This window comes from Odocoileus virginianus, chromosome 7 (genome assembly GCF_023699985.2).
Source record: "Odocoileus virginianus isolate 20LAN1187 ecotype Illinois chromosome 7, Ovbor_1.2, whole genome shotgun sequence".
Classification (NCBI taxonomy): Eukaryota; Metazoa; Chordata; class Mammalia; order Artiodactyla; family Cervidae; genus Odocoileus; species Odocoileus virginianus.
In genome coordinates this window covers 82,004,046-82,580,761 of record NC_069680.1, presented here as the reverse complement: position 1 = coordinate 82,580,761, position 576,716 = coordinate 82,004,046, and the positions used below count along the sequence as shown (strand labels likewise).

The 576,716-nt window shown below is 43.6% G+C and overlaps 1 protein-coding gene, 1 long non-coding RNA gene, 1 other non-coding gene and 3 pseudogenes across 5 annotated transcripts; 3 read left to right on the top strand and 3 right to left on the bottom strand.

Moving 5' to 3' along the window:
• The first annotated feature begins 141,958 nt into the window (after positions 1–141,958).
• SLC35F3 (solute carrier family 35 member F3) lies at positions 141,959–554,777 on the top strand. Of its 2 annotated transcripts, XM_070471073.1 has the most exons (8): positions 141,959–142,538; positions 142,896–143,125; positions 429,244–429,568; positions 534,161–534,380; positions 541,253–541,378; positions 543,958–544,150; positions 545,716–545,805; positions 553,273–554,777. In XM_070471073.1, exons 1-8 carry the CDS (start codon positions 142,486–142,488, stop codon positions 553,506–553,508), a joined length of 1,473 nt encoding a protein of 490 aa, XP_070327174.1. In that variant the 5' UTR covers positions 141,959–142,485; the 3' UTR covers positions 553,509–554,777. The 2 variants fall into 2 exon arrangements, with proteins under 2 accessions (XP_070327174.1, XP_070327175.1); XM_070471074.1 differs by lacking the exons at positions 141,959–142,538; positions 142,896–143,125 and adding an exon at positions 408,961–409,334.
• Positions 415,881–415,952, top strand: TRNAG-UCC (transfer RNA glycine (anticodon UCC)). Its single transcript has one exon. It is a non-coding gene; the product is annotated as a tRNA-Gly (tRNA).
• LOC110146570 (uncharacterized) lies at positions 433,355–439,773 on the bottom strand. 2 transcript variants are annotated; one of them, XR_011488833.1, is made up of 3 exons: positions 439,666–439,773; positions 435,056–435,498; positions 433,355–433,847 (listed from the first exon to the last, which is right to left on the bottom strand). It is a non-coding gene; the product is annotated as an uncharacterized lncRNA (long non-coding RNA). The 2 variants fall into 2 exon arrangements; XR_011488832.1 differs by having other exon boundaries at positions 433,356–433,844; positions 439,666–439,772.
• On the bottom strand, positions 467,382–468,294 carry LOC110146582 (zinc finger protein 42 homolog; annotated as a pseudogene).
• LOC110146569 (transcription factor BTF3 pseudogene) lies at positions 483,913–484,769 on the top strand (annotated as a pseudogene).
• Positions 525,834–527,353, bottom strand: LOC139035944 (dnaJ homolog subfamily B member 13 pseudogene; annotated as a pseudogene).
• Positions 554,778–576,716: the final 21,939 nt, after the last annotated feature.

Sequence of the window (576,716 nt, the reverse complement as noted above, 5' to 3'; positions counted from 1 at the left end):
GTAAGAATTTTTATAGAAACAGTCTGATACATTCTGGATTGTTGTTACTGTGAAATGAAATCATCCTCAAATTTTTTTTGAAGAAGACAGTTACTTTGGGGAAGCTAGGGACTTTCTTTCTCTGTCTCTCTCTTTCTCTCTTTAAATATTTATTTATTTGACTGCAGCAGGTCTTAGTTGCAGCACATGGGATCTAGTTCCCTGACCAGGGATTGAACCTGGGCACACGGCATTGGGGGTGTGCAGGGTCTTAGCCATTGGGCCACCAGAAAAGCCCCAAGGTTTTCTCTTTATTGGTGATAGATACAAGGGTCAGTCTTTTAAATAGTGGTCGAGTATAACTTTTAAACCATTTCATCTTGAAGAAGAACATTTATTTGTTCTAAAACTCTATTAACAACAATCCTGTAACTTTAGTCCTAAATCACTAGCTTTTAATCAAGACCAAATCCTCTGCTCAGAAGCTAGTATTAAGCCACCTTTCATGCTGCAATTTTAGATTTCTCCATTGTGTTGGGATTAAACCCATGTTACTATGCTAATGGATTTAAAGATTTTAGAAGAGGGAGAGGAAAAAGGGAAAACATATTATGAAATTATTAATAACTTCTTGGTCTCCTTGACTACACAATTCATGGTGCTAATCCTCTGACTACAAGAATAGTTGTTGCAAAACTGATCTTGTTGATACCTGCATGCATGCATGCTCAGTCTCTTGGTTGTGTCTGACTCTTTGAAGCCCCATGGCCCACCAGGCTCCTCTGTCCATAGAATTTTCCAGGCAAGAGTACTGGAGTGGGTTGTCACTTCATACCTGCATACCGTTAAGGAGAATGACTGAGTTTGTCATGTTTCTGTAGAGGAATTAATTGTATTTGTGTCAAATTACACACAATATGCTTTACACACTCAGTCAAGGCACGTCCGCAGCCTTGTCCCATCCTTCCTGATCTGAGCTCCTCTTCCCTGCCCACTTCATCTTCCTTGCTTCCTTCTTTTTACTTTCAATCTTATTTTTTATTACAAAATGTGATTTTACTAAGCCCCCTTTAGATCCTCAAACTAAGCAAATGAAATTTTGTCATCTTTATATTTTGCCTACTCTCTGCCATTGATCAACAAAAAATTTTATAAAAAAGCATATTTGCATATATATTGAAAACTAAACCCATAGAAGAGTGCACAGTGAAAAAAAAACAAGTTTTTTTCTCCATGCCCCCTGACTTTCTCAGTATCGCTTACTAGAAATACCATTATTAACTTTAAATATATATATTGCATATGTATATGTATACATATGAATGTCTATGTATGTTATATGAAAGGATTAGACATGTATGTGTGTGTATATATATACAGGTAAGGAAATAGATTTCTATTGTGTGTGTGTGTGTGTGTGTTTGTATAGATAGATACAGATTTAGATTTATATATGTGTGTGTAAGGATTGATGAATATTTTAAAGTTAATAATGATTGTTATTATATAGCCTTGATGTTTTCATCTAAAATTATAGTTTGGACTGCTTTTAATTCTTCATAGTATCATTGTATAGATAGACCATAATATGGGCTTTTACTTTCTTTTATTAGGTGTTTTTTCCTGTTTTCAAGATTAATTTGTTTGTTATTGAAAAGTATTAACCATTTTTAGCTATCAAATTATGCTTGATTGTATTTATTATTAATTCATTGCCTAGGTTATATCATGGTTAATTGTCTCCTATTATTTTGAGTTCTGCAGAGACTATGCTTTGTTCTTTACACACAGTGGTCTGTATTGAATAGAAATTCTATCACTTACTAGGTAAGTAACTTGTTTGATACTAGTGAAATCAAATCTATAAATTCTGTAATGATGTTATCTTAGAAAGACCCTTGCTTTTTGAAGGATATTATCTAGGTTGAAATTTGCTGTTGCTGTTGTTCAGTTACTGAGTTGTGTTCAACTCTTTGCAGCCCCTTGGACTGCAGCACACCAGGCTCCTCTGTCTTCTACTATCTGCCGTAGTTTGCTCAGATTCGCGTGCATTGACTCAGTGATGTTATCTAACAGTCTCATCCTCTGTCCTCTTCTCCTTTTGCCTTCAATATTTCTCAGCATTGGAGTCTTTTCCAATGAGTCAGCTCTTCAGCATTTTGGCCAAAGTATTGGAGCTTCAGCTTCAACATCAGTCCTTCCAATGAGTATTCAGGACTGATTTCCTTTAGGATGGACTGGTTGGATCTCCTTGCAGACCAAGGGACTCTCAAGAGTCTTCTCCAACACCACAGCTCAAAAGCATCAGCTCTTTGGTGCTCAGCCTTCTTTATGGTCCAACTCTCACATCTGTACATGACTATTGGAAAAACCATAGCTTTGACTATACAAACTTGTTGGCAAAATGATGTCTCTACTTTTAAATAGCTGTCGAGGTTGGTCATAACTTTCCTTCCAAGGATTTCATGGCTGCAGTCACCATCTGCAGTGATTTTGGAGCCCAAGAAAAGAATATTTGTCACTGCTTCCACTTTCTCCCCTTCTATTTGCCATGAACTGATGGGACTGGATGCCATGATCTTAGCTCTTTGAATGTTGAATTTCAAGCCAGATTTTTCACTTTCCTCTTTTACCCTCATCAAGAGGCTCTTTAGTTCTTCTTCACTTTCTGCTGTTGGAGTGGTATCTTCTGCATATCTAAGGTTGTTGATATTTCTCCCGGCAAACTTGATTCCAGCTTGTGAGTCATCCAGCCTTGCATTTTTGCATGATGTACTCTGCATATAAAGTAAATAAGCAGGGTGACAATATACAGCTTTGACATACTTCTTTTCCAGTTTTGAACCAGTCAACCAGTCAACTCTAACAGTCCAACTCTAACTGTTGCTTCTTGACCTGCATACAGGTTTCTCAGGAGATAGGTAAGGTGATAGGTAAGGCTGAAATTGTACATCACTGTTTTTTAGCTTGTATATCAATGTGCTTTCAAATGTAATAGACCAGTTTTAAGAGCACCTTCTATTTCCTGTATGCTGGCTGAAGAGACAGGAGGAGGAGACCACATCCACACGCATCACATTTGAGTTATTTTAGGACAAGGTCATTTGCATAATAGACTCTTTTTTTCTTTTCTCCTGGCCCACCACCTTTCCCAACCCAACTATCAGATGTGGGAAATAGGAGGAAGAAGCTGTTATGCTTAAGAAGATGAGGGCTTTCTAGGTATATCAGCTCAAATAAAGCAAGCTTCTGTGCAAGCAAATTCCCAATGACAGAGATTTACCACAATGGAATTTAATTTGTGCTGATGTCACAGTTCAGTGTGTGCGGAGGGGGTGACTTTCCACACAGTGACTAAAGATTTGGCTCCTTCCATTTCGTGACTTTAGAGTCCTTTAGTTCTGGCCAGAAGGCAGCAGTAGTATTTTAAAGAATGTCCGATGTTGTTTCAAAGTCAGTAGAAGCTGAAAAATCAGCAGCTTGCTGGAGAGAGAAGAATGAAAGCAAGGCTGGCTGTTACGTGAGATGAATATTCAGTGTCACCATGCTCTGGCGAGCTGACCTTCACAGTGGGGTTCTCTGCAGGAAGGTGAATTTTTCCTTACAGACAGTAGTTGTTGAACACTGCCCACTCTGAGACTCTCCTTTTTCCATGATTCCATTGCTAACCAACTCCTCCTGACTCACATTTTTCTTCCTAGCATAAGCCTGCCATATCCAGGAGGCTGCAGGCCATACTGATTCAGGATGGAGTTCTAAACATCACCCTAGAGCAAGCACTAGTTCCTCTGCCAACCCCACCCACCTCCAACAGGGAGGGCCCCTGCACAGTGCTCACTCTGAGTGCCTGGTGAATATGGCTCACACTGTAAACGTAACAAGATTCATAATGGAAACAATCCTAAAGCATGCAGAGAAGATGCAGACATATGACAATGAAACTTCAATGACATTCATATTATGTAGACCATGTATGTATCCACAACACATAAATGTATCTCATGAGCCTATTTAGGGCTGGGTCATTAGGGTTCCCATTTCCAGAATCACATCCCCTCCCTTCAATGATTATGTCAAGATATTCATGTAACTTTTTAAAAGTGCTAATTTGTTTATTTAATATTTTATTTATTATTTGTCTATATTCCTACTTGTTTTTCCTCTCTTGGATTATTTTGATGTAAATCATTTCATCTGTGAATATGTCAGTATCTCTAAAAGATGAGGATCTTTTTTTCTTTTAATTTTTACTGGACTACAGTTGATTTATAGTATTGTGTTAGTATCGGCTGTGCAGCAAAGTGAGTCAGTTCCACATATACATATATCCACTCTTTTTTAGATCCTTACAGAGTATTGAGCAGGGCTCCCTGAATAGCAGGTTGGCTCTTCTTCATTATCTGTTTTATCTATAGTAGTGTGTATATGTCAATCCCAGTCTCCCGAGTTATCCCTCCCACTCCTATCCCTTGCAACTGCAAGTTTATTCTCTACATCTGCAATTCTACTTCTGTTTTGTAAAGAAGTTTATTTGTGCCCTTTCTAAAGATTCCACGTGTAAGCAGTATCACATGATATTAATCTTCCTTTGTTTGACTTACTTCACTCAGTATGACACTCTCTAGGTCTATCCATGTTGCTGCATATGGCATGATTTCTTTCTTTTTATGACTGAGTAGAAGAACTAAAGAGCCTCTTGATGAAAGTGAAAGAGGAGAGTAAAAAAGTTGGCTTAAAGCTCAACATTCAGAAAACTAAGATCATGGCATCTGGTCCCATCACCTCATGGGAAATAGATGAGGAAACAGTGGAAACAGTGGCTGACTTTATTTTTCTGGGCTCCAAAATCACTGCGGATGGTGATTGCAGCCATGAAATTAAAAGACACTTACTCCTTGGAAGGAAAGTTATGACCAACCTAGACAGCATATTAAAAAGCAGAGACATTACTTTGCCAACAAAGGTCTGTCTAGTCAAGGCTATGGTTTTTCCAGTGGTCATGTATGGATGTGAGAGTTGAACTGTGAAGAAAGCTGAGTGCCGAATTGATGCTTTTGAACTGTGGTGTTGGAGAAGACTCTTGAGAGTCCCTTGGACTGCAAGGAGATCCAACAAGTCCATCCAAAAGGAGATAAGTCCTGGGTGTTCATTGGGAGGACTGATGTTGAAGCTGAAACTCCAATACCTTGGCCACCTCATGTGAAGAGTTGACTCACTGGAAAAGACCCTGATGCTGGGAGGGATTGGGGGCAGGAGGAGAAGGGGATGACAGAGGATGAGATGGTTAGATGGCATCACCAACTCAATGGACATGGGTTTGGGTGGACTCTGGGAGTTGGTGATGGACAGGGAGGCCTGGCGTGCTGCAGTTCATGGGGTTGCAAAGAGTCTGACACAACTGAGCGACTGAACTGAACTGAATATTCCCTTGTACATATGTACGACATCGTCTTTATCTTTTCCTCTGTTGATGGACATTTAGTTTGCTTCTATGTCCTGGCTATTGTAAATAGTGCTGAAGTAAACACTGAGGTGCATGTATCTTTTCAAATTATGGTTTTCTCAGGATGTATGCCTTGGAGTGGGATGGCAAGATCATATGGTAGCTCTATTTTTAGTTTTTTTAAGGAGCCTCCATACTATTCTCCCTAGTGGCCGCACCAATTTACATTCCCACTAACAGTGAAAAATGATTCCCTATTCTCCACACTCTCTCCAGCATTTATGTTTGTGGATTTTTTGATGATAGCCATTCTGACCATCATTCTGATTTGATACCTTATTGTAGTTTTGGTTTGCATTTCTCTAATAATTAACAATACTGAATATATTTCATATGTCTGTGGGCCATCTGAAGGCTTACTACATTTTTAACATCACCACAATACCATTATCAAATCTAAAATATTACTAATAACATCACCAAGTATCCAGTAGGTATTAAAATCTCCAATTATCTCATAAATGTCATGAATTTTTTTTTTACAGTTTTTTGAATCTGGATCTGATTGGTTCATTGATTACAATTGGTTGATTTATCTTTTAAGTGTCTCCCCTATGTTTCTTTTTTCCTTGTTATTTATTTGTTGAAGAAGTCTGAATTCAATTTTTAAAATTTTTAAATGTTTTTGCATTTGACTTTCCATAGGGTTCCAAAAGCCTTAGCTCTCAGATTCCTTTGGTCTCTTTAACAGGAGCCCACGTTTCTCTACCTTGGGACAAGAGGCTGGTTTCTAAGGACTTCAGACACCTCATCGTTGCCCACTCCCCCCACCCCACCCCCACTCCCTGTCCGAGTGACACAGAGGACATTCACTGTTAGTCATCATTGAGGATGATTTACTGTAACATTTAGTAAGGTGTTCTATGCCAAGCACACAAAAACTCCGTAAGTGCTTCTGGTAGGAAATTAAGTAGCTTTGTGAGAAACGGTTGAGTTAAAGAGAGCCATCTTCCATGAAGTGAATGCATGACATTTGCGAAACAATAGAGAAAATATATATTGACGTCTTCTTCTGGTTCTTGACACAGCTCTTAAGACCCTAAGTGATATGACCACTAGGAACATCTTCTGTTCTCATAGTTGGTCTCGGACCCCGGTTCCTGACACAGGGATCCCAGCTCCCTGAGTAATAGCAGTGTCACTTGCTCTACTGAGGTGACTGCAGGCGGGCTTCTGAATGGCTCCTGACCTGATTGGCGGCTGATCATCAGCAAGCCAAAGCCAGGATTAGAAGTTTGAAATGTTCAGCCCCACCTCCAATCTCCTGAAAGGGAAGTGAGGCTGGGAAAGAAGCTACGGACTCATCATGCCTCCATGAGGAAGCCTCTATAAAAACCCCCAAAGTCTGGCAAGCTTTCAGGGTGGGGAACACATGCTGAGGGGAAGGTGGTGAGTTCAGACAAGGCATGGGATCCCTGTGCCCTTTGCCACACACCTGGCCCGATGCATCTCTTCCATGCGGATGTTCATCTGGATCCTTCATCATACCCTTTATAGTAAATTGGTAAATGCTAAGTAAACTTCCTGAGTTCTGTAAGCTGCTCTAGCCAATCAATTGAACCTGAGGAGGGGTTCCTGGGAACTCAGGCCCAGATGACAGCTAATTTGCACAGATATCACATTTTTAAAAAAATATTTATTTTTGTTTATTTGACTGTGCTGGGTCTTAGTTGCAGCATGTGGGATCTTTGGTTTCGGCATGCGAACTCAGTTATAGTATATGGGATCTAGTCCAACTACAGGGATTGAACCCGGACCCCCCACATTGGAAGTGCAGCGTCTTAGCCACTGGACCACAAGGGAAGTCCCAGATATCATATCTTTATTCTAAAGGATTTAAAAAGTAAATTACCACACTGATAATATAACAGGAGCACTGGATGGCCCCACCATATTTGGTGAAATGATATTAGAGATAGGAGGGAAACCTCCCTGAATTTGCACAGGTATCAGAATTTTACTTATAGGCTTATGTCTCACATCACTCATCAACCCTTTTTTATAATAATTCATCTGATGACTGTATATAGTTCCCACAGGTGCCCTTCAGAGATTCTGAGAATCTCCCAACTTACCTCCCATCCCAGACTAATCTCTTAAGTTTTCCGTTACCCACGTGTGTCTGTATCCAGCAGAAGGTCAATGACTATGACTGACCATTGTTCACTGTTCAAAGGTTTGATCCACAACTTTAAAAAATATATATAAATGTGCTTTATTCCTCATATCCTGTGCTTGGGCAAAACTCTCCAACATCACCTGAAACAAGGGCAGGCTTGTCACATGCATTTAGTAACATGACACATCTCCACCTACGGCTGCCGGTAATTACTCTCTCTGTCAAAGAGAACGTTTCTCCTCCGCATGACTTCATCTGCCGGTTGCAGCTGACAAGCTGATCCCACAGCTCCATGGGTTCGAGAACCTCTCATTTTAACAGGACACGTGTCAAATGCATAGGCATGAGGCAACACTGAAGATGCACAGATGACAGTGTTGCCCTGGGGAAGCTCCTTGGGGGGATGGCAACATCCACTGCTAGCGGGAGCTTGGGTTCCTCTACACAAGGACTTAGCGATAGGGCTCTGTGTCTCAGGAGCACCAGGCCACTGTGACCTGACATCTCAGACCCCAGACCTCCCCATCTCCCACCAGAAGTCCCCTGACTGGTAAATGTGTCAGATGTGCAGACACAATAATGGATGTTAACAGGTGAGTGCTGCTTTCATTCATTCACAGGACACCTTTCTTTTGAGCATCTCTTTTGGTTTTACTAGGAACCAGGTGCTCTGAATCAAAAGTGAATAAAATCCAGTTACTTCTCTGAAGGAACCCAAGGTCCAGCGGGGGGGTCGGGGAGCGACATAACCAGGATGCAGTGACAGAAGTATCTGTGGGGAACGATGAGACCAGAAGGCGAACCCAGAAATAAGGTTGGGGAGGCTGGGAAAGTGGCCCAGAGACAGTAAGACTGCTGCTGTCTGAAGTTATGATGATTTTTATTCCCTGGAGATGACCCTAGTGGAGCAAATGATCAGCAGAATGGGACAGGTAAATTGAGCAAATATTTCAGAGAGTGCGGAATTGGGAATGATTCAAATCACAATATTTGCGTGATATTTTTTGGACAAAAAAATTATTTTTAACTTTACATAGAATCCACAAGAATTACAGTGAACTCTGTTAGAGGAATAGAAACTCCTAAGATGCCTTTTCATCTTGAGGTAGAAGTAGATAGATGACATTATTCAGCTCTCACCCTTTCATCTCTGTGCGTGTGTGCATGCTAAGTTGCTTCAGACGTGTCCAGCTCTTTGTGACCCCTATGGACTATAAGCTGCCAGGCTCCTCTGTCCTTGGGATCCTCCAGGTAAGAACACTGGAGTGAGTTGCTACTCCCTTCTCCAGGGGATCTTCCCGTGGGATCGAACACGTGTCTCCTGCACTGGCAGGCAGGTTCTTGTCCATTAGCATCTCCTAACCAGCGGCTCTTCTGTCTGTTTATTTCTGTTCAGCTGGCAGGAGACAAGGCTGGGTCCTGAGTCCTTCTTTCTCCCAGAGAGGCCCTTGAGACGCCCCCTAGTGGAGAGCCAAGGATGATTGATTGGTGAATGCCACCCAGCTCAGCCCATGGTGCAGGAAAAGCTGAAGGCCATGGCATCTTTGGTTACTAGCACTGCTTGTGCGCTGGGTGGGCACCAGCATTTTACACTCAGGCACTACTTGCAGTGGGAGCAAAGTCTATGTTGTTTTTATTGTTTTATGAAAAATGGAGTTGTAGTAGGGCTACCATTTTAATAGTCAGTGATGTCCCTTGGAGGATGCAGGCAATCCGAGAGAGATGTGAAAGGTCGGTGGTTGGGGCCCTGAAGGGGTTTATTCACGTGGTGCCAAGAGAAGCTGCTTGAGAAAATGAGCCATCTTAAGACACAAGAGGGCCATGGTGTTGAGGTTTATTCTAGGGCCAAAGGAAGTGTGGGAGGGAGGGAAGATTTTGAGAATAGTATAATATTTGCCATCTGAATCTTTTTCTAATCTTTCGGCCACTCTCTATGGCATCTTAGTTTCCCAACCAGGGATCGAGCCCTGCACCACTTGCCTTAGCAGCACAGAGGCTTAACCACTGGGCCGTTAGGGAGTCCTCGTCTGAATTTTCGATTAGAATCTTAAGACAAGACCGCTATTTAAAAAAAGTTACCCAACAGCAAAACAACAACCCCGTTAAAAAATGTGCAAACGACTTGACTAGATATTTCTCCAAAGAAGACATACAGATGGCCAATAAACACATGAGAAGATGCTCAAACATCACTAATTATCAGGCAAATGCAAATCAAAATCACAATGAGATAGCTCACACCCATTAGGATGTCTACTATCAAAAAACCAGAAACCAAATGTTGGAAAGTACACGAGGACATTGAAACTCTCTCAATCATAAAGAAGAACGAAATAATGCAATTTGCGGCAGCATAGATGGACCCAGAGATCATGCTACATGGTTCTTTCTTAACCAGAGGCTTCACCACTTTCTGGCCAGGCTGGAGGAGGCAGAGTCTTTGGCAAAAATGGAAGTTTCAGAGCCAGGTCATGCAGTCATTGTCCCCAGAGGCACTGTCCCCTTTCAGAGATGTTACCGGATCACCTAACAAAGGTCCTCCTGCTTCTCGAAGGCCCTCTCACCCTCGCCTCTCCTTAGGCCCCTCCAGAGACACAAAGGAGCCTCGCCTAGCCCTTCGAAGCCAGAGATTCCAAAACCTGACTGTTCAATTGATGGGGTAGCGGGGAGGAGGTAGAGACAAGACGGACACAGCGTGACTTTTACTCCTTTGTTTATATTTGGCGGCGCTGGGTCTTTGTTGCTGCTCATGTGCGCTTTCTCCAGCTGCAGCGCGCCGAGGCTACCCTTCGCTGCAGCGCGCAGGCTTCTCACTACAGCGGCCTCTCTTTTTGTGGAGCGAGGGCACTAGGCCAGCAGGTTTCAGTAGTTGCTGCTCACAGGCTCCAGAGAGCTGGTTCAGTCCCTGTGTGCGTGAGCTTACCTACTCTGCGGCTTGTGGGATCCTCCCATCCAGGGGTGGAACCTGTGACCCCTCTATTGGCAGGAAGATTCTTAACCATAGACCATCAGTGAAGCCCAATACAATTTTTAAAATAAAGTATTGTAAGTAAAAAAGGACTACCTTATTGTATCAGTAAACAAAGGATGCTACAGCTGTCAAGCCATCACTTTACAGTCCCCCATCCTGATAGTGAGCCTTGAGGGAAATCAGCTTGGAAGCAGCACCCTGCCTACTGCCAAGCCCTCAGCCACTTCAGCCACCCCCATCTGTGCACCTGAGGGGTTCCTGATGGAGAAAAGCAGGAGAGATACAGACCCTGATAGTTAAGGTGCAAATCGAACAAATGATTTCAGTGAGCCCAGACTCTTGCATCTTCCCATACACAGAAAAGTGCTAAATACCTTAACTTGAGGTCTGTTTTTCTTTAATTAATGGTAATCTTTTGATGTTCTGACTACCTGGGTTTTGTTGCAAAACTCCTATACTTCCTGGCTCCTCTTCAGATCAATCTCTCAGAGTTATCTGTGATTCTATGTCCCAAACTCGAAGTTCTCAGGATGTCTGCTGAATGAAACATAATTCTCAACTTTAAGCTGTTAATTTTTTTTTTCAGGTGACAGTATCTTGCCATAATGGATGGTGGGCCTGGTAGCAACAGTGCTGTCTCCTTAGCACAGCTGTCATTGGCCCTTGATCACTGAGCTCCCTGGAGAGTCCAGGTCCGTGTTATAGGAGGAGCTGATGATAATTCTACTCTTAAACAATACTGACAACCCCTGCGCTCTTTTCCAAGATCATCTCCCAAGGGGGAGCTCAGCAAACTTCAGAGATGTAGCAGAAGAAATTGCCTTATCAACAGTTATGTGGAGTAGACTCTGAGATCTTTAGTGAATCACTCAGTATACATAGTACTTTCCAAGTAATGGGCCTAGAAAATGGAAATTTGGTATCCTAAAGAATTGTTAGGGGAACCACTGATGGAACCCACTGTCAGTGGGGACCCGCCCTGGCCAGGCCGGATAGTAACCACTTGCATGAGTTATTTTTAAGAGGAGGTCCTGATAAGGAATGTGGGACTAACAAGCTACTACAATTACAGTGAAAAGGAAAAAAAGAGAAATGAGTTTTTTATTTTCCTTTTCTGAGAACAAGAAGAGAGCAGTGAGCAGGCCTGAGCATTCCTAGCTTTTTTACTTTAACTGCTCCCAACTCTGCGTGTCTATAAGTAAGTTTGCTTTTCTGCCCATAACTCTGCAGGACCTACACTTTGCACCCATTTCCCCTGGACTCTATGCTAAATACATCCTGTATCTGGTCTACCCTTTCCCTTGTAGTTACAGAAAGAAAGCTGCAGAGCCTGGAACTGCCAGACTCAATTACTGTGCTAGTGATGCCGGTTTATGACTGGTTTTGACAAGATCCTAGCACCTTTGTTCCTCATCACTGATTCCTGACTGTGACCCTGTTACTGGCCAAAATATTGGCCTTCTCTGTCCACTGAAGCCGAATGAAAAATACAGAGACAGAGTTTGGAGGAAATAGAAAGATGGTTTTTATCCTTAGTCTGTGGAGAGGGGAACACAGTAGGCTTATGCCTCAAGAACTGTGACCCCACTCCATGAGGAGTCTAGAGGCTTACATAAGGCCAGGGCTCCCAGTCAGCTGTCGGTGATGAGGAAAAAAGGTGATAGGACCTTGATTTTTCCCTCTTGCTTTGTTTCAAAGACAGTCATAAACTGATGTCAGTAACCCAGTAATTGAGTCTGGCAGTTAGGTGGCTCTGTGGCCTTCTTTCTGGTATATAGCCACAAGGGAAAGGGTGTTGAAAGGGTAAACACCACAAAGGGGATGTATTTAGCATAGAGCCAAAGAAGAAAATGTGAACTGAAGTTCCTGCAGATTTAGGGGGCACAAAAGAAAACCTAGTTACAGATTTGCAGAGTTAGGAGTAGTTAAAGTTTAAAAAAAACTAGGAATGTTCAGGCCTGGTCACTGTTCTCTTTATCTTCTTTGTTTCCAGGAAAGGGAAAGAAAAACTCATTCCACTTTTTCCCTTTTCACTGCAACAACCCCTCATCTTATATAAGCATCTAGACTCCTCATGGAGGGGTGGAGCGGAGGCGGTGTGCAATCTACTCTGTTCCCCTCTCCGCCAGCTGAGAATTAAAACCACCTTTCTATTTCCTCCAAGCTCTACCTTCTTATCCAGCTTCAGTGGGCAGAGAAAGCCAAGATTTTGGCCAGCAACACCCCAAACCGGAAGAAATTGAGAAAGGTCAAAAGGAGAGAGTGATGTCAGCCCAGATGTCCTTCGAACCTCCCAGAATCCTCCTCCCAGAATCTGTCTTGGCTGAGATGCTCTTGCCACCAGGAAGACCCCTGAGTCAGAATGATTGGCCAGAGACAACCTGGAAACTAATCCCATCACCATAAAACCTGAGATGTGAGCCACTTGGCGGAGCAGTTCTCCTGGGTCCCCTTACCCTGCTGCTTTCTGCCCGGGCTCTCTTTCCCAATAAAGTCTCTTGCTTTATCAGCACATGTGTCTCCTCAGATAATTCATTTCTGTGTTAGGCAAAAGCCTACTTTTGGGCCCTGAAAGTGGTCCCCCCTCCTGCAGCACAACCTCATCCCAGAAACCTTTCCCAGAGATACCATCACCTTGGTCCCTCTATTAAGAGCTGCCCCAGGACTGCCGGGCTGCTGGTTGTGCCATTATGGGGGACTGTTTTTAGAAGCTGAATATCTTGCCAAAGAAAATTTGAGCCACAAAAGTACCTAGCCCAGTGCCTTTTGAGTAGTCAGCACTGAATCTGTATTCTTTGGATAAGTAAACGCACGGATGTCCTTAGGGTTTCTGCATTTGTAATTCTATTCGGGGTCCTTATCCTACTTTTCCAGACACCATTTCCCTGAATGAAAGCAGTCTCTCTGCCAGGAGGGGGTCACTGTCTCCTTCGTTCCATCTGATTTTCTTTCTGGAAGGCACAGTGCTAAGGACAAAACAATCAACACTCCCCTCCCCCTCCGCCCCCCTTGCAAAGACACAGATTCAGCCTGTCTGCCCTGCAGTGCCCAGGGGGACTCAGCAGCTCTGCTGCGCTCCTGCTAAAGGCTTATCTGCACGGCCAGGCTGCACCCACTGCCGCCACCAGGAACCTGACACCCCAAGGGAAGTGCTTGACATATGCTTATGAAAAATGCGTCAACACTTTGACATTTGGTCCAGAGTCAGATCAGCCCCATCCCTTCTGGGAAGTCATCAGGGCCCTAAACACCTGAGCTTAGGCATCCTCAGGCTTGCCTCTGACCAGATCCTTGAAGTTCTCCAGGAAGAACGAACCAGGTCCTAGCAAATGATGGGTCAGTACATCAGACAGCCTGATCTGTTCATGCGAAGAAGAGGAATGCTCTGCCAAGCACACCCACTACCCTGTGCCCTTAGAGTCCTGTCATGTTTGCCTGAGGGAAGCCAGGGCACCCTGGACCACTAGGCCTGGCCCCTGGTCATGGGTGACTGCAGGAAATGCCATTCCCCCCTGTGCCTGTCCCCTGGACCGCTGTGCCTGGCCTCTGCTCATGGGTGACTGCAGGAAATGCCATTCTCCCCTGTGCCTGTCCCCATCTGTACTATTCTGCACACCTAGGGTCCTAAATTACTCTGCTTTCTGCGTTCATAACCAGCTATTTAACAACTATTTTCTATGAGTTGGGCCTGTTCCTAAGCAGTTTGCATGTTATTGATTCACTTGACCTTTAGAATGTATACTAAAAAATTATTTACAGACTAGAAATTGAGAATTATGTTTTATCTGATGGGAATTTCTAGGACTTCACACCCTGGAGGACACATCAAAACTAACCCTGAGAAAATTTCTGGGAAGATTCAAAAGTCTAGGTTCACTGAAATCATTCCTTTGATATGCACCTCAGCTCTCTGCTGCTAGAATCCTGTTTTCACATCCTGAGCTTCCTTTCTTCAGGGTTCACTATAAGGAGTGGCTGCCATCTGATGACTGCTAGATAGCAAGTATTCTTCTCCTTCCTGAGTTCCCTCAGGGCTCACCAGCTCAATGTCCAGTGGTAGGTACAATTGCGAATAACCATGACATGGTTTGTTTACTGGTATGGCAGGAAATAGTCCCTTTACCAAGAACAACCCCAGGAATGAGCACTGTTATCGCCCCTGTTTTCCACAGGAGGCATAGAGATTAAGTAACTTGCCCAAGGTCACCCTGATCATGAATGATGGAGATAGACTTGAAGGGAAGACCCCAGGCACCAGAACTCACTACTCAGTGAAATCCTATCTTTCATAGATGCATTTTTATCTGACTTACAGAGTGAGTGAAGTGAAAGTCGCTCAATCGTGTCTGATTCTTTGTGATCCCATGGACTATACACAGTCCATGGAATTCTCCAGGCCAGAATACTGGGTGGGTGGCCTTCCCCTTCTCCAGGGGATCTTCCCAACCCAGGGATCAAACCCAGGTCTCCCAAATTACAGGTGGATTCTTTACGAGCTGAGCCATATATCTGACTCACAAAGTATGTCTGTCCAAATGCCTTTGCACAGAATTTAGTGCAGTGATATAAGCTTCAATGCATGCAGCATATATTTTTAGTTTTTATAATAAACAAGCTTCATCTATCTTGGTGAAGATGCTTGGACAACCTAAAGTCTCCAATCAGACTGTTCTCTTTATCCTCTGGCCCAACTGTGTTACTGAGTCCAAGCTCACTCTGCTCACCACACGATAGGCCAATAAATCCAAGAGACAAGGTGTTGAGGCAAGGAATACAACTTTATTTGGAAAGCCAGCTGACCGAGAAGATGGCAGACTGAAGTCTCAAATTATCCCTCTTTTCGTGGCCTGGATGCCAGGTTCTTTTATGGATCAGAAAAGTGGGGAAGTGAGGAAACACAGTAAAAAGACCAGTTATGTTTTGCAAATATCTCTTAGAATGGCAAGCCTCAGGCAGGAGGGTGTGTCAGTTTCTTTTTCTGATAGTCATTTCACAGGTGGTGTGAAATGGGATATCTCCTGCCATATGAATAAGCAAGGATGTCTCAGCTATCTGCGATTCCAGCCCTCCAAACAGGAATTTCTGAGCCGTGCTGACAAGCGGTGCCACTTCCTACACAAGGAACTTTAGGATGTCACAGCCATTACATTACATTACATTACATTACAGCCCTGTGAGCTAAGCAAAGGCACTTTAGTTTAAGAGTCAGGCAAAGGAGGCAGAGTTCTCTGAGGCAGGGCATTGTGTGTGATTATTTGGGGCTTCTCTGTCGGCTCAAGTAATAAAGAATCTGCCTGCAATGTGGGAGACCCAGGCTCCATCCCTGTGTTGGGAAGATCCCCTGGAGGAACGAATGGCTACCCACTCCAGTATTCTCGCCTGGAGAATTCCATGGACAGAGGAGCCTGGTGGGCTACAGTCCTTGGGGTTGCAAAGAGTCAGACACAACTGAACAACTAACACTTTCACTTTCACAATAACAAAAGGAGCAAACGCAAAGGTTAAAGTCAAAGACAAAGACTCAAAAGACTCAGCATGGAGTCAAAATTAACCCTTCCCAGATATAACTGGACCACTAAGGAAGCTCACCTCTTTGGCTTCAACTTGGCTGATTTTTCCCTGGTTTTTGGGGTAGGAGTCATTTGATAGGCTAGGTGGTAAAGCTGCAAATTGTAGAGAAATCATTCCCTGTCAATTCCCAGTTTCTGCCATTACCTAAAGGGACTGCCCAGAGTGACGCTCGATGGCCTAGAGCAGCCTCCGCTGGCAAAGAATTCACTTTGCTGGCTTCCAGACAATTTATTGTCATTAAGAACATTCTGCTCTCTCTTTGCTGTGGCCCATCATTTTGTGACAAAGCCCTTATTTCCTGTGACATTATTTCTTTTCTCCTAGAGACACCCTCTTCTCCCGAGATCCCAGGGAATGCTTGGGGCACTGACATCAAGTCTCAGTTCCTTGTCTGTAAAACCGTGTCAGTCCTGCTTTCAGGGCTTCTGCAAAACTGTGATAAAAACGGTTCTGTGGCCACCTGCAGAGAAATTAAGCCGAGAGGCAACATGTCCATAATTAGCTGTGATAATTTTCCAGGGATAAGTCACAGATGATCTGTTTCAATTCCATATAGGTCCTTGCATCCGCCTACCATCTAGAAAAAGCTCATCCTTTGCCCTTGGCCGTGACAGGCGGGTCTTTTCAGAGACTCGGAAAAGCCAAGATTGCATTTTTCAAAGTGCCAATCTATATTTAGCTGGATGAACTGCCTAGGGCTCTGTACCTGCACCATCTGAAAAAGCTCCCCTTCACCTTTACAAGGTCATATGGATCAAGCAGACGTTGATTCTGCTACCCAGGGGACCCAGAATCACTCCAGGACAGAAAATGCTGCACTGGGGACAAAAAAAAGCAGATGTCATTCCTTTCAACTTTGACAAAGTGCAGACACAGGAAAGAATTTTCCCAAGGTGAGCATAGAGGTCCTGGCCTTCCCCTGGTAAGTGAATTTCAAGCCAGTGACAGCCAGAATGCAGAATGAAGTCTCTGAATCAGAGAGTCTTTGCCATGACACCCTCAAGCTCCCACTCCCAAGTTTGCTCTCCTCTCCTCTTTGAAAAGTGAAAGTGTTAACCACTCAGTCATGTCTGACTCTTTGCAATCCCATGGACTGTAGTGCACCAAGCCCCTCTCTCCACTGAATTCTCCAGGCAAGAATACTGGAGCGGGTTGCCATGCCCTCCTCCAGGGGATCTTCTTGACCAGGGATCGAAGTAGGTCTTCTGGATTGCAGGCAGGTTCTTTACCATCTGAGCCACCAGGGAAGTCCTCTTCTCTTTCATTTGGCTTCTATGATTGTTCTCCCTTTTCCTCCTTCCTTCCTTTTATTTTGTCCTCATTCATTAAGCTCTCATTCTATTTTTTGCAGTGTGCAAGACATCAGTACTATTATCCTCAAAGTTTATTCAGTAAAAAATTACTGCTTCTATTAGAGGGCTGGACAAACCAACAGGCAGTTTTAGGAAGTATCAGTAGCATGGCACCGAAGCAGGGAGGAAGAGAGGGAAGGAAGAGAAAAGAAGGGAGAGACGGTGCTCTGCCAGTCTGAAAGATACCTATGAAGGCTCCCCAACGAGGTTGGACAGAACTGAGTTACTGGCTCCTCCCAGCAGATGAAGCCTCCCAGTCTCAGACTACCCAGACTTTCCCTCTTGCTCCTCTCTAAAGTCCACGTGGGCACCAAGAAAGCGATGTCAGTGATACTGCCTCCTGGGGGCCCATCACCAGCTCTGCCGGGCATCACTTCTGGCTTCCTTCTACTCTTCACATTCTGGCCTGGGGTGATGAAGCCTACATCTCTTCTTAGAGGTTAAGAGAAGGTCTAGAACTCAGAAAACCACAGAAAGTAAACAGTCATACTCCATGGCTGGTGTTCAGTTGCTAAGTCATGTCTGACTCTTTGCAGCCTCATGAACTGCAGCACTCCAGGCTCCTCTGTCCTCCACTATCCCCTAGAGTTTGCTCAAATTCAAGTCCTATGCAAACTCCATTATACGAGGCAAGTATTTCAAAACCTATTACCCACGTGTTCAAGGGATGGGAGCTCTGGGAGTCCATGCTATGCCAGCTGTCACAAATATAAACTGCTTAATCAGGGAATGGAGATGCCTAGTATTGAATGTGCCTTGTTAACCCAAAGAGAGTTTTTTAAATAAGAGATATTTGCCCTTGGCTAAAAGCTGTCTTGAAAATGAAAAGGTGTCTTAGGGGATCTGTACACAGTCACAGATTAGATCTGGCGATGAGAAGAATGATGTAGGGCCAGGTGGGTCTCCAATATCTTAGGATTCTGCTAGTGAATTACTGTGAGAATTATTAGAGACGTAACTTTTCTTTCTGAAAGTGAACTCTAGATTCCACATTTGGGGCCTTGATCTAGATCACCAGATTTGTATCCTGGCCGACTTAGCTACGGGATCTTGGCCAGTCTTTCTGTGGTTAGTGCTCTCACTTGTAAAATGAAGATGACAATGTTCCTGAGTCATAAGGTTGTTGGGAGAATGAAGTGAGTTAATACATGTTAAGGTCTTAGAACAGTATCTGACAATGATGTTGAATAAATAATATCCAATCTCTATTTGGAGGTTATAGAAAATACTAGATTTTTAGCTACTTCTCTTTGACTGAATTCCAGAATCTGATTCCAGTTAATTAGGGTCATATTAAATGATGTAACTTTTGCTTGTTCCTACTCCAGTATATTTTCCTTGACATAAATGATATTGTATATATACTTTTCATGCCAACAGAGCTCTTATGAATGATCTAAATAAGCTCATTGATTTCTTTTATAGATCTTTCCCCCTAATTTTCAATTGAAGGCATATTTACTCTGCTTCTCCCTTCAAAACATATATTTAAAAATCTTCAAAGCTTACAGTTTATAAATGACATGCCAGAAATAAAGGAATCATCACCTTTTTATGCCTCCTTTACTTTTAAAAATAGAATCAAGGTTATGTTTTTTAACTCTTATTATCTCACTGCCAAATTGGGAGTTTTTCCTTTTACCTCCAAACAAGCACTTTTTTTCTTTTGGACTAAACTGAAGTAACAATGAGTCACCACATTAATAAAAATGGTTCCAAATCGAGTCAGAAAAGTCAAACAAATATACTAATGTGGTAGCACTTGAAAGGCAGCAGAGTATGCCATCCCAAAATATGACTATAGGTTACCCACCCCAAATTATGCTCCTTTGGTATATTGATTATTTTGAGCTATAGATACTTAAAAGACAAAAAATGAAAGGACAGGCTTTTTCTGAACTCCCCTTATCTGCCTAAAGGCAAATCCTCCAAAAGTAACTCAGTTGTCATAGATCACATCCCTCAGGAGTTTCTTCGACCAGGAATGACTGACTTTTGTCACAGGAGAGGAGACTAGAAATGATACTACATAGGAATGTAAATTGGTACAGCCACTATGAAGAACAATATGAAAGTTCCTCAAAAAACTAAAAATAAAGTTGCCGTATGATCCTGCAATCCCACTCCTGGGCACATATCCAGACAAAGCTATAATTCTAAAATACACACACCCTAATGTTCACAGCAGCATTACTTAAAACAGTAAAGAAATGGAAACACCCTAAATGTCTATCAGTGATGAATAGATAAAGATGTGGTACATGTATTTAATGGAATATTACTCAGCTATAAAAAAGAATGGAATAATGCCATTTGAAGCAATATGAATGGACCTAGGGATTATCATACTAAATGGAGTAAGTCAGAAAGAGAAAAACATATACAATATGAGGTCACTTAAAAGTGAACTCTATGGGGAATGCATGTAAATCCATGGCTGATTCATTTCAATGTATGACAAAAACTACTGTAATGATGTAAAGTAATTAGCCTCCAACTAATAAAAATAAATGGAAAAAAAAACCCTAAAAAAAAAAAAAAGTGAACTCTAAAACACAGTACAAATGAACACAGGTACAAGATAGAAAGAGACCCACAGACACAGAGGACAGATTTGTGATTGCCAAGGGGGGTGGAGGATGTTTTAGGAATTTTGAATTAGCACTTGCAAACTATCATATAAAGGATGGATAAACAACAAGGTCCTACTGCATAACACAGGGAACTGTATTCAGTATTCTGTGATACATCATAATGAAAAAGAACATATATGTGTGTGACTGAGTCACTTTGCTGCATAGCAGAAATTAACACAACACTGTAAATCAACTATACTTTAATAAAACTAGGAAAAAAATGACACCACAACTCAAAATTTGTCACAATCTTTCATACCTCCCATCCGTTCTTCCAAGGGCCCACTCATCTTCCCTAAGAATTACTTACTCTCCTCCAAAAAGCCTATATTCCCCTTCCCACATCCTTATTCAGCCTAAATTCCAAGCCACCACAGAGAGTTACTCTCCGAAGTGTAACTTCAGAGTATCTTCTGTAAATATATGCAGTACATGTCAGTAAACTTCTGTTTGCTTTTCTCTCTTTAATCTTTTACAGGGTTCTCAGCCAAGTACTGAGAAGGGTGGAGCGAAAGTTATTTTTCCTCCCCTACACATGTAAATTATGTCCAGCTGGAAATCAATATGGAAATTTGACATGACTATGTAAACAGAAAAGCTTAGGAGAGAAATTATTTGTTTTTTTACTTTCACATTGGAGAAGGGAATGGAGAAGCGTATGGAGAAGGATGGAGATGAAGCCTATGTAATTCGACAATCTGACACGACTAGCATATGACAGGTGTGAAATAATATTTGTTAAACAAACAAGCGTGGGGCGATACTAAGTGAAGTTTCTTCTCCTATGCATTGCATGCAAAATTGGGAACTTACATGTCTAATAATCCATCTGGTCAGATGGACGTGGCCCCAGACTGGACATCAGGAGGAGGGAGTCCCCACACTGTTAACATGAAGACATTCACACTGATCTGTAGTGATTTCAGGACTATAACCTAAGCCTGGTAAATCAGCGGATGCAAAGTAATTTCTCATAGCATTTTTGTGGGAAAAAAGTGAACAGATTTAACAGGAAGTGTTATATTTGAACAGTGCAAACATAAGACAAGTTAGCTACTTTCATATGTAAAACAGTTGTTTTCAGTTGTTTCACATTTTCACCACTGTCTTCACTATAAATTTGTGCATTGCCATGTCCTAATAGCTAGAAAAATGTCAATTTTTCTGAGTCACATAAAAAATTAATAACAATTAAATCTACCACCAGATCTCTCTAGTGTCTCATGCATGAAATTGAATTATGTTTTTTTTTCAGATTGCACTTTCCTTTTGACTATATTACTATAATACAAACTCAGATCAGTCCCCTCTTTTTACTGCATTGAACGTGTCACTGTCTTCATTAGGTGCTACTTTCCCAAGGCCTGTATTTCACTCTTTGACTTTTTCCCCACTCCCATAGAATCAGGCTTTCCTGGTGGCTCAGATGGTAAAGAATTTGCCTGCAATGTGGGAGACCTGGGTTAATCCCTGGGTTGGGAAGATCCCCTGGAGATGGGAATGGCAACCCACTCCAGTATTCTTGCCTGGAGAATTCCATGGATGGAGGAGCCTGGCGGGCTACAGTCCATAGGGCTGCAAAGAGTCGGACACAGCTAAGCAACCAAGCACAGCACAGCGCATAGTCAGGTTGCCAGGCACAATACTGGATGCCCTAGGCCTATATACAGAAAAAACTGTGATTTGAAAAGAAATATGCAGAGCCTGGGGCTTCACAGGTGGTGCTAATGGTAAAGAACCCTCTAGGCCATGCAACAGAGGTAAAGAGACTTGAGTCTGGTCCTTGGGTCGGGAAGATCGCCTGGAGGAGGGCGTGGCAACCCACTCCAGTATTCCTGCCTGGAGAATCCCATGGACAGAGCAGCCTGCGAGCTACAGTCCATGGGGTCACAAAGAGTCAGACACGACTGAAGCAACTTAGTATATATGCATGCATGCAGCCCTATATTCACAGAAGCACTATTCACAATGACCAAGACATGGAAGCAACCTAAATGCCCATCGACAGAAGAATGGCTAAAGAAGATGTGGTATATAGACACAGTGAAATATTACTCAGCCAAAAGTGACATTCAGACAATGAATGATTATTCAGTATTAAGTATATCCTATGCAATATTTGGCCTTGGGTTTTATTTTCTAAATCTGGCAACCCTAATTCAGAGGCTTTGCTGATCCTGAACAGGTGAATCAAGAGAGCTTTAGGCAATCAGGGCCCAGAACATACAGCAGGCTAGATTTTATCTTACAATCGATATTTACTTTAATTTTTTTAAGTTGGAAAAGGACAACCAAGCTAGGAGAGTGACAAAGTGTGAAAATTAAATATATATGAACAGTTTAATATTTAAATAAAACAAAATTATAGTTAAATGACTCTGGTGTAGACACTGATAGTCTACAATCCAGTAACTAGAGTCTAGTAGTAAATAATTCATCATGATGGAAATTATTAATGTTGTGTTGATATAATGAAATGAAATGTTTGTGCATGTAGTTGGAAGAGATCATTTTTGAGATCGCTTTGGGGATAATGAAGTGGTGGGGAGACTACTTGATCTCTGGGTTCTCACTACAGAATGTGGCTGCTGCTTCCATCTCCAACTATCTGAACTTAATGAAGATGCTTTTCTTCTTTCTTTAAGCCACACTGACTGCAAGGTATCAGTGATTAACCTGCTAAAATTCTAAATAGTTGGAAATAAAAGACTTACCCCCAAATTCCCTTAGTATAAGCTGGGTCTCTGAGAAGTTGTGAAATGATTGGACACCCCGCACCCCTCATAATGGCTGTAATAGTTCTTTTCTCCATGTTCATATCCTATCGCCCTATGACTTTGCAGCTTGTTCTATCAAGAGCTTATTTCCCTGCATCTTGATTCTGGGCTAGGATTGTCTCTTCTTTTGCAGCAGAACCGCAAAAATAAACAAATGGGACCTGATCAAGTTTAAAAGATTTTGCAGAGAGAAGGAAAACATCAACAAAACTAAAAGATAACCTACAGAATGGGAGAAAACCTTTAAAAATGATGTGACTGACAAACGATTAATACCAAAAATATACAAACAGCTCATACAACTCAGTAACAACAAAGAGCAACAAAACCGTTCCAATAAAAAAAAAAATGGACAGAAGACCTAAATATACATTTCTCCAAAGAAGACATGCAAATGGCCGACAGAGACTGCAAATTGAAACACCTCACACCAATCAGAATGGCTATCATCACAAAGTCTTAGATAATTAGTACTGGAGGAGGTGTAGAGACCAGGGACCCCTCCTACACTGTTGGGAGGTATGTAAATTGGCCCAACCACTATGGAAAAGAGTATGGAGTTTCCTTAAAAAACTAAAAATAGAGCTACCATCTGAGGCAGCAATCCCACTCCTGGGCATATACCTGGAGAAAACTCTAATTCGAAAGGATACATACATCCTAATGTTCATTGCCTCACTATTTACAATAGCCAATACCTAGAAACAACCTAAATGTCCATCGATAGATGAATGGATAAAGAAGATGTGATACATATACACAATGGAATATTACTCAACCATGAAAAAGAATGAAATAATGCCATTTGCAACAACACAGATGAACCTAGAGAGTACTGCGTTTCGTGAAGTTTCAGACAGAGAAAGACAAGTACTATACAATAACATTTATATGTGGACTATAAAAATAATACAATTGAAAGAGGCTTCCCTGATGTCAGATAGTAAAGGATGTGCCTGCAATGCAACTACATCATACCATTTATATGTGGACTCCAAAAAACAAAACAATTGAATCTATCCACAAAATAAAAACAGATTCACGGACATATAAAACAAACTTTTGGTTACCAAGGGGGAAGTGGGGGAGGGACAAATTAGGAGTATGAGTTTAATAGATATACACTATTGCATATAAACTAGATTGGAAACAAGGATTTATTGTATAGCACATAGAACTATATTCAATAGCTTATAGTAACCTATAATGGAAAACAATCTGAAAAATATGTATATAATTGAATCATTTTGTTGTACACCTGAAACACACATAATATTGTAAGTCAACTATCTTTCCATAATAATGCAAAATGTTTAAATGCGGTAGAACTGATGTCCCAGCTCCAGGTTTGATCTCAAAAGGCCCTGTGTGGTCTTGTTCTCTTTCTCACAACTCTGCCAGCTGCCGTGTGAGCCAGTTTCGACAGGCTGGGAGATAACGGAGGATGAGAGCATGTGGACCATTGATGAGCCTTTCCAAATGAGGCCTGCTTGATCAGTCTCCCCTAGCTGAGCCACCAGCAGACCAGAGATACAGGAGCAAGTCCAGCCGAGACCAGCTGAGCCCAGCCCAGGTCATCACAACTGCCTAGTTGCCACTCAGACCCCTGAACTCAACATGCTTGTTCCTTCACCCACTAATTTTGAGGGAGGTTTGTTACATAGAAACAACTATGAAAACAAAAATGGGTACCTAGAAGTAAGATGCTGCCACGATAAAAATCTGATCTGGCTCGGAGATTGAGTGATAGGCCAGTGATCATATCGTAACTCTCAGTATTTGGGAATGAAAGAGGTTTAGTCCTGGAGATTGGGGGGGAAAAATAAAGTTTCTGCCTCTGCATCCCTAACTCTCCTCAACAAAATCTTCTAGAACTTGTTATGATCACAGATAACTCATACTTTAGAGGAATCTGGAGCTGGAAGGATGAATAAGAAAAAAAAAAAGAAAGACCTTTGGAGTCACAAAGTTTAAAAAAAGGTAGCTTTTGGGGGTGCTGTGACAATGGGTTTAATTAGGTTGCTTGTAATATAAAGGTGTAATATACATGTAATATAAAGGTGCAATTTACTGTGATATAAAGGTGTAATTTACAAGTAATATAAAGGTGTAATGTATATGTAATATAAAGGCGCAATATACATGTAACATAACGGGGTGGTGTGAGCAGGGCAGACCTGATTGGGAAGCTTCAGGGAAAGGAGGAAGAGGGCAGACAGTCAGACAGTGACAGTATGCACTGGCTGTAGCTAGGAGGAGTGCATGGACGTGATCCGTAAATGGGGAATTCCAGGATGGTACACTTGCATGTGTCTACACGTGTGCACACACCCTTAGCAGACATGTAAGAGATTCAAGCACTTTTCACATTTCACCAGCTCTCTCTGAGCCACCTAGCCCAGCTTATTCCATCTGGAGTGGTCAGATGCCCTTATGGGGAGTATGGACTGTTACTGGGGAGCTGGTTGCATGATGCTGTTTCACCAGAAGCCTGACTAGTAGACAGATAGATACCACGAGCCCACAATATAGGTGCTTATAGGGTTTTACTTTAAAATGAGGTCATCAGAAACTTTGAAATCTCTTGTTTTAAATTGCTTGAAACTGGGCCTAAGGATATTGGTGTATAGCGGCTTCCCAGGTGGCACAGTGGTAAATGAATCCATCTGCCAAGGCAGGAGACGAAAGAGATGTGGGTTTGATCCCTGGGTTGGGAATATCCCATGGAGAAGGAAATGGCAACCTGATCCAGTATTCTTGCCTGGGAAATCCCATGCACAGAGCAGCCTGGGGCACTACAGTCCACGGGGTCGCAAGGAGTTGGACACGACTGAGCACATATTCATCCACAAACACACCTAGCATTTAAGACTGCTACATCCTCAAGACTACAGTTTGAACTCTGAGTTACGAAGCTCTCTTTTCTGCAGTAGGCATACTAACTTCCATAAGATAAAAAATTTCCCACAACCAGCCAGTAAAGGATAATTTAAGGGCAATATCAACAACATATGTTCTTAAAACTAATGTCTCAAGAAGTACACTGTATATATTAATAAAGCAATTTTTTAAATTAAAAAGAAATAAAACGAGGTCTTCAGAAATAAATTTTCTCCAATAGCAAGGATTGCTTTGCGCTCCTAAAAATGTTATCATGGACTCACTCTCGAAGTCGTTTATGTCCTCTTGCTTGGGGTTTAAAAAAAAATTTAGATTCATCTCTGTAATCTAGAAAAAAAAAGTATGACTCAATTTTGTCAAATGTGACCCAAATCGTGCATTTGTGAAACCTATCTTTTGAAGAGACCCAGAAACAATCACAAAAGTAGATTCCTGAATGATTGGCAGTTAATTTTGTCCTTGTGCCCCAAAGTCCTTCAAGATGGGAAAGGAATTAAGACCTTTCACTGAAACAGCATCAGTGAAGGGATAAAAATGGCCAATTATAGTCGGATACTTCACGTCTATGGCCTCCAGGCACTGTTTTTCAGCCACCTCTGCTCTGACTTCACTTCATTCTCACTTACCAGAATGAAATTGGCCATTTCCAAGAGGGAGACCCAGGCCTGGCTCAGAGCTTTAAGAATGAATCTACATTGGCATAGCAGGCTAGGCTCAGCAAAAATGAGCCAGCCTGCTGGCCTGTTTTTCATTGACTGCATTTTTAATTACTTCCATTTTGCATCTAGTCCAAATGGAAAGGAGATGAAAATAAAGTATAAACCACTGTATCATAGTTTTAGGAATTAGAAGAAATGGCAGCAGCCATCTCATTATAGCACTGTGTCTGTAGGAAGAACAAATTCTCCCAGAGCAGAGACATTGTGATGGCTTTGACTCTGCCAAATAATAAATGACAATAGCCTAGAGAAAAATTTGAGTGAAGCTCAATTATCCTGTGTTTGCTAGAGGATCGATGTGTCAGAGTTAAAAGCTATAAAATAGATTTAAAATGATAAAAAGCCATGTGAAAAAGCTGTTCAGTGTTATTTTAAATATACTTCTTATGAATTCCTATGTATATCACAGTCAAATCCACAAACCAGCCAGAATTCAAATTTGTAGAATACATTTGTGTTTACAAATCTACTCTCATTCTAATGATGCCTGGTTTCTGAAGGTTTTGAAATATGGAATGCTTGACACATTTACCCCTAACAATTTGTTCCTAATACTGGGGATAAATACAAGTTACATTTATTATGTTAAAGTTCTCAGACATACAATCATAATATTTAACAGCTTTACTGAGATATAATTCAAATGTCATACAATTCTCCCATCTGAAGTGCATCAGTCAATGATTTTTAGTATATTCACAGTTTTTCAACCATCATTGAAATCTAATTTTAGCATATTTTTATCAACCAAAAAGAAACTTTTTATCCAAAAGCAGTCACTCCTCAATGTCGTCTCCAATCTTCCCTACTCTTGGTTTAGGCAGCCACTGATCGACTTTCTGTCTCTGTAGACTTGCTTATTCTGGACATTTCATGTAAATGGAATCATGTAACACGTGGTCTTTGGTGACCTGTTTCATTTACTTAGCGTGTGTGTGTGTGCTCAGTCGCTTCAGTTGTATCCAACTCCAACCCTACGGACTGTTGCCCACCAGGCTTCTCTGTCCATGGGATTCTCTAGGCACAAATACTAGAGGGGATTGCTATACCCTTCTCCAGAGGAACTTCCCAACTCAGGGATCGAACATGCAGCTCCTATGTTTCCTGCCTTGCAGGCAGATTTTTTACCCATTGAGCCACTTGGAAAGCACCCATTCAGTTAGCATCATTTATTTAAGTTTCATCCATGTTGTAGCATAAATCAGTATTTGATTCCATTCTTGAGGTAGTACTTGTGAATGTGTATTTGTATACGATTAACATTACTCTTGAAAGAGCTCTAAGGGTGGAAAAATTTGAGAGCTTTGCTCTAGGGTTTAGATCAGAAATTTAGTTGAATAAATCTAGCCTTTTGTGCCTGTGAAAAGAGGAGATATGTTGTAAATTCATTCTGCGGAATACTATTTACCATAAGATGGAATAGACTGCTACGACCAACAAAAGGATGAATGTCAGAAACTTGTATAGTGAAAGTGTGCTTCCTGTGTGGTTCTATTTATATGAATTTCTAGAATAGGCAAAACTATTGTATAGTAAGAAAAAATAAGAACTTTGAGAGAATGGAGATGGAGAGTTACAGGGAAGGGTTACAAATGGCCTTTCCCAGATAAAGTTAATGTTCTATATCTTACAGGGGTTTGAGCTTTAAGTGATACATTTAAAAGATTTGTGCATTTAAAAGTTACTTCACCTTTTCTGCATGTTTAAAATTTTTTATAATAGAAGATATTGGGTGAGGGTATCATACTACTTTGGTATTTAATATAAAAAATGAATGCAACTGTTATATTTAAAATGACAAAATAAAATAAAATGACAATATGTACAATACTCCAGAAACTAGCATTTTTGCAACCATATTAAATTAGGATAAAATTTTGTTGTCAACCTCGAACTATGCTAGATGATGGACTTGACATGTCTTGTGGGAGCCCACAGGCTAAAGAAGTTTGAAGACAGGTACACTGAAGCTCCCCGAGGCTAGCTGTCTGTGCATCACTACACCAGGACCTGTTTCTTCTCTGTGGTATTTCATATTAGGATATCTCTCACTTCCTCCCCATCCCCACCCCAAATCTGAACATTTCTGCCTAATTTCTATTATCCAAGGGATGCATGTTCTAATATAGCGGTTATGTATTCAACTTATGAATTCGTGCTAAACTGTGGGCTCTGCCTCCCTTCCAGTTAACATGTAGGTTTTACAGTGATACTGTGAAGAGCAAGTTACTCAAACTGGTGATCTGAGGGTGGACAATTAAGGGCTCTTGGAAGCCAGCCGGGGAGATCACGTGGGCCAGGCAGAGCCCAGAGCAGGCTGGCTCCATCAGTGTGTTTGGAAAGTGCGTGTGTCTCTCATTTGCCACAATTATTAGGGAGTCAGGTTGATATTGGCATTCAGATATGGGCCAGGAATGCTAACTATCCTTCAGTCCATGTGATAGTCATGCCCCGTAAGGAACGGTCCACACATCCTCCTTGATTTTTAAGTATCCCATTAGACCTTTATGTCATGAAAACCCAATTTTTGTTAATCTAAGTCCATTTTATATGTAAAACTTTCTTTTATATAGAAACTCGAAGTATTTCCCCATGATTTAAATTTTCCCAGAATGTTACTGTAAGATTGCATTTTGTTCTGTCTAGAACATAAACAGGGGTAATTTCTGGTTTCAGAAAATTCCACTGCTTCTGTCATTGCCCTCTGGACGTTTGCATCAGTCATATAATACACTACATCGTGGCTTTGTTTGTAGATGTTACATTCCTAGCAACTCAATACACAGTTGGTGCAAACATCCAATTACATCTCCCCTGATGTCCTGAAGTGTGAGCAGACTTGAGCATTTCCATATGGAAACACACAGCAGTTTATTACAAGGGGCTTTCCTTTGGGTTTAATTTATATTGCAATTAGAATGACTTGTTTTCTTGAGATTCTATGTGTAGGTGGTAATATTTATAGATTTCATTTCAGAATAATAAGGAGGATGCTGCAATTTATTTGTTAAAAAGGGGAATTGATTGGATAGGATTGAGAAATTCTGGCCTATAACACACCTGGAACTCCCTAGCACGTCACACTTCTTGACCCTCGAGGCCACCACCTCACCAGTTTACACACTCAAAGTAACAGCTGTGTCACCTGTGATGTCTCTCAGAGGATTTCTTAAAGCCCCTTGTTGGGCTGGTCCCTGAGCGTCATGACCTGTATGTTTGCATTCCCTACAAATTCATAGTTTGACACTCTGACCCTCAGCAAGATGGTATTAGGAGATAGGGTCTTTACAAGGTGATTAGTTCATGAGGATGGAGCCCTTAGGATGGGATTAGTGCCCTTATAGGAAGAGATAGGAGGTGTGTTTCCTCTTTCCCTGCCCTGTGAGGCCACAGCATCCAAAACTGTGAGACATGAACTGGTGGCTGAGCAGCGCAGACTATGGTCATTTTTTAGTAGCAGTTGGAAGACTGAGACAGTGGACAGCGCTGGGGCAGCCTCCACAGGTGCTCTTCATCTCAAAGGAAGCCCAAGGAAGTCTCTGGCGGTCCAGCGGTTGAGACTTCACACTTCCAATGTGGGGGGCAAGGGTTTGACCCCTGGTCGGGGAACTAAGACCCCATATACCACGTGGAATGGCCAAAAATATTTAAAAAGCAAATAAAATAATAAGAATAATAAAAAATAACTTAAAAAATGAATTAAAAAGTAGTCAAAGGAAGTGCAGTCAGTGCATTTCAGCACCGTTTTGTGTCCCTTCCAGAACTGAGGCCCAAGAAGACAATCCCTCACAAAGTAAGGCAGTAAGAGGCACAGTCCACACGACAAGCACATCCTTCCCAGATGGCCTAACGAGAGCAAGCGTGAGGAAAACAAACGCACAGAAAAGCAGAGCAGGAGGAAACAAAAGCACATCCGGCTATGGGGCTTGAGAATATATCTATGCAAATGCATCCAACAGGAGGAGGTCACTGTCTGGATGTGGGGAGAGAATATGGGGTAAGGAAATGGGGGAAATGGTTGACCTTACTGCTTCGACCAGCTGGCCACCTGCCAAATCTCACTTTATACAAGGAAACCAGGTTGCCCCTGCCCTTATGCTGTGACCCAATGGGATTGGACAGAAGTGAATCTCAGGACCAGATCGCATGAGCATCATGGTGCCACTAGGGTTGAGGCTGAGTTGTCCCTGGTGACAGGCAGCCTTTTCCACAAGTTGTCCAGGACCTTGTGTGCAGGATTTTGCTTTGCAAGCATTATTATCAGTTTTTATTCACATGGATTGTTAGGCCTAATAATTGTGCATATTGCACACACAGTTTCCATTTTTTTTAATTAATGATATTTGAAGAAATACTACTTCTTTTTTTATATATAAAAGATTTTTATTCAGACACAATAAGGAATGAAGTACTGACACATGCTACAATATGGAAGAATCTTTAGCCAGACACAAAAGATTATATATCACATGATTCCATTTATATAAAATGTCTAGAACAGCCAGATCGATAGAAACAGAAGTCAATCAGTGACTGCCAGGGGCTGAGGGAGAAGGAAGAATGAGGGGTGACTGCTAGTAGGCACAGGGTTTATTTTCTGAGGTGGTGACAATGTTCTGAAATTATGGTGAAGGTGGTTACAAAACTCTATGAATATATTAAGACCACCGAACTGTACACTTTATAGGGCAGTTTTATAGTATAAAAATTATATCTCAATTTAAAAATATGAGAAAGAAACACAAAACTAAATGTGAAGTGTAATACTCACACATGTCTTGAGAGTCAAGAGGTGCAAAAAAGTATGAAGAAGATAAAACTCCTTCAACTCCTCCAGCTATGCGACTCTCCTCTCCAGGGGCACCTGTGTATCCTTCCAGAGGTGTTGTCTGCACGTTTGAGTAACTGTTTTTGCAAGCGGTATATGCTGCTCTGTGTCTGTCTTTTTTTTTTTTCATTTATCAATATATTTCAAAGATGACTTTTTCTGTCTTCACAATTGCATGGAATTTCACTTAACTGTGACTCCTTTAAACTTTTCTCCTTTAAAAATATTCATCATTAATACTGTCTTATTTTTGGCTGTGCTGGGTTTTTGTTGCTGTGCACTGACTTTCTTTAGTTGCCGCGCAGGGACTGCTCTCTAGTTCTGGTGCACAGGCTTCCCACTGCAACGGCTTCTCTGGTTGCAGAGTACAGGCTCAGTAGTCGTGGCGCCAGGGTTTATTTGCTCTGCGGCAAGTGAGATCTTAGTTCCTGGACCAGGGATTGAATCCATGTCCTGCACACTGGCAGGCGGATTCTTTTTTTTTTTTTTTTAGTTGGAGGCTAATTACTTTACAATATTGTAGTGGTTTTTGTCATACATTGACATGAATTAGCCATGGATTTACATATATTCCCCATCCTGATCCCCCCTCCCACCTCCCTCTCCACCCGATCCCTCTGGGTCTTCCCAGTGCACCAGGTCCGAGCACTTGTCTCATGCATCCAACCTGGGCTGGTGATCTGTTTCACCCTGGATAATATACATGTTTCGATGCTGTTCTCTCAAAACATCCCACCCTCGCCTTCTCCCACAGAGTCCAAAAGTCTGTTCTATACATCGTGTCTCTTTTTCTGTTTTGCATATAGGGTTATCGCTACCATCTTTCTAAAGTCCATATATATGTGTTAGTATACTGTAATGGTCTTTATCTTTCTGGCTTACTTCACTCTGTATAATGGGCTCCAGTTTCATCCATCTCATTAGAACTGATTCAAATGAATTCTTTTTAATGGCTGAGTAATATTCCATGGTGTATATGTACCACAGCGTCCTTATCCATTTGTCTGCTGATGGGCATCTAGGTTGCTTCCATGTCCTGGCTATTATAAACAGTGCTGTGATGAACGTTGGGGTGCATGTGTCTCTTTCAGATCTGGTTTCCTTGGTGTGTATGCGCAGAAGTGGCATTGCTGGGTCATATGGCAGTTCTATTTCCAGTTTTTTAAGAAATCTCCACACTGTTTTCCACAGTGGCTGTACTAGTTTGCATTCCCACCAACAGTGTAAGAGGGTCCCCTTTTCTCCATATCCTCTCCAGCATTTATTGCTTGTAGACTTTTGGATAGCAGCCATCCTGACTGGTGTGTAGTGGTACCTCATTGTGCTTTTGATTTGCATTTCTCTGATAATGAGTGATGTTGAGCATATTTTCATGTGTTTGTTGGCCATCTGTGTCTTCCTTGGAGAAATGTCTGTTTAGTTCTTTGGCCCATTTTTTGATTGGGTCATTTATTTTTCTGGAGTTGAGCTGGAGGAGTTGCTTGTATATTTTTGAGATTAATCCTTTGTCTGTTGCTTCATTTGCTATTATTTTCTCCAAATCTGAGAGTTGTCTTTTCACCTTACTTATAGTATCCTTTGTTGTGCAAAAGCTTTTAAGTTTCATTAGGTCCCATTTGTTTATTTTTGCTTTTGTTTCTAATATTCTGGGATGTGGGTCATAGAGGATCCTGCTGTGATTTATGTCGGAGAGTGTTTTGCCTATGTTCTCCTCTAGGAGTTTTATAGTTTCTGGTCTTACGTTTAGATCTTTAATCCATTTTGAGTTTATTTTTGTGTATGGTGTTAGAAAGTGTTCTAGTTTCATTCTTTTACAGGTGGTTGACCAGTTTTCCCAGCACCACTTGTTAAAGAGGTTGTCTTTTTTCCATTGTATATCCTTGCCTCCTTTGTCGAAGATAAGGTGATCATAGGTTCATGGATTTATCTCTGGACTTTCTATTCTGTTCCATTGATCTACATTTCTGTCTTTGTGCCAGTACCATATTGTCTTGATGACTGTGGCTTTGTAGTAGAGCCTGAAGTCAGGCAGGTTGATTCCTCCAGTTCCATTCTTCTTTCTCAAGATTACTTTGGCTATTTGAGGTTTTTTGTATTTCCATACAAATTGTGAAATTATTTGTTCTAGTTCTGTGAAAAATGCCGTTGGTAGCTTGATAGGGATTGCATTGAATCTATAGATTGCTTTGGGTAGTATAGCCATTTTGACAATATTGATTCTTCCAATCCATGAACACGGTATATTTCTCCATCTGTTTGTGTCCTCTTTGATTTCTTTCATCAGTGATTTATAGTTTTCTATGTATAAGTCTTTTGTTTCTTTAGGTAGATATACTCCTAAGTATTTTATTCTTTTTGTTGCAATGGTGAATGGTATTGTTTCCTTAATTTCTCTTTCTGTTTTCTCATTGTTAGTGTATAGGAATGCAAGGGATTTCTGTGTGCTAATTTTATATCCTGCCACTTTACTATATTCGTTGATTAGCTCTAGTAATTTTCTGGCAGAGTCTTTAGGGTTTTCTATGTAGAGGATCATGTCATCTGGCAAGCAGATTCTTAACCACTGGGCCACCTGGGAAGATCTAACCTTTTCCTTTTTGATGGCTATGTAGGTTGTTTCAAGTATGTTTCTATCATAAATAATGCAGTTAATATTCACACTTCTATGTATGTGTGTGTGTGTGTGTGTGTGTGTGTGTGTGTGTGTGTGTGTGAATGTGGGTGTTTTGTATGTCTATGAGTATTTTGGAGAACATATTCTGGAAAGCAAAATTGCTAAGTTAAAGGGCATGTATCTGAAATTTTGAAAGCTTTTGTCAAAATTCCTTTCAGAAAGTGATAACAATTTACATTGCCATTGGCAGCATTTGAGAGTTCTTGTTTACCCATCTTGACTGGGGGCACAGTGTATTATTAGACATTCCTATATTTGCTAACCTGATAGGTGAAAAATGGTATCTCATTAGGTTCAGTTCACACATACAAGATACTATCATCATTATCCATCTTTCTTCATCTTCTTTAACCTAGCAATTCTGCTCACCGGAATATGTTCTCCAAGATACTCATAGACATACAAAACACCTGCATTCACATACACATAACCCTCTTAGGTAAGTATCATTCTGTTAGTCTTGCCCATTTTGCAGATGAGAAACCTGAGCTTAGAAAGGTTGAATGATTTGTGGAAGGTCACACAGCTGGAATGAGAACATAAACTCAGATGTTCTGTGTCCAAGACATTTCTCTGTCTCCAAGAGCATAAAGGAGCAATGGTCCAGAGAGCAGGAGATTTTGGGTTTTGCTGAAAGAAAAACCTAGGTGCCTCACTGGAAAGATACAGCAATAAAAGAGAGGAACCGGTCACTGGAAACAGTCTTCTGAGATCTGGGGACCACTATACCCACAGCCCCAGGCAACCTCAGACACACCATCCCTTGACCTGAGTCAGAAGGCAAAGGCAGCACCACCCATGGAACATCAGCTTTTTCCTCCACAGCCAAAGCTCTCAGGAAAGGACACTTATGAGGGGGCAAAGAGACCAAAAGGGATTGCACTCCCCAGAAGTCAGAGTGTAGCAGGAGGCTGGAGACCAACTGTGTTCAGAATTAAGGGACCTCTCAGGAAAATCAATCTGCCTCTGTAGCTTCTTGTTGGAGCTTTAGCTGCCCCTATGCACCTGCTGAGATCTCTGGAAACTCTCTTTTTTAACTGAAAAATAGTTGTGTTAGTTTCAAATACATTTTCATTTTCTTTTCCATTATGCTTTATTACAGGAAATTGAATATAGCTCCCTGTGCTATAAAGCAGGTCCTTCTTGTTTATCTATTTTGTATTTAGTAGTTTATATCAGCTAATGAAAACTCTAATGGGAAATTCTTCATTTAAGGAGACTGGCCAAAAAATGGGATAGTTGTTACTAGTGCTGAGGGACTGAGGTCAGGCCTCAGCTGCTTTTGGTCCAGTTTGCCCTACAAGTGAACTCCTAAGACAAGGGCTCAAGTTTAAGTACAGTAGTCTTCTTGAGAGATGCAGAGAAGACCATTAGGCAGATGGACTGGTGATATAGGAGTGAGAAGATGGCCTATATGTGTGAATTATTACAGCAGCTCCCACAGTGGGCTTTGGGGCTTAATCTCTTAGGGGGAACTCTTGGAAATGGCATAAGACATGCATCTCAGAATCCATGCGGAATGGAATCTCTCTGCATCTCAGACTCAGCACCATTCCATAGGAGACAGGATCTGCTCAAGAGCCCAACCACCCCATCAGCAGGATGTGTCACTGGTTGTCACTGAGCACTTTGACTGTGTCATTGAGGTCACCTCTGACCTTCTAGCTGAAGCATCCATCCCTACCCATACACATACCTACACACACACACACACACACACACACACATAGAGCAGCCCTCCTCCTTCTGCTTTTCTTTCCCTGTTTTATTTTCTTCGGGAAATCTGGCACCATTCCTATCATTATTATTGTTGAATATCCAGAAGTAAGCTTTAATCACGAGAAAGTTTGATAAAAGTTAAACGTCTCACACAGCTATCCCATTCCTAATGTAATGGCAGAAGTTTCCCCTGGGGTCATCTGTGCATCCTTGGAAGGTCTTTTGGGCCTAGACCCAGGCCTAGGTCTTCCTTCAGTGAATGTGACTGCCTGCATAGGAAATATTGGGTTGACTAAAAAGTCAGATTTCCACAGGATCTTTTTGGCCAACCAATATATGATATGGGAAACTCTACTGTACTCTGGGCTTCCCTGGTGGTTCAGATGTAAAGAATCCATCTGCAATGTGGGAAACCTGGGTTCAATCCCTGGGTTGGGAAGATCCCCTGGAGAAGGGAATAGCTACCCTCTCCAGTATTCTTGCCTGGAGAATTCCAAGGACTGAGGAGCCAGGCAGGCTACAGTCCATACAGTCGCAAGAGTTAGACCTGACTGAGCGAATTTCACTCACTCACTCACCGTACCTCCTCACCGTACTCACTCACTGTACAATTCTCCTGATTATTTTGTCCCTAAAGCTGATGACCAGATGGATTGAATTGCAAGGTCATCATTTTTGCCATTTCACAATATGATTTTCTATTTCCACAATTTCATTAGGGGAAATTAAGAGCAATTATGCAAAAGTTCAGCCAGGAAATACATGACAGCTTGTAATCAGATGTAGCCCTAGCAAAGACTTGAACTTAATTATCATCCTCTTATGATGAAAGTTTATAATGTGCATTTGGACATCCTTTAAAAACTGCACCCCAATTTTGGACTACTTATACTGAATTGGGTTTTTGTGTTTTTCTTGGTTTTGGTTTTTTACATTTTTGGCCGCACCACGAGGCATGTGGGATCTTAGTTCCTGGACCAGGGGTAGAAACTGTGCCCTCTACAGTGGAAGCACAGACTCTTAACAGCTACACAGCCAGGAAAGTCCTGAATTGGGGTTTTCCTTAGTGAGTCTCTTCCTATTATTATTAACCCAGGGCATATGAACTACTGATCTTCTAAGAATTTACTTACTGGAATGATAGGTAAACATAATAGTGTTACTATGCATGAACAATACATGCCCTAAGCTTGCAGACTACACTTCAATTTCTCCATTTGCATCTGGAGACAAATAATGTTGACTCAACTTTCAGGAGGATCAATTAAATCACAACTTAATATCCAAACTTCACTTTCTGGCCAAGTCAAAGAAAGTCTAATTTAGAGAACTGAATTAATTATTATAAAGTAAAACCATAATTATCATTGAGGTTATACATCTTTCTTGAAAGTTGCCTCTGTGAGCACATTGGGAACTGCAGAGAAACAAGAGACTAAATGAATTCTGTCTGAACATGATAAGGCAACACAGAGCCAGATGCTGTTCAGATTTCAATATTGGGTTTGCCTTAGGAATAGAGGCAGAACAAAGATTCTACCATTTACTAACTAGCCGTCTAAGGTAGTTACGTAAAGTTGGGGAAGAACATGGACAGGTGTGAGAGTAGCACATTTTTCATACTTCCCTCCTTCCCTTCAGTAACACAAGATTTTCAAGTCATAGTATTAATACATGTTTCAGTTCAGTTCAGTTCAGTCACTCAGTCATGTCCAACTCTTTGCAACCCCATGGACTGCAGCACACTAGGCCTCCCTCTCCTTCTCCAACTTCCGAAGTTTACTCAAACTCATGTCTATTGAGTCAGTGATGCCAACCAACCATCTCATCCTCTGTCGTCCCCTTCTCCTCCTGCCTTCATTGATGGGAGTCATCACTGATGACTTTCTATCACCGCTTTCCCAGATTCAGGGTCTTTTCAAATGAGTCAGTTTTTCTCATCAGGTGACCAAAGTATTGGAGCTTCATCTTCAGCAGTAGAATATTCCAACGAATATTCAGCAGTAGAATATTCCAATGAATATTCTGGACAGATTTCCTTTAGGATGGACTGGTTGGATCTCCTCGTAGTCCAAGGGACTCTCAAGAGTCTTCTCCAACACCACAGTTCAAAACATCAATTCTTTGGTGCTCAGCTATCTTTATAGTCCAACTCTCACATCCATACGGGTACTGGAAAAACCATAACTTTGACTGGATGGACATTTGTTGGCAAAGTAATGTCTCTGCCTTTTAATATGATGTTTAGGTTGGTCATGGCTTTTCTTCCAAGGAGTCAGCGTCTTTTAATTTCATGGCTACAGTCACTATCTGCAGTGATTTTGGAGCCTAAAAAAATGAAGTTTGTCACTGTTTCCACTGTTTCTCCATCTATTTGCCATGAAGTGATGGGACTGGATGCCATGATCTTAGTTTTCTGAATGTTGATTTTATTTATTTATTTATTTATTTGAATGTTGATTTTAAAGTCAACTTTTTCATTCTCCTTTTTCACTTTCATCAATAAGTTCTTTAGTTCTTCTTCACTTTTTGCCATAAGGGTGGTGTCATCTGCATATCTGAGGTTATTGATATTTCTCGCAGCAATCTTGATTTCAGCTTGTGCTTCATCCAGCCTGGCATTTCCCATGATGTACTCTGCATATAAGTCAAATAAGCAGGGTGACAATATACAGCCTTGACATACTCTTTTTCCTATTTGGAACCAGTCTGTTGTTCCATGTCTAGTTCTATGCTTCCTGGCCAGCATACAGAATTCTCAGGAGGCAGGTAAGGTGGTCTGGTATTCCCATCTCTTTAAGAATTTTCCATAGTTTGTTGTGATCCACACAGTCAAAGACTTTGGCTTAGTCAATAAAGCAAAAGTGTTTTTCTGGAACTTTCTTGCTTTTTTGATGATCCAACGGAAGTTGACAATTTGAACTCTGGTTCTTCTGCCTTTTCTAAATCCAGCTCGAACATCTGGAATTTCACAATTCACTGACTGCTGAAGCCTGACTTGGAGAATTTTGAGCATTACTTTGCTAGTGTGTGAGTTCAATTGTGTGGTAGTTTGAGCATTCTTTGGCATTGCCTTTCTTTGGGATTGGAATGAAAACTGACCTTTTTCAGTCCTCTGGCCACTGCTGAGTTTTCCAAATTTGCTGGTATATTGAGTGCAACACTTTCTTTTACAGCATCATCTTTTAGGATTTGAAAAAGCTCAACTGGAATTCCATCACCTCTATGAGCTTTGTTCGTAGTGATGCTTCCTAAGACCCACTTGACTTCGCACTCCAGGATGTCTGGCTCTAGGTGAGTTAGACCATGGTGATCACACCATTGTGATTACCTGGGTCATAAAGATCTTTTTTGTATAGTTCTTCTGTATATTCTTGTCACCTCTTCTTAATATCTTCTGCTTCTGTTACACTTTTAAGGATATGGAAGAGGATATGGAATAAGGATATGGAATAGATAACAATAACATTTTTAGAACTGAAATGTGTCTTTCAAATGAAAAAGAAAGGAAGAATTCCTTTGTAGACTACATAATGTGCAATGGTAGCTTCAAGAATTCAATTGGCAAAATTGACAATGCTAACAACAGAATGACTCAAGAGAAAAACTACAGTTGTCAGTGGTCTCCTAAAACATACCTCATGGACTGTATTCCTGGAGCATTTAGAAAAAAAATCTTCACTTGCAAAAGAACAAAACTACTGTCATTGTATAATATGAAGCACGAAAAAATTGCTAGACAAGGAAAAAGTTTAAATCAGTTTCATTTCAAGGATGCCATTGAGTATGTGCTTTCTGTGCTGAATTCTAAAGGGAATAATAATAAAGCTTTGGCCTTCATACAAGCCCTTGGTGTTCTAAAGGGCTTGCACTCAGTGTTCTAAAACCTATCAAGTAATTGCTTTGAAATGTTAATATTTTCTAGGTGCAAAAATAGTATTGTGGTTAGGTTCTCTTTTTTGAAAAAAAAATCTTATCTATTAGAGATATACATTGAAATGTTGAAAGATGAACTAATGTAACATCTGGGATTTGATTGCAAATAATCTGAAGGAGACTGCAGACAGAGTCGATAGGGAACAGATAAATAAGATTGGCCATAAAAAGCAGGGAGGAAAAGGAGGATTTTCCTGGTGATCCAATAGTTAAAACTTCGTCTTCCATAGTAGAGGCTGCAGGTTCAATCTCCAGACAGGGAGCTAAGATTCCACATGCCTCATGGCCAAAGGAAAAAAGAAAAAGAAAACCCAACAATAACAGAAATAATATTTTAATATATTTAATAAAGACTTTAAAAATGATCCACATCAAAATAAATCTTTAAAAAAATAAAAAATAAGATTGGCCATGAGTTGATAATTGTCAAAGCTAAGTGATATGCACATCAGGGTTCATCACATTGTTTTCTCTACTTTTGCTGATATTTGAAATTTTCCACAATAAAAATGTATTTTTAAGTATTTTCTTGGAGGCCCATAATTAGCAACAGCTAACTCATAAAGCCCTTATGGAAAGTCAAGCATTGTTCTAAGCACATTACTTATTTAATACTTAAAGGGACTCCAGTGAGATAAATGCTGTTATTAAGCCTTTTCATATTTGAGGAATTGGAGGCACAGAAAGCTAAATGATTTGCCTAAGGCAGCACAGTTATTAAACAGAAGAGCAGAGCTTGGAATATCAGCCATCCAGCTCCAGAGTCTTAGTGTTTTAGCTACGTGGTAACAAAATGCATCTCATTTGGACCCATGATGGAGAGGCAGAGAGCTGGTTGTAGACATTACAGTCCCTTAGGCAACTCCATTTCCAAACCATTCCCCCTGAGGTCTTCAGTGCCTAGAATCCCTCCTTGTGATAAACTGCTTGCAGCTTAATAAAACATTTAAAATACTCATTTCCAAGGATTTTGTGTTTTTATGGTTTTTCTGTGTATTTACTTTACTATGAACTTTTTTCTTCAATAAATCTTCCATGGCCTTGAGTTGGTATTTGGGTTGGTATATTCTGCATTCTGTTTTTATCCAGCTTCACCATCCATCTTTCTCATCTTCTTGATTCACAATTTAAAAAAATTTTTTTTTGCCTTTTTGGTTATCATTCTTTGCCTTTGTCTTTCTGAAGTTTATTTGTAAATTTTAAATTTCTTTAAAATTTTATTTTGGGGCTCTCTCCACCCCCCTTCTGACGTCTGTGTCAGAAGCTTCCTCTGTCCCTTTTTCACTTTAGTAAAACTCTGCTACACAAAAGCTCTTGAGTGATCAAGCCTAGTCCCTGGTCCCAAAGCTAAATCTTCTTCGGAGATCACGAATCTGACATCGTTCACCATAAGCTATTATCTTGGGGGCTCATCCAGGATCTTCAGGACAGGTAAGAACACTCAGGGCTGTAGCCTCTTTGCTTTCTCAGTATACACGTTTTCTGCTTTACTTTACTAACTCTTGGAGTGCTTGTGTGAATGAGCGACATGCCCTGTGTGAAGCAAGTGATGAGCCCTGCTCTGTGGTTTCACAGTGACTCATGGTGACTGAAGGCAGCCCCCAAAATGGGAGCCTTGTCGGGGGTTTACATCGACCTGTCAATGCCAAAAGACACCCAAGGTCCCTGCGAGGGAAGCGGCCAGAGATGGGCAAAGTGTGTGGACCGAACTTTTCTTTCTCGGTCAGCTTTTCCTGGTCTCTTTGACCATTTTATAATTGCCTTGGAAATTAGAACTACTAATCTAATCTGTTGGATCATGGACTTTCAAGGGACTTGTGATCCATGCTGTTATTTTGTACTTTTAGTTAAACCCAATGCATGGAAGAACTTAGCCTTGCTAGACTAGGCAAGCCTTGCTAGAAAGTTACTAAGAGCACGTTTGGAGACGAGGCAGAGATGTAGCTCCAGGAACGTCTCTCAGGCTAGAGGTCACTCTCTTGGCTGCCTGCCTCAGGGGCCAGCGACCTGAAAGTGAGTCTTTGTCATGGCTGTGTCTCCTGATCTATGTGGATAGAAGCACTGCTGGTGACCATGAGGTTTTTGAGGACACAGATCAGGAATTGCAGGATCTGGTCAGATTGGAAATGCAATGGGCTTCTTCCTGTGGTAGCACTAGCTCTTAGCAGAGCAGAGAAGGCTCTCTGACGGCTTCTGTCTCAACTCCTCAGATATTTCTTCTGTGGAAGCTGTGGAAATGAACTGAAAGGATTGGCCCTAGTAGCTTGAGGACAAAAATCTCTTCTTCCTTGCTGGCTCACCCTCCACTCGCTCTTTTGCTATCACAAACACTAGTGTGGTGACACTCACAAGAGACATCTTGGGGGTTTTGTTCGTCTCTTTATAAGTCAACGCTTCTATTGTGGTCAGGACTGTACTCGGGAATGTGCACAGGCACATGGAACATGGATGCTTCCCGTACTAGTCCTAGCTTGGGAAACATTCCAGGAAAGCTACTCTGCTCCACCCTGGGTGGCATCAGAGGAGAAGCGAAAGTCAGACTAAGGTCTTAATGGTGAGGAACTGGACATCAGTCTGGGATGCCGTCAGGTCTACTCCTGGAGCATCTTCACGCCACCTCGGTGGTAGAACCAGGAGGGATGAAAGGTACATACATCGGTGAGGGACGGACTAAGTTCAACCAGGGAAGGAAAGCTTCGGTGAGAAGTCTGCCTACACCCCATCTAGAGCAGGGAGGGACGCCTCCAGTGGAAAGAAGCCAGGGCTGTGGAGGCCGCTTTTTTCTCTCTTACAGATGGGATCTAGCAGTTCCAGAACCACTCCTTTAAAATGCATTTTTTCTAAAGTGCTGGGACAAGTTTGATCCCCAGAGTTTAAAAAGACATGCCTGATCTTCTGTGATACTGAATGGCCAAGGAATCCTTTGGAACATGGGGAACGCTCATCTGTTGAAGGATCTCAATTATTACTGTTTTACACCTAGACTAGCTCTGTAGGAAACAAGAGAAATGGGTAGAAGTGCCATACGTGCTGCTCTTTATCTCTCTGTGAGACATGCCAGACTTGTGTCCTAAGGGTGCAGGTTTGGGTGTGAAACCTTCAGCTGCTTCTTCTCTTCCTTTGCCCCTGTATCTGGGGCTCCCAGCTGAACAGGCTGAGAATTAGGGCACCCTTCCAGGAGGGGTTGTCTCAGTCTTGGTAGAAATTCAAACAGTCCCAATTGTGGTCAAGACTATTTAGAGGATCCAAAAAGTACATAGAAGACTTTATAGGACTAACTTTACTTTATGACCTTACTGGGTGAGATGTAATGTATGTCTTGGGACAGGCACTGACTTCTGACTTGAAAACTTGAGTTTTGGGGGAAGCTACTACTTTTGGAGATGAATGGCTTGAACATGAGATAAGCAGAAAGAGGGAACACAAAATAGCTCTCCTTCCTATTGGGAGCCAAACAGTTCCCATAACAGAGCCACTTTGCCTGATGTATTCTTGTAGGACTCAAGTGAGCACATGCTAAGACTATATGCTAAGTTGGCTGAGATAGAATAGGGAGAAAAGGAAACTCCTGGTAAATTCCTAGAATAGACTACTAGAGGCTCTCTGCGTGTTTACTGACATTGATCCTGAAATTACAGAGGGAGACATTATCTTAAAAGATAGATTTCTTACTCAGTCAGCTCCAGATATCTGCCGTAAGTTACAAAAACAGGTGTTTGGACTAAATCAGTCTTTAAAGAAAACTGTTGCAATTGGCTCAGATGGTATATTACGGTAGAGAATATGAGGAGGTAAATAGCAGGAAACAAAGAACCAAAGGGTCATCCAAAAGACTGAAGCCCCAACAATGGCTGTCAGATCTGCTCTGAAACAGCCTGAGGAAAAATGCGCAGAGAAACCCAGGTGGAAAGGGGTGGACTTACTATTACTGTGGAAAGGAGGGGCATCTCAAGCGGGATTGCCCTCAGGCATCTGAGCCGCTTCTGGCTCCAGGTCCTGTCTGCAAAGAACCAGACTGGAGAAGGGACTGCCCTCTGAGGTGTAGGCTCCAGGGGTTGGACTCTCAAGACAATCTGGACTGTAGGTGCCTGGGGTCCCCACACAAGCTCCCACCCTAATGACAACTGAGGAATCCCAGGTATTAAGAACTGTGGAGGGCCAATCAACTGGTTTTGGTCACTAGGACAGCTTTCTCTGTGCTCACTGTAGCCCCTGGCCTGCTTTCATCTCGATCCACTACCGTTAATGGGACTGTCAGGACAAGCCAAATGCTATTATTTCAGTCATCCTTTAACCGTGACTGCACCTGGGACTCTGTGCTGTTTTCTCATGAGTTTCTGATCATGCTGGAGTCTCCCTCATTCCTTTTGGGGAGGATATACTGAGCAAGGTCCAAGCCTCTGTTTTCATGAATATGAAGCCTGCTCTTTCTCTCCCATTAACTGAACAAAAGGTAAATCCTAAAGTGTGGGCTGATGGAAAAACACTGGGTCAAGCACAAAATGCTGTTCCTGTCATTATTAAGCTCAAAGACCCTCACCTATTTTCACATCAAAAGCAGTATTCACTAAAGCCTGAGATTAATGAATGGACAAAATCTTACTGTACTGACTTATGATGTAAGTGGGATCTTAAACTCTAAAGTTCAGAATGACAATGGATCCATCTTTAAATCTGCTATAATTCAAGGGGCATCAAAGGCTCTAGGATAGAATATCCTATTACACTGTTCCTGGAGACCCCAATCTTCAGAAAAAGTTGAAAAGGCTAACGACATTATTAAAAGACATCCTTGTAATACAGCTAACTCAGGAAACACAAGACAGCTGGTTTACAGTTCTACCCATAGCTTTAATGAGGGCTCGAACAGCACCCCCCCCCAAAAGAAGGGTCTGTCTCTATGACAGACCATTTTTGTGCACAGATATTGTCATAGACCCTGAAGCCTTAAAATTAACTATGTGACTCCTGACGTTTCAACAGGCATTATTGGGAGGTTAACTACTGGCCCAGCCTTTGAGTCAAACAAGCTGCTGTCTGAGCCAGAAACCAAGGCGGGCCTAAGACCTATGTGGGCTTGCTTCTGCTGACCCCAAAGGCCCTGAGCCTGCCATTTGACCCTCAAGACAATGTCTTTCTGTCCAGAGCTCGTTTCTGTGCCGCATTCCACAATTGACATAATTGCAGGGTCTGTGGAGCACTACCCTCCTCACCAGTTGAAGGCTTCCCACCGTGGGTTTCTCCATTCCAGGGAAAGGACTTTCTTTAACTGTGATGACATCTCACAATCCTAAGATGGACTAGTATAACACACTGTACCTTAACTATGGACATAATGTGACTTTTAATTTTGATTAGGTTTTAACGTGATTTAATGCCTATTTTGCCTTACATCTATAACTGTAAAGCAGGATATTTTTCTAATCTTCTGAAAGCTTTTAAGTTACAAATGGATGTCCAGGCTCCTTCGAGAGCCACAGCCTCCTCCAACTATGACTTGGGGCCCCTGGGTCAGAGACCCTCAATATGAGGGTTAGGAGAATATGTTGCCTCAACAATTTAGGGATGATGCCCACAATAGCAGGAAGTAGTTATGGAATGAAAATGATGCCCCTTTCCCTTGGCAACATAATTCTCCTCAAAGAAGAGAGAAATGATAAGAGTCAATTTCTACTTAAGTTGATAAGAAGTCCAGAAGGAGGGGGGGGGGGGGGGGAGGAGGTGGTGGTCCGGGGCTCTCAAGGAGAAAAGGACGAATGTTCTTTTCTACATTGCTTTGTCTTAGTCAATATAACAACGTGTCTTGCTGGAGGACATGTTTCTCCTTAACAAGAACCTTCTGACTAATCCTGTCATCTTAAAATGTTTATTATGGGAGTGGGTCTGGTAAGAGCTTTCTATTGCTCATTCTAACCTTGCTAATTTAAGGTGTATATTGTGGGAGTAGGTCTGAAAAAAGTATATAAGGCATTGATAAGACTAACTAGGGGGGCACTCTCTGTCCCCCTTCTGATGTCTGTGTCAGATTTCTCTGTCCATTTTTCACTTTAATAAAACTCTGCTACACACACAAAAAAAATCAAAATTTTATTTCATTATTTCTTTTTTTCTATTCTACCTAGGATGTTTTGCTATTCTTCTCTTTTATGTTTAAATTATAGGGAATGCTCTGGCCTTCCAGTGGTTAGCACTCCATGCTTCCACAGCAGGCAGCCTGGGCTCAATCCCTGACCTGGGAACTAAGGTCCCCCAAGTTATGCAGCAGCCCCCCAAATTCTATTTATAGAATTAACATTAACTTTAATTTCATTATGTGAAATAATATTTATTTTAAATTTTCTTTATTCTGACAATTTCAAAAACTATGTCTTAAATTTTTTATTTATTACACTATATTGTACTTTCTAATTCATTGTATTTTTTCTGGACATCATAGGAAACTAAGTCTGCCAGTTTTCCCTGGGTCTAAACCCTGAAGATGACAGAAAAAACATGTATATAAAACAGACCTGAGGAATGAATGGAGGGACTAGGGGAAACCCCAGGGGATACAGAAGGGGCTTGGGGAGCGCTGTGTCCACAAAGCCCTTGCTCCCTCTCTGACGCTGCGTGGGGTGGCGCATGGCCACCCCTGTGTCTACAGCCCTATTCTTCTATACCAGCCTCACACCAGCAAGCAGAGGGATGGGTGAGACCAGTCCTATGCTTTTCTGTGATGAGCAGGAAATCGTTGCCATAGGCATGCAAGGGCTAGCTTGGGCAGAAGATGAGTCCCCTAGTTAGACCTAAATTTTCCCTCTTGTTGAGAGTGTTGAGTATCTGAGGTGTAACTCTTTTAAGTTCACAGTTGGCTAATGTCTTAAAACAAAAGTCCCAATTGTTGAGAAGACAACTGAAAGCTCCAAGCTTCAACGGGTCAAGGCTCCTGCCCTACATGCATCTTTCCTCTCTGATGTTAACCTGTCTTGTTGTAATCAAATATAACCATAAGTATAATGGCTTGTCTGAGTTCTGCAAGAACTTGTACAGTGAATGACTGAATCTGACTATGGTCTTGAGAACTCCCAAATTTGTAGTTGGTGTGAGAAGTGATAGTGGTTTAAGCAACTTCTAGAACTTCATAGAGACAGTCAAAGTAGGGAAATTTGAAATGTTTAAACAATTAAGTAACCTTAATTACATTGAAATATTCCTTAATTTATTCTTTTAGAACATTAAAATTTTTATTTAGATGTTTTTATTAAAGAAATGTGACAGGTAAGATTTAGCACTCTATTAGACATTAAAATCAGAATTAAAATCTTTAGTGTATAATTTGTGTGAATACATCAAATGGGCTTGATACTGATTAATAACAATTATATCTAAATTCTTCACCCATTAATTAAAAGTTCTTAAGACAAAGAAAAAAAATCCCAATTATTGACTTTTTAGAGGTGAAGGATGATAAGAAGTTGTAAAAGGTGGTTTGAAGTCTGGATGATAAAAGGAAATGAAGAAAGAGCCATACAAAAATATAGTGGGGAATCTCCCTTGTGGTGCAGTGATTAAGACTCTATCTCGCAATGCAGGGGACGTAGGTTTGGGTTGGGGAACTAAGATCCCTGGTTGGGGAACTAAGATCCCATATGTCTCGGAGCAACTAAGCTGCAACTAAAGAGCCTCCACGCTACAACTAAGACCACACCCAGCCAAATAAATAAACAGTATATGAAGAAAGAAACTAGGAGGCTTTTCTTTCTTTCTTTCTTTCTTTTCTTTTCAGTGCAAGGATTCATGTATGAGCTCAGAATTGAATTTGAGGAGATGCTGGCTCATCTAATGTGGTCCCCAGGGGGCAATGCAGTTCTGGGAGTCAGGGGAGATGGTACCAGGCTGAAGATGCAGAGGAGGAATGCAGGGCAGAAGTAGAAAGAGGACACCTTACAGTATAAAGATGGGGAAGTGTCACAGCGAGGAGGAGGAGATGGAGAAGACAGGTTCAAGGTTAGGTTTGGGTGGAAGCCAGAGTGTTTCTGGAACAGAGAGAGGCTGGTGAAAAGCAGACTGCAAAAGGAGCCCATATCAAGTAATCTTAGTGATTTAGAAAATTCCAAGTGGAAATCATCAGCTTAGAGGCAGAGTTAATACTGAGGGCTTAAAGGCTGAGGGGATCTGGACTTTCCTGGATGTCCAGGGATTAAGACTTCACCTTTCAATTCAAGGGGTTCAGATTCAATCCCTGGTCGGGGAATCAAATGCCTCACAGCCCAAAAAATCATAAAACGGAAACAACAACAAAGACTTTTAAAATGATCCATGTCAAAAAATCGTTAAAAAAAAAAAGTTAAGGATGATGAGCTCATGCGGAGCAGCTCCTCAGGCAGCTTCAACCAAAACAAATGATAAGTGGAAGAGAACCAAATGGAAGGAGAGTCAATAAGATCAACAAGGAGATGAAATCGGACTGACAAAATGACTCTGTGAGTGTACAGGACAGCAGTGACCACACTGCCTCTGCCCTGCGCCCGGGTCTCATCTTTGGTTTTCCTGGTCCCATTCAGCATCTGATGAGATTTCACACATGTCTGCCTCTAGTGTTTCTTTTCTTCTTTACGCCCTGTGGTATGAGTCAATTCAGAAACCCTGGTCTGATGATAGCCTCCCTTGTCGGTGGAACAATTACAGCCTCTGCTCCCCTTCCTCCGCACAATTGCTTCGGCCACAATTTACTCCTCTGATGACGCCCCACGCTGCCCTCACTTGCAGCCATCCTAAACTCTCCCAGCATCCTTGAATATTTGACAGCTTCTGAGCAACCTCACAGATTCGGTATGGAGAGATGCTGTTAGTTAGGGTGATACAAGTGGGTGAGAAGCTCCATCATGTCCAATGTGGTTACATAGCCATTATCTCTCCCATCCACAAATTAGTAGAAGGGGGTGTGTGCATACATGCTCAGTCACGCAGTTGTTGCAGCACTTTGGACTGTAGCCCGCCAGATTCCTCTGTCCATGGGATTCTCCAGGCAAGAATACTAGAGTGCGTTGCCATGCCCTCCTCCAGGGGATCTTCCCAACCGAAGGATCAAACCCGTATCTCCTGCATTGGCAGGCAGATTCTTTACTGCTGAGCCACTGGGGAAGCCCAGAAAGGGGTGATGTTGCTGTAAGTGAAAAAACTAAGTCTCCCAAAGCCCCAGGTAACCACTAAGAAATAGCTCAGGACCTAGTAACACCAGATAGCCTGGATGCTTGCGCTATGTCTTTTGTTTTTGTTTATTTTTTTTATTTTGTTTTGTCATTACACAGAAAGGATCATTTGAATTAGAGGCAGAGAAGCATGTTTACCAGAACCGTTGCTTCCAGAGCCAATATTATCATTCTTGAGAGTATGAGCTGGATAGAAGATGTCTCTTCCTACCCTGACTAAAAGATCAGATTCCCAGGAGCCTGACAGAAGCGTCAGGGTTTGCTTTCCTCCAAGTTGAAAAATTATAATACACAACACAACGCTGATTTTTCCACAGCTCCCCTCTCCTCTGGGGACCTCAGAGCTCTAGCAAACACCCATTTACCTATTTCCATGTTGAGACAACACTCTTCTTGAGGCGCCCAAAGCAGTTTGCAAATAATCATCTCTCTAGTCAACCATCTAGCCTGTGTGGGAGTTGGAGAAATTGATCCCAAGCTTGCTCACCTGTAAGGGTCATCTGATCCCATAATATAAGCAGACTGTCAAGACAAACCTGGGTTCAATTTTCACAAAGTGGTTACCCAAGACCCAAGATTGTCATCCAGCTCCGTGTTTTTAAAGTGGGCTCAGAGGACCACATCTGAGAACTATCTGTGTGCTCAGTAAAAACACAGTTTCCTTGTCCCCACCTTAGACTTTCTGAATCAGGATCTCTAAATTTAATAAGATCTTTTATCCTTGTGGTATTCAAATGCAAATAGATTCCATTCACTCTTTAATTCTGAAAGTGATTAAAAAATAAAAATTTAAGAAAACCATTGCCCACGGAGATGAAGATGTGCCCAAAGTGGCACAGCCAGCTTGTGGCAGAGCCCGGGGTGACTCTCAGGACCCTAAGCCAGCCAAGTACTATTTTCTTGCAAAAATCCCCATGAACTGCCGGGCTGTTTTCATGCCCTCTCCCTGACCCCCTCCCGCACCGAATGTCATCACAGTTCTTGTAATCTGGCGGCCTCAGTGGACATTCTCCATCCAATGAATTTGTATCCTTCATCTTACAGCTATGCCCTCTTCTCCAGGAACTGAGCCTCATCACACTCAGTGTGAAAAAAGCATTGGCAATCAAGGTGTATTAGAACTATGGGTAATTATTACGATTTAGTACTGATTGCTGTCTACACTGGCAATGTGCACTGGGCTTCTTTACTTTGTCTGATCCTATTTAGGGCTCACAAAAGTTTGTAAATCCCTTAACAAGGCAGGGAGAGATGCATGGATTTATCCCAGGACATGTGACTGATTAGAGGGCCACTGGAATTTCCATGAAAAAAGAACCTCTGTGCCCCTCAGACTCAGCATCACCCCATAAGAGAGCAGATCTGCCCAAGTCCAACCTCCCCACTGGCAGCGTGTGACACTGGGGGTCACTGAGCTCTTTGACTTTGTCACTGAGGTCATCTCTGACCCTCTAGCTGAGGCAGCCACCCTTCCACACACCCATCAACACACACTCACACACACACACACACATATATACACACTAGCCTCCTCACTTGCTTTTCTTTCTTTTTAAAATTAATTTTTATTGGCGTATAGTTGGTTTACAGTGTTATGTTAGTTTCTGCTGCCCAGCAAAGTGAGTCAGCTGTATGTACACATACATCCCCTCTTGTCTGGGGTTCCTTCCCATTAGGTCACCACAGAGCACTGCATGCTATACACTGGGTTCTCATTAGCTATCTATTTTACAAGTAGTATCAATAGTGTGTGTGTCCGTCCCCATCTCCCAGTTCCTCCCATTCTCTTTTCCCCTTTGGTGTCCATGTGCTCGTTCTCTATGTCTGTGTTTCTACTTCTTCTTTGAAAATAAGATCATCTTTACCACTTTTCTAGAGTCCACATACATGTATTAATATGTTTGTCTTTCTCTTTCTGACTAAATTCACTCTGTATGACTCCCTGTTCTATTTTCCTCAGGGAATCTGCCACAGACAGGAATGGATCCCCTTATTCCTATGTTCTTCTCTCCCACTGGAATTTAGGCACCAGGAGAGCAGGAAATTTGCCTGTCTTGCTCACCTAGGTTTTGTCTACAGCCAAGACAGTGCAAAGCACACAACAGGGCCTCGGTAGGTATCTCTCACATCTATACATGAGTGAATGCTTCATCTTTACATTCAGTGTCTTCCCAGCACCTTTTTTTTTTTTTTTGACCCTGCCCGATGGCTTATGGGGTCTTAATTTCCTGACAAGGGATTTAACCCATGCCCTTGGTAGTAAGAGCCCAGAATCCTAACCACTGGACACCAGGGAATTCCCAGCGTCTTCCTGGCTTTTGTTGAACAACTTCCTCGTGCTGAACTCTATCTTCTCTTTCTAAAAAGGTGGTTTCAGATCCACTTTTCATTCTTGATCCTCATGCAACATTTAAGAAAGCCCAGTGCCTGTGCTTTACCAGCTCTTACTTCTGCCTGCTAGTCTTTTCTGCCTTCTGGGACTTTTTAATGAATGAGGTGCCACTTCCCACTAGCCCTTTGTCTCTGTGTTTACAAGATCTACATAGGGTAGACTGCAGAATCTTTGTTGGTCTCTGAGACCACCTTTAGGTCCAGGTGAGATGAGCTCTTAACCTGGGCCTTAAAATATAGAAGCCCTTTCACTCTGATTATGTCTTTTCTATGGAATGAGGGGTTCTGAATGGCCAGTGGGGCTTGCCCTCGAGGACCCCATGCCAACTCCCACCCAGAATATGTCCCATGTATTTGAAACTTGGAAATTCTCTGCACAATGACCCCCACCCCATATGGGTGATGGGACTTGCAAGGGTCTCTATCTTGGGTCCACCATCCCGAAAGGCATTGCATCACTGGTGTGCACCCCTACAGGCACCCAGGCCCAGGGGCAAGTGTTTGTAAGAGGCTGTTGATGGAACATGGCTTTATCACTGAGGCAGTGTGTCCACTTGCAGGGCTGAATGGAGCGAAAGGTGGGAAGAGAAAGGTGCAGGATGGGGCCAGTTTTTCCTGCCCATCGTCTTCTAGCCCAGGACACTGAGCATCCTCGGGACCCACCTGGTCTTCACAGATCACTGTGAAGGTATATGTGGTGACGCAGAATGAGGAAATATGTTTTAGGTAAGTTTGCTGTGTTGTGTGTGCATGCTCAGTCATGCCTGACTCTTGTGACCCCACGGACTGTAGCCTACCAGGCTCCTCTGCCCATGGGATTCTCCAGGCAAGAATACTGGAGTGGGTTGCCATGCCCTCCTCCAGGGGATCTTCCTGGCCCAGGGATCGATCCCACATCTCTTGCACCTCCTGCATTGGCAGGTGGGTTCTTTACCACTGCACAACCTGGGAGTCCCTAATTTGCTGGCTTTGATCTAAATGTTCTAGTCGCCTGGGACGTAGCTTCCACTGGTGCCCCTGTCTGGGCTCTGCAAGTGCTGTGAGAACCCCGAGTGACATTGGAAAATCAGGCCTGACTGCAGCAATACTTAAATGTTCCTTGTATATATGTTCTTTTGTTGCTGTCCAGTCACTTAGTTGTGTCTGACACTTTGGAACCCCAGGGACTGTAGCAGGCCAGGCTTCCCTGTCCCTCACCATCTCCTGGAGCCTGCTCAAACTCATGTCCATTGAGTCGCAAGTATATGTTCTTACTTCTCTACTTAACTTTCAGTTTTTTTTTTTAAACCTGTCTCTTATTGCCTTGGTTATGCCTAGCACCTTCATACTTATGCCACTTCTACAAAAAGAGCAGATCAATGTCTAGATAAACAAGAGAGCCAAATGCATGGTGATCTGGAAATTGGTGTTTATCTTTCCAGACTCCAAGCCCAGGTGGACGCACTCTACTATTGTGAAGTTTTATACAACATAAGGCAGAGTCCACAAGAATCCAGCTGTTACCAAATGCAAGTTCACATGCCCAACATACAGGGAGGTCAAACAATAACAAAATGTCAGAGTTTGGAGCAGAGGAAGGTTTATTGCAGGACCAAGCAATGAGACGGGTGACTTGTGCGGAAAAAGCCTGAAATTTCTCGAGCGGTTTCAGCAAAGCATTTTAAAGGCTTCCTAGGTGGTGCAGTGGTAAAGAATCTGCCAGCCAATGCAGGAGACAAAAGAAACTCGGGTTTGATCCCTGGGTTGGGAAGAGCCCCTGAAGTAGGAAATAGCAACCCACTCCAGTATTCTTGCTAGAAAATTTCATGGACAGAGCAGCCTGGCAGGCTGCAGTACACGGGGTTCACAGAGTCAGACATGACTGAACAGCCTGAGCATGTGGGAGCAGGGTTGCAGGGTATGAGATCAGATCACGCACGAGTCTCTGATTGGCTGATGGTGAGGTCATAAGGCAGTGTCACAGGGGTCAACAATGTGGATCCTTAGGCTCCAGGAGACCACGTGCTCATGATCATCAGGCAGTTAACATCTTCTATGTTGTTGCAGGGGGTTTCACATCTGTAAAATAATTCAAAAAAATGTGCATCTGATACTATTATCTAAGTACTTCAGAGAGGAGCTAAAGCAGAGGATATGGTGGAAGAGTCTGCCTAGGAAGACTTGGTCACACAACAGCCCAGCTCGGAGGGTATGCCATTGGCAGTAAATGTCCTATCTTAAATTTTTCAGCCATTCTGATTATGTATTAATAGATGGAAGTGGTTTCAAGAATTCATGTTTTAACTGCACATACAACCCTCTTGACACAGATATATTTGTACTTATTTTTAAATGTTGTAAAGAGTAGTTTTGCTTTGGCAAATCAAGCAATTTAAGGAGCATCATGAAGGCTTCTATTTACAAATCCTTAGATGCTGCTATGTGGTCATGTTGTTTGGATGAAAAAAAAGTTGTCTAGAGGGAGCTGTATCACCTCTCACTGAGAGCCAGGTTTACTTTTAGAAAAGTTTATGTCTCACTGAGGAATAAAAATCAAAACATAAATAGTTCACCCCTCTCTGGGAATCTGCTGAGGTCTTGTTCACCACTGAAATAGCTTTGGGGAACGGAAAAATGCTCCATTAACCTTTAGATTTACAATATCATAAAGACATTATAATCATTTAAATTTATTATTCAGAAAAATGAGATAAAACTCAAACTCAACTCATAAATACAAAGAGTAGATTGGTGGTTGCCAAGGGCAAGGTTGTGGAGGGAGGAGGTGTGCAGGAATGAAATGGGTCCAGGGGTCAAAAGGTACAAACTTCCAGTTATATAATAAATAAGGCCTGGGGATGTGATGTAGAGCATGGTGATAGTTAATAATACTCCACTGCATATTTGGAAGTTAAGAGAGTCAGTCTTAAAAGTTCTCATCATAAGAAAAAAATATTTTAACTAAGGTGATGGATATTAACTAAATTTACTGTGGTGATCATTTTGCAATACATATACATTTGAATCATGATATTATAACCTGAAATTAATGTAATGTTGTATACCAATAACATCTCAATAAAAAAAGAGTTATCATATTCTAATGAATTGGAGATGCCAAGGTAAGAATGTCCAAAGCTTATGTTTTGAGTCTAAATTATATATTTTCCCCTACTATATAGTTGTGACCTCATCAGTCTTGTCCCCCAGTGTTTGTTTATGTGGGTCTGTTTCCTAAAACTTCACAAATGTTAGATTTTTAATCTTTGGTAATACGATATTACACAGAAATTGCTTTTCTTCTGCTATGTGCAGTTCAGTCATCTTCGTATATGTTTAATCCTTACTAGTCATTTGTGTTATTTCATTTTCTTTTTTTTCATTCCTTTTGGAATATCAGTGTCTTTGTTACTGGTTTCTTTTTTCAGTTATGCCCCGTGACATGTAGGAATCTTAGTTCCCTAACCAAGGACTGAACGCATGCCCACTTCAGTGAAAAACCGGAGTCTTAACCACTGACCCACCAAGAAATCCTTGTTACTGGTTTCTAAGAACTCATTTATGACTAAGGCTATGACCCATTTGTCATGCCATGCAAATGAAATGCCATGGTTTATTGCCATCAATTTACTATGATGTTTTGTATTTTGGTTGTGTATTAAGATATAATCATGTTGTACTTTATGCAGAAAAAAAGAAGAAAAGAGAGAGATATGGAAAGAGGGTTAAACGGTCTCAGACACAAAGATGATGATTTCTCCTATGGGATTGATAATCTCTGTCATTTCTGGCCCAGCCACAACTGTGACTGATTCCTTCTCAATCTTTCAGAAATAACTTGCTGGGTGGAAATATAACTGATTCCTTAGTTAACCCCCAGAATAAAATGATAACTCTCACCCCTTTAAATATATAAATCATCGACAGAATTTTAAAAGCAACCACCAGAACCCACACAATCAAATTGATTGAGGACCTCCAAAGTAAATAAAATTCTGCCACATTGCCTTCTACCATGAATTGTCCAGGTTTGAGGAGGTCAAAATACAGACTTCTGAGTCCTGACCACAGAAGAACATGTGCAGTTAATTTATTGATCTGATGCTCCCCAGCCACCGAGACAAGCTCTCTGCGATACTCAAATCTGCTGAGCAGTTCAATCTTTCTCTGCTTTTATTTTTAGCTGCCTTCTTGAGGTATGATTTATATACAGTAAAACTCACCTACTTGAAGTTATAAGTTTGATGAATTTAGAAAATATACAGAGTCACATAATCACCACCATAATCCAAATACACATTTTCATCACCCCTGCAAGTTGCCCGGGCCAGTTGCTGTTGAAAGACAAGATAGACATTCAGCCTTAATCAGTGCATGCCTGCTTAGTCGCTTCACTCAAGTCCGACTCTTTCCGGCCCTGTGAACTGTAGCCCGCCGGGCTCGTCTGCTGATGGGGATTCTCCAGGCAAGAGTATAGGAATGGGTTGCCGTTTCCTCCTCCAGTGAATCTTCCCAACCCAGGGACTGAACCTGCACCTCTTCTGTCTTCTGCATTGGCAGGTGAGTTCTTTACCACTAGCACCACCATCAGTGTAAAGGTTCAAAGAAAGCCACAGACCTGCATTTCTGGTGATTTGCCCATCTTGCCAGTGGGAAAGGAGAGATCACTTCTTTACACTCAAGATGCCTTTCTTTCTTTTGAGAAAATAAACATTAAAATCCCAGAAAGCCCTGTTTGCTGTGTGTGGATTCAGGGTTCACTTGCCGCGCCTGAGATTGAGCTTTCTTGGGGTAATCTGAAGCCGCACATGCTCAGTAGGCTGTGGGATTCTTTACTGAGGGAAATGGAGTTATCTACATCAGCTGGGCTCCTCCAGAGCACACTGGGGTGAGGTTTAGAGGTTTAGAGAAAAGATTTTCACCTCTATAAGCAGTAATAAAAATGTCATCTCACGGTATCACTGAGGGTTAAGAGAATTGATTGAATCTATCACAAGGCCCAGGCCCCTCACCAGCTTTGCTTCCCAGCAGGCTGGCTGTAGATGACACATGTATTTCCAGCCAAGGCTGCTGCCTTCTCCGTGAAGCCCACCACCCATGATAGGAGGGTGAGCGGTGCGTGGAGCCGGCTGGCTACTTCCAATGAGCAATCAACACTCCTGTTGCGGTTCTGCCCCAAGACAACCGCGTGTAATCAAACAACTGCTGTCTGCCTAAGCCCACCTCTCCGCCAAGTGCCAAGTCTCCCCCAAACCTCCCACTGTACAGGCACCGTCAATCACACAGAGGTGATCCCAGAGACGGAAGCTGACTGTATTCTGGTCTAACCTGGAGTTTTCCATCTTCGTGTAAGGCCTACCTTCTTTTTCTAAGAAAACAGAACCCAATTGTGTTCATTTTTGATTTGAATAAAAAGTACAGCTTCATAGTTGCCTAGGTGAAAATTTGCTGAAAAGCACATGTCAAGATGCTCATAATCTCAAGACGCAGAGAAACTGCTTTGATAAAAGGGACTCTTTGCATGATCTTTTTTTCTATTTTAAATGTTTTATTTCTTTTAAAGAAAATATAATGGTTGATCAACTTAATGGTTAAATCAACTTAAAAAAATTTTTTTTGGAGAAGCACCTAAATTTACAGCAGTTTGTTTTTTTTTTCTTTTTTTTTGGTCAAATCCCACTGCATGAGGGTTCCCCCACCAAGGAGTCAAATCTGTGCCCCCTACGGTGGAAGCACAGAGTCCTAACCACTGAACTGTCAGGGAATTCCTTTAATAAATGCTTCTTTTTTCGTCCATGACTCAATGTGGTCCATATATACAATGGAATTTTTTTCAGCCATTAAAAGGAATGAAATTGGGTCATTTGTAAAGACGCAGATGGACATAGAGTCTGGCATACAGAGTGAAGTAAGTCAGAAAGAGAAAAACATCATATATTAACACATATATGTGGAATCTAGAAAAAATGGTACAGATGAACCTATTTGCAGAGAGGGGTAAGGACACAAATGTAGCGAATGGATGCTGGACGGGGAGGTGGGGAAGGAGGTGGGATGCATCAGGATTGGGATTGCCATATAGACACTCGCCTGGCTGTGCTCACGCTCGGTCGTGTCCGACTCTTTGCGACCCCGTGGACTGAATTACAAAGCAGTGACAGGGGAGGGGAGGCTGAGCAAGGATTCCTGTGGGAGGTGACATTTGAGTTGGGTCTCAGAGATTGACGGGAAGAGGATGCATTAGGAAAATTAAAGGAATGGACAGAACGAATGTGTTGAAGCGGGCTCATACAGGCTGGGTCTGGGGAACTCCATGTTGACTGATGGCTGGGGAAGAACATGAGGGGAGTTTGACAAGAGACAAGATTGCTGCGGAGGAAGTATGACAGTTCTGGGGCAGTTTTGCAAACAAGGCAGTTGCTTTAACAGTGTCACCTGAAATTGTCCTTATGGTCACCTCATCAACTGGCAATATCAGGGATTTCCCTGGTGGTTAAGACTCTGTGCTTCCACTGCAGGGGGCACAGCTTTGAGTCCTGGCTGGGGAAGTTCCACATGCCACGAGATATGGCCAAGAAAAAATATATAAAGAAGGAAGGAAAAGAATGTCTAACAGTAGTAGTGTTAGTCGCTCAGTTGTGTCTGACTCTTAGAGACCCCATGGACTGTAGCCCACCAGGCTCCTCTGTCCATGGGATTCTCCAGGCAAGAATATTGGAGTGGGCTGCCATGCCCTTCTCGAGGGGATCTTCCCAACCCGGTGACTGAAAACCTGGGTCTCCTGCATTGCAGACAGATTCTTTATCAGCTGAGCTATGTGTGTGACTGAGTCAGTTTGCTGTACAGCAGAGATTGGCACAACATTGTAAATCAGCTATACTTCAATAAATAAATTATATCATTTTAAAAAAAGCTGGCCGTGTCAGAAGAGACACTCCCAAAAACTCTTTGATCCAGAGCAGCTACTGTGAGAACGTCTATACATGATGGATATTATTCTGTGGACAGAGCATGCTTAAGAAATCACAGCTTGGAATTCACACATCTGTGTGATGGGTGGGTAAAACATCACAGAGGCAGATAGAAAGTGGATTTCATAGGCAGGTCATAGGGGTGGTCCATGCTCTTATGTGAGCCAGGAAAACAGAACTCCAGGTTCCCCAGCATTCTACCCCACCTGTGTCTCCTGTTCTGTATATTTTTTACATTACTTTAAATATTTTTTCATTATGGTTTATTATAGAATATTGAATATTGTTCCCTCTGCTATACAGTAGGACCTTCTTGTTTATCCATCTTGTATGTAATAGTTTGCATGCACTAATCCCAAACTCCCACTCCATTCCCTCTCTCGACCCCCTCTGTCTGATCTCCATGTCTGTGAGTCTGTTGCTGTTTCATAGATAAGTTCTTTTGTGTCCTGTTTCAGGTTCCACATATAAATGATATCACAAGGTATTTGTCTTCCTCTGCCTGACTGAATTCACTTAGAATGATAATCTCTAGTTGTATCCATGTTGTTGCAAATGGCATTATTTTGTTCTTTTTGATGGCTGAGTAATATTCCATTGTATATATTACCACATCTTCCTCATCCGTGCATCTGTCAATGGACATTTAGGCTGTTTCCACATCTAGGCTGCTATGAACATAGGGGTACATTACATTTTCGTCCATCACTTATCTGCACTTTTTAATGTCCCATTGCCTGAAGGTTATGACTATATACATCTCCATCTGTGTCATCTAGCTTTCATTTTTCTTTTCTCATCTTGTTATTCCATTATAGTGTTTCTCAGTCATTTTCCATTTTTGCCCACACTAAAGGGGAAAAATACATTGAACTTAAATTTTAGTTACATATTTATAGATTATGTTCATTTAAACTTAATTTTCTTGTAATGAGAGAAATTAAATACTAAAGAATAAGACGGTGTTGGATAGAGGGGAGCTTTGGAGGGCCACAGATTATTATAATATCTAAGATCTTGATTCATGGGGTCTCAAAGAGTCGGACACAACTGAGCGACTGAACTGAACTAAACTAAAGATCTTTTGACCTCCCCTCGAGCACAAAGCCCCAATTTTCATCCCATTGGTGGTGATATCACCCCCAAGGAGAATGCATATTCTTTTGAGTACATGTGTGTGTGTATAAATAAATGCATGCATATTTTATCATAAGCTGCCCTAAATTTTTCCAGAAATAACTTCAGTATAAATTATAAACTCCATTTATGACACACGTGCAGTTAAGCCTTCAAAAAGCAGAAGCTGAATGTGGGATATTAAACCTAGCCAATGAATTCATTTAAAAGGAAAACATTAGTCTGTGAATGATTTATTACCCAAGGGAGAAGGTGGACCTTTATTTTTTAATTGCTCTTACACAAAATGTTCTGAGCCTTCTAAAGAGCATAACATAAAAATAAAACTTTTAAATGGCAGTGCCATTTAATGGAGAAAGCTGGAATGATGTGAACAAGACACAGAACAACAGAAGCTGCTGATTCAAGGCGTTGGATGAAAATTTAGTAGGGCAAAGGCAAGAATAAGATGAGAAATAATTGCTTAATCAGAAACTCCAAGGTGTTATAACAGATGAAATTTGAGTTAAGATTATTCAACTCCAAGAGAAAACAAATGAAGTTTCTCTGCCACATGAAATCTAGGACATAATTTTAGTCCCAAAGTCCCCAGACATGAGTCATGGGGACTTTAACTGAAAAGCCTCAGTGAAGAGAGTTTTCCTTGCAAACTAAAGAAACTCTGCCTGGCTTATTTTCCTTTTCTTTTCTTCATAATTAGCCTTCAGTTTTCTTTGAGAATAAAAAAATAGAGCACACAGCCTCTGTAGTTTTGTGAAGAAAGAATGTATGTATATATTATATGTATAGAAGAAACAGAAATAATTTTGAATTTGCCTCTTAAATACAACATCTTGTTAGATTTGATTCCCTCTTTTCCTGGATTTATTTTAAAAAATTTTTATAATAGCTGATTTATAATGTTGTGTTAATTTCTCATGTACAGCAAAGTGACTGAGTTATACATGTATCTGTTTAGATTCTTTTCCCATATAGGTTCTTTTCTTATATTTAAATGTATAGATTTTTAAACTAAAAGTGGAACAATAGCAGGTAGAGTTTTGAGCTCTATTTTAAACACTCATGAGGTCAGCACTTCCCCATGGACTTGAATAATGTTTAAATCAAGATTTTTTTAGTGTCTGGGTAGTAATCTGTCATCTAGAGGTAAATATAGTATTTTATTTAGCTGTAAGCCATCATGTTGTATGTTTATTTTATTTCTAGTTTTTATTAGGATAGATAAGACTAAAATAAATATCCTTGTAATAAATATTCATTTGTATCTCTAATTATTTCCTTAGAAATGAAATGATGAGGTCAAAAAGATGTGAGGGAACTTTTTAAAATGTCTTTTATATGAGACAGAAATCAAATGTGATTCTTTCCAAGTTTTTAGCCAACTGTTTCAATCCTTCTTCCTTATTCCCTTACATATACATACACACATATACAAATATACACATATATGTGTATACAGTGGGCCCTCCACATTCACAGATTCTGCATCCCTAGATCCAACCCACCACAGACATAAAACACTTGAAAAAATCCAGAAATTTCCAAAAAGCAAAACTTGAATTTTACACACACGCAGCCTAACTATCTACGTTGTATTTCAGTATCTTACACAGATTACTAATCTAGAGATGACTTAACATATATGTGTTGTTGTTGTCAGTCACTCAGTCATGTCTGACTCTTTGTGACCCCATGGACTGTAGCCTGCCAGGCTTCTCTGTCCTTGGGATTTCCCAGGCAAGAATACTGTAGTGGGTTGCCATTTCCTTCTCCTAACATATATATGGAGAATGGCAAATATTATGCCATTTTATATAAGAGATTTAGGGATTGAGCATCTTCAGATTTTGGTATCCCAGGTGTGGGTCCTGGATCCAATCCCTAATGGATATATAAGGACAGCGTAAACATATAAACACACATATGTTATATATAGGCACACACACACACACACACACACACACACACACACATTAGTCACCTTTTTTCCTTTTTATTTGGCTTCTTCTTTCCTGCATCAACATTCTTTCCTCTCCACCCAGATTACTCATACTGACAGCATAGTTTGCATTCTTTTATATTTTAGAGTAAATATTTTGCCTATCCCAATTTTTCCTTCAAAAATTTAAAACCAATTTGCTATCTTACTAATGAAATAAATCAACTATTTCAATGGGCATTATATTTTTATTGGAGCTTCTTTTTGCCTAATGAGTTCAGTTTTTCAGATCATTAATTCCTTATATTACTCTTTTTATTAAACAAATGTGCTATTCTTGTTTTAGTCCTATTTACTTTTTTTTGCATTTGGATGCATTCCTTTTCCTTATTAATTTCTAAAAAGTCAAACAGGTTGCAAATGTTCTTTATTTTTGGCAGATTTAAAGTTTAACCAATTTTTTCTTCTTGTGGTAAAATATGCACAATATGGAATTTGCTATTTTAATCATTTTAAAGTATATTAGGTGATATTAGGTATATTAGGTATATACCTATATTAGGTATATTAGGTATATTCATACTGCTATTCAGCCATCACCACCATCCATCTCCAGAGCTCTTTTCTTTCATCTTGCAAAACTGAAACTTTGTCTCCATTAAACAGTAATCTCCATTCCCTTTTCCCTTAGCACCTGGAAACCACCATTCTACTCTGTTACTGTGATTTCAGTCTGTATGTAGCCATCACAGATAAATGAGGTCAAGCAGTATTTTTCTTCAGAATCCGCTTATTTCACTTGATATAATGCCCTCCAGTTCAGTCCACAGGATTTCCTTTTCGTCTTTTTTTAAGGCTCAACAGTATCACATTGTGTGTATATATAGTTCATTTTATTTACCCATCCATCAGTCAATAGACATTTAGTTTATTATTTCCATAACTTGGCTATTGTGAATGACACTGCTGTTGCTATGTCTCTCCACCAAGGCATCTAGGCTTTTCTTTCAGCAAAAAACAACATCTCCTGCTCCCCGGGCCATAGCTACGTTACCCAGAGGAGGCAACGATGCTCTTGGAGAAAGAGAACTTCTTACATTACTGAAGTATCAGTCTACCTGCTCCTGGAGGGCATGATTCCCAACTAGTATTTAGTAAAAACACAGTAAATAATGACTAAATGAAGAAATGCCTTTCAATGTGCATGCTGCCCTTAATCTTTACTCTCTGGGTCCTTTTCTTTTTTAAAAATTTTTAGAAGTTGAGGTATAGTTGATTTATAATGTGGTATTTTCTACTGTGCAGTGAAGTGATTCAGTTATACACATATACATACATTCTTTGTTACATATTCTCTTCCACTATGGTTTATCACAGGATATGGAATACAGTGCTATGCAGTAGGACCTTGCTGTTTATCCATTCTCTATACAGTAGTTTGCATCTGCTAACCCCAGACTCCCACTCCACCCCCTCCTCCCCTTCCTCCCCGTCCTCCTTGGGGAGTTCTCTGAGTCTGTTCTCTGAGTCTGTGAGCCTGTTTCTGTTGTGTCGGGAGGTTCATCTGTGTCATAGTTCAGATTCTACACATACTTGATATAGATGGCACTTGTCTTTCTCTTTCTGACTTCACTTAGTATGATAATCTCTAGGTTGATCCATATTCCTGCAGATGGTATTATTTCATTCTCTTTTAGAATGAGTAGTATTCCACTGAATATATATGCCACATCTTCTTTATCCATTCATCCGTAGATGGACATTTAGATTGCTTCCATGTCTTGGCTGTTGTGAATAGTGTACAATGAACATTTAGGTGCATGTATCTTTTGAATTATAGTTTTGTCTGGATATGTGTCTGGGCTCCTTTCTTAAGCCTCAGAAACCTTTTGGGGAAATATAACATACTCTGCAGTATAATTTGAACCTAAAGAAGCAAGGACCCTCCATACTAGAAAATAGATGAGAAAGTGATGAGGTAACTTGGACATTCTATTTTCTTCCAGGGAGAAATAAACTACTTATCAATTTTACAAATGAGTGTGGACAGTATTTCCTATGAACTGAGTTAAAATAAAGTAATAAAGTCTTTCCTGCTGCTGCCCTCACTGGAAAATGCTTTCTGGTTATTAGGATTCAGGAGATGTTTCCCAGCTATTGATCAGGTAGGAGACATTGGAAAGAATTTGCACAATTAGAGAGTCTGTCTCTGGCCCCAGACATACACATACACACACACACACACACTCTCTCTCTCTCTCTCTTTCTCTCTCTATACCGCCCCGCTCTCCATGGGGACATGCCTGGATTTCACATCAGCGAACCCACATCCCCACTCCACCGCAGGAAGGTGAGTTGGAAACTGGCTGAGGCCTTCTTGAGGCCTGTGCATTCCTGGCAACTAAAGCTCTTTAGCCAGCACAGAGACGTTATTTCCCGTTCTTGGAGTGCCTGGAGTTTGCAGGAACCAAGGACACTCTGACAGAGAAACGCCGCTCTCCCAATCTCATGACTGAGTTTGTTTCCAGTTCACTCCGTATTTTTGCAAAACAAAATTCCAAGAAGGCAGCATTCATACTATGTCCTCAAGTTAACTGCAAGGACTTCCCTGGTGGTTCAGACGGTAAAGAATCTGCCTGCGATGCAGGAGACTCGGGCTCGATCCCTAGGTCGGGAAGATTCCCTGGAGGAGGAAATGACAACCCACTCCAGGATTCTTGCCTGGGAAATCCTATGCGCAGAGGAGCTTGGCGGGGCTACAGGCCATGGGGTTGCAAAGAACCCAACAGGATTGAGCGGCTGTGAAGGCACGTCCATCCCGTAAGGTGCCAGAGCTCCGGGAGCAGGCACGTTACTTAGCTTGTGCGCCCTCTCGTGGCGTTGTGAGAGCACAAGTGACAGGCTTTAGGATTCTGCACTTTTTTCCCTTAAGGGCTGGGGTTGGACATATTTTCCATTGTCATTTATTTCAAACCTTAAGGACAACAGTAGGAAGACCCCACTTTGCAATTTAACTTGAAAGAATAGTCAAATTCGGGGTTTAGTATCCCTGTTTGTCTTTTAAAGACTATTTCACTGAAAAAAAAAAAGTTGTCATTTCAACACAATATATATGGAAGTGAAAAATCCTAATTTATACCCTTCTCTCTGAATTTCCTGTTGATCCAAACCAGAGTAGAATATGACATAGTTCCACAGCACGGAACGTTTGGGGGGCGGCCCTGGGTCTTCACTGTGGTGCACAGGGTTCTCTGGTTACGGCATGTGGGTTCTAGAGTGCACGGGATCAGTACTGTTCAAGGGCTTAGTTGCAGCATGTGGGATCTTAGTTCCCCGACCAAGGATCGAACCCGTGCCCCTTGCACTGGGAAGGTGGATTCTCAATCACTGGACCACCAGGGAAGGCTCCATGGTATGCTTTTTAATAAAATGTAATGAGGAGGGAGGCAGATATCAATTTCCGCCTTGGTTCATGTGAGGTAATTTTCAACATGACAAACAGAATGAGGGCACATCATGTAGGGTCAGCGAAGCTGAAATTTGTGCTCAGTCAGAGCTACACTGATGCTCTGATTACGTCTGGTAGCATGGTTTTTTGTCCCTCCACACATCACAGCTAGAGAATCTATATTGCCTTAAAGGCAACCCAGCCATGCATCCTGGGTGCCTCCTGGCACAGACAGTAATAAACCAGCAAGGCCAGCAACATCTCCACATAAGGTGGCTTACTTTATGGGCTCGGCCCGCCTTGCTGCAGTGTGATTTATCCAACTCCTTGTACCGTGGAGTAGCTTGTGCCTCTATTACTCAGCAGAGGTTTGAAAATAAACAGTCTCTTCCCCGCGCCATTTGCCACTGCACAGATGTCTAGCCCAGCCGTGTGTCTTCTGGAAGGGCGTAGGTGGTGCTCACACCACCTGAGTAAGGGCTCATTTTATGGGTCAGTTTGACTGGGTAAGGGATGCAGATAGCTGATGAAGCACGACAGCTGAGTGTGTCCGTGTGCGTGTTCCTGGAGGTTAGCTTTGAACGGGTAGACTGCATAAAGGAGGTCCCTCTCGCCTGGTCCATTGGAGGGGCCTCATTCAATCCATCGAAGCCCCCGTAGAGCAGAAAGGCAGAAAGGGTGGGTCCTCCTCTGCGCCTCTTCAGTGAGCTGTCTGTCTTCTCTTGTCCTCAGACACCGGGGCTCCTGCTTCTCAGGCCTTGGGGCTCAGACCCAGACGCATACCTTTGGACCCCTTGTTCTCAGGCCTCCAGACTCAGACTGGATTACGCCACCAGCTCTCCTGGGCATCCAGCTTTCTGACAGCAAATGGTGGGACGTCTCAGGCTCCACAATCATGTGAGCCAGTTCTTGTCATCAACTTCCTCTAATCTGGATCTCTGTGCATCCTAGTGGTTCTGTTTCTCTGGAGGACTCGCTAGTACACCACACAACACTCACATTTTCCGTATGTTCTGAGTCCATGGCGAGTGTAACCGGTTGTAGAAGGAATGGCCAGTGAGTCAAGGCTCCCAGTTTACCTCCCCCATCGATCAAACGCACGGGTCACAATATCCGCAGTGGTGAATGGAAAAGAATCATGGCTGCCCAGGTAGCTCCTCTGTGTCTCAAGGAACCTCAGAGAGTCACTACACACAAAAGGCTCCTTTAGGGAAATGTGCCCCGGGCTCTTTCAACATGAGCATGGGGGGATTTGGGAGGATTTATTTCAGCCAATCCAATTTCAACTGGCCCAAGGCCCCAGGTAGAAGAGGCTCAGACAAAAGCATTGAAATTCAACAGAAAACCCCTGGGCTTTTCACAGACTTCTGTGGCCTGCTCTGCCACACCTCTGTTCTGGGCATCACTCCTTAGGCCCACAATTGTGGCGGCTGCTCCCAGAGGTGGGGTCCTACGTGCGGCAGCATATGAAATCATCTATGCATTTCCGCAGCTCAGCCCTATGTCCCTCGCACGCCTTTTCTTTTCAAGTCTTCCTTTCACACGCAGCATCCAAAAAAAGGTACCTTCACTTCCTCAGCTTTAAAACACTCTCTCTGCCTAGTGTGTTTTCTCCTTCCCCCGTTCTCCATTTTTTCTAGGTTTTTTTTAAACTTTACTTCTGTAATTTTGGCTGTGCGGGGTCCTGTGGCTGTGTGCGGGCTGTCTCTAACCGCAGCGTGCGGGGGGCCCCTCGCTCTTGCAGCACACGGGCTTCTCACTGCCGTGGCCTCTCTCGTTGCAGAGCGCGGGCTCTAGAGCAAGGGGCTTCAGTAGTTGTGGTGCACAGGCTTGTTCACTCCACAGCGTCTGGGATCTTCCCGGACAAGGATCAAACCAGTGTCCCCTGCTTTACAAGGCAGATTCTTAGCCACTCGACCACCAGGGAAGTCCCTTTCCAGGTTCTTTAATCATCCCAAAGGGTAAGCCTGGCTGTGTGTAACTTTGCCAGGGTTGGTGCCTTTCGTATAAGGGTAGAAGCTAAAGAGTTAAAGATCTAAGTGAGATTTTGCACTACCATGGAGTGATCACAAGAGGAGCTGGGAGATGGACCAAATCCCATCATGGGATCGGATTCGTGCATCTTCTGAGGCTGGGTAACTTTCCAGGAATGGGAAAAGCTGGTTCACAGCTGCAGATCTGTTCTTGTCATGTTTCCATGTGCCACAGGTCTCCTCAGAACTGGTGATGTTTGAGACCAACTCTATTCTCTGGCTAATAATATTTCCTGTTACTGCAGTGATTTCATTAAACCGCAAAAGCCAGAGTTATCCTCTCAGAGAATCAAAGCAGTGGTTGGCGAATGGGCTCCAAATCTTAGACAAAAGGGGCCACAGTCTGGTGAATCTTAGCGTCAGTCCATTCTCTGGGAGAAACCTGAGTTCCTCAATGCTCTGCGAGGTCATGGAAACAGCTAGAAAGATATGGAGAAGTGGGATGTGATTACCACATGACTGAAACCAAGACATATCTGCTAGTCCACTGATTTCTGCAAATTGTCCTAAAGCTGCATTAATTGAGATCCACTCATCTGGAATTGCAGGATAATTCAGCCAGATTAACTGATTAACTTATTCCCCGTGACTCTTAAGGAAGGAAGCAAGATGGTGATGGGAAAGCTTAAGTTGAAAGCATATTTTAAAGAATGTCAGCTAGTCACATTCCCATGAGAGCAGCGAGGTGGTCAAAGGGTACAAAGTTCCAGTTAGAACAGAAACCAGTACTGGGACAATAACGTGCAGCGTGACGATTAACCCTGCTGCACATTACGTGTGGCAGTCGTTAAGAGAGTAAACCCTAAGAGTTCTCATCGAAGGATAAAAGTTTGTGTTATTTTCCTTTTATTTTGTGTCTGTAAGAGATGACTGACATCCACTAAACGTACCGCGATGACCATTCCGTGATGTGTGTAAGCCCAGCCTTGACGCTGCACACCGTAAGCTCACACAGTGCTGTGCGTCGATTATGCCTCAATAAAACTGGGATGAAAAGAAATTCAAAAACTCCAAGGAAAGTGACCTAACTTTCATTAAAACAGATCGTGTAGTCACAGATGTAGAAAAAAAACGGATGGTTGCCGAGAGGGAAAAGGGGATAAATTGGGAGATTGGGGTTGACATATACTACATATACGTGTATACATACACTACTGTATATAAAACAAGGACCTACTGCATAGCACAGGAAACTATACTCAATACTCTGTAATGACATATATGGGGAAAGAATCTTAAAAAAAAAAGAGTGGATATATGTATAACCAATTCACTTTTCTGTAGATCTGGGACTAACACAACATTGTAAATCAACGATATTCCAATTTTAAAAAAAGACTCAACAACCTAAGTGAGGTGAAAATTTCAGATATTATAGATGTATGGAAGAAAGCTTCCATTGAAAATGGTCACTGGGACAACCCAGAGGGATGGGATGGGGAGGGAGGTGGGAGGGGGGTTCAGGATGGGGAACACATGTAGCACCCATGGCTGATGCATGTCAGTGTATGGGAAAAAAACACCACAATATTATAACGTGATTAGCCTCCAATTAAAATAAATTAATTAATTTTTTAAAAAGTTAAAACAAAATCTCATCACCTCTACCTGGCCTTTTCTATCTTGCTGAGACTCAGTTTCATTTAATAATTAGATGCTGGAGATGAGAGCGCCCCACACAAGCCCTTAAAACCAGAGGGTACCTATTCGAAATTGTTTACCTCTACTGACTGTGAACTTGTCTGGAATTCCCCATTTTTCTCCCAATTTAATTATTCTTTTGCAAAATGACAAAAACAATTTATGATTGTCAAGGAAAAAAATCTAATTAAACAAAAAACCTTGTACAGCCTATCTGCTATCAGAAGAGTATTTTAATCTATGAAAGTGCTGATTAATTACGGGTAATGGTTGGAAAAACAAACCTTTCTCTCCCCGAGAGAGAAGACGGTGTCTTAGAGCCAACAATCTGAGTCTGATTTCTTGAAAACTCCTAAGGGGATGGAGAGAAAAGAGAATTTAATCTTTATTCATGAACTTCTTTCTCTGAGGAGAAAAAAATGTAAGATGAACTAAGACAGTTTCTGTCTTTTGAGAATGCTCCAGTGAGATGAGTCAAGATAAGCAACTATTATTGTGAGCACTGAGGTTCTGTTACCTGAAAAGCACTGTAATCCTCACCTGGAGGGAAACTGAAGCGGATGAACCAAATGGTTATTGACAAATTTCACCATAATTTTCATTCACAGATGTTCAGAATCAGAGGACTGGTTGGTGAATGGGCTTCAGGTGTTAGACCAAAGAGACCAGGTCTGGCCAGTCTAAGAGTCAGCTCATCTTCAGGCGCCATCTCACGCCCCATCTCTGTTGCACCGACCATATGATGATGCAGCTGCCGTATGACTGGAACCTCCCTGGTCTCATGTCTCATCATATTCCAGTTCATGGCTTGGATAGAGCCGTACTTATTTCCACAAGCACCATCACCACCTCCAAACATTTTTTGTCTGCCACTTTACTGCCTTGTTCACGGCTGAGTTCATTAGGATACCTGCCTCCTGGATCACATGTTCTTGAAGAGTTCATGTTCTATTAGAGCTTCTTCTCTTCCCAAGAACAATTCTCTCACAAAGATGCTCTCTGAGATTTTTGCTTTCCAACTGAAGGGAGAAATCTGGGATGGGGCACTTGCTGGGTCATTACAGTGGGCTCTGTTTGAGATTCACCTCTTCTGCCAGCACCCACCACCCACCTGCAGCTCTAGTACATCTGGTCTCACAGGGACTCTGCTGATCAGTCAGTAGAACTGGTCCTTGTTCTGGAATCTTCCACATGATTCTGGAAAAACTGAAACTGGGCACTCGAGCAGAGTCGTGCTACTTTCAGGAATGATGATCCAACCTCCGACTTTAAGTCCTGAAGACTCAGTGTGCTACGTTTGCCTGTGTGGGGAAGACAGTAAGTATGAAACAGCGGTCTCTAACATTCCCAGTGTCCGGTCACCTCATGTCAGAGAGCATTCAGTCGGGTTTTCATTCAGTGATGATGGAGGAGAATGAGAAAGTGAGGGTCACCGGAGGATGAGCGAATCTGACCTCCACTTCTGGGAAGACTCCATGGGGCCCTGATCCATTGCATTGTCTGATCTGGGACCTCATGCTTGCTGTTTTATTCTTGATTGTTTTATAGCCAAAAGACATCATCAGAATATGTGCATTATTTATTTTTTGATTTAAGGAGATTGTATTGGCCTCCAGTTGCTGTACAATGTTATGCTCTTTTCTGCTGTGCTGCAATCAGCTACCTGTGTACATAGATCCACTCTTTGTAGGATTTCCTTCCCATCTGGGTCATCACAGAGCATTGAGCAGAGCTCCCTGTGCCAAACAGTAGGTTCTCGTTAGTTGCCTATTTTACACACAGCACCAATAGTGTGCACCTGTCAACTCCAGTCTCCCAATTCAGCCCACCTCCCCACTTTCCCTCCTCGGTGTCCATATGTTTGTTCTCTATGACTGCGTGTCTATTTCTGCTTGCAGACAGGTTCATCTGTGCCAGTTTTCTAGACTCTACCTCTAGGCATTAACATACGATATGTCTTTTTTTTTAAGGTGTTCACTCACTCTGTTAACCATGCTTCAAGCTTTATTGTCCCTCATTCATGATACACTTATATTCAGATATATATACACAGATATATCTTCATTATTATATATTACCAAGTGGATAAGGAAAAATACATCTTTATCCTTATTTTAATTTGCATTTCTTTCATCACAAATGAGGTTGGACACGTTCAAACTATTTGTCTTGAAGAGTTGTTGAAAGGATAAGATTTTTATAACTTGACTCAAAGGATGTTTATGTTGATATGGGGCAATTTCACATAAAGTGCATTGGGTTTTTTTTTAAAAAAGGATGAGATTTTATAATATAGATAAATGGCCTCATCTAGAGCCACATGTGTTCAATACTAATAAATTGGTCTTAGATCATTAAGAATACTAGGCCTTCCTCTGAATTACACAATATATTTGGTTCTTTGGAAGTAAGAATGAATATAACAAATTCCACAGCAATGTGGGTTGTTTGGGGGAAGTTTTCATTCAAAATTGCTATTTACTTCTTTCTTATATAAATAAGGGAAAAGAACCTCAGAACAGGCTGATTTGCTTTGTAACAGTGACATCAGGATAACTTCCTGATCTCCCTACCTCTCCAGGTATACAACTTGTCAGGGAATGTTTGACGGGAGGATTCCTATGTGCTGTCTCTCCTGAGTCCTCTGTCCCTCTTCAAGTGGAACAGCACGCTGCTCCCAGGGACTGAGGTCATTGTGTGAGGCAGGCTTGGGTCTCCTTTAGTAACATTCTCTTTAGGACAAAATGCTTAGTCTCGTTCCCCTTTCTTGAGATATGGATTGTGTCCTGACCTTGTGACTAACATTACCCCTTGTTCCCTTGGTAACGGTTGCTGTACGTTTGGTTTTCTGATCTCTATCATTCCCGAAAGAAGTTTCTTGTACCACAGCCTATATATACTCATAGAAAAATCATTAAAGCACCTTTGTTCCATTAGAGCTTAGGTCCCCGGGTCTTTTTTTGTCTCTCTCTCTCTCTTTTTCTCTCTCTCTCTCTCTTTTTCTGGCTGACTTTCTGGAGCGTGGAGACCCGTCATGCTCACTTTTCTGCCCGGGCTTCTAAGACCCCCTCGAGAGGGTGCCTGGTACCTTGGTGAGTGATGCAAGCCCTGTGTCAAGGACAATATTGGTCCTCTGTGTAAACCAAGGGATATCAGCCTCCTTCTCTCTTTCACTTTCTTATCGTTGACTCCGTACCACCAGGTTCCAGTCCATTGAAGGACCCCAACACAACTGACATCAGAAAACGTTCATGTTTTAGAAACAGACAAACGTTTAAGGTTTGTGTAGAAGTCAAACTTATGACTACCCAAGGGGAAAAAGGATGGGGGAGGGAAGGATTGGGAATTTGGAATAATATATGCAAACTTATGTATAAAATAGATAAACAACAAGGGCCTACTATAGTGCACAGGGAACTATATTTAATATCCTGCAATAAACCAATAAAGGAAAATAATATGAAAGCAATTTATATATGTATAATTGAATCACTTTGCTGTATACCAGAACTAACAAGACATTGTAAATCAATTATACTTCAGTAAAAAAGAAAGTTTTTTTAAATAAAATAAAAATACGATCAGTGTAATTGTTGAATGAGAACCTTATCAGTGCTTCTAGTGTCTTCCTTAAAACACCTGCCAAGAGCACATGCAGACATTCTTGATTGACTGATACTACATTTTCAGTCCAAATACCAAGGCTTGATTATCTGCTTCAGGGGAAGATGGGCCATTGAGAAAGTTGGTATGTAGTACCAAGTATTCCTCTTTCTTTAAAAAATTCTCCTCAAGGATATCTTCTTCCTACCCCTCAAATTTCAGTTCAGTGGTCACTTTCTCTGTGAAAAATTCCCAGATCTAGAGTTAAGGAATCTTTTTTTCACATAGCTATCCTCAAATGCAACTCTGTTTTAGCACTTTTAATGTTGCATTGACATAATTTGTATTCAGGTTACCCTACATCAAAGGCAAAGACAGTGTATTGTTCATCTTTATGGCCTGACCAGGTGGCGCTGCACTTGCCAGGTGGCTCCAGTGGTAAAGAATCTGCCTGCCAGTGCAAGAGATGTAAGAGATGCAGCTTTGATCCTGGGTTGGGAAGATTCCCCTGGAAGAAGGCAGGGCAACCCACTCCAGTATTCTTGCCCGGAGAATCCCATGGACAGAAGAGCCTGGTGGGCTACAGTTCATAGCATCACAAAGAGTCAGGCACAACTGAAGTGACTTAGCACGCACACATGGCCTTACCAGCTTGGCATGAGCAGAAACTCACTAGAAGTCTTAAATATTCATTGGAAGGACTGATGCTGAAGCTGAAACTCCAATACTTTGGCTGCCTGATGAGAAGAACTGACTCCTTGGGAAAGACACTGTTGCTGGGAAGGATTGAAGGCAGGAGGAGAAAGGGATGACAGAAAATGAGATGGTTGGATGGCATCACCGGCTCAATGGACATGAGTTTGAGCAAGCTCCAGGAGTTGGTGATGGACAGGGAAGCCTGGCATGTTGCAGTCCATGGGGTCGCAAAGAGTCAGACACGACTGAGCGACTGAATTGAGAAGTCTTAAGTGAAGGAGTAAAATAGAACAAGCTGTTATTAGGGCTTTGGTAACAGATCCTGATGCTGGGAAAGATTGAAGGCAGAAGGAGAGAGGATGGCAGAGGATGAGATGGCTGGATAGCATCACCGACTCAATGGACATGAACTTGAGCAAACTATCTGAGACAGTGGAGGACAGGGAAGCCTGGCATGCTCAAGTCCATGGGGTGCAGAGTCAGATATGACTTAGTGACTGGACAACAACAACAGATTTTACCCTCATCTGACCATTGTCTTTTCTTTATTCCTCGGCTACAGACTATGCCTCTGTCTCTAGGAAAGTGCCTACTTAGCAAGGTCCAGTAGGCAAGTTATCATTCAAAGGGCACTGTGGACTTTTCATGTGAGAATCTGTCATCACTGTTAAAAAGCATCACAACACACAGACAACAACAATAACCACAAACCCAATATCAACAGCAGCAACAAAGACGCCAAATGAATGTCCTCCTAATGATGGATCAATAGTTGCCTCTTTATGGAAGGAGAGCAGGCTGTATTATTTATTTAAATGCTCAAGTAGTATCTCTTAAGTCTGAGCGATCCTAGGTTCCTTGGGATCCCCATCTCTGCATAAATTATTCATTGACACTTGACTATTTCCTGTCTCACCTACACTTCATGGACAGCCCTCCACTTCTCAAAGTCCCAAGAGGCAGGGCTTGAGGTCTCTAAACATACCTCTCCCTTAGGGCCCCTTGCTGATGTCCACACAAGCAGAGACCCCGAGAGCCGCCTACAGGCTACACTGCTGCAGGGCTGTTCGTGGGGGTGGTGATGACTCTCCAGGCAAGACCAGTCCTCTGAGGCCACCAATGGCAAACCCAGTGTCCAGGTAGCACCATACCCACTGTGAGGGGCTACACCCAATGGAGAGCTTGCCTCTGTTCTGCATGGAGCATCCCTCCTTGGTCCCTGTGACCTTGACTGCCTGTTCCCTTATCTCTATGCGGCTTGTGAAATAATTCATGGTGGGGCTTAGGCCAAGGAAGGACAGATACATCTCCTCCCCACGTCTCATCTCTGCCAACAGGACTCGTGTCTAACCCTCGTCTCGACAAGACTTTGTGTGCATTTACATTTGATTCTATGGACCAGAGAGAGTTTTTTTTTAATTAATTTTTATTGGAGTATGGTTACTTTACAATGTTGGGTTAGCTTCTACTGTACAGTTATATGTATACATATATTTCCTCTTTTTTGGATTTCCTTCCCATTTAGGTCAATACAGAGCATTGATTAGAGCTTCCTGAGCCATACAGTAGGCTCTCATTAGTTATCTATCCATATTTTATATGTAGTAAGAGTATATATATTAATTCTAAGTTCCGAATTCATCCCACTTTCTTTCCCCCTCCTTGGTGTCCATGCATTTGTTCTCTATTTGTGTCTCTATTTCTATTCTGCAAATAAGATCATCTATACCATTTTTCTAGATCCTGTGTATATGTTTTAATATCCTGGACCTGATAGTCTTCATTATCATAACCCACTTGGAAGCAGTATAGAGCTGGTCCAGCCTTGAGGCAGGTCTGCCCATGAAAAACCACAGAGCAGACTTGAGAAGCTTGCCGAAAACCAGTACTCACCCAAGATGCTTCATGAGGAGGGAAGAGAGCCTTTCTGTTGCAATTCACCTACAAGACTTCCAGGGTACCCTCTTGAGACCTCGCCCTCTCCCCCAGTGTTCTATTCTGTGCAGAAGCAGATTTCTTCCCCAAAGTTTCCAGTCACTTGCAGCAGGGAGGGGGGAAGAGTGCCACCCAACCTAGACTGGTTCTTTCCTGAGGCTTATGTGCTCTGACATAGCAAAGGAGGGGAAAGAAATTATTCTTTCTAAAAAAAACTTAATAAAAAATGTTAATAAAACCTTAATAAAACAATCCCTCTCTTAAAATTGTTTGTACTCAGAAACCCCACCACCTAAGTGAAAAGCTGTTGAATTTTTTTTTTAATCCTAAACTTCAATGACACAAAGTATGCTGTGACTACTACATATGATAGATAATCCACAAGGGACTGGTTCAAAATTGGGCAAGAAGTATGTCAAGGCTGTATATTGTCACCCTGCTTATTTAACATATATGCAGAGTACATCATGGGAAATGCCAGGCTTGGTGATTCACAATCTGGAATCAAGATTCCTAGGAGAAATATCAATGACCTCAGATATGCAGATGACACCACCCTTATGGCAGAAACCAAAGAGAGACTAAAGAGCCTCTTCATGAAAGTAATAGAGGAGAGTGAAAAAGCTGGCTTAAAACTCATCATTCAAAAAACTAAGATCACGGTATCCAGTCCCATCACTTCATGGCAAATAGATGGGGAAACAATGGAAACAGTGAGAGACTTTATTTTCTTGGGCTCCAAAATCACTGCAGATGGTGACTGCAGCCATGAAATTAAAAGATATTTGCTCCTTGGAAGAAAAGCTATAACAAACCTAGACAGTATATTAAAAAAGTGAAGACTTAAGTTTTCCAACAAAAGTCCATCTAGTCAAAGCTATGGTTTTTTGAGTAGTCATACATGGATGTGAGAGTTGGACTATAAAGAAAGCTGAACGCCAAAGAAAGGATGCTTTTGAACTGTGGTCTTGGAGAAGACTCTTGAGAGTCCCTTGGACACTTAGGAGATCCAACCAGTCAACTCTAAAGGAAATCAACCCTGAATATTCATTGTAAGGACTGGTGCTGAATCTGGAATTCCAATACTTTGGCCACCTGATGCAAAGAACTGACTCATTGGAAAAGACCCTGATGCTGGGAAAGATTGAAGGTAGGAGGAGAAGGGGACGACAGAAGATGAGATGGTTGGATGGCATCATCAACTCAATGGGCATGAGTGTGAGCAAGCTCCAGGAGTTGGTGAAGGACAGGGAAGACTGGCATGCTGCAGTCCATGGGGTTGCAAAGAACTGGACTCAACTGAGCAACTCAACAGCAACAAATCCAGAAGGACCTACCAGCGAGCACAGAGAACTCTACTAAATATTCTGCAATGACTCCTGTGGGAAAAGAATCTGAAATGTGTATATATAACTGAATCACCTTGCTGAACACCTGAAACTAACAGAACATTGTAAATCAACTGTACTCCCACCTAAAATTTAAAAATTTAATAATAATTTTTAAAAGTATGGAGTGTTCCATTCCTATCTAAGATACCTAAACATGGTTCACATAAAACAAATATGAGTTAACATAGGTGTACATACCAACCTTGGATAGTGTCTTGGAAACACAACACCGTGGAGGGTTCCATGGGGTGCTGTGAGCGTCATTCTCTGGCCCCAGGGCCTAAACCTGCTGTTACAGAAGGAAGGTGGGGTTTTCACAGAGTTCTTTCCTCCTGGGCACAATCTGCCACCAGCTGTTTTCATCATCAGAGCCACGTCCAATGCAAGCATACATTGGCTCTTTCAAGTCCTGAGTGGTACCGAGGTTTTCTTATCAGAGGCACCACGTATGATCCAGACCTGATGACTAGAGGGCAGACACAGGTGGGGGAGGCATGATGAGGGTTGGGAAGCACATTTGTGGACACCCACTAAGTCCTTATTTGTGAAAAAGCAGCCCTCAGCAGACTGAGTCACACATACGACACCTATCCCCAGGTCTCCACTGCCAGTTTTGGTCCCAGTGTTGCTATTTGGTCTTGTCTTCTGCACACAGGCACTGCAGTTTCTAGAATTCATATGGCTTTTAGAGAAGTGTAAGGTTTTTAAGTAACTCCCAGCTACAGATTTCTCCTGCAGTGACGATGCAGCCACGTAGGTTCTACACCCACGTGACCCTATGACCCCCAGGGCAGTGCAGCAGCGGTGTCAGCCAGGGCCCCAGGCAGTGGTCCCAAAGGGAAGTCAGACTCCTCTTCCCTTCCTGTAGAACTGTGCTTACCTAGAGTTTGAGCCAAATACTAATTCCCAGCCTGCACTCTTGTGAGAAACTTTCTTAGACTTTCCCATCGGAGAGTGGCAGATCCATGCAGAGGCTGGATTTCCATGTGATGCACACAGACTCCTGGTGCTTTCTCCCAAAAGCCAGAATTCTAAACTCAGAGTAATTTCCTCCACTTCTGTTCTGATTCCAAGTGTCATCACAGGTGGTGCTTTTACACTGAGAGCGCCGGTCCAGTACCTTGGCAGTGGTGGTGAAATCACTCTGATGACCTAAGCTGGGGTATAAATCAAGGTGTGCTTCAGTGCGTTGGTTCCCATTCCCAGTTGGCAGTCCACACAAGCCACCAAACAGGCCTCTTTGCTCCTCCCCAAACAGCACAGCATCCAGAAACAGAAAGCCCAGCACCACGCCGGTGCTGCCAAACAATGCAGCTCTTTTGGGAAAGTTTCCTGGAGTTGTGTAGGGAGCACCTGGGTGAAGCGGGTGTTCACCTCCTACAGCACATGGAGAGGCGTATGGGAAACCTGATCTGAGCATCTCTCTTCCCCAAAGCATCACTCATCACAAGTGTATTAGTGTCAGTCACTCAGTCGTGTCCAACTCTCTGTGACCCTTTGGACTGTAGTCGGCCCGGCTCTGCCCATTGGATTCTCCAGGCGAGGATGCTGGAGTGGGTTGCCATGCCCTTCTCCAGGGGCTCTTCCTGACCCAGAGGTTGAACCCGGGTCTCCTGTGTTGCAGGCAGATTCCTTACCATCTGAGCTACTAGGGAAGCCCTCTCATCACAAGTTCAGTTCAGCTCTGTCGCTCAGTCAGGTCCGACTCACCCCCTCACCACAAGGCCTGTCGCCAACTCCAGCTGCCTTCTGCCTCCAGACAGTTCCAAGTCACACCACTGTTTCCCACTGCCTTCTGACTTTTAGCCAAGCTTCCATCCACCCTCCATACCCTTCAAGTTGCCACTGTTATTATTTATTATTTGCCCCAGGAATCTGTCTTGATGACCCTTCTCTTACAGATCATTGCGTCTTTCTTATTTTCTCTAGATCTGTATCTCTGCATCTAACATCTTCAGGGCAGACAAGAGCTAGTGAGTGAGTGAGCAGGGAAACTGTGGGTTCTCATTTGAAAGACTGGTCGGGGAGTGGGGTGAAGCCACCAGCAGGCAGCTTTTCTGTCCCTGTCACACTGAGTTAAGCTGTACTTTGAAGGCCCAGCAGAGGGTTTGTAAAGATGCTAGCAAGTGTTTCATTCCTGGGCTGCTCGGTCTCTCTGGCTCTGTTCAGCTGATGTACCATCTTTCTGCCACTAATGAGAGCAAACCTATCCAAACACGGGTACTCAAGAGCATCAAGCTTCCTTCCTGCCAGACACAATTCTTGCCAAGGGAGGATGTAATTAAGTGTTTTGGTTGAGAGACGGATTCTCAAGACTCCTTCCTTTCTGTATTCCACAAGGATGTAAACAGGAGTGGAAGCATCCGTGTTCCTTGAGAAGCAGAATTGATAATGTCACATGGGAGCTGAGAACAATGTTTACCGTCGCTGGGGCAGAGTCAGGGGAATAAATTGTAAGAATGTGGAGAGTTGCGTATTTCAGTTGGAGTGCAGCCCAGAGGCTAGAGGGATCCCTTTAATAAGGGCCCATTGGGATTCGTTTGGGATGTCTTCGTCGAAGTGTGTTTTGATCAGTATTTCAAAGAAAGTCAGGTCATGTTTTTAAAGAAAGAGGCAGGTAGAAAGCAAGTTTCCAGGATAGATGCACCCTTGGCCTCCCTAGTAATACTCTGTGGAAGCTCCTCACCTCACAGAATGACTGATAAATGGCAGATGCAGGGGGATGATCATTAATGGAAATGATGCAAAGCTGACGTTATATGTGGCTTTCAGAGCATTCGGGCCTACTCCTGGAGCTGACAGGGTCACAAAAGGGAAAGAAGGACAAGCCAGTACGGGGAAAAATGAAGAAATGTGCGAGGAAGGACTTCTGATAACCGTTACTGGGTCCACTCCAGTGTCAGGGAGTTTCTAAATTAAACATAGTGTAGAGTTAGCGGCTCAGTCATGTCCTACTCTTTGCAACCCCACGGACTGTAACCTGCCGAGCTCCCACGTCCCTGGAATTCTCCAGGTTAGAATACTGGAGTGGGTAGCCATTTCCTTCTTCAGGGGATCTTCCCGACCTAGGCATTGCACCTGTGTCTCCCGCATTGTAAACAGACTCTTTACCATCTGAGCCACGAGTGAAGAACGTGGGACCTGTTTATTTCATTTCAGAAAGCTATGGACACTTACCTGGTCCAGTATGTAACCACCAAATTCCTCATTTTCTAGGTTTTAAGACAAATACTTTTTAAATGAATATGGTTTAAGACATGCATAACAGAGATAGAAATGAGTGAAAGATTGTTGGGGGGTTGGGGGGAGCATGGAGGGAGTCAGGTAAGAAAGACCATATGGTTGGCTCACATAGAAACTCAAAATTACAAGCTACTTGCACGTTTCCTTCTGGCTCCTACTAGAATTTTTAGTGTGAGTGCCTTATGAATACAGTTACTACTTTATAAAGAGCATGAGAAGAGAGTGTTGGAGTAGATCATTTTTGTCTGTCTTTGTTTCCATTGCTATATTCTAACACCTAGAATATTTCAAGTATTGGTAAAATGGTGTTGGAGAAGACTCTTGAGAGTCCCTTGGACTGCAAGGAGATCCAACCAGTCCATCCTAAAGGAAATCAGTCCTGAATATTCATTGGAAGGACTGATGCTGAAGCTGGAACACCAATACTTTGGCAACCTGATATGAAGAACTGACTCATTGAAAAAGACCCTAATGCTGGGAAAGATTGAAGGCTGGAGGAGAAGGGGATGACAGAGGATGAGATGGTTGGATGGCATCACCAACTTGGTGAACATGAGTTTGAGTAAGCCCCAGGAGTTGGTGATGGACAGGGAAGCCTGGCATCCATGGGGTCGCAAAGAGTCAGACACGACTGAGCGATTGAACTGAACTGAACTGAAAGGGATTGCTAATATCACATTTCAGTGCATATAATAATTTTAAATGCAAGTATAAGAGATCATAAGCTTGCCTATGGGTAAGGAAGAAGAAAAGTCATCTGGGCATTAAAATAGAATCTGTGTGGGGCTTCCCTCATGGTCCAGTGGCTAAAACTCCTTGTTCCCATTACAGGAGGGAGAGAACTAGATCCCGCATGCTGCCACTAAGACCTGGCACAGCCAAATAAACAAACAAAATATTTTAAAAACATAGAATCTATATTTGTAATTTGTAAATGCACACACAAGTCAGCTGATGTGTGGCCAATTTTCAAGGAGAAATGTTATTACTGTAGTTAGAATTGTCAGTTACCGATTTTCCTTTTCCTTCTACTTCTTATCAACTTAGTGTCTAATGGGATAAAACTCTTTCCCCTCAGTGTGATATTTCTTCCCATTCCCTCATCCTTTACACCAAATAGAGGAAAAAAATCTACATCTATACCTATACCGTGTATCCTTTCTGCAATGCCTCACAATAAAACTTGTCTTTTCCAAAGATGAGAATGCTATCTTGTCTTCTAACATTTCTTAAAAATTATTCAGAAACAATGATCTTGCCCTATCCCAACTTTTGTAAACAAATTTAGTTATTTATGATGCATTCTCAAGAGCATGCCAGAAAAGTACGAAGAAGGCAAAATCGGGAGCTGAGAGCTGGTGGCTGCAGATTAAAGTTGGGGGTGGGGGGCGGAGTGTCTGAATGGCAGGGTGGCAATGAATGGAGACCCACCAGATGAATAAGAGAAGACTGTTACTCAGACCTGGCTGGAGCAAGGGAGTCAGCCACAGTCATTTATGTTTTGGCAGAGACTTAAAGGCAGGCAGAAGAGAGGGAAAGCTTCACAGTAGGAAAAAAGGAAGGTTCCAGGTTTGATCAGAGGCTCTAGGCCTTGGGGAAGCTGGGGAGTAGGTTAACTAGAGCATCCAATGTGATTGGTTATAGGAATGTATTGGACTTTCTCTGGTTGGTCCTAAGTTGTAAGCAGGGACAAGAACTAGGAAAAGCTGCTATTAATCAAGTCCTGGCCATTGGGGCCAGTTGTTTAAAAAAGTTGTTCAGCTCCATGGACTGTGGCTAGAGACAGCATCTGACTTCCTGCAAGTTGGCCTGGTAGCCGACTGACTTCCTAGGTTGGTTATTATAGATTTCTACAGTGTTTGGTATGCTGGGCAGGTTGCTGCAGGCTGTGGGCCAGAGTTTTACTTTTTCTGTGAGGTCTGGCTGTGGTCCATTTATCCATTCAGGCTCTAAGTGGCGTTACACAAAGCTGGAGGTAGAACTTGGCTCTAAAGCCAGCAGCAGGGAAATTTCTGAAGGCGCAGAAGCTCAGACCAGATTATGTCATTTCATGTGTCAAGCATCAAAGCAGCAATGAGATTTGAGTATGAGGATCAAGTCCTCCCACTAAGCCCCCGTCCCAGGCAATTGCTAGTGATGTTGGGTCTGGGGGCTATGCTCTCTGAGACCCACTCCCACACTGTGGCCAGGTGGCTTCTGAGACCCTGAGGTTCTCTGCATGGTGGAGGGAACCCTTCCTCCCTTGGGTGGTAATTGCTCTGTGATTTATTCATAAAGAGGGCACTCTATACTCGCCATGCCAGGCAGAAGCGTCTGAAAATATCCGCAGACTATAAGCATGTAAAATGTGGCACCCCATCTTCCCTTCCATCTGAATAAGTTGGCCTGACAGTCCAAATTCCCGGAATCAAGAAAGCAAGCAGGGGAAGATGTTTTCCAGGGATGTGTTTGACATCGAAAGACTGCATTATTAAATAAGAATATGTCACAAGAAAAGGTGGGCGTTTTAGGAATATTGAAAAGGATGTTCCTAGTCTCATTGTTCCTGTCTTCTTCCTCTTTAAGTATTAGCCTTTTTTTTTTAAGCCATGTATTTTAAACTTTGGTTTACTATGCATGTACTCAGTTGTGCAAGCATGTCTGACTCTTTGCAATCCCATGAACTATAGCCCACCAGGCTCCTCTTTCCATGGGGTTTTTCCAGCTAGAATATTGGAGTGGGTTGCCAATTCCCCCTGTAGGGGATCATTCTGACCCAGGTATCAAACCCACGACTCCTACATCTCCTGTACTGGTAGGCTGATTCTTTACCGCTGAGCCACCTGGGAAACCCCTACTCTGCATAAATTGTTCATAAAAGGTTACCAAATGATATAATATTATCTCATCCCCGTGAAGTAGTTGGATCTACAGGAACAGGGTTTGCTGATAGGTTCAGGTAAACAGAATTTGTGCCCGGTGAAACTCCCACGTGAAGAAGTGGTCATCAGGTCGATGTTTGGATGGGGTGGATGAGAGGAAGGGAAAGCTGGTTCATCTCGGTGCCATGAGAGCGACTAACAGCGAGAAGTTATGGGGGTGGGGGTGGGAGATAAGGACCACCTTGGACATGCCAAATCGGAGGTGCCTGTCAGACATCTAAGTGGGGCTTGGGAGAGAGGTTTGGGCTGGAAATACATACTTGGCAGTCAACACAGACATGGTCATTGAATTCCAGAGTGAATCCCTCAGTCCAGGTGCAGTGAAGGCTAGCATTGGAAGAAGAGCCGAAAGCCTGGAACTGTGCCCTGAGAAACATGCTTGTAATGGTCAAGCAGAAGGACCTGCCAAGAATACAGAGAAGTATCCAGAAAAGCAGAAGGAGCCAGGAGTCGGAAACCAGAAGGGGTGTTTACAGATTATGAAGGAAAAGACATATATATATATATATATATATATATATATAATTGATTCACTGTGCTGTACACTTCAAATCAACACATTGTAAATTAATTATACTTCAACTTAAGAAAAGTATGAATTTTTTTTTTAATTTTGGGTTATGATAGAGATGAGAAAGCTGACTAGGAAATATAGGATCTTTAGGTAGTTAATTTGGAGCGACCACAGCCTTAGAATTTCCTTTTCAAAAACAAAGTTCTCTAGTTCCTTCCTTGTGAAGGATCTGAGTTTAATCTCCCTTTCTTGCAAATCATAGTCACGTGTACTTTCATTTGTTTAAGAATAGCCTTTCTGCCAAGACACCTGTGGCTTAAAGGAGCTGACTTCTCTTGTGATGGTTCATGATGCTTCTCTTATCTTGAGTACCTACCTAGACACATGGGTGATCTATCCTTCCTGCTGCACAACCTGGCGTCTCTCTCCTTGCAAGAATTCCCAAGAGCTCATAACCCCAGTGATTGTGCATACAATCTGTAACCCACACACTGGACCCCAACTACCTCCTCCATCTTTAGGATCCATCACTGCTGTCATGATTCCCTTCCTTGTACACATGTGGTCTGCTCCCTGTCTTGGGTACAGTAACCCCAATGAACTGTTAATGCATCTAGAGAATTCCATTGTTTGATACTCCAAAATGCCCATCACTTCACCTTGATCCCTTTCTAAAGACACTCAATATTCCTATGGCCTCATAGAGTGCTTGCTGGCTTTTTTCTGAGGTCACATTGCTGAGGTCTGTTTTTTCTGATCCTTTGTGACACAGGAATCATTCAAATGGGACAGATCTTGTCCATGAGGCCACACTTCTCTTATTGCAAAGATTCTCTGAAGAGCTCACCTCCCTTGTATTATTGGTTGGATTAAAATAAATAATTATCACCTCTTTTCATGTTGTTAAAAAATCTGCTACATCCCTAAGCAGAGAAGATCACCATATCACCTGAAGACATAACCCAGCTCCCTTCAGTACTGCTCATCCTGTTGGCTACTGACCAGGAGTCAATGACTTTGACCCAATATAGCTCTTCCTCCAGTGTCTTCATCTGGGAGCTTCTCCTTAGAAAGAGGGGCATTCTTACACGAAATAGTGTACTCCAGTCTTCAGTGACTGCCAGGGATACCACCTTCATTGATCTCCAGATTTGTCCTTCCCTAGTGAGAGAAGCATTCTGTGCAAAGTTGGCGCAAAGGAAGCAACAATCACAACCACTACCACGAAAACAACAGCCGACAAGGATTGTCCATTCATTAAGCAAACATGTGTAGAGCCTGCTTTGACTTTGGGCAGCAGGGGTAGGATGATGAATGAGATGTGGTCTGTCCCTCAAGATGCTTCCAAACTAAAGGGAGAGGTACCAGCTTCAAGCTCTCTGTACCGCTGGGCAAGTACCAGAGTGGCTCAGTCATCCTTTGCTTCATAGTGTCAGTGCCCCCATGAGGTCGGAGTAGAGGCACTGAGCTCGACCGTAAAGAATGAAGGGAAGTTTGGGACAAAGAGAAGGATCTGAGGAAGATGATGGTTGCTCAGGGCATTGGGATGCACAGAGGGGAGGGTCAGGGGTGAGTTAGGCAAGCTACAAGGGAGTTACATTTTTTAGTGGCTTGGGCTTCATGTTAAGGAATTTTATATTTCCTGTGAACAAATCAGTACCACTTAAACATTTTTTTAAAGCAGGAGGTGATAAAAATTAGCCTTGTGTTGCTCATGTTGTGGTTGTTCTGTTTTTCTGGTGTTGTTTATATACTTTGGGGCTGCCTGCCTTAAATCACTAGGCAGCAGAGCTGGATACTTGTGATGATTTATGCAGGGCCTCATACCCCATAAAGCACTGAGGTATGCTTTATTAATATCCTTTGATGATTGTTTCTGGAACTAGATAATCTCAAAGGTTCCTCTTAATTCTGAAATCTTATGAGTCTAAGAGGTTAACTGTTCACCATCATATTAGTCAGAGCTCTCCAGAAAAACAGAACCAATAGGAGATTGGAAAGATAGGGAGATGAATAGATAAGGTATTTATTTATTTATTTTCAAATTTCTATTCATTTGGCTGTGCTGGGTCTTATTTGCAGCATGTGGGATCTTCAATCTTTGTTGTGGCATGCAGGATCTTTAATTGTGTCATGGGAACCCTTACTTGTGGCATGTGGGATATAGTTCCCTGACCAGGGATCCAACCCAGGCCCTCTGCATTGGGAGAGCAGAGTCTTAGCCACTGAACCAGCAGGGAAGTCTCAAGAGATTTATCTTAAGGAATTGGGTCATGCAATTATGGAGGTTGACAAGTCTAAAATCTGCAAAGTGGGCAGGCAGGCTGGAGACCCAAAGAAGAGATGATGCAGTTCAAGTCCGAGGCCGTCTGCTGGCAGAATTCCTTCTTGCTCAGGGAAGTCAATCTTTTAGTCTATGCAAACCTTCAACTGATTGGATAAGGCCCACCCATAATATGGAGGGCACTTTGCTTTACTTGGTCCACCAATCTTAAAGTTACTTGCATCCCAAAACACCCTCCCAGAATAACATCTGACCTTTATTTGGGCACTGTGGCCCAGTCAAGTTGACACATAAAACAACTAACACAGCTACCTAAATGCAAAGAATAGCCATATTACGTTGATTTCATTTTATGCAAAAAAAAAAAAAAATTAACATATTTTGAGATTGAATTGGAGACATTGGTAGTGTATCACTTGTGTCTAGTTCATGTTGTAGATGAGTGAAATAAATAGTTGTGGGTATTTTTTTCCTTTGGCTACACCATTTGGTATGCGGGATCTTAGTTCCCTAACCAAGGATCAGACCAATGCCCTCTGCATTGGAAGCACATAGTCTTAACCACTGGACAACCAGGTAAATCCTAGTTGTGGGTATTTTTTATCAGATTGAATTTCCTGATAAAATGAAACCATGCATTTCTCTCATGTCGATGTATTCTACCATGCTACACTTAGAGAACCCAAAATACAGGAATCATGATAACAGTGTCCTTGCCATTTTGGAAACTATTCAAAAAACAAGTAACACCAATTGTGAGTACAGAAGACTTTTGCTTTAAAATGGCACCAGACTGGTGAGTCCTGTACAACCTCTTTTGTAAACACACTAAAATGCTTGGAAAACCAGAGAGAAAGCACTTTTATTAACTGTGAAACTTAGTATTTATACTCAAGCTATTGCCATTGATTTTGGTGTAACCAGAGCCTGTACTAACAAACAAATTTATAGCCTTCGTGTTTTCATTCTTTAAAAGACAAAGAAAGAATGATAAAGACAGAATGAGTGCATTACCCATTCTATCCAAATAGGGAAAGGATCATAAACATGAGGATAGTAGGGGGAAAACTTGTCAATAAACATAAGAGGAGAAATCAATTCATTTGCAAACAACAGCAATTGAATTCCAAACTAAATTCAGGGCTCATAACTACAGTATGGCAATTGTTTTCACATTTGATCATAAATTTACCATATGATCCAGCAATTTTTAGGTATCCAGTCAAGAGAAATGAAAACGTATACCCATACAAAGATTTACACACAAATGTTTTTAGCACTTTCTTCAAAGACGGTGATGCAGACAGACTGCAAGCAAGACTGTTGCCTGAGTGGAGGCTAGAATTGTGGATGTGCCCTTCCATTACCTTTCTGTCTGTATTCCTTTAGTAGAGTTCCCAGCTCCACCCACACTCCAAGGAAGAAGATAATACAAGACTGTGAGCTTGGAAGGCAGGGTCTCTAGGGGTCACTGTAGAATCTATCACCTTACCTGTCTCCTTAACGAAGTATTCCCGTATTATCACTTCACCCCTATCTATTCCCATTCCTATCTCTTTCTGTCCCCTCATCTCTTTTACCTCCAGAGGACATGCCAGTCACCACCTGGCATTCTTGTACATATTTGCATGTGATGTGTTCTCTTTCTCCCATGCTAGAGTGTAAGCTCCATATACTGTGACCTTTCTAGTTTACTGTTGTATTCCCAACTCTTCTAAAAGTGTCTGATAAGCCATAGGTACTTAATAGTTGTGCATGAGTGAATGCAAATAAAGGCAAGATATTTTCAGAAGAAGAATAGCATCATGGAAACTCCATTCAGTGAAGATTAACTTGGCTACATGGGCAGGAAAGAGGAGAGACTGAAGGCGAGGGTCAGGCGGCCTTTGCAGCATCCAAGTGTTGGGTCTGAAGTGTGTAGGAGCCCATGAAAAAACCAAAGGCATAGCAGAGGGAATCGACCTTTGCTGGTGAGTGGATGAAAAGAAGGGGCTAGAAGCCCCAGGAGGCAGAAGAGAAGGTCTGATGCTCTGAGAGGACCTCAGAACCTTCCCCCTCCACCCTTCACACCAGCTCCTTCCTCTTACTCATTTCCTGAGGCCCAGCACCTACGTGGGTTGCAGGCCACAGTCTGTTGCTATGAGAGAGAAGGAGGGCCCTCATGTCTCACCGGAGTGGTCCTACCCACATTTGCCCCTCTGAAGACAGTGTGGGTCTGTGGTGGGGGAGGGAATTGCCTCCTTTTACAGGGGACAACGTGTCAAGCAAAGAAAACCTCTACGTAAACCTTGGCTGATGCCTGCAATGATCTAGAGCGCATCACAGCTTAATGAAGGCACCAGCCCAGCGACAGTGAGGACGTCGCAGGCCAGCAGTCTGTGTGCAGTCAGCAGTGAACGTTTGCCACCTGTGCAGGAGAGGGCCAGAAGCACCATAAATTATTAGCAAAGCTTGATTTTGTACAAATGGATAATGATATGAAATCATGATGGTGCCGAGCACTCAGCAGCATGAAAGCTGTTCGGGGCCACTTCCTAATCATGAACCCCCATCATGCCTGAGAGAAGTGGGTAAACATGCCCGGAGTCCTCTAAAAATGCTTGGGGCCAGCTGAGCAGACAACTCCTGGGTTCCAAAGACCCAGACTGTGATCTAGGTCCTGTCTCTGGGTAGACATTCCCCCTTGGTCTGGTCACCTCTTTACCCCCCTGCCTCGGGGTAGAGGCAGGGAAGGTCCAGGGAGTGGAAGATTAGAGCAGGTCTGCTTAGAGGAGGACACTGGGTAGCCTGTTAACAATTCTGCATGTATTTCTTTCTAAATTTCTTCTCCCACTTCTAGAAAATTTTGCCTTGTGTATTTTAAGCTATGTTTTTCTTTTTTCTTTTCCCCGAGGAGTGTCTGAGAAATTAAGAACAAGGGGTCAATAAAGTAAAGGACCAGTAAATTACAGATATGACTGTGAAAGTCCACTAATAGCCGCAGGCAAACTCCATTCCTGAATGTTATGCTGAAATCAGGGGAAAGTAATTTTTCTTATTTTTTATAATTTTATTTATTTATTGCTGGCTGTGCTGGGTCTTTATTGCTTTTCTCTGGTTGCGGCAAGCAAGGGGCTACTCTTTAGTTGTGGTACGTGATCTCATTGCAGTGGCTTCTCTTGTGGATCAGGGGCTCTAGGGAAGCTATGGTTTTAATGCTTAAATATTACTATATTATGTCATACTTTAGATCAAAATGATAAAGTTGTCAGATTCATAAAAATGAAAAACAGTCAGTAAACGGATTTGATTTTGAAATCCCTTGTGCCAATGTAAAATGCTGTAGCTAATGATCTCAGGCCCCATGTTGGAGATTAAGCCTATCTCATAAATCTAGATGATGAAGATGCAAAATTATTTTGCACTTGCTAATATTAATACTGTCACTAATAAACTGAAATATGTAACTCCTACGTAAAGTTAGAAGGCCAGCCCTCTCCTCCTTACCCACACACATGTTGTGTTTACATGTGCCAGCAGTAACATGGTGGCAGTCCCCTCCTTTCCCCTACTGGAATGGTGTCAGAATAAACAGCTAAAACATAGGTATAAGGAAGATTCAGAAACACAGAGTATAATAGGAAAATGTCCAGGTTTCAGCAGAAAATCTCTCATCATACCAAGAGCCCGTAAGATCTTAAACTGAATGAGAAAAAGACTCCAATTAGAAGACAGAGATTTGCAGAGTGGATTTAGAAAACGTAACCCAATTATACGCCATCTATAAGAAACGCACTTCAAATATATCAGTACAGGCAGGTTGAAAGTAAAAGCATAGGAAAAGATATGTCACACACAGATGAACTAAGACAAAGCAGGAATAGCTACATTAATACAAATAAAATCATCTTCAAAGCAAAGAAAATTACCAGAGACAGACATACAATATATAATGATCAAGGGTCAATCCACCATGAAAACATAACAATCCTAAGAGTGCATGGGCCAAACCACCAGACTGCAAAACAAGGGAAAGGAAAACTGGCAAAAATCACAGGGAGAAATAGACAAATCCGTTATTAAACTTGTAGATTTCAATACCCCTCTCTCAAAAATAGTCATAACAGCTAGAAGAAAGTCAGTAAGGATAGAGACTCACCAGCACAGCCAACCAAGGCAATCTAATCGATGTTTATAAAATACTTGCCCTACAGCTGAATTCACATTCTTTTCAAGCACCCTATATGTAGCATGAAAAGATAGGCTACAGACTAGAAGAAAATATTTGCAAACTGTATGTCCAACAGAGGACTATATCTAGAATATATAAAGAACTCACAAAAGTCAAATAATCAAAAAACAAACACTCCAATCAGAAAATGGGCAAAAGTCTCAAAAGAGTATTTCACTGAAGAGATGGCAAATAAGCTCATGAAAAGATGCTCAACATCATTAGCCACTAATGTCATAAAACCACCCTTGAATCATGTCTTCATATCTTAAGTGATGTTTTGCATCCCACGGTTCGTAGTCATTAGCAATTTAAATGGTGTGCAAATGGTGTATGCATTTTATAAATAGATGAAAAATCCCAAAGCTGGTCATCTTTCTTCTGACATTAGTACTCTGGACATGAAAATAAACCCAGCTGTTCCTCGCAGATATTAAGTGGTTCCTTGGGATATGAATTTTAAACATCTTGCTTTTCAATCTTCTATCACATTATGGTCATTTATGAAGATCATCAAAGGCAATATTCTCATTTACTTTGCTCATTGAACATTTCAATACCTGCACTTGACCTTGGACTGACCCAAATAACATGATTTAACTTATTTCTTTTCTTCCCAGTTCAAATCCCTGTTAAAATTCCGTGTACTTAAATAAGCCCGTAATGACAGAGAAATTTTATTTTTAATTCAAACCCTGGACAAAAGTGATCTTGCCTACCAATCAAGATTTCTCTTTCTCGATCTTCCAAATCTCTAGTAACAACTGTATTTTCTTTAGTCTGTGTCATTATTGTACTGCCCAGCATGTGCTCACTAAGCACCTCATTTTTTCTTCTTTTGTGGTCATGCCAAGTGGCATGTGGGATCTCAGTTCCCCAACCAGGGATCGAACCTGTGTCCCCTGTATTGGGAGCTCAGAGTCTTAACCACTTGACCATCAGGGAAGTCCCAGTTTATATTCATTAAAAATGCCCTCATAGAGTCATAAATTAGAGAATTTCAGAAAGGAAAGACTTCTGGTCCTCATCTCTTTGTGACTTTGCAGACAGCTACTGAGAAAAAAAAAAAACAAACACTGAAATATTTATAAGTCATGTATCTGGAAGAAAAGAATGCTTGTCCGCTGGGGTCATAAGTTTTTTACAGGTAGTTTTTCAAGTTCTGCCTAAAACTCAGAGCAGAAAAAATATATTGAAAAAGCATGTAGCACATCACTAATTTGATGCTAATTAAATTTTTAAAGAATCCCTAGATTATTTCTACAATCCTCACAGTTAGAATGCTCCTTATTTCATGATTGATTGATAAGGCTTAGGATCACAAAAAGAGGCAGTTTTAAAGTTAATATTCACTTTGTTCAGAAATGTGATCAATTATAAACAAGGAAATAGTAAAAGTGTGATCAGTTTCCTAGATACTTCAGAATTTTCCGCAAATTTGTAGTCTTCAACATGACTTTAGACAAATAGTTTTGTATGCACCTACATGTGTTCAGTTCAGCTCAGTCGCTCAGTTGTGTCCAACTCTTTGCGACCTCATGGACTGCAGCACGCTAGGCATCCTCGTCCATCACCAACTCCCAGAGTTTACTTAAACTCATGTCCATTGAGTCAGTGATGCCTTCCAACCATCTCATCCTCTGTCATCCCCTTCTCATCCAGCCTTCAACCTTTCCCAGCATCAGGGTCTTTTCCAAGGAGTCAGTTCTTTGCATCAGGTGGCCAAAGTATTGGAGCTTCAGCTTCAGCATCAGTCCTTCCAATGAATATTCAGGACTGATTTCCTTTAGGATGGACTGGTTGGATCTCCTAGCAGTCCAAGTGACTCTCGAGAGTCTCCTTGAACACCACAGTTCAAAAGCATTAATTCTTTGGCACCCAGCTTTCTTTGTAGTCCAAATCTCATGTCCATACATGACCACTGGAAAAACCATAGGTTTGACTAGACAGACCTTTGTTGGAACAGTTGCATACCTGTGTAAGTATGTAGTACTGGACAAAGCTCACTATGTATAATTCTGCCCTCCAAACTTCCTACTGATAACTACTATTATGAAATATGTAACCAAAAAAAGTAAAATATGTATACTTTGAATATATGTATATATGGATATAGGTATTTATGTATGTATATATAGGTGACACATGTCATAAAGTCCTTTGACAAGTGGCTGTTGACTAAATTGCACAGTAAAATGTAGCCTCATAGAAAACCATTTCTATGTTCATGATAACATTCATTTTCACAGGCTCACCTACTAGACTCCCCATAATGCTCATCAAAACTTGATGCTTTATAAGCTCTGTGATGCAAGGGGCCAGATCTCTACTGACAAGCATGTACTCAGAGTCGAGCCAAGCATCTGGCATGGTGTGCACTTGGTAAGCATCTCTAGACAATGAATAAGACACGTCCATCACAACACCCAGCTTTCTGGTTTGGCAGCCTACTTGGTTGATGAGTAGAAAGTATAGATTAGGGACAGAAAGGATGAGATAAAGAACATTAATTTGAGACAGTTATGGGAATGTAAAGAAGGAGGGAGTATTCCAGAGAGCTAAATGCTGCCAAGAGAACAAATATGAAAGGGCTTCAGAGTCAAGGTCCTCACTGGTGATTAGATGATTGTTGGTTACCATGGCAAGAACAATTTCAGAGAAGTGATGAAACAGAATTGGGCTCCACAGCACCTCCCTGCCTAGATTCTGGAACAACATCTACAGCCTTTCAAATAGCAGTTATCACTTTCTTACCCACTATATGCCTCCTTATCTATTTTGTTTCTTTCTTATCCCTCAATGGAGCCCAGCAGAACTGCCCAGCAAATGGCTATTTACCAGCTTCTCATTGCCTGGCAACAAACCAGCTGAGACCAGAGGCTACTCATTCATCCCCAGTTAGAGGGACTAGACATGAACTCATCTCTTTAGGGTACCAGGGATCTCAAAGTCTTGAAGTGCAGAGCAGAGGGGCTTTCTAGTCTTCACCTAAATATCTGGTACCTGAGATCAGATGTTTGTTTCTTTTTGCTAGATTTCTCTCATTTCTGCCTGATAGAAAAAGAGATGGGGGCTGGGGATCTCTACAGAGACGTGGTCCCAAGGCACATCAGCTGTGATCTGTCTGAACATATTTGTGTTTAGGTGCTGTGAGGATGAGGGACAGGGATACCTATGGTCCTTCTGCCTGTGAGTTCCAGATGGCACCAAGTGATGGCCTAAGTCACAGTATGACAGAGGGGCTGCTGAAGGCAGGCAGAAGCCACTGTCTCCCCAGACCCTGGCAGAAGACTGACTAAGCCGCCTCAAGAGGCTTTCATCACATACATCCCATTGACAGCAAGGGGAGGTCGCTGGGAAGAGCAGTTGATGACAAGGGAGACCTCATTACCCACATCTACAGGCTCTCCTGGCTAAACTTGATGATATGGTTTCCAGGAATCACAAAAGCCTAGGAGCTAAGAGGTCAGTGGAAGACCAGGAGTCCATGGTTACCTTGTCTCCATGAAGTCAAGTGGCAACTATGCCAAGAGCAATGGAAGCCCCAGAGTAGGGGAACTGTTGAGCAGGATTATGGACCACTGAAGTTCAAAAGCAGCTGGATCCCCCAGAAATGTCAGAGAAGCAGATTCTCATGGAAAAGAACATGGGCTGATGAGGAGACTGATGGATTAGAAGGGACAGATATATCTAGTCGATTCTTCCGTTGGGTGCTGGGGAATTTGAGTCCATTAGGATCAAGGAGGGGAGACCGTCAGGTGGTCCCTAAGAACAAAGTGAAGGCCCCCTAGAGAGCCTGCAGCAGGGGAGGCCCCTGGTACTCCCTCCAAGGCCACTGCAAGACAGTTAGAACACCAGCTCCACGACAACAGCAGGGGCTGTGTCTTTGTCTCACCATCATCTCTCCAATACCTAGAACAGCTCTGGGCACGTGGTAACTGACCAATAAATATTAATTAAATGAAATGAATGAATGACTTTTGAGTTGAAGAGCAAGTGAGGATTAGAGAGGTGAAATTATAGAGACATTCAGCCTCTGCATTAAGGAAGCAACACAATTCCTTTGGATGACCACCCTACTCATGTTTTGGGGATTGGGTTGAAAACCAATATATAATGGGTGTATCACCTGACAATGTTACATCCTCCTCAGAGCTCACCTTCCTTTTGTGATCTCATCTTACGGGATGGGGTTGAGTATATTCCTTACTCCATTCAAGGCCCTCACTTACTTCTTTGTTACCTGTTCAGCTGCCCTCATTCTCTCCCCATCCAGATCTACTCTATTGCATGTATGTCCTCACCATAGACTGCTAAGTGATTATCAGTTTGTGTATCTAGGGTGACACGGAGTTGGCACAGAATCTCAGAAGGAGTTCATTGTGATTGAGTGTGGCCCATGTCATCTATTTTTGTTATTTAAAATATTTTATATAATATTATAATTATATATATGAATAATAATATTTAATTTATATATTTAATTTAACCCCTCTGGTTAGTCTTGAAAAACTTACAAAGCTCATTTAAATATGTCTTTATATTAATAATATTGGAAAATATGCCTTTTTGTTTCTCATTTTTATTCATTCTACTTTGCTTTTTCCCAGACCCTCCATGTAGCCTTCCTTTCTTCCGACTGCTACAAAACGTCCCATGGCAGGCACATACAATTTTTCTCATCTACTTCTGTAGACCCAGGCATAAATATTACCACCTACTCTTTTGCTGTCATTGACACCACCAATATAGTTAGGAACATACTACTATATCTTTATGAAGGTGGGTGCTACTGTTTCTGAGATGTCTACCAGGATAGAATAGCTGGATACAGTGGTATACATGCCTCATTCCATTAGACATTAAAAATTATTCTCTGTTAAGGCCATATCTAGTGTGTCCCAGGTGGCACTGGTGGTAAATAACCAGCCTGCCAATGCAGGAGATATAAGAGACGTGGGTTCGATCCCCGGGTTGGGAAGATCCCTGGAGAAGGGAATGGCTACCCACTCCAGTATTCTTGCCTGGATAATTCCATGGACAGAGGAGCCTGGTGGGCTACAGTCTATGGGGTAGCAAAGAGTCAGAACTACTGAAGCAACTTAGCCTGCATGCAAGGCCATATCAATTCATATTATCTTCAGCAGCATGTGAGGATTCCTGCAGCCTCTGATCATCCCTAGAACTTGATATTATTCACCTTTAAAAAATGAGTGGAGTGGTATTATTCCATTGTTGCTTTAATTTCTGCACCTCTAATTTCTAATGAGTAGGAACCTGTCTTTGAATTCTTGGTAGCTCTTCAGCTTTTCATTTCTATGAATTACTTATTCATTCCCTTTGCCTGTATTCTAAACAGTTTCCTGATTTTTTTCTATTTATTTTCATGAGTTTCTTAAGTGTGCCAGACAAAAATCCTTTGTAAGTTTCTGAGGCTGGACAAGCTGTTTTCCCAGCTGTTGACATTGCTTTCTCAGTATTTCTACCATGTAGGATCATCTTCATGTACTGGTATTTGCAGAATGGTTCAGGCTTCCCTGGTGACTCAAGGGCAAAGAATCTGCCTGCCAATGCAGGAGACATGAATTTGAATCTCAGGTCAGGAAGATCCCCTGGAGAAAGAAATGGCAACCCACTCCAGTATTTTTGCCTGAAGAATCCCACAGACAGAGAAGCCTGGCAGGCTACATACACTCCATGAGCTTGCAAGGGAGTCAGACCCAACTGAGCACCTAAACCAACACAACAGTGTCATCTTGCTCTAGGATGCAGCTTAGGGTGGTGTCATGCCAAGTCAGATCCTTCAAGCCTTTGTACTCAAGAGTGAAAACCACCACTCCAGGTGCAGGTTCATACCTGTACCATCAGCTCCAAAACCTTAAAGGAGGCATCACTTTCTGGAAACCATTTCTGTTGTGCTATGCCTTGCTTTGCACAGTTCTTATGGAAGGAAGCTGGCAAGACTCAGGGCAAAGCTGGCTCAGGTACCACCCGGTCCTCAGTCACCTCCCAGTGGGAAGTAGGTGCCAAAGTCTGTCAATTTCTTCTCCCATCAGGCTTGTTCCAAGCAAGTGATGACAGAGGCTTATCTTGCTTCAGCTCTAGCCTGGCATGTAGTCAGAGCCCTTCCCCAACCCCAGGGTTAAAGTGAAGGACTAGGGTATATTATTTTTTAAACTTAATTTTTATTTTAAAATAAAAATTGAATTGATTTACTAGAGTACATTCTTAACTTCTGGCATTGAAATATTCTGCCAATTCTTTGGTATACACCTACACTGTCTGTTAAATATTTTAAATGAAGCTATAACTCAAAGAGATTTCTCTACTCCTTCTCTGTAATTTCCCCCACACACTGCCTCCTAGTTTTCTGTTTTGCCCTCTCCAAAGGCACACACTCAATTTTAACATTTTTTTAAAAATTTGGATATAATTGCTTTACAGTTTTGTGTTAGTTTCTGCTGAACAATGAGTAAATCAGCCATATGCAAACATATGTCCCTCCCTCTGGGGCCTCCCTCCCATCCCAACCTGTTATCCCCAACTTGTAGGTCATCACAGAGCACCAAGCTGAACTTCCTGTGCTTTCTAACAGGTTCTCACTAGCTGTCTTTCTTATACATGGTAGTGCATATATGTCAGTCCCAACCTCCCAATTCATCCCACCCTCCCTTAAAGAAGAATTCTAATTTTTAAGGAAATAAACATGAACAATGTGAATCATCAAAGCCTCCTGCTTTCTTCCTTGCCCTGGCCCCCTGCCCAGCTGTCCTCCACCTCCCTACCCCCTACCCCCAACCCCTTCTACTCCTCCCCATCTGGTGATTTGCCCATTATCAGGCGTGAATACACCGATACAACCTGGATACACCAGAGGGTAAAGGGTAAGAGGGAAGCAATAAGAGTGGGTTCACTGTATAATCTTTTTGTATGTTTGACTTAAAAACAAAAGGGGGAAATGACAAGTTAAAGCTTCTAGCAATCATGTTTGAAATTATCTGTGGATTTTAAATAGGCATGATCACCATCATCCTCTAAGCAAGGTATTTAATTTCTTACTTTCTCTTTTCTCCTTAGAGACATGTCCTTCAACATCCTTTTGATGAGACTTTCCTGGGAAATCCAGGCTGGAGTTAACTCTGAAAAGAGGTATATGTGTGTCAGTTCAGTTTATTTCAGTTCAGTCGCTCAGTCATGTCCAACTCTTTGCGACCCCATGAACTGCAGCATGCCAGGCCTCCCTGCCCATCACCAACTCCCGGAGTCCACCCAAACCCATGTCCATCAAATCAGTGATGCCATCCAACCATCTCATCCTCTGTCGTCCCCTTCTCCTCCTGCCCTCAATCTTTCCCAGAGTCATAGTCTTTTCAGATGAGTCAGTTCTTTGCATCAGGTGGCGAAAGTATTGGAGTTTCAGCTTCAACATCAGTCCTTCCAATGAACACCCAGGACTGATCTCCTTTAGGATGGACTGGTTGGATCTCCTTGCAGTCCAAGGGACTCTCAAGAGTCTTCTCCAACACCACAGTTCAAAAGCATCAATTCTTCGGTGCTCAGCTTTCTTCACAGTCCAACTCTCACATCCATACATGTCCACTGGAAAAACCATAGTCTTGACTAGACGGACCTTTGCTGGCAAATGTCTCTGCTTTTTAATATGCTATCTATTTGGTCATAACTTTCTTTCCAAGGAGTAAGCGTCTTTTAATTTCATGGCTGCAATCACCATCTGCAGTGATTTCAGAGCCCAAAAAAATAAAGTCAGCCACTGTTTCCACTGTTTCCCCACCTATTTGCCATGAAGTGATGGTACAGGATGCCATGATCTTAGTTTTCTGAATGTTGAGCTTTAAGCAGTAGGCAATTATGGTGCAATGGGGTGTAATCTGGCCAGCCAAAAGAGATTTTTTTTAAAGTCTTCTTAGCTCTTGACAAGGCTGAATGAGAGCTGAATTCTTGATAATACTATCAAGATTCTAAAAGCATTCTGAATTTCCAAAAGTGCCAAATATAAAGGACTCACTTCCTCCGATCTGTGGCCTAAGATTCCTCTCTGCTTTCTTAGGCTGGCCATTGTCATGGCTGATGGATTATTGGGATAAAAAAAGAAACCTCCACAGCCCTTCAAGGCTGATAGCAAGTCACCATCTGAGGAGGAATTGGGCTTTCTTCATGAAAGAAGAGTTGAACAAATCATATCTTTGGAAAAATCTTGAGTTTTAAAATTTACTTTTCCTGCTTCAGAAGGTTCCAAGACTTTAGGATTTTTGAGTTTGTGAAATGATTGAATGCCTTGCCACACCAAACTATGCTAGACTCATTCACTACCAAAATTTTCTTTTTTGCTTTATTTCTTCAATACATTTTCAGGAGCTGGAATTCTGTTTCTCAACTCTGGATCTACATTACCTACCATTGTCTGGGAGATGGTGTGTGTTTTTCTTGACTAGAGTGTATTGAATTCCCTTCTTCATAATTCCCTTACTAAAAAAAACAAAAGGGGTGTTGAAATGATTTTGACCATCACTCAGTTAATCAGAATGTGGTAGGATTAACAGTGTTTTCAGAATTAGCTTCAGAAAAGTTTGTCAGATAAAATAACAGGATGCCCAGTTGAATCTGAAGATCAGGTAAACAATCAATATTTTTGTGTAAGTATATCACAAATACTACAAGGGATATACTTATACTAAAGTTATTTATTGTATATCTGAAATTTACATTTAACTTGTGTTCTATATTTTTATTTGCTATCTCTGGAAACCTAATTCTGTATTTGGTAAGCTATACATTAGACCAGGGGCTTCCCAGATGGCTCAGTGGTAAAAAAAAAAAAAAATCCACCTGCCAAGCAGGAAACTCAGGTTTGATCCATGGGTCAGGAAGATCCCCTGGTGAAGGAACTGACAACCCACTGCAATATTCTTGCCTGGGAAATCCCATGGACAGAGGAGCCTGCGGGCTACAGTCCCTGGGTTTGCAAAGAGTGGGACACGACTAACAGCAGCAACAGCAGCAAGTTACACCTCGGTTAGTCTCTTGATCATAGTTTTTAAACTTTTTTTTTCTAGCCAGTTCACTATGTCTCTACAAAGGTAGAAGGAAGTTTAGGGCTATAGAATACACAGGGGCTGGGACCCAGGTCATCTGCTGAGTCTGGTCCTTCACTGGTTGGTTGTCTTTGAACAAGGTACATCAGCTCTCCTAGCCTGTTTTTTAAAATTGTTATCTCTTTATTTTTGGTTGTACTGGGTCTTAGTTGCTGCCCACAAGCTTTCTCTAGTTATGACAAGCCAGGGATACTCTCTATTTGAGGTTGTGAGCTTCTCAATGTGGTGGGTTCTCTTGCTGTGGATCAGAGCACAGGCTCTAGGGCTCACAGGCTTCAGTAGTGGTGGTGCATGAGCTTGTGGAATCTTCCCAGGACAGGGATGGAACCCATGTCCCCTGCATTGGCAGGTGGGTTCTTAACCCCTGGACCACCAGGGAAGTCCCTACCCCATTTCTTCATCTACAGATTTGGGATTCGTTCTGTCTAGGTTTTCATACCCTGCTCTTTTGGCCTCCTGAAGAAGGGAGGTGGGGTTCCTGTTGCTCCCTCTGCCTCTACCCAACCTCCCTGCCCTGACCCCTGACCCGTGTCAGCTTAGACACTGCTTGGATAGAGACTGTGGGGGCTTCAATTTAAAAAACAAAAGTCACAAGCCATCAGTGCAGACATTCCCATGGATTCTCCCAGTTCTAAATATTGCAGGCATAGTCTAAGGAACACTGCAGAGAAAAGGGGAGAGTGGAGCTCAAAGGTCGGAGAAAAACTCAAAATCAAGCAAGTGCTGATGTTGACCATCAAATTCTGCCCACAAAGTCTTATTTGGTCCTCTTTTCCATGAGCTTTATTTTCCTCTTGTGGGTATAATAGAATGTGTTTCCTTTCCACTAAGTGAAATATTTTGCCAAAAGAAGGTGCTCTGGGAATGCTAATGAAGTTTTATGGAGAGGAGTTTGGGTCGAGGCTGGACAGAGAAAAGAGAATTTACAGGCTTCCCAGGGCACAGCTTAGCAGAGCCTGAGACATTTTTCCAAATGGCATTTCAGTGTCCAGGTTATTGAAGGCTTTGCTATCTCATCCACTAAGGATGTTTTCCTTCTTCTTTTGTCCACTCAATGCATTTTCAGGAGTTAGAACTCTGTTTCTCAACCTTGTATCCACATTCCAATTTCCCAGGAAGCTTTTAAACAAATAAAAAGCTTTAAAACAAAGCCAAAGCCTCATTGCTAGGGGATGTGATTTGATTGGTTCAAGGTGAGGTCTAGGCATTTTTGGGGGTTTAGCCACATCTGACTTTTGTGACCCCATGGACTGTAGCCTGCCAAGCTCCTCTGTCCATGGGATTTCCCAGAAAAGAACACTGGAGTGGGCTGCCATTCCCTTCTCCAAGGGATCTTCCTGACCCAGGGATCGAACCCCAGTCTCCGGCACTGCAGGCACATTCTTTACCAACTGAGACACCAGGGAAGCGCCGAAGCTTCAATGTCCTTTTAAAGCAGTCCCAGCTGAGAGCGCCTAGGAGGCCTGCGGATATATCGTGGATGCCGAAGAGACACTGCCCACCTGCTCAACGTGCCCCATGGGAACCATCCACTAGCCCTTCCCCACTGAGATGGAGGAAAATGGCTTCTACTCAACACCAAGGCCAGCTGCGACAATGGGTGGGTTCCATCCCTCTTCCTGTATATCATCATGCTTTCTTCCCTGGTCATTCCATCTACACTGATACCCAATCAGCATGGGTTTGATCCCCTGTCAAATTTCAACTGCTGCCCGAGTTCTCTGCTGTCTCTTAGTTTCAAGCTCAAGAGTTATCCAAACTTCAGTTTATGTATCTTAACCTCCCAGCCTCTTTTTTAGTTTTTATTTTGTGTTTCATACCCACAAAAGAATAGATGCAATACATGTGCAATGGATGAGGCCTGTAATGAAACAAATATTTATGATCTTGCCTCCAAATATAAGGTTGTAATATTATGACCCCAAGGTTGCTTCCCCTTGCAAAATATTTTGAAAGAAGTTGAAGAGGTACAAAAAAATAATCTATAATATTGTGCCAGAAAAAGAGATATGAAGAATAACAAGAAAGTAAGTATTCATGAATCTGCTGTCCTCTGAGCTCCTATTTGTGTGTCCAACAGTCTCTTTGACATCTCAGTTGGATATCTAATTTATTATAATATTAGCATGTGAAAAAAATAATTCTTTCTTTTCCTTACCAGCTTCCCTGATGGCTCAGCAGTAAAGAATCTGTTTGCAATGCAGGAGACACAGGAGACCCGGGTTCAATCCCTGGGTTGGGAAGATCCCCTGGAGGAGGGAATGGCTATCCACTGCAGTACTCTTGCCTGGAGAATCCCGTGGACAAAGGAGCCTAGCAGGCTGCAGCCCACGGGGTCGCAAAGAGTTGGACACGACTGAGCGACTGAGTAATGAGTGCCTCACTCCAAGTCTTTCCTCTCTCAGGAAATGGCAATTGCAGTCTGCCACTTAATTAAGCCAAAATCCTTGGAGCCATTCTCAAATCCTCTTTTTTCCTCTCCGTGGCAGATATATTACGGCTATGGTGGATCCTGTGAGCTCAATCTTTGGATTCTGTTCTGATTTGCCCATTTCTCACTTCCTCCACAATCATTCTAGTGAAAGCATCTTTCTGTCTTGCCTGGATCCTGTAAGAGTAGCCCTTTTGGTCTCTTTTCCCCCTCCTCACTTGCCCTCTCCCCATTCCCACCCTAGTTAATTCTCTACACCCCAGAGAGAACGATCACTTAAAAGTATCTATCAGATAAGGCTCTCTCCTTCTCTAAGCCCTCCAGTGGCTTCCCATCACCCTACAATTCACATCCAAGGTGCTACAGAACATGGAATCAGGCTCCCTTATCAACTCCATGCCCAACTCACTTTTTTTACCCACTCCACCCCAGCCATTCTGGCTTCTCTTCCTCAAATGCCAAACACGTTCCCATCTCAGTACCTTTGCATTTATCATTCTTTTCCCTTCAACATCAATGTCTACTCCCTAACCTCTGTCAGATTTCTATTTAAATATCTCCTTTTCAGAGAGCTCTGCCCTGACTGTCTTGTCTATAGTAATACATCCCGATATAAGCATTTTCAATATTGTTGTGTTCTAGGCTCCTATACCAGTGTCTGGTACCTAGTATGTGCTTATTAAATATTCATCGAATGAATGAAAGTTGCATGTTTCTTGCTGTTAAGGTTTTACAATGGACTTGGGGAAAGGAGTTACACATTCATTTTATTAGTACTGATTAAGAATTTTGCTTTAAAGCAACATTACAACCGATTCACACAGAAAAGAGGAATTCATCACAAATGTAGGACTATATCATAGAAATAGCATTTTGAAGTGTCTCTGATAAATAGGGTAAATCTGGACTTGCTTTGAGTTTTAAAACAAATTGAATATAAAATTGTAATTTCTTCATATATAGTTCCATTGATAGACTTTGATTTATCCCTCTCATTTTTTTAAAATTTTCTTATCTATTATTTCTTTTTTTCCTTTCCTATATTTTAAAAGACTCTCAGGATTTCCCTGGTGGTCCAGAGGTTAAACATCCTCCTTCCGATGCTTGGGATATGACTTTGATCCCTGGTTGGGGAACTGAGATCTCACAGGCCACAACTACTGAGCCTATGTGCTCTGGAGCCTGCACGCCACAGCTGGAGAGGAGCCCACCCACCACAGTGAAGAGCCCAAGTACCCCACCTAAGACCTGACAAAAAGTAAATAAATATCCTTCAAAAGTTTTCCATCCATAGTTTCATCTTCCACTCCCCTGCACACACAAGTTGTTTGGAAGATATATTTTCTATTTCTAATAGTGTTACCTTTTAAGCACACAAATTTAGAAGCAATATTTTTTCAATAGCTAGGTAATGCACTATCTACATCCTATTAATATGAAAAGAAAAGCATTGTAACATGATCTAATTTACCTTATCCCTCTCTTCTTTTGCTATTTCTTCTATGATGTTACCTGTGATTTTTTTAAAGTTTTTTTTTTTTGTGTGGACCATTTTTAAATTCTTTATTGAATTTGTTGCAATATTTCTTCTGTTTTTATTTTATGTTTTTGTTTTATGACCACAAGGCACTTGGGGTCTTAGTTCCCTGACCAAGAATCAAACCAACACCCTCTGCATTGCAAGGTGAAGTCTTAACCACTGGACCACCAGGGAATTCCTTGTCTGTGATTTTAATGTCATCCTGTGCTTGATTTGTTTTTACTTAATGATTGCTACTGATGCTAACTTTGTCTATTTATTACTATTTCTTATATCTTATAGCTTCTTCTTTCTTGAAAACATTTGTTTGACTACAGTATGTTTTCCAATAACTTTTCAGAGAGAATTTCTGGTCAATAAACTTTATTCTTTCTGTGTGCAGTGTCATGCTTGTTTCAGCCATGACCTGACTAATTTAGCTGGTTATAGAATTCTAGGTTCAAAGTCTTTCTCCTCAGACCTTTGGATTGATTTCTCCCATCACAGAGTTACCTGGGATATCTGGTACCCTTCTGACTGCCATCCTTCTGTAGGTGAGACTTATCTCATTAACCACTTTACAGCACTCATTCCACCTCTCTTCTTCCCAACACCTAGGTTTTCTTTCACATCTTCACCTCCGTGCCTCTTACTCCATGTGCTATGGACAAAGATGACCCTCCCCACGCCCCACAGCTCCAGGGTCCTAGGTAGGCTTAAGCCAGTGATCACAGTGCCTTCCTGCAGACTTTTCATTGGTCCAGGTGTGGGGATATGTCTTTTTTTTTTTTTTTTTTTTGACTGCACTGGGCCTTCACTGCTCTGCTTGGGCTTTCTCTAGTTGCAGTGAGTGGGGACTACTGTCTGGTTGTGGTGTGTGGATTCCTCATTGCAATGACTTCTCTTATTGCACTGGCTCATTAGCTGTGGTGCACAGGCTTAGCTGCCCCACGGCATGTGGAGATCTTCCTGGACCAGGAATCAAACCCATGTCCCCTGCATTAGCAGGTGGATTCTTAACCACTGGACCACCAGGGAAGTCTGGGAGCATATGCATCAAAGAAACCTGCTAAGCCTAATCTTGGTTAGAATCCTGAGGTTCTAAAGCAAAAGCTTGCTCTCTCTCTCCCTTTGTATAAACAAAGAAGCATGTAGCTCCATCTGAGATTGGCAGTCAGTACAATAAGCCAGTCTTAGAAAAGAATTAAGTCTGTGTATAACAGAACAGAGATGAAAAGAAAGGGGCTCTCTGGTGACATTATTGAGCTACTAAATCGACCAGCCTTTGAAAGCTGTCCCATTACTGGGCTTTCCTCAGAGGTGATAATGCAACCTCTTTATTCCTTAAGCCTGTTTGTGCTTTCTACAATTTTTCACTAGATAAAACAAACAATGTGTTCTAAGAAGTAACTCATGTTCTTCTTTATGGAATTTTTAGAAATATCTCCTGTACCCTCTGTATTCTGAAATACCATCACATAATGATTAGATCTCTTTCTTTCAGCTAGAATGTTGTTTTTTTATTCTCATGACTCATTTATTTTTTTAGTCATTAACAAGTTTTCATTAAACATTATGTACCAGGTAGTTTTATAACACACAGAGGGTACAGCGGTGCATATAACAAACTCCACATTTTCATGGGGAGACTATATACAATAGATACAGTGTATAATATATATAATAAAATTTCAATTATTCCTAAGTACTGTGAATTGAAATAAAGCAAGGTATGAAAATATATTGTGACTAGGCAAGGGATGTTGCCACTTGAGTGGTTAGAGAAGACTTCTCCTGAGAAGTGACATTTGAGTAGAGATGTTAATAACTTGAGGGGTCATTTCACAAGTCTGAAAATAGTGGTCTTGGTAGAGTAATTAGCAAGGTTTCGAGGCTGAAATCAGTTTTGTACGTTTAAGAAAGGAAAAGAGAACCAGTGTGATCAGAGCAAAGAGGATGGAGAGAAAGTGGTAGGAGAGGTAGTCAATGGCTAACCAGAGGTCATATCACTGAGGGCTCATAAACCATAGTGATGAGTTTAAATGTTAACACGAGCATCATGGAAAGCTATAGGTGTAGACGGGAGTGAATGAACAGGGAAGTAACAATCTAATTTTATATAAATTCTGTCAACTATGTAAAGAACTGACTATGTACAGTACTTAACACTTAGTAGGAAGAGTTTGGTAGTTGCTCAGTTGTGTCCAACTCTATGTGACCATGGACTATAGCCCACCAGGCTCCTCCGTGATTCTCCAGGCAAGAATACTGAAGTGGCTTACCATTTCCTACTCCAGGGAATTTTCCTGATGCAGGGATTGAACCTGCATTTCCTGCATTGCAGGCCGATTCTTTACCATCGGAGCCACCAGCGACTTCAGTAGGAAGAGTGGAAGCAAGAAACTGTCGGGAAGCTACTGCAGGTGGAAAATGTTGGGTTTGACTTGGGTGAGAGTGGCGGAGGTCACATGTAACTGAGCCTGGATTCATTTGAAGCAGAGCTCACATGATTTGCTGTGGCTAGTAAACATTGTGTGAGATGTGAACCTGACACGTGAAGGGAAGAGACAAAGTAAGGACGACTTTAGGAGCTTTGGTCTGAGCAAATGAGATGAAGCAATCAATATCTACTGAGACGGGGAGGTCCCTGGAGGGGAGGCGTGGTATAGGAGGTGATTCAGAGACAGATTTCAGATGTATTATTTCACCTCTATGCAGAGGTGTTATATAGGCTATTGAATGTGTGAGGCTTGGTTTCAAAAGAGACATTCGGCCTAGAGATACAAGTTTGGGAGTCACCAGCATACAGGTGGTATTTAAAGCCATCAGACTGAATCATACCATTGAAAGGGTGACTGTGAATACAAGAAGTCCCAGAGCTGAAGCCTGCAACATCTAGAGCTCATAAAAAAATGAAGCAAAACAGAGAGTGTTCAAGAGTGGCTGGTGGGAGACACTTGAGTCAGTGAATATGTACAAGTCATTCAAGGAGATTCTATAAAGAGCAGAGAAATGGGGATGGATGGAGGGATCTCAGAAGAGTTCTTGATTTTCTTAAGATGGAGGACATTACAGAATGCTTGATGCTAATTTAGGTCTCTCTCTCGCTCCTAAAAATTATTTTCTGTTTATGGAACAAATGAGGAAATGTTGATCAGATGGTACAGAGATGCAGTTACATAACATAAATAAATCTAGAGAATCAATGTACAGCATGATGAATCTAATTAATAATACCATAATGAACATAGGAAATTTGCTAAGAGAATTGATTTCAGGCTCTCTCCTCACACATAAAAAGTGGTATAACTATGTGAAGACATGTTAACTGGCTTGACTGTACTAATCGTTTCACTGTGTGTATACACATCAAGTCATTATGTTGTACAGTTTATTTATTTACTTATTTGCGTGCACCCTTCCAGTTTTATACTTTATTGGATAAACAACATTTTATTGTCTCGTTCTATGCCCCTATTGACAGCTATTTACATAATTCTAAAGTTTTCATTATTTTTTAAATTTAAATTATTTATTTATTTTACTTTACAACATTGTATTGGTTTTGCCATACATTGACTTGAATCTGCTATGGGTGTACATGTGTTCCCCATCCAGAACGCCCCTCCCAACTCCCTCACCATCCCACCCCTCTGGGTCATCCCAGTGCATCAGCCCCGAGCATCCTGTATCATGCATTGAACCTGGACTGGTGATTCATTTCATATATGATAATTTACATGTTTCATTGCCATTCTCCCATATCATCCCACCCTCATCCTCTCCCACAGAGTCCAAAAGACTGTTCAACACATCTGTGTCTCTCTTGCTATCTCGCATACAGGGTTATCGTTACCATCTTTCTAAATTCCATACATATGCGTTAGTATACTGTGTTGGTGCTTTTCTTTCTGGCTTACTTCACTCTGTATAATAGGTTCCAGTTTCATCCACCTCATTAGAACTAATTCAAATGTATTCTTTTTAATGGCTGAATAATATTCTAGTGTGTATATGTACCACAGCTTTCTTACCCATTCATCTGCTGATGGGCATCTAGGTTGCTTCCGTGTCCTGGCTATTATAAACAGTGCTGTGATGAACATTGGGGTACTCGTGTCTCTTTCAATTCTGGTTTCCTCAGTGTGTATGCCCAGCAGCGGGATTGCTGGGTCATATGGCAGTTCTATTTCCAGTTTTTTAAGGAATCTCCACACTGTTCTCCATAGTGGCTGTACTAGTTTGCATTCCCATCAACTGTGTAAGAGGGCTCCCTTTTCTCCACACCCTCTCCAGCATTTATTGCTTGTAGACTTTTGGATAGCAGCCATTCTGACTGGCGTGTAATGGTACCTCATTGTGGTTTTGATTTGCATTTCTCTGATAATGGGTGATGTTGAGCATCTTTTTATGTGTTTGTTAGCCATCTGTATGTCTTCTTTGGAGAAATGTCTGTCTAGTTCTTTGGCCCACTTTTTGATTGGGTCTTTTATTTTTCTGGAATTGAGCTGCAGGGGTTGCTTGTATATTTTTGAGATTAATTCTTTGTCCGTTGCTTCATTTGCTATTATTTTCTCCTATTCTGAAGGTTGTCTTTTCACTTTGCTTATAGTTTCCTTTGTTGTGCAGAAGCTTTTAATTTTAATTAGGCCCCACTTGTTTATTTTTGTTTTTATTTCCAATATTCTGGGAGGTGGATTATCGAGGATCCTGCTGTGGTTTATGTCAGAGACTGTTTTGCCTATGTTTTCTTCTGGGAGTTTTATAGTTTCTGGTCTTAGGTTTAGATCTTTAATCCATTTTTGAGTTTATTTTTGTGTATGGTGTTAGAAATTGTTCTAGTTTCATTCTTTTACAAGTGGTTGACCAGTTTTCCTAGCACGACTTGTTAAAGAGATTATCTTTTCTCCATTGTTTATTCTTGCCTCCTTTGTCAAAGATAAGGTGTCCATAGGTGCGTGGATTTATCTCTGGGCTTTCTATTTTGTTCCATTGGTCTATATTTCTGTCTTTATGCCAGTACCACACTGTCTTGACTGTGGCTTTGTAGTAGAGACTGAAGTCGGACAGGTTGATTCCTCCAGTTCCATTCTTCTTTCTCAAGATTGCTTTGGCTATTCGAGGTTTTTTGTATTTCCATACAAATTGTGAAATTATTTGTTCTAGTTCTGTGAATACCGTTGGTAGCTTGATAGGGATTGCATTGAACCTATAGATTGCTTTGCGTAGTATACTCATTTTCACTGTATTGATTATTCTAATCCATGAGCATGGTATATTTCTCCATCTATTTGTGTCCTCTTTGATTTCTTTCATCAGTGTTTTATAGTTTTCTATGTATAGGTCTTTCGTTACTTTAGGTAGATTTATTCCTAAGTATTTTATTCTCTTCTTTGCAATGGTGAATGGAATTGTTTCCTTAATTTCTCTTTCTGATTTTTCATTGTTAATATATAGGAATGCAAGGGATTTCTGTGTGTTAATTTTATATCCTGCAACCTTACTGTATTCATTGATTAGCTCTAGAAATTTTCTGGTGGAGTCTTTAGAGTTTTCTATTTAGAGGATCATATCATCTGCAAACAGTGAGAGTTTTACTTCTTTTCCAGTCTGGATTCCTTTTATTTCTTCTTCTGCTCTGATTGCTGTGGCCAAAACTTCCAAAACTATATTGAATAGTAGTGGTGAGAGTGAGTACACTTGTCTTGTTCCTGACTTTAGGGGAAATGCTTTCAATTTTTCACCATTGAGGATAGTGTTTGCTAAGGGTTTGTCATATATAGCTTTTATTATGTTGAGGTATAGTCCTTCTAGTTCTGCTTTCTGGAGGGTTTTTTTTTATCATAAATGGATGTTGAATTTTGTAAAAGGCTTTCTCTGCATCTTTTGAGATAACCACATGGCTTTTATTTGTCAATTTGTTAATGTGGTGTATTACATTGATTGATTTGCAAATATTGAAGAATCCTTGCATCCCTGGGATAAAGCCCACTTGGTCATGATGTATGATCTTTTTAATATGTTGTTGTATTCTGTTTACTAGAATTTTGTTCAGGATTTTTGCATCTATGTTCATCAGTGATATTGGCCTATAGTTTTCTTTTCTTTTCTTTTCTTTTTTTTTTGTGGCAACTTTGTCAGGTTTTGGTATTAAGGTGATGGTGGCCTCATAGAATGAGTTTGGAAGCTTACCTTCCTCTGCAATTTTCTGGAAGAGTTTGAGTGGGATAGGTGTTAGTTCTTCTCTAAATTTTTGGTAGAATTCAGCTGTGAAGCCGTCTGGTCCTGAGCTTTTGTTTGTTGGAAGATTTCTGATTATAGTTTCAATTTCCATGCTTGTAATGGGTCTGTTGAGATTTTCTGTTTCTTCCTGGTTCAATTTTGAAAAGTTGTACTTTTCTAAGAATTTGTCCATTTCTTTCAAGTTGTCTATTTTATTTGCATATAGATGCTGATAATAGTGTTTTATGATCCTTTGTATTTCTGTGTTGTACACTTTAAATATATACAATTTTTATTTTTAAAACTGACAACTGTTTGCCTCTTAGACAATGAGCATAGAAAATGATTTCCTTCCTTCAATTCTGTTTTCTCAACCTGCATTCAACATCTATCCTCCATGTCTCCAAACTTTCTATTATGATTTGCTTATTTTGGGGTAGTTTTGCCCAACATTCAAAGAGACTTTCTACTTCCATTTTCCAGTTCACTACTTCACTCTTTGTATTTGTTATTTGACTTTTCACATCATGTATTAAAGTGATTTTTTTTTTTTAAATCATGCTTATATATTTTTTCTTTCTAAGTTGAAAAAAAATTGTTCTTGTTTTTTGATGTGAAAACCTTTTGAGACTGTTAATTATATGTTTATATCTTCCTCAGTTGTCCTAAAAACTCGGGCTTTTTGCTATTTCTTAATTTCATTATATGTCCCTCCCATTTGTGTCCTCTTCACATATTTGGTGACTTTTAAGTGCTTGCTAATTTTTCTGTTCCTGCACTTTCAGATAGTGTCCAGTTCTACAGGTAGAGAGCTTGGAAGGCATCACCCCAATTTTTTTTCTCTTTTCTTTCTTTTATTTTCCTCAATGCAGCTTCAGGTAGAATTCTTAGAAACATCTTTATAACAACAGTTCTTAAACAATTTTCCATATGCTTTACAGAATGCATAGAACTTTAATTTGCTGATATAAAACTATCTTCAAAGGAGCTTGCAAACAACATTCTTAGAAACATCTTTATAACAAAAGTTTACCACTCCAATTTTTGCAACAAGAGAAAATCTAAACAAACTGAGAAAAAAATAGCTCTTTTAAGGTTCCTCAAAGAAGTGTGGTCACAGGGCAAATGACTTTTTTTGGGGGGGCGGGGGGAGAAGTGGATGAGAAGTGGATGCTGAGAATCACAACTTACCAGGAGCAAAAACTCAGGAACAGAAGCCTGCCAGGAGCCAGCACTAGTAGGAAAACTTAAACTTTAATTGATATTTGCAAGAGGCTCAGTGTGAACAAATTTGAGCTTTCAAAACTCCAACAGCTCAGTCTTAGAAGGGCCCCTCCACTTTTGTGGGTTTTACCTCCAGGAGCTCCATCAAGTTCTCTCTGTGAAGATCTTGGGAAAATTCCTGTTTGCTTTCCGCAGGGGAGAAGGAAAGAAGGCATTTTGAAATCTACTAGAACATTTAAAAAAATATTCTATTTATATTTGGCTATGCCATGCCTTAGTTTTGGCATGCAGGGTCTTTAGTTGCACCATTTGAACTCTTAGTTGTGGCATGTGGGATCTAGTTCCTCAGTCAGGGATTGAACTCTGGCCCCCTGCACTGGGAGTGCAGAGTCTTAGCCACTGGACCACCAGGAAGTCCAAAATATAAGAGAAGAGTTTGTTCTTAGCAAAGGCTCCCCTCAAAGGAAACTCATTTGCCAGAGCCTGACTGACCTGGGGAAAGGGAAATACCTAATCCTAGACTGCTCTATCCTTTGAAACAGGGAAAGGGAAATAACCAACTCTAGCCCTTTCTAGCCTCCACAATAGGGGAGAAATTGAATGTGTTAGTTCTCAGTCATGTCTGACTCTTTGCCACCCCATGGACTGTAGCCCACCAGGCTCCTCTGTCCATGGGATTGTGCAGGCAAGAATACTGGACTGGGTTGCCATTTCCTTCTCCAGGGGGTCTTCCCAACTCAGGGATCCAGCCCAGGTCTCCCTCACTGTGGGCAGATACTTTACCATCTGAGCCACTTCAAACCCTTAAACTACGGACCAAAAAGATCCCAAGGGCAGTCGTCCCTAGCTGGGCTCAAACCTCCAACCTTTCAGTGGATAGCCGAGAGCACTTGCTGATTGCACCACAGAGACTCAACACACCCGAATCTGTCTCCAGTGGACCCTTCCTGTCTCACCTAAGGCGGGGAGAAGAAAGCTGAGGAGCATCTGTGATGATCTCAAGCCCTGGGACCCAGGCCCAGAAAAGACTGAGATCCAGTGGTAAGGTGGTAGAATGCTTCCCCTCCCCCAATGCCCTGCTGCCACAGCAATGGAGCTTCTCTGTATAAGAACAGTGGATTACAGTTCAAAGAATCGCAAGGCTGAAATCCAGCATCAGACAGGAAAGAGCAGCCACCACCGCAGATCCCATAGACATTAACAAGACAGTAAAAGAATGTCACGAACCACTGTATCCTCACAAATTTAATAACTTAGATAAAATGAACTGATTCCTTGAACACAATATATTGAAACTCACACAAGGAGAGAGATGATTCCTGCTCAGCTGTGTATGTGTGTGTGTTGGCTGGGGTGGGGGCAGGGCCAGGAATAGCAGGGTTTGCCGATGGCTTCTCTTCATTGCCTGGTGATTCCTGTCTCCTCTCTAGAGTCATCACCTGGACCATTTCCTGCCTCTCTGGCTCCAGGGTATTTGCCCATAAATGAATCTGAGGCACAGGCTGCTGAGGCCACAGGTCAGAACAGGCAGAGGGGGAGGTGGCTTCTCCAGGAGCTCTCATTGATTGACCTCACTCTCTGCAGGCTTTGCTGCTCCACTTGGTCGACCAGAGCTCTTGCAGATGTTCTCACTTGGGTATGTTTGGATTCTAACCTCTCTAAATATTTCTTCAGCAATCTTATCTGGTTTCTATTTTGTTTTAATTGTCGAATATTTCTGACTTACTCATGACACACTTTCTTTTTTATCACCCTTCACAATAGTTTTTGTTTTCTTTTTGTAGATCTCTTTTGTCATTTAAAAAAATTTCAGGTGGTACCAGTGACACATACATATCTGAGTCTGCTGGTTTTATCCAATCTTATATCTATTTGCTGAAAAAAAAAGTATCCTTGATGCAAGTAGAACACTTGGATTGTGATTTAGTAATTTTAGTAATTTCTAAATAAGTTGTGATTTAGTAATTTAGTAATTTCTTAATAAGCAGCCTATATTTTAATGGAAACTTCTATTGATTTTCCATAAAAGTTCAAGTTTTTGCATACTGGTTAAATATTCTTTGGGACTCTTCAACTACCTCAGTTCATGAACTGCTTTAAAATCCCTGCTTCTTTTAGGGGTGAACAGTAGTCACACTTCCCCAGCTGCTTGTTTCAGGATTACTCATACATTTTTTTCCTTTTAAACACACATCCAATTTCCAAAATAATTAGTCACAACTATTTTTCCTCTCTCCATATGCCTGTGTGTAATGAGGTCCTCAAAAGGAAATAATCACATACATAAAATGCTTATTGTCATTGTTTTCCTATTATCACAGTTTAAAAATATTTGTTGCCTAAGAAAACACAACTCTCTGCTTTTGTCTCAATCTGTGCTTTTCAAGGTTAAAATACATATACAGTTGACTCTTGAACAATAAAGGTTTGAAATATGTGCTTTGAAGTATGTCCACTTACATTCAGGATTTTAAAAATAATGCAGTACTATACAACCTGGGGTTGGTTGAATCTATGGGTGCAGAACTACTGATATAAAGGAACCTCATATACAGAGGGCTGACTATACACAGATTTTCCAACTGATCAAAGGGTTTGCACCCCTAACCTCTGTGTTGTTCAAGAACACAAAGATTTGAGATTTTTGTAATGCAATAAGGGCATTTTTCTAGGAGACACACATGGTCATTAACCTGTATTGCCATCCCACTCTTAAGGAGATCTCCATGGCAAGAAGAAGGAGAAGGGGTTTCCCAATGTGCATCCAAAGAAGCTGAAATCATTGTGTTATTTTTCTTACACTTGGCTAATTGCTGTCTTAAAGTTAACAACTGGGCATAGTGTAATAGCAGATAGATCATGGAACAGTGAATTTGTCAAGCAAATGTGCTTAAACCTGGTGAGGAAACATGGTGTTGTGTACATCTGTAGTGATATCAGCTTATTGGAAAGCCATGGCTTTCATTTATCATTGGAACCACATTGAAAAGGCATGGTAACGTGGGTTTGGGTCACAGCTTCTGCTCACTGGGCTGCTAAACCAAGGTCAGGGCACACTTGCACCTGTGAGTCACCCTCACCTCCCTACTCTCCACCCTGTGCCTCTGGTCACAGTAGAAGCTTTCTGCTCTCAAATACTTTGTCAATGACCTATGCAATCAAAGAACCCTGACTCCACATCTGTATATCCAATTTCGATGAGCTCTTCAGATGAACAATGCTTTTATTGTTCAGCTAAAGCTGCTTTTATTCCAATAGTAATTGGAATGAGGCATACAATAACTTTCCCTTCCATAGAATGCTTGGCAGGATTTCGTCAAATTTTCTTTTTAATACATTTTTATGTATTTATTTATTTCTGGCTGCACTGGTCTTGGTTGCTACATAGGCTTTCTCTAGTTGTCGAGAGTTGGGGCTACTCTCTAGTTACGGTGCGTGGGCTTCTCACTGAGGTGGCCTCTCTTGTTGTGGAACACAGGCTCTAGGGCACAAGGGTTCACTGTTGGGACTCACAGGCTTAGTTGCCCCATGGCATGTGAAATCTTCCCTGAACAGAGAATTGAACCCATGTCCCCTGCACTGGCAGGAAGACTCTTAACCACTGGGCTACCAGAGAAGTCTCAGGATTTGGGCAGATTTTAACTAGGGTCTTCCATGATGCCACAGATCCATCCAGGTGGCAGGCTGGGGAAAAGGTGATGTGAACTGCATTGTCATCTGAATGCAAACTTGGAACAGAGGCACCAAATTTGTTTAATGCGGTTGTCAGAGTGGCAAATGTTATAAGAAGGAAGCATAAAATATCACCAAGAAGTGTTTCTGAGGGTGTCTGAAGCCAGTGTCAAGATCTTTTTCTAGCAATCAATTTTCAGTTACTTTTTAATTTAAATGTATAGGATACCCAATGTTCATTCATAACTAAGCCAAGACACCAAGGATCCAGGTGCAGAACTTGACACTGGGAAGTTTCCAATTGCAGAAATGCTTTTCTGCCCAGAACTGAGGTTTTTGTCCCCGAGGAGAGGATGAGATGATCCAGGTCTGGGCTATACATTAAATTTAATTCAACAAATATTTATTTGTTGGATTAAAGTCCCCGCCTTGTACCAGGCATGATGTGAAACATTGAGGATATATCAGCAAACACAACAGACAAAATCCTTGCTCTCATGGAGGTTATATTTCTGTGGCTAAACTATTGTAAATAAGAGACCTTTGCTGGGAGGTTGTTGGAGTTTTTGAAAGGCAGCAAGGAGTTCCCTGTAACTGCTGATCAGTGAGCCATGCCTAAAGAGAGGAAATAATATCGGAGAGAGCAGAAGGCTTGGGGGCTATGGTAAGGTTCTTCAGTTTTTCACTCTGAGGCAAAAACCATTGGAGATTTCCAAGCAGCGGAGTAATGTAATATGACTTTATTATAATAGTATTATTCTGAATGCTGAGTTGGTGATGAACTCTAAGGAGTGGAGGGTAAGGATAAAATCAGGGAGAGTGATTAGTAGATTATTGGATCGTGCAGAAAGGAGGCCATCGTGGCTCAGAGATGGCTGGGAAGTTAGTAGTAGAAATTGTAAGAAAGTAGCACTAATCTGACTTCTTGATGGTTTGGTTGTGGGGTGTGAGGGAAAGACAGGTTTCAAGAATGACTTCAAGGGTTTTGGCCTGAGTCAGTAGGAGGGTGAATCAGCTCTTAATTGAGAGGGAAAGACTGTAGGAAGTAAATTTCATGATGGGGAAGATTGGGAATTTGATCTATTTCTATATATGCTAGTCTTGAGATACCCATTAGACATTCATGGGAAGATGGCTGTTGGAGAGGTTTGGGCTTGAGATATGTATGTCAGAATGTCAGATGGGTGAGAAAATCACTTCTCTCTTTCACTCCTTTCAGAAGGGAAATTATACTTTTCTCCTCAAGTTCTTAAATCTATATACCATGCTTTCCAGCACCACCACCAGGCTGCCCCCAGGCTGAAAGCTCACCTGTTCTATGATTTAGAAGAGTTATCAAGTTTTGTTATGATGTTTTGTCCATCCTAAGTACTGGGTGTTCTGCATTTCCTGTAGTCAAGATGAGCATCTAATCAATGGATGGATCTACTATGCATGGATCCCTGAATTGTTATTCAATTTGCTTGAGCAGTAGCAACAAGCAGACAACTTCTCCTTTGTGGCTTAAGAAGCAGAGAAGGAGGGAATCTAGCAGAGACATATGGCGTTATTTAATTGTAGGTCTCCTGATGGAAACATTGACCCTACAGCATAAAACATAGTATCTACTTCAAGGTGAACTTGCCAGAGTTGAATGAAACAATGTATATGAGTGTGTCTTGTGAATCATTGCACAAATGTGAGGAAGATAGCATAGCTTAAGAGAATGCATTTCCTTTTACCGATAGTCTTAGAAATAAAATTATTGGATCAAGGCTCTCAAAACTATTTAGTTGCAGTGAAATTCCATAGGCAACATCTCCTGACTTTTAGTTCCATGCTCCTTCTCCTTCCAATTTTCAAATGAAAAATTTAAACACACACAACAGTCCTTGTGTCTTTTTTTTTTTAATTAGTTGGAGGCTAATTACTTTACAATATTGTAGTGGTTTTTGTCATACATTGACATGAATCAGCCATGGATATACATGTATTCCCCATCCCGATCCCCCCTCCCATCTCCGTCTCCACCCGATCCCTCTGGGTCTTCCCAGGGCACCAGGTCCGAGCACTTGTCTCATACATCCAACCTGGGCTGGTGATCTGTTTCACCCTAGATAATATACATGTTTCAATGCTGTTCTCTTGAAACATCCCACCCTTGCCTTCTCCCACAGAGTCCAAAAGTCCTTGTGTCTTACTTAGAGCAAGGTTCAATGCACATTGCTTCACTGCACGGTACAAAGGAGTAGCTGGTAATCAGAGCAAAGAATTCGCATCACATTTTGAAGAAAGTTAAGTCAATTTGCCAAGTAGACAGCTGGCATATTAAAATAAGTATATGAGTAAAAAGTGTCAAATGAGTGTTTTTGATTGCCAAAGAGGTTTGAAGATGTTTGGAAAGATGCTATGATGACACAGTGCTGCTCAAAGTAAACTTGTGTTCATTCTTACACTGCAACACATAGCAAAACCTTGACTGGTTCAATTGTCCTATGAACTTTTTTTTTTCATATTCTACTTTTTTATTGAAGTATAGTTGATTTACAATGTTATGCCATTCTCTGTTGCACAGCAAAGTGACTTAGTTACGTACATATATACACTGCTTTTATATTCTTTTCTATTATGATTTATCACAAGATACCGAATATAGTCTCCTCTGCTACACATTAGAATCATGTCATTTACGTATTCTAAATGTAATCTACCAACCCCAAACTTGCAGTGCATCTCTTTCCCTTCCTTTCCCCATCCCTAGACAACCATGAGTCTGGTCTTTAAGATTATATTCTACTTTTAAACAAGCTTGATGTGTCAAAGTCTGAATTTATATTATGGCTGATTTATCCTTATATAAATTCTTTCTTTTGCTAAAGTATTTGCATTACGTTTCCTTGAAATAGCAAAGTCTTGCAATCTAATGAAAATAGACATTTTCTGTCAACCAAGTATAGTTGATTATATCTTCAAAATGTGTCCTGAATCCATTTGTTTTTCTTCATCTTCCTCCAGTAGTCAGTGTCCTATGAACTTTAACAGTGATGCCCAAAGCAATACAAGTAAATAAAGATGCAGACCAACCATATAGGAAAAGTTCAGTTGTATGTAAAATACACCAGAATGTGGTTGTGGAAAGAATACTGCCACTAGAGTTCAAAACTTGGTTCTAGAACTAAGTTCTCATCCTGAGCAGGTGAGTTACTTGAGACTCCACTAGTACCAACTGCAGAAAATATGAGTTGCGTAAGGTGAATATACAAAGCTTGAGCATTCTGTGATGCTCTGGGGACAAAGAAACATTGTGTTTCATCAGGGGTAATGGTGAAAAAATGTGGATATAGATTGTGTGATGGTTGATTTGTGTCAACTTGACGGATATGAGGTGCCCAGATTCAGCCAAACATTATTCTGGGTGTTTCTGTGAACACATTTTTGGATGAGTTTAGCACTTAAATTAGTACACTCAGTAAGGCAGATTGCCCCCCATAATGTGGGTAGCAGGCCTTGTCCAATCAGTTGAAGGCCTGTGTAAAACAAAGGGCTAACCCTCCTCCTCGTAAGGGAGACTTCTTCAGCCTGACAGCCTTTGGATTCAAACTGGTCACCTGCTCTGCACATTTTAGAGTTACCAGCCTCCAAAATTGCATGAACCTCTTCTTTTAATGTGTCTTTCACAAACTCTTGAGGAAATGCCCAGAGATGAAGCAAAAGATTTTTAGTTAATTATTTTTGAACATGATCTGAAAGCTAAAATTAAATTGACAATAGAAAATGACAATGTCTTAGAGATTCCAGAAAATATGTGCGGCAAAATTGTTAAATGATTCAATGTTCATTTGTTTCCTTGACATAATATATTGTTTATGTAGATTTTACTCTCTACCATCAAATAGTCCAGGAGAATCATTATGTAAAAGCTGAGGCATCTGAGAGATTTTATGCAATAGAAAAACACCGCGCTATGGCCCACTGATTCGCTTCCGTCTCCTGATAATTCAAAACTGAGTGAAAGGAAAAAACAAAACACCAAACTGATTTCACTTCAGCTTAATTGACCACATTTTAACCAGAGTTTGCCCCAAATGAGTTTTGACTGTCTTCCAAAACCTGAGCCACACTACATGAAGAAAGATCATCACCACAGAAGATATTGAAAAGTTTGTGCTATAGATTCTAAAAACCATTTCGAAAGTAGAATTCTGAAAATTTTTTGAGCAATAACAATAGGATTGAATTGAAAGAGTAACTCCCTCAGGGGTGACACTGAAGGAAATAGCCCTTGTTTGGTCTATATGCTATATACACATATAGGCACTCTAAATACATGACCTTAAGTCACTATGTTTTTATGTCTGCTGTGTTGTGAAATCAGACCTGAGGGTCTACAGCAGTGAGTAACAATAATGAAAATAGGATCTTTTGTACAAGAGTCATCCCAGTTGGCATGAAACAGCAGAACCCCAGGGAGGCAGTATGTGAAAATCAGTCCCAGTGTAGCTGAATAGGACCCTATGGTGGAGTATGGAGTATGTTTTTCAAGTGACACCCAAATTATAAATTCTTCCCCTTCTACTAGCAGCCCTGGGACTTCTTGACTACTTCCCATAGAGAGGAGAGAGACTTGTTGCAGAAAACTGGGTCAGATATAGAACAGAAATAGATGGGAATCTTGCAATGCAATTAACCATAGACGCAGTACTTGAAAGTCTAAATGTTCAGTAATTGCACAAATTCTCTCAGTAATCTCTGTGATTAATTGGCATATAGGCAAGGACACCTGATTGATCAGAAGAGGTGGACTTGTGAGGTTTAGTGGGAAATGTGGACTGGAGTAGAATTCAGAAAAGGGTTCTGGAAGCATGTGCAAAAGGAAGAGGCTTGGGCCAGATCATCTTTCTGGACAATCTTGGCTGAGGGTTTCATCAGTGCCTAATAACACACAACATAGGGTCATAACACAAAATATTTTAACTTTATATATATATCTGGAGAAGGAAATGGCAACCCACTCCAGTGTTCTTGCCTGGAGAATCCCATGGACAGAGGAGCCTGGTGGGCTATAGTCTATGGAGTCACAAATAGTCAGACATGACTGAGTGACTAAACAAATAAACAAAAAAAAATATATTTTATATGTATGTATATTTAAATGTATGCTACTCCATTATAAAAGCTCATTACCTTTATTTTTTAGAATTTTCTTTAGTTGCTCCGAGTCTTCGTTGCTGCTCGCAGGCTTTCTCTAGCTTCAGTGAGTGGGGACTACTCTTCGTTGCAGTGCTCAGGCTTCTCATTGCAGTGGCTGCTTCTTGTGGAGCATGGGCTCTAGGCACGTGGGTTTCAGTGGTTGCAGCACATGAGCTCTAGAGTGCTGACTCAGTCATTGTGGTACGGGGGCCAAGTTGCTCCCCAGAAAGCTGAATCTTCCCAAACCAGGGATGGGACCCATGTCCCCTGTATTGACAAGTGGACTCCCATCCACTGTACCACCAGGGAAGTCTTGTGTGTGTGAGTGTGTGTTTGCGTGTGTGTGTATGTGTATGTGTGTGTGTGTGTGTGTATATATATATATATATATATATTTGTATGTATATATATATATTGAGAAGCGCCCCTTGTGATGAAGTGCATGAAGAGGACTGAAGTCTTCTCTGGTGTGGTCCTCCAGCTGGGACCTCAAGACTGTCAGAGGTGATACAGCTGCCAGAGCCAGTGGGACCCAGACAGGAGGATGAAGTTGCCTTCTTCTTCTCTTTTACCTATTTCTTTTCCAGAAGTCAGAGCCAAGAATGACAGGACCTCTGTGGCCTTGATGCTACCCTGGGTGATGCTTCTGTTTGTGAAGCAACTTTAAGAAAATTCTCTGGGACAGTTCTAACTGTAAATCCTTCCCAAGGTTATCTTCCTTTCCAGAACCTGAGCTTCTCCTCCACCTCTGGATTTGCATTCTGAGAGTATGACATGCAGAACTTTCTCTACACCTGCCCTCTGGCAGGATGAATCTATTGCCATTTCTGTGCAACTCCCAGCAACTCGGAGTTCCTCAGCCTCCTTTCAACTCTGAAAATAAGGTCTGCTCAAAGCGTTGGCTCTACATCAGTCACCCAAATGCCATGTCCCATTAGAGGAAAACTACTCTGAGGAATAGTGCTTCCCAGGTGGTGCAGCGGTAAAGAATCCATCTGCCAGTGCAAGAGATGCAAGAGATGTAAGTTCAAGCCCTAGGTCGGGAAGATCTCCTGGAGGAGGAAAAGGCGGCCACCCATTCCAGTATTCTTGCCTGGAGAATTCCATGGAGAGAGGAGCCACAGTCCATGGGTCGCAACGGGTCAGACCTGACTGAGTGACTGAGCACGCACGCGCTCTGAGAAACACTGTTGAGCATTAGCTCCATGGAGCTGAGAATCTGTGACCCAGAGTGGAGTGCAACCCAGCACTAAGCTTCCCTACTTTCTGACTAGCATTAATTGGCATCATTTGCATCAATTGACCATAGACCCTCAGCATTGCCGCCTAGACCATGGACATAAAGACCCATTACATAAAAATCAGTTAAAATGTGTGAAGGTAATTAAGACTAAAGATTGGGCTAGGCTTCAATAATACATGAACCAGATGTTCAAGCTGGATTTAGAAAAGGCAGAGGAACCAGAGATCAAACTGCCAACCTCCACTGGATCGTAGAAAAAGCAATAGAGTTCCAGAAAAACATCTATTTCTGCTTTATTGACTATGCCAAAGCCTTTGACTGTGTGGATCACAACAAACTGTGGGAAATTCTTAAAGAAATGGGAGTACCAGACCACCTTACCTGTCTCATGAGAAATCTGTATGCAGGTCAAGAAGCAACACTTAGAACTGTACATGGAACAATGGACTGGTTCCAAATTGGGAAAGGAGTATGTCAAGGCTGTATATTGTCACCCTGCTTATTTAAACTATATGTAGAGTACATCATGTGAAATATTGGGCTGTATGAAGCACAAGCTGGAATCAAGATTGCCAGGATAAATATCAATAACCTCAGATATTCAGATGACACCACCCTTATGGCAGAATACAAAGAGGAACTAAAGAACCTCTTGATGAAAGTGAAAGAGAAGAGTGAAAAAACTGGCTTGAAACTCAGCATTCAGAAAATGAATATCATGGCATCTGGTCCCATCACTTCATGGCAAATAGATGGGGAAACAATGGAAACAGTGAGACACTTTATTTTCTTGGGCTCCAAAATCACTGCAGATGGTGACTGCAGCCATGACATTAAAGGATGCTTGCTCCTTGGAAGAAACGTTATGACCAATCTAGACAGCATATTTAAAAAAAGAGACATTATTTTGCTGACAAAGGTCCATCTAGTTAAAACTATGGTTTTTCCAGGAGCTGTGTATGGATGTGAGAGTTGAACCATAAAGAAAGCTGAGTGCTGAAGAATTGATGCTTTTGAACTGTGGTGTTGGAGAAGACTCTTGAGAGTCCCTTGGACTGCAAGGAGATCAAACCAGTCCATCCTAAAGGAAATCAGTCCTGAATATTCATTGGAAGCACTGATGCTGAAGCTAAAGTTCCAACACTTTGGCCACCTGATGCGAAGAACTGACTCATTGGAAAAGACCCTGATGCTGGGAAAGACTGAAGGCAAGAGGAGAAGGGGACGACAGAGGATGACATGGTTGGATGGCATCACTGATTCGATGGACATGAGTTTGAGCAAGCTCCAATAATTGGCAATGGACAGGGAAGCCTGGCATGCTGCAGTCCATGGGGTCGCAAAGAGTCGGACTTGACTGAGCGACTTAACTGAAGTGACTGAAAGACTGGGCTCAATGTCTGTGAATTCCACCTCGAGCTCTGCAGGGAAGGTGTGATTGCCCCCAGGCAATTTGTTTACCCTCCAGAAATAAGTTTTTTTCTCTATAAGATAGTGGGTTTTTCTGTCCATTGAAAGGTCTTAATTATTCAGAGGCTAATTATTCTGCCTCTGCACTGTCTCAGTTATTCTTCCTCCTGGCTGCCTGTGGCTGGCAATCTTTCCCCTCATGCTTAGTAGAGTAGGTCACAAATTTTCCATTCTGCTCTCAATGATGAAAAGAAAACTGGCACTTGTAATTATTTCCCCTCTTTGCCACCTTCCCGAGTAGCAGGCAAACTTCAACCAGTCCATTAACATCATATCTGTCTTTTCCAGTTTAAAGGGTCTCCATTTTTATTAAAACAATTTCTTTCATAATTCTCTACCTTCTCCTTCTCCTCCAAGGAAATATTTAGACAGTGTTGACAGTTACGTGTGTACCGGAAGGAATATTTATGGAGTTTGGGATGGACACGTACACACTGCTATATTTAAAATTTAACCAACAAAGACCTACTGAATAGCAGGGGGAACTCTGCTCAATGTTGCGTGGCCGCCTGGATGGGAAGGGAGTTTGCGGGAGAATGGATACTCTATATACATGACTGAGTCCCTCTGCTGTTCTCCTGAAACTATCACAACATTGTTGACCTGCTATACTCCAATATAAAATGGAAAATTAAAAAAAAAGAGTGTCCCAGATCCATGAAGGGTCCTCTGGATCCACTCTGGTCTCTGTTGTGGAATAGTTGGGTTGGCTGGGACCCGTTCTTCTGAAGTGCAAGTAGTCCTGTTAGCCTTTTGGTGTGTGATGTCATCCATTGCCTCTGAACACTGGCCTGCCTTGCTCCTGACCACTGAGAGTCCCTTCTATAGTGGTCTTGTCTGACAGACATTAGATTAGCACTGTGCCAATCCCGTGGTCTTCTCAGCAGTGGGGCAGATGGCCAGTATTGGAAAGGAAAGGGCTCATGCACTTTATCTGAAAGGAATAATAGCTCCCAAGTCTGGAAGTACCATATATACTTTCTACCCACCTTCTCTTTGGCTGTCAGAAGTACCAAAGGCATGCCATCTCCTCTACTAGGAATCCACAGCCTGTCTTTCTTCTGCCCAGGGAAATATGCCAGCAGCCCTGATGCCCTTGGTGTCCCCTAGACTCACCAAGAAGTGTCTGCAACAACTGGACCTCACTCTCGGAGATGTAGCCTCAACTCTGGGACAAGTGGAAACCTGGACGTTCAACTTCTTTGGTCTCTCTCATCTCCCACAATCCAGATGGGAGGTTCCCTTCTTCTCCAATCTAGGCAAGACTTCCCTGACAGCACACTCTCCTCATCCTTCCTGAGGTGTTGTCAGCCCCCACCCCCACTCCAGAGCTTTAGCAAAATGGCTACCAGAGAATAGTTGTTTACAGAAAGAGAAATTTGAAACACACTGGTTCAAGCTATCACTGGGTCATTCTTACTATAGGTTTCCTAGGGGGCACTAGGGGTAAAGAATCCATCTGCCAATGCAAGAGAGATGCAAGAGATGCAGTTTTGATCCCTGGGTCGGGAAGATCCCTTGGATTAGGAGCCCCACTCCAGTATTCTTGCCTAGGAAATTCCATGAACAGAGGAGCCGGGCGAGCTACAGGCCTTGGGGTCGCAGACAGCTGCACAGGATTGTGGGACTGAGCACACATCTTTATGACATCAAAAGTCTATCAGATAGACAAGGGAAGCGCAAAAGAGATAAGAACCAGAGATTATCTGCTAGCAGGTCTGTTGACTGATTTGATGAGATGTAAATTAAAACTTGGTTTAAATGAATGAGTGAATGGTTGTGGGGGACTAGATCCCACATGCCACAACTGACAGTTTGGCTAATATCGAAGATCCTGAGTGCTGCAACTAAGACCCAGCACTGCCAGATGAATACAGATTTTTAAAAAAGAAATCATGATTAAAATAGATTCTTGCTAGCCTGGAAGATGGCTCATCAATAATGGTATCAAGGAAGCGAAAGCAGACATGGAGAAAGAGGAGGTGTGCCTATGTTGATCCACCCCCTGGACTTAAGTGGATTCAGCCCACTGAGAACATGCTTCGGGGACACTGGAAAATCCCTTCTTAGCAATGCTCCTAATTCCTGTTATTTGCCCAGACACCCTGCTGTTTCTCTGTGTGAAGCCCCTGACATTTGAGTTTTTGACCTCATGGTTCTGCATCTTAACTTCAGAAACCTGCCTTGGTTCTCTTCCTAGGGAGCTCCCCTTTGGTCCTCTTCTCTGACACTCAAGAAGCTCTTCTTTCCAGGGCATGACTTTGCTTTCACCCACTTATTCCTGTGTGCAGGAGTAAGAACCTCCTCCCAAAGCTCTGCTGGCTGGACCAGCTGCCTTGCCATCTTGCAGTTGGTTGAATGGAAAAAAATTAGAGTCAAGTGCCAATCAACTTCAGCAGTGACAAACTATCTCCAAGGAAATAAACTTCAGACATTCTTGCTAGCCTCATAATGACCCAGAAGCTTTGACTTTGACTAAACAAGTAGAAAACACACACAAAACTCAAATCACTTTGCATAGAATCATAAAAAAGAAAATTGGAATAGGTCTTAAAATCCTCTACAGCAACGCTCCTTTTTGTTTAAGAGGACACTTAAAAGATGTTTTGGAAGTTAACGAAATTTCCACCTAAGATTATATGGCTATCAATCATGTGTCATAGCAAACATGTGATGATGCAAGACTGAATATAATAAGCTTGCTTGTTGCAGGATGTGGTCACACAGCCCTCAACGGTCACAGCTAAGTCCACTAAGATGCAATCCATCTCATCTCTCTGGAAGCACATTTAACTACAGTTATACACCGGAGACTGCTCTGTGTTACTACCATATGATCGACCAATTCTACTCCTAGGCATGTATCTGGAAAAGACAAAAATGCTGATTCAAAAAGATACATACACCCCAATGTTCATAACAGCACTACCAGCCAAGACGTGGAAGCAACCTGGATGACCATCAATAGACAATTGGCTTAAGAAGGGGTGGTACATATATACAGTGGAATAATTGCATTCAACCCTAAAAAAAACAAAATACTGCCATTCACAACAACATGGATGGACTCAAGACAATAATCTAAAAAAAAAGTATATGTATAACTGAATCACTTTGCTGTGCACCTAAAACTAATACAATATTGTAAATCAACTCTACTCCAATAAACAAGAAGAGAAGAAAACTATCTACTAGAATTAAGTGTATGTATACTCCCCTCTAGATGGTGTGCCCCTGTGTGTAGGGACTCTGCTTTATTCATGCCTGACCAATGCCCAGTGCTGCGTTTGACAGAAGTCAGTGTTAAGTAAGGACTTGGTAATTTGAATTGGATGCACGGTGTCAGTAATTCAGCTCTGCTTGGAAGGCTCAGATTCTTGAGGTGCATAGGTCATCTTCAGATCTGTGAATTTCTTGAAATGAAACTCATAATCATGTGTATGCATATTTGTGACTCATACACAACCTCCCAGACCCTCCAGGGAGATATCTCAGTGCTTGGCAGCAGAATCTCAAAGAAGTTAAAGGATCAGTGTACCAGAGGAAAAAACTGTGCTGTTCTGAGTGCGTTTATTGCCAATTTCCCCCCAAGTCTTGACCTCCCTGGAGGGGTATGTAGGCCTGAGCAGACAGAAACTGGAAGTGTTCCAAACAGAGCTCTGGCGTCACTGAAGGGAATGAAATGGTTTCAAGTGATCATGATGGAGTGGATGAAACTTCCCGGGGCCTACCGGATAACAAAACAAACATAAATCACAAACATAGCCAAGAGTAGGAGGCACCAGGGTCAGGCACCTATATCCTTGAACAGTGGGGTTGTGGGAAAATCCTTACAGCTTCTCTTATGCTTTTATTCCCCAATGTAGATATTTTTTCTTTTAACTCATAACAACCCTTTCTCAATGAAGAATTATGAGAAATAAAATAAAAGAGTTGAAGAATCAGTGAATCAATGAAAAATTATTCAAAATAAAACAAGAGTTGGATAGAGTTGAGAATGTAGGTCATTTATTTGCTTAGACTGATAATCGTAGAGCTAGATTTTAAGTTATCCATCCACAGAAAAGGCTTCTTTGGAAATCAGGAGATCCTAGACATTGAGAGTGCTTAAGCAGAGACTTGGTTTCACCCTCTTAGAGATGCCACGAAAGAGGTTTCTCACTGAAAAGGCAGCAGAAGTAGCTGATTACTCGTCTTTCCATAAAGCTTACGTTTATTTAGCTGTTAGGAATCTCACATTGATTATCTGTGCATATAGAGGACAAAGGCACAAAGTATATACACTTAAAGAACTTTTATTTGTGGGCCTTGTTCTTGAAGTCAGTTTCCTGTACCTACCAGTATCTGTTTTGGTTAAAACCGGAATTGGTTTAATCCCCAAGAATCCATGTACAATGACAGTAGTCGACAATTCTGATATATGCTGATTGACAGGCAGGAATCAGCCAAGAATTTTAAATCTGAAGTAGGAAAAAGTGCACATCCAGGTGATAAATAATCTGTTAGGAATGGAGGGAGGGGCATAGTCGTAAGTTCTTAAAATTGGGAGCATGGGTTTATTTCCATTCAATTAGCATGTGCTAGGTCACCTCAGTCGTGTCCGAAATCTTTGCGACCCCATGGACTGTAGCCCTCCAGGCTCCTCTGTCCGTAGGATTCTTCAGGAAGAATACTGGAGTGGGTTGCCATGCCCTTCTCCAGGGGATCTTCCCAATCCAGGGATCAAACCTACGTCTCTTACATTTCCTTTGTGGCAGGCAGTTTCTTTAACACTTGTACCACCTGGGAAGCCCCATTTAATTGGCAGTACAGGAAACCATATGGATGCGGATGGTGACTGCAGCCATGAAATTAAAAGATGCTTACTCATTGGAAGGGAAGTTATGACCAACCTAGATAGCATGTTAAAAAGCAGAGACATTACTTTGCCAACAAAGGTCCGTCTGGTCAAGGCTATAGTTTTTCCAGTGGTCGTGTATGGATGTGAGAGTTGGACTGTGAAGAAAGCTGAGCACCGAAGAATTGATGCTTTTGAACTGTGATGTTGGAGAAGACTCCTGAGAGTCCCTTGGACTGCAAGGAGATCCAACCAGTCCATCCTGAAGGAGATAAGTCCTGGGTGTTCATTGGAAGGACTGATGCTGAAGCTGAAACTCTAGTACTTTGGCCACCTCATGTGAAGAGTGGACTCACTGAAAAAGACCCTGATGCTGGGAGGGATTGGGGGCAGGAGGAGAAAGGGGATGACAGAGGATGAGATGGTGGATGGCATCACCAACTCGATGGACATGGGTTTGAGTAAACTCCGGGAGTTGGTGTTGCACAGGGAGGCCTGGCGTGCTGCGGTTCATGTGGTCGCGAAGAGTCAGACACAACTGAGCGACTGAACTGAACTGAACTGAACAGGAAACCATCACGTCCTCCTCCAAGTTCTTACAGAGCTCTGGGTCTAAGCTGAGCACCTTGTACTTTTTTTGTTTGTGCATTTTGTATGATTTTTTAAATTGGAGAATAAATGCTTTACAATATTGTATTGGTTTCTGCCATACATCCACATGAAACAGTCACGGGTATACATCTGTTTCCCCGCCCTTCTGAACCTCCGTCCCTCTAGGGTTGTCCAAAAGCACTGGGTTGAGGTCCCCCTGTCACACAGCAAATTCTCACCTACTATCTAGTTTACACATGGTAATGTATATGTTTCCACGCTATTCTCTTAATTCATCCCACCCTCTCCTTCCCACTGTGATTTGTCCCCTACTGCTTTGCCATTCCTTGAGGGCAGAGCTTTCAACTTTGTATCATTCAGAGTGCTTAAAAATCATGGACAAGATACAAGTGGGTTATGTTTCTCTTGAAAGTAATCTTTTATTCCCCCCTTTGGTTTTCTGCAATTGAACAAAGGTACCAAATTCAGGAACTCTGTTGTTGTTGTTCAGTCACTAAGTGGTGTCCAACTCTGTGAGATCCCATGGACTGCAGCCCACCAGGCTCCTCTGTCCATGGGATTTTCTAGGCAAGAATGCTGGAGTGGGTTGCCATTTCCTACTCCAGGGGATCTTCCTGACCTGGGGCTCGAACCTGCATCTCCTGCAATGGCAGGCGGATTCTTCACCACTGAGTCATCAGAGAGCCCTGCAGGAACTCTATAGCTAAAAGGAAATACGGGCCAAAGTAAAAGGTGAGAAGAGAACCAATGAATTTGTGCTGGTGCCCTGTATTTGCCAAGGCAAGCAAGTCAAGACAGTGCTGCTACGTTGCACAAACAAACTCTGGAATGTCCATAGGTTAGTGTGTGTACAAAGTTTGTGCTTATTTTAATACTAAAGTTTGCCTTTTGCTCATGAAATGATCAAAAGGGATGTTACTGCTTGGATAGCTCTCCAAGATAGTGCTTCTTCAACTGGACACTCAGAGAGACACAGGCTTCTTATACCTGGTGGCACCCTCATTCCCTAGCATCAAAGCAAAAATGCATGGAGTGTTTCTCAAGAAATTGTAAGGGTCAAGTCTGGAAGCAGCACACACAACTTCTATCTACATGTCATTGAAAAGAATGTACCAGATGGCCTCACTTTTTAAAAACTTTTATTTGCTTATTCATTTTTGCTATGCTGAGTCTGTGTTGCTGCGTGGGCTTTTCTCTAGTTGTTACCAAGTGGAAGCCACTCTCTAGCTGTGGTGCATGGGTTTCTTATTGCAGGTTTCTCTCACTGAGGAGCGTGGGCTCCAGGGCACACGGTCTTCCATAGCGGAGGCTCCTGGGCTCTAGAGCACAGTCTCGGGAACTGCAGTACACTGGCTTAGTTGCTCTGTGGCATGTGAAATCTTCCTAGCCCAGCGACTGAACCCATGTCTCCTGCATTGGCAGGTGGATTCTTCACCACTAAGCCACCAGGGAAGCCCAAGATGGCCTCACGATTGAGAGGCTGAGCTAAGTTGTCTTTCTAGACGCCCATGCTAGGCTCATAGAGTAGGTGACGTGGGTTTGGCAAACACTGTCTCTGCCATAGTGATCATGTATCCACTTTATCACTTCATGAGCATCTAGAATGCGCTTCCTTTAAGAAAACAGCTCAAAGTCCCAACAGGTCACGGCTTAGAGCGCCAAGTCCAGGATCTCCCTGTGATGCATTGATTCTTCAATTTTCCTCTTCCTCAAATTCAAATGTGACTGTTTAAAGCAAACTTTGACTAGAAAGTTTAGTTATCTGGTTCCCCACTGGCACTCAAGATATAGTAGTTGAATAGGGACAGGATGGCAGTGATACATACTTCCTGGAGAAAAAGGAAGGATGAGTAATAAACAGAAGTCATTGGTCCATAATGTAATGCAGTCCTTATAGAGCAGGTATTGGGATGACTTTCTACTCTAGTAGGGAGAGGGAGGGGAAATTCTTTGCTCAACTCCCCAAATTCTGTTCTTTAGGAGGAAATGCCTTGTCCTTTGTTCCCCATGGCCCTGGGCTCAGCCTTTGGGCAAGTTCATCCTTTCCAGTTATCCTTCCTGGCTGTGGTTGAAATCAGTGTTAAGGATGATGAGGTCCGAAAAGCTTTTCCAGTCTATTTCTGTTCATGGGTCCAAGTCTGAAGGTTGTAGCAGGTGTGTAAGAGTCAAGAGTACTTTTAATTGAAACTTGTGCTTTCTTTGAGTATGTTTGTATTCAAAAATGATCTCTTCCCTTCCACTTCATACTATGTGCACTTAATTATGCCCAGAATTCTTTCCTAAACATAGTTTTCATGTTTCAAGTTTTCTCCCTTGCATCTTGGGTTCTTTACCCACATCCTTCTCTCTCTCAACCTAATGGCATCTATTCTGAGGCTCTCAGAGTTGGGTGTGTATGCGTGAATGCTACACACGCATAAGTCACTTCAGTTATGTCCAACTCTTTGTGACCCTATGGACTGTAGCCCACCAGGCTCCTCTGTCCATGGGATTCTCCAGGCTAGAATACTAGAGTGGGTTGCCATGCCCTCCTCCAGGGGATCTTCCTGACCCAGGGATTGAACCCATGCCTCTGTGGCTCCTAAGTTGCAGGCAGATCCTTTACCGCTGAGCGACTGGGGAAGCCCAGAGTTGGGAGTACTACATATGTTAATATAAGAGGATTCACTTGATCTTTTCCCAGAGCCTCTAAAGTGTCATTTCTTCTTCTTTGGAATGTAGCAGCAATTGGCTTTCCCAGCCCTGCAGGGCTCCAAATTTCTAGACTGCATCTGTTTTGTTTCTATTCTATTTATAAATCAACTTTCTCTCTTGAGTTCATCTCTTCCTATAATGCCTTGCCAAACACAGATGACAGTAGCTAATGCAGAGGAACACTTTGAAACAACTTCATTGTCTTTACTACAGTAAAAATGTCATAATATATATCTTCGCTGATCAGAGCAAACGTCTATGGAAGTAAAGACCTCATTTCCTACTTTACATTGTACCACATCAGAAATCTACTCTTTCTGCCTGCAGTTGGTTAATCCAATAACAGGATTCACTTAATCTTTGAACTACAGGAGAAATAAATAGAAAACATGATCCTTATATTAAAGAATGTTACCATTGATAGGGGCAAGATAAAACAAATATAGCACGCGTGGTACCTGTCCATCCATCCATTCATTTATTCTATCTATCTATCTATCTATCTACCCACCCATCTTTGTGAGCACCCACTTTGTGAGTGTGCTCCGTTGTGTCCAACTCCTTGCTACCCCAAGGACTATAGCCCACCAGGCTTCTCTGTCCATGGAATTTTCCAGGCAAGAATAGTGGAGTGAGTTGCCATTTTCTTCTCCAGGGTATCTTCCCAATCCAGGGATTAACCTGCGTCTCTGGTGTCTCCTGCATTGGCAGGCAAATTCTTTACCATTGCGCTACATCTATCACTATCTGTTATCTATTTATCTATGTGTGTGTGTGTGCTAAGTTGTCTGACTCTGTGACCTTTTGGACTATAGTCCACCGGGCTCCTCTGTCCATGGGATTTTCCAGGCAAGAATACTGGAATGGGTTGTCATTTCCTTCTCCAGGGGATCTTCCTGACCCAGGGATCGAACCCGCATCTCCTGTGCCTCTGGTACTGCAGGTGAATTCTTTACTGCTTGAGCCATCAGGCAAGCCCTTATTTATGTATGTGTGTATCTATCATCTATCAAAAGTGAGCTACATGTTTTCTTTATCAGAGACATATATCACAGTGACTACACTTTCTGAACCAAAAATTAGGACATTATTTTTCGACAATAGAGAGCTTTTAGAGAACAATGTAACAGAATACTTAAAATCAAGACCAACTCAGAGAATCTAGGACATATTATTGCTGCACATACTATCTGGGTTGAAAAACTAGAATTGTAGAAAGACTGAAAGTTAGAGCCTCAGAGGAGATAGACCAGGAGGAAATTCATCATAGAAGTCACACCCCTGGCAACCTTGCAATCTAGTCTTAACCTAGAAATGGGAACTAAGAGGAACAAAAAGTGAGAATAAATTTTGAAAACTGTGCAATACATTTCTCACATATTTTACTGTCCAGTTGTAGTCTTACTCCTTCATTTAAAATTTTTTTCTCATTCATTTAACAAATCTTTTTTTATGTTTTAGTAGAACCTAACAGGCATTATGCAGGATATAAAGGTCGCAATGAGAGCAAAGCAATCTCTGCCTCTTTTAACTTTGAGCCAGCGGAGGAGAGAGGCTTTAGTCAAATAATCATGTAAATTAACAGGTAAAAATACAGCTCTGATAAGGGTTATAAAGGCAATTATAGAGTATTAAAGGGTTGTATAGAAAGGATTTGATCCAGTTTGGGAGGTTCAGAAAAGTCTTTCTGGAGAAAAAGAGTCTGAGTTACAGACAGGACTGTTGAAGGATCCGAAAAGGTAGGGAAGGTAGAGGTGGATAGGGCTTTCCAGGCAGAGAAGTGTCTGGTGCAATACCCTGGAAGAAAGTGAAAGTGAAAGTGTTAGTCGCTTAGTCGTGTCTGACTCTTTGAGACCCCTTGGACAGTAGCCCGCTAGGCTCGTCTGTCCATGGACTTCTCCAGGCAAACTTACTGGAGTGGGTTATCATTTCCTACTCCAAGAGATCTTCTCGACCCAGGGATTGAATCCAGGTCTCCTGCATTGCGGGCAGGTTCTTAACCATCTGAGCCTTCAGGGAAGCTGGAGCACCTAAAGTACATTTGTTTCACGAGCTCTAAGATGCTGCTGTGGATGGAGACAGACAGAGCACAGGCAAGCTACAGCCTGGTGGGGCAGGATTAAGACCTCTAACCTAAAGCAGTGAGATGCCACTGAAGCCTTGAGTGACAGGATCGATCTGGCCTTTGAAATCTGGGTAAGAGGTCGACAGGAGTGGACGTGGGAAGACCAGTTAAGATATTGTCTCCGTAGTCCTGGGAAGTGACGGTGGCTTTGTTTACAAAGCCCTTTGTATCTGGCCCTGTCCACCCCTCCATGCTATTACAGCTTCCCTGGTCATCGAGTGCCCTCCAGACAGGCTGATGTCTCATCCCTCCAGGCCTTTGGACCCAGGGCTTCTTCCTTTTGTAATGTTGTTGTTTTCCACTTCCTATTCTTTCCTCTTCTTCTCTCTTCTTTTTCTATCCTTTCCACCTCCTCTCCCCCTCTTCTCCTCCTTCTTCACTTTCTCCCCATCTTTCCTCTTCTCCTTCTTCTTCCTCTCCTGCTCCTCCTCTTTATTACTTTTCCTAATTCTTATTCATTTCTCAAAACTACTTTGTGTTCTCTTTAATCTAAGAAACCTTTATGACATCTCCCTGAGACTCCATTTGCTTCTCTATTCTTCTCCCAGTACTGACTCAAAAGTCCTTCCTGCATGCTTCCATAGAGTCTTACATACATCACTCACGGCCTCTATTGCACTATATTTCAGTTGCTTATTTATTCGCTTGTTTGAGTTTATTATACTGTGGGTACATTAAGGGCAGAAAATGTTTCATTTGTATTACTAGCTTCTATCACAAAACCTTGCACAAGGTATGCATAAAATAAATGTTTAATTAACTGCAAATGTGTAATTAACTGCAAAAATAAATATATCTTAATATCATAAATATTTCAAGGTACTTGGACTTTTTGTGAAAAATACATCTTTCTCATGTCAAAAAGCATATTTTTAGTAAAGTAATATTTAAAAGTTAATGATATCAACTTCATCTACTGATTTAGAAATTAAACTCTAGAAACATATTTACAGAATATACTACTGATTAATAAGCAGCAGGTGGTTAGTTTGACCTGTAACACACCACCCATTATGATGAACTTACTAGCTGAGGTTTTATCATCGGCAGAAAATGAAAAATACATAACCTCATTCAGGTTAAAAAATTAGTAGGATTTCTTCTGACACAGCATGTGGATATACAGATTGCTACTGTTGTTACGCTAGTCTCAGAACTGAAGTCATTTATAAATGAACAAAATGCTGACTAAGCAAAATGAAGCCAGCACACAAATATCTCCATCCCTTACCTCTTTCCTTCATGTTAGCCCAGGAGTCAAAGAGGAGTCAGCAGAAGAAAAAGAAAAAAAAAAAAAGGAATCTTAAAATAGCAAATTTATGAGGGTAGCTTGATAAAATGTGTTAGCTTTAATATAGATACATGCTGTTTGAGAAAAAGAAATGATCCATAAAATGTAAGTGCAGTGGTAATAGTGGCACCGCCGTCGCTCAGTCGTGTCCGACTCTTCATGACCCCACAGACCATAGCCCACCAGGCTCCTCTGTCCATGGGATTCTCCAGGCAAGAATACTGGAGTGGGTTGCCATGCCCTCAACCAGAGGATCTTCCCAACCCATGGATCCAACCCTGCTCTTCTGCACTGCAGGTAGATTCTTTACCGTCTGAGCTACATGGAAGCCCAAACTTATGTATAGATATGTATTAAAGCATGTATTTGTTGTTGTTGTTGGACATGCTAAGTCGTGTCCAACTCTCTGTAACCCCATGGAATGAAGTGTGCCAGGCCTCCCTGTCCTTCACTATCTCCCAGAATTTGCTCAAACTCATGTCCATCAAGTCGGTGATACTATCTAACCATCTCATCCTCTGTCACCCCTTTCTCCTCCTGCCCTCAATCTTTCCCAGTATTCAGCTCTTCACATCAGGGTCTTTTCCAATGAGTCAGCTCCATCAGGTGGCCAAAGTATTGGAGCTTCAGCTTCAGCATCAGTCCTTCCAATGAATATTCAGGGTTGATATCCTTTAGGATTGACTAGTTTGATCTCCTTACATCCCAAAGGACTCTCAAGAGTCATCTCCAGCACCACAATTCAAAAGCATCAATTCTTAGGTTCTCAGACTTCTTTATAGCCCAACTACCACATCCATACCCGACTACTGGATAAACCATAGCTATGACTATACAGACTTTGTTGGCAAAGTGACATCTCTGCTAAAAATATGTATAGATATATCTATAAATAGATATAGGAAGACATCTACATTCAGGTAGGATGTACCAGGTCTTGGCAGATCAACACTTTCACTGCAACAACTTGAAAAGTAAATAATGCTGTAAACATAGCAGAGAGCTGTGGAAAGAACAATGATTAGGTGAATTTGTATTTCAGAGAAGTGAAACTCTTCTAAGGTGAGCTAATAGCTCTCAATTGTTTTCCCTCCAGGGGTATTTGCCAATTTGGGGTGAAAGCTGAAAATTGAAAATGGCCCTGAAAAAGAGTCTCTGCCAAAGATTGATGAAATCAGTAAAACCTTTAGTGATTTAGCAGAGTTGCAGGACAAATTGGAAACTTGAAGCCAGGTCAAAAGCTTGTAAAGCAAAAGGAACCTTAACATAGTCTTGTGGGGAATTAAGCAATAAAGATCCAATAGGAGAAAGGTCCTATCTAAAGATCACCAGCAATCTTTCTTTAAGATATTTAACAGTTTTTAAAAATGCATGAAGGAGAGTCTGGGGATCTGGGCTGGGAACCTCTGAAAAGCAGAAGTAGATTTTCTGCAGTCTTTTATAACTTAGGAGATTAATACCTGCCAAGATTTCAATCAAAAGCCTGGGAGGAATATGCCCAAGGGAAATAGGCAGAGCAGATGTAGAACTGTACTGCAATTTAGTTGCAGATAAGTTTAATCCCTAACTGGATTATGATGATAAAGTCTTAAGGAAGTATCAAATATAAGAAGGAAATATCTCTCTGGTAGGAGATAGGATCTGGAGGCTGTATAATGTTTCAAATGACAGTGATTGGAATCCAAAAAAAATTACTAGACATGGACCTAAGAAAGAAAATGATAGTTGTCTATCAAGAGAAAAAATAGACAACAGAAGTATATCTATAGATTACCTCAATGTTGGAGCTAACCAACAAGGACTTTAGAATAACCATGATTCCTGTGTTAAAAAACCACCAGAGAAGCCTTTAAAAATGTTTATATGCAATCCATACCCCCAAATTTCTTATTGCAAAATTTTGAGAGAGTCTTAGAAATTAGTATTTTTGAAATACTCAAGTTTTGAGGAATTACAGTATGAGGATTGTAGTTTACTGCTCATATGTATCAGCTCATCAAAGATGCTCATTAAAATGCACATTCCCAGGCTCGGTGGGGGGGAAACGCCCCCACCATGAATAGAGTATGAGAATCTATATTTTTTTTTTACTTCGTTGTTGCTGTTCAGTTGCTAAGTCGTGTCGGACTCTTTGTGATCCTGTGGACTACAGCACGCCAGGCTTCCCTGTCCTTCACTATCTCCTGGAGTTTGCTCAAACTCATGTCCAATTTACTTTATTTTTCTTCCAGTTGTATTGAGATATAACTGACATACAACATTGTATAAATTTAAGGTGTATAGCATAATGACTCAACATATGTATATATTGCAAAATGATAGAATTTACTCTCTTACTTAGCAACTTTCAAATATATCATATAGCATTGGTATGTAGAGTTATCATGTAGTTGGTATCTTGAGTTATCATTGGTATCTAGAGTTCATTACATGTAGTTCATTACATCTCCAGTACTTATTTATCTTACAACTGGAAGTTTATAACTTCCAACCAATTACTCAATTTCTACACCTCCCAGCCCTCTGGCAACAACACATCTAATCTTTTTTTTATTAATATGAGTTTGCCTTCTTTAGATTCCACATGTAAGTGAGATCATACAATGTTTACTTTCTCTGTCTGCCTTGTTCAACTTAGCATACAGACTCTTAAGGTCCATCCATTTATTGCAAATGGCAGAATTTTTTTTCTTGTTTCGGGTTGAATAAATATTAAAAATTTTATATATATATGTATATATATATATACACACACACACACACACAAATACATATGTATATATCTGTCAAGAAGCTGCTCCCCTATGTTTTCTTCTAGGAGTTTTATTGTTTAGATCTCATATTTAAGTCTTCAATCCATTAGCATCTGAAGTAATTCTGAAGAATGATAAAGTTTAAGAACTACCAGTATAAAGGATTTTTAAAAATTTCTACCATCGCCTTTTTAATGATTCTAGATGTTACAGATCTTATATCAGGATCTAACTTACATTCTTGGGGTAGCCAGAGTTCCCGCACACACTGCCTTGTAAATGTTGTATTGCTAATTAACCCCACATGTTCATGCATAGCTCTTAGGCTCTTTAGGTGGACAGTATTAGCCAATGAAAGATTTTACATGAGTAAATGGAAAGGTAATAACCTATAACCCAGCTATTATGTTATAATAAAAGTAACTTATACCATATGGCACCATACATGTATACAGCTATTAAACAAAAAGTATTTATTAACAAGTGTACATAAAAAATTTATAAGACCTACTCTCTAAGTTAGATGACCTTGCAGCATTCTGGTTTTTTAGTTGTTCTGACCATACCTGACACTCACTCTAGGCAGAAGGATGATGTTCTTTTCATTTGTTTTAAATTTATTTACTTATTTGGCTGCACTGGGTCTTGTGGCATGTGGTATCTTCGATCTTCATGGAGGCACGAAGGATATTTAGTTGTGCCATGTGAACTCATAGTTGTGGCATGTGGGATCTAGTTTCCTGACCGGGGATAAAACCTGGGGGCCCTGCATTAGGAGCCCACAGTCTTAGCCACTGGACCACCAGGGAAGTCTTAGAAGGATGATATTCTTGAGTAGAATTTCTTTATCTTTATATTTGCCATTTGTTATTGCAATAGGGCAACTCTAAAACCTTGTACCTATTGGCTAGAAGAAGGATGCAAACCTTGGATACCATCTCTAAGGAGAAAGTTTACAAATCCTATATAACCAGTTGATGCAAAGGTGGAGATGATCTCTGAGATATTGTAGCCATTCCACGTATCTTAAATTCCCATCATTTCCCCATGTGAGCCCATTCCCAACACGTGTTATGCCATTGAAAGTGAAGTGTTAGTTGCTCAGTAGTGTCCGACTCTGTGACCTCATGGACTGTAGCCTGCCAGCCTCTTTTGTCCATGGGATTCTGCAGGCAAGAATACAGGAGTGGGTAACCACTCTCTTCTCCAGGTGATCTTCCTGGTCCTGGGAGTTGAACCGGGGTCTCCTGCACTGTGGGCAGATTCTTTACCATCTGAGCCACCAGGGAAGCCTGTTATGCCATTAAACAAGCCAATAATGTCACCAATAATAACTCATTTCTGATAGTCATTGTGCTATAAAGCAAAGCTTCAGGTATTGATTGACACATGGTTAACAGGAAAGCCCATCTTGGGGCTAAGCTGTTAAGCTGGTGGACCACACCTAATTGGAAGGGTGGACTGTTGGCCCTGATGTCCAAGAGGGAATGCATGTATGGTATCACACCATACAGGCTGAAGTATGTATGTGAGCTACATACTTCAGAATGAGGTTTTAAGAGGACTGCTCACAGAGGTGAGAGTGCTGAAGGGTAAGGAGATAAAAGAGGTGCCCAGAATACTTGGCGAGGTAGGGGCAGTGATTGCAGTGACTGACAAAATCACGGTCCCCAAACACCCTGAGATGTTACAGCAATGACTGCATCTGGCAGGTGGCAACACTATAGAAGTGACAATAATTGTTATTGCTACCATTTATCGAGTACTAAGCCCAGGCTTTCAGTTCAGTTCAGTTTAGTCGCTAAGTCATGTCTGACTCTTTGTGACCCCAGGGACTGCTCCACATTATGCTCAGTTCTTAATATACTTGAATTTGATCTTTATAGTAACTATTTGAGGTTGGTATACAAAAATGAAGCTTGAGGGAGTTAAATAAGGTCCACAAGTTATCTAGCTGGTGCATGAAGCCACTATTTAAGTCATTTTTATCTGACTCTAAATCCCATATTTAGTTTTTAAAAAGAGGAGAATGATGTGGTTTAGCAGCTGCACATGTGAAAATTATGTAGATGATTTAGGCAATAAACCTAGACATGAGTCAACATTGTGATATGACTGTCAAAAATAAAATTATTTCAACCTTTGACAGCATTGCTAATAATGATAGCTTATGTATTTTAAGTGCTGTTCCTGGCCATGTGCCAGGCCCTATTCTAGATACTTTACATGTATTAACTCATTTTATCTTCACCACAATATTGCAAGGTTATCTTCTTTTTATGGAGGTAACGGAGGCCCAGATCAAAGACCTTGCCAAGGGTTCCAGTAGCCAGAATGTGGTGACTGAATGAGGAGAGACACCTGTCTTCTTCTGGCCGTGCCCAGATCTTTCCTTGTGCCTATAAAAGCAAGGTGGAGGATTCTGAGTTTATGAAACTTCGCTTCTTATTTACATGAGTGGTTCTTAGCGTGCCTAGAGTCCATCCAGGGGATCAGTGACAATGGAGAGTTCCATGCTCACACTCACAGGTAATAATTCAGAATCAGCACTTCAAACAACCTTCCTGAGTGATTCTAACATCAGGTGAACTCTGAGGATACTCTAGGAACACCAGTTCAAGACCAGCTTAAGATGAGATAGTTCAAGGGTAAAAGAAGAGTTGTCCCATGTCTCAAAAGAAGGCACCAAGAAGAAATTCTTCACACAAGAACACACACACACACACAAAGACAAAGAGAGAGAGACAGAGGGAGAGAGAAGTGCCTTATTCCTAAGCCACCCCACCACACACCCAGATTAAAAAGTATGTACAAGGACATTGATTTTTTAAATTTATATACCCAATATTACTTGTTACTTTATTTATAATGGCTTTGTTGCTTTTGTGACCATAGCAGTCATAAAAATTAAAATACATCCAGTAAAAACAATCTTTTAGAAGAATATTATAACACTGAAAAGCTGAAAAGTATATTTTCTTCAGTTAATAGACTGTGTTTTACAGCAATTTTAGGTTCACAGTAAAATTCTGCTAAAGTACAGCCCCCGAGTTCCCGCCACCCCCACATACACACACAGCCTCCCCACCAATATTAACATCCTGCTTCAGTATGATATGCTTGTTACAATCAGGGAACTGACACTGACATCATTATCAACCAAAGTTGATACCTCAGGGTTCACATCGGGGTTAGCTCTTGGTGTTGTATTGATACAATCCTTGGATTTTAACAAATGTAAAATGACACTTATCCACTATTATAGTATCATACAGAAGAGTTTCACTGCCCTAAGCCAACCCCCCCCCACCACCGTGCTCACTCATTCATCTCTCCCCTTCCAATTTATCCCTACAAACACCAGGAACCCCTGGTAATCAATGACCTTTTTACTGTCTCCGTAACTTTGTCTCTTTCACAATGTCATATAATTGGAATCATATACTATATACCCCTTAACATTGGCTTCTTTCACTTGGCAATACACATTTAAGGATCCTTCATGTCTTCTCACGACTTGATAGTTCACTAGCTTTATCACTGAATAATATACCACCCTTTACCCATCACCTATTGGAGAACATACTGTTTGTTTCCATATTTTGGCGATTATGAATAAAGCTTCTGTAAATATATCTGTGCAGGTCTGTGTGTGAACTTAAGTTTTCAACTCAATGCAGATAAATATCAACCTGTACAACTGCTGGATTACATAGTGAGAAGATATTCGGTTGTGTAAAGGACTGCAAAACTCTTCCAAAGTGGCCATACCATTTGCATTTCCACCAGCAATGAAAGAAGTTCCTGATGGTCCACATCCTTGTCAGCATTTGATGTCAGTATTTTGAATTATATTCATCCTAGTAAGTGTGTAGTGGTATCTTACTCATTGTTTTAGTTTGCAGTCCCCTAATGGAATATGATGTTGAGCATCATTTCATATGTTTTTTGATGGTCTGTATATCATCTTTGGTGATATATTTGTGCAGATATCTTTCCAATTTTTAAATTGAATTGTTAATTTTCTTATAGTTGAGTTCAAGAGTTCTTATTTATTTATCCTAGTTACTTATTTATTCTAGCTCTTTGTCAAATATTTCTTTTGCATATATTTTCTGTAAGGCTGTGGCTTATCATCTTATGATCTTGACAGTGTCTTTTGAAGAGCAAAAGTTTTTACTTTTAATGAAGTCCAATTTACCACTTTTTTCTATCATGGAGGATGCTGCTGCTGCTGCTGCTGCCGCTAAGTCGCTTCAGTCGTTTCCGACTCTGTGCGACCCCATAGACGGCAGCCCACCAGGCTCCCCCGTCCCTGGGATTCTCCAGGCAAGAACACTGGAGTGGGTTGCCATTTCCTTCTCCAATGCATGAAAGTAAAAAGTGAAAGTGAAGTTGTGTCTGACTCTTAGCGACCCCATGGACTGCAGCCTACCAGGCTCCTCCGTCCATGGGATTTTCAAGGCAAGAGTATTGGAGTGGGGTGCCATTGCCTTCTCAGATCATGGAGAATACTTATATCTAAAAAGACATCACCAAACCCAAAGTTAGCTAGATTTTCTCCTACATTATATTCTAGAGTTTTTAATATTTTATTAGGCCTATGATCATTTTTTTTTTCAAGTAGATGTCTGGTTATTCTAACACCATTTATTGAAAACACTATCCTTTCTCCAAGCTTCTCTTGTGGCTCAGCTGGTAAAGGCTCTGCCGACAATGCGGGAGACCTGGGTTCAATCCCTGGGTTGGGAGGATCCCCTGGAAAAGGAAAGGCTACCCAGTCCAGTATTCTGGCCTGGAGAATTTCATGGACTACAGCCCATGGGGTCACTAAGAGTCAGACACCACTCAGCTAATCCTTTCTCCATTGAATTGACTTTGCTCATTTGTCAAAGATCAGCTGACCATAATTGTGTGACTGTTTCTGGGCTCTCTATTCCATTCCAGTTATCTATTTATTTATTCTTTCCTCAATACCCCACCGCATTGTTTACTGCAGCTTTATGCTAAGTATTGAAGCGCTGTAGTGTTAATCCTCCAACTTTGTTCTCCTTCAATATTGTGTTGTCTATTCTGGGTCTTTTGCCTCTTCATATGAACTTTTGAAGCACTTAGTTGATAGCCACAAAATAACTTGCTGAGGATTTGATTGGGATTACACTGAATCTATATGTTAAATTGGAGAGAACTACATCCTAAAATTACTGAATCTTTCTACCAATGAACCTGAACATTCTCTCCATTTATTTAGTTCATCTCTGATTTCTTTCCTCAGAGTTTTGTAGTTTTCCTCATACAGATCTCAATACCTATTACGCCCAATTTATACCTGAGTACTTTTGTGTGCCAAGGTAGGTGGTATTACATTTTCAGTTTCAAATTACAATGGTTTATTGCTTGTATACGGGAAGTTGATTAACTTCTGTACATTCACTTTGAATCCTGCAATCTTGCTAAAATTCATACCTGTTTCAGGTCAATCAAGTGGTTGATTTTTTTGAGATTTTCTACCTAGGTGATCATGTCATCTGTGAACAAAGAGTAGTTTTATTTCTTTCTTCCCAATAGACAAACTTTTAAATTTCCTTTTCTTACCTAATTGCATTAGCTAGGACTTGCAGTAGAATACTGAAGAGGAGTGCTGAGAAATCCTTGCCATGCTCCTAACCTACGGTAGTTTCTTTCCATTCGGTATGATGCTAACTGTAGGTTTTTGAAGATGTCTTTTATAATGTGAGGAAGTCCTCTCTCTATTCCTAATTTGCTGAACACAATATAATTTTAATATAAAAAAGTACCAAAAGCAGCGTGTACAGTTCCATCCTGATTTTGTGAAAAAGGTATTTTGCATTGAAAAAAAAAAAAGAATGGAAAAATTTGTGGACTACTTAATTCAAAGTAGTCCTTTTGGGCTAAAAATTGGGTATTTTCGTCTCTACCTATTTCTGTATTTTCTAAATTCTTCAGAATGAACCTATATGTATTTTTTTTACAACAGAAAAAAATTATGAAAGCTGATTAGGTGTTCTAGAAAGAATGATTTGCAGACAGAAGAAAAAAAATTAGAGGCTAAATAAAGTAGAAATCTAAGAAGAGAAAACTGATTTACTAACAGGGTCAGCACGAGAATGTAAGCTCTCTGAGGGCCAGGGGTGACCGAAGGATGCCCACAGCACAATAAATCAAGTCACTAGTGTCTCAGCTTTGACTATGAAATGCCATTTGGCATTCTGAGCATGATTTTGGTGGGTTTGGAACCAGGTTTCTGTCTTTCCAAGTAGTTTTTGCTCATTATTTTAGAAGGAGGAAAGAGAAAGAGAGATTGAAACTGAGCTGAACTACTGAATCAGGAACAGAATGATGTGATAGGTCCTAAGAGGGGAGGAGGAGCGCGCCCCTAGCCCCAAGGTTGCGGGGCGGAGCGCGGGCGGCTGGTGCCGGGCTCGGGAGCCCCGCGCACACGTGGGCGGCGGGAAGGGGGCAGCAGCGCCCCCGCCTGGTTCCCGCGCTTGGGGGCCGGCACCTCCGGTCCTCCCAGGTGCCTCGAGAGCGCATACCGCCGCCGGCGCTCTCCGGGTTCGGGGGCTTCCGCGCCTGCCGTTTGCCCGGGGCGGTGGCGGCGGCTACAGGCAAGGGGGGCGGCGCTGGCACTGCCCTGCGGCCGGCGGGTTGCAGCGAGCCCCGCGGACCGGCTGGAGCCGGGCTGAGCCACCGCGCCCGCATCGCGCCGCACACCGCCGAGGCTTTCGCCGACCGTGGCTCGGGCGCGCCCGGGCGGCGTGGGGACCCTCGCCGGGCGTCGCGCCCACCTTCCCAGGGGCCGCGGCCGCGGGCACCTCGGGCCCGCGGCCCCTCAGCCTCAAGTCTGGGAGCTCCCGGCCCTACTCTGACATTGCCTATGGGGATCCGAGAGTTTCCCGGCGGCGCACCCAGGGGCAAAGGCATCGCCATGTGAGTAGCGCCCCGGGCGCGGGGGCGCGAGCGGGCGGCGGGGTGGCCTTCGGCAGCTGGGACACTGGCAGTCTGAAGCTGGGGAGGGGGCGGCGCGCGCGGCGGAGCTGTTTGGGAAGTTTAGGGCATCCTCTCCCTCGCCACTCGCCCCAACCTGCTCTGCCCCGAAGCGCCCAGTGCCGGGTCCGGAGACGGGACCCGACGCCCAGGCTGCCGAGGGAGCTGGGGGAGCGGTGGAGCGGGGAGGGGCCGCACCTGCCCATAGCTCCCCGGGCTGCGCCCAGCTTGCCCTGGGATCTCACCCACATTCTCCCCCGCCCCTTCTGTCCCTCCCTACCAATCTGCCCCCGGCCTCAGTGGCATGAGGAGGTCACCGGACGTCAGCCCCCGGAGACTGTCCGACATCAGCCCCCAGCTCCGGCAGCTCAAATACTTGGTGGTGGACGAGGCGATTAAGGAGGATCTGAAATGGTCGCGCTCGGTGGAGGACCTCACCAGCGGGCCCGTGGGGCTCACGTCCATCGAGGAGCGGATCCTGCGCATCACCGGCTACTACGGCTACCAGCCCTGGGCGACGAGCTACAAAAGTAAGACCACCCCCACCCCCCATACCCTCCCAGGTGCCCCCCGCCGCGCCTCCACCCCCGGCCCCATTTTCCTGGTCGGCTGGTGCAACTGCCTTGCAGTTGGCTCAGCAGTCTCCGGGAGCGCGCCCAGGCGCGCGTCCATCCCCTCCCTGCTGTCCTGCCCGCACACACAGACCCGGGTTTGCAAGTTTTAGGGAGAGGCCTGGAGACGGTTCCTTCGGACCTTTAGGAATTGCTGATCCGTTTTCTTAACATCCTCTCTCCTTCCCACAGACATCTCTCTGTATCTGCTTGCACTTGAGGTGTCACGGGAGACTGGAAGCTCAGTGAATTCTTGTTCTGTATGGCTTCTCTGTGGATCTGAAAGTGTTAGCTGCCCCGGGTTGGGTCTCAGATGGCTTAGTGAGAAACAGCAGACGCTGCACGCCTGAATTTTAACTCTTCCCTGGATCCCTTAGGCCTGATGATGCAGGAATTACTGGGGTCTTCATTTTAGATCTTTTTCATTCCCTTTGTCCTGAGTTTGGAGGTTGCCTGTGGATCATTCTAGTGATTGGCATTTGGTCCTTGAGAGATGAATGCTTGGTTCCAGGTGGAGCAGCTGAAACTTTTCTTTGCTAGTGGCTCCAGCTGATGGCTTTGGCAATGCTGTGATCAGTTTATACAGACATTACCTGTGTGACCAGGGCTAATTTGGTGGGGATTTCTTTCTCTCATTTGGAAGAGAGAAGGTGGCTACAACAAACTCTGGAACCTATAACTCTGAATCATAATTTGGTGATTCCATCACTGTTGTTCTACAAGCAGAAAGAGAGCCATTTACCACCTCCGTCAGTCCAAGAAATGAGTATTGCTTCATTCCATTTGTAATCAAGACTAACAGCTTAATGATTTTGAGATGTGGTTTTATCCTTCAGTACTTGAAATTGAAACATATTTTATCAGTCTTTAGGAAAAAAAAAATCAGGCTTTTGTAAATTAATCATACTGAGTTCTAAAAATATGTCTACCTTTAGTTTTTCCCTAAAGCCCTTGGTTCAAGACAAAGGTCAATGGTATGCTGGCGGTTAGCTGGTAACTTTTAAGTTATGTGCAGGAAGAAGCATATGATTTTATAATGTTTTGTTTTATGCCCTTACTTGTTTTTAAAGGATGAGAGTGATTGCATTTAACTCCGTATCAACCTTTAAAGGTTATCTGCATCTCCTCCAATCTCCTGGTGCTAATGCTAAAATTGTAGCTGATAAATGGGCTTTGGATCACAGAAGGAAGGGACTAAGTTTTCTTTTCAGCTGAGAAACACTGGGTATAGGATAAGAGAATGAAAACCCATTGGAAACGATTTCTCTTATAGATAAGGGTAGGACTCTCAGTTTCTATTTCTGCTTTCTAAATTTCTATTAGACATTGTCTCTTTCTTATTTCTGTTCTCAGCTCTCTTAATAAGAAATTAGAATTGCCTAAATAAAGACAATTGTACAAATTACAGCCTTCCTAGCATCATCTATTTAGGCCCTGAAGTCCTGAGATTTATCATTGTAATTCTATTTGTGACTGGTCCTGTGTGCTTTGTAGAAATTTTCACCAAGGTTCATGACTCTGGGTGTCGGTGGGGAGCTTACAGCAGTGATTGATTGTGTTTCGTCCAAACATACTTAATAATTAAGGCAGGGAAAAGACCATATGGAAATTGAGTCTCTTGTACCACCAGTGGTATTCTTAAATACCTTCTCTGAGGCTTCATTTAAAGAGTAAATATCAGGGGACAAGGTTACTGTGGTCATTGTGATAAGAAATATCACTTTACTCCACCCTCTATTCCTGTGAAGATTCTTTTTTATTCCAAGAGATCTCCTTTTTACTAAAATGCTTGAGGTGACAACTGACATTTTGATGAATTAATTGGATTTTAAGTTTAAATTTAGAGAAGCTCATGTTTTATTAATGTAGCCAAACACATTTTAGGGCAGTCCTTTGGTTGTTTGCCACTTCTACCCAAGTAGAAGAAAATAACAATAAAAGTTTATTTGTCTGTTGGTATCAGTGAGTTATTTTGTTGGTTAATAATTACACTCAACAAACTGGAAGAGATGATGATTACAAAATACTCTTCTCAAGGTGTCAAGAGCAGTTAGGGAATGTTCCAAGCCTTATCCTTGATATTATGACATCACCTTTGGTTCATCTTCTCTGTGTCCCCACTGAGGGAGTTGACAGTGAGGGTGCCTGGTTAGTAGAGAGTGTAAGTAAGCTGCCTTTATGCTGCTGCTGCTAAGTTGCTTCAGTCATGTCCGACTCTGTGCGACCCCATAGACGGCAGCCCACCAGACTCCGCCATCCCTGGGATTCTCCAGGCAAGAACACTGGAGTGGGTTGCCATTTCCTTCTCCAAGCTGCCTTTATAGCAGCAGATATTATTGACTGACCAAGTATTCATTGTTGTCCTCTTAATTTTTAGACTGTTCATCAGTCGTTTTTGACTCTTTGCTAGCCCATGCACTATACAGTCCATGGAATTCTCCAGGCCAGAGTATTGGAATGGTTGGGCTTTCCCTTCTCCAGGGGATCTTCCCTGCTCAGGGATTGAACCAGGATCTCCTGCATTGCAGGTGGATTCTTTACCAATTGAGCTATCAGGGAAGCCCCTGTTTGGGGCAGTGAAGGTAAATGAGGTAATTGGGAACAGTGAAGCAATGATCTTTGCTCAAGATTCTGAGCCCAATCAATGAGATGAATGAATTTCCCTGTAGCCAAGGGACTTTTTGTGAAGAATTGCTTTTTTAAAAAATCCTAAAGGCCCCTGGGTCTGTGAGGGATGGTTTGTATGTAACATTCAACTGACAATTAAGCTACAAGCTGGTGGAAGGGTGGAATTCCTCTTTTCAGTTGCCACAGTCCTCCGATTCCACATTCCCTGTTTCTGAACAAAAATATTGCTGGACAGCATTCTTAGGGGTGCCTTCCCTGGTGGCTCAGATGGTTGAGTCTGCCTGCCAAGCAGGAGACTCATGTCTGATCCCTGCATTGGAAAGATCCCCTGGAGAAGGGAATGGCTACCTACTCCATGGAGAATTCCATGGAGAATTCCATGGACAGAGGAGCCTGGCGGGCTACAGTCCATGGGGTTGCAAATAAATGGACACGATTGAGTAACTGACACTTTTCACTTTCATTCTTAGGAAGTCCTTGGCTTCCCACTTGTACGTGTATCCAGAGCCCAGAAGGCATGTGGTCCAAAGTTCAGCTCAGTTCAGTCGCTCAGTTGTGTCTGACTCTTTGCAACCCCATGAACCACAGCACGCCAGGCCTCCCTGTCCATCAGCAACTCCCAGAGTTTACCCAAACTTCATGTCCATTGAGTCAGTGATGCCATCCAACCACCTCATCCTCTGCCATCCCCTTCTCCCACCTTCAATCTTTCCCAACATCAGGGTCTTTTCAAATGAATCAGCTCTTCACATCAGGTGGCCAAAATATTGGAGTTTCAGCTTCAACATCAGTCCTTCCAATGAACACCCAGGACTGATCTCCTTTAGGATGGGCTGGTTGGATCTCCTTGCAGTCCAAGGGACTCTCAAGAGTCTTCTCCAACACCACAGTTCAAAAGCATCATTTCGGCTAATTCATTTCAATGTATGACAAAAACCACTGCAATGATGTAAAGTAATTAGCCTCCAACTAATAAAAATAAATGGAAAAAAAAATTTAGAGAAAAAAAATAAATAAATGAAATATGATCTGCTATTGGGGAAAAAAAAAAAACAAAAGCATCATTTCTTCAGCACTCAGCTTTCTTTATAGTCCAACTCTCACATCCATACATGACCACTGGAAAAACCATAGCCTTTACTAGACATACCTTTGTTGACAAAGTAAGTCTCTGTTTTTTAATATGCTGTCTAGGTTGGTCATAACTTTCCTTCCAAGGAGTAAGCGTCTTTTAATTTCATGGCTGCAATCAAAGTAGTTGCTCAGTTAGTGTTTGTTGAACTAGGGAATGGATACGACCTGAAACATTGACCTCTGAGAGAGAAAACCTTTGAATGTACATCATAATGCTTTGTATTGTTTACTTCTTTATGCTCACTTATGTTAGGTTGGAATTTGCTTTACCTTTTCCTTATTCTTCCATGATGAGTGCCATCTTTGGCTTTTTGAACCACAGACTAGACTAGAATCCTTTTTTTTTTTAATGGTTTTAGTTTATTCTAATATAGCAATTGGATTGCCTGATTTTATAGCGTTAAAATAATCTTGCATGCCTATGGCAAACCCTCATGATTTTTTTTAAATTGAAGTATAGTTGATTTAAAATGTTGTATTAATTTCTGGTGTACAACAAAGTGATTCAGTTATACAGATATCCCTTTTCATTTTCTTTTCCATTATGGTTTATTACAGGATATTGAATATGAATTCCCTGTGCTATATAGTAGGACCTTGTTGTCTAGCCATCCTATATATAATAGTTTCTATCTGCTAATCCCAAATTCCCAATCCCTCCCTCCCTCATCTGCCTCCATCTTGACAACCACTATAGACCAGAATTCTTTTTTTCCCTTAATTTATTTATTTTTAATTGAAAGATAATTTCAATGTTTTGTTGGTTTCTGTTGTACATCCACATGGATCAGTCATAGGTGTACATGTGGACCAGAATTCCTTTTTTGTTGTTTTGGAAACCCTGACTTTATGAGACTATTTTACTTGAAATATGGTCCTTGCCACAGTGGGCCAGAATTCTTGCTGGCAAGCTTTCATTTAACCCAGGGATTCTCTCCTTTTTTTTTTTCTTTAATTTTTTTATTTTTTTCTTTATATTGTAGTGGTTTTTGCCATACATTGACATGAATCAGCCATGGATTTACATGTGTTCCCCATCCCGATCCCCCCTCCCACCTCCCTCCCCATCCCATCCCTCTGGGTCTTCCCAGTGCACCAGCCCTGAGCACTTGTCTCATGCATCCAGCCTGGGCTGGTGATCTGTTTCACCCTTGATAGTATACTTGTTTCAATGCTGTTCTCTCTGAACATCCCACCCTCGCCTTCTCCCACAGAGTCTAAAAGTCTGTTCTGTACATCTGTGTCTCTTTTTCAGTTTTGCATATAGGGTTATCGTTATCATCTTTTTAAATTCCATATATATGTGTTAGTATACTGTATTGGTCTTTATCTTTCTGGCTTACTTCACTCTGTATAATGGGCTCAAGTTTCATCCATCTCATTAGAATTGATTAAAATGAATTCTTTTTAATGGCTGAGTAATATTCCATAGTGTATATGTACCACAACTTCCTTATCCATTCATCTGCTGATGGGCATCTAGGTTGTTTCCATGTCCTGGCTATTATAAACAGTGCTGTGATGAACATTGTAACCCAGGGATTCTCATCTTCCATGCTACTGACACTTGGTAGCTGAATAATCCTTTATTATGGAGGGGGGGATCATCTTGGGCATAGACAGGTTTCTAGCAGCATCCCTGGCCTGTAGTACACCCCTCCCCCCAGCTGTGACACCCAAAAGTGTTTCCAGACAATGCCAGATGTTTCATGGAGAGGTGAAGAGTCCTCATTTAGCCTCACTCCAAATTTCTGCTGCAAGTGAACTGTCTTCCCTGGAGCGATAGGGCTCACTTAGCGGGCCTGCCTTCTCAGTTCTTGGCCTTCTCTTCCTTCTTCCTAGACTGCATCTTGTGTTTCCAGAGGGGCCAGGCTAAAATGAACCACCTTCTGCAAAGAACTGGTTGCTTCTGCAGCTAACATGATTCTGTACCCACTCACTGTAAATTGATACCCTGTAGAAGGTGCTCAAGAATTCAGAACAGTTTGGATAGCTTTTCATTTTTTAAAATTGTTACTGGAGTGTAGTTGCTTTACAGTGTTGTACTAGTTTCTGCTGTACAGGGAAGTGGATTAGTAATACGTGTACATATAGCCCCTCTTTTGGGGATTTCCTTCCCGTTTAGGCCGCCACAGAGCAGTGAGTCGAGTTCCCCGTGCCATACAATATGTACTCATTAGCTGTCTCTTTTATACACAGTATCAATAGTGTATATATGTCAAGGCCAATTTCCCAGTTCATCTGACCCCTCCCTTTACTGCCTTTGTGTCCATACCTTTGCTCTGTATTTCTGTTGTGCAGATAAGATCATCTATACCATTTTTCTATATTCCTGGATAGCTTTTCTAGTGACTTCCTTTCCCCTCCCACCAGGGCCACAGCAGAAGAGAAATGACCAGCTGGAATCTCTTTTGCCTCCCTCTTCCTTTCATAATTCTCTGGGGTAGACACCAGTTGGGGAGGAGATGTCTATGGAGGGGAGGAGATGACCAGAGACCAAGAATGAGCCATCCTAATAGTGGACAAGGAGGCCCCAGGCCCTCGGTGCTGTGGGGGACTGGCTGCATTTGGTTATAGAATGATTGGAGTAGTGGATCTTGGAGATCTCAGATGGAGGTTCTTATGCAGGATAAAAGACCATCTATATGTGTTCCTTTATTTTCATTTATTCCTTTAGCAAAGTTTTACTTATTCATTTAATATGGCTGTGCTAGGTCTTAATTGCAGCACTTCGAATTTTTTATCTTTGTTGCTTCATCTGGGATCTTTTAGTTGGGCACGTGGGGTCTAGTTCCCTAACCAGGATCAATCCCAGGCCCATTGTATTGGGAGCATGGAGTCTTAGCCACTGGACCACCAGGGACATCACTCATTTAGCAAAATTTTTAAGAGCATTTACTCTATGCAGCATACACAGATCAGAGTTGGGAGAAGATGTTCACAGCCAAGGTAGCCCTTGTCAAGAAATCAGTCAGTCAGTTTAACTCAGTCGTGTCTGGCTCTTTGCGACCCCATGAATTGCAGCATGCCAGGCCTCCGACATCCTGGAATGTGAAGTCAAGTGGGCCTTAGCATTACTACGAACAAAGCTAGTGGCTGTGATGGAATTCCAGTTGAGCTATTTCAAATCCTGAAAGATGATGCTGTGAAAGTGCTGCACTCAATATGCCAGCAAATTTGGAAAACTCAGCAGTGGCCACAGGACTGGAAAAGGTCCGTTTTCATTCCAATCCCTAAGAAAGGCAATCCCAAAGAATGCTCAAACTACTGCACAGTTGCACTCATCTCACATGCTAGTAAAATAATGCTCAAAATTCTCCAAGCCAGGCTTCAGCAATACGTGAACCGAGAACTTCCAGATGTTCAAGCTGGTTTTAGAAAAGGCAGAGGAACCAGAGATCAAATTGCCAACATCTGCTGGATCATCGAAAAAGCAAGAGAGTTCCAGAAAAACATCTATTTCTGCTTTATTGACTACGCCAAAGCCTTCGACTGTGTAGATCACAATAAACTGTGGAAAATTCTGAAGGAGATGGGAATACCAGACTACCTGACCTGCCTCTTGAGAAACCTGTATGCAGGTCAGGAAGCAACAGTTAGAACTGCTCATGGAACAACAGACTGGTTCCAAATAGGAAAAGGAGTACGTCAAGGCTGTATATTGTCACCCTGCTTATTTAACTTCTATGCAGAGTACATCATGAGAAATGCTGGTTTGGAAGAATCACAAGCTGGAATCAAGATTGCCAGGAGAAATATCAATAACCTCAGATGTGCAGATGACACCACCCTTATGGCAGAAAGTGAAGAGGAACTAAAAAGCCTCTTGATGAAAGTGAAAGAGGAGAGTGAAAAAGTTGGCTTAAAGCTTAACATTCAGAAAACTAAGATCATGGCATCTGGTCCCATCACCTCATGGGAAATAGATGGGGAGACAGTGGAAACAATGTCAGACTTTATTTTTCTGGGCTCCAAAATCACTGCAGATGGTGACTGCAGCCATGAAATTAAAAGACCCTTACTCCTTGGAAGGAAAGTTATGACCAACCTAGACAGCATATTAAAAAGCAGAGACATTACTTTGCCAACAAAGGTCCATCTAGTTAAGGCTATGGGTTTTCCAGTAGGCATGTATGGATGTGAGAGTTGGACTATAAAGAAAGCTGAGTGCTGAAGAATTGATGCTTTTGAACTATGGTGTTGGAGAAGAGTCTTGAGAGTCCCTTGAACTGCAAGAAGATCCAACCAGTCCATCCTAAAGGAGATCAATCCTGAGTGTTCATTGGAAGGACTGATGTTGAAGCTGAAACTCCAATACTTTGGCCACCTCATGCGAAGAACTGACTCATTAGAAAAGACCCTGATGCTGGGAAAGATTGAGTGCAGGAGGAGATGGGGATGACAGAGGATGAGATGGCTGGATGGCATCACCGACTCGATGAGCATGAGTTTGAGTAAACTCCAGGAGTTGGTGATGGACAGGGAGGCCTGGCGTGCTGCGATTCATGGGGTTGCAAAGAGTCAGACACGACTGAGCGACTGAACTGACTGACTGACTGACTGAATAGAAACCCACAAATACTTACATCTAGAAAATAGACACATTATTTACATTTTAGCAGGGATGTGTTACTTTGCAGAAGGTTTCCCTAAAGGATGTTTTTAAATAGTGAGTTTACAGCATTTTCTAGTAAAGAAGTTTTCTAGGAATAGCTTTTGGAGAGGTCATGTTTATTGCTTAAAATGAAGAACACCTGTCTCCTGAGCGCATTTAATACTCCGTGTACTGTGCATGGCGCTGGTATATGCGAGCATTAATACAAATATATTTTTTTAATTAGGATATAGTTACTTTGCCATGATATGTTGGTTTCTGCTGTACAGTGAAGCGAATCAGCTGTGTGTGTACATACACCCGCTCCCTCTGGGAGCTTCCTCCCACCTCATCCCCTCATCCCACCCCTCTAGGTCATCACACAGCACAGACCGAGCTCCCTCTGTTACACAGCAGCTTCCCACCAGCTGTTTTATACAAGGCCGTGCACATTGCAGTCTTCCAGTTCAAAGTCCATTTTTATGTCTGCCTCTCTATTCCTGCCCTGCAAATAAGTTCATCTGCCATTTTTCTAGATTCCACATATGTGTGTTAATGTTTGTTTTTCTCTTCCTGACTTGCTTCATTCTGTATGACAGATTCTGGGTCCATCCATTTCTCTGCAGATGGCACAATTTTGTTCCTTTCTGTGGCTGAATAATATTCCATTGTAGATCTGTCTGTCTATGCCACATCTTCGTTGTCCATTGATTAAAAAAAATGCTGAAGCGTGTAGTTTTAAGTCATTTGTAGAGTAGAGGATAGGCTAGTCCCCAGTGACCAGCACGTCTCTGGTCCATCCTGGCCCGCCATTGGCTGCTTGAATCAAGACTCAGAGCATGTGGAATACTGAGCAAAGCCCAGTTTATCTGGGGGGAGGTTTCGTCTCTCAAGGTAGAAAATGGGGGGCATTGAATAACTCACGAAGTGACAAGGAAAAAGCATATTTCAGGGTCCTTTAGGTTTCAGATGTTAGGAAGGGTTTCTGTAATATGAGAGGGAGAGTTTTCTGGAGAAGGACAGTTTTTCTTCTCACTCTGCCCTTTCGGACCAGTCTGTGAGTAGCTGTTGCTGATGTTGTTTCCAGTGATAACTGGAACAGTGGCTCATAGTATAATTGAATTCATGGTGAGCAACTTCTGTTTGATCCTCCCAAAATAGTAAAGGTCAGGTCAGCAATTCAAAAATGAGCCACTTGGAAGAGATGTATAATTTGGTTGTAAAAGGTTATTTTACAGTGGAGCTTGGCATATGAAATTGTAGATTGAAAAGATTTATGCATTCTGCTTCATATTCTTTTCCCTTGTGGTTCATTACAGGCTATTGAATAGAGTTCCCTGTGCTATACAGCAGGACCTTGCTTATTCATCTTATTTATAACAGTTTGCATCTTCTAATCCTAAACTCCTAAACCATCCCTTCCCTACAACCATGAAGTCTGTTCTCTGTGTCTGTGAATCTGATTCAGTTTTGTAGATAAGTTCATTTGTGTCCTATTTAGATTCCACACATAAGTGATATCATATGGTACTTGTCTTTTTCTTTCTGACTTACTTCACTTAGTAGGACAATCTCTGGGTCCACCTGTGTTCCTGCAAATGCCATTATAGATGGAAAAGATTTTAAAGGAAAAAAACTTGGAGCGCAGGAATAAAGCATAACATTTTCCTAACATCTCAGAGAGTCAGTTTTATTCCTGAATATGAATACTTGCTAACAATTTAGTAAGTATTTTTGTGAGATTAGACAAGATAAAAATGCAGAACGGTTCTTTTTTAAGAGAACACGTTTGTCTCCAGGACACTTAGATCATCAGTTGCTGGTGATAAACCGTTTGCTGATGGTCCAAATTCTTACTCCAGGAAAACATAGTCTTCCTGGCCATAGAAGAGGTTTGGGCAAGGAGCTTTCTCACTGTTCTTCATAAGTCTATCCTGAATCTCTGCAAAGTGGCTAGTCTAAAAGAAATCACTCCAGCGGTGCGTGTTTTTCCTTTCCTTAAGTGGCTGGAAAAAATCAGGTGAGTTGTGTTAAAAAATGAATGCCGTGTGTATGAGCTGTGGACTCTGTTAAGTGTTTCCGTGAAAGCTGATAAGGATGCTGCTGGAATGTAGCCCGTCAGAAACCACAGTATTTTCTGTGCTGTTGGGAGAAGTGGAGGGAAGGAAACCCGCCCTGGGAGCCGCCCTCTTATCCCAGCAATGTCAATGCTGACAAGTTACTCATCTCTTCCAGTCTCTGTTTTCTTATCTATACAACGGGGGCGAATATAACAGTTTTCCAGGATGGTGTTGAGAATTAAATGAAATAACGTGTATCTAGCATCAAGCCCTTTGCCTGGCATCCAGAAATGTGCCTTTACTTCCATTTAGTCATTTTGCAAACTTTCAAAATTTTATTTTATTTTTGGCTGCACTGGGTCTTCATTGCTGTGTGTGTGCTTTCTCTCGTTGCAGAGTGGGAGCTGCTCTCTAGTTGGGGTGCATGGGTGCTCACTGCGGCGGCTTCCCTTCTTGTGGAGCACAGGCTGTAGGGGCAGAGGCTCAGTAGTTGCAGCTCACGGGCTCTAGAGCATGACTTAGTTGCCCCGTGGCGTGTGGGATCTTCCTGGACCAAGGATTAAGCCCATGTCGCCCGCATTAGCCAGTGGATTCTTTACCACTGGATCACCAGGTAAGTCTCTTGCAAACTTTTCTAACATCTGGAAGTTCCAGAATGTAAGTTATGGGAGACAGAATTCTTGCCTTAAAAATCTCACAGACTGGAGAAAGGGGCAAGTGAAATAATAGGGTGTGATAAAGGTTGGCGTTGGAGTGGTGTGTTTCGGATCAGAAGCTGGAGGAGTAATAAACCACAGGAAGTTGGTGGAGGGAAGAGCTGCATTTCAGGCTAAGGCATGGTGCTCATGCACAGCAGGGCTCATGAGCTGTTACTGGAAGGTCACCCAACTCGGCTGGGACATAGCACCACAGAAATGTGCAAGATGAAGCTGGACTGGGAGCAGAAACTGACCTTGTTCTCTGGTCATCTGCTGTGGGTCCCCAGAAGGGCCACCGATGCACAAATGCCACCTCACTCATCCAGGGCCCAGTCTAAGTGTCACTTCTTCCAGGGAGCTGCCCCAACCATGCTGGATGTGGTGAGGGATCCTTGCTGGAACTCCGGTGAGGCTGTCACTTCACTTACATCTTGTCACGGCTAGCTTAACTGTGTGTCTGAAATGTACAGGTGGAAAGCTGTGCAGGGGCAAGGCTCATCACTGGGTCTCCAGTCCTCAAGTGTGGCTCTTGGAACGTAGAATTATGATAATTCCATTCCCAGATCCCAGATCTGGCACCTCAGTCGATAAACATTTGTTAAATGTACTGGTGAAAGGCCGTTTATCACACACAGAAGTAGTTCCATCTCCATTTCTGTGGGGTCTTCCAGGATTATCCGGCACAGAACTCTTCTAATTGTGTTCCTCTGTCAAGATTTGGGGTGCCCACTGCTTGGTCCCCTAAGTACACTGGCATGCAATCCCAATCCCCAGCTCATGTCAGAGTGTTTCGCCTCGTTCTGATAACCTCACTTTAGAAACGATTTGGAAGAAATGAACAAGGAAAAAGAGAAAACGAGTTAGTGGAATTTAAAACATTTTCTAGAGGCAAGATTTAAATTTTGGGGGAGAGAGAGGTGAATCAGGGAAATGGCATGTCTTTATGAGAACAGTTGCAGTGGACACTTTTGGGAATATTTTCCCAGCTCAGCCTGACCCCGTGACAGCCCTGCACTATATCTTCAGGGTAGGCCCTTAGCATCATCTTCCTCCTGGACACCATGGATCAGATTGGAGTGGACCCTTGACCCAAGGTCACTGTATCAGTTTCCCCCTCCTGGATTTTGAGATTAAAACGAGGAGATTGTGGTCTAGTTAACATGGTCTTTTAAGTGTAGGAGAAGCCGAGAGGGAGCCATTCTGGCTTTTGTGTGGATAGAGAGACAGAGAAAGCTGGTCCACATAGAGGGAAGAGTAAGGCAGGTGTGTAAGCAACCCAGAGAGCCTTGATATTTTCCTGCACTCCATGCTGAGTACCATTTCCCTGTACGGTCCAGATCTTGTTGTAGCTCCTCCTCCAAGCCCCAGGAGACACCTTCCTGTGAAGTGAGCAGAAACTAAGTTTTGTCCCATGCAGCTGTGGACTCCTGGCTCAAGATTCTTAAGCCATTCCTGCTCAGGCCCATGAAGGACACATTCGTACATTTGATATGTACAAATAATTTTTCATTGGAAATAAGAAATCACTTCCTGACTGCTGAGATGATAAAGGCATTGGCACCTCCATCACTGGAGAACTTCAAAAAGAGGTGAGCACCTAGCAACCCCAGGGGCATTGAGTATTTCCTTACCCCATGTCAGGATTGAAGTAGACTTTTTAAAAATATATACATACACACACACACACACACACACATGATGTCTTTTTGTTCAATTCATTGGTGACTGTGCATTGATCAGTAGAGTAATATACCAGTTTTATTTTCTTAACTTATTGCAAAGCCTTTAAAGGGACTTGGGCAGTTAGGAATCTGGTCAGTTTTTTATAATGTTTATTTATTTGGCTCCATTGGGTCTTAGTTGCAGCACACGGGATCTGTGTCGCATCATGCAGGATCTTTCGTTGCAGTGCTCAGACCCTAGTTGTGGGCCTCGGGATTAGTTGCTCCGTGGCTTGTGGGATCTTTGTTCCCAGTCAGGAATCAAACCCATGCCCCCTATATTGTCCCCTGTATCGAATTCTCAACCACAGGACCACCAAGGAAGTCCCAGGAATCTGGTCAGTTTCTTGGTTAATAATGGTGGCACATTTTTCTCTCTCATGCATCTGCAGGTAGCCTTAATTTATGACAGTCTTTGAGAAGGTAGGAAATAAATTGCTCCTCTCAGGTGGTTTGCAACTGAGAAGGCTCGAGGCTGTTAATGGACTCCTGAGGCGGAGAAATTTTCAGTGTAACTTCTCAGAACCATTTTCTGGTTTTGACACATGTTTTCTGTGATAGTCACATTTGCTCCTTGTCAGTCTGTTATGCATCATCCATAGTACTTGGCTAGATAAGAATCTCTTAGAAGGATTATTTTTATCCTTTTTCATCATCTACTTTGTACCCATGTAGTGTTATAAAAGCTTGCCTATATCCTTAGAGTTTTTTTTCCAATAGGGTCAGAAGAAAGAGGCTTCTCTCAGAATGATGACTTTGCTTTCTTAGTTTTCTTTTTATAGGGTTTGCTCATTTTCAGTGAATGTATATTAAGATGCCCTGTTCTTAAAAAAAGGAATATAATTATGATTGTAGGTATGAAACGTTTGGGTTTTGTGCTGTATTCTTCTCATGCTGTGCAGGTGTGGGAGTTTAAGAAACACTCTTTAGTGACAAGCGCATTATGTTGGCGAATGATACGGAAAAAGGACTTGAACTTCTCTCCTCTATACAGTTATTTTATTTATTTATTTATTTTTTAATGTCTCTGCATTTTATTTTTTTTTCTTTTTTTAATTTAATTTTATTTTTTTCCATTTATTTTTATTAGTTGGAGGCTAATTATATATAGTTCTTTTAAAAGAAAGAATGAAATCGTTTGAAGACCATTTAAATGTCATAACCCAGAACAACAGATTTCAAGGGTTTATCCTTGAGAAAATAGATTGAATAGTTTATAAATATTTAACTATTTAAATATATATATATTTAACTCTTTTCTTTTAAGTCAGCATTTTGTTTTATTAAATATTTAACATAAGCATCTTTGGTAAGTATATCTGATTTCATGCCATAGGGGTGTTTTCAGTTCCATGAAGATTTTGTAATTCAAATTTATTCTAAAGAATTAGCCTCCAATTAAAACAAACAAAAAAAAAGGCGTGGTGCATACCTAAAAATAAATAAATAAAAAAACCCACAAATTTATTCTAAAAAAATGGGTAGTGGTGCATGTGTCATTGTGTTTGTTCTGTCTGAAACCTGCATGGGTCTTGTGTTTCTCTCAGAATACATGAAACATTTTCAGTGTGGTGGCTGGGAAGGTGGAGAAAGGAACGCTTTCAAACCAGACCCCCCTGCCACCATGCTCCCTCTTGAGAAGCCCATGGGCCAGGAAGGGACTTCAGAAAATCACTGTGGGGAATTTCAAATACCACTCATGGAAAGGTTCGTTGGTCTGTGATTTGGTAACAGATCAAACAGTGGAACTTACTATGAATACGTATTCATTTATTCATTAATCCAGTCATTCATTTTTCCATCCAGTCACTCACTTACTCACTCTTTCATTTATTCAGACATCAAATAGTTCACTGCTTCTAATGAGCAGTAAATATATTCACTTCTTAGATAAGCTGTACTAAATATATGGCATATATATACTAATATATGTACTAAATATATAACCTATTTCCTAGAAAACTATGGAACTGAGAAACCAGACAGACATATCCTAGTCCATGAAATTATATACTTTTCTCATTTAGGGCCATCCCACAGGTGGACTCCATGTTTCTTTTTGGTGTTTCTATAAGTAAATATCTTGGGGTATTTTGGATCAGATGTTTTGGATAGGGTCTGAACCTCAGGAAAGCTCTTTTTCTTGTTCTGCTGCCGTGGTGAGTGTTCTGATTTGTTTGTTTGTTGTAGCCCAGCCATGAAACGTGGTTTTCTTTCTCGTGTAATTGTGCGGCAGTGAAGAGTTTTGGCTGCGTTGATGAGATTGAGCCTGCACATTTCTTCCCTGATGTTTTCTGTCGCAGGCATTCAGTTTCTTTCCAGCTTTGAACAAAGCTTGCCTGAGACCTGAGACGTTTTTCTTCCTCTAACTTGAGCCCTACCAGAAATAGCAGCGGGCAGACTGGAATTCAGGGGAATTGAGATTTACTTCCAGCTCTGCGTGTTCTTGCCTGCTCGGCTGTCTGTTCTTACTCTGCTGTTTCTCCAGTTCCTGTAAGAGAAAATCCTCACGTCCACTGAAATACTCCTTTAAAGCTATTCTCTTGGTTGTTCAGCCTAAGAATCATAACACCATCCAGTTCTTCTAGATGTGAATGGAGTGATATTTCCAAGTGGCACCTCTACTTTTATAAGTTAACAAAAATCAAAACATCCTGATTAATGTGACTATTGTTTTAAATATATATATGTTATTGAAGATAGTCGATTTACATTGTTGTGATAGTTTCAGGTGTATAGCAGAGTGATTCGGTCATACGTATATATGTGTGCATATATATATTTTTTTCCCCTCAGATTCTTTTCCCTTATAAGCAATTACAAAACATTGTAAACATAGTTTACCTAGTTCCCTGTGCTATACAGTATATCCTTGCTGGCTCTCTGTTTTATGCATAGTAGGATGTTTATGTCAATCCTAAACTCCTGATCTATTCCCATGTCTCGCCCCACTGCAGCTGTAAGTTTATCCTCTATATCTGTGGCTCTGTCTCTGTTCTCTATACAAGTTCACCTGCATCATATTTTTTAGATTCCACTTTTAAGTGACATACAATATTTGTCTTTGTCTGGCTTACTTCACTCAGTGTGATAATCTCTAGATTCATCCACATTGCTGCAAACGATATTATTTCATTCTTTTTTCAGGGTGACTAATACTCCACTGTGTGTATGTACCACATCTTTATCCATTCAGATGGACATCTGGGTTGTTTCCAAGGCTTGTAAACAGTGCTGCCATGAATGCTGGGGTGCATGTGTTTTTTTGAATTATGGTTTTCTCCAAATATATGACCAGGAGTGGGATTGCTGGGTCATGAAAGTGAAAGTGTTAGTCTTTCAATCATGCTGGCTCTTTGCAACCCCATGAACTGTGGCCTGCGAGGCTCCTTTGTCCATGAAATTCTCCAGACAAGAATACTGGAGTGGGTAACCATTCCCTTCTCCCTACCCAGGGATTGAACCTGGCTCTCCTGCATTGCAGGCAGATACTTTACCATTTGAGCCACCAGGAGAACCCTTGCTGAGTCATATGGTAATTCTATTTTCAGTTTTTTAAGAAACCTCCATACTGTTCTCCATAATGGCTGCACCAATTTTCATTCTTACTAACAGTATAGTAGAGTTCCTTTTTCTCCACATTCTCCCCAGCATTTGTTATTTGTAGACTTTTGATGATGGCCATTGTGACCAATGTGAGGTGATCCGGGGGTCACTTTTCCATGTGCAGATGAATCTAAGTCTCAGGGGTGTGAGTTCAAATCTAGGATGAGGCTGGGTTGTCAAAGGACAGTGTCTTGTTCACTCCTCCCTGTCTTGCTTGCCTCCTTTGGCTTCCACCTTCTCTTGGAGCTGAGCACACGCACATCTCATCACGGAGAGAAGGCTGTGCATCTTTGGGACTGATGTTTCCTAATGGTCAGCAAGTGCCATCACTCAGGTCAATTCCTGGGGACTGAAGCCGAATCCAGCTTCTGTACCCCGACACTAAATTAAATCTTGGAGATATAGTTTGGGTAAAGTAAAAAACGATAACTTTATTGTTTTGCCAGGCAAGGGGGGTCACGGTGGGTTAATGCCCTCAAAACTGTGTGTCCGACCTGGAGGGGCTAGTGAGAGTTTTATAGAAATGGCTCAAAGAGCATGATCGGCTTGTGGTCATTTTTCTGATTGGTTGGTGGTGAGGTAAGTGGGAGTCAGCATCAACCTTCTGGTTTCAATGGGTCTGAGGTCTCTGTGCTTGTAGGCGGCATATGGTTAGCTTCTCCCACATCGTTGGGATGTCAGTATCTGCAGAACAGCCCGAAGGTGTGGTTATGTGTATCCCTTGTGGAGCCATACTCTGCCCCAGGGCTGCAGTGTTCCTTAACCGTTCCTCCCTTGTAAGGGTGTCCCTTCCTTTCCCTGAGCAGCAACTGTTTGAACCTGCGCATTGGAAATCAGGGAAGGTCTGGCAGGCTGAATGAAACCTATTCTAGAAATGTGCATCAGTTCAGTTCAGTAGCTCAGTCATGTCTGACTCTGCAACTCCATGGACGCCAGGCTTCCTTGTCCATCACCAACTACTGGAGCTTGCTTAAACTCATGTCCATTGAGTCAGTGATACCATCCATCTCATCCTCGGCCATCCCCTTCTCCTGCCTTCAATCTTTCCCAGCATCAGGGTCTTCCAGTGAGTCAGTTCTTTGCATCAGATCGCCAGAGTATTGGAGCTTCAGTCCAATGAATACTCAGGACTGATTTCCTTTAGGATTGACAGGTTTGTTCTTTTTGCAGTCTAAGGGATTCTCAAGAGTCTTCTCCAGTACCATAGTTCAGAAGCATCAATTCTTTGGTGCTCAGCTTTCTTTCTAGTCCAACTCTCACATCCATCCATGAATACAGGAAAAACCACAGCTTTGACTAGATGGACCTTTGTCAAAGTAATGTCTCTGCTTTTTAATATGCTGTCTAGGTTGGTCATAGGTTTTCTTCCAAGGAGCAAATGTCATTTAATTTCATGGCTGCAGTCATCATCTGCAGTGATTTTGGAGCCCAAGAAAATAAAGTCTCTCACTGTTTCCATTGCTTCCCTGTCTATTTGCCATGTAGTGATGGGACCAGATGCCATGATCTTTTTTTTTTTTTTTTTGCATGTTGAGCTTTAATCTAGCTTTTTCACTCTCCTCTTTCACTTCCATCAAGAAGCTCTTTAGCTCCTCATTGCTTTCTGTCATCAGGGTAGTGTCATCTGCATGTCTCGTTATTGATATTTCTCCCAGCAATCTTGATTCCCGCTTGTACTTCATCCAGCCTGACATTTCTCATGATGTACTCTATATAGAAGTTAAATAAGCAGGGTGACAATATACAGCCTTGATGTACTCCTTTCCTAATTTGGAACCAGTCCATTGTTCCATGTCTGGTACTAACTGTTGCTCTTGACCTGCATACAGGTTTATCAGGAGGCGAGTAAGGTGGTCTGGTATTCCCATCTTTTGAAGAATTTTCCATAGTTTGTTGTGATCCACACAGTCAAAGGCTTTGGCATATAAAGTAAAAGTAGATATTCTTTTGGAACTCCTTTGCTTTTTTGATGATTCAACGGATGTTGACAGTTTGATCTCTGGTTCCTCTGCCTTTTCTAAATCCAGCTTGAACATCTGGAAGTTCACGGTTCACGTATACTGTTGAAGTCTGGCTTGGAGAATTTTGAGCATTACTTTACTAGCGTGTGAGATGACTGCAATTGTGCAGTAGTTTGAGCATTCTTTGGCACTGCCTTTCTTCAGGATTGAAATGAAAACTGACCTTTTCCAGTCCTGTGGCCACTGCTGAGTTTTCTAAATTTGCTGACATATTAAGTGCAGCACTTTCACAGCATCATCTTTTAGGATTTGAAACAGCTCAGCTGGAATTCCATCACCTCCACTAGCTTTGTTCATAGTGATGCTTCCTAAGGCCCACTTGACTTCGAATTCCAGGGTGTCTGGCTCTAGGTGAGTGATCACACCATCGGGATTATCTGGGTCATGAAGGTCTTTTTTGTATAGTTCTTTTATGTATCCTTGCCACCTCTTCTTAATATCTTCTGCTTCTGTTAGATCCCTACCATTTCTGTCCTTTTCTGTGCTCATCTTTGCATGAAATGTTCCCTTGGTGTCTCTAATTTTGTTGATGAGATCTCTAGTCTTTCCCATTCTATTATTTTCCTCTATTTCTTTGCATTGATCCCTGAGGAAGGCTTTCGTGTCTCTCCTTGCTATTCTTTGGAACTCTGCATTCAGATGGGTATATCTTTCCTTTCTCTTTTGCCTTTAACTTCTCTTCTTTTCTCAGCTATTTGTAAGGTCTCCTCAGACAGGCTTTTTGCATTTTTGCATTTCCTTTTGCCTTTTTGCATTTCTTTTTCTTGGGGATGGTCTTGATCACTGCCTCCTGTACAATGTCATGAACCTCTGTCCATAGTTCTTCAGACAGTCTTATGAGATCTAATCCCTTGAATCTATTTGTGACTTCCACTGTATAATCGCAAGGGATTTGATTTAGGTCATACCTGAATGGTCTAGCGGTTTCCCCTACTTTCTTCACTTTAAGTCTGAATTTGGAGTTTGTGATCAGAGCCACAGTCAGTTCTCAGTCTTGTTTTTCCTGGCCGAATTGAACTTCTCCATCTTTAGCTGCAAAGAATATAATCAATCTGATTTCAGTATTGACCATCTGGTGATGTCCATGTGTAGAGTCTTCTCCTATGTTGTTGGAAGAGGGTGTTTGCTATGACTAGTGTATTCTCTTGGCAAAACTCTGTTAGCCTTTGCCCAGCTTCATTTTGGACTCCAAGGCCAAATTTGCTTGTTAGTCCAGGTATCTCTTGACTTCCTACTTTTGCATTCCAGTCCCCTGTGATGAAAAGACATCTGTTTTGGGTGTTAGTTCTGGAAGGTCTTGTAGGTCATCATAGAATCGTTCAACTTCAGCTTTTTCACATTACTGGTTGGGGCATAGGCTTGGATTACTGTGATATTGAATGATTTGCCTTGGAAACGAACAGAGATCATTCTGTCATTTTTGAGATTGCACCCAATTACTGCATTTTGCATGCTTTTGTTAACTATGAGGGCTACTGCTTTTCTTCTAAGGGATTCTTGCCCACAGTAGTAGATATAATAGTTATATGAATTAAATTCACCCATTCCAGTCCATTTTAGTTCACTGATCCCTAAAATGTCGGTGTTCACTCTTGCCATCTCCTGTTTGACCACTTCCAATTTGCCTTGATTCATGGACCTAACATTCCAGGTTCCTATGCAATATTGTTCTTTACAGCATCAGACTTTACTTCCATCACCAGTCACATCTACAACTGGGTGTTGTTTTTGCTTTGGCTTCGTCTCTTCATTCTTTCTGGAATGTGCATATACATGTGCTAGGTTGCTTCAGTCATGTCAGACTCTGTGCAACCCTATGGACGGTAGTCCCCCAGGCTTCTCTGTCCATGGGGATTTTCCAGGCAAGAATACTCGAGTAGGTTGCCATATACTCCTCCAGGGGATCTTTCCGGCCCAGGGATCAAACTTAATCTCTTATGTCTCCTGCATTGGCAGGTGGGTTCTTTACCACTAGTACCACCTGGGAAGCCCAATCTAGAAATGGGGGACACAGAAAAGCTTTCATGCTGAGGAGCTCTACAGGCTCCTGCTCAATTTTATTTACTCAGGTATAATGTTACTTATGCCTCTAAATGAATGCATGAGAATTGGAGACATTGTTTTAAATTATGGGGGTAGCCTTGTGAAAAAGGTCTTCCCTGATAGCTCAGTTGGTAAAGAATCCACCTTCAATCCAGGAGACTGTGTTTCAATTCCTGGGTTAGGAAGATCCACTGGAGAAGCAATAGGATATCCACTCCAGTATTCTTGGTCTTCTTCCCTTGTGGTTCAGCTGGTAAATAATCTGCCTGCAATGCGGGAGATCAGGGTCCAATCCCTGGATTGGGAAGATCCCCTGGAGAAGGGAAAGGCTACCCACTCCAGTATTCTGGCCTGGAGAATTCCATGGACTGTATAGCCCTTGGGCTTGCAAAGAGTTGGAGCCCACTGAGCAACTTTCACTTTCACCTTTTGAAAAAAGGGAAGCTCTTGTTACAAGTAACAGAAAGAAAGACTCTTTTGGAATCCCCAATGAAACAGAGAAAGCAGAAATGCTGCAGTCTTTTAAGAGAAAGTTGCCTTGAGCTGAGAGTGGAAAGGATTGATTGCTTTCAGAATCAAATCTGCCCAAGGTCAGAGGAAGAGTACTGAGTGGGAGGCAAGAGTGGGGTTTGAATTTGATACAGTTTTTATGAGAAGAAGCATGTATGAAGGTGCTAAGCTGATGGAGGAGATGTGACAAGCACCTTGCCATGCGCTGTGACCATCTTTGTAGTTGTCTCAGATGAATATTGACTCTCATTTCCACCGGATACACATCCAGGAGGGGAACGTCAGCTTGTAGTGTCATGGTGGATAAACTTGAAGGTGATCTCCAGTGAAGTCTGCCTCAGAAGTCTAGCCCTTGACTAATTCCCTCTTTTCGAGTGTGGATGGGACCTGTGACTTGGTTTTAACCAATAGAGTATGGCAGGTGATGGGATATCCTTTCCATGGTCATGTTGTATTACATGAGATTCCACCTTGCCAGCAAACTCGCTTTAGATCTTCCCACTCCAGCCTTGATGAAACAGTTGGCCTCGTTTTGGAGGCCTGTGCAAAGAACTGTGGGTGGCCTTTAATACTTGAGGGAGGCCTCTCGCCACCAAAAAACTGAAGCTGTTAGCTCTGTAATCATAGGGAGCTGAAGGCTGCCCAACAGCCATACAAGCAGAAAAGTAAATCCTTCCCTAGTTGAGCCTTTTGATGCGAACCAGCCCTGCCAACATCTTGCCTTCAGCTTCCTGTATAGAGGGGAAAGAAGAATAATGTGATAATGCAGGGCTTCCCAGGTCGTTCAGGGGTAAAGAATCTGCCTGCCAAACAAGATACACTGGAGATGCAGGTTCAGCCCCTGAGTTGGGAAGATGCTCTAGAGAAGGAAATGGTAACCACTGCAGTATTCTTGCCTGAAAAATCCAATGGACAGAAGCATCTGACAGGCTATAGTCCATAGGATCACGAAGAGTCAGACATGACTGAATGACCAAGCATGCACAGATGCAGGCTACCACAAAGGTAAAGAAATGAATCAGGCATTAGGGGAGACGTGAAGGCTGGGCTTGGTTCTGCCATTTACTGAGTGGGTCTCATTGTCCTGGTCCCTCACCCAGCCTGGCCATCCTTTAGTTTTTGTGCTCAAAGAAGGGATTTGGTGGGACTTCCTTGGTAGTCCAATGGTTAAGAATCTGCACTTCCAATGAAGGGTACATGGGTTGATCCCAGGTCTGGGAACAAGATCCCCCATGCTGCGTGGTGTGGCCAGAACTTTAAAAAATAATTTTACATTTAAAAATAAAGAAGGGATTTGGCAAGATTACCTCCCGAATCCCCACCAGCCTAGAATTTTAATGAGATTTATCCACAGTATTAGAGGAAGTCATCTATTCTATAAATGAGAGGTTGTTTGAAAAAAAAAAAAAAGAAAATTAGGAGGCTAGACAAATTTGGCTCCTATCTAGCAAATCAGCCGCATCTGAATCACTTCATCTGTTTGTATGAGCTGACGCCCTGCTACTGAGTCACTGGAAAGGGAAACACATGGATGAAAGAGTTCCTTTTCATTCCACTACTTTTTCTCATTTCTTTTGGTACATCGACCAAAGATATATTGGTCAACTGAATATTCTTTGATTAATTATGATGAACACTCAACCACGGGAGAGTCTGTTTGCATTTCAAAGCTTGGAAAATAAGAGAAATAACAATGCTAATGCACCTCTTAAAGAAAATGAGGATCTCCTGTTGAACCACAGGAGTACCTACCTGGTCCTGGGTTACACCTTTTAGGCAGCTAAAAGGGTGACCAAGAGACTTAACCTGGCTTTCACTGTGTTGTTTCTGTAAGACTGTTGTAGGGCTTTGAATGAATGCCTTGCCGGTTTTGTGATGAGCAGCCCTGCAGAGATGGTGACAGCATCCCTAGTGGAGACTTCTTCTCAGAGGTGAGAGAGAAAATAGAAATGGAGAAACTCAGAGCGGTTGTCGAGAGGACCATCTTTGGGGAGTTGCCCCTTTAAGAGAAATTGATAAGGAAACTCATTCTCCCCAGGCAGAAAGTGCTTTATTTACCCCCGGCTGATCCTCCTCCCTGGAAGCAGTTTATCAAGTGTCAGATGAGGAAGGACCCAGCTGTTCTTCGTCTTCAAGGGCAACAGGAATTTCCTTTGATTTCTTTTGCAGTAAAGTGAGCTGTGGTTGGTCTCTTGATTTTTTTTTTCCCCCTCACTGCAAAGAGGTGCTTTAATTTCCCACCTGGCCAGCTGTGGATGCCAGAAGTCTGGATCAAGGACTATTGAACAATCCTTTCACAGAACCCTCGTACTTTTAAGTGGTTCTCCGAGACCCTGTGAGGTTGATGAGCTTTGCAAAAGAGGATTATTACGACATACTATATGATTCCATCTATATAAAGTTCAAAAGCTGGCAAAACTAATCTGCGGTGATAAAGGTCAGAGGAGTGGTTACACTTGGGGTTTATGGACTGGAAAGAGGCTTTAGGGAGCCTTCTTCGTGATGTGGTGGAAATACTCTATGTGGGAATCTGGGGGCCAGGGTATATTTATGTAAAAGGATGTAGACATGTAAAAATGTATCAAGTACTTTGCCGTATGTGTTATAACAATGAAAAATCTCTTTATAAAAGATGGTCACTGGGGGAGCGGACTGCTCTATGTAGAGACATTGGTCCCTGGATAGATCAGGTTGTTTGTGGAGGATGATAACCATCTAGGACCTTCGGGAATCAGAACTTAAAATTAGAACTCTGGCACCTCTGTTGTCCTCAGCATGGTTCCACCGAAGTTGCGGATATTAGGATCTCTAAACCATAATCCCACTTGTTTTGGGCATCTGTGTGTGTGTGTTAGTTGCTCAGTCATGTCTGACTCTTTGTGACCCCATGGACCGTAGCCCACCAGGCTCCTGTGTCCATGGGATTCTCCAGGCGAGAATACTGGAGTGGGTTGCCATTTCCTTCTCCTAGATGTTTGTAAAGAGAAGCAGACCTCATTTTTCCTTTTTTGGAGGAGGGCCGCTTTTCTTCTCTTTTGCAAAGTAAACTCAGATTTCGATTCTGCGTTAGTGCAGTGGAAGTTCTGAAGAAGTGCGTGCTTGAAGAAAACCAAAGGGGACTTCCCCAGTGGTCCAGTAGTTAAGAATCTGCCTGCCTGTACAGGGGACACGGGTTCCTTCCCTGGTCCGGGATCTAAGATTCCACTGGCCGCAACTGCGGAGCCTGCACTCCTCAACTAGAGAGAAGCCTGTATGCGGCATTAACACCTGATGCAGCCAAATAAAGAGATAAATATTTTTAAAAGACAAAGGAAGCCACAGGTTTTGGCTCTTCGGATAATGACAAGATCATAGTAAAATAATTGGGACTTTGGATATAATCCTTTGTGGCATTCTTTACTGGTATTTCACTGCTTACTAGTTTTCCCCCAGAAGATGACCAGGGAGGCAGAAGAATAGTGATGTATACATTGCTTCTCTTAAAAGTTTTATCCATGTAAATTGGAAGTTTTTATAGAAGAAACAGCTAGAGCTAAGGCTAGAGGATTTCTATTTGTTTAAATATCCATGCTTCACAACAGAGGATGAGATGATCGGATGGCATCACAAATTCAGTGGACATGAGTTTGAGCAAGGACAGGGAAGCCTGGCATGCTGTAGTCCATGGGGTCACAAAGAGTCAGACACAACTGAGTGACTGAACGACAACAACAATGACAAACTTACTGTTGGCTGTAATTTGGGATACCATTCTCCGTGGATTGGTCTTCAGAAAATTGCAGCTGCAAAGTGAAGCGAAAGTGCGTACATGTGGTCTCTCTGCCTGTTACCGAATGAATCAGGTCCCACTGCCCGCTGCTTACAAAATCAATCCTTACAGATGCTGATAGAAAGGAAAAGTGCCTTTAATCAGAATGTCAGCAATCTGGGGAGATGGTGGATGCAACGTCCCTGAGAAACCACCTTCGAAGATTCTGCTCAGCTATGAAAGGTTTTAAAGGGAAATAGGGAAGTAATCTCAGTGACTCATAGAGATGGGAGGTCAGAATCATCACCGTCACCCCCTGCACGCAGGCTTGTTGACTTCTTGTGATTTTTCCTCTAGAAGCTGTCTTGTGCACACACTTTGTTCATGAGATTCCTGAAGGGGAAGTTAGGGAATTGATCTGGTCATCTGTTCATTACTTATGTTTCATTTCTGTTACACTTTTTCTTTGACCTACTAAAAGAACTGACAAGATAGGCAAGATACTGTGTGATGAAAAGATTTGAAAGGTGTGCTTGAGGCGGAGATGAGTACAGCATGGAGGTGCCTGGTTTAAAAGTCAGTTATATAGCTTTGCTAAAGTGATAAGAGAAGGGGCTTCTTGCTGATGTTTGTCATCGTTCAGTCGCTAAGTTGTCTCTGACTCTGTGACCGCATAGTCTGTAGCCCGCCAGGCTTCTCTGTCCATGGGATTCTCCAGGCAAGGATACTGGAGTGGGTTGCCATTCCCTTTCTCCAAGGATTGAACCCGAGTCTCCCTCGACTCCTGTGTTAGCAGGCGGATTCTTTACCACTGTGCCGTAAGGGAATCCTGCTGATGGTGGTTTCCTGCAAACAGCTGCTGACAAGCCTGTGATTTTTTTTCTTAAGTGAAAAATAGACTTAATATAGAGGGGGCTTCCCAGGGGCTCCCCATGTGGCGCTAGTGGTAAAGAGTCTGCCTGCCACAGCAGAAGCCGCAGGAGACAGAGGAGCCTGGCAGGCTGCAGTCCGTGGCGTTGCAGAGAGTTGGACAGGGGTGAACGACTGACAGCAAGTGAGTGATACTTAATAAATATACTTAGAACCATACTTTAAATACCAGTTTTTACATGCTAATAAGAAGGATGATATAGGATATCAATAATTTGTCTAAGAAAGTGAAGTATGTCTTTAGGTTTAGATATGTCCAGGCCTCAAAATGGGTGTGTGTTTTATCTTATGAATTCAAGTGGCCTCTATCCATGTCAGCTTCCCTAAGTAAAGTTTTGGAGAAAAGTGAAGGCCTTAGGGATCTGTATCCAGATCCTCATTTTCCAAGATATTTTTGTTGCTTGTGTTTCCATTACATTAGCTTCTAGATCTTTTCTGTGCACTCGAGTTCCTTGTTCTTTTTTTTTTTTTTTTTTTTTGAGTTCCTTATTCTTAAAAGAAGTCTTTACAAACTCACCCATGTAATCCAGATAATTACCTTGATAATAACTAGTCAGCTAGATGGGTTATACTATTGAGCTGTAAAACCTGTACACATTTAATTTGCTTTAAAAAGCTATCATTAGATAAGAAAAAATTAAAATTTTACCAGATGTATTTTAACAAGTTATTTTTAAAGTTTTTACTTTATATTGGAGTGTAGTTGACTGACAATGTTGTGTTAGTTTTGAGTGAACAACAAAGTGATTCATTTATACGTATACATATATCTTCTTTATTCAGACTCTTTTCCCATAAAAGTTATTACAGAATATTGCGTAGAGTTCCCTGGGCTGTATACTAGGTCCTTATTCAAAGTGAGCTATTATACGAAGACATTCTTATTGAAGTAAAATATCCATAATTAAATGAATGCAAGTTTTAAGTGTACGGCTTGATGAATGAATTTTTACAAAAATGAATACACTCATGTTTCCTGCATCCAGATCAAGAAACAGAATATTACAAGCCTGTGAGCTGTTTATTTTTGACACTTACATGGGAGTTTTCCTTACTTAACTTTAAAGTGATCAAAAAGTCCATAAGCTTTCATTCTGTTACAAAGGTAGCTTCCTACAGAGGTGAAAGATGTTTCAGTGAAAATAAGGAAGCTGTGTCTACCACTGGTGTTTGTTGTAATGATCAGGGTATTTTTTATACCTTCTAATATGAGCATCATGGGAAAAGTGGGATCTCATCATGCTTGGAAGCTCTTGGAAGCTCCAGGTTTGCTTGATAATTTTAATGCCCCTTTGGAAGAACTGTCTTCAAGGCAGATTTCTCTGCTGAAATTCGCATCTGTTCATGCATGTTTGTCCACCTGTTCTATTAGACGCCTCAACATTTTAATCATAGTTATTGAAACAGAGTTCCAGGTGGTGCAGCGATAAAGAACCCACCTGCCAATGCAGGAGACAAGACACCCAGATTTGAGTCCTGGGTCAGGAAGATCCTTTGGAAAAGAAACAGCAACCCATTCCAGTACTCTTGCCTGGAGAATTTCATGGATAGAGGAACCTGACGGGCTACAGTTCATGGGGTTGCAAAGAGTCAGACACAGCTGAGCATGCGCTCAGGCATCCTCTTTGATAGAACCGTCTGGCGGTCTTTGTGTCTGCCTCTGTTGATTGCTTTTATTTCTTGATGGTGGTGGTTTAGTTGCTAAGTCATGTCCGACTCTTGTGACCCCACGCCTGTAGCCTACCAGGCTCCTCTGTCCATGGGATTCTCTGTCCATGGGACCCAGGGGTGGGTCCATTTTAACCTCTTCCCTTCCCCCTGCAGCAGTGGCAGTGGATCTTTGCTTATAACCTGGGGTCAGGATGATTTTCTACTTCACCCCTAGAGTGAGCTGGCTTTGTTCCTACTCCTACACTATAAGCAAGAGATTGTTTTTCTTGGTGCTGAGATAAGAGAGTTGGTGGCCCAGTGGCTTTGGACTTTTGCTTTGTATAAGGGACAAGTTGGGCAACAAGGACCTATTGGATAGCACATGGAATTCTACTCAATGTTATGTGATAGCCTGAATGGGACAGGGGTTTGGAGGAGAAAGGATACATGTATATGTGTGGCTGAGTCCCTTCACTGTTCAGCTGAAACTACCACGGCATTGTTAATCGGCCATACCGCAATACAAAATAAAAAGTTTAAAGTTTGAAAGATAAAAGAGAAGTGTTGGGAGAGTGAACAGCCTTCCTGCCAGGAGCCTTTGCTGCCCTGAAAGGCTCTGTCTCTGGCCTCCCCCTAGTTCTTCTAGAGAACTACTTGGTGATGGTGAAAGTAAAAATCGCTCAGTCGTGTCCGGCTCTTTGCGACCTCATGGAGTACATAGTCCATGGAATTCTCCAGGCCAGAATATTGGAGTGGGTAGGAAGGCTTAGGAAATAAACTGAGACGCCCAGCTTTTCCAGATTGAGGCACTGGTCTATACTTTTCCTTTAAGAATTTATTAAACGTTTAGCTGGTCTCTTCTTAACCAGCAGTGTGGAAGCCTTCTCTTTCTTCCATGCTCTGCTAAAGAATGAAACAGGTGCTGTTTTCATCTCAGCTTGGAGGCATTTGTCACATTTTGGAATTTAGTTTACTTGTTTGCTAACTCTGCTGTCTGCTAGGCTCAATAAATACTATAATTTGTTTATTATCCAGCTCTTTGTTGTTGTTTGGGTACTGTTCTCTTGAATCTTTCTACATTTTAAGGAGAAATAGAACTTGGTTTTAAGTTTTAAGTCAATATTAATTGTGTATTTGTCTTTGGTTTTGGTAAGCATCTCACCAACTCACCAAGAGGTAAGAGACGGTAAATAGTTATTACACAAGGAAATCCTTCCTCCTCAGTTGCTGTGACCCCTCTATGGTCTCGAGCATTAACCTAGTGAATGCAGAGCTGACTCTTAGAAACACGATTGCCTTTTGATAGTTGTTTCTAAAAGTGGAGCAGACGGAGTAGCCTCACCAGCTCAGGTCAAAGGAATAAGTGCTTCCTGGTTCAGTGAGTTTTCATAGGTTACCTACTCTCTTGTCTGTACCTTATTTTTGCCACATCTTGTAGTCTGTTCCTGTCATTATCAAAACCTACATCTCAGCACAAGACAGGAAGCTGGGAGGGGAGAATTTGTTGCTTCCCTTCCTGATTACCATCCAGGGTCTTGTTATAGATTCTGGCATCTTGTGATAACAAGACCTGCCACTTAGCCCTGAATGATCCCTACCTCTCCTCCGACCTACCCCCAGGAATCCAGCAGTTCACAACACTTGACCCTAGATGCCTCTCCTACATCAAAATCGTCCCGAGTTTCATAGAAAGGGCACAAGATAAAGAACCCCACCTTCATGCAGTAGGAGGCAGGAAAAAGCCTTTCAGTGAATTGGAATGCCATGCATGTGAGGACTTTGCCCTGGAAAGTGATGTCTTTGATAAAGGTTTTAGCCAGAATGCCAAAGGAGCTGAATGTAAACCACATGGATAAAGAAGGTTTAGAATATCCACTCTGTTAAAAATTCAAGATGTGATACATCTTTGATTTAAAAAAGAAAAAGGTAAGGGAAAAAAATCATCCAAGGCTGTCTGGCTGTAGACCTCTGCCCCAGTAAAAATAATCCCAGCCCATCTGATTATCTCTCTGTTTATGCTTTCCCAATGTTATGGAAATTAAGACTTTTCCTATGAATTTTAAGATATCAGTTATTTTATATTAGCACTAAAGTGCCCTTTCAATTCAGTTCAGTTGCTCAGTCGTGTCCGACTCTTTGCGACCCCATGGACTGCAGCATTCCAGGCTTCCCTGTCCATCACCAGCTCCCAGAGCTTGCTCAAACTCATGTTCATCAAGTTGGTGATGCCATCCAACCATCTCATCCTCTTTCATCCCCTTCTTCTCCTCTAGTGCCCTTTTGTGGATAGGAAAGATGCTGGTTAAGATTGAAGGCAAAGAAGAGGAGGGTGGCAGAGGATGAAATGGTTAGATAGCATTACCCATTTAATGGACGTGACCTTGAGCAAATTCTGGGAGATAGTGGAGGACAGGAAGTCTGGTGTGCTGCAGTTTATGGGGTTGCAAAGAGTCAGACATAACTTAGTGACTGAACAACAACAACAAAGTATCCTTTAGAGCACTTCAGTTGGAATTGTCTAATGTTCTAGAAGAATAAATTTGAGATACTCTGATGAAGGCAGAGAATACCTTTTGAAGTGTTTGGAAAAGAGAAGTGACGGGATCATATTTGCATTTTAGAAAATTCACTTTTAATCAGAAAGGAGACTGGGCTGAGAAGCCTGGTTGGGAAGCTAAATTCTATAATACAGGCAAAAGACAATAAACATCACAACTAAGGCTGGGTCAGTGGGATGTAGAAGTTAGGGTAAAAGCCAGGATAACTGGGAGTAGATGTGATGGACTTAAGACAGAGCATTGGTGAGAGGGATGAGGAGAGGCTAATACTCATATTGCTGACTTGGGTAACTGGGTGATCTTCGGGTAGCGATGACCATTAATTAGTTGGAGGTAGTTTCCAGCATTCATAAGACAGCTTTGGGTGGAATCTTGTTATGGGTGCCTGGAGACACTGATAAGTGAAGTTTACTGATGCTGTTGCCCTGTGGATGAGTTGGTGTTCTTAGTCATAAGCAGCAGATATCCAGTCTGCTGTGTGCTGGGCTTAGTCGCTCAGTCTTGTCTGACTCTTTGCGACCCCATGGACTGTAGCTTGCCAGGTTCCTCTGTCCACGGGATTCTCCAGGTAAGAATACTGGAATGGGTTGCCATGCTATCCTCTAGGGGATCTTCACAACCCATGGATCAAATCTGGGTCTCCTTCATTGCAGGTGGATTCTTTACCTTCTGAGCCGCCAGGGAAGCCCAAGAATATTTGAGTGGGTACCCTGTCCTTTCTCCAGGGGAACTTCCTGACCCAGGAATCAAACTTTCATCTCTTGCATTGCAGGCAGATTCTTTACCAGCTGAGCTACTGGGATAGCCCATCTTAGTCACAGGCAAAAAGGCACTTTCTGGAAGAGCACTGAAGACTCATGTAAACTACGAGTGATCAAATCATCAGACTGGAGAAACGAATGTGGTACTGGGACTCCGGATACTAGGAAGCAGAGACCACAGCAAAGTTCATACCAAAGAACAAGGCCTGTAGTTGATAAATCTCATCTTGCTTTACTTGCTCAAGACTCATAGGCATTTGATTGGTTGAATCTGGGTCAGGGGATTGTCTTCTGGCTGTACCAGGAGGTAGGATGTTGAAGAATCCTTTGCCCATAGCTTAGATGGTTGGAAGCCACAGCAAGAGGCAAGCTCAGAATATTATCTTCTCCAAAGATGACAGGCAGTGATATTTCCCCCCGAATGGATTTTGGGATACTTACAGAGGGGATGGATTTCAGAAAACAGCAACAGGGTCATTATAACTAAGGAAGGTATGGCCAGTGAGGGAAAAAATGGCTAAAACATGGGTGGATGGGTGGATGGATGGATGGGTGGGTGGTTGGGTTGATGGGTGAATGGATAGATGGATGGTTGTACAGATATATGGATATAAAGGAACTCATGTAGGCAACTGCAGAGTCATAAAGACCAAAGGAGAACAATAAAATAGGCTCAAGGAAGCAAGGAAAGGAAAAAGTGATGGGAAAGTAGGACTGGTTAATAACTTTAAATGCAGTGTAGCAATTAAGTAAGATAAGGACTATAGGATATTTGGTTTATGTTCAGTCACTAAGTCATATCCGATTCTTTGCGACCCTGTGAACTGAAGCACACCAGGCTTCCGAGTCTTTCACTATCTCCCAGAGTTTGCTCAAACTCATGTCCGTTGAGTTTGGTTTATCCTTGGATTATTACTCTCCAAGCACCCACTTGCTATTATTGACCGTAGGGTTTGGAATAGCAAGCATATCCACGCTTCCCAATCTTTCTTAGGATGCTTCAGCCTTTTTCAAGTTATCAGGCTCGAAAATTGGTACCTGGTGCTTGGAACACCAAGCTAAGTGCATAAATCCTACTTCATGTCTAATTGATTCTGATAACAGTGTATTGTTGCAAACTTGGCGAATCTCGCTTTGCAAAGAAGAGGTGAGGTCTCAGGTTGGGTTGGAAATGTCTTCATAAGATGGGGTAATAATGAGGAGCATGTGTCACAGAGAGTTGAGGAGCATCACTGCCACAGCTGGGAGTTGCCAGAGTGCCTGAGTCACAGTCACACTCAGTCCTCTCCTGACACTGCAGGTTCACTTATGGGAGAACCACGCACAGAAGTCACATTGTGAATTCCACTTAGAAGGGTGGGTCTTCACTTAGACTCTCCTGGGACGGAACATCTTTTGAAGCCAGGCAGAATGTGACATTCAGGGAGGAAGGCGAAGCTGAGAAGATGGGGAAACCATCAAAAGCTTAGAAGTAAAACGCCACAGTGGCTCTTGTTCCCATATTTTAAAATATTTTTAAAAGTGTCAAAGTATTCTGATAAATTTAAGCAATGTACACAAGAAATCACATCAAATAATTACCATGCTCAATTTTCTGAAACTACTACAGAGAGGTGCATGCATGCCAAGTCACTCAGTTGTGTCTGTCTCTGCAGTCCTATGGACTATAGCCTGCCAGGCTCTTCTGTCCATGGGATTTCCCAGGAAAGAATACTGGAGTGTGCTGCCATTTCCTGCTTCAGGGGATCTTCCTGACCCAGGGATCAGATCCTTGTCTCTTGCATCTCCTGCATTGGCAGGCAGATTCTTACCACTGGGAAGCCCCACTCTGGAGAGGGAACCCCTGTTGATACACTGATGTGAGCATAATCTCATTTACCATAGGCATTCACACTCAAATACATCCATTCACACCTGTATGTTTTTTAGAATGGGATTATAATTTGCACATTGTTCTGCAGTTTGCTTTTTGTTCACATGATAATGCACACACACACACAATATTGTGAATATCTTTCAGTGCTAGTGCCTATCAGCCCTATGACGTACTATTGGGCTTGAGAGGAAGAGGCACAGACAAAGGCAAAGAGCTACAGCGATGCCTGTATCAGGAATGCCTGATCAGGAATGTAACATGATTTAAGTGGTTCGGCTGATCCTGCTTGCCTGCTGCTCCATCCACTCTCCCCGCAGTAGGCCTCGGGCTGTGCATTCTAGCTGCGTGCCCTTGGCCGCGCTGAGCATGAAATCTCCCTTCCTGAGAATCCCTAAGCAGGGCTCCTAAGCACCGAGCAACTCCTGCCTTTCTTCCTCACCCGAGGAAACAGCAATCAGAGATAATTTTGACTAAATCAAACCTCTTTCGTACATAAGGTATGTCACTCTGGTTCCCCTGTTTGCAGAGGACTGTCATTGATTTAAGCCTCTTGCTGGTGAAGAACAATGAGGCTGTTTCCAGTTTTTTACTATTAGTAATAAAATATCTGCAGTCACCATCCTTGCACAGGTGTGGATTTGTCTTTGATGTTTGTATGAGATCGATAGTTACAAACACAATTACAACGTTGAAAGGAATGCACATTAATATTACCGATAAGATGTTCTTGCTGCGGAATGCCTTCCAGAAAGCATGTACTGATTTCCTGTGTATTTCCAGAAAGGCAGGGATCATCTTGCTGTGCAATTTTGTACCTCAGCAGCTGGAGCAATAGTTGACACATGGTCTGTGCTCACAGCATCTTTGTGGAGTAAGTTAATCAATCAATTAAAGCTTTGGGGGTTTCAAAAAACCAATTATGCTACAACTTGCACTAGCCGTCCATGAGGATGCCCAGTTCCTCGGGCATGGGTAGGCCATACCTTCTTCTTTTTTTCTCTTTTTCCTCTAGTTCCCATCACCAAGACTCCCTTGACTGGCTGCCACACCGTGCCTGCATTTGGCGTAGGTGGTTGGAGCGGTTAAGGGAATGAGCTGTTCTCTTTTAAGACACCCTATATGGCTGTAGCCAAGGTACCGAGTCCCTCTGAGCATGCCTTTCTCTCATTTTTGTAACTATGGTATTTCGGCCCCTCAGTGGTTCTACTTGATATTTTCCATTATTTGCTGCACATCAGGGTGCTTTTTAGAAAACCATTTAATTGGAGCTGTTGTGATCTTACATCATAACTTTGTAACTGGAGTAAGTATAAGATTTAAAAATCTCGTAACAAAATTTTCTGGGAAGAGATGTGTCTTTAAAGCTACTATATGAAAAATAGTTGCTGAATTATTATTAATGTACTTATTTATTTAATAATTATTAACTTAATGATCTTTTCCATGAGACCAACCCCACTTGAGGACCCTCCAGAAAGGTGGGGATCATCTTACTGTGCATTTTTGTACCCCAGCAGCTGAAACAGTGCTTGATACGTGGTCTGTGCTCATAGCATCTTTGTAGAATAAATTAACCAATCAGTTAAAGCTTGGTGGGTTTCAAAAAACCAATTATGCTGCAGCTTGGACACCGAAATAACTATCCTGGCTACGTGGTTGTCAAGTTGAGATCCTTCCCTACTTACATCAGTGCTGCCAGTGCTCAGACTATTTTTAGAACCCTTTGAAGGGAATTTCCTTGATAAATTGCATCAAAAGCATACTTTCTTTTGATTATCCTTGGAAAGGCAGATCAGTAACCTTTGGGGCTAGATTGTTTTGGACAGCTGCATTGGGGTATAGTTAATATTCAAAAAACTGCACACACTTAATATGTACAATTTGATGAGTTTGGATATATGCATATAGCCGCAATATAATCCCCTCATCAAGGCACTGAACTTAATCCATCACCCCCAAAAGTTTCCTTGTGTCTCTTTGTTTTGTTTTGTGATAAGAACATTTATAATTCTTTTTGTATCTTTTGGACCATGAGGCATGTGGTATCTTAGTTTCACAACAAGACGTTGAACCTGGGCCCCTGCCTTGGCAGCCTGGAGTCTTAACCGTTGAACCACCAAGGAAGTCCCTTCTCTTAAATGTTTAAGTGCACAACACAGTATTATTAGCCATAGACACTGTGTTGTAGAGCAGACCTTTAGAACTTACTCATCTTCTATAACTGAAACTTTCTTTCCCCTGTCAGCTCTCAGCAACCTCCATTCTATTGTCTGCTTCTGTTAGTACTGTTTTAGGTTCTTCAATAAGCGGAAATGTATAATATATGTCTTTTCGTATCTGGCTTATTTCAGTTTGGAGAAGGAAATGGCAACCCACTCCAGTATTCTTGCCTGGAAAATTCCATGGACGGAGGAACCTGGCAGGCGACAGTCCATGGGGTCGCAAAGAATCAGACACGACTGAGCAACTAACACTATGTCACTTATCATGATGTTCTCCAAGTTCATCTGTGGAGTTGCAGTTGGCAGGATTTCCTGTTTTCACAGAAGCCACCATATGGAAACAACCAAAGTGTCCATTGACAGGAGAATGGAGGCTAAATTTTGTTTTAGAAAATAGCCAGACATTGTTCTGAATTATCCAGAAATAATTCAGGTGATGAAAATGGGAGAACATAGTGGATAATGCTCTGTGACATTTGAAACAAACCTTGCTTATAAAGCAAGATGACTGTCTCATTTGGAACCTGTAGATCTCTATCAGTCATCAGTAGCCCAAGGGGAATTTGCTAGTTTTCTGAGTGAAAAAATGGTGAAATAGTGTTTTTCACAGATACCTTCCCAATTCGAAGAGTAAAATTGCACATGATTTTTCCACAGTCTCATTAAATTCTTAATTATTTTGTTATTTAAAGCTCAGTTAGCCAATAACACAAATCATGTTTAGTTAACAAAATGAAAGTAGATTGGCCTAATATGTTTATGTGTCATTTTCCCGTTGTTATTTCTACTAAGTTTGCACTTTGCTTTGTTTCACTTTTATCCCTGATATAAAAAACAAATAGACAGATAAGTAGTGCAACGCTGGTTCATCAGAGTGAGGAAGCATGGATGAAAGAGTAATGCAAATGTTATAATTAGGATAACCCGTTAAATCTGAAGAATGCAGAAAATTCCTGTGCAAATATTTATTTATTTACTTTTTGGCTGCACTGGGTCTTCACTGCTGCATGAGGACTTTCTGTAGTTGCAGAGAGTGGGGGCTACTCTTTGCTGCCGTGTACAGGCTTCTCATTGCAGTGGCTTCTCTCTTTGTGAAGCATGGACACTAGGGTGCTTGAAATTCAGTGGCTGTGGCACGTGGGTTTAGTTGCCTTGTGGTATGTGGACTCTTCCAGACCAGGGATCAAACCTGTGTACCCTGCGCTCGCAGGCAGGTTCTTAACCACTGGACCACCAGCGACATCCTGCAGTGCAAATACAGAACAGGTCTGTATGGGCTGGGCCATGTAAACATGTTAATGTGATAACTTTGCATAAGATAGTGAGAGGAAAAGTATTAAAAACTGAACCTTGATGAATAGCTAACAGTTGAAGTTTGCTGGATAACCAATTCATTTGTCTCTAGGCATAAGTGTGTTCTGAAAAAACTTTACAAATATTGAGATACACATTTTTTTTTAATTTTTTAAAAATTTTTTATTATTTTTTTTTCATTTATTTTTATTAGTTGGAGGCTAATTACTTTACAGTATTGTAGTGGTTTTTGCCACACATTGACATGAATCAGCCATGGATTTACACATTTTTTTTAAAATTCAGCATTAATTTTAATTTTTTTCATAATCTGGAGGGAAGTTTCTTCCAGTTTTTTTTTTTTTCTTTTTATAGCTTCCTGAGTTGAACACTTGCTTCACCTACTTCTACACTCGATTCTGTTTTAAAATATACATTTAAGGGGCTAAATACCAGTCTGAATACCAGTCTGTGTTTGGCTCTGTGGTGCTTATATGGGCATTCAGCTGTAAATAGTTCCCAATTTCCATTGTGGTTTCCGGCTGTTCACTTTAGTTTCTGGGTCAGGGCTTTCACACTGAGTAGGAAGAATGACAACTTGAACCTCACGTCTGGGGAAGAGCAGATTCCAGTCTTTAGGGTTGATTCTGTTGATGCCCACAGTCTGGGGCACGCATCCAGAGTCTATTGCTGGTCAGTTTCAAGTGAAGTTCATTGACCTGTTTTAATAAATCAGCCTGGATCCAGAGAAGCACAGGATACATTTTTTTTTCCCCCACTGTAAGAGGGTTGAATTTTGTTGCTAATGGCAGAGAAGAGATCCAAGCTATGGAAGGAAGCATTCATCATTAGTGGCCTCCTCACAGCAGAAACAGGTACAAAGTGTACCGTTGTCAAGAAGCTTATAAAACCAGCCGCAAAGTTAGTGATAAATTACGGTTTTGTGATTGTGCAGAGAACAGAAGGAACGATGGCAGAATTCCTTAGCTAAAGGACACTGTTGGAAGTTGAGTGCTGTCAGTTGCATCTGATTGGAAGAACCGTTGCTATAGGTTGTGCATCGTTGCCAAGGTATTTTGCTTTCACTGGGATGAGACCATTGATATGCACATATGTGGGAGGGTCAGAAGCTTGGTGGGACATGTTTTTCTGTTCATAATTGAAAATGTAGGGGCTCCTCTGGCAGTCCAGTGGTTAAGACTGTGCTTCCAATGCAAGGGGTGTGGGTTCTGTCCCTCGTTGGGGAACTAAGATCCCATATGCTGGGTGGCACAGTGAAAAAATAAGAAAAAAAAAGGAAAGAAAGAAAATCTATACAACCTATACAAGTAGAAGAGTTTTTGGCGGAGCATAAATTAGGAGTTTGGGATTAAAATACCCAGCGTGGTACAGTGCCCAGTGCTCAACTGTGTCTGACTCTGTGTGGCCCCACAGACTGTGGCCCCTGGGCTTGTCTGTCCGTGGGGTTTCCCGGGCAAGAATCCTGGAGTGGGTTGCCGTTTCCTCCTCCAGGGGATCTTTCAGACCCAGGGATTCAACGTGTGTCTCCTGAGTCTCCTACACTGGCAGGCAGATTCTTTACCACTGCACTACCTGGAAAGGCCCTACGTATGTGTAGTAGATAACCAACAAGCACCTACTGTATACTGCAGGGTGCTGTACTTGGTATCTTGTAATAACCCATAATGAAAGAGAAAGTAAAAGAGAATGTATGTGTGTGTGTGTGTATCTGAGTCACTGTGCAGTACATCTGAAATTAACACAACATTGTAAATCAACTGCACTTCAATACAAATTTGAAAAAAGAAGACGTTTCCATTTGGTTAATGATTATGCTGTGAACACTGATGCAGACCAGGAAAGGCGATTCAGGGTCATTACTGATGGAGACCATTGACACGTGCAAGCAGAAAGGGCACTGCTACGTAAATAAAGCCAGTGCCCCCGATGACCAGGATGCATGCAGCTTCATTCACACAGCACAGACCCTGGTCCCCAAAAGGCCTCTGGAATGTGATTCGGCAAGAAGGAAAGAGTGAAAATTACCAATTCAGTTACACTGACAGTCAGTGTGCTTCCTTTCCGATGAGGTTTAGGATAGGTGGCAGGTACAAAGCCGTTCTTCTTCAATGAGGCTGGGCTGTTCACCGAATACACCACTGACGCAGACAGGATGGGTGGTTTTGAGACTGTCTCAGAGTGGTCCAACGCACTGTGGGTAAAAACTCTTAACCTTTAATATTTTCAACTGATTAGAGCTTTTAAAGGAGAAGGAAATGGCAACCCACTCCAGTATTCTTGCCTGCAAAATTCCTTGGAAATAGGAGCCTGGTGGGCTATGTAGTCTGTGGGGTCGCAAAGGGTCAGACACAACTGAGTGACTGAGCATGCACACAGCACACAGCTTTAAAAAATTGCTGTGACATCACTGACTCAATGGACGTGAGTTTGAGCAAACTCTGGGAAATGGTGCATTTTTCTTTTGCAAGATGGCTTTGGCTATTCAAGGTCTTTTGTGTTACCATACAAATTAAAATTTGTTTTGTTCTAGTTCTGTGAAAAATGCCATTGGTCATTTGAGAGGGATTACTTTGAATCTGTAGATTGCCTTGGGTAGTCATTTTTGACAATATTGATTCTTCCAATCCAAGTGTCATCTTCAGTTTCTTTCATCAGTGTCTTAGGGTTTTCAGAGTACAGGTCTTTTACCTCCCTAGGTAGGTTTATTCAAGTTATTTATTCTTTTTGTTTTGATGGTAAGTGGGGATTGTTTCCTTAATTTCTCTTTCTGATTTTTGTTGTTAATGTGTAGAAATGCAACAAATTTCTGTGTATTAATTTTGTATCCTCAGTATTCTGTAATAACCTATATGAGAAGGGAATCAGAAAAGGTCTTCCACTTGCAGACAGGTGTAAACAAGGAGCAAGATGGCTTATTCTCAGGACTGGGAGTCAAGTGAAGAGAAATCTTGGTTTGTCATTATCTAAATTTGTTCTTCCTCCGGTGCCATCTTTGGTTCTGTTTGTTGGGTTTTCATGTTAATCTCTGTGGTTTGCAATTGAGATCAGTGTCCTGGTAAGTCAAGGACTCAAATTAGCAGCACAGTAATTAAAACGTAAAGGAAGACCTTATGACAAATGATTATAGGTGAGGCAAGGAAGAGGAGGAAAGTTAGTTAAGTCACTTCACTGATAGGCTTGCCTGCTTGAATACACACACAGCCCTGATTTAGATGTTTTCTGTGATGGGAGGAGCTGGCTGAACTGGCCTGAGGACAACCAGCTGATGGTGGAGCCAGCTCTAGAGCCCTCAATCCCCATTTCAGGGCCCTTTCCATTAGCATTAAAGTGACTCTCATCCAGAAGTTCTTCCCTTCACCCCACTCTGTTCTGTAGACCCGCTTGTTTTCTCATAATCTGATTTTCAGGCTAAACTAGATGAGAACTAAGAATATCTAACATCGGGGAACCCAAGCTGCTGCTCTTGATGGGGCATCCCCGAGCCAGATATCGGAAAGGATGGGGTGCTGTAAGACCCGAAGGGCACTCAGCAGTCTCAGCAGAGATGCAGACACCAAGGATGTTCTTCACAAGCAAAGGTAGCCTGTAGTCAGACCTGGTTGGAAATAGTCTGTTACTCCCGGGTTGGTTTTCTCAGAGACCTCTATGTGTAAGGTATGAAAGCCTGTGAGCGTCAGCATTTTTGGACACAAAAGCCAGCCATCTATTTCCATCGTATTGATCAGTTCTCAGAGGGAACGTTCAACTGAGGAAAATAAAAAAATAAACTAGAAAACGGACATCAGTCAAAAAATGTCTCTTTCCCTCCCTCCCTTCTTATGTTAAATGATACCTCAAGCCAAAAACTGCACAGAAAACAGGTTTTTCTAGGGGGGAAAAAAATCTCAAGAGCATCCTCTATCATGCTCTATCGCTTTGCCTTGCATTATTGTTTTCTCATTGGACTTTGCCCTTGAAGTTGCCCTTGATGTTATGTATTTTTATTTGTTTATCTGTTTCTGCCATCCTTCAATGGAAGCTTTGGTTTGTTCCCTGCAGTATCTTCAGTATCTAGAATAGTGTCCGATTTTAAGGACGCTGTGAACAAACCTAACTGTTAAAATAATAAGCTCTGATGATAGTAACCCCACATGAAGGAATAAGAGATGTTTCTTATTTTATTGAAATACAGTTGATTTATCATATTGTGTTACTGATAATTTCTGCTATACAAAAAGTGATTTAGTTATGCACACACACACACATGCATGTGTGTATAAATAGATCCTTTTTCATATTCTTTTCCATTATGGTTTATCACAGGTTTGAATATAGTTTCCTGTACTGTACAGTAGGACCTGGTTGTTTATCCATTCTCTCCATAGTAGTATGCACCTGCTAACCCCCAAATCCCAATCCATCCCTCCCCCACCTCTTTTCCCCCTTGGCAACTACACGTCTGTTCTCTGTGTCTGTGAGTCTGTTTCTGTTTTGTAAATAAGTTCATTTGTGTCATATTTTAGATTCCATATATAAGTGATATCATATGATGTTTGTCTTTCTCTTTCTGACTCACTTCACTTAGTAAGTGAAGTAATGATAATCTCTAGTTACATCTGTGTTGCTGCAAATGGAATTATTTTATTCTTTCTTATGTCTGAGTAGTATTCCATTGTATATGTGTATCTTCTTTATTCTTTCATCTGTCTAACATCTAGGTTGTTTCCATGTTTTGGCTATTGTGAATAATGATGCTATGAACATAGGGGTGCATGTATCTTTTTGAATTATAGTTTTTTTCTGGATATATGCCTAAGAGTGGAATTGTTGGCTCATATGATAGCTCTGTGTTTAGTGTTTTGAGGATTCTCCGTGCTGTTTTCCATAGTGCCTGTACCAGTTTTCATTCCCACCAACAGTGTTGAAGGGTTTTCCTTTAGGAAATATTTCTAATAGACACATTTCTCCCTGGGAAGTTTGGGGTGGGAGGGGGAAGGGGGAGTGGGGGCAGATTTCTCAGAGAAATGCTTTCCATGTACAATGTACATCCTTGTCCTTAGCAATATATGATGCAACGTCTCTTAGGTCAGGCGTATCTAGCTATGGTAGATCAGGGCTTTAAAAAAATACAGTGCTAAAGGTCAAGGCATCCATTAGCTTAAGCATGAGGTGTATGGTATTTCCTGCCGCAGCATGCCCCAGGTATCTGAAATGATTGGGATCCTCTGTTTCATGGAAACAGTGAACTTTCAAAGTTTAGGAGAACAGGACTTGTTAGGGTCATCATTTCCAAGAAGGTTGGTAATCACGAGGGGCAGCTCCATCACACCAGACAAACTGGCCTTGCTTCAATCTTCTCCACATCATACGGCTCTGCGATTATACACCGCGAGACTCTTGAGGGGATGAGGCAAATGAAATCGTGAGAATTTTTTGTGAGAATCACGAAAAACCCTGGACTGCATGTCAGGAGACCTGGGCTCTGATCTTGTCTGTGCTCTTTCAGGGTCTGACCTGGAGCAGGTCACCTGGCTTCACTGTCTCTGTTACATAGATATAGTGTGGTTGGGGAACAAAGGTATCTAAATGACGAACAGAAAGGAGAGAATGAAAAAATGATTGTAAGTGCTAAGGGTGAAACAGAACAGACAGTGGAACTTCCGGAGTTCGTGAAGCCGGGAGCTCTGAGGCTGAGGTAGTCAGACAAAGCTTGAGGGATCATTGAGATGAACCTGGAAGGCTGGGTCCATTCGGGCAGACAATGCAGAGGAAACCTCAGGTTGCGTGTGTCCCTGCTGAGTCACTCAGTCACATTCGACTCTTTGCGACCCCGTTGATGGCAGCCCGCCAGGCTCCCCTGCTCATGGAATTTTCCAGGCAGCAATGCTGGAGTGGGTTGCTATTTCCTCCTCCAGGGGATCCTCCTGACCCAGGGATGGAATCCATGTCTCCAGCTTCTCCAGTATTGGCAGGTGGGTCCTTTTCTACTGTGCCACCTGGGTATCAGTCTCATTTGGAGAAAGATAAAAGTTTGGAAGCCAGATTCTAGGTAAGTTAAGAGGGCAGTGATTAGAGCTGAAAGCCAGTGTACTGTGAAGCAGGGTGGAGAAAAGTAAATCTAGGCAGAGAATCTGTAACTAGGCTGGAGAAGGCTTTTCACTTCAGAGTGAGCCCTTGAAACACTATTGAATAGATAATGCATTCATATAGCTCAAAAATTTTTTTGTTTAAATTTATATTGATTTTTATTGAAGTATAGTTGATTCACAAAATTGTGTTAATTTCTTGTGTACAGTAAAGCAACACATACACATATGTATATTTTTTGTGTTCTTTTCAATTATGGTTTATTACAAAATATTGAATTTATTTCCCTATACTATACTGAAGGGCCTTGACTTTTTTATGTTTTATGTATAGTAGTTTGTACTTCACATAGCTCAAAATTTTAAAGGAACAAGAAAATATATAATATTATTAATGTTACCTGGTTTTTATTTATCCTACCAGAGAGATGGATTATGTTTATATCACACACACACACACAAATAGCAGTACTTGCATCCATACATAATTAATCTCCTCATTCATTTTCATAGCTATATCATATTCCACTGTATAATGGAACCACAATCTGTTTAACCAGCCCTTACTGAAGAACAGTTGGACCATTTCCAATCTTAACACAAACAAGTCTGCAAAGAATGGACAGTACACCCTCTGTTCCCATGTTTATGAGTATATCTGTAAGATGTATTGCTAGAAGTTAAATTGCTGGTCAAACAGTATCCATTGGTGGTGTTGATAGATATCAGCAAATTTTTCTAAGTAAAGGTTGTATCGATTGGCACTCCTACCAGGAATGAATGAGTGTGCCTTCCTCTCCTACCATTATCAAAGTGGTGATATCTAACTGATCTTTGACAGTCTGATGGAAATACAGAACCTTTGGTGGAATTTAATGTTCTTTCCTCCTTTGATGATTGAGTTTAAGTATCTTTTTATATATTTATGAGCTATTTGAATTTCCTTTTCTGGGAGTTCTTTCTTTATATTCATTGCCCTTTCAGTCAATTGCCTTTTAAAATTTTGATTTATAGGCATTATTATAAATATATATCAGATGTGTTATGGTATTTAAAAAGCTTTCAAATTCCATGCAGCTTTTCCCGTCAGGAGGTGAAGTCTTGTTTCTCCTTGCCTTGAATCAGGGCTAGTTTTGTGACTTGCTCAGACCAGTAGATTGTGGAAGGGTGATACTGTGTGACTTTTTGAGCAAGGCTTCAAGAGAACTTCTCTGTCATCCCTTGCTGCCTTGAGAGGGCCAGGTAAAGAAGTTGAGCTAGTTTCTCAAGGATGAGAAATTATAAGGTACTGCCAACTCTGAGGCCCTTGGGTGAAGTCACCTTGGGCCATCCCACCAGTCTCCCCAGCAGCTGACTATGAAGTGAACTCAGAAGAGGTCAGCAAAAGGACGGCTCAGCTGAGCCCAGCCTGAACTGCCAATTCAAGGAAAAGAAGCAAATAAATGGTTAATGCTTAAGTCAGCAATTTGTGGGCTTTCCCACTCTTCCTACCCTGAAAAAGATTACCCAAACCAAATCAGTATTAATTTGTGATAAAAGTTATAATGAATTTTCTGAGTTGATCATTTGTTTTTGACTATGTTTTGGTGTGTTGGCCATGAAAACTTATTTACATAGTCAAATTTACCAGTCCTTTTTTTTTTTTGTTTCTTGGCTTCTGGGTTATGTGTGTTCATTAGAAAGGCTTCCTTCACTCGGTGTTTTAAAAAGCAGGCACCTCTGCTTTCTCCTTGTAATTTATTTATTTATGTTACTTTTAAATGCTGGACCCATTAGGGATTTTTCATGTTGAGTGTCACATTGTGACATTATCAGGGGTTGTGACCTTGGTGTTCACTTCCATTTATTTATTTATTTTTTATTTTCTTTTTAAAGAGGTGAATTATTTTTATTTTTGGCTGCACTGTGTGGCATATGGAATCTTAGTTCCCCAACGAAGGATTGAACCTGAACCCTCTGCATTAGAAGCATGGAGTTAACCACTGGACCACCAGGGAAGGACCTCTTTTCCATTTTTTAAATTCCCTACATTTGTTTTAGTGTCATACTCCTGTAGTTAAATAAATCTGAGGTTCACTGACAGTCCTTGTGCCAGCTGTTCCATCTTTCATTGCTTGCAATTTGTCCTCTGGTAGTTTTCTTCAGGAAGGAACGATGAGGACACAACCTCAATGAGGTTGGGTATTCCTTTCTTTGCTTGAGGATCGTGTAGCCGCGGTCCCCCTGGGTCCTAGCCCTGAACGTTCTGTGGAGAGATCTGAGTTTAGCCTGAGTTCTGGTTCTCTGTTATAAGTGACTGAATATCTTTTGCCTGACTGTCCAAAGAGTTTCTTTTCTCTCTCTTTCTTTGAAATACAGTAATTTTACTACTATGTCTTATAGTTGACTCTTCTGTGTCAGTTTTTCAGGGGATATACTGTGACCTTTCAGCATGTAGATTCAAGTCTTCTTATATGTAAAATGTATCTTTAAGTGTTTACTCTGCCCCTTATCCCAGTGCTCATCCTCAGGGATTGCAGTTGTATGTATGTTGGCTGTCCTTTGCCTGTCTTTCACATTTGTCATTTTCTTGCTGATCACATCAAACTCTTCCCGTATTTTTTTTTTTTTTGCCACTTTGCTTGATTTTTCATTTCTAACCTCTATTACTTGTGCTTTTATCCATAGTTCTTCCTTGTGTTTCTTACCATTTTGCATGTATTTCTGTCATAGTTATTTTTTTCTTCTGCTTCTTTCCTGATCTCAAAGATATAATTTCTTCAGAGATGTTCTTACTTCATTTTCTTGTAAATGCATGGGAAATAGTCACATTTTCCATCTACTCCAGTGGAAACTCTTTCTGGTAACTATCCTTTATCTGCAACTTGCTTTTACTATGCCTGTTCCTTTTTTTTTTCTGGTTACTTGTCATGGAAGTGGTGACTTTCTCCTATAACAGTTGTGGGGAGCTGCGAGTGAAGGAGCAGTGGGAGCCAGGACAGCTGGGAATTCCTCATGATTCTGGGATTTGTGTTTAAATTCATTTTGATTTCATTTCTCCCTCCTACCTAATAGGGCTAAGTGGTGTGGTTTTTCACAGTAAAGCATGTCTTCCCCACCGCAGCCACAGGGGTAAACTGCCTGCCTCCTACACACAGACTTCTTCCTGGGTTTTCTCCCTTGGCCTTGCCCCATTTCCACACCTGGCCCAGTGTCTGCCGCATGCCACACATTGCTGCAGCAGCCAGAACCTTTAGGTTTGACACCCCAGAAAATGCCTCTTCACTTTGAGGATGATGCCTTTTCAGCTCTTTTTAATCTTCAGCCTCTGGTACTTCTCTCTTATCCCTCTCACATGGACCCCATGGAGACAGGCTTTCCACTAGTCTTTGGAATTGGGGGTTTTAATGCTTAGTTTCACCAAAGGGGGCCGCTTTTGGATGACTTCCAATAATATTGGAAGATATTGACTTTGTATGAACCAAAACAGTGGTCCTCCCAAGTGGAGGGGGGACTGTTCAAAAAAGATCTCAACGCAGCAGATAGTCACAATGGTGTGGTCAGTCACCCAGAAACAGACGTTCTGGAGCATGAAATCAAGTGGGCTTTAGGAAGCATTGCTGTCAATAAAGCTAGTCGATGCAATGGAATTCCAGTAGAGCTATTCAAACCCTAGAAGATGATGCTGTCAAAGTGTTGCACTCAATATGTCAGCAAATCTTGAAGACCCATCAGTGGTCACAGGATGGGGAAAGGTCAATCCTCATCCCAGTTCCCAAGAAGGGCAGTACTAAAGAATGTGCTACCCACTGGACAATTTCACTCATCTCCCATGCTAGTAAGGTCATGCTGAAAATCTTGCATGCTAGGCTTCAGCATTACATGAACCAAGAGCTTCCAGATATCCAAGCTGGGTTTAGAAAAGGCAGAGGAACCAGAGGTCAAATTGCAAAACTTTTCTGGATTATAGAGAGAGCAAGGGAATTCCAGAAAAACACCTACCTCTATTTCATTGACTATGCTAAAGCCTTTGACTGTGTGGATCATAACAAATTGTGGAAAGCTCTTAAAGAGATGGAAATACCAGACCGTCTTACCTGTCTCCTGAAAAACCTGTATGTGGGTCAAGAAGAAACAGTTAGAACCTTGTATGGAACAACTGATTGGTTCAGGATTGAGAAAAGAATGCAACAGGGCTGTCTGTTGTCACCCTGTTTATTTAACCTGTACTGTGAGCACATCCTGAGAAATGCCGGGCTGGATGAGTTACAAGCTGGAATCAAGATAGGAGGGAGAAACATCAACAACCCCAGATATGTGGATGATACCACTCTCATGGCAGAAAGCAAAGAGGAGCTGAAGAACCTCTTGATGAGGGTGAAGAAGAAGGGTGAAAAAGTCAGCTTAAAACTGAATATTAAGAAAACTAAGATCATAGCATCTGGCCCCATTACTTCATGACAAATAGAAGGGCAAAGGTGGAAGCAGTGACATGTTTCCTCTTCTTGGGCTGTAAAATCACTGCGGTTGGTGACTGCAGCCATGAGATCAGAAGACAATTGCTTCTTGGCAGGAAAGGTATGACGAGATAGACAGTGTTTTAAAAAGCAGAGACATCACTCTGCTGACAAAGGTCTGTATAGTCAAGGCTGTGGTCTTCCCAGTGGTCATGTATGGTTGTGAGAGCTGGACTATGAAGAAGACAGAGTGCCAAAGAATTGATGCTTTTGAACTGTGATGCTAGAGAAGATTCCTGAGAGCTCCTTGGACAGCAAGGAGATCAAACTCGTCAGTCATAAAGAAATCAACCTTGAATACTCTTTGGAAAGACTGATGCTGAAGCTGAAGCTGTGGTATTTTGGTCATCTGATGCGAAGAGCCAACTGATTGGAAAAGTTCCTGATGCTGGGAAAGATTGAGGGCTGAAGGAGAAGAGGGCATCAGAGGATGAGATGGCTGGGTGGTACCACCAATGCAATGAACATGAACTTGGGTAAACTCTGGGATACGGTGAGGGACAAGGAGGCCTGGTGTCCTGCAGTCCATGGAGTCTCAAAGAGTTGGACATGACTGGGTAACTGAACGACAAGTGAAGGGCTTTGCCCTTTAGCCCGTGATGATGGATAGCTGTTAGAATTCTTGAATAGTGAAACAAAATGGAGGAAAAGCCTAAGGATTCACATTGTGGATGGATTGCAGAGGATCAGTTCAAATTAAGAATCATTAGTGTCTGGGCAAGAAGCCTAAAATCTAACATACCATCCAGGTGTGAAACAGTAATGGGCTGAACCGAGCCAGTGATGATAAAATTGCCAAGGAAAGAAAAATACAAGAAATGGTGAGATGGAAGCATCAATAATCCTTGGACAGTATATTAGATTTGATGGGGAAAGATGAGTTAAGAATGATTTCAAGTTTAAAACTAAGTGAGAAATAGAATAAATGAGTCTGTGGACTGATTGTTGGGATTTCACTGAGGCTTAGTACTTTTGATAAAAGAAATAAAATTACCTTCTGAGAGTGAACTTAATGTCAACACAAAAGTAATTGTTGTGGAGCTGTGCAATCACCTTAAAATGATGGATTGGAGAGACACAGATGTCCTTCAGTTGCATTCCAAAGGAGTGAAGTCTTGGTGGACCATCCATCATGGCTCTGTTGGCATAGCCATCCTTGTGGAGGATGTTGATGCCCTTTGCTGCCTTGGCTGATGGCATCTGTCTCCACAGGAGTGAGATTTAGGAGCCAGGTGACACCTGCACAAATCCAGGTGATAAGGAATCCATGAAGTATCACAGGCTAGGAAAAGAGAGAAAATCAGCAACTAAAGATAGCTCCTTTTGGAGCAAGGATATTTACCGAATGATGGGAAGAAGAGGACCTGGATCAGAGCCAAATCAGAGAGTCAGGAACAGTATTAGAAAGGTGCAGCATCAAAAAGGAAAAAAGTGCAAACAACCTGAGCCAAAATCATGATAGTTAATAAGGTCATAATATTTCTTCAGTGCTAGGCTTCATCTGAATGCAGCTCCAAAGCTGAAGCTTCTTTTAAAGAAAGACTCTGAAATTCTGACAACGTAGGTTGTGCCAGAAAGGAGTGGGGGCAGGGACCGGATAGTAAGCCCTTCCCTGCATCATGCAGAAGTTAGGTCAGAGGAAGAGAGTATGGGGAAGAGGTGGTTAGAATAAGTTTCAGAAAACTGAAGGTCAGCCTTTGTGACTAACCTGTCTTTTCCCCATTACTGGCAAGCAATGCAATTGCTAAGCAACCTTTGTAGCCTAAAGTGGCCGCCATTGTTTTGGGTAATGAAATAAATTTTCACCCTTACTGAATAAAAAGGAGAAGCCTTTCTTAGAGAAAGTGCCGTATCCTTTGGCCTCCCACCTCTGCCCTGCTGAGATTTGGATGCACTGCAGTAACCTTCTTGCAACCACGAGGATGAAGTCTCACTGAGGAGGATGTAGACCAGGAAGGTGGAAGCAGTCTGGGTCTTGGCTGATATCTGTGAACAGTCATACCAGCCTGAGACAGTGAATCTCCAATCTTCTTCCTCCCTGAGAAAAATTGACCACATCTGTTTCAGCCAATGTTGGCTGGCTTTCTGCAGTTTGCAACTGAATTCATTTTAACAGACAGAAATCCTGTGCTCAGTTGCAGGAAGAAAGATTTAAGTTCAATCAAGAAGGCCTTTCTGTTGATTGGGGTTCTTCAACCATGGAATGGACTTCCTTTGTCTTTTTCTCTGAAACAGCTCTTCCTTCCTGTAACTCCTGTCTTGTACCCTCACTGGGTGAATGTCCCCTGCAGCTGCCATCTGGTCAACCAGGTCAGACACTAGGCGTCAACCTTGATTCATCCTCCTACAACTCATACATCTAATTGGTGGAGAACTTAGGTTAAATAATATCTGTAACGTTTGCAGGGTTGTGAGGGAACACATACACACGATGACATATATGAAGTACGTGACATTTTCATGTCACTACATTGTCCCATTTCTTGCTGGCTTGGTCCAGGCTCTCGCCATCTCTGTGTGTACAACTAAAGGGCATTTCTGACTGTCTCCCAGCCTCTAACCCTTCATGTTAATGTTAAGTGACTACCTATAATGTACGTCTGTTCCAGTTACATCTCTACTTAAAAATCCCACAGAGTGTGTCTCTACTACCCAAATCCTCAAGTTTGTTTAAAAGTTAAAAGTTAAGTGTGACTTTTCCTATTGCCCTGAAATTGCTGACAGAGTCCATACTTTAAACAAGGTCAGTAAACACTGGGGCCAGAACACCACTTGCCCGCATGCAACCAGGTGTCACTAAAGAAGCAACAGAAATGGCCTTGCTACAATTGCATCCCCTGTCCCCAACTCCACTTATACAGGGAGAGGACCAGACTGTGCATTTTGGATGCAGCTGTTGTTGGCTGGGGAGGGCGGTGTTTGTGCTGAGACTTCCCTCTCCTCCGTGGGTTCTTCCTCTCTGTCGATGCTGAAGGAGGGGAGAGGAGTGCCAGTAGAAGAGGAGAGTGGACATCTACTTTTGCCCTGGGCCAGTGTGACCAGGAAAAAGAATTAGAAAGATGTGGCAGGGAGAGAGGGCAGGAGGGAGCAGCCCCCATGTACCATTAGTGTAGCTGATGATGTGTGAATTTTCCATGGAAGGTCAGTAGACTTGAGACCTTTTGCCAGGACCCCACCCAAGAGGCTGCCTGCCAGGGAGGGGACTCCAGCAGTAAGCAGCTGTGGATGAAATGCCTGGGAGGATGGAGCATGGAAGAGATGGAACAGAAGCCTTCACTTCCCCATCAGGAATATATGTCATTGCTGTGGACCCCACCCAGGTGCCCCACTGCAGAGGTAGCATGTGGATGACTTTAACCTTCAGTCAGCCATGTGGCTAACCAAGAGTGGATAACAGTGGTCCCCAGTTAAATGAAAGGGCCTGTGTGAAGGACCAGGATGCTCAGAGAGTCAGGGGGAGGGGTGTAAGCGAGCCCCTATCCCCATTCCAAGACTTTCAGTCCACAGTCTAGCCTCCTGAGGGGGTAGATGGTGTATCAGATATGAAATTGGAGTTTAAAGCTGGACTAGTACACTAGTACGCTAATTAAGAGAGTTGTCGTTCAGTCACTAAGTCGTGTCTGACTTTTTGTGACCCCGTGGAATGCAGCACACCAGGCACCTCTGTCCTCCACTGTCTCCCGGAGTTTTCTCAAATTCATGTCCACTGAGTCTGTGATGTTATCTAACCATCTTATCCTCTGCCGTCCCCTTCTCGTTTTGCCTTCAGTCCTTCGCAGCATCAAAGTCTTTTCCAATGAGTTGGTTCTTCACATTAGGTGGCCAAAGTATTAGAGTTTCAGCATCAGCCTTTATCAGACTTACTTTCACCACATCCACAGCTGAGCGTCATTTCTGCTTTGTCCAAACCACTTCATTTTTTCCTGGAGCTATTAGTAATTGCCCTCTGCTCTTCCCCAGTACCATATTGGACACCTTCTAACCTGCTCTTCTGTTGTTATATCTTTTTGCCTTTTTATGCTGTTCATGGAGTTCTTGTGGCAAGAATAGTGGAGTGGCTTGCCATGTCTTCCTCCAGTGGACCATGTTTTGTTAGAACTCTTTTCTGTGACCCGTCTGTCTTGGGTGGCCCTTCAAGGCATGGCTCATAGCTTCACTGAGTTGTGTAAGCCCCTTTGACGTGACAAGACTGTGATCTGGGAAAGGGAATTAAAGGAGGCTGAAGAGTAGAGGAAGGTTAGGCCCATAGCTACGAGTGACAGGTGGAAGAGAAACCACCGTGTCTTTAGTCCACTAGCTGATGTTCTCTGTACTGCTGGATCCGGACTTGTCCCCCTCTGGCCTCATCCTTTCCTACTTTCAGGATACCTTGACCCCATGGACTGTAGCCTGACCAGGCTTCTCTGTCCATGGGGATTTTCCAGGCAAGAACACTGGAGTGCGTTGCCACTTCCTCCTCCAGGGGATCTTCCCGACCCAGGGATTGAACCCAGGTCTCCCGCACTGCAGGTAGACGCTTTACCATTTGAGCCACCGGGGAAGTTGATACCTTATAGTCTAGCCTTACTAATTGTGTGAAGTGTTCTAGGCATTTCCGTCATCTATTGCTGTATGGCAAACCACATCTAATCTATGTGGCATAAAAGCAGCCACTGTTTGATCAGTTCATGGCTTACAGTTTGACTGAGCTCAGCAGAGCTGAGCTGGTAGTTCTCGACTTGTGGTTGTGGTCAGGTGGCAGCTAGGGAGCTGGCGAGACCGGATCTCTTCTAGTTTTGGGACCTTTCACTCCACATGACCTCTTCATGGAGCTTCTCCATGTGGTTACTCCAGTATCCCGAAGGGAGGAAATAGAAGCTGCCTCTTAGAGGCTAGCTCAGGATGGGCACAGCATCCCTACTGCCGAACTCCTCACGCTGAAGACTCTACTATTGTATATTTCTGATTTTTGGCTTGTAATGATCCTTCTAACTGATACATCCTGTCTGGTCCCCGAGTCTGCTCTGAATAACATATATCAACTCAATTCAGGTCTGATAACCTCTTGTGCCCTGAACATAGATTTGCTTCATTGCCACTCTTCCTGATTAGACTGCTATCTCCCAGATGGTCCTGAATTTCTCACTCTGGTTTCATTAGTGCTAGCAAGATGGACGAGTGGACATATTGCAGGCATGTAATAGGTGTTTGTTGAATGAATGAGTGAATGAACCCATTCATGCCTTTGAGGACTATTCCAGTAGGGGAGACATGACCATCATAAGGATTTAATTAATTAGCTTACTTTTGGTTGCGCTGGGTCTTTGTTGTTGCCTGTGGGCTTTCTCTGGATGTGGTAAGTGTGGTGGGGGTGGGGTGCCACTCCTCATGACAGTGCTCAGGCTTCTTATTGTGGTGGCTTTTCTTGTTGCCCAGCACGGACTCTAGGATGTTGTGCAGGTTTCAGTAGTTGGGTCTCCTGGTTTCTAGAGCTTGGGCTCGGCAGTTGTGGTGCACCAGTTTAGTTACTCCGAAGCAATGTGGGGTCTTCTTGGACTAGGAACCTGTGTCTCCTGCGTTGGCAAGTGGGCTCTTAAACACTGCACTACCAGGGAAGTCCCCATCAAAGGATTTTTGTATGACATACTGCATTTTCAGTCCAGTGACATTTGAGGTCCTTTCCAACTTAAAGATTTTGTGCATCTTGGTTAAGAAAGAGCTTCAAAGCAAGAGTGAGACAATCTAATACATATGCTAATGCAGGAGGAAGTATTTTTTAAATTACAGAAAGCAAAATGTTCTGTGATTGTGAATTTCATTATACCCATTGATAGTTGTATCCTAGGGTATAAATCCAAGGTTACCCCAGGATTTTTGGAGAGGAGAGAGTTAAAGATTAGTTCCAAGTTACAAAATATAAAATAAGGAAATGCACACCAGTTCTTTCAAACTCACTCACGTTTTACTTGACCTTTGAAGACTCAACAGCACATGAGTTACTGCCCTAGCCCTTACCCTTTTTTCCATGGTAGAAAATAGAAAAATATTTCAAACAACTGTTTATATTATTTTTTTACTTCTGAACTGTGGATATGATCAGGTACCTCCAAAATGAACAAAAACAATGAAAAAAAAAAAAAAAAACCTTTGCTTCCCACGGGAACACGGTTTACTTTCCATTTGCTAGACATCCCTAGAGGCTATTATAAAATTGTACACATTTGAACAACCAATTGAATCATTTTTAATGGCATTTGCCTGTATAACTCTAAAGGTTACTCTTATTTTCTAATGACTTATTCCCAGTATAAAGTATTTGTGTATACTTAAATATATATAGTATACAGTAGTTGTGCATCAAAGTTTCTTATCACTTGTTCAGTTTTTTTTTGTTTTTTTTTTTAAGAAGGCAGCTTAGTGTTATCAGCAGTTCCAGCATTGGATGGTTTGACAGCCAGATATTTCAAAATACTTAAGGACTTTTTGCCTGCAGCTAAAAAGAAAAGAAAAAAAAATGCAATAAGTACACATAATGGAAACCTCTCCCCAATGGGCTTTTCATTTCCTCTCAGCCCAGGGGGAAAGCATTTGACTGGGGAACAGAAATAGGGAGGGTTTGCAGCCAGCAGTATTAAAGGGCAAAAAAAGATATAATTTTTTTCAGTAACAGGTCACCCTGGGGAACTAATGGTGATTTGACCCCTGTAAGTACAATGAGTGTCAGTCAGTAAACTAAATGAGCAGAAAAACTGCGAGCTTTAAAAGTTTCTTGGAATGATGGAACTGTATTGCTGGAGGAGACCCGACAGATGGATCTTTCTCGTGTTCAGTGACTCGACCAGGGTTCTTTCGTTGGCGGTGGGGCTGGACCCACGCTTCTCACCTGTGCTTGCACCTTACAGTCACCTGGGGGTTTCAACAGTCCCAGTGCCTGGGTCCACCTCAGACACTGATTAAATTTGTCAGGGGATGACCTACACACTGGGACCTCACCGCCTGCCTTTCTTTGCAGTTTGGTTTTCCAGCATCATCTGTTCTGTGCAGGAATTTGTGGCTGGTAGGATGTATGTTTTTTTCCCTTCATACAGACACTTGTTGGCTTCCGTATCCCACTTTCTTTCTTCCTTTCTTTTTTTTGATTGGTTATTTATTTCTATATCCATTGTGTAATAAAACCTCAAAAAACACCACATTCTTTTTATAATATATTTATTTCCTAATAATATAAATGACTTGCCTATATTGTGATCTATGTGGAGAAACTGTTTTGTTTGAGAAAGAGTTCCCTTACAACGCCAGAAATACTTCATAGCTGTTAACATCATTCTTACCATAGCAAAAGCAATTTAAGTGTTACAGAAAATAGTGTAATTAGCACAAATCTGATTATAGACTGATCACTGAGGTTGTAGAGGGAGGACTTTCAATAACTCATTCATTCAGAAATACTTATTGGGGGTCTATAATGTGTCAGGCATGCTAAGTAAGGCTTATGTGTATAAGCTTACTACCAATGACACTCATGGCCTGGATGGAGAAGAAAGATGCCAAATTTCATTTCAGAGATGAAACTCAGTTGAGGCTGTATCCCATTTTCTTCCTTCTTACAGATTCACCTCGTGGTCTCAGGCCTGAGCAAGACTGTCAAAGCTGAGATCACAGTCGGTCTTTCTGGGTGTGGGTCATATCAGTCTGTGTATCTGGTGTACTAATTGGTCCCTGCAGCTTTAGTGAGGCTGTGTCCGCTGGCTCTCCTGTCCTCACCTGTGAGGACAGCTGTAACTTCTCCCTACTTTTCCCTCACCTGTGACCTTTCCAGAGATGACAGGGTGCAGAAGCTCCTCTGAGACCTTCAGGTGAGGCAGTTTAACTCCTGTCTCTTTCTTCATGTTCCGATATAGAGGACCACTTTTCTCCCCCGGCAGGTAACCTCATGTCACTTTCAAACCCAGAATTTAGAGTTGGGAAGGACTTTGAAGGTTATTGGTGTCTTGCTGGCTGAAGTCCTCTCTCTTCGTGCCTGGCAGATGGCCCTGCAGGTTGGACTTGGATGCCCGCAGGGGGAGGAGTCGTTTCTCCCACCGCAGCTCGTTCAGCTGTGGATGATGCTGGTTATCAGTGTTCCTTCCTAGGTTAGATCATTTCTCACGTTATCCTGGCAGACTCTCCTTGGTCTCAGTTTCCCTTTGTGTCCTAGTTCACTCTCTGTCTCCTGGGGGAAGGCAGGCATGGAGGAGTGGCCAGATCAGAGGCCTCCTGCAGGCATCCCCTTAAGGCATGGCTACACTGGGCTGCTTGACAGGCTGTAAGATCCTTTGACCCTGACGTTTAGTCCAGTAAGTCCCCTCCATAGGAACGAGTTCCGTTCCAAGAGTGTATTCCTAAGTCCAATTTGTTCATAAGTTCAATGAACCTAGCCTAGGTATCCAACTAACACAATTGGCTGTATAGTACTGTTCTGTAATAGGTTTGGGAAGATCCCCTGGAGTAGGAAATGACAACCCATTCCAGTATTCTTGCCTGGAAAATTCCATGGATAGAGGGGTCTGGCTGTCTACAGTACATGGAGTCGCAAAGGGTTAGACAGGGCTGAGCATGCACTCATAATAGATTTATAATACTTTTCATACAAATAATGCATTGAAAAACAAAAAACAAAAAAAAACATTTTTAATCTTACAGTACAGTACCTTGGAAAGCACAGTAGTACAGTACAATAGCTGGCATACAGGGGCGGGCATTGAGTGAACGGGCAAAAACAGTTACTGCCTGGAGGAGGGAGATGAGGTGGAGGATGGTAGAGCTGAAGGACGGTCAGCAGTAGGCGATGGAGAGCAAGCTGCAGCTTCACTCATGCCTGACATTGACGGCACAGGTTTTGGTTCCTTGCTAGATTCAGTTCTATCTACTGTCTTGAAGAAACAATCCAGTGACACATGTTCGCATCTTTGAAAGTTCGCGACTTGAAGGTTCGTAGGTAGGGGACTCACTGTGACTCCTGTTCTCCATCTGCCTGGCCTGGGAGTAACAGCTACTTCCTGTCCCAGGCTAGGTTGTCGGAGGGAGCCCTGATGCCACCTTACCACTGTCCTAACGTGGACCAGAGCGAGATTTTAGACAGTTATATTATAATTGCTTATCCATGTTCTTATTGCTGAAAGTTTAGTGTTTTTCCTCTCCAATGCACTTCCGGTATAAGTAGCATTGTGTTCACCATCCATGTCCATGAATCTTTGGGAATGTTATTTTTTTCGAATGTGTTTATTGAGTTCCTGCTGAGCCTGAAGCTGCTGATGAGTTATTAGCAAAGAGTTTGTAGTGAAATGAATTGAGCCCTTTGGTAGTTTCTGCAGAGGGTCAGATTTGTATTTTATCCTGTACATCTGTTTGTGTGTATTTTCTACCTTGAGGAGTTGCTGCTTTTGACATTTCACAGACAACACAGCCCTTCATTACTGAAGAAGGCGACACTGACAAAAAATTCATCCTTGAGCATGCAGCAGTTACCGTCTCAGACAGAACCCAAACATCACATTTTCAAGATGTTCTCAGACCTCTCCAGCTCATCCCTTTTCATACTTGAGCCTCGTGGCTCAGGCCCTGGAAGAGGAATATTGCATCTGGGGGCCTGGCGGTGACAAATTCGTCACCAGTGCTCTCATAGGCCTTGTAACAAAGAATGCTATGACTTCCATAGCAAAGGAGCTCAGTGTTTCGAAAGAGTTACAGTGAACTTTGAGCATGACTGCGGTCTCTTCCAGCAGTGATGGGGGTGTCTGCAATCCTCAGCTGTAAGCCCCCCTGGGGCAGTGAGGCAGACATTAGGCAGATGGCATTTCTAGTTCTCCGTGGCCATCTCCACTTTTGTTCTTGCAAACTTGCATTGGTATCATTGGGACTTCTCTCTTTGTGTCTTTTTTTTTAAAGTTTAGAAAAGTTTTTAAAATGTTTTGGCCATGTGGCTTCTTAGATCCCCAGCCAGAGACTGAACCCATGCCCTCTACATTGGAAGCACAAAGTCTTAACCACTGGACCGCCAGGGAAGTTCCTTTCTCCTTATCTTACGTGATGGACAGCTCAGCTCGTAACAGTGGCTTTCACGTACCTGACCCACTTTGCCACTCTCTGTCTCCCCAGTGTGGGGAGTCTTTTGAGATGGTGAGGGGTTCTGTCGCCTGCTTGGGCACCATTTAATTCAGGTCAGCTCTTATCATGGGGGGCTGCCAGAAGAAGCCTAGAGTTTCATAGGCTAACATAGGCACCTTGCAAGCTGTCTGGCTTTATAGATCTGGGAGGTGATGGTCTTATTGATCATGCTAGTGACTAATCTAGAACCCTGTCAGAGCATCTTATTTCAAGGCTTTAAGTCAGTCATTTACTGTAGCCCAGTAACGGTTGTTTAGTCTCTCAGTTGTGTCCAACTCCAGGTGGCCCCATTGACTGCAGCACACCAGGCTTCCCTGTTCTTCACTGTCTTCTGGAGTTTGCTCAAACTCATGTCCATTGAGTCGGTGATGCCATTCAACCATGTCATCCTCTTTCACCCCTTTTCCTCCTGCCCTTGGTCTTTCCCAGCATCAGATGTCTGAAGTGTTGGAGCTTCACCTTCAGCATCAGTCCTTCCAATGAATATTTATGGTTGATTTCCTTTAGGATTGACTGGTTTGATCTCCTTGCTGTCCAAGGGGTACTCTCAAGAGTCTTCTCCAACACCACAGTTCAAAAGTATCAGTTCTAAAGTACTCAGCCTTCCCTATGGTCCGAGTCTTACATCCATACATGACTACTGGAAAAACCACAGCTTTGACAATATGGACCTTTGTCAGCAAAGTCATGTCTCTGCTTTTTGATACACTGTCTAGGTTAGTCATTGTTTTTCTTCCAAGGAGCAAGCATTTTCTAATTTAATGGCTGCAGTCACCTTCCACAGTGATTTTGGAGCCCCAGAAACTAAAGTCTGTCACTGTTTGCATTTTTTCCCCATCTATTTGCTATGATCTTGGTTTTTTGAATGTAGAGTTTTAAGCCAGCTTTTTCCACTCTCTCTTTCATCTTCATCAAAAGGCTCTTTAGTTCCTCTTTGCCTTTTGCCTTTAGGGTGGTGTCATCTGCATATCTGACATTTGTCTCAGCAGTCTTGATTCTAGCTTGTGAGTGATCCAACCCAGCATTTCTCACGATGTACTCATGTGAAATGCTGGGCATTTCTGCATGCTTTAACATGTAGAAATGTTATTTTAATATGTATATCACCTAACACTCTGCATATAAGTTAAATAAGCAGGGTGACAATATACAGCCTTGATGCACTCCTTTCCCAATTTGGAACTAGTCCATTTTTCCATGTCTGATTGTAACTGTTGCTTCATGCCCTGCATACAGGTTTTTCAGGAGTACCTCATATTTGGACTAGAGTTTGCTTTCTAGGTCAGCTTGAGACAGTCTGGATTTGAAACCTCATTTCTTCTGAAATCAGATTGGCTAATATCTGAGTGAACCTGAGCCCCAGATATGGGCTTTGCTACCAAGGCTTTGCACACGACCCAGAGCAGGTTGAAAGAATCACCATCATTTCTGAAGAACTCATGGACTTCCCTAGTGGTCCAGTGGCTAAGGTCCTGCATTCCCAATGCAGACGATCCAGGTTTGATCCCTGGTCAGGGAACTAGATCCCACATGCTGCAATTAAATATCCTGTGTACCCTGCACAGCCAAATAAATAAGTAAAAAGAATTCAACACAAGCTAATGCCACTCTCTGTATAAGTACTGCAGTTAAAACTTTTCAAAGTGCTCCTGGACACATTGGCATCTCTAAAACCTCCTAACATTCCGAGATGTTCCCCCTCCCAGCCCTGCTTTCACATCCAGTAAGAAAGCTGAGCACTGAAGAATTGATGCTTTTGAACTGTGGTGTTGGAGAAGACTCTTGAGAGTCCCTTGGACTGCAAGGAGATGCAACCAGTCCGTCCTAAAGGAGATCAGTCCTGGGTGTTCATTGGAAGGACTGATGCTGAAGCTGAAACTCCAATACTTTGGCACCTGATGCAAAGAGTTGACTCATTGGAAAAGACCCTGATGCTGGGAGGGATTGGGGGCAGGAGGAGAAGGGAACGACAGAGGATGAGATGGCTGGATGGCATCCACCGACTCGATGGGCATGAGTTTGGGTAAACTCTGGGAGTTGGTGATGGACAGGGAGGACTGGTGTGCTGCAATTCATGGGGTCACAAAGAGTCAGACACGACTGAGCAACTGAACTGAACTGAACTGAAACTAGGCTCCAGCTTTGTGAGCTGAGAGATTTGTCTTGGACCACACTTGGGCCACTTTGAACTCTTTAATGTTTTGTTAAAGGGTGGAAATCATTTTTTTCATCTCGCACTAGTCAGGAGGCAGATGTGGGATGTGGCTTGAAACAGGCACATGATTCTTAGAAGCTGCCACCAGCTGTTCTTTCTGAAGTAGCCAGAAGTTGATTGAAGGCTCTGGTCCACTTGTTCATTCATTCAGAAATACTCACTGAAGCCTCCTAAGTGCCAAGTGGCAACATTGAGGACCTGGTCGTGCATGAGGCAACGTGGAATGAGTCCAGTGACAGATGATAATGTAAATAAGGGAGGGTTTTGCTTCCAGGACCAAGAGCAGTGCTGTGTGGGAAGCAGAGTAGAGTGATGAGACTAACCAGAGTCCTGCTTTGGCTCCTGTGTTCAGAGAAGCATCTCCAAGGAGCTGACGTTCAAGTCGAGACCTGGAGGATGAGAGAAGCCTGCTGCACCAAGGGTTAGAGGACATGTTCCAGACAGAGGGACCAGCACGGGAAACAGCTGCAGAAGGGGAGCAGCATGATGCGATCCTGAGGTTGCCCCTTGTTCTGTGCTCGTGAGCTCCTCCCAGCCTGGTTGCCACCATAGCTTGTCCTGCCTTTGCTCTGACCACGACGTTTCCCCACTGAGGGTATGATAACCCTCCACTGCCGTGGAGAATTCAGAGGACCTTGCCATCATTAGAGTGGCTTAGAGCACACCACTCTATTGTACAAATGAAAGGAAATTGATCTGCTACCTCGATTTTTATTAGTAAAATTGTCCCCAGTCCTCTACCCTACTGATATCACCAGATGGATATTGCTGCTGGACTCTGAACACTGGGGGCCTGAAGAAATGTAATACTGGGACTAGAATTGCTTTTGATAAGATCTTTATCTACAACCTGGTTTCTTTTAAACTCCTAAGTCAGGCTCTCGGCCTGGGGTCCTTGTGAAACTATGCAACTAAAGAAGTTCTCCAAGAGCTCCTAATTTTAGTAAATGCTGGCTGTTCCAAAATGTGACTCACAGACAGAAGACACTAAAGCTATGTTCTTTAGTGTGGTTACTTGTACTTGGAATCTGCATTAAGATGTTTAAGCAACTTTGTAGGCTTATAGCTTGAGGGCTGAGCACCCTATTCTTCCCTCCTGGTTCTCACCCCTTCATCCCGTCCCTTCCCTTAAGCCTGGATGAGAACTGTGTCTGGCTTCTAACCAGTACAGTGCAGCAGACATGATGTACTCTTACTCCTGTGGTTATGTTACATTATATAAGGCTCTCCTAGTCTGTTTTGCTAGCAGACACTGGAGGGGCTCTCCTTGCTGATGTGATGGAGCAAGGGCTCATATAGAGAAGCCCACGTGACGAGAAACCACAGGTGACCTCTAGGAGCCAAGGACAGCCTCCCACCAGGTACAACCTCAAGGAAATAAAATCTACCAGTAACCTGAGTGAGCTTGGGAGTGGATTCTCATCCAGCCGAATCTTCAGATGAGAACACAGCCCTTCATACCAGGTTGATTACCACAGAGGATTCTTTGTAGCTGTGTCCAGATTCCTGACCCATAGAACTGTGCTAAGAAATGTGTAAATCTTTAACTGTGTTAATTGGTTATGTAGTAGCAGGAAAAGATGGGAAATTTTCTTTTTTTTCTCCCCCATCATTTAAAAAATATTTATTTGGCTGCACTGGATCTTGGTTGTGGCACACAGGATGTTTTTTTGTTGTTGTGGCATGTGGGATCTTAGTTCCCTGACTAGGGATAGAACCTGGAATTTCGAGTGCAGAGAGTCTTAACCACTGTACCTCCAGGGAAGTCCCAGATGGTGAAGTTTTCAATAAGCAGAAAAGGATCTGGACTCTGTCAGATCTAATCTGAATGGGGATGCCCACTTACTACCAGTTCTTGGCCAACTAAATAGCCTCAAGAGTGTCCACTTCAGTAAATTCTAACAGTTCTTTGAAAAAGTAATAAAAGTAGAGAAACAATTTCCAGGGCTCTTAGAACCAGAAGTCATCCATTCAAAGAATGACTTTAGTGTTTCCTAAGTCATAGAAAACCTTTCTCTTCTCACATGCTAATTTTGCTAAAAGTCAAATAGAGGTTTATGGGGGTGGTTCTCAGAATTGGTAGAAAAGCAAAGGAAACTCATGATTGTTTCTCAGTTCCTTTGTTTTCTTTGGAGAGAAATCATCAAGGCAGGCCTTGACTAACCAAGTATCAACAGACCCTCCAGCCCTGTATGATGTAGTATGGAATCGGCTTTTCCTGGATTAAAAGCTCGTTTCCATCAGCAAGAATTTACTAGGGCAGTGTCTCAGCTTTCCAATTTATACTTTCAAAGTAGAGTTGCTAAGTTTAGCACATAAACATATAGGATACCCAGGTGTATTTGAATTTCAGATCAACAACAAATCATGTCTTGGTATAATTTTGTGTCAGATATTTCATGAGACACCCTTATTCTGAAAAAAAAAAAAAAATTGTTGATCTAAAATTCAAATTTTCCAAGCATCTTGTATTTGATATGGCAATCCTATTGTAAAGGCATTTCATTTGAAATTTAGAGCCCTGCCTCAGATATATATTTTAGGCACTCTTTTAGAAGCACCATTCCATTTTAAAGGCTGCTGTAAAAAATGAAACAGAATCATTGGTAAGGAATTCTAGGCATCCATATGTAGATTGAATTTTGTTATATTAGATAAAAGAATTATTGTTTAGATAGATTATTTGACTAATGGAGTATCCTGAATGTTAACAGTTGGGAAGCTTATAATACTTGTTCCTCAATCTTTGTTTCCAGAAGAAGAAAATGTAAAATTTGACATTAAACTTTAGTATGTGTATTACCGCATTCTATACAATATGGGAACCTTATTTTAATGATCACATTTATGCTAATCAGTTAATGTGATAGCATCTCAGGAGCTGAGACACTATAGAACCCCAGCAAAAGAAATTTTATACTAGAAACTACATGTAGGGTGACTTTTCATTAAAAGAATTCTTTTCCAAGCAAATTTAAGTGAGTCTGAAAAACTCTAGCCCATGCCTCCATAAGTTTTTCTGCTCTGGAGTATTGAAAGGCATTTATTTCTTCTGAAGCCTGAAATAGATTTAATTACTATTGAAAAAAAACAAGTTCTTTGATGTTTTAATGTTAAATTATGTCTTTTGATTTTAAAAAGGGAAAAAAGAAAAACTTGGCTTCCAAATGGAAACTAGAATTTCACCACTGAGTGAAAAGTTTTAGGAATATGGAGTGTATTTTCCCCCTGGACTGCTGTTAACAGAAGACAGTAAGTCCCCTACATATGAACCTTCAGATTGAGAACTTTCAAAGGTGCAAATGTGCACCTGGTCCCAGCAGGGAGCCAGAACCTGAGCCATCAGCGTCAGGCCTGAGCGATGCTGCAGGTCTCCTGGTGCTGCCTGTCCGTCAGCGCCACACCTCCTACCTCCTCTCCCTCCTCCGGTCAGTAACTCTTCTTGCTTGTTCACTCAGTGCCAGCGCTGTATGCCAGCTGTTGTTCTGTACTACTGGACTTTTCACAGTGCTATCCTGTAAGATTAAAAATGTCTTCTTTGTTTTTTCTGTTTGTTAATGTATTATTTGTGTGAAAGTATTACAAACCTACTACAGTACAGTACTGTATAGCCAATTATGTCACTTGGGTACCTAGGCTAACTGTTGGACTTACACACACACTGGGCTTACAAACACTAGGGACGGAACTCCTTCATATGTAGGGGACTTACTGTGCTTAAAGTAGCAGAAATTCATTGTCTCATCCATCTGGTGGTTAGAAGACAAATCAAGGTGTCAATAGCATTGGTTCTTCCCAGAGGCTCTGAGAGGAATCTACCCCAGTCCCTGGGGGTCGCCAGCAATCCTTGGTGGTCCTCGGCTTCTAGATGCATCACTCCAGCCCTGACCCCCTCTTCCTGTCTTCTTATGAGGACACCAGGCATTTTGGATTAGGGGCCCACTCTACTCTGGTATGTTCTTATCTTCAATAATTCATCTGCAGAATGAGCCTCTCTCCAAGTAAGGTCACATTCTGAGCTCCTGGGGATTAGGACCTCAACCTGTCTTTCTTGGGGACATATTTCAACTCATCACCTAGGGTGGTTATGTTACAACCTGAGAATACCTATAAATGTTGTGACATTTTCCCTCCTTTTTACAGTTTTCGAGTTTTCAGATGGCTGTGTGTGTGACTTTCCCATGCTGTTTTGATAGATTTCCCATGGAATGTTTACCCTTCTATAAGTGCAGTCAATTCAAAGGAGCTGGAGACTTCCCTAGTGGTCCAGTGACCAAGACTCTGTGTTCCCAATGCTGGGAGCCCAGGTTTGATCCCTGGTCAGGAAACTAGATCCTGCATGCCACAACTAAGATGCAGCACAGCCAAGTAAGCAAGAATAAAATAATAAGCAAAAGCTCATGAAGTTTTCTTAACAAGCCTGTGATACAGGTGCTATAAGCAGCAGCATCCCCCTTTAAAAAAATTCAGCGGGGCTGTAGGGAGGACTGGTTTTCAGTGGACCACGCTCTCCTACACTAGGACAGAGTTCCTTGTGGCTGTTGTGTGTGTGGTCATTAGTGGCACTGCCTGCGGAGAGGTGACGTGGTTTCCATCAGGAGGCCTGGCTCAAAGGCTGACCTAGACACCTGTATAGTCAAATCCCCCAAGGTGACTGTTCTCTTGCTCTCTGTACATCTCCTGCTTTGACAGGCCATGCCTCACCCATACCCCACTCCCATGACTGACCTTCCTGATCAGTTAATGCCCCCCGATTCACCTAGTGTTTATTCTGACCTTTAGATTGGAATGGTTCTACCGTGTTAGCTTATCAAAGGGGCAGTGCGGGGACTTCCCTGGTGGTCCAGTGGTTAAGACTCTGCACTTCAATACAAGGGGCCCAGGTTGAATCCCTGGCTGGGGAATTAGAATCCCACATACTGGCAATGTGGCGAAAAACAATAACAACAACAAAAATCATTACTCAAAGGGGTGAAGAGGAGCATGCTTCTCTGCCGGTTTCCCTGGTAACTGATGAGCCAACCTGACATCACATCCCCCATAGCTGTGAGGTAGAAATTGCTAGGCAGTCAGTGTAGGACTCTGAGACCTCAGTCTTATTTTCATTCAGTAAACATCTTGCTCTATTTTAACCTGAAGCTCTACCCTTTGTCCCCAGTTCCTGGAATGTGTCCTTGGTCTGATAAATTATCAGCACTCAGATCCAGGGGAGGCAGTAATTAACTTCTGTACTATATGCCTGAGGGAAAAACTGGTGATCATTACTTTTCAGCCCATACATCTGGTCCATTGTAAAATGGCCAGGGGGCATGAAAACGGGTGTCGATGTAATCCAAGGATCAAGAGAAGCCATAAAGATGTTAAGATAAACATCTTGACCTTTAAACTAATTGGCTAAAAATGACGTATTTTAATGATAGGAGCCAACCAAAAATGTACAGATTAATACTGGTAAGGATATAAACTTCTGTAAGTCTTGCCTTAGTGGGGACTCTTTATTCCGTCAGTGTCTATGCTGAGAGCTTTGTACATTCCTTCTCTTTCATAAATCCTGTTCGCTTGAGTGTTTGTGTGTTCGTGAAGTTCATTCTTCAGCCCTGTGTGCAAGAAATCTGATTCCCGTTTCAACTGGTACCCTCCCTGTATCCCCAGCAGCAAAGATTTCTAGGCTCTGCCTGCTACCCACTGCGCACAGTGGGATGTCTCTGCAGGACCTGGCTTCAGATGTGTGAGGTCTTCCAGCCATCAAACCACTGATGTTTCTGTTGCTGACTCCAGGCTCTTTCTTTGATCTTGAGGCTGGGCAAGCACAGGATTGCGTGCCTGTGGGTACAGCCCAACAGTGCCGCCTCCTCCACTTAGCACTGCTTTCTGGCTGCCCTTCTCCCTTCCTTCTCCTCCTGGGTGCCCTTCCTGCCTGTCTGTGGCCACCTCCTGTCTTCTCTCTTGATGTCCCTCAACCCCCTGTTTGACAGTGGGAGGCAGATTAACTGGGTGAGGTTTTTCTCTGCGGCATCCCTGATTCTTCATAGAAAAACGGTCACATGAAAGCCACAACCAATTAGCTCCCAAGTGTGGACTGCAGCATACACCTAGTGTCAAAAGGCAAGTTCTATTTAATGACTCTGTTAACAGAGACCTGAAATAGTCCCTTAAGAAAGATAGGCATCTATTTTCTCTCACTTAACGTGAGCTCCAAAATACATGGTTCAAGGATAATGAGTTGGTGCTAGAACTGAAAAAGACCCTGTGAGACTCCTGGGCATGGAAGCCTTTCTGTCCTCCATTCCTTGTTTGTAGGGAACAAACTGCAGCTTCCATGACCTTCCCTGAGCTCCAAAAGGAAAATACCAAAAGTCACTAATCAGGGAAGGGAGGGGATGCAGAGACAAGGGAGGGGCAGTCATGAGAAAATAGTGAAGGCTTGGAGCAGGGTCATGGTTCTGCCTCAGGAAATACACATAATATCTTTGAGCTAGTTGATGCTGAAGCTGAAGCTGAAGCTCTATTACTTTGGCCTCCTGATGCAAAGGGCCAGCTCATTGGAAAAGACTGTGATGCTGGGAAAGATTGAAAGCCAGATGAGAAGGGGACCTCAGAGGACAGGATGGGTGGATGGCATCATCGACCCAGTGGACACGAGTTTGAGGAAGCTCCAGGTGATGGTGAAGGACAGGTAAACCTGACATGCTGTCGCCCATGAGGTCGCAAAGAGTCAGACACAACTGAGTGACTGAAAAACAACAACAAATGGAAGATGTTAGCATTCTTCATTCCAGAGAAAGACCACCTGAGGCCAGATTAAAGGACTGTAGTCCCTGCGCACACTCTAATCTTATCAGCATCCCCATCCTTGAACCATTGGTATAAAGCTCCTCACCAGATCCTCCCGGGTTGGGATGACCAGAGCCAGATGCATCCTCCTTTGCCTGGGAAAGCAATAAAGCTATTCTTTTCTGCTTCACCCAAAACTCTGTCTCCAAGATTTGATTTGGCATGATGCACAGAGCCCAAGCTTTTGGCATCAGTGCCGTGAGACCACCAGAGACTCAGGCTCCTCTTGCTTTTCTGCTCCATCCTTCTGTTATCAAGTCATGGAATCTGTAGTCGAGGCAGGAGGAATGAATGGGTGGGGGAGGGGATTCTCTCCTCCCTGAGGTTGAACCCTTTACGGAGCTCTCCTGGGCTTCTCCCAATCTCATTGGACCCCCCACACCCCTACCCTTGACACAGGAGGCTTAAAAATATATCTGAGTGGAGCAGGTTCCTTTCAACAGAATGGGGGTCCTGTTAGTGAGAAGAGGGAAGTGGAAGTGATGGGAAGACAGTGGTGGTCCCTGCCACAGCCTAGCCCAGGCTGACTCTGTGACCCCATGGACTGCAGCACACCAGGCTTTCATGTCCTTCACCATCTCCTGGAGCTTGCTCAAACTCTTGTCCATTGAGTCAGTAATTTGTAGTATATTCAACTCCTAAACCTGCCTGATAATCCAGCAGGACTTGTTCAGTGGCACATAAACAGCAGGGTGGTTTTGCTGTTCTCTTTATGTCTGTGGCCGTCCTCTTCACTCATCTCTAGACCCTGGTTCAGAGACAACATGTCTAAATCTGGGGCATTTCTGGATACAGAAGGTTATTATACTAAGCTAATGTATGGAGTTTGACTGTTGAGCCCATTTAGATAACCCTGCTATCTGTGGCACCTTCTTCAATCACAGACTTGTTCAGCTGTCTGGAGGAAGAATTAGATGCCTGGAAAGAAGAGATGCCCCTTTTCCATACCGACAGTTCTCTCTGACCAAAACTCAGCATCATTACCAAGAGGAAGGACCATTTCCAAGAATCACTGGCAAATAAGTTTAATGGTGACAGCAATGAAACAATGGAGGAGAAAAATCATCATTCAGGTGCAATCCTACAATAATGAGTAGGGTTATCAAAAGATGTCCAGGGCTCTTCTGCTTGCCCCCTTGTTGTAAGCAAGGGGTCACAGTTAGTCACAGGACAGGCCTCATTAGTGTGGGTACCGACTCGGTGAGAAGAGACCCAGCGCTGTCCTGGAGAGGACAAAGCATCCAGGTATACCCTGCATGTCCCAGGTCTGTCACCCGATGGGAATGGATATCCCCCAGTGGCTTGGGGGGGGGTCCCCCCGGCCACACAGGCCCCACCCAGAGGAGGTGGTGTTCAGGGAGCAGTGACGCCGAGTGCTCCCAGCAGCCCTCACTCTCCTCCCAGCCAAGGCTCGAGATGGTTGGGGGAGGTATTTGAAGCAGTGTGTGCAGTTTGGCCATTAACTGCCAACATTGTTGGCTCCAAATGTGTGACCGAGCACGTGTGATGGAGGCAGCGTGGTGATTGGTGAAGCCCAGGAGCTTTGGCATTTGACTGCCAGGCTTCAGATCCTGCCTCGCTTGCCTCAGGATTATACCGGTGAATTGTGGCGTCGACATCAAAGAGCTTGTCTGAATCCTAAACAGCATGTGCGTGCTAAGTCACTTCAGTCATGTCTGACCATTTGTGACTCTATGGACCGTAACCCTCCAGGCTCCTCCGTCCATGGGATTCTCGAGGCAGGGATACTGGAGCGGGTTGCCATGTCCTCCTGCTGGGGATCTTCCTGACCCAGGGATCGAGCCCGCGTCTCTTACGTCTGCTGCATTGGCAGGTGGGTTCCTTACCACTGGCACCATCTGGGAAGCCCCTTAAACAGCATAACATGTGCAAAAGCATTTTACACAATGACACATTATCAGCGTGGCCTATGTTACAATTTTACTTCCCCCTTTTTTCAAGGAGGGGACAAAAATGAAGGTAGTGAATTAGGGCACAGTTGGGCTGGAGTTCCAGCTCTGCCCCCCTGTAGCTGGTTGACCTTCTCTACCCCTCAGCTTTGTTGTCTTGAACTTGTGGGTGATGCTAATAACTATATCATGGTTATTTAGAGAAGGAAATGGGCCAGATATGCAGGACGTGATGAGCTCAAGAAATCATGCTTATCCCCATCACCACCATCACCACCACCATCCACATCATCACCACTGTCATCACCATCATCATCACCACCATCATCATCACAACAGAATTTCAGGAGAGGACAAGATGGACAGAGACAACTTTTTTCTTGTTTCTCTGTTTAGACGTATTGCTTGGGTTATTGAATGAGGCATCTTGGTGACTTACACACCTGGTATAATTGCACTGTCACTAAACTCTGATGGTTAGCTGTTGCTGCCTTGTCTTAAAGATGAGAGAAGTAAGATTCAGCTACTTCATTAAGTTATAGAGAGCCCTGCCCCACCGTTACCTGAGCAGCTCCAACACCTTGACCTTCACTGTGACTGCAGGACGGACCTTGGACTCATCTTGACTCCACGTCCAGATCTCACCACCCTTGTCCCTGGCAATGAATGGATGTCCCCTAGGGACTGAAGACATTGTCACCATGGGTCACAATACAGTTGTGTGTCTCAAGGGCCACATCTCCAGGCCCCTTCGTCATCAGAGACTTTTGACCCTACTGTCTCCTGGGAAGTCTGGAATAATATCCTATCCTGGTGCTGAAACTGACCATCTCCAAGAGTTCCAGAGTGGGAAGCAGAACTGTGGAACTTGAGGTCACAGTTGGGGCACCTCCAGCTGTGGGGAGGTGCCGTGGAGAAGTGAGCAGTTACTAGAAGTGACAGATGGTCTCTATCCTCCAAGCAGTGGTCCAGGGGACCATCTCCGTGTTTGTGAGGTGGACAGCCAGTTCTGCCAACTTGCACATGGTGGGGTCCAGTCAGACACCGCCCAGCAGGGCCTGCCAGCAAGCATTCAGATGTTAATCGTTCTTCTCTTGTATCCAAGGTGTTGGGAGGAGTTGAGGATTCACATTCCTGTTTGGAATGTGGGTTTCCTGGGAAGCTTATAAGACAGAAGGGAGGCTGAGGCAATGGGCACGATTGTAACGCAGACAGAAAGCCCAAAGCGTGGAGCACAGGCTGCAGCGTCCACGTGGGTGTGGAACCAAGATGAGTCCTCTTCTCCTCTCGGGTGTGGAAAGGGGGTGAGTTCAAATGCACATAGGCAAGCTGTGTCGGTGGCAGAGCTAGGGCAGTTTTTGCTTTGGCCCTTTTTGAAAACTGTTTTTTAAATTTTTTATTTGTTTTTTAAGCTACCCTGTGCCCACGTGGGATCTTAGTTCCCTGACCAGGGATCAAATCCAACCCATTCTCCCTTAATTGGAAGCACAGAATCTTAACCACTGACTGCTCAGGAAGTCCTGCTTATTTTTTTAAAAACCAATGCTGACTGTCTTTTTTATTATATGGCTGGTGCAAAATTTCTCAGTAGTCTGATTACAGATCTGGCTAGACAGTCTACTCTGAAGAAACATTTTAATCCTTCTAACACCTTTGTACTGATTTTTTATTATTTTCCAGGACTCTAGCTAAACTGAAATCCTTGCTGATGACTCGATGTGTTTGCTCATTATAGAGATTGTCTGATGGCACTGTTCTCCTAGAAAGTTAGTTTTTCAGGAAGAAGCTAAACTTATTCTAGAGGCAGGTGATTATAACTGCAGGATATATTTCCATTAGGTTTCTAATAAAGCTAATTTTATTGGTGACCCTGTCACCAAGTTGGGTTCTTCCTCTTTACACAAAATTGGGGCACCTCAGAGTGGTTCAGCCCTTTTATTTAATCTAACATCTCCCTTTACTCACTTCCCCCGTGGCTCAGTGGTAGAGAATCCACCTGCAATACAGGAGCCACAGAAGATATTCCTGGGTCAGGAGTATCCTCTGGAGGAAGAAATGGCAACCCACCCCAATATTCTTGCTGGGAAAAACCCATGGACAGAGGAACCCGTCGGGTTACAGTCCATGGGGCTGCAGAGTCGGACACGACTGAGCACAACACGTTCCCTTTATTCAGTGTTCAGTTTTTCGGGGGGCCACACCACACAGCATGCAGGATCTTTAAGTTCCCCAACTAGGGGTCGAACCTATGCCCTCTGCAGTGGAATCGTGGAGTCTTAACCTCTGGACTAGCAGGGCAGTCCCCTCAGTGTTCAGTTCTAATAAAAATGTACATGCACTTTCTGTTTCTTACTGCTTTGCTCTCCTTGACTCCTGGAATTTCTTCTCATGTTTTTTGGGCACTTTGTGTTTTCCACCAACACGTCAGTGACTGTAACAGATTAAACATCCAGCAAAGGCCCCTAAGTTTCCTCACAAACCACAGTTTAGTTCCTTATGTGTCTCTGAATAATGTGATAACATAGGTCAGGACATTTACCATACACAAGAAATGTAGACTGTAATTGTTTGAGATTATATTTGAGGAGACATACTATATAAAATAGTGTATATTTTAAAAGAGGACTTCGCAGGTGGCTCAGTGGTGAAGAATTCGCCTGCCAATGCAGGAGACATGGGTTTGATCTCTGGTCCAGGAAGATCCCACTTTCTGCAAAGAAGCTAGGCCTGTGCACCACAACTATTGAACCTGTGCTCTAGAGCCTGGGAGCCGCAAATGCTGAAGCCTGTGAGCTCTAGAGCCCACGCTCTGCAACAGGAGAAGCCACTATAGTGAGAAGTCTGCACACCGCAACTAGACAGTAGCCCCACTCACCGCAACTGGGGAGTGCACAGCAACGAAGCCTGCAGAACAGTGGAGACCCAGCATAGCCAAATAAATAAGTTATTAATTTTTTTTTTAAATTAAAAGAGGGTGGTAGAGCTAGCTGTGTCATCAGATACTAATGTTTGCATTACAAGATGCAGATGCCAGGAAGTTCAGAGAGGAGGACGGTGGGACTTTCCTGGGGTCTTGGAAAGTCTTGTCACTTAGTATCTGTGCCATACCTGCCTCTGGGAAGCTAGAATAACCTTTGCAGGTCACAGTCCCGCGCATCCGGAGGGTGGTGTGCTGGAACTCAGTGAAGACAGGTTTCTCTCTCTCCCATTTGACTAATGAGGAAAACCATGGTGCCAGCAAGGGCCACCAATTCTTTCATTAGTGATGGACTTGGTGTTAGTTGCTGCTAAGTCATGTCTGACTCTTTGTGGCTCTGTGGACTGCAGCATGCTAGGCTTCCCTGTCCTTCACTGTCTCCTGGAGTTTACTAAGATTCATGTCAATGAGTCGGTGATGCTATCTAACCATCTAATCCTCTGCCCCCTTCTCCTTTTGCCTTCAATATTTCTCAGCATCAGGGAATTTTCCAATGAGTCAGCTCTTTGCATCAGGTGGCCAAAGTATTGGAGCTTCTGCTTCAGCATCAGTCCTTCCAGTGAATATTCAGGGTTGATCTCCTTTAGGATTCAGTGTTGGTAATGGAACCCAGAAAGGGTTCAGCCATGGAATGGTCCCGGACTCTTCCTTCTGAGCTGCCATGGGCAGGGTGATGGTTGGAAGGTGAACCATAAGCCATCCACTGAGGAGGTAGTCAGCCAGAAACTTGAGCAGATACATGAAGGATTGGAAATTCCTACTGACAAGCTCAGGTGGTTTTTTTCGGGGGTGGGTACAGGTTGCTAGGAGGAAAGTGAGTTTTGGCATCTTTTGTACCGGGTTATCCCAGCTTCTGCCTTGTGTATGGTAATCTCATCTCATTCCAATAAGGATCTGGGAGGTATGTGGATAAAAGACACGAGTGTGTTGTTTGCATAGTGTGGAGTGTCAGAGTCATGAGAAAGGGAAGAAAATCAGGTAGCTGTGAGAGCGCAGGTTATTACCATGAAGGGCAGAAAAGAAGATATCTTGGTTGCGTGATTTTTCTTGCCTTATAAAAAGAGAAGGGGGAAGAACAAAATGGTGGAGGAGTAGATGGACGTGGAGTATGTCTCCCTCCGTGGATACCTCAGGAAGAAACCTTCAGACACAGAAGTGCATGCAGAACACCAGCTGAGAGCGGACAGGAGGACCTGACCAGCGGAAAGAATATATAGAACCACGCAAAACTCGGTAGGACGAAGGAACTAGGGGGAAAAACAGGAGTGTCAGTAGGGCTGGCCCTGCCGTCGGTGGGTGGCGGAACTGAAGCAGGGCCCTATCCCCACATCGGGGCAATTGTCTGAGTCAGAGGAGAAACAGTCAAGGCTGAGAGTGAAACAGCTAATCTGTGGCAGCCTAAATGGAATGAGACTCAGACAGTCCTTGCTGCAGCCATACATACACCAGACAGGGACGCAGGTCCCCTGGAATGTGCAGCGGCTTGGAGCTGGAGTTTAGGGATTGTGGAGCAATCCCAGGTGAGGGCTGCTGTTGACTGTGGAGAGTCGGCTTGAGGGATGTGAGGGAGGAGACTGTGGTGGGAAATGCCTGTGGAGGAAAGCCAGGCAGCCATGGAAGCAAGGCAATACTGCTGAGTCACGTGTAGGGGGTGAAGCCATCACCATAGCCTCTGTCTCTCCACACGCCAGCACCAGCAGCTGAACAATAGAGGGACTGGCCATCAAATGCCTGATGCACCGAACTACAGAGTAGGACCCCACCCAGGCTGCCCCTTTAAGTGCCCGATGTGCCAATCTACAGAGTAGGACCCCACCCAGGGTGCCCCTTTAAGTGCCTGATGTGCCAATCTACAGAGTAGGATCCCAGCCAGGCTGCCCCTTTAAGTGCCTGATGTGCCAATCTACAGAGTAGGACCCCACCCAGGGTGCCCCTTTAAGTGCCTGATGTGCCAATCTACAGAGTAGGACCCCACCCAGGGTGCCCCTTTGAGTGCCTGATGTGCCAATCTACAGAGTAGGACCCCACCCAGGGTGCCCCTTTAAGTGCCTGATGTGCCAATCTACAGAGTAGGATCCCAGCCAGGCTGCCCCTTTAAGTGCCTGATGTGCCAATCTACAGAGTAGGATCCCAGCCAGGCTGCCCCTTTAAGTGCCTGACGCGCAGATCTGCAGAGCAGGACCCCAGCCATGGGGCCCGTCTGTTGGCCTAATGGGCCCAACAACAGAGAAGGACCCCAGCCATGGGGCCCGTCTGTTGGCCTAATGGGCCCAACAACAGAGAAGGACCCCAGGCAAGGGAACCCTCTAAGTGCCTGAACGGGTGGCACTATGGAGAAAGACTGGCCAAATAGGCCTTCTGATCGCCAGCTACAAGAGGCTTGAAAAAGGACTGATAGGGCCATAACTCCTGCAGTGGGGTCAGTCCGTGTCCCTGCACACTCAGCACCACCAGGGTCCCCGAAAGCCAAGCAGCTGTGCCACCTTCATGCTCAACTCTCACTGGGGCAGAGCTGCCACAGGCAGAAAATGTCTTGTGTCTACGCACGTATGGTCGCTTAGGTAGTGTCCAACTCTTTGCGACCCTGTAGACTGTGGCCTGCCAGGCTTCTCTGTCAGGGAGGGGGTTCTCCAGGCAAGAATACTGGAGCCTATTGGCCAATACTGGTTGCCATACCCTTCTAGAGTGATATATTTCCTGCTGCCCTAGCCGCCAACCCCCCTGAGTACCTGGTGCTGCCGAAACCCCTGCGACCCAAGCAGCTACACCACCTCCACACCCAGCCCTCACAGGGGCAAACCCAAGCCCTCCAGGGCAGCCTCAGGAGCAAACCCCACTGGACAACACACATGCAGAGGTGGAAATAAAACCACAGCTGAAACCCAGGGGCAGTGTGGCTGAGGAAGAAGACCCAAAACCTTCCTACCATCTGTACAAGCTGCAGATTAAATCCACACAATCATTCAGGCAGACTCTGTGTCTATGGAATATATAAAAGGCCATTGAGAGCTCCCGCAAAAGAAAACGCACTAGCTCTGATAGCTGTGGGACATCGGAGGCAAGAACACACAGGAGCAGGACCAGGTTAGAACCTGAGCGGCCCGCACAGCAGGTCCAGAGACCAGCACAGTGTGGGAGGGCATCCCAGGGAGGTGAGGTGGACGGTGACTCCCAGCGAGGGAAAGGACTCTGACAGCAGTGACTCGGAAAAATATTTATTATTCTTATGTTTTGACTTGTTCTGTAGATTCTTTTGAATTTCCACACACCCACCCCCCCCGCCCGCCCACCCCTGTTGTCGGTGTTGATTTTATTGGCATTGTGAAACCTAATTAAGCTTTTGAGCTTTTTTTTTTTCCCTCAGTCACATTTTTAATTTTTATTATGAACCTCTACCTCTGCGTTGGGCTTTTGCAGTTCTGTGAAGTTTTCCTTTTTTTCTTTTCTCTTTTTTTAATTGTAATTAAAAAAGTTTTAAACCTATTATTATTTTTTCTACATTTATTCCTTTGTTTGCTTTTCCTACAGTTCTTTTCCCCTTGCAGTTAATCTTTAATGTATATAAATCTTCTTCATCTACCTTTATTTAACTTTGCATATCTATTCCTTTTTTCCCTTCCTCTCAACATACTGGATAGTCTTCTTTTCATTGCTTTATTCCCCACTTGGCATCTTGCTTTAGTTTTGTTTTCCAGTTGTGCTTTAGTTAGTTTTGTTCTTAACTGGTAAATATAATTTTTGATTTCCTTTGTTTGCCAGGTCACTCTACTGTACCTTACTTTTGTTGCACTGTTTTTACTTTGCTCATGGGTATGTATGTATATTTGTATATTCCTTTATTTTAATGATTATTTGCCTGATTTTGTAACTGCCATTTGTCTGGGGTTCATCTTTGGTTACTTGTTTTTGGATATTTGTTTTCATCTCACTTAATGACATTACAAACCACTTGTGAAATCTTCATTCCTGACCAGAGATCAAGCCCTAAGCCTTTGGAGTGGCAGCACTGACTCCAAGACCCTAGGCTACCAGAGAACTAACCGTGGGAAGTATCAAATGGTGAGAACTCACACAAAGGAAACCACTTGAACATAAGACCCAGCATCACCCAACCATCACTAACACCCTATGCAGGATGCCTCATCTAAACAACAAACAAAACAAAGATACAAACCCAGTCATCAACAGACAGGATTAACACCTCACTCAGCCTTGCCCATCAGAGGAAAAACAAACAAACAAACAAAACTCAGCACAAATCTCACCCTATAGGAAGTTTACACAAACCACTGGACCAACCTTAGGAGGGCAGAAACCAAAAGGAAGAAGGAATGCAACCTCGAAGCCTGGGAAAGGAGACCTCAAACACAGTACGTTAAAAACAAAAACAATGAAAAGGCAGAGAAGTACTACACAAATGAAGGAACAAACTGGAAACACACAAGTACAAATAAATGAAGAAAAAAGAAGCAGACTACCTGAAAAAGAATTCAGAATCATTCTAGTAAAGATGATCAAAAACCTTGAAAACAAAATGGAGAAAATGCAAGATTCAATTAGCAAAGACCTAGAAGAATTAAAGAATAAACATACAGAGACAACACAATTACTGAAATTCAAAATACTCTAGAAGGAATCAATAGCAAAATATCTGAAGCAGAAGAACAAATCTGATTTTATTGATTTTATCTTCCAGTGAGCTGGAAGATAAAATGGTGGAAATAACTTCTGAAGAGCAGACTAAAGTAAAAAGAATGAAAAGAACTTAGGATAGTCTCAGAGATCTCTGGGACAATATCAACTGCACCCACATTTGAATTATAGGGGTCCCTGAAAAGGAAGAGAAAAAAAAGAGTATGAGAAAAAATTTGAAGAGATTATAGTTGAAAATTTCCCCAACGTGAAAAGGAAATAGTCATTAAGTCCAAGAGGCACAGAGTCCCAAACAGGATAAACCCAAGGAGAAACATGCCAAGACACATACTAGCCAGACTAACAAAGACTAAACACAAAGAAAGAATATTGAAAGCAGCAAGGAAGAAGCAACAAGTAACATACAAGGGAAACACCATACACTTAACAGCTGATCTTTCAGCAGAAACTCTGCAGGCCAGAAGGGAATGGCAGGATATATTTGAAGTACTGAAAGGGAAAAATCGACAACCAAGATTACAGTACCCAGCAAGGATCTCATTCAAAATTGATGGAGAAATTAAAAGCTTTTCAGACAAACAAAAGTTAAGAGGATTCAGTACCACAAAACCAGCTTTACAACAAATGTTAAAGGGACTCATATAGTCAAGAAATACAAGAGAAGAAAAAAGATATACAAAATCAATCCAAAACAATTAAGAAAATGGCAATAGGAACAAATATATCAATAATTACTTTAAATGTAAATGGATTAAATGCTCTAACCAAAAGGCACAGGCTGGCTGAATGGATAAAAAAAAACAGACCCATATATATGCTGTCTACAAGAAACCCACTTCAGACCTAAAGACACATATAGACTGAAAATGAGAGGATGGAAAAATATATTCCATGCAAATGGGAAGCAAAAGAAAGCTGGTGTAGCAATCCTCATATCAAACAAAATAGACCTTAAAATAAAGAAGATTACAAGAGATAAGGAAGGACACTATGTAATGATCAAAGGATCAATCAAAGAGGAAGACATAACAATTGTAAAGATATATGCATCCAACATATTAATGCTTTTGAACTGTGGTGTTGGAGAAGAGTCTTGAGCGTTTGAGTCCCTTGAACTGCAAGGAGATCCAACCAGTCCATCCTAAAGGAGATCAGTCCTGGGTGTTCATTGGAAGGACTGATGCTGAAGCTGAAGCTCCAATATTTTGGCCACCTGATGTGAAGAGCTGACTCATTTGCAAAGACCCTGATGTTGGGAAAGATTGAAGGCAGAAGAACAGGACAACAGAGGATGAGATGGTTAGATGGCATCACTGACTCGATGGACATGAGTTTGAGTAAACTCCGGGAGTTGGTGATGGACAGGGAGGCCTGGTATGCTACAGTCCATGGGGTCGCAGAGTTGGACATGACTGAGTGACTGAACTGAAAATGAATAAGGAAACACAAGTCTTAAAGGATACATTAGATGAGATGGATCTCATTGATATCTTCAGGACATTCCATCCAAATGCAGAAGATGACACCTTCTTCTTAAGTGCACATGGAACATTGTCCAGGATAGACCACATCTTGGGTCACAGATCAAACCTCAATAAATTTAAGAAAATTGACATCATATCAAGCATCTTCTCAACCAAATGCTGTGAGACTAGATATAAATTACAAGAAAAAAAATGTAAGAAACATAAACACATGGAGTTTAAACAACATGCTTCAAAATAACCAACAGGTTAGTGGTGAAATCAAAAGGGAAATAAAAAAATTTCTAGAAACAAATGACAATCAAAGCACAACAACTCAAAACCTATCAGATGCAGCAAAAGCAGTTCTAAGAGGGAAGTTTATAGCAATAAATCCTACCTCAAGAAACAAGAACATTGAATAGACAACCTAACTTTACACCTAAAACAACTGGAAAAAGAAGAACAAAAAAACTCCAAAATTAGTAAAAGGAAAGAAATTGTAAAAACCCAAACAGAAATAAATGAAAAAGAAGTGAAAGAAACAATAGTAAAGATTAATAAAACTAAAAGCTTGTTCTTTGAGAAGATAGACAAAATTGACAAACCTTAGCCAGACTCATCAAGAACAAAAGAGAGAAGAATCAAATCAACAAAATTAGACATGAAAAAGGAGAGGTTACAACAGATAATGCAGAAATACAAAGGATTATAAGAGGCTATTATGAACAACTATACGGCAATAAAATTGTTAACCTGGAAAAATGGATAGATTCTTGGAAAAGTTCAATCTTCCAAGACCGAACCAGGAAGAAATAGAAATTATGAGCAACCCAATTACAAGCACTGAAATTGAAGCTGTGACCAAAATCTCCCAAAAAACAAAAGCCCAGGGCCAGATGGCTTCACAGGAGAATTCTATCAAACATTTAGAGAAGAGCTAATGCCTATCCTTCTAAAACTCTTTCAAAAAATTGCAGAGGAAGGAACACTTCCAAACTCATTCTACGAGGCCACCATCACCTTGATACCAAAACCAGACAAAGGCAGCACATAAAAAGAAAACCACAGGTCAATATCACTGATGTTATCATATATGTTAGATGCAAAAATCCTCAACAGAATTTCAGCAGACAGAATTGAGGAACACATCAAAAAGCTCATATACCATGATCAAGTTGGGTTTATTCCAGGGATGCAAGGATTCTTCAATATATGCAAATCAATCAATATGATACACCATATTAACGATTTGAAAGATAAAAACCATATGGTCATCTCAATAGATGCAGAAAAAGCCTTTGACAAAATTCAGCAACGACTTATGATTAAAACTCTTTAAAAAATGGTCATAGAGGAACCTCCCTCAACATAGTAAAGGCCGTATATGATAAGCCTGCAGAAAACATTATTCTCAATGGTGAAAAACTGAAAGCATTCCCCCTAAGATCAGGAACAAGACAAGGGTGTCCACTTTCCACTATTATTCAACATAGTTCTGGAAGTCATAGCTACATCAACAGAGAAGAAAAAGAAATAAAAGGAATCTAGATCAGGAAAGAAGAAGTAAAGCTCTCACTGTTTGCAGATGATATGATACTGTACAGAAAACCCTAAAGATAGTATCAGAAAATCACTAGAGCTAATCAGTGAATTTAGTGAAGTTGCAGGATACAAAATTAATACACAGAAAACACTTGCATTTCTATATACTAACAATGAAAAATCAGAAAGAAATTAAGGAATCAATCCTGTTCACCATTGCAACAAAAAGAATTAAATATCTAGGAATAAACTTACCTAAGGAGACTAAAGAATTGTACACAGAAAATTATAAGGCACTAATAAAAGAAATCAAAGACGACATAAACAGATGGAGAGATATTCCATGTTCCTGGGTAGGAAGAATCAATATTGTGAAAATGACTGTACTACCAAATGCAGTCTACAGATTCAGTGTGATCCCTATCAAATTACCAATGGCATTTTTTACAGAACTAGAACAAAAAATTGCACAATTCATATGGAAGCACAAAAGACCCAGAATAGCCAGTCTTGAGAAAGAATGGAGCTGGAGCAATCAACCTTCCTGACTTCAGATTATACTGCAGAGCTACAGTCATCAAGACAGTCATCAAGACAGTATGGCACAAAAACAGAAACATAGACCAATGGAACAAGATAGAAAGCCCAGAAGTAAACCCATGCATGTATAGGCACCTTATTTTTGACAAAGGAGGCAAGAATATACAATGGGGCAAAGAGGGCCTCTTCAATAAATGGTGCTGGGGAAACTGGACAGCTACATGTAAAAGAATGAAATTAGAACATTTACTAACACATACACAAAGATAAACTCAAAATAATGTAAGACCAGAAACTATAAAACTCTTAGAGGAAAACACGCAGAACACTTGACGACATAAATTAAGGCAAGATCCGCTATGACTGACCTCCTAGAGTAATGGAAATAAAAAAAGAAGTAAACAAGTGGGACCTGATTAAACTTAAAAGCTTTTGCACAGCAAAGGAAACTCTTAAGCATGGTGAAAAGACAGCCCTCAGAAAAGGAGGAAATAATAGCAAATGAAACAACTGACAAAGGATTAATTTCCAAAATATACAAGCAGCTCATACAACTCAATGCCAGAAAAACAAACAACCCAATCACAAAGTGGGAAAAAGACCTAAACAGACATTTCTCCAAAGAAGACATACAGATGGCTAAAAAACACATGAAATGATGCTCAACATCACTCATTATTAGAGAAATGCAAATCAAAACTACAATGAGATATCACCTCACCCAGTCAGCATGGCCATCATCAAAAAATCTACAAACGATAAATGCTGGAGAGGGTGTGGAGAAAAGGGAATGCTCTTGCACTGTTGGTAGGGATGAAAATTGATACAGCTACTATGGAAGATGGCATGGAGATTCCTTAAGAAACTGGGAATAAAACCACCATATGACCCAGCAATCCTACTCCTTGGCATATACCCTGAGGAAACAAAAATCGAAAAAGACATATTTATCCCATTGTTCACTGCAGCACTATTTACAATATCTACAGCATGGAAGCAACCTAGATGTTCATCGACAGATGAATGGATATAGAAGTTGTGGTACATCTACACAATGGAATATTATTCAGCCATAAAAAGGAATGCATTTGAGTCAGTTCTGATGAGGTGGATGAATCTGGAACCTATTATACAGAGTGAAGTGAGTCAGAGAAAGATAAATATATCCTAACACATATAAACGGAATCTAGAAGAATGGTACTGAAGAACTTATTTACAGGGCAGCAGTGGAGAAACAGACATAAGAGAATAGACTTATGGACTTGGCGGGGGAGAGGGTGAGATGTATGGAAAGAATAACATGGAAACTTACATTACCATATGTAAAATAGATAGCCAACGGGAATTTGCTCTATGGCTCAGGAAACACAAACAGGGGTGCTGTATCAACCTAGAGGGGTGGGATAGGGAGGCAGATCAGAGGGAGGTTAAAAAGGGAGGGAATATATGTATATACCTATGGCTGATTCATGTTGAGGTTTGACAGAAAAGAACAAAATTCTGTAAAGCAATTATCCTTCAATAAAATTTTTTTTTTTAAAAAGAGAAGGCAAAAGGAGAGGAAGAAAAAAATAATAATCCTTAAAATCTATTGTTATGGCACACATTTTTAAATTAGCTTGGCTTCTTGTAAATTATGTCTTGTAGAAAAGTTTGAAACTGCATATAAACAAAAAAAAATTAGAAATCATCACTAATTGTACTACTCAGTATTAAAAATAGTTGGCATTTTATTGCATTGAAAACTTTTCATCTTTTTCTTTTAAACTTTTTATTATGGAAAATTTCATGCTTAAGACAGAAATAGAAAGCAAAGTAGTGATACGTATCAGACACGAAGCAATTACCAGTGTTCTGCCCTGCTCTGACAGTTTTTTAAGCTCTAGACTATAACTTGCACCTCTTGTTTTCTCAATCTATATCCTATTGTGAGTTTATTTTTACCCCCTGATCATTGAAAATTATTTTTTAAAAACATAATGTGTAATGTTGTGGCTTATTTTATGTTATGTGCATGCATGCTAGGTTGCTTCAGTTGTGTCTGACTCTTTGTGACCCCATGAATCGTAACCCACCAGGCTCCTCTGTCCTTGGGATTCTCCAGGCAAGAATACTGGAGTGGGTTGCCATACCCTCCTTCAGGGGATCTTCCCAACCCAGGGATTGAACCCATGTCTCTCATGTCTCCTGCATTGGCAGGTGGGTTCTTTACCGCTGGCACCACATGTGAAGCCCATTTCATGGTATGGTTGGCATTAAATTTAAAAAACAGGTTATCACCCAGATGTGATCCTGGTAACATTTTGACAGTTGATCTGACAGTATGTTTACAGCGAATACAGGAGCCAGCTTCCTGAGACCTTTCCCGAAGCATCCTTATTAAAGGCAAAGGTGATAACCTTCAGCTGTGGCTTGGCAGTCTGGATCCTGTGCATGCCCTGTGGTAAGCTCAGCTGTGTCCCACCCACCTGTTCCCTGCGGTCTAAGAGCTGGGCTTCTACCTGGCATCTGGGGGCCAGGTGTCACTTTGGGCTTGTGTTTTGCAGCCTTACATAGTTAAAAGAATTCCTTTCCCTTCCCACAATAGTTGTTTCTTGGACGTAAATTTTATTAGAGGGTTGAGCAGGTCATCCACCTCCATATGCCTATGGAATTAGAAAGTTGCAGCTTTGGCTTGAGAGGAGAAGATTCACAGTGAAGACAGACCTTTGTAACCACAGCTCTCAAATGGAAGAAGTACAGGTTTCTTTGCCTCTCTCACCTCTTGACACACTAGGGCACCTGATTCTGTTGTCACCTGATGGGAGAAGGAGGGAGATACACTACACAATAGGGTCCCTTCTAGTGTATTTCTTTTTCTGCTACAATAATGACCTGCCTGCCTTCATAATACTTACTGAGGGCTACTTGCTATTGTTTGTTTCAGGCACTATTGCTCTGTGTTGGTAACTTAATGCTGATATCATCATCATTCATGAAGCATTTTTGGCCAATTGCTTGCCTACATTATGGCATCAAGCCTGTCCTGGGCTTTGTGTTCACTGTAGTAGTTCCGTTCCTTGATCACTGAGTGCCCACCGTTTTGCAGGCACTGCTCTAAGCTCTGGATGCAGGTACAGGTCTTATCACACTAGGCAAAATCTGCGATGGTCAAGCCAGGATGTTTGGGCTGGGTCAGTGAATGCTGTCCATCTCACAGTGAAAATGAAAAGGGACACTGATGACCTCAGTTATCAGGAAGTGGCAGTCCATGTGCCTTGTGCAGGTTCAGAAATGAGAAATGAGAAATGCTAGTGACCCTCAGGTCCCCTTCTTGGCTGTAAGTCAGCAGTTCCACGAGATGTCCATATGTCTCCTCAGCATTCCTGCACGTGTCTGAGATGTCTCAGCCTCCAGGGAGGTAGATCACAGAGGCTTGAGGCGAGCAGGTCTTGACTACCCAATAAGATAAACCTCTGAGGAAAGAGCGAGGTGGGGAAGGATGGGGGTCAGGACAGAGCAGAAGAACTGGGTACACGGTGGCTGGATGGAGGTGCCCAGCACACCTCAGTCCTTGTTGGCCATTATCAATCCACCTGATGCCCTCCCATAGAGCTCAGAGGTGGCTTTGATATTTAGAACCACTGTTTCCTTCATCAATGCAGAAATGGCAGCCTTCTTATTTTGCAAAGAAGCCTTGCTTAAAAAAAAACATGTAAGGGGGTGATGGGATGAGTGGCCAGGCTCTGTATAGATTGTGGATAGAATAGTCTTCATTTAGTACAAGACAGTGAGACACAAAATGACTGTAAATAGTTAGGCTTCCTGGACAAAACCTGAGTGATGTGGGGACTGCAGATGCAGAGAGATCGGGGGCCTCATGGAAGACTCAGGGTGCCTGAGTGTGGGTTTGTGAATTCTCTCTGTCACTGCTCAGCTGTTGAGATCTTACCTCCTTGTTCTGTCCCTGAGTCAGTGTGGTATCTGGGATGTTTATGGGACATCACCTCTGTTGATTTCATGCAGGAGGTAGAGGGGAGAGAGCCGATCTGAGTGGTGTGGTTAGTAAGAAATGAACAAAGTGAGCCACGTGATTCAGGGTCCAGATCACAGAGCGTGGTCTCAAGGACTTGGGTTTGAATCCTGACTCACCTGCTCCACCCTGATCCCCAGGAAGATCTGACCTCCCGGCCTCAGTGCTCTCATCTGCAAAGTGGAGGAAGTAATCCCACATAGACATCGAGTCTTGCTGCCCGATGGAGATTAAGGAGGTTTTTAACTCCCCCAATGATTAGAAAAGTGATTGGAGTCAAAAAGCCCAGAGGAATAATGTCAGCAAGCATATGGTGAATTATTCAGGCCACACAGAACCCAAGCCTATCAGCGTGATAGGAAGGGAAAGGTCGCTATGTCCTGCCGTCTGGCAGCCTGTCTTTGCTCCTTCACTTCGACAAATGACCTTGGCAGACTCATTCATCTTGCAGAGACCTGACCCTGAAGCACAGATGTCAAATAGCTTGTGCTCCGCGCCTCGACATGCTGTCTGGTCGTTGGCGAGCTGGGGTGAGGTAGCAGCAGAGAGGAGTGCTCGGCTGGATGCACTGAGATGCTGGCTGTCAGGCTTCGCTTGTGGGAGCGATGATGTGTCTAACCACCTGCTTCTGTGGGTGGGTCGCCATGGGTTCTGCACGGCTGTGCCATCTGACATGGAAGGATAATGTGAAGACTGAAGGAGTCTCATGGACCAGGTCTTATTTACAGTTTTACAGGTGAGAAGTCTAGTAGTAGCAGAGTCTTATGTGGTCACCATCAACTTCAGCTGACCCGGTGAAGCTGAGATGGGCTCACCGAGCAAGGGGAATTGTCACCTCCTCACCTGGTTCCCACCAGCTGTACCTTCCGCCATGGAACTGGGCTTCCTGGTGTGGACAGGGAGGGCTGTGTGTGTGTGTTTCTGCTCTGTGCTTTCATGTACCTTTCATTTAAACCTCACAGCAGCTCCATAGGAACATATGATTTGACCTTAAGGATGGGTAGGACTTTGCCAGTTGGAGGGAATGTAGGAGGCATTACAGAGCCTTGATTCAGCCAGTATTTCTTTGTTTCCTTTAAAATTAAAATTAATTAATTTTAATTGGAGGATAATTACAATATTGTGGTGGTTTTTGCCATACATTAACATGAATCACCCAGGGTGCACATGTGTCCCCCATCCTGAACCCCTCCCATCTCCCTCCCCACCCCATCCCTCTGGGTTGTCTCAGAGCACTGGCTTTGAGTACCCTACTTCATGTATCAAACTTGGACTGGTCATCTATTGTACATATGGTAATATACATGTTTCAATGCCATTCTCTCAAATCATCCCACCCTCACCTTCTCTCACATAGTCCAAAAGTCTGTTCTTTACATCTATGTCTCTTTTGCTGCCTTGCATATAGAATCGTTGTTACCATCTTCCTAAAGTCCATATATATGCATTAATATACTGTATTGGTACTTTTCTTTCTGATTTACTTCACTTTGTATAATAGGCTCCAGTTTCATCCACCTCATTAGAACTGACTCAAATGCATTCTCTTTTATAGCTGAGTAATATTCCACGTGTATATGTAGCACAACTTCCTTTTCCATCTATCTGCCAATGGACATGTAAGTTGTTTCCATGTCCTGGCTTTATAAATGGTGCTGCAGTAAATTTTGGGGTACATATGTCTCTTTCAGTTCTGGTTTTTGTGGTGAATATGCCCAGCAGTGGTATTGCTGGGTCTTACGGAAATAGCAACCCACTGCAGTATTCCTGCCTGGAGAATCCCGTGGAGAGAGGAGCCTGGTAGGCTATAGTCCACGGGGTCGAAAAGAGTCGGACACGACTGAGCGACTTCACTTTCACTATTCCACACTGTTCTCCATAGTGGTTGTACCAGTTTGCATTGCCACCAACAGTGTAAGAGGGTTCTTTCTCCACGCCCTCTCCAGCATTTATTGTTTATAGACTTTTTGATGGTGGCCTTTCTGACCAATGTGAGATGGTACCTCATTGTGGTCTTAATTTGCATTTCTCTAATAATGAATGATGTTGAACATCTTTTCATGTGTTTATTAGCCTCTATCTCCCTTCTCCCTTTTCTGTTCTCTATATAACACCATATTTTGTTTGTTTTTTAGATTTTTTTTTTTATGTGGACCATTTTTAAAGTCTTTATTGGATTTGTTACAATATTGCTTCTGTTTCCTGTTTTAGTTTTTTGGCCTCTAGGCATGTGGGATTTTAGCTCCCTGACCAGAGATTGAACCTGCACCCCCTGCATTGGGAGGCAAAGTCTTAACCACTGGACCCCCAGGGAAGTCCCAGTTCAGTTCAGTTCAGTTCAGTCGCTCAGTCATGTCCGACTCTTTGTGACCCCATGAAGTGCAGCACACCAGCCTCCCTGTCCATCACCAACTCCCGGAATTTACCCAAACTCATGTCCATCGAGTTGGTGATGCCATCCAGCCATCTCATCCTCTGTCATCCCCTTCTCCTCCTGCCCCCAATCCCTCCCAGCATCAGGGTCCTTTACAATGAGTCGGCTCTTCGCATGAGGTGGCCAAAGTATTGGAGTTTCAGCTTCAGCATCAGTCCTTCCAATGAACAGCCAGGACTGATCTCCTTTAGGACGGACTGGTTGGATCTCCTTGCAGTCCAAGGGACTCGCAAGAGTCTTTTCCAACACCACAGTTCAAAAGCATCAATTCTTCGGCACTCAGCTTTCTTCACAGTCCAACTCTCACAGCCATACATGACCACTGGAAAAACCACAGCCTTGACTAGACAGATTTTTGTTGGCAAAGTGATGTCTCTGCTTTTTATAATGCTGTCTAAGTTGGTCATAACTTTCCTTCCAAGGAGTAAGCGTCTTTTAATTTCATGGCTGCAATCACCATCTGCAGTGATTTTGGAGCACAAAAAATAGTCTGACACTGCTTCCACTGTTTCCCCATCTATTTGCCATGTAGTGATGGGACCAGATGCCATGATCTTAGTTTTTTGAATGTTGAGCTTTAAGCCAACTTTTTTCACTCTCCTCTTTCACTTTCATCAAGAGGCTTTTTAGTTCCTCTTCACTTTCTGCCATAAGGGTGGTGTCATCTGAATATCTGAGGTTATTGATATTTCTCTAGGAAGTCTTGATTACAGCTTGTGCTTCTTCCAGCCCACCGTTTCTCATGATGTACTCTGCATATAAGTTAAATAAGCAGGGTGACAATATACAGCCTTGATATACTCATTTTCCAATTTGGAACCAGTCTGTTGGTCCATGTCCCAGCCAGTATTTATTTTGTACTCACCACCTACCAGACCCTGTATTGGGTTCTAGAGATTTAAGAATCCCAGCCTGGACCTCAGAAGGGGAACTTAGAGGTAGAATAAATCAGTGGCCCGCTGAGACTTGGCCTTGATCTCTTTCCTCCACATCATGCTATCCACCACTCCCACCCCCCACCCCCCCCAAAGGCCTGTGACTCCTAAGCCTGCATCCCCTGCAGATTTTTTCTGACCCTTCTGGGAGGAGGCAAGAATATGACTGAAGACTGAGGGCAGGCAGTAGAGTCTCAGCTATTTCAGCCTAGAATTTCCAAATGGAGTGAAATTACATTTTCATCATCTGATCTATGTGAAAGCAAATTTTTTCATAATGCCTATGATTTGGGGTATACTGAAATCAGTTGGAAATTTGAGTTTCCTTCAAATTGTATCATCAACTGTAATAATGATAATTCTCATTATATTCAAATGATAGGAACTGGCATTCACTGGGCACTTAGTTTGTGCCAAGCATTGTCTTAGCATCTTTTTATGCATTAGCAAATTTAATCCTCACAACAAATCTAGTAGGTTGTGTTATTCCCTCCATTTTAAAAGTGAAGAAAGTCAAGCACAGATGAGTTATTTTTTTTTTCTGTTTTCTAAACTCATATAGTTAGAAAGTGGTAGAGATAAGATTTGAACCCAGTTAGTCTGGGGAATCTGTCCTGTCTTCTTTTAGGTCTGGCTGGAGATAAATTGAAGAATAGAGAAGCACTTTATGTAATCACTTTTATGTGGAATCTAAAAAACACAAAAAACAAATTAGTGAATATGACAGTAAAGAAACAGACTTGCAGATTTAGAGAACAAACTAGTGGTTACCAGGAAGGAGATGGTGGGTGGGGGGGAGAATATTAAGAGGTACAGACTACTATGTATAAAATAAATAAGTTATAAAGATGTATAGTACAACACAGGGAATGTAGCCAATATTTTTAAATAACTATAAATGGAGTATAACTTTTAAAAATTGTGAATCGCCATGTTGTAAAACCTGAAACTTAAATAATATTATACATTAACTATACCTCAGTTTTAAAAAAGAATATTTCTTACCTCACTCTAAATATTGAAATTGACAAAAGTCAAGAAAATGTAACATGCAAATTTTATTTAAAAACCATATCATTTAAAACAAAAAATTTTTTAAATATATCCTTTAAAATAATGTAAATCTTCTTACCTTTGGAAAAGGCTGTTCTGAGAATTTTGTCATTCCCATATTTTTTATATTTAATTTTTTTTCTTCTGTTAATGTATAGTCATTATACATGGTCATGGGTATTTTGCGTATCTTACTTGGCAGGATGAAATGGTGGAGAGCATAGTTTTTTAAAAAATTTTATTGGAGTATAGTTGATTTATAGTATTGTGTCAATTTCTGCTGTAAGCAAAGTCACTCAGTTATACACACACATATTCTTTTATGTTATGACTTATCACAGGATATTGAATATAGTTCCCTGTGCTATATAGTAGGATCTTATTTGTCCATCCCATATGTAATAGTTTACATCTGCTAATCCTAAACTCCAAGTTCATCCCTCTCACACCCTCTTTTGGCAACTACAAGTCTGTTCTCTATGTTTTTGAATCTGTTTTTGTTCCACAGATATGTTCATTTGTATCTATTTTGGATTCCACATATGAGTGATATCATATGGTATTTGTCTTTCTTTTCTGACTGACCTCACTTGGTGTGATCATCTCTCGGTCCAACCATGTTGCTGCAAATGACATTATTTCATTCTTTTTTGTGGCTGAGTAATATTCCATTGTAGACATATGCCACATTTTTATCCATTCATCTCTCAGTGGACCCTTAGCTCGCTTCCACATCTCGGCTATTTTAATAGTGCTGCTATGAACACTGGGGTGCTCATATCTTTTTGAATTAGAGTTTTCATCTTTTCTGGATATATACCCAGGAGTGGGATTACTGGATGATATGGTAGTTCTAATTTTAGTTTTTTAAAGGACCTCCATACTATTCTCCATAGTGGCTGCACCAATTTACATTCCCAACAACAGTATAAGAGGTCTGTTTTCATGGAGAGCATATATTGATATCCAACACTTTGGGAGAAATTTGGTCTTGGAAAATCAAGCTATGGGTCTCCATCACTAGGGCTAAGATTGGTATACCAGTAATCAAAAGAAATAATACACAGAATTTTTACAGTAATTATATTCAGTAAAGTTGCTGCGAATACTGAGTCAGTGAATACTGAACTATGTTCCCAGGGAAAATATAAGATTAGGGTCCTGAGAGCCTCTGGTCACATTTTGATTTGTCCATCAATACATAACCTGGTTTTGTGTGGGTTTCTCTTATTTAATGCATATATAACCCTATTTAATGCATATCATTTATTCATTAACACTGAACTCATAGCTAACAACCCTGTATCGGATGCCTGAGTAAAGCTCTACCACATTTTTTCCCCCATAAGGCCCATCACAGCTTTATGTACTTCAGTTCAGTTCAGTTCAGTTCAGTCGCTCAGTCATGTCTGACTCTTTGTGACCCCATGGACTGCAGCATGCCAGGCCTCCCTGTCCATCACCAACTCCTGGAGCTTGCTCAAACTCATGTCCATTGAGTCGGCGATACCATCCACCCATCTAATCCCCTGTCATCCCCTTCTTCTGCCTTCAATCTTTCCCAGCATCAGGATCTTTTTCAGTGAGCCAGTTCTTTGCATCAGGTGGCCAAAGTATTGGAGCTTCAGCTTCAGCATCAGTCCTTTCAATGAATATTCAGGACTGATTTCCTTTAGGATTGACTGGTTTGATCTCCTTGCAGTCCAAGGGACTCTCAAGAGTCTTCTCCAACACTACAGTTCAAAACACCAGACACCTCTTCAGCATCATTCTGGGAGCCATTTTGAACAGCAAAATCACCATCAAAAAGCACAAAAACTTGAAAAATGTGGTACCCAATAGTGGATTACCAAAACTCCTGAGAAACAAGAAAGTGGAGGGTCCTCTTTTTCATCCACAGCTGGAAATGTGAACCTTGGATGATTCAATCTTTCGCTCTCTGCATGTGTGTGCCCACCAGTGACCCTAAAACCTGCAGGTATTGATCTGGAGGTTACATATACACTTTAGTAAGTAGGCAAATTCACAAATCTGTAATCTGCAAATAATGAGGATGGAATCTATTTTGATGCAGTATTTTACAGAATTAAATGTTAGTGTTAGTCGCTCAGTCATGTCTGACTCTTTGCAACGCCATGGAGTGTAGCCCAGCAGGCTCCTCTGCCCTTGGGATTCTCCAGGCAATACTGGATTTGGTTGCCATTTCCTTCTCCCATTTTAAAGAATTAAACTTAGTGCCAAAAAATCCAGGGTGAATAAAATTAAAAATTTTAGGTCAAGAGAGGATTAGTTTAAATTAGTTTTCTTCTTACCCAGACTCCCATGTGTCTCATGTGGCCCCTGCTTACTCGGTCCCTGACCATCTCCAGGGCCCCTGCCAGGCTCTCCAAGATGCCTAGGCCATCTCGATCATGTCCCCACCCTCATCCTGCTTTTGAGTTTGTTTATGCCTAAAGAACCACAATAGGGTCACCTCTGGGGGTGTCTGAATAATTTACCATGCCTCCCGAGCCCTGATAAATGTGAAAAATCTTGCTAAAAAATCATTACAGGTGTTAACTGATCTTCCCTTGATGTAAATTGAGATGCACTGGGACATGAGGTCATCTTACTTAGCCTGAGCACTTGGTTCTGATCGTCTCTACCCAGAGGTACTGGTGCTTCCCGCTGGTTGAACCCACACTCAGCACATCCTTGGGAGCATGTTTAATCTGATGATAAAGCCTATGTCCTTTCCCCCACCCACGGACCTGCCAGTTTCCTGCTTGACCCACGTCTTCTACAGCCCTGTTTTGTGCACCCTCACCTGCCAGCCCCAGTTGCTTGCCAGGGATGCTGTTTTCCCTCTGAGCTCACAGTTGCCATCCCTACATTCATTCTGCTTGACTGTCTTTGGTGATGGTTTAGTCGCTAAGTCATGTCTGACTCTTGCGACCCCATGGACTGTAGCCTGCCAGTCTCCTCTGTCCATGGGATTCTCCAGGCAGGAAAACTGGAGTGGAAGTCATTTCCTTCTCCAGGGGATCTTCCCGACCCAAGGATCAAACCTGGGTCTCCTGCATTGCAGGCAGACTCTTTACCGAGAGTCTGACCATCTTGACCATTATGTGTGTGTGTAAATATATACTTACTTACTTATTTATGGCTATGCTGGGTCTTTGCTGCTGCACATGGTCTTTCTCTAGTTGTGATGCATGGGATTCTCATTGAGGTGACATCTCTTGTTGAAGAGCACAAGCTCTATGGTGCACAGGCTTCAGTAGTTGCAGCTTGTGGGCTGGTAGTTGTGGTTCTCGGGCTTTAGAGCACAGACTTAAGATTGTGGTTCACGGGCTTAGGCGCTCTGCACCATGTGGGATCTTCCCGGATCAGGAATCGAACCCATGTCTCCAGCATTGGCAAGCGGATTCTTCACCACTGATCCACCAGGGAAGGAAGCCCTGTCTTGACCTTTTTATTGTGAAATAATTAAAGATGGACAGGAAGATGCAGAAAAAGATCTTGTATACCCTTTGTGCAGTATACCGTGTCGGGAACATCATGCGTAACTGTGGTATAGTATCACAACCAGGACATGGACATTGGTACCATCCACAGACCTTAATTAGATCTCAGCAGTTTTACATATACTTGTGGGTGTGTGTGTGTGTATTTGTGAATGCTCAGAAATGCAATTGCTGAATTCTGGTTGTTTAAGAGACTACCAAACCATTTTCCAGAGTGGCTGTATCATTTTATATGCCCAGTATCAATGTGCAAGTGATCAGATTTCGTTGCATTCTCAACAGCATTTGGTGTTGTCACCTTTTTATTTTTAATAGATGTTCTCATAGGTATTTAGTAATACTCATCATGATTTTCCTAATGACAATAATGAACATCTTCTTATGTGCTTAGTTGCCATTCAGCTATCCTTTTTGATGAAGTGTGTTCATCTCTTTTGTCCATTTTCTAAATGGATTGTTTTCTTTCTTTCTGTTTACCTGTTGAGTTTGAGAGTTCTTTCTATATTCTAGATATGAGTCCATTGTCAGCTGCCCACATTTGTTTTTATTGACAGCTGATTATGAGCAAGGCATTGACCCAGAATCAGGGGATTCAGTGATGAACAGATGTCTTTGTTCTGCCCACAGAGAGCTTCTACTCTCATGAGGAGGGAGACATTAACAATTGTTTACACGTTAGGGATTTTTAGCCATGGCCATGAGGACCATGACCGAGAACTGTGGTGCCCGAGAGCAGGGAGTGGATAGACAGATGTCACCTGACCTGGGGGTCAGGGAGTTCAGGAGCTGAAGCAAGATCTGAAGGAGGAGGAGGTGTCCTGGAAGAGCTGTGAGAAAGGTGGGTGCGAGTGGAGGCTCCTGCAGCCATCCACGGGTCTCTACGTGCATCCTACCATGCTCTTTCTGGGAGCTGATTTTTAGTCTTTGATTAGGAAATGCATACATGGCAGTAAAGAAACCCCAGAACTATGTCTTCCTTCACCTCTTAAAATTAGCTCTCTCTCCCCACTCTCTGTCTATAACTTCTCAGCCATCAGAAAGTACATTGCAAATTTTTCACCATTGTGAAACTTGTTATATTAAGATTAAAAATTTGACAACAGTCTGATCAAGCCAAAAGAGCTACTACTTGTTCCTCTTGTGACCTGGTCTTGATTGAACTTGGGAGTAAGTGCCCTAGTACACGGGTAAGGAAATAATTTCATTTAGAACATAACTGGATTTATAAACATCATAATAGCCCTCATGCACATTTAATGTTTGAAACTTGAGTAATTTTACCAAACACCTAGAATCTAATTGTGTCCAGTACCTCCTTAGAAATATAGTGAGCTTCAAGAGTATAAAATGTGAAGATCTTTGAGTTTGATGAATGCTATTTCTTAACTTATCCAGTAAGACTTGCTCACAGAGTGTTCTCTTTTTGGTCTCCATGGTTGCTGACTTCATACTTCCCTTGTTAGCAATCCTTGCCAGCTAGCTCCTCTAGAAACTACTTCATCAAGGACTTCATCAGGATTTAAGAGAGTCTGGATTCAGTATACATAGTAGTTAAAGTGAAAACCCCACTGGTTCCCTTGCAGTCATAAGCAATATATAGGGCCCATTTCTCTCAATTGGAATTTTTGTTGTTGTTGCTGTTCAGTTGCTAAATCATATCTGACTCTTTTTTGCTACCCCATGGACTGCAGCACGCCAGGCTTCCCTGTCCTTCACTGTCTCCTGGAGTTTGCTCCAACTCGTGTCCACTGAGTCGGTGATGCCATCCCACCATCTCATCCTCTGTCGTCCCCTTCTCCTCCTGTCCTCAGTCTTTCCCAGCATCAGGGTCTTTTCCAATGAGTCAGTTCTTCACATCAGGTGGCCAAAGTATTGGAGCTTCAGCTTCAGCATCAGTCCTTCCAATGAACATACAGAGTAGATTTCCTTTAGGATTGATTGGTTTGATTTCCTTGAGTTAAAGGCACTCTCAAGCGTCTTTTATTGTACCACAGTTTGAAAGCATCAGTTCTCCGGTGACAGCCTTCCTTATGGTCCAACTCTCATATCCGTACATGACTACTGGAAAAACCATAGCTTTGACAATATGGACCTTTGTCAGCAAAATGATGTCTCTGCTTTTTAATACACTGTCTAGGTTTGCATTTTTAGAAGCAAATCAAAGAGTCCCAGAGGGAGAATATCTGAGCATGTGTGGATTTCCTGTAGACTTGGAGACAGTGCTTCTTGAGCTGAAATCAGACCACATCGTAGCCTGACACCAGGACACAGTACAGGCAGGCTTTGGAGGTACTGTGGGTTGGGTCCCAGACCATCTCAATGAAATGAACCTTGCAGTAAAGTGACTCACAGGAATTTTTGGTTTCCTATTGCAAATAAAAGTTAAGTTTACACTCTACTATTCTCTATTAAGTGTACAATGGCATTATGTCTAAAGCAGTACATGCTTTAATTAAAAATACTTTATTGCTAAAAAATGCTGCCTCCTGACAATGTAGGGTTGCCACAAACCTTCAATTTGTATAAAATAATACCTGTAAAATGCAACAAGTTGAGGTGCAGTAAAAGGAGATATGTCTGTAGAATCATCACTGTGGCAAAAAGTTAAGGAAAGGGGTGCCCACACTCGAGATGCTTGACTCGCCCTCACTGTTGCCCCGATGCAGCCTGCATTGCCCACCTGCGCCCTTTGCTCTGGCTCTTCCCCCTTCACATGGTCATCAAGAGAAAGTAGACCAAGAGCAGGTCCCCAGGTGCTTGGTGGCCAGGCAGTGGTGCTTTTTCCTGAGGTTGGGAGGTTCAGATTGTTCCATGGCTCTCTTGAGCAGATACACTGCGGGCATTTCTCTGGGTCCCTGCTGCTTCTCTGTAGAACTGGGAAGAAACCCAAGAAGAGCAACACGTGTTTTGAAAAGTGTACAATGCAGTGAAAGACTGTTAGTGACGCTGGTGCTCCTGGTATAAGCCCCACTCAAAGGCGCTTGAGAGATACGAAGAACTGTGAGTTCATCCAGCCGCTTTCTGAGCACATCAATAAGACCCCCCAGTCACATGTGACATCATGTCTTCTGATTTCAGAGGAGCCTCCCCTGCTGAGAAACAATAACATTTGCCAAGCATCACACAGAATGCTTTACAGAGGAAAAACCGACCCAGTGAGGCTTTTCATGAGCTTTCTCTCTGTGCTCCATAAGGATTCTTTTTGTCATGTCAGTTAAATATTACATTAATCATGTACTGGTTGTCCCACCATGATTGAATTTGTCTTGGAAGAATCAACTGCTTCCAAGCATAGACATATGGAAGATTGATAAGTCTGTATTTTCATCATACTTCATGTGGGTGGTGCAGTGCTTTTGAGACTCACAGAGGTTTTCCTCCACCTTGCTCTCCTTGCAATCGCTGGTACATCATGTAAGTTAATCGGAGTGTGTGTGTTCAACACAGCCCTTCAGCAATCTGCCGTTCTGTAGGCATTCTGGGGGTGCTTTATTAGGACCTTTTAAATGACTGTGTTGGGTAACTCTCTAAGCTAAAATCATGCATAAAAGTATGAGGCAGAGCATATTGAAACCACAGCCACGCCTCCATCTGTGCGTGGGCACAAACCCAGATCTGTGCTTGGAGAAAACTTCTGCCTGCAGGAGCCCCTTACAGAGGCGAATGGACTTTTAATCAGACAGATGTCCTCAGTTTGCCTTCTAAGTATCTTCCATGTCAGTAGAGCAGAGTGGTTGCAACTCTGAGCAGTGGAGCCGTGCTCTGTGGGTTATAATTCTATTTTTACTGTTTCCTAAATGGATAACCTTGGACAAGTCACTCATGATCTGTAAGCCTTAGTATCCTGGTCTGAAAATGGGTCATATGATAATGACACTTTCCTCATTGGGCTGTGGGAATTGCTGTTTTTCAGTCGCTCAGCTGTGTCCAACTCTTTGTGACCCCATGGACCGCAGCATACCAGGATTCCCTGTCCTTCACCATCTCCAGAGCTTGCTCAGACTCATTTCCATTGAGTCAGTGATGCCATCCAACCATCTCATACTCTGTTGTCCCCTTCTCCTCTGCTTTCAATCTTTCTCAGCTTCAGGGTCTTTTCTGAAGAGCTGGCTCTTCGAATCAGGTGGCCAAAGTATTGGAGTTTCAGTTTCAGCATCAGTCCTTCCAATGAATATTCAGGATTGATTTCCTTTAGGATTGACTGGTTTAATCTCCTTGCAGTCCAAGGGACTCTCAAGAGTCTTCTCCAACATCACAGTTCAGTTCAGTCGCTCAGTCGTGTCCGACTCTTTGCGACCCCATGAACCACAGCACGCCAGGCCTCCCTGTCTATCACCAACTCTCGGAGTCCACCCAAACCCATGTCCATTGAGTCAGTGATGCCATCCAACCATCTCAGCCTCTGTCGTCCCCTTCTCCTCCTGCCCTCAATCTTTCCCAGCATCAGGGTCTTTTCAAATGAGTCAGTTGTTCGCATCAGGTGGCCAAAGTACTGGAGTTTCAGCTTCAAAATCAGTCCTTCCAGTGAACACCCAGGACTTATCTCCTTTAGGATGGACTGGTTGGATCTCCTTGCAGTCCAAGGGACTCTCAGGAGTCTTCTCCAACACCACAGTTCAAAAGCATCAGTTCTTCGGCGCTTAGCTTTCTTTATAGTCCAACTCTCACATCCATACATAACCACTGGAAAAACCATAGCCTTTACTAGACAGACCTTTGTTGACAAAGTAATGTCTCTGTTTTTTAATATGCTATCTAGGTTGGTCATAACTTTCCTTCCAAGGAGTAATTTCATGGCTGCATTCACCATCTGAAGTGATCTTGGAGCCCAGAAAAATAGTCAGCCACTGTTTCTACTGTTTCCCCATCTATTTGCCATGAAGTGATGGGACCAGATGCCATGATCTTAGTTTTCTGAATGCTGAGCTTTAAGCCAACTTTTTCACTCTCCTCTTTCACTTTCATCAAGAGGCTCTTTAGTTCTTCTTCACTTTCTGCCATAAGGATGGTGTCATCTGCCTATCTGAGCTTATTGATGTTTCTCCTGGCAATCTTGATTCCAGCTTGTGCTTCCTCCAACCCAGCGTTTCTTATAATGTACTCTGCATATAAGTTAAATGCGTAGGGTGACAGTATACAGCCTTGACATACTCCTTTCCCAGTTTGGAACCAGTCCATTGTTCCATGTTCAGTTCTAACTCTTGCTTCTTGACCTACATACAGGTTACGCAGGAGGCTGGTGATAAGTAAATATCTGAAAAGTGCTTTGAATCCAATATGTGTGCAGTATACATTAGCTGTTATGCTTTCATACGGCCCTTAATATTTTTTTGTTTTTCTTTTGATTTTAAAAATCCACGTAGTTTTTTTTTTCTTCTTTTTTAAAAAATTAATTTATTTTAATTGGAAGCTAATTACTTTATAATATTTTAGTGGCTTTCGCCTTACATTGACACGAATCAACCACAGTGTACACATGTCCCCCATCCTGAAGATTTTTGAGGTTTATGTTTCACCCACTGTCTTTCCACCCCAAGTTTCCCACTTATGAGAGGCAGCTGCTTTCAACTCCTATCTTTTTGTCTTGTTAACTTCTTCCATTCTGAAGATTTCTTTCTAGTTTTTAAAATGGCTAGTTAATTTCCAAGTGTAAAAATTAAGTTTAGCTTTCGTAGTCCCCACATCCTCTAGGTGTTGAGTCAGTATTTAGGGTAGCTTTCGTGTTGGTTGGCTATTATATACACATGTCTGAGTCGTCTTGTGCAGTATGGTCTACTTTCTTTTTCCCTTGAAGTTTACGATTGAATAATTTTCATGGTTCCTTGTTTTTTGTTTATGTATTACTAAGTGAACTCACAGTCTCCAGCAGACATGAAAACCTCCCCTTAATGGGTTCAGACGTCTGGAGCATCTCTTTGTTTTACTTTCTTTCTTGCAGACTTCTCTTCAGAGTCCTTGTTTTCCTCCAGCCTGGACTGATTACTCTCCAGGCCTCTTGGAATTCTCCATATCATCATCATCACCTTTCTATATTGGATCCCATATTTTCTGGGCTCATTTCCCACCCCCTTTCTTTGTTTTCTTTCTTATTTTGTTGAACCATGTACTTTAGTAAGCTTCTTGAGAAATCATGTAAGATTGATATAATTTTTGTGAAGTTGCCTTTGTGTGAACCTCTTCTTGACTAAAAGCTTTGCTGAGGATAAAATTCTAGGTAGCAAAGCATTTTCTGTCTGAATTTTGAAGGCATTTTTTGTTGTGTTCTAGTTGGATTGCAGTGTTGCTAATGGGATGTCTGAGAGTATTCTGACACCCCCATCCTTTGAATTTTTTTTTTTTTATTGAAGTACAGTTGATTTACAATATGTTGGTTTAAGTGTACAGCAAAGTGATTCAGCTACACACACACACACACACACACACACACACATGTATATACTCCATACTTTGATTTTAATCTACCTTGTCTCTCTGGAAGCTTTTGAGGTATTGATTTTATCTATTATCCTTTGATGCCTTAAAATAATATGCCTTAGTTGTAAGATTTTTAAGAATAATTTTTGCTTGTCACCTGGTGGAATCTTCCAGTCTAGAAACTTACGTTCTTTCATATTTGGGACATCTCTTAATAGTATTTCTTTGATAATTTCTCCTCCTTTAATTTTCACTCTTTTCTCCTTTTGAGCCACCTTAGCTTAGCTGTTGGACCTCCTGGATTAAATTTATAATCCAATCTTTTAACAGTTTATCTCATTTTCTGAATATCTATCTTTTAATGGAGATTTCTCCAAATTTGTCTTTTAACTTTTGTATTAATTTCTTTTCTTCTGATACCATATTTTAATTTTAAAGAGCTCTTTTATATTGTTGCTTCAGTTTCTTCCCATTTCTCAAAGTGTTGAAGATTTGTAATTATAGAAATAGTTTTATAATAGTTTTTAAGTTTTCATAGTTTTGTAATAGTTTTAATTGATGCTTCCTCCATTGATCCTATTTCTTGTAAATGCCTTTCTTTGTTGCTTTCATTTGATTTCTGTCTTTTATGTCAGAATATTTCCTCTCATGTCTGGTGATTTTTGCTGTTCATTCATATTTAAGACAGAGGCACAGAAAGGCTGTTTGGATGCTCCAAGTGCAAGGGTCGTATTTTTTCAGTGGTGAATTTCATTTTAGAAGCAAATAAGTACACTGCATGTACCCGTTCCTTTCAGAAGTGTGTGCATGCGTGCATACTCAGTTGATAAGTCATGTCTGATCCTTTGTGACCTCATGGACTGTAGCCCGCCAGACTCCTTTGTCCGTGGGATTTTCCAGGCAAGAATCCTGGAGTGGGTAGGCATTTCCTCCTCCAGGAAATCTTCCTGACCCAGGAGTCTAATCCATGTCTCCTGCATTGGCAGGTGGATTCTTTACCATCTAAGTCACCTGGGAAGCTGCCTTTAGAAGTACTCGGTGCTAATAAAGATGGAGCTCTTCAGAGGTCCTGTCACTCAAACAAAGTTGCTCCCTGGCTTACTCCCTACCCACAATTTGTTTGGTCTGCTGAGTCAGTTGCCATTTATCCATCTGCTGTTCTGCTTCTAAAATTACGTGGCTGTCTCTTGACGGTTATGCATTTCTTTCCTATTCTCTGTGCTTGTGGACTTTTGCCTTCATTATACCACTATTATTATTTAAGTGTGATTTCCAGAGACACTGAGGTTGAACAGGGATTTACTCTGCCACGTCTTATCAGAAGTCTCCTCTTGAAATCCAAAGAATTTCAGCTCTGCTGTTTGTCTGATTGTCACAGCAGGGCTGTCGAGGTGACTGGAGGCAGAGGGTGTGGTGGTCTGGAGCAGTCGTCTCCCAGGGTGGAAATCATACTAGTAGCATTAGGAAGATATTAGAATTTCCTTTTTTTTTTTTTAATTTTAACATTTATTTAATTTACTTAATTGGCTGCACTGGGTCTCAGTTGTAGCACGTCAGATCTTCGATTATGGCACGTGGAATGTTTAGCTGTAGCATGTGGACTCTTTACTACTCGCGGCATAGGGGATCTAGTTCCCTGCACCAGGGATCGAACCTGGGACCCCTGCCTTGGGAGCTCTGTGTCTTAGCTGCTGGACTACCAGCAAATAATGTTTGGTATAGGAATCCATCTTGGACAATTCAGTTACGCAGCTGTTCTTACAAGAGTTCTGGACACGTGGGTGCCATGCCAGGGCTGGGGATTGCGGGAGCAGTCTTAGGAAACAGGGCATGTGGGGCTGGGCTGGGGCAACAGAGAGAAGACAAGGAAGGAAAGTGAGAGGGTGGCTTGTATGGGCTCCTCTGGAAGCGATGAGAATACTTCCTATGCTGTTGCTTCCCATGCTGTAGAGGCGTTTTCTCACTGATACACTTTGTCATTCAAACACATTTGACATGACTGTGCCTTGTCTACCGCATCCTTTGCTATTCACACGGGGAGTTCTTTGCTCGTCAAAGCCTGCCACTAACTTCAAAGGAAAGACAAAGAAAGTCCAAAGGATACAATTGATCCTATCAGCCAACTCCAGTGAGTACAGCTTGATCTGTCTTTCTGGAACAGACTCAGCCTTGGAAGAAATGTGTTAACTGGAAATTCTTCCAATTTTAACCTTGTGAAGAACTTGCTTTGAAGCCCCAACTCACTACAGGTCATGGGTGTATTATAATAGGTTGACCTAAAGTCCCTTAAATCTGAAAGGCGTCCTTTGTCAGGGTATGGATTTCTCCCCTGCAAGTAGCTATTCTTATTTAATCATAGAGATTGAGGGCTAAGAGGGAGGGCTTTCCAGATGGCGCAGTCGTAAAGAATCTGCCTGCAGTGTAGGAGACCTGAGTTTGATCCCTGGGCCAGAAAGATCCTCTGGAGGAGGAAATGGCAACCCTCTTCAGTATTTTTGCCTGCAAAGTCCCATGGACAGAGCAGCGTGGCTGGCTACAGTCCATGAGGTCGCAGAAAAGTCAGACGTGACTTAGCAACTAGACAGTGACAACAAGAAGCCCTTTGAGAGGTTCTCTGCCTTATCACCCTCACTCCACAAGTGAGGAAACAAGAGCCAGGCCACTAAATGACTCATCTAGGATCACGTGGCTCAGTGGGGGGTAGAGTGGAGACCAGAGCCAGTCTTTTGAAATCTGATCCAGTGTTCATTCTCAAAAACACACCAGCTCCTGCAAAGCTCTGCTCCTGGGCCTCGAATCTGCGTGGAGTTTAAGTGCACTGGGGATTATGCCTCTGTTCTCAGCCTAGCTGGTACCTGGGGAATGAGGAGTGGTTCTGCGGAAAACCGTGGCCCCTAATTGTACCTCTCAGGAAGTACAGATGACTCAGCTGCCCAACTGGCTGCCTGCTGAAATGAATCAGAGTGAAGCATTTGGAGCATTTTCATTGTGTGAAAAGACTGTCAGTTGCCTGGCTACCAGAGTGACAAATACAGAGTAATTGTGCTTCTCTGTGGCTGTGGGAGGAGGGTATTTAACTGTCACCATGAATTTGGAGAAGTGGAGTAAAAGGCCACATCCCTGATAGATGGAAAACATTTGCTACTTTCGGTGGTTTGTCTTGCCACGGTATCAGCCACCTGTCCACAGCACCATGCCGAAACAGGGCTGGGTGAAGGACAGGTCAGTGGAGAAGTTGGTAGTAATGTTGTTCATAATGATAATAGATGAACTTTGATAGGCCTCAGTTCAGTTCAGTCACTCAGTCGTGTCCGGCTCTTTGCGACCCCATGAACTGCAGGACACCAGGCCTCCCTGTCCATCACCAACTCCCGGAGTCCACCACCAACTCCCAGAGTCCACCCAAATCCATGTCCATCAAGTCATGATGCCATTCAACCATCTCATCCTCGGTCGTCCCCTTCTCCTCCTGCCCTCAACCTTTCCCAGCATCAGGGTCTTTTCAAATGAGTCAGCTCTTCTCATCAAGTGGCCAAAGTATTGGAGTTTCAGCTTCAACATCAGTCTTACCAATGAATACCCAGGACTGATCTCCTTTAGGATGGACTGGTTGGATCCCCTTGCAGTCCAAGGGACTCTCAAGAGTCTTCTCCAACACCATAGTTCAAAAGCATCAATTCTTTGGCCCTCAGCTTCCTTTATAGTCCAACTCTCACATCCATACATGACCACTGGAAAAACCATAGCCTTGACTAGACCCTTGTTGACAAAGTAATGTCTCTGCTTTTTAATATGCTGTCTAGGTTGGTCATAACTTTCCTTCCAAGGAGTAAGTGTCTTTTGATTTCATGGCTGCAATCACCACTAATACTTTGGCCACTGGATGTGAAGAGTCAAATCATGGGAAAAGATCCTGATGCTGGGAAAGATTGAAGGCAAAAGGAGAAGGGTGTGGCAGAGGATGAGAGAGATAGTATCACCAACTCAGTGAACATGAATCTGAGCAAACTCTGGGAGATAGTGAAGGACAGGGAAGCCTGGTGTGCTACAGTCCATGGGATCAAAAAGAGTTGGACATGATTTAGCAATTGAACACCACCACTATGGACCAGGCCTGGTGCCAAGTCCCTGACCTTTGAAATTTCATAAGAGCATTTTGATGCATGTATTCTTAGAATCCACATTTCACAGATAAGAAAACTGAGGATGAGGAAGGTTAACGAAGGTGGCAGACATCAGAAGCAGTAAGAATTTATATTTAGGTTGATGTAACTGTGGAGTGTAAACTCTTAACTACAGTCCTATTCAGCATCTCTATGAATATAGCAGAGGTATGTATTGGTTACTCCTAGTGGGCTTGTACAGAGAAGGCAGTGGCACCCCACTCCAGTACTCTTGCCTGGAAAATCCCATGGCCGGAGGAGCCTAGTGGGCTGCGGTCCATGGGGTCTCGAAGCGTGGGACATGACTGAGCGACTTCACTTTCACTTTTCACTTTCCTGCATTGGAGAAGGAAATGGCAACCCACTCCACTGTTCTTGCCTGGAGAATCCCAGGGACGGGGGAGCCTGGTGGGCTGCCGTCTCTGGGGTTGCACAGAGTCAGACACGACTGAAGCGACTTAGCAGCAGCAGCAGCAGTGGGCTCGTAGCCCATTTCCTGAGACCACTTGACATTGGTTAAGTTGTGATCCAGACAGAAGCAATCTGCCTTACTCCTTCTTGGCTTGCATTTGAAGAGCCTGCTCAGCCCCAGGGGGAATTCATCAGGCTTCTTCAGCCTTCTTTCTCCTCTTTCCGTGATGCAAGCAAGTATTACGACTGGGGAGGCTTTCCAGCATAAATTTAAAACTATCTCATGGGAACCAAGTGACTGAATTGTAGTCCAGGCTCAACCATTAACCCCCACGTGACTTTAGAAAAGGCACTTCTCTGGACCTCAATTTCTTTACCTCTGAAATGGAAGATTTTCAAAGAAGTGATTCCTAAGCTTCTTCTAGCTCTGAAAAAAAATCCTCCCAGTATAAAAGTATGTCAGAACTAACAGGAAGTATGCAGGCTTTGCAGACAGCTCACCTTGGTCTGGGTCCCTGCACTTTTCAGTTTCTAATTGTGTGCTCTTGTGCAGATTTCTCAATTTCTACAAACCTCAGGTGTCACATTTGTAAGAATAGAGTGGTCTACCTCACAGAGTCATTGGGAGGATTAATTAAACAAGTTAATATGCACAGCACAGTGCCAACCATACAGTAAATGTCCAGTAAATATTAGGCATTTTCACCATCATCCTCACCATCATCATCACCAGTACCATCATTATCATCACCAGCACCATCACCATCATTATTATCACTAGCACCATCATTATCATCATCATTATCACATGTCCATTTATCATCACCATCATCATCGTCGCCATTATCACCACCATCATCATCACCGCTGTCATTATTATCATCATCACCATCATTATCATCATCGTCATCACTATCATTATCGTCGTCATCACTATCATCATCACTCATGGATGATGTGGAATAAAAATAGTGTGGAACGCAATACTAAAAATATATTAAAACATTTTCATACACACATTTTTTTTTCTACAGGATAGAGCCAGATGCAAAGGTTAGTGTAGTAAGGATTTGCAACTAGTATTTCTGAGTGATAATTGAGGATGATTTGATGAGAAAGAGATGGAGGGAGAGTCAGGCAGTGAGTAACAGCAGGAGTGAAAGCTGTGGGAATAGGAACTAGGAGCCCCTGATAAGAAGGATGCAGCTGTGCCTGGCTGGAGCAGCAGCCTGCACATGAGTGCCATTTATTTCAGATGAAATGCCCTGACCCTCCACTTGTGTGAAGACTGATTGCTGATCTTTGAAGAGGAAGCTACTTTAATCTCTGATAAAGCCAGCCAGGCAGTCATCATCTGAGTCACTTTTAAATACTTTCTGATGCCCTAACAATGGAGGCTTTTTAAAGACAAGTCTCAGGGTACCAACACCAGAAGAAAGAGGAAGGTAACGGCTCCCTGCTGACCCCTTCTAAGTAGCATATGTATAACTGGAAGCAGCTGATCATGCCATTGCTCACGCGCTTGCCAGCCTCAGAGTCCAGAAGTGAGGGGAGGGGCCTCGTCTGTGACCACATCCCTCCCTCAGCAAGGAGGCAGGGCTGGGATGCAGGAGTTACTGCTGGCAGCTGGGACCTTGCCTCTGCTTACATCCAACATCTGCAGCCTCTTGGGAAAGCCCCATCATTGCAGAGTTTTCTAGCGTGTCTTTTTGGGAACGTTAGGAATAGCAGAGCTTGAGAGAAGAGGAAGGTGAACGAAGTTTTCTTTATCTGGACTCCATTCTGGCCTGTACAGAGTTTTAGCTAACTAGAATCGAATTGTCTCCACCTGTGGGCATTTTATTGTCATCTTTTAGCAGATGGGGCATTTTATCAGTGTTACATATGCTGTTCTAATGCTCAGATCAAGCGTGAATTTGGAATGATAGTTCAGCTGAGAGACAGTGAGCTAAGACAGGCCCTCTGGGGGATAAGGAATCCGTGGGTCCCCTGGGCCACTCACACTGGTTATCAACACGTCCCCTCTCTGGCACGTGCTGCCACAGGAATGTGTTGGCTTGTGAGGTGAGGTGAACATCTCAGTGCCCTGAACTGTGTTCACCCACATTCAGGGTGTCTAAGGACACCCCTTTCTACAGTGATTAATTCAGATTCACCATTACTGGGACCCCTTGCTGAGTGGGACTTCTCTGCATCCTCTCATTTGATACTAAGAGCAGGCAGGTAATCCTATACTCTTTTAATAAGGTGAGCAAATGGAAGCTTGATTTTGTTAAGAAACTTGCCAAAACTTGGTTAATGGGTGGAATGAAATGTGATTTCATATGGGGTGACCCTGCAATCCAGGCTCATATGTCTAAGCTCTCCTGCCTTTATGGGTGTGGTTCTGCTCCTCTAGGTCATGATTATTCCTAATTTTGGGGGGCTACAGGATTTTGGTCAGTGAAGTGTAAAGGCTATATGTTTTAACACGTAAACTCACAAAACAGCTTGTGAATGTTAGGCATCCAGAGAGCAAGATTCACACTTATGTTCAGTTACGTAGTTTCTCAGGGATGTCTGTTCCTCGGGAGGCCCCCAAACTTCATATTACAGAACCAGGGCATGTTTTTCATCATTCTCCATTTTAGCTACTGGGGAAGGACAGGATTCCATCCTATAAGCAGTCTGTTTGCAGCAAAGCTCTATTAAGCCTTTGGTATGAACGAAGTGCTGATTGAGGCTCACTGCATCAGTAAGAAAACAGCAGAGGAAGATAAATTGCTCCCAAGCTAAATAAATGGGTTGCCACCCTCTCTCCTGACTGCTGCACAGGTATGCATTTTGCCAAAACTTGTGTCCTTGCGATGCCTCTTTTGATATGTGGGACCCCCTCCCCCCACTACCCTTTTTTGTTGTTGTTTCTGTAATAAAAGAGGACCCTTGCCTTTGGGGAACACATACCCTAGTGGACAGACAGATGGCATCAAAAGAGCAATTGTGATGTAAGTACAGTTTAAAAAAATACTGTATCACTCTGGTCCAATCAGGAGATGGAAACCACAGAGTAATTTCAGCAGGGAGTTTCAGGTAATCAGTTTTTAAGCTCTGTTGACAGCGGAACAAGAAGGTGTAGGAGAGCTCTGCAGGGTACCTCAGGGCTGAGGGAGACTACCCAGGAAAGGATAAACTTGGGTGGAGTCCCCTCCCCGAGGCCGGGGGGCTCACCCCACTGGAGAAGGTTCGGGAGCATTGCCAGGGCCAGAGGTGGTTTGCAAAAAGCAGCTCTCTGGGGCACAGGCAAATGGAGCTTGCATGGCGTGCACAGGAGTGAGGGCACGAGAGTTAGTGGGAGGCGTGGGCACCCAGGGTCTGGGCAGACAGGGCTACTGGAGACTGACCTCGCGAACGGGGGGCAGGTAGGTATGGGGAGTCAGGGCTCTGGTGCAGGTGAGTCTGAGCCGAGAGGTCCCCAGGTGAGCCAGTGCCGAGAGGTTGCAGGGGGGACCTCAAGTTCTGGGGTGTGCCTGGAACAGAGCACCTCAACCCTCCATGTCCTCATGGTCACATTGCTGGCCGAGGGGCAGCCCTGGAATCAGACAGAGAAGTCCCTGCCTCCTTTAGTGTCTCTTAGCATCCTCCACTGAGAAAGCTTCATCTTGTGCTCATTGCAACAGACACACAGTTAAATGAATCCATTCTGCCCACTGTCACAGAGCAGAGGAAGGGGCAGTTTGGAAGTAAGCAGTCATACCTGGCCTAGCAGGGCCAGCTTGGCAGAGACATTTGAGAGGAACCTCGAAGAGTGCACTGGGCGCCCCCTCCAGTGCGCTGGGGCTTTGCCCTCCTTGCCTGTCTGCTTTAGTCTTTCTGACTCTCCAGGTGGCTAGACGCTGCCATGTGACTCAGAAGAGCAGGGAGGGGCTCTTTCTTAACAGTCTTTCTCGAAAGACCTTCAGCAGATGGTCTTTAGTTTCACGGTCCTGCCATCCTGCAGCCCCCGATGCTTCTGTGTCTTCCTGCGCCCACAGGGGAAGGGACTAGATATTCAGTCACGTCTTTGAGTCTTTCAGTGATCCAGCTGCTACCAGCCTCTGTAGCGTCTTGTCACCAGCCCACCCTCCTGACTTTGCTTCCAGCCAGACCAAACAGTTCTGGGGATTCCCCAGACACCATCGCTGCTTCCTGCTCCTCATCGTTGTCCTGGTGTTTGTTCCCACGTGACTTATCTTCTGTGTTTCATCCCTTGTATCACTCCCTCTTCAAGCCCGTCTGCATCCACCTGTCTGCTCCTTTCTGTTCTGCACATGCTCCATCCTTCCTCCACTGGAACACTGATTCTTTTCTTTTCCTTTTTTTCTCTGCTCCTTCACTTCCTTCTTTGATTTTGTGAAATATCTTGCTCTCAGTTGGAATGCGCAGCTGCTCATGTGTTCATATTTGCTTCAAGTCTATCTTTAATGAAAAACTAAGACATTAAGGGCTTCCCAGGTGGCGCCAGCGGTAAAGGACCCGCCTGCCAATGCAGGTAGATGTAAGAGACATGGGTTCGACCCCTGGATTGGGAAGATCCCCTGGAGGAAGGCATGGCAACCCACTCCAGTATTCTTGCCTGGAGAATCCCATGGACAGAGGAGCCTGCAACCCATAGTATTGCAAAGAGTCGGACACAACTGAAGCAACTTAGCACATGTGGGTAGATAAGTATATCCACAAACATCATATATTACTTTTCTGTGTCTTTACATTTTACTTATTTATTTTATTAAATTTATTAATATTATTTTTCATATTATTATATTTTATTGAAATTTAATTTTAAATTTTATAAATTTTTCTATTAACTTTAATATCACAGAAGAAACATTGTCCTACAATTTCATTTTTCTCCTCCATGTTTTGGTTGTATGATCTACCCATGTTGACATAGATAATATTGGTCCACTCACGTAAACTGCTCCTATGGTATTCTGTGCTATGAATATGCCACCGTTCAGTCATTCCCCAGTGGAGGTGGTTTCCATGCCTTGTATATTTCAGATACCAAACTGTTTGTCATATGTGTTGCAACTATGACAACATTTAATTATAATTCATATAGCTCTTCTTTCTCTACTAGGCTGTAAACCCTTTCAGAGCAGAAATCATGTTTGACTTTGGTCTCTGTCCCCCACATTTAATGAATATTATACCCCATGGAGAATAGATGCGAAACAGTTGCTTGTTGAAATTCTGTAATGTCACCGGGGAGAATGTGGAGGGCTCTTCAGAGAAGGTGGTCTGCCTGACTACTAGTGACTTTCTACCTGGGAAAGTATTTCTCCCAGAAAATCCTTTGAGGTTATAGAGAACTGTTGCCTAATAGAACTTTCTGCAGTAATGAAAGGGTTTTATATCTGTACTGCCCAGCTCGGTAGTCACTGGTCATATGTGACTACTGAACACTTGAAAAATGGGCTAGTTTTTGAGAAACTGAATTTTTTTTTTTTTAGAAACTGAATTTTAAATTTAATTTCATTTTAATTAAATATCCACAAATGTCTAGTGGCTATAGTATTGGATAGTTTTAGAAGCAGGCTTTAAAGAAACATCTAATCACAGAAGACAAATACTGCTTGGTATTGCTTACATATAGAATCTAAAAAACCTGGAATTTCTCTGGTAGTCAATTGGTTAAGACTCTGCACTTTCAGTTCAGGGGACGTGGGTTTGATTACAGATCAAGGAACTAAAATCCCACATTCTGTGCAGTGTGACCAAACATAATTTTTTTTAAAAAAGCTTCATTGGAAGGACTGATGCTAAAGCTGAAGCTCCAATACTTTGGCCACGTCATGTGAAGAGTTGACTCATTGGAAAAGACTCTGATGCTGGGAGGGATTGGGGGCAGGAGGAGAAGGGGATGATAGAGGATGAGATGGCTGGATGGCATCACCGACTTGATGGACATGAGTTTGAGTAAACTCTGGGAGTTTGTGATGGACAGGGAGGCCTGGTGTGTTGCGATTCATGGGGTCACAAAGAGTCAGACACGACTGAGTGACTGAATTGACTGAACTGAAACTTGGAAAAGCAGAAAGTAGAATGGTTGGCGTGGGGTGCAGGGTGGTATGGGAAATAGGGTTATATTGGTCAGAGGGAGGAAGTTTCAGTTCTGCAGGCTAAGTTCTGCAGATCTGATATACAACATGGTGACTATAGTTAATAGTACAGTATTGGATTCTTGAAATTTGCTAACAGAGTAGATCTTTAGTGTCCTCAACACACACACAAAGATCACTATATGAGGTGATAAAAATGTTAATTAATTTGATTGTGGGGCTTCCCTTGTGGCTCAGCTGATAAAGAATCTGCCTGCAGTGCAGGAGACCTGAGTTCAATCCCTGGGTTGGGAAGATCCCCTGGAAAGGGAAAAGCTACCCACTGGAGTATTCTGTCCTGGAGAGTTCCATGGACTGTATAGTCCACAGGGTTGCAAAGAGTCGGACATGACTGAGTGGCTTACTCATTTCACCATGTACACATATAACAAAACATCACTGATTAACTCCCCAGGCTGGTAGGTACCCAATATGCTACTAGAGAAGAGTGGATAAATAACTCCAGAAAGAATGAAGGGACGGAGCCAAAGCAAAAACAGCACCCAGTTGTGGATGGGACTGGTGATGGAAGTAAAGTCTGATGCTGTAAAGAACAATACTGCATAGGAACCTGGAATGTTAGGTCCATGAATCAAGGTAAATTAGAAATGGTCAAACAGGAGATGGCAAGAGTGAATATTGATATTTTAGGAATCAGTGAACTAAAATGGGCAGAAATTGGCAAATTTAACTCCATTATATCTACTACTGTGGGCAAGAATCCCTTAGAAGAAAAGGAGTAGCCCTCATAGTCAACAAAAAAGTCCGAAAGGCCATACTTGGGTGCAGTCTCAAAAGTGACAGAATGTACTCTATTCAATTCCAAGGCAAACCATTCAATATCACAGTAATCCAAGCCTATGCCCCAACCACTAATGCTGAAAGCTGAAGCTGAAAAGTTCTCTGAGGACCTCCAAGACCTTCTTAAAACTAATATATATATAAAAAAGATGTCCTTTTCATCATAGGGAACTGGAATGAAAACTAGGAAGTCAAGAGATACCTGGAGTCACAGGCATGTTACCTTAGTGTACAAAATGAAGCAGGGAAAAGGCTAACAGAGTTTTGCCAAGAGAACGCAGTGGTCCTTGCAAACACTCTCTTCCAAAACACGAGAGAAGACTCTACACGTGAATATCAGCAGATGGCCAATACCAAAATCAGGTTGATTATATTCTTTGCAACCGAAGATGGAGAGGCTCTACACAGTCAGCAAAAAAAAAAAAAAAAAAAAGACTGGGAGTTGACTGTGGCTCAGATCATGAACTCCTTATTGCAAAATTCAGACGTAAATTGAAGAAAGTAGGGAAAACCACTAGATCATATAGATATGACCTAAATCAAATCCTTTGCGATTATACAGTGGAATGACAAACAGATTCAAGGGATTAGATCTAATACACAGAGTGCCTGAAGAATGATGAATGAAGGTTCACGACACTGTACGGGAGCCGGGAGCCGGTGATCAAGACCATCCCCAAGAAAAAGAAATGCAAAAAGGCAAAATGGTTGTCTGAGAAGGCCTTACAAATAGCTGAGAAAAGAAGAGAAGTGAAAAGCAAAGGAGAAAAGGAAAGACATAACTATCTGAATGCAGAGTTCCAAAGAATAGCAAGGAGAGATAACAAAGCCTTCCTCAATGATCAATGCAAAGAAACAGAGGAAAACAATAGAATGGGAAAGACTAGAGATCTCTTCAAGAAAATGAGAGATACCAAGGGAACATTTCATGAAAAATGGGCTCAATAAAGGACAGAAATGGTATGGACCTAACAGAAGCAGAAGATATTAAGAAGAGGTGACAAGAATACACAGAAAAACTATACCAAAAAATGCCTTAATGACCCAGATAACCACGATCAGTTCAGTTCACTTCAGTCGCTCAGTCGTGTCTGACTCTGTGCAACCCCATGAAGTGCAGCACGCCAGGCCTCCCTGTCCATCACCAACTCCTGGAGTTTACCCAAACTCATGTCCATTGAGTCATGATGCCATCCAACCATCTCATCCTCTGTTGTCCCCTTCTCCTCCTGCCCTCAATCTTTCCCAGCATCAGGGTCTTTTCTAATGAGTCAGTTCTTCGCATGAGGTGGCCAAAGTATTGGAGTTTCAGCTTCAACATCAGTCCTTCCAATGAACACTCAGGATTGATCTCCTTTAGGATGGACTGGTTGGATCTTCTTGCAGTTCAAGGGACTCTCAAGACTCTTCTCCAACACCATAGTTCAAAAGCATCAATTCTTCAGCACTCAGCTTTCTTTATAGTCCAACTCTCACATCCATACATTGCCTACTGGAAAAACCATAGCCTTAACTAGACGGACCTTTGTTGGCAAAGTAATGTCTCTGCTTTTTAATATGCTGTCTAGGTTGGTCATAACTTTCCTTCCAAGGAGCAAGCGTCATTTAATTTCATGGCTGCAGTCACCACCTGCAGTGATTTTGGAGCCCCCCAAAATAAAGTCTGCTACCGTTTCCACTGTTTCCTCACCTGTTTGCAATGAAGTAATGGGACCAGATGCCATGATCTTAGTTTTCTGAATGTTGAGCGTTAAGCCAACTTTTTCACTCTCCTCTTTCACTTTCATCAAAAGGCTCTTTAGTTCTTCTTCACTTTCTGCCATAAGGATGGTGTCATCTGCATATCTGAGGTTATTGATATTTCTCCCAGCAATCTTGATTCCATCTTATGCTTCATCCAGCCTGGCATTTCTCATGATGTACTCTGCATATAAGTTAAATAAGCAGGGTGACAACATACAGCCTTGATGTACTCCTTTTCCTATTTGGAAGCAGTCTGTTGTTCCATGTCCAGTTCTAACTGTTGCTTCCTGAACTGTATACAAATTTCTCAAGGGGCAGGTCAGGTGGTTTGGTATTCCCACCTCTTTCAGAATTTTCCACAGTTTATTGTGATCCACACAGTCAAAGGCTTTGGCATAGTCAATAAAGCAGAAATAGATATTTTTCTGGAACTCTTGCCTTTTGGATGATCTAGCAGATGTTGGCAATTTGATCTCTGATTCCTCTGCCTTTTCTAAAACCAACTTGAGCGTCTGGAAGTTCATGGTTCACGTATTGTGGAAGCCTGGCTTGGTAGCCACGATGGTGTGTAATAACTCACCTAGAGCCAGACATCCTGGAGTGTGAAGTCAAGAGGGCCTTAGAAAACATCACTACAAACAAAGCTAGTGGAGGTGATGGAATTCCAGTTGAGCTATTTCAAATCCTAAAAGATGATCCTGTGAAAGTGCTGCACTCAATATGCCAGCAAATTTGGAAAACTCAGCAGTGGCCACAGGACTGGAAAAGGTCAGTTTTCATTCCAATTCCAAAGAAAGGCAATGCCAAAGAATGTTCAAACCAGCACACAGTTGCACTCATCTCACATGCTAGCAAAGTGATGCTCAAAATTCTCCAAGTGAGACTTCAACAGTATGTGAACCGAGAACTTCCAAATGTTCAAGCTGGATTTAGAGAAGGCATAAGAACCAGAGATCAAATTGCCAACATCCGTTTGATCATAGAAACAGTAAGAGAATTCTAGAAAAACATCTACCTCTGTCTCATTGACTATGCTAAAGCCTTTGACTGTTTGGATCAGAACAAATTGTGGAAAATTCTTAAAGAGATGGGAATACCATACCACCTTATCTGCCTCCTAAGAAATCTATATGCAGGTTAAGAAGCAACAGTTAGAACTGGACATGGAACAATGGACCGGTTCCAAATTGGGAAAGGAGTATGTTGAGGCTATATATTGTCACCCTGCTTATTTAACTTACATGCAGAGTACCTCAGTTGAAATGCTGGGCTGAATGAAACAGAAGTTGGAATGAAGATTGCCGGGAGAAATACTAATAATCTCAGATATGCAGATGACACCACCGTTATGGCAGAAAGTGAAGAAGAACTAAAGGGCCTCTTGTTGAAAGTGAAAGAGGAGAGTGAAAAGGTTGGCTTAAAACTCAACATTCAAAAAACAAAGAACATGGCATCTGGTCCCATCACTTCATGGCAAATAGATGGGGAAACAATGGAAACAGTGGCATACCTTATTTTCTTGGGTTCCAAAATCACTGCGAATGGTGACTGCAGCCATGAAATTTAAAAAGATGCTTGTTTCTTGGAAGAAAAGCTATGACCAACCTAGACAGCATATTAAAAAACAGACATTACTTTGCCAACAAAGGTTCATCAAGTCAAAGGTATGGTTTTTCCAGTCGTCAGGTATAGATATAAGAGTTGAACCTTTTTTTTAAAGAAGGCTGAGTGCCAAAGAATTGATGCTTTTGAACTGTGATGTTGGAGAAGACTCTTGAGAGTCCCTTGGACTGCAAGGAAATCAAAGCGGTCAGTCCTAAAGGAAATCAATCCTCAATATTCACTGGAAGGACTGATGCTGACGCTGATGCTCCAATAGTTTGGCTGCCTACCCAAAGAGCTGATTCATTAGAAAAGACCCTGATGCTGGGAATGATTGAGGGCAGGAGGAGAAGGGGACAACAGAGAATGAGATGGTTTGACGGCATCACCAATTCAATGGACGTGAGTTTGAGCAAGCTCTGGGAGTTGGTGATGGGCAGAGAAGTCTGGTCTGCTGCAGTCTATGGGGTCACAAAGAGTTGGACATGACTGAGTGACTGAAGTTAACTGAACTACTTAGCCATAAAAAAGGAACAGATCAGGGTCATTTGTAGAGATGTGGACGGACCTCGAGTCTGTCATACAGAGTGAAGCAAGTCAGAACAAGTAAAACAAGTATCGTATGTGTGGAATAAAATATATGTGTGTGATCTAGGAAAATGGTACAGATGAACTTATTTCCAAGGAAGGAATAGAGATGCAGATATAGAGAATGGACATGTCGGCATGGGGAAAATGGGACAGGGGGAAAAACTGGGAGATCGGGATCAACATACACACAGCACCAGGTATATAAAATAGATAGCTAGTGTGAAACTGCTATGAAGCACAGGAGGCTTAGCTCACCTCAATGCCCTGTGATGACCTAGAGGGAACGGTTGGGGTGGTGGGTGAGAGGTCTTAAGAGGGAGGGGATGTGTGTGCACACAGGGCTGCTTCATTGTACAGCAGAGCCACCACAACATGGTAGAACAATTATATTCCAATTTAAAAAATTTAAAAATGAATGAATGAATCAATGGGAATAGTTCAGTATTTATAATATGATTCCCCTTTTAAACCAGTCCTTTTATCTTGAGAATAACCCCAGGCACTCACTCACAATGGGACCATCTCCCCAGGAAAGCCCTTTGTTTAGAAAATCACAAACTATACTCTCTTCATCACGAGAACTTTAATCTCTGTGTAATTAGGATATTTGAAAATTTTTAAAGTGAACGGGAACACTGCTAGAGAATGACCAAGGTTCTATCTCAGCAAGGAATTCATGTATACATTTAGAAGAAATGTGGGCTGCTCTCATTTCTTTGGTGAAAAAGCAGCTTCCTATTCTTGGTATAATAAGCATGTGTGCTATGCTTAGTCACTCAGTCGTGTCCGACTCTGCGACCCCATGGCTGTAGCCCCCCATGATGTGTCCATGGGGGTTCTCCAGGCAAGAATACTGGAGTGGGTTGACATGGTCTAGGGGATCTTCCCAACCCAGGGATCTAACCCAGGTCTCCCACATTGCAGGCGGATTCTTTACCATCTGAATATGTAGTTAATTAGGAGGGAAGTTTGACTCAGAAGCTAAAGATGGAATTAAAGTCTTTGCCTTTCACTTTGATTTAGATTTTGGTTTGGTGTTGTCATTAGTGTGAAAATAGCCTAGTTTTGTTCCCAGTTTTAGGTGTGGCAGGGGACACACTGCTGGTTAGCTGTCTGAAACTGACAGTGTATTCATGACATTCTGATCTGCGTGGCCTGGTCCTCTGTGCCATAGAGAATTGTTAAGAGAAACACAGGAACACCCATCACGTCAAACGGGAGACAGTCTTATGAGTCATTACTGTGTCTGAGGATGCTATTGATTTCTGAATTAGAGTCCAACAGCAACCGTGGAGTGCCCCTCTGTGACCAAGAATGGTATTGGAACAGAAGCTAAGAAAGCTCTGCATTCACTGCAAATGGAAATTTAAAAATCCAGCTGTTTCTGATTTTTAGAGTGGAAAAGTGAATTAGCATATTATCAAACTTAAAAACGAGGCTTCTCAGTTGGACCTTTGTCAGAGCCTCAGAGGAAGGGGCAGGCCAGAATAGATGAGTGTCAGGGAGCTAATTTCTTTATTCGGGGGGTGAGCTCTGCTTCCTTGGGCAACTGTTGCTGTAATTGGCATCAAGACAGGATGGCTGCCACTGTGCGACAGGGACAGTGACATTCTCCTCGAGGGCTAATTCTTTAATTTAGGGAGAGACAAAGAAAAGGAGCAAGTCTTAAGCCAGGAGGCAGGAGCTCAGAGAATTTGATCCTCACAGGGGCTGGCTTCTTGAAAATCAAATCCAGACTGGGGACTTGGACCCTAACATGTGTGGCCACATGACAAACCCTTAGATAAAGCCATTTTCTTTTGGGGTGATGCTCATGGTTGGCCTGTTGGATCAAGATGAACAGCAAGGCAGAAATCTGCCAACCTCAAAGGGTTTGCACTTTCAGAGATGGAATCTTATTTGGTGACATATCAAGACTTTAAATTAGTTTATGATCATTTTTCTTAATGTGATGAGGAAGCCAGTAATGGGGGAAGCAGTAGTACCTCTCTCCTCCTACACCCCTTGATAAACAAGCAGTATTTTTGGATGAAGTGAAGTGAAAGTTGCTCAGTAGTGTCCGACTCCTTTGTGACCCATGGAATATAGTCCAAGGAATATATAGTCCATGGAATTCTCCAGGCCAGAATACTGGAGTGGGTAGCCTTTCCCTTCTCTAGGGGATCTTCCCAACCCAGGGATCAAACCCAGGTCTCCCGCATTGCAGGCGGATTCTTTACCAACCAGCTGAGCCACAAGGGAAGCCCCACTTTCTGGATAAGCTCCAGAAAATATAGCTAAGGCAATATTGTATTCTGTTTATCACACCACAGATACTAGAGATTGGATTTCCAATATTGAATGAATCTTGTCATCATTTTTGCCAGTCTTGCCATTGAAAGTCTTCATTTATTTTGTGCTTTATAAGACTCCAGCTGTCTTTACCTCAATACAGTAAGTCCCCTACATATGAAGGAGTTCCATTCCAAGAGCGGGTTCATAAGTCCATCAAAATTAGCCTAGGTACCAAACTAACTCAGGTGATGCTAGCAGTAAAGAACCTGCCTGCCACTGTAGGAGGCATGAGAGACTCGGGTTCCATCCCTGTGTCAGAGAGATCCCCTGGAGGCGTGGCAACCCACTCCAGTTTTCTTGCCTGGGGAGTCCCCTGGAGAGAGGAACCTGGCCATGGCCCATAGGGTCGTGCAGAGACGGACACAACTGAAGCGACTTAGCACGAGCACCCAGCTAACACAGTTGGCTATATGGTGCTCTACTGTAGTAGGTCTAGGTAGTACTTTTTGTACAAATAATAATAGAAAACAAACACTAAAAATGAACATTTTTTTAATTAAAAAAATCATTATTCCTTTGGTTGAATAGAATAAGAAAAAATTACCATGGCTTTCTTAAAACCATTCAGTACAGTTATATGAATGCCCACATATTCATGAAAATAGAGATAAGTGGACATTCTTAATACAGTATAGAGATTAAAACACCCCTGGAGAAAAACTAACAAAAAGTTAATTGTTAAGAAAACATTTTTAATCTTGTAGTACAATACCTTGAAAAGTACAGTAATACTAGCTACATTACTGCTGCTTTTACAGTTGCTTCTGGACATCCTGGGCTTAAACGAAAGATACTATACTACTGTACTCTATTCAGTACTATACAGTAAAATACACAAAAACACACCCACTTGTAGATGATGTATGCACGCAACAGTGTATGTATACTCACACGTGAGTATGTGATTGGACATGCAAACGCATGTTTGCATCTTTGAAAGTTCGCAACTTGAAGCTTCCTATGTAGGGGACTTACTGTAGTTCCTCTGTTTCCTCACAATAACCCTGGCAGATAAGTGGGGTGGGTACCATTCCCATTTTTACACTCAAGAGAACTGAAGCTTATAGAGGTTATCACAAGTCTGACTGATACAGCAGAGAGAATATTGCAGCTTGTGGTCAGTTTTCTCTAGGTCCCAAAGTTTAAGAAACCTTTTCCCCATTCAGTGGAAAAGAAAAGTTTAGCAAGGAAGATGGCAGAACCATACAGCAGTTATATTCTGCATACGGCTATCTGTACTGAATGTCGTGAATCAAACCTGTGATCCCCCATCGTGGGGGAAATCAGCCCCGAGTGGTTGTCCATTTTGGTGCATCCCTCATCTGCCTTGCTGACTGCCGTCATCAAGCTGTCCTAAGTTCCTCAAGGTTTGGTGAGAGCAGTGGAAGGATGGAAAACCAGTTGAAATGAATGGGCTCCAAGTGCTGAGAAGCAGTCATTCACTCTTCCTGTAGGAGGACCAGCCTCTGCCTGGGGCCCTGTTGTACTTCTGGCTATAGGGTTTGCAGTCTATCACTAATGTCACTTAATGAAAAGATAATTTTGTATCTCTCCATTTCACTCACATAAGATTTTTATTTTTGAGTAGTTGTAGATTTATGGAAAGATTTATGTGTAGCACACAGAGTGCTCATGGACCCAAGTTCTCCTATGATTAACATCATACGTTAGTGTTGTACACTAGTCACAATGATCAACCAGTATAGATAATTGTTAAGTCCATGCTTTATTCACATTTCCTTTCAGTTCAGTTCAGTTCAGTTCAGTTCAGTCACTCAGTCCCCAGGCCTCCCTGTCCATCACCAACTCCCGGAGTTTACTCAAACTCATGCCCATCGAGTCAGTGATGCCATCCAGCCATCTCATCCTCTGTTGTCCCCTTCTCCTCCTGCCCCCAATCCCTCCCAGCATCAGGGTCTTTTCGAATGAGTCAACTCTTCACATCAGGTGGCCAAAGTATTGGAGTTTCAGCTTCAGCATCAGTCCTTCCGATGAGTATTCAGGACTGATTTCCTTTAGATGGACTGGTTGGATCTCCTTGCAGTCCAAGGGACTCTCAAGAGTCTCCTCCAACACCAGAGTTCAAAAGCATCAATTTTTCGGTGCTCAGCTTTCTTCACAGCCCAACTCTCACATCCATACATGACCACTGGAAAAACCATAGCCTTGACTAGATGGACCTTTGTTGGCAAAGTAATGTCTCTGCTTTTTAATATGCTATCTAGGTTGGTCATAACTTTCCTTCCAAGGAGTAAGCATCTTTTCATTTCATGCCTGCAGTCACCATCTGCAGTGATTTTGAAGACCAAAAAAGTAAAGTCTGATACTGTTTCCACTGTTTCCCCATCTATTTGCCATGGAGTGACGGGACCAGATGCCATGATCTTAGTTTTCTGAATGTTGAGCTTTAAGCCAACTTTTTCACCCTCCTCTTTCACTTTCATCAGGAGGCTTTTTAGTTCCTCTTCACTTTCTGCCATAAGGGTGGTGTCATCTGCATATCTGAAGTTATTGATATTTCTCCCGGCAATCTTGATTCCAGCTTGTGCTTCTTCCAGCCCAGTGTTTCTCATGATGTACTCTGCATACAAGTTAAATAAGCAGGGTGACAATATACAGCCTTGACGTACTCCTTTTCTTATTTGGAATCAATCTGTTGTTCCATGTCCAGTTCTAACTGTTGCTTCCTGACCTGCATACAGGTTTCTCAAGAGGTGGGTCAGGTGGTCTGGTATTCCCACCTCTTTCAGAATTTTCCACAGTTTATTGTGATCCACACAGTCAAAGGCGTTGGCATAGTCAATAAAGCAGAAATAGATGTTTTTCTGGAACTCTTTTGCTTTTTCGATGATCAGCGGATATCGGCAATTTGATCTCTGGTTCCTCTGCCTTTTCTAAAACCAGCTTGAACATCTGGAAGTTCACGGTTCACGTATTGCTGAAGCCTGGCTTGGAGAATTTTGAGCATTACTTTACTAGCATGTGAGATGAGAGCAATTGTGCGGTAGTTTGAGCATTCTTTGGGATTGGAATGAAAACTGGTCTTTTCCAGTCCTGTGGTCACCGCTGAGTTTTCCAAATTTGCTGGCATATTGAGTGCAGCACTTTCACAGCATCATCTTTCAGGGTTTGAAATAGCTCAACTGGAATTCCATCACCTCCACTAGCTTTGTTCGTAGTGATGCTTTCTAAGGCCCACCTGACTTCACATTCCAGGATGTCTGGCTCTAGGTGAGTGATCACACCATCATGATTATCTGGGTCTTGAAGATCTTTTTTGTACAGTTCTTCTGTGTATTCTTGCCACCTCTTCTTAATATCTTCTGCTTCTGTTAGGTCTATACCATTTCTATCCTTTATTGAACCCATCTTTGTCTGAAATGTTCCCTTGGTATCTCTAATTTTCTTGAAGAGATCTCTAGTCTTTCCCATTCTGTTGTTTTCCTCTATTTCTTTGCATTGATCGCTGAGGAATGCTTTCTTATCTCTCCTTGCTATTCTTTGGAACTCTGCATTCAAATGGGAATATCTTTCCTTTTCTTATTTGCTTTTCACTTCTCTTCATTTCACAGCTATTTGTAAGGCCTCCTCAGACAACCATTTTGCCTTTTTGCATTTCTTTTCCATGGGGATGGTCTTGATCCCTGTCTCCTGTACAATGTCACAAACTCCATCCATACTTCATCAGGCACTCTCTCTATCAGACCTAGTCCCTTAAATCTGTTTCTCACTTCCACTTTATAGTCATAAGGGATTTGATTTAGGTCATACCTGAATGGTCTAGTGGTTTTCCCTACTTTCTTCAATTTAAGTCTGAATTTGGCAATAAGGAGTTCATGATCTGAGCCATAGTCAGCTCCCGGTCTTGTTTTTGCTGACTGTGTATCTGCTTAAATGTCCTTTTTCTGTCCTGGGATCCCATCCAGGACACATTATTGCCTTTAGTTGTCATGTCTCCTTAAGACTCTTCTAGCCTGTGACAGTTTCTCAGAGTCTCCTTGTTTCTGGAGACCTGGACAGGTGAGGAGGACGAGGGAGGGGTTTGCAGACTGTCCCTCAGAGCAGATATGTCCAGTGTTTTTCTCATGGTTCGACTGGGATGGTGGGTTTGGAGAAAAGCACACAGGCCATTTTCATCATACTGTGTTCAAGAGGAAGGGCATGCCACTGTCATGACTTTACACTGTGGGTACACTTGGTCACCTGGCTCAGGTAGTGTTATCAGGATTCTTTTCTGCAGAGTTGCCCCTCCCTCCATCTCGGGACCATCCACTTTGGCAGGACATCACCACGCTTAGCCCTCGCATCAAGAGTTGGGGGCTGTGGTCCACCTCGTTGAAGGTGGAGAGCCTACATAAATCATTTGGACTTCTTCTTACAGGGAGAATTGTCTCTCTTCCCCTGTTTGTTATTTATTTATTCAATCAGTTATGTAAGTCAAGAGTGGACTCAGATTTTCATCTTTTTATCCTTTGGGTTACCGTCCAGCACTCTTCATTTGCTCACCCAGATTGTTTCCCCCGGTCCATCAGGAGCTCCTTCACATGGCCTCTGAGTCACTTTGACTCAGCTCCATCTTGTGGGTGGGATTTTTGTTGCTGTTGTTTTGTTTTGAGCATGTCCTTCCTTCTGGCTACTACAGGAGGCTTCAGGCACATTTTGTGTGCTTCCTACCCTCGTCCTCAAATCAGCCATTTCTCTAAGGACTCCTAATTCCTTTTTTAAAAAACATATTTATTTTTAAATATTTATATGCCAGGTCTTGGTTGTGGCATGCAGAATCTTTTTAATTGAAGCATGTGAACTCTTAGTTGCAAAATGTGGAATCAAGTTCCCTGACCAGGGATTGAACCCAGGCCTCCATTAAGAGTGTGGAATCTTAGCCATTGAACTGCCAGGGAAGTCCTCCTAATTCCTTTTATTGGAGAATAGTGTTAGAAATGGGCTTCCCTGGTGGCTCAGATGGTAAAGAATCAGCCTGCAATGCAGGAGACCTGGATTTGATCCCTGGGTTGGGAAGATGCCCTGGAGGAGGCAGTGGCAACGCACTCCAGTATTCTTGCTGAGAGAATTCCATGGACAGAGGAGCCTGGTGGGCTCCAGTCCGTGGGGCTGCACAAAGAGTCAGACACGACTGAGCGACTAATCACACAGCACCGCACAGTATAGAAACCAAGGGGAGCGGGAGAAGAACACACTAATGTAGATGTGTCTTAACGTCCTGTTATGGGACAATTCCTTGATTCTGTTAGACTTGAAGAGGTATCTCCAGTCCCTCAGAAGGAAGGGAACTGAAGTATTTTCCTGGTTCTTCTCTTAGATTCGAGAGGCAGGAGAGGTGTGAATCCCCTGGCACCAGCCCTTTCTCTCCCCAGTCATGAGACTGAAACCAAGGATATCTCTCTTCTGGAGCCTCTCCTCCCCCTTAGAGAACATTTGTGTGAACCAGATGTTAAGATACAGATCCTTATAAATGCAGCTAAACTTACAGGGACGAGGGGACAAGCGAGAAGTAAGGCTGTCCTAAAAATCTAGACCATATGGCGGTTGGTATTGCTTCGCCAGTGTCATAAACACTAAGAACAAACTTTGTTGCTGCTGCTGCTGCTAAGTCGCTTCAGTCGTGTCCGACTCTGTGCGACCTCATAGACGGCAGCCCACCAGGCTCCGCCGTCCCTGAGATTCTGCAGGCAAGAACACTGAAGTGGGTTGCCATTTCCTTCTCCAATGCATGAAAGTGAAAAGTGAAAGTGATGTCGCTCAGTCGTGCCGACTCTTAGCGACCCCATGGACTGCAGCCTACCAGGCTCCTCCATCCATGGGATTTTCCAGGCAAGAGTACTGGAGTGGGTTGACATTGCCTTCTCCAGTGCAGGAAAGTGAAAAGTGAAAGTGAAATCGCTCCGTCGTGCCGACTCTTAGCGACCCCATGGACTGCAGCCTACCAGGCTCCTCTGTCCATGGGATTTTCCAGGCAAGAATACTGGAGTGGGGTGCCATTGCCTTCTCCGAAACTTTGTTGACTTGCTTGCAGATCGAACTCTTTATCCCTGTGCTTCTCAAGTTTAAGAAATGGACAGACCCCTTTTAATGGGGGAGGAAATTCTCATAAACACCATGTGTTTTTTTAAAATCGGTATAAACCTGAAAGCCATTCATTGTTACCACCCAGAGCCACTTGAGATCCATATACCATGCATGGTGGGTGACTCAGTTTTCCCACCTTACTCTACTTAATCTACCCAAACAAAACAAACACCAGAACAAAGCACCCTGAAGACACCATTCACTCATTTTGTCTTCAGATATTTAGTGACGGAAACTTGGGATACATCAATGAAGAAACAAGTCAGTTTCTTGTTTATCTCCTTGCTTAGTTAGGGTTTATCTCCTAAACTGGGCATTGGCAGACTAGAGAATGGACATTTTCATCTTTGTGGGTCTTACAATCTCCATCAAAATGACCCACTTCTGTCAGTTTGGCTTCAAGCAGTCGCAGATGCTAGAGCTGTGGACAGGTGCATGTGTCTGTGTTCCAATAAAACTTTATTTAAAACCACAAGTAGCGCGCCACATTTGCCTAGAGGGCTATATGGCTGGACCTGTCTTCAAGACAGTAAGCAATAAACCTAATAAGGAGATAAGATATATGATAGCCAGAAGATCATATGTTTTCTATATGGAAAGAGAAAACACTGAGCAGAGGAAAGAGGACTGAAGTGCTGAGGGGTTGAGAGTGGTGCTTTTAAGTAGAATCAGAAGGGGATGTCTAAGCAAACTTTTGGAGGTGAATAAACCACGTGGTGTCGTGAAAGAAGCGTGTTGTGGGCAGAGGGAAGAATCAGGCGAAGTCCCATCCATGAGGAGGCCTGTTGTGATGGAGATGGCCAGCGTGGCTGTAGTAGGAGGGAAGGGGAGGAGTGGGCACTGCGGGGCCAGGAGAGGGGGCCTTTTACCCCGGGTGAGACGGAGCCACCGCAGGTGTGGACTGGCCTCGGTGTGTGTGACTGTCCTCTTGTGTCATGCTTGCTTTGATTCCATTGCTCTCAGCAAACTCGTAAAGCAACTGGCGAGGAAGAAGCACAGCTTGAAATCCACTAGGTCATGAACTCAGATGTGAATGCTGCACTTTGAAGTTTTTGGTGAACAGGTGGTCTGAATACACTTTCTTTAACCTTTTAAAGATTATCATAAAAATAAAACTATAAAAATGTTTAAACTCTACCTTAGAGAATTCACAGATTCCCCAGGAATATGTCTGTGGGGCCTGTTTGATCCTGTAACATGTTTTCTTTCTTTTTTAAAAACTGAAATGTAGCTGATTTACAGTGTCTCGGGTGTATAGCGGTGATTGTTATCTATATTTGTATATCTATCTCTTTCTCAGACTTTTTCATAGGTTATTATAAGGTATCAAATACAGTTCCCTGAGCTACACAGTAAATCCTCGTTGCCTCTGTTTTATATATAGTAGTTTGTATCTGCTAATCCCAAACTCCTCATTTATCCTCCTCCCTCCCCTTTGGCAACCATAAGTTTGTTCTCTATGTCTGTGAGTCTGTTTCTGATTTGTATGTAGATTCAGTTGTATTATTCTTTTAGATTCGACATGTAAGTAATGTCATACAGTATTTGTCTGTCATACTAAGTGAAGTAAGTCAGATTGAGGAAATCTCTAGGTCCATCCATATTGCTGCAAATGGCACAATTTCATTCCTTTTTATGGCTGAGTAATTGTCCATTATATACATGTAACGTATCTTTATCCATCCCTCTGTCGATGCCACAGTTTGCTGCCATGTCTTGTCTACTGTATGCAGTTCTGCAGTGAACTTAACATGCCTTAACATGCCTTCTTAACATGCCTTCTCACATGTGGTTTTGTGAGAAATTCAGTTTGAGGGTGAGAGGCATTCTCAGTTTAGCACTAAATAGAAGAAAATATTTAAGGAAAGATCAGGTTTAATCAATAAAAACTGAATTGAGAATTGAGAACTATTAAGAATTAAGAATTATTTTCTCTGTGTTCCGGATTCCAGAGTTCTTGGAGCAGATGCCGGGGGCTGTGGTTGAACTGGAGAGTGCCTGAGAATGTCCTTTCTTCTCTCCATCCTGTCCTTTCCCCCTCACGTCTTCAGCTCCTCCCCCAGAGCAGCTTTCTGTTCACAGATCTCATGCTGAGGATGCTGTAAAGGCCGATAGAGAGCACCCTGATTCCAGGCGGCAGAGTCAGGATGACACGTGCTGTCAGGAGCCAGGTGTCCTGAAGCTACAATATCATTTCAGACACTTGTTCGTGATGCACCATCCATTGTGCTTTCCCTGAAAATGTCCCTTTTAGGCTGGTATGTTCTGACTGAAAGGGGCATGTTTCCACCTTTTTTCCCTGCTTCTCTCCTCTCCATCCTCTTGGTTAGAGCCATTTGTTAGTGAAGATTCCCCTTTGCTCTGGACCACAGAAAGCCAGTCCTTTCTTAGCTCTGTGTTAATGCACTTTATTCATTTCTGTTGCCCTGTCTCCCTCTCCCCGAGGGCCTCCATAGCACTTAGATGGGATAGGTGCTGAGGAAATTTCTAGCATATCCTGGAGGGGTGGCTGGCACTGCCTTTGTTGCCCAGTCCTGAATGTTCCTGAGGATGGCCCTGGTGTCTGAAGCCACTGCTGGCCATCACCCAGAACCCAGAGGAGTCCTTCTGTCACATCTGCTTCCAGCCACCTCCAAACTGAGACTCCACACTCCTGAAATCTGCCTGGTAAATTTCTCTTCTGTTTCTGATGGACAGGATGGGGAGGGAAGAGGAAGAAACCCTTCATGTAGTTCTTAGGTTGATTCTTGCTTTTCCTTTTTCTCTTTTTTTAATGGAGGTAAAAGTCTGGTTTTAAATAACGCATTCCTTACCTATGCTGTTTCCATAAGGTAAATATTCTAAACAGTATTTGTTTTTGTTTTAATATCATCGTTGATTATGTCCTTCTGAAATTCACTGAAACATGGGTCTCTGTCTCTACGAGTGCCTGCACTCCTGTCTGTTGAACATAAGCACACCAGAACTGTTGCATTTCATTTTTGAAGGAAAGGGAGGTGTTTGAATAGCAAGTGGTACATACAGGCTTCCTCTCCTCTATTTTTCAGATGTGTTTTGCAAAACACTCCAGCTTTCCAAGCAGGATGCCACGGGCAACTCTGTGTTTGCAGATGCTTGTGGAATTTAATTTTCTTAGATACTTGTTATCAATTTAGTTCACGTTCAAGTTGATTCAAGTGCAGTGCTCATAATTCCATTCAGTTAGTGGCTGTTCCCACCCCAGTTTCAGAGGCGAGCATGCAATCATCAAGGGCTCCTCTACACCAGGATTTTCTTTTAATTTACTTATCTCAGTCTAAAATTGCTTTCTGCCTTTTTGATCAGGGCAAAGAAAATCAGCATGCACTCCCCCATCTGCCTCCGGGGGAGTGGAATGTACATCCCAGCTGCCTTCTCCAGCTTTGCTGAATAATTATTAATATACACATAAGCACCAGAATTGTGCAGTTTACTGAAAAGGCCCTTTTAGGAGTTCAGCTCCATGAAGAATCATTTTACTCAGAGAGATTTATGTTAATTTCTTATTTGAGACACTTCACAGAAACTGCTGCCCTTCAAAAATCAGTCTTCAGGGACTTCCCTGGTGGTTCAGTGACTGACTCCACACTTCCAATGCAGGAGGCCCAGGTTCGATCCCTGGTCAGGGAATTAGATCCCACATGCCACAACTGAGAGTTCGAATGCTGTAACTAAAGATCCTGCATGCTGCAGTAAGACCTGAAGCAGCCAAATAAATAAATATTTTTTTAAAAAATCAGTCTTCATTGTGAGAAATTGGTAAGAACTTCGGAGTTAACCATAATGAGCTGAGATCATTGCCACAAATGTTTGTCTGTTTAAGAGTTTGCTTATAGGTATGGTCAACTCTGAATTGTGTGTATGTAGTCTAAGGTGCTTTTCTTCTTTTACATCCAGAAAGAAGGATGTAACTACCTTTGATCTCCTTTCTGGTACCTGGTACTGGTGGTGGTTTAGTCACTAAGCCGTGTCCAACTCTTTGCATCCTCATGGACTGTAGCCCGCCACAGCAGACTCCTCTGTCCATGGTATTTTCCAGGCAAGAACACTGGAGTGGGTTGCCATTTCTTCCTCCAGGGGATCTTTCCAACCCAGGGATCAAATCTGGGTCTCCTGCATTGGCAGGAGGATTCTTCACCGCTGAGCCAACCTGGGAGGCCTATTCCAAAAATTCTTCTCAGATCCTATGAGTCAAATAGCTATCAAATCCCTCCAGGCCCACTCTCTCAATCCATTCTCTTTTTTCACACTCTGTGCTGTGAGTGAAGGGGCCCAGGAATGAAAGGATACTAGATCAAAACTATTCTATTCCCTGATGGACTAGTAAAGATAGAAAAAATTACTTCAAAGCTCCCAAAGCTTCACATCCACTGACTACTTTTAGCCAGCTTTCTCCGTCAGAGCTGACTTCGGCTGGTGTAAGAGACCTCAACCAAGGCATCATGGAAAGAATTCATGGGAAAAGGGAACCTACATTGAGCAGGGGATGGAAGACAGGGTCTATTTTGCAAGTTCTGACTGAAATTTAGCATTTTCTTCATTTGGATGTTTACAAACACTGCAGTGGAAAGCACAGCAGCTGTGACAGTAGAAATAACATTTTCATATCACGCTATATTAGTTGAAGACATTTTTGTACTAATCAGTACTCCCAAATTAGACTCCTTAGGGGGACCTCTGCAAGATCCCTTATTGTTGAGTGCATTAATAAATAAGTGCATATATGATTGTGCCTGAGAACTTTTAAAGAATTTGATCAGTGAATTTCAATAAAATGGGTTGCTTTAAGAGGTTAAGAACATTATTCTGGAAAGGAGTCTGTAGGCTGGCTTGCATAAGAGGTTAAGAAGCTCTGGTTTGGTGTCGCTGCAGCCATTCACCAGTCTCTGTCCCCAGGAGGCATAGGAAGGTGGGTGGCAGGCATTGTAGCCCAGAGGATCCATGTGTGGACTCTGGAATGAGACTGACTGGATTTGGATCCTGGTCCCTACAGTTACTGGCTCTGTGATTACCTGGGGTAAGTCACTTAACCCCACTAGACCTCATTTTCTCAACTCCAGAATCTTAGTGATAGAAGTCCACACCTATAGAGTTCCCAGTGAGTGCATGCTTAGTCACTCAGTTGTGACCGGCTGTTTTGTGACCCCATGGACTGTAGCCCACTAGGCACCTCTGTCCATAGGATTCTCCAGGCAAGAATTCTGGAATGGGTAACTATTCCCTTCTCCAAGGGATTTTCCTGACCTGGAGATCAGGCTTGCTTCTCTTGTATTGGCAGGCGGGTTCTTTTACCATTGAACCTTTTGATCCAGGCATCTCTGCCAAAAATTCATTTTGGCCTACCTTTCCTTGACATAGAACTTATCTTGGCAATGTGGTCCAGAGTGTCATTTGGGAGATTTTAAACCTTTTCTGTAGATTTATTTAAGCTTCTTTTTTTTCTAATATAATTTCCTCATTGATTACAGTGATTGCATGCCATTTTTATGGAAAGGGGTCGATTGCATGCATCCATTCCATTGGTAATTCAGGGAATAGCAGCTAGTATATGAAGATGAAAGATCAAAATCACCTTCCATCTGGTTCATGTTCCAGCTGGACCAGGTGGGAGCCGGCTTCAGTTTGGCCCAGAGGAACTGCCCAGCACACGTCTGCTAGAACTGGAATCAAGACCAAATAACAGAGAGGCATGTTTTACAAGTCTAAGAGGAAACTTGTTGGTTGGTAACTCCTTCATGTTTCACGAGGTGGTGACCCTTCCTGTTACTGGGGTTTTCAGGTGGAGATCAAGATGGTCATTTATCAGGAAGGATGTAGATTCCTAAACTGTTTGATTACTAGATTGAGGGCATGAGGCATGCTCGCTCCCCGTGTTAGTCGGAGTTTTGCAGAGAAATAGAACCAATAAGATATGCATGTATATGATGTGTGTGTACCTTTGTGTGTAGCAAGAGAGAGACAGACAGATAAGACACAGAGAGACAGAGGAAGAATATTTAAGTAGCTGGCTCATGGGACTATGGATTCTAACAAGTCCAAAATCTACAGGACAGACTGACAGGCTGGAGGCCTAGGGAAGAGCTGTAGTTCAATTCTGGAATCATCTGCCTCTTCTTCAGAATTCCTTCTTGCTCAGGGGAGATCAGTCTTTTTTTCTAGTAAAGCCTCAACTGGTTGGATGAGGCCCACCCATATTATGGAGGGCTATCTGCTTTACTCATAGTCTACAGATTTAAAGGTTAGTCACATGTAAAAATATTTCGCAGCAACATCTAGACTGGTGTTTGATTCAACAATGGGTACACTAGCCTAGTAAAGTGTACACTAACCATCATACTCCCTCCCTCACTAAATGTCTTCAGACCCATCTATAGCTCAGCATATGTGATTAAAATTCAAGCCTCTGGGGGGGGAGGTGGGGAAATCAGGTATTTCTACTGTCTTAAGTATTTAAGAACTCCTGCATGGTTTGATGGCTAAAATTACGGTTGTGACATCTGTAAATGCCAGGAGCTAGGGATTAATCAGTTCACACATTCTGATAGTCTGTTTGAAGTGCAATGTGGCCTCATTACTTACTCCAAAAAGCTCATAAATAAGATGTTTACTTAGGTTGGTGATATAACGTTAGACAACAGGGTTGAAAATGAGATTCTGGGTTGCTGTAGGGATTTCTGAGACCAGCTGGGTAATTTGTTGCACTCCAGTCTTACCCCTAAAAAAGAAATTTGAAATCCCAGTTTTGAAATAGTTATTTTATTGTTATCTTAGAGGATTTCATCGGGTTGTAGTGTTAGCCGTTCTGACCTGTGTTTTAATGTTTTTGGTTCCTATTCACTATTTTTTGGCTTTCAGAGATTTCGTGTTCCTCTGTCGTTGTTTACTTACTCCTGGGTGAATTCTCTAGTCTGATAGATTTCCATTTTCATTGTAGTAAAGTGCTCTGTACTCAGAAACAGGCTGTTATAAAATCCTTGTTCCTCCTGAAGTTAGAAATCAAGTTTTCAAGCAGTAGAAAACCTTTTCCTTTCTTTTCCCCCCTCCCTTCCTAGATTTAGATTGTGCTTTATCTGTATTCTAAATTGGCATTAAAAGGATTCGCTTGCTAGAAGTTTGTTTGAATTTAGACTACTCTTCAGAAGTTCATTCTTTCTCTTTCAGTAACTCTTAGGAACATTAGAAGATTCTAATTAGCAGTAATTCTCTCAGTGCTACAGAATTGTTTATTGTGGATTATTTTCTTTCTTCTGAGTAGAATAACAGGCCTGAAAATTCACCACACGGTTCCTAGGCTTGTCCCGCTGAATTAAAACGTTTCATAGTTCACTCCTTAATGGTACCATTTAGCAAATGGCCCCAGAGTATTCAGTTGCTACTTTAGGATCCTAGAAGTGCAAGGTAGATGTGATAAATGGGCAGCTGGTTCTCAGAAAGCCTCATAAAGGCATATCTGTGGAGAACTTAGATTTTGGAAAGACTCGCTATCCATCCTTTCCTTTTGTACTGAGGAAGTTGAGGCTCTGGTTGCCCCCAGATGCATCAGGCTATGTGGCTTCCAAGGCAGAACAGGTCTTGCACACAGGTCTGCTGATGCTGTTGCCTAAACTCCACCTCTGTTCACCAGTGCCAAATAGAAATGCAGAGACAGAGTTTTGGGTGAAGTAGAAAAGAGTCAACCTTTTGAAGTACAAGAGTCAATCAAACCAGTCAATCTTAAGGGAGACGTACCCAGATATTCACTGCAAGGACTGATGCTGAAGCTGAAGCTCCAGTATTTTGGTCATCTGATGCAGATGACTCATTAGAAGAGTCCTTGATGCTGGGAAAGATTGAGAGCAGAAGGAGGAGAGGCGTCAGAGGATGAGATGGCTGGACGGCATCACCAATGCAGCGAACATGAACTTGGGCAAACCCTGGGAGATGGTGAGGGACAGAGAGGAGTGGCATGCTGCAGTCCATGGGGTCGCAAAGAGTGAACACAACTGGGCGACTGAACAGCAACAAGAAAAAGTAGCCTTTATTGCTTTGCCAGGCAAAGGGGGCTGCAGTGGGCTAATGCCCTTAAGATGATGTGACACCCTGGAAGAGGTAGTGAGGAGTTTTTTAGTGTTCAAGGAGCAGGGCATGATCAGCTGGTGGACAGTTCTTGGATTGGTTGGCATCAAGGTGAAGTTTCAAGCATCACCTTCTGGTTTCAACCAGTTTAGAGTCTGTGTTCTGTAGTCAGCAGTTTTCATCTGAAGGGAGTCTGCTTCCTATAAAAACAACCTAGGAATGTGTATCAGGCCTTTAGCTGTGTCTCAGGGAACTGGAAGTTTGGCAGTTCTGTTATGGGGCAGAATTATAGTCTCAAGTTGTTGTTACCAGTTCCTTAGCGCAATTCTATGTTTCTGCATCTTCACATTTCCCAATCATTAACTCTCCAGTTAGCATTGTTTATTTCAAAAGACAAGGACGCAGAGGCTTGTCCACAGTTTCAATGCCAGGACAGAGCTTGTGACCCTCCAAGATACTGCCCCATCCACAGTACCTGCCAGGACTTTGAATGCTGAGGTCACCTCTGAGGCTCACATATCACCCTGGATTGATGCTCTGATAAGATGTGTTCTGGTACTGGGTGGTAATGTAAGGAAACAAGACAGCTAGTGAAGGAGGTGATTCTGCTATTGGATTCTAAAATAGACTCCTTGTCCTCTAGACAGTCTCACCCGTCAGCCCTAATGCAAAATCTTTAACCCAACATACTATCCCTTCTTTGAAATGAAAAAGTAGAAAAGCTTCCCAAAGGGCTGTCTATATTTTAAAATAGTTTTACCTACCAACTGTATTTATTGTGTGATTAGTCATTGCCTCCTCATTGTTCATTCATCAAAGCCATCCATAATTGTATATTACAACTGTTGGCCAACGTGATATCCAAGCCTGCCATTCTGAGTGATATAACCTGGCCAGACACAGATCCTTAATGTTGTAACCCGTAGGCTGCTATGTCTGTCAGGCTGTTGAAACTATGGGAAAGAGCTTGAGGGTTGTCATGCTGCCTTGAGGAACCTGTCAGGTCCAGAACCACTTTTTGATCACCACTGGCCTTGTCCTTTCACACATCATTTAGGCTATTGTTCTTGGTTAGGTGTTTCCCATCTTAGGACCACCTGTAATATTCATTTTCACAAGCTCTTACTTCAAAAAAAAAGGAAAAAAAGATGTTACTGGTGACATGTAGTGTGACTAGATTCAGATTTATGCTGAGAATGTGTTTTTTTACCCAGCTTCTCTCCCATAAGGCAACTTCCCTCCTGTAAGACAGCTCTCTGGTGGATGCTAGCTTGATTCTTATTTATTTATTTAGCTGTGTCTGGTCTTAGTTGTGGCATGTGGGATATTTTAGTTGCAGCTTGCAAACTCTTAGATGCAGCGTGTGGAATCTAGTTCCCTCACCAGGGTTCAAACCTGGGTCCCCTGCATCTGGAGCGGAGTCTTAGCCATTGCAACCACCAGCGAAATCCCAGGCTTGATCCTTTTGTTAAGCATGATTATTAGTTCCTAGCTCAGGCATTTCTGTGAAGCACTTCTAAAGATGATGTTGTTACTCACTATTCTCAAAAAGGGCCATGGAGAACATCAAAATATTTTGCACACAAGATAATTTAGTTAGGCATTTATGAATGATCTGCCAAAAGAAATATCTAGTGGTAGGCCTTTCTGAATCTGGCTCTTTCTTAGGTGCTGAAAACACAGTCCCCACCCAAAGGTAGCTCAGCCAGTGGAGGTGTCAAACAAGTAAACACTTTGATACATTACAGTGCAAAAAAGGGGCTTGGGGAACAACAGAGCAGGACTGAACACTCCACCTTGGAGGAAGGTCAGGGAAGTTTCCTCTGTTAAAGGAGGTGCCTGCATTGAGTCTCAAAGGTAATGAGGAATTATTTTAGCAGGGAAGAGGGATGGAGAAGGGGAAAGGGAGTTCTAAAAGATGCAACCAATGGGGAAATAGAGTTGAGACAGAAATATGCAGATGAGCCTGGAGTGTCTTCTTATGCTAAGGACATGAGCTGAGGATGTACTTAAAATAATGGAAGTTTAGCTTAGGGGTTTTGTGTTTCAGTGGATCTGGTAGTAATGTAGAGAATGGAAAATAGAGTATTAGGTCAGCCATAGGTAGACCAGAAAGCTGTTTGCTCACCTAAGTAGGGAAAAGTGAGGCCTGAACTAATGTGGTCACAGATGATGGACAGAAAGGAACACGTGGGAGAGATATTAAAGAAATACAGTTGGTAAAACTTGGTGACCAGTTCTTTGAATGAAGAGAAAGAAATTTAGTCTGTTCATTTCTTATTTCATTTAACAGATTTATTTGGAGCCCTTCATGTTTTAGCAGTAAGTAGCAGGAAGGGCTTCCCAAGTGGCACTAGTGGTAAAGAACCCGCCTGCTAATGCCTGAGATGCGGTTTGATCCCCGGGTCAGGAAGATGCCCTGGAGGGCATGGTAACTCACTCCAGTATTCTTGCCTAGAGAATCCCATGGACAGAGGAGCCTGGCGGGCTATGAACCATAGGGTCAAAGAGTCAGACATAACTGAAGCAACTTAGCATGCATGTGCACATTTATTAAAAAAAAAAAAAAAGCTAATGTTCCCACACTCAGAGATTGCATTCTAAGGGGGAGAGACAAATGATAAAAGAATAAGCTAATGCAAAAGCAAGATACTTGCAGAGTGAAAGCAAGCAGGCTGACGAGTAAGCATCATCAGGTAGCAGGTGGGAAGGAGAAAATGCCTGCAGGTGCCCACGGGAAAGTCCTACAACTACTGTAATAATAACCTCCAGTTGTTAGTGGCTTACTACATTAAAGGTAGGCTTCTTACTCCCATCACTGTCTGATGTGAATTCAGTGGGTCTACTTGGTCTTTCTCCTCCATGTTCCTTAGAGATCCATGCTTCTTCCATCTTGAACTGAAGACCTTTGGCATATGATCTCCACAGAAGGGAAGGAGGAATATTTTTCCAAACCTGGAAATGACGTACATCACTGTCACATAATTCCACTGGCCAGAATCCAGTATCATGCTCCCAGCCTAAATGCAAAGGAGACTGCAAAAGTGTGCAATGTAATCTTGCTTGTCCAGAAAGAGAAAATGAGATTTGAGAGCAGATACTCAACTATCCATCTAGTTTAGCTATCTGTCTGTCTATCCATTCATCCATCCATCATCTGTCTACGCGTGCACAGACACAGCAGATTTAAATGACAAAAGCAAAACTGTAGCATGTTTCAGAGTTGTTCCTAACAAATGCTTTTCTAGTCTTGTGCACATTTTGTTGCAGAAGTTTTGTTTGCAAACCAAAGCAGCATTGTGACTTATTTGAAGATGACTGTGATTGTATTCTGTTAAAACTAATGATTCCTCTGAAACCTGTTTCAGTATAAGTACATCATGCTCAGCACAGTGCAAAAACATATAGGTGTTCAATAATTGTATTGATAGGTGGATCCGTAGATGGGTGGATGATGAGTGGACTGAACAAATCATTTTTGTTGTTTTGGAAGAGTTAATTTACTACCTCTGCCATGAGTGTTGTTAATATAGAGTTCTCTCAAGTGGCTGTTTTTAATCAGTTTCCCATCACTTGCAACAAGAATTCAGTGGACATAGGTCTTTAACACTTTATTTTACTTGGCTCTTTAGAGTAGATTGAATACTGTTCCCCTAAAATTCATGTCCACTTGGAATTGCAGAGTGTGATGTTATTTGGAAATTTGATCTCTGCAGTTGTAGTTAATTAAGGATCTTGAGATGAAATCATTCTGGATTTAATGTAGACCCTATATTCAATGTGGAGAAGGAAACGGCAACCCACTCCAGTACTCTTGCCTGGAAAATTCCATGGACGGAGGAGCCTGGTAGGCTACCGTCCATGGGGTTGCAAAGAGTTGGACACGACTGAGCAACTTCACTTCACTATATTCAATGACTAGCATCTTCACAGGAAGAGGATAGAGAAGAAGGTCAAGTGACAAAGGAGGCAGAGGTTGAAGTCTTGCAGCTTCAAGCCAAGGATTTCTGGGAACAGTAGAAGCCAGGAGGGGCATGAACAGATTCCAGTGTTGCCGATGTCGGTCCCTCAAGAAACCAAGCACCACACCCGGTGAGCTGGAGAAGTCAGGTTTATTATGCCGGCAGGTCCAGAGGAGTTAACACTTCAAAAGAAAAAACACTTCCAGCTCTGAGCCCAGACAAAGGAGTTACAGAGTTTTATAGACAGTGCATGACATCAGACTTCAGTGGGCAGTGCTGACTGTTCATAGGCTGGTTCAAACTTGGGGTCTCCTGAACTTGGGAACAGCTGTTAGGACACAACAGGGGTAGGACAGCGGTGCCTAACCTTTACACAGACAAACATGATTAAGCAGGATTACAGGGGCTGGGTAATTGACAAGGAGTGAGGTAAGTTTCAGCTCCTAGCATTGTAGCAAGTTTCTGTCTTCCCCAAACTGTGTAACTTACATGACTTTGCAAGGAGCTAGCTGAGTTGCAGAAGCAGAAGTAGCATGAGGTTATTTCTGGCTGGGTGCAAGTTTTAAAATGTTCCTCTCAATACCTGCTCTTGATGCTCCTCAAATCTTATAAGGCATCAACGTTTTGATCTTGGTTCAGGGACTGATAACTTTAGGGCTAGGAGGTGTGTGGTCACCCTCCTGTCTGCAACAGCCTCAGCAAGGCTGGAAGTTGTCCTCATGAATAATGGCAAAAGGCAAGGTAAGAGGCGGCAGGTCCCAAGGAGGAGTGGGTCTATTCCTACTAGAGCTTTGAATCTTTCTAGATAAGAAAACCATCCCCCAGATGGCTCTCTGGGATTCCATCCCTTCCAAGTCTGGATTGGGACATGAACTATGTTAGTCATCTTTCTGGTTATTTCTTCTAAAACCTTTCCCTTATTATCTATCTGTAGGCAACAAATAATAAGATTGAACTTTCCACAGATGCACTTTTCTGCAGCCAGTAAAGTAATCTAGGGCTAGGTGATTTTGATCAATAGCATTACGCATCCTGGTTTGTTGTTCTGCCAATAAATCAAGAACCTTGGCCATTTCATTAATAATAATTTCAGTCACCACCTGGAGCCAGATAATTCTGTTAAGCATGTAAATTGGGGTTTGGTAGCCCTAGGACCCATCTTCTGCCCACGTGGCTGGCATGTGGTTATTGGATTATGCATTCAGGAGGCCATTCATCATCTTTCCAGTCTCTAGTCTGTAGGGATCTGTACTTTTTGGTGGGGCCTCTGTCTTTATAACCTGGGACTCCCAACGATTCACCTTTGGCTAGGGGGAGTGGGAGAAAGGAGGGACGGATAGTCCGCAACGTGCATGCCCCCGATCAGTTGGCTGGCAAAATTGAATTATGCGATAGTCCCGCAAGTCCAGTATAATCCTTCTGGAGCTAACCAATGGCCTGCAGTGGACAAGTCGTCCTGTTGGGTCTTTAAATTGGGGAAGCTTGCTAGAGAGTGAGGATTAGGTTCTGTATAGTTTGGGCTTCCCCACCAACCAGAAGTATGAGTATTATAATGCTTTTGGCCAAGACAAGTGAGGTTTCCTATTGGAACACTGAGTGATGGGCCCCACCATGCCAGGCAGTTTTTGCTGATTATGGAAGTCTTGTAGGCACCAAATTCTGACCCTGGTCTGCTTGAATTCCCCTGAGTTGTAAGAGGGTCTCTGGGGATCTAATTCTTTAGCTTCCCAGGGCCATTGGTCTCCCATATTAGTTCCCCCACACACAGAGCAAGAAGTAACCATGAAAGTCTGGGCTGTGGTCTCTGCTAGGGCTAGGAACAGATTTTTAGTCTTGGCTGAAATTGGAGGGGGGCCGCTTTCCATCTCTTCATGAAAGGAATGGAAGAGCCTGTGTGTGCAAACCCAGAGTGGAACAGAAACGCTCTGGAATATCAACACAGTTCCTGGGTCAATACCTCTCCCATTAATATAGATGCCGATTTGGTGACCCTTTTTCCATCTTGGGTTTCTGGGGTTGAAAATAGTGAGTGACTGGGTTACATGTTTCTAACTTACATTTGGGATCAACAGTTCCCTTTTGGAGGAGTGCTGTTTTGTCCTTATTCTCCCAGGTCGCCTCTGTATTTTCCCAGGCTGCACATCTGACACAGGCCCAGGTCCAGCAGTGGTTCCAGGTGCCTTCATAACACCCAGTGTTATGGGATGCCAGGTTATACACATACCTGTCATCGAGTGAATATTCTCATCCCTGTGATAAGCCCCTGCCATTGAGAATGCTGGAGGTTTTGTCAGCAGCAGCGCACCCATCAAAGTGCACCAACACCGGGTGGTGTAAATTTGTAATTTGTGTCCCATTAATCAGGAGCCTTCCTTCTAGGTGGCAAACTTCTAACCAGTTTTCATTAGGGGGGGAACTGGGGTCAAAACAAATATATTGGCCTTCTTGTTGACAGTTAGAATAGGTTGTTTTGTTATGTACACAAGTTCCTTGACCTCTTCTTGGCAGGAGAAGTGAGTATGGTAAAACAAGGTCCAAGTGAGCCCCTGACTTGATCTAGTCCTGTGAATGCATGAAATACATGTGGGGTCTGTTTTACTTTCTAGTACACTACAGCTTAGCAGGATATAAACAGCTATTACACAAAACATTTGACTCCCCTTAACAGTCCCACTACCTTTAGGTAGACTGTAGTCAAGGTGACCCTTTGTATCTGACCCACAGAAAGCATCAAGGCCAGTGGAATAACCAGTCCCTACTTGGCAGGGTGTCATCGTAACCCTGACTCTCAGATGTCCCTAGTCGAAGAAGGGAAGGTGGGGAAGGGGGTGGGGGTTGATTGTCTAATCCAGGAGTGATTACAAGAGGTACCTAATAAGGATAATACTCCCCACTATGATGAGATAGCAGATAGCTAATACGAGCTTTTGACCCAAATTCCAGTCCTGGGGTGCAGCTGAAGCTAGTTCTATAGCAAAGAGCAGTAATGCTGATCAGGGAAGGGGCCAGGGGTGACCATGGAAGCCCATTTATATCCCAATAACCGGATTCTCAAGCTTCCACTGTGCATTGACCAGCCAACTGCCAGGATGTGGCTGGAGCAGGGCCGAAGAATCCTCAAGCTTCTGCCGTGCCTTGACTAAGTCAGCTCCTGCAGTGACCAGAGCAGGGCTATTGCTTTTGGATCCGGACTTTGAGTGGGTTCTCGGCGTCTCGAACTGCTTTCCAGATGTCCTTGTCACGGAAGCCGCTGCTGTCTTGCCTCTGGTGTGGTGGATCCAGGGGGTGATGCCTGTAACTAACAGCAGTAGAGGTTGTCAGGACAACCATGTGGGGTCCTGTCCAAACTGGCTGAAGTGGCTCCTTTTTCCAGTCGTTAACCCGTGCCTTGTCTCCTGGCTGATAGGGATGAACCCAATTGCCCAAAGGAATGGGTGCCGTTTCTAAGGTTTCTCAGGTGATATGGCGGAAGACTTCTCCCAGGGCCTGGAGGTATTAGGACGTTTCAAGGTCAGCTAGTTGTTGGGGGTCTCCCTTGAGCTTTCCTATCACTGGGGGTGGTCTCCTGTAAAAGATCTCAAAGGGAGAATAGTCTGAGGACCTTGGGGTGCGTCGGACTCAGAGTAACGCTGGGGTAGCATGTAACTGGGTCTGCTGACAAAGCTTAGCTAATGTAGTCTTGTGGGTCCATTTAATGCACTCAACTTTCCCAGAGCTTTGTGGCCTATAAGCAGTATGGAGCTTTCACTTGACTCCTGGTGTCTTGGACAAAGTCTGGATTATCTCAGTCCCAAAGGCTGGCCTGTCATCGGACCCTATGGAGAGAGGCAGGCCATATCTCGGGATCATGTCTCTTAGCAGAGCCTTGGTCACCTCTCATGCTCATTTAGTGCACGTGGGAAGGCCTCAGCCCATCCCGAGTAGGGGCAGACTGCCACAGGTGAATTCTTACAGCCCCTGTAGGGCCTGACTTCAGTAAAGTCCACTTCTAAATCTTCAAAAGATTTAGGGTGCAACTGTCTGCACCCCTGGGCTGGGTCTTGGTCCTTGGCTGGCGTTGCTTCATGCACAAGTCACACATCTAGCACTGATCTGGGCACACAGGGTTGGAAGCTTAGGAGCAAAATAGTAACGGCTCAGTAAACTTTGCAGCTCAGTTTTCCCTAAGTGAGTTGTGTCATGGCACTGTTTCACCAGCTGGATTGCTATATTGCTGAGGACAAAGAGTCTTTGGTCTAGAAGCTTCCACCAGCCCTCTTTTCCTTTTGTTCCTCCCTCATCCAAAGCCCATTGATCTTCTTCTTTGGTATATCTCAGGGATGGAGACAATTCTGGTGCCAAGAGGACCTTAGAGATTGGCTCAGGGCCTACTGTGGGACTCAGTTGGGCTGCCAACTCCTTGGCTGCCTGGTCGGCCAACCACTTCCCTTTGTTGACTGGATCAGTTCCTCTTTGATGGCCTTTGTACCTGATGACTGCCACTCGGGAAGGCTTCCAGACTGCCCCTAACAGTTGAAGGATTTCTTTGTTTTTGATCTCCGTTCCCCCTGCTGTCAGTAGCCCCCTTTCGTTATTAATGGCTCCGTGAACATGTCAAGTAGCAAGGGCGCACCTTGAATCAGTGTAGATGTTAACTCACTTTCCTTCCGCGTGCCTTAGCACCTGGATGAGTGCCCACAGCTCAGCCCATTGTGCTGACCACTCTTGTGGCAAGGCCTCAGCCTTTACCATCTCATCTGTTGTCATTACTGCATAGCCTGCCTTGCCTTGTCCATCCTGGATGAAACCGCTTCCGTCAGTAAATAGTTCCAGTTCCGGGTTCTGGAGGGGAGTGTCCATCAGGTCTGGCCTGCTCAAATAAATTTCATCTGTAATCTCCTTGCAGTTATGACTGGGGGTTCCCATCTCTGTAGGTAAGTAGGTGGTGGGATTCAGCGTCTGTACAGTCTCTAGGCAGACCCATGGGTTTTCGCAAAGCAGTCCCTGATAGTGAGTCATCCAGGTATTGGTCAGCCACATGTGCCTCTGGATGTTCATCAGCCCAGTAACAGCATGGGAACTTTTACATATGTATTTTGTCCCAGCACAAGCTCACCTGCTTCTCTGACCAGGGCCCCAGTGGCAGCCATCCCGCGGCCACCGGATCCAGTTGGATAGTATGTGGCCAGGCCCTGCCATGGCCCAACTGTCTGAGGACCCCCAGTGCAGTGTGATTTTTCTCATGCTCGAAGAGGTTCAAGTCCCACGTCACATCTAGCAGCCCTAATGCTGGAGCCCTGGTCAAGAGTCTCTTTATCTACTTGAAGGCTTTTTCTTGTTCAGGCCCCCACTCTAGGGGGTCCTTGCCAGACCCTATTGTGGTGTTGAACAGTGGTTTGGCAATTTCAGAAAAGCCCACTATCCAGATCTGGCAGATTCTGGCAGCCCCGAGGAACTCACAGACTTCTTTCTTGGTGTTTGACGGAGGTATTGAAGAGATGGTTTGCTTCCTCTCATGTCCGAACACCCAATCCCGTTTTGAAATGACAAACCCAAGGTACTTGACCTCCTGTCTGCAGATCTGAGCCTTTTCCCATGACACCTTGTACCCCGTGGTGGAGAGTAGAGCCAATAACACTTTAGTACCTTTCCAGCAGCCCCTTGGGTGGGACTGGCCAGCAACAGGTCATCTACATCCTGGAATAAGGTGCAGTTCAAAGTTTCTCTTGGGAAAGCGGCAAGATCCACAGCCAGGGCTTAACCAAACAGGGTAGGTGAGTTCTTGAAGCCTTGTGGCTGTCGGGTCCAAGTCAGCTGTGTCCTCCCAGTGTGTGGGTCTTCCCACTCAAAGGCAAACAAGGGCTGGCTGGCCAGTAGCTGGAGACAGCAGAAGGTGTCCTTGAGATCAAGGCAGGTGAGCCAGCTTGCTTGGACAGGTAAGAGGCTCAGGAGGGTGTAAGGGTTTGGGACCACTGGATGAATAGTGATCACTACGTTGTTGAGAGTGTGGAAGTCCTGGACTGGGTGATAATCATTTCCTCCCATCTTGACTGGTAAGAGCAGAGTATTCCAGGGAGACTGACAATCAGAATTTCAGCATCACATCAGTGTTGGATGTGGTCCCGAGTTCCCAGGTGTGTCTCCTGTGGTGCTGGGTTAGGGTTAGGGATATTGCCTCTGTCTGACAGGAGTCGCCCCTGGCCTCAGATCGACCACCATGGGCTCATGGGTTTTGGACCCTTTCTCTGCCAGAACAGCAGAAAACTCTTTTAGCAGGCTGGTTGGATTTGTTTGTTCTCTCTTGGAAGAATAGAGGCGCCATTCATCTTTGGGCATGGTCACAGCCATCATCAGAGCCGATTCCCCAGGGTGAGGCTCGTGGGCTCCGTGGGGGCAAAGGTGATCTGCACCCCAAGCTTTGTCAGCAAGTCTCTTCTCAGCAATGGAATGGGGCACTCCGGCAAGTACAGGAATTCATGAGTCACTAGATGGCCCCCTGGCTGGCATGAACGGGCCTTGCAAAATGAGCAGGCCGTCCTGTTCCCTGTGGCCCCGATAGTCGTTACTGTTCGGCCTGTGAGGGGAGCCACAGCTGTGGTCACCACAGAGTGGTCAGCTCCAGTGTCTACCATCAAAGTTATTGATTGGCCTCCTACTTTCATTGTGCCCGTAGGCTCCCTGTGGGTCCAGAATCAGGGGCCCTGGTCCTCCTTAGTCTGAGTCTGCTCCGGCCAGGCCAATAAGATCTTGGACGATTGACTCAGGCTGGTACCTTTCTCTGATGGGCTGATCAGACTTCTTTGGCCCTTCAGACGTCCCTCTGCGATGAGGGCCTTCATCCTTCCAGTGTCCCGGTCCCTTTGCAATAGGCGCACTGGTCGCGACATAGTGTTGGTCTCTTCTTGACTTCCCCTTTTCGAGGGGGAACAGTCTTGTTTCACAGGACTTGGGTTCCTCAGTAGGGCAGCCCACAGCGACACCTGCTTCATTCGCTTGTCACCCATCTTTGGGGCTTCTTGGTCATGGTTCACAAACACCTTGTTTGCAACCTCCAGCAGCTGAGTGGCGTTCATTCCCTTGGAGCTACCGGCGGATGTCAGCATCAGACCAAGCCATGAACGCTGTGTTGACCATGCGTTGGTTCTCTCGTGCTTCAGGGTTGAAAGGGGTTTACCCCCAGAACGCTTTAGTCTCTTATAGAACTCCACGGGCGATTCATCTGGCTTCTGGTGCACCTTTGTCTTGGACATATTGGTTGGTTTTCTGGCTCCTGCTCTCAGTCAGTCTGTGCAACAGGGCTTGCCGGTACTTGTTGAGGGAGTTCTGCCCATCCAGGGCGTTGGAGTCCCCGTTGGGCCGAATGGCCGGTGCAACCCACAGGGCGTTGGCTGCAGGATCTACTGTACCAGCTGGTGCCTGCCCTCGGAGCCGTCTCTGAGCCTCTGACAGGCTCCGGCAGCATTCCTCAGTGTTGAAGAGCGTCAGGACGAGGTGGCGGCAGTCATCGCAGGCAGTGAGGAGTAGACTCAGGAAGGTCAGTCATTGCCTGCGGTTTTTCCAAGTAGGATGTGGTGTCATGCCTCCAGTTCAGGAGGTCGCTAGTGGTAAAGGGTTGGGAATAAAGGATCAGGCGTCCTGCCTGGACAGAGCCATCCTCATTTATCTGAGGACGGCCTCGGGTCTCTTGTAAGGGCATCTGCAGGGCTGCGGGCTGTTGGGCTGGTTGGTTGACTGAGCGAAGCTGCAGCAGGCTCAGAGGGCGCTCTGGACTTGGAGGCGGTGGAGACACAGATCGTGGGGGGCTGTCCGGTAAAGGGTGAAGAGGCTGAACGGGAACCTGCAGAGCAGTTGGAATGTAGGGCAGAGGCACAGGGTGGGGGAGGGCGGGGGGCCTCTTTTCAGGGTCCCCTTGGTGGATAACCTTTGCTGGCTTTTCTTTGCCTTTTCTCAGAACTGGTTGGGCCACAAAGATCCTACACTTGTCCTGCCTGTTTCACAGAACCGAACCCAAAGGGGGTTCGCCAATCGGTGATTTGCAACCAGGAGTCTGTGTGTGGACACTGGTCTTGGCGCCTGGGGGTCCCTGTCCCCCCTTGGTATACAGCTCTAACTGCAAGAAGGTCTTCAGCAGGCCGTCCCACCCCGAAGGTGGGCCATTCACACAGGGTACGGATCTTTCCTGAGGTCATCTTAACCCCATAGTCTCCAGAAACCCTTCTTTTTTTTCAGCATACAATCTAAAACCACTGCTTTAGAAGAACTCTGCCTCCACCCCATGTTGACAAATACAGTCTACCACTCTGACCAGGAACGAGAGGATTGCCCACGGGAAGGGCCTGTCTTAGGGCCTTATATCCTAGGTAGCAGTGACATCACCACTCCTGGAAGGCCCAGGATTCCCAGGCAGCATGATTACATGTCTCAGGGAGACGGGACTGCAAGGAGGAAATCCCTTGTAATGGGACTCTCAGAGGAGTAACTTCAGGTGGGTGCTCCCTTATTTGAGGAGACCATTTAGGTGCCCACCTGTTCATGTCTCTGTGGGGAACTTAGACATCTCTTAGGTTTGGGGGGTCAGTATAAACCCCTGACCTGAATCTGACTCGCAGGGAGTGAAAGAAAGTTACATGGCTCAAAATAGCCTGGAGTTAAAACTCCCCACCATCCTATGCAAAACAGAACTTTCACCCGAAGGGAAAAAAAAAAGGACATTAAGGTTGATTACACCCAGCTCCCAGCCAATCCAGCCTCTGGCCGATCTCCAGAATTCCTTATTCCAGCCATTTAAGACATAACTGCTCTGAACAACCTTGGAGAACACCAGGCCCCCTTAAGACAGTAGCTTTCCACATATATGCCTATATATACTTACTCTTTTCTTGGCTTAGCGCAGCAGCTCAACTAATCTGACTGCTGCCCCCTCTCGCCTCATTAAAGTGATCTGTTCCTGTTAAGTGCCGGTCTTGTTCTTTTTCTGAACCTCTCCTTTTCTAACTCCCTTACCCTACAGGGAGGGACTGAGTCCCCCAGAGACAGACACCACCTTGAGCCGTAAGAGGTCGTCATGTAACCGCAGGTTAGGGCCCTCTCAGGCTCCATAGCCATGAAGGCCATGAAGCCACACAATCACCCTGGATTGAGGGCGAACTCTTCAGACCAGGATGGACCAGAGTTTATCACAGTGCCTCTCCCCGGGAAGGTCCTAACTGGTGGTCTTCTTACTGAAGACCATAGGAGATCAGACCTGACCAGGTTCTATGCCCCGAGGCCTTACCTTACCCTGTGACCATTCCTGGTGACTTGGTTCGTCCCTCCAATGAGTCAGTCAGGGCTTGGCCATCCGCAGAGTCGGAATAACAGTCCAAAAGAAAACCCGGAAAACTGTCAGGTGGCGCGCCTCCTTGTTCATCTCAGTTTCCTCTGCGCCGGCCTGGCCAGGCCACCGGTCAGGCAGCTCAAGGGGCCAGCATGGCTGGAATCTTGCAGGGGCCTCCAGAAATGTTGCCGAAGTTGGTTTGTGGAGGAATCAAGCTCCACGCTTGAAGAGTTGGAGAACTCAGGTTCTCTGGGCATGGGCCCAGAGGAGCTAACACTTCCCACGCTGAGCCTCCAACAAAGGAGTTAGAGTTTTATAGACAGTGCATGACCCCAGACTTTAGTGGCAGTGCTGACTGTGAATAGGCTGGTTCAAACTAGGGGTCTTGCAATGCAGGACACTGCAAGGGGGATGCCTGACCTCTACACTAGCTAACTTGGTTAAGCAGGATTATAGGGGCTGGGTAATTGACAAGGGTGAGTGAGGTAAGTTTCAGGGCCTAGCATTGTTGTAAGTTTCTGTTTTCCTGAAACTGTGTAACTTAGAACTATATAACTTACATGACTTTGCAAAGAGCTAGCTGAGTTGCAGAAGCAGAATAAACATGAGGTTATTTCTAGTTGGGTGCAAGTTTTTAAATTTTTCTGTTCACCAGGATGAACCAGCCTTGCCTACCACCTGATTTTGGACTTTTCACCTCTTTCACAGAATAAATACAAGGTACATTACTGTTGTTTTAAGCTATCTAATTTGTGATAAATTGCCTTGAGAGTCCTTGGAAACTGGTACACCCCTTAATCACCCACTGGAATATTTCTTTTTTCTCAAAAAGTATTTACTTGTAATTTCATATGTGGAAATACTTTTATTTTTTTCATCTAACCTGGCCACAGCATAGGCATGATTCTTTCAATTTTGGCCAGAAAAACATTTGCACCTATCTTTTTAGGGGGACTTTTCTGAAACTGTCTTCCATTAGGTTATATTAATATCATACCCTGTAAGTCATTCTTTAGATGCTCCATATTAAGGAGAAAGAGAAACCTCCTAGACCCTTGATCACTGCTTCTCATGATTCAGAGGAAAGGGTCCTGGTCAGCGCCCTCTGAGCTCAAGCCATCATCTTTATGGATATGTGTGTCCACCTTGACGTTTTGATCCAGTCTGAGAATATAGAGCCAGGCCAGCTGCCTGGTAAGTCCCCCTGTCTCATCTCTGGAGTTTAGAGACTCTGCTTCTATCCAGCAAACATTTGTCACTGAGAGTCCAAAGAAATGGGGTGTAATAAAGGGCATAGGTTCATTTGGACCCCAGTGTGAATCATTATCAAGTCATTTATATCAAAATTAACGTTTGATTCACCATGATTGTAAGAGAACGCTGAGAGATGGTGTCATAGTTACTAACACACCTTGATGACATGTATAGATTTTGTATTATTCCATGACTTTATTACATCTCTAAAGGGAGTCTCATGTAGTTACAAGATAAAAAAGGAATCTGTGATCATAGTCTTTAAGGTGTAAAAGATTGGTAGTTGGCTTAAATCTCAACATTCAGAAAACTAAGATCATGGCATCTGGTCCCATCACTTCATGGCAGATAGGTGGGGAAACAGTGGAAACAGTGGCTAACTTTATTTTTCTGGGCTCCAAAATCAGTGTAGATGGTGATTGCAGCCATGAAATTAGTAGACACTTACTCCTTGGAAGGAAAGTTATGACCAACCTAGACAGCATATTAAAAAGCAGAGACATTACTTTGTCAACAAAGTCCGTCTAGTCAAGGCTATGGTTTTTCCAGTGTTCTTGTATGGATGTGAGAGTTGGACTATAAAGGAAGCTGAGCGCCGAAGAATTGATGCTTTTGAACTGTGGTGTTGGAGAAGACTCTTGAGATTCTGTTGGACTGCAAGGAGATCCAGCCAGTCCATCCTAAAGGAGATCGGTCCTGGGTGTTCACTGGAAGGACTGATGCTGAAGCTGAAACTCCAGTTTCAGCTGGCCACCTCATGTGAAGAGTTGACTCATTGGAACAGACCCTGATGCTGGGAAAGATTGGGGGCAGGAGGAAAAGGGGATGACAGAGGGTGAGATGGTTGGATGGCACCACCGACTCAATGGACATGGGTTTGGGTGGACTCCAGGAGTTGGTGGTGGACAGGGAGGCCTGGTGTGCTGTGGTTCATGGGGTCGAAAAGAATCGGACACGACTGAGCGACAGAACTGAACTGAACTACTGATGTAAAATGAATCAATCGAATAAAAAGACACTGTGTGACAGCCATAATCATTTTTGAGAAAAATGAGAAAAAAATAATTATGTGTCTTTTTTGATACAGTGCTAATTTTAAAATAATCCTATATTGTATGAGCAACATAACCACATTACAGAATATGGAAATGAAAGAAAACATATCCATAATCCCAATATTCTAATACAATTGTATTTTAACTTGCCTATATTTCCTTCCAGGTTTTATTCTCTATATGTTTTGTATAGTTAATGTAATTTTTTCCTTCTTTGTTATTTACTTTTTGGAGTCGATTCTATTTTTATGAAAGTGCAGTGGGTGTACATAGTAACTAATAGATGAAATTTCCTTACAAAAGAGCTGCTATGAAAGAGCAGTCATTTTACACCTTCCTTCACCCACCTCTAGCCCGATTGGAAACTTCGTAACTATTTTGGTTACTATTATATCTAGTAATTACTTCCATCAGTCCAAATAATATGCATACAACTGTATTTATTTTTATTCTTAAGTATTCTAAATACACCAAAAGGTATAATACAAAAGACAGCATAACCACCCTCCAGCTCTATTGAATACTGTCTTACTGTACCTTGCTTCAGTTTTTTAAGAAAAAAATTGTTGCAAATTTGCCTCCCCACAGTCCCCACCCTCAGATCCCATCACTTTGTCTCTTCCCTCCAGGGGGTAACTGGGACCTTGCACTTAATATTCATCTTTCCCATGTGTGCTTTTTACATCAGCAATTCTCAAACATGTTGGTCTCAGAATCCCTTTGCATCCTTGAAATTTATTGAGGGCCCCCAAATATTTTTATGTGGAATGTTGCTATGCAGATTTATAGTGTTTGAAACAAAGACTCAGAGATTTTATATTTATTAGTTTAGTTAAGACAGTAATAAACTTATTACACATGAACATAAGTAACATTTCTATGAAAAATAGCTACTTTTCCAAAGTAAAGAAACAGTGAAGTGTTTTACATTTTGCAAGTTTCTTTATGTCTGGCTTAATAAAAGGCCACTGGATCTCATATTTGCCTCTACATTCAGTTATTGTGATGTCACATTCATGTGCTTCATGTCATATACCTTCATGATGGAATAAGAGTGAAAAGAATGTTATGTGATTATGAAAATAGTCTTGACGTCACAGAACTCCTTTCTGAAGGTCTCAGAGGCCCTTTGAGAACTATATAAAATTATCTTGTTGATTTTCAAACTTTGTGTAATTTGTGCTGTGCTGTACATGTCATTGTGAAATTTGCCCTGTTCTTCTTTCTGCATGGTATTTTAATATTTATGAACTTGCAACACAAGCTTAAATGAGTTTAACAGTTTTATCACACACGCATAAATCTATGAATATCAGGCACTTTTCCTAGTGTCCTGGAGTCTCCGGCAGAGGTGTGGGTCGGCGGTGGCCTGCTGCAGGGTCGGGGGCATTGAGTGCAGCAGAGACTGCGTGGGGCCTTTTGAAGAAGGTCACCATTATCTTTATTGCCTCCACCATAGTGTGGCCTCAGGTCAAACATCGGGGAGGGAACACAGCCCCACCCATCAACAGAAAATTGGATTAAAGATTTACTGAGCACGGCCCTGCCCATCAGAGCAAGATCAGGACAGTCTCTCCCATCAGGACACTTCCATAAGCCTCTTCTCCTTATCCCTCAGAGGGCAGACAGAATGAAAACCACAATCACAGAAAACTAATCAAACTGATCACATGGACCACAGCCTTGTCTAACTCAATGAAACTATGAGCCATGCCATGTAGGGCCACCCAAGATGGATGGTCATGGTGGAGGGTTCTGACAAAATGTGGTCCACTGGAGAAGGGAATGGCAAAACACTTTAGTATTCTTGCCTTGAGAACCCTATGAACAGTGTGAAAGGGCAAAAAGATAGGACACTGAAAAATGAACTCCCCAGGTTGGTAGGTGTCCAGTATGCTTCTGGAGATCATGGAGAAATAACTCCAGAAAGAATGAAGGGATGGAGCCAAAGCAAAAACAACACCCAGTTGTGGATGTGACTGGTGATGGAAGTAAAGTCTGATGTTGTAAAGAGGAATATTACATAGGAACCTGGAATGTTAACTCCATGGATCAAGGTAAATTGGAAGTGATCAAATAGGAGATGGCAAGAGTGAACATCGACATTTTAGGAATCAGTGAGCTAAAATGGATTGGAATGGGTGAACTGAATTCAGGTGACCATTGTATCTATTACTGTGGGCAAGAATCCCTCAGAAGAAATGGAGTAGCCCTAAATGGGCTTGGATGCAATCTCAAAAAGGACAGAATCATCTCTGTTCATTTCAAAGGCAAACCATTCAATATCACGGTAGTGCAAGTCTATGCCCTGACAAGTAATGCCAAAGAAGCTGAAGTTAAATGGTCCTATGAAGACCTACAAGACCTTCTAGAACTAACAGCCAAAAGAGATGTCCTTTTCGTTACTAGGGACTAGAATGCAAAAGTAGGAAGTCAAGAGATACCTGGAGTAACAGGCAAATTTGGCCTTGGAGTACAGAATGAAGCAGGGCAAAGGCTAACAGAATTCTGCCAAGAGAACACACTGGTCATAGCAAACACCCTCTTCCAACAACACAGAAGAAGACTCTATGCATGGACATCACCAGATGGTCAATACCGAATTCAGATTGATTATATTCTTTGCAGCCAAAGATGGAGAAGCTCTATACAGTCAGCAAAAACAAGACCAGGAGCTGACTGTGGCTCAGATCATGAACTCCTTATTGCCAAATTCAGACTTAAACTGACGAAAGTAGGGAAAACCACTAGACCATTTAGATATGACCTAAATCAAACCCTTTGCGATTATACAGTGGAAGTGACAAACAGATTCAAGGGATTAGATCTGATAGACAGTGCCTGAAGAACTATGGACGGAGGTTCGTGACATTTTACAAGAGGCGGTGATCAAGACCATCCCCAAGAAAAAGAAATGCAAAAAGGCAAAATGGCTGACTGAGTAGGCCTTACAAATAGCTGAGAAAAGAAGAGAAGTTAAAGGCAACTGCTACTGCTGCTAAGTCACGTCAGTTGTGTCCGACTCTGTGTGACCCCATAGACAGACGGCAGCCCAACAGGCTCCTCTGTCCCTGGAATTCTCCGGGCAAGAATACTGGAGAGGGTTGCCATTTCCTTCTCCAATGCATGAAAGTGAAATGTGAAAGTGAAGTCGCTCAGTCATGTCCAACTCTTAGTGACCCCATGGACTGTAGCCTACCAGGCTCCTCCGTCCATGGCATTCTCCAGGCAAGAGTACTGGAGTGGGTTGCCATTGCCTTCTCCAGTTAAAGGGCAAAGGAGAAAGGAAAGATATACCCATCTGAGTGCAGAGTTCCAAAGAATAGTAAGGAGAGATAAGAAAGCCTCCCTCAGTGATCAGTGCAAAGAAATAGAGGAAAACAATAGAATGGGAAAGACTAGAGATATCTTCAAGAAAATTAGAGATACCAAGGGAACATTTCATGCAAAGATGGACTCAATAAAGGACAGAAATGGTATGGACCTAACAGAAGCAGAAGATATTAAGAAGAGGTGGCAAGAATACACAGAACTATACAAAAAAGATCTTCATGACCCAGATAACCACGATGGTATGGTCACTCACCTAGAGCCAGACATCCTGGAATGTGAAGTCAAGTGGGCCTTAGGAAGCATCACTATGAACAAAGCTAGTGGGGGTGATGGAATTCCAGTTGAGCTATTTCAAATCCTAAAAGATGATGCTGTGAAAATGCTACACTCAATATGCCAGAAAATTTTGAAAACTCAGCAGTGGCCAGAGGACTGGAAAAGGTCAGTTTTCATTCCAATCCCAAAGAAAGGCAATGCCAAAGAATGCTCAAACTACCACACAATTACACTCATCTCACATGCTAGCAAAGTAATGCTCAAAATTCTCCAATCTAGGCTTCAACAGTATGTGAACCGAGAACTTCCAGTTGTTCAAGGTGGATTTAGGAAAGGCAGAAAAACCAGAGGTCAAATTGTCAACATCCATTGGATTGTTGAAAAAGCAAGAGAGTTCCAGAAAAACATGTATTTCTGTTTTATTGACTAAGCTAAAGGCTGTGGATCACAACAAACTGTGGAAAATTCTTCAAGAGATGGGAATACCAGGCCACCTTACCTGCCTCCTGAGAAATCTGTATGCAGGGCAAGAAGCAACAGTTAGAACTGGATATGAAACAACAGGTTGGTTCCAAATTGGGAAAGGAGTATGTCAAGGCTGTATATTGTCACCCTGCTTATTTAACTTATATGCAGAGTATATCATGCAAAATGTGAGGCTGGATGAAGCACAAGCTGGAACCAAGATTGCTGGGAGAAATATCATTAATCTTAGATATGCAAACGACAGCACCCTTATGGCAGAAAGCGAAGAATTAAAGAGCCTCTTGATGAAAGTGAAAGAGGAAAGTGAAAAAACTGGTTTAAAGCTCAACATTCAAAAAACAAAGATCATGGCATCCGTTCCCATCACTTCATGGCAAATAGATGGGGAAACAGTGGAAACAGTGAGAGACTTTTTTCTTGGGCTCCAAAATCACTGCAGATGGTGACTGTAGCCATGAAATGAAAAGACACTTGCTCTTTGGAAAAAAAGCTATGACCAACTTAGCATATTAAAAAGCAGAGACATCACTTTGCCAACAAAGGTCCATCTAGTCAAAGCTATGATTTTTCCAGTAGTTGTTTATGGATGTGAGAATTGGACTATAAAGAAAGCTAAAAAAAAAAAAAAAAAAGAAAGCTGAGCGTGGAAGAGTTGATGCTTTTGAACTGTGGTGTTGGAGAAGACTCTTGAGAGTCCCTTGGACTGCAAGGAGATCCAGCCAGTCCATCCTAAAGGAAATCAGCCCAGAATATTCATTGGAAGGACTGATGCTGAAGCTGAAGCTCCAATACTTTGACCACCTGATGTGAAGAACTGACTCATTGGAAAAGACCCTGATGCTGGGAAGGATGCTGAAGGCGGGAGGAGAAGGGGATGACAGAGGATGCTGCGGTTGGATGGCATCACTGACTAGATAGACATGAGTTTGATTAATCCGGGAGTTGATGATGGACAAGGAAGCATGGCATGCTGCAGTCCATGGGGTCGCAAAAAGTCGGACACAACTGAGTGACTGAACTTCCTAGTCTTGTTGGTAGATATTTGGATTGTTTTTAGTTTCTTCCCTGTTACCAAGAAAGTTGCAATGAATATTCTTGTCATCTTCTTGTGAGATTTTGTAGCAAATGGAGCTAGATGGAGAATAGTTCTGCTGAAAAGATTATGTACCTTTGACTTTTCTAGATAATCACCAAATTGTTCTCCAAAGTAGCCATGCTAATTTATACGCCTACTGGATGTATTAGGTCCCGCTATTCTACAAGATTGACACGTTGTCATCAGATTTTCAGTTTTTGGCCAGTTTGATAGACACACATTTTCATTTCATTATTGTTTTAATTTGCATTTCTTAGATTATTGACACATTTCCGTTTCAGTTTCTTCATCTCTGCATTTCTTGTACATTTCCTTTGCCTGTTTTTATCAATTTAGTGTTTTTTTAATAATTATTTTCCTATGAATTTATCAGAGCCCTTCATAAATTCTGATTCCTAGTTCTCTGCTGACTGTATGGATGGTAAATATCATATTTTTTAAGCCATTTTTATTGAAGTATAGTTTGTTTATAATTTTGTGTTAGCTTCAAGTGAACAACAAAGTGATTTAGTTATACATATGTATATATATATATCTTTTTCAGAGTCCTTTCCATTATAGGTTATTGTAAGACATTGAATATAGCTTGCTGTGAGGAACAGGGACCCCTAGCATGCTGCAGCCCCTGGGGTCACAAAGAGTCAGACGTGATTTAGCGACCGAACAACAACAACAACGAAGTTTATGTTTATGAGTACTTTCGTATACGGCTTGTCAATACATATTTGTTGTGTAAGAAATACTTTTCTCTTCTAGATATTTTGAAAAAGCTCTGTTCTTGGCCATGAATTGAAACATAATGTTGACATTACCACAACCAAATTTGCCTCTATTTATCCTCAGATTTTAGTGTTTACAAAGAGCTCAAAAGGCATGGTTATACTTGCAGGTCAAAATGTTAATGTCACTAGATGTGGCATGTTAGTAGTACAAGTGTAGGCTGGCAGAGGGGAGTGTGGACGAGGGAGCAAAGACTAGGGCCTTGAATGTCCTCATCCTAAGTACCGGGGTTTTACAAAGCACTGAGATCTTTTGTAGCTGTTACTATCCCACAGCTCAGTAAAGTCATCATGATTCTGTTCCCTGATTATAAGCAAGTCCCCCAGAAGGCTGTGTTACGTAACAAAACTGCAAATACTCCCTCAGGGACCCGTGGCTCACCCTGACATACTTAATCACACGTGATATCTTTCCATATAGTAGTGGTGCTGTGGCTAATTGCATTTACTTTATTTAGTTAATTCCATAGGATTTTAATTGTCCTCTTAAATCAAAATAAAACACAAAATTTGTTTGACTTAACTGTCTTAAAATACCATGTCCAAATAAATCCAAGGGTTAATCATATACAGTTTAGGTATTATAGTATCTGGAGACACGAATTACTTATTACCAGAGTTTCTCCCCTACAGTAAACCCATTACACTAAGGGATTCTGGTGCATTCCTGATAGGTTAGGAAGCAGACACTCAAAGCCAGAGTGGGGTATTCAGAACCCTGAAGTATCAGAACACTGAAGCCATTATTATTCTACTTTATTTTAGAATTACTTAAAAAGAAGACAATGAAAAACAACACCAGTTGCCTCAAGTAACTTGAAAACAACAAAATATGGAGAGTGTCTATGATGAGAGGGAGAATGTTAGCACAGTTGGTGTGTGCCTTTGAAAGGATTGCTCGCAGGAGCTCGCAGTAGTGGGCGTGTGGAGGGAGAAAGAGAAAAGGATATGAAATCTGCTGATACAATGTGCTGCTTTTTTTAAAAAGAAAATTTTGACTTCTGGGTCGACTTACATTTTCAAGTCTAGGAAGGTTCAGGCCTTGGGGATGGAAAATGGAATTTTATAGTTATCTCCTTTCATTGTTGTTGTTTTAGAATAAGGTTTATTTTTCATAATATGAGTCTGCTGTGAGTGATATAAAAAAAATCATGTCCTCCTTTGGTGGGTATGTAAATTTTAACATAAAGGTACGACCTTTTGGAAATAAAGCATTTTGGATGTTTTGGCTTGACCACACCTTAACAACTGTTCATTTCCTGCAGTTATACGCAAACATCACCTCATAGTTCCAAAACTGACTATTTGTTTAGAAGAATAAGAGTTTAGCTGAGTGTGCTGCCGTTTCAGAAAATACAGTGAATGAAAAGTTAAAATCAAAGCAAATTAATACAGTCAAAATGCTCCATCTGTGGGATCTAGAAATTTCAGTTGCATAAGACATGGAGTTAGATTATTGTGAGTTCAGTGAAATGACCTGGATTAGCCGGCGCCTGCAGCAAGCCAGTGGTGGCAGTCAGGGGTCTTCTCAGAGCCAAGTCCATCCCCTCGGGACTCAGTCTTGGCGCCATCTGGTGGCAGCATTCCACCCTTGCTTCACCATCATTGGAAATGACTGGAGACGGTGTAGCTGGCTGGTCTACCAGCCCCGAGACTTTTCTCATCATTGCTGCTGTCAGTCTGCCCTTTGCTGCAGCCCCCATCAACTCCTGCAGTCTGCGAGGCTTCCACATCTGCCCCTCCTGCCCCCACCTCTCTGACTGCTTGTGGTCCCACCCTCTCGTTGCCATGCTGGCCTCCTCACCCTTTCTTGGCCCCTCTAGGCTTGCCGGTTGGGACTCCACACAGCAGCGAGACGTCCAGGAGTCTGCACGGGAGGACCTGGGGACGCGGAGGTCCGCCTTCCTGGGCCTTCCCAGTTGTGAAAACAGGGCCGCTGTCGATCACGCTGTTGGTCTCATCCTCCCCTACACTTCCCACATCTCCCCTCAAAGATAAAAAATGCGGTCCCTGCCTCACTTTTTACATAGGATCCAGATACAGGCAAAGAATGGAAGCTCTTCTCCATACCTACACACACACACAAACACGCAGAGATTGTATTGACATATGTGTCATCACAGGGTTTTATTGTACCTTTCCGTGGAGATCATTAGGGACTGCATGATTCCATGTAAGTTAATTTTTGTATAAATACACTTGGCCCCTTAAAACACCAAAAGTTTTATCAATAACTTATAATGAAAATTCTTAAAAATATGTACCATTCTATTCTGCTTTCATATAACTTGTATTGTCAAAGCTCACTGCTATGATCATTTGTCATAGCCTGTTTTAATGATGATATATTGCAGGGGCCATTGTGATTTCTTGACCTACATCTACAAATGACAGCTGACTTTTAAGATTCTTGACATTCCAATTTAGGTTTTTATAATTGCTTCACTTACTCTTCTTGCTCTGAAACTTTCACCTGGCTAGTTTTGTCACATTCAGCATACTCACCTTTAGCAATGTCTATTAACAGTTCTGACTTGCTGTATTAGAATATTATATCATAGGCTGAAAAGCCAAGTAAAAATCTTACTAAACCTTAAAAAAATGATTGGAGTATTTACAATGGTGTGTTAGTTTCAGGTGTACGGCACAGTGATTCCATGTCTGTGTGTGTGTGCATGCGTGTGTGTGCACGTGTGTGCGTGCATGCATGCTAAGTCGCTTAAATTGTGTCCGACTCTGTGTGACCCTGTGAACTGTAGCCCAGTCCATATTCCAAATATCGTGTCCTGGTTTCAGATCACGGTTACTGATTTCTGGCTTAGAAAACATGTCATATTCATATTCATCCTCTCTCCCATAGTCAAATATAACAGGATGCTGAGTATGTTCTCAGTCTCTTTTTAACATGGGAGATAGTTTGCAGGTGTGTTTTACCTAATCAGGTCCATCATACTGTTCTAATGATCCACAGTAGTTAACGTCTGTTTCTGTTTTTCCGTATGTAAAGCACTTATTTGTTTTCTGTCGCTTTTTTATAATGTCATAATTGGCATCCTTTTTTCATTACTGCATGACCAGTCAGGTGCCTGTAGCGATTTCATGGGATAGCTATGTTAAAAGAGCCGTTAGAGGTACTCTTACTCTTCTAGATTTGCACATGGAGTTTCCGTTGAAAGTACCAGTGCTTATGAAACACAGCATACCCTCCACGTGCCTTCTATCTGTAGAACTTTAACTGAAGAATAAGTTTAACTGAGAAAATGTAGAAGCAAAGGAAAGGAGTCAAACAGGACCAAATAATCATAGTTTAGTCATTAAGTAAAGTCAAGGACCTTTAGTTCCACCTCAAGGGCTGTAGATAACATTCTGAGCGATAGCCTCTGAGTTGTCATGTAGCTACTGAAACCCCTGCCACATGGAAGAAGTGAACTACCTGCTGACCAGACTTGGCCATGATACAAGCTGCCACAATTCCAAGAACTGGCCTCAAAGAAAAGGGAACAAATCAACCCTGGAACTGAAGATTACCTGTACTCAAAACAGTCAAGATGATGCCGGTCAGACCACAGTGTGACCAACTTCAAGATGACTGTCGGGGCTGGTGTGCTGTTTCTGCATGTAGCCCCCTCCCTCTGCCTATACACCCCTGAAACTCCCCATAAAAGTTCCTACCCACTGATGCTTGGTGGAGAGTTGGCCTTTGGACATGGATCCTCCCTCCCCACCAGTTGCCAGGTGCTGGAAATAAAGTCAAATTTCCTTTGCACTAGCCTTGCCTCTTGAGTACTGGCTTTTGCGTGTGGAACAGTCAGACCCCACTTCCGAAGGTGTGTACTCAACCTTCATTTCAGGAGGTGGGGAGAAAGATGCAGAGAGGTCACCTGTCCTGTCTGATAGGAGGCCTGCCTCCGGGTGGGTGACCCCTCATGACTGTCCCACAGTCTGTCTTGTTGCATATGTGGTAAATGACTTCCTTAGGAGGAGCCAGCGTGTCTCTGCCCCGAGTGTGGTGGGGGCTCCCCAGAGGCAAGGCAGGGCCTGGGAATTCAGCTGGGTGGCAGCCCCATGAGGGCATTCCTGGGGCCAGGTGCTGTCAGAGGCTTTCTTCCCCACAAATACTCACTGAGAGCCTGTGTGTTGGGCACTGTTCAGGGTGCTTAGACTGTTCCTTCAAACCGAACAGTTAAAGATCTCTCTACCCTCGAATAGACTTCTGGTTGCCAAGGGGGAGAGAATGGAGGGATGGATTGGGAGTTTGAGGTTAGCAGATGCAAGCTAGTGTATAAGGCACAGATCTGAGAGCTGGACCGTAAGGGGGGCTGAGCCCTGAAGAATTGATGCTTTTGAGCTGAGGTGCTGGAGAAGACTCTTGAGAGTCCCTTGGACTGCAAGGAGATCAAATCATTCCCAGGTGGTGCTAGTGGCAAAGAACCCGCCTGCCAATGCAGGAGACAAAAGAGATAAGGGTTCGATCCCTGGGTTGGGAAGATCCCTGGAGAAGGAAATGGCAACCCAGTCCAGTATTATTGCCTGGAGAATCCCATGGATAGAGGAGCCTGGTGGGCTGCAGTCCGAGGGGGTCGCAAAGAGTCGGACACGACTGAAGTGACTTAGCATAAAGGAAATCAACCCTGAATATTCCTTGGAAGGACGGATGCTGAAGCTGAAGCTCCAATACTTTGGCCGCCTGATGCAAAGAGCCAACTCAATGGAAAAGAACCTATTGTTGGGAAAGGTTGAGGGCAGGAGGAAATGGGGGTGACTGAGGATGAGTTGGTTGGATAGAGTCACCAACTCTGGACATGAATTTGAGCAAACTCCAGGAGGTAGTGAAGGACAGGGAAGCCTACTGTGCTGCAGTCCATGGGATTACAAAGAGTCAGGCTTGACTTAGCAACTGAACAACAATGGTGGTGGATAAACAGCAAGGTCCTATATTCAGTAGTCTGTGATAAACCATAATGGGAAAGAAAAAATAAATTTTTAGTGCAAATACCCTCATCATGCTTATTTTAGAATCATTCTCAGAGTGATTTCTCTGTCCCATCGGGACTCTCTGAGGGCAGAGACCACGTGTCACTCTGCAGTGTCCTGGCAGAGAGCCTGGGCGTACATGGGTGGATGAACTGTTCTTAACTTACCAAGTTCATCTGTTTCCAAATCTTTGCCATTTCTCTTACCACCAGTAACACTAGAGCATCTATGGGACAAATGGAAATGATCCACGTAATAGACCTGGGTCCATTACTCCCACTGTGATGGTTGCAATAAATATATTTTTTCAGAATACTTAATAAATACCACATGTTACACAGAGCCGTGAGCACGGGATCTTTCATTGAATCGGTACAGTCTTGAAAGGGAAGAAGCAGGATGCTTTCAAAGATTTACAGCTTCTGAATCAAATATACTAGTAAAAGCAATGGAACATCTAAACCTGGTTTCCTCTCAGACTCTATACTTCCTACTGGTGTTTCTCATTAAGATGTCATTAATGGACATGGACCACCTTTTCTACTCCTGGTGTTGGAGTCTAGTTGTTCAATTATGGGAATTAAAAGACTCTACTATCTCTAGTCAGTAAAGCTGCCTTATATTCAAAGGGCACAATTTTAAGCCCTGATTAGAAGGTTTAACCAGAAGGCTAATGAGAGTGCAGTTGCTCCCGCTGTGAATGAAAGAAATGATTACCGTGTGTGTGTTTGTATGTGTGCACTCAGTCATGTCCAGCTCTTTGCGACTCCGTGGACTGTAGCCCTCCAGGCTCCTCCATCCATGGAATTCTCCAGGCAAGAACACTGAATTGAAGTGAAGTGAAGTGAAAGTCGCTCAATCGTGTCTGATTCTGTGCGACCCCGTGGACTATACAGTCCATGGAATTCTCTAGGCCAGAACACTGGAGTGGGTTCCCTTCTCCAGGGGATCTTCCCTGCCCAGGGATCGAACCCAGGTCTCCCACATTGCAGGCGGATTCTTTACCAGCTGGATACTGAAGCAGGTTGCCATTTCCTTCTCCAGGGTCTCTTCCCAACCCAGGGATTGAACCCACATCACTTGCATCTCCTGCATTGGCAGGCAGATTCTTTAACAGCTGAGCCACAGGGGAGGCCCATGTGCTTGAGGGGAAATAATTGTTTTCAGAGTCAGATATATGTAAGTAATTACTGAAATAAATTCAACAGCAGGGGATGTCAGGGGCAGCTTGACTTTTATATGTTGTTGCCAGCTCCAGGGACATGTAAACTAATAGGACAGTCTTAATAGTGCCAGTTTATTTTGTATTTTTCTCCAGTCTTGTCTTAGTAGCTCTAAGTTTGCGTTTATCTCCGAAGAAGCTGGCAGTTAATAAAAGGAGCTTGCATGGCCGTATGCTTCCATCTGTCTTTTTTGCAGTTCCAAACACAGAGTTAGGGACAATTGCCTCTTCCTGTCCTTGAGCTCTTCATTCATTCTACAGATATTTTCTGCACACCTGTCAGATATTGATGGATTTAATGTGGCTAACAGAACAGGGCCCCTCTATGTTTAGCTTTTTAAGAAATCAAAAACTGTGTCCATGTGGGCTGCACCATTTTGCATTCCCATTAAGAATGTGAGAGAGTTGACATTTATCTAAATCTTTGCTTACACTTGTTATTTTCTGGGTTTTCTTTTGTTTCTTAAGAGAAAAGGAGCCACTTAGTAGGTGTGAGGTGATGTTTCACTGTGGTTTTGATTTGCATTTTCCTAATGACTAAAATTATTGAGTACTTTTTCATATGCTTATGGGCAGCTTACTCAAATCCATTGTCCAGGGAATTCCTGCATGGTCCAGTGGTTAAGACTCCGCCTTCCAATGCAGAAGACCTGAGTTCAATCCCTGGTTGGGGAATTAAGATACCATAATTGTTGTTGTTCAGTCACTAAGTTGTGTCCTGCTCTTTGTGACCCCATGGACAGCAGCACACCAGGTTTCCCTGTCCTTCACTATCTCCTGGAGTTTGCTCAAATTCATGTCCATTGAATGGGTGATGCTATCTAACCATCTCATCCACTGCTGCCCCCTTGTCCTTTTGCCTCAGTCTTTCCCAGAATCAGGGTCATTTCCAATAAGTTAGCTCTTCACATCAGGCCAAAGTATTGGAGCCTCAGCTTCAGCATCAGTGCTTCCGATGACTATTCAGGATTGATTTCTTTTAGGATTGACTGGTTTGATTTCATTGCTGTCCAAGGGACACTGAAGAGTCTTCTCCAGCACCACAATTTGAAAGCATCAATTCTTTGGTACTCAGTCTTCTTTATGGTCCACCTCTCACATCCATACACAACTGACTATTGGAGAAACATAGCTTTGACTGTATATGCCGTAAGTGGCAGACAAATATATAAATGTTTTTAAAAATCCTTTGCCCATTTTTCAATTGCATTGCTTGTCTTTTTGTTGTTGAGCTGTGTACATTCTGAATATTAAACTCTTATCAGATACAAAAAAGTATGTAAGATCCCTGCCCTACTGTGTGGTCGGAGAGAGGCGCTGAGCAGCTGACCACGTGCTGCGTTGCGTTAGTGTTTCATACCGTGAGGAACAAAGCCATGTTACGTGGGATGAGAAGGATGTGGAGTGGGGAGGGGAACTGGCCGTCTTTTATGGGGGTGGTCAGGGAAGAAACACTGATAGGACGGTAACTGAGCAGAAACTTGAAGGAAAGGCTAGGGTTTGTGGATATTGGGAAGTAAGGTTTTCCAGGCAAAGGGGAAAGGCAGTGCGACCCCCCGAGATGAGGCTGTGCTTGAAGTGAGTGAGGACCATGAGAAAGGTGACTGAGGCAGTGAAGTCTGGGAAGAATGGCAGGATGCAGGTGAGAAGGAGTGCGTGGCCCGACCCATCAGGCTTCAGAGGACCTCGTAAGGACCTCAGCTTGGTGGGGAGAGAAGGGGAGACCCTGGAAGGCTTTGGTTAGAAGAGTGTTGTGAACTAATGTAGGTTCTGTAAGAATTACTTTGGTTGTTGATCCATGATGTGATCAATCGTGTCTGTATAACGAGGCCTCCATAACAACCCACAAGGTTGGAGTTTGGAGAGCTATCAGGGTGGTGATACCTGGAGATGTGGGGAAAGTGACTTGCTCATAGAGAAGGTAGAAGCTTCATGCCCTTTTCCCATAAGTTGCTCTGTACGTGTCTTGCATATATTTGTTCCTGAGTTATCTCCTTTTATAATAAACCAATGATCTAGTGAGTTAAAAAAAGAATCTCTTCAGTTGTTCTATGGAAAATCAGATGCTGAGAGAACAAGGGTATACTCTGGGAGACTTGGCTGGAGGACAGAAGCTCCTAGACCCACCCAGGAGAGACCATGGCCGTGGTCTGGAGATCTGCGGAGTGACTCCACCGACTGACCTCTTTCATGTGCATGTGTCTGAACTTTCCCCACCAGAATCCCAATCCCAGATGGGCAGGTATGCTAACCATTGCTTCTGCAGCCCTTCTGTAGACCATCCATAGATGGTAAACAGAGCAAGAGAGACTGCAATGATGAGGAGAGGGAGGCCAGAGCAGAGACCTTGATCAAACCATCCAGCCCACGGACTGTAATACCTTACCCTGACTCCTGGTTCCTTACAGGATACTAGGGAATGTTTCTGAAATTCTCTGGATCAGATGGATTTAAATCACTTTAGCTGATAAATATATGTGATGCTCTGCTTTGATTTCAGATGGTGAGGGTATGCTTTCCTGCTTTGATGTCTTTGGCCAGGGTTTCTGCTCTTGGTCTGGTCCGCTAGAAAACAGAACACACCATCAACTCTGCACTCTCCAGATTTGGACCCCTTTGGCAGGCTGGCAGCTTGGCACCCCTTCAAAGCAGATCTGTCTGTGTTCATTCTATGAGACTAGGAGGGGTTGGTTCTTATATTAATATAGAAAACAGATTCAGGTAATAATCCATGTTTGCCAGAGAAGTGTCCTTATAAAATTTGTAGCTCATTTCTCTGTGATTCTTGTTCTCTCCTGTTTCTTCTGTCACTTTATGTACAAGACAACTTCTCAGGAAGTATTTTGAAAGGTTTTATATGTAAATAGCAAGAATCCTGTAAACATCATGACTTCATGCATTATTCAGTTCTAAGATTTCAACTTACTGCCTGCTGAGGGCTGAAATTAATTGCTTCCATCACAAACAATTCTTAAGAAGAGAAACCCAGGACAGAGCAGTCTTACAAGAGTGAAGAGGGTTTGCTTGCTGTTTTGTTTTGTGTTTGTTTTAATTCCCCGTCGAAGGTAACGCCATGTCACTTGTATAAAAATTCTGTTTGGAAACCTGAGTTAACAGGCATCCTTTTGTAAAATGTGTTCTGGTGATATTTTAGTTTACATAGAGATTTCCATCCCAGGGAGCTGACCCTGGCCTCTCTTGCACCTTATCTGTCTCCCCACCCTGAACAATCCCATAGTTTTTGGAAGCTTGTCTAAGGATTCAATGGGTTTTCAATTTTTTTTTATTGAAGTGTAGTTGAGCAGATGTAAGCTTATATATATACACACAATATATAGAGAGAGACTGGATAAGCAACTGCACAGTCCCTGTGCTACCGTGTAGCTATACAGTGACACAGGGAACTATATTCAATATTCTGTGATAAACCATAATAAAAAAGAATATATGTAAAAATGTATATATAAGGATTTTTAAAAATCTCAAGTTACCTGTTGGGCAGAAGAAGAAGTAAGACGACATTTTTCCTCCTTCCGTTTCCTCCTTATCTTTTCTTCCTTAATTCCTCTGTCCATGGGATTTCCCAGGCAGGAATACTGGAGTGGGTTGCCATTTCCTACTCCAGGAGATCTTCCTGATCCAGGGATGGAACACATCCCTGGAACACATCTCCTGCATTGGCAGGTGGATTCTTTACCACTAGCGCCACTGGATCTCTTTTAATTGAGTGTGGGATGACAAGTAAATGTGAGACACAGATTCCTAAGTTGAATTGACCTAGTCCAAAAGCAAAAAACAACATATTCTTCCAGGCCTGGAACCAATTAAATTTTGCAGCCACACGTGTATGACTATAAGATGTATTTCTGTTAAAAGAATTGATGTATGATGAAAGGCTCCAAAGAACATCCTTTGGTTGATGACAGGAAAATTAGAAACAAGCAGAAGGAACCTCTTATTGACTGAATGGAACCCCCAGCTTCCAGACTTTATCCCAGGCTTCTCAACTCCAGGTGTTTTATTGGAGTCAGAGGAGTTACATGTTACTAGAATCACACAGAAATGAGGTGGGAAATGGGTATATCCATTCCTCTGTCACTGAACATTTAGGTTGCCTCTCTGTCTTATCTTGGAGTAGGAAATGGCAACTCACTCCAGTATTTTTGCCTGGAAAATTCCATGGACTGGAGAGCCTGGGGGGCTTTTTGTGTCACAAAGAGTCGGACACAGCTGAGCACACACATGCTCACTTGTCTTGTCTATTGTGAACAGTGCTGAAATGAACATGGGGCTGCATGTATCTTTTCAATTGGTTTTCTCTGAATATATGTCCAGGAGTGGGATTGCTGGATTATGTTCATGACACGATCTGCTTGTCCTTCATACTGGTTGGACATCACAGAGCATCTTCAAATTGGAACACCTTCCTGGGCTTGTTTTTGGAAGGGGGTGGGAGGGTTCATTCTAGAATCAGCCTAAGTCCTTTATACAAATGGCAGGAGCTCTGGAAGGCAGACTAAGAACACCAGTATCCTCAGGTTTCTTACTCTCTCTTTCAGAAGAACCCCAGTTCTGCACTCACAATGGAGATTTGCCTAGATTGGGTCTAGAAAGATTGTTGGCTTCTCCCATAAGTCTTTGGCAGAGGTATACCTTGTAGAGAAGTGAGAGGCAGTCATGGAGATTTCCCCAGCTTTTGATGATAGTTTTAAATTCCTTGTGCCCAGATCTTTGTGATCAGCTTGGGCCTTCAGTAATGCCACGTCTTAGGATTTTTGACCTGCAGATTTGGGTTTAAGCATTCCCTCAACCATCCTTAAGCTGTGTCTCCTGTTTCCCTTCTGTTCTTAACTGGAATGGGATATTCTTGTTTTGACTGGAGTCTGGGTCTATAAGGCAGCTGGTTTTGAAGTGTAATTTGTACCCAGGCAAGCTTGTACCTGGATCTCAACATCCCCCACCCCAATTAGATATTTGCTTTTTATTGTTATTAGTTTGCTCCTTTTTAAATTTCACTTTGAGGTTTATTTATTTATTTAACTTTTTGGCTGGGGCATATGGCATATGAGATCTTAATTCCATACCCAGGGATCAAACCCGACCCCCTGTATTGGCTGCATGGAGTCTTAATCACTGGGCCACCAGGAAGTGCCATAGAGATTTGCTTTTTTTTTTAACTTTCCTTTTTATTTTTTTTCATTTATTTTTATTAGTTGGAGGCTAATTACTTTACAGTATTGTAGTGGTTTTTGTCATACATTGACATGAATCAGCCATGGATTTGCTTTTATTTGAAGGCAGCAAAGCTCATAAGCCTTAGGCTCCTGTCAATGACAGTCCCTTGAGTATAGCCTCTTCTCCCAGCCCCTGAACCATGGGAAAGTCAGTGGTTATATAATAAATTCCATGCCAGTTTTAGTGATGTTTGGACGTTCTTGTTGGGGGGATTGTCTGTGTATGATGAGGGGCCCAATGTAAGTCTCTTTTGATTCTCACTGTGCTCTGGAGAGTTTCAGGGGCTGTCTGAGTTCAACAGGGACAATGTCTGGTCCTTAATTGAGAAATCAGTTTGGAATAGTTTGTGTTTAGCATAACTAAGGTGGAGCTGTAATGGGAACACATGTTTTGTAGGTCAAAAACTGTCAGATATCAGCAATTATGTATGTTTTAATGGAAAAGAGTATGAAATCAGGAGGTATTTATTCATTTTTCTCTTATATTTCTATCACAGTACCCTAACATGGTGACTGGTAAGATCATTGGAGAAATGACTGGGTGAATGAATGAATGAACTTGGTGCCTATTGAATTGCTCATATCTGCATATGTTTCTGTATGCTGCATCCATATCCTTAAAATCAGAAGATGACCCTTCATGACACCCGAACTGAAAAATGGCAAGCTGTCTTGTTTAGCTCAAGCATATAACGTGAGCTGATGAGTGGGCAGAATGAGTCAGGGGCTGGGTGTTGGCATGAGATTATGAAGAGCTTGGTGAGCCATGCTCAGGAGTTGGGACTTTAGTCTTTAGCCATCTGGAAATTATCTCTGGGCTTTGAAGCAGAGGAGTTAGCTGAACATATCTGCACTTACTTTACTTTACCTTTTTATTGCAGTACAATTGCTTTACTCCGCTGTCTTAGTTCCCGCTGCTCAGCAGAGTGACCCAGCTGTATATATACGTATATCCACTCTTCTTTGGATTTCCTTCCCATTTAGGGACGCTCTGAGCATTTACAGCTCTGAGGAGAGTTCCCTGAGCTATACAGCAGGTTCTCATTAGTTATATATTTTACGTATAGTAATGTATATTTGTCAGTCCTAACATCCCAATTCATCTCATCACCTCCTTCCTTTCCCCGTTGGTGTTCATACGTTTGTCCTCTTCATCTGTGTCTCTATTCCTGCCCTGAAAATAAATTCATCTGTACCATTTTTCTGGACTTCACATAAGAGTTAATACATGATATTTGTTTTTCTCTTTCTTCCCTCTGTATGACAGTCTTTGGGTCCATCCACATATCTCTATTTTAGAAGAAAACAATGTTCTCAATTTGATGGACAGAATGCTAATATTGAAGAGAGAACTGTATTTACCTCTAGGAAAGGGCTAATTTATGTGCATGCAATCCTTCCCATAACACAGTATAAGCTTGATTATATGTGATTAATAATTGCAGATTGCCTGAATGCTGCGTTTTCTTAGCTGGGATGTATTTATAGATCATAAAAGATTTATCTAGGTTGCACATACCTGAAGAGTGAGTAGCTGTTGCTGGTAAATGTCAGGACGATGAAGGTGGATGGTGTCTTTGGCGAGCCCACTTCAGGAAGGTGATGCGGGCCACATTTAGAGAGTCTGGCCCCAGTTCCGGCCCCTCAGCGGCTTTCTCGTGCTCAGCAGGCATCTCTGACCGGTTGTCACAGCAGCGCCAAGATGTGAGCTAGACGCCCCGCAGGATGATCAGCCCGATTTCACTGGTGGTAATGTTACCCTTCCCTCTGATCGTTTCATCACTTTGTGAGCCTGCCAATGACCTGAAGGAACTTTCGGGAAGGGAAGGTGCTTGATAAGTAAAGGAATGGGCGAGAGGAAGTCCTCTCCTCTTCTGCCCTCCTTTCTGGCCACTGGCCTCTCTGCCCCCACTGTTGCCTCCGAGCCTTTGGGTGGCTGTGTTCACCTGGGGGTGGGGAGAGGCATTCCTGTCTTACAGTCAGTCATTCAGGGTAAAGATTTATTTCTGTTTTGCTTGTTTAATTACTTTTGGCTGCACTAGGTCTTCATTGCTCTGGCGTGGGCTTTCTCTGGTTGCGGTCAGCAGGGGCGATGCTCTAGTTGCCTCTCACTGCGGCGGCTTCTCTTGTTGCAGAGCATGGGGTTTCGGCTGGGCTCAGTGGTTGCAGCACACGAGCTTAGTTGCCCTCTCAGATCTTAGTTCCTGGACCAGGGATCGAACCCATGTCCCCTGTATTGGCAGACAGATTCTTAACCACTGGACCACCAGGGAAGTCTCAGAATAAGGATTTCATGCTCACCTTTAGAGCTTGCAGAAGTCTCCGATGCCATGTGCCAGCCCAGCCACATGGGACAATGACTAAACACTTGCTTGAGCTGGTGATGTACCTGTTAGGTGTTACCAGATGCTCAGTGCCCAGATTCAGAATGACAGTCAGCAATCCAAGGTTGCTCCGTTATACTGGGGAAGGGGCATAGGGCTGCCCAGAGTTAATGTCCTTCCCAATGTTGCTCAGCTAGTGAGTGAACAAGCCAGGCTGGGCCAGGGACTCTTGACCTGAGACAACGGCTCTAATTCAGTGTATGTCCTTCATCCTCTTCCTCAGCAACAGTGTTGGTGAGCTTTTTTTTTTTTTCTTTTCTTTTTTCAGTTTACTCGGGGCTTCCCTGGTGGCTTGGATAGTAAAGAATCTGCCTGCAGTGCAGGAGACCCAGGGTCGATCCCTGGGTTGGGAAGATCCCCTGGAGGAGGGCATGGAAGCACACTCCAATATTATTGCCTGGAGAATCTCATGGACAGAGGAGCCTGGTGGGCTGCAGTCCATAGGGTTGCAAAGAGGCGGACACAACATTTTATTGGACCACCCCTTCCGAAGTATAAAATGTTATCATTCCCATATGTTACTGAATAGATTGTCATTACTGCAGTGGACATAATGAAGAATGTCCCCTAGGGAAGCTTTTCCTTGAGATTTAAACTCTGAAGGATATTCTCTTAGGTTGGAGGATTTCCTTTCTGCCAGCTTATCTCTGTCGCTTTTATCTGCCAGTGTCTCTGCAGAAACATCAGTAGGATTTCATAAAAGCAGAGAAGTAAAGGATGGAAAGAGTTTTGAACGTCCTTGCAAGGGTGTCCCTTCTCTCCTCTATTGCCTCTGAAGCTCTCTTAGGCAGATGGATATAGCCCTTCTGCCCCCAGGGTTTCTGGTGAATTCTGAGAACTCCAGGAGAGCGTGTTGTTACAGAAGAAGATGTTGGAACCAGCATGGAATGTGAAGATTTGACCTCTGGGTTGCAGATTGGTTTTTTGTTTGTTTTAATTTTTCTTGTAGGATAGTTGATTTACAATATTGTGTTAGTTTTAGGTGTAGAGAAAAGTGATTCAGTTATACACGTACATGCATACATTCTTTTTCAGATTCTTTTTCCGTTTAAGTTATTACAGAACATTGAGTAAGAGTTCCCTGTGCTGAACAGTAGGTCCTTGATTATCTGTTTTGTATATAGTAGTATATATGTTAATGCTAGTCTCTTAATTTATCACTTCTCCCCACATTTGCCCTTTGGTAACATAAGTTTGATTTTGAGATCTGTGAGTGTGTTACTGCTTTTCAAAAAAAGTTTATTTGTATCATTTTTCTATTAGGTTCCACATACAAGTGATATCCATAAGGTACCTGTCTTTCTCTGACTTATGATAACCTCTTGGTCCATGCATGTTGCTTCAGATGGCATTATTCTGTTCTTTTCTATGATGGAGTAGGATTCCATTGTGTGTATTTACATACCACATCTTCTTTGCCCATTCCTCTGCTGATGGGCATTTAGGTTGCTTCCATGCCTTGGCTATTGTGAGCAGTGCCACAGCGGGCATAGGCATGCATGTATCTTTTCAGAATTATGGTTTTCTCTGCATATATGCCTAGGAGTGGGATTGCTGTATGATAGGATGCTTGTGTATTTAGTTTTTTAAGGAACCCCCATACTATTTTCCATAGTGGCTGAACCAACTTCCGTTCCCATCAACAGTGTAGGAGGGTTCCCTTTTCTCCACACGCTCTCCAGCATTTATTGTTTGTAGACTTTTTGATGATGACTGTTCTGGCCAGTGTGGGGTAATGTTGCATTATGGAGTGCTGCAGATAAAAGTAAGCATTAGTCACCGAGGAATCACGTGTGGCCTCCAGGGGGCAGAGCCTCCCGCTGTCTGTCTTCAGTGGGCCTGGTTTTGTCTGTTTATGCTCCAGGGAAGTCCTCCAGCACTGGCTTCACATCCCTGTGGATGAAGTCAGGAGCCCTGGCTTGGCCTCACCACATGGAGTGTTGAGTGTTTGGGTTGTGGGAAACTCATTTAACATATTAAAAAAAATTTTTTTTTGTCTTTGTGGCTTGCTAGATCTTAGTTCCCCAACCAGGGATTGAACCTGGGCCCCAGCCATGAAAGCACTGAGTCCCAGCCACTGGGCCTCCAGGGAACTCCCTCTATTAGCATTTTTGGCCTCAGTTTCCTAATTTGGGGGAAGTTTTTCAGGCTATCATGTGAAGACAGCATGAACTAATATATATGTCAGCCCTTGGAAACTGTAAAGACCAACCCATGTGGACATTAGGGTTATTTTTTTTTTAAACAATTATTTATCTGGCTATGCCAGGTCTTAGTTGTAGCTTGCAGGATTTTCAATCTTCGTTACTGCTGTGACATTGAATTCCCTGACCAGGGATTGAACCTGGGGCCCTTGCATTGGGAGCGAGGAGTCCTATCAGGGACCTTCATGCACAGTTCTTCACAGCATGCGTCCTAGCACCATCCCTGTGCCAGAACACAGATTTGAGAGCAAAGGCTTTATCTGTCCCAGTCTTGAGAGTTTCTGCTCCAGGATAGCTTTCCTGACTTATTCCCAACCCATTCTGATAACGTAATGTATATATAAAAACAGTGCAAATGGAAAAGTGCCACAGACTGTCCACGATGATAACCCTACTTGGTTTTTACTGATTCCCACCTCAAGGTGATTTTTCTCCAGCCTTTCTCTGTGCTTATTGTTAGTCATTTCATGGAGAGAGACCAAGCCTTTTCTTCCTGTTGTTTCTCCCCTAAAACTGCTTAAATATGCTGCAAACATCCCTGGATGACCAGCTCCTCCAAGGAAGAGCCCAGGAGGTCTTCAGCTACTCACGTGCCTGGGACGGGGATGAGAAGTCTCGTCTCCCACCTCCAGCCTCTCCAGCACACTTTCCACCCGGTTTAAGAGGGAGAACCCGTCCAGCCGAGGAAGAAGGAAGTAACCACCCTCTTAGATGCACCCTGGGCAGGAGTAAGGACGCATTCCTCTGTGTTGGCCAGTTCCCCCCGTGCACATGGTTACCAGATGATACAAACGGGCAGAGGAGGGCAAGAGGAACTGAAACGCTGCTGGAGGGGGCGTCTGCAGCTGCGGAATGTTTTTGCCAGATGCAGACATGTTAGCTGAGTCTGGTGCTCACTCTCCACCAACTCTGCCAGCAGCAGACCACCCAGAAGACAGACCCGCAGGTGGGGCAGCAGCATTTCCGGTGCTCAGACCTGCAGTCGTGTGCGTTCAGCTGTCGGATCAGACCGATCAGACTGGGGTCTTCTGCATCTCCTTTCCCACAGCATAAACTTGCCTTTGCCACTCAGAGCTGAGTCTTTGCCCGGAGTTTGATTCCATCTGTTAATACCAGCAACTTCAACTTGAGGGAAGTATTAGAAGCCTGTTATTTTAAGACAAAAGAAGGAATCTATGCTAGTTCCTCCTCTGCCTCCATATTTAGAGGGAGACCAACTAAATGACCCTCAGCTTTGGAATCCAACAGGAACTGGGAGAAAACTGATATGCCTTTTAAATCCTCCAAATCCACACTTCCTGCAGTGATTTGAAGCAGGGCATTAGATGTTAGAAGCACCAAGTGCTCATGGTTAAGTTTCTTAAGCCAGCTCTGCATCAGAGGAGGGATGCCCTACAGTTAGAGAGGCTGTTTAGATGCTACAGGCAGTTCTCAGTTGATGCCCGATTGTGTTGGTTGTTTCCATAGAAACGGCGTGCACCTGATGGTCATTTCTGGGGACAGCACTACCTAACCCTTAAAGCAGCTATGCACTGACCCAGAGGCCCACAGTTTAAGGGCCACTAATTTCCAAACAGCTATTTCAGCTATTTCTGAGTCTCATGAGTGATCCGGGAGTCTTGGTGGTGAAACTGAGCGGGACCCTGTGGGGCTTCTGGCACTGACATCTTTCCGTGTCCCCCATTTCTAGTTTGTCGGGAGCAGACTCCAGCCTCCTTGACCTTCCCTGTGTTCCAAAGGGCAGATTTGAACTGGTACTAGTCAGGGAAGGGAAGGTTGCAGAGACAAGGGAGGGGCAGTCAGGAAACAATAGTGCGGCCAGGTGGAGCAGGGTCCTGCTTCTCCCGCAGGGGATACACATAACAATATCTTTGTGCTCTTTTCAATAAATGGAAGATGTCAGCATTCTTCATTCCAGAGAAGATCACCTGAGGCCAGATTAAAGGAACCAGAGGAACTCTTCTAGAGATCACCTGAGACCAGATTAAAGGGCTGCAGGCCCTGCATACACGCTAATCTTATCATCAGTCCCACCCTTGAACAACTGCCATAAAACACCTCACCAAATCTTCCTGGGTCGGGACACACAGGTTTTGTGGGCATGAGCCTGCTGTGTCCCCCTTGGCCGGGCAAAGCGATGAAGCTATTCTTTTCTACTTCACCCAAGACTCTGCCTCTGAGATTCAATTTGACACCGGTGCACAGAGGCCACGTTTTTGGCATTGGTGGTAACTCTGGTGGTACCAGTGGCAATTGTGGAAGTAGATTTTTATCTGAAGGGACAGATATGGCAAGTGATGACTTACAATGGCAGGAAGGGTGAACGGCTCTTTCACTCTTCTACATGGGTGCACGTAGACACACCTCCATAAATACACATAACGGACGGGGAACAATTATGCCTCCTTACCTGCCGCTCTAACTAGTCAGAAGGCCATTGTTGGTATTCCAGCTTTCTTTTCACACCGTGTGTATGACTTCACCATTAGGCAGGTACTTGGCTGATTGGGATCTTCTATCTGATGGTGTATCTTAAAGCTTCATTCCTGAAAGGTCTAAATTATCAGCAGTGCTGCTTTTTTCAGGTTGCCATCATTTTCCATGAATTTTACTATTGAACCTGGAATTACCCCCAGAGAATCTGGAGCAGACCATCTAAGCTTAGGAAACTATAGCAGGGTTTCGGGAAAGCTCCAAGGGCTGAGGTGAGTTAGTGGTCATTCACTACAAATGGACCAGCCATTTTATACATATACATCAATAGTAACCAAATAGAGGCTTTGCTTGGTGAATGTGAATAAGGGAAAGGTGGTAGGTGGGAATATATCAGAGAACATATACATATGTTGAAGCTGGATGAGGAGTGGAGGGCGGGCATGAAAGGAGAACAGGGTATAAATTAGGTAAGATTGATAGACGAAGCCAAGGAAGGTGATGTAACTACATCACAGCACCTTTTTTTTTTTTTTTTTCCGCTCAAGAGATAAAATTGACCTGGTGGTCTGGGTTCAGGGTATTTCCCAATATCATTGTGTACTGTTCTACAGGTGATTTACTACACTCCTTATGTCAGAACTAGCAACTTGGAGACCATATGAATTTCTCGTTGTTTTTGTTCAGTCACTAAGTCACGTCTGACTCTTTTGCAACCCCATGGACTATAGCCCACTAGGCTCCTCTGTCGATGGGATTTCCCAGGCAAGAAAACTGGAGTGGGTTGCCATTTCCTTCTCCAGGGGCTCTTCCTGACCCAGAGATCAAACCTGTATGTCCTGCGTTGGCAGGTGGATTCTTTACCACAGAACTACCATCAAAGCCTGTATGAATTTCTTAGGCACACTTCATGTGAATGAGAAAGGATTGGAAGTGTCAGAACATGGGACTCGGTATTCTGAAGGGCAGCAGGTTGTCTTCATTGATAAGAGCATCCCTGGAGCCCAGCTGCCTGGGGGCAGTTATAGACCTGCCACTTTGGCGGGTTGTTCGGCTTCTCCACACTTCAGTCTTCTCATCTGTAAAATGGGAATAGGAGCAGTTTCTCTCATAGGGAGATGATGAGGACGAAGGAGTTCATGTGTGTAAAGCACTTAGAAGTGTGCTTGGGAAAATCTAAAAAAGAGGAGGTATATGGATACATACAGCTGGTTCATTTTGCTGCACATTAGAAACACTATCATCCCTGGTGGCTCAGATGGTAGAGCGTCTGCCTGCAATGCGGGAGACCTGGGTTCAATCCCTTGGTCGGGAAGATCTCCTGGAGAAGGAAATGGCAACCCACTCCAGTATTCTTGCCTGGAGAATCCCATGACTGGAGGAGCCTGGTAGGCTACAGTTCATGGGGTTGCAAAGAGTCGGATACAACTAAGCTACTTCACTTTCCACTTTCAGAAACAAACACAACATTATAAAGCATCTATACTCCAATAAAGATTAATTAAAAAGAAAAAAAGAAATGCACTTGGCACATCATGAATACTCAGGAAGCATTAGCTATTCATCTTGTATCTCAGGGGATACTTTTACACCATGAAGTGAGGGCTGGATTTATTCCTACTTCCATCTGACACACGTGGAATGTTCTGCTTAGTTTCCTTTCTGTTCTGTGTTGTCTCTACTTAAACAAACGAGTTTTTAAGCCACGCCAGGCTGGAGAAGGCGCAGCATGCAGCTTCTGTGGATGCAAGCAGATCTTCAGTACCGTGTTTGCTTGCTAGCATTGGTTTTGACACCCCAGCCGTTCTGGAAATACTTCCTTTCCCCTCCTCGGTGTTCTCCCCACAGATGTTAACTCTCCGTGGGCCTTTCCTCAACTCACTGGTCTCTTACGAAATCAGAAAACCTTAGCAAAGCTCCAGCTTTTCCTATCCCCCAGCACCCTCCGACCTCGCCCCCTCCCAGCCTCCCTGGACCTGCAGCCAGTTGCTCTCTGTTTTCCTTCCGAGGAAGAAGCCATTGTAAAGATGCACCAGGAGAAGATCCTGAAATACAGGTGCCCCCTGGCTCTGTTCCTCCTATAGACTCGTCTCCTCACCATTCCTTCTTTTTTAAAGGGTAAATTTTACTTTTTAGATTAGGTTTTTATTGGAGTATAGTTGTTTCACAGTGCTGGGTTAGCTGCTTCTGCGAGCAAAGTGAGTCAGCCATATGTACACACACATCCCCTCTCTTTTGGACTTCTTCCCATCTAGGTGGCCACAGTGTATTGAGTAGAGTTCCCTGAGTCATGCAGTTGGTCCTCGTTAGTTATCTGTTTTATAGGTAGTAGTGTATATATGCAGTCCATGGGGCCTCTAAGAGTCAAACACGACTGAGCGACTTCACTTTCACTTTTCACTTTCATGCATTGCAGAAGGAAATGGCAACCCACTCCAGTGTTCCTGCCTGGAGAATCCCAGGGACGGCGGAGCCTGGTGGACTGCCGTCTATGGGGTTGCACAGAGTCGGACAGGACTGAAGCGACTTAGCAGCAGCAGCAGTGTATATATGTCAGTCCCAGTCTCCCAGTTCATCCCACCCTGCTTCCCCCTGTGGGATCTGCATGTTTGTTCTCTACGTCTGTGTCTGTTTCTGCTGGAAACCGCCCCCCTACCCTGCTGTCCCAAGCATATTCAGACTCCTCCCCGTTCATTTCACTGTCCATCCTTCCTCAGGATTTAGGCCTTATTACCTGTGGAACTGCTGTAGCTCCTTATCTATTTTGATAGGTTTGAATCTCTCCATGTCCAGAAAGTCTTTAGTTGTGGGATCTTTGAGGAACTACCACCCTGCATGGTTAGAACAGGGCCCTGGGACAGTGGTGGGAAGCAGGGCTGGAGAGCTGAATCGGAGGCACATCCTGAATCTGGATGTTCAGGCTTCACCAACTCATGTTATGCCGGGATAGGACCTCACTCATTTCTGTACTATACAAAGGCACTCTCACCAAGAGGGCAGTGGATGGAGCCTCTGCCATCCACCCTTGAGGGGATGGTAGAGTGGGGTCAGGGAACCCTCTTACAAAGCTACTTCTGTGATCTAACATCACAGTGATGGAAACAACCGCTTCCATTTCTTGAGCACCACCTTGGAATATGCACTTTACACAGTAAAGTAAAAGGTCTCTCAGTCGTGTCCAACTCTTTGCAACCGCATGGACTGTAGCCTTCCTGGCTTCTCTGTCCATGGAATTCTCCAGGCCAGAATACTGGAGTGAGTTGCCGTTTCCTTCTCCAGGGGATTTTCCCATCCCAGGGAGCAAACCCAGATCTCCCACATTGTAGGCAGTTTCTTTACTGTCTGGGCCACCAATAAATCCCCTATATATGAACGAGTTCCATTCCAAGAGTGCGTTTGTAAGTCCAGTTTGTTCCTAAGTCCAACAGAGTTAGCCTAGGTACCCAACTAACACAATCGACTATATAGTACTGTACTGTAATAGATTTATAATACTTTTCACACAAATAATACATAAAAAACACACACAAAAAGATAACATTTTTAATCTTGCAGTAGAGTATCTTGAAAAGCACAGTAGTCCAGGATAACAGCTGGCATACAGGGTCTGGCATCGAGTGAACAGGCAAGAAGAGTTACTGCCTGGAGGAGGGAGAGGAGGTGGGAGATGGTAAAGCTGAAGGATCGTCAGCAATAGGAGACGGAGGGCAAGGTGCAGCTGCACTTACGCCTGACGTTGACACAATGCACGTTCTCATCTTTGAAAGTTGGCAGCTTGAAGGTTCATATGCAGGAGACTTACTATATACCTCAGGACCTCATCCAAGCCTCACAATAGCCAGGGGTAGCAAATATCACCTTACGTTTTACAGAGGAAGCATCTGGGCTCAGGGAAGTGAAGAGACAGCAAAGGCAGATCCGAGACTCGAGTCAAAACCCCTTCCCTCTCCCCCCACTTCATACTACCTACCACAAATATCCTCCCCAGTCTGCAGGGTCAGTTAGGGAACCTGGACTAAGTCGATGATTGTGGAAGTTGAGAGGAGGAGGTAAAACTCAGAGGGCTTGCTGATTGGATTTGAGGAGGAAGAAAATGAAAAGGAACCCAGTATGATTCCCAGGGCTTGGGTGTGTCTGAGTAGTGAATACTGGTGTGATCTACAAATGTAGGCTGCTGTAGAAAGTGTGGATTTGGTTGGTTGTTCAGTCACTCAGTAGTCAGTCTCTTGGTGGTCTCATGAACGGCAGCATGCCTGGCTTCCCTGTCCTTCACTATCTCCCAGAGTTTGCTCAGACTCATGTGCATTGAGTCAGTGATGCCATCCAACCGTCTCATCCTCTGTTGTCCCCTTCTCCTGCCCTCAATCTTTCCCAGCATCAGGGTCTTTTCCAACGAGTCAGCTCTTTGCATCAGGTGACCAAAGTATTGGAGCTTCCAATGAATATTCAGGGCTGATTTCCTGTAGGATTGACTGGTTTGATCTCCTTGCTGTCCAAGGGACTCTCAAGAGTCTTCTCCAGCACCACAGTTTGAAAGCATCAATTCTTCAGCGCTCAGCCTTGTTTATGGTCCAACTCTCACATCTGTAGGTGACTACTGGAAAAACCATAGCTTTGAGTATGTGGACCTTTGTCAGCAAAGTGATGTCTCTGCTTTTTAATATGCTGTCTAGGTTTGTCATAGCTTTTCTTCCAAGGAGCAAGCATCTTTTAATTTCAAGGCTGCAGTCACCATCCACAGTTGTTTTGGATCCCAAGAAAATAGAAATGATAATTTTGCAGACATGAAGGAGATGAAGAAACTAATCAGTGCCTGCACATTCAAGACACATGCCAGGATTTTCCTGGTGGTCTAGTGGTTATGAGCTTCCAGTGCAGGGGACGCAGGATCAGTCTGTGGTTGGAGAACTAAGATTGCAGAAACCATGCAGCTCAGTCAAGGGAAAAAAAAATCAAGGCATTTGGCACGTGGAAGTGATGTGGTGATCATGGTGGTGGTACAGATGAAGTTATCAGGGTCATGATGGAGCTGGTGGTGTTGATGTCAGATGTATTGATGGAAGTAGAAGCGAAGGTGGTTTTGGAGGTATTTGTGATGGCCTTGGTGGTGGTGATGGTCATGATGATGGTGATGAGGATGGTGGAGGTTGAAGTGGAGGTGGTTTTGGAGGTAGTGGTGATGGTAGTAGCAACCGCGTAGAAGGAAAAACAATCGGAGTGGGGACAAATTGTTGTCATCATCATCGTTTTTTCATACTTTCCATTTTTCTGGTTGAGAGGGAAAAGTATGGCCCAAGAAGGCAGAAATCATCCTTCTGGTTGAGAGGGCAAAGTATGGACAGAGAAGGCAGAAATCATACCGTGGACTACTGATTGAGTTGTGAGTCTGTTATGGACAGGCTAAACCTCCCGCTGCCAGAGTATACCTAGTAGTGGTTTCTGGGAAGCAACAAAGAACAGATATAATAATTTTGAATAAGAATTTGGCTCTTCTCGACATAAACTTAGAGACACCTGAAAACACAGTCATATTTTGAAGCAGGTTTTGCTGAAATGCACTGACTGAACCTGGGTTTGGAGACCAACATGACGAGCGCAACCAGAGTTGCGCTCTTTGCCAGCACGCCTACTTCCACGAAGATTCTCCTCTCCAGGTGGGAGGCACCTGCCCAGCGTGTGGAACAGGCTGATGTCGAGTAACTCTTGGATGACCAAAGGAACTAATGGGGAAATGTTGGCATGGAATGTAAAATGGAAACGTTCTGCACCTTTGAGTTGACATGAGTTTGTTATCACAAGCCTGATTTAGAAATAGTCACCAAGTTCACAGCCCAGAGCATCCTACAACTCTATTAACAGAGTAAATAGAAAGAAAGATCTTAGAGTGTCAATGAGCTTTGACTAACATTTGCTTTCCGTCATATGCATCCACTGTAGGACATGTATTCTGAAGACCCAGTGTATTCTGAATAATTCATTGTGTGAACCTTATTTCTTAATTAAATGAATATAAACTAGATTTTATGATGTTCATAAAACGTGACAGCTGAATAAGACTCAAGGGAAAGAAACAAAATAAAAACAAATACTATTATGACCACCAGTTCTATAAACAACAGTTACCTTTGGGTCAAGATTCTGAATGAAACATTTCTGGAAAGAGCCAGCCATTCTCACATCCTTGATTTCACTCCAGCACCCCCCAGGCAGCCCCTCAGCTTCTTCTGTAACATCTCCAGTAGCAGCTATCGGAGATGATCTTATTATGTGTATGTACCCATAGCGCCCTCTCACTTCCTGTATCTTGTTTTCCTCAAGGGATATTTTTGTGTGAAACCCACTCTGGAAAGTAAAAGGGCACCCAGGAAGCTGGTGTCGCCTTTGAGACAGATAATCAAAGAAAGTTGGTGAGTTTTCCCCTTTAGAATCGCTGGGATATTTCTGGTCAGTTTCTCTACGTACTTTCCAAGGAAATGTGCAGAATATTTCCTGAATCTGTTTGTTGTTATAATGAAACCCAACAGTCCTGGAACAACTTGATGTTCTAACTTGGAAATAGAGTTAAAGTGTGGACACACATATGCACATTTCTACTCTGTGGGACAGAGATGAGAATGGTGGGGGGAGGAGGGGAGAGGTGGTCCTTCCATCTCCATTTAATATGGTGAACTCAAAGTTAAATGTGGTCTTCCCGGGGATTTCCAGTTGGTGCCTTGTAAGGGGGATGGATCATGACTATATTTCTTTGCCCAGAGCCTATAACTTTTGCCAGAAAGGGCAGTATCAGGATAGAGCAGGGACCGGAGCTAAGCCACTTTGTCATTCATTCCCTTTGTTACATATCCTTATCTCTAAAGAGAGAGTTTTCCTAGAGCTCTTCTTTGAAAGTGAAAGTCATGTCTGACTCTTTGTGACCCCATGGACTGTAGCCCACCAGGCTCCTCTGTGCATGGGATTCTCCAGGCAAGAATACTGGAGTGGGTAGCCATTCCCTTCTCCAGGGGACCTTCATGACCTAGGGAATCCAACCCAGGTCTCTGGAATTGTAGGCAGATTCTTTACCGCCTGAGTCACCGAGGAAGCCCACAGAGCTCTTCTGTGGTGGTAAGCAATCTCATCAGCCTCCTCTCTTATCCCTCTTCATTTCATCAAGTACACTGCGTCCTCTTGGGTCTTCTTTTAGTCCCTGAAACATGAGCAACTTCCCACCAAATGGTCTCCACCCATGCCTTGCCCACTGCTGGAAATGCTTTTTTTTCTAACTTTTTCATCTCAGATGAGCTAAGTCCTCCTATCCTGGTGGAACTCGGAGGAGACATCCATCCCTGAGCAACCGAAGCAGCCAGGGATGTCTTTCCACATCATTCCAGAAATGTATCGGAAGACCCATACGTCTAATAATGGCAGACATTCTTCCTCCTTCAGCAACGATTGGGCAAAGTGTTTGATTTTTGTTGTGGTACTATCTAGATAAGCTTAAAATTGGCCAAGTGCATTTTCTGCCTCAGGTTCAAGAAGCCTGAAGCATAGATTGGAGGAGACCTGTCCTGCTCAGCAGGAGACCTGTGAGAGGATGCCTTATTCTCACCCAGCTTTTCACTGGAGGAGTCCATGGTTGCCATGCCACACGTAACTGGCATGGTAGTTTCCGGGTTCAGCTACAAGCCCTTCAGAGAGCAGCAGGACTGGGAACTTCCCCGCTGGTCCAGTGGTTAAGAGTTTGTCTTCCAAAGCAGGCAGTGCAGGTTCAATCCCTGATGGAGGAACTAAGACTTCAAATGCACTGAGGCCAAAAAACCAGAACATAAAACAGAAGCAATGTTGTAACAAACTTAACAAAAACTTAAAAGGAAGCATTGATACTGAATTTTAAAAATAAAGGATACATGTATATGTATAACTGAATGACTTTTCTTATACCTGAAACTAATATGACCTTGTAAACCAACTGTACTCTAAAATAAAAATTTAAAAAATGAAAAACGGTATTAGTATCAACGGTTACACAGAATGAATGTACTCTTCACCTTTCCACGTGGGAGAAAAAGAGGAACCACATATCTCCCATTGCCTGGGACTTCTTCAGAAATCAGACACTTTATCTGTTGAACAAAAACTTGAGAGTTTTTTTAAAAATTCTTATTTATTTGCATTTTTTAAAATTTTTATTGAAAGATAGTTGATTTACAATCTGTGTTAGTTTCAGGTGTGCAGCAAGGTGATTCAGTTTTATATACATATCTTCTTTTTTTACCCTCTCTTCCGTTACAGGTTATTTTATATAGTTTCCTATGCTGTACAGTAGGTCCCTGTTGTTTATCTATTTTACATATAATAGTATGTATGAAAGCTTGAGTTTTAAAGTCATTGCATTTTTGGAAACTTGAGAGCAGGATCTCAGACCAGATTCATCTCTGGATTGATTTTGGGGTGGGGGGCGGGGGAAGACTTGGTATTGTTGTTTATCTTATTCCTTGTTTGGGAGAAGATAGGAAAACAAGGTTAGGGGTGTATCCTGGACTGTCTGAGCAAGGAAGGATACAGAAGGCCTTTTCCAGAAAACTCCAGCCTTGTGCAAGATCCATCCTTTCAGCACATGTGCTCATTTCTTGGTCCGTAAACTGTGAACATTATTTCCTCCCCAGAGTGGATAAAAGATGAGTGAGCGAGGGTCTGGGCTGTGCCATGCTTCATTGTCTAGGAGGTGAGACTCACGCAGGTCTGAAAAGCACTGAAACCCCAAACGTTGCCCCCACTGTGACTGCTGCCGGTGACGTGACATATCCGGGTCCCTCCATGCCCCCTCTCATTCCTTCTGCAATTACACAGCCCACTAAACACGCCCAGGAGTTGAGCTGCCCAAGCAGCTGTCGACTTTCCACATGAAGATTCCAAACCGCAGCAGCTGAAGTCTGAACTTCTGCAAAAAATACTTGGCAGGAAACACCCACAGATGGCCCAGCAAGCTCACTGATCTGCTTGTAACTGAAACAGAAGCCAGACACATACGGGAGAAGGAAGAGTGAACGGAGCAGAGCCCGGGAAACTCACTGAAGGCGGTGTTCTCTGCCTAAATCCGCGTCGTGCAAAGTGACATGTCGTTCTGCACACACATTCTAGTGAGTTGAAAAAACAGCTGGAAATATACGTGTAAGATTAGACCCCTGTACATAGAAGGCAAGAATGGTGAATGTAGCTTGGGGTGACATTTGGAAGCCTGCCTTCTGACTGGCATGTGGGAGAGACACCAGCGCATTCAAGTTCAGTGTGCTTGTCCAAGTTTCCAGGGTGACTCAGGAGAGGATGTGCATTTGTACCTCGATGACTCCCCACCCCTTCTCAATGTGTCCCCGATGTTGCCTGGGCAATTCTACTTCATGATTATTCATGAGAGAAATGAGCTGCATCTGAGCATCTGCCTCTGATCACGGCTACATCTGGCCTTCAAGGCCACCCTCAGAGGCCAAGGATTGTGAAGCGTGGGTCACGGGCAGATGGACTTTGGTTCAGGCTGTGGACCTTACAGGAGACTGTGAACCCTCTGGGCTGTGGTCCAGGAGTGCGGGCAGAACACTGAGTTGGGGGGTCATGTATGGACGGGTGAGCCTTTGTGGAGGCCCAGGTTTCCAGAAAAGTTCCAGCACCTTATTGGAGAAAAAAAAGAACAGTTTGGCCACCGCGTGACTGGGTCAGCATCACCTCTGCCCAGTCCCAGCACACTTAGTCACAAGATACCCTGTGAATTTGCCTGTGTGGGGAGGGGAGAGCCAGTGAGTAACCCAGCTTTCCCAACTGGGCAGGATGCTGCCAAAGGGACACATCTCCAGCTCTCACAGCATGCAGGCCATTGAATTGGGAGCTCCGTGACTGGGAGGAGGGGGCAGATTGGGAGAGCAGCATATAAGATACCTGGAGGGCATTAAAGGTTGTGTTTCCAGCTGATAGCATCCTTGGTTCCATCAGGAAGCCAGCTCATGAGCCTGGGGACAATCTCATGCCCAAATACCCTCAACTGGCCCGTGCGCATCCCCAGCACGCCATGTGCCAAACCACACCTCACCCATTCTGGCAGTTCCCTGTGTGAGCTCCCCAGGACTGCGGCGGAAAGTTGGACCAGGCTGCCCACAAGGGTGAAGCTACAAACTTGAATTGTAGTGCCACCTCCAGGAAGACACAGGAAAGGCGATCCGCAGTCCTCTGTATGTAGAGAAGACTCTCAGGGTTAAGAATTCTGCCAGGAGAGGGAGCAGGAAGCTTGAGGCAGGTGTATGCATGCAGGTCTGAGAAAGCCTCAGAATCTGGCAGAACTGATGAAAGGTATTTCTACCCTGAAGGCACTTAGTAAAACTTAGAGGAAGTGAAAGGGAAAGTTGCTCAGTCATGTCCAACTCTTTGCGACCCCATGGACTGTAGCCTGCCAGGCTCTTCTGTCCATGGGATTCTCCAGGACAGAATACTGGAGTGGGTAGCCATTCCCTTCGCCAGGGGATCTTCCCAAATGCTACTTCAAATATGGAAACAGCAGTGCAGAACTCCGAGGACCATGGGAAATCAAGGAAATGTGGCATCATTAAAAAAATCACCAGAATCTTCTAGTAACTGAACCCTAAGACATGGAGATCTGCAATTTACCTGATAAAAAATTAGATATAGCGCTTCTACAGAAATTCATTGAGCTACAAGAAAACACAGAAAAACAAGTGAGTGAAATCAGGAAAGCAGTACACAACCAAAATGAAAAATTTAACAAAGAGATAGAAATCAAAAAAAGAACCAAACACATTCCAGAGCTGAAAGATTCCATGAATGAAGTAAAAAATGCATTAGAAAGAGTCAACATTACAGTCGATTAAATAGAAGAAAACATCCAGTGAGACTGAGGAGAGGAGCTTTGAAATAAGCCTGTTCAGGACCTGGTGGTCCACCTCAGAATCTGCCGTCCAACGCAGGGGACACGGGTTTGATCCCTGGTTGGGGAACTAAGATCCACACACAACTAGAGAACCTGTGTGCTACAGCGAGAAGCTCACGTGCTGCTACAGAGACCAAACACAGCCTAATGATAATAATAAATATATTATTTAAAAAGAAGTGACCCTGTTTGAGGAGACAAAAGAAAGAAAGGGAGGAAAGCATCTTCACCTATGTGTTCTATCTTCTCCCACGTGATCTATGGGACGGTATTAAGAAAACCAGTAGCTAAATCATTGAAGTTTCAAAGGGAGAAGAGATGGAGAAGGAGATAGAATAATTATTTAAAGACATGATGGCTGAGTGCTTCCCAAACTAGGGAGAGATTTGGAATTCCAAGTTCATGAAGCTAAAAATCATCCTATTATTTCAAACCAAATCCATCTTTTCTAAGACACATAATAATAAAAAATGTCAAAAATCAAAGACAAAGAGAGAATCCTAAAGGCAGCAATAGAAAAGATTATAACGTACAAGGAAACCTCATTGGCTATTAGCAGATTTCTCAGCAGAAAACTTACAAGCTGGGAGGGAGTGGGATATTTTCAAAGGGCTAAAAGAAAAAAAAAAATGTCGACCAGGAATACTCTATTCAGCAAAGTTATCCTTCAGAAATGAAAGATGAAGACTTCTCAAACAAAATCTGATGAAATCCATCCCCATGAGATCTGCCTTAAAAGAAAAACTAAATTGAAAAGATACATGCGCCCCAGTGTTCATAGCAGCACTGTTTACAATGGCCAAGATGTGGACGCAACCTAAATGTGCATCGACAGATGATAAAGAAGATGTGGCATATGTATATATAAATATTAGTCACAAAAAATAATGAAATAATGCCATTTGCAGCAACATTGATGGACCCAGAGATTATCATACTAAGTGAAGTAAGTCAGCCAGAGAAAGACAAATATCATATGATATCACTCCTACATGGAATCTAAGAAAAGATACAAAAGAATTTATTTACAAAATAGAAATAAACTCACAAACTTAGAAAACAAACTTATGGTTACCAAAGAGGGGAGGCAGGGGCAAGGATAAATTGGCAATTTGGGATTAAAAGATATACACTACTATATATAAAATAGATAAACAATAAGGACCTACTTTATAGCACAGGGAACTATATTCAGTATCTTATAAAAAACTGTATTGGAAAAGACAGCGTATTAAAAAGCAGAGAAATTACTTTACCAACAAAGGTCGGTCTAGCCAAGGCTATGGTTTTTCCAGTAGTCATGCATGGAGGTGAGAGTTGGACTATAAAGAAAGCTGAGGGCCAAAGAATTGATGCTTTTGAACTGTGGTGTTGGAGAAGACTCTGGAGAGTCCCTTGGACTGCAAGGAGATCCAACCAGTCCATCCTAAAGGAGATCAGTCCTGGGTGTTCATTGGAAAGACTGATGCTGAAGCAGAAACTCCAATACTTTGGCCACCTGATGCGAAGAGTTGACTCATTTGAAAAGACTCTGATGCTGGGAAAGATTGAAGGCAGGAGGAGAAGGGGACGACAGAGGATGAGATCATCAACTTGATGGACATGAGTTTGAGTAAACTCCAGGAGTTGGTGATGGACAGGGAGGCCTGGTGTGCTGTGGTTCATGGGGTTGCAAAGAGTCAGACAGGACTGAGTGGCTGAACTGAACTGAATGGAAAAGAATCTGAAAAAGTATATTCTGGATCACTTTGCTGTATATCTAAAACATTGTACAGTTTTTAAAAATAAATAAAATAAATAAGTAAATAAATTCTCACATTGCTTAAGGATTTGTGGGGAAAAAGTAACACTCCCTACTGAAGATCTTTTTGTTTAGAATCTTAGGGCAGGTAGGAATTTTACAGAGGGGCTAGGAATAGAGAATGGGGCTTCCCAGGTGGCATGGTGGTAAAGAACCCACCTTCCAATGCAGAAGACCTGAGAGACACGGGTTTGATCCCTGGGTCAGGAAGATCCCCTGAAGGAGGGATGGCAGCCCACTCCAGAATTCTTGCCTGGAGAATCCCATGGACAGAGGAGACTGGCGGACTACAGTCCACGGGGTCACAAAGAGTCGGACACGACTGAAGCAACTTAGAATAAACGCATATTTAATTCTAATTCTAATATACCCTGAAATGAAGTCTTTCTCCTTTCCTTGGCTTTAGTTCATGGCACGTGGTGACTTGTAAGACACTTTTCACCGAAGTACGCATATGATGCAAGTGTTCTGTCCTCCTCATGCAGTGATGCTCTGGTAAATGTTTTACCACCAGGTCTCCAGAAGGGGGAGCTCTTGTAGCATTTGCCAATTTCCGTGGTGTCAGTGCTGCCACACCGCTGTCTTCAGACTTCCGAGGTGACGTCACCAAACGTGTATTTGGGAGAAGATGCACATAATGATCTTACGAGCCAGCAGGAGTTAGCCTGAACATCACCGCATACCATTAATATATTTCTACTGTTATTTGGAAATAACATGTGTGTTCATTGCTAATGGAAATATACTGAATTTTGCTTAAGTTTGGAAAAATATTTTGAAAATGTGCTCTTGAATCGTTTGAATTTCTGTGAAAGGCTTATAATTTCTTTTAAAAAAGATTGCATATTTGTTCCTTTAGATGTGAAAAAAGGAAGGTAAATAAAACTAAATATTCAACATGGCTGATTTATCTTTAATTATAAACTGACATAATTAGGGGAGGTTCCATTTTAGAGGTTCCAGGAAGGACTATTAGTTTAAGAGGAGAATTGCAGAATACTATGAGAGTTAATGGTGATTGCAGGTGTGAAATTAAAAGACGCTTACTCCTTGGAAGGAAAGTTATGACCAACCTAGATAGCATATTAAAAAGCAGAGACATTACTTTGCCAACAAAGGTCCGTCTAGTCAAGGCTATGGTTTTTCCAGTGGTCATGTATGGATGTGAGAGCTGGATTGTGAAGAAAGCTGAGCACCGAAAAATTGATGCTTTTGAACTGTGGTGTTGGAGAAGACTCTTGAGAGTCCCCTTGGACTGCAAGGAAATCCAATCAGTTCATCCTAAAGGAGGTCAGTTCTGGGTGTTCATTGGAAGGACTGATGTTGAAGCTGAAACTCCAATAATTTGGCCACCTCATGTGAAGAGTTGACTCATTGGAAAAGACCCTGATGCTGGGAGGGATTGAGGGCAGGAGGAGAAGGGGATGACAGAGGATGAGATGGCTGGATGGCATCACCGACTTGATGGACATGGGTTTGAGTGGACTCCGGAAGTTGGTGATGGACAGGGAGGCCTGGTGTGCTGCGGTTCATGGGGTCGCAAAGAGTCAGACACGACTGAGCGACTGAACTGAACTGAACTGAACTGAACTGATGAGAGTTAAAATATTTGTGAGTCATGACTGATTCAGTTTTGTTATTCTGTTTTGGACAGAACCATCAATCTCTCCTTGGGTTCATGTACACTTGACATGGAAAATGATGCCCTTGTTTGTTGAGAATATAAATTTGATTGTTTTGAATCTGTTTTTTGTTTTTTTAAATCAGCCTCAGAACAAGAGATTTATTAAACACCTAGCAGAATTTTAGGTTGGCCTGAGAAGGGATGTTCTTTCTTGGACATTTGCGGGAAAATTGAGGAGAAATTTTTCGTCAGGTAAATACAGGCACAAGATGGTGCTAAAGGAGTGTCTTTTAAGCGTATGGTTCCTTTGTTTTAAAACCGTGTTTAGAAATGAGTGATTTTAAGATGTGATCTACATATCGGTGTGTATGGGGGTTTAAGGATCTTTCAAGAGGAGATCAGTACTGAATTAATGCAAAAATGTGGTGGGAAAGAATTCATGAAGACTGTGAAATGAGCAGATCAATGTGAGGAGGGCAGGGGGCGAGGGGTTGCTTCTGTCCCCCTGACTTCTCTTCTCTCCGAAGAAGCGCATTCATCTTGCCTTCTCTTGCTGTGGTTGACTAAGAGCTCAGGTTGGTATCTGCTCCAGGAAGGAAACTTGTCAGAATCTCCTGGAAGAACCTTTAAGAAAGAAAAACAACCTGTCCTTGGCTGCATCAGGTCTCAGCTGTGGCTCTCGGGATCTTCATTATCTCCCGCAGGGCGTGGTTTCTCTGGTTGTAGTCACCCTGGGGTATGTGGGATTTTAGTTCCCCAACCAGGGATTGAACCCACATCCCCTACAGATCCTTAACCATTGGACAACCAGGAAAGTGCCTCCTGGAAGAGCTTCGATGTGCAAGGTTTCTCTCTGCCTTGGAGGAGACTTCCTAGTCTGACCTCCCATCCCATCTTCATTCGTTCGTATCTCTGCCCTCTTTGCCCACCGCTGCCCCTGTGTCTGTTAATGTATGGAGATGCCTTCCCAGATGTAACCTGGTCCCTGTGTGCCCTTACATGTGGACTGTTCAGAGGACCAAAAGTCCTGGCTGCTTTCTTTTATAGTTATTTTTTAATTATTTATTTATGTATTTATTTTTGGCTACACTGGGTCTTGGTTGCGTGGACTTTCTGTAGTTGCAGTGATTGGGGGCTCACTAGAACCTGAGTCTCCTGCATTGACAGGCCGATTCTTAACCACTGGACCCCCAGGGAAGTTCCTTACTCTTGTTTTAAAATTGAGGAAACTGAGACTCATGGAGGTCAAATGACTTTTGCCCAAAGTCACACACAGATACCTGGAAGACCAGGGTGCCAGTTATTCTGACAGAACAGTCAGAATTTTGATGTATTAATTTGCTTTTCCTTTAATAAAAAGCCAGCATTGCTTATTTAGAGGAAGACCACAAACAGTGCCCAGGAGGTCTCAGTGGATTGTCTGAATCACTCTGTCAGTTGGCTTGTCTCCAAGGGAGCAGAAGCCAGGGTTGGCAGGAGCTCACGACCCCTCTGGAAGTTTCTGCTTGGACCAGGCATGTGTTATGTCCACACACATCAGCTGCAGCACTCCTGGCTGAACTCAGGGCTGGGAGGAGGCTGTCTGTTTCCCACACAGGATCGCAGGGCAGGGCTGAGAGGTAGGAAGGGGCATGCAACCTCTGGGACAGTAATACAACCTACCTCTGTCCCCCAAATCCTGTGCTGCCTGGGCCTTCGACTCTAATCCAATAGCATTGCCACAACCCAGTAGAACCAAGTGTTCACTCAAACAAATTCTCTTAACTGCCACAGTCTCGTGGAGACATCAAGAGTGGAAAAGTCAAACTCATCATGAAAAAATCTTGACTTGTGGCCATCTGTAGCTGACTAGTTATGAAAATGTTTAGAATGATGTGATGAGTCTGCTGTGGTGTAGAAGTGTGCCATGTTTATCAGCAGCATCACAGAAACTCTGGTGCAGGGGGTGGGTCCTTTCTGTGTTCTATGCCCATCTGAAGCAGAAATGAAGCCCAGCTTTTTCCTATGCTAGCCTGGCGTCTGATCCTTAGACCATATCTGACTTGCACCCCCGGGAGATATAAAATCCTCTAGCCTCTTATATTAGGTGATTAACAATTATACCCAGACAGCTAAACCAGCTAGTATTCTGGTGACAATGTGAATATAATAGTGATAATAGCTAAAAGGTACAGATGAGCTGCTAAAAATAGCATCCTTGCCTATTACATGAGAAGTAAGCCTCCATCAGGCAGCAACACACACCATCAAATTTTTCTGCTTTGCACACCCCCTGCTCACAGTAATACAGTCCTCAGTGATTTAAAGAGCAAAGCAACTTTTTTCTCCTGGAATCTGACTGTAATTTGTGAGCTGCCTTTGTAAAAGCACCCTGGCTGGAAAGGTCCATTCAGCAATGTCTCTGTGTTTCCTAGAGGTGAAATTGAAGCAACGAAAATGACGTGTACCCTTATTACTACTGAATGGAACTTGGGGTTCTCGTTTCTTATGGGGTGAAAATAAACTCTCAATATCTTCTCTTAGAGCATTGGCAGTCAGTGATAACGTCTCTATCATATAACTGTTTTACAGTTCTCCACTCAAAAGTAGAGTTAGCTTGGCCACCTGCTTGGTCCCAGTCATGGTTGGCCCCTTAGGGCTGGATCCCTCAGATGTGCTCCCTGCAGGAAGCCATCTGAGTGTCTGACATGCGGGGCTGGATGGCGTGGCAGGGGACAGAGCCCACAGCAGAGATGCAGTGTCGCAGAGGGCCCGGCGCTTTCCTGCTGAGGGTCTTCAGCGCTCATTTTACCGGCAACTGTGACCGCTCCCTGGATACCAGCCAGTGTAATGAGGATTCAGACGAATAACGGAGGGTCAGTGAGACCTCCCTGTGGCGCTGCTGGACTGTGCCCTGATGCTTTCTAGGCTTTCAGCTCTCCTGGGTGGGGCCGCAAAGATGACATTTTGTCCAAGACTCACTTGTGGTGCTCAGTCGCTCAGACATGTCTGACTCTGTGTGACCCCATGGACTGCAGCACGCCAGGCTTCCCTGTCCTCTGTTAACTCCTGGAGTTTGCTCAAACTCATGTCCATTGAGTCGATGATGCCATCCAATCATCCCATCCTCCTGTCCTCAATCTTTCCCAGCATCAGGGTCTTTTCCAATGAATCAGCTCTTCACATCAAGTGACCAAAGTATTGGAATTTCAGCTTCAGCCCTTCCAATGAATATTCAGAGTTGGTTTCCTTTAGGATTGACTGGTTTCATCTCCTTGCTGTCCAAAGGGACTTGCAAGAGTCTTCTCCAACACCACAATACAAAAGCATCAATTCTTCAGCGCTCAGACTTCTTTGTGATCCAGCTCTCACATCTGTACATGACTACTGGAAAAACTGGCTTGACTATATGGACATTTGTCCACAAAGTGATGTCTCTGCTTTTTAATATGCTGTCTAGGTTTGTCATAGCTTTTCTTCCAAAGAGCAAGTATCTTTTAATTTCATGGCTGCAGTCACCATCAGCAGTGATTTTGGAGCCCAAGAAAAGACTCAGAATTTATCTTTATTTATCAAATGTCTTCCACCCAGTATTTCTGCTGAGCTTCCCCTACAGTCATTTGCACACATTTAAAGGTAGAGAAGTCAGAGGATGAGATGTTTCCATAGCATCACCAACTCAATGGACATGAACTTGAGCAAACTCCAGGAGATCATGGAGGACAGGGAAGCCTGGAGTGCTGCAGTCCGTGGGGTCGCAAAGAGCTGGACACCACTGAGCGACTGAACAGTAAGAGAAATCAGGCTTGACTTTTTGGGCCTCTTCCCACATTAACCTGAGGACATGTTGCCCACTAGAGGTTAAAATAAATCATTACCTTGCAACACAGTCTTGTTTAGTAGCATTCTATTTTAGGTGAGGAAATGTTGAAAACAAAGATGATGAAAACAGAGATGAAAATATTCTAGAGAAGGAATGAAGCTAACTTGTGAATCTGGAGATTCATAGTTCTGTTGATGGGGACCATAGGGGTGTGTATAAGATACACTCATCTTTTCTCAGTTCTGTTTTGGTTCATAAGATCACCCCTGGTGATCTCCAAGTGGCAGTGCCCTATGAGAGGTTCTAGACGTTGTGTTTTATCACTTTTCCTGAGATTTAGATGGGAGCTGTCTCAGAAATATCATGGTAATCCCAGTCTATGCCCCGAACAGTAATGCTGAAGAAGGTGAAGTTGAACGGTTTTGTGAAGACCTACAAGACCTTTTAGAACTAACACTCAAAAAAGATGTCCTTTTCATTATAGGGGACTGGAATGCAAAAGTAGGAAGTCAGGAAACACCTGGAGTAACAGGCAAATTTGGCCTTGGAGTACAGAATGAAGCAGGGCAAAGGCTAATAGAGTTTTGCTAAGAGAATGCACTGGTCATAGCAAACACCCTCTTCCAACAACACAAGAGAAGACTCTACACGTGGACATCACCAGATGGTCAACACCAAAATCAGATCAATTATATTCTTCGCAGGCAAAGATGGAGAAGCTCTCTACAGTCAGCAAAAACAAGACCGGGAGCTGACTGTGGCTCAGATCATGAACTCCTTATTGCCAAATTTAGACTTGAATAGAAGAAAGTGGGGAAAACCACTAGACCATTCATGTATGACCTAAATCAAATCCCTTATGACTATACAATGGAAGTGAGAAATAGATATAAGGGACTAGATCCGATAGACAGAGTGCCTGATGAACTATGAACGGAGGTTCATGACACTGTACAGGAGACAGGGATCAAGACCATCCCCAAGAAAAAGAAATGCAAAAAGGCAAAATGGCTGTCTGAGGAGGCCTTACAAATAGCTGTGAAGAGAAGAGAAGTGAAAAGCAAAGGAGAAAAGGAAAGATATACCCATCTGAATGCAGAGTTCCAAAGAAAAGCAAGGAGAAATAAGAAAGCCTTCCTCAGTGATCAGTGCAAAGAAATAGAGGAAAACAATAGAATGGGAAAGACTAGAGATCTCAAGAAATTAGATACCAAGGGAACATTTCATGCAAAGATGGACTTAATAAAGGACAGAAATGGTATGGACCTAACAGAAACAGAAGATATTAAGAAGAGGTGGCAAGAATATACAGAAGAACTGTACAAAAAAGATCTTCACGACCCAGATAATCACAATGGTGTGATCACTCACACTCACCTAGAGCCAGACATCCTGGAATGTGAAGTCAAGTGGGCCTTAGGAAGCATCACTACGAACAAAGCTAGTGGAGGTGATGGAATTCCAGTTGAGCTGTTTCAAACCCTGAAAGATGATGCTGTGAAAGTGCTGCACTTAATATGCCAGCAAATTTAGAAAACTCAGCAGTGGCCAGAGGACTGGAAAAGGTCAGTTTTCATTCCAACCCTAAAGAAAGGCAATGCCAAAGAATGCTCAAACTATCACACAATTGCAGTCATCTCGCATGCTAGTAAAGTAATGCTCAAAATTCTCCAAGCCAGACTTCAGCAATACGTGAACCGTGAACTCCCAGATGTTCAAGCTGGATTTAGAAAAGGCAGAGGAACCAGAGATCAAATTGCCAACATCCACTGGATCATCAAAAACGCAAGAGAGTTCCAGAAAAACATCTATTTCTGCTTTATTGACTATACCGGATCATTTGACTGTGTGGATCACCATAAACTGTGGAAAATTCTGAAAGAGATGAAAATACCAGACAACCTGACCTGCCTCTTGAGAAACCTGTATGCAGGTCAGAAAGCAACAGTTAGAACTGGACATGGAACAACAGACTGGTTCCAAATAGGAAAAGGAGTATGTCAAGGCTGTATATTGTCACCCTGCTTATTTAACTTATATGCAGAGTACATCATGAGAAATGCTGGGCTGGATGAAGCACAAGCTGGAATCAAGATTGTTGGGAGAAATATCATTAACCTCAGATATGCAGATGACACCACCCTTATGGCAGAAAGTGAAGAGGAATTAAAGAGCCTCTTGATGAAAGTGAAAGAGGAGAGTGAAAAAGTTGGCTTAAAGCTCAACATTCAGTAAACTAAGATCATGACATCCAGTCCCATCACTTTGTGGCAAATGGATGGGGAAACAGTGAAAATAATGACTGACTTTATTTTTCTGGGCTCCAAAATCACTACAGATGGTGATTGCAGCCATGAAATGAAAAGACACTTACTCCTTGGAAGGAAAGTTATGACCAATCTAGAAAGCATACTAAAAAGCAGAGACATTACTTTGTCAACAAAGGTCCATCTAGTCAAGGCTATGGCTTTTCCAGTGGTCATGTATGGATGTGAGAGTTGGACTATAAAGAAAGCTGAGGGCCAAAGAATTGATGCTTTTGAACTGTGGTGCTGGAGAAGACTCTGGAGAGTCCCTTGGACTACAAGGAGATCCAATCAGTCCATCCTAAAGGAGATCAGTCCTGGGTGTTCACTGGAAGGACTGATGCTGAGCTGAAACTCCAATACTTTGGCCACCTGATGCGAAGAGCTGACTCATTTGAAAAGACCCTGATGCTGGGAAAGGTTGAAGTCAGGAGGAGAAGGGGATGACAGAGGATGAGATGGTCGGATGGCATCACCGACTTAATGGACATGAGTTTGGGTAGGCTCTGGGAGTTGGTGATGGACAGGGAGGCCTGGCGTGCTGCGGTTCATGGGGTCACAAAGAGTCAGACACGACTGAACTGAATTGAACTGTCTCAGAAAAAGTGTGTTTCCTTTGTGTCACCACACATAGCCTGCCTCTCATGAATGATGAGACCAACACTGCTTTCCTTTTACAGACCCACCCCTGACCTGGCCACTCAGGTCCTTTCTCTTCCTTATTATCCTGCTTACATCAGTCAGGGTCACCCAGTTTATGCTGCAGTGACAAGTGACCTGCAAATCTCAAGAGCTGGCAACAGTGTAGGTTTGTTTCTCACTTTAGCTGCACATGCATTCTGGGCAGACTTCACCCTGACTCACATCATCTTTTTTTTAATTTATTTACGTGCTGATTTTGGCTGCACTGGGTCTTTGTTTGCGTGTGCGGGCTAGCTCTAGTTGTGGCTCTTGGGCTGCCCACTGCAGTAGCTTCTCTTGTTGTGGATCATGGGCTCTAGACCTGCAGGCTTCAGTGGTTGCAGCTCTCAGGCTCTGCAGCTCAGCAGCCACGGCACACAGGGTCAGTTGTCTCCAGGCATGTGGAATCTTCCCGGACCAGGGATCAAACCCATGAATATGTAAGGAATCCTTTCAAATAAAGAAGAAAAAGGCAGCCCGCTTATGGTGACATGACCTAAAAATATCAACAAGCGCTTTAGAAAAGAGGAGCTCCATTGGTTAATACATATGAAATGGTGCCCAACCTTGCGGGTCATCAAGGAAATACAGACTGAAACCAAAATGATACCCCATTACCTCCGTTCAATGGTCATAGTTTAAAAGAAAATGGTAATACACTATACCCCCAAACTACCAAATAACTGGACAATAAAGGCACAAATAAAAGGTGTACATGTCTTTCAATGAAAACTGTAGACATCGCTGAGAAATATTAGACAGAGAAAGTCTAAGTAAATGGAAAGATACATCATGTCTATGTTATGACATCAATACTAAGATGTCGGTTCCCCATAGTTGCTCCATAGAGCTGGTGAAATTGCATTCAAAGTCCTTGAGAACTTTTATTTAGAAATTGATAAACAGATTATAAAATTCATAGCACAAAACCTAGTAGCAAAGAACACGTTTAGAAACCTAGACCACCAGATTCTAAAAATTATGATGTGACACTGATTAAGAGAGTGAGGAATTGGTATTAGGATAAACAAATAGACAAATAAACATAGAGTTTGTAAATACAGCAGCTCCTGAAGCTGCTTGGGTTTTCCTGAAGATGCCAATGGCACAATAATATGGAAAAAAGGAGGCTTTTCAATAAATGATACTGGAACTACTGAATACTGAATTGGGGAAAGAAATAAACTTTGGCCTGTACCTCTCACCATAAACAAAAATTACCTCCAGATGAATCATTGCTCTAAAAAATAAAAAACCTCTCTAAAAAAGGATAGAAAATATATCTTTATTACCTTGAGATAATATTTCTTAGAGGGGCCTTCCCTGATGGCTCAGCAGTAAAGAACCCACCTGCAATTCAGGAGTCTCAGAAGACCCAGGTTTGATCCCTGGCTTGGGAAGATTCCCTGGAGGAGGGCATGGCAACCCACTCCAGTATTCTTGCCTGGAGAATCCTATGGGCAGAGGAGCCTGGTGGGCTACAGTCCATGGGATCGCAAAGAGTCAGACATGACTGAAGCGACTTAGCATGCACACAGTATTTCATAGAAAGGACCCAAAAAGCCTAACAATGAAAGAAAAAAGTGATAAATTCATGTTACTTACTACTATATACTTACTATATTTCCCTCAGCCGTGTCTGACTCTTTGTGACCCCGTGGACTGTAGCCCACCAGACTCCTCCGTTCATGGGATTCTCCAGGCAAGAATACTGGAGTGGGTTGCCATTTCCTTCTCCAGGGGATCTTCCCAACCCAGGGATCGAACCCAGGTATCCCGCATTGTAGGCAGATGCTTTAACCTCTGAGCCACCAGGGAAGCCCAAATTTATGTTAACAAATATAAAAACTTGAAGACTAGTAAGCAAAACTAGCCACAAGCTGCAAAACATATTTACAATGTGTGTATCTGAACAAGAACTTCCCCGGTATATAAATCATTCTTTCAGATTAGTGATAAAAGTTCAAACCACCTGATTTTTTGAGTGGGCAAAAGACTTAATGTGAAGTCACCCAGTCGTGTCTGACTCTTGGCAACCCCATGGACTGTGTAGCCCACCAGGCTCCTCCGCCCATGGAATTTTCCAGGCAAGAATACTGAAGTGGATTGCCATTCCCTTCTCCAGGGGATCTTCCCAACTCAGGGATGGAAGCCGTGTCCTCCACATTGCAGGCGTTACCATCTGAGCCCCCAGGGAAGTGGTAAAGTGTCTGCCTCCAGTGCGGGAGACCTGGGTTCCATCCCTGGGTCTGGAAGATCCCCTGGAGAAGGGAACGGCAGCCCACTCCAGTATTCTTGCCCCCTCCCCCCAAAAAGGGGCTCAAAGAAAGACTTAATAGGCATTTTGCAAAATAAATTACCCCAAATAGACAATAAGCATGTAAAAAATTGTTCAGCATCATTGCTCTCAGATAACGGGGTGTTAAAATTCCAGTTTCTAAGAAATAGACTCAGAGACTTAGAAAACAAACTTACGGTTACCAAAGGGGATACTGAGGAAGGGGTAAGTAAATTAGCAGTTTGGGATTAACATGTACACGCTGCTGCTGCTGCTAAGTTGCTTCAGTCGTGTCCGACTCTGTGCGACCCCACAGACGGCAGCCCACCAGGCTCCCCCGTCCCTGGGATTCTCCAGGCGACAACACTGGAGTGGGTTGCCATTTCCTTCTCCAATGCATGAAAGTGAAAAGGGAAAGTGAAGTCGCTTAGTCGTGCCTGACTCTTAAGAGACCCCATGGACTGCAGCCTACCAGGTTCCTCTGTCCATGGGATTTTCCAGGCAAGAATACTGGAGTGGGGTGCCATTGCCTTCTCCAACATGTACACACTACTATATATAAAATAGGTTAACAGTAGGGACCTACTGTACAGCACAGGTAACTCTACTCAATATCTTATAATAACCTATAATGGAAAAGAATCTGAAAAAAATATATATGAATATAAAAGTATATATAACTGAATCACTGTGCTGGACTCCTGAAACTAACATGACATTGTAAATTAACTATACCTGCATAAATCAAAGTTTATACCACCTAAAATCCCAAATCCAGTGTTGTGGTTTTTTTAAAAAAAAATATATGTATACACTTACCAAGCAATTAACTCAATTCTGACACTAGCTCCCAAGTATCACACCCAACAGATTTAGGACTCAGTCCTACAAAACTGCCCCACAGACCTCCCGCTTTAAAACACCAATCACAAGTCCAGGTTGTCACCCTTGCTCTGACTGACTGGCTGTAGACTGGAGGTTTCAACTACCTTCTCTTGGGTTTGATTAATTTGCTAGAGTGATTCACAGACCTTAGAAAAATCACCAGTTTGCATCCACACACACCCACTCAGTGATTTAAATTTTAAAAGATTCTCAATCTCAAATGTTGGAAAGGATGTGGAGCAAGTGAAACTCTCATACACTGCTGTTGGGTGTGTCAGTTGATACAGACACTTGTAAAAAATGTGAGACAGCCTCACAGCTTGTTTGTTTATATCATTCAAAAAAGAGGCAAGATGAATCTTCAGTGTTAGAAGTCCAGATACTGGTTAGTTTGGAGATAAAGGAGGGAGTAAAGATAAGGACTACCAGGAAGGTAATTTCTGGGTCCTTCCTGCTCTTGATGTATATGCTTAGCATCTGTCATCTTTCTAGGTTTGTGTTGTGCTTGAATGAAAAGTTGATCAAAGGGACTTCCCTGGTGGTCCAGTGGTTAAGAATTCGCCTGCCAGTGCAAGGGACACGGGTTTGATCGCTGGTCTGGGGAAATCCCACATGCTGAGGGGCAGCTAAGCCCAGCGCCGCAACTACTGAGCCTGAGCTCTAGAGCCCATGCTCTGCAACAAGAGAAGCCACATCAGTGAGAAGCTCACACACTGCAGCTAAGGAGGGTCCCCCACTCACGGCAACAAAGACCCAGCGCAGCCAAAAATCAATCAGCTAATTACAGAAGAAGTTGATCAAAGTGTTATTATCTCTTTCGGATGTGTTTTAAGATTTTAGGAACAATGGGAAATAGTTGGATACTTGCATGTCTTATCTGCATATCTGTCTTTCTGGTTTTCCACTATGAGGAAAGCTTCACCTTGGAAGTATAAGCCGTCCTCCCCAACCCAGCCTCCCTCCTCCCCAGTCCTGTCTCAGCAGCTGCTATTCCCTTGCTTGACATCCTCGTGGAGTATTTATGGACACCGTGTAAATGAATAACTTAGGCCAAGGTCAGAAGCAAATCAGAGAAGGAACTAAGGTTGAAGACTCTGACTGTCATACATCTTATCGGTCTAAGCTCATGGTTGTGGAGAGGAGTCCAGCCCAGCATCCATCAGCATGCATGCTGGCGATCACATCATTTCCCAGCTAGAATCTGTAACAAATTCACCCACAGCGTCTTCTTCCCCATCAGAGAGAGGAGTCTGGAGGGGACCAGCTTTTAATAGACGCCAAACTAGAAAGCATTTGGCAGGTGGCTGTGTTCCCTGGGGCCAGGCACTTATTAGTCAGCCTAATTTAGAACAGATCACTCTTCTCTTTTTATAAATAACTGTTGATGCTCGGCAAATAATATGTAATAATAATAAGGTTCTCTTGTGCAAACAACGTTTTTGTTTATTCTAGACTATGGATCAGCTCGGGGGAGTGAGGCGGAGGAGAGGTTGTGTAGCTCTTTTCCCTCAAAGCAGCTGAGATGGGGAACATCACAAACACTGCCTGAACACAGAGGTCAGAAGGGAAATCTTTAGTAGGAGGGAGTTTTGGAGCACCTGGAGCATGGACTTCATCTAACAAGGCGGAGGCCAGAGAAGACTGCTGCCCTGCAGCCTACCCATTTTGTCTCTCTCTTCCCCTCTCTCTCTGGGTGTGTGCGTATTGTTACTTTTTGTTTATCACCAAATTGATTCATGCTCACTGGCATCTAAGTAAAACAAACAGAAAGAAGGCACCTACCACCTCATTGCTCAGAGTTTGTTTTTCCAGTATCTCTTTCTGTATGCATATACTTTTAAAGAAAAATTTGCTATTGTGCATCCTGTCTTTTAATTGCTTTCACCACTGAAAAATATGTTTTGAAAATCTCATATGGTGGCATAACCTGCTTCAACACCATTTATATTACTGCCTAATAAATTGCTAATTTAAATGGCCTCTTTTTGTTATATACTTTGGTTATTTAAACTATTTAACTGCTCTAAGCAATGCTGTGATGAATATATATTGGTATACATCCATAATTGTTTTACCTAAGACAATTTCTGGAAGTGGATTTGTTGAAATCAAGGGATATGCAGATTTAAAAAATTTTTGGCCTATATGGGCAAGTTGACATCAAGGTTGTAATTCTTACCTGCAGTCTGTGAGCAATTTCATTGCACTCTTGACAGCATTGTATATTAACTGCTGGGGTCCAGCCCCAGCAGGATCCAGGGGAACCCTCAGGATGAACGGCGTCAGTGAATGAGAGAGAGAGTGAGACAAAGCTCAGGGCTAAGTCCGAAGTTTATTTTTGCACTGTCCCTTTATACCCTTAACAACATCTTTTTTGGGGAAGTGCATATTGTTTACACACAGGTCATCTCAAAACATTACAGCAACTTGACCTTCAACAGAAACTGGATGTCACCCACATACTTTTTCGTTCACAAGAGTCTTTCTTATCATTTGGCCTTCAGGCCTGCTAACATTTTATGGCTTGCACCTGGTGTGACTTAAGCAACTTCAGTAGCCGACCCTGTTTATCTCATAATTAATCTATTTTCTTTCTAATAAGCGCCATCTCTATGGGAACTAGATAGGATTACATTTTTACAGAACAGAAATGCGAAGGACTGCAGAAACAGCAGATAGGGCACAAAACAGGCTCTTAGTCTAAAAGTTAACTCCCTGCAAGAGGTCGCCAGCTAATCTCTATCTAAACTATTTTCTATTAGGCACATTTGTGGCTATCATATTTGTGGAGCTTTTCTCACCCCATGAAGGGACCTATGCTTAATAGTTTCTTTTGTTAGCGTACTGTGCTTAGAATGTTTAGAACAATCAAGAGCATTTTTTGCAATGAGAGCACATATTTATCACACAAGCCAGAATGCCAGCAAAAGGGTTTGAATTGAAGCATTTCCTTCATCCCTGGCCCCTTCATAGGGTACCAGCATCCAGGAGATTTATTAATTGGGGTTTTAAGTTGGTCTTTATTCAGTGAAAGAGGAGCAGGAGAGCTCTCGGCAGGCAACACAAGAATCCGCAGCAGGGCAAACAAGAACAACGGCAAAAAGGGGGGAGGATACAGGGTGGGGTAGAGGCCGAGGCCAACCTGGAGGGTCCCTTGTCCTAGATGGCCTTGCCTGTCAGGTTTTTCCCTCGTGACCTCGTCATGGATGGGGTCCCGGACGGCCTTGCCTGCCTGGTATTTTCTTCATGACCTCGTCACGGGCGGGACCTCCCATAACGGCTCCCGGCAATTAACATTTCATCTGATAGTTCTAATTTGATTTGATGGAGGAAACATTGTATGTTGTGATGTTGAGCATAGTTTTCTGAATTAACTTTTTCAATCTTTTGTGAGTTTTATCATGGAATTATGTTTTCTATTATTAATAAGTTGGAGCTTTTACATATTAAGGATCTTATGTTGCAAAATTTTTTCTTTATTTTGCATCGGTCTGTGAATTTTATTCATGATGGTTATCATGCTTAGAAAGGGTAATCCCATTCTAATATTAAATGACTATTCACACATTATTTCTTTTAGAAATTTTATGTTTTAATTTTCATGCTAAGATTCTAGTGATAATTAACAACCATTGAGTGCTAACTTTGTGCTGAGCACTATTGGGAGTGCTATACAATCATTTAACCCTCCTTACTATCCATGAGGTAAGCTCCTATTGTTGTGCCCATTTTATAGATGGGTAAACTGTGGCAGAGAATGATTAAGTAACTTATCTAGGGTCCAAAGGTAGTAATGAAGGTGGAACTTTAATATAATAAGTCTGACTCTGTGCATAATATTCTCTCACCTTCAGTTTTTTTCTGGTAGTGTCTTTTTAAAGAATTATAACAACTTCCTTTTTTATTTACTAAAAACTCACCCCAAAATAGCTAGAATAATTTAGAAAGAATAAAATCATAAATTTCTAAAAGAATGAAAGTGCCCAAATCTACTCTACAATAAGAAGAACAATGTAACTTTTTAAAAGACCCAGAGAAGTGAAATGTCACTTAGATTCCCGAGGGAACTTTCCTTTGACTTATGTTTAAAGGCATCTGTTGCAAAGAGTCAGACACGACTGAGTGTGACTTTCACTTTCATCATGCTGCTTCCCTTGTGGCTCAGCTGGTAAAGAATTCGCTTGCAATTCGGGAGACCTGGGTTCAATCCCTGGGTTGGGAAGATCCCTTGGAAAAAGGAAAAGCTATCCACTCCAGTATTCTGGCCTAGAGTTGCAAAGAGTCGGACAGGACTAAACGACTTTCACTTTCACTTTAAAGGCATCTAGAGACCTGGGTGAAGATTTTTCACTCGCTGGCGGATCAGTTCTATGGAGGAAGCATTCTTCACCAGCTCTTCAGAATTCTAGTTCCTTGCAGCACATAAAACAACAGAAAAATTTGACATGGAATTTGTATTGGAAAGTGGCTTCCCTGTGTCTCAGTGGTAAAGAATCCAACTGCAATGCAGGAGACATAGGTTCCATCCCTGGGTTGGGAAGATCCCCTGGAGAGGAAAATGGCAACCCACTCCAGTATTCTTACCTTGAAAACCCCATGAACAGGTGAGCTGGGCAGGCTACAGTCCATGGGGTCGAAAAAGAGTTGAACTTAGTGACCAAACAATAAACACTGGAACTAGCACTTTGGCATCGTGTAATTTTCTGTTTTCTGCACGAGGGTCTCAGTCCTAGCCCAGCTGATTAAGAGTTGAATGAACATAGAACTCAACCATTAAAAAAAGAACAAAATAATGCTATTTCCAGCAACATGGATGGACCTAGAGATTATCATTCTAAGTGAAATAAGCCAGACAGAGAAAGAAATAGCACATGATATCACTCATATGTGGAATCTAAAATATGGCACAAACGAACTTATTTACAAAACAGAAGCAGACTCATCATAGAGGATAGACTTGTGGCTGCCAAGCCAGGATGGGGGAGGGATGGATGGGAGTTTGGGGTTAGCGGGTGCTAACTATTACTTATAGGATGGATAAATGGCAAGGTCCTACTGTACAGCACAGGGAAGTATATTCAATACCCTGGGATAAATCATACTGGAAAAGAATATTTTAAACATGTGTATATGTGTGTAACTGAGTCACTTTGCTATACAGCAAAAATTAACACTCCACTGTAAATCAACTATACTTCAATTGAAAAAAATAAATTTAAAAAAAAGAGCTGAGGCTGGTCCGAAGGTAGTGAGTTATCTCAATTGCTTGTTCACAGTCAGTTACAGATCAAACTCCTCGTTCTACTCTTCCCCCCTTCTCACTACTGCAGTTGACTAGTCTTAAAAAAAAAAAAAAAAGAGCTGAACTTAGTAAAAAGCAAAGCAGGCACTGGACAGTGATGTCAGGCATTTTCCAAGTTAGGAGTAAGACAGTGGCTGTCACCCTCTCTTCTGGTAAGTGACTTAATTATCAGTGGCTTAATTATCTTTTCTCTGAAACCCATTGCTTTTATGGATACAGAACACATTCAGTGCAATTCACAAGCAGAACAACTGCTTTGAGCAGGTCAGCGTCCTCAGTGACCCTAGGAGAGATGTATCCCATCTCAGGGAGGAGGTAGGTGGGTATATATGCAGATGAATCCAGATAGAATGGGATGAATATACATAAGGGGAGAAAACACAGCCCAGAATACATGAAGTGTATTCAACAGGAGAGAAAGAGTACGGCAAGATAAGTCAGCTTTTTAAGATCAGAGAAAGGGACTTCCCTGGTGGTACAGTGGTTAAGAATCCATGCTTTGACCACAAGAAGCACAGGTTCAATCCCTGGTCAGGGAACTAAGATCCTGCGTGCTTCGTGGTATAGCTGAGAAAAAAATCACAAAGAGCTCTGAATGCCACATGAGAGGACAATTTATTCTTTCATTTAAAAAACATTTACTGAGCAGCCACTGGATGGCAGGTACCATTCTGCCATCAAAGATGTAACAGTGAGGGGGAAAAAAAAGGCCAAATTCCTACTCTTATGAAAAGTGTTTTCTAGTGGGGAAGACGGGCAAAAAAAAGTTTTTAAATAATAAATATCAGGTAACATTAAGTATAATGAAGGAAAACAGGATAAAGAGAAAGAGCTGTGGTCCTCAGCCTCAGCCCTGCCTGCATGCTGCAGTCTTCCTGGGAGGTTTGGAAAACAGTGATGCCCAGATCCCTGCTTGAAGACAAGGGGATTGAAACCTTCGGGATGGGCCCTGGTGGTGATATTTTCTAATGTCCAGCCCAGGTAAGAACCATGTCAGAGAATGAGGACAGGGCCCTTCACTAGATGAGCTGGTCAGAGAGGGCCTCTTTACTGGAGCAGAGACGAGGCTGGATGAAAGGCCATCCTGTGGGTACTCGGAAAAACTATGTTGCCAGCATCCAGCTTCACATCTGGCAGTTAGTAGGCATGAAGGAGTGAATAGATGAATGAACAGGCTGCATCAGTATATAGGATGATGTCAGTGAAGCTTGTCTGGAGAGGATTAAATCAGCTGGGCACCTTATGTTGGGGGTCTCCAAGCCCACCCCAAGATTACACAGTTTCCTAGGAGGCTCACCACTGAGTCCTACAGAGGACTGAGGTCTCTTATAGCAAAAGGATACAAAGGAAAAATCAGCAAAGGGGACACTGGCTGTGAGCTTCGGACTGGTTTCCCTCTGTGGAGTCAGACAGGACACACCTGGGGGACAAGTGGCGACAATGCATGTGAAATGTCATCCACCAAGGAAGCATGTGAGAGGCAGCACCCGGGGTCTTTCCTAGGTGCTCCTCCTGTAGGCACTCTTGCCCGACACCAAGAATCCAGCCTCCCAGGGGGAAAGTAGAAAGCAGAAGGTGTTCGGTAGAAACCACATGTTTGTGTCTTATCTGAAATCTGAGTCCCCAGACACCAGCCTTCTTAAGGAAGGCCATGTTAGGCCTGCTGTGTTAATGCTTCTTCCACACGATGCCATCTACTGAGCTCAGATGGCTTCTCTGTGTTCCAGAAGAACCCTATGTCATTCCCAGAGGGACCATTTCTTCTAAGTTCTTTAAAAGTTTCACAAAACTAAAATCTGTTATGCATGGCTATAAATAGGTTTGAGTTTTGCCTTCCTTGAGATATTAGGACAATTTTTTAGCAATGTAATATGTCACCTCTGACGTCTAGTCCAGTTCAGAGTCCATTTCAGGTTCTTACGTAAGATGTAGAAAGCCCAAGTGGACAGCAAATCATACTTATTCTTCTTCTTGAAACAGTGCTATTTATTCCCCAAGTGTTAGTTGCTCAGTCGTGTCTGACTCTTTGCAACCCCCCTGGACTGTAGCCCGCCGGCTCCTCTGTCCATGGGATTCTCCAGGCATGAATACTGGAGTGGGTTGCTATTTCCTTCTCCAGTGGATCTTCCCAACCCAGGGATCGAACCCCAGTCTCCTGTGCCTCCTGCACTGCAGGTGGGTTTTATCCACTGAGCCACCTTGTTGGGGAGTTAAGATCCCACATGCCTCCAGCCCCAAACAACTAAAACATGAAGAGCAGAAACAATGCTGTAACAAATTCCATAATGACTTTTAGAATTGTTGCTGTTCAGTCGCTTAGTCTGGTTAAAATTGTTGTTGTTCAGTCACTTAGTCTTGTTTGATTCTTTGTGATCCCGTGGACTGCAGCACACCAGACTTTAAAAATGGTCCACATCAAAACAATCTTAAAAAAATTCAGCAATGGAAACAACTTGATGTGTTGGCTTTCACATTCCCCCTTGATCTCTAATTCAGATTCAGGGAGCACTACTGAGCCTCTTTGGTTTATCTAAAAACTAAGAATCATAAGATTCACCTTGTCTGTCTCACAGCCATTCCCTGATTAGTTTTGCCCAATAGCAATTTGATTCACACCTGGAGTTGCTGCCAAGGAATCGCTGTTCTCCTGGGTTGACAAAATAACTCACTGCATGGTGAGTTCTTTAGAGTGTGTGATGGGTGGACTTGAAACTTCAGAGAGAGAAGGATGACACGGAATGTGGCAGCTATTAATTGGACTAGATGAAATTTATCACTGGACATTTTGCGCGGGGTGGCAATTCAATTATGGAGCGACCGTGTGGTGTCACGGACACCGTGCTTAGAGCAGTCACTGAGGCTGAGCCAGCAAGAATGACAGTCGGGATGCTCTTGTTTGATATGCTTGTGGCGTCTTCCCTGGCTTCTTCTTGGGTAATGTATTACCAAAAGAAGGCTTCTAATAAATGAAGAAGTAAACTCGAAATAATGACAGAGCATTGTGAGCTGCTGAGCGATGTCCCTTCTGAAGCTGTCCAGATGTTCAGTCGCCCCCTGCTCCATTTGGTCTAGGTGGAGACCCAGGCGCTGGACTCAGCACTCTCCCTCCTCTGTCCCGTGTGATGAGTGACTCACCTCACCTCTCTTTGTCCTTCAGTGGCTCCACAGTGCCTTTCAGATCAATTCCAAAGCAGTTCACAAGGGTCTTCATGCCTGCCAGCTCTTCTTTGAAAAAAACCCCTCTTTGCATCAAGTTCCACCCATTGAACCACTTGCTAAGTCCTCTGTAATGTCCAGACTGTTGGCCATGGTGAGTCCTTGCCTGAACACCCCTCTCTAGCTCCTCCTCCCTCCTCCCAGCCCCAAAATAGCACCTACTCGTCCCTTCGCTGTTTACTGTTTATTATTTCCTCCCAGTGGCCATCCTCACTCTTCTGGGAGCCCCCACGGTGTCCCCGGTACCTCTCTAGTCTACCACTTGCTTCATCATGTCATAGTGATCTTTGTCCCCCGCAGACGTGAGTCAAGTCACATCAAAGACCACATCTGCCTCTCTCACCACTCTGTCCCTCACTGCCTCCCTTGGAGCCCGGTCATGGTCACCCCTCAGCATATATGTATTGAGTGAAGGTAGATCATCATAAGGATAAGCTCATAATACTTGAGGAGGGCATGGCAAGCCACTCGCATATTCTTTCCTGGAGAATCCCATGGACAGAGGAGCCTGGAGGGCTAGAGTCCATAGGGTCACAAAGAACTGGACATGACTGAAGTGATTTAGTCAAGTGTTGAGATTTAGCACTCATGCAGTAGAAGGCAGATTTAAGAAATGCTTATATTTGTAACTCTGTTTTGAAGACAAGTTCACTTGCATCTTTTTAGTTTAGATTCCATGGATAAGCGATATCATATATTTATCTTTGTCTGACTTACAGATGTAGAGAACAAACTTATAGTTACCAGGGTAGAAGGAGGGAGGAAGGGATAAATTGGAATTTACATATACACACATATGCTACTGAATGGAACTTGGGATTCCGTGATTTTGGAGCCCAGGAAAAGAAAATCTGTCAGTGCTTCCACTTTTTCCCCTTCTATTTGCCATGAAGTGATGGGACCGGATGCCATGATCTTAGTTTTTTAAATGTTGAGTTTTAAGCCAGCTGTTTCACCCTCTTATTTCACCTTCATCAAGAGGCTCTTTAGTTCCTCTTCACTATCTGCCATTAGAGTGATACCATTCGAGGTTGTTGATATTTCTCCAGGCAATCTTGATTCCAGCTTGTGATTCATCCAGTCTGGCACTTTGCATGAGGTATTCTGCATGATGTACTCTGCAAAGAAGTTCAGTAACCAGGGTGATACACACAGCCTTGACATACTCCTTTCCCAATTTTGAACCAGGCTGTTGTTCCATGTCTGGTTCTAACTGTTGCTCCTTAACTGGCATACAGGTTTATATCAGAAGACAGGTAAGGTGGTCTGGTATTCCCATCACTTTAAGGATTGTCCACAGTTTGTTGTGATCCACACAGTCAATGGCTTTAATGTAGTCAGTGAAGCAGAAGTATATGTTTTTTTCTGGAATTCCCTTGCTTTCTCTATGATCCAGCGAATGTTGGCAATTTAAAGACCTACTATAGAACACAAGGAAATCTATTCAATGCTCAGTAATGACCTATATGGGAAAAAGAATCTTAAAAAGAGTGCATGTATATATATATATATATATATATATATATATGTATGTATGTATGTATAACTGATTCACTTTGTTATTCAGCAGAAACTAACACAACATTGTAAATAAACTATTCCAATACAAGTTTCTAAAAAAGAAATCTTTTAGGTGGTTCTGAGTGCCTGAAAGGGGCTCAGGGACATAACTGAAATTGACATAACTCTTACCAGTTCTGTTCTTCCAGGCTTCACTGAGGGTGTGAGGGACTTGCTGGGGGAGAATGAAACTATCAGAGCTTAAAAAAAAAAGGAGGACCTATTGGGTGGAGTGAACAGAGGGGCAGAATCTTGTATTTTATTGAAGCTCACCTCTTGGCCCCAAAGGCTCATGGGAGATGCTGCTCAAAAACAAAGAAGGAACTCGCTCCATGGGCCTGAGCCCCCTGAGGAAGTCGGAGTAGACAGAAGCTTATCTCAGGACTCATGGGGAAAATGGAAACACCTGGAGGAAGATTTTTGGGTCCAGAGACAGAGCACTGGAATCCACATAAACAGGAATCCCTTTTTAATCAAGTGGGACTATTTGCTGCCTGAAGGCACATGGTGAAGAATAGTTTGGTCTTAGGAAGGAGTCTGGGCTCCTGTGCTTTTGATGAAATTGTTATGTCAGCCTCAAAAAGAGAGTATGACACTTCGGCATGTGGGACCCTATGGCTGGAAATCTTAGAAATACAGTGTTTTCCAGAGAATGAAATGTGGCCCTTGGGGACTGCCCTGGTGGTCCAGTAGTTAAGAATCTGCCTTCCAGTGCAGCGGATGCAGGTTTCATCCCTGGCAGGGAGCTGAGATCCCACACATCTCAAAACAATCAAGCTGACTCACTTTGCTGCATACCTGAAACCAACACAACATTGTAAGTCAAATACATTCCAATAAAAATTGGGGGAAAAAAGTTGGATAAAGTGACTTTCAAGTCATAAGCTTCTATAAGTCTTTTTTTTTTTTTCCAAAGTCCAATCTGAATGCTCAATCTTTCTTTACATTTTTGGTTGTTATATTGTTGTTAAAGACTTAGTGATGTTTTTTCGAGGATGATAATGTGCCTACTGATGGTTCGGAGATATTCCAAGTGGCCATGATACTGTAACTGTGATATTTACATGAATGGTTTCCAGCAGTCATTTAATCCATAGAATTCCCTGACTCCTGTCCATCAGCTGTCCCTCATGATTTCCTCCAACCCCCCCCCCCCCAAAAAAAGAGGCATCCTTGATCTTGTGTGAATTCTGGGACATCCATTTCATATGCTCTTTTCTTCCTCTCCTTGAAAAACACCCCTGAGAGCTATGTTCTTGTGATTGATATTTCAAAAGGAATGTGAGCTGCCTCATACCACTGGCCAAAATCAGTGGAATCAGGAGCAGCCTTTTGGGATGAATAAAAACGATTTCAAATATTTGTATAAGAAGTCACTGCAATCAAGAGAGAAATATTTACAATGTAAATAAGTAAATACCTTGTATTTTGTCCTGCACAATTGATTTTAACTGCCCAAAACAGTTCAATCTCCAGCAGACCAGGCGGTACCTGGAAATTCAATCGTTTTAGCAGTATCAATAGTAAGCACATGGTGCAGGTGGCATTTTATGCCTTTCCGCAGAGAGATGCCTGCTGCTGATTCTCTGCTATGGTGAGGTCCCAGGGCTGCCAGGTTTTCCCACACTTCCTGACCCCATATGTGCTTTGACCCTTATATGGCCTTTTGAACCAGAAGTGAAACCACCCTCTCATAGTATTTGCTCAACCAAACCCATTACTTGGAACAACAAAGTCTAGGGAAGGAGATTTATTCTTTCAAGTTTCAGCTAATTGTTTGATTTAAATTTTGCTCAAATGTAAGGGCTAACTATCTGTACTTCCTGAGGCAGGATATGTATGAATGGAAGCTCATTGTAAATAAATCAATCAATTTGTTGGGTTTTTTTCCCCCCGTTTCTTAAGGAGTAGCCCAATTTGATGACCCAGTTGGAGGGAAAGATGATATTGATTTTCAGACAGCGAGGTAGGAAGGACTGGTGACTATGGGCTTTCTCTGAGCTTCTCTGTATCTCCAGACAGTGCTATACCATCATCTCATACATTTTTGTCAGGCCCATGGGTCTGTACTTTGTCTACTTTTATGCTGTCTAAGTATACTTAAAGACCTCTCTGTGATCCCAAGATTTTTAAAAAACATGTATTCACCTTATTTTTCATCCTTCTCCTCTCCATATCTTACCTCATTGGATAATATCATCAGAATATATCCCATTGAAATCTGCCACTGATTATCTAAAAGTTGGCCAGGTGTGGAGAAGATTCCAAAAAGATGGTAGCAGTAACAGTGTAGTGTTTCTGTCTGTATCCATGACAGAAGATGGATAAAGAAGCATAGAATAGATATAGATATAATATGATGGAACATTACTCAACCATAAAAAATGAAATAATGCTATTTGCAGCAACATGGGTAAACCTAGAGGTTATCATACTAAGTGAAATATCCTACTAAGAGAAAAACAAGCATCCTATGACATCCCTTATATGTGGAATCTTAAAAAAATGATAGTAATGAACTTATTTACAAAACAAACTCATCAGACATAGAAAACAAACTTATGGTTACCAAGGGGAAAGGTGGGGAAGAAGGATAAATTAGGAGTTTTGGATTAACATATACATACTACTACATAAAAAATGATAATCAGCAAGGACCTACTTTATAACACAGGGAACTCTATTCAATATTGTCTAATAACCTACATGGGGAAAGAATCTGAAAAAGAGGCGGTATGTGTGTATGTATAACTAAATCACTTTTCAGGTGTGTTAGTACATCTGAAACTAACACAACATTGTAAATCAATTGTTGTTGTTATTCAGTTGCTAAGTTGAGTCCAACTCTTTGTGACCCCATGGACTGCAGCAAGCCAGGCTTCCCTGTCCTTTACTATCTCCCAGAGTTTGCTCAAGTTCATGTCTGTTGAGTCAGTGGTGCTATCTAACTGTTTCATCCTCTGCCACCTTCTTCCATTTGCCTTCAGTGTTTCCCAGCATCTTAGTCTTTTCCAATGAGCTGGTTCTTTGCATCAGGTGGCCAAAGTATTGGAGCTTCAACTTCAGCATCAGTTCTTCCAATGAATAGTCAAGGTTGATTTGCTTTAGGATTGACTGGTTTGATCTCCTTGCTGTCCAAAGGAATCTCAAGAGTCTTATCCAGCTCCACAATTTCAAAATCAACCATACTCCAATGTAAAATTAAAATTAAATAACTAAGCAAAGACAGAAGCCCATGAGAATTTGTAACAAAATGAAACAAAAAGATATCCCAGGATCCCAGAATACAGGCAGGTGGAGACAGATGATGAACAAGCCAGAGGTCCTGCCTGCTAGTGGCACCTGTGAGGGAGAGAAGGAAGGGATGGGCAGCTTGCTGATGAATGTGAGAACAAGAGGACTCCAAGTGGCCAACAGGTCATCTCTGGAGAGAGCAGACCATTTTAAGGACCTCTAACACAGAATGGGGTTTTGTTCTCCCTGATACCAGGTCAGTAGAGGGGGCCCATGGCAAGAAAGACTGAAGGAGCTGGAGCCAGAGTGCTGTGGATGCTGGAGATGACCCCACCACCACCAAATCCCCCTCCGAGCACAAAACGCACCAGGGGGAGCTGCTTAGGGGTCAGGATTGACCGTGAAGGGGATAGACAGGAAGGAAGAAGAGAGAAATTCCAGAACATGGCTGGGAAGGGTGACAGAGCCAGGACAGCCCAGAGGCAAGTTGCCATATATGTAAACTATGGACAAAATAGAATCCCTGTGGAGCTAGGGGAAATTTCCTAAATCCCATCTCATTCTAAAAGTTCAGAGGGAAAAAAAAAAAAAAAACAATTTCACATCAAAATGAACAACAGAAAAATTCTATAGTCAAATCCCATTCGGAGTTAATTGTAAAAAAAAAAAAAGAGAGAGAGAGAGACTAAGGAACAGAATAAAACCCTTACACAATAAAATCATGATGGAAAGGCATGCCCATAAACAGAATAACAGTGTCACCTAAAATTTCAAAATAGTGGGAAATTATCTAAGACATGAAATAAACAACAGAATTAACCAAAACTCAGAAATGAGGTGGGACAACTCAGGAAAGAATTAGAAAAGAAAGGAAAAGTAACTTCAGAGATTAAGATCAATCTAGAAGGAACACAAGAACAAACAGACCTAATGTAATGGCCTAAAAGAAATAGAAGGTAAAAAAGAGAAAATTGTTACAATGAAAAAGAAATGAAGAGATGAAAAAATTTGTCTGTTGTAAGTGTTGAAGATGGACAAAAAGATCAAACATATGATAAACAGGAGTTGCTTAAGAAAAAACCCAAAGTGATGGGATGGAACAAATACTGAAAACTGTAATTCAAGAAAGTTTTCCCAAAATAAAGACAAATTGAAACTACATATGAAAAGAGCATAATGTGTATCCGAAAAGAATGACCTCAGAATAGCCAACACTAAGACATTCCCTTGTAAAACAACTGGATTTTAGAGATGAAGAAAATATATATTTAGGCCCTTAGGAAAAAAGAATACATAATTTCAAAGGGAAATAAAAAGAGGTTATTATCAGTTTTCAAACAGCAATCCCGAAGAAAATGGAGTATCACATTTATCTACACGAGTGCAAAAAAAAGGTGTGATTCAAGGGTTTTATATAAAGTATAAAGGACAAAAACTCTTATCAGCCTAAAGAACTCAGGGCATATTGTTCCCATGAACACTTCCTGTGGAATCTTGAACACTGTCTTCAGACAACCGAACAAGTAGCGAGACGTTGCCGTAAGGACTGTGTGGAGCGTAAAGCTAAGCTGGGATGAGCTCAGAGCGACACTGACATAAGGACTCGTGTGGATCGCGAAGCTAAGCTGGGGTGAGCTCAGAGCGACGCTGACGTAAGGACTCGTGTGGATCGCGAAGCTAAGCTGGGATGAGCTCAGAGCGACGCTGACATAAGGACTCCTGTGGATCGCGAAGCTAAGCTGGGATGAGCTCAGAGCGACGCTGACGTAAGGACTGTGTGGAGCGTAAAGCTAAGCTGGGATGAGCTCAGAGCGACGCTGACGTAAGGACTCCTGTGGATCGCGAAGCTAAGCTGAGGTGAGCTCAGAGCGACGCTGACATAAGGACTCGTGTGGATCGCGAAGCTAAGCTGGGATGAGCTCAGAGCGACGCTGACGTAAGGACTCCTGTGGATCGCGAAGCTAAGCTGGGGTGAGCTCAGAGCGACACTGACATAAGGACTCGTGTGGATCGCGAAGCTAAGCTGGGATGAGCTCAGAGCGACGCTGACGTAAGGACTCCTGTGGATCGCGAAGCTAAGCTGAGGTGAGCTCAGAGCGACGCTGACATAAGCGAGACGTTGCCGTAAGGACTGTGTGGAGCGTAAAGCTAAGCTGGGATGAGCTCAGAGGGACGCTGACGTAAGGACTCGTGTGGATCGCGAAGCTAAGCTGGGATGAGCTCAGAGCGACGCTGACGTAAGGACTGTGTGGAGCGCTAAGCTAAGCTGGGATGAGCTCAGAGCGACACTGACGTAAGGACTGTGTGGAGCGCTAAGCTAAGCTGGGATGAGCTCAGAGCGACGCTGACATAAGGACTCGTGTGGATCGCGAAGCTAAGCTGGGATGAGCTCAGAGCGACGCTGACGTAAGGACTGTGTGGAGCGCTAAGCTAAGCTGGGATGAGCTCAGAGCGACACTGACCTAAGGACTGTGTGGATCGCGAAGCTAAACTGGGATGAGCTCAGAGCGACGCTGACGTAAGGACTGTGTGGAGCGTAAAGCTAAGCTGGGATGAGCTCAGAGCGACGCTGACGTAAGGACTCGTGTGGATCGCGAAGCTAAGCTGGGATGAGCTCAGAGCGACACTGACATAAGGACTCGTGTGGATCGCGAAGCTAAGCTGGGATGAGCTCAGAGCGACGCTGACGTAAGGACTCGTGGAGCACTAAGCTAAGCTGGGATGAGCTCAGAGCGACGCTGACGTAAGGACTGTGTGGAGCGCTAAGCTAAGCTGGGGTGAGCTCAGAGCGACGCTGACGTAAGGACTGTGTGGAGCGCTAAGCTAAGCTGGGGTGAGCTCAGAGCGACGCTGACGTAAGGACTGTGTGGAGCGCTAAGCTAAGCAGGGGTGAGCTCAGAGTGTTGGGATGATGTTCTGACAGTGTAGGTAGGACCGTAGGGAGAATACACTGAGAACCTGTGTTAGTATTTTCAGCAATTATGTGGGAGGTTGTATCAGACTGTTATTCAAAGACTGTTGTGTGTGTTCTATTAGATAAAGCAAATGAGTAATTGTGATAGACTGTATTTTAATTGTCATCCCCTATAGCCTTTGAAAGCCCATATTCTGAGTGTGCAAGATAGGAGATCAGGGACAGTAAGGGACAGTAAATAAGAGCCCCGAAGTCTTGGACTTGAATTGGAAGTCTCACTATGAACTCAAGAGGTATTTCACAGATGTGTCCAATATTTGTCTCCATAGGAATATTTTCTAGTTCACTGGTCAACCCAAGAGCAATGACCATCTCTCAATCATTCTTGAAAGGATTCTTGCAAGAATAGTTGATTCTAGGTCTTGACAGAAAATAAACAAAATGAACCTGGGATCTCTTGGAATATCAGATAGTGAGGAAGCTATCAAAAATCATGAGTCAGACTTTCCTGGTGATGCAGTGGTTAAGACTCTGCCTTCCAATACAGTGGGAGCGTGGGTTCAATCCCTTGTCAGGGAACTTAAGGTCCCATATACTTCAGGGTGCAGCCAAAAATTTAAAAAAAAAAAGAATTACAGGGTCATACTCAGTTGTCTCTAAGAGTATGAAAACGATAAATGGACTTCTTTATTTCATTATCTGTATAATAAAGATTTCACTGGCAAAGCATAAGACAAAACAAAAAGAAACCACAGGGCCATGCAGGGGCACCAAAGCAAATTTAAGGAGAACAAATTTGATGTTTGACATCGTCTTTTCGCCTTCCAAATCTAAGTGGCCATCGTAATTAAAACTTTAAAAAATCAGATCTTTGTCAGATTTCCTTATACTTACTTTCATGTCAGCAAATTTTGTTTAATATATGGGCATAAAATGCCATCATAAGCATTTTTAGTGTTTGGTATTCTAAAGATTTTAATCCAACCTGCAGCCTGTCCAAGAGCTCTGATCCAGGGCTTCCAGCCCCTGACTGCTGTAATGACAAAAGACATCCACCAGGGAGCAGAATAAGCAAGTACAGGTAGAATTCATTTCCGTTTTTCTTTGTTTTATGGTTTTAAGACAGCTTTATTTCAGGGAGAAATATTAAGGACAGATTGTCTAATAAATATTTCTCTTATGACTTGGTCCTTGTCCCCTTCTTTTAAAGGGTTTTGATAAATTTCCCTGCCCTTCTAAGTTAAAACTGTTATTTTCTATTATATGTTTAATCAGATAGTTAACTGATCCCTAGGCTTTATCAGTTATGAGCCATACACACTCAAAACATCCAAGGTAAACAATTGGACTGCAGTTTGGGAGCCCTCATTCACGTTTGGAGGCCAGAAATCACTGATGGCTGTGACATTTCTTGTTTATTAATATGGCAGGAGGCATTGTCATTTCACAACTGATATTAACAAGTTTGAAAATTGTTAGTTTCTCATTTTTTCACTGAGTCAATTCTTAATTGTGAAGTTTTAAAGGATTTTCTTTGTTTATGTTACTGTCCACCATTCCTTACTCATGTCCTTCTGGCTGCTTTCAGAGGTCAGATCTCCACATCCATGTAGTTCATTAATCATCTTAGATGCTAGAATATTGTTGTAGTACAGTTTCCCTGATTGTTTCATATCCCAAGAAGACCAGAGGAAATAAGCTTATGTGATTCACTGAGTTGGACTGTTTGAAGAGTCTTTCCCTGCATGCCTTCAGCATCTGAAGGTTAGGACCTTCAGCAGAGGGTCCTAACATGGGGCTCCATCAGTGACCCATGGTACCTTGGGTCTGCATGCTATTCTGCAGCCTGATTTGTCATGAGTACCAGGGGATGAAGAGCACATCTTCCTATCAGGGGAGGTTTTCATCCATCTCTTTAGAAATAACACCTAAAATTACATGTTTTCAGAAGTTCTTCAGATGAATCTGAGGCACAGCCAGATTCACAGATCCTTGGCCAAGCTGGAGGATGCTATGAATCTCTTAGTTGGTGGTTAGACTGTTCACATGTGTGTGTATGCTCATGAGCACAGTTTTCTGGCACTAGGAATCATGGTTTTCATCACATTCTTGAGAGCCTGCAGCCCACAAAGGGGCATGAACCATTGCTGTATCAGGAGTGCCTCCATCATGGAGTCCTGATGTGACTAAGTCCAAGCTCTCTCTGCTCACCGCACCAAAGGCCAATGAATCTGAAAGAAGAGGTGTTGAGGCAAGGAATATGACTTTATTTGGAGAGTCAGCTGACCAAGAAGATGGCAGACTAATGTCTCAAAATAACCCTCTTGTCCAGTCTAGATGCCAGATTCTTTTATGGATTAGAGATGGGTAGGGGAGGTGAGAAAACAAAGTAAAAAAATCCATTCATCTTGCAAATATCTCCTAGAATGGCAAGCCTTGGGCAGAGGAATGTGTTAATTTCTTTCTTCCTGCAATCTGCAGGTGGACAGCATTGTGGACAAAGGCACTTTAACTTAATGGTCAGGCAGAACGGCAGGATTCTCTGAGGCAGGCCATTATGTATGATTATAATAACAAAAGCAATGGAAAGCAAGTCAAAGAAACAGTTGCAACATGGAATAAGAATTGACTTCTCCCTGCAATACCCACACCTGTGCAAGAGAACCAGTCATTGTGGTGATGACAAAGTGCTTCTCTCTTCCATTCAATTCTACCAATTAAGATTTCACTGTGTTGTGCAGGACCCTTGAGTGGGCACAGGCTTCTGGTTAATAAAGGCTGTAGCCAAACAGGCACTCTTAAAAAAAACAAAACAAAACAACTGTTTGGCTGCATCAGGTCTTAGTTGCACCACATGAGATCGTCTTTGCAGCCCAACGGCTCTAGAGCTCAGCCTCAGTAGTTGTGGTGCACAGGCTTAGTTGCTCCATGGCACTGGGATCCTCCCAGACCAGGGACCCTGCATTGAAAGGTGGATTTTTTAACCACTGGACCACAGGGGAAGTCCCAACCAGGAACTTTTTTTTAATTAATTTTTTAATTGAAGGATAATTGCTTTATAGAATTTTGCTGTTTTCTGTCAAACCTCAACATGAATCAGCCATAGATATACATATATCCCCTCCCCTTTGAACCTCCCTCCCATCTTCCTCCCCATCCCACCCCTCTACGGATACAGAGCCCCTGTTTGAGTTTCCTGAGCCATAGAGCAAATTCCTGTTGGCTATCTATTTTACACATGGTGATGTAAGTTTCCATCTTACTCTTTCCATACATCTCACCCTCTCCTCCCCTCTCCCCATGTCCATAAGTCTATTCTCTATGTCTGTTTCTCTATTGCTGCCCTGCAAGTAAATTCTTCAGTACCATTTTTCTAGATTCTGTATATATGCATTAGAATACGATATTTATCTTTCTCTTTCTGACTTATTTCACTCTGTATAACAGATTCTAGGTTCATCCACTTCATTAGAACTGACTCAAATGCATTCCTTTTTATGGCTGAGTAATATTCCATTGTGTATACATACAACAGCTTCTTTATCCGTTCATCTTTCGATGGACATCTAGGTTGCTTCCATGTTCAAACAGGCAGGCATGAACCAGAAGGCGTAAAGAGGTTTGCGAGTCTCTTTAATGACCTAGCCTGCAGCATGCTCTTCGGGAGCTTGCCTGGCTCCAGAAGGTGCTCAGAGAAACTACTGAACATTCTCATGTCTGCATTTTATATTCTTTCAGTTGAGCAGCTCATGTGCTTTGAGGAGTTGACAGATTCTTGACTATAATCAATCCATGAATATAAATGAGGTGCTAGCTTGAACACAGTTTGGTAATGACTTTGATTGTGTCTGTAACTGCCAGAAAGATATTGGTAATAAACTCCAGGTTCTGAGTGGCTTAGGCAGTCTAGAATCACAGCTTCATCCAGATTAATTTTTCTGGGACGCACAGGATCTTGTCAGTCTTGGTTCTAAACTACGGCAAATACTGTTAAACAGCACTGGATTGCAGTGAATGTCATCTCTCTTCTCCTCCAGACAGCAGAGCTGTGGACCACTGTCTCTTCTTGTGAGCCAGGAAATGTCAGCATTAGGATGGACCCGGACAGTGGAAAGGACACAGTCAGCTTAGACACACCAGAGCCACCACCAGTCCTGATGAGAGAGCAAACATAAATCTGTTAGAAAGGCAGATGTAGAAATTCTAAATAAAAGACTGGCAAATCTAACCCAGAAGTATATTTAAAAAGAGTAATGTAGCATCAATCAGTAGGGCTAATCCAAACCCTAACCCTATCATTTCATATTAGGAAAGCTGTTCATGATCTATTCAGTCATAATGTATTATCAGTGAGCTATTAACATGTGTTCACATGAGCTATTCAACACTTATGTATTAATAATGAATATCCATATGATTCTCTTCTTAGATGCTTAGAAAGCATTCAGTGTAAGAACTGACTCCCAATTTTACTAAAACAGTTCTCAGTAAACTAGAAATTAACAGATGCCTCTTCCCTCCAGTGAAAATGTATGTCTGAGACCCAAGGCTCACGTTGGGGGCATTTCTATTCCTACTGAAGTAAAAAGCAGTTAAGGACACCCACTAGGATTGTCCTTATTTACTGTTATCCTGAAAACTCTGACCAGTAAAGAAAGACCACAGAATTAACAGCAGTGCGTTGGACAGGAAGCTGAAAGACTATAATTTGTGGATGGTAATGACTTCCCAGGTGGCGCTAGTGGTAAAGTGAAAAAGTGAAAGTCTCTCAGTCCTGTCCGACTCTTTGCGACCCCATGGACTGTAGCCTGCCTAACTCCTCTGTCCATGGGGATTCTCCAGGCCAAAATACTGGAGTAGGTTGCCACGCCCTCCTCCAGGGATCTTCTCAACTCAGGGACCAAACCTCTGCCTACCAGTGCAGTAGATACAAGAGAAACAGATTCGGTCCCTTGGTCAGGAAGTGTAGTAATAAATACAGCTGATGGTGACATAAGAAATTTGAAAAAAAAAAATAAAATGTTTCCCTACTTACTAAAAATAACCAGTAGGAAATACATTAATTTTAAATCCTATTCAAAGTAGACACAAATGTAAAAGGTTTAAAATGAACTAAACCAGAAGAATGTAAGATCTGTGACAAAACATGAATAAATAGAAAGGTCCTCACCCTTGTATATCTGAAAGTGGGGTCCAGCTGCTCACCACTCAAAAGCCAATAAAGAGTCAAACTTGTTGGGAAGGAAAATTTGCTTCATTTTGCTGCTAGCAGGCAAGGTTGGGGGAGAGCAGACACCTGACCAAAGGCCAACCCCCCTCCTTCCTGAGAGTCAGTGGGCAAGAGCTTTTATAGGTGTGGGGGTGGGGGTGGGGGGTGGGTTAGATGCAGAAACAGCACAGTCAGCCTGGACAAGTCATCTTGAAATTGGTCATATGGTGGTCTGACGGGAGTCATCTTGATTGTTTTAGGTACAGTTAATCCTTAGTTCCAGGGTTGATTTGTTTCCTTTGCTTTGAGACCAGTTCTTGGAACTGGGGCTGCTTATGTCATGGCTGCAGTCTAGCCATCCTGTGGCTAACTTCTTCTACCTGGCAGGGGTTTCAGTGTCTCTAAGACAGTTCACAGGACATGGCTCAGAATATTATCTGTAGCCTTTGAGGAGGAACTAAAAGTCCTTAACTTTGCTCATGACTGAACTGTTACTGTTTTCTCCCTTTCACTGTTTTCCTTTGTTTCTGCATGTCCTCATTTCTCTGATTAAACTTAGTCTTTGGCTAAAGCTTTTCCACAGACAAAAGTCAGTCTGAGGATATGGTGGCAGGGTAAGATGCAGGAGTCCCGCTCAGTTTCACTTGGGTTGCAAAATTCCATGTTATACAGATGCTCACCAGAGTTAGTCTGATTTAAATAGTGCTTAATTTATGGATTATCTTTGGGTTTTTGCAGGGAGGAGCCTGAAAAAATATCAAAATTCACTTGAAAGCAAAAACAGAATATAATCAAGAAACTTTCAAGAGGGGAAAATGCTAAGGAGATATTTGCCTTAACGGCTTTTCAAATATCCTTTATAAAATACAGCAATTAAAATATTGTGGTATTGTCTGAACATACATATTTTAATAGAAAAGAATAGAAGATAGATTCATAAACAGGTAAGAATTAAAATAATGCTAACAGTTACTGAAAAAATGCTAAGGATGGTTTTTTATTCAGAGAGCAAAGAGAATTTTATTTCATCTGTTGTTCTTTAGTTGCTCAGTTGTGTCTGACTCTTTTGCCACCCTATGGATGGTAGCCTGCCAGGCTTCTCTGTCCATGGGATTTCCCAGGCAAGAATACTGGACTGGGTTGCCATTTCCTACTCCAGGGGATCTTCCCTTCTCCAGGGGATCTTCCTGACCCAGGGGTCAAACCTGTGTCTCTTGCGTTAGCGGGCAGATTCTTTGCCAGTGAGTTAATATCTCCAGGCCTTAGCAAAAGGGACCAGGGATGCGAGTGCAGGAAAGTCACGGAGAAGGGAGGCCCCATGCAGCTTTCTGGGAGGACGGCAAGTGATAAGGCTCAAAGCCCTATGTGATGAGCCAGATCTACTGGCCTGAGGTTCCTTCCACATATTTCCCTGGGGAACCCGGCGTGTGAAGATGGTTTCCTCTGGCCATGTTTGTGCTAATTAAGAGTGAGGTGTCCCACATGCTGCTTCTCTTGGATGTCCATGTCGTGCTGAGTGTAGTAACACCTTGAGAAGGTAAGTGGTCATCAGAACAGTGACCTGGGTCTCTTGCTGTGCGACTGTAAACGCCAGGTCCTCATCACAGCCGTCCTACCTGTTTGCAGACAGTCTTGCTCCTTGGGGAGCTTTCCGCTGCCTTTCAGGTTGCTTTTGATGCCTGTGCCCCTGACGGTTGTCTTTATTTCTAAGGCTTCACAACATTTTGAACTTTGCTCAGTTGTTTTTTTTTTTTTTTTAACCTGGCAGTATTCAATATTTCTATCACAAATTGCCCTGTATAATTGGGTGCTGATACAAATAGATTCGTTCTCTCCTACACACTGACGGGGGTTGGGAAAGTGGCTCATCTCTAATCTGCTGGACAATGCTGATGTTCGGGAAGAAGTAGAGGAAATCCAGGGGGCTCAGGGTTGATGGCAGGCAAGCTGGGCAAGGAAGACCAGGAGGAGACCTGCTGCAGGGAAGGCTCTGCGCCTCCAAGGCAGCAGGGTGAGCGTGAAAACGTGACTTGGGGATGGGTGCAGGGGACTAGATGCCGACTGTGCTGCTGATGGGGGGATAGGCAAGGAAACCAGTGAAAGGGATGCGCTTCCAATTCCTGGAGGAAGGGTAGCCTGGAACCTCCGTCCATTCTGTATGAAACCCCCTCATCTTGATATATTTCCCAGAGGAAATTCTTTCTATAGGGGAGGAGACCAAGAGCAGAACAGGTTTTTCAGCTGACCCATCAAACAAGCTGGACACATTTTTAAATGCAAGTCCCTTTCTCTCCCAAACCACCTCTGAACTGAACTCTGATTCTCCTCCAGCTCTGCCAGCCCTTCCTCCTGAGAGGGTCCCCGTCCTCCTGAGAGGGTCCCAGTCCTCCTGAGAGGGTCCCAGTGTCCTCTGCATCACTCATCTTCTCTTTGCTCAGCACCCAGGAGGGAAAGAGCTTATTCAGAAACTGTCAGCTTGCTTCTCTCAATTTTAAAAAATCAAAGTAATATTCCTTCTAGAAAAGAAAGAAGAACAAGATCTCTCCTGTATAATGCATTAAAAAAAAAAAAAGACTGATTAAAATGCAGGAGAAACTGTATAGAGAAGCGATCTCATTGGTAGAAAAATTCCTCTCTCTCTCCCCTCCCCTGTTTCTTTTTGTCTGTCCCTCGTCCCTCCTTCCATCTCCCCTCCACCCTAGCTGTGAATGTCAGCTGAGCCGCTCACCACCGCTGTTGCCCCAGGCACAGTCGTTAGAACCCTGGTCATGCAGCTTACCCCAACAGTCCGACTTTAAATACAGGTGCCCAGGCTTTTCCAGTTGTCATTTTCCCTTCTTGTTCAGCAGAAGACAGGGTTGCTTCATTCCTGCCAGCCCACCCCTGGTGGCAGAGATAAAGAAAGACTCCTCCTATCCGAATGGGACATCCAGTGAACCAGTTCACCTTTGCCCTCTGTAGGAACATCGCCAGGTTATTGCTGACACTTTTCTCAAACACAGTTGTGTTTAGCATCCTCAAGACACTGAGAAAGATATTTTGCTGACATTTTGCACGAGAAACTGTGATATTTTAAGACAGTCTTTTCTTTATTTTACGAAAATAACATCTTATAAAAAGTAGCAATGTCTTTCTGAAAAGGGCTCCGAATTTAAAAAATGAAAACAGCCATAACTCCGTCGTATTGTCTGTAAAGAGAAGAGCATCTGAGCTGTTGATAGAACCCCTCTGTGAGAAGCTGTGGTCCTCAGATACAACGACTAGGGTGGCCTCCTGAGAGAGTTGCTGGTTTCATTTCGTCAGCTTATCTCCAGCATCAATTGAAAAAAAAAAAAGATTTGTTTTTTAGAGCAGTTTTAGGCTCACAGTGAAATTAAGAGGGATTACAGCGAGTTCCTACATACCTAGTGTTCCCTATCATCACCCAAAGTGATGGCCTACCTTAGGTTCACTATGGTGTTGTACAGTGCATGAACTTGGACCAATGTATAATGATGGGTGTCTGCCATGATCGTGCCATAAGGAAGCCTTGATTTTAATACAAGGGAAAATAAGAAAGTCCATTTCCACAGCCAGCGGTTGCCGCAGCAGGAAGGGGCGCGCCGTCCTGGGTAGGATGGTGTGTGCCTGTCCCTTGTGGTGGTGGCTTCTGTCCAGCAGGACAGGCTGGGAGGGGGCCCGGGAATCTGAAGGGAGGATTGGGTGGCTCTGGGGCCACAGCTCCTGAGCTTCTGTGACCCTCCAGGTTCCTCAGGACAGAAGGGAGAGGGGGAAGCCCCTCTGACCTTGGGCAGCAGAACATCGTGTCAACGGCCGTTAGATCTGGGGCTCTTGAACGATTTTGGATGAGGCGAGGCCTCTTGGCTCACACTAAGGCATTTTAAGGTCTTCTTTTAAAAATGCTTCATCTTGAGGTTCCTTTCTGAGTTTGCATTTCTTCAGTGCTGTTGGTTTCATGGGATTAAAAAAATGTCCCTGGGGGGCTTCCCTGGCTATCCAGTGGTTAAGACTTTGAGTTTCACCTGCAGGAGGCACAAATTTGATCCCCAGTCCGGGAGCTAACATCCCACAGGCTGTGCAGTGCAGCCAAAAATAATAGAAGAAATATCCCCAGACAAGCAGCAAAAATGTGAAAACTGCCCGGCTCCCCAGGCCAGTTGGGAGACAGGATTTTAAAGAATTTTTCGCCTCCTCTTACTGTTGTCAGCTGCCCCTAGCCCATAGAAGGGTCACTTAGGATTCTGGCTCACTCGGGGGTCCACCTAGAGTTGGAGAGATGGCTCCTGTCCCCAGGAGTCGGACCCATTGCAGGGGCCCCATCAGGACCACGGTACCATTGTGACTGGAGGATTCTTCATCATCCTCTCCCTCCATCTCAGACCCCGAGAACAGCCCTGCTACTCTGCCAGCTGTTCGCTGCAGCTTTGGCTAGAATCACAGTGAGAATAATAACTAACACTTTAGAGCTTCCTGTCTGGAGCTTTTTATGTGTCATTCCATCTGATGACATCCTCAGTGCACTTCTCTGAGAAAAGTGCGATTGGCATCGATGTTTTTCATGTGAGAAACTGAGGCTGAGAGGCAAAGGATGTGCCCAACGTTCCCACAGCTTGCAAGGGCTGGAGCCCTGGTGGGAAGGCACACCACCTCTAGGGAGCCCCTCAAGGATGCAGGTAAGCAAGTACTATAAAGAGGCACTGTCCACATCCATGTGTGGGTGGGTTTCTTATTGACATGGCAACCAAAGCAGAACTATTTTGACACTTTTTTTTTTTTAATTTTGGTTACAAGGGCTCTTCATTTTGGTATGAAGTGCTTTCTCTAGCTGCAGCTTGAGGGCTCTAGAGCTCAAGGGCTCAGAAGTTGTGGCATGTGGGCTTTCTAGTTGTGGTGCTTGGTCTTAGTTGCTCCAGGGCATGGGATCTTAGTTCCCTGACCAGGGATTCAACCCGCGTCCCCTGCATTAAAAGGTGGATTCTTAACCGCTGGAACCACCAGAGAAGTCCCCTGACACAGAACTGTTTTGATCCCTGTTGGCGTGCAGCTCCCGACTTCTCATCTCAAGAGCAATCCTTGTAGTGGAGTCTTGCAACTACAGAACACCTTTAACGTTTCAGGATGCTTTCACGTCTGTTGTAAAATAATAACCGTTTTGAAGCAGGTCGGGCTGCCATCCACAGCCCCTTCCATATCAAGCATAGGGGAGAATGATGACTGAATATATCCCTTTTGCCAGGAAATCACATCGTTTATTTCCCTCCCACACACCACTTGGTGAGGTGGATGTCATTGATCCCATTATGCAGACGAAAAAGGTGGGGCATGGTAAGGCTAATTTGGCTAAGGTTCCCCAAAGGAGCTGACCTGCTGCCTAGCCCATGTTCTATGCCCTAGTCCAGAGGACCACAGACTTTTTCTGGAAATGGTCAGTATTTTAAGACTTTGTGGGCCATGTGGTCCCAGCTCTGCCATTGCAGCCCAGAGAGCAGCCATTGACAATAGCTAAGCAAGAAGCTGTGGCCGTGTCTGATGAAGCTGCACTGACCAAGACAAACAGCAGGCCAGACCCCGGTCCACACAGCTGTTTGGAGACAAGAACCTCTGATGTAGCTGAACTTCCCTCAGGCCACCCTAAAAGCACAGCCCCAGGGCCCTGCACCTCAGAGCCAGGATGTGACTTCCAGACGATCTAAAGGATTGTTGCACCTTTGTGTCATTGAGCTTTTCAGAGAACCGGTGTGGCCAGGGCGCTCCCTCTCAGTCCCTCCGTCCCCCTACACGACCCAGCCAGGCTGCAGTCACCTCTCAGGGACCTCGAGCGCCCTGTGTCCTTGTTTCCCGTAATGAATGAGGCAGAGGTGCCAGGCTGTGGCTCTGCCCATCCTGGAGGTATTGGTGTCATCCTGGCCACCATGCCTCGGCATTCCAAGTGGACAGGACCGCTGGCCAGAAGGTCACCGTTATTTACAGCAGTGGATCTTAAAGACTCTTGGCGTGTGGAGCATAGCGTCTGTGATTCCATTGCTGACTACCTGCCAAGAAATGCAGGGTGAAGGTTCAGGGCTGCAGTTCACCATTCCTGGTGGATGGCGAGGCTGGGACGGCTGCAGGGGGAGACTTTGGGGTCTCAGGAATCTGGCCCACCCCTGGGGACTCTTTCCAATCAGATGACTTGAGGCAGGAGCAGACACACAGCCAAACCCCCACCCCTGCCTGTTGAAGGGCTTAGGTGTGGTCATACAGAGGAAGGACACGACTGCCCTCCTGCCTTCACTGGCCCAGGGGTCGGGGCTGTGGGTACCGTACCTGCACATTTAGCATCAGGACCGGGGTTGGGTTTCTGGATGCCTTAAGCATAAAGGTAATTCTGATAGAGGACCTGAGGTGTTTCTTGGAATCCACAGAAGTATGAGACAGCCAGTCTAGGGAGGGGAAATCGGGACCACCACGATGCGTGACCCTCAGCACAATGGCCGCCTTCAGGAACCCAGCCGCATGACTCCCGGTCTGAGTCTCAGCCAGTGTTCCAGTCCCCAGGGCTGGGAAGTCAGCTGGCCTGGCTGTGGTCGGGGGTCTCTCCTGGATCAGTAGCTAGAGCTGGTCCTGATGTCCCTGTAGACAGGCCCCCAGGGGAGGCCCTCTCCCAGGAGGCGTGGCTGCCTTTGGAGGGCTCCTTTCCTATGGCTTCAGCTATGTCAGAGCTGGGGTCAGGGGGCTGGGCTCTCAGCCCAGCTCTGTAGCCAGTTAGTGATGTCACCTAGAACAGCTCTCCTCCACCCCGCTCAGGTTTCCCAGCAGGGCCTCTGGGCTCTGACATCTGGTAGCCGAAGGGGCACTGATCTCTGCCTGGAAGCTTTGTTGGATTCCTGAGTATTCCTGGCTATGACTGGCTGAGAGTAATGCCCTGGACAGAGGCATCCATCCTGCTCCCAGATACCTTGTTAACCACGGGAACCACAGTCCACTGCAGGAGGCAGCCACCTCCCAGCTTCACAGCAAGTCCAGGCTCAGAGGCTCTAGCCTTTGGTCCAGTGGATAACCGCAGAGCCCCCATATGCCCAGTAATGAGAGTGAAGCACGTTATCCTTGAGTGGACATCACTTCATGTCATCAGCCTGTATATGTCTTCTCCGGCCCCGCCCTCAGTCTCTATGATGGTTAATTTTTGTGTCCACTTGGCTAGGCATATTACTCAGGTCAAACATCAGTCTAGATGTTGCTGTGACTTTAAAAAATTTTATTGATATACAGTTGATTTATAATGTTGTATTAGTTTCAGATGTACAGCAAACTAATTCAATTATGTGTATATTTTTATATACATGCACACACATATATATTATTTTTCAGATTCTTTTCCTTTATAGGTTATTACAAGATATTGAATATAGTTCCCTGTGGTATACAGTAAGTCCTTACTGTTTGCCTGTTTTATATATAGTAATGTGTTTATGTGAACCCCAAACTCTTAATTTAAACCTCCCCCATCTCTTCCTCTTTGGTAACCATAACTTTGTTTTTTATGTCTGGGAGTCTATTTCTGTTTTGTAAATAAGTTCATTTGTATCCTTTTTTTAGATTTGACATATAAATGATATTATGTGATATTTGTCTTTCTCTGACGTCACTTAGTATGATAATTCTAGGTCCATCCATGTTCTATAAATGGCATTATTTCATTCTTTTTTATGGCTGAGTAATATTCCATTTTGTATATGTACCACATCTTCTTTATCCATTCATCTGTCGATGGACATTTAGGTTCTTTCCATGTCTTGGTTCTTATAAATAGTACTGCTATGAACATTGGGGTGCATATATTTTTTCAAATTATAGTTTTCTCCAGATATTTGTCCAGGAGTAGGATTGCTGAATCATGCGGTAACTCTGCTTTTAGTTTGTAAAGGAATCTCTGTATGTGAAGGTTCTTTTTAGATGAGATTGATATTTAAACCAATAGACGGGGAAAAGCAGATCACCCTCCATGAGATGGGTGGGCCCTATTAAACCAACTGAAGGTCTTAAGAGAAAAAAAATTGACCTCCTCCAGGAAGGTGGGGATTCTGCCTCCAGGCTGCCTTTAGACTCAAACTGTAGCACCAGCCTTCCCCTGTTGGCCTGGCCTACAGACTTTGGATGGCCCAGCCTCCGCAATCGCATGACCCAGTTCTTTAAAATACCTCTAGATGGACATGAAGGCCCTGTATCTCGGGCCCTGTACCCGCACCCCCATCTCATTTCCTCCTCACCAGAGCCTTGCGAAGCAGGTGGCCTGCTCCGTTACTGAGGAGGACACTGAGGCTCCCAGAGGATAAACCACGTGCTGGGAAGGGGAGTTGGTCAGGCTCAAGCTTAATAAAACTGATGCCCAAAGCAGAGCTGTTTCTCCCTCACCATGCCACCTTCCAAGTAGGGACTGAAGCCAGGGACCAGCACAGAGGTGAACTTTCGGCCATTGCAGCTCATGCATTTGGCCAGTGGTCCTTAGAGGGCTTTGTGGTAGTTAAGCCACCAACTCTTAGGCAAACCCCGGGGTATAGCGTGCCCATTCGCACACAAACCCAGCCCCAGGTAGACAGCAGATCCCTCCCAGGCATCCACCCCTTCCTGGGCGTAGAGACAAAAATTCAGGCTCCCTTGGCGTCCTCCATGCTCTCGCTGTAGCCCTGTGCGTGTCCTGGCCCCTAGGAGCCCCAGAATCCAGCTACAGAGCTGCGGGATCCACAGCACGCACAGACCAAAAGCTGCGGAGGCATCTGGGCAGAGTTCAAGGAAGTGCATTTACAGCAAGCACTTACACTGTCGGTAAAGCATCACTTCCTTTCCTCCCAAGTCGTTCTGAGGCGGCCTTGCTGCGGGGACAGTCGCCCTCTGAGGATCTTGGCAAGCCAAACACGTCCTTGCTGGGTGATGCCAAGAGACAATTAAGAAATTTAATTTGCACATTCATGCTTAGCTCACTTCGGAGATCCTTCCGTACATCCTGTGATAATGTAAGTAGGTTAAGTATCTCACGGCTTTGAGACTCCTCATTTTGCACAGTGGTTCTCAAACTGTGGCCCTGGTACCAGCAGCATCAGCATCTCCTGGGAGCTTGGTGGAAACACCCATTCCCAGGCCTCTCTTCCAACATCCTGAGTCAGAAACCCCCAGGTGGGGCCCAGGAATCTGGGTTGCAGTGTGCCTTCCAGGCGACCCTGATGCCTCCCCAACGTAGCCGTGTGTGGTGCTCGTGGGATCACTGGGGACATCTGGAGAGTAGTAAGGCCTCAGCCCTGGCCTCAGAGCTCCTTCTTTCTAGATCTGGGGGCACCTGGGCACAGCAGCCATTCTCAGACCAGGCGATGTCTGTAAAATCACCTGGAAAACCTATTGTTGTTCAGTCGCCAAGTCCTGTCCAACTGTTTGCCACCCTGTGAACTTCAGCATGCTAGGCTTCCCTGTCCTTCACTGTCTCCCAGAGTTTGCTCAGATTCATGTCCATTCAGCCGGTGATGCCATCCAACCATCTCCTCCTGTCGCCCCTTTTCATATAATGCATGTCTGTTACATGACTGGACCCTCAGGGATTCTGATTCTGTGCAGCAGGGCTTGTCCTAGGAATCTGCGTTCGAGAATACACTCCCTAGATGATTTTTGACACTGATGGTCTGCCAACCTTAATCTTAGAAACACAGGCTCAAAACACCCAGCTGGGGATTTCCCTAGTGGTCCAGTGGTTAAGAATCCATCTTCCTGTGCAAGGGACGTGGTTTGATTCATGTTTGGGGAACGAAGATTCCATGTGCCACAGAGTAACCAAGCCATCGAGCCACGCCTTGGAGAAGCCCCATGCTGCCATGGAGACCCAGCCCAGTCAAAAAAAAGTACCCAGCTGCGCTTATAGCCACTCTGATTCGTAGAATACAGAACACGGATATATTCATTTCCTAGGGCTGCTGTCACAAAGAGCACAAATCTGGCGGCTTAAAACAAGAGGAGGTTTTGGTCTCACTGTTCCGGAGGCCGGAAGTGAGCAGTCAGCGTGTTGTTTGGGACACATTCTCTTCAGGGTCTTTAGAGGAGGATTCGTGCTTGTTTCTTCCTGTCTCTGGCGGCTCCAGGAGGTCCTTGACTTTCAGCCATGAAGCTAGTCTCTGCCTCAGCCGAATCCCCTGGGTCTCTCCCTCCGTGAGTCTCTGTGTCTCTCCTCCTCATCTTATAAAGATGCCACGATGGTTGCATTAGGGGCCTCCTGGCTCCAGCATGATCTTGTCTTAACTAATTGGCAACTTCAAAGACGCTGTTTTTAAATCAAGTCACATTTTTTCTTTGTTTTGCTTTGGGGCTTCCCAGGTGGCTCAGTGGTAAAGAATCTGCCTGCTAATGCAGGAGACTTAAGAGATGCAGGTTCGATCCCTGGGTTGAGAAGATCCCCTGGAGGAGAGCATGACAGCCCTCTCCAGTATTCTTGCCTGGAGAATCCCATGGACAGAGGAGCCTGGTGGGCTACAGTCCATGGGGATGCAAAGATTTGGATGCGAGTGAGCACACACACATAACTAAATATGTATATTATATATATACATATATTCTTTTTCAGATTCTTTTCCTATATAGGTTATTACAGAATACTGAATAGAGTTCCCTGCACTATCAGTAAGTCCTTGTTGATTATCTATTTAAGACATAATAGCATGTATCTGTTAATCCCAAGCTCCTAATTTACCCACTCCCTTTCCCCTTCGGTAGCCATAAGTTTGTTTTTGAGGTCTCTGAGTCTGTTTATGATTTGTAAGTAAGTTCACTTTTATCCTTTTTTAGGTTCTACATATAAGTGATATCGTGTGATACGTGTCCTTCTCTTTCTGACTTCCTTCACTCAGGATGATAATCTCCAGGTTCATCTGTGTTGCTATAATGGCATTATTTCATTTTTAATAGCTCAGTAGTGTTCCACTTTATATGCACCACATCTTCTTTATCCATCCCTCTGTTGATGGATGTTTAGGTCTTTTCCATGTCTTGGCTATTGTGAGTACTGCCACTATGAGCCTAGGAGTGCATGTATCCTTTTGAATTTTGAGTTTTCTCTGGATATATGCCAATGAGTAGGATTTCTGGATCTAATGGCAACTCTATTTTTAGTTTTTTAAGAACCTCCATGCTGTCCTCCATAGTCGTTTCTATCAAGTCATATGTTGAGATGCTGAGAATTAAGATTTCAACATCTCTTTTGGGGGATACAGTTCAGCTCCAATCATGGGCCAGGTTTGAGGGCGCTCCAAATGTTCACGTGCGGGAGGGAGTAGGAGTGGTGGGTGGAGTCTGAATGCTCCAGATGAAAAGTAATTGATCCGTGCCTCCTGCCTAGGGCAGGGGCAGGAAAGTAGCAGGCACTGCCCTGGCAGACACTGGGCCGTCTGTGCCCAGCTCTTCTGCCTTCTCTCCAGCCCCGTTTGCTCCGTGTGAAATCTCTTGGCACTTATCTCCTCTCTGCAGAGCAGATAGCCCTGCCAGGCAAGAGAACAAAATGGCACAGAGCTCTTGTCTGGGTTGGTTTTTCTTGAACAAACCCAGGGCGCTCAAGTGTCCAGGTCATCCCTGAGGGCAGGTTTGCTCCTGACAGTGGCCGGTGTCCTGACCTTTCCTGACTTCCAGCCTCCATCCATACCACTTCCTAACTTTCAAATTCCCACCTGCCCTTCTAGCTAGATCCTGACCAGAAATACCAGGATGCCTTACACTGCGGTCAATGTCACAGGCCCAAGGACCCACCTGTCACTCTTCAACGATTGATTTGAGATCATTTAGACTCACAGGATGTTGTGGAAATGGGATGAAGAGGGCCCACGTGCCCTCCATCCAGTTGCCCCAGTGGTAACATCTCACCTGCCTGTGGTTAAGTCATGGGTACGAGGGTGAGCAAGATTTGAGACCTTACTCTGATTTCCCCCAAACAGTCATTTTTTGTGTGCTTTTGTAATGCCTGTGTACCATTAACTAAGGATTCTGATGTCTAGCTTATCAAAAAGTGGAAATCCCAGTTCATCATCACATCGAGGGGAGGGGAAGGGCTTCAATAGAAGCTGTGATCTGCTTCCTACTTCAAAGCTCATGAATGAGAATCATGAAAATATAAAACATCTTCATGCTACCTACCTGCCAGGCATGGTTCTAAGGTGTGTGTGTGTATGTGCTCAGTCATGTCTGGCTCCATGGACTGTAGTCCACCAGGCTCCTCTGTCCATGGGATTCTCCAGGCAAGAATACTGGAGAATACCATGCCCTCCTCCAGGGGTCTTCCGGACCCAGGAATTGAACCCTTGTCTCCTGCACTGGCAGATTCTTTACTGCTGAGCTATTAGAGAAGCCTATTGCTCACCATAGGGCCAGATTTGGGAAGGGTGGGATATTTGACATTACTCTAAAAGCAGTCATAATGAGGATTAAAAAGTCCTTGGGAACTTTCATGGTAAGATTTGAAATTTTTAAGTACATTTTGCCTTGACCAAGGGCCATTCTGACCATAGTCCCTGCCTTCAGGATCTGTGCAGTCACCTGCTAGGCCATTAAGACTCTTTCTGTGAAAAACAAGGGCTTCCTCTTCGCCCTGACAGATTCATCACATCTGAGAGTGAGAAGATGGCCTTGTGATTGGTTTTCCCCCTGGACACTGGGTGAGGTGCATACGGGCGCTGAAAAAGGGGAACTTCCCTTCTGTTCTCATATCCACTGCTGGCATCTGGAACCTTCCTGCCAGGTGGCAAAGGGCTCTCTGGGTAATTAGAATGAGAGGCCTCTTCCAGACATGTGCTGGACTGGGTGGGGTGGGGGGGTGAGGCTGGGTGGGTGCAGCCTCAACTGTGACGACCTCAGACTCGGAATAGAACTAAGGCAATGGTTTCAGTGAATAGAAGAATTTTAGGGAAGGTTCCAATTAGGCTGCAGGTCCATATTCTTGATTCTTATCTTGATGAAGCTGACAGATGGGAGCTTGAAAGTGTCTTAATGTGAAGAAAAAAAAGACAAAAGTTTTAAAAATCAAACCTTAGTTATTGGGACAGCAGCCTTGATTCAAATGCTCAGTTAATATCCATTTTCTTATCGGCACTGAATTGGAACACATCCAAGGAAGAGTAAGTTAGGAGCCCAGGGACATGGCATTAACACTTAAATTTTGACCAATTATGTTAAATATAACTTCACAGTTCAAGTTGAATTAAAGGAGAGGATAGGGGAGGGGTATATATCGTTGTGAAGCCTGCCAGTTATCTGAGACAGATTGCAAGGCCTCTTTGACTTCAGCAGTGGAATTCAGGAGTACTTCCTTAGACTCGCTAGCTGGAAGAGGCACTGTGTGTGCGTGCTCAGCCGCTCCCCTGGTGCGGGTGCAGCCTGGGTGACTGCAGGGAGGTCCTGTGCTGTTGTTGCCATGGTGCCATGTTGCCATGGGAAGATGCCCTGTCCCTGTGCTGGCGATCTCCTTGGGGCACCAACTCTGCACATCTGTGACAAGGATGTGGGACCAGTCAAGGGGGCCCCTGGGCCCCTGCTTACCCTGTGCTTATGCCAAGGGCAAGCAGAAAGACTTCTGTCAAGATCCAAGATCCAGTGGGGGGCTTTCCTGATGGCTCAGCGGCATAGAATCTGTCTGCAAATGCAGGAGGCATGGGTTAGATCCCTGATCCAGGATGCCCCACTTGCCTTGGAGCAACTGACTGTGAGTCTGGGCTCTCAAGCCTGGGAGCTGCTCCTGCTGAAGCCCCTACAGCCCCAGAGCCCAGGCTCTGCAACAGGAGAAGCCACGGGAGTGAGACGCCTGACACCGAGGCTGGAGAGCGGCCCCTAATCACCAAAGCTAGAGAAAGCGCTCACAACAGTGAAGACCCCAGTGCAGCCGTAAATAAATAAAAATGTTTAATTATTAAAAAAAAAAGACCCAGTGGAGGTGGAGTCTCTATAGGACTGCCAGGCCCCCCAAGCCCACTTCTTCCTGTTAGTGTATGTCAACCTGACCTTGTATCAGTGGATTGAAAAGTGGGTAGTTTGAGGAATTCCCTGGTGGTCCAGGGATTGGGACTCCGTACCAAGGGCCTAGGTTCAATCCCTGGTCAGGGAACTAAAATTCCTCAAGCTGCACAGTACGGCCAAAAAAAAAAAAAAACCAACAAAATAAAACCAAAAAACCAGTTGTTTCAGCCACTTTGGATGAATAATAGTTTATAATATATATATATATATATATATATAAAATGCATGATGCATTATAATAGCTACTATTTACTGAGCACTTTCATAGCATCATCTTTCAGGATTTGAAATAGCTCAACTGGAATTCCATCATATCTACTAGCTTTGTTCATAGTGATGCTTCCTAGGGCCCACTTGACTTCACATTCCAGGATGTCTGGCTCTAGGTGAGTGATCACACCATAGTGATTATCTGGGTTGTGAAGATCTTTTCTGTACAGTTCTTCTGTATATTCTTGCCACCTCTTCTTAATATCTTCTGGTTCTGTTAGGTCCCTACCATTTCTGTCCTTTATTGAGCCCATCACTGCAGATGGTGATTGCCGCCATGAAACTAAAATACACTTACTCCTTGGAAGGAAAGTTATGACCAACCTAGACAGCATATTAAAAAGCAGAGACATTTGCCAACAAAGGTCTGTCTAGTCAAGGCTATAGTTTTTCCAGTAGTCATGTATGGATGTGAGAGTTGGACTATAAAGAAAGCTGAGCACAGAAGAATTGATGCTTTTGAACTGTGGTGTTGGAGAAGACTCTTGCAAGTCCCTTGGACTTCAAGGAGCCAACCAGTCCATCCTAAAGGAGATCAGTCCCGGGTGTTCATTGGAAGGACTGATGTTGAAGCTGAAACTCCAATACTTTGGCCACCTGATGCGAAGAGCTGTCTCATTGGAAAAGACCCTGATGCTGGGAAAGATTGAGTGCAGGAGGAGAAGGGGACGACAGAAGATAAGATGGTTGGATGGCATCACCGACTCAATGGACATAGGTTTGAGTGGACTCTGGGAGTTGGTGATGGACAAGGAGGCCTGGCGTGCTGTGGTTCACGGGGTCACAAAGAGTCAGACACGACTGAGCAACTGAACTGAACTGATTTCTTGAGCACCTACTATGTGCCAGACATTGTTTATGTTGATGTATTACAGACCCTATCTTTTTAAAAATTTATTTTATTGAAGTATAGTTGATTTACAATGTTGTGTTAATTTCTGCTGTGCATCACAGTGATTCAGATATATATATATGTATATATATATTTATCTTTTTCATATTATTTTCCATTATGGCTTATCCCAATATACTGAATACAGTTCCCTGTGCTATACAGTAGGCCTTATGGTTTATCCATACTACATATAATAGTTTGCCTCTGCTAATCCCAAACTCCCAATCCATCAGTCCTCCACCTCCCCTCCCCCATGGCAACCATAAGTCTGTTCTCTAAGAATGTTGTTAGTCGCTAAGTCGTGTCTGACTCTTTGTGACCCCATGAACTGTAGCCCACCAGGCTCCTCTGTCCAAGAGATTTTTCAGGCAAGAATACTGGAGTGGGTTGCCATTTCCTCCTCCAGGGGATCTTCCCTACCCAGGGAATCAACCCTCGTCGCCTTCATCTCCTGCATTGCTGGAGGATTCTTTGCTGCTGAGCCATAAGACACCATCTTATTAATCACTCTGGTGTTTGTAGGAGAGAGGTGGTTATGGTCTTCATTTTGCACATGAGGAACCTGAGATTCAGAGCATCAGCCATCTGCCTGAGGCCAAGTACCAGGTGCTGAAACAGATTCCGCTCCACTGTGTGCGTGTATACAAGTGTCTTAGTAGATGCAAAAACTCATACCTCCCAGTCAGAGGTCCTGTAGAAACCCTATCACTGAAGAAAGCTCAAAATTTCTGCAAGCAGAAGGCTGTAAGTTCTTCTTGATGAACAGGAAGTCCTGGAAGATGTTTATAGGAAACGTCATCCTTGATAAGCTGTCAGCATGATTCAGGGAACAGCCCGATGCCTGCCCACCAAGAGTAACGTTCTCACCAGAGCCACATGAGGAAAGCTCTCACTATCAGGGAACATCAGGCAGAGAATGAGGGAGAGAAAGCTGAGATTCTCGTCCAAAAAATATTTCAGTCCTAGTGGGAACTGAGAGATCTTATCACCTGATGGACCAGCGCATTTGGAGGTGGATTTTACTTCTGCTCGCCATCCTGTATTTTCTTTTTGAGTGTGTGCTCAGTCATGTCAGAGTCTTTACAACCCCATAGACTGTAGCCTGCCAGGCTCCTCTGTGGGATTCTCCAGGCCAGAACACTGGAGTGGGTTGCCATTTCCTCCTCAGGGGATCTTTCTGACCCATGGATTGAACCTGCGTATCCTACGTTGACAGGCAGATTCTTTACCGCTGAGCCACCTGGAGATCTCTTGTGAATTTCAGAATTTTCTTGGGCTCAGAAACATGCCCACAGCTTCTGTATCTCAAGTGGAGATGTCACCATAGTTACCCTGTCCAATAAACTTTTTTTCATTTCTATGCCTCTCATTTCCATATATTATTTTATTCAGATTTGTAATAAAGAAAGTTCCGGCAGTATCTACCCTGGGAAAATCCTCTTCAGTTTGATCAAAAAGAACACTCTTTATTAGCTATTTTATTCTCTCATCATGTTTAGAAGAAGGAGGGCAGTTAATTAGTTTTCATTCTTTGGTGCTGGCTGTGTGCGTGCTCAGTTGTGTCCGACTCTTTGCAATCTCATGGACTGTGGCTCCCCAGGTTCCTCTGTCCATGGAATTTTCCAGGCAAGAATACTGGATTGGGTTGCCATTTCCTCCTCCAAGGGATCTTTCTGACCCAGGGATCAAATCTGCATCTCTTACGTCTCCTGCATTGGCAGGTGGGTTCTTTACCACTGCCCCACCTGGGAAGCCATTCTTAAAAACTGTCTTAGTTTCCTCTTGTGCATTACAGGCTGGAAGAAACATTCCTTTGCCCTTGGGTGAAGAAAAGGAGACGGGGCAGGAGGAAGTCAGTAATTAGGGCCGCTCTGCAAGCCTGTTTATGTCATGTCTTGGAAGAAATGCATATCGGTTGGTTAGAAGGGAAGTCTGGGTAAGCCAGTGGTCCGAAAGGCTGTCTCTGGATTCTAGGTGACAAGAAGCCATGGCCAGAAACTCACTGGTCCCCAGCACAGCCAGGTCAGGGCGATGGGAAAAACCCCAGGACCAGCGCAGGAGTGTAGGAATACAGGGATCAGACCCAAACACACACCACCACACCCTCTTTTTATTCCCAGAGCAGCCTCTTCCTTCCTTCCTGTTTGAAGTCTCTCCCTCCCTTCACACCTGCCAGGCTCCTCTCTCCCAAGCGCAGCCCTGAGCCCATCCTTACCCTTCAAAGGGCTCCCCAGAAACATGTGCTGGGTACCCATCCCCCATCCACCAGAGAGGTTGGAGGGGCTCAGAAGCAAAGTGTGACCCTTTTCTGTGACGTCAATTAATCTCCTTCCTGAAATGTGCTGAAGTTCTCCATGAGACCCATTCTACCAGGAGGCTCTGAGGACTTGATACACACTTCTGCTTTGCCCACTCCAGTATTCTTGGGCTTCCCTTGTAGCTCAGCTGGTAAAAAAATCCGCCTGCAATGTGGGAGGCCTGGGTTTCATTCCTGGGTTAGGAAGATCCCCTGGAGAAGGGAAAGGCTACCCACTCCAGTATTCTGGCATAGAGAATTCTATGGGGTCCATGTATAGTCCATGGGGTCACAAAGAGTCAGACACGACTGAGTGAATTTCACTTCTGCTTTGGATGGTAGGTTTGTAGTCTTTGCCAAACGGGGGAGAATTTCATGGCCATTGCTGATGGCTAGTGATTTCAAGTGTTGGAAGTAGTTCATTTTTTCAACAGAACTGGTTCTTTTGGCTGAGCTGAATCTTCACGGCTGCATGACTGTTCCCTAGTTGTGGCAAGTGGGGTCTGCTCTTTAGTTGAGGGATGCAGGCTCCTCGTTGCAGTGACTTCTCTTGTTGCGAGAGCGCAGGCTCCAAGGCACGTTGGCTTCAGTAGCTGTGGTTCTCCGGCCCTAAAGCCCAGGGTCAGCAGTCGTGTTGCACATTCTTAGCTGCTTGGCAGCACGTGGGGCTCTTCCTGGAGCAGGGATGGAGCCCAGGACTCCTGCATTGGCAGGCGGATTTTTTGCCAGTGAGGCAACAGGGAAGCCTGAAGTTAGTTCATTTTTGAGAAAAGGAAGCTGGTCCATCTCTTCCTAGAGTGTCTGGATGCTACTCTCTTCTATGGAAAAGCCAGTTTCCGAGCAGGGATAAAGAGAAGATCTTTACAATCTTTGTTGTGATGATGATAAGAGAGTCAGACCCAGGAAACCCGGGTTCCACTTGTGAAACTGGCAGCCCCCTCCTTGGCCATAAGTGTGCCGAATAAGTTGGACCCTCAGGCCCTCCCAGTTTCCACTGTTTTGAAAGAACAGCGTCCCCATCAGAACAGACTGGAAAGTCCTTTCAGAAAGCCAGCCTGCATCAGCGCCCTGTGCAGGGCACTGGCTCCTAGAAGAGCCCCCAGCCGGGGAGCTGACAGGGAGCCTCTGAGCAGCCTGGCCTGGCCCGAAGCAGCTCCTTCAGAACCACTGCTGCTCAGCCTGGGCACCTGTGAGAAATGCAGACCTCTGGGCCCCACCCCAGATGTACTGAATCAGAACATCTGCAGGTGGTAACCAGGAACCTGCTTTAAAAATTCTCTCCTAACAGGCCCGTGGTTGCTAGCGAGGAGGGGAATGGGGGAGGGAAGGGTTGGGAGTTTAGGCTTAGCAGATGTAAACTATTATATATAGCAGGGATAAATAGCAAGGTCCAACTGTATAGCACAGGGAACTATATTCAATATCCTGTAATAAACCTTAATGGAAGTGAATGTGAAAAAGAATATATATATGTGTGTGTATGTATAGCTGAATCACTTTGCTGAACAGGAGAAATTAACACAAAATTGTAAATCAACTATACTCTCCGGGTTCTTGTTGTAGTCTCTAAACCCTGATGATGACCGTTTCAAGGGTTCCAAGTAAGCTTTTCCTCATACCAGAATGGCTCCATAGCTGGAATTCTGTCTTTGGAGGATTACCCTTGGGGATCTTGGAATGTTGGTTTGAATTTGGATCTTCTGAGTCTTCAGGTTGAATCAGAACTGGTACTAAAGGGGAAGCAGTTTCAGATCAGGTCCTAATGACACATCAGCTTCCATAGTGCCTGTGACATCTCATGGTCTGGTACAGATTTCCTCTCGTGCAAGTCATACTATCATAACTACAATTTTTCTAGTTATGGTTTCTCTTGAGGTTCTCACAACTAAAGTAGAAAATCAGTTCATGGCTAATTTATGGCCGCACCTCATTCAAGAATTATCTTATTCATCAGACGACTCTTTCCAGAAACGAAATCCAGGCCCTGAGAATACTAAAATACCATTCTGGCAGCTTCTTTCAAAAGAGGAATTCCAACAGTGTTTGAGCAGTGATAACATTTTAGTAATAGGAGGACCATCCCCCAGTGTCTTACAGAGTCTCCTGAAAGGCACTGGTCATTTGGACGTGCTTTTTCCAGCATGTATAGTGACAGTCCACTGTGCACAGGGGATGCTCATCACATAAAGTCTCAAGACTCAGCGGGGAGAGGCAGTACCAAGTCCCCACCCTGGCGCCCAAGCCTCGCCTCTGACATCTGCAGTCAATTGACTGCAGGCATCAATTCAGTTCAGTTCAGTTCAGTTCAGTTCAGTCACTCAGTCATGTCCAACTCTTTGCGACTCCATGAACCGCAGCACACCAGGCCTCCCTGTCCATCACAAACTCCCAGAGTTTACTCAAACTCATGCCCATCGAGTCGGTGATGCCATCCAGCCATCTCATCCTCTGTCATCGCCTTCTCCTCCTGCCCCCAATCCCTTACAGCATCAGGGTCTTTTCCAACTCTTCACATCAGGTGCCAAAGTATTGGAGTTTCAGCTACAGCATCAGTCCTTCCAGTGAACACCCAGAATTGATCTCTTCAAGATGGACTGGTTGGATCTCCTTGCAGTCCAAGGGACTCTCAAGAGTCTTCTCCAACACCACAGTTCAAAAGCATCAATTTTTCAGCGCTCAGCTTTCTTCACAGTCCAACTCTCACATCCATACATGACCACTGGAAAAACCGTACCCTTGACCAGACAGACCTTTGTTGGCAAAGTAATGTCTCTGCTTTTTAATATGCTATCTAGGTTGGTCATAAGTTTCCTTCCAAGGAGTAAGCGTCTTTTCATTTCATGGCTGCAATCACCATCTGCAGTGACTTTGAAGCCCAAAAAAATAAAGTCTGACACTGTTTCCACTGTCTCCCCATCTATTTCCCATGAGGTGATGGGATCAGATGCCATGATCTTAGTTTTCTGAATGTTGAGCTTTAAGCCAACTTTTTCACTCTCCTCTTTCACTTTCATCAAGAGGCTTTTTAGTTCCTCTTCACTTTCTGCCATAAGGGTGGTGTCATCTGCATATCTGAGGTTATTGATATTTCTCCCAGCAATCTTGATTCCAGCTTGTGCTTCTTCCAGCCCAGCATTTCTCATGATGTATTCTGCATATAAGTTAAATAAATAGGGTGACAATATACAGCCTTGACATACTCTTTTTCCTATTTGGAAGCAGTCTGTTGTTCCATGTCCAGTTCCAACTGTTGCTTCCTGACCTGCATATAGGTTTCTCAAGAGGCAGGTCAGGTGGTCTGGCCTTCCCATCTCCTTCAGAATTTTCCACAGTTTATTGTGATCTGCACAGTCGAAGGCTTTGGCGTAGTCAATAAAGCAGAAATAGATGTTTTTCTGGAACTCTTTTGCTTTTTCAATGATCCAGCGAATATTGGCAATTTAATCTCTAGTTCCTCAGCCTTTTCTAAAACCAGCTTGAATATCTGGAAGTTCTTGGTTCACGTATTGCTGAAGCCTGGCTTGGAGAATTTTGAGCATTACTTTACTAGCGTGTGAGATGAGTGCAATTATGCAGTAGTTTGAGCATTCTTTGGGATTGCCTTTCTTGGGGTTGGGATGAAAACTGACCTTTTCCAGTCCTGTGGCCACTGCTGAGTTTTCCAAATTTGCTGGCATATTGAGTGCAGCACTTTCACAGCATCGTCTTCCAGGGTTTGAAACAGCTCAACTGGAATTCCATCACCTCCACTAGCTTTGTTCATAGTGATGCTTTCTAAAGCCCACTTGACTTCACATTCCAGGATGTCTGGCTCTAGGTGAGTGATCACACCATTGTGATTATCTGGGTAATGAAGATCTTTTTTGTACAGTTCTTCTGTGTATTCTTGCCACCTCTTCTTAATATCTTCTGCTTCTGTTAGGTCCTTACCATTTCTGTCCTTTTTCGAGCCCATCTTTGCATGAAATGTTCCCTTGGTATCTCTAATTTTCTTGAAGAGATCTCTAGTCTTTCCCATTCTGTTGTTTTCCTCTATTTCTTTGCATTGATCGCTGAGAAAGGCTTTCTTATGTCTCCTGGCTATTCTTTGGAACTCTGCATTCAAATGGGAATATCTTTCCTTTTCTCCTTTGCTTTTCACTTCTATTCATTTCACAGCTATTTGTAAGACCTCCTCAGACAACCATTTTGCCTTATTGCATTTCTTTTCCATGGGGATGGTCTTGATCCCTGTCTCCTGTACAATGTCACAAACCTCTGTCCATAGATCATCAGGTTCTCTGTCTATCAGATCTAGTCCCTTATATCTATTTCTCACTTCCACTGTATAGTCATAAGGGATTTGATTTAGATCATACCTGAATGATCTAGTGGTTATCCCTACTCTCTTCAGTTTAAGTCTGAATTTGGCAATAAGGAATTCATGATCTGAGCCATAGTCAGCTCCCGGTCTTGTTTTTGCTCACTGTATAGAGCTTCTCCATCGTTGGCTGCGAAGAATATATTATTAGAATTGCACTTAGAATAAAATCTTTTGATTTTTAATAACTGACTGTTTTCAAGCAACCTTCATATTGTTTCTGTCATTGAACTTCACAGCAACTATTTAAAATAGGAAAGTTGTCATTTTCTGTTTTTTTCTTTCTTTTTTTAAAAAAAATTTATTTATTTTACTTTACAACATTGCATTGGTTTTGCCATACATTGACTTGAATCTGCCATGGGTGTACATGTGTTCCCCATCCTGACGCCCCCTCCCACCTCCTTCCCCATAGATTTTAATTTTAGAACAATCTTATGGTCACAGCAAAATTGAGCAAAAAGCATGGAGTTCCCATCTACTCCCTACCCCACACATGTCCAACCTCCCCCATTATCAACATCCCCACCAGAGTGGTACATTTGTTCCAATCAGTGAGTCCATACTGGCACTCCATAATCACCCAAAGTCCATCATTTACCTTGAGGTTCACTCTTGATGTTTGACATCCTATTTAGACATTTGGACAAGTGTCCAATGACATGTATCCACCATATCAACGTGGTAGTATCAGATAGAGCAGTTTCACTGCCATGAAGGTATCCTGTCCTCCACCTATTCATTCCTCCTTCCCACAAACCAGGGGCAAACACTGATCTGTTCACTGCTCCACAATTTTGCATTTTTTGGAATGCCATACAGCTGAAATTCCATCTCCTTTTGGTGAATCTGGAAACTGATGCCCAGAGATGTGTGACATGGTTGAGAACCTCAGTCTTAGGACTCCTGGACCCACACTCCCTCCATGAACCACTGCCTGTGCATTGCCTCAACTGTGATGACCTCAGACTCAAGTAGAATAGAACTAAGGCGATGGTTTCAGTGAGTAGAATTCTAGGGAATGTTCCAGTTAGGGTGCAGGTCCATATTCTTGATTCTTGTCTTGATGAAGCTGACAGATGGGAGCTTGAAAGTATCTTAATGTGAAGGAAAAAAAAGACAATGTTTTGAAAATCAAACCTTTGTTATTTGGGACAACAGGCTTAACTCAAATGCTCAGAAATGCTCAATTAACACCCACTTTCTTATCAGCACTGAGTTGGAACACATCCAAGGAAGAATAAGTTTTTATGAGCCCAGGGACAAGGTATTAACACTTAAATTTTGACCAACTGTGTTAAAAATAGCTTCACAATTCAAGTTCAATTAAAGAAAATAAGGGGAGGGGTAGATAGCACTGTGAAGCCTGCCAGTTATCTGAGACAGACTGCAAAGCCTCTTTGACTTAGCAGTGGAATTCCGTAATACTTCTATAGGATGAATAGCTGGAAGAGGCATTGTGTGTGCGTGTTCAGTCACTTCAGCTGTGTCTGACTCTGTGCGGGCCTGTGAACCCACAAGGCTCCTCTGTCCCTGGGATTCTCCAGGCAAGAATACTGGAGTGGGCTGCCATCCCTCCTTCAGGGAATCTTCCTGACGGGATTTAACCCATGTCTCTTAGGTCTCCTGTCTTGGCAGGCGGGTTCTTTACCACTAGCACCATCTGGGAAACCCAGAAGAGGCATTGTTGGAGCACACAGTAAACGCATGCATCATTTTCCTGGATGACATGAAATTTCCCTCCGTAGCAGTGAGGAGGTGAAGCAGATTCTGAAAACTTGGGTAGGATTTGATCAGATCGGAGGGTACAGGCAGTTCAAGAAGCCAAACCATGATGGGGATTTTGGGGACAGGAGGAGCCTGAATCATCTGAGTCTAAGTGAATCTTCACTTCAAAGAACAGAAAGAGGCAGCCCTGAAGAAAAGTGAACATTTGGGGGGCCAGCCAATGTATTTCATAGTATAAATTTACTTTTTTCCTCTTTCTTCCTTATTTCTTAAATTCTGAGAGTATGATAACACATTTACAGGAGACTTGGAAAATACAGAACAAAAGTTACATATACTTGCCTATAGTTCTGCTATATATTACAATTATTTTTAAGTAGATAAATTAAGATTTTTTACTTAAGTTTCAATATCAAACTCTCAAAAATTAATAGAATGGGTATACAGAAAAGTAGAAGGATATAGTAGACCTGAAAAGCACCATAAACCAATTAAGATTTATATAGTTTCTGCACAACAATAGTATAAGTTTGAGGCCATTCACAATACACTGTGGATGGTGACTGCAGCCATAAAATTCAAAGAAGCTTGCTCCTTGGAAGAAAAGCTATGACAAACCTAGACAGCATATGAAAAAGCAGAGGCATCACTTTTCAAACCGAAGTCCATATAGTTAAAGCTCTGGTCTTTCCGGTAGTCATGTACAGATGTGAGAATTGGACCATAAAGAAGACTGAGTGCCGAAGAATTGATGCTTTTAAACTGTGGTGTTGGAGAAAACTCTTGAGAGTTCCTTGGACTGCAAGGAGATCAAACCAGTCCATCCTAAAGGATGAATATTCGTTGAATATTCATTGGAAGGACTGATGCTGAAGCTGAGGCCCCAGTACTTTGGCCACCTGATGCGAAGAGCCGACTCATTGGAAAAGACCCTGATGCTGGGGGAGATTGAGGGCAGGGGGAGAAGGGGGCAACAGAGGATGAGATGGCTGGATGGCATCACTGACCCAATGAACATGAGCTTGAGCAAACTCCAGCAGATAGTGAGGGACAGGGGAGCCTGGCATGCTGCAGTCCATGGGGTTGCAAAGAGTCGGACATGGCGAGCAAGCAACAACAAATGTGCACCTCAGGTGTATTGAGTTGCATGGTACAGATGAACCTAATTGCAGGGCAAATGAGATTCTGACACAGCAAATAGATATGTGGCTGGGGGTGTGGTGGGGGTTGGGAAGAGGTGGGAAGGGGAGGGTGGGATGAATTGGAACATTAGGATTGACATATATACACTACCATGTGCAAAATAAATAGCTAGTGGGAAGCTGCATAGGGAGTTGAGCTCAGTGCTCTGTGATGACCTAGAGGGATGGGATGGAGGTGGGGTGGGAGGGAAGAACAGGAGAGAGGGGATATATGTATACATATAGCTGATTCACTTCACTGTACACTGGAAACTAACAACATTGTACATTGTTGCACGTTTATAGCACTGTAAAGCAACTATGCATGCTAAGTCATTTCAGTTGTGTCCAACTCTTGGCGACCCCACGGACCATAGCCCACTAGGCTCCTCTGTCCATGGGATTCTCCAGGCAAGAATACTGAAGTGAGTTGCCATGCCCTCTTCCAGGGGATCTTCCTGACCCAGGGATAGAACGCGCATCTCTTATGTCTCCTGTATTGTCAGATGGATTCTTTACCACTGACACTACATGGAAAGCCCCAGAGCAACTATACTCCAATTGAAAAAAAAAAGATGCGATGGCTCCTTTTCACTCTATTGCTGATGCTTTTTTCTGTCTCTTGACTTGAGCCACTGTCCTGCTGGTTTTCATTTCCACTCTCTGGGTAACGAGACTTTCAATAAAGCCTCCTCTTTTACATACTGTAGGCTCGAGGGCCATGTGACGAGTCTGAAGACAGCATTTGCCAAGAGGTCCCCATTAAGAGATGAATGGAGGCCCTGCGGTAGGGTTGCACAGTCCACTCAGCTGCCCGGAAGGCTGCCCGTCCATACTCCTGGTCTGCTGTAAAGCATCCTTCAAGCAGGGGATGGTCTCACCCGGCTGAAGCCGTCCTTGTATGGTATTGACCAGGTCCTGGGTTTGGCTGCCGTGGCTATGTGACTTTGAATCGACCAGCATTCCTTTATATGACATGGTCAGCAAACAGAAAGTCAGTGTAGGGATGGAGCCAAGTCTCAGTGGATGCTCAGCAGGTTCCAAGCCACGGGCTGATTCGGCCCTCTAGTCTGAGAAGTGGGACAAGCAAGATACCCTCTCCTGGCGCTGCTTCCTCCTCCCAGTCTTTTCAGATTCTCTCTGTGGGCCAGCCTGGCACCTGTTTGATCTGAGACCTGAACCCGGAGACTTGCGGCGTCCTGTGACAGGAATAGAGGGTAGACACGCCATTGGGATCACTAGTGACAATTATGATTCTTCCCCATCAGCCTGATCACGTATATGCTGTTCTGTTGGCATGACTTATATCCATCGAGTCTGCCGTTTCAGCAATTATTTTCAGTAACTGTGGAAATAGTGACTCACTGTGTGCAGAGTGCTGGGCTAGGCAGTTGGTGAACATGCCTCACCTCATCCTCATGGCACCCTTTTGCAAGGTCATAATCTCTGTTATTATCACGATAATATGCACCCTGGCAGGGGGCCCAGGGACGAGCCTGGCACTTGAGAAACAAGAGGCTGTGCCTCTTCCCTTTCTCTCAGCTCCTGCTGAGCCTTCTGCTCTCTGGCCTGGCTCCTGTTCTTCCATCTCTCTGGTTCCTCCTTCCTCCTCTTAGCTACTCCAGCTTTCCTACCCTCCCCTGTGTGGCCCGCTCTTCTGGCTCTGGACTCCAGGGAGATTGACCTGATACACACAGCAACTCCACTATCAGAAGGGGAAAATCAACCTTCTGTCCCTAGTTTCTTGATTCGGGAGCTCTTGTCACTATCCAGAGGCACCTCTTTAGCGGCCCCAGTTATCACTTGCTGACCCCACCTGTGTGAAAGCTTTTTTAAATCAGATGCTCTACCTAAAACTTCTGTAGGTAAACAGAGAACCATCCAGGCTCTCCCATACAAGCAGAGGGTTATCAGAAGGTGACTCAGGAGGGGAAGAGAGAGGATCCCAGACATAGAAAGTGAGGGTGAGCAGCTTCTGGATACACACAGGGTCAATGAGACCTGTTTAGGGCTTAGGAATAGACCTGAGCCCCTACGTAAGAAACACTAGGCATCTCCAGACTCTCTCTGTGACAGGAGGTGACTTTATTTCCCCAGGGCATCCCAATCCCAGAATGTTCCAATTCTGGTGATTTTCACCCCATTTCCCTGTTTCCTACCACGCCCAGTTCTGCAGAAGAGCAGCTAGAAAGACAGACAACAGGGAGTTCCCTAGCAGTCCAGTGGTTAGAACTCTGTGCTTCCACTGCAAGGGGCATGGGTTCAATCCCTGATTGAGCAACTAAGATCCCACATGCCTCACAGCACAGCCAAAAGAAAAAAAAAAAAAAAAAGACAACAGGTGTGTCTGCACATTTGGAAAGAGCATATTTACCCGGAGCCAGGTGCCTGATGAGCTGGAGACACTCCTTTCTGAGCAGGGGATAAAACAGCGGCTCAGCAGTCCTGCTTCTTAAAGCTGCATGCAGCTCTGAGCAGGGCAAAGAAGACCTACCACAAGCAAGTGGACCAGTGGGAAGGGGAGTCGCAAGAGCTCACACGTCGTCAGAACCCTTCCGTTCTCTTCTGCTTCCTCCATTCTACAGCTGTCCTGGCCAGGCCTTCCCAGGAGCGTTTGCCAAGATGGTCTTTGTCAAAGAACTCAGAAAGCATCCCAGTCCCCCACCCCTTCACTCCGGCCTCCCCCAGCCACGGAATGATCCTGACTATCGCACTACAAATTTACTTCTTGCCTCATTTCCATCCCATTCCCCCTGTACGATGTCTTGATTCAAATTTGACTTTATTCTACCTAGTTTGCCCCACTTCTGGCTCCCAGCATGGCCCCAGCAAGGGGCAGAAGGAAATAAAAGAAAATTTTAATAATCCAGATTCATCGAGGCCTTGAAGCCATGTGGGTTCAGTTCCTACCTGAGAAACTTTTCAGTGTTCTCTGAAACGATGTGTCCCAGGCTTGAAGTCTTCAGAATGTCTGCCAAATAAGACATAATGCTCAACTTTCAGGCTGTGTATTTTTTTTTCAGTCAACAAGTAAATGCTTAGTAAACATTCATTGAATCAAGAAACAAAGGAGAGAATGAGTAACCGCCTGGTGTGGGTCCCCAGGTGGGGCGGGGAGAAATGGAAGGCATTTGCTCGCCTATGGAGAATCCCAGGCTGGAGACAGCTCAGTGAACCCTGGGCTGTGCCTGCCCCGGAGAGCACTGAACTCCTTGTTCTAGAGAATCTGCAGAGATGCTTCAGAATCTTCACTGACCTTGACCCCGTATCACTGATTCCAGGAATGAGAGGGACCAGATCAGGTTGTAATATGAGTGTGTTTGCAGTAATCTGTTGTGATGAACGACCAACAAGAAAAACACAGACAGCTGAACAACACCCACGTTTTTTTACTCTTAAAAGATTAAGTGTATTTACTCCTGTGATATCCCATACACACCAAGGTCATCATTAACACTGAGCTGTTAGGAATGCCCTCCAGATTTCCCCCTCACCTGTAACACACTGTAAATATAAACACAGAAGGATGCATTGACACGTGAATACCAACTCACACCCCAGAGGCACTGGAGGGATTTTTTTAGTAGATTGTTAAACCTAGTGAGTATCGACTCTGGTAGCTCAGCGATCTCAGAAGAAAAAGAAAGGAAATATCTAGAACAGCCCTCAATCGGTGTTTTCATGTCTTGATTAAGATCTTTTACTTAAGTAAGAAATGAATTCCTGTGAAGGTGTTTTGCTCATTTTCCTGCTGATTACCTGGATGAAGTGTTTCTTTTTAAAGATGAAACTGTTCCCAGGAAACTGATGGATGGGAGTGTAGAACATTCATGGCAGTTGGATGGGATTGCACTCCAGTCTCTTAGGTGCTTTGGAGCTGGTCTTTGTAGGAGTAGAGCAGTAACTTAGCATCCCCCTTCTGAGCAAATGTATATTTTAACTTTATTTTTGGCTGTACTGGGTCTTCATCGCTCTGTGAGGGCTTTCTCTAGTCATTGTGAGCAGGAGCTACTCTCTAGTGCACGGGCTTCTCATTGCAACGACTTCTCTTATTGTGGAGCATGGGCTCCTGGTGTGGAGACTTCAGTAGCTGCAGCACACGGGCTCTGGAGTGGACTCAGTAGTTGTGGCACATGGGCTTCATTGCCTCAAAGCACATGGGACCTTACCAGACCAGGGATAGAACCCGTGTCCCCTGAATTGGCAGGAGGATTCTTAACCACAGTGGACCAGCAGGGAGACCCTGAGCAAATATTTTGAAAAAGCAGATGCCAGAAATCCTAATAGTTGAAGCTACACTAGCATGAGTTTCCGTATAGATGTCAAAGTACTGGACTTCGCTTGTCTGCACCCCTGCAGTCAGCCAGCCCAGGGGGGTTAACACGTGGTGGAACACTGGGGCCATGTGGACATCAGAGTCTAAGGACCATGATGAGCAGTTTAGAGTCAGTGTTTCCGTTGACTCACCAACCCTTTTCTGATATGTACTCAAGCCATTCCTGATGGCTCAGATGGTAAAGAATCTGCCCACAAGGCGGGAAACTGGAGTTCAACCCCTGGATTGGGAAGATCTCCTGGAGAAGGGAATGGCTACCGGCTCCAGTATTCTTGCTGGAGAATTCCATGGACAGAAGAGCCTGATGAGGTTGCAAAGAGTTGGACAAGACTGAGCGAGGAATTGCATTGCACTTAGGCAATGGTACTGTAATCCCTGAACTGGGTGGTCTAAAATTGCATGTCATTCATGTGTGCTTAAATACACCCAGCAGTATGCAGAGGCTGGCTCTTGCAAGCTCACAAGAGGCAATTGTACACATCTCCTTCCAATTTCATGTTCAGTGATTTCCTATGGATAGCCTGAAATGGACCATAGAGTTGGGATTTCTGGATAATAATAGTAACTCTGTGTTGAAACTTTTGTGGAACTGACAGACTGTTTTCTAATAGTGGCTGCATATTTTCCAGTTCTTCCAGCAGTGTAGGAGGTTTTCCTCTCAGTTTCTACACATCCTCTCCAACCCTTTTTGTTGTCAGACTTTTTGGTTCTAGCCATCCAAATGAGTGTGAAGTAGTACCTCTTTGGAGTTTTGATTTACATTTCCCTGAGATCTATTGATGCTGTGATTATGCCGTGAAAGTGTTACACTCAATATGCCAGCAAATTTGGAAAACTCGGCAGTGGCCACAGGACTAGAAAAGGTAAGTTTCATTCCAATCCCAAAGAAAGATAATGCCAAAGAATGTTCAAACTACTGCACAATTGCAACTCATCTCACATGCTAGAAAAGTAATGCTCAAAATTCCCTGAGCTAGGCTTCAACAGTACTTATACCAAGAACTTCCAGATTTAGAAATTCAGGCTGGATTTTAAAAAGGCAGAGGAATCATCGATCAAATTGCCAACATCTGCTGGATCATCGGAAAAGCAAGAGAGTTCCAGAAAAACATCTACTTCTGCTTTGTTGACTATGCCAAAGCTTTTGACTGTGTGGATCACAACAAATTGTGGAAAATTCTGAAAGAGATGGGAATACCAGACCACCTTATGTGCCTCCTGAGAAATCTGTATGCAGGTCAAGAAGCAACAGTTAGAACTGGACATGGAACAGACTGGTTCCAAATTGGGAAAGGTGTACATCAAGGCTGTATATTGTTACCCTGCTTATTTAACCTATATGCAGAGTACATCTTACAAAATTCTGGCCCGGATGAAGCACAAGCTGGAATCAAGATTGCTGGGAGAAATATCTATAACCTCAGATACGCAGATGACACTACTCTTTGGCAGAAAGTGAAGAGGATCTAAAGAACCTCCTGATGAAAGTAAAAGAGGAGAGTGAAAAAGCTGGCCTAAAACTCAACATTCAAAAAACTAAGATCATGGCATCCAGTCCCATCACTTTGTGGCAAATGGATGGGGAAACAATGGGAAGAGTGTCAGACTATTTTTCTGGGCTCCAGAATCACTGCAGATGGTGATTGCAGCCATGAAATTAAAAGATGCTTGCTCCTTGGAAGGAAAGTTATGACCAACCTAGATAGCATATTAAAAAGCAGAGATATTACTTTGCCAACAAAGGCCCGTCTAGTCAAGGCTATGGTTTTTCCAGTAGTCATGTATGGATGTGAGAGTTGGACTATAAGGAAAGCTGAGCACCGAAGAATTGATGCTTTTGAACTGTGGTGTTGGAGAAGACTCTTGAGAGTCCCTTGGACTGCAAGGAGATCCAACCAGTCCATCCTACAGGAGATCAGTCCTGGGTGTTCATTGGAAGGACTGATGTTGAAGTTGAAACTCCAGTACTTTGGCCACCTGATGCGAAGAGCTGACTCATTCGAAAAGACCCCAATGCTGGGAAAGATTGAGGGCAGGAGGAGAAGGGGACGACAGAGGATAAAATGGTTGGATGGCATCAGTGTCTGAATGGACATGGGTTTGGGTGGACTCTGGGAGTTGGTGATGGGCAGGGAGGCCTGGCGTGCTGCAGTCCATGGGGTCACAAAGAGTCAGACACGACTGAGCGACTGAATAAACTGAGGTCTGTGGATGCTGTGCATCTTCTCATGTGCTTTTGTTGACTATTTGTATATCTTTTTTGGAGAAATGGATATTCAGATCTTTTGCCCTTCTTTCTTTTTCATTTTTTAAAGATCTAATTGTTTTGAAGAAGTTTTAGGTTTATAACAGAACTGAGAGAAAGGTATACAGATTCCTTACACACCCCCAACCCTGATACATAAATAGCCTCCACTATCAACATCACCTACCAAAGTGGTCCATGTTTTACCAAGAATGAACCTACATTGACACATCAAAGCCCATAGTTTACTTTCAGATTCACTCTTGGTTCTGTACGTTCTATGGGTTTGGACCAATGCATATACTTATGTCCTTCATTGTAGTATCATACAAGGTATCTTCACTGCTTAATATTCCTCTGTACTCTGCATATTTATTTCTCCCTGCTTCTAACAAACCCTGTCTCTGGCAACCACTGATCTTTTTACCATCTCCAAGTTTTACCTTTTCCATAATATCATATAGTTGCAATACTACCATAGGCAGCCTTGTCACGTCAGATCTTTCACTTAGTAAGGTGCATTTAAGGTTCTTTTATGTCTTTTTATGGCTTGACAACTCATTTCTTTCAGCACTGAATAATATTCCTTTGTCTGTGAGCTGAAAGTGAAAGTTTCTCAGTCGTGTCCAACTCTTTGCGACCCCATGGACTGTAGCCTGTCAGGCTCTTCTATCCATGGAATTCTCCAGGCCAGAATACTGGAGTGGGTAGCCTATCCCTTCTCCACTGGGTCTTCCCGACCCAGGAATTGAACCGGGGTCTCCTGCATTGCAGGTGGATTCTTTACCAGCTGAACTACCAGGTAGTCCATTGTCTGGATGGACCACAATTTATAGACCCATTCACCTATCAAAATACATCTTGGTTGGCAATTATGAATTGCTATCAGTTCAGTTCAGTTCAGTCGCTCAGTTGTCTCTGACTCTTTGCGACCCCATGAACCGCAGCACACCAGGCCTCCCTGTCCATCACCAACTCCCAGAGTCCACCCAAACCCATGTCAACTGAGTCAGTGATGCCATCCAACCATCTCATCCTCTGTCGTCCCCTTCTCCTCCTGCCTTCAGTCTTTCCCAGCATCGGGGTCTTTTCGAATGAGTCAGCTCTTCGCATCAGGTGGCCAAAGTATTAGAGTTTCAGCTTCAACATCAGTCCTTCCAATGAACACCCAGGACTGATCTCCTTTAGGATGGACTGGTTGGATCTCCTTGCAGTCCAAGGGACTCTCAAGAGTCTTCTCCAACACCACAGTTCAAAAGCATCAATTCTTTGGTGCTCAGCTTTCCTTATAGTCCAACTCTCACATCCATACATGACTACTGGAAAAACCATAGCCTTGACTAGATGGGCCTTTGTTGGCAAAGTAATATCTCTGCTTTTTAATATGCTGTCTCGGTTGGTCATAACTTTCCTTCTGAGGGTCAAGCGTCTTTTAATTTCATGGCTGCAGTCACCATCTGCAGTGATTTTGGAGCCCCCCAAAATAAATTCTGTCACTTTTCCCATTGTTTCTCCATCTATTTGCCATGAGGTGATGGGACCAGATGCCATGATCTTAGTTTTCTGAAGGTTGAGTTTTAGGCCAGCTTTTTCACTCTCCTCTTTCACTTTCATCAAGAGACTTTTTAGTTCTTCTTCCCTTTCTGCCAGAGTGGTGTCATCTGCGTATCTGAGGTTATTGATATTTCTCCCAGCAATCTTGATTCCAGCTTGTGCTTCATCCAGCCCAGAATTTTGTAAGATGTACTCTGCATATAAGTTAAATAAGCAGGGTAACAATATACAGCCTTGACATACTCCTTTTCATATTTGGAAGCAGTCTGTTGTTCCATGTCCAGTTCTAACTGTTGCTTCTTGACCTGCATACAGATTTCTCAGGAGGCACATAAGGTGGTCTGGTATTCCTATCTCTTTCAGAATTTTCCACAGTTTATGGTGATCCACACATCAAAGGCTTTGGCATAGTCAACAAAGCAGAAGTAGATGTTTTTCTGGAACTCTTTTGCTTCTTTTGATGATCTAGCAGATGTTGGCAATTTGATCTCTGGTTCCTCTGCCTTTTCTAAAACCAGTTTGAACACCCGGAAGTGCACAGTTCACATATTGCTGAAGCCTGGCTTGGAGAATTTTGAGCATTACTTTACTAGCGTGTGAGATGAGTGCAATTGTGCAGTAGTTTGAGCATTCTTTGGCATTGCCTTTCTTTAGGGTGGAATGAAAACTGACCTTTTCCAGTCCTGTGGCCACTGCTGAGTTTTCCAAATTTGCTGGCATATTGAGTGCAGCACTTTCACAGTGTCATCTTTTAGGATTTGAAATAGCTCAACTGGAATTCCATCACCTTCACTAGCTTTGTTCGTAGTGATGCTTTCTAAGGCCCACTTGACTTCACATTCCAGGATGTCTGGCTCTAGTTGAGTGATCACACCATTGTGATTATCTGGGTCATAAAGATCTTTTTTGTACAGTTCTTCTGTATATTCTTGCCACCTCTTCTTAATATCTTCTGCTTCTGTTAGGTCCATAGCTATTGCTATTAACTTCTATAAACATCTCTGTGCAGGTATTTGTGTGGGCATAAGTTTTCAACTTCTTTTGGTAAATACCAAGAAGCATAGTAGTTGGATGATATGGTAAGAGTGTGTTCAGTTTTGAATGAAACTACCAAACTGTCTCCCAAAGTGGTGTGCCATTTTGCATTCTCCAAAGCAATATAAGAGTTCCTGTTGTTCCACATCCTTGCCTGTATTTCGTGTTGTCAGTGTTCCAGATTTTGGCTATCCTAATATGTGTGTATAGTGATATTTCATTGTTGTCTTTATTTGCATTTCCCTGATGACATATGATTGGCGCATCTGTTCATATGCTGATTTGCTATCTATATATCTTCTTTGGTGAGGTATTTGGTTGGTGAGGTATTCTTTGGCCCATTTTTAAGTCACCTTTGCTTATTTATTAATGGAGTTGTCATTTTATTATTGAGTCATCAGAGTTCTTTGTATATTTTGGATTCATGCACTCATGCTCAGGTGCTTCTGCTGTGTCTCACTCTTTGTGATTCCATGGACTGCAGCCTGCCAGGCTCCTCTGTCCATGGGGTTCTCTAAGCAAGAACACTGGAGCGGGTTGCCATGCCCTCCTTCAGGGGATCTTTGCGTCCCAGGGATCGAACCCATGTCTCTTACTTCTCCTGCACTGGCCGGTGGGTTCTTTACCACTAGTGCCATCTGGGAAGCCCCTATATTTTGGATACAAGTCCCTAATCAGATATGTGGTCTGGGCATGTTTTCTCCCCTTCCACTTGTTATCTTTTTGGTTTCTTAATGGTGAGCAGCATATGAGTTTGCTTTTTCCCTTTGTCTATCTTTCTGACAAAAAGTGTTAGCAGATGCTCCAATTCAGAAGTCCCCCACCTTTTTGGCACCAGGGACCAGTTTCGTAGAAGATAGTTTTTCCACGGATGGAGGGTGGGTATGATTTTCAGGATGACTCAAGCACATTACATTTATTGTGCTCTTTATTTCTGTGTTATTATATCAGCTCCACCTCAGACCATCAGGCATTAGATCCCGGAGGCTGAGGACTCTTGCAGTTTAATCCACCTGATTTCCCCTTGTGAAGCCCCCTCTCCCAGAAAGCTTCCATGGATCTAAGAAGCACTCACATTATCTTTTTTCATAAGACTGAATTTTTCTTTTCCTAGAGGCACTAGTTTTCTAAAAACGAGTCACTTTAAAGACATTATAATTTACCTGAATCTTGTCCAAAGTTTAAAATTGAAGTCCAAAAAAGAGTAGCCTCTTTATTTTACCTCCAGGGGAGTCTCTGAAATGCAGGCGGGTCCCATCCATCTAAAATGCTCTCGGCTTCCTAGCAGCGGCAGCTGCAAGACAGACCTCATCATTCTGGCCGTTTGCACTTCGAGGGGTATATTTAGGTTGTTTCTATTGAGTGTTCCCAGAATAGCCATAGTCTTTGGTTTCTCTGCATTCCTTTGAGCTTTATTCCTTCCTGGCCCAAATTAAGAGTGATGTTCCTGGTGATTTCCAAAGCCCTCTCCCCCTCGGAGGGTCTGTGTTCTTGATCGCTGCCCATGCTGTCCTTTGCTGGGCACACAGTGTCATCTGTAAGCCTTACTCAGCGTAAACAGCACTGAACTGTTGCCAAAATGCAGAAGAGGTCCCAGCTGTGAATCGGATTAGGCTCAAGCCCTCTGGATCCCGGTGAGATTCTATCATGCTTAAGAGTTAAGTTGTGTCTGACTTTTTGCGGCCCTATTGAGTGCAGCCCACCAGGCTTCTCAGTCCGTGGTCTTCTCCAGGCAAGAATACTGGAGAGGGTTGCCATGCCCTCTTCCAGGGGATCTTCCCCACCCCAGGATCGAACCTGCGCCTCTTAGGTCTGCCTGCATTGGCAGGCGGGTTCTTTACCACTATGGCCACCTGGGACTGTTCAAATTCATAGAGAAGTTTCCTACAAACATATATTTGGGTGAAGACAAATTATGTTTACATATATCTTTTCTGGGCAGGGTTGTGGGTTTTGCAAAGAAAATGACTTTTTTTTATCACAGTTTATGCTAATGCCTTCAGTTCAGTTCAGTTCAGTAGCTCAGTCTTGTCTGATTCTTTGTGACCCCATGAATCGCAGCACGCCAGGTCTCCCGGAGTCCATCACCAACTCCCAGAGTCCACTCAAACTCATGTCCATCGAGTTGGTGATGCCATCCAGCCATAATGCCTTAAGTTACCTTTTTTGTTTGTTTTGGGGTTTTTTGTTTGTTATTTTCAGTTAGCTTTGAGGATAGTTGAGTTGAACCCTCTGTAGTTTTATTTTTCCTATCTTATGAATGATTCAAATGATACTTCCAGGACCACAAGTGAAGTGTGCCTTAAATTCTGAGAATGCCACTACTGGGGACAGATTTTCAAACTCCAGTCATCATGTCTGAGATGCTTTAGGCTGTTACTCATTCCAAATTAGAATTCTGCTATCAACAGACTGTTTGATGCCAGCTCACTTTAAATAAGCAGTCAAGGTTACAACAAAAATCAATAAGTGGCTCTTGTATTTCCCATAACCTGGACCCCAAACAGAACTGCACCAGGCTTGATTCTCACTGCCAAAAGCAGAGAATTCAATACTTGAATGCAAGTGTCTGTGATGGTTTCGTTTTTTATTATTTTTACTTTTTTTAATTAAAAAATTCTATTGAAGTATCATTGATTTACAGTGTTGTGTTAGTTTCTGCTGGACAGCAGAGTGATTCATATAAATATATTTCTTCAATTCTTTTCCATTATGGTTTATCCCAGTATATTGAATATATTAATAGTTCCCTGTGCTATACAGTACGACCTTGCTATTTATCCATCCTATATATAATAGTTTACAGCTGCTCACCCCAAACTCTCACTCCTTTCCCCCTCTATCCCACTCCTCCTTGGAAACCACAGTCTATTCTTTCTGTCTATGAGTCTGTTTCTGCTTTTTAGATAAGCTCATTTGTGTTTTATTTTAGATTACAAATATAAGTGATATCATATGGTGTCTTTCTCCTTCTGACTTACTTCATTTAGTATAATAATCTCTAAATCCATCCATGTAGCTGCAGATGGTATTATTTCATTCTTTTTATGGCTGAATAGTATTCCATTATATGTATGTGTGTGTATATATATATATATATATATGTACCACATCTTCTTTATCCATTTACCTGTCGCTGAACATAGGCTGTTTCCATGTCTTGGCTATTGTAAATAGTGCTTCTGTGAACATAGGGGTGTATGTATCTTTTCAAATTACAGTTTTGTGTGATGATTGCCTTTTGATACTTTTTTTTGATACTTTTTTTGGTTCCATTTTTATACTTTTACAAGAAGAGTGGGCTTAAAGTAGGGGTAAAGTGGCGATGGAAAGGGGCATGTTTTAAACAGCATCAAGGAAAGAAAGCAAGCTTGAGAGAAAGGGGGATATTGAGTTGTTTCACATATTTTACATTTGAGCTTTCAGGAAATAGAGAGAATGGATCAGACCAAATAAATCCAAGCTGGAAAGTATTTTAATAAACAATAAGTAATCGGTATACACAAATCCATTAATAAAAACTGTGTCTAATAATGGTTTTTGTCCCTTGCTCTGAAGCTGAGGTGATGGGGCAGCAAGGAGCCCAGCCAGGTGCAAGGAGTCAGCCATCTTCCCACCCAAGACGGAAAGATTAGCCTTCCCATTAGCCTTCCAGCTGGCCCATTAGCCTTCCACTCTTGAATACTCAGGGTGGGCTTCCCTGGCGGCCCAGACAGTAAAGAATCATCTGCAATGCAGGAGACCTGGGTTCGATCCTGGGTTGTGAAGATCCCCTGGAGAAGGAAGTGGCAACCCACTCCAGTATTCTTGCCTGGGAAATCCCGTGGACAGAGGAGCCTGGCGGGCTACAGTCCTTGGGGTTGGAAAAGAGTCCAACACCACTTTAGAGACTAAACAGCATCGGTACTCAAGGGCGAAATCTAAACCTCCACTGAAGCAGGAATAAAAAGATGAGGCGGAGAGAGGATGAGGAGGGATTTCCCTAACACTGGAGCAAAGGCAGAGGCAGCCAGATCTAGGCAGCTGGTCACTGCTGAGCCCAGGAATGTGTATTTGTTGCTTGCTTGTGCCCAACTCTTTGTGACCCATGGACTGTAGCCCTCCAGGCTCCTCTGTCCATGAAATCTTCTAGGCAGTACTGGAGTGGGTAACCATTCCCTTCTCCGGGGGATCTTCTCTACCCAGTGACTGAGCCCGTGTCTCCTGCGTCTCCTGCATTGGCAGGCAGGTTCTTTACCACTAGCGCCTGGCAAGTCCCCAGGAGAGTACCATCCAGGTAAGAGCGTTTCAGTGTCTCTCGCCAGCTCAAGAGCTTCCAAGGTCTGCAGTCCTTCCTGCCTGCAGGAAGAAGTCAGTGCTGTTCTTAAAGCACCTTTCTCATCCTCCCCTCTCTTTGCTGATTACTAGTATTATCTGAAAATTTACACAGTAAGGATACAAAAAGGATGTGAGAAAGCAAAATATTTAGAATACAGAGAATGGAACTGTATATTTATTTTTGATGTTATAATAGACACTTCTACAAAGACAGAGGAACAATGCCTTTAAAAGCACGGACCTAAAAGTGTTTTCTATAAAAAGAGTAGAAATTGTCTAAATATTTTAAAAGAAAAACCAGCCACACCATTATTTCATGCACTCCTGTTCATGAAGACTTTTCCTGTTTTTGTTAGCATTTTTTCTGTTTACAAGAGACACATTTTTAGATTCTGAAGATTATTCTTAAGTATCAAAATTAGTTTCAACCTCACCCCATCCTCTACTGAACTGAACTTCTAAAAGCAGACCAAGTTCTCCTTTAGAGAAGTCTGGAGGAGAAAGTGAATGAATCACTATTTTTATTTGTGGTGGTGAAAGGAAGAAAGAGGTGGGGGGAAGTGGTAGCCTCTTAAGATTTTTATCCAATGTGATAAAATGTGTATTTTGTTTTTTCTCTAGCACGTTCCCTATCTTATTGAATAACTTGTTTTATCAGCTGTTTTATACACAGCTCTTTTGTGTAAATACACCATACTTTATTTCCTATTTCCCTGTGGTTGAACACTTAGGTTATTTCCAACTTTTTGCTGATTAAGAATAAAACTTGGATGAACATCCTTGTAATATATCTCTATTCACACCAGATGATTTCTTGGGAAGAATTTCTAAAAATGGAAATAGTGGGTAATAGACCAAAAAGTTTTTATTTTGTAGGAATTTTAATAGATACTGCTAGCTTCAGAAAGGGTATATTTTTGCTCCCACCAGCAGTATGTTGATTCAAAGATAATCATCTTAAAAGCAAAATGGGGATTGACAAAAATCCAAGAACAAATTTTGACTAGACAATTTCAAAGGTTCCCGTTAGCTAGAAAATTATGCTTGTGTTGACAGGCTGTGGCCAACCTAAACCAAACCTGGTGGTCTAACCAATGAGTGCCCTGGACTGGTCATTAACCCCTCACCTCACGTGTGCCCTTGAAGCACTGAGAAGCTCATCTTTGTCAAAATGACAGGAGTTATTTGTTTGAATACAGTTTTGGAATCCAGAAGACAGAAATACTCTTAATACCAAGGAGCTAGTTTTAGGGGCTTCTAGTGGGGGCTTCCCTAGTGGCTGAGATGATAAAGAATCTGCCTGCAATGCAGGAGACCCAGGTTCGATCCTTGGGTCGGGAAGATCCCCTGGAGAAGGAAACAACAACCCACTTCAGTATTCTTGCCTGAAGAATTCCACAGACAGAGGAGCCTGGCCGGCTACAATCCATGGGGTCGCAAAGAGCCGGACACGACTGAGCGACTAACCCTGATGCGGGCATTGAACTCTCCAAACCCCACTGGATCTTCGGGTCACCTCGAGGCTTGTCCCGTTTCTCTACTTTCACCAGTCATTTGGGAGAGAGAGGCTGACTGAGTGCCTCAATCAGGAGTAGCAGAATGTAACCTCGGGACCTCCGGCCTCTTCTCACTTTTATCCAAAATTGATGGTAACTTCTCTTTCAGCCTCCAAGCAAAGGAGAGACTTGGCCTTAAGCAGGATTTTGGTTTGTTTGCTTAAACAAAAGAAAAAAAATGAGGTGTGTTCCTCACGTCTGATTAAATTGTGGAACGTCTTTGTGCCTTTGCCCCACGCCAGCTCCTCTGGGGAGCCCTGCAACCAGGCCCCCAGTGCCCAGGACAGGCCAATAGACATCTCACGCGGAGCAAGAAAGAAGAGGACGATTCTCACTGCTTTTTTGCGGGGAAGACACCGTTGTTTCTTTGCAGCACTTTAGACTTTTTGGCCAGTGGGTCCCTTGGTAATAATCTCTGATGGGCAGAGTGGTCACTCTCCTTCGGGGAGTTGGCGGAGCTCCAGAGGACATAGTCAGCTGTGCCCTGAGATGTGGCCTCAGCGTGTCACGCCATGGAGTGTCGCTGGTCAGAACTCACTGTCACGGAGCAGGAGGTACACCCCAGAAACAGAATGTGCTTTTCATGAAAGACTTCCAGCAGAGCGATTGGAAAGAGAGTTCCAGAAGCAGGAAGGGCAGAGCCACGCTCTGGTCCCTTCCTGCCAAGACCCCATCAGGGCCCTGCTTTCTGTGAAACCGGAGACTGGGGTGGCAGAAACAGCCAGAAGCCAGGACGCGACATGAGGGCTTCTGTTTTGGTTTTTATATCATATTTTATATTTAGTTTTCTGCCTGGGCTGAGGGCATCCTTAGTTTTTTTAATATCTATTCATTTATTTATTTTATTTTTTGGCTGTGGCCCGAGGACTTTCTCTAGTTGCAGGGAGTGGGGCTGCTCTTGGCTGCAGTACATGGGCTTCTCATCACAATGTCTTCTCTGTGGGGCACAGGCTCTGAGGTGTGCAGGCTTCAGTAAGTGCAGCGTGCGGGCTCAGTAGTTGTGGCTGGTGGGCTCTAGAGTACTGGCTCAGTACTTGTGGCACACAGGCTTAGTTGCTGCCAAGCACGTGGGATCTTCCCGGATCACGGATAGAACCCCTGTATCCTGCATTGCAAGGCAGATTCTTGAACTTTGGACCACCGAGGAAGCCCCTTGAGGGTTTCTAAAGAGAGAGAGCAACCTGGCCAAGAGTGGAGCCCTCTGCTAGGAGCAAGGTGGTCAGGACACCGACAGCCAGAGGAAAGTTTGTCCTTGGTGGGAGGAAAGAGCCAGACCAAGACTCACAGAAGCCAGTCAGCGAGGAGGCGGGTTTTAGGCATGGGAGTTCCAGGGTCAGGTCAGCAGAGACACTCCCCAGGAGGTTTTGCTTGGTGGGGTGGATGTTGGACCTGGAGCTGTGGGTTGAGGGAAGGGCAGGTAAAGGTGCTGTGTGGGACTGGGAAAAGGTGGGGAGGGCAGGAAGGAGGCGTGACCCCCCTGTGCCATCCCTACAGGGAAATGCAGACTCTGTGGTTCTCAGAGCCTCCTGTTACTGTCATGATATATGGAGGGGCAGGGCTCAGCCAGGCTTCAGGAGAGCTGAGCTGGTTCCTGGATCCCCCAGCCTAAGTGAGGGATCAAGGAGAAGAGCCAAATCCTCGGGAGAGGAAAGAAGTCACTGGGCATCAGTGACGCCCTGAAGAGCACACAGAGGATTTGTGTGGCCTGAAGTTCCTTGGACGAATGTGTGAGGCTTCCTGGTGGCGCAGGCTGTAATGAATCTGCCTGTAATGCAGGAGACCCCGGTTTGATCCCTGGGACAGAAAGATTACCTGGAGAAGGGAATGGCAACTGACTCCAATATTCTTGCCTGGAGAATTCCATGGACAAAAGGAACCTGGTGGGCTGCAGTCCATTAGGTCACAGAGTCGGACAAGACTGAGTGACTAGCACACATTTTTCCTGATTCCTAAAGAAACTGTTTCCGGGGCTGGTTCAGGACGCCCATCCTGACAGAACTTGCCTCTTGCAGTCCTGTTGAATCTGCTTCTCTGGAGTGAATCTCTAGTCCATCTCAAGCTGGCAAGTTCCAGCTCTTTCTGCCCTGGTGATTTCTTCATTCCTTCCCTCCATGATGCTTACAGAGGCTCTGTCTGTGGACAAGATCCCTGTCTCAGAGCTTTCACAGCCAGCAGGGTAGGAGAAGGGGGTGACAGAGATGAAGCGGATGGATGACATCATCGACTCAATGGGCATGAGTTTAAGCAAACTCCCAGAGATGGTGAGGACAATGAAGCCTGTCGTGCTACAGACCATGAGGTCACAAAGAGTTGGACACAAATGAGCGATTGAACAAGGAAGCTGAAAAGAGTATAGAAGTAGCTGCAGGGTAGGGCAGAGAGGATCACAGCCCCCGACGATACACTGGGTGTTAAGAGCAGCTCCTGATCAGTCTGAGACATCAGAACTTCAGAACCTCTGTCAGCCCCTCTTGGAGCCTGGTCCTCCCTGAACAGGATCTTGCCTGTGGGTCCTGACTGACACTTAGTAACTCAAGAGTGGAGAAGTTTGGAACTTCGCTGATGGCCCTGTGGTTAAGACTCTGAACTTCCGACGCAGGGCCCAAGGGTTCCATCCCTGGTAGGGGAACTAAGATCCCACATGCCGTGCAAATGAAAAAATGAATGAATTCGTTAGTTGCTGCATACTTAAGAAAAAAAAGTGTGGGTGGCTCCTTCCCACATCCATACATTTTTCCTCTTTCAAGCTGAGTCTTAAGGCTGGTCCCCTTGTTTCACCCTTGGAAACAAATGCCACCAAGGGAGTCTGCCCGGGGTATTGATGGGGATCTGATGTAGGTCAGTCTCCTGATTCCCACCCTGCAGGGGAGGAAGAGCAGAGGGATCCGGCAGGAGGCCAGCTGTGGTCGATGAATCATCCGGAAAACGGCAGGCAGCTATTTCTGAGCCAAACGCCACCCGATCTGCCTCCTCACCTTGAGTCCAGTGTCCTGGTCTCCAGAGCGCTCCCTCTGAGATGGAGCCAGCGAGGGGCAGAGAGCCCGGGCAAAAGTCAGCCAGCACCTTAGTCACTCCTGTTACCTCGCGGGCAGAAGGCATGGTCTGGGAGGCGGGCAAAGCCGACAATTCTATAAAAGCTCTAGACTCTGGGTCTGTGAATATCCCCTCCCTCCCTCCGTCCTTCCTGCCTTCCTCCTTCCTTTCTGCCTACTTTGAGCGCCTGCTTTGTAAGCCATGTACTGTATCCAGCCCTGGAGATATAACAAACCAGGGGTGGCCTTGCCCATGAAAGAACCTAGGGTGAGAGACTGAAAACAGTGCCTGATGTGTCCCGAGTGCCTGCCGTTTGCCACATGCTGATACAACCACTCGCTGTGCCTCAGTTCCTCTGCTCTTCACAATAGCACCGTAAGGTATCTGTCGTATGATCTCATCTTTAGGATGAATGGCTGAGCATGGGGAGACTGGACTCACTCTAATGAAACCATTTATAAGCAGGGCGCCTTTCCACACTGACTCACGGTATTGGGAGGTCTTTGTGAAGCTGGTACATCCATTTCCCAAGGTGGAGGAGAACCATCATTTCTCCTTTTTTTCTTGTTGGGGTATAGCCAATTAACAATTTTGTGATAGTTTCAGGTGAGCAGCAAAGGGACTCCGTGATGCATATACACTCATCCATTCTCCCCTAAACTCCCCTCCCATCCAGGCTGGAGAACCATCATTTCTTGAATACCTGTTGGGGACCAGATATGGTGTGGTCCTTCTCCACCCGACTCTGAAGTCCCAGGAGGGGCGACCCAGGCTACTCCAGGTGTCCGCCTAGGAGCCCCCACCCCCCAGCCATGCTGCTCTTCGAGGATGTCTGCCCCCTGTTGTCTGCCACCGAGCAAGGAGCAGCTCTTGACTAGGATCCATAGAGGAAGCTACCAGGCATCCTGTTCCCATCCTGTGTTAATCGTGATCCCAGCTCCGGGCTCGGCATGACCTCAGGGCCAGCTGTTGTCTAGTGGGGTGGGCGTGGAGAAGCCTGGACGGAATGTGTCTGGAAGCCCACTGGTGACATCCAGTGACCCTGTTCTTGATGTCCTGCCCAGAGTTATCCAGCCTTGACATTCCTCCTTAGAGAAAGGGGAGAAATCCTAGTGGGTCACCAAGGAGCCCAAGTGTAACACACGTCACCAAAGAATAGAAGGGAGATGTGGAGATGGAGAAGGCTGCCCTGTGCTTGCACTTGAAGTTACTGAAAAAGGTTATCAGTTCTTCCTGCCAGATCAGGGCAATGAGCTGCCCTAGGCATGAGGGTTAATTTCTTTTAATCATTAGATTTTTTCTCCTTTGCAATGGTTGCTCCTCTCTGAAAGCTTCTGAATGCTGCAGACTGACTTATTTGGGTAAAAGTTCATTTCTGGTTCCTGGAGCTACTTTAAGTGATCATTTTGAAACTTGGGTAACCACAGGAATAACTTGTTACTCTTCCTCCTTAATACTGTAAAGAACTGTGACACAGTGTTAAATATTTCAGAGTGAAATAATTGAAGTGGTCTGTTTTCTATCTGTTGAAAATCTTGACTGTATTTTAAATTTTTATTATTTATCTTGAACAGATTAGGTAAATGTTTTTGCATACAAAGAATGTTATTGTTAACAAGATTTTTCAAATCACATGGATTATGACCCATGAGTGAAGTATAATCAAACCAACTTAGTTGATCACAATCAGTGGGTTTTTTTTTTTTTTTTTTTTTGGCAATGAAAGAACAGAATAGAACAAAATGAATAGGAAAAGAATAGCCAAAACATGATAAAGGTATATTTTATTAAATATTAAAATCAGTTATATATATTTGTATATGTAAAACATATAATTTACAAATAGTCAATTCTTCTTTTGTATTATACAACTTTATGAATTTTGACAAATGTAAATGTACTTCTAGCTTTGTCCAAAAAGTGAGAAAACTACTTAAAGCAAAAATCTGTGGATTTAACTAAGTGGAGATATCCACAAAGAATAAGATTCATTTAAGATCTTTGGAGGCACTGACATTGTTGTATTGAAAAAGATAATTTCACACACCACTGATTTTAAAGCCAAACAGAACCTTGGAGATTCTCCAGTCAATGGTTTTCAAACCTTTCTTTTTGTAGTGACAACTGTTTTTGTAAGCCAGATCTACCATGGAACCCCAGCAGGTGAGGTAGAGTTGCTTTGCACAGAGACCAGGAAACAGTTTGAAAACCCTCTTGTGCCCAAATTAGGGAACTGAGGGCAAAACTGGCTGCGTGACCACTCAAGGTTGGTCACTCCAACTGGCAGGGCTGGAGTTCAAACTCAAGCTCTTGGCCGTTGTTCAAGGTATTTTCCATGCTGTCTTGCATGGAAGCTTAAGAGAGTCGTAAGTACAACTTAACCCCACCAGAGAGATTGGGTGCCTTAGTATTGTGTGAAAGTGTTAGTCGCTTCAGTTGTGTCTGACGCTTTGTGACCCCATGACTGTAGGACGCTAGGCTCCTTTGTCCTTGGAATTCTCCAGGCAAGAATACTGGAGTGAGTTGCCATTCTCTTCCAGGAGATCTTTCCAACCCAGGGATTGAATCCAGGTCTTCTGCATTGCAGATGGACTCTACCGTCTGAGCCGCCAGGGAGGCCCTATATGTATTCCCATGCCAGCAGAGAGGAAGGAATAGGCCAGTGACTCCTATGGATGGCAGAATCGTGAGTCTGCCCAAGAAGTCGGGTTAGGTTATTTGGGCAGCACGAGTTATTTAGGGAAGCTGGAACCTGAATGTAAGCCCAGAGCTGGGAGCTCCATGCCAGGAGGAAGTGTGGTAGGCCTCCAGAATTTGAGGAATTGGCCAGGCCCTACATAGCACCTACTTGGAGGTGATTCACCACAGGCTTGAGCCTTTTTCTTCCTAACGGGCCATGGATAGGCCCCTACTCGTGTGTTGCAACTGAAATATAGCCACTTGGTGGTAGGAGAAACCAGCTGTGTCATCTCCTTTCTTCTCTGGGATCCTTCTTTCACTTCTTTCTCTTTGGTTTGCAAGTGGGAAGTGGGGAGATAGCAAGAAGGTTGTTAGGGGCAGGTCAGGGAGTATAAAAATCAGGTTTGTGGTGTGTAAATTCTGCCAAAGGCTTGTTACCCTCATATCTATTCACTGAACTTACTTCAAACATGCAGAGACCATCTACTTTCTCTTTTTCCCAGCTTTACCCCATTTATTTACGTTGCTTAAAGTATTCTATTACATGAATACATGACAGTTTACTTCTCTGTTGATAGACTTGGGTCATTTACAGTTTGTGGCTACAAGGGTCTCTAGTACTATGAACCCTTTAAATGTGTCTCCTAATGATGTTGCTGTTGTTCATGTCTGACCCTAAGTCATGTCTGACTCTTTGTGACCCTGTGGACTATAGCACACCAGGCTCCTCTGTCCTCCACTGTCTCCAGAGTGAATGAATTTGCTCAAATTCATGTCCGTTGAGTCAATGATGCTATCTAAACATCTCATTCTATGCCATCCCCTTGTCTTCCTGCCCTCAGTCTTTCCCAGCATCAGCGTCTTTTCCAATGAGTCAGCTCCATCAGGTGGCCAAAGTATTGGAGCTTCAGCTTCAGCATCAGTCCTTCCAATGAATATTCAGGGTTGATTTCCTCTAGGATTAACTGGTTTGATTTCTTTGCATTCCAAGAGACTCTCAAGAATCTTCTCCAGTGCCACAGTTCAAAAGCATCTATATATGTCCCTAGGGGGATCCTGCTGTCCAGCACAGGGAACTCAGCTTGGTGCTCGTGATGACCTCGAGGGGTGGGCTGGGAAGGGTTGGGAGGAGATTCAGAAGGGAGGGGATATATGTATACATATAGCTGATTTGCTTCATTGTACAGCAGTAATTAACACAGCAACACTATAAAGCAATCATATTCCAGTTAAAAAAATAAAAGGATAAACACTGGAGAAAACAAAAACAAAATAGAGCAGAGAAGCTAGACTATCTATTCTCCATGAGTACACCATACCAGGCTGCCACAAACTGCCATTAACTGTCCCACGCCCTCCACCGCATTGAGGAAAACAGAAAACAAGAGAGGGGTCAGAGACAAAGAACACGCATCTGTCAGAACAGCAGCTGTCTGACATAGAGCTGACGAAATGCTTGACTTTGATGAGTGAACCATACATTTTTAGAAGGTGGCAAGGAAGATCTGTTAATGAGTATGACCTGGAAAATGTCATCCCAGATCTGCTTTTGGATTAATCCGTGTAACTAAATTTAAGACAGGTGGATGCCTGATAATATCATTCAGTCATTGGCTCCCACTCATGCTCTCCAAAGGGCCTTCCCAGGTGGCTCAGTGATAAAGAATCTGCAATGCAGGAGATGCAGGTTCAAGACCCGAGGACTTTCCCTTGGGTGGGGAAAATCCCCTGGAGAAGGGAATGGCTACCCCGTCTGGTATTCTTGCCTGGAGAACCCCATGGACAGAGGAGCCTGCCGGGCTACAGTCTTTGGGGTTGCAAAAGAGTCAGACAGGACTTAGTGACTAATCGACAATATACACTCCGAAGAAGGAGAGAGGTCACGTGATCCATCCTCTGGCCTGGATATTGTTTATACAGAGTTGTTTCCATTGATATTTCAAGGATCATGTCTCTTTTTTGTTGTTGTTGAAAGAATTATTAGCACTTTTTTTTTTTTTTGGTAATTTGAGATTTGCATGTGGAGTGGGAAACTTGGTGATTTTCTAGCTATCCCTGAATTAGATCATTATAGCCTAGCTCCAGCAGTTTTAAATTGTTAGAATTTTTAAGATACTGGTTTATACTCATACACCCGTACACAGTTAACTTTCCAGAATACTTTTATGTATGTGAGTTTTTAAATATGCATCCCCATCATCCTTGGAGAAGGAAATGGCAACCCACTCCAGTGTTCTTGCCTGGAGAATCCCATGGACAAAGGAACCTGGGAGTCCATGGGATCGCACAGAGTTTACACGACTGAAGCGACTTAGCATGCATGCATCACACCTACTCCCAAAAAAGATGTGCACTGAGGAGTATCCGTGTTCCTATGGAAAGCAGCAGGGCCTCCTGATTTAAAAAGAAATGGAGGGGGCTTCCCTGGTGTCTGGTGCTTAAGAGTCAAGCTTCTACTGCAGAGGGCACGGATTCAATCCCTGGCCAGGGAGCTAAGATCCTGCAAACTGGTGGTGTGGCAAAAAGATAAATAAACATAATATTGTTAAAAGGAGTGGAGGAAGTTTGTTTTTTATTTGAAACACAAGGTGAGGGAGCACAGAGGCTGATAGAGTTGAATAGAGAAAAACACTCAATGCCTAAAACTAAGGGGAGGAAGTGAGAACTGGTACCATACCACCTCTTTGACAAGCAGAAATTGAAAGCCACGGGGAGGTGATGACCTCTTGGGTGTCCAAACGTCCTAGAGTGAAATTAATGGCAAGGGTATTTAGTAATATTTAATTATCTATTTGATTTATACATAAGATTGCAATAAATAGATAATAGATACCTAAAAGGGCTTCCCAGGTGGTGCTATGGGTAAAGAACCTGCTTGCCAGTACAGAAGACATAGAGATGTGGGTTTGATCCCTGGGTCATGAAAGATCCCCTGGAGAAGGGCATGGCAGCCCACTCCAGTATTCTTGCCTTGGAGAATCCCATGGATGGAGGAGCCTAGTGGGCTACAGTCCATAGGATTACAAAGAGTTGGACACAACTGAAGTGACTTTGTGTGCACATATGCACAGATCACTAAAAAAATCAGCTAGACAGACACTTATTGGACATTTTGGTTGTGACATGTGCAGCAAAATGAGTTTGGACAGTCCAGACAGTCCATGATGAGCTCTTCTAAAACCACAGTCAAATGAAAGGAAATGGATTACAGATTACTGTGTCTCCCACCTCAACTGGAATAGTTACATGGAATTTTTACATTTTGTAACATAAGAGAATTGCATAGCAGTTGTAAGTGTAAGCTTTTGATTTGTCCAGAGTTGCTCAAGGGAAAAAATTGAGACACTGATGTAGAGAACGGACTTGACACAGTGGGGAAAGTGTGGGCCGAATGAGGAAAGCAGCATCGACATAGATACAGTACCACGTGTAAAATAGATGGCTGGTGAGAATTTGCTCTCTCACACGGGGAGCCAAGCCTGATGCGCTATGATGACCCAGGGGAGGGGGGATGCAGCGAGGGAAGGGAGGCTCAAGAGGGAGAGGATATGTGTATAAAGGCTGATTCAAGTTGTTGTATTTCAGAAACCAACATAACATTGTAAAGCAATTTTCCTCCACTGAAAAATAAATAGAAAAATAAATAAATCCCTGCTCAGCTGGTTACTATATGACCTGGGACATTTTAGTTCATTTCTCTTAGCCTCAGTTTCCCCATTTGTAAAACTAAGTAACAACAATTTTGCAGACCTTTTGTGAGTAGAAAATGAAGTGATTTATGTAAAACACTTAGCCCAGTACTTGATACATAGTGATCATAAAATGGGTAAATTATGACACGTTTATTTATTTATTTATTTTTATTTGTGATGTTTCTTTTATTTAGTTATTGTGTATACAGCAAATGTTGATTGATGGAACAACACATGGGAATATTATGCTGAAAGATCTTCTTTAATAGATGAGATTTTCAAGTTTTTGGTTTGCTTTTTGTTTGTTTGTTTTATTCGTGCTTAATTTTTACAAAGAAGTGAATGGCTTATTGACTTACTGTGGTGTCCTGTCTAGGGTCCTGGGGACAAGGTCCAAGAAAGAGGCACGTAGTGTGAAGGCCACCACTAGAGGGCCTTTCCTTGGCGATAGCAATGAGGCAGCGACCCGGGAAGCCCTGGCTTTTATGGAGACCCAGCAGTCATGCTGTTCATTTGGGGGCTTCTAGAGGGCAAGTGAATAACAAGAACCCTACAAAAGCAACTGGTAGGAACCACTTCCACCAGAGATCTGGGAGCATGAAGGTGGATGTCAGCAGAGACACCTGGTAGGTTCCAGGCTAGGGAAACCAGATTGCTTCTAAGACCCCTCTCCACCTCTGCCATGCCACCCAGTTACCCTGATGGGGTATAAAAATGACATGATAGAGTGGAACATCCACTTTGTGACAGGAAACCAGGTAGAGTGGGAGGTGAGGGCTTAACAATAGCAACAAAACCCACCCGGAATCAGCACGGAGTCTTCCGATTCCCAGTGGAGCTTGAGACCAAAACTGATGGCTGGGCCTGCGTGAATGAGATGCCCATAAAGCCCTTAGAGCTCCTGGACCACACAAGTCCTGTGCATCCTTTCCACAAGGATGATGGCTGGGCGCCTGGATGATGCACTGTCATGAGATAAACGTCCTGGGGACCGGCTAGTCACTCAGGAATCGCCAGCCAGTGATGCAAGAGGGATGTCATTGCTTTTAATCAAGCATCCTTGGCCAGTAGCTTACAGTGGGTCAGAGTGGGAGCGGTGAGTCCAGTGCTTGCAGAGGTGAAAGCTGCCCCAGAAACCTGGGATCTGGGCCACTTCGGCCCAGCAGGGAAGCTTTCCCTGCTTCCCAGGGAGTCGGACCTCTCAGGACTGGGGCACCAGGGCAGGGGCAGAAGTCCCAAGCCTTTGTTTTCTTGTGGCAGCCTTGCTTCTCTGGACTTGGCATCGTCCTCAAAAGGAAAAAGAGCTGTCCAGGGCATCAGGCAGAATAACAACGTGCCCCCAGACTTCCAAAGAAGTTAATGCCAGCCTGGGAAAACTTTCCTTTTTTCTGACTCTTCTCATAAACCAGTAATTGAGGATTTTGCGCAGGGAGGAGGCTAACTCCCCATCCGAAGTCTGCAGCTCCCTGTTTAAACTTGTGAACCTCTGAGGCTAAGTTCTCAAGGCCTCGCCTCCCGTGCGCTGGTCTGGGCAAAGGACAGGGGCTGCCGGGGAGCTGCGGGCCGGCCCAGCGCCCCGACAGGAGGCAACCCTCGGGGCCGAGCTCCGAGGGAGGAAGCCGGGCTGCGGGGCTGGGCGGCCCGGGGCGGGGGCGGAGCAGGTGAGCCCGCGGGGTGGGAGCGGGGAGTGCACTTGTACGTGACGTTGGAGTTTGCGGCAACCTCGGAGCTAGAGGCTGTGCACGCGGGTGCGGAGTGGGTGAGCGGCCGGCGACCATGCGCTCCGCGGGGTGGCCGCCGCAGTGAGCCCTGCGCGGCGACGGGAGCCCGGCCGGCGGCCCCGGGAGGCAGGGCCGGGGCGGCCAGCAGCTCGCGCTCCTCCCCGGAGGAGGCCAACGGGCCCGCGAGGCGCGCTCCAGCCGGCCCCAGGATGTAGGCGATCGGCGGTGGCGCTCCTGCAGGCTGACGGCTCATCATGAAGAAGCACTCGGCCCGGGTGGCCCCGCTCAGCGCCTGCAACAGTCCGGTCCTGACCCTCACCAAAGTGGAAGGTAACGGACCGGGGCGGCGGGGCCTGGAGCGGGGATCCTCGCTCCCTGTTACCTGTGCCCCTGGGGCAGTGCTGTGCGCCTCCGGAGGTGGCTGCCCCGCTGCCCCGAAAGGCTGCAGGGAGGGGACTGCGGGCTGCCCACCCGGCTGCCTCCTGTCCGGCACTTCAGCTCCTTCGAGGCCTGTCCGGAGTCCCCTGGGTTGGGAGCATCACCCCGGCTCACCCCATCCCGCCCCCAGGCAGACCAGAGGCGTAGCTTAGAGAAGGCTGGCTGCCGCAGGCGGAGACATCCCGCCTAGCGCTCCGAGCCTTCCTCAGCCCACAAGCCAAGCGATGCCCCGCTCCGTGGCAGGGCCAGCAGGTGAGCGAAAAGCCACCAGCAGCCTGGAAAACGTTGCTTTCCCCCTCCTTAGGGGATCTGAGGCAGAGACCCATAGCGGCTCCGGAGAGCAACCTTACTCAGACCCAGCGGGCACTCAGATGGAGTAAAGAGGACCTTGCCTTTCTATGGGGGAAGGAGGAAAAGCAGCGAGAGACACAGCCTCAGCCCCCAACTCCTCCTCCCGGAGGCCGAGGCGGACTGACTGAGTCTCCTTAGGCCCGGTGAGGGCTGCGAAGGGCCCGTCAGCGGGTTGAGGAAAGCAGACCTCCTGTTCTAGAGCCTGAACTAAGGATCCCAGTGCAAACCTGGCTTATGCTATTCCCCTGTGACTGGAGCTTGGAGCCGGGACCTCTGTGATGGTTTCTGAGGACCCTGTATTCCCTCCCGAGCTCTTGTTTGTTACGGAGAGAGAGAATCAGGGAGAGGAGGCCAGCAGGGCACCTGCCAGTAGTCATCCTGGTACCATTGCCCCCATACTAGAGAGGAGGACTCAGGCCCAGAACGGTGGATGGACTTGTCCAAGACCTGCCATGGTAGGTGGAGAAGCAGGAATGGAATCTCAGCTGTTGGACAAAAAGCCATGCTTTTCAGAACATCACTTTGCACTAACCTGCAACTAACAATTTCGTATATTCTGTATATTTCTTAATACTTAACTATTTCTCATTTCCTACCTTTAGAAGATTGTTGGGATTTTTGGTTTGTTTTTTTCCTGCACATGGCTGTCTCTCCCTTCCCCTTCCCAATTTTAGGAAAGACTTGGTATGAGTGACCTACACCTGAATTTAGTGCATGTGTTGCCTCTGGGGCGGGGGTGAAAAAAAGTGAACATGTTAGTCGCTCAATCGTGTCCTACTCTTTTCAACCCAATGGCCTGTAGCCCGCCAGACTCCTCTGTCCATAGGATTCTCCAGGCAAGAATACTGGAGTGGGTAGCCATTCCCCATTGCATTTTCAAGCCTTCCTGAGGATCTTGCCCAGGGGTATAAGCAAGTTGGGGAGGGGAAGAGTTGGATATTTGTTTCCCTTGGAGAAGCTGGAAGTGTCTTCTTGTTCATGGGATCTTCATGGGAGGTGGCTCTGTCTTCACTGATTAAGTCAAATAGGTCGGCCCTGCTCTCTAGTTGTGGGGTACCTCCCCCAGGCTGGACCACCACCTTGGGCAGGACACCTCCCAGGGGGCACTCGGAGTCAGGCTGGGCATGAATGGCGAGGCCTCCGGAGCTGGGCACTGTGACCTCAAAGGTACTGCAGAAGGCAAGGGTGACTTGCCAGGCAGAGGTACCCCCCGCTCCAGCCAGGCCTAGGGTTGGCCTTCAAGGAGTAAAAATGGGGATTCCCTCCCCCAAGTCCCTTGGGGCTACTACCAGGTGAGCCTTGAGCCTACTCTTCACATGGATGACCTAGCACAGCCCAGGTTTGGTTTCTTAATTAACATTTGCACATAGATGTCTGTGGATAATGGGAAGTATATTAAACTAAGAATCAGACTGCTCAGGGGATCAAGACTCCCCCTTTGCAGTGTATAAATCATAAACACTGAGCCTCAGTTTCCTCAACTGTAGAACAGAACTAACAATCTACCTCAGGGGATTTTGGGAAATGAATGCAATCGGGTCAGTAGGTAGGTAGGCGACAATACCTGGCACATGCCTGGCACATAGTAGGTGCTTAATAAATGTTTGGCAATCCTCCAGTCACAGACTATCTCACACCTTTGGTGAACCTTCTTGCTGCTCTCACAAAGAGTACGTGTGTGGGGTATCTAGACATTTTGGAAGTATCTGGAAGCATCTGCAGAGTTCTAGGGATACTAGAAGGCCTCCTTTTTGTCTAGGACACCTGTGTGTGTGTCAGAAAAAGTCTGCAGGGCAGAGCTAATAAAACCTGCCCTGGGTATGCCTAGACTTCTATGTAGCTTTCTATTTGTCTGCTTTTCTTCCCTTGGTATTTGTGTTCAATTTGGTTTGGCGTCTATTTTTTGAAACCATTTCCATCTTGCGTGCTTGTTCTGGAAGTGTTGAATCATTTTGTTTTGCCGTGGATGCACAGGATAAGGTGGTCCCCCTTCTGTGGCTGTCTCTGTGTGGATGGCAGACAGGCTCCAGTGGTGGAAGGCAGCCAGCAAAGGATATTTATTAGCTTGTGTGGTGTGTCTTCTAAGGGGAGGCAGGAAAGCCCCAGCATGTGGTACATATAAAACCAAAATAGAAAATACAACTCTCGGTGGAACTCAAGCACAGGATGGTGGACAAGATGACTTCATTTGCTCAACAAATACCTCCCCTCATCCTGCTCTGTGTCCCCGGACGTGCCAATAGGAGCAATGCTCGCTTCGTTCTTTGAAGGAAGTTTCAGTTTAGTGGGAAAGAGACCCATACAATGAATAGGTAATCCAGTACAAGGTAGTAAGTTTTGGTTCAGAACTGAGGACAGAGAATTGCAGGGACACTGATAACTGGATAATCTGAGGCGGGGGAGGGGAAGGATTCCTGAGGAAAAGGAAGAGGCCTTCCTGAGGAGGAGGAGGAGAAGGGGAAGGCCTTCCTGAGGAGGGGGAGGAGGCCTTCCTGAGGAGGAGGAAGGGGAGAAGGGGGAGGCCTTCCTGAGGAGGGGGAGGAGGCCTTCCTGAGGAGGAGGAAGGGAAGGAGGAGGGGGAGGCCTTCCTGAGGAGGAGGAGGAGAAGGGGAAGGCCTTCCTGAGGAGGGGGAGGAGGGGGAGGAGGAGGAGGAGGCCTTCCTGAGGAGAAGGAAGGGGAGGAGAAGGAGGAGGCCTTCATGGGGAGGAGGAGGGAAGAAGGAGGAGGCTTTCATGAGGAGAAGGAAGAGGCAAAGGGGAAGGCCTTCCTGAGGAGGAGGAGGTTGGGGAGGAGGAGGCCTTCCTGAGGAGGAAGAAAAGAAGGAGGGGGAGGCCTTTCTGAGGAAAAGGAGGAGGAGGGGGAAGGGGAAGCCTTCCTGGGAAAGAGGAGGAGGAGGAGGAGGAGGAGGTTTTCCTGAGGAGGAGGAAGGGGAGGAGGAGGAAGAGGAAGGGGAGGATGAGGAAGAGGAGGAGGAGGAGGCCTTCCTGAGGAGGAAGAAAAGAAGGAGGAGGAGGTTTTCCTGAGGAGGAGGAAGGGGAGGAGGAGGAGGCCTCCCAGAGGGGGATATTTTTCTGTGGAGGAAGCCTTCTGAGGTAGAGTCCTTGCAATTGAAGTGAGAAAACCTGTCCGGCCGGGAGGGAGGGGAGGCCGGTTCAGGCAGAGGGAGGGTAAGTGCACAGGGCCTGCTGGAAAGCAGAAGGGGACTGCACCTGGGCTCCGGAAGGAGTTGCGTCTTGAAAGGGACTTCCAGCCAGGTTGATGGCGTCTGTCCTGTCTGACGGCACACCTTGTTTTTTTTATCTTCCTTTCCTGGTGTTTCCCCTGGACACAGACACTGAATATTGATCAGTAACGCATCTTTACTTGGATCATCTGTATTCACAACCAACTAATTCATGTTCAATAAAATTACAGTCAGCAGGAATTAATGTCTGAGAACAAGACAGTAAATTCCCCCAAGAGGCGCCATGGCCGCATGTGGACTGTACATGGACTGGGTTTGGGGCCCACCTCTCCTGCTGAACCAAGTGACTTTGACTTCATGATTAAAGCTCTCTGGGAATCAGTTCTTTCAAATGGAAATGAGGGTGATGATCTGTCTCTTGTAATAATGAGAGTAATAGTTTCCTGCTAATGAGCGTTATCGATAGGTTGCAGGCACTTTGTTTGGAAAGATGGCTACATAATCTCTTTGCCTTCCAAAAGGAGGAAGCATAATTACTGCAATTTACTGATGAGGAAACTGAGGCTCAGGGATTCACTCATAGAAGTTATGCAATGAGAAATCAAGGGTACTGTCAATTCCCCGGTGTTCCAGTGGTTAAGAATCTGTGCTTCCACTGAAGAAGTCCTGGATTCAATTCCTGGTAAGGGAACTAAGGTCCTATAAGCCACGTCATGGGCAATAAAAAATTCTTTTAAATAAAATTCTATTAGAAAAAAAAGGAAAAAGCAAGAGTGCCAGGCTGCACATGCATATTTGCCTGGCACTTTGTAAGTGCTCAGTACCTGTTTCCTCACATCACAATGTGACTTAGAGGTCTGGACCACTGCTATGGCTCACAGGGCCCACTACTGTTGGTATTACTGCTGCCTCTGCTTCAGGGCAGTCAGCCTGTCTCAGCCTCCCCCAGCCTCGATCTGGCTCCTTTGTTTATTTATGACTGTGTTAGGTGCTTGTTGCGGGCCCTGGGCTTCTTGCTGTGGTATGTTGCCGAGGCATGTGGGATCCTGGTTCCCCAACCAGGGATTGAACCCATGTCTCCTGCATTGGAAGGTGGATTCTTAACCTCTAGACCACGAGGGAAGTCCCTCTGTTTTTTGTTTTTTAAAAGATGTTTTCATTTATTTTACTTTTTGGCTATGCTGAGTCTTTGTTGATTCTAGGGTTTTTTTCTAGTTGCAGTATGCGGGCTTCTCACTGTGGTGACATCTCTGGTTGTGGAGCCTGGGCTTTAGGGCATGTGGCTTCAGTGGTTGCGTCTTTGGGCTCTAGAGCCCAGGCTTAATAGTTGTGGTGCACGGGCCTTGTTGCTCCGCGGCATGTGTGATCTTCCCAGATCAGGGATCAAACCCATGTCCCCTGCATTGGCAAGCAGATTTTTTATCACTGAGCCACCAGGGAAGCCACCTCCTTTGTTTTTGTTGAAGGAATAAGACTGTTATTCGGGGACATGCAGCCCTGAGGGTCAACCTTAGAAGCCTCTTGTCTTGAGAAGTATACTGCCAAAGGATCCCCATGCCCAAAATGTTTTCTAGGTTGGATCGCTCTAGACCTAAAACCTCAAGGACAAAAATCACTCCTGTATTGATCCAGTGTGTTACATAATATGTGCAAGAGAAGGAGCCAGATATTACTGGAGATGCCAAGAGGAGCCAGTTATAATCCTTGACCCAAACAAGTGAGAAATGTCGCAAAGAAAGATTGCATGTTGGAAGGTAATTTTTTTTTCTTGGTCGTGCCCACTGCATGTGGGATCTTAGTTCCTCTACCAGGCATGGAACCTGGGCCCTCTACATTGGAAGTACAGTCTTAACCACTGGACTACCAGGGAAATCCCTGAAGCTCACTTTTGGCCGGGACATAGATAGCCACTCTTGTCACTCTTACATTTGCTTTGTCAAAATGACATAATCTAACAGGACACTTATTTCCTGCTGAGCCTGGATGTGGTCTCAGAACCCTTCTCATCACTGAACTCCAGGTGATGATTATGTATCTTTTCAAACTGGTCTTCTGGGAGCATGATCGCAGCATCATGGTAGAGGCCACGCCTCTGCCCTCCGGTGCCATCATGTGCTATGCTTAGTTGCTCAGTCATATCCAACTCTTTGCGACCCCATGGACTGTAGCTTGCCAGGCTCCTCTGTCCATGGGGATTCTCCAGGCAAGAATACTGGAGTGGGTTGCCATGCCCTCCTCCAGGGAATCTTCCCAACCCAGGGTCTGAACCCAGGTCTCCTGCATTATAGGCAGATTCTTTACTGTCTGAGCTGCCAAAAAAGCCTAAGAACACTGGAGAGGGTTGCCGTGCCCTCCAACAGGGGATCTTCCCAACCCAGGGATCAAACCCAGGTGTCCTGCATTGCAGGCGGATTCTTTACCATCTGAGCCACTAGTGAAGCCCTGGTGTCATAGGTGGGAGGTAAGAACATGGGGTTCCAGGCAGAGGTGGCCCCGCAGACCAAGATGCAGGCTTAGGAGAGGGTAGCATTTGGCCGAGACCTGTGGGAGTCTGGGGGGGACAGAGCTTACGTTATCTAAAGAAGTCAGGGGAAGAAGGTCCAAGGTCAAGGCTGGCCACAGGCAAACTTGGAGGGCCTCTCGAACTCTGGGCCTGGGAGAGTAGACCGTAACTGGTAGGAAGAGGGAGGTGTGGAAGAGAAGGGAGACACCGTCTGCGTCTGGGATACATGGCTGTGATGTTCAGAATGAACCATGAAGGTGATTTCACCAATCACAATAAATATTTATAAAGGAATTAGAGTAGAATCAAAAACAGTCAAGTATATCACAGACAGAGTTGAAGTAGGAGGGCAGAAAGGGAGTCATCCTAGAGGACTCTAAAGACGAAGATGCTTTAAATTCCCTGGCAGTCCAGTGGTTAGGACTCTGCACTTCCACTTCAGAGGCACAGGTTCGATCCCTGTTCAGGGAACTACGATCCTGCAAGCCGAGTGATGTGGCCCCCCCAAAAAAATTAAATAAAAATAAATAAAGATTAAGATGTCATTGGCAGTCACAGCTAGGGAGACAGGGGACAAATTTAGACAAGATGAGAGTGAGGCCTTTGAGTGCAGGTGTCACATGTAGGAGGCAAGGACCTGGGAGAAAGAGGTGGTAAAGGCCGAGTGACAATCAGGTGGGAGACGGCATTGTGGGGATGAACAGGCTGGCCCAGAAGCCTGCTGGCCACAAACATTGGGGAGATGGAAGAGGCAGAACCCAGATCAAAGGGCATCATGGAAATCCCAGGAAGAAAACCAAAAAGGAGAAATTGTGATGCGGTATCAAATAGGGTCAAAGGAAGCAGTATTTGTTTTGTTTTTTGATCGCACTGTTCAGTTTGTGGAATCTTAGTTCCCTGATCAGGGATAGAGCCCTCGCCCTTGGCAGTGAGAGCACAGAGTCCTAACCTCTGGACCCCATGACACAGTTTTATAGAAACAGTTTTGCTGGTCCACAAACCAGATTGCAAGGGGTGAGTGTTTGGCAAAGGAGAAGAAAAGCAGAGGCCAGTAAAGGTGTTGGTCAGTAGGAGAGGTGAGGGAGTTAAGTTCTCTTTAGGGGAAAGGGGAGAGATTTGGGGAGAGCTGGTCAAAATGTTAGTCATTCACTTGTGTCCGACTCTTTGCAATGCCACGGACTGTCTATAGCCTGCCAGGCTCCTTTGTCCATGAAATTCTCGAGGCAAGAATACTGGAGTGGGTAGCCATTCCCTTCTTCAGGGCATCTTCCCAGGCCAGGGATCGAGCCTGCATCTCCTGGTCGGCAAGCAGATTTGTTATCACTGAGTCACCTGGGAAGCCCTAGGGAGAGCTGATGTTTCTGTAAATTGGAGGAAGAAGTCTGGTGCGGGGGCAGGTCTGGAGTTGCCCCAGGAGAGTGTGATTGAGGCAGCAGAAACTGGAGGCAGAGGGGCTTGGGAGGACAGACCAGGCCAGAGAAAGGATGGTTAGCCTGGCAGGAAGGGAAGAGATGAGATCAAAGACCTCAGAAATGTCGACTGCTGGGGAGGGAAGCCGAGGACCCGAGCTGGTGACTTGGATCTTCTCCGTAATGTACGAAGTGGCACCATCTGCCAGAAATGATGGATGGAGACAAAGGCTCACAGAGGTGAGACAGGATTTGGAGGAGCTGTGTGGGAGAGCCCAGGAGAGATATAACTCTTAAAAGCCTTTTTGGCAAGTGATCCATTCTCGCTGGTTAAGACACCGTGTCACTAAAGGGGAGTATGGAGGAAGAATGCCCTGTGGGCACAGGATGCTGGCGTTTCATGTCCTGCTTCCCTGCTAGCCAATTCTCACCTCCTGGAGCCTGGGCTTCTCTTTTCTGAAAAGAAAGGGGATTAAAGTAGATCTTCCATGGCTGTTTCAGGAAGAGTCTATGAGTCTAGTAAGTAGCTTACTCATTAGAAGGGACTGGTTTATCTGATGAAATCTCTTTACTATCAGAGAGCAAGACTGAGGGAACAAGACCCAGGGCAAGTCAGAAATTTGACCTGTGTGTGTGTGTGCATGAGTGTAAGTGTGGATGTGTGTGTGTGTGTGTGTGTGCGTGTGTCTTCATAGAGGAAGTACTGCATGCAAGCTCAGGCCTGTCTGACTGTTTTGTGACCCCATGGACTCTAGCCCGCCAGGTTCCTCTGTCCATGGGATTTCCCAGGCAAGAATACTGGTGTGGGTTGTCATTTCCTCCTCCAGGGGATCTTCCTGACCCAGGGATCGAACCCGAGTCACTTGTGCCTCCTGAACTGGCATGTGGATTCTTTACAACTGCACCACCTGGGAAGCCCCGTGTGTGTGTATGTGTGCTTGTATGTCTGTGTGTGTTCTTGTGTGTATGTGCACGCCTGTATTTGTGTATATGTGTGTACATGTGTGCATGCATGTGTGTGTGTGTGTGTTTCAGGGGTGGGATTTGGCATCTGGGCAGGAAGAGGAAGAAAAGTTAAATGAGCACTTAGATTCTATGAATATTCAGCAGCAGGAAAGCAATGGACTCCAGACAGCAGCCCCCCATGACGGGGGTACAGAAAGAGGTCTAGAAAGACCCCAAAGAGGAGTATGAAAATTTCCAGCTTTGCCTGGAGCTGGCCTGGGTGTTTCCACAACAAAGCCTCTCTGCCTGGGATGCGCTCAGCCCATCGCCCTCAGCCCAGGCAGAGGGGTGGAGCAAAGCCAAGGAGGACTTTTGAAACCTTAAGTTGACCGCACTTGGGTCCTTGAACAAGCACCCTCAGTCCTGCCTTAGAGATGGATATTACATGACTCTGCTGAGAACCGGATGTTCTAGAAAACTGCTTTGTGCATCAAGATGAGTTGTGCAACCGCCTAGGCCACCTGTTAAAATATCGCCCTGTATCCCTGCTCCCCTTCAGAGGAGGAGACTCCATGTAACCCTTCTTTCCTGGCGGGCTGTGCTGCCCACAGTCTGCCTTCCTATAACCCCCGTCTCCCTGTGAGGCACGACAGCCTGACTCCCACCACACAGACTTAAGAGGAGTGTGTACATAAGTTGGTATTTGTGTGGGGGTCCCAGCAGTGCAGGAATATCCCCCGATCTTTCCGGGGTGAATGCCTGCTGTGAACAGAGGTATGATGTGCCTGGGCAGGCGGTAGAACTCTGGAGGCTAACAGGCCACGACTGGCAGGCGCAGGGATTAAAACTGATCCCTTCCAGCCCAGGTGTCTTCAGACCACAGATCCAAACAGGCCCTGGCTCCCCTCCCAAGGTGGCCTCTTCCCTCCCCCAAGGCGCTAAGGGCATTATCTCAAGCTTACCTGTATCCATTCACCTTCTCAGAAGTCATATTTGCTTTGGGCTGTGAACATTCCAGAATTGTTTTAAATCCCCTGCAAGAGGCGGTGTGGTTTCGATATTGGGAGTTATTTGGGGACCTCTAAGGATGTGAGGAGTGGGGCGGAAGGGCCAGCACTAGTGTCTGTTCTCAGAGGTGGTGATGATGGCCAGGGAGCAGGCCAGATTTGGGGCTGATTCAGACTAATGCTGCAGCCAGGTGGAACTTCCAGTGAAGTTCCTTCCTTCAACCAGCTCCACCCCCTTTTAAAAAGCAGCCTTCCTTCACCTCCCAATTCTGTATCCACACCAGGGAAATAATTTTGTTTTTTAAAAACAACTTTGCAAAAAAAAAAAAAAAAAACAACTTTGCAGCTGCCATGTCGTCATCTATCTCTACATGTTAATCTCCAGGAATTATAGCAAAGGCTTAAGCAATTCAGAGATGTACCTCGTATTTCTAATGTAGTCATCCGTGGCAGTTATTCCTTTCTTTTTTTTTTTTAATGAATCTTGTATTTTAGAATTGTTGTTTAGTCGCTAAGTCGTGTCTGACTCTTTTGCGACCCCATGGACTATAGCCTGCCAGGCTCCTCTCTCCAGGGATTTTTCAGACAAGAATACTGGAGTGGGTTGCCATTTCCTTCTCCAGGAGACCTTCCCAACCCAGGGATCAAACACATGTCTCCTGCATTGCAGGTGGATTTTTTACCACTGAGCCACTGGGGATGCCCTATTTTAGAACAGTTTAGATTTACAGAAAAGTTGCAGAGAGAGTACAGAGAGTTCTTATATACTTCACATCCAGTTTCTTCTGTTATTAACATCTTCTATTAGTATGATACATTTATCACAATTAATGAGCCAACATTGATGCCTTATTATTAACTAAAATTCATATCTATTCAGATTTCTCTGGTTCTTACCTACCATCTTTTTCTGTTCTACGATGCTGTCTAGCATGCCATATCACATGCCTCTTCAGTCTTCTCTTGGTTACGATATGGCGGTATTTCTTCTAAGAAGTTATCACAGTAAATACTCATCCACAGCTTGTCACCACTTCCTGCACAGTGACAGCCCTCGGTCTGTGCCTCACACCTTCACAAGCACAGTGCACTCCCCACTGTAACACCCTCAGGCCAGTCTGCTCAGGCTGCCATGACAAAGTACCACCGCCTGGATGACTTAATAGACATTTATCTTCTGAGTGTTCTGCAGGTTGGAAGTCCAAGATCAAGGTGTAGGCAAAGTTGGCTTCTGGTGGAGGTGCTCTTCCTGGCTTATAGACAGCCACTTCTTTGCTGTGTCCTCCTTCAGCTTCTCTCTATGTGCACAGGATGAGCTCCCTGCTGTCTCTCTTCCCATAAGGCCACCAACCCTATCAGATCAGGGCCCCACCCTTATGACCTAATTTAACCTCTATTATGACTTTAGAGGCTTCAACTGCAAATGCAGCCATTGGAGGTTACAGTCTTAATGTATAAATTGAAGGAGGACATAGACACTCAGCTCACAAAAGTCTTCATTTCATGTTGGTGAACCCCAACCCAGAGTTCCATACACACTCAGGACGCTCCAAATTAAAAATAGAGTCTGTCCTTTTGAAAACTTAAAGCCCCTCTTTAGTGATTGGCAGATGTGACCAGGGTGGTCAGCACCAATCACTTCCAAAGGGAAGAATAAGGATGCTGTTCATTCCTCTGGGTACTTTGGGGTCAGACAGATGCTTGGATTTGCATTCAGCCCCTCACTACTCTGTGACCTTGGGAAACTAACTGTGAGACCCTCAGCTGTCCTGCAAAGGAAGAATAGTCATACTCTGCCAACATTAAGGCAAGGTTTTGAAAAAAGGTGTGTAATCTCCTGGCAGAGAGCATATTTACTGTATGTTTAACTGTCACATGGGGAATTCCCTGGGGGTCCAGTGGTTAGGACTTCACGTTTTCACTGCCAAGGGCCTGGGTTCAATTCCCTGGTTGGGGAACTAAGATCCTGCAAGCAGTGCAATGGCATGACCACACAGTCTAAAAAAAATTTAAAAAAAACAAAAAACAACAAAGCTCATCACTTGCCCTTTGCTTCCCTGTGCCCTCTTCTTCTCCCTTACTCAGGGTCAGCTTTAATTATCTGTGGAGTCCATCTTTCCCAGGGCCCATTGCCAGACAGGAGTGTGACTGAGCCTTCATCATGCATGAATAGTGGGAATATTTTCTGACCCAAAGGCCAGGGATACAAACAGATAGTTTGACAAGTGCAGGTGGGCATCATACATCAGGATATGTGACATCAGGATTTCTTTGGGGACACCCAGGGCCTGGGGTGGCCTTACACATGTGGCAGCCTTTTCTTCCCTTCCCTCCAAACCACGTTGTAAAAGAAACAGTCACACGCAAATTCACTGAGCAAGTATTTAATGAGTAGATGAGGTAAACAAAACCCAAACTGCATATTTGGGAGATGAATTACACTTGCAAAATGGCCATAAACAAAAGCTTTCTTCCAAGCTCCTGATTTTATAAAAGCTGTTTCATTGGGTGACGAGGCCCAGAAAGGATATATGCGTCAGTGATCAGCAATTGGGAAAATCGTTCATCAAGCCCTCTTCCCTGGGCAATCCAGAAAAAGAAAAGGGTAGGGGCTCTGTTCCCAGAGCAGCCATCAACCGTGTCTTGTGTGGGTCAGTTTGGAGACATTGACCCATCTACGACGTGGATACCGTAAACCCCAACACTTGGACAGACAAGCTCCCCTAGGAAAGGGGGTGTGTCTGCCCTATGCCTCACGGTACATGTCAGTAAATCAGCTAAAACTTTAACTAGTCCATCTAAGAGAAATGAAAACATATCTGTACAAAGACTTAAAGTAAGTCCCCAACATACAAACAAGTTCTGTTCTGAGAGTGCATTCTTAAGTCCGATTTTTTCCTAAGTCCAACGAAGATAGCCCAGGTACCCAACTAACACAATGTGCTATATTGCACTGTACTGTAATATGTAATAGGCTTATAATACTTTTCACACAAACAATACATAAAAACAAGCAAAAATAAAACATTTTAACCTTACAGTACAGAAACCTGAAAAGTACAGTAGTCCAGGATAACAGCTGGCATACAGGGTCTGGCATCAAGTGAACAGGCAAGAAGAGTTACTGCCCGGAGGAGGGAGTGGAGGTGGGAGATGGTAGAGCTGAAGGATCATCAGCGATAGGAGACGGAGGGCAGGCTGCAGTGTCTCTCACACCTGACATTGATGGAACGCATGTTCACATCTTTGAAAGTTTGCAACTTGCAGGTTCATATGTAGGGGACTTACTGAATATATGAGTGTTCATAGCAGTGTTATTCACAGTAGCCAGAGAACTAGAAACTGTACCCTTGGCCATCAACTGATAACTGGATAAGCAAAATATAGACTAGCCATATGCCCTATTATCCAGTTGTAAAAAGAATGAACTCCTGATGCATGCCATAAGTGCCATGGAGGAACCTCAAATACATTATGCCGAGTAAAAAGTCAGATGCAAAAGTTGACAAATTTGTATGAAAAAACCAGAATAGGCAAATCTGTAGTGATAGAAGATTTGTGGTTGCCTGGGATGGGGGCAGGGGACTGGGGAGTGACTTCAGAGCACACATGAGGACCCATTTTGAGATGATGGAAGTGTTCTAAGACTGGATGGGGTGATAGATTCACGATTCTGTAGATCTACTAAGAATTGTGAATTGCACTTCTGAAACAAGTGAATTTTACAGTTAGGAAAATTAGTCCTCAAAAACAACTTTGAAAAATTAACCGTGTAGATCTTACTGATGGAGGTGTCATGGGGCGGTCTCTTCTCCTGTTCTCTTCAGGATGATAAGCCCTCCACTTCCAGGAGGCTGGGACCAGGCCAGCCCGTAGGTTGTCCTTGAGTCCAGCTGTGAGTCCCTTATCCCTGAGACAGTGACTCTTGCACTTTCTAAGTGCAGAACTTCCTGGCTACTTCTTCAGAGAAAGAGTCAACAAGGGTCTGCTTTTTCTAGGGGACCTCAAGAAAGAAGTATTTGTGTTCTGTCTCTCTATCTTTTTTGGCTGTGCTGGGTCTTTGTTGCAGCGTGTGGACATTTCTCTAGTTGTAGAACACAGACTCTAGAGCCCGCAGGCTCAGTAGTTGTCAAGTAGAAGGCCAGTGGGATCTTAGTTCCCTGACCAGGGATTGAACCCACATCCCCTATGTTGGAAGGTGGATTCTTAATCACTGGACCACTAGAGAAGTCACTATTTGTGTTCTCTCAGAAGCTTGGAAGAGCCATTTTATGGGAATTTGAAGTTTATAGTGAGTGATTTTCCAATTTTCTTGCTTTCTTGTTTGAGAAATGCCTTTCACTAATTAAACCTAAAAAGCCCTCAATTCATAATTTTCTCAGCAAAAAACAATGGACACCTCATGGGACAGAGGACTTGCCTGGGTCCCCGAATGAGTTAGCCACTGAACCAGAGCTCCAAGAGTTTCCTTCTGCTAGGTAGGGACACAGCCTCTAGGTACTGCTTGACCAAAGAGTGCAAATTTTTCTAGATCCCTTATAGGAGAGAAGTATCAGATGTGATTTTGCAGGTAGGACTAATGTATGGTTCCAGTAAATTGCCTGACACTGAACACTGGCTCAAACAGTAGAGTCCACCTGCAATGCGGGAGACCTGGGTTCAATACCTGGGTCAAGAAGATCCCCTGGAAAAGGGACTGGCAACCCACTCCGTTACTGTATTATAATATATAATATTATAATAATCATTGGCTTCCCAGGTGATGTTAGTGGTAAAGAACCTACCTATCAATGCAGGAAACTGAAGAGACATGGGTTCGACCCCTGGGTCAGGGAGACCCCTGGAGGAGGGCATGGCAGCCCACTCCAGGATTCCTACCTAGAGAATCCCATGGACAGAGGAGCTTGAAAAGCTATGGTCCATAGCATCACAAAGAGTCAGACACAACTGAAGCAACTTAGCATGGATGAACACAGCTCAGGATGGAAGTTTACGCACAGGTGTGGTTATATCTTAGCATGCCATGGAATATGCGTTGTGTGTAAGAGAACACTCTCCCTACACACACACATACCTTTCTCCAAAATGCTCAGTGGAAGCAGCTCCAGTGACAGTAATTGGGAAACGCCCACCTGTCCCCAAGGTGTTTCGAGTGAATCAAGTGGTGTAAACAGGATGACTAGAAACAACATAGCCAGAGGGAGATGCATGACGCCACAATGACCACATCTGTCAGTACAACGGTGGGGTCAAAATGTATCATCTCCTTTGCACTGAGCCCAGAACCCTTGGCTCAAGTGCAAGGTTAGGATGGCCAATTCAAGATCATAACTAGAGGGCTTCTTAGTGGGAAGGGGGTGTTGGCGAGTGAGGGTGACATAAAGAGTATTTTAGTTGTGTCATCATGGTCAGAGGAGCTGAGACAGGATGCAGCATGAGGCTCATTCAGCCCTGATTTCTTTGAGACACTCTGCAGTGCCCTTTCAGGGGTGATGAGGAGTGACAACAAACACTTGGTTACTTGTGTTGCTGTGACCAAGAAGTCACTGGTACAGAGGAATTCACTTGTAATTTAGGAGGGGAGAGAAAATAAATCAGAATTTCTTGCACAGGAGTATACAAGAGGACTTTGAAAGGGTAAACTGGCCCCCTCAGTGTCATTCTTCCTTTCTGAAATCTAGCATCAGTTGGATAGCTGCTGAAAATGACCTTGAGAATGGTAGCATGGGATGGGATGCATTTGCTGCCTTTCAAATATGGAGAATAAACACGTCTGCTAACCAAATTCATTGTGTCATTCTATCTTTATTCTTTAATTTTATCTGTTTGTTATGGACACTGGGGCATGTATATTTACTTCCTAGAAAAAGTAAATTCCAAAATCTGAATTTGCTAAAGTCTTTTCTGCTAGCCTGGCAACTTCTCCTGCTGTGTATCTGGCCAGAGCAAGATTGGGCATTGCAGTGGCACAAGGCAGTGGTGGATTTCAGAGCTCACCATCTTCCTCACCACTCTTGGGGCAGACCAGGTCCTGATCCTGATCTTTGCTTCTCTTGTTCTTCATCCTTTCTATCCTGAAAGACCCAAGCCAAGCTTCTGCCTCCTCTGATCTTTCTGGGATCACAGCCACACTGGTGTCATTCTCTTCAGAGTTTGCCTTACAGTCAAAATTTCTCCATTTGTAACTGTTCTGTAATTCTTTCATAGATCTGTTTTGTCACTCCCAGATAGACTGCAAGTTCCTGAAGAGCAGGATGTAATCGTGTTTTATATTTATTTATTGACCACCCAAAGTTCTTGGCACAGGACGGATGCTTCATGGTAACTTCCTTAGCAGATTGAAATGCTCCTTGGATGTGTTGCAGTATATGCAGCCCTGTGAGATTTAGAAATACGTGCTCTTATGCATCCGGTTAGATGACTGCTGGCCAAAAATACAGTATAATCCCAGTTTTGCTGTGTGTGAATGTGTATGTGATGTGCAAAGATACAAATTTTGCTGGGGAAAATGCAGCACAATGTCCAGTGATATCTCTAGGTACTAAGATTCAAATAAGCAGTGCATTGTTTTTATTTATACTATGAAATACTTTTGTAATGATTCTGTAAAGAACATTTTGAGTTTGCATGAGGTAGGTCTAGTTTAAAAGAAGTATTAGGATTGAGTGAGGTAATGAAATTGGTAAGTGATTTATCACTATATGAGACTCCAGGCCATGAAATGGAAAGTTTGCAATGTATTGGGTTTGAATACCTCTAATTCTTTATGGTTTATTCCAGTGTTTCCAAAAGTGTATTCTAGGGGACCCCAGTCCTACCACAGGTATTCTGTTGAAATAATATGGGAAGCACACATTCTCTAGCTGCCTTTTGGAAATCTACTACATCTATTAGTCCTGTAGCAAAAGAACCTGTTTTCCAAACTTCTGATCATGGGGTCCTTCTTTCTGATAATTCTGTACCTGTTAATTGCATTATACTTAGGGAAACATAGTTCTATCTTATTTTTTAATAATGGAGTTCAGAATGTCTTTATTTTGCATGTGTATTATCAATATGCCCTGGTCAAATGAACCAGAGAGGTTAAAAAGTTGGATATAATTTCTTTAATCCAAATAGATAAAGACATTTTAATAGTACAATTTGTTAAAAGAGAAATTTAATTTTATATTTTTTATGAGCTCAATTTGTTTTGTTTATTTGGGTGGTTCCCCCACCACCACCCGCACCTGCAGCATGTGGGATCTTTCCCCAACCAGGGATTGAACCCACATCCTCTCCATTGGAGGGCAGAATCTTAACCACTGGACCACCAGGGAAGTCCTAACAGTACAACATTACATGATTTGGTGATTTTTTTCCTTCATTGTAACACTGCATAGCATCAGTCATAGCTTCATTCTTTAAGTTTTCAAACTTAATTGGCCATAATGCAAAACTGGATGAAAAAACATGTTAGGAGCCTGAATTTTTTTTCAGCCTCCTCTAGGTTCTATTCTTAAATGGCCAGTTCATACTGTGAAACTGCATTTCCTTTCTATGTGGACATTTTTTTTTTCATCTCCGTAATTATCTTCTTGGTATGAGTTTCTGATAGTTGATGCTGGTGGTCAAGGAATCTCCCAACCCTAACACTGCTTGAACACTCAGTGGTGACGGGTTGCAGAGGCTCACCCCCAAATGTCAGGGACTTAGTGTACAAACTAAAACATGTGTGCTTCTATCTGAAAATGGAAGTTGTAGTGATTCACTGTGAACAAAGTCACAACGTCCTAGTGGGAGGGTATCAGGCAGAAGGAGAGGGATCTTCCTTGCTTTTGCCCCCTCTGCTTCTCCCCTCTCTGCAGCCCATGCCAGAAACACACAACTTGTTGGAAGCTCAGAGGTGGTCAAGCATGTGGTTTTCCAAGTGCTTTCTGACTCAGATATATGCACACATGAAAAGAAAGAGGAGGAGGAAGAATAAATATTAATAAAGCAGGTACAGGAGCACAACATATTTACTAGATGGTGTCAAGGATTTGGGATCAGTAAAGGGCATTTTATCTCTCCTTGGCCAGCTACAAAGGCTTTGGGTTCAGTTCAGTTCAGTCGCTCAGTCGTGTCCCACTCTTTGTGACCCCATGAATCGCAGCACGCCAGGCCTCCCTGTCCATCATCAACTCCCGGAGTTTACTCAAACTCATGCCCATCGAGTTTGGATTACCCTTGGCTAAAAGTGATACAACCTGGGACTTCCCTGGCAATCCAGTGATTGGGACTCTGCACTTTTACTGCTGAGGGCCTGGATTTGATCAGGAAATTAAGATCCCACAGGTTGCATGGTATGGCCAAAAAAACACAAAAAAGAGATACAGCCAGACTTGGCAATTAATGCTACGATTAGCTAACACCTATATAATAGACTGGAGTTTCCCATGTGACTCAATAGTAAGGAATCCACCTGCCAATGAAGGAGGCGAGGGTTCAATCCCTGGGTCAGGAAGATCCCCTGAAGAAGGAAATGGCAACCCACTCCAGTATTCTTGCCTGGGAAATCCCATGGACAGAGGAGCCTGGTGAGCTACAGTCCATGGGGGTCGAAAAGAGTTGGACGTGACTTAGTGACTAAATAATAACAACATATAATAGGCTACCTTGAATCAGAATTTTTCCTCATAGAATTATAGTTCTGGGACTTTCCCTTGGTCCAGTGGCTAAGACATCACACTCCCAATGCTGGTAGCTGGGTTCGATCCTTGCTGCTGCAACTAGAGTTCTCACATGCTACCATGCTATGTTTAAAGTTACCAAGATCTTGAGTGCCACAACTAGGGTCTGGCATGGCCAAATAAGTAAATAAATATTTTTAAAAGAATTATTATATTTCAGACAGTATAATATATAAAACTTGGTTTCATAGTATTAGAGCTATTAAAATTACAATTAAGTTTAAACAGCGTCCATAGTGTACCATTTGACCCCAATATACTCTGTACCCATCTCCTGCACCACTATAGGTTCTGCCCTCTTTCAGCTGAGTGCCTGGCTGAACATATAAAAGGCAAGTAGGCCATCTCTTGGAAATTCGCCCCCATCCATGGTCACACCTTACACAAGTTACAGTTCTGTTTAAATTTCCAGCTGACTGACCTGCACACAATCATGAATGGAAACCAAACAGTGGAAGAGAATGCCTTTTCCGTTTTCTCATGGTCTGTGGGAACAGTGCTGCTGCAGCCTTGCTTCCAGAAGTCACACGGCCCTCCAGCACATCGTCCGAGGGCTTTCAGAGCACCAGCTGCCAAAGGCTGTGGTTTTTAAGTAACACTTCACAGTGGGACTGACGGCCATCAGCTAGGAGTCAGTAAGAGCGAATAGAGGAGCAGGAGGTTTGTTGTTCATTCACTCCTGTCGTACCTCTCTGCGACCCATGGACTGCAGCACGCCAGGCTTCCCTGTCCTTCCCCATCCCCCAGTGCTTGCTCAAACTCATGTCCATGGAGTCAGTGATGCCGTCCAACCATCTCATCCTCTGCCATCCCCTTCGCCTCTTGCCCTCAGTCTTCCCTAGCATCAGGGTCTTTTCCAACAAGGGACAGATATATATTTCTCTTTTTTTTTTTTTTGGCCACACCCCACAGTCATGTGGGATCTTAGTTCCTAGACCAGGGATCAAACCCACACCCCCTACATTAGGAGCACAGAGTCTTAGCCACTGGATCACCAGGGAAGTTCCAGGACAACCTGTTTTTGCTCTGCATGCAAAAGAAAGTGAGTCTGTTGGCATCCGTGCCCTTAAGTGACAGGCAGGGAGGAGCTTCTGTCACTGTAATGGGAGCTTCTAGAGGTCAATGCTTGTGACCTCAGGAGGGAATCCCCAGCCCCTAGCACTGCCCAGCGCTGGGACTGCACATCAGTCCCTGTGAGCTGAAATACTGGTGCGATATTTGGAAAAAAACATCTCAGCCACTCTGCGTTCTGGAGAAATGTTTCTGCTTCTCCAGGTGTACACAGAGATCACCTGCTGAAATACACAATCTGATGCCAGGGTTCTGGAGATTCCTTATTGCCAGCAAGCTGGTGGTGGTGCTGATGCTGCCAGCCCACGACTGAACCATCTTTTGGGGTTCAAGCTTCTAGAGGATTCTAGAGGAAGTGTAAGACACGACTTGGCGATAAAACAACAACAGCAGCAATTTTAGAGGATAAGAAAACCAGAGACAACGTCTTCAACTTTTGTTTCAGGAAGCTGCCTCCAGGCCCCCATTCCCCCATCCACACCCTCCTCCGCAGGGTGGCAATAACAATAGCAGTGGGGGGTCGGTTACCTTCTTGGCATCCCTCTAACCCCAACCCCGTTCAGCCTGGCCACGTGAAGGTGTGGGGCCCCCAGTTAACCTCTCCCTTCTCTGCCGCCAGGGGAGGAGCGCCCCCGGGACTCCCCGGGCCCGGCGGAGGCCCAGGCGCCGGCGGGGACCGAGGCCGGTGGGAGACCGAGCCGCCGCTGCTGGAGATGCTCCCGGGCGCAGCTCAAGAAGATCTTCTGGGGCCTGGCGGTGGTGCTGTGCGTGTGCGCCTCCTGGGCGGGCGCCACGCAGCTCGCCAAGCTGACCTTCCGGAAGTTCGATGCTCCCTTCACCCTGACATGGTTTGCCACCAACTGGAACTTTTTATTCTTCCCCTTGTACTACGCGGGGCACATCTGCAAGTCAGCGGAGAAGCAGTCAGTGAAGCAGAGATACAGGTAGGCACCTCCGCTGGGATCCTGGCTCAGCACGGGACTGCTCTCCCGAACGCTGATGCTGCCGGGAGGGTGATGAGATGGGCCAGCAGACACAGTAGGGAGAAGCCACCGTGTCACTCATTGTCTTAGTGAGGTTCCAGGATCGGAATTCATTCCCCTCAGAAGTGGTCAACAGCCTTCCTCTGCCTCTAGCCCTTCAGCCCTAGGAGCTCCTTTCTAGCAGGCAGGAGAAGGCAGCAGCTTCCAGAGATGGGCTGTGGTAAGTCCCCAGAAGGGGTAGAAGCGGGAAAACTGTATGGCTCTGTATCCGCCTCAGACTGGGCTGAGCCCAGTCCACGGAGCCCTGTGAAGTGGCTACTCCCTGTAACTTACCTTCTCGACCCCGCGGATGCTCATGGCGAAGACTTGATTACTCTTTTCCTCTGGACACAAGCCATTTCCTGTTTTGATTATGTGGTTGGAGGGGGGTGTCTGAATATCTGGCAGTGTTGCCATCCATGTCAAAGCATTGTCTGATCTCTGTTGACTGTATTTACGCAAGCATATTTTCCCATTGATATGACCTCCCTTTAAAAGAGGTCAGAAGTCCAGATGCCAGCGCTCTGCCACCATGTACAGCAGGGTGCCCCAACCTCCTCCAGAGTCAGATGCTTAGTGTTGGCCCTGGGGTATCATCTATGCCCATCCCTAGATCTCATGGTCTCCCAAAGCTGAGGTCCTCTGTGACTATGTCAAGGACCTTACTGTTGGCCCAAATCAGATCTACTCAGGAAAAAAAAAACAAAAAACAACAACAACAGGAGAGAATACTGGCCAAGGTGACCAGGTGGGCCTGGGGAATTTATCTTTCATCAGCTTCAGAGGTGGAAAAAAATTTGGAAGTTGAGGGTTGTTTATTCCTTCACCACTGCCTTCTCTCCACCCCACCCCCTTACTTCCACCCACCAAACCCCCTACACAGTCACCGTGTCCCATTTACCATTTGGTTCAAACTTCAGCCCCAGTCTAAAAAGTTGCCTTTAGAAGTTGCAAGGTAGCTAAAAACATCATTGAGTCCGAGGAGTAAAGAGGTTTTAGGAATGAAGGTTATACTCTGATCAGAATTTTTTTTCTGAGATTCTACCATTTTGTCAATGTCTAATTCAACTTGGAGGTGTGAGGCGCCAAAGTTTTTGAATGTTCTGAGATAATTTGGACTGGCTCCTTTAAAAGGCCAAGCGGTAAGTCAGAGCACTCTTTCTAGAGGAAGGAGCACTGGTGAGCTTGGAATGACCAGCATCCCTTAGTGGAAAGGACTGAAAGTGAGTTCTGGAGACAGGCATGTGGCAGCCTGGGACTCAGAACCGGAGCCCAGGCCTGGGACATTGTCAGTGTTGACTTAAGTCAGTGGCTTCATGGCCCAGCCAGAAATCACTCAAGAGGCACTTAATGTACCTCTTCTGAACAGCAGCTAAAAGCAGACTGAAACAGATGGGTTTAGAAACTTTAACAGAGCCCCAGATTGTCCCAAAGTCAGGAGAGAAATAATGGCCTGCTTTTAGTCACAGAGAAAAGCAAATATTCAGTAAATAATGCATTAACAGTAAAGTAGCCCTGAGTGTATTCAGCTTGTAATTAGGAGTTTGCCTTTCTTTAAACAGAGTAGGATAGTATGCTGCTGCCTCTTGCCAAATGGGTATATGTGCCCTTTCTTCATGGAGAATTACTGGAGGGAAGATGAAATGATCTTTTTCTGCTTTGTTCCAACATGTGGATTCAAAGAGGTCATCCCTGAGAGGCAACACCAGCCACTGCCCTAAGCATGTGTCTTTAACATAACGCTCGCCTTGGGACAAGACTGGCATCGCTGGCCATTTAGTGCAGGTCCAGCACCATTAATTAATTGTGCTGAAAGCAACACAGAAGGAACCAAGCTCAGTTGGTTAAAAGGTCAAGGTAGGGGGAAAAAATGAAAGATCACTGAAGCAGATTAAACATAGAAAGATGTCACAACTTGATTTCAGCTTATGGTCTGCCTGTTAAAAATATCTGGGAAAAATCAGAAGAGAATCATAGTGATTATTATGTCAGCTGGAGAGCACTGGAGGGCAGGGGGCAAGACCATAACTTGATTAGAGAAGCCAGGTAAAACCTTGCCCAATTTCTGTACTAATGCTGAGCTCACCACTTAAAAAAAAAAAATCTTTCTGGTTATAAATTGTGTTCTGCTTGTGTCTAAACAGAGCTGCTGATTTTACCAATCAATGATTGGACATGTCAGTTAATCTAGGCACACCACTAGAGAAGTGAAATATTCTTTCTCAGAAAAGGGAGAGGAAAATGTTAACATCACATACTTTACCTAGAAACTCATGACTATGTCACATCTCAAACTGGGAGTTCTTTTTTTGGCTGTTTTTTTTTTTCTTAATTATTGATGTTTAGTTGATGTACAATATTATATAAGTTTTAGGTGTGCAATCTAGTAATTCACAGTTTTTAGAGGCTATACTCCATTTATAGTTATTGTAAAATATTGGCTCTTTCTCCACATTGAACTGTATATTCATGTAGTTTGTTTTATACCTAATAGTGAGGCCAAATCAGGCCTCCATACCCCAATACCAAATTAAATCTCAGAGACAGAGTTTTGGGTGAAGTAGAAAAAAATAGCTTTATTGCTTTACCAGGCAAAGAGGACCACAGCAGCCTAATGCCTTCAAAACTGTGTGTCCTGACCTGGAGGGCGGGGTGAGGAGTTTCATCTTAATGTTTCAGAGAGGATATGATCAGCTCACGAGCATTCTTCTGATTGGTTGGTGGTGAGGAAAGTGGGAGTCAGCTTCATCATCCTTCTGTTCCAGTTGGTCTGGGGTCTACATGCTTGTGGGCAGCATACAGTTAACTTCTCCCACCTGCTGGGGTTTTCAGTGTCTGCAGAATGGCTCAATCATATTTTCCTGTGCATCCCTTGAGGGGAACCAAGACCCTGCCCCACGGCTGCACTGCTGTTTCTTGCCTGTTCCTTCCTCATCTCCCAATCCCCTCCTTTCTCTGATTAGCATCTGTTTGAACCTGCTCATTGGACCTCAGGGGAGGCCATGGAGGCTGAATGCAGCCTGTTTCCTGTAATCAGAAACTGGGGGTGTTGACTTAAAAAATAGTGACAACCTAAAAGTTGAGAGTTACGTTTTATTCAGCAGGGATTTTTAGGACTTCAGGGCTGGGAGACAGAATCTCAAGTGACCTGAGAAAACTGCTCCTAGGAGCCAGGGTCGGGGGGGTGGGAGTGGGATGGAGGCAGCAAGGTGGGGGTGGGCAGTGTCAGGTTGTATAGAAGATTGCAACTAAGGGCAAGTAGTCTGAACATCAAAAGTATTTTTGTGAATTAAAGAAAACTAGATATCCCAAGTTAAGGAATTTACCACTTTTCTATGTATGGAAAAGATGCAAGAGTCTGGGGTCACTGAAATCACTCCTTTCATATGCATCTCAGCTATCCTGGGGCCCGTATCCTGTTTCTTCACATCGTGAGTTCCTCGGTGCTCACCACAGGGAGTGGCTGCAGCCTAGTGGCTGCCAGATTGTGCAGGTATTCCTCTCCTTCCTGAGTGCCCTGGAGGGCTGGAATCACTGATGACTGTGACAACCTTCTTTACTGCTATACAGGAAATACTCCATTTCTCAGAGGATACAGAAAAGCTTTTGTGCCAGGAGCCCCACTGGGTCCTTTTTGGTATCAGTAGTTTGTACATCTTAATCCCCTATCACATTGGGAGTTCTTTAAACAGATAATAGGATTCCCAGAAATCAAGGCAAACTGAAATCGCATCTTCCATGTTTGTGCTTTTATTGAAATGAATGGAAAATCTAGAGTCAACTGAGCAGATGTATCTCTGGGTGAAAGTTTCAGCAGGAAGCTGGGGAGAGAAGGACAAAGGTAGAGACCATTTTCAGAGTGTGAAGCTGGCCAGATAAGCCAACTTTTCTAGTGGTTTTCAGGAAACAATCAGGTAGAAGTTTCTTTCCTTCGAGACCTCCCCACTGAGGCTAGGTCCCCAACGTGAGACTAGAAAAGTCAGCCAAAGCACAGGGAGGAAATCATATATTGCCTCAAACTCTGAGTCTCTGGGATCTTGTCGATAGGCCGACGTTGATTCCGTGGGTCTGGGTGGACATGAGGTTCTGCTTTCTTAATGAGCTTCCAAGAGTTGCTGGTGCTGCTGACCCCCGGGCTGCCCTTGGATTGTGAAGGCGCTGGAGTTCTTCAATCTCAGGTTTTTAAAATGCTGCTGACCTGCTGAAACATAGGAAGCAGGACTCACCATACCATATCAGTTGGCAGGTGACTCTCTTTGGGCCCCAAGGATGTTTGAGTCCTGATCTGCTGCCACTTGCGAGAGAGGGGAGGCTTCTTGGGCAAGTCTTTTAAGCTCCAGGAGCCTCAGATGCTTGTTTGTAAACAGAGGGTGATGACACATGCACCATTTAGCACAAAAGATTGTTGTGTGATCAAATGAGACACCATGCCCTAAAGGCTGTGAAATGCCATAAAAATGCCAGGAACTATCACTGTGTTGTGATATCCTCTATGGGGTACAAGGCAGCCCATGCTTACTTTATCAGCTGCCTTGTACCCCATAGAGGATATCACAACACAGTGATAGTTCCTGGCATTTTTATGGCATTTCACAGCCTTTAGGGCCCAGTGTTAGGCCAACTCATGTTGGCCTGTTTAAACTGCAGGAATGGGTCTGCCAGGACTGCCCACCCCTGCAGAGTCATGCAGGTATAATACCTTGCAGAAATCAACTTGCAGGGACTTCCCTGGTGGTGCACTGGTTAAGACTCTGAGCTTCCAATGCAGTGGGCGTAGGTTTGATCCCTGGTTGGGGAACTAAGATGCTACATGCCTCACAATGCAACCAAAAAAAAATAAATAAAAGGAAATCAGCTTGCAGGTCTGCTGGCTGCACAAGGCATTATAGAATGATCAGGCCTTCCTCATATCAGGCATTGTTGTCAAGAATTGGAATGTGAGTGTGAAAACCTCCCAAACCCAGCTGTTCTGAATTTTCAGCCTCAAGCCTGTGGTCTCCCCAGTAACCCACTAAAAACTTCCTTCTTTCCCCAGATCATCAACATTCCCACCCTCACCTTCCCTGCTTCTCACTGACAGCCAGCCAGGGCACTGAGATGCCCTGAGGTGCTCAGTACTCAGGGAGGGTTCTGACCAGAGGGATGCATGAGGGTGCTGTGGAAACTGCAGGCATGACCTGAGAGGGGGGTTCAGCTCCCAGGAGTCTGTGTGAAGCCGGCGCCAGAGGGAGACACACAGGGGAAGCTACGTCAGGTTCGTGACCCTGGAAAGACTGTCAAGGGCAGGCTTGATAATGACATATAGGCTTCTAGCTTCTCTGACCCTGAGAAAGGTGGATGGTGTCTCTGATCCCAGAGGCCTCCACGGCAAGCAAGACTCAGCCAGAGCAGATCTGGGGGACTAGTGACCTTATCAGAAGGTCTTTCAGGAATTTCTCCCAGTGGTGACCTCTTTTCATGAGCCAGTGCTAGAACCTTCTGCTAACTTGGGGCTGCCAAAAAAGTGAACCATGCCATGGTGACCGATGTTTCCTTCTGCCTTCTGTAGTTTCAGCCTTCTGGAAGCTAGCCAGTTGATTCTGCTTCAGAAACGCCCACAGACATTCTGAGCCAGGAAAGGAGAGAACACAGTTTTGACGCCTCCTGTCTGTTTTCAGTCCCCAGGGGCCAGGTGTGTGCTTCTAGCTGGACAGACTTATGCGGGATCCACAAGGGGTCTTGGAGCTGTAACATTCAAAGTCTAAGGAGCAGGGCATCCCAATCTGAAGGTCTGTGCCTTCTGGAAATGGTAATTGCACATCTTCCCAGGGACACAATTATCCATGGTCTCTGTCCTCAAAGAGCTCACATCTCTGAAAGAGTCAGATAGACAAACAGGATGAGGGTATTCAGGGGGGCCCCAAGGGAGAGGTCCAGGTACTTGGGTCCTGGGGCAGAGGGGGGTTTCTTGGAGGAAATGACCAAGGAGCAGTCTCTTAGAAGAGGAGCAGATGGACCTGTAGGTGCCGAATCCTGGGTGGGTATGGGAAGGGCATCAAGGCTGGCGGAGAGCCTCGTGCCTGAGAAGCTCTGATCCTGTGTGGGAGGTGAGTGGGGGAGGGCAGGAGGAGGTGAGGGCAGAGGGAACAGACTCTAGACTCCAGTGCATGCAGAGAGGTTTAGATTCTGGTGTGAATGTTGGGAGGGAGTGGGGATGGCAGAAAAGTCATCAGATTGGGTCTTTAGCAATACAGTAAGTCTCCTACGTAGAAACCTTCAAGTTGCAAACTTTCACAGATGAGAATATGCACAGCTGTTGTGCTATATTACTGTATTTTTCAAGGTACTGTCCTGTAAGATTTAAAATGTCTTCTTTATTTTCTGTGTTTGCTTTTTATGTATTATTTGTGTGAAAGTGAAGTGAAAGTAAAGTTTGCTCAGTCATGTCCAACTCTTTGCGAGGCCATCCATGGATTATACAGTCCATGGGATTCTCCATGCCAGAATACTGGAGTGGGTAGCTGTTCCCTTCTCCAGGGGATCTCCCCAACCCAGGGATCAAACCCAAGTCTCCTGTATTGCAGGTGGATTCTTTACCAGCTGAACCTCCAGGGAAACCCTGGCGTAGAGAGCTTTATTTGTTACTTCTGTGAGGAATCTTGTAAACCTGTTACTGTCCAGTACTATATAGCTGATTGAATTAGTTGGGTACCTAGGCTAACGTTGTTGGACTTATGAACAAACTGGACTTACAGAACTTGCTCATGTGTTGGGGGCTTACTGTACCACTATCCCTCTGTAAAGGATAGGACTGAGGGCAAGTGGAGGCCAGGCCCGTTGAACAAGCACAAGCCCAAAGTCTGTGTGTCAAGGATTTGACTGAAAAAGTATGCAACATGAGTTAAGAATTATATTTTGTTCAGCAGACATTCTAAGAACTTAAGCCTGAGATACATCCTCTCAGCACTAAGGAATTACTCTGAAGATGTATGAGAGGAGCCAGAATATATAGGAGTTTTTGCAACAAAGACCAGATAGTCAGAACATCCAAACACTGCCTTCATGCGTAGTTGCTCAGTCATGTCCTACTCTTTGCAACACTATGGACTGTGGCCCACCAGGCTCTTCTGACCATGGATTTCCCAGGCAAGAATACTAGAGTAGGTTGCCATTTCCTACTCCAGGGGTTCTTCCTAACCCAGGGATCAAACGCACATCTCTTGCATTAGCAGGCAGATTCTTTACCACTGTGCCACCTGGAAAGCCCCATTAAAAGATTACTGTTAATTAAAGAAAACCAGATATCTCAGAGTTAAGGAATTTAGCACTTTCCTATGTGTGGCAAGATGTAGAGTCTGGGCCCTTTGAAATCATTCCTTTGATACAACTCAGCTACCCAGGGCCAGTATTCTGTGCTTTCCCATCCCGAGTCCCTTCAGGGTGCAGGGTTGGGGGTGGCTGAGGATTTGGAGATGGGTATCCTGTTTGTTTCCATCCTGAGTCCCTTCCACGCTCACTGTCGAGGTGGCTGTAATGTGACAGCTTGATGATTGAAACATCGTTTGTTTACTGATATGGCAGGTGACATTTTTCATCCACAAGGCATGCGGGCATGTGTGGGTGACACAGATGTTGTTCCTGAACTTAGGAGCTCACATCCAAGTGGGAGAGACACCCACTTGAAAACAGAATGGGATGTAAGGAGGAGAAGGCAGGGCAGACTGTCTGGGCGGTGGCTTGAGTGCGAGGACAGGCTTCAGTTGACAGCAGGACTAAGCAGACATTTGGTGGATTTACCGTACCACTATCCATGGGGAGACCTTTAGGCGCTGGGTCAAGGGACTGGGGCTTTATTCCCCAGGCAGTGGGAGCCTCTGAAAGTTTTTGAATCCAGGGCTGATCTAATCAGAGCTGCTTTCAAAAGTAAGAGTCGGAGTGCTAATTATTTAACTGGGCACAGAACACGCGCCCATCTCATATCAGAGGCAGAATGACTCAGAGTTATGGTTTTTGCTTCTTTGTTTGGAGTGCAGACCTAGAAGGCTGGGTCTCTTGCTGTGAACTGTCAGCTTCTCCTTCAGCTGAAAGCAAACTCTTAACGTTGCTGAAAAGCATTTCAGTGGTTATTTTCTTGTCTAACTCGGGCACTCTGGAAATTGGAGGGGGTATCTTCTTTCCGGGCAACACTGGTATGTGTTTTTCAGGCCCGTGGTGGACAGGAAGGCATGGCCAAGGTCGCCCTAATTAGCGATGCCCCAGCACACCCAGCCGTCCTGGCACGGTCTGGGAGCTGATGGGCCTCCTTGCTCGCTTTTTCTTCCCTGAGCCCTGAACATGCCGTGACCCACTGCTGCCACCAACAGTTCTTCTCCAGAGGGTGAGGACACTCTGGAAACAGGGCCACAGGGACCCCTCCATTCTAGGAAGACAGAGATAACCCTTCACTCATGCCACAAAATCCACCAAGGGACTGCTGTGTGTCAGGCACTGTTCTGGCTGCTATGGAAATAGTGGTGACCCGAGCAAATGAAAAGCCCGGCCTTTGTGGAGCTCACCTGTTTGTTGGGAAACAAACAAACAAAATAGAATAGGTCAGATGGTGCTGAGTGCTCTGGAGAAAGATGGGGCGGGGCTGGAGTAGGAGTGCTGGCTGCAGCATCACTGGCGTCAGGCCGGGGACCTGTGTGTCTTTCTGGAAGCACTTGTGCTCACACCAGCATCTCCTTACCCCATCCAGACCCAAATGCCTGGGTTAGCCCCGGTTACTCACTGATTCATTCATTCTTTGTTCATTCCTACAGTAATGTACACTTGTGACTACTAACCCTGACCACGCACTGTAGGGTGGTTCTGGGAGGGGAGGTTCTGTGCACTTCGCTGCCCCTCAGATGTCTAAAGCCCCAAAGATGAAGCCATCTCTGCAGCCCAGGATACTGGAGTCCAGTGGCAAGGGAGTCTGACCAGATTGGCCTCTATGGGGTCCAACAGTCCTATGTGACCTCCAGCTCCAGCGCCAGGAATGGAGGAGAGGGCAGAATATCCTGCAAGCAGTCATCTTTGGGGGCTTTCCTGGTGGCTCAGCAGTAAAGACTACACCGGCAATGCAGGAGACGTGGGTTCGATCCCTGGGTGGGGAAGATCCCCTGGAGATCTCAGCAACCCACTCCAATATTCTTCCCTGGGAAATCCCATGGACAGAGGAGCGTGGCGGGCTCCAGTACATTGGGTCTCGAGGGTCAGACACTACTTAGCAACTAAACAGAAATAACAACAGTCATCCTTTTGCCGTCCGTCTTCCTCCTAACTTGAAGCAGTCTTGTTTCCCATCTTACTTCTAAGAATTATCCACCCAAATAGCAACACACTACCTCCAGAGCCCTTGCAGTTGATGTTGTGGTTTTTGTTTGTTTTTTGTGACTGTTTAGAGAAAATGGGCACAATATTTGGTAACTGCCTTTGTCACTTAGGCCGTGTCTTTTGCTTGGTGGTAAATAACAGTAATTATGCATAAATATCTTCAAGGGGGAAAGGGTAGGGATAAATTAGGAGGTTGGGATTAACAAATATACACTACTATATATAAAATAGATAACAACAAGGACCTACTGTATAGCACAGGGAACTCTACTTAATATTTGGTAATAATCTATATGGGAAAAGAATCTGAAAAAGAAAGTGTGTGTGTGTGTGTGTGTGTGTGTGTGTGTTTGTGTGTGTAACTCAATAACTATGTTGTACACCTAAAACTAACACGATGTTGTAACTCAACTATACTTCAGTTGGGGCTTCCCCGGTGGCTCAGTAGTAAATAATCTGCCAGCATTGCAGGAGACACAGATTCGATTCCTGGGTTGAGAAGAGCCCCTGGAGGAGGGCATGGCAGCCCACTCTAGTATTCTTGCCTGGAGAAGTTCATGGACAGAGGAGCCTGGCGGGCTACAGTCCATAGGATTACGAAGCGTTGGACACGACTGAAACAAACTCAGCATGCATGCACATACTTCAATCAAAATAAAACATTTAAAAAATAATCTTCATACCAGGAGACATTGGTCAGGTTTGCTGCTGAGGCAAAGCTCCTTCCCCCTACAGACACACACACACATAGTCAGGTGAGCATCATAACCTATGGTATAGGCACAGGACAGTCCATAGTCAATGCTCTGAATCTAAGATGTCATAATGGTCCCACTGTCAGCAGAGGCAGGAATGAGATGGGGGTGGCTGACAAAGGCTTAGATAGTCTCTACATGTTTTAAGACAGCATCAGAAACATTTAGGGATGTGTCAGTGGAGAAATGAAACACAGAGCATCATCCCTGTGCCCCCTAGGTTGTGACACTGACCTCATGCCTTTTTGTCACGTCCCCGCTGCCAGATCCCTGCTGCTCTATCCTGTCATCATGGTATTTGTAGTTTAGCTCACTTTGTTTCCCCTCGGGTGTCACCTCCACCCCACTTTCACATCTCGGTTCAACAGCTACCAGCCTCATCGCTGAGAAGTTGAGTGACAGCCAGACATGTACAAAGTTGAGTACAGAACATCCAAGAGTGACTTTTCAGCTTTCACTAAGGCAAATAGGAAATACTGTATTAGCTTCTGATCGCCTCTGTTCTCATGTACTTCAGTCACTGTTCAACCCCCAGTTACCTGAGGTCTCTGTTCATCCTTGAACAGATGTCAAGAGTTTGTCTTTGCAGTGCCATTGTTTTTTGGGAGGTTATGCTCTTTACCCTTGTAATTTCAGAGCATGTCTAATTCAGCCGCAGCTGTGTGGTTTTTCTCATGCAGTTTCATTGAAATTTTCCCAAAGATTGACTCCAGTGCTTATATTTGTGGACTTGAAGAATGCTGGCCACTTAAATAATTGCCATAATCGGGTGATTATGGCTCTTTGAGGGTCAAGATACCCCAAGCTGGGTTTATTAATGAGATTTAGTAACAACGTTAGCACAAAGCACCAGAGCCCCTGTGAATATTTGCAAGATCGATATTAAAGGCATAAAAGGTGGAGAACAGGGAATCCCCAGGTCCCAGAGGGAGATTTTCCAGGCAGTGGGTCTTGAGGGGCAGTTAACATTGTAGGTCTTCCCTGTAGCTCAAGCAGTGAAGAATCTGCCTTCAATGCAGGTGATCCGGGTTTGATCCCTGGGTCAGAAAGATCCTCTGGAGAAGGGAATGGCAATCCACTCCAGTATTCTTGCCTGGGGAATCCCATAGACAGAGGAACCTGGCAGGGTACAGTCTGTGGGATTGCAAAGAGCCAGACACGACTGAGTGACTAACACTACTACTAACATTGTACAGGTCAGGTGATGGAAAAAAATCCCCTGTGCATTGCATGAGGGAAGGTGCAGAGAGGTATGTGCAGGTGTGGGGGGGCTGCAGGAAGAGGGGACACTGCTAGAAGCCAGAGGCACAGAGCCCTGCCATCCCACCAGCTCATGTCAAGCCATTTCTTACTTTCCATGTGCTTCGTAATCAAAGAATCAAGACTAACAAGGCAGCTCACAGGTACGTTAGAATTTTAACATCTTACCACATTTAGCAAAAAAGATATCTGCATAGAGATCTCAAAGATGAAAAAGGAATTTTGATGATTCTTTAACCCAAATCATCCATACTAATCAGAGCGGCCACGGATGCTCAGAGGAGGGGTGTGAGACCTTTGTTTGCTTCAATCCCAGACCTCTGCAGAAATGCTAGCAGGGCAGAAATGGTCGATACTCTTTCCTCATAGGAAGGAATGTGGAGGCAGCACCGGACAGGACGGATGATGCGGGGGGAACGCGGAGAGGACACTACCAGCCTATCTTGGAGCACTGGGATAAAATGATAAGAAGGTGGCTTGCCATTAGTCAGCTGATGTTTGAAACCCAGCTTTGCCTTTATTTGGCTGTATTGCCAAATGATTTAGCAAATTAAAAACTCTGAGCCTCACTCCTTAGCTATAAAGTGGAAACCCTAATACCTACCTCTGAGGGTTGCAATTGACATTGCACTTATTCCAGGCTCTCCTAGTTTCTGCAGATCTGGTGTTTGAACTGAACAGAATTAAATATGGTAGTGTCTATAAAACCTCAAACCTCACCTGGTCCAGAGGTTTCTGACCCATCTTTGGTTGACTCCAAATGTGAATTTCCAAACTCACACAAATCCTGCCTCCTGCTCTCTGCAGATCATAATATGATGGTGATGGTGATGATGGTGATGGTGGTGATGACGGTGATGGTAGTAATGGTGGTGATAATGGTGATGATGATGGTGAGATGAAGGTGATGGTGATAATAATGATGGCGATAAGGATAGTGATAATGAGGATGATGATGGTGATGATGATAAAGATGATGATGATGGTGAGATGAAGATGATAATGATGGTGATGATGATGTAAAGATGGTGATAATGAGGATGATAATGATGGTGATGATGGTGATGATAATAATGGTAATGATGATGGTGGTGATGGTGATGATAATGATGGTGATGGTGATGGAGAACATTCCAACCACACATTGATTGAGTCTTTCTCCTCCTGAAGATTTAGATAAATCATGTAGCCAGTGGGGAGCCCATGGCAAAGAGGACAGCTTCATGTCTTGTTATTATTTTGGCCTGTTGAGAAAGAGGCATTTCTTGGCAGAAGTGAGGTTTAAGACAAGTTTGCCAGGAAAAGGGCAGAGAACTCATGTGGTCCATGTAATGGTCATGTCATCTAGAGTGATCTGAGAGCGAGACAAAAATGCAAGGTGATTCATGTGTCTAGACAGCAGTATCCTGTCAAACTCTTGGTGTTATTTTTGGGTTTTTGAAGCTAAAAAAGAAAAGGGGGTGGAAATGCTGATACTGTGCAGATTGCTAAAGCACAACCCTGTTGCATCATTTTTCTTCCACTGGCAGCACCCTAGCCTTGATTGCATACAGTTCAGTTCAATTGCTCAGTCGTGTCCGACTCTTTGCGACCCTGTGAACCGCAGTATGCCAGGCCTCCCTGTCCATCACCAACTCCCGGAGTTTACCCAAACCCATGTCCATTGAGTCGGTGATGCCATCCAGCCATCTCATCCTCTGTCATCCCCTTCTCCTCCTGCCCTCAATCTTTCCCAGCATCAGAGTCTTTTCCAATGAGTCAGCTCTTCACATCAGGTGGCCATAGTATTGGAGTTTCAGCTTTAACATGAGTCCTTCCAATGAACACCCAGGACTGATCTCCTTTAGGATGGACTGGTTGGAATTCCTTGTAGTCCAAGGGACTCTCAAGAGTCTTCTCCAACACCACAGTTCAAAAGCATCAATTCTTCGGTGCTCAGCTTTCTTTTTTTTTTTTTTTTGCTCAGCTTTCTTTATAGTCCACTCTCACATCCATACATGACCACTGGAAAAACCATAGCCTTGACTAGACGGACCTTTGATGACAAAGTAATGTCTCTGCTTTTTAATATGCTGTCTCTATTGGTCATAACTTTCCTTCCAAGGAGTAAGCATCTTTTAATTTCATTACTGCAATCACCATCTACAGTGATTTTGGAGCCCAGAAAAGTAAAGTCAGCCACTGTTTCCACTGTTTCCCCATCTATTTGCCATGAAGTGATGGGACCGGATGCCATGATCTTAGTTTTCTGATTGCGTACAATGCAGAGCTAAATTGGAATGACCACCCCTGACTATGGGCTCAGACATTATAATGGTTTCCATAGCCCTCACCTCACTTCCTTCCCCATATAGAATTTGCACACCTACTAGTGTGATGCTTGCACCAGGCACCAAGGATGCAGAGAGGAACCTGGCAGAGGGAAGGAACCCCGGGCATTGAAGTCTGACTGGTTCAGGTTCTCAAATCCACTGTTTACAAATCCACATGATGAATCACCACTACCCAATGGTCTGTGGTGACTTAAATGGGAAGGAAATCTTTAAAAATGGGGATATATGTGTACATATAACTGACTCACATTGTTGTACAGAAGAAACTAACAAACATTGTAAAGCACTGTACTCCAATAAAAATTTTTAAAAATAGTAATATGAAAATCATATGACTAAAAAAATTCCGCATGACTCCAAAGTTTCATTTCTGTTCAGTGATCTGATATTTAACAATGGGCCAATAATGCCTACTTCCACAGGCTGGCTGTAGGATCAGGGTACTTGTTTGCACTTGACCATTGATTGGCACTGAATTAAGAGTGGCCACGGCTCCTCCCACTACTAGAACAATTATTGCTGGGGTGGTGGTCGTTAATTTACATTCTCTACCTTAACAGCCTTACTGCATGTACCGTACTTCTCTGAGCTATTTCATTTCTGAGTCCCAGAGCAAAGAACTTTTGAGTACATTCATTGTCTCCTATATTATTTCATTGTATGACATTCACTCCTCAGTTAGGGAATTGGGAGCTTATGGGAAAAGCCATCACCAGAAATTGTTATGCCTGATTTTTTTGTGGTTCTAAACTTTATTTTCACTATTTTTATATTCTTTTCCATTATTGTTTATCACAGGATATTGAATATAGTTCCTTATGCTGTACAGTAGGACCTTGTTGTTTATCCATCTTAAATATAATAACTTACATTTGCTAACCCAAGTCTCCCACTCCATCCCTCCCCCAACCCCTTTGTCATTGTATTATGCCTAATTTTTAAAGCAAAATCAAACCGTATTCTCTTATATAGCCAGGGTCTATGCTGAGCACTTCAGAGAGTCCGCCTCCCCACTTCACCAAAACTCTTATTTTTGGCCATGCCTGGGAATCTTAGTTCCCTGACCACGGATTGAACCTGGGCCTTTGGCAGTGAAAGCTCAGAGTCCTAAACACTGGACTGCCAGTTCAGTTCAGTTCAGTCACTCAGTCGTGTCTGACTCTTTGCGACCCCCATGGACTACAACACGCCAGGCCTCCCTGTCCATCAGCAACTCCCGGAGTTTACCCAAACTCATGTCTGTTGAGTCAGTGATGCCATCCAGCCATCTCATCCTCTGTCATCCCCTTCTCCTCCTGCCCTCAATCTTTCCCAGCATCAGGATCTTTTCCAGTGAGTCAGCTCTTTGTATCAGGTGGCCAAAGTATTGGAGTTTCAGCTTCAACATGAGTCCTTCCAATGAACACCCAGGACTGATCTCCTTTAGGATGGACTGGCTGGATCTCCTTGCAGTCCAAGGGACTCTCAAGAGTCTTCTCCAACACCACAGTTCAAAAGCATCAATTCTTCGGCACTCAGCACCAGCGAAAGTCCCAAAACACATTTTGTCTACTTTAAGTGTGAACCAGAGTAGGCCAGGCCCTCTCGGGCCAATGTTCCCCTCCACCCACCACCCAGGTCTGTCTGGGCCTGCGGTGCTTGGATGCATGGCAGGGCTGGGAGGGAAGGGGAGTGAGTCTCCAGCTGAGGGTCCCTGAGAAACTTCAGGTGCATTTCCCAGTGTGGACCGCTTTGTTCTAAGAGAGACTCCGGTGGTCAGTGGGTCTCCTATGCCTCAGAGCCCTTGAACCTGGCCCTGCCAAGGTCTTTGTCACTGAAAGTACATATTGGTTTAGTGGCCATGCTTCGTACCATTTAGTTGAGTTTGTCACAAAAGATGACAAATCTAACTGCCTTTTTTGGATGTTTGTACAAATTCTATTCTCATGCTTCCTGGACCTTTTAAAATAGAATTATAGGCATTACATTTACCTCCTCAGCTGTTTTAGAAAACAAAATGATTTATGTACTTACTGTAACATTTTGGAGCACATCAGGACCCTTTCACGCTTTTCTTTTCTAAGTGCCTGACTTTATGACTCTTACGTTGAATGAGTTACTCTCCACCATACATACATAATTAATTTATAGCATAAATGAAATTAAAAGCACTGGAAACTAAAGCTCCCTCATTGCAGGAATATCTCTTGAGGACCATTCTATGGAATATCTTGTTGTGCATTTCTCTAGGTGCGGGGGGCGGGGGGCGGAGGTGGAAATGCAAGTGAATTTTTTCAGTGATGAACTTTAGATGCTTCATCCAGAGGATGGAGATCGGCTTATAAATATTTTGTTATAGATTAGTGCTGAGGGAGGAGGATTGGGTCTTTTCAGTGTTTTGTTGGTTGTCTTTCAAGTGTTTGGTTTTATGAAAGTTAGGTGGAAGTTCGTGTGTTTAAGCCCAGCTTGGAGAGAACCCTTGTTTCTTGGTGAAGGTGTTTTCTCCTTCGCCTAGAGAAGGAGATGGAACAGAGAGCAGATGGAATTGACAAGGCAGACTGAGGGGCCTGTGCACACATGCATTTTACAGGACCCTTCTGGGGGACTTGTGAGGCTTTGTAGACCTTCCTTGGAGAGGAGGGATGGAGCCTTGTAAGCTTCCTGCCCAAGCCCCCAGCTCTCCGGGGGAACGAAGTCTCTGGCAACTGATAGTCACTGGCACTGCGAAGAACTCTGTGATCATCCTGCAGCAGAGATGGGGACATCCATCATGAGGTCCCTGCTCTTCCTACCACATTGTGGGATTGTTGCCAGGAGAAGTGTCTGGCGAGGAACTGTATCTCCCAGCCTCCCTCTGCATCTACATTAGGCCAAGGGATTTCCCTCCAAGGTGGTCAGCAAAGGTAACTCCAGGGCAGACAAACATTTCCCACCTTCTTCTTCCCTGCCCCACTGACTGCCTGCACAGGATTCCCAGGTTCTCAAAGATGGAAGAGCCTCTGGTTGCCACATGTGACAAGTTTTTAAGTAATTGAGGTTAAAACAAAAGACTACCTAAGAAGATCTGTCTCTACTCACTGTCTTCCTTTTTTCTTCCTGAGTTCGTTCTTGAACCCGCTACTTTTCATGCACTACTTTCAAATCCACCCGTTGGTGAAAGTGGATCATGGCAAAACCACGAAGGATCTCCACACCACCGATGTCAGTGATCAAAGTCAGCCTTCATCTTGTTCAGCCTGGATGGAATGGTACCAGTATCGTGTGGTCCTTTTTGAAACGCCAAGGGCAGAAACAGCATGATGTGCTTACATTTTTGGCAAGGCAAATAGGAGAATCACCAAGTGGTAAAATTCCACCTGTCTTCCAATACCATGGATCAGAACTGAACTTCTCTCGTGCTCAGCCACTGAATTAGTGCGGTTGACACAGCCGCTAATATGCTCATTACCACAGTCCCCATGTTTCTACCCCAACCCATAGAGCTGAAGTCCATCTGAAAACCTGTGTCATCCACCACATGCATTTCAGCATCCTCGCTACCCAAAAGCTTCCGTGGAGCTCTATTTTTATTTTGAATACACCAAGTCCCTTGCATATGAACAATTTCCATTCTGAGAGTGCATTCATAAGTCCAGTTTGTTCGTAATTCCCACAACGTTAGCCTAGGCACCCAACTAACACAATCGGCTGTATAGTACTATACTGTAATAGGTTTATAATACTTTTCACACAAATAGTACATAGAAAGCAAACACAAAAAGTAAACATTTTTAATCTTGTGGTACAGTACCTTGAGAAGTACATAGTACAATACAAGAGCTGGCACTTCTTAGCACTACCAGCTACATCACTGCTGCTTTTAGGCTTGCTTCCACACATCTTGGGCTTGAAATAAAGATACTGTACTACTTTGCTCTATATGTACAGTGAAGCACACAAAACACAGCCCCTTGTACAGGATGCATGCACGTGAAGATGTACGCCAGACACGTGAACTAACTTAAGTGATTGGACTTGAGAGCACATGTTCGCGTCTTTGAGTTTGCAACTTGAAGGTTTGTCTGTAGGGGACTTACTGTATAATAGAAACTGTAAAAGTGTACCTGGACAGGAAATGGCAGCCCTCAAACACAAGGAGGGGGTCTCCCCTGAAGATCCCCAGCACCTAGCTCAGCCCCTGGAACAGAACGCATGCTGGATGCTGGTAGGAGAGAGGGCAGGAGGAGGAGTTACCGGCGGGCAGTGTAAGTTTGTCATCGGCGTGTGCATTGTCACGGCTGCTCCTGAGACCGGCTCTCAGAAGGCACTTGCTGGGGTGGGGGGCCGCTCTGAGAGAGGCAGGAGAGACCCTCTATCCTTAGAACGAGCCATGCCCCTTCCAGCCAGAATGACTCACTGACCCCATTCTGAAAGAGCTCTTTAATGATGAAACAGTTTCAGAAAAAAACAGGGCTTGATTATCAGATATGTTTCGGAAATTAGGTCTGAAATTAGGACACTCCAGTTCAGGGGATGCCCTTTAGCTGATTAAAGCCCATCCTCAGGAAAGTTCACTGTGGCATTTTGGTTAGGATTTCACATTCTTTTAAAACTACATGCTCATCGCACCCCAGAATGGAAGAGTTTAGAGGTCTTAAAGGCCCGGCAGACATTCTACCCTGCTGTGAGAGTTGAGATTTTCCATCTGTTTAACGAGCTGCCCCACACTTCCTGGTGTCGGCACCCCTTCTGTATGGTCTGCGGTGAGGAATTCCAGCTGAGCCCCAGGTGTGGGTTTTCCCTGCTCCGCAATGTCAGCAGCGTCCGCTGGGAAGGTTTGCTGGGTGGGCAGCTCGCAGCTGGGGCTGCAGTCCTCTGGGGGTCTCCCAGTGTGTGGTGGTTGAGGCTGGCTGTCACCTGTTACCTCCCCTGCGGCTGTCGACCTGCGCACCTACACCTGGCCTCCGCGGGCAGCCTGGGCCTCCTCACAGCGTGGTGGCCCAGGGCCGTTGGACTGCTCTCACGATGGCTGGGAGTCCTGATGTGCAGTGTCCCAGGGGAGCGGGGCCTCGCTCCTTTTAGGACCTGGTCTCGGAAGCCACCAGTGCTGTTCTCACTGTCTTCTTCTGTCACAAGCCCACCCAGTTTCCTTTTATTGCTTATGTGTTTGGTCACACTAGGTTTTGTTGCTGCGTGTGGGCTTTCTCTAGGTGCGGTGAGCAGGGGCTGCCCTCTAGGCTTCCCCTTGCAGGGGCTTCTCTCGTTGCAGAGTGCAAGCTCTGGCGTACATGGGCTCAGTACTTGTGCTGCAGGGCTTAGTTGCTCCGCAGCGTGGGGGATCTTCCTGGACCAGAGAGGGAACCCGTGTCCCCTGCATTGGCAGGCAGATTCTTAACCACTGGACCACCTGGGGAGTCCCCATGCAGTTTCAAAGGGAACATAGACCGCACCTCTCAGCTGGAGGATGGTGAGGTCCCTGGAGGAAGAGTGCCTAGAATGGAAGGTTTTATTGCCATGACCTTTGAAGAATACACAGCATCTGAAGCCAGTGTGGTGTGTGGAGGAGGGTGGTGGACACCACTCTGTCAGAAAGAGCTGTGTCTGGGCTGCCAAAGGCAGCCAGGAGCCTTAGGTGGGAGACAGAAGACCTGGTTCTGGAGGAGGATTCCATCAGGGAAGCAGCGGAGCCTCAAGGCATTTCTCTCCCCTGACTTGGGGAGACATCAGAGCCCCGATGCCCTCCTGATGTCAGTGGACATGACCTGATCAGCCATCTGCCCCATCTGTGCATCTGTGGGGTCTCCAGATCAGATTCCGCTCCACCTTCACCCGTCATCTGCCACTGCCTTTGCCGTCTCCCTTCTTTGAGAATCAAGGCCTTTATCAGTAAAGCAGAAAACAATATCAATCTGGGTAGAGAGGGCTAACAAAAGTGATAATAACTGATTCAGAGAGTGCCAAACTACTCCAAAACTGCTCAGTTACAAGAACAAACACACTGTGTGTTTACGGTCTGGGTATCACCTTGATGTCTTTTTCTGTACTGATTTTTCCCTTTCTAAAGATTTTATTTTTATGCAAGTAATATAAGTATTGCAGTATTAACAGGTCCCTGGCAGCACAGGAATTTATAATTCAAGTCACGTCCTTTGATGCACTGGACCTGGCATTAACAAAAAGCCACACAGAAGATAGGAACAGCCATGTGCTGGATTAAAGCATGAATAGGAGATTGCTCCCAGAAGCCTCTGGGGTGGCAGAGCAGAGTGTCCTTGCGGCTCTGTGGACTGAGAGCTGGGCGTCTCTCTTGGCTGCCAGGTGTGTTCAAGTCAGATGGTACAGGTGAGGGATAAGACCAGACCATGTGCTGTCCCAGGGGCCAGGGGACATGGGAGAGATGACAGACATGGCAGGATGCGGTGGCCTCAAAAGAGGGAGAACCACGGCTGAGTCCAAGACCTGGGGGAGTTCATGGGGCTGGAGACCAAGGTGTGGACAGATGGGATGAAGCGCAGGCTGTAAGCCATGAAGGGCATGGGTGTAGTGGGTGCTGAGTGCTAGAAAAGGAAGAAAGAAGGATGGGGTGGGGGAAGGGGGAAAGAAATAAAACAGTTCTTTTTCAGTAGTAATATTTATTTCCATTTAATCTTTGGCACATCTTTTTTTTTCTGGCCACACTATGAGGCATGCAGGATCTCGGTTCCCTGACCAGGAATCGAACCCAAGACCCCTGCAGCGGAATCATAGAGTCCTAACCACTGGATCACCTAAGAAGTCCCATAACAATGGTTTTAAACATTGTTGTCTGATAGATTGGTTAGTTGGTTGGCTGGCTAATTGATTGGGCAATTGGGCAGTTGATTGGTTGGCTAGTTTTTGGTTTGGGGGTATTTAGCACAGAAATACTTTCTTCTAATTGAAAAAAAAAGATCACTCAGGGAAATGCTAGATAGAAAAAAAGATTAAAGAATCGCTGCTCCTCTGTCCCACATCCCAGTCCATAAGTGATGTTGACACTTCAGCCCAGGAAAATAATGGATATCATAGGTGTCCCTGGCAGAGGGACTCGGGCAAATCTGGGTGCTTATTGTCTTGAGGCTGTATCCCACAGAACGTGTTCCCCAAATGTGATGGGTGCAGGGTGTTCATTAGGCTTTTCTGGGCAGATCCATTGGTGAAATGCATGGTGTTTAAGGCCAGTAATTCTCGGTCTTTACGTGTTAACACACACTGGAACCTCACAGGTGACATGTAACAGGGGCCGTCTCCCACCACAACCCTTTTTCTACTGAATGTAACACATGTACTAACATTCTGGGAGGTATGTTTTTGAAGATAATTTTTAAAATAATTATTCCAAGTAGAAGAAAAAGAAATAGATTGAATTCTTAACAAAAAAAGAGATGCAGTACGTGCAGTTGGTAGAAAAAAAGAGAGCATTTGGCTGGCAGAAGGAAGCTGAGGCAGAGAGCAGAGCAGCTGGGCCATGGTCCCCAGCAGAGGGAGGCCAGCGATGAATCCTGCTTTGTAGAGGTGACAATCCCAGCCAACTCCAGCGGAAATACAAGAGCAGTGGGATATTCTTGACCATCGTTGGATGCCTCGTTAAGCTAGACTTTGGTCCTCTGATAAATCCGTGACCTTCTTTGGAAATATTTCATTGCTCAAGAGATAAAGGAAATAACTAGGAATGGTGTTATCTGACCAATAAGGAAAAACAACTTAGTGAGTGACAATTACAGGGACACAAGAGAAAGTGGCACTTCCCCGGCAGTCCAGTGGTTAAGACTCTGAACTTCCACCGCAGGGGGCTTGGGTTCCATCCCTGGTCAGGGAACTAACATCCCACATTCTGTGTGGGATGGCCAAAACATAAACAAACAATTTTAAAACAGTGTAATATTAAAAAAATAATATAAATAAAATCTTAAAAAGAGAAAGTGACCATGTCATCCTAAAGTTTGTGAAAGGGAAACACGTATTTATAGATGTGGAGAGACCTTAAAATGAGAGATCCTTTGGGTTTGACCCTTTGGCACTGTAGGCTAATAATGGGGATAACAACCAGATGGAAGCTATATGGAAGAAAGGGGCCCATTTACAAGCTCTACCAAAACAAGCTGAAATCCCTAGGAATAAACATAACAACTTTTATAGTACCTCTATGAAGAAGACTTCAAAACCGTGGAGACTCAACAACATAAAAATGTCGGTCCTCCCTACGTTAATTTCTGAGTGTAATGGTATCCAAATTAAAGTACCAAAAGATTTGTTTTGGAAAATGGACAAGAAAGTCCTGAAAAAATCCCACTAAGGGGAACTCGCTGTTCTAGAGGTGAAAACCCAATAGGAGGCCATGTTTTGCAGGAATTAAAGCAGGGTGATGTGTCTCAACACAGATCAAACATCAGAACATCGCAAGTAGACCTAAATACATAAAGAGTGTTAGTATATAATAAATGGCTGTCTCGTGTCAGTGAAGGAAAGATGAACTACTTAATAAGTGATGGTGGGACAATTGGGAAGCCATCTAGGAAAAAAATAAATTTGACTACTCTAAGCCTCGATAAGCTCCAAATGGAATTTAATTGTAAAACTTAAAATGTTATGACTGCTAGATAAAATATGAGATAATCCTTTTGTTGGCTTTTCAGATGTCTTATTGGTAAAGAATCTGACTGTGATGCAGGAGACCCAGGTTCAATCCCTGGGTCAGGAGATTACATGGAGAAGGAAGTGGCTACCCACTTCAGTATCATTGCCTGGGAAATCCCGTGGACAGAGGAGCCTGGCTGGCTATAGTCCATGGGGCCTCAAACAGTTGGAGACAGTAACTAAACAAGAACAACAGTAAATCTTTTCATAACTTTTCTTTTATTATTCTTCTCACTTTGATTCAAAGTATCTAGAAATCATCAAGAAAAGATGAACAAATTATAAATAAAACTACATTTTTAAAAAAAGGTTAAAGTGCCGCTTGGCAAGAAAATAATAATTACCATAAACAAAGTGAGAAAAACAAACTGACAAGTTGGGGAAAATGGTTGCAATTCATATAATAGACAAAGAGTTAAGCTCTCTAATAAATAACTTTTATAAATCAATATAAAAATGACCAACAGTTCAATAGGAAAGTGTACAAAATATGTAACCAGTAGTTCATAGGACAGGAAATTAAAATAGCTTATGAATGAATGAAAAATTATGAGAGAAATGCAAATAATTAAAACTGGTAAATTTTTTTTACCTATCTGATAAAATGCTGTGTTGGTAAAACTGTAAGAAACAAGTACTTTACTACTTTGCTGGTGAGGTGTAAATTAAGAAACCTTACATAGGGCAATGTGGTAGGTAGTAGCACCTACCACAATCACAAATACATATCCACTTTGACCTAGGACTTCACCTCTAGGAATTTATGTTACAAGATATACAAGAAAGCCTGGATCATGAAGTATAAACAAGGTAGCATTGCAGCATTGTTTGTAATTAACTAAAGATTAGAGACAGTCTAAAATATTCATCAGTTAGAGGCTGGCTAATGAGTTTTTGGTACAGGCTTACAGTGGATGCTATTCAGCTGTCAATAGAGGATGCTTTCAGCCAGCATCAGCTAAAACCACTTCCCATCCCAGTTTGACCCATCTTCCACCTTTCTGACCCGAGTTCCCATCCTCTACTCTAATACATTCCATAAAATACCAGTAAAATCATGAATATAAAAATCATGACTGTTGAATGAGCATGACACTTATTTTAAAGTTTTCACAGATACTAGCCCTACTTCTCTCTGCCAACGTGCTGAGAACAGCTATGACGCATACTGCAAAGATGGAGCAGTTTAATGGTACCCCGTGTAAGGGAAGGCAGGCAAGAGTTTGGCACTCTCACATGCTGTGGTGGGAAGATAAATTGATACAATAGTTTTGGGGGTCAATTTGACAATGTCTATTAAAGTTTTAAATGCCCATTAACCCACCTATTTCTACTTCGAGAAATTTATCCTGTTGACATCTGTGTATATAAGGATGCTCACTGTTTACAGCTTGGCTTCAGGTTTCTGGGTCAATGTTGAATGGCAGTCAGAAACCAGGTTCTAATGCCTGCTTCTGTCAGGGGCCCCTCTTCTTACCTTCAATGCAGACTTGTCTGTAACTGTTATTACCACCACATGACTATTTTACAGCAATAGAAGAATTATCAGCTACGGGTCAGTCAGTAAAAAAGAAGGAGCCCACAGATAGAAACCAAAGCCTATTACCCCAAATGCAATCATGTTCAGACCAGGGCCTAGAACATTAGTTTTCCAGTGATGATAATTGAATGCCCAGAGTGTTAAACTCATCTCATGAACATAGCCAAGAGATTCATCATGAGTGTATTCTATTTAACCTAAATAATCAAAGAAATTTACCAAGTAAAATTAGTTGAAAACATAGATTTTACTTTAAAAAAAAAAAAAAAACAGACAAAAAGTAAAAGGCTAGTAGAGACAGGGAAGCATGGAGTACATGGTGGTTTCAAAATATACCCACCCCCTCTTGGAGGTTAATTTTCTTCCTCTAAAGTATGGGTTGGATGTAATGATTCATACTGCTAAGTGAAAGAAATGATTCATACAGCTGATACAGTGATTCCAACTCTATGAGGTTCTGTGAAAGGCAAAACTATAGATAGAGTGAAAATCAGGTCAGTGATAGAGGGGGGGCTGCTGCTGCTGTTGTGTAGCTGCACAGACATATCCAACTTTTCTGCAACCCCATGGACTGTAGCCCACCAGACTCCTCTGTCCGTGGCATTTCCCAGGCAAGAATACTGGAGAGAGTTGCCATTTCCTTCTCCAGTGGATCTTCCTGACCCAGGGGTTCAACCTTCATGTCCTGCATTAGCAGGTGGATTCTTTACCACTGACCCACCAGGGAAGCCAGATAGAGGCAGAGGGGGAGGAACAAAGAGATCAAGCAGAGGGAAATTTTAGAGCGTCAAGGCTATTTTGCACGATACTGTAGTGGTGGATACGTGACATTCTACATTTATAAAAGACAAAAAACTGTACATCAGCTTGTACGCGAACAGTGAACCCTAATTTAAACTTTAGACTTTAGTTAATAATGTATCAATATCGGTTCATCAGTTGTAAAGAATGTACCTCCAGTGCAAGGTGTTAATCATGAGGGTAGAGTATACAGGCGTCTTCTGCACTTTCCTCTTAAATTTTCTGTAAACCTAAAACTGCTCTAAAAAATAATATCTATCTGTTTTTTGTAATGTCAAAGTTAAAAGTAGAAGAAGATATTTGGTTGGAAACTTTTCTGAAAATGAAACTAAAAATTATGAAAACAAGCTTCCTGAAAATTTAGTTTATAAATGCAACAGTGAACTCTTAGAGTGAATAAAAAGTGAGTCAAGTAACTTTCAGGGGTGTTGAAATATTCTATTATCTTGATAGTAGTAATGGTATTCATGATTGCATAAATGTATCAAAACTCATGGATTTTTATATGTTAAAATACATTCATTGTATTGTATGTAAATTATACCTTAGTGAAGGGTGTTTTAAATAAGTCCCAGATGTATTTTTATGCCAAAATTATATGAAAGCTCAAAATGCCATCCTTAACTGTGTTGACTTTTACTGCATGATTCTAAAGAGAATTATTTTTACAAGAGCTTTATCTGTTTTTTTTCCAAGTCTCCTTTAAATACTTTAATATTTAGACTGTTCTTTTTTAAACCTTCTTTGAAGTCCTCATCCTTGTTAAATGTCTCTTTAGCCACTAGCTCTCCTAAATCTGCTGGCCTCCGTTGCTCAGTGGTTTTGTATGTGACTTGATCTCTTCTGCAGCATCAGTGCCATGAATTACTGGTTTGTTTTGGTTTTGTTTGTGGGGGGGCAAGATTTGCCATACACTTTGCAACAAGTTGCCCTGTATTTGCACTCAGCAAATGAAGACGGACAAGGATGTCAAAACAAAGGATGGACATAGATACTAGTGTTGAATGGGGAAAAATATTTGAGTAGGAAATACATTTTACATCACAATAGAGCTGATTGACCAGGGAATAATTTCATGTTAGGATGATTTTTGGTTTTTGCTTTCATATACAACTTTGTAACTGCAAACTACAATCATAAAGGTGTGAGAATGCTTTGGAGAAGTAGGATGCATATTTTTAAAATCACATAATGTAAATAAAACCAAACTGAATGAATAGGTTAAAGAGTCGATGGTCATACCGGGAGTCAAAAAGATATTAACAGGACTTCCCTGGTGGTCCAGTGGTTAATTTTTCACACTTCCAACATAGGGAGCCCAAGTTTCAATCCCTGGTCAGAGAACTGAAACCCACATGCCTCAAACTAACCTCAGATATGCAGATGACACCACCCTAATGGCAGAAAGCAAAGAGGAACTAAAGAGCCTCTTGATGAAAGTGAAAGAGGAGAGTGAAACAGCTGGCTTAAAACTCAACATTCAAAAAGATCATAGCATCCGGTCCCATCACTTCATGGCAAATAGATGGGGAAACAATGCAAACAATGAAAGACTTAATTTTCTTGGGCTCCAAAACCACTGCAGATGGTGACTGCAGCCATGAAATTAAAAGATGCTTGTTTCTTGGAAGAAAAGTTATGACAAACCTAGATAACATATTAAAAAGCAAAGACATTACCAACAAAGGTCCATCTATTCAAAGCTATGGTTTTTTCAGTAGTCATGTGTCAGTGTGAGAGTTGGACCATAAAAAAAGTTGAGCGCCAAAGAATTGACACTTTTGAACTGTGATGTCGGAGAAGACTCTTGGGAGCCCCTTGGACTGCAAGGAGATTCAACCAGTCCATCCTAAAGGAAATCAGTCCTGAATATTCATTGGAAGGACTGATACTGAAGCTGAAGCTCCAGTACTTTAGCCACCTGATGTGAAGAACGTGACTCATTTGACAAGACCCTGATGCTGGGAAAGATTGAAGGCAGGAGGAGAAGGGGATGACAGAGGATGAGATGGTTGGATGGCATCACTGACTCAATGGACGTGAGTCTGAGCAAGCTCTGGGAGTTGGTGATGGACAGGGAAGCCCAGCGTGCTGCAGTCCATGGGGTTGCTAAGAGTCAGACACGACTGAGCTACTGAACTGAACTGAAAGGTCTGACGTTCTGCAACTAAAACAAAACACCAAAAACAACCTGATATTGACAAGATGGAAATAATCAGCCTATCAGCCTAAATCAGCAAGGGGAGATTCAACACACATTACCCTTAATACATGACCTATTTAAGAAAGTGATTTCAAGTGTTGGGTTTAGATTGCACCTGTGGTTTATTGTTGCACCTGTGCTTACAAAGATAAGTTTTAGTTTTAGTTCATGTCTTGATCAAGGCAAGCTGACAGCATCAAACAGCTGCTTAAGAAGCTAAAGTCATTCTTATTTGGGTTAATTACATGACACCATCCTGACTGGTGGAGATAAGAGTCACCGTGCATTCTGCACTGATAAGACCATATGGGGTAATGTTTCCTATAATGAGCCCCCTCCTGTAGAAGGGTTTTGATAAATCATTGTGCCCAGAGGAAGGTGTATGGGATTATTGAGATGATGAGGGGACTAAAAGCCATTTGACATAAAAATGATCGAGAATATTTATCCTGGACAAACTGAGACTTCAGCAGAGCCTGATAGCTGTCTTCAGACCCCAACCAAAAAAATAAAGAGAGAGAGAGAGAGTGAATTCTAGCATTTTACTGTAGGACATGAAGAGTTCATCCCCATGGAAATTCTAGTTCCTACTGTTGTATTCAACTTTCACTTTAAAAGACTTCATTGCTTATATCCTACTTCTTCCTCCAATATACTGCACAAACCCTAAACAAAAGCATATCATAGGCTTTCACTGGTAGTCCAGTGTATAGGAGTCCTCACTCCTAATGCAGGGCATGTGGGTTCGATCCCTGGTTGAGGAACTAAGATCGCACATGCTCACCACAACTCTAGAGCCCTCGCACTGTGATGATGACCCAACGCAGCCAAAATAAACTTAAAAAAAAAAAAGAATAAAGCATATCACTTTTAGAAGCAAGCTAACTACTTCCTTCCTCCCATTAGCTAATTGAAACCAGCAATAATGAGAGAATGAAAAAAAGGTTTTTATTCAGTCCAAGCTGCATGCATAACTAACCTGATGCTCCTGAATACAGTTGCAGGATGCTTTATACAGGTGCTGGCAGGGGATGCTTGGGCTTCTCCAGGGCAAGCCTGCTTCAGCATCAAGAGGCCATCTCCAGATTGACGCTGACACCCTTGTCTAGGCAGTGTTTGCTATTTTTATTCTCTGGTGGTTGTATCTCTATTAGTCAGACTGTTGTATTCACTGATAGCGTTGTTTTGTTGTTGATGCCCTTCCCCAGTGAGATTACAGCTTCGATACAGCGAAAGCACATGAATTCAGGCTTCTTGAGTTGAGAGTGAATTTTGATAGACTAAGCTGTGGTATTTTGTGTGCTCAGTAGCTCAATCATGTCTGACTCTTTGCAACCCTTTGGACTGTACCCCACCAGGCTCCTCTATCTATGGGATTGTCCTGGCAAGAATATTGGAGTAGATTGCCATTCCCTCCTCCAGGGGATTTTCTCAACCCAGGGATTGGACCCACATCTCCTGCGGCTCCTGTATTGCAGGCAGATACTTTACTGCTGAGCCACCGGAAATATTTTGAGTTACTCCTAAAGAAAAAGTTTGCAAGGAAATGGGTAATGGGAGAAGGATGGGGACTCCGTGTCCTTACTTCCCATTTCTCCTCTATGAAGAAAATGAACAGGTTTGTGCATCTTTTTGAAGCACTCACCTCCTGCAGTTAGTTGGTATGATAATTGAATGATCTGTCTCCTGTATATCAGGCTCTTTAGAACTGGTTTCGGTGCCTCATCCGTTCTGAGTTTACTGCGTTGAAGGATCACCCAGAGAGCTGGTTAAAATGTTGATTCCAAGGCTTTCTGTCTACATATTCTGTTTTCGTCACCCGGGGACAGACCAGAACTGTTGAACTTAGCACAAACATGATTCTGCCCTAGGTGATTCCACAAATTGTGAAGGGCTGCTGTGTAGACTTAAAAGTGGAAACCTGCCCCCTCTGTTCTTCTTTCATATATTCAAACCTGAAGAAAAAAAGTCCAGCAATTTAGGCTGAAAGAGTGAAGTTTTCCTTTGTAGATGTGAAAACACATAACCTTAATGTAGACTAATTTGCAGCAACAGGGCTGGGACTGGAGACTCATTATAAGTGAAGTGAGTCAGGAAAAGAAAGACAGATACCATGTAATACTACTTGTATGTAGGACCTAAAATAGCACGGGCTTCCCAGGTGGCGCTAGTAGTAAAGAAACCGCCTGCTCATGCAGGAGACATAAGATGCATGGGTTCGATCCCTGGCTCAGGAAGATCCCCTGGAGGAGGGTATCGCAACCCACTCGTGTTCTTGCCTAAAGAATCCCATGGACAGAGGAGTCTGGCGGGCTACAGTCAGCACGGAGTCAGACACAACTGAAGCAACTTAGCACGCGAAATAGGACCCAAATGCACCTATCTATGAAATGGAAACAGAATCACAAACATAGAGAACAGATCTGTGATAGCCAAGGGGTAGGCAGATGGAGCGAGTGATGGGATGGGAGTTTGGGGTTAGCAGAGACAGCTGTTATATAGAGAATGGGTAGACAGCAGGGCCCTATTGTATAGCACAGGGGACTGTGTTCAGTATCCTGGGATAACCCATGATGGAAAAGAATATAAAGGAGAACGTGTGTATATATATGTACACACACACACACATATAAGTGAATAACTGCTGTACAGCAGAAATTAACATAACATTAAGTCAGTTCTATTTAAACAATAACCAAAGTAATTAGTTAACATAGGAAGGCTAGTATGAGAATTAGATGAGTCATTTTGCAGGTGACCACATGGCTTGTGGGAAGAGCTGGCAGACCTTGGTCCCTCCTCTCTTCCTCACTCCCTGCCCGCCAGGATTGTTAATTATTGAGGAGCAGGAATGAGACACTTGACTGGACTTCTCTGTGCTCGCCTCCCTCAGTTGTACCCCCAAGTCTATATACACAAGACAGTGCCCATTAGAGGGAAGAAGTTAAAAATCAAATATGAGTGTGTTTGGAGACATTCTTGCACCCCCAACCCCGCCCCGAAGGAGATACATGGATAAGGAAGCAGAAAAATTAAAGGACTTCTGTAGTGTCCTGTCACCAGCAGGTCAGAGACTCAGATCTGGGTTTGTAGGCAAGAAATCCTATGCCTTATGCCCTTACGAGATCGACTTCTCTCCATCCTCTCAGGCTTCCCCAGGACTGTTACCTGAATAAGCAGAGGAGGCTCCTGGTGGTCAGATACTTACGTGGGCTCAGGCTCAGATATTTACTTAGCTCTCCTTACGTGCCAAGTTCTATGATGAGTGCTGGATGTAGGGCAAAATGATGACTAGGACATAGCCTTAACTCGAAAGTCACCCTCTGATGGACTAGTACAGGGACAGACCTGCTGTGGCACTGACTTTGTATCTGGGTAAAGTGTTTATTCTTCTGAGCCTTAGTTTTCTCACCTGTGAGATGGGGCTGATAAGACCTTAACAGTGTTGTTTGCTCTGACTCCACAAAATAATTTGAGAATTCATGCATTAACAAAGAGTGCATGTACTGTGATTATATAAGAGGTCAAACATTGTTAACATCTGGGAAAGCCTGGTAAGGCCTATAAGGAAACTCTTTGTACTATCTTTGCAGCTTTTTTCTAAATCTAAAATCAGTTCAAAATAAAGTGGTTAAAAAAAAAAAAAGTACATCTTGGGCTTCCCAGGTGGCACTAGTGGTAAAGAACCCACCTGCTAATGCAGGAGACATAAGAGATGCGGGTTCAATCCCTGGGTTGGGAAGATCCCCTGGAGGAGGGCATGGCAACCCACTCCAGTATTCTTGCCTGGAGAATCCCATGGACAGAGGAGCCTGGCGGACTATAGCCCATAGGGTCGCAAAGAGTCGGACAGAACTGAAGTAACTTAGCACGCAGCATGCAAAAGCCCTAGCCCAGTGGCTGGTATGGGGTTGGGCTTTCGGGTCTGGCTTTTCCTACAGGAGAAGGAAACAGCTCCACTTCCTTCCAGGGTCCTCAGGGGGTCCTCAGCACCTGATTTTGGCAGAATCAGGACCCGAGTATACCAAATGAAGCTTCTTTCCTGCCCATCCCATCAGCAGCTTCCGGATGACACGAGGCTGGTTCCAGAATGAGGTTCTGCTTGTGGCCTCAGGGCAGATACCAAGACCCAGGGCTCTGGTCCCCACCTTCTCCTTCTCGCTTCTCCCCTCGACACAGGCCCCAGATGGCGGCTCCTGGAACTCCATCTGCCTTAGGGAAACAGGACTGTTTGTGTTCTACATTCAGTTAGCCAGAGAGAGATGGGTTTTTGTTAGGCAAACAGCTATTTGACTAATGGGTTTGGCCTTGGAACAAGAGCAGGCTGCTTACGTGTCTAGGTTGTTGGAGTTCTGGGTTATGGTTCGTATTTGGAGCAGGTGTGCCTGTGGTCATGGGGCTTTGCATTTGATTACCTTGCTAATGGGATCAAACACATACACACAGGATTGCTGATGAAAGAAAAGAGTTGCTATGTACAGTAACTCAAATGATTGACCCTGGTAACCCAGCTGGCCCGGCTGCTGTGGGGCCCAGAGATGCTCTGAGAAAGAGACTTGCAAAGGCAGAGGGAAAACCTGGGAGTTAGCGGTGGGAGTTGGGAAAGATTCCGTTCCGATGAGAGTGAGGGCTCGGGATGTTTAAAAGGGAAATTTTTAAAAGAAGGATGTCCAAGAGAACTGGAAGAATTTAGGGAAGCAGACATTCCTACTGAGAATTTTAATTCTTAGAAAGAATTGTGTTTCCTATGCAAAATAAGTTCTCTCTTCTGCCTCCTTTGTGAAACCTTAAGTAAAATACCCACCCCAGTGTTCTTGCCTGGAGAATCCCAGGGACGGGGGAGCCTGGTGGGCTGACGTCTATGGGGTTGCACAGAGTCGGACACGACTGAAGCGACTTAGCAGCAGCAGTAGCAGCAGCAAGTAAAATTTATCCTGCTTCCCAGGTGGCGCAGTAGTAAGGAATCCGCTGCCAATGCAGGAGATGCAGGAGACATGGATTCGATCCCTGGGTCGGGAAAATTCCCTGGAAGAGGAAATGGTGACCCACTCCAGTATTCTTGCCTGGAAAATCCCTTGGACAGAGGGACCTGGGGGTCACAAAGAGTTGGACACGACTGTTGCGACTTAGCACATCCTGCTTAATCCTTTGTTGTGGGCTCTGTCGCTCTGTGAAAGGGCAAGAATCCAGAGTTTGAGGTGAGCCTTGGACCCAACATGAACCTTGGGGACACGTGCCCCTCCCTGAGATGGGGAGCTTCCATCCTAACAGCCCTAGGGGGCTCAGGGGCTCAGCGATGAAATGAGAATTGGTTAGGTTGACGACATTAAAATTAAGAGTATCTTGGGACTTCCCTGGGAATCCACTGGTTAAGAATCCTTCTTCCAGTGCAGGGGGCACACGTTCTATCCCTGGTTGGGGAACTAAAACCCCACCATAGGCTACATGTTGTGCCAAAAAAGCAAAAAAAATTAAGAATATCTTTCAGAAAAAGGCTCTATACCTTGGGAGAAAATATTAGCAATGCAAATTACTGACAAAGAGCTAATATCCTGGGGGCCACCAGCCGTGACCCTCTCTGAACTCTCCCCCAGGGAGCCCCGCTGTGTCTGCTTTAGGTCTTCACTCCAGCAGCTGTCTGCACTCCCTCCTGCTCATCACTGTTGGCCTCTTGGTAGAACATTCCCATCAGCTACCCATAATATAGTAGCTCCAAGAATTTGCGAAATACCCTTGCCCCAGGGCCACCTCATTAATCTCTGAGTAGAGCAAAGTCCACCCGCAGAGCAGTCTTTATTGGTTGTCTGCCTTTCTCTCTTAACCCCACAGTCACCGAGAAGCCCTGTTCAGAGCAGATGTGCCAAGTCCAGAGTCATTCTCAGTTCTGGTCTTCCCCTCACATGGTCACACCTCCCTTCTGGAAACACTTGCTTCCCCTGGCTCCTGGGACCCCACACTCTCTGTCACCCCCAGTCCTCTCTGGCTCTTCCCCCTCCTCCTCCCTGACCTCTGAACTGTCCGGGGCCTCCAAGCCCTGCCCTCTGCCTTTGACTCCGGATTCTGCACCTCTGCGCTTGGTTTCTCTTCTTTCTAGGGGTCTCTCTGCCTGTATCTGCAAAGCTCAGTCAGGTCTCCACTCAGATGTCCCTCTCCCAGTGAGGCTTTTCCTAATCCTAGAGCTCAGCGTTCCCTCTCTCTGTCTCTGCTGTCTTTTCTCCACAGTACTTAAGAGCATCTAGTCCACTCTTTATTTACATGTGTCCTCTCTATTTTAGGATGTATGTTGGCTTTGTTCACTGTCATCACCCAGAACCTAGAGTAGTACCTTGCAGAGAATAGGCATTTGATTCGTGTGTCGGGGGATCAGGTGTCGGGGCAGTTTATTTTGCTGTCAAGTTTGAAAGACGTTTTTACTGGATATAGAATTTTTTTCCTTCAGTATCTTAAAGATGTCTCTCCAGGGACTTCCCTGGTGGTCCAGTGGTTAAGACTCTACACCTCTGCCCACAGGGGCACAGGTTATATCCCTGGTCCGGGAACTAAGGTCCTGCATGCTGCACCAGATTGCCAAAAAAAACAAAAAACAAAAAAGAGGTCTGTCAAAGTTAACAGACCTTGTTTGAGGCTCAGACTCCACTAGGTATGAGCTGTCCTAATTTGGCAGTTTATTTAATCTATCCAAGTCATAGTGTTTTCATTGGTAAATTGAGTGGAAGCCAAGTCTCAGAAAGTATTGACTTCAGGTACTTCAGCAAGTACTGACTTCAGAGGGTAAGATATCAAGGTCAAAGTTAGTTAGGTTTCTAAAGCACTTTGCAAGGAGTAAACCTCTCAACAAATTGCAAGGAGTGAACCACTCAACAAATGCCAGTCCCTTGCTCCCGTTTACAGGACAGCTAGGCAAAGCAGAGCAGGGAAAAAACACGGAAATTCCATGTCCTCGAGATCACTCCCTCACTGGTTTATTTCCAGAGAAGTACCAAAAAAAAAAAGTCTCTCAATTATCTTCTGGTTTGCATAGTTTCTGACAAGAAGCTTGCTGTAATTCCTGTCTATATTGTTTCTCTCTTTTTACATTTTTATTGGAATATAGTTGATTTGCAGGCTTCCCAGGTGGTGCTAGTGGTAAAGAACCTGCCTGCCAATGCAGGATATGCAACAAACTCAGGTTTGATCCCTGGATGGGGACGATCCCCTGGAGGAGAGCGTGGCAACCTGCTCCAGTATTCTTGCCTGGAGAATCCCATGGAGAGAGGAACCTGGGGGGCAGTGGTCCATGGGGCAGCAAAGATTCGGACACGACTGAAGCAACTGAGCATGCACGTAGGGATAGTTGATTTGCAATGTTGTGTTGCTTTTTTTAAATTGTAGTAAAATATCCATGACATCAGGTTTACCATCTTAACCATTTTTGACTGTATAATTCAGTGTTGTTAAGTACTTCACTTTGTTGTACAACCATCACCACCAGCCATCCCCGAAACTATTTCATCTTCCCAAACTGAAACTCCGTCTGCATTGAGTAACAGTATCCCCCTTCCCCTCCCCTCAGGCCCCTGGGAGCCACTGCTCTACCCTCTGTTTCTGTGTATTTGGTTATTCTAGAGACCGCGTGCAGGATTTGACTCTTTGTGACTGACATTTCTGTTAGAATTATGCCTCCTGTGTCACTAATATTATGCCACCTAGCTTTATGCATAATAGTCCTCAAGATTCATCATATTGTATCCTAGGTCAGAATCTCCTTCCTTTTTGAAGTTGAGTAATATTCCATTTTGTGTTGATACCACATTTTTTTTTTAATCTATTCATCCATTAATGGACACTTGGATTGCTTCCATGCCTTGGCTATTGTGAATAATGCTGTTCTGAACATGGCTGTATGAATGGGTCTTGGAGTCTCTGTTTCAGTTCTTTATTATATACCCAGAAGTGGAATTGCTGAAGCACATGATAATTCTGCTGTAAATTTTTTGTCATACTGTTTTGCATTGCAGCAGCCACACCAATTTACATTCCACAGAAGTGCACAAGGGTTCCAGTTTCTTCACATCCTCATCAATGTTTATTATTTTGTGGTTTTTTTTTTAATTTTTTTTTACTTTAGCCCTTGAAATGGATGTAAGGTGATATCTCATTATGGTTTTGGTTTGCATTGCTCTAATGATTATTGATTTTGAACATCTTTTCATATGCTGTTGGCCATCTTATTTCACCTTTGGAGAAACATCCATTCAAGTCCTTTGCTTATTTTTTAATCAGGTTATTTGGTCTTTTTGTTGTTGCTGTTGATTATAGGAGTTTTGTTAATACATTCTGGACATTAACCCACTATCATCAAATAAATGATTTGCAAATATTTTTTCCCATTCTGTAGGTGGCCTTTTAATGCTATTGACTGTGTCCTTTGACCTGAGACATTTTAAATTTTGATGTAATCCAATTTATCTACATTTGCTTTTGTTAACACTTTTGGTGTCACATCCAAGAAATCATTGCCAGATCCAATGTCAGAAGGCTGTTTTTGCTCTATGTTTTCCTCTAAGAGTTGTTTTAGGTCTTATGTTTAAGCCTTTTATTCATTTTGCTTTCATTTTTGTGAATAGTGCAAGGTAAGGATCCATATTCATTCTTTTGCGTGTTGTTTACCATCACTGGTTGTTGAAGAAACTGTCACTTCCCCCACTGAATGGTCTTGGCACCCTTGTTGAAAATCACTGGGCTGTATATGTGAGGATTTATTTCTGGGCTGTCTGTTCTATTTCATTGTTTTCTTTGTCCTTATGCCAGTACCACACTGTTTTGATTATTGTAGCTTTGTACTATATCCTGACATCAAGAATCAATTTTGCTCTTCCTTTTCAGGATAGTTTTGGCTCTTTGGCATCCTTTAAGATTCTGTATGAATGTTAAGGTGGATTTTTTTCTATTTCTGGGCACCTAGTTTTTAATCAAATTTTAAGATATTTAAATATCTTGCTTATTATAAAAAAAAATAATAGAAAAATGGGCAAAGGGTTTAACCTGCATGCCATGGAAGAGAAAACCTGTTGGCCAATAAATATATGAAATGCTCAACTTCCTTTAGTGATCTAGGAACTTTACATGAAGACCTATGGGAGATGCCTTTTATGCCCACCAGGCTGGCAAAACTAACAAATCAGACAGTGCCATGTGCAATATCTAGAGCTTGTACTCATTGGTAGAAGGCTAAGTTGGTACTATCCCTTTTAAAAACTGTTCATAGCAACCACAAAGTCTGTAATAACAAAATACCAGAAAACAACCCAAATACCCCTGTGTGTGTGTGTGTGTGTGTGTGTGTGTGTTATTCACTCAGTTCTGTCCGACTCCTTGCAACCCCATAAACTGTAGCCCACCAGGATCCTCTGTCCTTGAGATTTCCCAGGCAAGAATACTGGAGTGGGGAGCCATTTCCTTCTCCAGGGATCTTCCTGAACCAGGGATCAAACCCAGGTCTCCTGCATTGCAGGCAGATTCTTCACCTCCTGAGCCCCCAAGGAAGCCCAAATACCCCTGTAGCAACATGGAAATAATTTGTGTTATACACACACAATAGAATCCCATAGAGCAGTGGCAATGAATGAAACTCAGCAGTAGGCATCTCTAAGGATGACTTTCTGGAGCAGAGTGTTAGGAAAAAAAGAAAAAGAGCAAGTCACAGGAGAAGAGAGTCAGTGTAATTCCACTGATGCAAAGTTTAAAGCGTACAAAGTTTAACTACGTACTGATTAGTGGTGTATATATGTAGTATATATACTATGAAGAAATATATAGGGAAGATAAGCCCAGGATAACAGTACTTTATTGGGGGAAAGGAGGAAAAAGAAGGACATATTGTCTTAGTTCTTTTGGAGTGGGATTATTTCCTTTTATTTTAAAATATCTAAAATGGATTCAAATGGATTGATACTATCAAATAACCATTTACATCTACCATATGGTTTCAATATGGTTTGATACAATGATAAAAAGTAAAATGATTAAATGTCATATTTAACTTAAAGTTAAGCTACTCATTCATTTATTGACAATTCAATGCAAAATTTGCATTCTCTAGGATTATGTGCATATGCTCTATCTTGGCTGACTCTTTGCAACCCCATGACTGTAGCCCACCAGGCTCCTCTACATTGACAGGCGGATTCTTTGCCACTGTGCCACCTGGAATTATCACATGTATTAAGAAGTATATTCCTAAAAGGAAAAAGCTAAACAATTGAAAACTACAAACTTAAAAAGCAAAGTTAATTTCATTTTTATAGTATGAGACATTAATGCCCATATCCAAAAATACAATTTATGATAACTAGAGATTCTGCTTTTGAAGTAAGTTCATTACTGACCTGACTATTAGAAGCACACTGTAATTTTATACACAGAGTTCTAAAATAATATCACAGACTATAAGAGCATCTTAGTAACATTTAAAAATATATATATGGTGGCTATATTGATTTAAAAATTATTTCCTGAAACAATAGTCAATGAGGCACTGAGGCATATTTGTCTCCAAGCACTCTTTTGTTAATATGCTTATCCTGTTTAAGGGTTTCCCTGGTGGCTCAGATGGTAAAGAATCTGCCTGCAGTGCAGGAGACGCGGGTTCAATCCCTGGGTCCAGAAGATCCCCTGGAGGAGGGTGTGGCAATGTACTCCAGTACTCTTGCCTGGAGAATCCCATGGACAGAGGAGTCTGGCGGGCTACAGTCCATGGGAGGTGCAAAGAGTTGGACACGACTGAGCAACTAAGCACGCATGTTATCCTGTTGGAGGATTATTTTCCATCTTCTTTCACTGACTCACTTTAGCTTTTGCATGAGTTAAGAAGTGAACTTTCATGTTATTTCATTGAATAAAGTTGCAACAGCCTTCAAGCAGACACACAAAAGGTTCTCCCCAGTACATGTGTACACAAATTGGAAAGGGAAAACGTTTTCCCACACTGTTCAAGAGTACATGTAAATGGCTTCAGTTCATTGTGAACCAGAAAATGGCTTTTTAGTTCTGTGCTCTCCTTGAAGGCTTTCCCACTTTCTGCACATCCATGATCTCAGGGACTGTGAACTCGGAGATGCTTTCTCAGGAATGCTCTATTGTTAAACTCTCTCATGTATCCATTGTGAAAACAATTATTTTTCTGGAGCATCGTATTCTTTATTTGTGCTTGGCTTCATTCTAGTACGTTCGGTGAGCTGTTTAGGATCTGGAAAGTCAGTGCTGGGTATCCTCCGGGAGGAAGCTTCTTGCCTGTTTTGTACTCAGAAAACTCAAGAATTGGATTCTGTCCAACAATCTGTTGAGGAAGTTCTTATTTTGCCTTTTTTTTTTTTTTCGTGTATTCCAAGGAACATTCAAGAAGTGAGCTTGCTATAAGAACCTGTTGAGAAAGCCCTTGTTCCAGTCCTTCTTTCAGACGAAGGACTTAAGAATTGAGTCTTCTTGCGTGATAGGTTCCGAAAACTCACTTCTTCTTATGCATTCTATGTAAGAGTCAGAGAAGGAATCCTCTTCAGCAGCCTGAAGACGAGTCTCATAGAACACATCCTCACCACATAAGGTCCACGTTGTATCAGTAGGTTCCTGCTGGGCTGGCGGTACCTTGTCCCCACTGATGGATCTTCTACCCAGGCCTTTCTGGCCAAGTGTCTTTTTACATTTCTTCAATCTCTGGTTCATGGCATCCTGCTAGTTCCCTCTGAGAAGGTTTGCACCAGGTTAGAGCAGTCACTTCCAGGCAGGAGCTCTCTGCCTGAGTTGTCTTCAGCTAGCACCCATGCTCCTGTGATGCACTGTATCTCCAATTCCAGTTCCTTTCAATGATAAGAGATAAGAAGATACCGCTAGTCATGCTCCCGACAGAGGTTGAAATCAACCCTACTTTACCTGGAAATGTTCTAGATCTTAAGCTGATTGTTGAGCATCCTTTTGTTTTGCTTGATACGTGGTGTAAATATTTGCTTTTTCACATCTAGTGTTAAATTACTTTATGCTTTAAAGAACTAGAATCCAGCTGTAAAATTTAAAAAAAAAAATGGATGGAGCTATATACCAGAAGGGGCTTCCCAGGTGACACTAGTTAGTAAAGAACCTGCTTGTCAGTGCAGGATACATAAGAGACACAGGATCCATCCCTGGGTCAGGAAGATCGCCTGGAGGAGGACATGGCAACCCACTCTGGTATTCTTGCCTGGGAAGTCCCATGGCCAGAGGAGCCTGGCAGGCTACAATTCATAGTGTTGCAGAGTCGAACACGACTGAAGCAACTTGGCATCCACACATTTGACAGAACTGTTCCCTGGTATAAAACTGTTAACAGGAGTCCAATTCTCCTGCCCTGCCTACAACTGCTTAGCGCTGTCTTAGAGGAGATCCTCAAAGTCGTGATCTCTGAGAGGCAACGTTTGGAGAGGATCCTACAAAGTGGGAGGAAACCGGAATGAAACAGAATATATGCACCAGATCCACCAGGTGGCACGTTCTTCAGTGACCCCATAGTCACGTGCAGGGCTGGCCCAGGCTGACTACAGAATTCTCCCCTTTTTTTAACTTGTTATTTTATACTGGAGTGTAGCCGGTTAACAATGTTGTCATTGTTTCCGGTAGACAGCAAAAGGACTCAGCCATACATACGCATGTATCCACTCTCCCCCAAACTCCCATCCAGGCTGCCACATGACATTGAGCAGAGTTCCCTGTGCTACACAGTAGGTCCTTGTTGGTTTTACATTTTAAATATAGCAGTGTGTACAAGTCGATCCCGAACTCCCTAACTGTCTCTTCCTATCATCCTTCCCTGCTGGCAACTGTAAGCTCCTTCTCTAAGTCTGGAGTCTGTTCCTGTTTTGTATTCCTCTTCTTTACCTGACTTCCTTCACTCAGTATGACAGTCTCTAGGCCATCCATGTTGCTGCAGACCACTCTGCCTGGAGTCCTTCCAGCCTTATTGTCCCAGCCCCCACGTATCTCTCCAGGGCTGCCATGCCGCCCTTGGCATTTATGGCACAATCCGGTAAGTGGCAGGGCACAGCATCCCTGACCATCACTTCTTAAGTGTAAAACGCTATGCCCATTTTCACCTATGCTCTGGGACAAATTGAGTAGCAAGTGTTGTTTGGGTATTTTAAATCCCAGGTAATGTGCTTGCGTGCTCAGTCACTTCAGTCGTACCCGACTCTTTGCGACCCCATGGACTGTAGCCCGCCAGGCTCCTCTCTCCACGGGGTTCTCCAGGCAAGAATGCTAGAGTGGGTTGCCATGCCCTCCCCCAGGGGGTCTTCCCCACCCAGGGATAGAACCCACATCTCCTGTGCCTCCTGCATTGCAGGCGGATTCTTCATGCCTGAGCCGCCAGGGAAGCACAATTAATGCGTAAGACCTCCCAATGAATACCCTTATTTTTATGTATGGGTATGTTTCAGTTCCTTTTGGTCATGCAGACTTTGGGGCACCCCCGACTCATACCGGTCCAAGAAACCATCTCACAGGCCTTGTGCTTCTGCCGCTGAGTCAGAAAACCACCCTGAGGAGGAGGCTTCCTTGGCAGTCCAGCAACAAGGCTCGGGCGGCAGGACAGTTTATTTGGAAGCAATAGCCTTAGTGTACTCTTTGGTTTCTTTATGCCATTGGAATTTTATTGCGAAATTTAAAGCTTAATAAAGTTCAAATCATAAACTTCCTAAAATAGTAGGAGACTAGCCCATTCCAGGGTTCTTGCCTGGAGAATCCCAAGGACGGGGGAGCCTGGTGGGCTGCCGTCTATGGGGTTGCACAGAGTCGAACACGACTGAAGTGACTTAGCAGTAGCAGCTGTAACTTTAAAGATGAAATATGAGTTGATTTAATCCACTGAGTGACTCTGGTACTCACCACCAGAAGACAGATTTTCTTTTTTCTTGCTTGCCTGTGCTGGGTCTTCGTTATGGGACACGAGCCTTCTCTAGTTGGGGCATGCGGGCTTCTCTTATTGCAGAGCGCAGGCTCTTTGAGCTTGGGCTCGGGGGTTGTGATGCATGAGCTTGGTTGCCCCGTGGCACATGGGATCTTCCCGGACCAGGCATTGTCTCCTGCATTGACAGGCAGACTCTCAACCACTGGACCACCAGTGGAGTCCTCTGGGGTAGATTGTTGATCTGAGCTCATCTCTCCTATTGGGCAGAAGTCCGGGACAGACACAGGGCTGGGACGGCAACTTCTATTTACTGCCATGAGCAGACCACCAACGTGGCTTCCCCAGCGGCTCAGGCAGGGAAGAATAGGAGAAGGATCTGCCTGCAATGCGGGAGACCAGGTTGCATCCCTGGGTAGGGAAGATCCCCTGGAGAAGGGAGTGACTGCCCACTCCAGTATTCTTGTCTGGAGAATCCCATGGACAGAGGAGCCTGGCAGGCTGCAGTCCATGTGGTCACAAAGAGCCTGACACAACTGAGCATCTGACACTTCCACAGACCACCAACAGTTGATAATTTATTCTTTATTCTTTACAGATAGTTTTTTTTTTTTAAGTTATTGAAATACTTGTTGTGGAAATCTTGTGAAGACAATCAGTACAGAAACTGAAAACATCTAGAGTCTGGTCTTGTTGATGAGTAGATTCATTCCTAGAATTATTAGTAAATAGTAATTACCTTCTCTGACTCAGAGCTTCTTCCTTTTGCAACATTGAAATCAAACTTCCTTTTTTTTTATTCTACAGGTGTGTGCGACGTCCTTTAAGACCCATAAAAATGCTATAAAATGTAAAGTGTATTCTTTCAAATAAAATCTGACTAAAGCAAAAATCTCATTCAGCAGTGATTTGAGTCTCAAGCTCTATCACAGCATTAATAGACTTTGCTTGCAAAGAAAGACTAAAATATCACCAATGAGTTGATCTGATGTCATCATCCCAATGAATAGTGATAATGCCTTGACCTTCAGTAATTTGGGGATCGAGCTCTCCTTAGTAAACATGTTTGGACCACAAGCAAAGAGGGGGTGAAACCCACTGTATTTAAAGGTCACGGGCTGGTCATCTTGTTGGGATATTCTGAAACTGTGTATACTTGCCGGAGTATGAAAAGTACAGTGACAAAAGAGCAGTAGGGGACTCCCTGGTGGAACAGTGGCTCAGAATCCACCTGTGAATGCAGGGGACATGGGTTCCGTCCTTGCACTGGGGACTAACATCCCACATGCCACAGGGCAGCTAAGCCCATGTGCCACAACTACTGAGCCGATGTGCTCTAGAGCCTGTGCTCTGCAAAAAGAGAAGCTGCCACAACAAGAAGCCTGTGTGTTGCATCAAAGACCCAGCACAGCCAAAAACAGATAAAAATTAAAGGAAAAAAATAGCAGTAGATCTCTATCATTGAAAAGTTTCTTAAAAGATAGGAAATAGGACATAAGGGTTCTAGAAGCAGAATGACTCATGTCAGCCATGGACCGCAGGATCAGGAAGGTTAAGAAGTTGCACATCAAGGACATCTTTAACATTTCCTGTCCACACCTTGGCTTCCCTGGTGGCCCAGACTGTTAAGGATCTGCCTGCAATGCAGGAGACCCAGGTTCTGTCCCTGGGTAGGGAAGATCCCCTGGAGAAGGGAATGACAACCCACTCCAGTATTCTTGCCTAGAGAATTCTATGGACAGAAGAGCCTGGCAGGCTACAGTCCATGAAGTCGGAAGGAGTCAGACCCAACTGAGCAACTAACACTTTCAGAGTGACTAACACTTTCACTTTAGCATACCTAGCTGCTGGAGCACTGTTCTACCTGTGCCCTCTTTATTTGTGGTCCTCCCTTGCATTTGAATCTGTCCTGAGACAGCAGGAAGGTGGGCTGAGCGTGGGGTGCAAGCATTGGCCAATCCAATCACCATCAGATGGGCTGTGAAGGAAGTCAGGAGATGGATGTGAAGTCGAACTTGGTGCTGTTAAGATCTCTTCCACCTGCTGAGAGTATGTGTCCTGTGACTTCATCAGAGCTTTATTGCTCTTGCTGAAGATGTGTGAAGCAGTGTCAAATCTTTCTTAAATCCCACCTGTTTTCCTATCCTCCCCCCACCTCTGTTGTCATGGTGACCACTGCTATGTAGATTTGCTTTTCCAGTGAAACATTGCCTAGTTCCATGTGCTGTCTCGGTGAGACCTGATTGCCTGCCTCTGTCTGTCGTGTTTCTTACCTGGTGGATGCTTCTCGTTCTACTAGTTTGTTTTTGTTTTTTTTTTCCATTTATTTTTATTAGTTGGAGGCTAATTACTTTACATCATTGCAGTGGTTTTTGTCATACATTGAAATGAATTAGCCATGGATTTACATGTATTCCCCATCCCGGTCCCCCCTCCCACATCCCTCTCCACCCCATCCCTCTGGGTCTTTCCAGTGCACCAGGCCCGAGCCCTTGTCTCATGCACCCAACCTGGGCTGGTGATCTGTTTCACCCTAAATAGTATACATGTTTCCATGCTGTTCTCTTGAAACATCCCAACCTCGCCTTCTCCCAGAGTCCACAAGTCTGTTCTATACATCTGTGTCTCTTTTACTGTTTTGCATATAGGGTTATCATTACCATCTTTCTAAATTCCATATATATGTGTTAGTATACTGTAATGGTCTTTATCTTTCTGGCTTACTTCGCTCTGTATAATGGGCTCCAGTTTCATCCATCTCATTAGAACTGACTCAAATGAATTCTTTTTAATGGCTGAGTAATATTCCATGGTGTATATGTACCACAGCTTCCTCATCCATTCGTCTGCTGATGGGCATCTAGGTTGCTTCCATGTCCTGGCTATTATAAACAGTGCTGCGATGAACATTGGGGTGCACGTGTCTCTTTCAGATCTGGTTTCCTTGGTGTGTATGCCCAGAAGTGGGATTGCTGGGTCATATGGCAGTTCTATTTCCAGCTTTTTAAGAAATCTCCACACTGTTTTCCATAGTGGCTGTACTAATTTGCATTCCCACCAACAGTGTAAGAGGGTTCCCTTTTCTCCACACCCTCTCCAGCATTTATTGCTTGTAGACTTTTGGATAGCAGCCATCCTGACTGGCATGTAATGGTACCTCATTGTGGTTTTGATTTGCATTTCTCTGATAATGAGTGATGTTGAGCATCTTTTCATGTGTTTTTGTGCCATCAGTATGTCTTCCTTGGAGAAATGTCTGTTTATTTCTTTGGCCTATTTTTTGATTGGCTCATTTATTTTTCTGGAGTTGAGCTGGAGGAGTTGCTTGTATATTTTTGAGATTAATCCTTTGTCTGTTGCTTCGTTTGCTATTATCTTCTCCCATTCTGAGGGCTGTCTTTTCACCTTGCTTATAGTTTCCTTTGTTGTGCAAAAGCTTTTAAGTTTCATTAGGTCCCATTTGTTTATTTTTGCTTTTGTTTCTAAAATTCTGGGATGTGGGTCATAGAGGATCCTGCTGTGATTTATGTCGGAGAGTGTTTTGCCTATGTTCTCCTCTAGGAGTTTTATAGCTTCTGGTCTTACATTTAGATCTTTAATCCATTTTGAGTTTATTTTTGTGTATGGTGTTAGAAAGTGTTCTAGTTTCATTCTTTTACAGGTGGTTGACCAGTTTTCCCAGCACCACTTGTTAAAGAGGTTGTCTTTTTTCCACTGTATATCCTTGCCTCCTTTGTCGAAGATAAGGTGACCATAGGTTCGTGGATTATCTGGACTTTCTGTTCTGTTCCATTGATCTTTATTTCTGTTTTTGTGCCAGTACCATACTGTCTTGATGACTGTGGCTTTGTAGTATAGTCTGAAGTCAGGCAGGTTAATTCCTCCAGTTCCATTCTTCTTTCTCAAGGTTCCTTTGGCTATTCCAGGTTTTTTGTATTTCCATACAAATTGTGAAATTATTTGTTCTAGTTCTGTGAAAAATACCGTTGGTAGCTTGATAGGGATTGCATTGAATCTATAGATTGCTTTGGGTAGTATAGCCATTTTGACAATATTGATTCTTCCAATCCATGAACACGGTATATTTCTCCATCTGTTTGTGTCCTCTTTGATTTCTTTCATCAGTGTTTTATAGTTTTCTATGTATAGGTCTTTTGTTTCTTTAGGTAGATATACTCCTAAGTATTTTATTCTTTTTGTTGCAATGGTGAATGGTATTGTTTCCTTAATTTCTCTTTTTGTTTTTTCATTGTTAGTGTATAGGAATGCGAGAGATTTCTGTGTGTTAACTTTATATCCTGCAACTTTACTGTATTCGTTGATTAGCTCTAGTAATTTTCTGGTAGAGTCTTTAGGATTTTCTATGTAGAGGATCATGTCATCTGCAAACAGAGAGAGTTTCACTTCTTTTCCTATCTGGATTCCTTTTACTTCTTTTTCAGCCCTGATTGCTGTGGCCAACACTTCCAAAACTATGTTGAATAGTAGTGGTGAGAGTGGGCACGCTTGTCTTGTTCCTGATTTCAGGGGAAATGCTTTCAATTTTTCACCATTGAGGGTGATGCTTGCTGTGGGCTTGTCATATATAGCTTTTATTATGTTGAGGTATGTTCCTTCTATTCCTGCTTTCTGGAGAGTTTTAATCATAAATGGATGTTGAATTTTGTCTTTTTCTGCATCTATTGAGATAATCATATGGTTTTTATCTTTCAATTTGTTAATGTGGTGTATTACATTGATTGATTTGCGGATATTAAAGAATCCTTGCATTCCTGGGATAAAGCCCACTTGGTCATGATGTATGATTTTTTTAATATGTTGTTGGATTCTGTTTGCTAGAATTTTGTTAAGGATTTTTGCATCTATGTTCATCAGTGATATTGGCCTGTAGTTTTCTTTTTTTGTGGCATCTTTGTCTGGTTTTGGAATTAGGGTGATGGTGGCCTCATAGAATGAGTTTGGAAGTTTACCTTCTTCTGCAATTTTCTGGAAGAGTTTGAGTAAGATAGGTGTTAGCTCTTCTCTAAATTTTTGGTAGAATTCAGCTGTGAAGCCATCTGGTCCTGGGCTTTTGTTTGCTGGAAGATTTCTGATTACAGTTTCGATTTCCTTGCTTGTGATGGGTTTGTTAAGATCTTCTATTTCTTCCTGGTTCAGTTTTGGAAAGTTATACTTCTCTAAGAACTTGTCCATTTCTTCCAAGTTGTCCATTTTATTGGCATAGAGCTGCTGGTAGTAGTCTCTTATGATCCTTTGTATTTCAGTGTTGTCTGTTGTGATCTCTCTATTTTCGTTTCTAATTTTGTTAATTTGGTTCTTCTCCCTTTGTTTCTTAATGAGTCTTGCTAATGGTTTGTCAATTTTGTTTATTTTTTCAAAAAACCAGCTTTTAGCTTTGTTGATTTTTGCTATGGTCTCTTTAGTTTCTTTTGCATTTATTTCTGTCCTAATTTTCAAGATTTCTTTCCTTCTACTAACCCTGGGGTTCTTCATTTCTTCCTTCTCTAGTTGCTTTAGGTGTAGAGTTAGGTTATTTATTTGACTTTTTTCTTGTTTCTTGAGGTAGGCCTGTAATGCTATGAATCTTCCCCTTAGCACTGCTTTTACAGTGTCCCATAGGTTTTGGGTTGTTGTGTTTTCATTTTCATTCATTTCTATGCATATTTTGATTTCTTTTTTTATTTCTTCTATGATTTGTTGGTTATTCAGAGGCGTGTTGTTTAGCCTCCATATGTTTGAATTTTTAATAATTTTTTTCCTGTAATTGAGATCTAATCTTACTGCACTGTGGTCAGAAAAGATGACTGGAATGATTTCAATTTTTTTGAATTTACCAAGACTAGATTTATGGCCCAGGATGTGATCTATTCTGGAGAAGGTTCTGTGTGCACTTGAGAAAAAGGTGAAGTTGATTGTTTTGGGGTGAAACGTCCTATAGATGTCAATGAGGTCTAGCTGGTCCATTGTGTCCTTTAAAGTTTGTGTTTCCTTGTTCATTTTCTGTTTAGTGGATCTATCCATAGTTGTGAGTGGGGTATTAAAGTCTCCTACTATTATTGTGTTACTATTAATTTCCTCTTTCATACTCATTAGCATTTGCCTTACATATTGCGGTGCTCCTATGTTGGGTGCATATATATTTATAATTGTTATATCTTCTTCTTGGATTGATCCTTTGATCATTATGTAGTGTCCATCTTTGTCTCTTTTCACAGCCTTTATTTGAAAGTCTATTTTATCTGATATGAGTATTGCGACTCCTGCTTTCTTTTGGTCTCCGTTTGTGTGGAATATTTTTTTCCAGCCCTTCACTTTTAGTCTGTATGTGTCCCTTGTTTTGAGGTGGGTCTCTTGTAGACAGCATATATAGGGGTCTTGCTTTTGTATCCATTCAGCCAGCCTTTGTCTTTTGGTTGGGGCATTCAACCCATTTACATTTAAGGTAATTATTCATAGGTATGGTCCTGTTGCCATTTATTTTGTTGTTTGGGGTTCACGTTTATACCACCTTTCTGTGTTTCCTGTCTAGAGATCCTTTAGTATTTGTTGAAGAGCTGGTTTGGTGGTGCTGAATTCTCTCAGCTTTTGCTTGTCTGTAAAGCTTTTGAGTTCTCCTTCATATCTGAATGAGATCCTTGCTGGGTAGAGTAATCTAGGTTGTAGGTTATTCTCCTTCATTACTTTAAGTATGTCCTGCCATTCCCTTCTGGCCTGAAGGGTTTCTATTGATAGATCAGCTGTTATCCTTATGGGAATCCCTTTGTGTGTTATTTGTTGTTTCTCCCTTGCTGCTTTTAATATTTGTTCTTTGTGTTTGATCTTTGTTAATTTGATTAGTATGTGTCTTGGGGTGTTTCGCCTTGGGTTTATCCTGTTTGGGACTCTCTGGGTTTCTTGAACTTGGGTGGCTATTTCCTTCCCCATTTTAGGGAAGTTTTCAGCTATTATCTCCTCGAGTAACTTCTCATGGCCTTTCTTTTTGTCTTCTTCTGGGACTCCTATGATTCGAATGTTGGGGCGTTTCATATTGTCCCAGAGGTCCCTGAGGTTGTCCTCATTTCTTTTGATTCTTTTTTCTTTTTTCCTCTCTGCTTCATTTATTTCCACCATTTTATCTTCTAACTCACTTATCCTATCTTCTGTCTCTGTTATTCTACTCATGGTTCCCTCCAGAGTGTTTTTTATCTCATTTATTTCATCATTAATTTTTAATTGACTTTTTTTTATTTCTTCTAGGTCCTTGTTAAACCTTTCTTGCATCTTCTCAATCTTTGTCTCCAGGCTATTTATTTGTAACTCCATTTTGTTTTCAAGATTTTGGATCATTTTTATTATCATTATTCTAAATTCTTTTTCAGGTAGATTCCCTATTTCCTCCTCTTTTGTTTGACTTGGTGGGCTTTTTTCATGTTCCTTTACCTCTGCCTTTTCATCTTGTTTAGATTGCTGTGTCTGGAGTGGGCTTTCTGTGTTCTTGTGGTCTGTGGTTCCTTTTTATTGTGGAGGTTTCACCCAGTGGGTGGGGTTGGACGATTGGTTTGTCAAGGTTTCCTGGTTAGGGAAGCTTGTGTCAGTGTTCTGGTGCGTGGAATTGGATTTCTTCTCTCTGGAGTGCAATGGAGTGTCCAGTAATGAGTTTTGCGATGGGTCTATGTGTTAGGTGTGACTTTGGACAGCCTGTATGTTGACACTCAGGTCTATGTTCCTGCATTGCTAAAGAATCTGCATGGTATGTCTTATACTGGAGCTTATTCGCTCTTGGGTGGTGGTTGGTTTTGGTGTAGGTATGGAGGCTTTTGGATGGTCTCTTATTTCTTAATGTTCTGTGTAGTCAGGAGTTTTCTGGTTTTCTCAGGATTTGGGCTCAAGTCTCCTGCCTCTGGATTTCAGTTTTATTCTTCCAATAGTCTCAAGACTTCTCCAACTATACAGCACTGATAATAAAACTTCTAGGTTAATGGTGAAAAGATTCTCCACCATGAGAGACAACCAGAGAGGTTCACAGAGTTACATGAAGAATAGGAGAGGGAGGAAGGAGATGGAGGTGAGCAGGAGGAGAAAAAGGGGACTCAAGAGGAGAGAGACAGATCTATGCAGTTATCTGTTCCCAAAGTGTTCTCCATAGCCCAGACACCCACAAAGATTCACAGAATTGGATTGGGAAGAGAAGGGGAAAGGAGGAAATACAGGTGTTCTGAGGTAGAAAATAGAGAGTCAAAAGTGGGAGAGTATCACCACACTCCTGAATAGAAATGGGAACTGAATATTGGATTCTTAAATGTCCAAAATTTATATCACATACTGAAAAACAAAGATTAAGAATCTAGTGTAGAAGTTAGACTCTTTGAAATACAATATTTAAAAACAAAAACAAAAACACACACAGAAAATTTAGAAAGGTATATGAAGTTTGGTGTAAAAATAGGGTTTCTCTCTCTTTTTTTTTTTTTGGCAAGGTTATAGTGAAATGAAAATGAAAATTAAGGAATAATAGAGGAGTATTAGAGGACTTTAAAAGGAAATAGGAAAGAAAAACAAAAAGAAAAAAAAATTTTTTTCACTAATTAAAAAAATTGTAAAAATATATGAAAATGAAAGTTGAGGAGTAATAGGGGAGTAATAGGGAATTTTAAAAGAGAAGAGAGAAAATAAAAAATAATTTAAAAAAGGAAAGAAAAAAAATTTTTTTAATTAAAAAATACATATATACATATATATCTAGGAATTTCTCTGGAGTTGTTGCGGTCAGCGTAGGTTCAGTTCAATTTCAGACAGCTCCTCTTTCCAGCTTACACTTCTCGATATCTGTAGGCCCCTTCCCGTGTAGTCGGTGTTACCTTCAGGGATTTTAATCTGTTGCACCGGTCCTTTCTGAAGCGGTTCCCTTTGTTTATTTGGCTTTTGTTTGCCGTCTCTTCGGTGTCTAATTTCCGCCCTGACACAGGCGGGCGGAGGTGATCTCTTATTTAGGTTCTCTAGTTCAGTTCAGTCCTGCTACGGGGAGGGCGGGGCGCTGCAGACAGATACCGCTCTGTGTGGATAGCGCTCACCGTGTTCCGGCCACACTGGGTTTGCCCCGCTCAGGGGTGTCAGTGCTTTCCCCGTCTACACTGCTCAGGCTCCCGGCTGCTCTATATGGAGCGCGCCCTGCGTTGAGTGCGGTTCCAGTTTTCGGGTACTCCACAAAAGCGCAGATTCGGTTGCGCCTGCGTTTTGTGCCTTCCCAGGCCTGAGCGGTTCAGGCAGCCAGAGGCTTGGGCGTACTCTCCCCGGGTGCGGCGCGCCTTTTCCCTCCGCGGTGAGCGGTTCAGGCAGCCAGAGGCTTGGGCGTACTCTCCCCGGGTGCGGCGCGCCTTTTCCCTCCGCGGTGAGCGGTTCAGGCAGCCAGAGGCTTGGGCGTACTCTCCCGGGTGCAGCGCGCCTTTTCCCTCCGCGTCGAGGGGCCCAGGCAGGCAGAGGCTTGGGCACAATCTCCCCGGGTACGGCGCGCTTTTTCCCTCCGCGGCCCCAGCACGCACCGCCAGTCGGGTCTCAGGAAGTCTTTAGCTAGAACCCCGAGGCCTGTTTGCAGTGTGGGAGGGGGTGGCTTCTCTGGGGCTGAGTTTGCCCCTTTCCCCTCCCCCCTGCCTCCTACCTCCACCGGGGATGGGCCGGCTCTTCTCTGGAGTTTCTCAGTCCCTTTGTTTTGCGAACCGCCAGCAGTGTGTTCGGGCCGGTTAATTTTGTCCCTTGCTATCCCACAGTTTAAAAAAGCTCCCTCCGACCGCTCCCAGGGTCTTCGGCCAGTCCTTACCCTAAGCTATGCCGCCCGCTCCTCTCCGTTCCGCCCCGCTTGTTGCTGGCGGGTACGGGCGTCTGGGGTACTTTTCTGCTGGGAGTTGCTTTTAGGCACGTAATCTGTGGGCCTTGTTTAATTTTTCCTCCCAGTTAGATTGCTGAAAACTTCCCCCAGTCCCGCCAGTGCGAGGGTTTCCTGGTGATTGGAAACTTCCTCTATTAAGACTCCCTTCCCAGGACGGGTCACCGTCCGTAGCTCTTTTGATTCCCTTTTTATCTTTTATATTTTGTCCTACCTCCCTTCGAAGACAATGGGCTGCATTTCTGGGTGCCTGATGTCCTCTGCTAGCAATCAGAAGTTGTTTTGTGAAATTTGTTCACCGTTCAAATGTTCTTTCGATGAATTTGTAGGGGAGAAAGTGGTCTCCCCGTCCTATTCCTCCGCCATCTTCGTTCTACTAGTTTGGACAGCAAAGACACACCTAGTGAGTCACGGGGATCAGCATGGTACAAGAAGTGTCAGATGGATTTTGAAGTTTTCAGAGTGTAACGGAAAGTGGCTTCTGGCTGCTTGCTGCTCAAAAAGCCAATAAAGAGGCAAGGGTGCTGAAAAGGAAAATTTGCTTTATTTTGGATGCTGGCAGCCATGGATGGGGAGAGGACAGATTCCAGTCCAAAGGCCGGCTCCCCGCCTCCAACAATCAGTGGGCTAAGATAGGAAGTAGGAACAGCATATTCAGCTCTTGACAGTCATCTTGGAATGGGTCATTGGTGACCTGACCAGCATCATCTTGGTTGTTTGAAGTACAGTTAATCTTCAGTTCCAGGGTTGATTTCTTTCTTTCTTTTTTTGAGGCCAGTTCTCGGAACTGTGGAAGTTTATGTCATGTCTACAGTCTGGTCATCACGTAGTTAACTTTGTCACCTGATGGGGATTTCAGCATCTGCAAAACAGCTCACGGGACGCGGCTCAGAGTATTCTCTGTAGCCCCTGAGAAGGAACTGGAGGACCTTGACTGTGCTTAATGACTGAAGTGTTAGCATGTGGTCTCTGACTATTTTCAGGCTTCCCTGGTGATTCGGTAAAGAATCCGCCTGCAATGCAGGAGACCTGGGTTCGATCCCTGGGTTGGGAAGATCTCCTGGAGAAGGGAACGGCTACCCGCTCCAGTATTCTGACCTGGAGAATTCCGTGGCATCGCAAAGAGTCGGACATGACTGAGCGACTTTCACTTTTACTTGACTGTCTCCCTTCGTTTCTACATTTTCTCACTTTTCTGATTAAACTTATCTTTGGCTAAGTTTTCCCACAGACAAAAGGCAGGCAGAGGACATGGGGGGATGGGCAGGACCATAAGATCCTGCTCCTGTTCAGTAGGATGGTGGCAGCCCCTAGAAGTCATTAACAGGAAGGGTGTGAGTCTAGACCTCATGGTGTGAAGTGACTGTGCAGTCAGCATTTTCCGGAGTTTCTCCTGCTCTTCCTTCAGCATCTTCTCTGCCCCCTTCCCCCATCTATTATGTATTCATGTGAACATGATGTTACCATCTGATACCCCCTGTGCTCCAGACTGCACCAATACTGGCTCACTCTAGTTGCCCTGTCTTTTTATCTGTAGGTGAAACTCCCTCCTTCACTGCATTAATTTTTTAAGCTAAAGTATACCTTGGTGGTATACTTTTACCAGATGGTAAAGAATCTGCCTTCAGTGCAGAAGACACGGGTTCATTCCCTGGGTAGGGAAGATCCCCTGGAGGAGGGCATGGCAATCCACTTCAGTATTCTTGCCTGGAGAATCCCATGAACAGAGGAGCCTGGTGGGCTACGGTCCATGGAGTCGCAGAGTCAGACACAGCTGAGCGACTCTTTCACTTTCACCTTTATAGTTAATTTACGATGTTTCAGGTGTGTAGAAAGTGTTTTGGTTTTACATATCTATATATATTATATGTATATATATTTATTATGTCTAGAGAGAGTGTGTGCACACACACACACATATTATAGTGTTCTTTTTCAAGTTCTTTTCCATTGTAGGTTATTAGGAGATATTGAATATAGTTCTCTTTGCTGTATCTGTTGTTATTGATCTGTTTTACAGTTAGTAATGTGTATCTGTTAATCCCAAATTCCTAATTTATCCCTCCCACCCTTGCTCCTTTGGGAACTGCAAGTTTATCTTCTATGTCTGTGAATCTATTTCTGTTCATAAATGTGTTCATTGGCATCATTTTTTAGATTCCGCATGTGATGATATCATATATTTGTCTTTCTCTGACATTTCACTAAGCCTGATATTCTCTCGGTCCATCCATGTTGCTGCAAATGGCCTTATTTCACTCTTTTCGTGGCTGAGTAATATTCCGTTGTAGACATGTGCCACGTCTTCTTTACCCATTCATCTGTCGATGGACTTTTAGGTTGCTTCCATGTCTTGGCTGTTTTAAGTTGTGCTGCTGTGAGCATTGGGCACATGTTTCTTTTCTAATTAGAGTTTTCATCTTCCCCAGGTATATGCCCAAGAGTGAGATCAATGCATTGATTTTTATTTGACTCATTCCCAAAGCCAAACATCTGACTTCCGATATATCTTTATGCATTTCTTCTACCCTTTGCCTAGGTGGTTGCATATCAGTGCGAGGGTCTGGAATCAGGTTGGAATGAGTCTGGGGGATACTTGAAAGAACCTGTGGGACCATTTTGGTGAAAGATGGCAAACTGATGAAATGAAATCTGGAGCAGCTGGATATGGGGGAAATAAATAGCAGTCTGGGAAGTTCCCCCTAGCCCAGGGGTGCCAGGAAACGGCTCTGGGAGGTTTCCAAGTAAAGGATAAGTGTAGATGGACCAGCAGGACAGTTTTTGAACCTTTCTTTCTCATCACATACCACTTAGTTACATTGGTGTACCAAGCAGGCCATCTCTAGGACATAGTATTTTGGTTAAAAATTTGTATACATTTAAGTGTATATATATTTAGTAATTCCCCTACATACAAACCTTCAGGTTGCAAATTTTCAAAGATGTGAATGTATGTTCAGATAGCCCGTCACGTAAGTTGGTTCACATGTCTGGTGTACTTTGTCACGTGCATGCTTCCTCTACCAATGGTTGTGCTTTTTTGTATTTTACTGTAAAGCACTGTATAGACTACAGTAGTAAGCATCTTTATTTCTAGCCCAGGGTGTCCAAAAGCAAGCATAAAAGCAGCAATGATGTAGCTGGTACTACTGTACTTTTCAAGGTACTGTACTGTAAGGTTTGAAATGTTTTTTTTTTTTTGTTTTGCTTTTTATGTATTATTTGTGTGAAAAGTATTATAAACCTAATTCAGTAATTACCATATAGCCGATTGTGTTAGTTGGGTCCCTAGGCTAACTTTGTTGTACTTATGAACAAGCTGGACTTACAAATGTGCTCTTGGAATGAACCTCATTGGTATGTAGGGGACTTGCTGTAGAGATGAAACAAGCAATTTATGAAATAGCTCAACACTTAAGACTAGTTGGCAGTAAAATTCTGATTGTTTTCAGGAGAATATTTTTTCCAATTAAAAGTATCTTGTTGGAATTTTGGTCCTGTTAGGAGAGGCAAAAATCTTACTAAAGGCTCCAACAAGGTACAAAAAGGATCTGGACATTGGCGTGGGAGGCGGACGGGAACGGGGACGGGAAGTTCCTGGAAGGAGCGAGACAGGGAGGGACAGGGTTTAGGAGAGGAAGGCGATGTGACACGGGCGCACCCACTCAGGCTGACTCTCCGGGTCGAGGTCGGGCCAGGGGCGGCTGCCCTGGGGGCGAGGCGGCGGCATCCCTTCCTCCACCTCCCTGCTGAACCGGAGGACAGGAGCCTCAGATGAAAGAAACTATCGTAAACCAGGAGAAACTCGCCAAACTGCAGGCACAAGTGCGCATTGGTGGGAAAGGAACTGCTCGCAGAAAGAAGGTGGTTCATAGAACAGCCACAGCAGATAACAAAAAACTTAACTTCTCTTTAAAGAAGTTAGGGGTAAACAATATCTCTGGTATTGAAGAGGTGACTATGTTCACAAATCAAGGAACAGTGATCCACTTTACCAACCCTTAAGTTCAGGCATCTCTGGCAGCAAACACTTTCACCATTACAAGCCACGCTGAGACAAAGCAACTGACAGAAATGCCCCCCAGCATCCTAAACCAGCTTGGTGCCGACAGTCTGACCAGTTTAAGGAGACTGGCTGAAGCTCTGCCCAAACAGTCCGTGGATGAAAAAGCCCCACTTGCCACTGGAGGATAATGATGAAAGTCCAGATCTTGTGGAGAATTTTGATGAGGCTTCCAAGAATGAAGCAAACTGAACTGAGTTAACTTCTGAAGGAGATAAATCTTGAAGAAGTTACTGGGAGCTGTTATTTTATATTATGACTGCTTTTTAAAATTTTGTTTATGGATCTGATAAAATCTAGATCTCTAATATTTTTAAGCCTAAGCCCCTGGACACTGCAGCTCTTTTCAGTTTTTGCTTATATACAATTCATTCTTTGCAGCTAATGAAGCTGAAGAAGCCTAAGAATAAAGTTTGAGACAAAGATAAATAAAATTCTTTGCCTAGTTAAAAAAAAAAAGGCTTAATATGAGCTATGACACATAGAGGCATGGGTGGAGGAATCAGGAAAATGGGAATAGATACAAAAAGAAAGACATGGTCTAGAATTTCTGGGGAAATTATGTTTCATTTAGTACAACTACACATGACATGTTTAAAAAGAACACAAGAAAGTGCACAAGAGACAGCACATAATCTGCTGCCAAGTGAGGGAGCTAGGCAGTCATTTCAGGAGACGGGACATGGGTGTGAACACGCCCAGGTGGAGGCGGGAGACGCCGGCGCCCCTGCTGACTGCCAGTGCCGCCCTGCTCCGCACGTCTCCAGCCAGCAGTGAAGGGTCACCCCGGCAGAGGCAGGGGTGATGGTGCAGACAGTGTTCTCAGGTGAGGAGGACCTCCCTGGCCAGTGGCTTTGCCTCAAGTCATCATCTATCCTGTCCTCACAGACGTTCACCTTCAGTGCTGCAGATGGAAGACTGAAAATTCTGCATTTCACAATCTCCTTAGTTCAGTAAGTTTCCAATTGCATTTCCCTGCCCTTCTCACTTTATGTCATTCCTAGTTAAGGGGACACAGGTGCTTTTTTCAATATTGTGGAGACAGAGGGGTGTTTAAAATGCCTATGAACGTTAAATGTATATACATGTACACATACATAGGTACATAGATATATATATAGATACATGTAGGTGGTAGATAGATGGAAGGATGGATGGACAGTTAAATGGACCGATATACGTGGTACATATATATCTGAGTATGTGTATATACATTCATGGGCTTCCCTGGTGGCTTAGGTGGTAAAGAATCCGTCTGCAATGTGGGAGACCTGGGTTTGATCCCTGGGTTGGGAAGATCCCCTGGAGCATGGCAACCCACTCCAGTATCCTTGCTGGAGAATCCCCGTGGACAGAGGAGCCTGGTGGGCTACAGTCCATGGGGCTGCGAAGAGTCGGGTACAGCTGAGCATCTAAGCACAGGATACATATTTCTGTATGTGTGTGTGGTCAGTACAACCCCATGGACTATATCCCACCAGGCTCCTCTGTCCATGGGTTTCCCCCGGCAGGAATACTGGAGTGGGTTGCCATTTCCTTCTCCAGGGGATCTTCCTGACCCAGGGATCAAACCCACATCTCATGTGTCTCCTGCATTGGCAGGCGCATTCTTTACGGCTGGGCCACCAGGGAAGCCCCAGAGATAGAGATATATACACACAAAAGATGATGGTGATAAGTAACACTGATTCAGCATTTGCTATGTGCCACATAGTCTTCTCAGCACTGTGCCTCTACTAAATGTTATAAACCTAGTGGGAGCCCCTACTTGGGAAGTGGTGACGTGATTGTCCTCATTTGCCATGTGAGGCTGAGGCGCTGGCAGCTTTCATCACTCACCTGCCCAAGACACATATCTATGAAATCAAGAGTCAGAATCTCCTTAGAGGCCTCAGCTCAGAACCCAAGCTTACATAGGAATTGCCTCCCCGAAGCAGCGCCGGGGGAGGTGGCTATTGCGAGACCTGGTCACGGTCACTGACTTAGCATTTTTTTACTCCTTCTTCACAGCCATGAGTGGGATATTTTTATCCAGCAGGAGTCAGTGACAATCCACATACAGATGGTCTAAGTCTCTTCTATTTCTGAAACACAAACACAGCGTGCGTTCAAGGTTCTCTGGCACGACATGGCCTTGGACTGGAGCTAAGCCCTCCAGGCCTGTCTTTTTTCATCTACCCTGAGACACGACCCCCAGAATCTGCATGCTCAGAGCAGAGCCTCAGGGCAGAGGAGACAGTGGGAGGTGGGGTCCTGGGAATGGTGCCAGGAGCCCCCAGCGTCTCTGTGGATCTGTGTCCACTTTGCCTGAGGGACATTACATAGAGACTCTGACATCACAGCCTACAGTATGTGGTCTCTAAACAACTCAGCGGGCACCTCCATGAAGGCAGGGCCCCTTCCTGTTGACCTAAATACATCATTAGGTCCTAGCCCAGGGCCTGAGTTGGGAGAACCCTAACCCTCACCTGAGATGGGAGATCACCAGAAACATGGTGGGCATGCGCGGAAGACCACGTGGAAAGAACCCTCGGCCACATCAGTGGCACCTCTCCTCCTGGTAGAATCTTTCTCAAGACAGGTCACTTTCTGTGGCTCTGTTTCTATTTTATAATGATCTGCAGACCTGGAGGAAACAAAAAAAGTGTCATGCAGAATAGTAGGTAGGAATACGCTTAAATTAAAAATGAAAAAAGGACAAATCTTGCCTTGGATGTTAGTGGACTCCAGCTCAGTCCTTGTTATAGATAATACTTGGTGCTCACAAAGGCTGACATCTGGCCATTTACCACCAACAACCATGGTGAAGGCAGGTGGAGAGTACAAAGGGGCCCATGTGGAACAACCAGGGAAGCTTTGGGGTGTCTTTCCATCAGAGACTTAAAATAGCCATTTCTCAGTTGCTTAGGAGGAAAAAGAGAAAGGCCATAGCCATTCTGATAGGGACCATGCCTCCTTCTCTGACATCACCTGGGAGGAGGGTGGGAGGTCTTTACAAAATCAATTGTCATACACAGTCCAACAAGAGGAACCTCAGTCCAAATGACGGGATGCCATGGCTGGGAGGGTTCATATAAGGGGGCATAACCACAATACTTGTGCATGTTGGGGGCGGTATCTTCTTAGGAAAGAGGAGGTAACTAAGCATAAACTTGAAAGTGATCCCTTGTTATAAAAAAAAAAAGCCCTGTTCAGCGCAGTAATGTATCCCACGTAGTGGCCTTATATCACCCCTGGATCCAGAACTTGGTCCAAACGCCACCCACCACGGCTGCAGGGGGAGGGAGAGACAGAAGAGCCTGGGTGGGGGATTTTCTTTTCTTTCTTTCTTTCTTTCTTTTTTTTACTAAATATGTATTTATTTGGCTGCACCAAATCTACCTTGAAGCATGCGGGATGAACTTAGTTGTGATGTAGGGTATTTAGTTCTCTGACCAGAGATGGAACCCTGACCCCCTGCACTGGAAGCGTGAAGTCTTAGCCACTGGACCACCAGGGACGTCCCTGGCTTGTGGCTTTTCTTCCCCCTGGTCTTTACTGGCTTTTCTGTAATCTTGAGCAAATCACGCAGTCCTCCTTTTATCCAGCTGCCACATCTGCAAAGTGGGAGGAGATTCTTAACACCTGCCGTGTTTCTTTTCTGCTTTATCTTGTGATCGTTGATTTATCCAACCACTTCCTTGTTCTCCCTGCCCCCAGTTTTATTAAGATATTATTGACACATAACTTACTCGTTTCTTCAGCAAGCATTATTGAGGATTTAAGTTGTACCAAGACCTGTCCCAACCGTTAGTGATCGCATAGCCAGTAAGATGCATGCCTGTTCTCATGGGGTGTGCGTTCTTGGGAAGGCAGCAGGCAGTGAACACATAAATGCACACACATTCATGTACAGGTGCACACACATGCATATATGTATGTGCTCAAATAAGTGCAAGCGTATATGACATATATAAAGATATGTGTGTGCACATGTAATATATACATTAATGCAGTTTCAAATGGTGCGGGTCCTCTGAAGAAAATTATTTTAAAAGACTCTGGTGTGATGAGAAGCATAGAAGTGAGTAAGACCAAAGCAGTGGGATGTGATGGGGAGCCAGGGATGGAAGTGAGGGAAATACGTTGCCTTGATGGCTGTGGGAAGGAGCTCAGGTTTTTTCTTTCATTTTGATTATTAATTGGTTTGTTTGTTCATTGTTTGCCTGCCCACTTGAGTGTCAGCTTTAGGAGGGCCTTTGTCTATCTGGTCACCATTTATCTCCACTGACTAGAGTAATTCCTGCCACGTAGTAGGTGCTGAGTTTGCTATTGTTAAATGAATATGTAATGTATACACATTTGTATACTTCACTTAATGAAATGTCATGGATCTTTCTTTTTTATTAGTTTTTATTGCAGCATCCTTTACAATGTTGTGTCCGCTTCTTCTGCCCAGCGCGGTGAATCAGCCGTGTGTACACACGTCCCCTCCCTTGGGACTTCCTCCCTATTCAGGTCCCCGCAGCGCATTAAGTAGAGTTCTCTGTGCTGTGCAGATGTTCTCAGCAACTGTCTGTTTCAGACATGCTATCAATAGTGTGTGGGCTTCCCAGGTGGCGCTAGTGGTAAACAGCCAATGCAGGAGATGTAAAAGACACGGGTGCAACCCCTGCAGAGACACAGGTTCGATCCCTGGGTCGGGAAGATCCCCTGAAGCGGGGCATGGCAACCCACTGCAGTATTCTTGCCTGGAGAATCCCATGAAGCCTCGTGGACTACGGTCCATAGGATTGCAGAGAGTTGAAACACGATTGAAGTGACTTAGCATGCATGCACATCAGTAGTGTATATGGAGCTCACATTTTGTTAGAGCTTTGGTGGGGGGTGGTACCGACATGACGCTGTGGGGAGAGGAGGGGTTGCGGAGCTCCGTGTAACCTTGTCAGCCTTTCATAGCATGTTACTTTAGAGACCCTGTCTCTAATCCCGTTCCCTGTTCTAATGATGGGGAAATAAAATCCAAGTCATTTCAGCATTCCTGGGAGCCACCCAGCCTCCACACGCCCGCCAGGGTTCTTTCCCTGCCCACGCCTTTGCTCCTGCGGGAATGTCTGGTTCATCCCCACTCCTACCCCACGCTCCTCAAGCCACCAGCCAGTCTGCTCTCCCCTCCACCCCTACGGCCACCAGTTTCCCCAGCTGGAGAACCCCACACCACGGGTGCCCTGGGCTGCTCCCCGCAGTGGACCCAGCCCATCTTCCTCCGAGCCAGCTGCATTCCTCAGACAGGTGTCAAGTGGCAGAGAGCTCTCTTCATTGCCCTGCCCCAGCAGCTGCTGCAGCTCCCCGTTCCCATGTCCCAGGAATCCCTCCCCCAGGGAATCTGGAGGTGCTGACAAAGCCACCTGGGGTGACCGGGCACAAAGAGGAAGCTGGCAAAGTGATGACAGTCCTGCTTTCATTTGCAAGATAGAAGCTGCTTCAGGCAGGCGTGATTCTGGAAAGTCTTTCAGAGCTTCATGCTTTTCCGGGGAACACTTTGGGGGAGCTTGTCCTTTTGAGGAAGTGGGAGGGCCTCGAAATATGACAGGTGGTCCACCTGCAGCATATCACTTGGGAGCTTGTTAAGATGCAGAGTCTGAGAACTGGATTGCACAAACCACAGCTAAAGAAGAGTTCGCATGCCGCCACTGAAGATTCTGCATGCCACAAGGAGAATCAGAGATCCCACATGCAGCAGCTGAGACCCAGTGCGGCCAAAAAAAAAACCTTAGAAAAATCAGCAACAAAATATGATTCCCAACAAAAGTCCCAGATCTTGAATGGTATGTTGATTCTGTTCATCATGGTCCTGTGGCCTTCTCTGTGAGTCACAGGGATGGATCACAGTAGGTGTGTAGAGATGCTAGTGCGTCTAGAAAAGTGATGGGAATTCTGCACTAGAGGGACAGGATCTCTGTGTGGCCTGGGGTCTATTCACTGCCCCTTGAAATTTTTCACAGAGGGATGGTGATGCATCTAGAATATGGACTTTGAAGGTCCCCAAGCGGCGCTGTCAGGAGAACTCTCTGCCATGCAGGATATGCCCTGACTGCCCTGTTCAGCACGTCCCCCACTCAGCACCCATTTACTAACTACTGCATGCTTGGAACATGGCTAATTTGACTGATACACTCAATGTTTAGTTTTCTTTCATTGTATTAATTTATATTAAAAAAAAAAAACCTTGTAGTTTAACCATATTGTACGGTCTAGCTTTAGGAAGAATTTAAAATGCTTAACTTGAAAAGACTGAAAGAAGGGTATCTCTTCAATGTTTTCAAGTATGTTGAGATGCTGTCATGGACAAGGGTGGTCACACTTTTACTATTTTTAAAGTTGCTTTAGAGGGCAAAATTAGAAGTCTTCAAGAAGGCTGGACATGACTTTTAGTGACTGTGAATATAGTGAAGACAGTGGAATCTGATTTCTTTCATTATTTTTCATTTTTATTGAAGTATGGTGGATTTATAATGTGTTCATTTTGGCTTTACAGCAAGGTGATTCATTTATATATATATATGGCTTCCGCAGTGGTTCAGCTGGTAAAGAACTTCCTGCCAGTGCAGGAAATAGAAGAGACGTGGGTTCAATCCCTGGGTTAGGAAGATCCCCTGGAGAAGGAAATGGCTACCCACTCCAGTATTCTTGCCTGGAAAATTCCATGAACAGAGGATTCTGGTGGGCTACAGTCCATGGGGTCGCAGAGTCAGACATGACTGCATGCACACAATGTATATATATGCATGTGTGTGTGTGTATATATATTCCTTTTCATATTTTCTCCATTATGGTTTATCACAAGATATTGAATATAGTTCCCTATGCTATACAGTAGGACCTTGTTTATTTTATTTAGTAACTTGTATCTGCTAATCCTAGAGCCTACTTTCTTGAGTTCAAATCCTGCTCCACCACTTCATAGACCGTGGCTTCCATAAACAAGAGCTGTGGATGTTAACGCTATGTTGTTGCTATACAAAGACACGATAAGGCAGAGTGTCTCAGTCCTAGAGCTGTCCAGCAACGGCTCGGCCTTCCCCTCAGCTCCCAGAGCTTCTGGAACTCCAGCAAGTGCTGCCGGAAGTGAAAGAGGGTGGGATGAGAGGCAGGTCAGCCCAGATGTGCCTTAAGAGCAGTGATACATATGGCTGAAAAGGTCTGAGAGCAGCCACAGGTGGGGGCCTATCCAGGTGGAATTCTCTGAGGTGGGAGCAGGTGCCGGCAGAGAAGTCTGGGAGCAGATGTGCAGAAATAGAGGAGTAACTCACGATTGTTGGCAAGGATGTTGGTGCCTCCAACAGAAGAAATCCTGGGATCTTGATGGGCAAATCTACCGATAGCAATTTGAGCAAATTCCAGGAAATAATGAAGGACAGGGGAACTGGCTTGCTGCAGTCCATTGGGTCACAAAGAGTCCGGCACCACTTAGCAACTGAATAACAACAATAACAACAGATAGCACTAAACCAAGACCAGAAAGCTATAGGAATAAACAAGGTCCTGCTATATAGCACGGAACTATATTCAATGGGTTGTCTGTGTGTTCCGTTGCTGTCATGTCTGACTCTCTGCGATGCCAGGCTCCCCTGGCATCCACTATTTCCTAGAGTTTGCTCAAATTCATGTCCATTGAGTCAGTGATGCTGTCTAACCGTCTCATCCTCTGCCACCTTTTTCTCCTTTTGTCCTCAATCTTTCCCAGCATCAGAGTCAGCTCTTCGCACCAGGTGGCCAAAGTATTAGAGTTTCAGCATCAGTCCTTCCAATGAATATTCAGGGTTGATTTCCTTTAGGATTGGCTGGTTTGATCTCCATGCAGTCCAAGGGACTAAGAGTCTTCTCCAGCACCACAATTCAAAAGCATCAATTCTTCGGTGCTCAGACTTCTTCATGGTGCAGCTCTCACATCCGTACATGACTTTCTGCCTTTAGAGAGGTATCATCTATATTCACTATCCTGTGATAAATGCAAAATAATATGTGTATGTATAACTGAGTCACCTTGCTGCACAGCAGAAATTAGTACAATGTAAATCAACTATACTTCAATACATTAAAAAAAAGATATAGGAGAGCAATTTGGACCTGTATTCCCATGACTGGGGATCCAAAAAGAAAGTCACCTGCTTTCTCAACGATCGAGGAATTAAAGAAGATGCCTCTTATGTGATACGGAGGAGATGGCGGTAAAGATGAACCAGCAGGAGGAATAGATCCTGCCTAAGATCTGGTCAAAGGAGGAGCTTGGGCATAAAACTGAGGACTTTTGGAAGAGATTTTCAGTCAAGTTGACTTGTGTTGCATGACATGTACCAAATCTGTTTGGTGGAGAGCTGGTGCACTTAAATAATGGGGATTTCAAAGGCATTTTTAATAGCCACCTGTGGGTCTCCATACTGCAGTCAGGGCTGGGTAGTGTAGCCGAAACCAGAAGAAGAAAGTCCTCTATTCCAGGATCTTGGTCCCTGTAGAAGGACTGTCTTGTCCCTGTGGATGAGGGTCGTGGTGGGGCCAGTGAGCAGAAAAGTCAGCAGAGACGAGACTCCTTCCTGTATGGTTTGGAGGCTTTTTGAAGCACAGTTCCAGATGTTGTTGTCTGATTAGGGAGTCTTAGAGCAAAGGCGGCTCACCCAACTGCTTCGTTCTGTCTTGTGATTTTGTAGAGAGAGGAGAAGGTTGGGTGAGACACTGAACGTGGAGGCAAGGACTGTGTGCTTTAACCAGAATCTTTAGGCAAAGGGCAGGTCCCTTATATCCAGACACATAGGACCTCTCAGCTGAATTTATGTCAGTCCTGCATCAGTTGGAAGTGTCTACACTTAGGGCCTTTTGATAGCCTTCTAAATTACCATCTTTGGCCTTGGTTTGTGCTCTTGCCTGAAGCCTTATAAGTGCTGATCTCACTTTTCTTAAGAGGACACAACAGAAGGTCTCCTCTCATCCTTCCGAAGCCCCTTCACTGTAGATTCCTCTTCTTTTCATCAAGTGACTGTGGCCTCCTAAAACAGACAGTGGTAGACCCTGGCTAGGAATTAGGACAAATAAGATTTATGGTTCTAAAATGGGTTTCTGGGAGGCGGAGACCCTGAAGCATGAGAGCCTGAATGGCTGAGAAAGCAGTTACCGACTCTAAAAGGTGGACGCTACATCATTTAGGAGAAAGGGAACCAAAGCTAGAATGTTGTTTGGGTATCGTTCTCCCAAGATAACTTTATGCAGACTCGCTTAAACTCATGTGGTCTTTAAAAATACTTCTTTATTTGGTTGCATCGGGTCTTAATTGTAGCACGCGAGATCTTTGCTGCAGCACGCGGGCTTCTCTAGTTGCAGCTCACAGGCTTCTCTCTAGTTGTGGTGCACAGACTTAGATGACTCATGGCATGTGGGATCTTAGTTCCCTGCCCAGGGATCGAACCCACATCCCCTACGTTGGAAAGCAGATTCTTAACCACTGGACCACCAGCAATGTCCTGACTCTTGTGGTTTTAAAAAAAGAAATGGGAAAACAGAGGAGAGGAGCAGGGGGCTTCCAACTTTGAAGTTCCTGTTAGGCTGGGGCCTGAGAGCCAGGTAGGCAGGCGGGGCCACCAGGTCCCAGCAGGGTGGTCGTGGGGCACCCAGAGACCCCAGGCAGGGCAGGATGGGTAGCAGAGCACAGGGTCAGGAATGGCCAGGAGCCTGACACAGAAGTGCTGCTGGGCAGGAGGTGGCGGAAATAGCCAGGCTACTCGTGGAGTGGGTCTTGGGGTCAGCTTCCCTTACCGGCTAGGTCTAGAGCAGGAAAAAAGAAGTGATGGCCAAAGACGGTCTCCTGATTGAGAACGACAGACTAAAAATTCTGATTTGGGAATTAGTTCCACTTACAGTTGTGTTACCAGAAGTTGGCTTTGCTCCATTATGTAAGTAAGCAACGGATGTGTATCTTGCAGCGCGTGAGTTAGACTTTCCTGGATTTGCTGGCATGTCAGGCACCATTACCCAGGTCATCCTTGCTTCATTAACGGTGTCCGGCAACAGGCCCATTAACTGGTTTGGTGGTTCTTGTGGCTGGAAGGTCTGCTCCTCGCCCAGCTCTGATCACCAGGGGCAGGAAGAGCCCCACCTTTATCCACCAGGGGCCACTTTCCTTAATAGAACATCTTAGCATCTCAACAGCAAAGAATCTTCATTTTCCCGTGTACTATTTTAAAAACATTTATTTATTTATTTGGCTACACCGGGTCTTGGTTGCAGCACACAGAATCTTTAGTTGCAGCGTGTGGGATCTATTCCCCTGACCAGGGACCAGACCCAGGCCCCTGCACTGGGAGTGCGGAGTCTTTGCCACCGGACCACCGGCAAAGGTCCTTCCCATATACTCTTAGTGGAGGTGGTTCCTGCTTCATTTTCAGCTCAAGGCCTCGCCCCAAATGAGGATGCCCACTGCATCGCTGTGGGTACCAAATGGACTGCCTCCTAGACAGCCCACACTTTATCTCCTTGTTCCTCTTCACCACCTACTTTCAGATGTCTGAGCATGTTTGCAATACGAAGCGGCTATAATTAGAATAAGCTGATGGCTGTGTTTTAACCCTTCTACTGAGATTTCATCCTTAAATGAACTGAAATTCGCTTTGCCAATCTGTTTATTGGAGGCCAGTGCAGGGAAGAATAACTTGGGATGCCCCGAGGCCAGGAAGTCACAGCCAGTATTCACTGAGCCCCACTGCTTTCTGAGAGGGGCAGGGGTGGAACAGGAAAATGGCTGGGTAAAACTGAATTAGACAGACAGGAAGCAGGGTGACTGGACCTAGATAGCCTGGCTAACTCTTCCTAGGCCAGGACAGTCGCTTGACTTTGCTTGTTATTATCAACAGCCCCATTTCTCAAACAACCCCCCAGTTGCCAGCAGGGTGCCGAGCACGCATACCTACTGTATGTCATTTCTACTGCATAGTCGTATTATGGCCATATCCTCTTTAAAGATGTAGACCCTGAGCCTCAGAGAGGTTGAATAACTTGTCAGGTATCACAGGCAGGATCTGAATCCAAAGTGCCTCCAGATGCTGCCTTGCTGGAATTTCCCCAGCAGTCCAGTGTTTGGGACTCCACACTTCCACTGCAGAGGGCACAGGTTCAATCCCTGGGCGTGGAGCTAAGATCCTGCGTGCCATGTGGTGTGGCCAAAGAAACACAGATGCTGCCTCACTGACAGCATCCTCATCCTGTCTGCTGTGGCTGGGTCCTGGGACCTCAAGATGATTGCCTGTAGCTTCTACATCAGCAAGCATGGTCAGTTCCAAAGGTCCTCCTGAAGGCAGCAGTCAGCGTGGGACAGCAAAGTGCTTTTCCGGGCAACTTGTATCCTTACTTGAGTTTAATCAGCTGAGTTGTGTACCCCTAAAGTACATATGCTGAAACCCTAAACCTCCAGAACTTCAGGATGTGACTTTTTTTTTTTTTTTTTTTGAGACATGGCTTTGAAAGAGGTGTGTGTGTGTGTGTGTGTATTAGCCACTCAGTCATGTCCAACTCTTTTGCGACCCGGTGGACTGTAGTTGGCCAGACTCCACTGTCTATGGGATTTTCCAGGCAAGAATACTAGAGTGGGTTGCCATTCTGTTCTCTAGGGGATCTTCCCACCCAGGGATTGAACCTGGGTCTCCTGCATTGCAGGCAGGTACTGTGCCATCTCAGTCACCAGGGAAGCCCTTGAAAAAGTTCAAAGATTAAGTTCAGATGAGATCATTAGGATGGTCTAATCCAATCTGACTGGAGGAAGAGGAGATTAGGACACAGACACACATAGAGAGAGGCTACATGAGGACACAGGGAGGAGACAGCCGGCCGAGGAGAGAGGTCTCAGAAGCAACCAGCCCTGCCACTGCCTTGATCTCGGACTTCCAGTTTCTGGAACTCTGAGGACATAAACATCTGTTGTCTCAGCCACCCAGCCTGTGGTGCTGTGTTACAGCAGCCCTCACAGACTAATACACGTGGTCTGAGGCTTCTGTTTCCTCTTGTCCCCAGTTCGCAAAGAAGAGGAAGGACATAGAGTCAATCTACATCAATCTCTGGAAAAACAGAGATTCAATGAGGTGTTAAAACAGACTTTTTAATGCTTCTGACCCAAAAAATAGCTGGTAGTTTAATCATAACAATAGTTTAAAATAGGGTCTTTAGACTTGTATCACAGAATCTGTATATACAAACAAAGCAGGAAGTTCAGTTTTTCTCTTGAACCAGAAACAGTTCCATGATAAGTGGTAACATAACCCATGCCACCAAGGTGACCTTTGAAATGATTCGACCTTTCGCTTGGGAAGAGATGCCCTATGTTATCAGCTCCTGGGAATCAGTCATCTCCAGCTTGTGTGAAGATCTCTGTGTATTTTGTCTCAGGATTACAGCACATTGTGAAGACCCAGCCAACCACTTCCTCATCTATTATGCATCATGTCAAATTACTGTCAGAGCGGCCTCCCTGCCCGAGGAGCAAGGAGCAGATTGGGACCGCCTGCTGCAGCTGAGCCAAGCCCTTTGCCCTTTTTCCAGAGCATCTGTTTGCCCTGGTGCGGGGGGGACGGGAGGATCCCAGCCTCACAGCCTTGTGGAGTGAGCTGCCAGCACTACAAAGGGCCCTCCCAACGCCTTTTGACATTGCACACAGCCACTCTCTAAATGAAAGACGCAGCCCTAAGTCCTTCACCAGGCAGTCTGCTGTGCTCAGTTTGGAAGGAAAAAAAAAAAATCAAAGGACCCACTACACTGATGCATGTGTGTGCGTATTAAGTCGCTTCAGTCATGTCCGACTCTTTGTGACCTCCATGGACTGTAGCCCGCCAGACTCTTCTGTCCATTGGATTCTCCAGGCTAGAATACTGGAGTGGGTCGCCATGCCCTCCTCCAGGGGATCGTGCCGACTCAGGAATTGAATCTGCGTCTCTTACACCCCCTGCACTGGCAGGCAGGTTCTTTACTACGAATGCCATCTTGGGAAGCCCTGATGCACAGTCCCTGATATTAACCAGGACTGCAGCCTCAGATGCTCATCTGGTCCATGAGCATGACAAGTTCTCCCGGGTCTTTAATTCATGACTTGGGTGGATTGGAGCTGGTGGTTCTCTCACCCCTGCCCCTCTAACTATGGAAGAGAGCCCCTCTCCATGGGCTAGAACAGAGCCTTCACAGGGCCCCTCCTGTCGGAGGACTGACTCCACAGCCCTCTCCCATCAGGCTGGCCCATGCCCAAGTGCACATGATTGCATGGCAAACCTGGATTTTGCAGGAACTCTTTTGAACAAGAAATCTCACTTTCTAATGCTTTATCCAGCAAGTATTCTTAAAACACAAAGGACAGGTATTTTCTGCTAATTACTGTCATTTTCTCACAAGTAATAAACAATTTCACAATTCGTGGCTAATTAGTAGCCAGGAGTTTAGGTCTACTTGAAGCTTCATTGAAAACACTGGCAAGGACTTCCCTGGTGGTCCAGTGGTTAAGAATCTGCCTGCCAATGCAGTGTGCATGGGTTCAGTCCCGGTCTGGGAAGATTTCGTATGTCAAACTAAGCCCATGTGCCACAACTCCTGAGCCCACATGCCTAGTGTCCATGCTCTGCAACAAGAAAAGCCACTGCTGAGAGCCCCATGCACCACCAAAAAGGGTGGTCCTCTCTGGCTGCGATTGGAGAAAGCCCAGGCCCAGCAACGAAGACCCAGCACAGCCAAAAATAGATTTTTAAAAATTAAAACAAAAAGAAAGCACTGGGGAAAACAAAATAGTACTAGGGGCCACAAGAAAACTAGATTGGACTAGTTGTCCCTAAGAGAAATCCTAATAATGGTGAGAGTGAATGGATTCCATAATGTGGGCCACCACTGAAACAGACAAACTATGGAACATGGACTTAGTCTGGTGGATATTTTTATCAGTGATTTTGGTAAAATCATGAAAGTTACATTTGTCAAAATTGTACATGACTCAAACTCTAGGAGGATTAATCATGTCTTGGGGGCTTCCATGGTCGCTCAGATGGTAAACAATCTGCCTGCAGTGTGGGAGACCTGGGTTTGATCCCTGGATCAGGAAGATCCCCTGGAGGAGGGCATGCAACCCACTCCAGTATTCTTATCTGGAGAATCCCCATGGACACAGTCCCATGGGGTCACAAAGAGTCAGACATGAGCAAGTGCCTAAGCACAGCACAGCACATGGTGAAACCAGGACCCAAAAAGACCTGGCTGGCTAGAAAGCAGGGCCAGATACAATAAGAAATGTAATAGGAATATGTGTAAAGTGTCCACATAAATCTGCAAAGCAAGGAGCAAGCTGGACGGAGGGGAGGTTTAGCTTGACAACCACACATGTGTGAAAAGGACTTCAGTTGACTATAACTGTAAAATGAGTTATTTGCATAATGAGGCCATCAAAAAATTTTGTTTAATCCAGGTTATATAATAAACTGCAATAATTTGAATTCAGGAACTGACAGTTTTGTCCATTTCTGCAGTGATCAGATTATACTAGTAATGGTGTTGTGTGGCCATACTTTGAGAAAGACAAGAATGAGACTTCCCTGGCGGCCCAGTGGCTGAGACTCACCGCTCCCAATGCAGGGGGCCCAGATTCCATCCCTGATCAGGGAACTAGATCCCACATGCCACAAGTAAGAGTCTGCATGCTTCAAGAAGGCAATCAGGACCCAGCACAGCCAAATCCATAAATAATAATAGTAATAAGAGGAAAGGTTCATTGAGTGCTTACTCTGTGCAGGCACTAATTGTCAGTACCTTGTTCAAAGCAGTTCATTTAACAGCCGTGTGAGGTGGGTGTTACTGCTGTTTCCATTTCACAGATGGTGAAGCTGAGGCCCATCAGCAGGCAGTCTGTGTGACTGGCCCAGGTAACCATCCTACCCAGTGCTCGGGCTCAGGCTCTCGAGCTCGTGCTTTTAACCGCATTTTTTACTTCATTCCCAGCATCATTGAAGGGCCATTGCAATGGCATGAAAACTTTTGCCCAAGGTTATGAGACTTCAAAATCTGAGTGGGATCATTTACTTTGACTCCAAGTTTAAATTTCATTTCCTTCATTTGCGTTGACTTTGGGTTGAAAGACAGTGCCTCGATGTTGAGGATGGTGTTGGGCAAGCCTTTGTTACGCAGATGGTCAGGGGCAGTATCTGCACCACAGTGTCAACTCCCCACCTCCAAACCAGGGCACCACCCCCATGAAAACAAAGCAGTAAATCTCACAGCCTTAGGAAACTGAGATCATTGAATACAATCTAGAATTTGGTAGAACTTTAATTAAATACTCAAAATATAAATCATTATACATTTAGTTCTTTTAAAAAAAAAACCCACTTATGATTCTTGCAGTATAGCAGCTATTAATAAAAGTTTCTGAAATGCAGTCAGACTAATCCTTGTGTCTACTGTGATCTGGCACAAAATGCTAAGGCCTTTTTTAGTTTATTCTGTTGACAGCATGAGAGATTAGACTCAAGTCACAAAGTATTTTCTTTAAATTGAAGTCTGTCCTTTTATTTATTTTGTGTTAGTTAATTTTTAATAGTGGTATAGTCGTGTCACAATGTTGGGTTAGCTTTTACTGCATAGAAAACTGCATCGGCCGTGCATACACATGTGTCCCCTCCCTTCTGGACTTCCTTCCCATTTAGGTCCCGACAGAGCGTTAAGTAGAGTTCCCTGTGCCAAATGGTGTGTTCCCATGAGTTGTCTATTTCATGCATAGTATCAATAGTGTATATATGTCAATCCCAATCTCCCAGTTCCTTCAACCCCACTCCTTTCCCACCTTGGTATCCATACATTTTTTTCTGTATGTCTGTGTCTCTATTTCTCCTTTGCATATAGGGTTATCTGTACCATTTTTCTAGATTCCACATATATACGTTAATATACGGTATCTGTTTTTTCTCTTTCTGACTTACTTCACTCTGTATGAGAGCCTCTGGGTCCGTCCATGTCTCTACAGATGACCCAGTTTCATCCCTTTTTGCGGCTGAGTAATAGTCCACTGGGTATATGGACCACTGTTGTGTATATGTCCCTCTGTTGGTGAACATTTAGGTTGCTTCCAAAGTCTGTCCTTTCAAAAGGTAAGAGTGGAAAGGGTGATGAGGGTACTATGTTAAGGTATTTCTACCATGGCAGTCGCTTTGGTGATTACTGAACTGTTTTCTCTCATTTAGCTACTACCTTAGTCCTCCAAGGTTGCCCATTTTCCTGATGAAGAAATTAAGGATCCCAAAGGTTCCACAAGTTATTTATGACCCCACCAGTATAAGTAGTGAAGCAGTGTTTCATCTTTATCTCTCTGACTTCAGAAGTTATTGTTTTATACACTGACCCATGCTGCCTTCTGATCAAGGCTCTAGGAACCAAAGGCATTGGTTTTGTTGACCATAACTGTGGTGTTGCCCATTTCAGATGTGATTGTTCCCTCTGAAGGTCACCAGAAGCCTCTGGCTTCCCCAGTTGTTTGGCCAGAGAATTATAAGCATCATAGGACAACAACTCAGAGGGACAATGGGGAAGGAGAAAGTGTATGTATGATGAGCACAATTCTGTAAGTCAGACGTGGTGCCCAGAGCCTTGAAAGGCTAATTGGCTGGTGTCCAGTGAATGGTATTGTTTTAAGCTTCCACGGGAGAGGACTGCCCTCTCTGGGGTCCTCTGCTGTGCTTAGCTGCTCAATCATGTCTGATTCTTTGTGACCCTGTGGACTGCAGCCCACTAGGCTCCTTGTCCACGGGGATTCTCCAGGCAAGAATACTGGACTGGGTTGCCATGCCCTCCTCCAGGGGATCTTCCCAACCCAGGGATCGAACCCAGGTCTCCTGCATTGCAGGTGGATTCTTTACTATGGAGCCACCAGGGAAGCCCTCGGGGGCCTTTGTCGTCAGATCTTCCAGGCAACATGCAGACCAAGTTGGTGGGAGAAATGTCAAGATATAGTCTTGAACTTCACATGTTCTACTAAGGAAGAATAGACTCTTCAACAAAGATTCGAAAAAGCCACGGGATTACTATAGCTATTGTGGGCGAGGGCCGAGAGCCCAGCTTGAGTCACATGCCTGATCCTCCGCCTACCCCTTCCCCACCCCCAACCCTGCCGCCTGCCCACACACACACTAATCATTGGGACCAGAAAGGCACCTGCAATTCAATCCAGATGGCTGGAGGTCACTTCTCAAAAGCAGAATTGCACACAGATCACCAGGAGAACTTGTTCTCTGCAGATTCTGATCTCAGGGAAACGCTCTGGAGTGAAGTCTGAGATTCTACATTCTTAACAGTCTCCCAGCCGATGCTGAGGCTTCTGGTCCCTGGACCACCCCACGAGGACCTTGGCTAGAGCCTGCACCTTGGCTAGGGGTCCACCAGGAAGAGGAACAGTTTCCCCAAAAAAACAGGGAGGGTCAGCACAGAGCTGGCCACTTAAAGGGACTTTTGTAGTTAGAGAAACCACCATCATTTGTGTTCATCCTAATCAAGGTGTTCTTGCATTCAGAAGGCAAAAAAAACTACAGTTTGCACCTGGTGCTTTCCAAATACATGTAAAGACGAAAGGCAAAACCATCAGGAGCTGGTGAAGGTCCTTGATGTATAGACGACAGAAAAGAAGCCCTGAGCTCTGAGGTGGGATAAAAGTCAGGGGAGCATGAGGTTGAAGGCAGAGGGCGAGGCTCGGCTGTCCTGGCTCCAGGGAAACCATAGCTCAGATACACATGTCTGGGCTTCGCTTGGGCTTCTTTGTTTCTGGATGAAGTGGGCAGAGATTCATTAAGGCCTTGATTTAATTCGGCTTCCTGTAAGTGTGGTTCTGATGCCTGTCAACTGCCTTTTGTGCAGAGTTTTGGCCACTTGGCACATTTAGGCCCATGACAGGCGTAGTAACAGTTGAAGCAATTGATCTCTTCCGGATTTGGCTGAGGACAGCCGGAAACCCATTTGGCTTCTCACCTGTGATCCTCTGCAGGTCAGAGGGGTCACCGTTCTGGGCTTTCATACAGAACATGGGGAAGATTCTGGCTCCCTAAGTCATCTGCTTTCTGAAATGTTACCAAGAAATGGTTAAAATAATGCTGATGCTTGATGGAGAATTCCGGGAGGCTAGAATAGACCTAGAATCCTGACACTCCCAAATCCCTGCCTTGGATGGGAAAGGGCCCCGCAAGCTTGCAGTGTGGGGTTTGGGCCCACACTGGGCTGGTGTCTTTTTTTTTTAATTGAAGTACAGTTGCTTTGCAATGTTGTGCTCATTTCTGCTGTAAAGCAAAATGATTTTAGTTATGAATATATATACATTCTTTTTTCTATATTCTTTTCCATTATGGTTTATCATAGGATATTGAATATAGTTCTCTGTACTGTACAGTAGGACCTATTGTCTTCACACGCTCAGAGCGAGGGGCCATGTCTGGTTGGGTGGCCCCTGTGAACAGAGGGGAAGCCGCAGAGCAGGCTCAACCTCTCCTCCTGCTGCTGCACAGACCAGAGCCCTGGGTCCAGCCTCTGCTCCAGGGCGCTACTTAGATGTCTAAGCCATTAGAATATGAATTAGCACTTCACAGGGGCACACTGGTAAAGAATCCACTTGCCAGTGCAGGAGACTCAAGAGATGCTGGTTTGATCCCTGGGTCTGGAAGATCCCCTGGGGAAGGAAATGGCAACCCACTCCAGTATTCTTAACTGGAGAATTCCATGGACAGAGGAACCTGGTGAGCTACAGTCTAGGGGATCGAGAAGAGTCGGACATGACTGAGCAAGGACAGAATGCAACAGAATATAAATCACATATTCATAGATGATTGACTGTAAATGGATCTTGAACTGATCCTGCATTTCATAGATGCAAAAACTGAGGCCTGGAGACATACAGCTAATTCACTGTTAGATTAAAGACTCTTACATTCATTATCAGATTCCCTAAAAGGGCACTTGAGCAAGATCTTGCTTCCAGACACTTCTGCTGCCCCCAGGCAGATGGGGGTCACTCTACTTTGGAAGCCTCCACTTTCTTAGAAAACATAGACAACCTCTGTCACAACCAATTGGATGTTCTGGATGTTTGTAGATTCTGGGTGAACAGGAAGAATATGAGAAATAGGAAGGCCCATCGGGAAGCTCCTGCAGTAAACAGGACCCCTGAGAACAATACTTCCTGGGGTGCAGGCCAGAGTCTAGTATGGGATGAAATGAGAGCAGGAATTTAGGTGAACCCTGCAGTTCTCACTAAGCTAGAGAAACACCCCAAAGTAAAGGCAGCTCTCTCTCAGCCATTTTTTTGGTTACTACTCCTTTTTTTTTTTGAACTTTTTATTTTGTATTGGGGTATAGCAATTAGCAAACAGTGCTGTGATAGTTTCAGGTGTACAACAAAGGGACTCAGCCACACACACATATATATCCATTCTCCCCCAAGCCCCTTCCCATCCAGGCTGCCACACAACTTTGAGAGTTCTGTGTGCTATACACTAGGTCCTTGTTGGTTATCCATTTTAGATACAGCAGTGCATACATGTCTATCCCATACTCCCTAACTAACCCCTCCCCAGACAACCATAAGTTCGTTTTCTAAGTCTTTGAGTCTCTGTTGTGTAAGTTCATTTATATAATTTCTTTTTAGATTCCACATGTAGGGGAAGTCATACGATGTTTCTCCTTCTCTGTCTGACTTGCTTCACTCAGTATGACACCCTCCTCAGTTCAGTTCAGTCACTCAGTCGTGTCCGACTCTTTGCCACCCCATGAACCGCAGCACGCCAGGCCTCCCTGTCCATCACCAACTCCCTGAGTTTACCCAAACCCATGTCCATTGAGTCGGTGATGCCATCCAGCCATCTCATCCTCTGTCGTCCCCTTCTCCTCCCGCCTTCAATCTTTCCCAGCATCAGGGTCTTTTGCAATGAGTCAGCTCTTCGCATTAGGTGACCAAAGTATTGGAGTTTCAGCTTCAACATCAGTCCTTCCAATGAACACCCAGGACTGATCTCCTTTAGGATGGACTAGTTGGATCTCCTTGCAGCCCAAGGGACTCTCAGGAGTCTTCTCCAACACCACAGTTCAAAAACATCAATTCTTCTGTGTTCAGCTTTCTTTATAGTCCAACTCTCACATCCATACATGACCACTGGAAAAACCATAGCCTTGACTAGATGGACCTTTATTGACAAAGTAATGTCTCTGCTTTTTAATATGCTGTCTAGGTTGCTCATAACTTTCCTTCCCAGGAGTAAGTGTCTTTTAATTTCATGGCTGCATAAAAGCTATATATGACAAACCCACAGCAAGCATCACCCTCAATGGTGAAAAATTGAAAGCATTTCCCCTGAAATCAGGAACAAGACAAGGGTGCCCACTCTCACCACTACTATTCAACATAGTTTTGGAAGTGTTGGCCACAGCAATCAGGGCTGAAAAAGAAGTAAAAGGAATCCAGATAGGAAAAGAAGAAGTGAAACTCTCTCTGTTTGCAGATGACATGATCCTCTACATAGAAAACCCTAAAGACTCTACCAGAAAATTACTAGAGCTAATCAACAAATACAGTAAAGTTGCAGGATATAAAATTAACACACAGAAATCTCTTGCATTCCTATACACTAACAATGAGAAAACAGAAAGAGAAATTAAGGAAACAATACCATTCACCATTGCAACAAAAAGAATAAAATACTTAGGAGTATATCTACCTAAAGAAACAAAAGACCTATACATAGAAAACTATAAAACACTGATGAAAGAAATCAAAGAGGACACAAACAGATGGAGAAATATACCGTGTTCATGGATTGGAAGAATCAATATTGTCAAAATGGCTATACTACCCAAAGCAATCTATAGATTCAATGCAATCCCTATCAAACTACCAACGGTATTTTTCACAGAACTAGAACAAATAATTTCACAATTTGTATGGAAATACAAAAAACCTCGAATAGCCAAAGTAACCTTGAGAAAGAAGAATGGAACTGGAGGAATCAACCTGCCTGACTTCAGACTATACTACAAAGCCACAGTCATCAAGACAGTATGGTACTGGCACAAAGACAGAAATATAGATCAATGGAACAGAATAGAAAGCCCAGAGATAAATCCACGAACCTATGGTCACCTTATCTTCGACAAAGGAGGCAAGGATATACAATGGAAAAAAGACAACCTCTTTAACAAGTGGTGCTGGGAAAACTGGTCAACCACCTGTAAAAGAATGAAACTAGAACACTTTCTAACACCATACACAAAAATAAACTCAAAATGGATTAAAGATCTCAATGTAAGACCAGAAACTATCAAACTCCTAGAGAACATAGGCAAAACACTCTCCGACATAAATCACAGCAGGATCCTCTATGACCCACATCCCAGAATTTTAGAAACAAAAGCAAAAATAAACAAATGGGACCTAATGAAACTTAAAAGCTTTTGCACAACAAAGGAAACTATAAGCAAGTTGAAAAGACAGCCCTCAGATTGGGAGAAAATAATAGCAAATGAAGCAACAGACAAAGGATTAATCTCAAAAATATACAAGCAACTCCTGCAGCTCAATTCCAGAAAAATAAATGACCCAATCAAAAAATGGGCCAAAGATCTAAACAGACATTTCTCCAAAGAAGACCTACAGATGGCTAACAAACACATGAAAAGATGCTCAACATCACTCATTATCAGAGAAATGCAAATCAAAACCACAATGAGGTACCATTATACGCCAGTCAGGATGGCTGCTATCCAAAAGTCTACAAGCAATAAATGCTGGAGAGGGTGTGGAGAAAAGGGAACCCTCTTACACTGTTGGTGGGAATGCAAATTAGTACAGCCACTATGGAAAACAGTGTGGAGATTTCTTAAAAAGCTGGAAATAGAACTGCCATATGACGCAGCAATACCACTTCTAGGCATACACACCGAGGAAACCAGATCCGAAAGAGACATGTGCACCCCAATGTTCATCGCAGCACTGTTTATAATAGCCAGGACATGGAAGCAACCTAGATGCCCATCAGCAGACGAATGGATGAGGAAGTTGTGGTACATATACACCATGGAATATTACTCAGCCATTAAAAAGAATTCATTTGAATCAGTTCTAATGAGATGGATGAAACTGGAGCCCATTATACAGAGCAAAGTAAGCCAGAAAGATAAAGACCATTACAGTATACTAACACATATATATGGAATTTAGAAAGATGGTAATGATAACCCTATATGCAAAACAGAAAAAGAGACTCAGATGTATAGAACAGACTTGTGGACTCTGTGGGAGAAGGCGAGGGTGGGATGTTTCAAGAGAACAGCATCGAAACATGTATATCTAGGGTGAAACAGATCACCAGCCCAGGTTGGATGCATGAGACAAGTGCTCAGGCCTGGTGCACTAGGAAGACCCAGAGGGATGGGGTGGAGAGGGAGGTGGGAGGGGGGACCAGGATGAGGAATACATGTAAATCCATGGCTAATTCATTTCAATGTATGACAAAAACCACTTCAATGTTGTAAAGTAATTAGCCTCCAACTAATAAAAATAAATGGAAAAAAAAATAATTTCATGGCTGCAATCACCATCTGCAGTGATTTTGGATCCCAGAAAAATAAAGTCAGTCACTATTTTCACTGTTTCCCCATCCATTTGCCACAAAGTGATGGGACGAGATGCCATGATCTTAGTTTTCTGAATGTTGAGCTTTAAGCCAACTTTTTCACTCTCTTCTTTCACTTTCATCAAGAGGGTCTTTAGTTCTTCCTCACTTTCTGCCATAAGGGTGGTGTCATCTGCATATCTGAGGTTATTGATATTTCTCCTGGCAATCTTGATTCCAGCTTGTGCTTCCTCCAGCCCAGCGTTTCTCATGATGTACTCTGCATATACGTTAAATAAGCAGGGTGACAATATACAGCCTTGATGTACTCCTTTTCCTATTTGGAACCAGTCTGTTGTTCCATGTCCAGTTCTAACTGTTGCTTCCTGACCTGCATACAGATTTCTCAAGAGGCAGGTCAGGTGGTCTGGTATTCCCATCTCTTTTAGAATTTTCTACAGTTTGTTGTGATCCACACAGTCAAAGGCTTTGGCATAGTCAATAAAGCAGAAACAGATGTTTTTCTGGAACTGTCTTGCTTTTTCGATGATCCAGCGGATGTTGGCAATTTGATCTCTGGTTCCTCTGCATTTTCTAAAACTAGCTTGAACATCTGGAAGTTCACAGTTCACGTATTGCTGAAGCCTGGCTTGGAGAATTTTAAGCATTACTTTACTAGTGTGTGAGATGAGTGCAATTGTGTGGTAGTTTGAGCATTCTTTGGCATTACCTTTCTTTGGGATTGGAATGAAAATGGACCTTTTCCAGTCCTGTGGCCACTGCTGAGTTTTCCAAATTTGCTGGCATATTGAGTGCAGCACTTTCACAGCATCATCCTTCAGGATTTGAAATAGTTCAACTGGAATTCCGTCACCTCCACTAGCTTTGTTTGTATTGATGCTTCCTAAGGCCCACTTGACTTCACATTCCAGGATGTCTGGCTCTAAGTGAGTGATCACACCATCATGATTATCTGGGTCATGAAGATCTTTTTTGTATAGTTTTTCTGTGTATTCTTGCCACCTCTTCTTAATATCTTCTGCTTCTGCTATCTCTCAGCCATTTTTGAATTCTTGAATTTCTAGGAATCACCAGTCTTTTTCAAGGTGTACAATGCATGTCTGTAGTCAATAGTCAGGGCCAAGCCGTATGTATTTCAACAATTCCTCGGGTTCAGTCTATTTCTAAAAGGAGCTGTTGGTTTGTGCCATGGAAATCCATCCAACTCTGAAAAAGTCAATGCTATTCATTTGTATGCAGGCAGTTCTAGCTGTGTGTGTAAGGGAGAGAGAGAGAGAGGAAAACTGCCTGCAAAAATCAGCGGACACATATCCACACACCAGTCTCCTGGTACCAGCCTTGAAAAGCTTTACAGTTAATATAAACCAATTCCATCCAAGATGGCACGTTGGGAAATTGACCTTGTCCAAAATCCTTCTGTCCTTGAGATACAACAGAATCATCCTTTGTAAAATTGTTCTCCTTAGTAACAACCCTGATTTTTCATCCCCCATTGAGTTTGTGGCATCTTTGTTTTAACTCCCAGTTCAAGATCAGCAAAACACAGACTGTTCATCTGTCACTGAATTATAAAAATCTTTAAACTCTTCAGTTTGTAGGAAGATATTTTTTAAAAGCAAAAAGACCCATTGATAAGTCAGAGGTAGAGCCTTTAGGATAACTTCCCTGAATTTTTCTTTCTGAAAACAAAGCATGCCCATGCTTTTAAATAGTTTGGGCACATCTCCTGAAATTAGCAAAGAGCATTGCCCACACATCTGCATAATTAGTTGCAGGGGATGTACCGTTAATCCACATACCCATTTCTACAAAATGCAGAGAGGCAGGTTTCTCTTGGTCAGCACTCCACACAGGCCCCTTCCACAGTCACTGAGCAAGAGGTGGCAAGGGAAGCACTGCAACAGCTGGGCCTGGTTTGCTCATTCTGTCCGGGCCAGCCGAGCGGGTGGCAAAGATAAGCCAGTTTCCCTGTACATCAGCCCCCACGAAGGTTTCACCAAAATAAATGCAGAGAATGGGGGAGTGAACTGGGAGCCCCTAGTTAAACTAAGCCCTGCTACTAACCAGCTTTGCAACCCTTGACAGAACTCATCACCTCTGTGCCTGAGGCTGCCTATCTTTACACAAGAAAGTCGGATTTCCAACGTCCCTACCAGCATGGACAGTCCAGTTTTACAATATCCACTTGCTAAACTTTCTAGCAGAATAAACGTGCTGATGTTGCCAAATATGCCTAAATATCAAGAACTGAGTTGTGGTCATTTATTCACAGTATATTTTGAGTCAGGCACTGTCTTAGGTCCTGACGGATACAAATATGACTAGTTAAAGTGAAAGTTGCTCAGTTGTGTCCGACTCTTTGCGACCCCGTGGACTTAGTTCATGGAATTCTCCAGGCCAGAATACTGGAGTGGGTAGCCTTTCCCTTCTCCAGGGGATCTTCCTAACCCAGGGATCAAACCCACATCTCCCACATTGTTGGCGGATTCTTTACCAGCTTAGCCACAAGGGAAGCCAGGTTCCTTCATCTAGGAAGAAAGCAGTAGTCAGTTGGAAGAAGTGGTGGTGGTTTAGTCGCTAAGTTGTGTCCGACTCTTGCAATCCCATGGACTGTAGCCAGCCAGGCTCCTCTGTCCATGGGTTTCTCCAGGTAAGAATACTGGAGCTGGTTGCCATTTCCTTCTCCAGGGGATCTTCGCAGACAGAATTAAAAAACCTTGGGGAGATGTGAGGGAGCTGACACAGAATGTTGTGGGGGCAGATTTACAGGGTTCTGGGCAGAGCTGGAGGTGGAAGAGGAAGCCCCGGGTGAGGAGGTGCCTGGCAGCTCTGTAAAGTGGACAGCAGTGGCAGGATGTCTCTGAATTTCTGAAGCCCATGAGAACCGAGTTCAGTGCAGTACAGAGAATGCCTTGGCTCCTAACAAGGCAGGACCCTGCCTCTGAGCTCTGCTGTCCTGGCCAGGTCCTAGGTCTGACTTCCTGCAGCCATCTTTCAAAGACAGATCGTCAGGACAAGATATTGCTTATACTCCTCTGAGAAGATCTGAGACATCAGAAGATACAACAGGAGCAGCATAGGGAATAAAGTCAAGCTAAAGGTATTTTGAAATTCCATAGCATAATATATGGTCCCATTATACCGTTGTTGCATCTCTGTGGGCAGATCTGTGAAACAGCTGTATACAATAGCTCACTGTACATTGCATTAGTTGCTTCAAAGCTTGGACATTGGAGATTGCCATTCTGGCCACTGACCAAATGTCATTGCCTTTCATTGTGACAGAAGCAGAGAGCACCCCAGTCAGTTTCAAGCCTTGGACTTTCCATTGCCAAGATGGGAGACAGACAGGGCCAGAGGAAGAGGTGCTCACCCGAGGTCTTCAGGAAATTCCATTTGATTTGGGGAGTATCTGCCAGTCATCTCTCCACATGGAGAGATGTGGAGAGATCCTAGGTTCCTGAAAGGTGGTGTGGAAGAACAGAAATGAGCACACAGGCTCCGTTGTTGAACAAGGCTTTTTTCTTGTTGAACAGTTTTTGTAAACTTCTTCCTTGCGATGAACTGAATGGGCCCACTCTGAGGCCCCAGACAAATAGCCACCCACGAGGAAGAAAGCCGGTCCTGCCAGCAGGTGAATGCAGGCGTCGGTTGCAACGGTGGGGCCCAGTGCAGGAGTCCATGTCACCTCATCCTCATGAAGTTTAAGCCTCAACTTCTTTTTGATGACCAAGGAAATGTCCACAGATCTGCCATGGCTTCTCCACTGTGATACAAAGTGCTGTTGAGTCAGGCGTTATAAAAATATATTTCTGGTTTAAGTCTTGACAGCTGAGTGAGACTCAAAGTGCATCTTTACTGAAAGGCAGCAGAATAGATGCAAAAGCTCAGGGGCTTCCCTGGCGGTCCAGCGGTTGAGAATCCATCTGCCAATGCAGGGGGCTTGTAGATAGATAGATAGACCAGGGTTCGATCCCTGGTCCAGCAGACCCCACACGCCTCGGAGCCACGAAGCTCGTGTGCCACAGCTCCTGAGCTTGTGCTCTAGAGCCTGTGAGCTGCAACTGCTGAAGCCTGAGCGCCCTCGAGCCTGTGCTTGCAGCAAGACAAGCCACTGCAGGAAGAAGCCCAGGCACCACAGCTGGGGAGTAGCCCCCAATCACTGCAGCTAGAGAAAGCCCGCGCACAGCAGTGAAGACCCAGCGCAGCCAAAAATAAATAAATCAATCTTTAAGAATTTTTAAAAGCTCAGCAGCTGTTATTTTCTGAGACCCATTTATCAAGTGCTAGGTGCTGTGGCCCTCACCTTCACAACGGGATGCACTTCATTCACGCAGTACACTGACTCTTCCTGAAGCACTGGTCCTCTCTCAGGGCTAACAGCTCTCTTTAGAGCCCATCTCCAGCTTGTCTCCTGCCAGCTCAGGAGAGGCATCCTCTGCTACAACAGATGGCCCTGTGATGTCTTCCTGCTACAGGAAACCACGTGTCCAGTCTCACTGGGTTAAGTGGACCACAAGCCAAGGTTCCCAGAGCAGCTTTCTTCTGGGCACAGATATTTGAATGAACTCCTAGAACAGGCAGAGTGGTTTCTGATATTGAGAGGCTGTTTCAGATTGGGAGGAAATGCACGCCAATTCTGGGGGCCTGTCCTTCCTAAGTGGCCAGAGGACTTCAGCTGGTACTTTAATCTCCACATATAAGTGGAAGCTGTGGGATCTTTCCCACCCAGGAATTGAACCCAGGTCTCCTGCATTCCGGGAAGATTCTTTACCATCTGAGCCATCAGGGGAGCCCATCATTCAGTGTATTAGAACCCAATTTTGATGCTGGTGGTAGCTGGTAGAAATCAACATTGTGGCCTGAACTATTCATGTACTTCTTCATTCATATCTTCAATGTGATACCAGAAGGACTTAATGCTTTTCCTGAAATGCACATGTAATGTGGGTGAGGGTCTATCCTCCTGCCCTTGTCTGGGAGGGCGGGGATGATGGCTCCTCTGGGAGACGTCTGTTATTTGGGGAGACCTGGCAAAGAAATAAGTTGTATTTTTGAATACCACCCTGTCTTTACTGCTTCTGTCTTCACCTTTGGATGGGACACAGAATTGCTTCGCGGTAACTGGCAGTTTAGCCAGGAGCCCTGTGGACAGGGGGCAGGCAGTCTCCCAGCACTTTACAGACACTCATGCTGTTGGATTATGCATGCGAACCCCGCTGAACCCTAAACAGTGAACAGATCCCTGTGGAGGAGGCTGTGAAATTCCTAGTTAGTGGGACACGTATGCAACCTGTGCTTCCTAAATGTTCCCTCTCCAACGTGGTTAAGCCTGGTTCATTCCTGGGGGAAGATCTCGGGGAACAGAATTCTTTGTACACAATGAATGCCCTTCATTTCTCTCTGACCCTTTCCAAGAGTCCTCACCACTAACATCATGGAAGACCTATTTTTTTCTGCCTCTGACTGTCTCAGGCATGTGTTTTAGGAACAGATCAGTAGCAAGATAGATGATAGATTGGTAGATAGACAGATAGATGATATATAGATATATACAGATGCATGCTATTATAGACAGACTCAATTTCTGGACTTACAGCTAATAGAGCACCGTTCTAGTTGCTCAGAAAACCTCCAGTGTAGAAAACCAAAATAATAATTCAGTATTTTTGTTGTGCTATAAAAGTTAATCTTTTAAATTGTTTAAACAAATCTTTATAAATTGATTCTAAGGATATTTGGCTAAGCCTGGATCTGCTGTGGAATGTGTAACATTAAAACACACTCCTGGGAAATGCAAACACATTTTAACCTACTTATGAGCCATAGTGGCTTATAGTAAAACCCATTTTACTTAAAACTTCCCCAAAAATGTCTTAAAATGTTCAAAATAAACTAAAGCCTAATTCATAAGTGTGGTTAAATGGTCTTTGTTGCTTCTGTCAGCTTAAAGCTCTAAGTGAAGGCAAATGCAAACAAAAAGTGGGGAGTAGGGGGTGGGAAATAAACATTTACCCAGTAGTTCATGACTTGTAGTGGATGCTACTCGGACTTTTGCCTGGTAGAAGGGTTTTACTTTCTTTCTTCTTTAAATGTTTATTTATTTACTTACTTACGTAAATAACAACTAAGACCCAGCTGTGTTTTGTCTTAGTTATAGCATGCGGATCTTTGTTATGGCTTAGTTACCCTGTGGCATGAGGGATCAGATGGTAAAGAATCTGCCTGTGATACAGGATACCTACATTCCATCCCTGGGTTCAGGAAGATCCCCTGGAGAAGGGAATGGCAGCCCACTCCAGTATTCTTGCCTGGAGAATCCCATGGACAGAGGAGCCAGGTGGGCTACAGTCTAGTTCAGTTCAGTTCAGTCACTCAGTTGTGTCTGACTCTTTGTGATCCCATGGACTGCAGCACGACAGGCTTCCCTGTCCATCACCAACTCCCAGAGTTAACTCAAACTCATGTCCATCGAGTCAGTGATGCCATCCAAGCATTTCATCCTCTGTCGTCCCCTTCTCCTCCTACCTTCAATCTTTCCCAGCATCAGGGTCTTTTCCAATGAGTCAGTTCTTTGCATCAGGTGGCCCAAGTTTTGGAGTTTCAGCTTCAACATCAGTCCTTCCAATGAATATTCAGGACTGATTTCCTTTAGGATGGACTGGTTGGATCTCCTTGCAGCCCAAGTGACTCTCGAGTCTTCTCCAACACCACAGTGCAAAAGCATCAATTCCTTGGCACTCAGCTTTCTTTATAGTCCAGCTCTCACATCCATACATGACCACTGGAAAAACCATAGCCTTGACTAGATGGACCTTTGTTGACAAAGTAATGTCTCTGCTTTTTAATATGCTGTCTAGGTTGGTCATAACTTTTCTTCCAAGGAGCAAGCATCTTTTAATTTCATGGTTGAAGTCACCATCTGCAGTGATTTTGGAGCCCAAAAAAATAAAGTCTGTCACTGTTTCCACTGTTTCCCCACCTATTTGCCATGAAGTGATGGGACTGGATGCCATGATCTTAGTTTTCTGAATGTTGAGTTTTAAGCTAACATTTTCACTTCTCTTCCACTTTCATCAAGAGGCTCTTTAGTTCTTCCTTGCTTTCTGCCATAAGAGTGCTGTCATCTGCATATCTGAAGTTATTGATATTTCTCCAGGCAATCTTGATTCCAGCTTGTGCTTCCTCCAGCCCAGAGTTTCTCATGATGTACTCTGCATATAAGTTAAATAAGCAGGGTGACTGTATACAGCCTTGATGTACTCCTTTTCCTATTTGGAACCAGTCTGTTGTTCCATGTCCAGTTCTCACTGTTGCTTCTTGACCTGCATACAGATTTCTCAAGAGACAGGTCAGGTGGTCTGGTATTCCCACCTATTTAAGAATTTTCCACAGTTTGTTGTGATCCACACAGTCAAAGGCTTTGGCGTAGTTAATACAACAGAAGTAGATGTTTTTCTGGAATTCTCTTACTATTTCGATGATCCAACGGATGTTGGGAATTTCATCTCTGGTTCCTCTCCCCTTTCTAAACCCAGCTTGAATGTCTGGAAGTTCACGGTTCATGTACTGTTGAAGCCTGGCTTGGAGAATTTTGAGCATTACTTTGCTAGCTTGTGAGATGAGTGCAATTGTATAGTAGTTTGAGCATTCTTTGGCATTGCCTTTCTTTGGGATTGGAATGAAAACTGACCTTTTCTAGTCCTGTGGCCACTGCTGAGTTTTCCAAATTTGCTGGCATATTGAGTGCAGCACTTTCATAGCATTATATTTTAGGATTTGAAAATTAGAGATACCAAGGGAATATTCCATGCAAAGATGAGCACAATAAAGGACAGAAATGGTATGGACGTAACAGAAGCAAAAGATATTAAGAAGAGGTGGCAAGAATACACAGAAGAACTGTACAAAAGAGATCTTCATGACCCAGATAATCATGATGATATGATCACTCACCTAGAGCCAGACACCCTGGAATGTGAAATGAAATGGGCCTTAGGAAGCATCACTATGAACAAAGCTAGTGGAAGTGATGGAATTCCAGTTGAGCTATTTCAAATCCTATCAGATGATGCTGTGAAAGAGCTGCACTCAATATGCCAGCAAATTTGGAAAACTCAGTAGTGGGCTACTGTCCATGGGGTCACAAAGAGTCGGACATGACCGAGGGACTAACACACACACACATATGTGGGACCTTAGCTTCCCAACCAGGGATTGAACCATACTCTTTGCACTATAAGGTGGAGTCTTAAGCACTTAATCACCAGGGAAGTCCTCGAAAGGTTTTATTTTCTAATCTCAAAATCTTTAAGTTGAAAAGCATTCAAGTTTATGAAATCCAAGTGCCCTCCTAATGCTGGATTGAATATCTTTTACAGCCAGTTTTTATCTGCTCATTGATAGTCTGAATCAAGATGCCGAGTGGCACAGGGCTCTATGAATATGCTGTGCATCTTAGCTGTTCTGCCATCGATCTTTCAATAAAGTCCTTCAATATGTGCTGAAGTCTAAAGAACCACCCCTTGGATGTGAAATGAGCATCCAAATACATCTCCCCCCACCCCGCCAGGGGTTGTAACCCAATTCTCTCCATGGCACCTTGTTTTCTTTATGATCTAGCTATGCCCTAATCATGGGAGTTGGTAGAGAATTTTAAGCTAACACTTGGGTCATCATTAAACCTGCTCCCATTCTATTATGAATGTAGTTATTTTTCAGGAAAATTTTCTAAAATGTATAGAAAACTGTAAGAAGGAAGGTATTTGTCGCCTTTTTATTATAATAGGGGAAAACAGATGTAATATAGTGTCCAATAATGCGGGGATAGCTGAAACTCTCACAATATAATTCATCAGCCTTAAATCTATGCAGAATATAGCAAAGTATCCATGCAGGTATCCATGCGGAATAACACTGACCCAGAAGTACATAGATGAAACAAAAAATAATTCAGTCAGTAGAAAACCATGTAACATCCAGGGAGCATCCTTAGGAGATGTCATCAGTTAAAAAGCCCGATGTGGGCCGGCGTGACCCAGCGGCCACACCTGTGCACACACATTTCCCAGGGGAGGACCTGAAGGGCCATCTGGGTCTGTTGGAAGTTTATGCTGCGTCTCTGTGCCTCTGCCTTCCCCAAGCCCCCTATTACTGCGCTACTGATTCACCAATTTGATTTTTCAAACCTATTTCCCAATTTTCTTATTCCTTTTACTGTCTTCTGAGCCAGAACCCACACATGTAACTTTCTTTTGTGTATTCAAATGTACTTAACTGACATCTTCTCTTTTCTTTTTTTTGCCATGCTGTGTGGCATGTGGGATTTTAGTTCCCTGACCAGGGATCGAACCCATGCCCCCTGTGATGGAAGCGTAGAGTCTTAACCACTGAATCACCAGGGAGGTCCCATTAAATGACATTATATATTAACAGGCCTTAAGACCTATGAAAGGAAGGAGATCAAAGGGTATAGCTGTGGTTATGGTTCTAATTTTGCCATGCCTATATTTCCAATCATGATTTTTATTTTCAGTAAGTATAGTTTGTATTTGCAGCAGAAAGCAAGCCCAAATTAGTCATTTTGTTTAATTATAATTTTTATTTCATACATTAGTCAATCTCTCTTTTTTAATCTATTGACCTGCTGCTGCTGCTGCTAAGTCACTTCAGTCGTGTCCGACTCTGTGCGACCCCACAGACGGCAGCCCACCAGGCTCCCCCGTCCCTGGGACTCTCCAGGCAAGAACACTGGAGTGGGTTGCCATTTCCTTCTCCAATGCATGAAAGTGAAAAGTGAAAGTGAAGTCGCTCAGTCGTGCCAACTCTTAGCGACCCCATGGACTGCAGCCTACCAGGCTCCTCCATGCATGGGATTTTCCAGGCAAGAGTACTGGAGTGGGGTGCCATTGCCTTCTCCAATCTATTGACCTACCTAAATCTGTATATTTTTTGTCTTCTATTATGTGCATGTTTGTATTTCCCTGAAATTGGATAACATATTTTATCACCATCAATATATATTAACATGAATGCAAGCTTATTTAAGTTCAGACTGTGGACAGGGATGAAGTGAAATGAAGTGAAAGTCAACTCAGTCATGTCCGACTCTTAAATTGCAGGTGAATTCTTTACCAGCTGAACCACAAGGGGGGCGGGGGTGAACAGGGATGGTCGGGATCAAAAACATTGTCTGGTGGAATTATTCCAATGACCCTGATAAGAAAGAACCTAGTACAGAGATTTGAGCCACAAGCACAAAAGCACACCAGAGCCTCTCAATATAGACAGATCCAAGAAGAAAATCGGTAGTCTTCTTCCTAGCGCTTGACACTGGATTTACTCCTAGGGACCTAAGCTATGTCCTGAGCTCCCTGCCCTGGCACTGAGCTGCATCCCCCTGGCACCACACTGCACTCAATGTGGGGGATCTCTGCCTGGTATCAGCTGGGGGTGTCCTGCGTGTCCTCCCAGACATAACATATCACTATGTTTTTAATGGAAAATAGTAAGATGACAGAATTAAACCTAAGTGGAGCATTAATTATATTAAATGTAAATAAAGTCTTGATTAAAAGATTCATGTGAGTATAAGCTGGCACAACTATCTTTGTTGTGCATTATTCGTATGTGTGTGTGTATCTATGTGTATGTATGTTAAGTCGCTTCAGTCTTGTCTGACTCTTTGCAACACTGTGGACTGTAGCCTGCCTGGCTTCTTCATCCATGGGATTCTCCAGGCAAGAACACTGAAGTGGGTTGCCGTGCCCTCCTCCAGGGGATCTTCCCCACCCAGGGATCAAACCACATCTCTTATGTCTCTTCCATTGACAAGTGGGTTCTTTACCACTAGCACCATCTGGGAGGAGTGTATCATATATAAGTATATAGACATCCTCGGAAACTTCATTTCCACTCTGTGATATATATCCAACATAAATGCATACAAATGTGCGCCAAATATATGTAAACGTTCATAGCAACGTTGCTCATAGTCCATACCACTCAATGTCTCAACTATAGGATGGATAAATAGTGGTACATTCTTAAAGTTAGATGCTACATAGCAAGTGAATTACTGGTACTTACAACAGTATGGATATGATCTCTCAGACATGATATTGAGTAAAAGAAACCAGACACTAAAGAGTACATAATTCATCGCAGCACTGTTTATAATAGCCAGGACATGGAAGCAACCCAGATGCCCATCAGCAGACGAATGGATGAGGAAGTTGTGGTACATATACACCATGGAATATTACTCAGCCATTAAAAAGAATTCATTTGAATCAGTTCTAATGAGATGGATGAAACTGGAGCCCATTATACAGAGCGAAGTAAGCCAGAAAGATAAAGACCATTACAGTATACTAACACATATATATGGAATTTAGAAAGATGGTAACGATAACCCTATATGCAAAACAGAAAAAGAGACTCAGATGTATAGAACTGACTTGTGGACTCTGGGAGAAGGCGAGGGTGGGATGTTTCAAGAGAACAGCATTGAAACATGTATATTATCTAGGGTGAAACAGATCACCAGCCCAGGTTGGATGCATGAGACAAGTGCTCAGGCCTGGTGCACTGGGAAGACCCAGAGGGATCGGGTGGAGAGGGAGGTGGGAGGGGGGACTGGGATGGGGAATACATGTAAATCCATGGCTAATTCATTTCAATGTATGACAAAAACTACTGTAATGATGTAAAGTAATTAGCCTCCAACTAATAAAAATAAATGGAAAAAAAATTAAAAAAAAAAAACGATAGGACTAAAGCAAAAAAAATAAAAAAATAAAGAGGACATAATGTATGGTTCCAACTTTATAAGATGAAAAAATAAATATGGAGATAGAACTCTCCATACTGATTGTATAATATTTAAGGGGGTAGATAATGACTAGGAGAAGGCTCAGGAGAAGCTTCTGGGGTGTGGGCATATATTCTATATCTTGGTAGAGATGGTGTAATGTGTGTTTTACTTTCTAAAAATTAAACTGTATGTTTTACTTTTTGTGTACTTAAATATGTGTTATATACTTTAAAAGGTTTTTCTAAAAAAGAAAAAAGTAAAATATTTTATTTACAATATTGTTGAAAAGAATAAGATATTAAGGAGTAAGCATAACTAAGGAGGTGAAAGACTTACATGTAGAAAACTACAAAATATACCAGAAAAAAAAAATTTTAAAGACAGGAACAAATGGAAAGACATCCAGTATTCATGGATGGAAGGCTTAATATTGATAAGATATCACTGATGCCCAAAGCTATCTACAAATTTAATGCAATCCTGATCAAAATCCCAATAGCATGTTTCCTCAGAAATAATAAAGTCTACCCTAAAATTTATAGGGAATCTCAAGGGATACAAAATAGCCAAAACAATCTGGAACGATGAGAACAAGATTGGAGGTCTCACACTTCCTGATTACAAAACTTATAAAGCATAGTGGTTAAAATTGGCTTGAAATGTGGTACTGGCATGAAGATAGACATACACACCTACAGAATAGAATAGGGAACCCCGAAATAAACCCTCACATATATGGTCAACAATGTTTGCACAGGTGCCAAGACCATCCAATGGGAAAAGGACAGTCTTTTCTACAAATACTGCTAGGAAAGCTGAATATTGACATGCAAAAGAAAGAAGTTAGATCCTAACTTTATACATTATACAAAAATTAATTCAAAATGAATCAAATTTCCAAGAAGTAGCACTATAAAACTCTTCGAGGAAAGCACAAGGGCTTTCTTTGGCATTACATTTGGAAATGATTTCTTGGTATGACACTGAAAACACAGGCAACAAAAGTAAAAATTGGATGACATTGAAATTTAACATTCTTTTGCATCAAAGGACACAATCAACAGAATGAAAAGGAAATCTATGTAATGGAAAAAAATTGCAAATCATTTATCTGACAAGGGGTTAGTATCCAGAATATATGAACTCCTACAACTAAACAACAAAAATAAACAATGAAAAAATGGGTAAAGGACTTGAATAGACATTCTCCAAAGATGATACGTAAATAGCAAACAAGCTTATGAACAGATGCTCAACATTACTAATTATGATGGAAATGCAAATCAGAAGCACAATGAGGTATCACCTTGTATCCATTACAATAGCTAAATATTTAAATATTAAATAATATATTTAATTTATTATGTATAATTTAATATTTAATAATTTATTTAAGAAAATATTTGATGATATATTAAATATTAAAAAACAGAAAATAACTCATGTCAACAAGGATGTGAAAAAAATGGAACCCTTGTGCACTTTTGGTGGAATGTAAAATGATATGACCACTAGGCAAAACAGTGTGATAATTCCTCAAAAAGAAAAAAAGTAGAATTATAGTATCCAGTAATTCTACTTCTGAATTGTTGGTTTTGTTCAGTCACTAAATTGTGTCTGACTTTTTGTGATCCCGTGGACTGCAGCACACCAGGCTTCCCTGTCTTTCACTATCTCCTGGAGTTTGCTCAAATTCATGTCCACTGAGTTAGTGATGTTATACAACCATCTCATCCTCTGCCTCCCCCTTCTCCTTTTGCCTTCAGTCTTTCCCAGCATCAGGGTCTTTTCCAACAAGTTGGCTCTTCGCATCATGTGGGCAAAATATTGGAACTTGAGCCTGAACTTCAGCATCAGTCCTTCCAATGAGTATTCAGGGTGGATTTTCTTTAGAATTGACTGGTTGGACCTCCTTGCTGTCCACGGGGCTCTTAAGAGTCTTCTCCAGCACCACAATTCAAAAGCGTCAATTCTTTGACACGCAGACTTCTTTATAGTCCAACTTCTGGGTTATATACCACTTTGGGGTATATGTGAAAAAGGATTGAAGTCAGGGTCTCAAAGAGGTATTTGTATATGGATGTCCATAGCAGCATTATTTACAATAGCCAAGAGGTGGAAGCAACCAGTGTCCATCAATAGATGAATGGATAAGCAGCATGTGATATATACACACAAAGGAATATTTTTTTTACACAAAGGAATATTATTCAGCCTTAAATGGAAGGAAATTTTGACACATGCTACAACATGGATGAACCTTGAGGGCATTATGCTGAGTGAAATAAGCTGGTTACAGAAGGACAAATACTGTATGATCCCCCTTATTTGAGGTACCTATTAATACAATAGGCAGTTCATAGAGACAGAAAGTAGATGGCAGTTGCCAGCAGCTGTAGGAGATGAAATAAGTAGTTGTCATTTAGAATACAGAGTTTCCTTTTTGTAAGATAAAAAGTGTTCCAGAGATTGGTTAGCTAACAATGTGAATGTTTTTAATGCCACTGAACTAAATAATTAAACATAGTTAAGATGGGGAAGTTCCCTGATGGCTGTGGCTAAGACTTTGCACTCCCAATGCAGGGGACTCGGAGTCAGTCCCTGTTCAGGGAACTCGATCCCACATGCTGCAGATAGGACCTGCTGCAGCCAAATAAATACTTTTTAAAAGAATCTAGTGCATAAGATGTGATCAAAATTCAATGAGTCAGCATATGCGGAAAAAAGAGGGGAAATGGTTAAGATGGTAACTTTTGTTATCTGAATTTTACCATGATTTTTTATTTTCTTAAAGAAATAAAGCAAACAGAGGAGGGAAAGAGAGAGAGACAGCATGAACTTTGGGATCCAAGCTTAGCTGCACCTGAGAATCATTTGAAAATTTTTAAAAATACAGCACAGTCTCATTTTAATGCAAATTTGCAGTAACAAAATACAGGTATGACTAATCTTTCATTTATGCACAAAATTTCAGATAATGTGACTCCCTTGAGATTTTAAAAGTTAAACAAGAATCACAGTTTCAACTCAGAGGGGACAGGGAACTATAAATGCCAGGTGGCAGTGTTAACATGAGTTGCAAACAGAAACACAGTGCTCCTGTGGGAAAATACATCAAGAAATATACATTTTGCATTATGGAATGCTGCCAGGAATGTCACCCTCATATAAACTGCACCACTCTCTACTGAATCCTAGGCCCCTCGAGGAACAGTATGATTGGATATGTTTAGAGATGAATCCAAGCAATTTGTATTTTTAAAAGATCACTGAGATTTCTAAGACTGATGGTGTGTGCATCAATGCTTGAAAACCAGTGGTCCTCCAGAAAGGAATAAACACATTCATTGTGGTAAAAAAATTTATTTACACATGTAATGGGCTAAGTTCTAGGGATATAAAATGAAGCAGAAATATAATGATCACCTGGATCTTACATTCTGGTGAAGAAGTCAGGTGATTAAATAAGCAGTTACAATAAAGGATCCTATACCTATGGTGAGGCTTCCAGGTCATTGGGAGCATACGTCAGGCACTTCATTGAAGAGAGTGTATGAACTGATACCCAGTGTTTGGAAAGAAACCACCTAAAGAAGGAGGAAGAGTATTTCGAGGGAATAGAGAATCCAATGAGACCCAGAGCAGAATAAAGAGCGTTGAAGCCAAGTGACCGAAATGAGTTCAAAGTGGCTTGAATTCCAAGTAGCGAAGGAGAAGTGATGGGTAAAGCTATGGGATGGGCAGAGGCCAGTTCAGAACAGACCTGGTAAGCCTGTGGGGAGCTTGGCCCTCATCCTAAATAAAAGAGGGAAAAGAAGGGTCTCTCTCTGGTTGTAGCATGGAGTATGGAATGGGTTGAACTGGAGGAGAGGCAACTGTGAAGAGAAGCTCCCAGCAGCAGGGGCCCAGTTGAGGAGGAACAGAAGCAAGTGTGGTCACAGCAATAAGAAACTTAGGAGCAATAAACCTTGGTGATGAATTAGATGTGAAAGGGGAAAAGGAGATGTTAAGAGCGATTCCCAAGTGGCTAGCAATTATGGTACCTTATACAGTGGAAGTGACACAGATTCAAGGGATTAGATCTGATAAGAGTGCCTGAAGAACTATGGACAGAGGTTCGTGACATTGTACAGGAGGCAGTGATCAAGACCATCCCCCAAAAAAGGAAATGCAAAAAGACAAAATGGTTGTCTGAGAAGGCCTTACAAATAGCTGAGAAAAGAAGAGAAGTGAAAGGCACAGGAGAAAAGAAAAGATATGCCCATTTGAATGCAGAGTTCCAAAGAATAGCAAGGAGAGATAAGAAAGCCTTCTTCAGTGATCAGTGCAAATAAATAGATGAAAACAATAGAATGGGAAAGACTAGTGATCTCTTCAAGAACGTTAGAGATACCAAGGGAACATTTCATGCCAAAATGAGCACAATAAAGGACAGAAATGGTATGGACCTAACAGAAGCAGAAGATATTAAGAAGTGGTGGCAAGAATACACAGAAGAACTATACAAAAAAGATCTCATGACCTAGATACCCAGGATGGTGTGATCACTTACCTAGAACCAGACATCCTGGAATGGGAAGTCAAGTGGGCCTTAGGAAGCATCACTATGAACAAAGATAGTGGAAGGGATGGAATTCCAGTTGAGCTATTTCGAATACTGAAAGATGATGCTGTGAAAGTGCTGCACTCAATATGCCAGCCAATTTGGAAAACTCAGCAGTGGCCACAGGACTGGAAAAGGTCAGTTTTCATTCCAATCCCAAAGAAAGGCAATGCCAAAGAATGATCAAACTACCGTACAATTGCTCTCATCTCACAAGCTAGCGAAGTAATGCTCAAAATTTTCCAAGCTAGGTTTTAACAGTATGTGGAGCAAGAACTTCCAAATGTTCAAACTGGATTTAGAAAAGGCAGAGGAACAAGAGATCAAATTGCCAACCAGAAAAACATCTACTTTTGCTTTATTGACTACACCAAAGCTTTTGACTTTGTGGATCACAATAAACTGTGGAAAATTTTTAAAGAGATGGGGATACCAGACCACCTGACCTACCTCCTGAGAAATCTCTATGCAGGTCAGAAAGCAACAGTTAGAATTGAACATGGAACAACACATGGGTTTCAAATCAGGAAAGGAGTACGTCAAGGCTGTATATTGTCACCCTGCTTATTTAACTTATATGAAGAGTACATTATGCGAAATGCTGGACTGGATGAAGCACAAGCTGGAATCAAGATTGCCAGGATAAATATCAATAACCTCAGATATGCAGATGACACCACCCTTATGGCAGAAAGCTAAGAAGAACTGAAAAGCCTCGTGATGAAAGTGAAAGAGGAGAGTGAAAAAGTTGGCTTAAAACTCAATATTCAGAAAACTAAGATCATGGCATCTGGTCCCATCACTTCATGGCAAATAGATGGGGATACAATGGAAACAGTGATAGAATTTATTTTTGGGGTGATCCAAAATCACTGCAGATGGTGACTGCAGCCATGAAATTAAAAGACGCTTGCTCCTTGGAAGAAAAGCTCTGACCAACCTAGACAGCATATTAAAAAGCAGAGACATTACTTTGCCAACAAAGGTCCGTCTAGTCAAAGCTATGGTTTTCCTAGTGGTCATGTATGGATGTGAGAGTTGGACTATAAAGACAACAGAGCACCGAAGAATTGATGCTTTTGAATTGGTGTTGGAGAAGATTCTTGAGAGTCCCTTGGACTTCAAGGAGATCCAGCCAGTCCATCCTAAAGGAAATCAGTCCTGAATATTCTTTGGAAGGACTGATGCTGAAGCTAAAACTCCAATACTTGGGCCACCTGATGTGAAGAACTGACTCATTTGAAAAGACCTTGGTGCTGGGAAAGATTGAAGGCGGGAGGAGAAGGGGATGACAGGGGATGAGATGGTTGGATGGCATCACCGACGCGATAAACATGAGTTTGAGCGAACTCCAGGAGTTGGTGATGTACAGGGCAGTCTGGCGTGGTGCAATCCATGGGATCGTAAAGAGTCAGACATGACTGAGCGACTGAACTGAACCGACTATGGTGATTGAGCATTGAGGGGAAAGATGGGGCATTCATTAGGAAAGACTGAATATTCAGTGTCTGGTGTCCAGGATGCGGATGGTACCAGATTGGAGAAGTTTCTTCACTAGACACTGACTGGCTGGCCTTTGAAATCTTGATAGTAGATGAGATTGCCTCAGTCATTGTTTGCAGGGTAAAAAGAGAGTGGACCAGAAGAGAACCCTGGAAGAAAGCAAGGAAGCCTTGGGAGGGTGTGGAGCGGTGGGAGGAAGCCCGAGGAGCGTGCTGAGTTGGAAGCCAAAAAGGGTGTTTCAGGGAGGAACAGTCAGTGGTGGTTTCCAAGAGTAAGATGAAGACCTGAAAGTGCCTATTGGATTTAGCAACGGAAGGTGTCTCTAACCGATCTAGGGGTTTGGGTGAGTGGTGGGAGCAGACATTGGATTAGGATGAGAGAGGTGGTCATGGGGGACATGAGCACCATGACTCTTCTGAAAGCTTGGTTCTGAAAGATGGCTGGGGAGAGGAAAAGGGGTTGACGAGATGCTCGCTCTTGCTTTGGTGGTGGGGGAAGCGTTTTGTTAATATTAAGCTTGGTGAGGCTCAGACGTGTTTAATGGTGATGGAAAGGATCCAGAAGAGAAAGGGGATGGTTGGGAGTGTTCACTGAGGAGTGAGCCCAGCTGCAGTTCAATCAGACTTGAACTTGAGAGCATCACTTAATCTGTCTGAGTCACAGCATCTTTTTTTTTTTTGAAGGAAAAATTAAAACTTTACTTCCTTAAATATGAAGGGACAGGGAGGCCTGGCGTGCTGCAGTCCGTGGGGTCGCAGAGTCGAGCATGACGTAGTGACTGACAACAATAAAAAGTTCATTGTGTCACTTTAAAAGTCCCATGCCATCCCACCCTCATGCCATGTCTGCGCAGTGCGCTGGCTCCTCTGCACACCCTGAGGCTGGGGGGAGGGGTGGCGTCAGGCCCAGCTAGCCTTCACCCCCCCTGCTCCGGGCCCCAGCCCACCAGAGTCATGTCAGCAATGCCTGGCGCAGCATCTCCTTCTGCTGGGGTGTGAGACAGGTAGGGGACTGGTTGGTGCAGAAAATGAAGACATCCCCCTTCTTGATGGGGCGCTCTGGCAACAACATCCCCTTACCTGGCACCTTCTTGTGGTCCTGGCATGGACAGTGTTACTGGTGGGGATGTTGGGCAGACAGTTATCTAGGGTCTTCACCTCCACGGAGCAGTGGGTCAGAGCCTTGCTCAAGGAGATGGAGGTCACAAAGACGAGGTTCTCGTTCTGCCTGTGGGAGCAAGGATGCGGTTTCTCCGTTATGACAGAGATGACATCAGCTGAGATGATGCTGGGATTCTGGTCCCCTTCCTTCTCGAAGGTGATATGTGTGCCCTGCCTTCAGGCTTTACATCATCCATGAGGAGCTCGTCCCTGATGGTAGAGGAGTACCCATCCTCTTTCAGCACTCTTTGGGAGCTCTTAATTTTCTGAGTTCAGTCAAAGAATAGGGTAGGTTTTCTCTCTATCTATGGTTTTCAAACTGCACCCCTCAAAGCTGTCTCAGGGGACTCTTCGTGGCAGTTTCAGCCACAGCAACATCTCATGTGTTTTTTAAATATGCAATGTTTTATTAGCTGCATACATTTCAACAAACAAGTTGGGGACACAGATTTGGCTATTTAGATTATTAAAAATATTTATTATAAGCAGGTTTCTTTTCCCATATTTAAGAGAAAACACATGACTGGAAATATTGAGATGGAAACTGGGTTAAACCAATTCCCAAGTCCTTACCAAGTAATTAACCAATAAAGGAAAAGATACTTTGGAACTAAAAATTAGGGAAGCCTATACACAATTTAGACATGGGTGGGGAGGGAAAAATAAATCAAAATGAAGTCAGATCATTTACATTTTATAGCCTTCAATTCAGCACATAAAACTGTACTATTTAATGTATTTCTCCATGAACTTTTTGTGAAATTCAGATCGAAGCGTATCATTTACAAATCTTTTGTCTTTCTTCTGATCATCTACACCTTTTGCACAGTTCTTAAAGACAACATCATCATCCCACCTTCTTTTAACTTTAAAGTTGGCCTGAGGCTGGGATGGGCCAGTGAGATTAAGAAGAGGGTTTCCACTCAGAATGTTTTCCGTACGAATCCTTTTCATCTCATGTGTTTTTAAACAGTTTTTAGTTTTTAGCAACTTAATACTGATACATGTACATACCTTGGAAAAGCAAAATAACAGTAAAAGAATTATCATAAAAATAGCAACTCCTGCCCCACACCTCCTCACTCTCAGTCACTCCCAGTTCTTATGGATATTTGTGACAGCTAGATGCACTGATTTCCGTTAGACCCCATCCCCTCTTCACCTGAGTCTGTTCTCTCGTAATGCTATCCCAGTTTTTGGCTAATTATAAGTGGCAAATTTAACTCATCGACTGTCTCCTTTTACCGGGAGCTCCTGTTTCTCCTGCGAGCAGTATTTGCCTCTTTTTGGTGCCTTCACCTTGATTTCCATTAATGCTTGCTATTTTTTGAAAATGTTCCACCACCTCAGAAACCTGTCAACATGTTCCCTGTGCTGGTTTAATCAGAAGCCTCGCCTCCCAGTGCGTCTGTGACTCCCTGGTCTGCCATCCGTAGGCCAGTGTTGGTCCTGCCCGTGGGCACAGGAGGCTGTCCCCTGCTGCCCTGTCTTTCTCTGGCTTGGTTTACACCCTGGTTTTAGTGTAACCCATCCTCCTGTAGCTTGCCAGACCATGTTTCACGCACTGCCTAACTGAGGATATGTCTGTTTCACTCTCACATGTGGATGTGAGGATGGATGGATGGTTGGCTGATTTTAGAATTCTGACTTGAAAAATATTTTCCTTGAAAAATCATTAAGGTCGCTATTGCCTGGCTTCTGTTTTTATTGTTGAGATGCCTGATGCTATTATGATTTCCTATCCTTTAGCCCCAGGGCTTCCCTGACAGCTCCGTTGGTAAAGAGTCCTCCTTTAATGCAGGAGACCCCGGTTCAATTCCTGAGTCGGGAAGATCCCCTAAAGAAAGGATAGGCTACCCACTCCAGTATTCTTGGGCTTCCCTTGCGGCTTAGCTGGTAAAGAATTCACCTTCGATGTGGGAGACTTGGGTTCGATCCCTGGGTTGGGAAGATCCCCGGAGAAGGGAACAGCTACCCACTCCAGTATTCTGGCATGTTGTATTAGTTTCAGGCATATGGGCTTCCAGAAGGCACAGTGGTAAAGAATCCACCTGCCAATGCAGGAGACACAAGAGACACTGGTTCTATCCCTGACTCTGGAAGATCCCCTGGAGAAGGAAATGGCAACCCACTCCAGTATTCTTGGCTAGAAAATTCCATGGACAGAGGAGCCTTAGTGGGCTACAGTCCATGGGAATCTCAAAGAGTCAGACACTACTGAGCAACTGAGCGCATCCTTTGGCCAGTTTTATTTCTCTAGGGAGCCTTAAGTCTTATCTTTATCCCTTTTTTGACACAAGTATATGCCTTGTCATAGTTCTTCAACATTTTGCTTGGTACTTGATAAGCCTTTTCATTATGAAGACTCACATCCTATAGTTCCAAAAAACTTTATTGAATTATTTATTTTGTAATTTCCTCCATTTCATTTTTTCCATTTTCTCTTTCTAGTGTTCTTTTCAGTTCAATATTAGACCTTCTAGCTTGACCTTCTCATTTTATCTTTTTTTTTCTTTGTCTTTCTCTCTCACTTTCTCCCCCACCTCGAGATTAATCAACTTTATATTCTAACTCTTCTGTTAATTTTTTAAATGTGGCCACTCTATATTTAGTTTGAAAAATTATTGCCATTTTTATAACCATTTATTATTGTGTCATGGATACAATTTCTTCTCTTCTCTCTCTAAGGACGTTACCTCCTCCCCAACCCGAACTGTATAAATCCTCACTATCCTTCAGTTTTGTCTTTGTTGTTATTTAGTTGCTAAGTCATGTCCAACTCTTTGTGACTTCCTGGACTATAGCCTGCCAGGCTCCTCTATGCATGGGATTTCCCAGCAAAAAATACTTGAGTGGGAAATCCTTATCCAGAGGGTCTTCCCGGCCCAGGGATCAAACCTATATCTCCTGCTAGGTAGGTAGATTCATGATCACTGAACCACCTGGAATGCCAACTGTCCTTCAAGGTTCAACTCAAAACCTTATCTTTTATGAGACCTCTAATCAGTCCAACTCTTGCCACTAGATAGGAATTCTGTAGCACTATTATATTCCACACTACTTAATAGGTAATTTTATTTAAACTTGCATTACTTCCTTTTGAGGAATCAGTCTTATCTCCCCAGTTTTACCATAATCTTTCAAAAAGAGGGACTGTTTACTTGTTTTGTATTAGCTACAGTGTCTTGTCTAGAACTGTGACTATAACAAGTGATAAACAGGTACTTATTGATTTTAATTAAATGATAAGCCATCCTTATTCCACCAAACCAACCTATCCCAGTGAGAGTTCTTTAAAGAACACCAAGAACATAAATATTTTTTAAATTACATAAGTGTAGAACTTACAGATTTTTATGGCTTTCACTGTCTTTCACAGTGTTTCATCTACACCTAATTCAGCAGTGATATTTTAGTGACTTCCTTTTATTAAGTGTTCCTTGAAGCTCGCAACATAGATTTTGTAGGAAAAGCACAACTTTCTTTTCTCAGTCATACATCACTGATTTAGGAAATATTTAATTGAATTATGCACTTGAAACAACCAAGAACAATGGACACAAGCAGGGTTGGAAGCAAACACGTTGAAATCTTGGCCAACATGATTCAGGTCAGTAGGAACCGAAGGGCTTGGGTGTGCTGGGGAATAACCTGCCAGCTTCAGGCCTTTGTCCTGCCAGGAGTGGAGGGTGTTAGACTGTCGTGTCAGCCAAGTGGAAGCAGTCAAGAGAGTGTCTACTATCCTCTCTTCTTGGTGTATCAAGGAGAGGGCTTTGGCAGAAACGGATTTGTGCTCATCGTCTGTCTTGGGTCCCTTTCCTATCAAGGGTGTATGTGGGTCATATACCCAAGCCAGCTGACATGGCTTAGTACATAGTATTTGATCTGAAAACAACTCGAGGTTTACTGACTCGGGGGCCAATCATCTTAGTCTCATTAGAACCAAAATCTACCCACCTAATCTGTAATCCCCTGACCACGAATCCTCAAAGGGCCAACAGAGCTCTGCTGGGCCTAGAAATCATGCCTTTTCCATCTCTGGGATGTATTCCCACTCTGAGTGTGTGCTTAGTCATGTCTGACTCTTTGCAAACTCCATTGACTGTAGCCCAGAAGTATTCTCTGTCCTTGGGATTTTCCTGGCAAGAATACTGGAGTGGGTTGCCATTTCCTACTCCAGCGGATCTTCCCATCCCAGGGATCAAACCGGCATTTCTTGCACCTCCTGCATTGGCAGGCAGATTCTTTACCAATGCGCCATCTGGGAATTCTCTCCTCCCGACTTCCGGTCGGCAACCTGCACTGTTCGCTACCCAGCCATACTTGTTCCCCATCTGCCACTTCGACAGCCATTGCACTTTGGATGAGTCAAACATCTATTCTCAGGAGATAAGGTGTCCAGTTGACTTTGTATGGCCCCCTGCCACAACATGAATCATTTTTTATAATAGTCCGGGGAAACTTGGAAATTCTCCTTGTGTTACGTTCCCTTTGGAAGGGCAACCTCTAAGTTTAGTTCCAAGGTGTGTGTGCTCAATCGCATCCAACTCTTTGCAACCCCACAGACTGTATCTCGCCAGGCTCCTCTGTCCATGGGATCCCTGGCCAGAATATTGGAATGGGTTGCCATCTCCTTCTTCAGGGGATCTTCCTGACCCAGGGATCAACCTGCCTCTCCTGCATCAGGAGGCAGATTCTTTACCACTGTGCCACCTGGGAAGCCCATTGACATTAATGACATTAAAGAATACTTGTTTTTCCTACTGATCATACTCTAGGGACTGACATCACTTTTTTGTGAGCATGATCACAAACATGAAGGAAGCTGCCCCTGGTTACCATCCCTGAAAGAAGGAGGTGGCTGTTCAGTTGCTCAGTCATGTCCAACTCTTTGCAATCCCATGGCTGCCTCACACCAGGCTTCCTTGTCCTTCGCTATCTCCTGGAGTTTGCTCATATTCGTGTCCTTTGAGTTGGTGATGCTCTCTAACCCATCTCATCCTCTGCTGCCCTCTTCTCCTTTTGCCTTCAATCTTTCTCAGCATCAGAGTCTTTTTCAGTGAGTCAACTCTTTGCATCAGGTAGCCAGAGTACTAGAGATTCAGCTTCAGCATCAATCCTTCCAATGAATCTCCAGGGTTGATGTCCTTTAGAAGTGACTGGTTTATCTCCTTGCAGTCCAAGAGACCCTCAAGAGTCTTCTCCAGCACCTCAGTTCAAAAGCATCAACTCTTCAGTGCTCAGCCTCCTTCATGATCCAACACTCACATTGGTACAAGACTACTGGAAAAGCCATAGTTTTGATTATATAGATCTTTGTCAGCAGAGTGATCTTTGCTTTTTATCATAGCTTTCCTTTCAAGAGAGGTCTTTTAATTTCATGGCTGCAGTCATCGTCTGCAGTGATTTTGGAGCCCAAGAAAATAAAATCTGTCACTGCTTCCACTTTTTCCCCTTTTATTTTTCATGAAGTGATGGGACTGGATGCCATGATCTTAGTTTTTGGAATGTTTGAGTTTTAAGCCAGCTTTTTAACTCTCCTCTTTCACCCTCATCAAGAGGCACTTTAGTTCCTGTTGACTTTCTGCCATAAGGATGGTGTCATCTGCACATCTGAAGTTTTTGATATTTCTCCCAGCAATCTTGATTCCAGCTTGTGATTCATCCAGCCCAGCATTTCACAGGATGTACTCTGCATATAAGTTAAATAAATAGGATGACAATATACAGCCTTGACGTACTCCTTTTCCAATTTGGAACCAGTCTGTTGTTCCATGTCTGGTTCTAATTGTTGCTTCTTGACCTGCATACAGATTTCTCAAGAGACAGGTAAGGTGGTCTGGTATTCCCATCTATTTAAAAATTTTCCACAGTTGATTATGATCCACACAGTCAAAGGCTTTAGTGTAGTCAATGAAGTAGAAGTAGATGTTTTTCTGGAATTCCCTTGCTTCCAATGGATGTTGTCAATTTGATCTCTGGTTTCTCTGCTTTTTATAAACCCAGTTTGTACATATGGAAGTTCTCTTTTCATATTCTGCTGAAGGCTAGTTTGAAGTATTTTGAGCATAACCTTACTAGCATGTGAAATGAGCACAATTGTCCGGTAGTTTTAACATTCTTTGGCACTGCCTTTCTTTGAAATTGGAATGAAAGCTGACTTTTTCCAGTCCTGTGGTCACTGCTAAGTTTTCCAAATTTGCTGGAATATTGAGTGCAGGTCTTTAACAACATCATCTTTTAGTATTTGAAATAGCTCAGCTGGAATTACCATCACCTCCACTAGCTTTGCCTGTAGTAATGTTTCCTAAGGTGCACTTGACTTTGAACTCCAGAATATCTGGCTGGCACTAAGTGAGTGACCACACCATCATAGCTCTCTGGGTTATTAAGATCTTTTTGTATAGTTTTGTGTATTCTTGCCACCTCTTCTTAATATCTTCTGCTTCTGTTAGGTCCTTACCATTTCTGTGCTTTATTGAGCCCATTCTTGCATGGAATATTCCCTTGGTATCTCTGATTTTCTTGAAGAGATCTCTAGTCTTTCCCATTCTGTTGTTTTCTTCTATTTCTTGGCACTGTTCATTGAAGAAGGCCTTCTTATCTTTCCTTGCTATTCTCTGGAAAGAAGGAAGACTCTTTTGCAAATACGGGCTGGAGAAAAATGCATGGAAAGTGTAACTGAATTGTGTGAAAATTACAGGGCAAACAGAAATATCATGTCAGTTAGATGAAAGCTCCATTCATAGAAAGCCAAAATGGAGTCAATTCAGTTGAATCAGTTTCTTAGTAAATTTAGTGATTTGACCGTTTTACTTGCTGGTTTAGAAGCAGCACAGAGTTCAGCAAACAGTGATGAGTTTTCCGTTTCTTCTGTGGATGTAATGAACAAAGGCGAGTTGCATTTTAGATTGATGGAAAGAACAATCAAATTAAATTTACAATTGCATCCAATCCTCTTTGACTCTTGTTTTCATTTTTCTCCTTGATTGTGGCATTTTCATGTTATTAATAGGGGGCTTGGGCTGTGGCTGTTCTCCACCTTAGTGTATTTGACTTGTTCTAGTTCCATCTTTTCTCGCCCTGACTCCCATCCTCACTTGCTGGTATCTGGGCCACACTGGGCCCTGCTGTGAGCTTGGGCTGTGATGGCTATGGCATCACACATGCCATATGGCATCACACATCCTTCTCCTTGGCCTGGCTCATCCAGCCCGGCAGAATGATGCTTTCTGCTTCTGGGCAGGGCAGCAGGCAGAGCCAGCCACTTAGTCCTCCGTCCACACCGTCTGCACCCCCCTCCTCCCCTCCATCCTCTTCTGCCTGAGCAAGGTTGGCTTTCTTTTTCTCAAGCAGTTTTTCAAATACCAGTGATCCTTCCCCTAGATTCTGGAAAGGTGATGTTGGAAAACGTTTGTCTCCAGGTGTTTCCTCATCTCCTTCTCTCTTAAGGCACTGAACTCTTGGATCTGCTTATCCTTCTTGTGATCACCTTTCAGATGACGTGGGGACAGGACCTTCCACACATGAAATGACCAACTAAAAAGGCCCTCATGGAGAAAATGTACAGTTAACACCATTGATAAAATAGTCAAAATGTATTAGATGTGCCCAAGAAATGAATGCCACTGCCTGATCCCAGAGACAACTTCATTTGGAGGCAAATTTTAAAAAAATATGTTTTGGGGAGTTCTCTTTGAGTGTCCAGGCCCCTGAAAAGAAAGGCCTAGAGACTTCCTGGTCTAGAGACTTCCTTCTTTTACTAACCAAGTAGCAGAATCCCTTAGGTGGTCACCATGGAACTGGGGCTTCTTCAGATCAAATGGTCCCACCATGACCTTCTCCGAAACCAACCATTTCATACCCAACATGAACCAAAGGAATAATCCACAGTGGCCAATCCTTGTGCTGGGAGCCATGTGCAATGCTTTCTTCAGTGGACTAGTTTGAAGGGCTTTGGCAGAAAGACGTTGCTAAAATATAATAATAAATAAAAGAACGCCACTCCTTCCTGCATCTGCTAAAAACAAACAAACAAAAAAACTGGGTAGAGGGGGATAAAACTGATCTGTCTCAACCCAAGAATATAATAACACTGCCTCTCTTTCCTTGTTTTAGGGAATGCTGTCGATTTTTTGGAGACAATGGCTTGACTTTGAAGGTGTTTTTTACCAAGGCAGCACCCTTTGGTGTTCTTTGGACACTCACAAACTACCTGTACTTACATGCAATAAAGAAAATAAACACTACGGATGTCTCCGTATTGTTCTGCTGCAACAAAGCTTTTGTGTTCTTGCTCTCATGGATCGTTCTCAGGGACAGGTTCATGGGAGTGAGGGTAAGTTGCTTATTCTCTGTCTTCCTCCCTCACTCAGTCATGCCAGCCAAAACCTGCCCATCGGCTTGCCTAACTCCATGTGCTGGACCGTTCAGCCTGAGCTGCTAACCACTCTCCTTCTGATTTGCAGCAGAAGGGGAGGCCAGCCGAAGGCCAGGCTCTTGGGGTGCCTTGCAAACCTTACTGCTTGCGAACCATTCTAGACAAGCGTTCATTAAAGCACCTTTCATTTCAAGCATTTCAACAAGCATTCCCTAAAGTGTGTGCCGGTTGGGGTCCCCCATTAGGGAAGGGGTGATGTATTCAGCCTGCCTCTCACAGTCCCTGCAGCCCAGAGCCCTCAGCTAACACTGCCATAACACTGATATCTAAAACTAAATGTCCTCATCCATGTGGACATGCCCTCTTGATGGGCCATTTATCTGGGTGGTGTTTTCAATGCTCAAGTGGGCCAGACGCACTTAGAAAGTGAAAGTTGCTTAGGCATGTCTGACTCTTTGTGACCCCATGGACTGTAGCCTGCCAGGCTCCTCTGTCCATGGGGATTCTCCAGGCAAGGATACTGGAATGGGTTGCCATGCCCTCCTCCAGGGGATCTTGCCAACCCAGGGATCGAACCCAGGTCCCCCCCTTTGCAGGTGGATTCTTTACCAGCTGAGCCACCAGGGAAGCCCAGTTCAAATTCTGAACACACTTAAGATGCACTTAAGCTTAGTTCAAATTTTGGAGGGACAGTTTCACTTCCTTCAACCCCAGAGGAAGGGAGAATGAAATGATACCCCTTGAATTACCTCTCGTTGTCACCTCTGAGACTGAGTCAATTCCCTTAAAATAGAGTCAAATTTAGCTAGTCATATTTTAGAACAGTTATATGAAATATGATAAATGTGCTATCAAACATGAGCCTACAGATAGAGGAGTCCACCCAGGATGAAGGGAATAGGTGACATTTGGCCTTGGAAAATGGCAACCCACTCCAGTATTCTTGTCTGGACAATGCCACGGTGGAGGAGCCTGGCAGGCTACAGTGCATGGGGTGGCAGAGTCGGACATGACAGGAACTGAGCAGGCCTTGTGACGGAGTCCTGGTGCCTTCCGCTTGTCGCCCTCTGGTGGCCGGGAGCTACCACTGCCCCACCATCACGGTCACAGACAGGGACAGAAAGGATTTGACCAGGCTAGATCTCTGCTAGTCAGAAAGCATCACTTACTCCTTCCTGCACCCTCAGAACATGTAGGAGGGCCAGGAAGCCAAGAGTCCCCTTGGACAGCAGTCCCGTTAGAGGGAACCCCGCTGGCACTCAGCAAAGGGGCAGATTCCAGGCTCTCTACTTGTGTCCTTGGCTCGCTGTCCTGGGAACAATGACATCACCTTCATGGTGGCTTCACGCCCACCTAGTTACTCAAACAGCAGCGGGGACGTGAGTCAGCTGCTGAGTTGTATTTTTAGCTTGCAGTAGGGGGAAAATTTGTTTTGAGGCTTCGTGTTAATTTTGGAATAAGAACTCAGCTCACTGTGCCACCACTCAGAAAAGCTTTGAGCAAATAAACTATAGAATACATCTCCACAAGAGGTACAGCCAGCAGCAATCTGTCCAATAGCCTGCCTGACTGGATACTGAAGGCTCAGATGTCCTGGGGCCCATGGGTGGCTTTCTTTTGATGCCAAGAGCCAAGAAAATGCATGGCAGAGCACTCTTGGGGCATGACTCTAAAAGTCCAAAGCAGATTCCAGATGAGAACATTACTGAGGAAAGATGCTTCAAGGTTCATTGTGCATCATGCGGAAGAAAAAGTTTTTGAGGTTAAGAGAAGGAGGTGTGAAAATACTGACTCACAGACAGCAGAGTGACACACCCAGATCTTTATCTCATTGCTATGCAAGATCCCCCTCACATCCCTGAGCTGTGGTTCGGTCCCACCTTCCTGGCCACTTGCTTGGTCTGCACTGACCACTGCAGACTGAACAGATTTTCATCTCGAGGCCTTCGGCACGAGGCCAGCACTGAAATTAAGACCCAGGAGCTGGTGCTGGGGATGGAATTTAGTAACCTGTAAAGCACCACGCAGTTCTAAGTCTCTCTGATAATCATCACCTCTCAGGAATAAGTGATGTGTCCTCTAAGATCGTCCCACTCCAAGTCAAGGTGGGGCACCCTCTTCTCATCTTCAGGAGTTCAGAGAGCTTGAAAAAAATATGTAAGATGCCAGCAGCTGGGCAGAGTGACAGAGGTCACCCTGGAGAAGCAGGTGGAGATTTGAGTCCAGGATGAGGCCTAACATGCACACTTCTCTGAGACTTCTCTCGGACTGCTAGGTTAGCTGACCACCTCCTCCTGCTGGGTCATTGCCAGAGACTGAAGGTAACTGACACTCATTTCCATCCTGATGGCTGAGCACACTGGCCTGAGAGTCGCCCAGACATAGAGAACGGATGCTTATGGAGAAGGCGACATAGAGGGCCTGCATTATTAAGGCAGTGACTCAAATCATAAGAGTTGTGGTTCCTGGAAAAGAGTAGCAGGTCTGGGTCAGGTGGACAGACCAGGAAGAGCAAATGTTTATCTTCAAATGCTGGGGAGGTTGTGGCCACACGTGGCATCAGAGGCTAGTGTTTGAGAGGAGCCCAAGCTGGCCCCCAGGTCACCCCTTGACTCTGCGCTTGGATATGCTCTTCACATGTGTCCTGGCTCTCCAGGCTCAGGGGTCATAACGCAACAAGGAGGTGCTGTATCCTAGAGCTGAGGGACAAGGGTTTGGGTCCATCCACTCTCATAAGCTGTTGAATGTTAATCTAGTTACTTAACATCTCTGAGCCTTAATGACCTCATTTTAAAATACAGTTGTTGGCGACTTCCTTGGCAGTCTGGTGGCTAAGACTCCGCCCATCCAATGCAGGGGGCACAAGTTCAATCCCTGGTCAGGGTACTAGGAACCCACATGCGTGGGGTGAGGCCAAAAAATAAAATAGAACACTAGTACTCATCTTGAGGAATAGTTGTAAGAGTGAAATAAAGTGATGCATGCCTGACACATGAAACCCCATAAATGTTTTCTTCTTTCACTGTTGTTATTCTTCTCATTCCTTCTCAAGTAGAGGGGTTTGATGGACCAGCCCCGTTCTTTGGGTGATAGTGTCAGAGGCTGACCGACACTTAATGAAGGCAGCTGGGTGCGGCAAAAGCAGCAGGAGAATGAGAGCAAGCAGAATTCTGGAGATAGGAGAGATGGCCCCTCCTAAGCCAGAGCCCACCCAGCTGTGGTCAGCAGCTGGATAAAGGCCATGCCACCCCCAGTCCGCATCTCAAAGGAAAGGGCAGATGGCATTCTCAGCTGTTCAGAACCACCCACTCCAGCTAGAGCGTGCAAACCAGGAGGACTGGAGAAGCAGCAAGGAGGGCAGCTAAGAGACCATCTGAGTGGCCTCAAACCCCAGCAGCACGGTCCGGGGGAGCCTGGACCTTTTGCAAGAGCAGGTCCCATCTCAGTCTGAGCCCAGCTGATGTTTTCCATAATTAACCCACTTGCAGCCTTTGCCACTTTGCAGTGCCACCCCTGAACAGTAACCCCCAGTGCTGACCTCGACTCCACCTTCTGTTTGGGAGGCTGTCCCCCGCCACATGAGCACAGCCTGGGGAAGGGCACAGAGTGTGGGGGAGCGTGGGGTGGGGGGCTCATGGCCCAGATGCCTTTCCAGCCTCTGAAACAAGCGGGGTGAACTAGAGGGTCTGCTAATTCCTCCAGACTCTCTTGGCATCAGTGAGGGCAGTGCAGGACTTGGGAGGGAAAGGGCTGAGGGAAATATCCGTAAAAATCAGCCTGTCCTTTCCCTTTTTTTAACTTCTCCAAACTGTACAAATCTAAAGCCAATCACAAACGAGGCTCCGCTTGGCAGAGGGCATGCAGCCCATCACATCTCTAGCAGGAGCGGGAAGCAGTGCTGGTCTGAGAGGCGTGCAGACTCCACCGAGAGCTGCACCTGCCTCGTCCCTTCCGTGGTGCCCCTCTCCTCTCGGCCTGACATCTGATGGGGAGCAGTGTGGCCGTGGGGGGTACGGGTGCATCAGTGAGTTGCTGGAGCCTGGATCCAGAGCCCCGGGGGTGGGGCAGGCTATAACCACACAGGCAAGACCATGGTCAAGAGGTTAACTGGTAACATGCTGGCCTCAGGGTCTCCCACGTCCACGCTTCTTCCTCTTCTCCAGCTCATTTTTCCCAGTCAGAGTAGAGATGGCGGCTCCCCTCCTCTTGGTCTCAGGCCACTGTCAGCCATTTGTCTGGATCCCCTAGTCTTTGTTCAGTGGGATACCCTGGGGGTGCAACAGGAAAGGGTGAGAAAGCAGGGCTGAGGGGAAGTAGGGAAATCCACTTTATTCCATCCTGAGACTCAGCATTCTCCCCCAGGGAGGCTGGGATCTCAAAGATGAGGACTATGTGAAACCACAGAACACACAGGACCAGCCTTACTGGAGAGTTCCTCTTACAGCAGGAAATAGGCTGGGGAACATTTCCAGGTGTAAACCAAAAGCCAGATATTTTAGAGTATAAAGTGTGAACTCCGCGCTTATTTTTTAAAGAGATCTGGCATCGTCAAAGGAATCTCAGGCTTGGGGAAGGATGCTCAGGTCTTCCCCCAAGATCCGTAGGGTATTTTTCAACTCTGCTCTGCTTTCGGGGATATCAGATGCAAGGAAAACCACCGGCTTCCCCTCTGGCATGGAGGTCAGGGTCCAGGTTCAGGATCGGGGGTCCCAGGGAGCTGCCGATGCCTAGACAGTATGCCCTGAAATCGAGTTGCTTAAACCTGAGACTCATGGAGGGGACCTCCAAGAGGAGATACCCGGGATGTGAGCAGCTGAGGGGTGAGCACGGTCCCCAGTGCCATCTGGCAGAATGAACTCTCTGGTCTGGACTTGGCAAATGTTGGCCGGGAAGCCAGTGGCCACCCACACTCTATTTCTTGCCCCTTCCCTCAGCTCTTCTGCACAGGACAGCTCAGATGGAAGCTTTTAGCTCTTTATGATTTGATCAATAGAGAAAGGAGAGTGAGGAGGTCCGAAATCTGCCCTCTAAGTCTTCAGGGAAGAATAATCCTGGTTCTCCTTCACTTCCTGAAACTTCATCCTTATGTTTGGAAAGACTCAGGTACCTTTGGAGATTTGCCACATCACCTGGGGTGGAGTTGTGTTCTTCCCCGTCCACCCCCCCCCCCCCATTTCCTTCTTTTTCTAGTTAGTTCTCTTCTGTTTACCAGCTGCCTAGCCAGGTCCTACTGCCCCGTGCTGCATTTTTGCACTGTGCAGGCCCTCTGGAGCAGAGCCCACACTCCTTGCCCCGCCTGCTTTTGCACTTATCCCTGTTCTCCTGGGGGGGGAGGTCCCTGACTGTTCTTGTACCTCTTCTTCTTTCTTAATGAAGAGCCATGCACAGTCCATGTAGCATTTGAATATAAAATATATGCCTTACGTGATGATGAGTGATAAAAGTGAAGCACTAAACCAGAAAGGGCTGGTAGACACAGCAGGCCTGGCACTTCTCCAAGGAAGGATGACCACCTGCTCTCTCAAAGGCCCGTGTGAGGGCGGGTATGTCTTCATACTGCCTGAGGAATGCACGGCCGCTCCAACTGCTGAGCCCTGACACAGGGCCTTTCACTAACCTAAACACAGCATGGCTCAACCCTGCAGGAAACCTCACTTCAGGTATCAGAGTAGAAATGGCAATGGCTTAAGAGGTGAGTCCTACTTTCTATTTATATATAGAAACACTGCCTTTGCAGTTAAACCTGAAATGTGTATCCCAGCTCTATGACTTCCAGCACGTTACCAAGCTTAAGTGCCCATGTCTATAAAATGAAATAAATCGCAATATCTACCTAGTCTGAGGATTTAATGAGAAAGTACACAGAAAACACTTATCCCCTGGATCACTCAGTAAATGTTAGCCACTGGATATTTTTGCAGAAAGCAGAGGTCATTTGAACAGTCTGTAAGAGAGAGAAAACTCCCATAAATCCAGTTGTCAGAACTTGCACCGCCCACGTTTGTTCTGCCTCCAGCAGCCCCTCCCCACTTGCTGCCCAGCGACCTTTGTGTAGCTCCAAGACCACCTCTGGTTGGAACAGGTACTTAGTGCTAAAGCACTTCTCCTTTAGGAAATGTTATCCCAAGTACGTTTCTCTCCTGTGTACTCTGACGATTTGATTTTGCACAACAGGAATGTGTAAAGATCCCTGGAGCCCTTATTCCTCCTGAGGAGCTGAGAACAGGGCTGGGAGAGGGGCAAGGGTGGGAGCCGGGGGCTGGAGTGGTGGGCCCTCCAGTAGCTGAGGAAAGGAACTGCAGGTCCAGTTAAGACACTGTATGTAGCCCTGATGGGCCAGTGACACATGCCTTTCCAGAAGGTTCTACCGCTGGGGTGTAAAGGAGGGCCACGATCCGTGGCCGTGGTCACTCTGTGTTGAGATGTGAAATACATAGAAGCAGGACCCTGAGAGGCACCTCCAGAAAGTTGGGAAGAACAGGCCTTAGTCATGACCGAAGAACCTGTCGTTGCGACTGTGACCACCCCGTCTGGCGGCCCCAGGAATCACATGGCCGGCCCTTCCCCGACATGACGCCAAGCCGCGGCTCTGCTCCTTGCCGTCAACCACTCCCGGTCCTCGGGTCACGCCAGGCTTTGCCGAGTGCCCCCTTCCAAGCAGGGACAAATATCCAGACAGGAGAGCAGCCTTTGCGTGGTCTCCGAAGGACTGAGAAGGCGCCCTGCCGCCCTCCGCGGCACCCTCGCAGGCATTCCTACCCCTGTCGGCACGTGGGGGCCCCTCCGACTCCCCGCCGCTGCTCTGACCACCGTGTCTTCCTTCCGTCCAGATCGTGGCTGCCATCCTCGCCATCGCTGGGATCGTGATGATGACCTACGCGGATGGCTTCCACAGCCACTCCGTCATCGGCATAGCCCTGGTGGTGGGCTCGGCATCCATGTCCGCTCTCTACAAGGTAGGCGCGGGGAGCGGGCTCGCTGGCTCTTCCTGGCCTGACTGGCTGGGTGCTTTGAGGGAACCTTGGATGGAGCTGGTGCTTGAGGGTGAGCACCCGGCACCCCGAGCCTCGCGGTGCGGAGACGTGCAGCAGCTCTTGGCTCTGGCTTTCCAGACCTTTCCATCGATGGCCATACATTTGCAGCATTTGGGATAAAAGGGGTGGAAGGAGAGGTGGGTCAACTGAGTTGGATGAGTGACTTACTTGTTTGGCCAGACAAGGGAGGATTGGGCCTCCCAGGTGACACTAGTGATGAAGAACCAGCATGCCAATGCAGGAGATAGAGAGATGTGGGTTTGATCCCTGGGCGGGGAAGATCCCTTGGAGAAGGGTGTAGCAGCCCACTCCAGTATTCTTGCCTGGAGAACCCCATGGACAGAGGAGCCTGGCAGGCTACAGTCCATGGGGTCCCAAAAAGAGTCCAACAGGACTGAGGAGACAGCACCCAGGCACAGAGAAGGATCGGGGGCCTTAACTGCCTGCTTCTGTGTTTGGTCAGATAATTTCCCATCAGATTGGACATGAAAATTGGAATATCTCCTGCAGCTTTGAAATCTTTTATCACATGGTTTTTGAGGCCACCAGGACTCAACATGAATCCATGTGCATTTCAAGTATTGCTTTAGAGTGAATAAATAAAAGCACAATTACTATCATATGGAATTATAAAATACTTTTGACAAAATGCTGGGAACCATTGGAGGTGTGTGTATGGCAGCTGCATGTCTAGAGAAGACGATTTTCCCCCCCGCACTCATCTCTCATCCTCTCTGCTCCATCACACCTCTCAACTGCTCTCCCTCTTTGCTTCCCCTTCTCTTCGGATCCCTAGTCAAGAATGCAAATATTTTCTGGTGTCCATGTTGGGAAACTGACCTGGAGGATTCAATGAAAGATTACATTTTAGCTTTGGGACTTAATGGTCCTTTGTGGATCCGGACAGTCAGATAGAGAAAATAAATGACTGTAGAAAGTTCTGAGAAAAGGAACTTTTCCAGCATGGGGAGGAACACATTTGTGCATTTGTAAAATGAAATTTATTTTTTAGCCTTGGCCTGAGACTGGTGATATCTTAATTCCCTGACCAGGGATCAAACTTGCACTCCCTACATTGGAAGCTCAGAGTCTTAACCACTGGACCACCAGGGAAATCCGAACTGTACCTTCTTATCCTTCATCAGCTCCCTGCCCTTTGCCCTCAGAGAGAGAAACACAGCCCGTGAGGAATACATCTCACCCAGAGGATGTGATAGTCTAGTCCCATTCGTGACTCCAGAGCCACTGTCCAAATACAGAAAATACTTAAATACTCTGCCCTCATCAATGAGCTGCATGCTAATGGGAAGCAGAGTGGATAGATACTCCGTCCACCACGAATACAAATATTCTGATTTAGACTTACATTTCCAACTCCTCCACTGGCTGGTCTTTATCCAGAGAGGCTGGCAGGCAGAAGGGTAAAAGGACTTGACTTCATTTCCCTTTGCATGCTTCCTGCCCAGAAATGCCCAGAGATACCCCAAAGAGATGTGAAATGACTGGAAGAGGAAGAAGGAGGAACACAGCAGAGGCTGAAATTGGACCATCAGTTCTGTAACTGTGAACAATGTAGTAAACACGGAGGCTGGACGGGGGCCTGCTTCCTCTGGGAGCTCAGCTTCCTGGCTTCTCCAGCCACCTTTGTCCCTTTCCTGGCTTTTCATGCATCTGAGATGTGTACAAACAGGGGCAAGAAATCCGTCGGGAGTGTTCCACTAAAAGCCCATGCCATGTCTGGAATGGGGGTGGTGGACTGGAGCAGAGGTAAGCTGTGAGTGTTGTAAAACCTCTCCCTTTGGTTTATAGGCAATGTCTTTGTAGCCAGATCCCTTTTTTGGGGGTGGGGCAGTGGTTTTCAAACTGTTCAGGGATGAATGTTAGGGGTCCCCGAAAGGAATGTGTAATCGTGGCTTGCGTGTGTGATAAGTCGCGTCAATCAAGTCTGACTCTTTGCAACCCTATGGACCGTAGCCCTCCAGGCTCCTCTGTCCATGGGATTCTCCAGGCATGAATACTGGAGTGGGTTGCCATGCCATCCTCCTGGGGGTCTTCCCAGCCCAGGGATCAAACCCGGGTCTCTTAGGTCTCCTGCATGGCAGGCAGATTCTTTACCACTAGCACCACTTGGAAGCCCATGCAATCGTGGCAGACACTTCTAACTTAAGTGACTTCTAATTTATATGGCTTTCTCGTCTTCAATGCCATGAGGCTGCGATGCAGTGTCATGGATACAGCACAGAGGAATCAAGTGTGATGTGAAAACCCATGATTCCTGAAAATGCTCTCTGTGTACCCGAGGAGTAACTCTCCATCGCCACACTACTGAGCGTGGAGGAACCCTGCTGCCCTTCACTGAAGGCCACGCGAGGTGGAAATCTACCATCAGGTGGCTGTCGGCCCCGTGGTCCAGCCCCAGCTTACCAAGTGCACTGGCTTCTCCGTGGCAAGTTGGAGTCCGAGGCAGACTGTCACCCCCCCTCCTCTGCTCTCTCCGGCAGGTCCTGTTCAAGCTCCTCCTGGGCAGTGCTAAGTTTGGAGAAGCCGCCTTATTTCTTTCCATTCTGGGTGTGTTTAACATCCTCTTCATCACCTGTATTCCTGTCATCCTCTACTTTACCAAAGTGGAATACTGGAGCTCTTTTGATGACATTCCATGGGGAAACCTTTGTGGATTTTCAGTCCTCTTATTGAGTAAGTGGCGACTGCCCTGCCAGAATCCCCAGAAAGCAGGGACTGACAAAGTGGGATCCGGAAAGCTCCAGGGAATGGAAACTCATGCCCTGAAGGAGAAAAAAAAGCAAGTCTATTATTATCCTTAAGTTCTTCGTGGTTTTCTAGGTCATTGTGTCGCAAAAAGGAAAGCCTTTGTAATGATGACACTAGTTCTGATTCCAGGACTGTGGTCGCTGTGGTAGTGACCATTGTCATGGTGGCTCTGAACAGTGAACTAGTGGCTAAGGGTAATAATAGTGCATTACTTATAGGGTTGGTTATTCCTGTTGTCGCCAAGTCATGTCCAGCTCTTCGCAGCCCCATGGACTGCAGCACACCAGGCTTCCCTGTCCTTCACTGTCTCCCCGAGTTTGTTCAAACTCATGTCCATTGAGTTGGTGATGCCATCCAACCATCTCATCCTCTGTCGCCCCCCTCTTCTCCTGCCCTCCATCCTTCCCAGAATCAGGGTCTTTTCCAATGAGTTGGTTCTCCACATCCGGTGGCCAAAGTATTGGCTTCAGCTTCAGCATCAGTCCTTCCATTGAATATAGGGCTGGTTAGAAGTTGGTAGATTAATACTATAATAGGGAAGAAACTTTTGTATTCTATTACACATTTATCACTAAAAGGATGATGCCTACAAGCTTAAATTATACATAATGCTCCCCAAATAATGTGCATTAAGCTAAAATACCTTTGTTTAGCTCACAGGAAATAACCTGACTAGACCTGCTTGTGAATGACTAGAGAGAAAGAAATTAACACATCCTTTCTGGAGACTGATGGGAACCAGGAAGTGTTTGACTCTACTCCTCCCCTTTCAGTATAAAAGGAGCCTGAATTCTAACCCAGACTAGATAGTTCTTTGGGACATGAACTCACCATCTTCTCGGTTTGCCAGCTTTATGAATAAAGTTGTCATTCCTTGCTCCAGCAACTGACCTTTCAATTATTGGCCTGTCGTGCAGCAAGCGGTACAAGCTTGGAGTTGGTTAACAATCCACACAGAGCTCTTCGAACACTACCTGATAACGTTCAGTAAATATTATCACTATTAGTGTCATCATCACCATTACTGCATCAACATCATCATCCTCATCACCGGTAATTGCTATAAGGCTGGTCCTAGGCAGGGAAGCATCCAAGGAGGAGCCTCACCCATTTCTACCTAAAATGTGCATCCCAAAGCTCCTGATCATGGTCATCCCAGAATCACTGCCAGCAGCAGAAAAAAGCAAAGTTAGTCAAGTAAGTAGGATAGCCCCATCCTCTTTTCTAGTGCCTTCTCACTGGTTAGCTTTTTACAATTTCTTTCATCTTCTTCAGAGTTCAGGGAAGAGAAGAGACCTGAGTAGTCAGGATGTTTGGCCCTAATCCCCAGTCCTGGAGCCCTTGAAGGAGCGCAAATCCCCTGAGTCAGAATAAAGAGCAAGACACCTAGACTCCAGCCTCCTCAGAGAAGCTGGGGTTGGATAGGCCATAAAGGATGGAAAATCAGGGCTGGGCATGCATAACACCTATCTTTTTATTCTTTATTTCAGCATTCAATATTGTATTAAATTTTGGAATTGCTGTTACATATCCTACTCTGATGTCTCTTGGAATCGTCCTCAGCGTACCTGTGAATGCAGGTAAACTTCTGTGGCTTTCTGTATCTGTTTGTAAACACGCACACACAAACACACACGTGCACATACATACTCACATATCTTCTTGCTTGCTTGTACAGTGTACAGATTTAACCTCCTGTATAGAAAGAAACCACTTGGGTAAAATATTGACGTTTGTGACACATGCAGTATTTTGTTCAGAGTGGATTGATTTTCACATATAACACCAAGGTACAGAAAGTCTAAAATCATCTTTATTTGAGCTAGTGTGAAGATCAGAGATGAATATCATTAATTTTATTAATAAGTAGAAACGAATAAGTCGCAGAAGAAAGTTTTTTAGTTTTCATAAGCAGCTTTCTAAAAGAGAATGCTAGCTCAGGGTATGGCAGGCATGAGATAGAGACACATCCACAGCTACAGAAGTGTGGACATTGCTCCCGGAGTCGCAGAAGAGAGCCCTCATCCAGCTGCTCAGGACCTCGCTCCGTGTTCCACTGGGGACTCACCAGTCGGCAGCTCTCCTGAGGTGTGCCATCACCTGCCCCTCACCTCCCTCCTTTTCTGGCTCATGCTGCTATGAACTTTGGGTTTTCCTTCCAGAATCTCCCTGAGTCATACTCGACCTCCCTGTAGAATCTGTTTGTGAGTCACTTCCCAGAGCACTCACCCCTTTGACCTTGGCAAAGCTCCTACCAAAGGTCATCCCCGACCTGCCCACTTCTGGGCCATTAGAGGACTAGGCTCCCAGGGAGTGGCAACCCCATATCCTGTTCAGTCTGGTGATAATAAGCCTGGAAGCACAGGTGAAACCACAGTCAACTTCCAGAGGTCTTCCTTGCGTCGCATTCCGCACGATCTATATGTGCCTTACCCTGGTCCCAGACTCCTTGGGCCCAGCACCTGCCCAGAGGGAGGGTGACCAGGCCCCTCTCATAACCCCTCTGGGCCCTTACTTATCCCCTAAAAGTGAAGGTTGTCCCTGAGTCATCACCTTGGTTGATAGGAGGACCACACGAAATGATTTATGAGGCAGAACTTCCCAAGGCAGGAAAAGCCCCTAAGCACCTAGAGAGCTGGTAGAAAAGTGGTCCAGCCTGTCTGTGTCCACACACCACAGGCTTCAGAAAAATAACTCATCAACATGCCGCAATGCATCTTAGCGCATCAGAGCATTCTTATTTCAAGGAGGCATATTCCAGGTGACCCTTGTAGAGAAGCTACTTGGACTGTATCATACAGCGAGAGGTTAATCGGAATCCTCTGCTACTTACCTGCACTTTAAGAGGGTCAGCAGTGTATCAGAGGAAGCAATGGCAATCAGTTCTCCAGGGGAGCAGGAGCAGAGGAGTCGGTGCTTCTCCGACCGTCCAAGCAGAGCCCTTGCTGGGCTCTCTGACACTCTCTAGCATAGCTCATGGGACTGGCTGACTGGCTCTGCTAAAGAATCCACTGTAAAGAATCCGCCTGCCATGCAGGAGACCGGGGTTTGATCCCTGGGTCAGGAAGATCCTCTGGAGAAGGAAATGGCAATCCACTCCAGTATTCTTGCCTGGAGAATTCTATAGACAGAGGAGCCTAGTGGGCTACAGTCCATGGGGTTGCAGGGAGTCGGACACAACTGAGCAACTAACACTTTTCACTTTCTTTCATTTGTAAATTAACAGGCTGTTCTGCCAGTATTAAAAATTAAAGTGTTTCTGAATTAGAGGGAGACAGAAGAGGTGCTTTAATTCCACAAAAGAACTGCTAACAAAATGTATTTCTCAGTTTTACCTTTTACCTCTGCCCACCCTCTAGATGGAGGTGAGAGGCGCAGGAAGAAGTGGCGGGGGGGGTGGGCAAGAGGACTGGAGGAACAGGAAGGGAGATGACAGAGCAGCCCCCTCGTGTGGCAGACAGGCGGGGCGGGAGATGCAGAGAGAGGGACAGCACGGCAGGCTTCAAAAGCTGCACGTGTAAGTCAGAAAAAACTCTTTCACAAACTGAGTTTTTCAAAAAAACAATCTGATTCTCCCTTGTGTGGAGTTCAGTTCAGTTCAGTCCCTCAGTCGTATCTGACCCTTGGTGACCCCATGGACTACAGCACTCCAGGCTTCCCTGTCCATCACCAACTCCTGGAGTTTACTCAAACTCATGTCCATCGAGTCAGTGATGCCATCCAGCCATCTCATCCTCTGTCGTCCCCTTCTCCTCCTGCCTTCAATCTTTCCCAGCATCAGGGTCTTTTCCAAGGAGTCAGTTCTTTGCATCAGGTGGCCAAAGTATTGGAGCTTCAGCTTCAGCATAAGTCCTTCCAATGAATATTCAGGACTGATTTCCTTTAGGATGGACTGGTTGGATCTCCTTGCAGTCCAAGGGATTCTCAAGAGTCTTCTCCAACACCACAGTTCAGAAGCATCAATTCTTATTTATGCTCAGCTTTCTCTATGGTCCAACTCTCACATCCATACATGACTACCGGAAAAATGATAGCTTTGACCAGATGGACGTTTGTTGGCAAAGTAATGTCTCTGCTTTTTAATATGCAATCTAGGTTGATCAGAGCTCCTAGGTTGTCAAGGAGCAAGTGTCGTTTAATTTCATGACTGCAGTCACCATCTGCAGTGATTTTGGAGCCCAAGAAAATAAACTCTCTCACTGTTTCCACTGTTTCCCCATCTATTTGCCATGAAGTGATGGGACCAGATGCCATAATCTTAGTTTTTTGAATGTTGAGTTTTAAACCAGCTTTTTTCACTCTCCTCTTTCACTTTCATCAAGAGGCTCTTTGCTTTCTGCCATAAGGGTGGTGTCACCACATATCTGAAATTATTGATATTTCTCCCAGCAATCTTGATTAAAGCTTGTGCTTCATCCAGCCCAGCATTTTTCATGATGTACTTCAGTTCAGTTCAGTTGCTCAGTCATGTCCAACTCTGCAACCCCATGAATTGCAGCACGCCAGGCCTCCCTGTCTATCACCAACTCCCAGAGTCCACTCAAACTCATGCCCATCAAGTCAGTGATGCCACACAGCCATCTCATCCTCTGTCGTCCCCTTCTCCTCTGCCGCCAATCCCTCCCAGCATCAGGGTCTTTTTCAATGTGTCAACTCTTCGCATGAGGTAGACAAAGTATTGGAGTTTCAGCTTCAGCATCAGTCCTTCCAATGAACACCCAGGACTTATCTCCTTCAGGATGGACTGGTTGGATCTCCTTGCAGTCCAAAGGACTCTCAAGAGTCTTCTCCAACACCACAGTTCAAAAGCATAGATTTTTCGGCACTCAGCCTTCCTCACAGTACAACTCTCACATCCATACATGACCACTGGAAAAACCATAGCCTTGACTAGATGGACCTTTGTTGGCAAAGTAATGTCTCTGCTTTTTAATATGCTGTCTAGGTTGGTCATAACTTTCCTCCCAAGGAGTAAGCATCTTTTAATTTCATGGCTGCAATCACCATCTGCAGTGATTTTGGAGCCCAAAAAAGTAAAGTCTGACATTGTTTCCACTCTCTCCCCATCTATTTCCCATGAAGTGATGGGACCAGATGCCATGATCTTAGTTTTCTGAATGTTGAGCTTTAAGCCAACTTTTTCACTCTCCTGTTTCACTTTCATCAAGAGGCTTTTTAGTTCATCTTCACTTTCTGCCATAAGGGTGGTGTCATCTGCATATCTGAGGTTATTAGCATATAAGTTAAATAAGCAGGGTGACAGTATACAGCCTTGACATATTCCTTTTCCTATGTGGAACCAGTCTGTTTTTCCATGTCCAGTTCTAACTGTTGCTTCTTGACCTGCATACAGATTTCTCAGGAGGAAGGTAAGCTACTCTGGTATTCCCATCTCTTTAAGAATTTTCCACAACAGTGATCCACACAGTCAAAGGCTTCAGTGTAGTCAGTAAAGCAGATGTTTTTCTGGAATTCTCTTGGTTTTTCTATGATCCAACAGATGTTGACAATTTGATCTCTTGTTCTTCTGCCTTTTGTAAATCCGGTTTGAACATCTGGAAGTTGTTAGTTCATGTACTGTTGAAGCCTAGCTTGGAGAATTTTGAGCATTACTTTGCTGGCTTGTGAGATGAGTGCAATTGTACGGTAGTTTGAACATTCTTTGGCATTGCCTTTCTTTGGGATTGGAATGAAAACTGACCTTTTCCAGTCCTGTGGCCACTACTGAGTTTTCCAAATTTGCTGGCATATTGAGTGCAGCACTTTCACAGCATAATCTTTTAGGATTTAAAATAGGTCAGCTGGAATTCCATCACCTCCATTAGCTTTGTTCATAGTGATGCTTCCTAAGGCCCACTTGATTTCTCATTCCAGGATGTCTGGCTCTAGATGAGTGATCACACCATCGTGGTTATGTGGGTCATGAAGATCTTTTTTGTATAGTTCTTCTGTGTATTCTTGCCACCTCTTCTTAATATCTTCTGCTTCTGTTAGGTCCATACCATTTCTGTCCTTTATTGAGCCCATCTTTGCATGAAATGTTCCCTTGGTGTCTCTAATTTTCTTGAAGAGATCTCTAGTGTTTCCCATTCTATTGTTTTCATCTATTTCTTTGCATTGGAAATATGCAAAAATTGCATTGGAAATATGCTAAGGAAGGCTTTCTTATCTCTCCTTGCTATTCTTTGGAACTCTGCATTCAGATGGGTATATCTTTCCCTTCCTCCTTTGCCTTTCACTTCTCTTTCACTTCTCTCAGCTATTTGTAAGGCCTCCTCAGACAACCATTTTATGTGGAGGCCTGCCTCCAAATTTGCTTTGTTTGATTTAGTTAAGAAACGAGAAAAAGAAAGCAAAAAAAGGAAAAGAAAACCAACTTTGGAATGCTTTTGATTGTTAGTTATGAAGAGAATGATGATCCAGGTTTGTACGAACTGATGTGAATCCTGTTCTCATTTTGTTCCCTCACCTCATCAGTCAGAAATGAGCTTCTTGGGCCTTTAATAAATGTTCATAATCGGTGATGACATAGGTGGCAATCGAGCCTCACGCTAATAATACCCTGGAGTGGAATAAAAGTTTGTATCTGTTACCTTTGAAGAATCAGGTAGAGTTTGGTCCTAAGAACATAAAAATATGGGACTTCCGGCAGTCCAGTGGTTAAGACTCTGTACTTCCAATGCAGGGGGCACACGTTTGATCCCTGGTTGGGGAGCTGGGATCCCACATGCTGTGGGGTGCATCCAAAAATATAAAAATAAATAAAATCTTTTTAAAATGTGAAAAGCACCAAGAATGGAAAGAAGGCAATAACATTTGAATTGTCCTGGCACCCCAGAACTGGCCACAATTAATTTTGGTATATACTAGATTGGCTGAAAGTTCACTGGGATTTTTCCAGGACAGCGTATGAGAAACCCGAATGAACTTTTTAGCCAACCAGTATATATACAGGGCTTCCCAGGTGGCACTAGTGGTTAAAAAAAAAAACCCGCCTGCCAATGCAGGAGATGCAAGAAACACAGGTTCGATCACTGGGTCAGGAAGATCCCCTGGAGAAGGAAGTGGCAATCCACCCCAGTATTCTTGTCTGGAAGATTCCATGGATAGAGGAGCCTGGACAGTTACAGTCTAGGGGATCGCAAAGAGTCAGACACACTGAGCAACTGAGTACACACACACACACACACAATATACACACACACAATATACACACACATGCACAATATATACACACACAATATATACACAATACATATACACATACACACAATATACACACACACATATATATACACACACATACAATACACACACAATATATATATACACACACATGCACACACACAATATTTATACACACACAATACACACACAATATATATATACACACACACAATATATACACAATATATATACACACGCACAATATACACACACACGATATATATACACACACACACAGTTTATACACGCACACACACAATATATACACACACACTCCATATATACACACACACAATTTATACATGCACACACACAATATACACACACACTATATATACACACACCCACAATATATATATATACACACACACAATATACACACACACACAATATATGTACACACACACAATATATATACACACACACACACAATATATATACACACAATATATATATACACACAACGCACACACACAATATATATATACACACAGACAATATACATATACACACACAATATATATATACACATACACACACAATATACACACACACAATATATATATACACACATACACAATATACACACACACAATATATATATACATACAGACAATATACATATACACACACAATATATATATACACATACACACACAATATACACACACACAATATATATATACACATACACACACAATATACACACACACAATATATATATACACACACACATACACAATATACACACACACAATATATATATACACATACACATACACAATATACACACACACAATATATATATACACACACACATGCACAATATACACACACACAATATATATATATACACATACACATACACAATATACACACACACAATATATATATACACACACACATACACAATATACACACACAATATATATACACACACACACACATACACACACACAAATATATATATACACACACACGCACACACACAATATATATACACACACACAATATATATATACACACAGACAATATATACACAGACACAATATATACATGCACACACATGCTATATATATATGTATATATACACACACACACTATGTATATATATGTATATACACACACACAATATATATACACACAGACAATATATACACAGACACACAATATATACATGCACACACATGCTATATATATATGTATATATACACACACACACTATGTATATATATGTATATATACACACACTATATATATATATATACACACACACACTATATATATATACACACACACACATGCACACACACACTATATATATATGTATATATACACACACTATATATATATGTATATATACACACACACACTATATATATATATGTATATATACACACACTATATATATATATACACACACACTATATATATATATATACACACACACACATGCACACACACACTATATATATATGTATATATACACACACTATATATATATGTATATACACACACACAAACACGTCTCTAAGTGCCCTTGTGTTTTGTTTTGTCTCTCACACAAGTCGATGTCCAAACTAAGGTGCCAGGTCAGGTCAGTCTGGGGAGGTGAAACCTGGTGCAAGGCCTCCCACCAGCCAGCGTTCCTAAAGTTAGGGGGGATTTGCTGGCGGCAGCTCTGCCTACCTGGTCAAGGGAGCACAGCGTCCGCCCTGCAGATAGGGCTGCCCCAGGCCCTGGCCTGGCGGGGGTCCCCCACTTCCTGATTGCCCAGGCCTGTCGGCCCCTGGGTAACCTCTGTTCTCTGTCTCCTGCAGTGGTTGACCACTACACCAGTAAGATCGTTTTCAACGGCGTCCGGGTAATTGCCATCATCATCATCGGCCTGGGCTTCCTCCTCCTCCTCCTGCCTGAGGAGTGGGACGTCTGGTTGATTAAGCTGCTCACTCGCCTCAAAGTGAGGAAGAAGGAGGAGGCGGCTGAGGGTGGAGCGGACCTGGGCTTGGGGCTTCAGAGCAAGAGCAGAAGGGCCCGGCCCTCCTTCACCCGCTGACCATCTGCCCTGAGACTCTGCGGCGACCGCTCACGAGGGGGATTTGGAATCTCTTCCTGACAGGGGGAACCTCAGCTTGGTGAGGTGTACATACCTGTACAGTTTTGGTAATCTGCAGTAAGTTATATGGTATTTATTGGCATGTCCAACTTGCTTGCACTTTTTTCACATCAGATCTTTCACTTAAGGGTACCGATTCAATACGGGAGAGAAAAGAAGAACCTCTCCGCTCTTTTTACATGAATGTAAAGCAGCTTAAAATGATCCTTGCCTAGATTGCTTGGGATGACAGGTGTTCTCGACATGGCAGGGCAGATGTTTCAAATCTTTGCAACTGAAAATTACATTGCACACTGTGATTATTTCTCAGCGATGGTAGGTCATATTTTGTTTTATACCAGAGCTACACTCTTAATTTTAAGGGATTTCAATGAACCAAAAGATCACTCTGAGTTAACTGAGACAAATGGATTTCTGGATGGGTGGGTAGATGGGATGTGAAGAGCTGGAGCAGAAAAGGAAAATGGACTTGGAAAACCATCGACTGTGGCTAACCTGTGGCTAACTGTGGCGGTGATGATTAGAGGACAGGCTGAGCTGGGTAACAGAAGGGGGAAGTTAAGTCTTAGCCCCAGCTGGCTTGCCCTCACATGTTCGTGTAAGATCATGCAAGAGAAATTACAGTGCCTTCTACAGAATTTTTGTCTTTACCTATGTGAAGCGAGGTGACATTATAAGTCACTGGCGCCGTCTTATCATTTAGATGTAGAAATCTTTAGAAACAAACAAAATACTATATATGTGTGTGTATGTACAAAAATGGCAAAGCTGATGACCAGTGTCATAGAACACAGGTCACGGTGTGCATATGAGGCAGAGTCCGCAGAAGATGAATTGCTGGTTGCTTTTACTTCCTGACTAAGATGGAAAAATTATTTACTGAATCTGCAAACCTTTTTATGAAACTTTTAAGCACCAGGCTGTTTACTTCCACATTATAGGTCTGCCAGAAAATTCTATCTGTGATAGATCTGTAAAGAGGGATGAGGGGGTTAGAGTTTACTATTTTTGAAGTTTACATTGTTACATATCGAAACGGAAACCTTATTTTGAAATGTTGTCATAACCCAATGGTGCACTCTGTAACCATGGAGTCTTTTGTTTCCTAGGGGAAAGGGGTACTCATGACCTGAACTTTTTAGCAAATTATTATTCTCAGTTTCCATTACCTGTTTGGCCAAACAGATGAATAAACTATTTAAAAAAGAAGCATTCTGTGCTGTCTTAGCAGCAACTTTGTTCCTCTCCCACTAAGTAGATCTGACTTTCTGGCTTCCTCACCTGATATTCTTCTCCCAGCAAGCCCCATCCTCCTGCACCCTCGAGGCACAGAAATCCATACTGCCTCTTCGAGGGAAGAAAGTTCTTAATGCAGAGTTGCTTTCACAACTTCCCTGGTGGCTCAGATGGTTAAAAAGTCTGCCTGCAATGCAGAAGACCTGGGTCCCATCCCTGCGTTGGGAAAGTCCCCTGGGGAAGGGTATGGCAACCCACTCCAGTATTCTTGCCTGGAGAATTCCGTGAACGAAGGAGCCTGGTGGGCTGGGGTCCATGGGATCGCAAAGAGTCAGACACAACTGAATGAGTAACACACTTGGCTTTCACAAAAGTGAAGTGCAGGGCGAAGGTCCAGCCCTGGAAGGAAATGTCTCGAGGCAGGGTTTCCCTCCTATCCTCCTGCCCCACCGCCCTATCCCGGGCAGCCCCGTCCCTGGCTCCCTTACACTTGTGCCTCAGAGTGGCAGCCTCCGTCCCTAAATTGACCTGGTCTCTTCAGCCCTGCTCCCACACCTGACTTCTGCCTGGCTCTAGAAGGAATTTAATGTAACGTGTGTATCACTGTTCCAGGCTGCTGCAGCCAGGGGCTCTGAGGTCTTACATGTCTCATCCTCCGGCCACAGAGGGCCATGTTCTCTAAGAGGGCATGTGAACCGTGAGGCAGGCTCGGACCTGAGACCTTTTGCTGAAGTGCCTGCACCTGGACAAACCTCTCCTCCAGCAACAAATTACAAGAACAAAACAAAACAAAACTCTATGGGACTAAAAATAACTGCGCGCATGCATAGTTAGGGCAAAATTATGGACAGAGGATACAAAATAAACCAAAAAACCCAGTTGCCATTTTTAAAGAGCCTGGAGCAAAAGCATCATGTCAGGAGGAAAAGCAGGGTACTGCACATGACCCCTGCACACAGCGCCTCCTAGTTCAATTCAGTTCAGTCGCTCAGTCAAGTGTCTCTTTGTGACCCCATGGACTGCAGCATGCAGGCTTCCCTGTCCATCACCAACTCCCAGAGCTTGCTCAAACTCATGTCCATCGAGTCAGTGATGCCAACCAACCCCTTCTCCTCCTGCCTTCAGTCTTTCCCAGCGTCAGGGTCTTTTCCAAGGAGTCAGTTCTTTGCATCAGGTGGCCAAAGTATTGGAGCTTCAGCTTCAGCAGCAGTCCTTCCACTGAATATTCAGGACTGATTTCCTTTAGGATTGACTGGGTGGATCTCCTTGCAGTCCAAGCGTGCAGTTCAAGCACTGCCTAAGGGGTGGGCAAACCATCTAAGCCACTCCTGTGGCCCGACCCATGGACACACTCCTTTCACCCCGTGTAAGGAATAATCTTGCCTGACCTCAGGGAGCCAACAAGCAAGAGATCCTGTAGTTTGTTCCTGCTTCCCTTGGCTGCATCAGCGGCCCTGGTAAAAAGCTTGTCTGAGTTTCTTGTCTGGCCTCTTGTCAATTTCTATTGATTAAGGAGGCCAAGAACTCTGGTTGGTATCAAATTGAGAGGAGATGACAGCCTCTTTGGGATACCTTGTCCTGCCACCCACACATACAGCATCTACACCAGGTGTCCCCGGCCTCCAGATTCTAATGCCTGATGATCTGAAGTGAAGCTGATATAATAATAGTTGAAATAAAGTGCATAATAAATGTAACGCTTGAATCATTCTGACACCATCCTCCTTCCCCAGTCCGTGGAAAAATTGCCTTCCAAGAAATCAGTCCCTGGTGCAAAAAAAGTTGGGGACCGCTGGTACATGGGCTCAGAATCTGGAGAGTGCCGCTGTCTGGGACAGGGCTGCCTGCCTTGCCTCCCTTGTGTGCCGTGAGCCCCTGGGAGTCACCCCCATGACTCCTGGGCTCCCAGCCTCCCCAGTTACACAGCCAAACATTTCCTTTGTAAGCCGTAAAGTGAACAACTGGGAAACCCTACACAGGACAGATTTACCTTATTCTTCCATGGGCATAAAAGACTATGAAGACCCCAAAGATGTGAGAGTAGGGACTCAAAGAGATATTTGTAAACCTATCATCAGAGCTGCATTATTCACAGTAGCTAAGGTGTAGAAGCAACCCAGGTGTCCATCAGTGGATGAATGGCTAAACATGGTAAATACATATAGTGGAGTATTATTCAGCCTTCAGAAAGGAATGAAATTCTGATACAGGTTACAACTTGGATGAATCTTGAAGACATTATACTAGTCAAAAAAGCCAGTCACATAGGACAAATATTAACTGATTTCACTAATATGAGGTACCTAGCGTAGTCAGACTCAACGAGACAGAAAGGAGAATGGTGGTTATTAGGGACCAGGAATCAGGAGTCATTGTTCAATTTTGTACAGAATTTGTACAGAATTTCAGCTTTGTAAGATTATTAAAAAGTTCTGGAGGTTGAAGGTGATGATGGTTGTACCACAATGTGAATGTACTTAATGCCACTGAACTGTGCACTTAGAAATGGTACAAATGGTACGTTTTATGTATAATTTACTCCAGTAAAAAAAGACTATGAAGATTAATATATGTGAAATTAAAAGGTTAAAACTTTCAGGAGAGGTTAATGTTTCTTCCAGAACATTATAAACATGAGTTGGGGGTTGGAGGATTTGAAAGATTTTTTTTTTACAGAAAGAATACAAACTACAACTCCCCCCACCCCCCACCCCCTCCACCCCTACCACGCAGATTTCAAGAACTGGGATGAGCCATGTCAAACCAAGGAAGGATCCATGGACAGAAACTCTTGGGAAGGGGTTCTTCCTGATGGGACCATGGGCTGGCTTTGGGAAACAGGCTCCATTTCTTGCCCTCCCTGGGGGATTGTCTGCCCTCTGGAGGACAGTCTGGAAAGAGCTAAAGAATTCTACCTCTGCTCCTTAAGGAATAAAAGTAAAACGAAGATGGAAGGTATAAAGAGGATATGGGGCCTCCGCCACTGCAGCCCATCCCTCTCAGAATGTGGACATAGGAACCCAGCTGCAGTGCAGACCCGGAGCTCCTCCTTACTTGGGTTGTCACGGATAAAGAGAATGCAGAGACAGGAAGTTGTGGTTAGAGACCGACCTCCATAGAACAAGGGTGTTTCCAGATCTAGCCAACGATACATGGCACGGAGTTCTTTATCTTCAGTTTTGAATTCTAAAACTAGAATGGAGTTGTACAATCTTACATATGTGCCAACATTTCATAAATTGTATACTTCAAACAGGTAATTTTATGATATGTGAATTATATCTCAGTCTAGTGGTTTATGAAATGGTTGCCTCACAAAACGATTTAAAATTTCTTTGCCGAAATCTTACAAATATAAAGGACATTGTGGGGCGGTTGGCTTGGTTTGGGCTGCCCAGAATCTGATCCTTGCTGGAAGCAGCATTTCGCTATTGTTGCAGAAGGTGAAGGGAGCACAGTCTGCATCTCCGATGCCAGCATCTGGGGAGAGGGAGCCGTGTGAACTGAACTTTTGGGCTGCAGTCTCCCAGGACTTGGCCAGACCCCAAGGAACAACCCGGTAAAGCTTTGCTGACCGGTCAGTTCCCAAGTCCCTCCCATCCCTCCTTTCTCCAAACAGGTCCTTTGGATACATACAGTCCCAAAGAGCCTCCCAAAAAGTTCTCAGAATTCTGTTTAATACAGCAAGATGCAATTCTGTTCCTTGGGTCCAAGAACTCTGAATAGTATGTGGGAGAAAAGTAGAATATTCAAAGAAAAATTGGACTTTTATTTGGGGAGTGTTTGGTTTTTTTTTTGACTTCCTGGTACTCACATTTCTTGAATCTGGGCTCATTGCGGCCAAGCAGGATTCCTTGGTCAAACTGCTTTAAAGAATGAATGAGAATGATTCATAAGAAATACATCCACAATACATAAACAAAGAGGGTTTTAAAGTTTTTCACAGAGTTTAAAATACATTAAAAAAAATTTTTTTAAAGAATAGTATTTGTATTACATATTTTTTATGTATTTTAGCATTGTCAAAATCTTGAGAAAGTCATTTTCTTGACTTAGAATAGTGGTAAACTTCAGCTAAGGTAAATCTCTAAATTATCAAAAAGTGTGGTTGCTAGAATCATAACAAATGAAAACTTATGAATGCAATGTATTATGGTGTATTGTAAATTTTAACTCTCAACAGCAACAAAAAAAATGTGAATTTTTTTCTCTTACTGAAAAAAGAATAGGTTTTCTGCAAAAAAACGAGGAATAGGCATGGAGCCACAAGCCGGCAGGAAGCGCGTGTGTACGCCAGCAGCAGCGGCAGGATGAGCAGTGGCCTCTGACACGTGACGCTGAGCCCAGAGGGAACCACAGGCCCAGCAATCTCACCAAGAAGGGCCAGAGGGAGCCTCCAGGCTCCTGAGAGTGACAGGCACGCACAAGAAGGGACTCTTTGAAATAAGAAAAAAATTAGAAGAACTTAAAAAAAAATCTCCTGACAGAAATTTCAGGAGTTCCCAGTGTTTATACCCCATCTGTTAATAGTAACTCCACAGAAGACCTGCTGGCCTCCTAATATTTTTTAGGAATCTAAGCTATGCTAATGACGTGGGGAATCTCAGAGGCTAGGGACAGGCAAGAGTTAAAGGCCATGCTTGTATCCACGTACAGCCATGCCTTTGAGGGGGAAATCTGGGTATAAATAAAGAAAAGCTGTTCTTATATCACTGTGGTGTTCTTTTTCAACATACACATGATACAGGGACATTATTAGGGACTAGAGTTTGATGTTTTTTATGCCCCTGACCACTCTTTTGTGGTACCTTCATTTATGGGAACTGCAAACTCAGTTACACCAAGGAGATGTACTTACATTCACTCCTCACTCTCCCTGTTAGCTGATTTCATCCTGTTAGTGAGAAAACTGCATTTATGATGTACCTTCCTGTATAATCTGGAGTGTGCAGAGTGGGCAGCCTTGTGCGGATGCTGATAGCCTGGCACCTATCAAGGGTTCGCAAAATATCTATACTGTGTAGATAGCCCTGTTGAGTGGTACTGTCTGAGATGCTGGATTTCCTCAAAGACCTCATGTGTGAGTGTGTGTGCAAGCATTTGCCACATTTACTGTGGTCTTTTGATTAGCACATCTTTCCAACCAATTAGGCTATTTCTATTTTTTAATTTTGTTTATGTAAAATATTCATGCAAACTAATCACTACATAATAATCACGAATTTTTTTAAATGATACCATTTAGATTAGACATACACTTATTCACCTGGGCTTCCCTGGTAGTGCAGAGGTAAAGAACCTGCCTGCCAACGCAGGAGACACAAGAGATATGGATTTGATCCCCAGGTTGGGAAGATTCCCTGGAGAAGGAAATGGCAACCCACTCCAGTATCCTTGCCTGAAAAATTTCATGAACAGAGGAACCTGGTGGATTACAGTCCACAGGATCACAAAGAGGTGGACGTGACTGAGCACATACTTACTTATCCACCTATAGCCTGATGACTTTCTTTAATCTTTTATTGCATGCAATCACCATTTAGGTTGGACCTGGTGTCTTTCTCTAAAGCTTAATTTTTAAAAATACAATCTTACCATTAGTACTGATTTAAAGTCCAGAGCACATTTGGACATTTAGCTGCCCCTAGGTCTGGCTTACCTGAGGGTATTATTCATCAAAAGCATTAACACATTACTTTGGCCTGGATTTTCTTATATTTTCTAACATTTAATTTCCTGTCTTTTTTTAGCAGAGAAAAAAATGCTAAGTTACTGTTCAGCAGTCTCAACTACCTATTCTCTCAGATCCTTTATTGTCTCTTGCTAATGAGTATTCATGACCCAGATAATCATGATGGTGTGATCACTCACCTAGAGCCAGACATCCTGGAATGTGAAGTCAAGTAGGCCTTAGAAAGCATCACTAAGAACAAAGCTAGTGGAGGTGATGGAACTCCAGTTGAGCTATTTCAAATCCTGAAAGATGATGCTGTGAAAGTGCTGCACTCAAAAAAAAAAGAAAGAAAGTGCTGCACTCAATATGCCAGCAAATTTGGAAAACTCAGCAGTGGTCACAGGACTGGAAAAGGTCAGTTTTTGTTCCAATCCCAAAGAAAGGCAATGCCAAACAATGCTCAAACTACCACACAACTGCATTCATCTCACACACTAGTAAAGTAATGCTCAAAATTCTCCAAGCCAGGCTTCAGCAATACGTGAACTGTGAACTTCCAGATGTTCAAGCTAGTTTTAGAAAATGCAGAGGAACCAGAGATGAAATTGCCAACATCTGCTGGATCATAGAAAAAGCAAGAGAATTCCAGAAAAACATCTATTTCAGCTTTATTGACTATGCCAAAGCCTTTGACTGTGTGGATCACAATAAACTGTGGAAAATTCTGAAAGAGATGGGGATACCAGACCACCTGACCTGCCTCTTAAGAAACCTGTATGCAGGTCAGGAAGCAACAGTTAGAACTGGATATGGAACACCAGATTGGTTCCAAATAGGAAAAGGAGTACATCAAGGCTGTATATTGTCACCCTGCTTATTTAACTTAGATGCAGAGTACATCATGAGAAATGCTGGGCTGGATGAAGCACAAGCTGGAATCAAGATTGCCAGGAGAAATATCAATAACCTCAGATATGCAGTTGACACCACCCTTATGGCAGAAAGTGAAGAAGAACTAAAAAGCCTCTTAATGAAAGTGAAAGAAGAGAGTGAAAAAGTTGGCTTAAAGCTCAACATTCAGAAAGCTAAGATCATGGGATCCAGTCCCATCACTTCATGGGAAATAGATGGGGAAACAGTGGAAACAGTGACTGACTTTATTTTTCTGGGCTCCAAAATCACTGCAGATGGTGATTGCAGCCATGAAATTAAAAGATGTTTACTCCTTGGAAGGAAAGTTATGACCAACTTAAATAGCATATTAAAAAGCAGAGACATTACTTTGCCAACAAAGGTCCCTCTAGTCAAGGCTATGGTTTTTCCAGTGGTCATGTATGGATGTGAGTTGGACTGTGAAGAAAACTGAGTGCTGAAAAATTGATGCTTTTGAACTGTGGTGTTGGAGAAGACTCTTGAGAGTCCCTTGGGCTGCAAGGAGATCCAGCCAGTCCATCCTGAAGGAGATCAGTCCTGGGTGTTCATTGGAAGGACTGATGCTGAAGCTGAAACTCCAATACTTTGGCCACCTCATGGGAAGAGTTGACTCACTGGAAAAGACCCTGATGCTGGGAGGGATTGGGGGCAGGAGGAGAAGGGGACGGCAGAGGATGAGATGGCTGGATGGCATCCCCGACTCGATGGACATGAGTTTGAGTGGACTCTGGGAGTTGGTGATGGACAGGGAGACCTAGTGTGCTGCGATTCATAGGCTCGCAAAGAGTTGGACATGACTGAGTGACTGAACTGAACTGAATGAGTATTGAGTGAAATGAAATTCTAGTGAATTCTAGGTTTTTTTCTGCTGTACTTTGCTTTGTGTTTTCTATAAAAGCTTAGAGAATAACCCATGTTCTGCCATCTTGTCCCATGCGGGACAAATGCTGCTAGGATTCAGATGCCAAGAGGTCACTTAAAGAAAATCTGACCAGGACTTCTGAGCAGAAGATGAATGAAAAAATTTGAGGTCAGGGACAATGAGAGGGCCATCTGCTTCTTAAATGTCAACTGCTAAAATCAATCATAATACATAAACTGCAATGAAACCTGGTCCCCAGGGTTGTCAAGGATATGTTTGTGAAAGTAACTTATAACCTGCAGAACATTCTATGGCTTTATTAAGTAATTATCAAGGGACTTTCACAAGACCATATGGCTGGGAGGGGCCAAGCAGATTGCCTTGTGCCCCAGGACTTGCTTGTGGGGAGACGGCTGAGAGAGAAAGCCTCTTAGGACAAACTTCTCTGCTGAGTGATTCTGTCTATGGCCCTTCTGGAAGAAAAGTCTCCTGAGACTTTCAAAGACTTCAATAAGCATGAAAGTTCTGTAGACTAAACATTTTCTATATAAGTTTCCTTCTGATATTGCTTTCTAATTAAAGTCAATGATAGGGTTTTTTTTTGTTTTGTCTCCAAATACAGTCACTCCACCTAAAAATAGTAGAATACATGTTCTTCCCCAATGCATGTGGTCCATTCTCCAGGACATATACTAGGCCACAAAACAAGTCTCTATAAATTTAAAAGATTGAAATGACACAAACTATCCTTTCTGACCACAGTGGAATGAAATGAGAAATCAATAACAGAAGGAAACTTGAAAACTCACAAATTTGTGGGAATTAAAAAACACATGCCCAAACAACCAATGCATCAAAAAAAGAGATTACAAAGGAAATTAGCAAACACTTAGAAACAAATAAAAACAAGAAATACCATACCAAAACTTTTGGGATGCTGCAAAGGCAATGCTCAGAAGGAAATTTATAGCTGCACATTCATTCATTTAAAAAAGAAAAACAGATCTCAAATCAATAACCTGACTTTAGTCTGGGGGGAACAATATAAAGAAGGGAAACTAAACCCAAAGCTAATAGAAGGAAGGAATAATAAAGGTTACAGTGAAAATAAGTAAAATTGTTACTTGCTGTTTAGTCACTAAGTTGTGTCTGACTCTCTTGCGAGCCCCTGAACTTCAGCCCACCAAGCTCCTCTATCCATGGCATTTCCCAGGCAAGAATACTGGAATGCTGGAATGGGTTGTCATTTCCTTCTCTGGGGGATATTCCTGACCCAGGGATCAAACCTGCATCTCCTGCGTTGGCAGGCGGATTCTTTACCACTGAGCAACCAGGGAAGCAATAAATAAAATAGAGAATATAAAAGCAATAGAACCAACAAAACTAAAAACTGGTGTTGTGTTTTTTAAGATCAAAAATGTTAACAGATCTTTAGCTAGACTGACAAAGACAAAAAAGAGAGGAAACTCAACTAAAATCAGAAATGACAGGGTGGAACATTACTACTAACCTTATGGAAATAAAAAGAATTATAAGAAAATATTAAGAACAATTGTGTACCAATAAATAAATTAGATAACCAACCACATGCAGAAGAATGAAGATGAAACCCTACCTTATAACATGTATAAATATTAACTCAAAATAGATTCAGTTCACTTCAGTCACTCAGTCATGTCTGACTCTTTGAGAGCCCATGAAGCGCAGCACACCAGGCCTCCCTGTCCATCACCAACTCTGGAGTTTACCCAAACTCATGTCCATTGAGTCAGTGATGCCATCCAACCAGCTCATCTTCTGTCATCCCCTTCTCCTCCTGCCCTCAACCTTTCCTAGCATCAGGCTCTTTTCAAATGAGTCAACATTTCGCATGTGGTGGCCAGAGTATTGGAGTTTCAGCTTCAGCATCAGTCCTTCCAATGAACACCCAGGACTGATCTCCTTTAGGATAGAGTGGTTGGGTCTCCTTGCAGTCCAAGGGACTCTCAAGAGTCTTCTCCAACACCACAGTTCAAAAGCATCAATTCTTCGGCACTCAGCTTTCTTTATAGTCCAACTCTCACAACCATACATGACTACTGGAAAAATCATAGCCTTGACTAGACGGATCTTTGTTGGCAAAATAATGTCTCTGCTTTTTAATATGCTATTTAAGTTGGTCATAACTTTCCTTCCAAGGAGTAAACATCTTTTAATTTCATGGCTGCAATCACCATCTGTAGTGATTTAGGAGCCCCCAAAAATAAAGTCAGTCACTGTTTCCACTGTTTCCCCATCTATTTCCCATGAAGTGATGGGACTGGATCCCATGATCTTAGTTTTCTGAATGTTGAGCTTTGAGTCAACTTTTTCACTCTCCTCTTTCACTTTCATCAAGAGGCTTTTTAGTTCCTCTTCACTTTCTGCCATAAGGGTGGTGTCATCTGCATATCTGAAGTTATTGATATTTCTCCTGGCAATCTTGATTCCAGCTTGTGCTTCATCCAGCCCAGCATTTTTCATGATGTACTCTGCATCTAAGTTAAATAAGCAGGGTGACAATATACAGCCTTGATGTACTCCTTTTCCTATTTGGAACCAATCTGGTGTTCCATATCCAGTTCTAACTGTTGCTTCCTGACCTGCATACAGGTTTCTCAAGAGGTAGGTCAGGTGGTCTGGTGTTCCCATCTCTTTCAGAATTTTCCACAGTTTCTGGTGATCCACATAGTCAAAGGCTTTGGCATAGTCAATAAAGCAGAAATAGATGTTTTTCTGGAATTCTCTTGCTTTTTCAATGATCCAACAAATGTTGGCAATGGTTTCATCTGCATATCTGAGGTTATTGATATTTCTCTTGACAATCTTGATTCCAGCTTGTGCTTCTTCCAGCCCAGTGTTTCTCATGATGTACTCTGCATATAAGTTAAATAAGCAGGTTAGAAACCTAAATATAAGAGCAAAAGCCTTAGTACTCTTAGAAGAAAAGGCACACTCCTATAAATACACAGTTACCTTCACCGACTCAAAAAGGAATAGAAAATCTCAACAGAGAGTGAATTAAGTAATCAAAAACCTCTCAGCAAAGAAAAGTCCAGGACAAGAATGTCTTCATAGTTGTAGTCTACCAAACATTTGACAAATACCAATCTTTATCAAGCTCTTCCTAAAAATAGACAAAATGAGAATAAATTTTAACTTTTTCTATGAGGCCAGCATTACTCTGATACCAAAGTCAGATAAAGATATCACAAAAATAGATGAATATCCCCCCCATGATATTCATTCAAAAATCTTCACAAAATACTAGTGAACCAAGTCCAACAATACATTAAAAGGATTATACACTATGAACAAATGAGATTGACCTTTGGAATACAAGGATAATTCAACATAAGGAAAACAATCAATGTGATATGTCACATTAATAGAACAAAGGAGAAAAATACACATGATCATCCCAATTGATTCAGAGAAAGAATTTCACAAAATCTAACACCCTTTCATGATTTAAAAAAACACTAAGAAAACCAGGGATAGAAAGAAACTTCCTCAATATAATGAAGGTTATTTATGAAAAATTCATGGCTAACTTCATGCCCAATGGTGAAAGACTGAAAACTTTCTTCCTAAGATCAGGAATAAGACAAGGATAACTGCCTTTGCCACTGCTATTCAACATTGTAATGGAATTTCAAGCCAAAGCAACTGGACAAGAAAAAAGAAAAGATGTCTAAATTGGAAAGGAAAAACTAAAACTATCTCTATTTTCAGATGACATGATCCTGTATACAGAAAATTCTAAAGAATTCACAGAAAAGGTACTAGAGCTAATAAATGAATTCAACAAAGTTGCAGGGTACAAGATCAACACACAGAAATCAACTGTGCTCTGTTTTCTGCAATAAAAAACCCATGAGAGAAATCTAGAAAGCAATTCAATCTACCAATGGCAACAATAAATAAATAAAATACCTAGGGGTAAATTTAACCAAGGAGGTGAAAGACTTGTACTTTGAAAACTATAAACATTGCCAAAAAAAAGTTAAAGAGACCTAAGTAAATGGAAGGATATCATATGTTCATGGATTGCAAGACTTAACATTGTTTAAGATATAAGTACTATCCAAAGTGATATATGGATTCAAGCCAATTCCTATCAAAATTGCAACAGCCTTTATTTTCTGCAGATTTGAAAAAACTAATCTTCAAATTCTTATGGAATTTCAAAAGGCCCAAATAGCCAAAACAATCTTGAAAAATAAGAACAAAATCAGAAGACTCACACTTCCTGATTTTAAAACTTACTTCAAAGCTATATTGGCGAAGATCAGTCTCTTTATCAAATAGTCCTGGGACAACATACAAAAGAATGAAGTTCGAACCCCATCTTATGCCATACACAAAAATTAGCTCAGAATGGATCAGAAGCCTCAATATATGAACAAAAAAATCTTAAAAGTCTTAAAAGAGAAGCTGAGAGTAAATCTTCATGACTTTAATGTGGCAATAATAGCAAAAGCATGAGAAACAAAAGAAAATATAGTAAGTTGAACTTCATCAAAATAAAAAATTTTGTGCACCAAAGTACATTGTCAAGAAAGTAAAAAATACAACGTACAGAATGGGAGAAAAAAAATTTTCTTGGTCACATTGCACGACGTGAGAGATCTAGTACCCCAAGCAGGGTTCAAACCTGCATCCTTTGTGATGAATGCACAGAGTCTTAACCACTAGGCCACCAGGGAAGTCCCCAAAATGGGAGGAAATATTTAAAACTCACACAGTTGACAAGGATCTCATAATCAGAATATATAAAGAACTCCTAACACTCAATATTAAAAAGATAAAAATAACTCATTAAAATAAGCAAAAGGGACTTGAATAAACATTTCTCCAATGAAGATACACAAATGGTCAGTAAGCACATGAGAAGATACTCAGCATCACTAAACATTATGGAAAAGCAAGTCAAAAGTAAGGCACCACTTCATACCTACTAGGATGACTATAATAATTATACATATATATATACTTTTTTTTCTTAAATACAAAACAGAGTGTTGATGAGTATGTGGGGAAACTGAAACTCTTATACACTGCTGGTAGGAAGATAAAATGGTACAACTGCTATGGAAAAGTTTCCCAGTTTCCCAACAATCTAAACATAGTATTACCAGCTGTGTGTATGTATTGGTTGCTCAGTCATGTCCGACTCTTTGTGATTGCATGGACTGTAGCCTGCCAGGTTCTTCTGTCCATGGAATTCTCAGCCAAGAATCCTGGAGTGGGTTGCCATGTCCTTCTCCAGGGGATCTTCCCAACCCAGGGATTGAACCTAGGTCTCCTGGATTGCAGGCACATTCTTTATCATCTGAGCCCCCAGGGAAGCCCAAGAATTACCAGATGACCCAGCAATTCCACTTCTGGGTATAGATTCAACATAACTGAAAACGGGAATTTGAACAGATACTTGTATACCAGTGTTCACTACAGCGTTATCCACAATAGACGAAAGGTAGAAGCAATCCAAGTATCTATGAAAATGTGAAAATGGATGAACAAAAGAATATGCAGACATACATTATGTTTTATGAAATATTATCCAGCCATTGAAAAGGTATGAAGTTCTGATGCATGCTATAATATGGATAAATCTGGGAAATATGGTGCTAAGTGAAATAAGCTAGTCACAAAAGGACAATACTGTATTATTCCACTTTTATAAGGAAACTGGAATATTAGGTATCCCAGAGACACTGTCATAAACTTAGAAGCAGACTGGCGATTATTAGGGCCCAAAGCAGGGCCATTTGTCAGTTCTAGTCCCAAAAGTAGATTGGCAATTATTAGGGCCCAAAAGGGAGAGAAGGAAATTGAGGAGTTATTGTTTAATAGGTAACAGAGTTTTTGTTTGGAGTGAAAAGTTTTAGAAATACTAGTGGTGTTGGTTACAGAAACACTGGTGGTGTTTCTGGTGGTGATGGTTACAGAACAACTTGAATGTAATTAATGACACTGATTTGCTTGGATAAAGTTGCAAATTTTATGTTACATTTATTTTACCACTTTAAAAAAAAAAAAAGCATTGAGCTATGGATGGAGACAGAAAATAGAATCTGGTAAGTAACATAATGGTCATATATCCAAGGATAGATGGAGTAGGACTAGAACTGACTGCTGCTGCTGCTAAGTCGCTTCAGTCGTGTCCGACTCTGTGCGACCCCACAGACGGCAGCCCACCAGGCTCCCCCGTCCCTGGGATTCTCCAGGCAACAACACTGGAGTGGGTTGCCATTTCCTTCTCCAATGCATGAAAGTGAAAAGTGAAAGTGAAGTTGCTCAGTTGTGTCCGACTCTTCGAGACCCCATGGACCGCAGCCCACCAGGCTCCTCCGCCCATGGGATTTTCCAGGCGAGAGTGCTGGAGTGGGGTGCCATTGCCTTCTCCGAGAACTGACTAATGGTCCAGAAAAGAAAGAGCCCAGGGAGACCTCAGAGAGAAGATATGACTTAAGTGGGCATTTTCAAGGTAAATAAAGTGGGAGAGGACTACTAAAAGCAGAGGGAAAAACAATTTATGGTAGAAGATAATGTTAGAGAAGTAGAGCATAATCATGAGTATTAATCCTTTCAAATATCCACCTTTACCTGATGCTACATAAACTGTGACCAGAAGGAGCTTATGCAAAAAACACCAATGGGGAGATGTCCCTTCTTCACCAAGCACCATGATGGAACTCTAGGCAGGAGCAGACAGCAGACATCTGCTAAAAACTTACAAAGAGTGGAGCCAGGGGCCATCACAAGCTGTCAGAGCAGGAAAGGCAGGCTGGTCCTAGAATCCTGTCTGGGACTGTTATATGGGCGCTGTGCTCATAAAAGTAGCTAATGGACTTGAGAGTGGCCGCTTTCAACACAGAAATGTGACTAGATCAATCGAGCAAGCAAAGAATCGATAAGGAGGGCAGCTCCCTGGCCAAAGTCTGGCAGAGAGAGTTCCATGAGGACTTCTGATGGAAAGTCAACAAGCAGAAAATTCAACTAAAAATAGAAACTCTTTACTTTTATGGGAGCTCGGAAGTGTGTATTACACAGATGATTTTACTAACATTAGAATTAATAATAGATGTTTGCAGGAAGCAGTACATATTTCCAAACAACTCAACCATAGGGAATCTTGAGACTCTTTTAGGCTTTTACCAAGTTATTTAATACTTCACTTATGATGAAGAAATCGATTCTAAAAAATTCTGTGTATATGAAAGCTCACATTTACTCTTTCATCTGTACTTGTCTGTCTTTCTCATGTATGAATCTGGGAACTGTTCTAAACTTTACTAATAAAACTGGAAACTAAAGTGATTCTTCATCATTTATGGTGTTTTGATGTAATGCATTACTTTTGATGCTGTGTGCTCAGTCGCTTCTGTCGTGTCTGATTCTTATGACCCTAGGGACTGTAGCCCGCCAGGGTCCTCTGTCCATGGGATTTTCCAGGCAAGAATATTGGAGTGGATTGCCATTTCTTTCTCCAGGGCAGCTTCCTGACCCGGGGATTGAACCCAGGTCTCCTGAACTTCAGGCAGATTCTTTACCAACTTAGCCAAGCATTACTTTTGAGGGTCTATTAATGGAATTCAATATTTGATACAGTTCCAGCTTTACAGAAACAACAAGAAATAGCAGCAATCACTATATTCATTGGTTTACAGTTTCTGTCTGGTCTACACTGGGCCTCTGAGCACCCCCTACAGTGAGAAAGCAGGGAAGATTATTCAGATCTGTTTTGGGAACATGTCTACAGCTATTATAACATGTCTCACTACCTTGGTTATGGAAAAACTCTTCTGAGGCAAAGCACATCATCTTCAGAAAGGCCTTTTTGAAATTCAAAGTCAGAATCTGCAAAGAGTCATCCCCTGAGCTCATGAAATGAAAGTGAAAGTCACTCAGTCCTGTCTGACTCTTTGTGACCCCATGGGACTCTCCAGGCCAGAATACTGGAGTGGGTAGCCTCTTCCTTCTCCAGGGGATCTTCCCAACCCAGGGATCAAACCCAGGTCTCACACATAGGAGGTGGATTCTTTACCAGCTGAGCCACAAGGGAAGCCCAAGAATGCTGGAGTGGGTGGCCTATCCCTTCTCCATTGGATCTTCCAGACCTAGGAATCCAACTGGGGTCTCCTGCATTGCATGTGGATTCTTTACCAACTGAACTATCAGGAAAGCCAATTGTTGGTAGATTTTATATATTTGTTTCAATATTGAGCATTTTCTATGATTCCACTTTCTCTTCATTCCTAGCGTATCAGTTGTACTTTTTTTTTTTAACTTTTGTTTGTGATTGCCCTAGACTCTGTAATATATGCTTACAACTAACCCAACCACTTTCAAATAACACTGTACCATGTCACATGTAGTGTGAGTACATTATAATAAGATAATCCTAATTTTATTTATATATAAGCATGCATAAACATGGGCTTCCCAGGTGGTGCAGTGGTAAAGAATCCACCTGCCAATGCAGGAGATGCAAGAGATGTGGGTTCCATCATTGGGTCGGGAAGATCCCCTGGAGGAGGAAATGGCAACCCACTCCAGTATTCTTGCCTGGAAAATTCCAGAGGAGCCTGGAGGGCTACAGTCCATGGGGTTCCAAAGAGTCGGACTCAACTGAGTGACTGAGCACACACACACATACACAAACATATATAGATACATACACATAAAAAGATACATAAGTGTACATAATTGCATGCCTTGTTATTATTTTAATAAACTTATCCATTAGATCAATTAGAAATAAGAAAAATAAAAGTTTTATTTTACTTATTCCTTTTCCAAAGGTCTTCCTTTCTTTATGTAGATCCAAGTCCCTGACCTATTTTCTTTTTCTTCTCTCTAAAGAATTTCTTTACTTATTGCTTGCAAGTCAGGTTCAACTGGCAACAAATTCCCTTCATTTTTGTCACTTTATTTCTCAATTTTTGAAGGATAATTTTTTGGGATACAAAATTCTAGATTGGTGGGGGTTTTATCTCTACACTTTATATGTTTCAGTCCTTCTATTGCCTGCATGGTTTCTGAGCAAAACAGAAAGGATTACAGAAACACAAACTGCCCAGACATAGACGCCTTTCCTTAGGGACCCATAGACCCTCTGAACCTTCAGGACTGCAGCACTCTGCAGGCTTCTGGCTTCCACTCCCCTCCCTTCAGTGGTCACTTTGCTCATGGCTCTTGACTTGACCCACACATTTTCAGCTTAACATGTAGTGGTTATCCTTCTGCCCCCATCCTAATTCATGGTTCTTAGACTGAGAGCTGCCAACATTTTTATTTCCCACCATAAGATGAATCCATTCCTTTTTGGCCAGTGTGTTCCCCTTTGAACCATGGCCAAAGACACAGGATTCAAGCTTATTAGTCTCTGTAGGTCTGAGGATGTGGTGAGATCCAATCAGGTTCCGGACTGAGGGATATGCTGTTATTGGCAAGGTAAATGATAATTTACACCCTGCAGGTGAAGCCTTCCCCACTACAGTCACACTTTGCAGTGATTCTTTAAGCATTTAACAACCAGAGCTCATATAGAATGATCATTGTTTCATATCTGGTAACACTAAAATTGTTCTCTCATCTGGACAGTGTAACCTATTTTACATTAGCTTTTAGTACTCACAGTATTTATTTTACTTATAGTCAAGTAGGTCCCTAAGATTTAGTTAGATGTTCCTTCCATCCTATTCTCCTGAAATAATTTTGTTTTGAACACAAATATGATTTCACATTTATCATTTGTTTGTTCCACAAATACTTTAAAAATGTAATCTGAACCAGCTCTTATCTTTAAATTAAAAAAATTTTTTTTTTATTGTTTAGGCTGTGTCATGCAGCATGCAGGATCGTAGTTCCCCCACCAGGGATCAAACCTATGTCCCCTGCATTGGGAGCACAAAATCTTAACCACTGGATATCCAGGGAAGTCCCTGAACCAGCTCCTATCTTTAAGAAACTTAGAAGTTAAAATGAGGACTGATAAAGGTCACCAAGACCCCTAATATAAGGCAGGGTGAGACAGTTGACTCTCAGGCTGACTTCTTGTTATTTAGATCTGGAGGGGTCGGGAACTACTTCAATAAGGAAATAACTTTTTGAGTTGGGTCTAACAGAATGAATAGGATTTTCAGAAAGAAGTGGATGACAAGGCACTTCAGATGAATGAAAAAGAAGAAGAAAGGCAGAATGTTAAGGGCAAAATCTGGGGAAAGCAAATGGCTCCGATAAAGAGAGGTAGGGGAGTGGTAGAAGATAAGGTCAGAAAACAAGCTGTCCTAATGTGAGGGTCTTCAGCACCATTCTGGGGCATTAGGGCATTTGTTGGTCAGCAATAGGAACCAAATAAAACCAATTAAGCAGGGGTGTGATTCTGTGTGATTCTGTCTTGTTTATTGCAGTCCATCATCCTAGCCTGTTGGTATCCTTGAGTCTTTCATTAAAACCATGAGCTACTACTCTCCATTCCCAGACCCCACATAGGTTTGACAAGCATCCTTGATTATGTTTCTCTAAATCAACTACAAAATACATAAAAGTCATAACCATAGTCAGAATTCTAAAAGTAACCTCCCACCAGGTTGAGTACTCAGATTCTTTGGGCTAGGCTTATCCAACCATGTTAATACTCATCTTATTTCAATACACATGATTTACCTTTCACTAGCCCTCTAAGATTAAGCTATTGAAACTTACTGTGTATTCTTTTAAACTGCAAAGTCTTTTTCCCCAGACACTTGAATCTCAACCTTGAACTGACTGTTCTTCAATCAGTCTTTAAAGAAAACATGGATTTTTGTCAAACAGATCCTTCATAAAACCTTTGGTCCACTGTACTCCTTTAATTTCTATCTGTCTAATATAAAGGGTTGTAGAATTCACAGGACCAATTAGAAATTTCATTATTGTTTGTGTTTACTGAGGTTAACTGGAAAGTTTCAAGGCACAAAGGAATAATGAAATAGTTTTGACTTAGCCAAGAAGCATAATTTTTATCTAAGTAGGCCTGAATTTCCTGAAAAATTTAAAATAATCTAACAGTGCCAGTATGAGCCCTTAGTTGTCTAGGTAATAAAGCAGGTTTCCATGGAAACCCATTGGTCTGTATCAAAGAAACACTTTGAATTTTAATAGGATGAAAGAGCATTATCTAAGAAAGACTAAATAGTTATTCCGACCTCAAATGTTCTTGGTGGTGATGGTCTTTTATGTCCATGTTTGTTAATAGCAGTGATTGTTTCTGTCAGAAAAACAAGTGTTAGATATGCAAATAATTGTAATAGCTAATACTGTTTCCTTTCCTCTATACACCACAAGGGAGCTTGAATCCCCACATGTGTTTTGACATTTATTATAGAAAAGAAAAGATTTATTTCCTAATTTTGTTATATGTTTGCATCAGATGTGATGAGTGAAAGTACAAAACTTTTCTTCCCAGCGTCTTACCAATGAGGTTAGCAACTGGGCCACAGCCAGGCTGTCATCCTATGATCTTTCTTTTAAGTACATGAGACTACGAGTTGTAATGAAGGACTGGGGTCAGTTTCAGAGTATGCTTTCTGCCTTACAGAAGAGTCTTCAGAGTGCTCTGTTCCCTGTTCAGGGGATGTTAACTGAAAGCTTGTCTAACATGCTATTGATTACTATTCCTTAAAAGCTAGCGGACAAGGGTGCAGAGCATCAACTAAAGATTTCCTTGCAGACTTGCTGCAATTCCCAGCAAACAGGCATAGCGAGGTGAGTGAATTGTCAAAACTTATGAAGCTAGTAAACAGATTTAGAGTTTGAACCTCTAAACTCTATTATAGAAAATGGGGTAGGGCTTGTTTTGAGACTCTGGAGTGGGGCCATTTGACTTGGTAGGAGTATCAAGGAGTAACTGAAGTAAGTGGTATTATTTCCTTATTTTACAGATGAGGAAACTCAGAGACAAGAAATAGAATAATTTACCTAACATCACACAACCAGTAAGAAGTAAGCTGTGATTTGAAGTGACGCCACTTGGCTACTTCACACTAAGCCTTTATTCTATTAGTTCTCTATTTCCCCACCCCACTCCAGCTTGTAGTCCCTTCATCCCCCTAACTTAATTTTATTTTGATTGTTGGTTAAATGAATAGTTGGTATTTACATTACCGTGGTTATGCCAACCTTGTTCATTTGGCCTTCAGTTTGCTGTCTAAACTCACTGGGCTTTAAGTGACAGGCTTTATAGTGAGCAAAGATGACTTGGCTTAAGGGGAGAGAAGTGAGCTGAAAAGTAGATTGAACGTGCTTACCCAAGGATAGCAGGAATTGCTCACTAAAGGCTCACTCAACGACCTTCCGACAGGCAGAGTGCTTTGAGGACTAAGGGCACCTTGTTTGGAAATAAGTTTTACTTTTATCATATTAGTCTGGGCATGAAGCTTTTTGTTACATCAAAGAGATCAAAGAGTCTACCTTCTTTTGCTGCCCTGCCCCCACCCGCATGTCTCTTCTATTTTTATCTTCATATTTTAAGTAGCATGCATATACTGGCATATTGGAGAAGGAAATGACAACCCACTCCAGTATTCCTGCCTGGGAAATCCCACGGACAGAGGAGCCTGGTGGGCTAGTCCATAGGGTCGCAAGAGTCGGATACGACTTAGTGACTAAACCGTCACCACCACTGGCATTTTAAACTCTAAGTCTATTTAGAGAATATAGATTAGAGAGAGAGTATAGACTTAAGTTGGACACGACTGAAGTGACTTAGCACTTAGCACTTCCCACCACCTTAGTGTTACTACAATAACATAATAAACCCTCACTGAGTACTTACTTTGTGTAGAATATTTTTACCAGTACGTTTTATATGCTTAAACTGTATACAGACACACAAACACACACTCACTTTATCCTTACAATAACTGAGGTCAAAGTACCTGGCAGTCCAGTGGTTGGGACTTGGCGCTTTCATAGCTGAGGGCCTGAATTCAGTCTTTGGTTGGGGAACTAAAATCCTGCAAGTCAAGAAGCATGGCCAGAAAACAAAATGAAAACCAATAACTGAGGTAAGCAGTAGTATTTCCTTATTTTACAGATGAGGAAACTCAGAGACAAGAAATAGAATAATTTACCTAACATCACACAACCAGTAAGAAGTAAGCTGTAGCCATGAAAAGGAATGCATTTGAGTCAGTTCTGATGAGGTGGATGAAAGCCTGGAGCCTATTATACAGACTGAAGTGAGTCAGAAAGAGAAAGGTAAATATTGTGTTCTAACACACATATATGGAATCTAGAAAAATGGTTCTGAAAAATTTACAGGGCAGCAATGGAGAAACAGACATAGAGAATAGATTTATGGACATGGGGAGAAGGGAGGAGAGGGTGAGACGTATGCAAAGAGTAAGACAGAAACTTACATTACCATGTGTAAAATAGATAGCCAAGGGGAAATTGCTGTGTGTCTCAGGAAACTCAAACAGGGGCTCTGTACCAACCTAGAGGGATGGGATGGGAAGGGAGATGGGAGGGAGGTTCAAAGGGAAGGGGATATATGTATACCTATGGCTGATTCATGTTGAGGTTTGACAGAAAACAACAAAATCTGTAAAGCAATTATCCTTCAGTTAAAAAATAAATTAAAAAAAAAAGCGAAATGAAGTGAGGCCACTTGGCTACTTCACACTAAGCCTTTATTCTATTAGCTCTCTATTTCCTCTCCCCACCCCGCTTGTATTCCCTTCATCCCCTGACTTTATTCTGATCGTTGGTTAAATGACTAGTTGGTATTTACATTTTTGTGGTTATACCAACCTTGTTCATTGCTGAACCATGTAATATACTACTTACATATTTCTTTACTTTTTTCTCCATCTTTTTTACTGAGGCTTACTACTAGCCCTTTTGGGGAGTCTGAATTTCAAACTATCTTTTTTTCTCAAATGTATTAATGTTTCTGCCATATGCATATTAACAGTTGTATTTATTTCCTGAAAATACCTGCCTTCCTTTTGGTATGAACTTATTGGCTGCTCTCTGCAAAGATATCATTGTGAGATTTCTCTTTGTGCCAGAGATCCTCCTTCCTGGATGATATGTCATGTCTTCCATTTAATTTCTTGTTCTGGGGAAAGGTGTTCTCCATAGCTTCTTTACAGAATATATGAGAGGTTTTTTAAAAATCTGAAAATGTCTCTATCCTGCCTTCATGTCTGACTGAAAGTTTTCTTTAAACTGGCTCTCAAATTCAAAGCTGCAAATAATTTTCCCTCAGCACTGTGAGGACATTGGATTTGTTGCCATCTGGCTTCTGATGCCACTCTTGAGAAACACAAAGCCATTCTGATTGCCAATAATTTGTAAATAGTCTTCATTATTTTTCTAGAAGTCCCAGGGGCTTCTCTGGTGTTCTGAACTTTCCCAATAACATGCC

Coding starts and splice junctions, on each gene's coding strand:
- SLC35F3 (XM_070471073.1), top strand. CDS start 142,486: ATGGGGATCCGAGAGTTTCCCGGCGGCGCACCCAGGGGCAAAGGCATC. Junction 429,569..534,160: donor TCAGTGAAGCAGAGATACAG/GTAGGCACCTCC, acceptor TCCTTGTTTTAG/GGAATGCTGTCGATTTTTTG. Junction 545,806..553,272: donor CAGCGTACCTGTGAATGCAG/GTAAACTTCTGT, acceptor TGTCTCCTGCAG/TGGTTGACCACTACACCAGT.